We start from the raw sequence: 576,716 nt of genomic DNA on the forward strand, positions 1-576,716 counted from the left end.
GTACACATCAGGTAACTTGACAGGTACGTGTTTAATTGAATTAAGTCTGTACTAACTTCTGTATAAAGTACACATCAGGTAACTTGACAGGTACGTGTTTAATTGAATTAAGTCTGTACTAACTTCTGTATAAAGTACACATCAGGTAACTTGACAGGTACGTGTTTAATTGAATTAAGTCTGTACTAACTTCTGTATAAAGTACACATCAGGTAACTTGACAGGTACGTGTTTAATTGAATTAAGTCTGTACTAACTTCTGTATAAAGTACACATCAGGTAACTTGACAGGTACGTGTTTAATTGAATTAAGTCTGTACTAACTTCTGTCTAAAGTACACATCAGGTAACTTGACAGGTACGTGTTTAATTGAATTAAGTCTGTACTAACTTCTGTATAAAGTACACATCAGGTAACTTGACAGGTACGTGTTTAATTGAATTAAGTCTGTACTAACTTCTGTATAAAGTACACATCAGGTAACTTGACAGGTACGTGTTTAATTGAATTAAGTCTGTACTAACTTCTGTATAAAGTACACATCAGGTAACTTGACAAGTACGTGTTTAATTGAAGTATGTCTGTACTAACTTCTGTATAAAGTACACATCAGGTAACTTGACAAGTACGTGTTTAATTGAAGTATGAATGTACTAACTTCTGTATAAAGTACACATCAGGTAACTTGACAAGTACGTCTTTAATTGAAGTATGTCTGTACTAACTTCTGTATAAAGTACACATCAGGTAACTTGACAGGTACGTGTTTAATTGAATTAAGTCTGTACTAACTTCTGTATAAAGTACACATCAGGTAACTTGACAGGTACGTGTTTAATTGAATTAAGTCTGTACTAACTTCTGTATAAAGTACACATCAGGTAACTTGACAGGTACGTGTTTAATTGAAATATGTCTGTACTAACTTCTGTATAAAGTACACATCAGGTAACTTGACAGGTACGTGTTTAATTGAATTAAGTCTGTACTAACTTCTGTATAAAGTACACATCAGGTAACTTGACAGGTACGTGTTTAATTGAATTAAGTCTGTACTAACTTCTGTATAAAGTACACATCAGGTAACTTGACAGGTACGTGTTTAATTGAATTAAGTCTGTACTAACTTCTGTATAAAGTACACATCAGGTAACTTGACAGGTACGTGTTTAATTGAATTAAGTCTGTACTAACTTCTGTATAAAGTACACATCAGGTAACTTGACAGTGTTTAATTGAAGTATGTCTGTACTAACTTCTGTATAAAGTACACATCAGGTAACTTGACAAGTACGTGTTTAATTGAAGTATGAATGTACTAACTTCTGTATAAAGTACACATCAGGTAACTTGACAAGTACGTGTTTAATTGAAGTATGTCTGTACTAACTTCTGTATAAAGTACACATCAGGTAACTTGACAGGTACGTGTTTAATTGAAGTATGTCTGTACTAACTTCTGTATAAAGTACACATCAGGTAACTTGACAGGTACGTGTTTAATTGAATTAAGTCTGTACTAACTTCTGTATAAAGTACACATCAGGTAACTTGACAGGTACGTGTTTAATTGAATTAAGTCTGTACTAACTTCTGTATAAAGTACACATCAGGTAACTTGACAGGTACGTGTTTAATTGAATTAAGTCTGTACTAACTTCTGTATAAAGTACACATCAGGTAACTTGACAGGTACGTGTTTAATTGAATTAAGTCTGTACTAACTTCTGTATAAAGTACACATCAGGTAACTTGACAGGTACGTGTTTAATTGAATTAAGTCTGTACTAACTTCTGTATAAAGTACACATCAGGTAACTTGACAGGTACGTGTTTAATTGAAGTATGTCTGTACTAACTTCTGTATAAAGTACACATCAGGTAACTTGACAGGTACGTGTTTAATTGAAGTATGAATGTACTAACTTCTGTATAAAGTACACATCAGGTAACTTGACAAGTACGTGTTTAATTGAAGTATGTCTGTACTAACTTCTGTATAAAGTACACATTAGGTAACTTGACAGGTACGTGTTTAATTGAATTAAGTCTGTACTAACTTCTGTATAAAGTACACATCAGGTAACTTGACAGGTACGTGTTTAATTGAATTAAGTCTGTACTAACTTCTGTATAAAGTACACATCAGGTAACTTGACAGGTACGTGTTTAATTGAAGTATGTCTGTACTAACTTCTGTATAAAGTACACATCAGGTAACTTGACAAGTACGTGTTTAATTGAATTAAATCTGTACTAACTTCTGTATAAAGTACACATCAGGTAACTTAGGTACGTGTTTAATTCTGTACTAACTTCTGTATAAAGTACACATCAGGTAACTTGACAGGTACGTGTTTAATTGAATTAAGTCTGTACTAACTTCTGTATAAAGTACACATCAGGTAACTTGACAGGTACGTGTTTAATTGAAGTATGTCTGTACTAACTTCTGTATAAAGTACACATCAGGTAACTTGACAGGTACGTGTTTAATTGAAGTATGTCTGTACTAACTTCTGTATAAAGTACACATCAGGTAACTTGACAGGTACGTGTTTAATTGAATTATGTCTGTACTAACTTCTGTATAAAGTACACATCAGGTAACTTGACAGGTACGTGTTTAATTGAATTAAGTCTGTACTAACTTCTGTATAAAGTACACATCAGGTAACTTGACAGGTACGTGTTTAATTGAATTAAGTCAGGTACGTGTTTAATTGAAGTAAGTCTGTACTAACTTCTGTATAAAGTACACATCAGGTAACTTGACAGGTACGTGTTTAATTGAATTAAGTCTGTACTAACTTCTGTATAAAGTACACATCAGGTAACTTGACAGGTACGTGTTTAATTGAATTAAGTCTGTACTAACTTCTGTATAAAGTACACATCAGGTAACTTGACAGGTACGTGTTTAATTGAATTAAGTCTGTACTAACTTCTGTATAAAGTACACATCAGGTAACTTGACAGGTACGTGTTTAATTGAATTAAGTCTGTACTAACTTCTGTATAAAGTACACATCAGGTAACTTGACAAGTACGTGTTTAATTGAAGTATGTCTGTACTAACTTCTGTATAAAGTACACATCAGGTAACTTGACAAGTACGTGTTTAATTGAAGTATGTCTGTACTAACTTCTGTATAAAGTACACATCAGGTAACTTGACAGGTACGTGTTTAATTGAATTAAGTCTGTACTAACTTCTGTATAAAGTACACATCAGGTAACTTGACAGGTACGTGTTTAATTGAATTAAGTCTGTACTAACTTCTGTATAAAGTACACATCAGGTAACTTGACAGGTACGTGTTTAATTGAATTAAGTCTGTACTAACTTCTGTATAAAGTACACATCAGGTAACTTGACAGGTACGTGTTTAATTGAATTAAGTCTGTACTAACTTCTGTATAAAGTACACATCAGGTAACTTGACAGGTACGTGTTTAATTGAATTAAGTCTGTACTAACTTCTGTATAAAGTACACATCAGGTAACTTGACAGGTACGTGTTTAATTGAATTAAGTCTGTACTAACTTCTGTATAAAGTACACATCAGGTAACTTGACAGGTACGTGTTTAATTGAATTAAGTCTGTACTAACTTCTGTATAAAGTACACATCAGGTAACTTGACAGGTACGTGTTTAATTGAAGTATGTCTGTACTAACTTCTGTATAAAGTACACATCAGGTAACTTGACAGGTACGTGTTTAATTGAAGTATGTCTGTACTAACTTCTGTATAAAGTACACATCAGGTAACTTGACAGGTACGTGTTTAATTGAAGTATGTCTGTACTAACTTCTGTATAAAGTACACATCAGGTAACTTGACAAGTACGTGTTTAATTGAAGTATGTCTGTACTAACTTCTGTATAAAGTACACATCAGGTAACTTGACAAGTACGTGTTTAATTGAAGTATGTCTGTACTAACTTCTGTATAAAGTACACATCAGGTAACTTGACAGGTACGTGTTTAATTGAATTATGTCTGTACTAACTTCTGTATAAAGTACACATCAGGTAACTTGACAGGTACGTGTTTAATTGAAGTATGTCTGTACTAACTTCTGTATAAAGTACACATCAGGTAACTTGACAGGTACGTGTTTAATTGAATTAAGTCTGTACTAACTTCTGTATAAAGTACACATCAGGTAACTTGACAGGTACGTGTTTAATTGAATTAAGTCTGTACTAACTTCTGTCTAAAGTACACATCAGGTAACTTGACAGGTACGTGTTTAATTGAATTAAGTCTGTACTAACTTCTGTATAAAGTACACATCAGGTAACTTGACAGGTACGTGTTTAATTGAATTAAGTCTGTACTAACTTCTGTATAAAGTACACATCAGGTAACTTGACAAGTACGTGTTTAATTGAAGTATGTCTGTACTAACTTCTGTATAAAGTACACATCAGGTAACTTGACAAGTACGTGTTTAATTGAAGTATGTCTGTACTAACTTCTGTATAAAGTACACATCAGGTAACTTGACAAGTACGTGTTTAATTGACGTGTCTGTACTAACTTCTGTATAAAGTACACATCAGGTAACTTGACAGGTACGTGTTTAATTGAATTAAGTCTGTACTAACTTCTGTATAAAGTACACATCAGGTAACTTGACAGGTACGTGTTTAATTGAATTACTGTACTAACTTCTGTATAAAGTACACATCAGGTAACTTGACAGGTACGTGTTTAATTGAATTAAGTCTGTACTAACTTCTGTATAAAGTACACATCAGGTAACTTGACAGGTACGTGTTTAATTGAATTAAGTCTGTACTAACTTCTGTATAAAGTACACATCAGGTAACTTGACAGGTACGTGTTTAATTGAATTATGTCTGTACTAACTTCTGTATAAAGTACACATCAGGTAACTTGACAGGTACGTGTTTAATTGAAGTATGTCTGTACTAACTTCTGTATAAAGTACACATCAGGTAACTTGACAGGTACGTGTTTAATTGAATTATGTCTGTACTAACTTCTGTATAAAGTACACATCAGGTAACTTGACAGGTACGTGTTTAATTGAATTAAGTCTGTACTAACTTCTGTATAAAGTACACATCAGGTAACTTGACAGGTACGTGTTTAATTGAATTAAGTCTGTACTAACTTCTGTATAAAGTACACATCAGGTAACTTGACAGGTACGTGTTTAATTGAATTAAGTCTGTACTAACTTCTGTATAAAGTACACATCAGGTAACTTGACAGGTACGTGTTTAATTGAATTAAGTCTGTACTAACTTCTGTATAAAGTACACATCAGGTAACTTGACAGGTACGTGTTTAATTGAATTAAGTCTGTACTAACTTCTGTATAAAGTACACATCAGGTAACTTGACAGGTACGTGTTTAATTGAATTAAGAGTGTACTAACTTCTGTATAAAGTACACATCAGGTAACTTGACAGGTACGTGTTTAATTGAAGTATGTCTGTACTAACTTCTGTATAAAGTACACATCAGGTAACTTGACAAGTACGTGTTTAATTGAAGTATGTCTGTACTAACTTCTGTATAAAGTACACATCAGGTAACTTGACAAGTACGTGTTTAATTGAAGTATGTCTGTACTAACTTCTGTATAAAGTACACATCAGGTAACTTGACAGGTACGTGTTTAATTGAATTAAGTCTGTACTAACTTCTGTATAAAGTACACATCAGGTAACTTGACAGGTACGTGTTTAATTGAATTAAGTCTGTACTAACTTCTGTATAAAGTACACATCAGGTAACTTGACAGGTACGTGTTTAATTGAATTAAGTCTGTACTAACTTCTGTATAAAGTACACATCAGGTAACTTGACAGGTACGTGTTTAATTGAATTAAGTCTGTACTAACTTCTGTATAAAGTACACATCAGGTAACTTGACAGGTACGTGTTTAATTGAATTAAGTCTGTACTAACTTCTGTATAAAGTACACATCAGGTAACTTGACAGGTACGTGTTTAATTGAATTAAGTCTGTACTAACTTCTGTATAAAGTACACATCAGGTAACTTGACAGGTACGTGTTTAATTGAATTAAGTCTGTACTAACTTCTGTATAAAGTACACATCAGGTAACTTGACAGGTACGTGTTTAATTGAATTAAGTCTGTACTAACTTCTGTATAAAGTACACATCAGGTAACTTGACAGGTACGTGTTTAATTGAATTAAGTCTGTACTAACTTCTGTATAAAGTACACATCAGGTAACTTGACAGGTACGTGTTTAATTGAATTAAGTCTGTACTAACTTCTGTATAAAGTACACATCAGGTAACTTGACAGGTACGTGTTTAATTGAAGTATGTCTGTACTAACTTCTGTATAAAGTACACATCAGGTAACTTGACAAGTACGTGTTTAATTGAAGTATGTCTGTACTAACTTCTGTATAAAGTACACATCAGGTAACTTGACAAGTACGTGTTTAATTGAAGTATGTCTGTACTAACTTCTGTATAAAGTACACATCAGGTAACTTGACAAGTACGTGTTTAATTGAAGTATGTCTGTACTAACTTCTGTATAAAGTACACATCAGGTAACTTGACAGGTACGTGTTTAATTGAATTAAGTCTGTACTAACTTCTGTATAAAGTACACATCAGGTAACTTGACAGGTACGTGTTTAATTGAATTAAGTCTGTACTAACTTCTGTATAAAGTACACATCAGGTAACTTGACAGGTACGTGTTTAATTGAATTAAGTCTGTACTAACTTCTGTATAAAGTACACATCAGGTAACTTGACAGGTACGTGTTTAATTGAATTAAGTCTGTACTAACTTCTGTATAAAGTACACATCAGGTAACTTGACAGGTACGTGTTTAATTGAATTAAGTCTGTACTAACTTCTGTATAAAGTACACATCAGGTAACTTGACAGGTACGTGTTTAATTGAATTAAGTCTGTACTAACTTCTGTATAAAGTACACATCAGGTAACTTGACAGGTACGTGTTTAATTGAAGTATGTCTGTACTAACTTCTGTATAAAGTACACATCAGGTAACTTGACAGGTACGTGTTTAATTGAAGTATGTCTGTACTAACTTCTGTATAAAGTACACATCAGGTAACTTGACAAGTACGTGTTTAATTGAAGTATGTCTGTACTAACTTCTGTATAAAGTACACATCAGGTAACTTGACAAGTACGTGTTTAATTGAAGTATGTCTGTACTAACTTCTGTATAAAGTACACATCAGGTAACTTGACAAGTACGTGTTTAATTGAAGTATGTCTGTACTAACTTCTGTATAAAGTACACATCAGGTAACTTGACAGGTACGTGTTTAATTGAATTAAGTCTGTACTAACTTCTGTTTAAAGTACACATCAGGTAACTTGACAGGTACGTGTTTAATTGAATTAAGTCTGTACTAACTTCTGTATAAAGTACACATCAGGTAACTTGACAGGTACGTGTTTAATTGAATTAAGTCTGTACTAACTTCTGTATAAAGTACACATCAGGTAACTTGACAGGTACGTGTTTAATTGAATTAAGTCTGTACTAACTTCTGTATAAAGTACACATCAGGTAACTTGACAGGTACGTGTTTAATTGAAGTATGTCTGTACTAACTTCTGTATAAAGTACACATCAGGTAACTTGACAAGTACGTGTTTAATTGAAGTATGAATGTACTAACTTCTGTATAAAGTACACATCAGGTAACTTGACAAGTACGTGTTTAATTGAAGTATGTCTGTACTAACTTCTGTATAAAGTACACATCAGGTAACTTGACAGGTACGTGTTTAATTGAATTAAGTCTGTACTAACTTCTGTATAAAGTACACATCAGGTAACTTGACAGGTACGTGTTTAATTGAATTAAGTCTGTACTAACTTCTGTATAAAGTACACATCAGGTAACTTGACAGGTACGTGTTTAATTGAATTAAGTCTGTACTAACTTCTGTATAAAGTACACATCAGGTAACTTGACAGGTACGTGTTTAATTGAATTAAGTCTGTACTAACTTCTGTATAAAGTACACATCAGGTAACTTGACAGGTACGTGTTTAATTGAATTAAGTCTGTACTAACTTCTGTATAAAGTACACATCAGGTAACTTGACAAGTACGTGTTTAATTGAAGTATGTCTGTACTAACTTCTGTATAAAGTACACATCAGGTAACTTGACAAGTACGTGTTTAATTGAAGTATGTCTGTACTAACTTCTGTATAAAGTACACATCAGGTAACTTGACAGGTACGTGTTTAATTGAAGTATGTCTGTACTAACTTCTGTATAAAGTACACATCAGGTAACTTGACACAGGTACGTGTTTAATTGAATTAAGTCTGTACTAACTTCTGTATAAAGTACACATCAGGTAACTTGACAGGTACGTGTTTAATTGAATTAAGTCTGTACTAACTTCTGTATAAAGTACACATCAGGTAACTTGACAGGTACGTGTTTAATTGAATTAAGTCTGTACTAACTTCTGTATAAAGTACACATCAGGTAACTTGACAGGTACGTGTTTAATTGAATTAAGTCTGTACTAACTTCTGTATAAAGTACACATCAGGTAACTTGACAGGTACGTGTTTAATTGAATTAAGTCTGTACTAACTTCTGTATAAAGTACACATCAGGTAACTTGACAGGTACGTGTTTAATTGAATTAAGTCTGTACTAACTTCTGTATAAAGTACACATCAGGTAACTTGACAGGTACGTGTTTAATTGAAGTATGTCTGTACTAACTTCTGTATAAAGTACACATCAGGTAACTTGACAAGTACGTGTTTAATTGAAGTATGAATGTACTAACTTCTGTATAAAGTACACATCAGGTAACTTGACAAGTACGTGTTTAATTGAAGTATGTCTGTACTAACTTCTGTATAAAGTACACAAGGTAACTTGACACGTGTTTAATTGAAGTATGTCTGTACTAACTTCTGTATAAAGTAACATCAGGTAACTTGACAGGTACGTGTTTAATTGAATTATGTCTGTACTAACTTCTGTATAAAGTACACATCAGGTAACTTGACAGGTACGTGTTTAATTGAATTAAGTCTGTACTAACTTCTGTATAAAGTACACATCAGGTAACTTGACAGGTACGTGTTTAATTGAATTAAGTCTGTACTAACTTCTGTATAAAGTACACATCAGGTAACTTGACAGGTACGTGTTTAATTGAATTAAGTCTGTACTAACTTCTGTATAAAGTACACATCAGGTAACTTGACAGGTACGTGTTTAATTGAATTAAGTCTGTACTAACTTCTGTATAAAGTACACATCAGGTAACTTGACAGGTACGTGTTTAATTGAATTAAGTCTGTACTAACTTCTGTATAAAGTACACATCAGGTAACTTGACAGGTACGTGTTTAATTGAATTAAGTCTGTACTAACTTCTGTATAAAGTACACATCAGGTAACTTGACAGGTACGTGTTTAATTGAAGTATGTCTGTACTAACTTCTGTATAAAGTACACATCAGGTAACTTGACAGGTACGTGTTTAATTGAAGTATGTCTGTACTAACTTCTGTATAAAGTACACATCAGGTAACTTGACAAGTACGTGTTTAATTGAAGTATGTCTGTACTAACTTCTGTATAAAGTACACATCAGGTAACTTGACAGGTACGTGTTTAATTGAATTAAGTCTGTACTAACTTCTGTATAAAGTACACATCAGGTAACTTGACAGGTACGTGTTTAATTGAATTAAGTCTGTACTAACTTCTGTATAAAGTACACATCAGGTAACTTGACAGGTACGTGTTTAATTGAATTAAGTCTGTACTAACTTCTGTATAAAGTACACATCAGGTAACTTGACAGGTACGTGTTTAATTGAAGTATGTCTGTACTAACTTCTGTATAAAGTACACATCAGGTAACTTGACAAGTACGTGTTTAATTGAAGTATGTCTGTACTAACTTCTGTATAAAGTACACATCAGGTAACTTGACAGGTACGTGTTTAATTGAATTAAGTCTGTACTAACTTCTGTATAAAGTACACATCAGGTAACTTGACAGGTACGTGTTTAATTGAATTAAGTCTGTACTAACTTCTGTATAAAGTACACATCAGGTAACTTGACAGGTACGTGTTTAATTGAATTAAGTCTGTACTAACTTCTGTATAAAGTACACATCAGGTAACTTGACAGGTACGTGTTTAATTGAAGTATGTCTGTACTAACTTCTGTATAAAGTACACATCAGGTAACTTGACAGGTACGTGTTTAATTGAATTATGTCTGTACTAACTTCTGTATAAAGTACACATCAGGTAACTTGACAGGTACGTGTTTAATTGAATTATGTCTGTACTAACTTCTGTATAAAGTACACATCAGGTAACTTGACAGGTACGTGTTTAATTGAATTAAGTCTGTACTAACTTCTGTATAAAGTACACATCAGGTAACTTGACAGGTACGTGTTTAATTGAATTAAGTCTGTACTAACTTCTGTATAAAGTACACATCAGGTAACTTGACAGGTACGTGTTTAATTGAATTAAGTCTGTACTAACTTCTGTATAAAGTACACATCAGGTAACTTGACAAGTACGTGTTTAATTGAATTAAGTCTGTACTAACTTCTGTATAAAGTACACATCAGGTAACTTGACAGGTACGTGTTTAATTGAATTAAGTCTGTACTAACTTCTGTATAAAGTACACATCAGGTAACTTGACAGGTACGTGTTTAATTGAATTAAGTCTGTACTAACTTCTGTATAAAGTACACATCAGGTAACTTGACAGGTACGTGTTTAATTGAAGTATGTCTGTACTAACTTCTGTATAAAGTACACATCAGGTAACTTGACAGGTACGTGTTTAATTGAAGTATGTCTGTACTAACTTCTGTATAAAGTACACATCAGGTAACTTGACAGGTACGTGTTTAATTGAATTATGTCTGTACTAACTTCTGTATAAAGTACACATCAGGTAACTTGACAGGTACGTGTTTAATTGAATTAAGTCTGTACTAACTTCTGTATAAAGTACACACCAGGTAACTTGACAGGTACGTGTTTAATTGAATTAAGTCTGTACTAACTTCTATATAAAGTACACATCAGGTAACTTGGCAAGTACGTGTTTAATTGAATTATGTCTGTACTAACTTCTGTATAAAGTACACATCAGGTAACTTGACAGGTACGTGTTTAATTGAATTAAGTCTGTACTAACTTCTGTATAAAGTACACATCAGGTAACTTGACAGGTACGTGTTTAATTGAATTAAGTCTGTACTAACTTCTGTATAAAGTACACATCAGGTAACTTGACAGGTACGTGTTTAATTGAATTAAGTCTGTACTAACTTCTGTATAAAGTACACATCAGGTAACTTGACAGGTACGTGTTTAATTGAATTAAGTCTGTACTAACTTCTGTATAAAGTACACATCAGGTAACTTGACAAGTACGTGTTTAATTGAAGTATGAATGTACTAACTTCTGTATAAAGTACACATCAGGTAACTTGACAAGTACGTGTTTAATTGAAGTATGTCTGTACTAACTTCTGTATAAAGTACACATCAGGTAACTTGACAGGTACGTGTTTAATTGAAGTATGTCTGTACTAACTTCTGTATAAAGTACACATCAGGTAACTTGACAGGTACGTGTTTAATTGAATTAAGTCTGTACTAACTTCTGTATAAAGTACACATCAGGTAACTTGACAGGTACGTGTTTAATTGAATTAAGTCTGTACTAACTTCTGTATAAAGTACACATCAGGTAACTTGACAGGTACGTGTTTAATTGAATTAAGTCTGTACTAACTTCTGTATAAAGTACACATCAGGTAACTTGACAGGTACGTGTTTAATTGAATTAAGTCTGTACTAACTTCTGTATAAAGTACACATCAGGTAACTTGACAGGTACGTGTTTAATTGAATTAAGTCTGTACTAACTTCTGTATAAAGTACACATCAGGTAACTTGACAGGTACGTGTTTAATTGAATTAAGTCTGTACTAACTTCTGTATAAAGTACACATCAGGTAACTTGACAGGTACGTGTTTAATTGAATTATGTCTGTACTAACTTCTGTATAAAGTACACATCAGGTAACTTGACAGGTACGTGTTTAATTGAAGTATGTCTGTACTAACTTCTGTATAAAGTACACATCAGGTAACTTGACAAGTACGTGTTTAATTGAAGTATGTCTGTACTAACTTCTGTATAAAGTACACATCAGGTAACTTGACAGGTACGTGTTTAATTGAATTAAGTCTGTACTAACTTCTGTATAAAGTACACATCAGGTAACTTGACAGGTACGTGTTTAATTGAATTAAGTCTGTACTAACTTCTGTATAAAGTACACATCAGGTAACTTGACAGGTACGTGTTTAATTGAATTATGTCTGTACTAACTTCTGTATAAAGTACACATCAGGTAACTTGACAGGTACGTGTTTAATTGAATTAAGTCTGTACTAACTTCTGTATAAAGTACACATCAGGTAACTTGACAGGTACGTGTTTAATTGAATTAAGTCTGTACTAACTTCTGTATAAAGTACACATCAGGTAACTTGACAGGTACGTGTTTAATTGAATTATGTCTGTACTAACTTCTGTATAAAGTACACATCAGGTAACTTGACAGGTACGTGTTTAATTGAATTAAGTCTGTACTAACTTCTGTATAAAGTACACATCAGGTAACTTGACAGGTACGTGTTTAATTGAATTAAGTCTGTACTAACTTCTGTATAAAGTACACATCAGGTAACTTGACAGGTACGTGTTTAATTGAATTAAGTCTGTACTAACTTCTGTATAAAGTACACATCAGGTAACTTGACAGGTACGTGTTTAATTGAATTAAGTCTGTACTAACTTCTGTATAAAGTACACATCAGGTAACTTGACAGGTACGTGTTTAATTGAATTAAGTCTGTACTAACTTCTGTATAAAGTACACATCAGGTAACTTGACAGGTACGTGTTTAATTGAATTAAGTCTGTACTAACTTCTGTCTAAAGTACACATCAGGTAACTTGACAGGTACGTGTTTAATTGAATTAAGTCTGTACTAACTTCTGTATAAAGTACACATCAGGTAACTTGACAGGTACGTGTTTAATTGAATTAAGTCTGTACTAACTTCTGTATAAAGTACACATCAGGTAACTTGACAGGTACGTGTTTAATTGAATTATGTCTGTACTAACTTCTGTATAAAGTACACATCAGGTAACTTGACAAGTACGTGTTTAATTGAATTAAGTCTGTACTAACTTCTGTCTAAAGTACACATCAGGTAACTTGACAGGTACGTGTTTAATTGAATTAAGTCTGTACTAACTTCTGTATAAAGTACACATCAGGTAACTTGACAGGTACGTGTTTAATTGAATTAAGTCTGTACTAACTTCTGTATAAAGTACACATCAGGTAACTTGACAGGTACGTGTTTAATTGAATTAAGTCTGTACTAACTTCTGTATAAAGTACACATCAGGTAACTTGACAGGTACGTGTTTAATTGAATTAAGTCTGTACTAACTTCTGTATAAAGTACACATCAGGTAACTTGACAGGTACGTGTTTAATTGAATTAAGTCTGTACTAACTTCTGTATAAAGTACACATCAGGTAACTTGACAGGTACGTGTTTAATTGAAGTATGTCTGTACTAACTTCTGTATAAAGTACACATCAGGTAACTTGACAGGTACGTGTTTAATTGAAGTATGTCTGTACTAACTTCTGTATAAAGTACACATCAGGTAACTTGACAGGTACGTGTTTAATTGAAGTATGTCTGTACTAACTTCTGTATAAAGTACACATCAGGTAACTTGACAGGTACGTGTTTAATTGAATTATGTCTGTACTAACTTCTGTATAAAGTACACATCAGGTAACTTGACAGGTACGTGTTTAATTGAATTATGTCTGTACTAACTTCTGTATAAAGTACACATCAGGTAACTTGACAGGTACGTGTTTAATTGAATTAAGTCTGTACTAACTTCTGTATAAAGTACACATCAGGTAACTTGACAGGTACGTGTTTAATTGAATTAAGTCTGTACTAACTTCTGTATAAAGTACACATCAGGTAACTTGACAGGTACGTGTTTAATTGAATTAAGTCTGTACTAACTTCTGTATAAAGTACACATCAGGTAACTTGACAGGTACGTGTTTAATTGAATTAAGTCTGTACTAACTTCTGTATAAAGTACACATCAGGTAACTTGACAAGTACGTGTTTAATTGAAGTATGAATGTACTAACTTCTGTATAAAGTACACATCAGGTAACTTGACAAGTACGTGTTTAATTGAAGTATGAATGTACTAACTTCTGTATAAAGTACACATCAGGTAACTTGACAAGTACGTGTTTAATTGAAGTATGTCTGTACTAACTTCTGTATAAAGTACACATCAGGTAACTTGACAGGTACGTGTTTAATTGAATTAAGTCTGTACTAACTTCTGTATAAAGTACACATCAGGTAACTTGACAGGTACGTGTTTAATTGAATTAAGTCTGTACTAACTTCTGTATAAAGTACACATCAGGTAACTTGACAGGTACGTGTTTAATTGAATTAAGTCTGTACTAACTTCTGTATAAAGTACACATCAGGTAACTTGACAGGTACGTGTTTAATTGAATTAAGTCTGTACTAACTTCTGTATAAAGTACACATCAGGTAACTTGACAGGTACGTGTTTAATTGAATTAAGTCTGTACTAACTTCTGTATAAAGTACACATCAGGTAACTTGACAAGTACGTGTTTAATTGAAGTATGTCTGTACTAACTTCTGTATAAAGTACACATCAGGTAACTTGACAGGTACGTGTTTAATTGAAGTATGTCTGTACTAACTTCTGTATAAAGTACACATCAGGTAACTTGACAGGTACGTGTTTAATTGAATTAAGTCTGTACTAACTTCTGTATAAAGTACACATCAGGTAACTTGACAGGTACGTGTTTAATTGAAGTATGTCTGTACTAACTTCTGTATAAAGTACACATCAGGTAACTTGACAAGTACGTGTTTAATTGAAGTATGTCTGTACTAACTTCTGTATAAAGTACACATTAGGTAACTTGACAGGTACGTGTTTAATTGAAATATGTCTGTACTAACTTCTGTATAAAGTACACATCAGGTAACTTGACAAGTACGTGTTTAATTGAAGTATGTCTGTACTAACTTCTGTATAAAGTACACATCAGGTAACTTGACAAGTACGTGTTTAATTGAATTAAGTCTGTACTAACTTCTGTATAAAGTACACATCAGGTAACTTGACAAGTACGTGTTTAATTGAATTATGTCTGTACTAACTTCTGTATAAAGTACACACAGGTAACTTGACAAGTAGGTGTTTAATTGAATTAAGTCTGTACTAACTTCTGTATAAAGTACACATCAGGTAACTTGACAGGTACGTGTTTAATTGAATTAAGTCTGTACTAACTTCTGTATAAAGTACACATCAGGTAACTTGACAAGTACGTGTTTAATTGAATTAAGTCTGTACTAACTTCTGTATAAAGTACACATCAGGTAACTTGACAGGTACGTGTTTAATTGAATTAAGTCTGTACTAACTTCTGTATAAAGTACACATCAGGTAACTTGACAAGTACGTGTTTAATTGAATTAAGTCTGTACTAACTTCTGTATAAAGTACACATCAGGTAACTTGACAGGTACGTGTTTAATTGAATTAAGTCTGTACTAACTTCTGTATAAAGTACACATCAGGTAACTTGACAGGTACGTGTTTAATTGAATTAAGTCTGTACTAACTTCTGTATAAAGTACACATCAGGTAACTTGACAAGTACGTGTTTAATTGAAGTATGTCTGTACTAACTTCTGTATAAAGTACACATCAGGTAACTTGACAAGTACGTGTTTAATTGAATTAAGTCTGTACTAACTTCTGTATAAAGTACACATCAGGTAACTTGACAAGTACGTGTTTAATTGAATTAAGTCTGTACTAACTTCTGTATAAAGTACACATCAGGTAACTTGACAGGTACGTGTTTAATTGAATTAAGTCTGTACTAACTTCTGTATAAAGTACACATCAGGTAACTTGACAAGTACGTGTTTAATTGAAGTATGTCTGTACAAACTTTTGTCTAAAGTACACATCAGGTAACTTGACAGGTACGTGTTTAATTGAAGTATGTCTGTACTAACTTCTGTATAAAGTACACATCAGGTAACTTGACAGGTACGTGTTTAATTGAAGTATGTCTGTACTAACTTCTGTATAAAGTACACATCAGGTAACTTGACAAGTACGTGTTTAATTGAATTAAGTCTGTACTAACTTCTGTATAAAGTACACATCAGGTAACTTGACAGGTACGTGTTTAATTGAATTAAGTCTGTACTAACTTCTGTATAAAGTACACATCAGGTAACTTGACAAGTACGTGTTTAATTGAAGTATGTCTGTACTAACTTCTGTATAAAGTACACATCAGGTAACTTGACAAGTACGTGTTTAATTGAATTAAGTCTGTACTAACTTCTGTATAAAGTACACATCAGGTAACTTGACAGGTACGTGTTTAATTGAATTAAGTCTGTACTAACTTCTGTATAAAGTACACATCAGGTAACTTGACAGGTACGTGTTTAATTGAAGTATGTCTGTACTAACTTCTGTATAAAGTACACATCAGGTAACTTGACAAGTACGTGTTTAATTGAATTATGTCTGTACTAACTTCTGTATAAAGTACACATCAGGTAACTTGACAGGTACGTGTTTAATTGAATTAAGTCTGTACTAACTTCTGTATAAAGTACACATCAGGTAACTTGACAGGTACGTGTTTAATTGAAGTATGTCTGTACTAACTTCTGTATAAAGTACACATCAGGTAACTTGACAGGTACGTGTTTAATTGAAGTATGTCTGTACTAACTTCTGTATAAAGTACACATCAGGTAACTTGACAGGTACGTGTTTAATTGAAGTATGTCTGTACTAACTTCTGTATAAAGTACACATCAGGTAACTTGACAAGTACGTGTTTAATTGAAGTATGTCTGTACTAACTTCTGTATAAAGTACACATCAGGTAACTTGACAAGTACGTGTTTAATTGAAGTATGTCTGTACTAACTTCTGTATAAAGTACACATCAGGTAACTTGACAGGTACGTGTTTAATTGAATTATGTCTGTACTAACTTCTGTATAAAGTACACATCAGGTAACTTGACAGGTACGTGTTTAATTGAATTAAGTCTGTACTAACTTCTGTATAAAGTACACATCAGGTAACTTGACAGGTACGTGTTTAATTGAATTAAGTCTGTACTAACTTCTGTATAAAGTACACATCAGGTAACTTGACAGGTACGTGTTTAATTGAATTAAGTCTGTACTAACTTCTGTATAAAGTACACATCAGGTAACTTGACAAGTACGTGTTTAATTGAAGTGTGAATGTACTAACTTCTGTATAAAGTACACATCAGGTAACTTGACAGGTACGTGTTTAATTGAAGTATGTCTGTACTAACTTCTGTATAAAGTACACATCAGGTAACTTGACAGGTACGTGTTTAATTGAATTAAGTCTGTACTAACTTCTGTATAAAGTACACATCAGGTAACTTGACAGGTACGTGTTTAATTGAATTAAGTCTGTACTAACTTCTGTATAAAGTACACATCAGGTAACTTGACAGGTACGTGTTTAATTGAATTATGTCTGTACTAACTTCTGTATAAAGTACACATCAGGTAACTTGACAGGTACGTGTTTAATTGAATTAAGTCTGTACTAACTTCTGTATAAAGTACACATCAGGTAACTTGACAGGTACGTGTTTAATTGAATTAAGTCTGTACTAACTTCTGTATAAAGTACACATCAGGTAACTTGACAGGTACGTGTTTAATTGAATTAAGTCTGTACTAACTTCTGTATAAAGTACACATCAGGTAACTTGACAGGTACGTGTTTAATTGAAGTATGTCTGTACTAACTTCTGTATAAAGTACACATCAGGTAACTTGACAGGTACGTGTTTAATTGAAGTATGTCTGTACTAACTTCTGTATAAAGTACACATCAGGTAACTTGACAGGTACGTGTTTAATTGAATTAAGTCTGTACTAACTTCTGTATAAAGTACACATCAGGTAACTTGACAGGTACGTGTTTAATTGAATTAAGTCTGTACTAACTTCTGTATAAAGTACACATCAGGTAACTTGACAGGTACGTGTTTAATTGAATTAAGTCTGTACTAACTTCTGTATAAAGTACACATCAGGTAACTTGACAGGTACGTGTTTAATTGAATTAAGTCTGTACTAACTTCTGTATAAAGTACACATCAGGTAACTTGACAGGTACGTGTTTAATTGAATTAAGTCTGTACTAACTTCTGTATAAAGTACACATCAGGTAACTTGACAGGTACGTGTTTAATTGAATTAAGTCTGTACTAACTTCTGTATAAAGTACACATCAGGTAACTTGACAAGTACGTGTTTAATTGAAGTGTGAATGTACTAACTTCTGTATAAAGTACACATCAGGTAACTTGACAAATACGTGTTTAATTGAAGTATGAATGTACTAACTTCTGTATAAAGTACACATCAGGTAACTTGAGAAGTACGTCTTTAATTGAAGTATGTCTGTACTAACTTCTGTATAAAGTACACATTAGGTAACTTGACAGGTACGTGTTTAATTGGATTAAGTCTGTACTAACTTCTGTATAAAGTACACATCAGGTAACTTGACAGGTACGTGTTTAATTGAATTAAGTCTGTACTAACTTCTGTATAAAGTACACATCAGGTAACTTGACAGGTACGTGTTTAATTGAAGTATGTCTGTACTAACTTCTGTATAAAGTACACATCAGGTAACTTGACAAGTACGTGTTTAATTGAATTAAATCTGTACTAACTTCTGTATAAAGTACACATCAGGTAACTTGACAGGTACGTGTTTAATTGAATTAAGTCTGTACTAACTTCTGTATAAAGTACACATCAGGTAACTTACAAGTACGTGTTTAATTGAAGTATGTCTGTACTAACTTCTGTATAAAGTACACACCAGGTTAACTTGACAGGTACGTGTTTAATTGAAGTATGTCTGTACAAACTTCTGTCTCAAGTACACATCAGGTAACTTGACAGGTACGTGTTTAATTGAAGTATGCCTGTACTAACTTCTGTATAAAGTACACATCAGGTAACTTGACAGATACGTGTTTAATTGAAGTATGTCTGTACTAACTTCTGTATAAAGTACACATCAGATAACTTGACAAGTACGTGTTTAATTGAAGTATGTCTGTACAAACTTTTGTATAACGTACACATCAGGTAACTTGACAGATACGTGTTTAATTGAAGTATGTCTGTACTAACTTCTGTATAAAGTACACATCAGATAACTTGACAAGTACGTGTTTAATTGAAGTATGTCTGTACAAACTTTTGTATAACGTACACATCAGGTAACTTGACAAGTACGTGTTTAATTGAATTAAGTCTGTACTAACTTTTGTATAAAGTACACATCAGGTAACTTGACAAGTACGTGTTTAATTGAAGTATGTCTGTACTAACTTCTGTATAAAGTACACAGGTAACTTGACAAGTAGATGTTTAATTGAATTAAGTCTGTACTAACTTCTGTATAAAGTACACATCAGGTAACTTGACAGGTACGTGTTTAATTGAATTAAGTCTGTACTAACTTCTGTATAAAGTACGCATCAGGAAGCTTGACAAGTACGTGTTTAATTGAATTAAGTCTGTACTAACCTCTGTATAAAGTACACATCACGTAACTTGACAGGTACGTGTTTAATTGAATTAAGTCTGTACTAACTTCTGTATAAAGTACACACCAGATAACTTGATAATTACGTGTTTAATTGAATTAATAGTGTATTAACTTCTGTATAAAGTACACACCAGATAACTTGATAATTACGTGTTTAATTGAATTAAGTCTGTACTAACTTCTGTATAAAGTACACATCAGGTAACTTGACAGGTACGTGTTTAATTGAATTAAGTCTGTACTAACTTCTGTCTAAAGTACACATCAGGTAACTTGACAAGTACGTGTTTAATTGAAGTATGAATGTACTAACTTCTGTATAAAGTACACATCAGGTAACTTGACAAGTACGTGTTTAATTGAATTAAGTCTGTACTAACTTTTGTATAAAGTACACATCAGGTAATTTGACAAGTACGTGTTTAATTGAATAAAGTCTGTACTAACTTCTGTATAAAGTACACATCAGGTAACTTGACAGGTACGTGTTTAATTGAATTAAGTCTGTACTAACTTCTGTCTAAAGTACACATCAGGTAACTTGACAAGTACGTGTTTAATTGAATAAAGTCTGTACTAACTTCTGTATAAAGTACACATCAGGTAACTTGACAGGTACGTGTTTAATTGAATTAAGTCTGTACTAACTTCTGTCTAAAGTACACATCAGGTAACTTGACAAGTACGTGTTTAATTTAATAAAGTCTGTACTAACTTCTGTATAAAGTACACATCAGGTAACTTGACAAGTACGTGTTTAATTGAAGTATGTCTGTACTAACTTCTGTATAAAGTACACATCAGGTAACTTGACAAGTACGTGTTTAATTGAATTAAGTCTGTACTAACTTCTGTATAAAGTACACATCAGGTAACTTGACAGGTACGTGTTTAATTGAAGCATATCTGTACTAATTTATGTATAAGGTACACATCAGGTAATTTGACAGGTACGTGTTTAACTGAAGTAATAAAGTATACTAAGGTAACCTAACTCAAAATAATGTTTTTTTATATTGAAACTAACTATATCTGTGTAATCGCATATCTTTAGCGTACTATGTTATGTTCAGTAAATATTTGTCTGTATACATATATGATATATTATTATTACGTGAACCTTAGTTGTACCCCATATTGTAACGTATATCGTCCATTATATACATTTTTAAGTGGCCCAATGACAAGTGATAAATCCCTCATATGCATATGTAATACAGGCAGATATGCTGTGTTTAAGATATCTCGCAGTATGAACGTATACTAAGGTTGTTACCTTCTGGACATTAGTATTGAATATCAGTATAACCTGATCAGAAAGCTGACCAGTGGAATGTCGAAGTATAAATGGTTTTAGGGTTGCTGTGTTTCAGTAAAAGTTTCTAAATGTAATGTTGTATGATAGTGTAATTTGACATTCTTACAGTGTATGTCTTATGATAGTGTAATTTGACCTTCTTACAGTGTATGTCTTATGATAGTGTAATTTGACCTTCTTACAGTGTATGTCTTATGATAGTGTAATTTGACCTTCTTACAGTGTAAGGAAGGATAAGTCTGTGATATTAAAATAATGATAGCTATATTCTTTGTTCGGAGATCGGTACTATGGTATCTGCAGCGTGCTAACTTTTAGCCTAAGGATTACTGCCAGCTTTATGATGTATATTGGTTTGTTTGTTTTTGAATTTCGCACAAAGCCACTCGAGGGCTATTTATGCTAGCCGTCCCTAATTTAGCAGTGTAAGACAAGAGGGAAGGCAGCTAGTCATCACCACCCACCGCCAACTCTTGGGCTACTCTTTTACCAACAAATAGTGGGATTGACCGTTACATTATAACGCCCCCACGGCTGAAAAGGCGAGCATGTTTGGTGCGACCGGGATTTGAACCCGCGGTCTATGATTTATATATACACACACACTGTTTGTTGGCATTATTATGATAAGTGACGATATGTATAGTGAAATAAAGTTATTAACAGGAATGCTGTCATGTTTACTGCACAAACATATGGTTTGAGAGATTCGTGTGTCTGTTTTGTACAAACATATGGTTTGAGCGATGCGTGTGTCTGTTTTGTACAAGCACATAGTATGAGAAATGTGTGTGTCTGTTTTGTACAAACACATTAAATGAGAAATGCCTGCTGTTTTGTACAAGCATGTGGTAGAAGGTAAGTTGCCATATTTGTGTACGTTAGTAGGGATACTACTCGTATATATTATATGAATTCCTCATAAGTAGGTAGCTATTATTATGTATAGTTTCGTTTATGATTTTATATTGCTTTATTATTGTATGATACTTAATAACTTTTTTTGCGGATTAATATTTCGCTGATATTTAGAAATGGTTTATTTTGTTTTTCAGAATGGTCCCATGAGGCTGTTTTATAAAATCATGGATCCGCCCACAGAAAGAATCAAGACCTATAGATCCACCTGTATTCAAACATCGTCTAACAGTAACGACCGCGAAACTCTGGCTCGACCGTTGTTCAATATAAACAATTCTGGAATAGAAACCAGTGAAACAGAACCAACAGAAAAAGAAACTTCAATAGAAAACCAATCTAATTCAGAGAAGAAAAAACTGAACCAAGATAGGTTTAATAGTAAAAACAAGAGAACCAACCATGTTGATGTTCGTGGCACACTGTCTGAAGATAGTGACACCAAATCCATCAGCGACACAAATCTATCACAAGTTATTAAGGCCATTAACTCGAAAGTACAGATAAAGACATACAAATCTTTGTTCTCTGGAATCTCCTCAATGTTTTCTGTTCAAAACAAGAAGGACCAACAGAAGAACAAAGAAGCACAAACGTCTTGTGATTTGATTGGACAACCAACCAATAAGTCGCCGAAACCAGCTGAGAAGATTCAACGTAAAACAGACAAGCCCCCCTATAAATCAGGGCAAAAAACTAAAACAAATGAGAAAATGAACATTCCCTTTCAGGTTGAAGCACAAGAAAGCACCTATCCAGTTCGTAGTGAGAAACACTCCAGTTCGTTGGTTAACAGAGCACGAAAAGCTTCTGTTGAGTCCCAGAAACCTGCTAGTTGTGATGTTAACAGGAAGTCGCCTATCTTTGTTAATCCCAAGAAACCAGACAGCTCCGGTGAAACCAAGAAAGATACTTGCCAAGCCGATACTGTAAAACTCACCACTGTGTCTGAAACTAAGCTTTCGAACTCCACTGAAATAAATAAAATTTGCAAACCTCCACAAACTAAGAAACATTCTAGCCAAACTCATACTAAGATATCTTTCATTCACGGGGAAATAGAGAAACATTCTAGCACAAGTAAAACGAAGAAGTATACCAAATTAAATAAAGTGAAAAAGATAGTTAGTTCACCTGAAACTAAAAAAGTTGTTAGCTCAACAGAAACTGAGAAACACATCAGCCCAGTTGAAACCGGAAACACTGTCTACTCAACTGAAACTAGGAAAGTTGTTAGCTCAACAGAAACTGAAAAACACATCAGCCCAACTGAAACTAAGAAAGTCGTTAGCTCAACAGAAACTGAGAAAGTCGTTAGCTCAACAGAAACTGAGAAACACATCAGCCCAACTGAAACTAAGAAAGTCGTTAGCTCAACAGAAACTGAGAAACACATCAGCCCAACTGAAACTAAGAAAGTCGTTAGCTCAACAGAAACTGAGAAACACATCAGCCCAACTGAAACTAAGAAAGTCGTTAGCTCAACAGAAACTGAGAAACACATCAGCCCAACTGAAACTAAGAAAGTCGTTAGCTCAACAGAAACTGAGAAACGCACCAGCCCAACTGAAACTACGAAAGTTGTACAACCGTCTGAAACCGGCAAGATTATCAGCTCAACCAAAATTGAGAAGGTTTCCAGCCCAGTTGAAACTGAGAAAGTTACCCATCTGACAGATAGCAGGAAAGTGTTGAATTCAACTGAAATTCAAAACGTTAGCAGCCCAGCTGAAACTACACATATCGTGAGTCCAACTGAAACTAGGCAACTTGGAAGCCCGGTTAACAGTGAGAAACTTGGAAACTTAACGAAGACAAATGAACTGTCGAGTCCAACAGAAGTTAGTAAACCAAACAGTGATTATAATGCCCCCAGAACCGTTGCGGTAAATAATGCTACACCAAGTTTAGACCCACCTTCGGTTTCGTGTGAAGGTGCTACTTCTGGAGCTAATAAAGACGTAAATTCCACATTGAAGACAGCAAAAAAAATAATCGCTGGAAAGGTAGATATTCATGTAACTGAGCAATCTAGTGACGACAGGAAGAATTCTCGACACCAGGAGAAGAGTGAGAAAAAATCAAAAAGGGACAGTGGGGTTAAAATTTCAAAACCTCCAGAATTTTTTGTTAGCAAACCTGGAGATATTCCACCTATAAAAATATTTAGAAAGCTCTATAAAATTGTGGACCATGACAGACAAGACCCTAAGACACATAGGGAAATAGGCAGCAGTGTAAATAAACGTTCCAAGACTCAATTTGGCACAGAGGGTGACCTATGGTCAACTGGAACTTGTAGGAATACACTCGATACTAGGAAACTTTCTAACTATTATCTCTCTCCGCCCCCACCCCCAGTACTACCAGCAACTGTTAGCAGTCCGTGTCTATCGTCAACCGCCAACTGTTCATCATGCCCAAGTTCTCTACGTGTTCCGTCCGCATGCGTGTCCTTCCACGAGCCTCAGCGGGACGATATCGGGGCCTTGGACTTGACGCTGTCTCACCCACAAGAAACGCATCACCACAACCCATCGCCCAAGCCCCGTCCTCGGCATGTGGCTAATCCCCCTGTCTTGGACAAACTCAGACAACCGCACTGCCTGCCGGCACCGACAAAACCGTCGGTGAAGATGTCGCCTGTATCTCACAGTCACGTGTACAGCAGGAAACTAGATGTTGGACGAAATCATCGTTTCAGGGGCGGCACACTAACTGTGATAAATCCAGATCCAAGTAGTTGTCGCCCCAAGATAGTTATAAAAAACCTGGACCCTAGGCCGGACCACCATCACCACCATCACAATCACCGTGTGTAGAAAAGGTGCTGTTGTTGTGGTGTTAAACTTCGAGTATTGTGTGTTAACGACTTCTGAGATTTTGATACACGCAATTGTATAGAGGGAATACGCTAAATTGCGTATAATTGTATGTTTGTAAGTAGCCCAGGAGAAATCAGTTAAATACTGAACTTGTTGGAAATGAACTGATGGCTTATGTAACATAGTTACTGTTACCTATTTCATAAATTATCTTCAACCACGCCACCGTATAGCGTTTTGACGTAAAACTGGAAGCGTGTAGCATTTTGTTTTTTGGAGTTACTATTCTAACAACAGAACGTTGGCTCCTTAGACTGTGTAAACCCCCTTGTTTAAAATTGGTACAAAGTGTGTTATATCTCCGTTGCACGTGTCTTCGTACACACGTGTTCATTCTGTACTTTACAAATTGAATACGGAAAGAAGGATGTGCAGCCGTGATCTTACCAGACACTTTCCTAACAGGTGGCACTCAATGCCTCGAGCACGTTCTGCGTGACAAAATTTCGGTGTAAACGTGTGTCTTCCACACCAGCATGTTTCAAAAAAGAATTCCTCCATTGCTGTATTTCCAGTTATGGATCTGTGTATCACCAGTTCTAAGTGCAATGTCAAAAGGAATGTATCTGTTTTCATCGTTTCTCTTTGAACACACAATAATTTATTAAAACGTACACAAGAGTAAAGTGGAAATAAGCTTTAAAAACACACACAGAAAAACGTTCTATTTGTTTTTGTAATTATATCTGGCACGTGACGAGATAAGATTTTATATTTTTAAATGAAACAATCAATTGAGGAACAGACGTTTGCAGAAGGGTATGACAACGTAACCCACAAAAAGAATTTTTAAATAACTTTTGTTACACTGTTAAAACCACGTGTACTTGCCATCATAAGAACGTGTACATATTCATGTACATTGTTATTTTATTCATTGTTGTACAGTCCTTCTTGTACAGATAAATAAAAAAAAACTGTGTAACGACAGGCATTTTTTTTTCCTTATAAAGCCGCGACATTTAATGACAACGCTGGTTAACTATTAGTTAGGCCTAATACGTTTGTTCTTAACTGGGAGTAAACCTTGTTGGCTGTTAAGTACTGTATATCTGTTAGTCGCAGAGATTTTCATTGCCTATAAATTGAAAAACAAACAAACTACACCCATCCATTATCTAATGTAAGGTTGATTATGAAATGTATTTTAGTTGTTCGTTAGGTACTGATTAAAAAAACAAACCAGAATGAAATAAAGACCACAGCTAAAACAACTCTTTAATTTTCAATCTACCGACATTTTGAAGTACCGTTTTTAGTATCTGTTAAGCAATACTGACGGTGTTATATTTAATTCTATGTGTGTGTAGCTTGGGTATTATCAGGAATCCTGCAATTACCAAACAAATAAACCCACAAGCCATTTCATGCACAAGATATTTAGAAGGGTAAAAGCCCTCTATCACATACAAGATATTTTATCATAACGTTATTTTGGGGTTTTTTTTTAAGGAAGCCATATTTCTCTTGCGCAGTCTCAGAGGTATAATATACCTGAGCTTACTTGAAATATAAAATGATTCAATTTTTTTTGGTTTGGTTTGTTTTCAATTTCGCGCAAAGCTACACGAGGGCTATCTGCGCTAGCCGTCCCTAATTTAACAGTGTAAGACAAGATGGAAGGCAGCTAATCATCACCACCCACCGCCAACTCTTGGGCTACTTTTTTATCAACGAATAGTGGGATTGACTGTAACATTATAATGACTCCACGGCGTGACGGGGATACGAATCCGCGACTCTCAGATTACGAGTCGAGTGCCTTATCCACCTGGCCTTGCCGGGCCCTCTAATTTTGTTAACCTACATTAAAATCTCTTGTCATGATGTAAGAAAAATTGTATATTTTATTCCAAATAATTAACATAAAATAGTTTTGTTACAGTTTTTCTCACTTTTCATAATCTTTGTCAAGGGTTTTCATGAAAATTCTGGAAGTAAAGCTTTACGTAATAAATCTTCCGTAATATGACGGTACTTATGAATGTTAAGAAACACCAAAGGGACTTTCTGACATTAAAAATTTCAGAACGTTAATGTACCTTCAAGAAAATAATAACTAATGAAATATTTTATGGTAAATTAAAATGTATAGTGTTAGAAGGTTTGGCCTAATTTTGATAGGTAGTGACATAAATAAAAATCATATAGAGCTACGTTTCATTAATTTAAACCGGCTCATGCCATACAGGTTGCTGTCCAGGTGGTTGTTTATACGTCTGTCGAATGCAAACCAGCTTGAAAACACGTAACTGACAAGCGAGAGGCCTCGCCATTACTGATTATAACAGATATGCGGTAATTGATTTGTTAACATTGACTCCGAAGTTCGTATTAATAATTGATATATATATATAATGCATGCTGTGAAACCAGGTCTTCACGTTGCAAATCACGCTATTGTTGACTTACATATAGGCAGCAAACACCTATGTCAAGCTCAGTTTCAGAGACCAGGAATAGCTGATAAGTGAAGACAAACACAGAGAGTCAGAGTAAAAACATGGGCAACTCCATTGTTATTAATTTCCAAGTGGCCAGTCATGATCTAGTTAAAATCAAGAGACAAACTGCACCGTTCCAAACACCGTATTCTCGTTCTCAACACACTGAGATGTTTATTAAAACATTTGTTAGCCTGAATTTTAGTGTGGCCACGCGATATCTGAATTCCATTCCCTAACAATTCAACCAGAAAGAGAAATATGCTATATCGATTTGAACACTAAATCTACTACAGTTATGAAATATTAAGTATTTCAGGTGTTTGTCTATGTGTGAGAAAGATTCTTTACAGTAGGTGTTTGTGACTTGTTGGCGATAAGCTTCAACAATAAACAAACGGCACATAGTCTACTTGTTTTAAGATAGTATATTAAAACTAGTCAAACATATATAAAGTAAAGCTTGTTACACTGTTAATCACGCAGTTTTATCCAGAGCATTAAATTGTCTCCTTTCTCTAAAAGCTTACACAGGTTTTTCCAGTTACTTAAGAAAACGATTGAAAAGACAAATTATTATTCTACACTCTGTTGTCACAATTCGGTTTGTGATAATTTCACTTTAAGACCGCTGATATACGCTATTACACTATCTTTCACTAACTTTGTCTTACTTCACTTAAGTTTACCTTACTTGTACTTTTGGACGTGTAATTATAAATAGTCCAACTGAGGCCTAAAATGTTCTACACGCTACGAATATTAGGAGAAAAACTTAGAATGTTCTAGTAGCATAACGAACTAAGACAGGAGTTGACAACGAATGAACTACATAACATATAATTCGCAGGTAGGTAAACATATCTGCGATAAACTTTCAGTTCTAAAATAACATAACTCTCGCTATATACTTAAAACAAATGTGTATATCTAACCAATCAAAAACCAATTATTTCCTTAATTAAGAAATTAATCTTCTCCAAATAACTAAGCTTAGCTCTGTTTATACATCTTAAAGATTTATGGTCTCCACTCCGGCATGGCCAGGTGGTTAAGACACTCGACTCGTAATCTGAGGATCTAGGGTTCGAATCCCCAAACATGCTAGCCCATTCAACCTTTGGGGCATTATAAAGATACGGTCAATCCCAAAATTCATTGGTGAAAGAGTAGCCCAAGAGTTGGCGGTGGGTGGTGATGACTAGCTGCCTTCCCTCTAGTCTTACACTGCAAAATTAGGGACGGCTAGCACAGATAGCCCTCGAGTAGCTCTGTGCGATATTCCAAAACAAACAAACAAACGCTGCTATACAAGGAGCTTATAACAGAAACATGATGGGAGACTACATTTGGGGGCTGAATTTAGCTTCTTTGCTAATTTTCAACTGTTACAGCACAATCTTCATCAAGTGCAGTCAGCAGCAGCAAGTCATCATTAAATTCAACAGGATGACCTGAACGTGGTGCATCACTTAAGCTGTAGTCACCTGATCTGAACTTCTGAAACCACCTTCGACATTTTTTTTCCTTGAGAGACTGCGTACCAAAACACCTTGAATGTTTCGCGTGGTTTATGCTGCACTATTACCTTTTTTTAAACTCATAAAGCTTTATATGACTAATGCGCTCCTCAGACACATCTATCTTCATAAGGGTTTATTTGATTAATGATTTGAAGAAGTGTAGTTGGGTTAATTTCTATTATTTGTCGGAACATTTTTATACACGTAATACTTCATATTTTACTCAGTAAGCCTTTCACAAAGACAGAAATGATGATATGCTTTCTCTATTAAATCTTCGTACATTACTGATGAGATGACCTGATACATCCACAATTAGCGTCTTCCTACTTCGGAGACCGTCTACAAGCCTAATCGATGATGGTATCTTTCAAATTCAAATAAAGATGTTTTTTTAAGTGTTATTTTTTTTATTTTTAAGGCAAATCCACGGTTGGCTATTTGCCGCGTTCACCGCGGGGAATATAATCCCGAATTTTAGCGTTATAAGTTCATAAAGCTACCACTAGCCCACCAGGGAACGTTTTTTTAACGTCGAAGGTTTATCACGTGGCGCTATGAAATGAAGATTTAGTTGTTTGAATGTATAAATAGTTTATCAGAACGTATTAGATGACGTAACAGTTGTTTGGCTAGTTCTTTTGTTATTGTTGTTTTATCATATTTATTTTCGGTGATTTTCTTCACCAGAAGCACGTGTGCGGGACTTTTCCAGGTGAGTTAGAAATCAGAAACCAGATTTTTCATGCAAATTGTTAAAAAGTTATAATCACCAACCAAAGAGGAATTTCGTGGCTTGGTCGTTTCAAACAACGTGTTGTTAACTACAGCGAGTGCATGTTGTACAGGCTCGGCATGACCAGGTAGGTTAAGGCGTTCGACTAGTAATCTGAGGGTTACGGGTTCGAATCCCCGTCGCACCAAACACACTCGCCCTTTCAGCCGTGGGGACGTTATAATGTTACGGTTAATTCCACTATTCGTTGGTAAAAGAGTAGCTCAAGAGTTGGCGGTGGGTGGTGATGATTAGCTGCCTTCCCTCTAGTCTTACATTGCTAAATTAAGGACGGCTAACGCAGATAGCCCTTTAGTAGCTTTGCGCGAAATTCGAGTCAAACAAAAAAAAACGTTCTACAATTGGTTTGAATCTATCGTCGTGGCGATCCCTCGAGGTCGAGGATGATGGTCCTCCGAATTCATACATTGGTCCGAATTTGGCTAATGAATCCAATCCTTGCTGCACAGGTCTTCTGTCAGTAAGGGCAGGTCAGTTCAGAGGGAAAGAGAGATTTCAATAGCAGCTGGCGTTATTTCCTTCTCTCTCTCGCTTCTCTTCAAAATGTTGCCTTCTTGAAGGCTCAAAGAATTTTGCTCCCTGATTGTTCGGTCGTGAGAGAGAGATTTCAGATAACATCGATGTTGTAACTTTTGAGTGTTGTCTTCAGGCCATCATTGAACCGCTTCTTCTGTTCAGGAAACTTTGTTAAATTTGGAAGACGCACGGGGGTGAATTGATTTAACAGTCAACAAGTTGAGTCCAATGGCAAGGAAACCAAGACGATTGGAACACTTAGTCCTTTTATGAACGTATATAATCTCAGCTGGAGATGCTGCTGCACTATTTTCCAATTTCATTATTTGTTTTTCAAAGTTAATCACAAAAGCTACTTGTGCCCTGCTCACCATGGGTATTTAAACCAGGTTTCTAGCGTTGTATGTCGACAGACACACCGCTGTGCCACTGGGAGACTTATTTCGTTATGTTTATACAAACGGCTTCTACAAATGTAACCTTCACGAAAACTAATTGAAAATCAAATGTGGTCTACAAAATTAACCAAAACTAACTTATAGAATATGATGTTATCTCAACGAAACTAGTCAAACTAACTTATAAAGTTATTTCTACGAAACTAACCAAAACTAACTTGTAGAATATGACGTTACATCTACAAAACTAGCCAAAACAAATTTGTAGAATATGATGTTATCCATACGAAACTAATCAAAATAAACTTGTAGGGTAACGTTGTCTCTAAGAAACTTACCAAAACTAGCTCATAGAATAGGAATGTATCTCAGAAGATGACCTAGGTAGGTTGAAACGTTGTTCTCTCCTTATCAATAAACGTGTTAATACCCATACCAGCCGTTCTGAGATACATTTTTATTTCAAGTGGGTTTTTCGTCATCATAGAATAATAGGACGTTGTCTTTGAAACACAAAACAATTAAACAGTGGGTCACTTGACAACATAAAACTTAACACTACGTCACTTCGTTACCTACAAAACACAGAGCGATTAATGATACTTCGTTATTTTGACAATGTAGAAAATTTAAACAATGTCACTCTGTCATTTTGCTTCAATAGATTAAACATTGTCTATTCCATTTTGACAACAATTTTATTATACTCTCAACGTATCGCTTTCCTTAAGAGCGTTCACTAGAACGCAAATTAAAAAGATGTAAAGCGAAACGTTGAGTGTATAATAAAAAAAAATTTGGTGTTAAAAGGTCAATTTTTTATAGCTAAAATGCTTTTTATACACCGATATGCACTAAAATAAACTAATTAATAACACAAAAAGTATATAACAAATGATTATTGATTGGTCGGGGCAAAAATGATACGGTGATAAAACTTATCGGTTAATTACTTACTGTTTTGTTCACCATCCTATCGCTTGTAGTTAATAAATCAATAAGATTTATCTGTATTATTGTAATTAAACAACATTACTCTGTCACAATATACAATATATGCAATTTCAACTTGAACACCTATTCGTCCGTACATGTCACTACTGGTGAAATAGTTATGTAGGTGCACAGACTCATTTTGCAGATTATTATAACATATATGAGAAATAATTAGCTTAATCAAGGACCGTTAACCTGTATGGTTTTACAGCAAAACTACATTGGGCTACCTATTATTACTATCGCGGAGAATCGAGCCTCGAATTTTAGCGTTGTAAGTTCGTAAACTTGCCACTGTTCGACGGGGTGAAGTCGAGGAATAAACCAGTTCAATAAATTTATCACTAAATATTAGAAATTAAAAAGAATTACATGTTCGAATTCCAATAACCGTATAAAAATCCACCAGTTTTGCACAAAAGTAGCTTAGAATGGGAACCAGATTTTCCAACGTTGTTCTCTGTATTATTTTATCTGTAGCATCCAGAGTAAGTGAATTATTACGCTATAAGTTATATAAGTATTAATTTTTAAACGTGCTTGAGCAAACTTTTTGTAATTGAACCTAACTGAATCAGCGTCTCTTCATTATGCTGTGAAAAACAACAACACCCAAAACAACAAAAACTGTCGTCAAAAAGGTCCTGCTGTGATGTATGTACGCATGGCAACAGTTTTGAGAAACTGATAACTAGTGGTATATCTAACCTGGCTATTCAAGGGAACGAACGTTTAAAATGTTTCATACCATGTAGCATGTTCTCAGCCAATCACAGCTAAAATTCATGCTAGGAAGTAGAATATCAAAGTAAACAAGTGACGTAATTCTACTCCATAGCGTTGATACTAACTTATCTTGATAAAAAACAGCAAATTTTGTACAATGTTGCTATGATAAACTAACAAAAAAGCAAAATTTGTACTATTAACTTTTCTATTTTGAAAACATGGCAAAACAAATTATTATTAGATATTAAATGTCAATACAGCATATAAGAGACAAATACGTTTACTCAAAAAATGCCATCACGTTAAACCCTAATCTCTGCTTATTGAAACTGTAAAAATATAATCAAAAATTCGAATATACAGGTAATGATGTCATAGTTTTAAGTTGACAACAAATGGTTTTCCACGAGAGACAAAACAACATTAAATCTTATTGCGTCAACCTATATAGTACAGCCTACACGAAACCCTTCCAAAATAATCTTCTACAACGTTACAGCATCAGGTTTACCCTCTAGCGGTCATGTAACGTACAAAAAATAAAATAACTCAAATAATTTTGTTATGTTACCTTGACAACTTTAATCCCACCACTTTATCCTGACATTCCCTAGTGGGTTAGCTGTAAGTATATCAATTTACAAAATTGAAATACGGTCGATTCCACTTAATGGACAGAGCGCTGACTGCTAGTTACATAGATATAACAAACCTCATTCTGACAATATTTTCCCAGGAACAAAGCCATATATTTATTAACCTTCACATGCAGAACAGAGAAGAACGAAACTTGAAAATATTATTAAACATTGAGAAATAAACAGCATTTATAACAAACACAAATAATTTTAATTTTAACGTTTCGCTGTGTATCAGATTTATGATAGAACAGTAACATAATACATAAGATATAGGCTAAACATCAATATTATGTAAATATTCTTTTTTTATAAACCTGAAAAAAAATGAGATTAAAAATATTTCTTCTGTCAGCTAGTCCTATTTATTGTGTTCTTAATTACCTCTGTTATTCCTAGAGTGCATTACGATCGAAAGGTAACGATTTTAGTTTGTTTCATTTTGAATTTAGCGTAAAGCCACACGAGAGTTATCTTCATCAGCCATTCCTAATTTAGAAATGTAAGACTAGAGAGAAGTCAGCTAGTCATCACCACCCACCGTCAACTTTTGGGCTACTCTTTTACCAACGAATAGTGGGATTGGTTGTGACATTATAACACCCCTACGGCTGAAAGGGCGAGAATGTTTAGGCGACTTTCGGATTACGAGTCGAGTGCCTTAAACACCTGGCCATGCCCGGCCGCAAAGGTAACGAAAAGCGTATGTTAAAGATTGTTCTTTCCAATATATATAAAAATATATACAGGGGTGAACAGAAAAGTGACCCCTTAAAAATGTTGGTAATTTCTTACACCTTTTATTAGATCAGAGGAAAAGGTAACAACTATATGTGTTTAAAACACACTCGACGATATGTCCCCAAATATTATTATCATACCCTGATTTTAACACTGTTTTTCATAAACAACTAAACTTTTTATGGTTTTAGTGACATTTTCTCATAAAAAGTGTTGTGAACGTGCTGCAGTTTCTTAGATTTTGTAATGATTTGTGATCACATTTGAACAGATCTCGTCGAGTGCGTTCTAAAAATGTATAGTTTAACATATTTTTCTGTTATCCATTAGATATTATAACAAATTAACATTTTCAAGAGGATCCACTTTTTTCTTCACACGTGTATATTCACCAGGTCATTTTTAACGACTGAAATGTAGTAAAATTACATAACTATCGTATAACAACAGTTGTTATGGTGTGTTCAATCTTTTACAAAACGGCGAATGATTATTATAACTAGACGTCGCATAAAACATAAGTATTAGGACAATTACCTTTTTAACACTACATTTTTATTCAGTTTACATTTAAGGATTTTGAACAATTAGGAGGGTGTATAAAAACTGTAGTCTAACCATACTATACTGGTCGTATCCATTGTCGACGACGTATTTCGCTCAATCTCAGAATCTTCAGGTCGGCTGGGATACAACAATTACATTACTATACTTCGTTATACTTTGACAACCGAACTTGGCCCGGCAAGGTGAATTAAGGCGTACGATTCGTAATCCGAGGATCACGAGTTCGAAACCCCATCGCACCAAACATGCTCGCCATTTCAGCCGTGATGGCGTTGCAAAGTTACAATAAATCCCACTATTCATTGGTAAAAGAGTAGCCCAAGAGTTGGCGGTGGGTGGTGATGACGAGCTGCCTTCCCTCTAGTCTTACACTGCAAAATTAAGGACGACTAGCGCAGATAGCCCTCGTGTAGCATTGCGCGAAATTCAAAACAAACCAAACCAAACCAAAAAAATTGAATCACTTTATATTTCAAGTAAGCTCAGGTATATTATACCTCTGAGACTGCGCAATATGGCTTCCGTATTGCCGTGGTGATGTAATACAGAATTACTTTAAAAAACCAGCCATTATTACAAGAATGTATATTCTGTTACTTTGAGAACCGTACTGCTGTGGTGATGTAATACTGCGCTACTTCTAAAATATATTATTAGAAGAATGTATATTATGTTACTTTGCCAACCGAACTGTTGTGGTTATGTAATACTGTGTTACGTTAAAACCTGGTGACTATTCCGAGAATGTATATTATGTTATTTTAACAACCGTACTGCCGTGGTGACGTAATACTGAGTTACTTTAAAAACCTAGCTCTCACAAGAACGTATGTGACGTTACTTTGACAACCGAAGTGCCACTACTTAACATCTTGACATCTGAGTTGTTGCAAGAATGTTTACTGCGTTAGTGTGTGTGTGAAAACTTCGCTATCGCAAGAGAGTATACGACATTACTGTGACAATCAGGATGCGGTAAGAATGCATTAAAATCTTTAAACACACTTTAAACTTACTGTCTGTGTGATTTTTATGTAGTCTGTTTACACTGCATGTTGCAATCTGAATGACAATAAATATCTACAGAACAAAAGTAGTTCCAAGATGAATTGTAATTTTTCTAAAATGGATTTAGACGTTTATTCAAAACTGATCAAACGAGCTCGGTACAGCTCCGAGAGTGGTTAGGGAGCTGACTTAATCTGAGAGTTACCGAATCCTTATCACCGACCACTCTGCGTCTTTAACCCGATGGAGCATTAGAAACGACGGTCATTCCAACCGTTAGTTGGTAAAGGAGTGGGGCAAGAAGTGAGGAAACAGAATATGTAACACCTGAACAGATGGATAAACGTAGAATTAAAACCGATACACTCGTATATAATTCGCTAAATTATTTCGCGAAAAATTGGCTAAACAATGATCTGCTATGTGAACTCGATTGTTTCTGCGTACCCGATGAACATCTTACCTTAATTTAAATTTGTTGTGAAAGCATCAGAAAAGGTTTATATATGTGAATGTTCTCGTTCAAACTTCGAATAAATGAATAAAGGTGTACAAATGCATCTTAAACTGTTCGCGTAGTGTAGGCTTTACAAACGGATAGTTGTTGTTGTTTTGAATTAAGCCAAAGCTACACAGTGGGCTATCTGTGCACTGCACACCAGGGGTATGTAAATCCTCTTCTTAGCACTGTGAGTCCGCAGACTATCGATGTGCCACGAGGGGGCTCAAGCGGATTGATTGCAAGTGTAATTACTCTAATTATCTATATGCTTATGGCCTTGAAAGGGGTCAGAGGGACAGCGTGGACTAGCCAAGCCCGGATACTTTTGTAGGAATTAAATTAAAAATACATGTACATCACATGTTAGGAGGAAGAAGACGTCTACATATCACGTGACTCACCGAGGCCCTGAAAAGGATCCCGATTGAGATGAAACTCGTCTAACCTGGGCCCAGCATGGCCAGGCGGTTAAGGCGTGCGACTCGTAATCCGAGGGTCGCGGGTTCGCATCCCCGTCGCGCCAAACATACTCGCCATTTCAGCCGTGAGGGCGTTATAATGTTACGGTCAATTCCACTATTCGTTGGTAAAAGAGTAGCCCAAGAGTTGGCGGTGAGTGGTGATGACTAGCTGCCTTCCCTCTTGTCTCACACTGCAAAATTAGGGACGGCTAGCGCAGATAGCCCTCGAGTAGCTTTGCGCGAAATTAAAAAAAACAAACAAACAAACATCTAGCCTCCGAGTACGTTTTATGCTAAGCTTTATTTAAGATCAACAGGAAACAAAATTTCCAATAAATCAAAGTGTCAGCGTCATACATGCAAAAAGACTCGTAGTGAAGCTGCGAATTTGAAAATTTGAAATAGTTTTCTGTTGGTTTCAAAAGAATATTGAAAAACAAAACAAACAAGAATTTCAAATTACGACATCATTCAAAGTAACGACATTATATTGTATTTCATCATCGGAATGCAATCAGAGTGAAAACTAATCTCAGTTAATGATTAGTTATTTGTCTGTGTTTTTTTAAAGCCGTGTAAGCCATTGGTAAAAAAAAAATCATAGCGCGCAAATTACGAGAATTTGAACAACACAAACTACACAACTTTTATCATATGTAAACTGTTCTTTTGACAAAAACATACCAAAGGAAAGACTGGTTGCTTTAGGTGTTAGACTCGCGGGATGGAAACTTGTCGCCAAATATGCTTGCCCTTTAAGTACTGAAGGCATCATAATGTAATGGTCAATCCCATTTATTAACTCGTAAAGAGTAACCTGAGAGTTAGTGATGGGTGTTGCTGACTAGTTTCCCTTCTCTATACTCTATCACTTCAAAATTAGGAACGGCTAGCGCAGATAGCACTAAAGCAGCTTTGCATTAAATTGCACAAATAAACAAATAAAAACTGTAACAGAGATGGCGTTAACACTACAACGTGAACCCATACAGATATATACGTAGCTTAAACAGGACCTATAAGTGAGTATTTTTTAAAACCCCGATATTACACGGGTACCGAAACAATTACCATATAACAAAAATAGGAGTACATGGAAACCAAAACCATTACTTAGGGATTATAAAATTGAAATTTCAAAACCATACAAACGTTGAAAGAGTTAATGATCTGGTGGTCTGAAAACAAAACAAATTATCAGTTAGTTTCCTTCATATGAGTTAGAGGCTAGTGACTAAATTCATTCTTCACTCTAGTGACCAGACAAAATCAGTAGCTTAAAAGTCGGTGACGGGCGCTACTGACAAGTTACTTTCCCTCGTATCTATCAACTCCAAGTTATGACCAGATTCCCCTTAAGTAACTTTGCGTGAAAATTTTAAAAACACATAAAAGTAAATTGTTAACCCTAAAAGACTCTCTTTGTTGTTATACACAAAGCTGTGCTGTGCTCACCACGGGTATCGAAGTCTAATTTCTAGTGTTATACGTTTTCATACTAATCGCTGAGCCAACTCTGAGTGGTACAAGGTTTAGTGACCCGGCATGGCCAGGTGGTTAAGGCACGCGACTCGTAATTCGAGGGTCGCGGGTTCGAATCCACGTCACACCAAACATGTTCGCTCTTCCAGCCGTGGAGGCGTTTTAATGTGACGGTCAATCCCACTATTCTTTGGTAAAAGAGTAGCCCAAGAGTTGGCGGTGAGTGGTGATGACTAGCTGCCTTCCCTCTAGTCTTACACTGCTAAATTAGGGACGGCTAGCGCAGATAGCCCTCGAGTAGCTTTGCGCGAAATTCAAAACAAACCAAGCCTTAGAAATATTTAGACTATAGCTTTGCCAAAGTGTACCACATTATTGCCAGGTTTATAATGTTCAAAACAAACTAAACCAAACTAAATAACTTATTTCTGTGTTGAAATTCCGCAGAAATCGGTAATAAATCAGGAATTATTGCCATCCATAGGTGTGCATTACCTGTTCATATTAAGTAATCATGAATGACTAACTTTAAACGATAATAAAGTTTTATGAAGATTGTTTGTTTTAGAATATTTTTTAGTTAAGGTAAAAAATTTCAGGCAAATCTACACGAGTATCTGTGGGTTATCGTTGTAAGTCCGCTGGACATACTGCGTCCCTAATGATCCAGCAATGTAAGACTAAGAAATTAAAATTAAACGGGCTTAAATTTTTTTGAATTTTAGCAAGGGTTAGTCCCATCACTAGAAGGAAGGCAGCTAGTCATCACCACCCACCGCCAACTCTTGGGCTACTCTTTTACCAACGAATAGTGGAATTGACCGTACATTATAACACCCTCACGGCTGAAAGGGCGAGCATATTTGGTACAACGGAGATTCAAACCTGCGATCCTCAGATTACGAGTCGGACGCCTTAACCCACCTGGCCATGCCGGGCTTGATTTGCTATATCAGGTGTATATACACACACACGCATATTAATAGCGTGTTACATAAATCAATATATGTCCAATCAAACCGGAACAGTTGAAATGGATGATAAAATATAGAATATTCAATTCAGTTCAACTAAAACGATTGTCGCAGAATGGAATTGATCATGATGAATTACAGTACGGGTGGTCCTAAGCCTTTCTTGGGCAAGTCAACGTTCCTTTTATTACTTTTATCAAGGGTTTCTTGTCAACCTTAAATATCAAATGTTTCCGTCCTTTTTACCTTTTTTTTTTTTTACATGATAGAGAAATTTTGTCGTGTGTCGAAGAGAATTTCGAAGGAATGGCGAGTGTGTATAAAAAACAATTCTTAAAAGATGGCGCTACTTTTGTTTTACTTTAGTTACTGCAGTATACCGATTGTGTTTCGTCTCAGGCATCTAGATTCTCGAAGCGTTTATCTGGTGAAAGGCATGGGAATGACTCATCCATCAACGTCAATCTAGTGCTATACGGCGCCAAAAGTGACGTAATTGGACAACCCCACCTGTTCCAATCTCGCCTTCCTGAAGAGAGCCGTGCGTAGGTCAAATACATTGTATTTGTTCGTGAGGCGTTTTCCTCTTTTTGGTATCATACTCCCTCTCTCAATAAAAATACACACTACTTTTTATTGGGAGAAGAATTAGTGATCAGAAGAGGAAGTGGCCTCAATCAAAGTGAAGAAAAATATTGCAAAAACACCAACTTTACAATATATATGTAAAAACGGCTGGTTTGGGTTGAGAAAATTTTTTATGTAGAGGAGCGAACAACATTTCGATCTTCTTCGGTCATCGTCAGGTTCACAAAGAAAGAAAGACGTAACTGACCGAAATGTTGTTTGCTCCTCTATATAAAGAGTTTTCTCAACCCAAACCAGCCGTTTTTACATATATATTTTTCTCTACAAGTGGGTTTTCTCGTCATCACTGACCAACTATAAAATGCAACCAGCAACTTTTATACGTTTTAATGTATGTTTGTTTTTCTTGTTCTTAGATATTTTGCATCCAAGTGGGACAAACAAAACTTGCAGAGTATTAAACGCAAATTAGATAAACATACTCTTAGGTAACAATTCAAAATGTTATTCATAAATACGAGAAAAAAAACTAGCAAGTCTATAAACTTATCACATTAAAAATCAGGTTTATAGACCAGTGGTGCCCATTATGTAATTTTGTGCTTAACTAGAAACTGAAATTATCTCTGGGCGTAAATGATTTTTTGTTTTGTTTTGAATTTCACGCAAAGCTACAAGGTTTTCTGCGATGGCCGTCCCTAATTTAGCAGTGTAAAACTAGAGGGAAGACAGCTCGTCATCACCATCCACCACCATCTCTCGGGCTACTCTTTTACCATTGAATAGTGGGATTGACCGTAACATTATAATGCCCTCACAGCTGAAAAGGCAAGAACGTTTGATGTGACAGGGATTCGAACCCGCGACCCTCACATTACGAGTCGAGTGCCTTAACCATCTGGCTATGCCGGGCCACAACACAAAGAAAACCTATGTTTGGGATAGATGGCGCGCTGTACTACTATTCTTACAATTACACTAGACAATATTGGTCTTTATGAAAATATTTTACATCAGAGGTGATGAAATAGAAATTTTAAACCCAGTTTTATCTGTTTTGTTGATCTGATTTATTAAATTAAATGCTTTACTTTAACGGTGGGGTGGTGGGATTCTGAGTGATCAATACAGAAACACAGACGGTGATACTGTGGTGTATACACAAATAAAAACTGACACGAGTCGTGATCATACAATAATGATCGGTAAAAATACTTTTACATGTATTCCATGATGACACGGGTTGTGATGGCAGAGTAATGGTAGATATATTTTAATCCTATATTTCATGTTGACATATCAACATTGGATATAAACATATACTTTTCAACTGAGTTCTGCTGACAACTGCACACAAGCTTACACACGTGACACAAGTGCGTCAGTTTCTACGTAGATTTCAGAGTTGCAAGCACATGAGTATGATAGTATACTACTAGGAGAAAATTAAATACCGCCTTTAACTCTAGAGACCCTGCTATATTAGTACCTCTCTAAACAAAATTTTTATTAGCGCCCTCTATTACAAGATTTAAATGTTAGGAAAACAATTCTGAGAAACTTTGAAATACTGAAAATTGGAAGTCGAGAGAGAGACAGAAAAAATAATTTATAAAAATTTTCTTTGATTCGATGTCGCATTCGTTAAAACTGGGATATACTGTCTCGTGCTCGCGGAATCACTTTGAAAATATGCAGGTTGTGAGCTAAGAATTCGATATTCTCGTGCCGGAATTTCACTGTTTTTTTTAAAGGAACGAAGAGTCAGGTCATTCTGCGTAACTCGTAGTCAGGCCATTCTTTGAAGTGGAATTCCTGCGTAACTCGTAGTCAGGTCATTCTTTGAAGTGGAATTCCTGCGTAATTCGTAGTCAGGTCATTCTTTGAAGTGGAATTCCTGCGTAACTCGTAGTCAGGTCATTCTTTGAAGTGGAATTCCTTATCATGAACAAAGCTTATGTATGTTCTTTTTACTCAAATTAGGTGTTTCCTGTTATAGATTAACAACAACGTCTGATCAAAAGCAAACTGTCTATAGATCAAAACTATGAAAGTAACACACAGATTAATCAATGAAGCCATTTCCGCATGAACTAAACAAAACTCATTAATCGATACACTAGAAAAACAAAACTTATAATGGTTAGACGTATCAAATTACCAGTTATGTATTTTCGTTTTAAGGCAAAGTTAGTTTCGCTCGTCATTCTAATACTATCTAATAAAGTTTGGCTATTTCGAATTAAATTGTGCTAAATCCATAAACCAGGCTAAAAATGTAAAATGAACTTCGTAAATATATAAATATGTTTGTATTTTTGGTAAATCTACAAAGGTCATCTCCTGCCAGTTTTGCTGTTAAATTGCTAACCAGAAGAAAGGCAGCGAGTCCAGAATTGGTTGTCACTCTTTTGACACATCCACAAATTAAAGCAAGAAGAATATTCTGTAACGAGTCAGGAATTGGTTGTCACTCTTTTAATACACCTACAAATTAAAGTGCAATAAATATTTTTTGGTCCTAAGGTCACAAGTTCGAATCCCTGTCACACCAAACATGCTCGCCCTTTCAGCCGTGAGGGCATCATAACGTTACGGTTAATCCCACTATTCATTGGTAAAAGAGTAGCCCGAGAGATGTCGGCGGATGGTGATGACTAGCTACTTTTCTTCTAGTCTTACACTGCTAAATTAAGGACGGCTAGCGTAGATAGCCCTCGTGTAGCTTTGCGCGAAATTCAAACCAAACCAAACCAAATAAGGAGTTGTCTCTACTATAAGCACTCCTTCTGATGGTCTGTCTTTAGTTAGTAGCGAAGGTATAAGTGTATTCTCTTATTTTAACTACGCTTTTCACATTATGGTTGTTTCTATCCATTCTTTGTAATCATAACAAGAATAAAGTTGGAAAAAGTAAACGTTTGTGTTACAACCCGACATAACTTCTATGTATATGGATACGATAGGGAAGTTATGCAATCTCTTTCTAATCGTCTGCTTACCCAATTCTTTCTCTTTCTATGTTCTGTTCGTCTGTCTATTCATCTATAGCTAAGGAGAGAGAGAGAGAAAGGAGGGTTTACAGCACAATGTCATTGTTTTCAGTGGAACAATATATTTCATTATCGAATATTTATTAAAGTAACGATAGAAAATATACTCGTTAGAGAAAAACAAAACTTTAACGGCAATACCTCCCAGAACTAATAATTGTTTTCCTCACGCACTTTTTCCCCTCGAGTGAACGTGACGTACTTAACAATACCAGCTAGTAAACTACCCCAGTTTATTCTCTGTGCACTCAGTGTTCAAAATCAGTCAGTGATCAAAGTGAATGGAATGAATTTATGGGATTAGGAGATGACTTGAGTCTTGTATCTACCATAAGGTTATGGTAATCGTATGCAAGTCTAATTATTAAACAGGAATTTATGACTGTTAGTAGCCTTCGCAGTTACTTTAATCTAATTATTAATTATTTATTTATATTTTTAACGAGTTCATGCTTATTACTAACAGCATGAATGCCCGGAGGAAGAGGCGAGAGGGCGCATTTGCTCCATTACGTTTCACAAAATAAATTGCACGTATTGTAATGTAAACTTAACATTGTAGTGAAACTAAATATGTCTAGTAGATTTTTAATAAAACTGTAAACTGGTGTTTAAGCACACATATTAGTTATTCTGTTGACTTACATTGTAAAAACTGATTCTGGACATACATGTTTTATACCGCCCACCCCGAAAATATTTTTTGTAGAGGCCCACGAGTAGCAGGTTTATATTAAACATCTCGATTACTAACCTGCCTTATTTTGTTTTGGTAGTAACAGGGATTTAACACCGAATATTTTTTACACAGAAACCTGTGACTTTCAGTCAGTCTGAATGACTTTATGAATGATATTCAGGGTCTGTTGATTTTTATGGCAGGTTGACTAAGAGTTATCGGTTAGGCAGGTATAGAATCCTCGGTTTATTTTTTATTTTTCTCGTACTTGATTTGGTTTCCTTGGTAATTTCGCTCAAAGCTACATAAAGGGCATAGTCTTCCCCAGTTTGTAAGTAGTTATTCAACAACACCAACAGTCAAATCTCAGCTACTCTATTTTTCACTTTTAAAACACATTTCTGTTCGTGTCCATCCTCTCGTGTGTATTTCCTTACTCCTTTGTTCTAAATTATATTCCGACATAGTTAAGCTATTAAAGAAGCTTAGCTTACAACCATACATTTTTTCTGTTCCTACAGCGCACCGACACTTTTTAAAAAATAACTTATTGAATATCTCTTCAAGTGATTAAACCAACTGCACATTTCATGCGTAGTTTCTTCTTTTGCCTGATCAAATTTGTTATCCGAAATTATGAACAGCGACAAATTAAGTTCAGACAAAGATTCTCTCTGTAAGACAATATGGAGTTGTTATTTTTTATATGATTTTCTTTATCAATAACTTATTCTAGACTCAACACTAAGACATTCTTTTAGAAAGATCCTAACTGGTCAATTTCAAACCACAGATGTGTTCTGTGCTAGTGAAATCTGTATCTCATAATTATAATTTAAAGAATAATCAACCATTATTAACACTGCGAGGAGCTGGCACATAACCTGGTTAGAACACTCGACTTGCGACCTACAGCTTGTGAGCTGGAATCCTGTCACCGAACATGCTCGCCTTTTCAGCCATGAGGGTGTTATAATGTCACAGCCAGTCCCATTATTCTTTGGCCAGGAATAGTCCGAGAGTTGAGGGTGAGTGTTATTGATTAACTGCCTTCCCTCTAGTCTTTCACTTCAAAATTAGGGACGGCTATCGCAGATAGCCCTCGAGTAGCTCTTTGAAATTCAACAATCAATCAAACAACTCATATTGCGGAATGATATATGTACATATGTACACAAACAAAATAAAAATATGATAATCAACAGTATAACATTGTCCATAATTTGTGATTTCCTTTGAATCATCTGAACTTTACAGTCCTTTGACTTGTCCAATAGCAGAATCTGAGACTGTAACCAGCCCTAATCTCTTTATCTTTACAATTCTGAGCCATAAAACTCCATTCTCTACAAAGAAGTTTAATCTTTTCTTTTCCAAACGTTGAAGGATAGCTGCAAATTGTCATATCAAAATGAACTGTTTTCATTTTTTGATCCATTGTTTAAAAAAAAACAACAACACCCAGTCCGCTCCCTTTCCCATCTAGTTTTTCATCTAGTTGAAATTTCGAAATCAACTAGAAAGAAACAAAGAAACATCAGTTGTTGATGTAGGACAATGTTTCTCTTCCTGGTATCGTTCATCTTCTCGCTGTTCCTGAATATTTTATCAGTTAGTCAGTTGATGAGGAAGATTTGGTTTGATTTGTTTTGAATTCGCCTAAAGCTATACGAGGGCTATCTGCGCTAGCCATCCCTAATTTAGCATCGTACGACTAGATGAAAGGCAGCTAATCAACAAAACTCACCCTCAACTTTCTGACTATTCCTGGCCAAAGAATAATGGGACTGACCGTAACATAACAACATCCTCATGGCTGAAAGGGTGAGCATGTTCGGTGAGAGGATTCCAGTTTACAAGCTGCAGGTTGCGAGTCGAGAGTTCTTAACCATTACGTCATGTTGCCTTAAACACCTGGCCAAGTTGAGCCTGATGATGAAGAAACGAGTCAGGTTTAACGGTGGTAACGAAGCTACGAAAGTTGTAATTCATTTAAAACGTTGTTTTAGACATAGACGTCTTTATTACCCGTCTCCCGCTCTCTCTCTCTGTGTATACATATATTTATCCTGCGGTAATGTGAAGATAGCGAGAATGGTTAGGGTGGCGGACCATGAAACTGAAATACCACGATTCGCTTACTGTTACCGCTAAAATAAAAACTGCTCTCTGCACTTTGTGGTAGTTTCTGCAGTACAAAAGTGACAGTCATATCCCGCCATTCGATATATTAAAAGTATCTCAAGTATTAACATGGGGTAGGGTAGATTCACTCTTAGCGTGAATGGGCTTCTTGCAAATTTCCTTCCTGCAATTCTGAAATTCTGCAAAAAACAATAAATAATACATCAAAGACAAACTTAACTGTGGTTTTATTTGTATGTGTTTTCTTAACACGATGTTTATTATTTGACAAGCGTGTATGTATTTTAAGTACTAACGGTGAGGACCAACAAAGATTACACATAATTCACGTGTCGAGAAGCCATCCTACCGAATTTCTAAGCGAGAAACCGACCATTCAAATTTTGATGACCATATATTAAACGCACATATACTAATAATGTGATAAAAAGACCGCTATCGGTTCCGTGTAACACACAAAATAAACAAATAAAGAATATTAAAATTATGAATTTTAAAATGAAGATGGAATCCTGCTATAAAAATAACAATTTTAACCACAATCATAAATTTAATCTCAACTTTGTCAGCTTTATACACTTTATAGTCCAAAGTAAGAATTACACCATGTAACAAAATTTTTACTTTTTCTTGTTCGTGGGCAGAAAGTGTTATTTCCCAATTGTTTATGCCTAAAGTAAACCGAAAAGACCTATTTTTTCTTCAAACTTTGCTTTTGTGACCTGAGAGCGTATAACGAAAACATGATGAGAGACTATATTTAGAAACTGATACGTGAAAGTGATTTACATTACTGATGCAAATCTAGAAAAACTACTCAATTTTAAACATTTCTCTATAACTTTAGTGTTTGTATTTTTCTTATAGCAAAGCCACCTCGGGCTATCTGCTGTACCCACCGAGGGGAATTGAACCTCTGATTGTAGCGTTGTGAATCCGTAGTCTTACCGCTGTACTAGCGAAGGTCCTAACTTTAGTGTAAACACATGTAAATCTTGATTCATATGTTGATTTATTCAGACCTTATGTAAATGAAATTTGTGCAAATTTTCCCGTTTCTACATAGAAAATGCTGAAAGTTTATAGATGATGGGCATATCCAATGGACAAGGGCCGGCATGGTCACGTGGTTAAGGCGTTCGACTCGTAATCCGAGAGTCGCGGGTCCGAATCCCCGTCACACCAAACATGCTCGCCCTTTAAGCCGTAGGGGCGTTATAATGTGACAATCAATTCCACTATTTGCTGGTAAAAGAGTAGCCAAAAATTGGTTGTGGGTGGTGATGACTAGTTGCTTTCCCTCCAGTCTTATACTACTAAATTAGGGACGGCTAGCGCAGATAGCCCACGTGTAGCTTTGCGCGAAATTAAAAAAAAACAAACAAACAAATCAATGGACATATATATAGAAAAAATTAACGGAAAGTAGGAATAACTGGTTTTTCAGAGAAGTTGCAAAACAAATGTTGTAGTAAAAGGAACACAAACAAACCAAGTGATGCTAATTGGATAGATTTCTAGACTGCTTCATTAGATTACACGAATCACAATGCCAATCAAATCATTTTCAAATCTTTCCACTTACTATCGCTTTACTTTGAGTAATTCTTCGAGCAGTCTTACAAACAATCAGCGACACCTATTTTCCATTAAAATATAATTATTTTTCCTACTTACGCATGATATCAAACCATAAAGTCAATACAATTTTGATTAGAAGTTAGTAATTTTATTAACCTTTCAAAAGAAACCTATAGAATTATATTATAGGATATTAAACTATTAAACATGTTTTTTTTCGTAGAAAATAAGTAAACCCGGATTGATTTAAGTTTGAAATTTGAAATACACTGCATTTATTGTAAAGTTGACTTTAATTTACACGTTAAAGAACACCATTACAGGTATAAACAATTATGAAACAGTGACGTATTCGGTATAATATAATCTAATATGTAGGTGGCGTTCTTTTCAACAACATTTATTATTTGCGCCAAATTCAAACCAACTCTATTTTGTTACCAAATAATAAATGTTGTTGAAAAGGACGCCACCTTAATATTAGATTATAGTTATGATGCTCTTATTTTGGTACTGAATACGTCACGAGCCGGCCTTAATTTAGCAGTGTAAGACTAAAGGGAAGGCAGATAGTCATCACCACCCACCGCCAACTATTGGGCTACTTTTTCACCAATAAATAGCGGGATTTAGGTAATGATATATTAGACGAAAGTACAAAGGATAAAGAATATTTTGTGTGCCTTTAAATGTGAAAATAAGATTACTTTATAGTAATAATACTTTTTCCGAATAGTATAAAAGTGTGAAATTTACAGTAAAAAAGAAATTCATTCAATTTTTTTACCCCAATGCGAATACTTGAGGAAACAGTTATCGTAACATTTTTATATACTTTTTTTGTATTCAAATTATCATAATAGCTTTAATCTGAGATTATATATGAAAATAAAAAATATGATTTAAGTTTCTGGTTTTCGTTATCACAATTCACTTTTGTTGCCATGGAGAGTAAAACTGAATCAAGTTTTCTTTCTACATGATAAAATGTTTCCTTGGCCATCGACTTACAAATCGTCACAGCCTATAAACTACTGAACTGAGACTATTGTAAGCACTATGGTGTTCTAATTATTGATATAAACCTAGTGTAAACACTGTTATATCCTAATTATTGAAATGAACCTATTGTAAAACACAACTGTGTTTTAATTATTGAAGTGAGCCTATTGTAAATACTGTTGTATCCTAACAATTCGTGTAAACCTATTATAAACAGTACTGCGTTCTAATTATTGAAATGAACCTATTGTAAACACTGTTATGTTATAATTATTGAAGTGAGCCTATTGTAAACACTACTTTGTTCTAATTATTGAAGTGAGCCTATTGTCGGCACCACCGTGTTCTAATTATTGGTGTAAATCTATTGTAAATATTATTGTATCTTAATTATTGAAGTAATCCTATTGTAAGCACAAGTGTATACTAATTATTAAAGTGGGTCTTTGTAAGCACTACTGTGTCCTAATTACTGAAGTGGACCTATTATAATTACTTACTATTGTATCCTAATTATTGAAATGGACCCATTATAAGTACTTATTGTGTTCTATTATCGCTCCAGGATCCTCCTTTTGAATTCATACAGCCAAATTTTAATGCTGAAATATTTAAAATATGGTTTATATATATTATATATTAAAGCTGGTTTATCGATGAGGGCAGTCACGGCTTAGGTTATTTTTGTACGGCCGAATGGTGGAACTTGTCTAACATTCATATCGTATACCCATAACTCCAAGGTGAAAAAGTTTGTTTTTTCTATAATAGGGTCATGAACCGTGAACCATCGAATTCACAGTCCGAGCTCATAAATAATTAGGCCACGTTCGTCATTTAATATATAGAAAATGTGGATTTTATTATCTGGTTTAAAACGCTACCAAGTGAACCAGTCGTGTGTTCATAGCCCACAATAAAACAGTTTTAATTAATCTATAATAGTATAGTGAAAATTAAATAATTACTTCTGTTATTTTATGGAAAAAAATATGGATTCAATAAGTTTTATTTTCGTACTAAATATATATTCATAAAATAGAACTAGCAAATCAAAGGCACGCTTCATAATCAAAGTAACAAACAAAGACGCAGAGCGGCCGTTTGTAATAAACATGCCTTTTGTAATGTATTCTTTCCCACTTATCTATCCGTGAGAGGGCAGCACATAACGTGATTTATCTGATAACTTTAGCTATAAATTGGAATTCAGACTATTCTTCCCACGTACCCAGCCCTAATTCTAAAAGTCGTTCATAAATTCGATTTAAACTTGGCAGAGAGCTATACGACAGGGAGTTGGGAGAAACACCAACCGCCCATGTGGCTATGAGAAGCTACTGTGTAAAAACAAACTGCTAGTTCGACATGTTTCGAAAATGTTAGAGAAAACGACATGCCAAGAAACTAACTACTAAACAAAAGGAAGCTAACATTGTGGAACATTAGCATGTACAAAAACAAATATTCACGAAGGAACTTCGTTTTACGTTATTGTGCAAAAAGAGTTATGGTTGAAATAAACATATTGTTGTGTATACAACGTATAGTTGAATGCGCGTATTCATAATATGTTACATAAATAATGTATAGCTGAACATACATTTTCATAAACTGAGTGATAATTTGTTCAACTATACATTACTTACAAAATTGTGTATCAGTATGTATTGAACTATACATTAGTTATTTAACAGTTTATGAAAATGTGTGTTCAACAACAGATCATCACACAGTGTTGTGTAAATAATCTAAAGTTCAACACATTATCATACAGTGTTGTGTAAATAATCTGTAGTTGAACACATTATCACACAGTGTTGTGTAAATAATCTGTAGTTGAACACATTATCACACAGTGTTGTGTAAATAATCTGTAGTTGAACACATTATCACACAGTGTTGTGTAAATAATCTGTAGTTGAACACATTATCACACAGTGTTGTGTAAATAATCTGAAGTTGAACACATTATCACACAGTGTTGTGTAAATAATCTGTAGTTGAACACATTATCACACAGTGTTGTGTAAATAATCTGTAGTTGAACACATTATCACACAGTGTTGTGTAAATAATCTGTAGTTGAACACATTATCACACAGTGTTGTGTAAATAATCTGTAGTTGAACACATTATCACACAGCGTTGTGTAAATAATCTGTAGTTGAACACATTATCACACAGTGTTGTGTAAATAATCTGAAGTTGAACACATTATCACACAGTGTTGTGTAAATAATCTGTAGTTGAACACATTATCACACAGTGTTGTGTAAATAATCTGTAGTTGAACACATTATCACACAGTGTTGTGTAAATAATCTGTAGTTGAACACATTATCACACAGTGTTGTGTAAATAATCTGTAGTTGAACACATTATCACACAGTGTTGTGTAAATAATCTGTAGTTGAACACATTATCATACAGTGTTGGGTCAGCAGTGTATAGATGAAAACACGATTATTATAAATTGTTTTGTAAACAATGTATGATTTTTGAACAAATATAATCACAGCCAAATGTGTGAAGAATTATTATTTTTATAATGCTGACAGTTTATTCTACGATATGTAAAAGAAGTATTACTTTTCTAACACTGACAGTTTATTCTATTATACGTAAAAAAGTATCAATTATATAACACTAACAGTTTATTCTACTATATATAAAAGAATTATTACTTTTATAGCATTGACAGCTTATTTTACTATATGTAAAAGAATTATTACTTTTATAATACTGACAGTTTATTCTACTATACATAAAGAAAGTATTACCTATATAATACTGACAATTTATTTTATCTATAAGAGAATTGTTACTTTTATAACACTAACAGTTTATTCCACTATATGTAAAAGAATTATTACTTTTATAATACTGACAGTTTATTCTACTATATAAAAATAGTACTTGTATAATACTGACAGTATATTCTACTACATATAAAATAATTATTACTTTCATAATATTGAGAGTTTATTCTACTATAGATAAAATGATTATTTCTTTTATAACACTGACAGTTTATTTAACTACATATGAACGAATTATTACTTTATAATACTGACAGTTTATTCTACTATATGTAAAAGAATTACTTCTGTAATACTGACAGTCTATTCTACTATATGTAAAAGTAGCGTTACTTTCATAATATTGACAGTTTATTGTACTATATAGTATATATAAAGGAATTATTACTTTCATAACACTGACAGTTTGTTCTACTATACATAAAATAATTAGTGCTTATATAATACTGACACTTTATTTTACTATATATAAAATAATTATTACTTTTACAACACTGAAGTTTATTTTACTCTACGTAAAAGAATTATTACTTTTAAAATACTAACAGTATATTTTACTATATATAAAATAATTATTACTTTTACAATACTCACACTTTATTTTACGATATATAAAAGAATTATTACTTTTATAATACCGACAGTTTATTCTAGTAGATGTAAAAAAAGTATTATTTATATAATAGTGACAGGTTATTTTACTATATATAAAAAATATTAATTTTGTAATACTGGAAGTTTATTTTCCTATGTCTAAAATAATTATTACTACTACATATATAATTATATTTGGAACAGAAAATTAGAGCAAGTTGACAAGGTAATAAGCAGTAAGAATGGTGTTATCTTCCTAACGACGGGAGTGGACCCTGACAACGACAATAAATGTGTTGTAGATAAATTCTCCCCAGTAAGGCCAGATGAGCTTCACTGGACGAACGGAACGAAATAAGTGAAGCGGTTAAACATGACGTATGAAGCGCAGTTGTACGAAATTATAGTTTCACGAAGAAAACAAACGAAACTATTAAATGTCATCCGTCATCATTATTTTGTGATTTTCAAAAGCCTAAAAAGTAGAAATTAAGTTTCAAAGGAATATCTGAAAATAAAACTCAGATATATCTAAAGTTTTGTAAAAACCAAGAATTCCATCCAATTCCAACATTATTCAGTTCAACAGGAAACATAAACCATTGTCTTAGTCAAGAGTTCCTATAACTACCTTATTCCCTAATGATTCGTTGATCGTGTATTTCGTATTATATAACGTGTATTTAATTTGTTGCCGTTTTCTCAGTACCCCTGAGAACTGTGTGTCATCATGACGGAAGTATCACAGCGGTGATGCTTAATAAACTTTTATCATTAAAAACTGACGAAAATATTCAGCAAATACTTAATGAGTGAGTCGGCGGTCAATCCGAAGATGATTTATAACGCTCAAACGCGGGTTTCGATACCCGGGTTGTAGCGAACAAACGAACCACGCGACTACGAGGATCTTAAGTTGGTTCTTTTTAAATCGTCACTGAGAAACGTTTTCATATGAAGTTATTGTAAAACTGAACGAAGAATAACAATGGCTGAATTAATGTGTGCAGTGTCAGCATTTTTAATAACAGCAAAAGAAAAGAGAATCCAGTTTCACGTAAACATGACCGTTTTGTTTTTTTAATCAAGATTCAAAGTTAAATGAAAAAAATATAACACAGACTGATGTGTTTAGTTGCTGAATTGTTTTGTTGCATTTTGCGCAAAATTAATCGAGGTCCATCATTATCAACGAATTACGGGATTGACCGATAAGTGTCACATTATAGCGCCCCACAACTGAATGTCATGTTTATTCTGGAAAGAGTTTCGATCCAGTGATACGTGAGGTCACCTTATTTAAACAGTTGAAAGAAAATGACTCTTTATTACTTTATGGGCGAATAACACTATGTAACAAATTTTTTACTTTGTCTTGTTCCTGGACAGAAAGTGTTATTTCCCAATTGCTTATGCCTAAAGTAAATGGAAAAGACCTATTTTTCTCATCAAACTTTGCTTTTGTGACCTGGGAGCGTATAAGGAAAACATGATGGGAGACTATATTTGGGGGCTAATACGTGAAAGTGATTTACATTACAGTCGCAAATCTTGAAAAACTACTCACTTCTAAACATTTTTGTATAACTTTAGTATAAATACATGAAAATCTTGATTCATATGTTGCTTTATTCAGACCTTATGTAAATGAAAATGTGTAAATTTGCACGTTTTTACATAGAAAATAGGTTAATTTCTAAATTTCTTTATCCTGGTCACAAAAGCAAAGTTTGAAGGGAATAATGGTCATTTTCTGTACTTTTACAACATAAGCAATTAAGAAATAACACATACTATCCAGAAACAAAATTTGTGTTACATAGTGTATGTGACCATATAAAATGAAAGAAAGCGTAATGAAGTTTACAGAGGTTGGTCAAATTCAAGGACGTAAAACCCTTTACGTATAATACTACAAGGCTTACTCGTAATGACGAGAAACCCACTTGAAGTAAAAATGTATCTTAGGACGGCTGGTATGGGTATTAACACTTTTACTTTATTAATAAAGCAGAGAGCAACGTTTCGACATTCTTAGCTTATCTGCTTTATCAATAAAAATGTTAATACACATATCAGCTGTCCTGAGATACATCAAGGTTTAGCAAATATGAACTTTAAAAAGTTAAGAAATAATAAAGTTCTCTTTATAATTGTGTCGCGCCTAAGGGGACTTCGAGCTATCGCCTCCGGACTGAGCGTCGCCCAGTTGTTAGCTTGCCAAGCTGTTGGTCTGATTTTCTGTGAATTGTGATCCGTTAGCAAAAAAATAGGTATGTCAAAAAAAATCACGCTCCGCACTTTGAAACGGTACGTGTATTACAAAGGCAGCTGTCAAATCAAACTATTCAATCGGAGTAGTCCAAGAGTTGGAAGTTAGTGGTGTTGACTTTCATCTAGTCTTTAGTTTCAAAATCAGCGCAAGATATCATTCACTGGACAACTAAAATTTTTAACTGTCACCAGGTGGCTCAGCGGTAAGCTGAGAACTTATAGAATTAGAACTTGTGGCTCGTAAACAAGTTCCTAGCGTTGCAAACCCGCAGATATACCGCTGTGCCACTGAGGCTCTCGTAAAGGGGACATACGTATATAAAAGTTCAATATTAAAACAACTATTCATCACGCAGAAGGAAAACTTTTTGAGCTTTTACAAACAAAAATGAAAGAATCAGTAACAATACGTTCATTCAAAGTAAGGGGTTAATAGTACAGGAACTGTTATTATTGTTTTGAACAATGGAGTTTAGTTTACAAGATTGTGAACTGTATTATTGTTGTGAACAATGGAGTTTAGTTTACAAGATTGTGAACTGTATTATTATTGTGAACAACGGAATTTAGTTTACAAGACTGTGAACTGTATTATTGTTGAAACTTGTGAACAACGGAGTTTAGTTTACCAGATTGTGAACTGTATTATTGTTGGGGCTAGTGAACAACCTACAGAAAGTAAAAGTTTTGTAAATATTTTTAAATACAAATAAACAGAAATCAGTTAATATTTGTTGTGTGTGTAATTTTTACAGAAAGCCATATTAGGCTATTTGGTATGGGAGGACGGACTTCTGATTTTAGCGGTTTAAATCCATAAACTTACTGTTGTCTCACCAGGGGACTTGAATTGTTGTTGTTGTTTTGAATTAAGCACAAAGCTACACAATGGGCAATCTGTGCTCTGCCACCACGGGTATCGAAACCCGGTTTTGAGCGTTGTAAGTCCTCAGACATACCCCTGAGGCACTGGGGGGCCAAGGGATTTGAAAGTTGGAATTAAGTCCTCTGATTAGAGTTTGGTTACAAACATTGTCAACTTGGCTTTGATTTTGTTTTGAATTTCGCGGCAAGTTACACAAGAACTAACTGCACTAACCTTCTTTTAGTTCATAAAAGAGTAGCACGAGGGGTGGCGGTGGATGGCGTTAAAAAACTACTTTCTCTCTCTCTGTATTCTATCGCTTTAAAATTAGCGACGGCCCGCGCAGGTAGCCCTCGTGTAAGTCTACGAAAAATTCAGCGAACAAACAAACAAACTTACATAATAGATCATAACAAATAATTTAAAAATTTCTATAAAGAAAAGCGACCTAGACAGGATAATAACATTGGCGACTATCCATATTGATAATAGGTAAACATAAGCACTGTTATTTGTTTTAAAACATTCTCACATTGGTTGTTATTATTTATGACAGACAAATCTAAAGTACTTTTTAACTATGCAACACCTGCCACAGTTTTGAACTTATACATTGTTTATTAACTTAATATATATTTGAAAGGCGTGGAGTATTCGAATCCGCGATCTACAAATAGCGAGTAAAGCGCCCTAATCACAAAGTATTCAATATACGAAAGAAACTTTTGGAGATCCAGGTGGTCCCGGCTGGAAAAATACGAGTTATGTTTCAATTCGACACTTAGAAATAAGCGTCTGCAGGCAGCCGATGTTTATGAGAATTTAACTTGAAAGTTTGAAACAGAAATAATTTGGTGTCAGCTTATTTTGTATATATTAAGAAAATAGATATCTGACTTGTAGTTTAACCTTTTCAAACCATCTGAAAAGGTTTAGGGTGTTGACCTCATATCATCTGGTAAAACATTGGCTTGGATTCGTGATGGGGATCACGAAGTCTTATAACACAAATGGAGATGATTCATAAGACATAGCAGTTATTTACAAAATATTCAAAGGTGTCTCGTTTCTGTTTGTTTTTTGAATTTCGCGCAAAGTTACACAAGGGCTATCTGCGCTAGACGTCCCTAATTCAGTAGTGTAAGACTAGAGGGAAGGCAGCTAGTCATCACCACCCACCACGAACTACTGGGCCACTCTTTTACCAACGAATAGTGAGATTGACAGTCACATTATAACGCCTCCACGACTGAAAGAGCAAGCATGTTTGGTGCGATGGGGATTCAAACCTGCGACCCTCAGATTACGAGTCGAACGCCTTAACCCACCTGACCATGCTGGGCCTCGTAGGTTTCTGGATATACTTATTACATCTTCAGGGAAATCTGGAAATAATAATACGAATATATTTGCCAAACGTTACTAGTTGAGTTACTACTTTAAGTAGTAAATGGAAGGAAGTACAGATTACAGACTGTGTTAACGAAAGTTGAAAAATCACAAGTTGTGAGACGTCAAGTGTTAAGGAAAGCAGGTTAGAATAACTTTAGGTCTAAGGTTGTTTTTAAATTACTAAGAGCTGCTAGGTGTATCGGTATAAGTAAGCTTGGGGTTCAATGTTTGAAAATCCTGTACTAATAACCTAAAAATTATTATGCGAAACATTGTGGCATAATATAGTTTCCGCATGTGAACGAATAACTGAATGACTACGTTTGTGTACTAGTATAGCCGTCCTAAATGTTCACACACTCTAGTTTTTAGGTAACGTCTTTTTTGACAATGTACATGACCTTATAGTCACTAAATGGTTACTTGTGCAAGGGCCTTGTTGGTCTCAGTATTATCTTTTGAACGATTTTCCCCCAAACTTTTACAGGCGGTGCCCAACCAAGTATTCTTTATCGTACACCCGAAGTTCACGACACTGGATACATTCTCTGTTCTATTCTCTCAGTCTCAGCCTCCTGTAATTAGAACTTCTCCAAACATAGTGTAGTTGTGTTTAAACTTGTTATTCTGAGTATGTTCTCTGTTACAAATAATTTCACCTTTGCCACTGAAATCTACAGACATTCACTCTTCCGCTAAATATTTTATGTCCACTTTTGACATTGAATTTCTCTATATCAACAACCCTTATGGTGGAAACTTAAATTCTGTCTTCCCCCTAACACTGAGAGTACCTTATGGTGGAAGCTTAAATACTGTCTCCCCCCTTACACTGAGAGTATCATATGATGGAAGCTTAAATTCTGTCTTTCCCCTAACACTAAGAGTATCTTATGATGGAAGCTTAAATTCTGTCTTTCCTCTAACACTAAGAGTATCTTATGATAGAAGCTTAAATTCTGTCTTTCCCCTAACACTAAGAGTATCTTATGATGGAAGCTTAAATTCTGTCTTTCCCCTAACACTAAGAGTATCTTATGATGGAAGCTTAAATTCTGTCTTTCCCCTTACACTAAGAGTATCTTATGGTGGAAGCTTAAATTCTGTCTTTCCCCTAACACTGAGAGTATCTTATGATGGAAGCTTAAATTCTGTCTTTCCCCTAACACTAAGAGTACCTTAGTTTCATGAAACTTCTTCCCCTCATCACATAGTTCAAACATTTCCCACTTATTGACGCCACAACGATTGAAGCTAAATAATATCGAGGTTATGGTAGATCCAAGTTACATACCTGTACATAACGTCAGTGATATAAGTAACTACTCACATGTACATAACGTCAGTGATATAAGTAACTACTTCACATGTACACCACGTCAGTGATATAAGTAACTACTTCACATGTACACCACGTCAGTGATATAAGTAACTACTTCACCTGTACATAACGTCAGTGATATAAGTAACTACTTCACATGTACATAACGTCAGTGATATAAGTAACTACTTCACATGTACACAACTTCAGTTATGTAAATAAATGCTTGACAAATAGAGCATCAGTTGGGTCAAAAGCATCGTAATTAGTGCTCCCGAAAAACATTGAGACCATACAAGAGGTTATGACGTCATTGATAATGTCACGAACAGACATCTATAGCCGTCTCTACGTTCACAGTGTCAGATAGTCTGATTTTTACTACATTCAAACTATCACGCAACCCATCTTGCTAGGTGAAACAGTTATATAAAACTGCTCACAATTGAAAGCATCTGTATGCAGTGATGGGTGAATAATGCTGGTCATTTGTTTTTAACTGTAAGGGCTTTCGACAATGTGTTCCGTTAGTATTACTAGACACCTTATATACTGACGATAAAGTGACGAAAAACAAATTAAAACTTTACGAGAGATATACAGACAATGTGTGAAGAAATACTAACAATAGCTGTAAAGTGAATAAAACTTTTAACTTCAGACAAAGTTTTGGGCCTAAACCCTTTCGCATATCCTGTTTGTTAAATTTGAATACCCGAGTAACAGACAACCATAGAGGCGAGCCTAACGAACGTCTTGCTATATTTAATATAACAATGCTAGTAAATTTTATACTGTTGTAAAACAACGACGTTCGTGAAGGAGGTGACCAAACAGAGAAAGCCAGGCAAACTATAACAGTGGTAAATCGGAGGAAGTCGAAAGTGTGATTACGAAAATGAAAATTTGGCTTTAAAACCAAAGGGAGAAGTTGACCTTAGAGTATATAAATGGGACGTAGTTTTCTAGGTTCACGTGACTAACAGGCTGCTTATTTCTCGTCTGAGAAACGTATAGAGACAAATTGGCAAGTCAGTATTACAGTGTATTGTATGTCATCTGTGGTTGCGAAATGTGTCCCTAATTTCGCGAGAGGTTTCACTAGTGTACAGCATATAACAAAGATTACAAACAACGCAGTGTATAACAAATTGTGTAAATAAATAGGTAAAAGTAACTAAAAAAAACAGTAAAAATTGCAAAAAGAAAATCTGACGGCTTTGACCTTGTCTATAAGTAACAAAATGTTTTCCAGTTTTAATACCCCTCGTGTCACTACTGACGTGTTAAGTCTGAAAGTTTTTCATGATTATTTTAGTGATTTGTTGGGAGGCAACTGGGTGATACGGAATAGTTATAGTTAGCTTATTATATTAAGTCTTTTGTGGCAATGTTTCGAGATTAGTTCAAGACATATGGCCTGGCATGGCCAGGTGGGTTAAGGCACTCAACTCGTAATCCGAAGGTCGCGGGTTCGAATCCCCGTCGCACCAAACATGCTCGCCCTTTCATCCATGGGGCGTTATAATTCACAGTCAATTCCACTATTCGTTAGTAAAAAGAGTAGCCCAAAAGTTGGTGGTGGGTGGTGATGACTAGTTACCTTCCCTCTAGTCTTACACTGCTGAATTAGGGAGGCCTAGCGCGAGAGAGAAAATGAGTAAATCTGCCCGATGATCACGGATGGTGCATCAGTATTTAAGTCGTAGTGGCCTCAGGACCCCAAACACACAAACAAACTCGTATTCTGTTTTTCTATTTATTTATTCTCTGAAGTTATGATAGGCTTAAGAGACCTTTACTGGCCTATAAAAATAAGTAGGTCAAAATGACACAGCTACAAACACACGAGAGATAAACATATAAACGCGAGTGCTGATTTGCAAGCGCCCAGTTTGGTGGTTCAGGTGTTTCTCACCAGCTGTTGCCGTTAGTCACCAACCGTTGTCCTATTAAAATATAATAATTACCGAAAAATTCCGTCTTTCAGTGGAATTAAAAAAATCAACTTTTTTGGGTGCACTCGGAGAAGGCCTAGCACAAAGCTTATACTTGTAGTTAGGGTTTATATATATAGACATGCTTTTGAAAAAGAGGAAAAGTGTAGGACCAGTGTCTTCTAACCTAAGATTTATAATTAGTTTGAAATATATGTAACTGACGTATTATTTAAATCATTTATAAACCTTTGACACTAGTTGATCCCTGGATTTACGATGCAAAAATCAGGGCTTCGATTCCCCTCGATGGACACAGCAGATAGCCCGATGTGGCTCTGCTATAAGAAACAACACACACTACATGAAATGACCAAGTACAACAGGGCTTCACTCTAACACGAAAGACTACTTGAAACTGTACAGGCCTGGTATGGTCAAGGAGTTAGTGCGCGCGACTGGAAATTGAAGGGTCGCGGGATCGAATCCCCGTCCCACCAAACATGCTGATCCTTTCAGTTGCGGAACGTTATAATGCGACGGTTACTCCCACTTTAGTAAAAAAAAAAGTGTAGCCCAAGAGTTGGCGGTGGGTGGTGATGACTAGCTGCCTTCCCTCTAGTCTTACGCTGCTAAATTAGGAACGGCTAGCGCAGATAGCCTTCCGTTAGTTTTGCGCGAAATCGAAGAAACAAACAAACTTGAACTGTAGAATGATCAGAACGTATTCTTCAGTGTATTTCTCTCTCTCTCTCTCTTATAGGTATTCAGGTATTGATGTATTGATGACCCAGTGGGGTCAGGTTTTGTTGACCTCTTCCTCCTTCCTTTAAATTTTGGTTTTACAACTGTCAAGTGTATTTATATATGGTACACGAGGGCTAAAGTAACCCACACTTACTCAGGCCCCTTTCAGGGCAATGTCCATACACTATCTACACTTGGTGCAAATAAATCATTTCTCTTTATAGTTCCATAATTATTTGCACTTTCATCAGTTAGGTATTAACTATAAAACTTTTACATAAGAATCCTTTTAATGTTTAGAAATTAACCTCTAAACTAATATGGAGTCTAGTTTATAGGTGGCCTTTTTTATTATTTATTTATTTAGAAAGTATATATTCACTGGGGAAAGGTCTATCATCATCATGTAAACAATACCTGTCTAATTCATTTTTTCTCCAATTGCTTATTAAAATAGTTTATTGTACTATGTAGTAGTCTATCTGCTATTGTTTCGATATGTGCGTATTTATGCATGAATTCTGATAATGTTGTTCTAGGTATTTTATAAACTGTTGTCAGTAGTGTATTTTGTATTTTTGTTTGAAGTAGTTTTTTGCTTACATTTATCCATGCAGGAGCTGCATGGTCAATAACGGGTCTAATGTATGTTTTATATATTTTCATAATGTTGTCTGCCGTAATTCCACTATTTTTACTAGTTAAACTCTTAGCATAATTTGTTCTTCGCCAAATTTTTGTTTTAATGTTATTTATGTGATTTACCCACGTTAATTTTGAGTCAAATGTAAGTCCTAAACGTTTTGCAGATGGAGCAGTCTGAAGGAGTGCTTCATTCATATAGATCACTGGTTGTGCTTTTTTATGTTTGGTTAACTTAGTGAATACTACTAGCTGTGTTTATTTTGATTCTATATTTATGACAATATTCACTTACTCTATTTAATTATGGTTGTATGTTTGTGGCTGCTATTGCTGGTGTTGGTGCACTTTTCCAGACTGCTACATGGTCTGCAAACTGTGATAAGTATCCATCATTTGAATCTTTTAGAGACATATTCACATACATGATGAATAGGATAGGGCTAAACACTCCTCCTTGAGGGACACCAGCTTCTGGAGTGAAACACTCGGAGAAGGTCCCTTGAACATTAACTCTACATATTCTGTTTTCCAGAAAGTTAGATAGCCAGCGAATAGTTTCCCGCGGTAGTCCCATTTCTTGTATTTGGAACCGAAGACCGTTATGCTATATCACTGGTGCACAAAGTCCGGCCCGCGACGAGTCGCCGAGTGGCCCGCGATGTCCAACGGGAAAGCCAAACATAAAGAGTTCGCGCCTGCGCCAAGATAAGCGCTATAGAAGAATATACATTAGATTAGATATTGGATGTTTCCATATTTGTGTCGAGCATAAAGAAAATTTAATAAGCAAATCTCCTTAATGCACAGGCATTTAATCATTGGCGCAATGACTTAATATTTCCGTTATTACGAATTCTCACGCATTCCAATTGTTCTTAGAGATTTACTTACAAGCCCTATTTTGATATTAATACGTAACAAAAACGGCAGCTATTCGTAAAAGAAATGTTGATGATGAAAACCGGCAGTTTTTGGACTGCGCAATACTGTTTTGTTCAACAACAGAAGAACGTGATTTATCTGCTGTGTCATTCGACAGTAGCAGTGGCGAAGGTATCCAATATAAAGCGTCATTATTAGTCGAAGCATAAAGATTTCCACAACGTTGTCGGTGATGAACGAACAGCTCAAATTGAATCTCTGCGACGCTTGCTGAATCACCAGCAGAACGTTTTCTCAAAGCAGTCAGCAGATTTAGGTGCAGCATGTGAGGTCAGTTACAATATTTCGTTCATGATAGCGAAATCTGGTCGACCGTTCACTGATGGTGATTTTGTCAAGCAATGTATGATTACTGCATCGAAAAAGTTGTGTCCGGAAGCAGTTCGCAAGCTACAGACAGACAGCTCAACGAAGAATTTCACACCTCTAAGCAGACGTGACAAGGCAGCTTACAAATAAAGCAGCCAACTTTGTCTACTTCTCTTTGGCAGCAGACGAGTCGACTGACATCAGTTCAACAGCACAGCTACTAGTTTTTGTTCGTGGTGTGTCGTCATCGTTTGATATCACAAGGAACTAATCGGCATAGGTTCCACGAAGGGTCATACAACTGGGTCTGCTCTATTAGAGGTGACAGTACGACTGTGTAGTAGTGTTTCATTCGATTTCACGAAACTGGTAAGTGTGACAACTGATGGAGCACTAGCCATGACCGAAGAAAGTAGCGGGCTGGTATCACTGTTGATGAAGCATCGAGGAAAGCAGAACAGACAGTTGGTGAAGTTGCACTGTATTATTCACCAACAGAACCTGTGCAGTAAAGAAGTTTACTTTAAGGTGTGTATGCTCCATAAGAGTGACAGTCAGTTCCTTAGCTTAAATGGTGGATGCCAATGTGGCACTGACTGGCAGCCTTTTCTCTGGTCAGTGGTCAAAATTAGAGCTGGCGGAAGATAACCTTAGCAGCTTTCTCATAAATACAACCCAAGAATGGGCATTTCTGTTTATTGAGAACTTTAGCTTCAGCCACAATTGAAAATCTTATTCTGGTTCGAAACCCCATCACACCAAACATGCTCGCCCTTTCAGCTATTGGGGTGTTATAACGTGAAAGTAAATCCTAGTATTCCTTGGTAAAAGTGTAGGCCAAGAGGTGGTGGGTGGTGATAACTAGCTGCCTTTTCTCTAATCTTACATTGCTAAATTAGGAACGGCTCATGCAAATAGCCTTCATGTAGCTTTGCGCAAAATTCAAAACCAAACAAAGAAAATCACGTGAAGTTACTGTTTTCTCTAAAACCTGCTTCCACAACTTTTTAATGAGTCAGAATAATGTAACAGATCAATAAACCCTACACCACTGACATTGTAGTTACTGAATACCTTCAGATCCACTACAATGTATAACAAATAATTTGTCCAAGTTTCCATTAATGTCTGTGAGTTTTTTTGTACTTAATTAGCAAAGAACTTATATTAAAAGATATTTAAGTTGCTCTTAAATTTTTCGACAAATAATCAAACATTTCGTTCAGGTTTCTTGTAATCAGACGACTTACTGATATCTGTGTTAAGGTATCTGCTGACATAAGTTGGCATTAACTTGGCAGGACGATATTTCCTGAACCTATCAGAAGCTAACGTTGACTTTACCTCATTACAGGAACAACGCTGACACCCTATGAGTAAATTAGTTCTTTACAAGGGTGACTGTTTTGTGATGTTGATCATTCTGTCTGTTCATACTTTTTAGAAGTTCCCGGATGTCCTAAGCGTTTGTATTAGACAAGAGTTTAGTTTATAAATGTTTGAAACTAGAGTCTGAAAGGGTTATTTATTAAATGTTTACTCTTGGTGGACACTTATACATAAACTGCTACACCAAAACGCTCGGCCTGGTATAGCCAAGTGGTTAGTGCGCTCGGTTCGCTGGTTCGAATCTTTGTCCCACCACACATGTTTGCCTATTCACCGTGAGGGAGCTATAATGTTGCGGTCAATCCCACTATTCGTCGGTAAAAGAGTAGTCCAAGAGTTGAAGGTGGACAGTGATGACCAGTTGCCTTCTCTTGTCTTTCACTGCAAAATCAGGAACGGCTAGCCATGCTACCCCTGTGTAGCTTTTCGCGAAATTCAAACAAAACTATGTATTAATCGTGAATTTTTTATTTAATAGAAAATTACTATGCAACATATTTTGTAGGACGCAATAGAATTTATCTTGTTACATTTCTTCATGAACAGAACAATTCTATAATTTCCATTCAGTCGATTACATTCTACCCTTATTCTTGAGCCGCAGTGCAACATCTTTGTGTAACGATCATGGGTTCTAACTTGTCATTCTTTTATCCGGGTAATGCAACATCTCTATGTACCGATCATGGGTTCTAAGTTGTCATTCTTTTACCCGGATAATGCAACATCTCTATGTACCGATCATGGGTTCAAACTAGTCATTTTGTTATCACTAGACTTATTTTTAAAATTTGTCTGTTTTTATATTGTCTTCCTTAAGTAACACTTTAATCATATTATATGATTTCTTCGTTAAGAACGATAATCTATTGCTGCGGTTGCATCCTTAAAAGTCACATTAAGCTACTAATCAAGGATGTCAACGGCAAATAACAATAGATCTCAACCTGATTAAAATACACAGAAATGGATTCAAACGTCGTTCAAAGCACTAATCTCCAGGAAGGTAAACCATTTCTGTAACTTTATACTTACTACTATTATCTCTACATGTTTCGTGAAAAGAATATGAATTTTTATTTCATTAATATTTTAAGCGATTCTGAATACCGATGTTTTCTTCTTATATTCCATAGATGTACCAGTGAAGTCCATATTGGTTTTTAAAGTAATATATCCACCAACTTCTGAATCCATCACTTCACTGATTGTAGGATCCTTAAAAACACACAAGTCACAAGAAGTAATATATATATATGTAAGTGTTGAAATTAAACCCACTAATTATTGCTTCAATTTTCTAAGTATTTAACACTAGACAATGAATCATTTTATCCTACATTTCTGGTGTAACAGACAAAAACAGGAAATATTTAATAAGTTGAAACATATAGGTCTCATTTGTTGTGAATGATATACATAAAACGCTTGGTAATTTGATGTTTAAAGAACACCATATGAGATCTAACAGCAAACTTTCCGCTAAAGCAGACTGTGTTTTCTGATGTGTTTGCTCATCAGAAGTAGATTATCTTCACTTATTTTGACAAATATTCTAGAATACAATAAATTTTACATTGTTACACATTTTCTCAAAGTCTTTTCTGAATAGTCATTCAGTGATGATAAGATAATAAAACATTGTAAGTTTTCAAATGTTTAAATACTGTTTCCTTTTACCCATGATTTGTGTTGTATAATCATTAAAACGAAATAAAACCATACTAAAATACACGCCAAATCGTTTTGTTCCAAATTTATATGAAGTGAATAAGCCTTATGTTTGTTTCACGATTCTCTTCGAAGATCCTTCTTACGTGTATCTTCCTTGATGATCCTGGTGTCCCTTAATAATCCATACCTTTCCTTTACCAATACCTATTTTCAGTCAAGAAAGGTACCTAATCTGATTTATTGGTTTGATGACCATGCCAGAGACCATTAAGGTTCAGTTATATTCACATCTAATTTAGAGCTGCTGACCAAATGGAATGAAATCAGTCTTCAACTATCTACTCTTAATCAAATAAAATGATTGATTCCACTCTTATATCGCCCCCATAGCTGAAGGTACAAATCGTGTTGGCCCGGCATGGCCAAGCGTGTTAAGGCGTGCGACTCGTAATCTGAGGGTCGCGTGTTCGCATCCCCTTCGCGTCAAACATGTTCGCCCTTTCAGCCGTGGGGGCGTTATAATGTGACGGTCAATCCCACTATTCGTTGGTAAAAGAGTCGCCCAAGAGTTGGCGGTGGGTGGTGATAACTAGGTGCCTTCCCTCTAGTCTTACACTGCTAAATTAGGGACGACTAGCACAGATAACCCTCGAGTAGCTTTGTGCGAAATTCAAAAAACAAACAAATCGAGTTCAGAGACATATCGTGGCTCGAACCTTCGATATTCTACTATGTGCAAAATAAACATTTTTTTAAAATTAGAATGAATTAACATAAATCGATTGTGTAAGATATCCTAATGTAGGTTCTTTAAAATGTTCATTGCTCTTTGAATATTTTTTTATACATAACACTTTTGGAAAAAAAAATCTTTCGAAGAATCTTTTATTCAGAAATTTAAGAGTAATCCCCAGCTAGTACAGCAGTAACTCTACGGATTTACAACACTAAAACAAGGGGTTTGGTTCCCTTCGATGAACACAGGAGATAGCCCGATGTGGCTTTGCTATTAGTAAAACACACACACACGTGTGTCTTTTCAAAAGAATCTTTATTTGAGTTGCAGATACAAAAAACACTTTAATGTTTTTGTTTATTTAAATCACATAAATTTTATTGCTTCTTTAAACGTTTATTCGGTTAGTGATTTTAACATCAATATCAATTTTTCACATAGAGCCATGAACTTCGAGGAAGCTGTCATGGAGATTGTACTGTAACGTCAGCAAAAACTATAAATTTGATTAATATTAGTACACGTAAATCTGAAAGTAGTAACTATTAAGCATAATTAAAATTAAAAATAGGTTTATTTATTTTCTCCAAAATTTCAATCTCTTTATAATACGACGAACTGCATTTTAATTTTACTCGTGTTTGGCCTTGGTTGTTCTTCCCGGATGATGCGTTGTCTATAAAGTAACCATTGGGTAGTGAGATTTTCAGTTGATTTATTGCGCCACTCAGAAGAACACGTGATGGTGTATCCTAGTGTTGACACAGATTGAAACAGAATACAATTGTATAATGTCTTTACAAACTTATAATACTTTTTAAAACACAAGGACACCGTCCATCCAAGATTTATAAATTGTTTGTCAGCCTTTGGCTTCACTTTTGGTAAAATTTCCATCAAACTTTTCTTTAAGCCGTGAATCGTCATTAAATATCCACGATCAGTAAATTATGTCTGAAACACTAACGTTTCATCAGCTGATAAAATCATCGTCACGCTCTTTTTGATCTTGAAGAAGAGTGAGCTTTTGTGAAACAAGAACTTCTGCAAGTTCAGTTACATGGTATTTAATTCGTTGTAGGAATGTATTAATACTCTGATCGTCTCCAGGAATAACGAAATGTTTTGTCTTCAGATAGTGAATGAAGAAAGGGAATATGGTCCCACCTCCTTGAAACTGATATTTATTGTCTTTAGAGAGATGCCAACGTCGTATACGTGCTGGAGTGGTAAGGGAACTGCCTACTTTACATTTGGAGAGCGTTTCAACTGGAATCCTGTGTCTGATTCCATTGATATTCAAACGTATAGTTTTTATTCCTTCAAGAAACATAGCAAAATATCAAGCTCTAGCAACTTATATTACCCGAGATTTTTATTTCCCCAAATCCTATTATTTTATTTGCTATCGTTCATTAACTTCTCATGTAGTAACTATATTTCATAAATGTATCTTTCCGTATCTAAGCATTACTTTTTAATTATTGTTACGTAATACATTGTTTTATCAATAAACGACAACAGCCAATAATACTTAAGCATTTACAAATATTATTGTTGAGTGAAACAATAACTGTAGTTGAATAACTTTTCCTTTCACGTTTTCTCATTTCTTGGCCAATCAACACAAAACTTGACATTAAAGGAAGGCTAGCGCAAATAGTCCTTATGTAGCTTTCTACGAAATTCAGAAATGAAATCAACAAACTGTAACCTATCATTTCAAACGGCCCGGCATGGCCAGGTTAAGGCGTTCGACTCGTAATTCGAGGGTCGCGGGTTTTAATCCCCGTCACACTAAACATGCTCGTAAAAGAGTCGCCCAAGAGTTAGCTAGCGTTGGGTGGTGAGGACTAGCTGCCTTCCCTGTAGTGTTATACTGCTAAATTAGAGACGGCTAGCGCAGATAGCCCTCTTGTAGCTTTGCGCAAAATTCAAAAACAAAGCAAACAAAATACCAAAAATAACAAATCATTTTACAATTATTGACGGCTATGCGTAGATACTAATTTGATTAGCTTTGCGTGAAAACTTCTCAAACAAACCAAACCTTAAAAGTAACTTTGTCACAAAAAATTTGAAATTATATGTATGTGTACATATGAAAATGAAAAAAAAAATTCTATAATTATTAATTGTTTTCAAACCTCATAATTTTTACAAATAGATATATTCAAAAGAAAGACATTTATTAATATTTTATGCTTCTTTAAAATGTAGTCTATGTGGAGTCGTCACAAACGCTACTTGATTGTCATTTGCCAAATCGATATATAGCTGAAAGTTGTGAAGATAAGGCGGCGTACTTGAGTTAGAATATAATTTGTAAGTGTAGTCATTGGTTGACCTGAAAGGGGAACGAGTATATGTGCTTCTCTTTTTACCAACGAATAGAGAGATTGATCGTTACCTTATATGCCCCCAATGGCTGAAAGGGCGAGCATATTTGATGCGAAGAAGATTCGAACTCCTTAACCCGCCTGGCCATGCCAGGTCACTAAGTAGAGTCGGATTTAAGAAAATTTGAATTAGGTTGGTTAAGAATCCCAGTGGTAGTGATAGTATATTAAGAATAATTGTAAATATTTGTTCTGACAGTACAATAATGTTTGATACTTAGAAATTTTTATAATGTTAATAAAATGTTTATTTTCCTAGTAACTTATAATAATGTTTGGGAGTTTTATACAATTTTTAAATGTATTCTCTGTTGATGTTAATCATTTTTATGTTTGTATCATTCTGCATGAAAGTTAATTATTGTATTGGTTTTTGTAGTATTAGTTGGAAGGGTTTCAGAAGTGAATAAAAATTTAGTAGGAAAAGAGTGTGGTATAAAGTATACATCATTTGATTAGAATAACCATTATAATTTATTTTAAGTGTCTTAGTTTGGGACATTTGATATTTATCAAAAGCTTTTTTATAAAATTCCAGGGGAACTGTATAGGTTTAAATGAAGAAACCTTGACACTTATGGAAATTATACTTTTTTCTTTTATTAATGATGCATTAGTAAAGTCAGAATGTAATATCAGTAATCATAGAATTCACGTGTGTGTGTTAGTTTGTTATAACTCAAAAACAAATTAAATAAAAAATGCTGCATTGACTGAAAATATCCTAGGGTACAAGCTACAGTGTGGGATCATAATATGTACCCAAGGTTTTGGAGGTGATTGAAGAAATAGAACCCACATTGCAGTGGAAATACACCATCTATCAGTATTAATCTTCATTTGCCAGTCTCACAAAAGAAATAGAGTTACAATAAATATAGAATTATAAATTAGGAGAGAGAGGTGTGGGTGTTCAAGTCCACAATTTCCCACATGTTTTCGAGTTATAACAAACTAGTATAATTAGTTAGAGGTTTGCTGTTTTTAATGCAGTTCTTCCTTCTGATTTTACACATTTCACTATTTAACTTCATTAAAATGTATTATTTTCACAAAAACATATTAATGATTGAGATAAAAATACTGATGGAAACAGGTTGTACATTCATGTTGCATGACTAAAGCTGTTACTGTAAAATTTTATAAAATCCAAAAAAATGAAAACCAAACAAATTCAAATATTTGGAAAGTCTTGAGACCTACTAGAGCGATTACTCTGATGATAAGATGATGCCTTTGAGAAAGTCTTTAATTTAAAAGTTTAATGAATGAACATGAATTTGGAAAATGTTGTTCACTGATAAGACCAACAGTAGAGTTGTTTTATGGAGGATTAGATACTTGTTCTGCAAATTTTAAGGCTAATTTGTGACACCTTTGCAATTTTTCTTATATGAGCAAAGAAATTTAATTAGCTTATTAAAATACACTCTATGCTTTCAAAAATTTAAGAATGGGTTTATCATGATGAAACATACTATATCCGGACATCCATCATAAGTATGGTCTTTTACTGTCTTTCCATCCTTACTTTCAGACATGGGATGACAGCAGAATTTTGGGAGGGAGTCAACTTGTCAACTAAAATTAATCAGAATTGGTCTCTGTTGGTACAAAGTTTTGTAGTCAGTGAACAAATTTTCAATATCTTGTACATATGTGAACAACTATTTCTGTCCTTATCATGAAGCTAGAAACAATTAAGGAATGTTATGGAGAAAAAAGTATTTAAATGTGATTGTTTGGAAATTTTTTAAACATTCTGTTGTGTATTGGGGGGAAGGAAGTGAGTTTCATCTGGAAGTTGAATTTTATGTTTAAAAATTAAGAGGATTTTTAAACTTTCAGTAGGTATGGATAAACCTACGTTACATTGTACATATAAAAAATTGCATTACAGGGATATTTGTCTCAGTTTATGATGACAATGTTGTTTGTTTATTAAATATAACCTTCCATTGTCTACAAATAATTTGTGGTCTACGTGGAAATGACTTGAAGTTTCCCTCTTCACGTTATTGTAGCATGTATTGTAGTGTAACTTGCAGGCTAAACAACTGAGAGAACTGGAAAATTTAATTGGTTACATTCAGGCAGTGTTTACATTGATTATTTTTATGCAGTCTAATCAAAACTATGACTAAATCAATTGTCACTATGATAATAAACTAATTGCAAATAGAGATAACTTTATGTTTGGCAATTCTATTTATCCAAGTAATCATAATGTTACTTTGCTGCTAAGCACAAAGCTGCATACCTGACAAATTAAATCACGGACATCAGATGATATAAAACTTTTAATTATAAATGTGCTTCAATGTCGAGTTTATTAACGTGCATGGATAATAAAGTTCAGTTCAATTTTGAATATAACTTACATGTCCTTACATGACATGTGCACCTTAACTGAGCTTAGACTGTATGATTAACCCATCCATATGAATCTCCTTCCATTCATGAAGTATTCCTAATTGGCTCTTTGAATACTTTTGAATAAATACTATCCTTTCTTAGACAATAAGAACAGGATTGTAATAAAAACTGAAGTGACCTTAACTAGTGTACAGATTGTTTGCAAGTCCATTAATAACAATATTTTGCTTTCTCTCATCTAACCATTCTATAATCTAGCAAATGGGATTTTTTAAAACTCTTTGGATGCTATTGTTGGATTTATCTGACTTGACATTTAAAGCTATTTGGCACAACAAGTGGATTTATCCAACTTGATTGATCAATAAATCTCGTGGCATGGCCAGATAGAGTAAATCTCATGATATATTATATAGTACCCGAAGTAACCGTCCCGTGTACAGAACCTGTATACAATTTGTGATTAATGAAATATTATCTTAGGACATGAAAAGCTGCTTCTTTGTAACGAAAAAATACAAAAATGTTCATGAAACCACAAAATTAAAAACTTGTGTACCTCTCATGGATGTAATAAATCATAATACTGATTTTGAGGAAGGACCACATATATCTTGCGAATTACTTATATAATGTTCCCCGCTGCTTCACATCTTTTGTTAATGGCTGTTCCAGTAATCTCCAAGTTGTTTTAATAACTGATTTTAATACTTAAAACATTTATTGTTGTTTTTTTTTATCCATGAGTTTAGGTTTGTGCATACAAGATAGGAAAACTGAAGATAACAGAACTAAGAGAAAAAACGGAAAAGGAACTTGGCAAGAAACTAAATAAACCTCTTACGTACCAACATTTAACAGTAGAATAAACTTGTGTTACTAAAATCTGAAGACAAATAAAAAATGTGTAACATTCAACTGCGACGACCCTATAATCCCGTTCCACTTTATACTCTCGTCCCTTATACATGTGCTCGGCATTGGTCAGTTACAAATTCTCTCTTTCCTAACCTGAAGATGACCTAGGAAGGTCGAAATGTTCTTCTGAGCTTATCAATAAAAGTGTTAATACCGTTACCAGCCGTTCTGAGATACATTTTTATTTCAAGGGAATTTCCCGTCATCAAGAATAAAATGGTTTTCAGATTTGTATATTTTTATCTTCTAAAAATGGGTAATATTTCATATACTGTACCAATCTGTTTCTCATCATACGCGATTATATCTTGTTTCATCCCTTCAATAACTTTTCATGAAGTGTTAGCACGAGTGAATGAAACTATAAAAGTGTCTTTGTGTGTGTCACGTCACTCATCCTACATTGTTGGTTGTATCAACTGTTAAAAATCGTTACAGTCCAAAAGGCCCGGCGTGGCCAATCGTGTTAAGGTGTTCGACTCGTAATTTGAGGGTCGCAGGTTCACGCCCGCGTCGCGCTAAACATGCCCGCCCTTACAGCCGTGAAGACGTTATAATGTGATGGTCAATCCCACTTTTCGTTGGCAAAATAGTTGCCTCCGAGTTTGCGGTGGGTGGTGATGACTAGCTGCCTTCCCTCTAGTCTTACACTGCTAAATTAGGGACGGCTAGCACAGATAGCCCTCGAGTAGCTTTGTGGGAAATCAAAAACAAATATAAGATCACCATGATCTGGGATGATGTTATAAACATTTGTCTTTCTTCAAATAGCGATTTAAAATTCTGGTTGAATAATCAATAACGTTACTCACAATTGCAAAAGATTGATATTTTTCTATATCAAATAAGATTATCGCTCAAAGTTGTACCCGGCATGGCAAGGTGTTTAGGGCGTTCCACTCTAAATATAAGAGGCGCGGATTCGAATCCCCATCACACCAAACAAGCTCACCATTTCAGACGTGTGGGGTGGTATAATGTTGCTAAAATAACAACCCAAGAGTTGGCAGTGGATGGTGCTGACTACCTACCTTTCCACTTGTATTACACTGCTAACTTAGGGACCGCTAGTGCAGATAGCTATTAAGTGTAGCTTTGCATGAAATTTTAAACACAAACAAACAAACAAATTTTTTCATTACGTTTATTACATCTTTGAATACACTGCAGGTGTTATTTTTCTGGATCATTTTAAAATAAATCGCACAAAAAGCTCAATATTTTATATTAAAACAATCTTGAATATGCAACTGTACATAACATAAACAAAAGAAAATTATGTCCAAAAACGAGATCATCAGAGTATTATTGGTTCTGCCAAGATAAGGCTTGCAGTCACATCTCCAGGTACTGCCATTGTATATCTCAAGCAGGTTATTTATAAGATAATGATTTGTGTCAATAAATTGGAGGACATAACAGTTGAATCACCAGATATGGTGTCAAGGGATTTCTGTGCTAATAAGTAGTTGTATTTGTATACTAATTGGATTATGAAAACCATGTGGTACACATAACAGAACTACGACAGAACTTTTGGTATTTTAAACTGCCAAACTATTGTAGAAATGTATTGCTGTCTGGTAGATCATGACCGGACATGGAAACACGAGCTGTAACATAGATATTACAATCAAAATAGTTCTAATATAACATACAAAAGTCACTGTACTATATACAACTGCAGGCCCATTACTAAAGATTTGGAGGTCTTAGTGTAAAAATAAAATCTGTGGCTCTTTTAAAAAGTGTCTTAGCTAGGTCCAGGTATATTTCATTAATATATCAAATCAGGATTAAAAGTAGAGTTCAAATATAATTTGTAATTACAATTATAATTTTTCATAAAGTTATTTTATATAAAAACGGTAGTTCAAATCGAATGTTACATACTTTTCAGACAAATACTTATAGGTTTTAAAGGACTCTTAACAAAACAGAAAATATGCCATGCTTACGTTTGGTTGTATCCTAAATATTAATTTTTAGAATATATAATATTAAAAATGTTAGTCTCAGGAAGAAGATTAGTGTGGAGAAATGGCACAGGATTATTTTATTTTGGGATTTCTCTGTTTCAGAGGGTTTGTGTAAAAACCTCTGTTACATTCCCACCTCTTGAGTAAAGGCCCTGTACAACTGTGTTTCGATATTTAAATAACTAAGTTTGGCTCTAAGTATTTCTATTACAGAATCACTAACTTCTCCTGAATGCACGAACAGTCCCTTTTATCCCTCTAACTGTGATACAGTTGTCAAGGTTCGATATTCTAGTAATCGCTACAATGGCCAGTTCTGCTCTCGATCCTCGATATTGGCCAGACAACCACAAAAGAAGGCAGACCATTAAGTACACTGGAATGAAGATTTCAAATTCTAATGGCCATGAAGCTATCAACCTAGAAAGATGATTTACTAGTTGTTAGATAAGAAGATAATACTACACAACTTTAACAGTTTAGAAATACAAAAACAAAACTATATCATAGGAATTTAAGAAAAAAACCTATTTTATGAGATATTTAAAGTACATTTCATGGTGAAATTACACTATATTAGTACCGAAATTGGCCTTTTATCAAGATAATACCTAACTTTTATCCTTTTAACTTGCCTTAATTTGAACTTATTATGATGTAATAATTTAGTCACAAAACAGACATACAGAAATGATTTAAAGGTTTTTATGATGCTCTTCATTGTTTAATATTATTGCAGTAACAATTGTCTTAAGTATTTCTACGGGTTGTTCACGTGTTTTGATAACAGTGACGCTTATAAGCTAATAAACAAGTGCAACAGTTTTGTGACACACACAAGTTTTTGTTGACCTTCTAAAATGTGGATACAATTTCAGATGCCACAGTCTTCAGGACCTGCAATAAAGTTATTAAAATTATAGTTAATTCTTCGTAACTATCAGATCTTCCTTTGAAGAAAAATTCGCATCATGTGTATGTTAAATAATTGGTTATTTATAGTTTCAATATTTTATAACAGTTAATAAGATGTATTTATGTGTCTATTCGTGTGTTCATCTTCTTTGTTCAATTATACTTAATCTGTATAAACCACTTAAAACTACTACAGATATCCCATTATATAGTTTTATCTGTAATGACAATTAACCAACAAAACATTTTTTATCGAAATCATACTCTACACATTAGCTAAATGTTGTTTTGCAGAATTCCTATCTTATTTTATTGATATTTTCTCAATAATTTTCAAACATGTTAGTGAAATAGAATAAACTGTATCAAATAAACCTCTATATTTCGTTTGGATTTTTACGCAAAAATAGAGATAATATCAAAAATAGTATAAGGTTTAAATAAGCTTGACACCATAATTAGAGCAATAAATCAAATAAATAAGGTACTCTTACTGATACTTTGAATTTGTAACAGTAATGACATCACACATGAATTCACACAATGGACTTTAGTCATAATTCATATTAATACATATAAATACTTGAAGGACAACATTGGAACCTGTTCATTCATCTAGGCTGTCCCATTTACAATACTAATCTATAAAGTAAGGAAAAAGTACTCAAATTCAACAAATATGATTAAAATATTTCTCAAGTCCTCAATTCAGATCCGTTAATAAATTACATACTGGTATATCACATTTGAAGGAAAAACGTTCAAAGACCAACCAACCCTTTTAAAGAAATAAAACTGTATTAGCAAAAGATGACTCTTACCATGCCAAAGTTTATACTTGTGTCTCCTAATCTTACTTTTTTTATTATCAAGTATGAACTAAAATGATGCTTCAATAACATCCTTTTCCTTGACAATTGTTCCTCGCTGGTTCAGTGGTGAGTCTACGGATTTAAAATGCTAAAATGAGGGGGTTCGATTCCCTTCAGTGGATTCAGCAGATAGCCCAATGTGCCTTTGCTATAAGAAAAACATACACTCCTTCGCAATCCTAAACATCTCAGACTTCCAAAAAACTCTTCTCGCTGCTCAAGCAAGACAAATAGGTACATACATATCTGGACAGTTTGTGTTGCCTCCATTGAAAAAACGTTTATAATCTCTTACAGCTGTCCACTTATTCAAGAATTAAAATAAAATTATATCTAGAAAATGTAGAGTTTATTGACCATTCCATAATCATTAAATGTTAGTTTTTTTTGTATCACCCCTAAAAATCCCTTCCAGTATCCTAACCTTTTGGTTATTCTTAATGCAATTACAGAAATTAATATTAATAATATTCAAACATTCAGCCAACCTTATTTCTTATAGTTTTTTTATTTCATAGTCTCCCATTTAGCCAATTAAACGAGCATCTCTATTTCTCTAAATCTTCAATCTTTGCAGTAATTGAGGTTGTTTAAACTATTATTAACAAAAACTAATCAAGACTGCAAACTTGAAAACAATTTTCATTATCTATAACAGTATTATTGTCACTTAATACTTGATTCACAGTGTACAAAGTATAAAATAATGTCACAAGGACATCAACTCCCAGCTACTACTGGAACTAACAAGGATTTGTTTTTGGTTTTTAACAACACTACATATTTGTTTACTTTTACTAAATTAACATTAACATGATATAAGTAAGTTCAGTTAATATGATGATAAGTCAGCATTATACATTAGTAATATATTAAGATACCTGGTTCTGACCTATTAATAATTTCTTCTACACATTTTGCTGCTGTCACTATGAGGGGTTGTAATGTTTCCACTCTTCTGCTAGATCCATGAATGGATGTTGTGTGAGAAATTAAAACACACAAAAAGACATCTGTTTAACAAAATGTAGAATAAAGACTTTTGTTAAACAGATGATTTTACTGTGTTAGGACAAGAGAATATTTTGTCATTCCTTTCATTGTATTCTTCATTGCCATAACTCATTGTAAAATTTCAACACTGAACCTTGTTCAGAATTGAATGAACCCATGTGAAAATAGTTACTCTTCAGAATTCCCTGTACTTGTACCAAGGACATATCATAAGGGTTTTGCTTAGAAAAACATACTGATCAAACTCAGAGCCTGAAATACCTGCCATTGTACCCCATGTAGTGTCTTAACTATACAGCTACAATAGGATACCAGTATATGCAAGAACAATTCAATTTATAAGCAATATACACATAAATGTTGATAAAAACGTGAATAACACTATATATTAAGTTTTCTTCTTATGCTATGGTCCACAAAGCATAGAGAACAATAAGTAGAGCAGGGAGTTTGCTTTACATAATACTGGTAACACTCTCCTAACTTTGATGAAATATAGACTTAAATGACTTCCCAAACACTGTCAAGTTCACCTATACTGTGAAACCAAAAGAGGTAAATTAGTAAATGAGAAAAGAGAAATTGAAACATCTTGACTCAATGAACAGAAGGAAGACTGCCACTCATCTCAAACATGATATAAACAACCATGCTCCATGTTCTCATTATCTAGCAAAGAATTCAAAATAATCAAAGAACCATATATCTTTGTAATATTGATATTTATACAGATTTACATAAATTATTCTACTCTGTGAGGACTTAAATCACAAAATCATACAACTCTTGATCATATGATATGAGATGGACTAATTGTTAAAACTCCAGTGTAACTTCATTTTCAAGACATCATATGGTATATTTCATTCACAACAACATGAATTGACAAGTGGTTTCTCTTATGGCTGATATGCAATTCTTCACAGCATGCTTATTTTATAAATATTAGATATGTGAGATTATCAAACTATGAACTGTTAAAATAACAGTAAACATTTGTAATTCTAAAAATTTATGGAAATACCTCTCACAGGTAAATGACTCTTACTAGGAAAAACAAACTGTACCTTAATCAAGTTATGGAAGAGTTGTTTTTTTACTAAGTAGATTACAATGTACATCATGTTTATGTCTGAATAAAGACAAGGGAAAATGGTAACAATGAAACAACTTTTGTCATAAAAATATAAATAGAGAACTATCTCTTAGATAAGCTATACAATATAGTAAAACACAAATTTATTTTTTTTAATTAAAAGTATCTGAAAATAAAATCCAGCATTTTCACCTTTATAAATGTTGGTTAGGGAAGTGAAAATTACTCCATTTTTCACTAATAAAAGCTGATACTGTACAGAATTATGGATATTATGAAATAAACAAATATGAAACTATCAGATGGTGCCATATTTAGATGAACATTTCACAGTCTAAGACGAACATTGTAAGATAATAGGTTCAAAACAAAACAAAAGAACCGAGTAATTTAACAGCACTTTCTACTATACCTTTAAGAGTTCAGAAGCACTGTATCTTTTATCTTCATTAACTTCTAAGCACCTGTCCAGGAAATCTTTAAACACTGAAGACAGGTTATCTTTATATTTGATGTTTGGCTTCCCATTTGTTGCTATTAAATCTATTACCTGAAAAAGAATTGTGAGTTGATGACTAAATCAATAACCTAACTTTAACAACACAAAATATTAAAGCAAAGCATTAATGCATTCAAATTATTAAAAGACTATAATTTTATTCACTGGAAGTCTCTCTTAGATTTATTAAATCAAAATTTTATACTATTGCTGTACCAAAGTCTTTAATTATCTGTCTAATTCAATGTTTATGATTTGTAAAACTTAAACAACTCACATAGAAGAAAAATTGGGAGACATTCAAATAAGGAAAAACTCAAATTCAATCTACTTTTACTCTTTGGTTCTAATTACTGATTGCTAGCACTTACCACATCAGCATCTTCGTCGCAATAAGGAGGGCTACCATCTATCATTTCAATTGCTGTAATACCTAGTGACCATATGTCAACTTTAGGCCCATACTCTTTTCCTCTTACTATTTCAGGAGCCATCCAATTAGGAGTCCCAACTAGAGATGTCCTTTTGTTTCGTTCTTTGGATATTTTTGCACATAGTCCAAAATCGCCTGTGTGATGGAAAGAACCAAAAGAAAGTTATCATATCAATAAAGTAGCTGGTGTTAAAAAGTTTAAAATACAATTAAACACGATAATTATGGTTTAAACATGGAAAATAGATAAAATATTGGCTTAAAATGTGTTATAAACATAAATTAAGTACAGATGTCATTTTATGCTTTTCCAATGTTCTCAGTTTCTCCATTGCAGGTTAAAATTAAAGCTATGTGAGAAACAGCACTTTTAATCTATCTTTTATATCCTATAATACAAAAACAAACAAGCTTTTCATTCAATATTACAACTCAAGTTAAATACAGTTGTATTTCATTTTCCACGTTCCTTGTAATTTGTTCAAAATTAGAGGTATATAAAAGATTGTTGTTTTCCTTTTTTTATACACTTCTGATTTTCAGCCACAACACACAATTTAAGAAAACTATGTCAAAAGTAATACATCTGTACTTAACTTGTTTTATAATACTCAAATCTTCAAGAGTTAAACTTCAGGTAGACAGGTTTCAAAACCAATATAAATATTTTTTGTGTGTTTGCTCTTTGTATATTACTACTGGTTCATAGCACCTGGAGCCAAGTGTTACTTTCCATTCATATATACATATAATTTATAATAAGTTCTTTATATAATGGTGCTTTTTGAGAAATAAACTATTACAAACAAGTTAAAACACTTAGAACTGCACATGTTCACAAAGGCATACATGTCTAAAAAGTAACCTAGTTTTATCCTCCAATCCTTTCCAAGTGAAATGTTATCACTTTTAATATCTCAGTGAATAACACTGTTAAAATGCAGAAACTCTAATCTCTTGAGAACCTAAATAAAATTATCTTAAGATGTCAGTATAATTTTTATTCAGTGTGCTGCTATATATAACATATATATCAGGTTATCCCATAAGTAAAGTCTGCAAATTTAATATCAAAAGTGAATCATCATCTCTGTCTTTGTAAAAGGCTTTAATGAGTAAAATATGTAGTAGGACAAGTAAAAGAAACATATTAATAACAATCAATAAAACATACTTCCCTACAAACTGCTGATATTTCATTTTCATAGAAACAGTGTTTGTTGATTATACCAGTCAGGCAGCCAACTGCTAAATATTCCATTATTACCTAAACAAAAAACGTTTATGATTTCACTTACAGTTTTTTCCTTAATGAAATTATACATAATAATGAAACAGAAGAATTTATTTTTCTTCATTTAAGATTCTAACAGAAATCATATTCCTAATAAAAATAGCAAAGTTGTTTAAAAAATTCTTCATGACGAAGGAAACAAGCTAAAATCACTTCTTTAACATTGCTCAGGAGTTAGACATTAATGAAGTAGTAAAGTGTGTAGTTCAAAGAAAAAATTACAAATTCAATTTAAAGAGTGAATTACAAAAGAACACTTTTTTACATCCTTCTAACTTTTTATATTTCTACTTTTATTTTTCTACATGAAAAGATTTTTTGAAGTACACTCATATATATTGATCACTGAAGTTGTGATATCATCCAAAAACTTTATAAAATATTATGTTGGATGGCATTTTGTGTAAGAAACTGAAAATTTAATATTTATTGCATTAAACATTAAACAATGTTTACAGTTTTCCATGTCATGCTCCATTTCAGAGCATTGTATAAACTGCTAATAATCTAACAAATTTAACTTTTCCTGAATAAAATAATTTCAACAACTATATATAAGCTATGTGAACCAAACATACATAAGTAGAAGCTGAATGAACCATAGGTATAAACTACAATTGCCAATGATATATTTTGTGCTGGAACAGAAAGTGTGCTAGTAGTAGCACAGTATGTCAGTATAAACTTATTTGAAAGTCATATATGGAATAAATTAAAATTTGTTGTGTCAGAAGCAAATGTGGATGTAACCCACAGTTTCCTTCTCTATAACAACAATTTTAAAATTCACACATCTATGAATAATATGTAAAAACATTCTTAAACTTGTAGGGTTGCTCAAAACTATTCCACTTAATTAAATAAAGCCAGTACCTTTACCTACACTCTATAATCAGTAAATTTAAAAATAAAAGAGAGTTAACTAATATATAACACTAAAACACTTACCCAGAGTTCATCACCAACAAGGTAGCTGTCCAAGCAGTTCACAATATTCAGATGTTTTTTCTCCTGGAGTACTGAAAGTTTGGTGATGAGTTCTTTTCTAATTTCTTCCGTTAAGTTAATCTGCTTTATAACCACCTCCAACCCTGTTTTCATTTTTACTGTTGAATACACAGTTCCTGAACAACTGAAACAATAAAATATCATAAGAATCTGTAATGTGCCAGTATGTGAATACATTACCATACACTACTGATAAAATTATTTAAAACAAAAAGGATTATATGTTTCTAATCTTATATTTTTGTAAGGTGATAAAACTGAATGTTTACTTCATAATACAGCAATTAAAAAATCGTTCCCAATTTAATGTTTGTTATTATATAAATGTTACTCTGACATACTGATAAAAATATACAGTAGACTATATTCACAAAAGTAAGTACAACCTTTTAAAATTACATTAATAAACTTTTGTGTTTAGCCATTATATACAAGAAGTACCCATAATGTGATAATAGTTTCCAGCTTCTAATACTACAGTTTAGCTAAGTAAGCATCCACAGTATGCCTTAAAGCATTACAATATTAATGATACAACAGATTATTTTGATCTATAAATCTTGTAACCTTGTATGTGATCAAATGTACCTTAAGAGTTGTTATGTCAAAGATGTCTTTCTACATTGTTCCTCGGTAAAAGAGTAGTCCAAGAGTTGGTGGTCGGTAATAATGAAAAGTTATCTTCCTTCTTGTCTCACAATACCAAATTAAGGATGGCTAGTGCAAAACGTTTGTATGGTTTGTTTTTAATTTCTTGCAAAGCTACACAAGGGTTACCTGAGCTAGCCATCCCTAATTTTGAAGCGTAAGACTAGAGGGAAGGCAGCTAGTCATTACCACCCACTGCAAACTCTTGGGCTACTCTTTCACCAAGGAATAGTGGGATTGACAGTCACATTATAATGCCCCCATGGCTGAAAGAGCAAGCATGTTTGGTGTGAGAGAGATTCCAACCCGCGATCCTCAGATTACGAGTCAAGTGCCTTAACCACCTGGCCATGCCAGGCCTCTTTTGCAAAATAAAAACAACTTTCAATATTATTATGTTCTTATGAAAATGTTCTCAAATTTCCCCTTTAAATCACAATATAAAATTATTTACTTTCAAATTGTAACAATTTCTGAAATATGCAACTATTTTTCCTGGGAATGAAATAACTACTTTTGAATATAAGCCTCTCCCATGAATCGCTAGAACTTAACACATAAGAAGCAGCACTGAAATGGTTTTTTTCTATGTTTGTGAATTTTATACAAAGCTACTAGAGTTATCTCTGCTAGTCATTCCTAATTTAGCAGTGTAAAACTAGAGAAAAGGTAGCTAGTCATAGCCACACATTGTCAACTCCTTGGCTACTCTTTGACAAACAGTTATTGGGATTGACCATGAATTATAATGCCCCTACGGCTGAAAGGGTGAGCATTTTTGGTGTGAAAGTGATATGAACCCGAAACCCTCAAATTACGAGTTGAGTGCTCTAACACCTGGCTATACTGGGCTCAAATAACTGATGAAGTGATAAAATTAAAGTAAAATAATATTTTTTCATAACTTAATGACACGTTACAAAAATGTAGTTTTAATTTATATTTTAGTACTGAGTACAAATTTACCTTCAACTCACTATACCATTCTTTTCCAACATTTCACAAAATCTTAGGTGTTACTAGTTTGGGCTCAGACTTCTAACCTACTCATATGCAGACCCTCACACCAAAAATTCAAGTAGTAATAAGATCACTTACCATATCCAGTTTACTATATTTTCTTTAAGTTTAAATGCAAAGAACAACAAAACAAAAAAAACTGCTGAGGTACATATTACTTTCAGACTTACCCTTGACTAATTTCTGATATCTTTGTATATTTCATATTGGGATCTCCCTGAGAAACAATGTTTCTTAATTCTCTGATAATTTCTTCATTTCTCTCTTTTGTTTCATCTGTGTTGGTTGACATCTCACTGTATTTCTTATTGGGATCTCCCTCAGAAACAATACTTCTTCATTTTGTCATGATTTTTTCATTTCTCTCTTTCGTTTCATCTGTGTTGGTTGACATCTCACTGTATTTCTTATTGGGATCTCCCTCAGAAACAATACTTCTTCATTTTGTCATGATTTTTTCATTTCTCTCTTTCGTTTCATCTGAGTTGGTTGACATCTCACTGTATTTCTTATTGGGATCTCCCTCAGAAACAATACTTCTTCATTTTGTCATGATTTTTTCATTTGTCTCTTTCGTTTCATCTGAGTTGGTTGACATCTCACTGTATTTCTTATTGGGATCTCCCTCAGAAACAATACTTCTTGATTTTGTCATGATTTTTTTCATTTGTCTCTTTCTTTTCATTTGAGTTGGTTGACATCTCATTATACTTCTTATCGGTATTTCCCTCAGAAACAATAGCTTCTAACTTTTCTGTATTTTCCTTCTATGTTACTTTCTTATCATGTGCTTTGGTTGACAAATAAATGGTCTTTTTTATAATGATGACACCTTTCTCATCCAGTTCAACAGTTGAGCAGATCTTTAATTCCTCCTTTTCAATAAATTTCTTATTCTGCTAAAGACACGTAGTTATTAATTTTGCAACTATAAAGTAATAATTCTAAGCCTTTGATATATTTACAGAATATGTGTGTATGTGTGTTTTTTATAGCAAAGTCACATTGGGCTATCTGCTGAGTCCCCTGATTTTTAGAGTTGTAAATCCGTAGACTTACCGCTATACCACTGGGGTACATTTACAGACAAACTGGAAACTTAATGTTCTGATACCAGTTAAGTAATGAAAGGGATATTTTTTAATTGTATAATACCAAAACTTTGAAGAAAAGACAATAATCCTAGAATGTCATGAGTAAATATTAGTAAAATAACTCAAAAGTAATTTTACCAATAAGTAATTCAACAGATAATCCTTTAACAGTGTTCAAGTGAAAGATTTTTAATTAGATTGTTTCAGTTACAATCTTACCTTTAATTCCCGAAGGAGTAGAAGACATAACCCAAGGCCTAAAAAATATTGTAAACATTGCATAGTAGACTAAAAGATTCCTTAGTTTATGTAAATAGGAATCTCCTTCTCAGCAACCTTGGTTACATTTTTTATAATCAGGATAACTGATGATAGAAAGATTTAAAGTTGTTAAGTAATGATATCTGTAATTTATATAACATCCTGAATAAACCCTTAGTCTCATATACGAATTGACAACAGAGATACATATATTTGCAGAATTATGTATTACCAACAAGTGCAATTACATCAGTGTAAATATACAGTAAATGGGAAAATCTTTGCCAAAAGATTTGCAGTCTGTTATGAATCAAGTTATTAAGTGGTGAATTTCGTCAAGTCTCGGTCAATTTAGTCTCGACTTTTCTCTCTTCTCTGTGAGGCGATGGATTCAGACTACAAAAAGTTACTCTATCACACTGAAGATCGATGGCTTTCAAAAGGAAAGGTGTTAAAGCGTCTTGTCCAACTAAAAACCGAAGTAATTTCTTTCTTGGAGGTTGGGGGAAGCAGGTTTTGAATTTTCTTTTCATGGTGAGATCTGGTGGCTGAAGGTTCAATTTCTCTCCGACTTGTTTGACAAATTAAATTCTCTGAGCTTAAGTCTCCAAGGGTCGTTTGAAAACATTATTACTGCAACGTCCAAACTGAAGGCCTTAGATGAAAAGGTGACACTGTGGAAGAATAAGATCTCGAAAGGAATCCTTGATTGTTTTCCTTCTGTTAACGAATGTCCGTCAAAGAAGAAAATTGTCCTTCAAATTTTGAACACATTAAGCGACCTACAGTCCGCACTAAACCATTACTTCCCGTCACTTGCTGTCGACGAATATAACTGGGTGACCTGTCCATTCGGAATCAATGAGACAACAAATCTTACAACTGAGGAGAAAGAACAGCTCATTGATTTACGAAACGACAAATTTTATCAGTCATTGTTTCCCGAAAAGAGCTTGGATGAGTTTTGGATCTCCATTAAAAATTTATATCCTGCAATCAGTTCGAAAGCAGTTGAAGTTCTGCTTTCATTTGCATCTTCATGGTTTTGCAAAATTGGATTTCAGCATTGACTGAAATTAAAGCCAGAAAGAGAGAGAGGCTTCTTACAGTTGATGATGAAATGTGAGATTGTTTATCTACGTTAGAGTTTCGCTTCAATTTGAATTGCTCTCGGAAGTAGGCACTAACGTCATTTTTAAGTTAACTATTCCGTGTTACGTGTATCTAAACGTGATGCACAATGGCATTATTATCGCTTGCTTTGGCCGTGATTTTCGTTCTAAGTCTTTTAACGCTTGCCATATAACGTGTACATAAAAAATCGTTAAGGCTTTCCAGGTGTGCCGCGAAAATTTTCAGATTGTCGTCGTGTGCCACAACTCAGAAAAGGTTGAGAACCACTGGTTTAAAAGAAGGAAGTTTATTCATGGTTACTGATTTTAATATTCAATGCAAGATTAATCTTTCCGTTTATTAAGTAACTCATAACAGATATTAAAACTAAACTTTGATTTTAGCTTCATAATCCATTAAATTTAATTTTGTCCTATGACGCAGTGGTATGCTTGCGAATTGACACTGCTGTAAACCGGATTTCGAAATCCATGATGCGCGATGCACAGATAACCAGTTGTGTAACTTTGTGCTTACTTCCCAAACAATCACTAGCTCATTTATTCATGAGTCACTCATGTTTGGCGATTATGTACTTTTTTATTTTGGTGTAGAACCACAAAACAAAAGCTATTTGTGCTGCGATTCACCTCAAAGAATTTAAGTATACAATTTAGGGTCGTAATTTGGTAAAATTGACCACCGACAAATAGAGGGGCAGAAATTCTAAAAGTAAAGAGTTCGTTATTAAAATAATATATTTTTAGTCTTCTGGTTTTACGGGTGATGATTAACAAATTTAAAAATTCAGTAAAATGTTAATTCTAGAAGCTTCCAACAAATGCGTTTGTTAAAAGCTAACATAAAAACTTTAAGTAAGATCATATCATTGACGGTGTAGTGATGTTTCTTACTCTGTCCAAAAGGCATAAGGTTTACTTAACACAATGTACAGTCAAAGATAATTTGTAATAAGTAAATATCTGATGTGTTAATATCTTCTACAAACATGACTGAATGTTCCACCAAATGGCTCCAGACTTTAATGGGATCTGAATAATTAGTCTGAACTGAGGAAAACTGAAAATTAGTTGAAGGTCATATTATGGTACTTAAAATCAGGGGTGTAGATCCTGGGGGGATGGGGTATACATCCCCCTTCATTTCAGGTGGGGGGGTATGGTGCATACAATCATCCCTCCCCCTACAGTTTGGTCTGTTGAATTGTTTTATTGCATCACAGGCCTACAAATTCTTACCAATCGAATTACATAATTAAGCCTAAATGTAGGCTTTTTCAGTAGCCGAAATGCACATTTTTAATATAGGTGTGCTTCTAAGCTTTTCGATCTAAGCGATAGTTCGTAATTATCAGTCAGTAGGCCTAAGTATACATGCAAGTATCGTTGCATCAACATTACTCTGTGACTGCATGTTTACAGCTTTCAGGTTCACGTAATCAGAGATTACCAATTTGTAAATTGAACAGCCTACATAAGTGGTTGCAAAAATCATCCCCCCATCGGGTGTAAGATTATGCCCTAAGTAGATAAATATTGTAGTGATTTGTTATTTGTAATTTAATAAAAATCAAACCTGTTATCAACTTGGTACACATTGTAGATACATTAATATAGCATGTTTATGTCAGTTGTGAAGTATACAGCATCAATGTATATTAAGTTATAAATGAGAAATTGCAATGAAAATATGAATTTTCATAATTTTAGAAAAATGTATTCAAAAATTTGGAACAAAATTGTCACTTTAATGGTATTTGTCTTGTTGAAAAGGCATAACACATCCTGGAAATACTGTGAAATACTCGTAATATGTTGCTGGTTATTAATAAGCTGCCAAAAAATAACTTTTACCTTTTTAGTCTTTCTCTGGACTCATCAAATTCCTTTTTGATATTTCTTCTTATTTGTTACTATTTTGCTCCTTTAAGAAGCTTTAGATACTCTTTGGTTTTGTAGTGACAAAAAGTTTGGTAAAATTTCTGTCACTGATGTTAAGCAGCTCAAATACTTCTGCACTTGAATGATAGCATAGAGAGCAGCCAATTCATATATGTTTTGATTCAACAATGGTGTCAACAATTCCATATTACCTGGATTAGCATTCTGAGTGATGCTATCTAAGCATTGTATGAGGAGCTCATCATAAGATAACCTTTCACAGATGGGCTTGGCTTTCATTACATTATCTGAAATGGAATGTTTGTTTGAATATTCTGAGCCTTCTGGAATCTTCACCATCAGGACACAAGTGATGCTGAGGCTTGATATTTGTTTATATTTTATGGTACTGAGCTGTCTAAGTGCATTCTGCATTCCTTCCCATTTGTCTTTGTTTGAGTGTATAATTCTCCTATACAAGTTCTGGAGATTATGAATAACCTTATTAGTGAGTCTGCCCACACTTTTTACTCCCTTGCCACAGTTGAGTTTTTTTGGTTTTTTTAATCTTTTGTGACTTTTTTTCAGATTTTCTAAAGCTGTTTCTAGCCTTTTCTTAACATGTCCTACACACTGTATTTTGTCACTGCAGTTTTGTGGGGGCCAGCATGGCCAGGAAATTAGGGTGCTTCACTCTCAACCTGAGGGTTACAGGTTTGAATCCTTGTCCCACCATACATGCTTGTCCTTTCTACCATAGGGGTATTATAAAGTGGTTGTCAATTCCACCATATGTTGGTAAAAGAGTATCTCAAAAAATTGGTGGTGGATGGTAATTACTAGTTACCTTTCCTCTAGTCTATCTTTCACTGCTAAATTATGGATGGTTAGTGCAGATAGTATTTATATCGTTTTCTACATAATTTAAAGCAAACCAACAATTCTGTTACCATATGACCTTGACTCTCTCACTGCATGGAACAATTCACTGTCATCATAACCAATGTACATTGTGTATCTGAGGGCCCACCATACGTACTGGCTCCGTTAAAGGCATGCAACCATTATAGTTTCCTAACCACACTTTATAATGTTCCTTTGTTGTCCTGTTTTTGTTTGAAGAGGAGTGATGACAGTACCTACTCAGTCGTTCATAGTCTATTACATTCCCAGATTCACTTGAAAGAACAGTGACATCGCCATGTAAGGAAGAGTAGTCCTATTTCTGTCAGGAACCATCATATGTCACAGATGTTTAAGTGACTTTGCCAGCTTTTTGCAAATACTCAGCATCTTTTTCATGTATTTACTGGCAACTGTTTTATTTGCATTAAAAAACAGACATGAAATATTGTCCCAAGACTTCTTTGCACTTGATATGTTTGTGTTCATGACACCACAAAGCAATTCTCTGACAGTTCTACCTTTCCCAGTGCTTGACATAGCATAAACAAATTGCTTGTTAGTAGCAAATGAATTCTTTCCTTTTCTTTGTTTGTATGCCAGTCCTTCTCATTATGACGGTTCATTTTTTTTTTGCATGCATATTTTAGTGTTGCAGCAAATACAATTCAGTTGGTTATTTCTAATCTCAACATTTTCTCTCACAAATCCCTTCAGTGTGGATTCCTGTATGTGGTGAGGGGGCCTCCCAGGGAAGGTTCTGTTCTTTCAGTTTACCTCCTCTGGGATCTAAACATCTGCCCATGTGCTTGCCATGCATGGTGACCCATGAAGGGGAGGAGAGGATCCTGATGGTTGAGGGGTCCAACCCTAACACACCACTTTGGTCTTGAATTCCTGTAGACGGGCAGCCTTTGGTGGCTCCCCTTGAGTCAGTCAGTTGGTCCACTTGGGCTAGGGTCAACCAAGTACCAATGTTGGAAGTTTTCAACAGGTGTTGTGGACATTCTGTCTGATGCTGGTGTTTGGGTATAGTGCTCACGAAATCCTGGCATTGCTGCAGTGTCCTTGCTTGACATTGTAGTGCGTCCTCTAGTAGGGCTCCATGGTGGGTGGGGTCAGTGATCACTGAAATTTCTTTTTTTGTTATGGATCCCCCAAACAAAAATTTAAATAAAATAGTGAAAAAACAGTCAATAGGTAAATGACCACATTCTGACATTTCTGAGCAGCAATCTTCAACATCTGTACCACCTGTTGTACCTCATTTTCTTATCTTACATCCTCTTTCAGAGAAACCTTTAGAGCAAATGCCCCCCTTTTATTCAGAAGGGACTGGAGGGACTTGTTGGCTCTTCAAAGTCAGTAAAGAAGCTTCGATCTGGTGATATATTGGTGGAAACATCCACATTTCAACACACTGAACTCCTCTTGATTTCAAAGGCATTTGGGGATATACCTATTGAGGTTACACCTCATGCTACTTTGAATTCATCATGAGTAGTTCTTGTTGAGAGGGATTTGAAGAACATCCCCGAGTCAGAGATTCTCATGGTTTCTTCACCCAAGGAGTTTCTGCAGTGAGGCGTATCTCCACTCGCAAAGATGGAGTTACATTGCCGAGAAATATCCTTGTTCTGACATTTACATCACCACATCCACCTCCTGACACCATCAAGGCAGGTTATCTTAATTGTAGGGTATGGCCATAATTCCAAACCCTCTCAGATGTTTCCAGTGTCGGCGGTTCAGTCACTCTAAGAAAATCATGTCTTGGTTCCTTGATGTGTGCTTGTTGCAGTGGCAAGGACCACTATGTCTATGAGTGTGAAACAGACCTTCATTGCATCAATTGCAGTGGCTCTCACCCATCCTACTTTCATTCTTGCCCTAAATGGTTGGAAGAAAAAGAGGTACAGTGTTTGAAAACGATTCATAACATTACTTATGCTGAGGCTTGAAAATTGCTGTCCACCACCTCATCTCAGACTAAGCTGCTGCACTTTGTTCCATAACTACAGTGCGAATACAGATAGATCTCTCTGTGCCTCCGAAAGAATTGTTCTCCAAACAAATGAAATGTCTTTTGACCTCCATGGTTAAAAAAGTTGATGAACCAGCTTCAACACTGATCTCTATTCCTTTCATACATTCCAACAAACCCCAAGATCCACATCCTTTGGTTCTGGGTACAAGCATTTCCTTGGATGAATCTTCTTCTCCCACCCCAAGATGCAAAACAAATAATTGGTTCACATCCTCAGACACTGGAATCCCCTTCCAACAAAAAAGACCTGCCCAATCAACCCAGGGTGGCAGGATCCATGGAGATCAATAGACCTCCCTTGAATAAGAACAGTAAGGAAAAAATACGTGGTTGTAAAAGAAGTGTTCTCCACCCAATCTGTCTACACGTAAATAAAAATGGCCACCCTGATAGAATGGAACTGTCGAGGTTTACATTCTAATCTGGATGACATCAGAACAATGATTGCTTCCTACCATCCTGTTTGTCTTTTCTTAGAAGAAACATTTCTGAAACCTGCCGATACAGTCACCTTTCAGCAGTTTTCTTTGTACAGAAATGATAGGCTGTGTGATGGATGAGTGCATGGAAGGGTGGCATGTGCCCACCCTGTCTTTGCCACTGACACACCCTTGGAGGCCATAGCCATCCATGTTTCCTTGGGTCATACAATCACTGTTTGTTCTCTCCTCCTGTCGCCTGGAGAGATATATGATCAATCAGACCTTGATGCTCCCTTTGAACAGATGCCGTTTCCTTTTTTCATCCTGGGGGATTTTAACAACATCATCCCTTCTGGGGAAGTGCTGATATTGATAGGAGGGGTTGTTCTGTAGAGCGTATGCTCTCTGATCACAACCTTTCTCTTTTCAATAGCAGTTCTTCTACTTATTTACATGTGCCTAGTCAGTCCTTTACTGCTATTGATCTCTCACTTTGCTTCCCTTCACTATTCTCCCATTTTTCATGGAGGGTTGACAATAATCCATGAGACAGTGATCATTTTCTGATAATCTCGAGAGAGACTGGCCGTGGTTGATGCCACCCGACCCGTGTACCCTGGTGGAAGCTGGATCAGAGAAACTGGCCCTCTTTCACTGCTCTCACAGAACTTGATCCTGCTGATGACTGTGTTGCAGCAGTAACTGACTATTATACAAGCAGCTGCTCAATGTATTCGTAAAACCTCGACATGTATTCCACTATATCCTTGTCCATGGTGGAATCCTGCCTGCCACATGGCACGAAGGCTCAAAAATGGGCTTTGGATACTTTACATAGATATCCTACACTCTCGAACTGCATCGCTTTCCAGTGGGCCCGTGCACATGCTTGGTGGGTAATACATCAAAGCCAGAAGGAATCTTGGATTAAGTTCAGAACCGGCATATCTTTTGCTACCAGTTCCAAAGTCATATGGGACAAGATTCGAAAGGTCAGTGGGCAATATAAGAAGTAGCTGATACCCTGAGTATTGCTGATACTCTAGGTAACTAATCAAAAATATACCCATTTCACATCAAACAACATAATTTTAACAATTCATATATTTACTGCTTTTATCACTAAATATCAAGTATTTACTCACAGACAATAGAAAAAAAATATAAGCAGAATGAAGCCAATACCAATAGTTTACTTCTATTTTTACTCAAGTACTGATGTGTACACTGTGTCTTCAAGGAATTCAAAGCATGTTATCCAATGTCACATGTTCCTGCAACTGCAAAGCTGGAGCCAAGAGGTGTGAGGCATCTCCTGTGAACATTTCTCACTGCTTCCTGGTTGGAAAAAATAATGTGCTGCTGCATTTGGCAACAATGGTAATTATATATTTATTTATTTTGGGTTAGCATTAGGGTTTAAAGCACTGCATGCTGTGTGCATGTCAGAAAAGTGTTTTCACACATCATAGATGTTACTTAAACATTCAAGTTATAATAATTTTACATCAACAAATAAAACTTGTATACCAACAAAAGTAGGTAAAAAAATTTGACTCAATCTTGAAGGGGTTCTTCCAAAGGACTTGTTCTGTAAACCCTTCCATCAACCACAGGTCTGTTACAAGTTTTGCTACAGTTATATGATGTTTAGGGTTCACTTGCAATAAACGGTGAAGAAGCTGTTTACTTTTCTCAGACAACCAAAATGGACACTCAAGTTCATCATTCTGTATCACAATAGTCATATATGTACAAATATTTTGTCATTTGTCAATACAATTTTGTTCTTTCCTGATAAACAGGTAGGTTGTACATTATTACAAAAAGCCTTCAAACAACATCTGAAACAAAATTGCTTCTTATAACAATTATTTAAACATTTCTTGTAACATAACTGTTGTACACTTAGAAATTTCTCCATATTTATTTTTACTGTTTTTACAATCATACTGTTTGTTACCAAAGTATTTTCTGCTCAGCTGATGTTACATATTTTTCTCTACTTTTTAATACGAGTTGCATTTCTTAAAAACTAGATCAAAATTAATTCATTAATAATAATAACTCTTAACCTTTGATAACTTGTGTGTTTTAAAGTATTTTTAAATGAAAAAAGGAGTTGATTTGTTATCTAAGAGCACTTTTCAGAAGTTTTACAAAAGGGTTTAAATTTAACATAAATGCTACAAACACAAGTACAATGAAGGGCAAATTTTAGAAGTTAGTAACAGCAACAAATTTGACAACTGGCAGATTTTGATATGATGTAAAAATAATATTGTTTTCTTAGAATTTTCTTGTAACTAAAGATGATGGACAATGAATGTGAAAATAAACTGGATAATGAATAAAAATAAGATAATTTTATACTTACATGTAGTTAGTTACATGTTAGGTTTAGCCCTAGTAATGATATCATGAAACGTGAATATGATATAATTCACTACCTGGTGACTTAATGCTTAGTGCTGAATGAATTTACTATGAAAAAAATTTAGTTAATTATACAGGCTGCTGAAGACTCCTCACTTCAAAGAAAAATGCTTAGGGTAATTTTGAATGAGTATTTTTCTGCCCCAAGTTACTATTTTAACCTTATGTATAACAATAAAAGTTACTCTATTTACTTCTTAGGTGTTACACACTTCTTGCAACCATGGTACAAATTAAGAGAAAGGGCTGTCAGTTATCAGTTGTATGTTAAAAGTACAAATCTCCAGAATAACAAGTTGTTACTAATGATGGCACCTAGCAATGATGAATAATACTTTTACTACTCTGTTCTTAGTTACCAAAAGTAACTTAACAACAAATCATTAGTAGTTACATTAGAAATGGGGACACACAAAGTGTACAGTATTGTTTATCCATAACAGAAATTGTCTTGTTGCTTTTAAGGGATATTTGTTATTCAACATCTTCAAAATTAACCAAACTTTTCTTTTCACTGAAAAATTTGAAGTGGTTCTTTTGAACTTTTAGTCCATTTTTAATAACTAAACTTGAACCAACAATGTGTCAAGATATGATGAACAGAGACTGTAAACAGCCTGTGCTGTCCAGGCAACATGTTGTACATCATATTATCAGTCATGAGCAAATAATGTTATCCTGACAAGTTTGCTCAATGTCATATTGTTGGGTATAACTACAGCAAATAAGCATGTGCTGCAAATGTCTATGATAAAAAAAATTGTAAATAATTGCAGTCTCACTCATACATTGAATAAGAGTGTAACATTCAGTAATCAGAGATTAAAACTCTAACCTAGAGTTATACAATCAGCATCTGCATTAAGTAAAAATGAAGTACGTCACAAAACTGAACATATGTTATAATCTTAATGCATTCCACGTGTATTTGAGAAAAATTAGAACAATTTCTTTAGTGAAAACAAGGGCAACACAATTTTGAAAATCTATTTGCACTGTGCCTTAAGATTTAATGTAATTATAATCAATATAATATCCTAAAATTGAAGCATGCCCATTCCACATAGTGAATAGTAGACAAAATGTTAGAAAGTAGTGTTACAAAATGCTCTGGCATTTATATATATGAAGTTGTTAACCAGATTTATACCAATAATTATTTTGTGAATAGGCCATCTTTATTACTAATGTTTTTTAAATATCAAAGTATATCCTTAGTTATTACTAATTTCCTCAACAATTCAAAAACAAATGCTTCTTTCCTAAACTTTTGTATTATGGATGTATCTTGGGATAACTAATATTCTGTACTTAAAGATGTGATTTATGAATTATGTCATGACACGATATAGAATGCGTAGAGTTTACTACTTGTAAGTATCTGTCAATTACAATTTCAAGTTTTCAACTAATGTCATTAAAATACCCCTTTACTTTCATAAGTATACAGGCAAGTTCCTACTTCATTTCTAATACTTGTTGTTGATAATGTTCTCTTCATTTATCCATATAATATGTACTTATATGTACGAGATGGGCATTGATCAGTTTTCTTAGGACTGCATTTTATCTTGCCTTGCTATAAGTGTCATGCAGCACCACTTTACCATGTAAAATTATAAATCATTTATATTCTGTTAATACAGTTCCAGTGAAAAGGTAGAATGGGATGAAAGATCAATATTCAAGAATCATTTTTAATTGTTTTCATTACTTATGAACTAAATAATTAAACTTGTAATGTAACTCTACTAATCTCTGTCTGTGGAATCCAATGGTGTGTGTGAAATTCTGTCATTTTCATTCTTTAAAATTCATCATAACCCCCTAATTTTAGGTTTATAGCTCATATTCCAGTAGTAGGACTTTAAAAATTAATTGCTACAACCAGAAAACCTAAAGATTTATCAAACTTACTTATTTAATTTTTTAAAAATCGTGATTTTAACTAGTTAACTTAAAGCAATTGTAATTTTTCAAATTTTAACATAACAAAGATTTATAATTATGTCTAAAACAACTCGGACCACTCCAGAATAAAATTATCACACAAACTCTGTAGACACAGAATGCACATCAAGCACATATATATTTGATTCTAACTTATTCTTTTCAATTACCTAACATGAACAGATAAATGAAAGCTCGCTAAACTGAAACACGTTCATTTCTGTCAAAAACTGAGAAATCCACGAGAATGTTAATATTATATAAATAATTTGTTGTTTCCAACTTACAAATTATGCACAGTGTTTCCTTCCAATATTATTTCTCCACATTATAAAAGACATGATAATTTGTCTTTCACAAAGAAAAATTGTTTCAAAAAATACTCTGGATGGCTTTAACTTTTTTCTAAAGCTTGAAGTTAATTTTTTTGCAAAATCCATTTACAGAAAACTTTTTTTATCAATAAATATTGTTTAGAAAATAAGTTTTCAAACTCTTATTCTGAAAATTAGATGAAAACAGTTTAATATTTCAAAGAAAAACATTTCATCATCAAAAACTAACAAGAAAAATAACAAAGTAGGACAGAAAATTAATTCATATTGTTATGTAAAGCCTTTTATCTTTCACGAGGCAAGCCTTTTCTGTTTTGATATATCAGGTTGTAATTAGTAAGTCATTTTGTATAATTAAATAACATTTTTATATTTAGAAAATTAATAACACCACATTAACATTCTAGGAAAGAAAGGTTTAAAAGAGAAAAGTAAAACTAGTAACAAAACAAACCACTGTTTCTATAAATCATTTACCTGAATCTTTGTATATAAGGTGCTAACATTATCATCATCAAATGGTAAATATCCACATAGCAAGGCAAACAGTAGAACTCCCAGGCTCCAGATATCAGCCTGTAAAATTTGAAGGTATATGTTAATTGAAATTTCTAATTAACAAATCACTGTTTAAACTACAGTTGTTTAACTTTTCAAATCATATTCTTATAATTTCTATCTTCTTGATACTTTCTTAAACATGGTCCATTATTCATATTTTCTTGAACTTCAGTTTCTTATAATTACTTTGCTCATGTCATAACTAATTTAACTTTGATTTACTAATATTCTCACTTTCTTAAGCAATAATTCCTTTATCACAACTGATTCAGTAAATCTTTTTCTATAATGCTAAAACTCAATCAGGATTCCTTATTTTTACAACCTCTACAATCTACAACTCAACATGATTTATTTAAAAACTTTTCCAAACACTGATGGCAAGTACAATTTAAAGACAAAATATTTTAATAAAGCTGAACAAAAACTGCATTATTTCAAATGTAAAACAAATTAAAAGATGAGAATGAACTCAGTTTTTCATTATTTTTTCCACATTTTCATTAAATCAAATAATGATATAATTCTGGTTATCTACATATTGTCTTTTTAAAATCTATATCATTAGATTAGGAAACCTTATGTAAATTATATTTTGCTTGTAATATTATAAAACCTTTTGTACACACTTCATTTCCAAAACATTCTTGTCCACTAATCAATTCTGGTGCAGTGTATGCAGGACTACCACAACATGTTTCCAGGTGTGTTTCCATACCTCCCTTAAAATTACAAAATTTATTAGCATGTATTCCTACTCCAGTTTCTTTTGCCATGATATAAATTACTGATTATTTTCACACAAATAAACACAACAAAAAGCAGTTTATTTTAAAAGTATTTTTAAAATAAATAGAATTTTACAAAATTTCTCTACTTTTCAAAAAACTCGTGATATTTTCTTGAAATGTTAATTGGATTGAGCAAAACATATAGTCAGCGAATGCATCACCATTGGAATAATCTTATTATATGTTCTTCTAGTTATTGAAAATCCCTCAAAAATAGATGAAAAGCAAAATGTTTAAAAATTTAACAGTCTTAACACTAATGTTAGATGACAAGTGTGATTATAATCACGCTTTGCAAACTTCTGAAAAACTAGTGTAGTACAATTTCCTACAACTTATTAGGTTTAATTTAAAAAAAATAAAAGGAATATTTACAAATATATGTATATTTTATGGTCCTTTTTTTTTTGAAAATGTATTGTATCTGATAAATATTTTTCCTTGGAGCGACTTCAGGTAAAATCCTTTAAACAACTTTATTTGCCTCTCTTTTGACTATCTTGAGCTATAAAGTATATTAAAATTTGCATGTGCAGAAACCACTATATCAAATAATTTGTATTTCTGGATTTTCTTTTGATTAACTATTTTCTAGAAGTAAAATGTGAAAAAAATGAAAGTTATTTAGAATTTTTGTTTGTTTGGTTACTTATTTATGATTACAAATAAGACTCCAATAAGACACTTACCAATTTTTGGAGAAAAATAAGTTCAAATTATCTTTGGTCTAACACAAAGACCAAAACCTGTTAGTTTCAAGTTTTCTTCATCTAGGAGAAGATTTTCCTGAAGAAACAAAACATAACACAAATTCTTTTTAACTAAGTACTTCTCTATATATGTGTAAAATTATTAATATCTCGTTAACAGTATATCACAAAATCAACACTGCAAAAGTTGAAAATATGTTTTGATACCTGAAAAATTACATTACACATAATATGGACTACACAAGGTAAAAGTTAATGGGTCTATAGGTAACTCTAAAAATAAATTCTGATAACTCAAAGCTTATAAAAAGTAGTATTTCAATTATAAGATAATTTGAAAACAGTCAAGCAATCTATTATTGCTCATTAAAACTGCATTATAATCTGCACTGAAATAGGTTTGTAACTTTTAATATATATTAATATAAGATTATTGTTCCATGGTAAATGTTTCAATTAATAATTTTTTAAAGTAGTTTATTAACTTTACTGAAACTGCCTAGGCCCATTGAACCAAACCCATAACTATTTGTACTCATTAGTTTACACACAAGGAACTTCTAATATATTAAGTGTATATTGACAAAATTTGGTAGATTTTTAGTAAACATTACAAGGCTGTTGCACACGAAAAGTCAAATTTTTCAAATAAGAATTTTTTTATTAATATTTGTTCATGTGCATTTTAACCTAGGGGTTAACTCTCAATCTTCTACTTTGAGTTATCGCTATTATCACAGCATAACTAAAAGGATGTCTTTCAAAAATAAACCTCCCATGGACTTTGTGGAGTACTTCCATAGGATATTTTGTAACAATGAATCAAGTAATACATTTATTTTTTTAGCCTTTCTAAAAAATAAAATATAAAATAAATCAAATATAAAATTCCTGGTCTTAAAAGAGTAGGTTAAACAACAATATGTTTATGAAGATACAAGTGATACATAAATTGCTATCAAAATTAACAATTAGGAGTTACAAATTATCAAAGATATCACCATCAAATACTGGTTGCCAACATTCCTATTTAGATTTAAGAACTAAGTTAAATTTAACTAAGTTTCATGAATGTTTATCATACCATATTTTTATCATGTATAAGTACATGTTTATATGTAAATGATAAATTTTAGATGCCATAAATGTAAGAACTTTCAATTGTTATTTTACTTCTGAGTAAAAATAATAGCACAGCTTAATATAGTAGCATAAAAGAAAAAAAAATCCTCCCCAAAATAAAGGGCTTTCAATATAATGCAAGAAAAAAAAAACCACCAGAAAAACAACATGAAATCTTTGCTTGGATTTATATCGAATTAGGAGATAAAACATCAATGGATCATTTTCTAACTATTTTAAGTTTGATGATGTCTAGAACACAAGAATGCAAGAAATGAAAGACAAATAACTCTTGTAAAATATACAAATGATGTTCATTACACTAGAGTATTTCCTTGACATCATCCTCTGTAAGTTTCTGCTCATTTAACTCTTTCAATCAGGTCATCCATTACTATACATGACAAAGTTTCAGTGTTTTACGTTCAAAATTGTACTAATCTTTTTATCTTATACCAATGATAATATCATAACATTTTAACTAATAATAAATATTTTAATAACATACAAGTTTTAAGTTCCTATTTTTACAATGAAATTTGTTTTTAAATCCTGAAGTTCTCCTAGTTTGATATTTTCTTTTGGTGTCTTTCCTCTATATTTTCCATTACCTCTTGAAAGAGTAAGATATAAAGCAAAGTTATTCAAGATAGAATTTACACTGGCCAGACGAACCATTAATTTTTTGTTAGTTATCAACAGAAAATCAAACCGTTCCTACCACACCCACCTGTCATATTCTCCGTTACAGGATAAGTTAATAATTCTCTTGCTTAATTATGTATTACGTATAACCAATAAAAAGTTGAGATTTTCATCTATAAAATGATGAATTACATAACAGATAGGCATCAGTTTCACTCAGAGCACACACAGTTTTCCACTAAGAAACTTAATAAGTAGCTTCGATGAACTTGTAACAGATCTTGTTGCAAAGATAGAAAACCAGAAAAATTGTGAGAGGTGTTTATGTGTCTGTGTGAATCTCCAATAGCATTCTAATCCAAGACCTCAAAAAAACGCAAATGTTAGCGGTTGCTAAACATAACTATGGCTATTCTAAGTAATTTTTAGCCCTTACAGGTCACGTGGATGACTTATAGGAATGGAAAAAAGCCATTACACAAGCAAGGTTAAAGACATTAGTGTATAAAAGTCAATAAAGCTGTCACCTAGTGGGCAACATTGTAAGCTGAAGTTACAATAAGATAATACTTAATAAATATCTAATGGTTACTCTGACACATAAACCATGCTCACATTCAAAAGCAGATGGAAGATAGATGAAGCAGAACTTTATATAACATTATCATGAAGATAGGGTAAACTTACTATATCCAGGAGAGAAAAACAAATGAAGAAAATTATTGTAACCATGTGAATGTGTTACAATGTCATACTCAACCCCATTATGTAGTAGATTTTTGTTGCTTTTCACTTCTTACAGTTTATAGATTAATGTTAGCTAAGCCTGACATTTTGAGTCTGTGATCTGGCTACTCAGTTAATGTTTTCCATAATTGCTGTTCAAGTTGAAAATACTAAAAACATTTATCTAGATGGTAGCAAGTGGCCTTGGTAGCTTAGCCACAAGCACGTGATCCTGGAGCAGAAGGCAAGATGAGACTGAAGCAGGTTCACGGTAACTTGCCGAAACTAGTTTCTCTGATACCAAGACTTCTAACATTTGTTCTGTTTTTTATTTGTTTTTAAACTGAATCGGCTTGAAATAGCCAGGTGGTTAGGACGCTCAACGCGTAATCTGAGGGTTGCAGGTTCAAATCCCTGTCACACCAAACATGCTTGCCCTTTCAGCCATGGTGTATTACAATGTAATGGTCAACCCCATTATTCCTTGGGAAAGGAGTAGCCCAAGAGTTGGCAGTGGGTGGTGATGACTAGCTGCTTTCTCTATAGTTTTGCACTGCTACATTAGGGGAGGCTAGTGCAGGTAACCTTCATGAAACTTTATGTGAAATTCGAAACAAACAATCTTAAACTGAAAATTATATTTCTATGGAAGAAAATACCGCAGTGTACTCACCACTTTGTACAAACATACAACACAAACAACATTTCAAAGTTATTTATCAGACTATAAACTATTACATCATTCTAATAATTCTTATCAAAATGTGTTTGTGCAACACGTTTACAAAATGTTGCTGAAATATGCCCTTCTGGTTTAGTCGTTTCTTAAATGGTAGTTTTTAAAGATATCGTGAACAATGATTGTAAAACTTGTTTAGAGTTTGGAAATCGAAGAATTTCAAAAACAAAATTTATTTTCATAAAACAAACTGGGGGGAGAGAAATTGTGTTTATCATCATACTGGTAACTCGGAAACTGAGAATTATGTTTTTATGAAATGAGTTGTAATAAATAAATTTAATTGTCTTTGCTTTGTGGCTAGGCATTTAAGTTTTAAGATTTTCCACCTATTTGCTTAGATGTATTGCACTGAAGAAGGTAAAAGCCATAATGTAGTCTGGCCAGGTGGTTAAGGCACTCAAGTGGTAATCTGAGGGTCGCAGGTTCGAATCCCGTCGCACGAAACATGATCGCCCTTTCAGCCGTGGGGTTGTTATAATGTTACGGTTAATTCCACTGTCTGTTGGTAAAAGAGTAGCCCAAGAGTTGGCGGTGGGTGGTGATGACTAGCTGCCTTCCCTTTAGTCTTACACTGCAAAATTAGGTACGGCTGTCGCAGATAGCCCTTGCGTAGCTCAGTGTGAATTTCAAACCAAACTCCAAACTTGTAGTCTGGATTTTACAAAGTCTTGTTTGGTGATTGTATATGGAAGTACTGAGGTGTTCGGTTTTCATATACACTTATGTTCAAATATCATAATATTTCTAAGAAATTAATACTTTATTATTTCATTATCGCAAGGCGAGTTTTTTCTTTCAGTCATGTTGAATAAATGTAAAGTGTAAAATAATAAGAGAGGTCATTTGATAAAGTTTCTTTGCTTTGCAATAAACCTTTTACACTTAATAAAAAGTACCATTAGTTTGAGTTCCTTCTAAGAATAAAAACATACCACATGATAACTGGGAGAAGGATACATTTTATTCACCAGTTTAATACAATTTGTGAAGGTGATTTTATCACATTGGATTTATTACAGGTGGAATGTTAAATTGAAGACGATCTCAGTTAAGTATCTAGGGTATCTTGATATTCTTTTATTTGTTGACCAGCCTTAGTACAAACACATTAATTGAAACCTGCTGTTCCTACATTATAAACATTATATTATTTCACCAATAAGGTCCTGAAATGTCATACAAGGAAGAATGAATCTAGGAAAAGAAATGGGTTAGATCTCCAAAATTCATAATTATAGGTCGTTAGAAACACCACACAAAAGTTAATTCTACTCTGCAGAGGATTAGGAAAATATGCTACATTAATTACGCAAAGTAAATTGTAATACAAGTTGAAAGTTCTCGTCTACATAGGTGTGTATGTTGTTTTTTTACTCTCTGGTTTAGGTGAATAAGGGTATTTCAATTAAGCATTTACAATTTCGAGTTACAATGGCTAAAATTGATAATACGCGAGGATGTTGTCACACTAGTTAAGAAGTTGTATCTATAATTTATTTTCATATTCTCATTGTCAGCTGTTGTAAATATATTTTTGTAAGTTATCTTGATATTTTTAACCTTGTGTAAAAAAATAAATCATATAGTGGCGCCATCTTCCAATAAATTGCAAAATTATAATTTCGGTTATCACCTTGGCAAGTAGAACACAAAGCAAGGTACATGTGAAGATGATTTCGTTAAAACGTTCGCGACGTAATTTGTTATTACCTAAAATAATTTTAATCATTTCTTTTTTCACTAATCAGAACTTTTTGTTAATTACTATTTAAATTTTCAACATTTATTTCATAATAACGTATTTAGCAGTTTAAGACTTGAGGGAAAGCAGCTGGTACTCGCTACCCACCGCCAACTCGTGAGCTGTTTTCACCAATGAATAATGGAATTTACCGCTACGTTATAACTCCTCCACAGCTGGAAGGTCGAGCATGTTTGGTGCGATCGAGATTCGAGCCCGTGACCTTCAGATTACCAGTCGAACGCTCTAATCACCTGGCCATTTTTAGGAATTAATGGGCGAGAAATCACCTAGATTACTAAAGTTGTTGTGTTTTTTTTTAATTTCGCGCAAAGCTACACAATGACTATCTGCGCTAGCCGTCCCTAATTTAGTAGTGTAAAACCAGAAGGAAGGCATCACCACCCACCGCCATCTCTTGGGCTACTCTTTTACCAACGAATAGTAGGATTGACCGTACATTATAACACCCTCACGGCTGAAAAGGCTAGCATGCTTGGTGTGACGGGGATTCGAACCCGCGACCCTCGGATTACGAGTAGATTGTTGCAGACATTAACTTTCAAAAGAGTTCAGTTACAAACTGTAACTTATCTAGGACGAATCTCCGATCTATTAAGTTACATATTACGACTTCAAATCGCCTGAAATCGAGTGAAAATGTAATTTGCATTTAGAAGTTAATTAAATGTCGATATGTATTAAATTTGCCAAGAAGATTGGTACGAACAGGACAGTTTTCTTTCTTAACACAAATATATTGTAATATACAAACAATAATACAATTTATAATAACGTTATTACAAATAATGATTTGTATGCAAAAGTTTTACAAACTTACAAACAATACCGAATCTTCTACCTAGCTTGTAACTGAATATTTTATCGACGGTTCCTGATGAGCGAATTAATTTCGAGTTGATATCGGTACAGTTCAATTAACGGTTAGCAGCTAACTTTTCACTGATCACACGAAAGTTTTTTACCGCTGAAGTTATAACATGCCATCGTAGAAATACTAACGCCCGATGTTCATCCACTAAACTTAAACGGTGTGTAACGTTCGAAATTTATAAACATTCCTGGTCAAATATCTGTAGTTTCCTGGTTAATAAGCGTTAATTGCAGTTACAGCTTCCTAGGTTTATAGTGCACCAACTGTAGCAAACCAACAATATATACTGTCTCTTCGCGTTGCGTTGGTTAACTTTTATGAGCTTGAGAGGAGAGTTTCTAGAAATTTCAGCTAAAACAATAGTACTAATGATACGTTAGTGCTTTCACAAAATATATATTGTTGATTTTTATACTCGAGAGTCTTCTTCAAATTTAGAGTATAGGCGGGAATTTCGCAATATACATTTAACAGTATAAATTATGTACATTTCTAAATATATATTTAACTGGAACAAACATTTATTAAAATAAATGTATAATAGTAAATACATCACAGTAGTTTCAGACATTCCGATTTTGTTTCTGAATTTCGTGCAAAGCTACTCGAGAGCTATCAGCGCTAGCTGTCCCTAATTTAGCAGTGTAATACTAGAGGGAAGGCAGCTAGTCATCACCACCTACCGCCAACTCTTGGGCTACTCTTTTACCAACGAATAGTGGGATTGACCGTCACATTATAACGCCCCCACGCATATTTGGTGCAAAGGGGGATTCAAACGCCTTAACCTACCCGGCCATGCCGGGCCCATTTGGATTTAACGTAACATTGGGAATTATTTTATAATTTACATTTCACTTTTTTTGCCTGGCATGGCCAGGTGGGTTAAGGTATTCGACTCGTAACCTGAGGGTCGCGGGTTTGAATCCCTTCGCTCTAAATATACACGCCCTTTCAGCCGTGGGGACATTAAAAAGTGACGGTCAATCCCACTATTCGTTGGTAAAAGAGTAGCCCAAGAGTTGGCGGTAGGTGGGGATAACTAGCTGCCTTCCCTCTAGTCTTTGTCGAATAAAGGTTGTGGTTGCGACCATTGGTGTTTCAATTCTCTCTTTTTTCTTTTTTTTTCACAACGAACTCAGTCGGAGAAAACATGGCAGATACTTCTTAAATCGAATTCCTTGGATCTCCAGTTAGCGAAATTTTCCCAATTACTTTAGAAAATATCACACTTTTCAAATTAATAATAACTTATCTCGACATTTATTTACTTCATTGGTTTTTGCCCTTTAAATTTTATATCTCAAATATATATTTTTAAACTCCGACAGTAGGGGGTGATTACTTCTTGATGCCTAATGGGAAGTGAGCAATATATCACTTGCACTATGGGAAAGAGAATACATACACATTATTGTTGAAGTGAGGAGTGAGCAATATATTGCTAGCACTATTAGGAAGATAATATATAGATAGATGTTATTGTTAAAGTGAGGGGTGGGTGATATATCACTATCACAAGGAAAATATATATAGTATTGCCGAATTTATATTATCAGCCACACATCCTGTAGAACTACACAGATGGTGTTTCATTACATTTTTTGTTCAAAGGGATAACTGTAATTTTTGTACTTACTCTCTGAGAACTTCTGAAGCCTAGAAAGTTCATTATGATATTTTACGGTAAGCTCCCCCCCCCTCACCAAAAATGCACTAGCTTTAACGCAGTTGAAACATTAATTCAACATTACAGCTAAATTAACATTAAATGCTAACCATACAGTACAATAATGTATCTTGAGTGAGACCAGCTTTAAAGAGTTACGTTTGGCTTGTTTCGTTATGAATTTTGCGCAAAAATACTTGAGGGATGTCTACACAAGACATCTTTAGTTTTTAAGTGATAGACTGAAGGAAAGGCACCTAATCAACAGCACCCACCACCCAATCCATTGTGTTTGTTGTTTGAGTGAGGGTACGGTAACAAGCGATTTTGTTATGTATTCATCTTCTGAGTGAGAGGCGACTCTTTGTACCCAAAGAGAAGGGTACGTGGGTCCACATCTCTCGCCACTTGTTTCGATACGGAGGACAGGATATTTCAAAGATCGAATGAATTCATTATGCAAACGCATACAACAGAAACTACATACAATATTTTTGGTCCGATTAATTTTTAAAGATCATTCACAGATGAAAAAATATTCCCTGACCTTGTGAACGTGATATTTCATTACACGGTGAATGCATAATGACCAAACTTATCTTAAACTACAGGTAGTATATACAATGTTTTAGGCCAGGAGTCACCAAACTTTTTTTACAGGGGTCCAGATTACTTGGAGAATGAGAAGTGCGGAGCACATGATCATTATATTCGATACTCATAAGCTAGAACGAAAGCTCTCTGTAAAAGACTTAACACTAAGTTTAGGATGCCACTTTAGCCATGTGGGAATAGCATGCAATACACACATATAATAAAAATACAAACAGAAATACAACCAACATCTTTATTTACCAAAAGGTTATCAAAGAAGGTAACATTAGCAAAAACAATTGTCACATCGCACGTAGTGAAGTACATATCTGAATTTCACTAAGCCGCAAAAAAGTTAGAGATTTATGAAATTGGCGCTTGGCTTTCAAAATATCTTTAATGTTCGGTTTTGAATTGCTGCATCCAATTATTAGAATTGCTTTCAAATGTTTATCAGTTAACCTTGATCGATGTACCGACTTCACATACTTCATTTTTGAAAATGCTTGTTCACAGACATAAGTTGTCTCGAACACTGATGCCATACCAGATGCGAACTGCTTCTGCTTTGGAAAATCATCTTCAGGTATGCAGCTGTAAAATTCAATAAGTTGCCCTCTCTGTGTTTTGCTTTTAACAAGTCATTTCCTTGCAAACTGATGAGCTCCAGCTGAAGTTCCACTGGCACGTCATCAATGACATAATCAAAAGCATTCTGAAAAAGGAGAATGTCACTTTCGATTCTGTCGAAATCCGAAAATCTCTCTAAAAATGCTTATTTAAATCACCAATAACCTTTCTCTGAAACACCAGGTTGACATCTTCTGTGATTCCAGCATGGAACTCATTGAAACACTGAAAATGAGAAAGGTTTCCTCCTTCCAAATGTGCTTCAAACAATGACAGCTTTCTCCAAAATCCTTTAATGATTCTATATAGATCACAGACAAGGTTATTCTTCCCCTGAAGTTTCAAGTTCAATTCATTCATGTTGGATGTGATGTCAACCAAAAATGACAACTTTGACAACCAGGTTGGATCCGACAGAAGTGGATCGGTTCTATATTTCTCGATAAGAAATATATCTATTTCTCTTTTCATCTTATAAAAACGAGACAAGACTTTACCGCAGCTGAGCCACCTCACCGCCGTGTGATAAGGCAAGTCACAGAAATCCGAATCAATTTCTTCAAGAAACGCCTTGAACTGGAGATGATTAAGTGCATGACCTCGAATGAAGTTCACTGCAGAAATGACTGGTTTTAGTACGCAAGAAATATCTAAGTCTTGTCCACAGAGTGCTTGGTGATGTATGATCCAGTGTATGAACAGAACGCTTGGGAGTTGAGGATCTTCCAACTGTTTCCTGATCAGCCCCACCAGACCCTTCTTTACTTCAGCCATGTTTTTTCCTCCATCAACTGTTATACCTCTAAGCTGATTCCACTGAAGGTTATAGTCATGCAAAGTTTTATGCACTTCCATGAAAATGTCTTCTCCAGTTGTTCTTCCGTGCATGCTGCAAACTGATGCCAACTCTTCCGTGATCTGAAAGTCCAAATTAACTCCACGAATGAACACGAGAAGTTGTGACGTACTCGAGAGATCAATAGACTCATCCAGTGCTAGAGAATACCATAAGAAGTTCATTTGCTGCTTCCATCATATACTTTTTGATGAAGTTGCCGTCAGTAAAAGGTTTTCCTCGCTCTGCCATCCTATGCACTATTCTGTAGCTTATACAAGTGACAGATTCATTTTCAGCAAACTTTCTCGTGAAAAGATTCTTTTGAGATTCAAAAACACGTTTCATGGATTCAAATTTCTCAGAACGGAACTTTCCTGAAAATTTCAAATATGTTGATAGATGTTTTGTTTCATAGTGACGCCGAAGATTGTACTCTTTCATAACGGTAACACTTTCGGTGCATATCACACAAGTAACTTTCTGGTTTTTTGTTTCCACAAAGAAGTACTTTTCTCCCCATTCTTCATTGAAAGCACGACACTCAGAGTCCACTTCTCTTCTTTTAAAAGCAGCCATAACGATGGGTGAGAAAAAACAGGATCTGAAAATGAAAAACACAGAACGCTGTGAGAAAACGCACAAACAAAATATATTGAAACGTACGTTTGCCACGACACTTACCTAAGAACGAGTTACGAAAAGCGCATAACCCGACTACAAAGAGAAATGAGCTTGCTGAAGCGGTAACCCTAGGCCGCTGAATTTACAAGACAAGTCGATAGGACGAGGGTTAAGTCTGTACTTTATTTCGAAATGCTTTCATTGATACGTGCAGCAAGGACGAAAGAAGAATTTTCCTATTGGTTAAAAATGCGCGTGACAGCCTTGTTACTTTTTATCATAATGTATTGTGTTTACCAGCTTAAAGCGACCATTGGCGTGATTTATTTTGTTATGACAGTCGGACATTTGATGAAATGTCACTTTTTATTTCCAAGCGGCTAGCTGCTGGCGGGCCGGACAAAATAACCTCGAGGGCCGTAGTTTGGTGACCCCTGTTTTAGGCTATAGATATTACTTACAATCTTCTAGACAAGGCCAAATAGTTCGAGTGCTTTTCCATCGCGCTTGGTAAGTCAACAGATGTGTTCGACACTTCACAGTTACTATTGTTTATTCAATGAGTCAATATTAATTTTTCAGTGACTGAAGAATTAGCTTCTGTGTAAAGTATGCATGGAACAACCACGGGTGAGGACATTTCCAAAGAGGTCGAAAAACATTAACTCAGACCAACCTGGAATGGAAACGGCTGAAGTATGTTACAACAGATGGTGGTAAAAGTATGTGTGGTGCAGCAGGAAAAGGTTTAGTTGGGATAATTTACAAAGTTGTTTAAAGTGTGGGTTGTTCCAAGCTTATGGTTCCTCACTGCATTATTCATCAACAGGCACTGTGTGTAAATTATCTGGAATTGTCGTATGTCGTGCAACCTGTAGCTTCAACAATGAACTTCATTCGCTCTCATGGACTCAACCATCGTCGATTCTGTGAATTTCTGGCGGAAATAGAAGCAACATATCCCGATTTGCCCTACCACATTTGAGTTCGATAGCTTAGGTGTGAGAAGGTTGGTCGTGATTTTGTTTAGTTTAGAATTGAGATTGAAACTTTCTTAGATGAAAGGAACCACCCTCAACTGTTACTCACAAACAGTGAATGGCTTTGGAAACTAGCTTTTTGTGTAGACTTCACTAAGTATCTGAATGAATTCAATCTTAGATTACAAGGCGAAATCTCGCTTCTCTGCGATATGTACACTGAGGCGAAAGCATTTCGGGAGAATCTAATTATTTTCGAGTCCTGATTGATGAGTTGCTTCACACACTTTCCATGTTGTGAAAAGTTCAAACAAGAAGCAGGATCCCCATTTCCATGCATGTTTGCTTGCACAAAATATCCTTTCTGACCTGAAACTTCAGTTCAAGGATTGTTTTTCTCATCTTGATGCTAGTGCAACAGAAATAAGGATCTTCCAAAACCCATTCGATTGTGTTATTGATGAACTGTCATCTGAAGTTCAAATTGAAGTGACTGATGTTGAAGGACAAATACAAATAAGGGAAACTGATAGAGTTCTATAAATGCCTTCCAAGTGATCAACATGATAATATTTAAAAACATTTGCTCGTGGATTCATTTCGGTTTTTGTCACTACCTATTTCTGCGAAGACATTTTCAAAGATGAAGTACGTGAAATCTAGTTACAGATTTACTTTATCTGATGAACATTTTCAATCACCTCAGTTAAGTGTAATTTTATCAGATAAACGACAGTTGCAGGCGTCTCATTAATGATAAATAAAAAATGATTATGCATCTTAAATATTTTCAATATGTGTTGTTACGATAAATAAGTTAGTGATGTATTATGATCATGTATGAATTCTGATAAATAGATTAGTGATGTATTCTGATCATGTTTGAATTCTGATAAATAGATTAGTGTTGTATTCTGATCATGTTTGAATTCTGATAACTAGATTAGTGATGTTTTCTGATCATGTTTGCGTCCATACTTAATTTTACCGTGACGCCTTCGCCCCACGAAGCCGAAAAATATCTACTTCCTGACCCTTGTCCAGAAATGTTTGGAGATCCCTGATCTACAGGTAGAACATACAACGTCCTTGGCTACAGGTACTGCTTATAATCTTCTAGACTACAGGTATTACATACAACGTTCCAGACTTGATTAAGTTTTGAAAATCACGGGTTAAAGGTAAAAACGTCACTAGCAGATAAAACACTCGCCGTAACCTCGAGGATGGATACCACACCATCAAATTCGGGAAAGGGGATTTATAACATTAGTGGGGACACAGATGTTTCATAAACATAGCTTTCACTTTTCTGTGTGTTTGACATTCAGTTTTCCACCTCAAGATATTTTTTACTTTCGTTTTACTTATTATTTCATGAAATTAATACCTTAGGTTTCAAACAACAAAATATACTGTTTTCCTTCTTCCATCCAGGGCCCGGCATGGCCAAGCGTGTAAAGGCGTTCGACTCGTAATCCGAGGGTTGCGGGTTCGAATCCCGGTCGCACCAAACATGCTCGCCCTTTCAGCTCTGAGGGCGTTATAATGTTACGGTCAATCCCACTATTCGTTGGTAAAAGAGTAGCCCAAAAGTTGGCGGCGTGTGGTGATGACTAGCTGCCTTCCCTCTAGTCTTACACTGCTAAATTAGGGACGGCTAGCGCAGATAATCCTCGAGTAGCTTTTCGCGAAATTCAAAACAACAAACAAAAAACAAATCTTCCATCAAAAAAAATCGATTTCCGACCGTGCTTCTTAAAACCGATCATTTCCAACCTAATGAATGCAACAAGTTTGGTATTATTCCACTTCAGTTCGCTATCCTCAGTTTATTTCACCCATGTATTAAAACAAAGTCGTTTCTTGCTTAAGGTTCAATGACCTCTGTGAAATATACTTTATGATATTTCTAAGACTATCAGAATATATAACAATTTCCACTTATATATCGAGTTCTTCACATGAAAGTGCATCATCTTGTGTTTCCCTCTCTTTCTCGTTATTTTTAGGTTTTATTGAGAACTTCCATTGACTTAAAAATCAGTTTTATTTTCTACTTCTATTCATGCGTACTTTCCTTGGCTTCACCCAGGTCATTGTCATCTTCCGTCTAATGACAGGCAGTATCATGAATAGGGTGACGCCACAGATCCTGTCCTTGGTTTCCTCTTCTGTCAATTCTCGATGTTTCCACTCCACCAAGATCTGCTCTCTACGATACTACTTTCCTAGAACCACTTACAGATAGTTACCCATTCCCCTCTTTGCTTCGAACATTTCTCGCCGTCTCTCCTCTTATTGGTTGGTCTTGGTTTATGATAAGAAGTGGCGGCACATCTCAACCTTTATTCCCAGTGGGAAGTTATACAAGACTTGAATACTAACGGGGTGTTTTTTGGTTGTTTTTATTTTCACAATATAAACAATATTAGGCTTAAAATATTACTTCTGATATGTTTTATTTCTTTCTTGGTAATTTGTTTACTATTTCACTGTACGAACTTTTTCGAGACTCGCAATAATAGATACCGGATATTGTAACATTGCTTTAATACAAGTATCTAGGTACATCCTCAAGTCCAGTATGGTTCATTTATGTATTGTATTTAGTATGCTTTAACTTTATTAACGTAATTTTAAATAATAACTTACATAGACCTTGGACTTTAAAATAATAAAGTATTAAATTTCGTAATTTAGAATAGGTCAATACGCGATGCCCTGTAAAGTAGTTTATAATAAAGCTTAAATTCACACTAACGGTTTGTTTGTTTACAGTTAAACACAAAGCTACGAACTATCCCTGATCTGCCCACCACAGCCCGATACCCGGTTTCAAGCAGTACAAGTCTGCAGACAACCCGCTGTACTACAGGGGACTATACTACGGTCCCAATACTAAATTTAAATGGACATTAGTTTCAACATTTCACATCTTCTTTAGTCCAAAGTTTTAAAGGATGGACTGACGAAGGCGTGCGAAATGACGATACTAGTTTCCATTTGAATTTGTTATTGTTTCGTTGGTGCGGATTTAAACTATATTGCAAGCATCATATAGTTCCTTCCATGAAGCATTCTTCAGACCATGTGGCTCCATGATTATCCACGTGATTGATGCCTTTACAATATCTTCAATAGTTGAAACCACAATTTAGTATCTATTGATTGATTGTTTGGAATTAAGCACAAAGCTACACAATGGGCTATCTATGATCTGCCCATCACGGGTATCGAAACCCAGTTTCAAGTGGTGTAAGTCCACAGACATACTGCTCTTTCACTAGGGGGGCTTTAGAAGTCTTGGAACTATTGAAGCTATAAAGTGTTCAGTTTGTGGCTACATAGTCCAGTGGATAGGGAAGTCGACTCGCAACTTGCAGGTCGCAGGTTTGAGGACAACCAACGAATACACTTGTTCTTTTAGCCAAAGGCGTTGTAATGTGACGGTCAATCCCACATTTTGTTGGTAAAAATAGTAGTCCAAGAAATAGCGGTGGGTGGTGTTGACTAAGTTGTTTTCATTCAAGTCAATTACTTCTCAAAACCGCTAAATAACAAGGAATTAATGTCAGGTCAGACATTCAAATGTTGCGTAATACATCTTATGCGATAAGAAAAAAAACAATTACAACTTACGTTAGGCTATTCGTTGTATAGTTTCTACTGTTGCAATGATTTATACTTAAATTCTCTCAATGGGCGTTATTTGGGTGCGTTATCCGAACAATATTATATGGATGGATAAGATTTAAGTTCTACGATCTAAGTATTGAATATCTTAATTACAAATGGTATTGCAAGGATATTAACAAGTCCATAGCAAGGTGGCGGCACGAGAATGATATGTGAGACTGGGATGCTACGGAACCTAAAACACCTACGTCTCACTCCTTTTTATTGTTGTTCTGTTAACTGCTGCCATAATGGTTTTAACCCGCTACTTGAAGGTTATCTGAAGGACACAGCATTTCTCAACGCCATTTCCACAGTTGCCTTATTCCATGTTTATTTCTTTGGAATTAAAGTTTAGATGCATACAGTGTATCAAGAAGAGACACCATGAAATGTATGTCTATTATTATTACGTAACATAATACATTTTGTGTTTTTTCTTGTTCCTCGGGATTTGAATTCACCTATGATCGATTATATTAAATTTATTTCGTCATTGTTTTCCGGTATTTATATTTGATATATTTCGGTGTATGTATGTAGGTTAGCTTCATGAAGACAATCGATATTTTTCAGAGACGAATATAAATTAATTGCATTACTTATCATTTATACAATGTTCTCTGTCAAAACTAAACATTCAGAATCTAACTATTACACTTTAACATGTTTAAATTAACATACAAAATCTTACTATTATATTGTAAGTTGTTTTAGCTAATATATAAAATCTTACTATTATACTGTGACCTGTTTAAAGTAACATAGAAAATATTACTATTATTCTGTAACCTGTTTAAACTAACATAGAATTTCTTATTATTATATTATCTGTAACCTGTTTAAACTAGCATAGAAAATATTAATACTATAGTGTAACCGGTTTAAACTAAATACAAAATCTAACTATTACTCTGTAACCTGTTTAAACTAACATACAAAAATCTTACTATTATATTGTATCCTGTTTAAACTAACATACAAACTCTTACTATTATACTGTAATCTGTTTAAGCTAAGATACAAAATCTTACTATTATACCGTAATCTGTTTAAACTAACATAGAAAATCTTACTATTATACCGTAAGTTGTTTAAACAATATAGAAAATTTTACTATTATACTGTAAGTTTAAACAGCATAGAAATCTTACTATTATACCGTAAGTTGTTTAAACTAACATAGAAAATCTTACTATTATATTTCAACCTGTTTAAACTAATATACAAAATCTTACTATTTTACCGTAAGTTTAAACAACAGAGCAAATCTTACTATTATACCCTAAGTTGTTTAAACTAACATAGAAAATTTTACTATTATACTGTAAGTTGTTTAAACTAACCTAGAAAATCCTACTATTACACTGTAACCTGTTTAAAATAACATACAAAATCTTACTATGTTATTGTAAGAAAATAACATATTTTATGTTATTTAAAACAATTAAATATTGTTTTACTATATTTAAACATATAGTATGTTTAATATAAGTTATATTAAACTTATACCGTAAGTTTAAACAACATAGAAAATCTTACTGTTATACTGTAGGTTGTTTAAACTAACATACAGAATCTTATTGTTGTACAGTAAGGTATTTAAAATGTGATTATAAAATATTTCCACACAACTAAACTCGAAAAGAAAACAACAAACAATTTTGTTGTCAAACCTATCGCTAAAGTTATAACGCAACTTAACCCACGTGCGATAATTCATGTGTGACACATATTCGAATACACATTATTTTACAAAAAAAAAACACATTTTCGCTTAGGTCGCTTTTGAAAAGAAACATTTCCAGTCGTACAACATTTGCAGCTGTCGCAGCGTGTTAGCCTCTCAGATCTTTTTCGTAACCACACAACACAAAGAATGACAAAGTATAGGCAAGAATACCCTGTTCGACGCTTTTCCAACAGGACATCTCACCTGAAGAGATAGCGTTACTTTTACTGTCTTCCCTAATTTTTGTTATTCACGATTTCTTGCGTCTGACACTTTTTTTTTTTTTATGAGCTTAACAGTGAGTTTAGAGACGACTTGTAATATGCACAATAAAACGCTATGATGTGTTGTAGGAGTTACTTACGATTTTCATTAATGAAAAACATATCAAAATGCTAAATTCTCCTTTACTGTATTGTTGACACTAGTCACTCAAGAGATTATTTGCATTTCCCGAGGAGGTGGGGGAACTCTGGGAAATGTTGACATACAGAGAGTATTGCGGAAAACAACTGCTGGCACGATTGCTAAATGTTACATTACGTAAGTTATTATTTAATTCGTGATAATGAGAAACGAAGTCTACAAAATAAAATAGAACACTTCAATGAAATATATTGCTCATTTTTCAGTATGTAAAATAAAAATAATATATTTTGCTTCAAAATTAAAATGTTTTGTAAATCCTGGAAGTTATATTTGGGTTTAGTGTTATAATGTTAACGTGACTTACAGTATATAGTATGTTTAACCATCGAAAAAGATTATATTTTAAAACAGCTAACGGAAATCTTTAAATAAACGTTTTGGTAAGAAGATGTAAATTTACTTTCTTTGAAAGAGATTTTTCCCTAAGCTATTCTGTCTTTTACTTGTTATCCAACAGTGGCATAGCAGTAAATCTTCGGATTTACAGTGTTAAAATCAAGGGTTCGATTCGCTTCAGCAACCACAGCAGAGAGACTGATGTAGCCTTGCTGTCAAAACAGGCACACAATTTTAATCGATGTTTTTAAGGTAAAAATTGTAGCAAAAAATGTGTTAACCTGATAATTTGTTTTTTTGAATTTCGCGCAAAGCTACTCGAGGGCTCTCTGCGCTAGCCGTCCTTAATTTAACAGAGTAAGAAGACTAGAGGGAATGCAGCTAGTCGTCACCACCCACCGCCAACTCTTAGGCTATTCTTTTACCAACGAATGGTGGGATTGATCGTCAAATTATACACCCCCACGGCTGAAAGGGCGAGCATGTTTGGTGCAAAGGGGATTCGAACCCGTGACCCTCAGATTAGGAGTCGAACGCCTTAACCCACCTGACCATGCCAGGCCTAACCTTATGAAGATATTTGCCATTTTAAAATTAGTTTCGAAAATGTTGTATGCGTTTGTCGGTTTAAGCGCAAACTTTCACGATAAACTATTCACACGCTGGCCACAACGAAGAACTAAACCCTGTTCTTAGGGTTCGAGTCCGTGAACTTGAAGATTTTATATTAGATTAAAGAAGTACACAATATCTTACAATATTGTTTTATTGTATTTCTCTCTCATATAATTATTATTATTTTATAATTTACAATATCTTACAATATTGCTACATTATTTTAAACTCATGTATATAACTGCAATACCACGTGAATAAATGTTTTAATTGTATTTCTTCTCTAATATAATTATTATGAGTTTATAATTTGTTTTTATTTAAAGTCACTTTTAGATTTTTTGAGTACCAAACTGATTATAAGACGAATATTTATGTGGTTTCATAACGCCTTTCATGAAGTATTGTACTTTTTACTAATGCAACTTCGTCAGTGTAATATGGCTCTCAAATAATTCATTTTATTTTAATTGTAATGTTACAGAAAGAGCATCACAAATATAACCTTCAAATAAGATGTTTATATGCAATTGGTTTATAACAATCGTGTTATTTTATTATTATATCGTCTTATCCATTTTTATTTTATGAAAATCAAACCTTTTTATTCATAATTTGCTCGTTTTTATTCCTCTTCCCACGCTCTAAGTAAAATACGAAATAGCATGCTGAAAGTTATTTAAGGTCCATTTTTATAAAGTTAACCATCTGAGATAAAATAACTGGGCTTTCTTTCACTAGGTAAACACCTTAATCCATTTAGTTCGATTCTTCGTACGTAATCACTACGTCTTTCGTTACCATGGAAACCTAAGCTCATGTTTCGCGTGTGATCAAGGCCTAAAACGCCTATTTGGTCGTTCGTTTTCAAAATTCTTGCGGTTAGTAATATGCATTAAGTGCGTTGCTATGGTAACTAAGAAACAAAACATCTCGTTTTTGATCTGACGCAAATACGAGGCAAATCCTAACTATTCAAGAAATGGAGTGTGCGCGGTTTTATGCTTTCAACAAAAATTATTAAACTAACCGTCGATTATATAAGTCTGTTTTACGAGGAAAGGCGCACATGTACATATGTATGACAGGACAATAATATACTGCACGACTGGCGTGTCTTTGAATGAACACATAAAGAAGTCAACTAAGGAAAAATTTCACAAACGTTTATGGTTTACGTAAATCCATTATCTTTAAAAATACGTCTGCGAAATTTTAAAAAAAAATGTATGTATCAACTTATTATTTTGTAAGTCGACACCTGTTATGTGATAGTTAAATCAGAAAAAAAAAGGAATTAAATATTTTAAACGTTTACTAAACATATATTATTACGCGATCTCTAAACCGTTGAATAAAATAACTTACTGCTGTTCCAGCAAAAATCCATCAAAGTAAGAAAATTATATTCAGGAAAAGTAGGCGGATGAATAAAAATTAATTTATCCAGAAACCGGGAGCTTCCGGGACTCGTAAGAGTCACGTATTCAAATAAACCTTACATCCTACTCCAGTTTTAATTTGCCTTTTATTTCTCTATATTGTATTAGAAATAATTAAAGAAATGTATAGGTAATTCACATAGAGAAGTCACAAACAAGTAATTTTAATTAAATGATGAACTTATCATTAATGCGGTTCATTATTACCGAAAATACAAAAGAAAACGAGGAAACACTATGATGCATTAGTAGTTAAAATTTGTTTTAATACAGTACACTTTGGTTTCGTGTCACCATAACGCATCATCGTACGATTGATAAATGCTCCACTGAATGTCTTGTATCACTTCCTATAATTCAGCCAAGCTGGAACCTGAATCCCCCCCCCCCAACAGATCTTGTATTTCACCACTATATTAGGCCTACTTTGTTTTATTCGCTTCATTCTTCCAACGAGCACTAAAGAGCTGTGAATTAAGAGTAATTAGTCTGCTGCAGTGGAAACAGCGAACCGAAGAGTTGATCTGGCCTCAACGTCATCTTTTCTAAAGTTTGGTATTAGTAAATATTCTAACGTTTCCTTGAAACCAGGCGCTCAAGTTTGTTAGCATTTTTATGTTAAATCAGACACTAAGGTTTGTTATTTGTTAATATTTTTATGTTATCTTCAAATGAGGCACTAAAGTTTGATATTTATCATTGTTTTTTAATTTCGCGCAAAGCCACACGAGGCCTATCTGCGCTAGCCGTCAGCAGTGTAAGGCGAGAGGTAAGGTTGTTAATCATCACTACCCATCGCCAACTCTTGGGGTACTCATTTACCAATCGATTCTCTTCTGCCATAAAAATCTCAATTAGCCATAATTTTTTTCTCGGTGTTGTTATTACAAACTTATTTACAAAGTTCTTTTTTCACATTACAGAATATATTTTTAATAAAATCTGTAAGTTGTAAAAAATATTCTTCTAATCAGTCAACAAACCCAAGCTAAACAGCAAAATCGTGTCATGTTTGTTGTCGTTTTTTAAAATACTAAACAACGAATTGTTATCGATTTTCCTGACCGTTAAGTGATGTTCTAATTTAGAGTGAATATTATTGCATCAAAGTTTAGGAAAATTAAATTACGTTTTCCTTTAATTAGTTTTTTCTTTTTTTGTATTTATTGTATTGGTAGAAAATGGTTTTATATGTAAAGCTTTGCATACAAATAGCATTAATTAAATACTGTGTAGGTTTAATATAAACGTATAATGATAGCGTGGGAAATTATTTTAGGTCTTTGAATTTGTTTGTTTGTTTTTGAATTTCGCACAAAGCTACTCCAGGGCTATCTGTGCTAGCCGTCCCTAATTTAGCAGTGTAAGACTAGAGGGAAGGCATCTAGTCATCACCACCCACCGCCAACTCTTGGGCTACTCTTTTACCAACGAATAATGGGATTGACTGTCACATTATAACGCCCCCACGGCTGAAAGGGAGAGCATGTTTGGCGCGACCGGAATGCGAACCCGCGACCCTCGGATTACGAGTCGCACGCCTTACGCGCTTGGCCATGCCGGGCCCTTTGAATTTGCAATTTCTTTGATGAAAAAAAAAAAGTGCGAAATTCTGTGTTTAATTGTACCGCCAGATGACGTTTAGTTTCTGCGGTTATTCCTATTCTGAGGGGGGGGGGGGTGATGAGATTAGTTATTGTTATCTTCTGGCAAGCGAAACGTTAATGGAAGGAGCGAACATAAAGAAAGGAGATAAAGGAAAAACCTTTGATAAAGCCACGCACTGAATGTATTTTATAATTATTGTTTTATTAATGTATGATTAGTACTTAATGAGCCATGTCTGGATTAAGTGTGTGTAAGACAGGTTTGGGTAACTAATATAAGTCTTCAAGCTGGTTTTAGAGCAGATTTATTGTAATTTTAAGGGCGTGGACATGTAATTCAGAGATCTATTACTCACTCACAAGCTTTGTTTCACTACTGTGCGTGACTAGTGGCTTAACGCTAATCCATGATACGGTTTTATTTTAACCTTAAAGTAAGTAGGGTTAGCAAGCGCTCTTTGGACTGATTTAAAATGGAGACCGATATTTATTATTATATGCGTTTTTTTTCACTACTCTATTATTTATTTAAGATAAATTTGTTTACGCCAGCTGTCTCAGTTTTTAACTGATAAATCAAAGAGAAGAAAACAATTTAGAACCATCCACCATTAATTGTTGGTTTCTTGTGTTTAACCGAAAAGTGGGATTTGATTCTCACTTTCATATCGCAGCTAAAGCACCAAATTACGGAGCACGATTTTATTTTCAGTAATGGAACGCGAACATTGGACATCCAGATCCACAGGTCGGCACACTACCAATTAGTCTACGCTCAGCCCATTAAGATAAGCTATAACGCATTTAGATGATGCGAAAAATTTTAACACGAAACTTCTGATGGTAGTTTGGGTGAAAATAAGTCGCTTTTACCAAACTTATTTCTTTTGCACCTTTCCACAACCACTTACAACAAAATTACCCATTCGTTGGCTTACGTCAACTTCAGTAGATCAATTTTACTTATTTTTCCAACGCTCTATTTTAATAACGTGTTTTTACTTTCATCTTTTCACAGCAGGCATTCTCGGTTTTATATATGCGCAATAAATCGAAAAGAGATTCTGTGACGTAGAGGCCTAATGTATTTTTTGATTGGCTGTATATCCTCTGCTGTAGACTGCAGATTCAAGGCTCATCAGCACAGCTTGAGTCAGTAAACTAAAGCCTCTTCCCGTACTTAAATTAATTTAGGTTACTTTGTGGTAAATTAAAAAAAAAGACTTCAAAACCTGTAAATATTGTATATTTTCTTGGATTTCACGAAAAGCTACACGAGGGCTATCTGCGCTAGACATTCCTAGTTTAGAAGTGATACCCTAAAGATAAGATAGACAGTTAACACCACCTACCGCCAACTCTTCAGCTACTCTTTACCAGCAAAACTTGGGGTTGGTCATCACATTATAACGCTCTCACGGCTGAAAAGGCGAACATGTTCGGTGACGGGATTCGAAACTGCAAATTACGAGTCCAGTGCCCTAACCAGTGAGACGTGTTAGGCTTCTCAATGACTATAGATGACAAGTTGATGTGTAGATTTCTAATGCAGGTCGTTGTAATCTTGAGTATCTGTACCTACTCCAAATTTTAAACCCTAGTTTCATTTCAATCTGAGAATTGCGACTACAAGTTTATCCTACAGAGGTATCTCTTACTAGAATATATTTTACCATTCTCTCAATGACGTTTTTACTTTTTTTTTGTCACAAAGAGTAAGGTCTAGATTGGTCCTCTAATAGAGCTATGAATTTCGAAGCTAGTCGGCTACCTTGGTTCGAATCTCTGTGCGATACCACAATATACCTCTTTCTCCTCCCGAATTTAATCTGTAGATACGTGAAACGAGTAACAGTCGATGCGTAGATGGTGGGTGTTATGGTGGTGCTTACTGCCTGCCTTCCTTATGATCAGTTGTTCAAAATTAGGGACAGCGGCAGAAACGCTTAATAGCTTCTTCATAAAGAAAAACGTTATTTGATTTTTAAAAAATCAGCTCAGGTAGGAACTTATGTAAAGATTCGTGTTTTCCCCTCCGACTTAACATTTAATTAAATAGTTCGTGCAACCCATATATGGACTTCACAATCACACAGATGTAAATATATCCTTCACGTTTCCTTGACATTGAGAGAGACGTAAGAAAAGGGACTCTGCTAAAAATACAAACAAGCTCCAATAAATGAACAGGTTTCTAAAAGGTACAGTCATACTAGCCTGTATACAGTTTAGCTTATACACAGTATAAAACGTTTTTAGACGTTCAAAACAAATGGAAATGAGTGAAACGATTAACTCTGGACACGTGAAAAATATAAAAGTAATATTCTTAGGTTCTTCTCTTCACTTGTCTCTTTAAACTAGCCCGGCATGGCCAGGTGATTAAGGCATTCGACTCATAATTTGAGGGTTGCGGGTTCCAATCCCTCTCACACCAGATATGCTCGCCCTTTCAGCCGTGGGGGGTGTTATATAGTGACGGTCAATCCCACTATTCGTTGGTAAAAGAGTAGCCCAAGAGTTAGCGGTGGTTGGCGATAACTAGCTGCTTTCCCTCTAATCTTACACTGCTAAATTAGAGACGGCTAGCACAGATAGCCCTCGTGTAGCTTTGCGAGAAATTAAAAACAAACAAAACTCTTTAAACTATTAAATAATTTGTTTCAGCGTTTTATTAGCTCACGGTGGACTTTTATTTTATTTTTTCAAATTCCAATACAGTTTTAGTCTCTTATCTTTACCCACACCCAACACCCATCTCACTTTCATCTCCGCTCTTTCAAAATTTATTAACTCGGTTCTTGAAATATGGTTCTACTACTTAGGGATATTCAGACGCAAATTGACAGCAAAAAGGGCCTGATGCTGTTTACGTTTTTTTATAGTAATTTTTGTAATTCACTCAATTTGTTTTCCAGCCGATAGGTAATTAACCTTAAGCAGGCCAAATTTCACTGCTTCTTTAATTTTGCTTCTCACGAGCTAGAAGGGAATTCCAAAACCTTTGGGGCAAAAAATCCACGACTACCAACAACAAAAAAAACAGGAACACAGCATTATGTTTCTCCTATTGAACAGTTTTATTAGCTTCCATAGTGGGGGTGAGGAGTTACAGCTGTTAACACAGGCTCACAAGCCTAAATAAAATGTTCTTGATCACATAACGCGCAATATTTGTTTCTAAGTGTGACGTCACATGAGAATTTTACAGCAGTATTTGTTTACCGATTGTAAACTTGCTGCACGTTCGAAACTGCTTTTGGTGATAAAATGTTTTGCATTTAATTAGTGTGGTCAGTTTTAATACTCAATTTACCTAAAAATTTGGCATTAGAAACGCCGTTTGTGGGTCATGAGTTCAAGTCCCGTCCTCGAACATACCCACCCTTTCAACCGTGAGAATGTTACAATATAAAAATAAATACCAACAATGAATAACTTAAAAGTTGGTTGGTTGTTGATTACGTATAACTTCTTCTAAACTAGGGAAGGCTAGAGCAGATAGCATCGAATAGTTTTGTGAAAAATTCAATTCAAGAAAGAAACGTAATCAACGACTCAACAGTAATCTTAATAACCTATAACGCTAAAATTCGGGGTTCAATTAGGTAGAGTTTGTCATGTAATTAGTGAAATACTCTTTTCGTGTTTTAAAGTTTGATTTCGTTTTTATTGTTGTTTTTTAAATCCAAGAATACTTTTATTTTGTTTAACCTTTTATAATGATCTTTATTGTAAATAAATCATAACTTTTGAGACGTTTTATCGGATGTATCTTTTCAGTGTTAAACCCTCACACTACCTTTTTACACATGCCAAACGTGAAGGAAATAAACGGCTAAAGTGCATTTTCACACCTTCATGATATAAGTCGATATTTTAAGCCTAAACTCTCCCTCCGTATATACTTTTTACAGGAATTATTTGAGGCCTAACTCATTTCTCGGTGTGCGTGTGTATATATATATATATATGTCTGAAAAACATCGTGCTTTATCTCTTCCCACAGTGTTTACTTACGTGTTAAGAGTCTTTACCTCGAGATATAATTCTTAAATGGCTTGTTTAGACTCTGATCTTATTTTCGCATCGAAGTTTTAGCTCGCTCACTTGAGAGTTTTGTACAAAGCAGCACAAAGGGCTAACTGCCGATTACCGTCACTAACTTTACTAGGCACTAGCAACCTGCCACCAACTCTCGAGTTAATCTTGTCGGATGAAATAGTTATATTTGATCGTTTATCTTATTGGACACCAACCACTCCAAAGTGCTGGGGGTCATGAACCATGAATCCTTAGTTTCACTGTCCGGGCACAATGGTAGTTTTTATAGAATAATTATTACACTATTCACAGTTAAGGAGTGCATCAAAAAATGAAAGTTACGTTCACTTGTTATGAATAATCTCACAATCGATAAGCCTCCAACGCGATGAGTCAGCGGTAAGTCTAATGGCTTACAATGTTCAAAGTTAGGTTTAGATACAAGTGGCGAGCAGACGAAACACAGCTTATTTTGCAGCTTTACGTTTAAAGACAAACAAAGAAATGACGTAATGGATAAATCGTTAAAACTCGAATATTAATCTTTATAATAATAAATTATGAGTTAACGAACTAAAGAAAACGACAGAAAAATCAACAGTAATAAATTAAATATCTAGAAAAGTGAAAATATAAAAAAGAAAACGTTAATTTATTTTATTAGGAATCGCTTGTCATTATAACTGTTGTCGCGTATGTGGGAAGGCAAATACATGTTTATAATTATACTTTCATGATGGGCGTTCAGTTTGGAAACACAAGTGAACGTTTTGTAATATGCATTTATATTACATATATTTTATTTCTGCGTATGATTTCTCATCTTCTATTTGATTTTGTGATCTGAAATCACGCCTTGGTTTTGAATAATGGGCTACGGATTTTATCACGTAGTGCCCAACTGACTTCGACTTTATAACTAGATAAATCTTTTTACTCCGTACCATATCTACCTCAAGGTAAAATTTGATATATCTTCTTACTCTGTACCATATCTACCTCAAGGTAACACTGGATATATCTTCTTACTCTGTATCATATCTACCTCAAAGCAAAACTGCATATATCTTCTTACTCTGTACCATATTACCTCAACAGTTGGCGGTGGGTGTTATTTATTAGCTGTTTTTCCTCTTGTCTGTCACTCCACAACTAGAGACGGCTAATTCAGTGGAATGCCTATGTACGCAATCGAACAAAATACTTTGTTTGTAAATAAGCACAAATCTACACAATGGGTTTTCTGTGCTCTGCTCAGCACGTGTATCAAAACCCAGTATCCAGTGTTGTTAGCCTACAGACACATTACTGTGTTAAGCCACTTGGCTAAACAAATCAGACCGCGGAAAACTGAAGATCGCGCTTTTGCTAACGCGGGAAAAATATTAAATAAATATATACATACAGGGTGAGCCAAAAGTAGGTGGACAGCATTTGGAATAGGTTTATGTATCGGTTATATTAATGCAATTGTATATTATAACTATGTTGCAGCTATATTATTTGTGTTATATAATTACAATTTTATAATTACATTTGTTTTAATTTAATCTGTTTTCTTTTTTTTTAGATTGTTAATAGAACCCATAATGTCAAATACTTTAAATACAGATAAAAGAATATGGGTGTTAAAAGAGTATTGGAAATCTCAAAATACTGAAACCGTAAGGAGAAAGTGGGTTGAAACAAACCATTTACCGTATCCGTGACAAATTCGACGCCACTGGCTCAATCCTTAATGCTGCTAAAACTGGTCGACCCAAAACAGCCTGTACAGAGAATAATAAGCAACGTGTTGCCGATGCATTTGTTCAAAGTCCAAACAAATCCACCAGAAGAGCTTCCATGGAACTGAACATACCACAAACCTCTATTAGGCGAATTATAACGCAAATTGGGTTGAAACCCTATCGACCACAACTAATTCATGGCTTATTGGAGGATGATCCAGACAGGCGACTGCAATATAGTGAAATTATGCTGAACAAGATTGAAGAAAACCCAGGAATTTTAGATAACATTGTGTGGAGTGATGAAGCTTCTTTTAAATTATCCGGTCATGTCAATAGACATAATTGTGTTTACTGGTATAGTGAGAACATGCATTTAACATTAGAACAACAGCTAAATCAGCCTGGTGTCAATGTTTGGGGTGGTATTTCAAGTTCTGGTGTTTATGGACCATTTTTTTTGGACGGAACAATTACAGGAGATAAGTATCTCGAAATTCTAAGGAATCAAGTTGTTCCCCAGTTACAGCAACAACCTAATTTACATGACTTTTATTTTCAACAAGATGGGGCCCCTCCACATTATTCCAAAGGAGTTCGTGAGTATCTTGATGAAACATTTCCATTGAAATGGATTGGTCGAAGAGGTCCAATCGATTGGCTGGCACGTTCACCGGACTTGACCCCTATGGATTTTTTCTTTTGGGGAGTACTCAAGGAAGAAGTTTATAGTCAAAAACCAAGAAGTGTCGGTGATTTAAAAAATTACATAAGAGATGCATTTCAAGAAATTAATGCCCAGAGTGACTTGTGCAAAAATGTTTGTCGAAGCGTAAGAGGTAGACTTCAAAGCTGTGTAAATCAAGAAGGAAAACAATTTGAGCATTTGCGTTAATAAATAACATTTTATATTCATTAATATAATTGTCTTATTACATATAGTTGTACGTATTACGTGATCTCTAAATAAATGTTTTTTTACTGTCCACCTACTTTTGGCTCACCCTGTATGTATACATAAGTTGCACGTGCCACGTTAGAGATACTGTCGCTTGTAAAAACAGCAAAATACATAAACTCTCGACTTGAAAGCGAGTTCAAACTATTTATTTTTACATTAGAATTTATCTGAAAATATCACCGTTCTTTGGTTGTGTACTTGATTTTACCTCTCAAAACCTGCAAACAGTTTTATATGTAGTGGAAGCAAACGGAGAGGCGAGCGTTGTTGACCCAACAGAAAAGCTTTTTTAACTATGTTGTTTTAATGTCAGCTGTTAACGTAGATTTTAGACTTGATTCATGTCCTAACGTAAGCCTTGTTTGTCCTACTGGAACGAGCATTATCACTAAATATGTGGTATTTAACACGATATGTTTTATAACACTAATATTTCGTGAGCGGAACTTGATCCTCTGTAAACTTGTATCCACGTTACACTTCCCCCTAGTTTTCGAGTGTATCTAGTTTTATACACTAAGATCCAAAAACTTAAATCTACATCACAAATTGGTCCTTTCTACCTCTGTTTTTATCGTCCTTTGTTATTTGGTTCTATCGACCGCACATATAGAGAGGGATAATATGTTGTGTAGCTTTACACTAAGAAAAAACCAACAACACCAATTTTTATACTACAGTCTGATCTAAATATTAATTGTTTTAGTCACTGGGCTTGGTATGTCCTGATGGATAATGTGCCAGATTTGTTTGACCGCAAAAATATTTTTCGTTATATTACTGAAGATGAAATCCCATAATTCCATTAAGGTAGTCTAATAGTTGGCGTTTGGCGCTGTTGACTACTAACCATCCAGTTTATCACGTAAAGAGCACTTGTGTAGTAAATAGGCTCTAATCTTTGATTCACAATTGATCAAATAATCCCTTCTGTTGCTTTTAGTTTTCTTTTTAATGTCTTTAATTACGTTTAGTTTTCTTTTAACTTTTTCAATGTCTTCAATTACTTTTAGTTTTCGTTTAATGTTTTCAATTACTTTTAGTCTTCTTTTAACGTTTTCAATGTCTTCAAATACTTTTAGTTTTCTTTTAATGTTTTCAATTACTTTTAGTCTTCTTTTAACGTTTTCAATGTCTTCAATTACTTTTAGTTTTTCTTTTAATGTCTTCATTGTCTTCAATTACTTTTAGTTTTCGTTTAATGTTTTTAATTACTTTTAGTTTTCGTTTAATGTTTTCAATTATATTTAGTTTTTTTAATGTTTTCAATTACTTTTAGTTTTCTTTTAATGTCTTCAATGTCTTCAATTACTTTTAGTTTTCGTTTAATGTTTTCAATTACTTTTTGGTTTTTTTAATGTCTTCAATTACTTTTAGTTTTCGTTTAATGTTTTCAATTACTTTTAGTTTTCTTTTAACGTTTTCAATGTCTTCAAATACTTTTACATTTCGTTTAATGTTTTCAATTACTTTTAGTTTTCTTTTAATGTTTTCAATTACTTTTAGTTTTCGTTTAATGTTTTCAATTACTTTTAGTTTTCTTTTAATGTCTTCAATTACTTTTAGTTTTCGTTTAATGTTTTCAATTACTTTTAGTTTTCTTTTAATGCATTCAATGTCTTCAGTTACTTTTAGTTTTCTTTTAATATCTTCAATTACTTTTAGTTTTCGTTTAATGTTTTCAATTACTTTTAGTTTTCTTTTAATGCATTCAATGTCTTCAGTTACTTTTAGTTTTCTTTTAATATCTTCAATTACTTTTAGTTTTCTTTTAATGTCTTCAATTACTTTTAGTTTTCTTTTAATGTCTTCAATTACTTTTAGTTTTCGTTTAATGTTTTCAATTACTTTTTGTTTTCTTTTAATGTCTTCAATTACTTTTAGTTTTCGTTTAATGTTTTCAATTACTTTTAGTTTTCTTTTAACGTTTTCAATGTCTTCAATTACTTTTAGTTTTCTTTTAACGTTTTCAATGTCTTCAAATACTTTTACTTTTCGTTTAATGTTTTCAATTACTTTTAGTTTTCTTTTAATGTTTTCAATTACTTTTACTTTTCGTTTAATGTTTTCAATTACTTTTAGTTTTCTTTTAATGCATTCAATGTCTTCAGTTACTTTTAGTTTTCTTTTAATATCTTCAATTACTTTTAGTTTTCGTTTAATGTTTTCAATTACTTTTAGTTTTCGTTTAATGTTTTCAATTACTTTTAGTTTTCTTTTAATGTCTTCAATTACTTTTAGTTTTCTTTTAATGTCTTCAATTACTTTTAGTTTTCGTTTAATGTTTTTAATTACTTTTAGTTTTCTTTTAATGTCTTCAATTGCTTTTAGTTTTCTTTTAATGTTTTCAATTACTTTTAGTTTTTTTTAATGTTTCCAATTACTTTTAGTTTTCTTTTAACGTTTTGAATGTCTTCAAATACTTTTAGTTTTCTTTTAATGTTTTCAATTACTTTTAGTTTTCTTTTAATGTCTTCAATTGCTTTTAGTTTTCTTTTAATGTTTTCAATTACTTTTAGTTTTTTTTAATGTTTCCAATTACTTTTAGTTTTCTTTTAACGTTTTGAATGTCTTCAAATACTTTTAGTTTTCTTTTAATGTTTTCAATTACTTTTAGTTTTCTTTTAATGTCTTCAATTACTTTGTTTTTTTTAATGTTTCCAATTACTTTTAGTTTTCTTTTAACGTTTTGAATGTCTTCAAATACTTTTAGTTTTCGTTTAATGTTTTCAATTACTTTTAGTTTTCTTTTAATGTCTTCAATTACTTTTAGTTTTCGCTTAATGTTTTCAATTACTTTTAGTTTTCGTTTAATGTTTTCAATTACTTTTAGTTTTCTCTTTACGTTTTCAATGTCTTCAGTTACTTTTAGTTTTCTTTATCACTTTCAATGTCTTCAGTTACTTTTAGTTTTCTTTATCACTTTCAATGTCTTCAGTTACTTTTAGTTTTCTTTTAACGTTTACGTGTTCTACAGTAATTCCTGTATGCTGAATTCGAAAACGATATCCATTTTTTTCCCATCATGTACAGATTTTTCACAAAACGCCACATGTGCTTTTATATAAGTGAATTATTTTAATTGAAATTGGATCATATTTTGTTATGCCTAAAATGTTGACAACCACTGGCAATAGATTTCTCTAGCTCAATCTCGACGTACGTTTTATCGATCACTCTATAACCCACGAGAAACACACCGCTAGTATATAAACGGCTGACAGGCCGCATGATGTGTCATTACTGGACAATATTTGTTTGTGTGCGTGCATTTTAACAACATTTTTTTCTTTTCAATATTATGGATTCGTCGCTGTGGCAACAAGAGGCTGGGTAAATAAACCAAACATATTCTGTTATATCTGTGACAAATTTGTTGTAAATTTCATCAAAGTAAGAGTATTTTTTTCTTGATTTGTAGAAAAATAATCCTTATGTCATACAAAAAAAATATTATTTTCAAAAACTGCGTAGCTGAATTATGAAAAACCCGTTACTAAAACCAAAACTACTTTTATGGAGTTTTAAAAAATTCGCAGGTCTGTGTTATTTGTATACATAGTTTCGCTTTTAGACAAGAAAAATATACGAATATTAAAATGTATTTTCTAAATGTAAAAGAGACAAGAAACACATTTTAATTACAAATGTAGATGCAGGTATATTAATTAAACAATAAAACTGTGAGAGTTCATTATAGACTTTTCAGCTGAGATCCCTATATTTATATTGACTACATATTTTATTGGGGGACTAGTTGTTTTATATCTCACTCAATTACATTTTATTTTGGGGAAATCAAGCGCTATGTTCACAGTTTCTTGTCAGTCAATAGCGATAAAAATACAACACGTGGTTCACGTTCGTTCTCTTGCACGAGTCTTCCACTATCCAAAACCAAGGGAACTTCGTTGTACTCATGTACTCATGTTTTTATCACTTATTTTGTATGATAATATTAAATGAAGTTAAAAATGATATGATTATGAAAGGGGAAGACAGCTAAATGTGTTGCCCGCTCTCTCGATTCCAGTGTCGGAGGGACTTGACCTTTGAGATCCGCAGCCTATGTGTGTATGTGTATGTGTGTGTGACCCAATCAGATGATCAACTGTTTAGTGTTAGCTGAAAGTTAAAACATGACTTGAAAAACTTTTTGAACACTTACATACTATGTCTTTTTATATTACTTACGTTCTTCTTTATTTTGACAAATGTGTAGGGCTATCGACTCGTGATTTGAGGTTCGCGGATTCGAACTCCCGTCACACCAAACATACTCCCCGTTTCAGCCGTGGGGGGTGTTATAATGTGACAATCAATCCCACTACTAATTTGTAAAAAAAAAAAGTAGCCCAAGAGTTGACTGCGCTTGGTCATGACTTAGCTGCCCCCTCTCTAGTCTGTCAATGCTAAATTAGGGACGGCTATCGGAAATAGCCCTCGTGTAGCTTTGCGTAAAATTCAAAACAAACAAAACCTGTTTATTTATAGGCTTGTAGCCCATATGTAGTTCTACCAAAAATTCTGGAACAAATAAACTATTTTTATATTTCCAGTGACTGTGAGTCACTGGTTGAACATTTTTCTCAGTTGTAACACATAATATATCACGTTTATTTGTAACACTAATATAAGATGTGTGTGTTCCTTTAGCATTCCCTGCCTGAGGGCATAAGTCTCAGAAATTATAGCACGTGTTGGATAAGCGGATAATTTACATTGGCCATCAAGAGGTCAATGTATCATGAAGCTGGTTACACTTTTGAAAATAGCACGGCATAGAAAAAAACAAAAAAAAATCAATAACTGAGGAAATAAAAGCATTTCTTTCATCTTTGGCAGTTCATGAACTCATTACGAAAATAAATAGATAAAGAAGAATTTTTAGTTTAACTTGTGCTTGCATGACATTACCGCATCATGCCGGAGTTTTAGTCCTAGAATCATTAATCAAACGTTTGCTTTAAAACAGAAAACTTAATTTATTTTCTTCAATCGTGCAGGTAGAGATTGGGAAAAAAACAACAACAACTCATAATTGTTTAGTTGTATGACTAGAATGTATATTAAAAGCAATTTTAAATGACGTTTCCGAATGATGTATAGCCTAATTTATATATCCTATACCATTTATTATTCTAGTTGTAAATATTACAAAGGAAAATAAAAATATATATATTGATGGTGTATCTAAATATTTTTTATAAAGTTAGAAGAAACATTATTTCTTAAGTTGCTCCATTAGATTTACCGCTTTCCATACGAGGCTGCGCATCCAAAGGTACAAGGTTCGAGCTGAGATATAGCGCTGTATACACTCTGCACTTCCGGCTGTGGAGCTGTTAGAGCTTTGAGAGTCAGCCACGCTCTTCAGTTAAGAGTAGCCGTGTAGACGGTGGGTGATCCTCACTGGTTGTCCTAATTCTGATCAGTAGTTTTAAATTAAGAAGAGCCATCCCCAAACGTTGAATCTCTGATTAGTCGTTCAGCGAATGCTTCACACTTAGTATCACCCAGATTGAAAACACATAATTCAAAATACGTTATCTGATTGATTGCAGTTTTGTAAAACTTAATAAAGTTCAAAACGTCTCAAACATACGTGGCCCGGCATGGCCAGGTGGTTAAGGCGCTCGACTCGTAATTTGAGAGTCCTCAGGTTCGAAACCCGTCACACCAAATATGCTCGCCCTTTCAGCCATGGGAACACTATAATGTGAGGGTCAATCTCACTATTCGTTGGTAAAAGAGTAGCCCAAGAGTTGGCGGTGTGTGGTGATGACTAGCTGCCTTCCCTCTAGTCTTACACTGCTAAATTAGGGATGGCTAGCGAAGATAGCCCTCGTGTAGCTTTGCGCGAAATTAAAAACAAACAAACAAACACACGTGGTATAGTGCACGCTGTACCAACAGTTAACAAATGTGTGTGTTTAAAAACTACTCTATTTATATTGCTTTTTGAAATTTAGTTTGCAGGAGGTTTTGCTCTCTTACGACATAAAGAATTTTTAAGACCCGCCGCTGTGCTTTGACTACAGAGGATTTTGGCTTTGAAAAGAAACAAAAAACAAACAAAGTTTTAGCTTGTGAATAGATTAAATGGTTTCTTGTCAATACAGATTTTGTGAGATTTTGTGGTTTCTAACAGAAAGCCGCCCATAAATCAACAACCTTGTTTCAACAACTTTGTCTTCGTGTATTATGTGTTTTAGACACTAAAATAAGATATTCATTATACAAGATATTTGTACAGAACGTGTTTTCACAGTATTCTGTTCGGCATACTCCATGGTATAATATACTATCAATAACTATTACTAACTAAACTTGATTTCAAAAGTCGAGATGACATTTTTTTCATTTGATCTAAAACGATACAAGATTGGTTGTCCTAAACAAACTCCATTACATCTTATATTGTTGAAATCATTCATAACACCAAGGCTGAAAGATCATTAAAACGGCAGGGAGTAATTGACAAAAACATGACACCTTTCAATCATTCTAAGATAAGCATTTTTTGTGGGAGGTAGTGGTAGAGTATTAGGGTAGGGGGTGCTATAGGTTGCTTCTAGTACACATAGGATAACAAATCGATAAGAGGCAAACAGATTTTATTTATTTGGTACTTAATTGGTGTTTTAAAAACTAAACAGTGAATTACTGAGTAATAACACTAATAGCACATAAGTTTTTATTTGTTCACTCTAAAACTCTCGTGTTTCATTCCTTTTATAGCTGAAATCGTGTTTTTTTTTCTCCACCTAATAACTCACAGTAGGGAAGGTGTGGAATCAGCTGTATCTTTTAGTAGTTGCTGACAATGACTAAAAAATGGGCGCTTTGGGGGCGTAAGGGCAGGGACCTGAGCTCACCCAGCCAGTCTTCTGTGCACGCCACTGAATAATAATAATAATAAATGAAAAAAAAAACCTCCAGTGGGTCAGCGGAAACACTAACCTGAAACACTGAAACCCTGGATTCGATTTATTTGAGTAGATAGAATTCATTATCCCACTGTATATCTTGCTAAAACAGTAACAATATCTTTGGATATTCTGATTAGATAACCCAAATTGTTAAATTAACAAAGACGAACATATTATCTGAAAATTCGAGTCCTAAATTAGCAAAGACTATAATATTCTCTTAAGATTCGAGTCATAAATTAGCAAAGACTATAATATTCTCTGAAAATTCTAGTCCTAGATTACTAAAGGCAATAACATTCTCTGAAAATTCGAATCCTAAATTAGCAAAAACGATAATATTCACTGAAAATTCGAGTCCTAGATTACCAAAGGCGATAATATTCTCTAAAAATTCGACTCCTAAATTAACAAAGACGATAATATTCACTGAAAATTCGAGTCCTACATTACCAAAGGCGATAATATTCTCTAAAAATTCGAGTCCTAAATTAGCAAAAACGATAATATTCACTGAAAATTCGAGTCCTAGATTAACCAAAGGCGATAATATTCACTGAAAATTTGAGTTCTAAATTAGCAAAGACGATAGGATCCTCTGATAATTAGAATTGTTAGAAATAGTTACATAAATACTTATTGCTAGCAAATAATTCTCGGTGACATTTACAGGACTTCTCATAATACAACAAATAAACAGTTCATAATTTGAGTGATGTATTTCCCTCCTTCCTTCATTTACATTAAAGTACAAATATGTAGAAAACGACATGAGACACTTGAAGTTGATTCATACTTTTCAGGCCCGGCATGGCCTAGCGCGTGAAGGCGTGCGCTTCGTAATCTGAGGGTCGCGGGTTCGCGCCCGAGTCGCGCCAAACATGCTCGCCCTCCCAGCCGTGGGGGCGTTATAATGTGACGGTCAATCCCACTATTCGTTGGTAAAAGAGTAGCCCAAGAGTTGGCGGTGGGTGTTGATGACTAGCTGCCTTCCCTCTAGTCTTACACTGCAAAATTAGGGACGGCTAGCACAGATAGCCCTCGAGTAGCTTTGTGCGAAATTCCAAAAACAAACAAACAAATTTCATACTTTTCACACTCTTAGTTTCTGATGGAATGGAGAAAGTTTTTCTTGATAAAAATTGGTTTGTTTTGAATTTCGTGCAAATCTAGACAAGGGCTATCTGCATTAGCCGTTGTTAATTTAGCAGTGAAAGTCTATTTATAACACTAGTCTTGGGTTACTCTTTTACCAGCGAATAGTGGGATTGGCCGTGACGCTATAACGCCGTTATATAAAGCATGGGGCATTTAGTTTCCGGTGGTAAATATCAGAGCTTTTCGCTCTTCATTGTAATGATTGGAACGTCTCGTTTCTGGTGATAAAGATTCGGCCTCGGTTCCTTGTGGTAATGATTGGAACTTTTAGTTCCTGGGAGTAATGATTGGGCCTTTGGTTCCCTGTGGTAAAGATCAGAGCCTTTGGTTCTTCGTGGTAATGATTGGAGTCTTTAGTTCCTGGGAGTAAAAACTGGGCTTCTGATTCCCTGTGGTAAAGACTGGAGTCCTTGATTATTTTCGAAGAGTAAATAGAGCATACATTGTACCTAGTTGCTATTTATGATTATATACACTTCACAACAATAAATTTTAACTCGTCCAAGATAATAATATAATAATCTAGTACTGTTTGACTTACAACAGATCCTCATTGGGCTATCTGGTGTGTTTTCCACGGGGAATCGAACTTTGGATTTTAGTGCTATAAGTCAGTAAAATTATAGCTGTCCCACCGGCTTGGGGTAGGAGACGAAACAGTCAAGTTAACATGTACTGTCGTCCGAAAGTGGCTCGTAGTATACGACAGTAAGCTCAGTTATACTTCTTTCCACATTAACTATATCTCAGTCTGGTTAAACGATTCTGGAATGAACTGGAAAGTTGCCCCATTAATCTTCTCATTACACTTACGAACGAACCGACTATACTTCTATTACAATCGAACATGTTACTTTCCGCCATGTTGTGGAGTTTGAGCCTCACCAAGTCCTGCTAGTTATCGTACAAAGAGATAAACTTATCCAGTCAGTAAATAATCAAGCTAACGTTAGCAGGCCAGTGTGTGCTAGAGTAAATAAACATAGGATTTTGCGTAAATATTTATTATAATATACATAAATAAGCAAGTCTTAATATTTCGCGTACGACAATGAGTGGCATTCTAAAGTTAGGAATGAATGCATTAAATTACACATTCAATTACTGAATAGTTAATAGGGTTAAGTTAACCTTATCTGTAGTACAGTAATAGCACAAATTTTACAGAGGTCGTGTTAATTGAACTATAAATAAACGCTTATTATAAGATTATTTGAATGCCGAAACTATCATTAACAGCGAAGGTACTCAACTGAGGAAAGAGTGCATTATAATTATATAAAAGGTAGATTTAATTAGCTATGATCAGTACGAGGTCGATTTTTATTTTCACTTTAAACAGGTTGCTTGATATGATCCGAAGTTAATATTACCTGCTCTCAGAAATAAATTAAATGAACATTTTTATCGCACTTATCAGAGACATACTCGCTTTCCTAGTTCTCGTTTTTGTATCGGAACTATTAACCAGAACCGACATAAACTTGTAAACAACAAGAGCGTATCAGTGCATGAACCGTAACGAAGGTTTTTGGTGGCCTTTAAATCCGCAATAATAAGTTAAGATTTCCATATGAATCACAAGAGCTTCAAGCTTATGGTTGTGTTTATGTAATTTCTTCCTTATCTGGGAAGTTTGCTTACCAGCAGGGCACAACATCACTGATAAAGATGATTAATGGCTATCATGTTGCGCGGCCTGGTGGTTAGAGCAACAAGTTACCAGTCTGTGTGTTATTGGTTCAAATCTCATCATCGAACATGCTTATCTTTTATTGTGATGGAGTCGTTATAATATGACCGTCTATTTCACTGTTTGTTTACAAATGCAGCAGCCAGAGAGTTAGCGGTTAGTAGGGTTGACTAGCTAGTCTATTACTTCTAAATTACGTGTGTTTGTAGTCAAGAGTTGGCGGTTAGTAGTGTTGACTAGCTAGTCTATTACTTCTAAATTACGTGTGTTTGTAGTCAAGAGTTGGCGGTTAGTAGTGTTGACTAGTTGGCTATTATTTCTAAATTAGGTGTGTTTGTAGTCAAGAGTTGGCGGTTAGTAGTGTTGACTAGCTAGTCTATTACTTCTAAATTACGTGTGTTTGTAGTCAAGAGTTGGCGGTTAGTACTGTTGACTAGTTGGCTATTATTTCTAAATGAGGTATGTTTGTAGTCAAGAGTTGGCGGTTAGTAGTATTGACTAGCTAGTCTATTACTTCTAAATTAGGTGTGTTTGTAGTCAAGAATTGGCGGTTAGTAGTGTTGACTAGCTAGTCTATTACTTCTAAATTAGGTGTGTTTGTAGTCAAGAGTTGGCGGTTAGTAGTGTTGACTAGCTAGTCTATTACTTCTAAATTACGTGTGTTTGTAGTCAAGAGTTGGCGGTTAGTAGTGTTGACTAGCTAGTCTATTACTTCTAAATTACGTGTGTTTGTAGTCAAGAGTTGGCGGTTAGTAGTGTTGACTAGCTAGTCTATTACTTCTAAATTACGTGTGTTTGTAGTCAAGAGTTGGCGGTTAGTAGTGTTGACTAGCTAGTCTATTACTTCTAAATTACGTGTGTTTGTAGTCAAGAGTTGGTGGTTAGTAGTGTTGACTAGCTAGTCTATTACTTCTAAATTAGGTGTGTTTGTAGACAAGAGTTGGCGGTTAGTAGTGTTGACTAGTTGGCTATTATTTCTAAATGAGGTATGTTTGTAGTCAAGAGTTGGCGGTTAGTAGTGTTGACTAGCTAGTCTATTACTTCTAAATTAGGTGTGTTTGTAGTCAAGAGTTGGCGGTTAGTAGTGTTGACTAGCTAGTCTATTACTTCTAAATTACGTGTGTTTGTAGTCAAGAGTTGGCGGTTAGTAGTGTTGACTAGCTCATCTATTACTTCTAAATTAGGTGTGTTTGTAGACAAGAGTTGGCGGTTAGTAGTGTTGACTAGCTAGTCTATTACTTCTAAATTAGGTGTGTTTGTTGTCAAGAGTTGGCGGTTAGTAGTGTTGACTAACTAGTCTGTTACTTCTAAATTAGGTGTGTTTGTAGTCAAGAGTTGGCGATCAGTAGTGTTGACTTAGCTAGTCCATTTTTCTAAATTAGGTGTGTTTGTAGTTAAGCACAATGCTACACAGTGGACTTTCTGTACGCTGTCCACTACGGGTATTAAAACCCTGTTTCAAGCTGTGCCATTTAATTTTACAACTAATAGAAATATTAACGTCTTTGTTTTAATCTTTTGAATTTCACGTAAAGCTACACAAGGGCTACCTGCACTAGCCTTCCCTAATGTAGCAGTACAAGACTACAGGAAAAACAGCTAGTCATCACCACCCACTGCCAACTCTTGGGCTACTCTTTTACCAACGAATAGTGGGATTAGCCGTAACACATAACGCCCCTATGGCTGAAAGGGCGAGCATGTTTGGTGTGATGGGCATTCGAACCCGCGACCCTCACATTAGAGTTGAGTCCCTTAACCATCTGCCGGACCTAGAAATATTAATGATTCTTAACCCTTTTAATTTTACAACTAGTAGAAACATTTATCGTTGGAAAACATCCAAATATTGCATTTCCTTCTATATGCGATATTATTTGATCCTGTAAAAACGATGACAAAATCGCTAGAAACCAGTGTACGATACCTTTGGTGGGCAGAGCACAGATAGCCCATTGTACAGATTTGTGCATAATTTTAAACAAAAAAAACAAACAAACACGTTTGCTATTAAGCACAAAGCTACACAATGGGATTTCTATGCTGCGTCCACTACGGGTATCGAATTCCAATTCTTAGCGTTATAAGCCTATAGAAGTAGATTGAAACCATAGCACGCCCATTCAGATACTGTCTATTTCTCTCTTTGTAAATGGAAACTAAAGCATAATTACTACTAAGGATGCTGCTGTTTATATCCAGTGCCTGGAAAAGGTCCTCTACTCCATACGTCGCACAAAATGAAACTGGAAGATGTTTTCATTTAGACGTGACAATTTATTCTTTATTATCGTTTATCGTGGTTTATATACCTTAGCCACTCCATTACGAGGAAAAAATGTGGTTGTTTAAGATCCGTGATTTCCTCGTGGAGACGTCATCAATTTCAAGAGCACGTGATTAAAAACTCATATGCTTGTTTTGGAATTCGCACAAAGCTACTCGAGGGCTATCTGTGCTAGCTGTCCCTAATTTAGCAGTGTAAGACTAGAGGGAAGGCAGCTAGTCATCACCACCCATCGCCAACTCTTGGGCTACTTTTTTACCTACGAAAAGTGGGATTGACCGTCACTTTATAACGCCCCCACGGCTGGGAGGGCGAGCATGTTTGGCGCAACTCGGGCGCGAACCCGCAACCCTCAGATTACGAAGCGCACGCCTTAACGCGCTAGGCCATGCCAGGCCCAACTCATGTGCTAATAAATAAAGTAACAGATGAAGTAATATGTGACCTGGAACATACATAAGTTTTATGTTAAATACAATTCATTACTAGCCGAAATATCCGTCTCCTGGACAAGTTATGTAAATTCGTGATTAATGAAAGGTTATCTAAGGACATGAAAAGTTTCTTCCCTTATACGCAGTTATGGAAAACGCAAAAACGCCCGTAAACTAAAAACCGTAAAACACAAAATCTAAAACCGAAAATCTGCATGTATTTCCGCGAGGACCCAATAAAGCTTCATGCCAAATTTGGTGAAAACCAAAGATCCATCCACACCTTGCGAAGTAATTACACGGACGTAAAACAGAGAGTACTATTATGTATATATATATATATACACACACAGACAAAATATTAAAACGTCTTTTGCCTCATATGACAGAATCATTATATTCCGTTTTACGGTGAGCAGCTGATTTTTATATAGAAGTGTTAACATGTCATTAGAGCTACATGTAGAGGAATACCAGACATTACATCACTACTTATAAAACAACAAACTCCTATAAGTTGAAATGGACGGAACCGAATACATTACGTATGTGTATTATCGAATCCACTTAGTGATGTACTAGTTTAGCAGGATCCATTACTGCAACCGAGAAACACGCATTTTATACAAGCTACGCCCTTGGAGGGGAGATTGGTATTTTGGTATTTACAATGTGAGTGACACAGTAGATCACTCCTAATTAGAGCTCCAAGATAAAAAGGTATTTTGGTATTTTCAATGTGAGTGACACATTAGGTCACAAACACTCCTAATGTGTGCTCCAGGATAAAACGATATTTTGGTATTTGCAAGGTCACAGAGTGACACAGTAGATCACTCCTAATTAGAGCCCCGAGACGGTGTATGTGTGTATATTTGTCCATGTTAAAGTATGTGAATCTTTCTAAGCTTTATCTTTAATATTTTATTTACATGTTTGCTAGAGGGAGCAGGATGTTATGAATAGAAGGTTAATGATTATGATCAGAGTATTTAGTTAGTAATTCAGATGAATATAAAAATGCAGCGTCAGTTATTTATATCAGTACAAGAAAAGGTATTTGCTGTTAAAAGTGAGAGTTATCGAGTCCATTTTGCTATTCATTTACTTGTTAATTTAGTATTTGATCTATCATGTATTGTATTAGGTTGAGGAATAATTCGTGAGCGTTTTTAAATAATTTCATTCAAGCATTACATGTAACACTATACAATACTTCAATGCATGAACACATTACACCCAAAACATTTATTATGATACTTTATTTCATGTAATATACCTAGGTATATAGTATGCATTGTTTTAAACGAAATTGCAAGAAATTAAATGCGAAAAGCAGATGGTGTCGAAAATGCTCGATTTTGTCCACTTGACATTCCATTTAATGAGGTGAAAATTAAAGCAAAAATTAAAGACATATGAAACTCAAACACACCATCTATTAGAGCAAAAAATTATCTACCAAATGACATGAAATATTTTGCGAAAGCGTTTCATTTATGAATATATTTTGTTAACTTGAAAAAACGCTCACGAATTATTCCTCAACCCAATATATTCCAAAGTTTAGATCAAAATTTTGTATTTGAATTTAGGCCTACATTTATTTGTAGAGTTTGTGTTGAAATGTTTGTTTATGATATTAGGCCTAGAAGTTTACAGAATTGTACAAAAAAACGTCAGTGAAGAAGCAGGTTAATTCTTTATTGTTACATGGACTAGAATTAACATTATTTAACTAATAATAGAACAGGTGGCAAGAGTTTTAATATTTTATATGTAAAAAAACAAAGAAAATAAACCCATATTATTAAATTGCTATGGGTGAAGATGGTTAACATCTATTGGATATATTCTTAATGAAAATTACATAGTAGAAGATTACTCTAATAGTACCGCCAAAACATTTTGCTTTTTCGATGACTATAAGCTTCAAAAATGAGATACTTGGTAATTTCCTACCTAACTTATAGATGGCACTACAACCTAACAATGCCTATCGTATGTAAGATTCGTGAGCCTCAACTTCTAGCCAGCATATCTATCTATATAAGCCGCTAAGGCTTAAAGAGGGTAAGATGGGCCGCTGGATTTAGGCAGCTATGGTGGGTTTTACCACGGCTGGTTTTTATGTGCTACGAAACAAGTTGCAGTCGTGATCGGTAGTTTCGTTTAACCGATCGATTTGCATATAGAAGAGCAAGAGCATCGACGTTCGTAAAAATCAACCACGGACATCATTACACAATAAGTACGCTAGACGTTGAGAGAGTGTCCTGGAAAATAAAACGTTCAGTACAGTGATGCCCTAACTTCATGGCAAACACTCTTATTTTACTTGTATTTTCTGAGTGGATTTACAGTTTTGTTTGTGGCAAGTTAATTTCGTTGTTACTTCACGTGACACTCTGAGAAGACAAATTAACAGTTAATACACTTGCTTATAGACGAGTTAATCCACGTTTTTTTTGGGCACGATGTATCTGATCTTAGAATGACTATTTATATAACTCTCTCCCTTCCTAAAGTGTTATCCAAGTTCCTGTACATCCGTCCATCCGTAATTTTCTATCTGGTATAAAAAATAAGGAGGGGAAGAAGTGAACAGTCAGTTTATTGTCGCGTGACGTTTAATTTTTCTTTATTTTTAATTGCACGTGTAATTTGATGTGACATCATGTACGTTTAAGTCAATTTTCAGCCACTGGTGTTGGAACTGTTTCGCTGGAGGGAAATTCACATCATCAAGGTATGATAGCATACAGATAAGGAAAGGTAAAGAAATAACCGTGTTTAATATCTTTGTGCTATAGTTCTAATTGCAAATTCATAGTGATAACAAGATGATACGGCCGAGAAATTTGACTTAATAGCAGTCGTAATAAAAATAATAACTATTTGGAATTTGTTGCACATATTTCTCGAAATTGTTTTTTTTTTTTTTCTATTTGTAATTAAGCACCAAACTACACAAGGGGCTGTCTGCGCTCTGCCCACCATGGGTATCAATACTCAGTTTAAAGTTGTCGGAATCTGTAAACATACCGCTGTGCCACTGGGGAGTCGAAATTTGAAACTTGAGAGTAAGAAACTAAAGAAAAATGCCATTTATTTATTACCTTTATTTGTTAATTGTACTTAGCAATAGTAGTAAAGGCATTTGTTAATAGACAGTGATTAATGTAAAATTACTGAACACGCAATGACTTGCAAGTTTCTGACATAATATATGAATTAAACTTTAAGTATTTACTTCTGTCGCATTGAATTAAAATAACAAAAAGCCGAATATATATCAGTTATGTTACCTTACAATAAACGCACGTCAGTTGATTGCACGCGGGACAACATTGTATTTCTTATACGAACTTAACTGTAACTGTGTAAGTGTTAGGGTTAACAACAAGAAAAAAAAAACGTAACTTGTCGGTTAATTAACACACAAATTAAAGCTATTTTATTTCCCCGAAACTTTAAGCAGACTTTAAATTATTTCCCTCGTTACTGTATCAAAACTGTAGTAAATTGTTTTGAATTTCGCGCAAAGCTACTCGAGGGCTATCTGCTCTAAATTATTCGAAATAAAGTTATCATAGAAACGGTTTATACTTTTGGTTTATCCTTTCAATTATCCACATTTGTTTACTGCAAACTGTTTACTACCAGTCAAGTCAACATACTGCATTATAATGAATCATTTCATACTTGATCCTATCACCTAATCGCCCCCAGGTTTAAACGCTAAAAATCAGGGTTTAACACCCTCGGTGGGCATAGCACAGATAGTCCATTGTCTAGCTACTAAAACAGAGAAAGCACTGATTATTGAATTTTTTTAAAATTTTCTACGTAATTCACGTGTTATTAGGGTTCCCATAATCAATGAAACCGTTGACGTTCAAGCAGTTCGATACATAAATAATTACCAAAAATGGTTAGATAAAGAAACCAATGCTGTAGGTTATGTATTCTAAATTAAATTATGTCAGATATAAGATCCAACAACTGAAATATTAAAGTAAAGCTAGTCTATTTTTTATTTTAAGATTTGTAGCAGTGGAAGATTTTCGGCGTCACGATTTAAATATTAGTGTTAAAAGCACTATTCAATTTACCTCTGCAAGTATAGGAGGGTCGAACACCGAATTTCAAATTTTGCATGTAGTTACGATCGTATTTCTTACGTATTAATCTCTTGAATTAAAAAAAAATACGCGATCTATTTATATTTTTTCTGTCGATTCAATTCGAAAGTTTAGCTGAAAGTTTGGTACGTGTTACAACAGGAAGACTAAACGGAAATGACAATTGTTTGTTTTGAATTTCACGCAAAACTACACAAGGGCTATCTGCGCTAGACGTCCCTAATTTATCAGTGTAAGACTAGAGTGAAGATAGCTAGTCATCATCACCCAACATCAACTCTGGGGCTACTCTTTTACCAACGAATAGTGGGACTGATTGAATATTATAACGACCACCAGACTGAAAGGGAAAGCATGTTTGACGGAACGGGAAGTATCTCTCTCTCTCTCTCTAGGTGTTTAGGTATATATATTTGTATACTCAGGAGGGTCAGGTACACTAGACCTCTTCCTCCAACGGGAAGTCTAACACGCGACCCTCAGATTACGAGTCAAGAGCCCTAACCACCTGGCCATGCCAGGACACGAGTATCAAAACATGGCTTTTAATAGCGTGAGCCCCCAGACTTATCAGTGTCACGAAAACTTGAGATTTTTCTTCATTTCTTTCCTAAGTCAATACTTAAGACGAAACTTAATTTCGTAAGATGATTCAAAAGTTGTTTCACCAAGTTACAGAATGTATGACTTAAAACAGGTAACAAAAAACATCGTATCGGGAATATATCGATATAAATCAAATTGAATGGACAATTATGTTAAATTGAATTTGTATATAATCGTCTATGCGTTATTAATGACATTTTTTAGGCTTATATAAAAATAACCTTTCCTTATCTTTTATTTATTTCAACATTATTTTACTCAATTAATTTAAAGAAAGTCAGAATCTAAAACAGTACAAATCATAGAATACTTTTTCAAGCCACGAGATATACAAGTTTTGTCAAACGACTTTTTCTTTCAATGTCGAAAAATATTTTATTTAAAAGCAATTTGAAAATGTTGGTGTCGTTTATACTAAAATATTATTATAATACAGCCTCTGACGAGTACGTCCAAAACCCGCATCTCGGAAACTATCACACCAATTATTTACCTGTCGTAAAGTTAGGAATGAACTTAAGAAAGCTTCTTAAGGTTTTAAATATTTCACGAAACAATGTTAGTAGGTCACCCGGTGGATCAGCGGTAAGTTTACGGACTTACAGAGTTAAACACTGGTGTTCAATTCCTTGCAGTGGACATAACAGATCGCCCAATATGGCTTTGTTCCAACATAAGATCTCAGGAAACGGCTTTTTTAGGAACGATTTCTTTCTTGAGATATTTTCGTAAAACTGGCGCAGAAGGATTGCCTATCCTTATCTTACGTTGGTCGCTATTTTGATGTCGATTCTTAATGTGTGTTTCGATATCGATTTATTGGACTGAATGAAACAAATCCCCATTAAAAAACTGAGAGGGCACTGTTTATATTGTGTTTGAATGTCTCTGGGCTCCCAGCTTCTGATAGAAATATTCAGTAAGATAATCAAAGATACGAGTCAAAAGTAATTTATTCGTTTTGGATACTCGTGGCTATTTACAAATGTTCTACTTATGAACAAGTAGAGTAGAGGGATGACAGCTGATCAACATTACCCACTTCCAGCTTTTAAGCTGCTCTAATCTAATTGTGGGATTTGACCTTCATTTTTAGGACGCACCCATGGCCCGAAAGTATAAAACGCAATATTGTGGCAAGGAGTTGCGAACCATCGACTCTGTGATTCATATTCCGACATGCCAAACACGAGTCACGCTCTGTCCACTTCAACTCGAGTGTGTATGCACGAATGAGCGCAGATTTAAAGGCACTCTCGCTACCATTATCATAAATGATTACAAACATAGTTTAAAACAGAGGTCGGTAACCTTTGCGTTCAGGAAAGCCACACTGAAAGAAAATTTATAGCAAGCGTTATGCAAACCACACACACACACACAAATGTCATACTCTATTTAAAAAACAATCATACGAAGATATGGTCCGGGGTGTTCTTTCACGTGAACATGACGTTATCTTCTATTAAGAGCGGAAGAGGATAAAACGCACCCTATAGATCATCCAGGTGTGAAACCACCTGCCATCAGATTTGGTGTTTCTGGCACCACCTCGGCATCTCAGAGGTGCCATGCTTGAAACTCTGTTCATACATCCCCCCTCCATCACATCTTAGCGGAACTAACTGTCGCACGTGCTCATGTACTGCCGTCAGGTGTCTTAACAGGGTCTATTTTCTGGTACGAAGCTTCTTCGAGTGGCTGTCTCTCGTAGCTTTTTCCAGCTAATTCTTCCAACAGTTTTTGAGCTAACAGGACCAAATGTACAGGTATACTCTGTGTGGACGGGAGGGGGGGATATTCTTATCTGAATGTCGTTGGCTGTTGTCAAAGAGGATTAAAACTCATCAATGACGGATATCTAAGAAAACAGTTTTCTGGATCGCAGAACTAGAATTTGACATTGGGTTTTGTGTTCCCGGTCATCTCGGAGTTAGAAGGACGCCTTATTTAAAATTATTTCCATACCTCTACCCTTCTCTCCAAGTCACAAGCTAACGAGATCAAACTTGACATACCGGCTCATGTACCAGAGTCGTAAAAGTAATTGGAGGTGTGGCCTCTGTGAATCATCAGCACGGATATTTTATGCTAATTGTGTTGACAGGAACATAAACACCAATCGAAGCAGAGCGTAGGTACATCTCTGGAAACGGTGAAGTGTTATGATACTAATCAACCAGTGGTGGATTTGTGAGGATGCTATTAGTTATTAAGTGCATCAGTTTTCCTTCGTATGTGTGAGTGACTAGAGTTCTCAAGAGCCGTATTCGAAGAGCCAGGTTTTGATCCTGAACACATGTTGTCAGCTCTAAAATAACAAAACTATTTTTATTTACATATGAGTAAGACCGGCTCCAGCCCGGCACGGCCAGGTGACGATCGACTCGATATGTGAGGGTCCCGGGTTCTAATCCCCGTCACACCAAACATGCTCGCCCTTTCAGCTATGGGGGTGTTATAATGTTACGGTGAATCTCACTATTCTTTGGTAAAAGATAAGTCCAAGAGTTGGCAGTCGGTGGGTGGTGATGACAAGCTGCCTTCCTTCCCTCTAGTTTTACACTGCTAAATTAGGGACGGCCAACGTAGTCAGCCCTCGTGTAGCTTTGCGCGAAATTAAAAAACAAACAAAACCGCTCCAGAGTCACATGGTAGTATGAGTATTTACAGCCACGACTTTAGGGTCTGAGTAGTTTGAGTTTACCCGACCCTTTTCAGGGCAATGTCCATGTACTATTTTCGTACATTTATCGATATGGTTTGCCCTATCAGTAGAAAGTCTGGTTTGATGGTGGCCTTTTTTCCCTCCCTTTTTGATTTTAATTTATTTTTGTGTTTAAAATATATGTTGATCGGGGAGAGATGTTTAGGACTAACTTCATCATGTATGAGGTGTCTAGTTCGCATAATAATTCATTTTTCATCCAATTTTTATCGAAATGCATTATTGTACTATGTAGAAGTCTATCTGTTATGATTGGTATGCTTGAATATTTGTGTATTAAGTTAGATGATGTGGTTCTGGGAACTCTGTATGCTGTTGTGACTATCGTGTTTTGTATTGTTTGCAGCTTGGTTTTGATTATTTTGTCATTAATAGTAATCCAAGCTGAAGCTACATAGTCAATTACTGGTCTAATATATGTTTTGTAAATTTTTAGTATATTGTCTGTTGATGTTCCACTATCCTTGCCAGTTAGACTCCTAGCATACCTGGTTCTTTGCCAGACTTTACTTATAACTTAAATTATTTAAATTGTTAACCGTGTTAATTTTGAGTCATAGGTTAGACCGAGAAATTTTGCCGATGTGGCAGTCTGAAGTAATATTCCATTCATTTATATATTTCAGGCTGTACTTTTTTATGCTTTGTCAGTTTGGTAAATACGACTAGTTGTGTTTTTGCTGAAAGTGAACGAAGGAGAAAGAGGTCAAAGCTTACCTGACCCTCCACTCAAATCCCAAGAGAGAGTGCTGTGGTAGTAATTTATAAAGTTGTATTTTGCAAAAGTAAGTGAATAAAACTTTGTTGAACAATAAATAGGACAAATAACACCCAGTTCATCGTGAAGAGAGTAAGATACACTTAGTTTTCGGAGAAACTTATTTACTCAAAATGTTTTCAAAACCGTGAAATGGAACTGAAAAATATATAAAAAATAAAATAACGAAACAATCGATTTGAAAATGAAAGGGAAAATTATTTACGTTAAGAACTTAAGCAAAAAATATTAATACAAATTAAAAATATGTAAAGCTGCCATTCTGTGATATTAATTATTTTGCATCCATTTCCCATTAATATATAAATTGAGAGGCGTAGCCAGGGAGTGGGACCAGGGCTGCTTAGTAAACACTTTACATCCATGTAAATCACTTTGTCTCTTTGTTTAGAATAAAAGGTCCATTTTTTTTAGAAAAACAAAAAAACCCTCAGTCTGTAGTGCAGTTTATTTGTTTGTTTTGCTTTAGAATTTCGTGCAAAGCTACATTAGGGCTATCTGCGCTAGCCGTCCCTGATTTAGACTAGAGGGAAGGCAGCTAGTCATCACCACCCACCGCCAACTATTGGGCTACTCTTTTACCAATGAATAGTGGGATTGACCGTCACGTTATAACGCCACCACGGCTGAAAAGGTGAGCATGTTTGGCGCGACGGGGATTCGAACCCGCGACCCTCAGATTGCGTGTCGAACGCCTTAACCCACTTGCAGCTACGTCCTGACTTTAACTCGCACAACTTGTTTAACTGTAACCAACGGAAACGGTTAACCCTTTTTTATTTTTATTTTCTAAGCTAGTTACGTACTAAATTGTTAGTAGTTCAGTGATTGTTTATTACAAGGTTACTAATAACATTAGAGTCACACAAAAATGTAAAGAAATACACCAACAAGTAATTACCGTCATTAGTTGTTGCTGGGATTCATGTGTATTTTCCACACATAGTTAATTATTTCTTATATTATTTTATTTAGTCAGTTTTATTTGTTTACTGATCGTTGCATCAGGCTAAAATGTAATATTGTTCAGTGTGATTCGTAACCCGAATCTTCACAGGAATTTTGAAACGGACGAAAACGGGTTCGAATTCGTGCGATATTACAAAATATTTCCCGTACTTTAATTTGTGAGTGCGTTAACAGAGTGACAGTCAATTCCTTAACGTGGACAGTAGGTTACCATTAACTGGCTACCGTCCCTCTGGTCAGTAGTTCAAAATTAGGAACTGTGGCACACAGAAGCTTTGCCATGAATATAAACCAAAACAAGTCGGTAATTTGAAGAGCTAAACGATATTTTTAAGTTTTCGGGTAAAGTTTCTTGACGTTACATACGAAACCATCTGACATGGAAGTATACGTCACTGGCGATTCTAATTTTTTTTTAATATGTGTGTGTGTGTGTATGTGTGTGTGTTTTGTTATAGCAAAGCCACATCGGGCTATCTGCTGAGTCCACTGAGTGGAAACGAACCCCTGATTTTCGCATTGTAAATCCGTAGACTTACCGCTGTACTAGAGGGATACTTTTTTTTTTTAATGGACTGAAAGTAGTGTCCGGTATTATTCAAAGTAGTGTCCGGTATTATTCAAAGTAGTGTCCGGTATTATTCAAGCTTCCAAACTTAATGAAACTCATCGTTTTCTTATCGTTCCTGCAAATTAAGACAGAGTGGATTTATAAGAATCTGAACAAAAACAACATCAGAGTGTTTGGCAGCCAGATAGTTAGATCAGTGTTTGGTTAAGGCCTGAGTTTCGATTAAAATGTTTACATTTTACATCAGAATGATAATGTTATGTCTACATTCATATTTTGAGCGGCTTTTAAATTATTTTTAAAAATATTACGTGGGAAAAATCACGAGTTGATTATAATACGTTTATTGTTACCTCTATACATAAACAATCACGAGTGGATTATAATACTTTTGTCGTTACCTCTATAGATAAACAATCACGAGTTGATTATAATACTTTTGTCGTTACCTCTATACATAAACAATCACGAGTTGATTATAATACTTTTGTTGTTACCTCTATACATAAACAATCACGAGTTGATTATAATACTTTTGTTGTTACCTCTATACATAAACAATCACGAGTTGATTATAATACTTTTGTTGTTACCTCTATACATACAGATATTTTCGGTAGTGATTGATTTCCCAGTTTTGGGTCACAACAGTTTTCGAGGAGAGAAAAACGCGAACTCGGTAATATAATTTAAATTTTGCCATTAGGCTTTAATTCAAAGACCTCCGTTTCTCCCCAGGGGTTCAGTTGTAAGTCTGCAGGTTCCCGAAACTAAAATTCGGATTACGATAACCGCACACGCAGCCCGCTGTGTAGTTTGCGCTTAAGAACAACAGAGCCAAATAATTTCAAAGTTTTAAGGATGACAGGAACTCTCAATAGTAATTTGTGGTATGAATAGTAAAACTGTTGGTATTTTTGTTTGTATGACTCATATGCTATTAAGGTCACCACTGACAATTAAACCTTCTACTTTTATAAAACCTCGTTTTAAGAAAGCTATTTTAACCCTAGTTCTTGGATGCTGTTATCGATTTTTTAGTGCAAAAACTACACAGTTAACTAGGCCGGGCATGGCCAGGTGGATAAGGTACTCGACTCGTAATCTGTTGGTCGCGGGTTCGAATCCCCGTCACACCAAACATGCTCGCCCTTTCAGCCATGGAGACACTATAATGTGAGGGTCACCAAGAGTGGGCGGTGGGTGGTGATGACTAGTCTTACACTACTAAATTAGGGACGGCTAGCGCAGACGACATTTGTGTAGCTTTAGGCGAAATTCAAAACAAAATAAAACAGAGCAATCTGTGCTTGGCATCGCCAGGTGGTTAGGGCGTTTGACTCGTAATCTGACGGTCGAGGATTCGAATCCCATTCACACCATGCATGGTCGCCCTTTCACCCATGGGTATGTTATAATATTACGTTCAACCCCACTGTTCTTTAGTAAAATATTAGCCCAATAGTTGGCAGTCTGTAGGAGGTAATGACTAACTGCCTGCCCTCTAGTCTTGCACTGCTAAATTAGGGACGGCTAGCGCAGATAGCCCTCGTGTAGCTTTGCTCGAAATTGAAAACCAACAACAAATAATCTGCACCATGTCCACCACGATGAATCAAATCTCGGACTTTTATGCTATGAATACGTAAATTTAATGTTGACCCATCAGGATATAAGTTTTCATAACTCATATTAAACATTTGTTCATTAGAATTAACCTTTTACTATATAAGTGACTGGAAATTTAAATTTAGAAAATATACTGTTTTAATAGACACTCTTAACACGAGATGGCAGCTAATCGATGCACGTGTGATAAACTTTGATATGACCTCAGTTATTTCTAAGCCTTTAACCTGTCATTCGTTTTGACGTTATGAAGGTCCTTATTGGCGTGAGGTGTAAAGCGAGTTCTTGGTTTGTATTTATTCGTTGTGAAAAAAAAAAGAGAGAAAAGAAACAGTGACTCAGCGGTAAGTCTGAAGGCTTATAACGGTAAAAACCGTGTTTCGATACTCGTGGTGAGCACAGCACAAATAAGTAGCGCTGCGCTTAGCTATAAACAAATCTAATATATATAAAACTAAGTTTGTGTCTGTTTGTTCGCACTTTTCAGACATCTGTTCCTTATACATTTCCACATTCCTTGTCCACCCAGCACCAAATCTCACAGAGCATGACAAGAATGTTATGAGGGGGATAGAACACCATCTAATTTCATATTGTTAGAAGTCTTGAAAACAGTATGTCTTTCTTTTCGGGCCGTCATGGCCAGGTGATTAAGACCCTCGACTCGTAATCTAAGGGTCGCAGATTCGAATCCCAGCCGCACCAAACGTGCTCGCCCTTTCAGCTATGGGGCGTTATAATGTTACGAAAAATCCCACTATTTGTTAGTAAAAGAGTAGCCCAAGAGTTAGCGGTAGGTGGTAATGACTAGCTGCCTTCCCTCTAGTCTTACACTGCAAAATTAGGGACAGCTAGCGCAAATAGCTCTCGAGTAGCTTTGCTCGAAATTCAAAACAAACAAACCAATGAAACCCTAGTTTTTTTATGTCATTCATAAAATGAAACCTATGTTTTCAGAGATGTCGTAACCAATAAAATCCAAGTTTTCTGAGATGTCATTCATACAATATAACCAATGTTTTCACAGATGCTGCAAATCTTTATTTATTGTTAAAATATATTATTGTTTCTTGCAGTAAAACCTCAACGTTTAAAATACATTGACTGTTATAGAATAAAGCCTCTGTTTTAAAAGCTTCTGTACTTCATTTAACAAAGTATTAGCAGTTCTGTTGTTGTTGTCAACACATATCTTTCAACTTCTTTAACCCTTCTACATTTTCTCCCCTCCAGTAGCTCACTGTGTAGTTTTATAAAATCTTTATAAAGAGGTTTTTCACCAACTTAAAGAGTTCACAGTGTTTCATTGTTTTGTTTGAATTTCGCACAAAGCTACTCGAGGGCTATCTGTGCTAGCCAACCCTAATTTAGCAGTGTAATACTAGAGGGAAGGCTGCTAGTCATCACCACCCACCGCTAACTCTTGGGCTACTCTTTTACCAACGAATAGTGGGATTGACTATTGAATTATAACGCTCTCACGGCTGAAAGGGCCAGCACGTTTGGCGCGATGTGGATGCGAACCCGCGACTCTCAGATTACGAGTCGCACGTCTTAACACGCTTGGCCATACCGGGCCTCAAAGTGTTTCATATTTAAATTTTTTAAGCCTAACGTAACATGGTACTTAAATACTTGAATTCATTTTGTTTCCAATTTTTCTATTTAAAAACAAACACTTATCTTATCTTATAATTGACTTATTACTTTATTTTCATAGCCTTGTCACTGGCACAGCGGTATGTCTGAAGACTCGCATAGCTAAAAACCAGGTTTCGATACCCGTGGTGGGCAGAGCACAGATAATCCACTGTATAGCTTTGTGCTTAATTCGAAACAAATTTTTTCCAGCGTCTGTGTTACTTAGTTACTAAGTTCCAAATGTAAACTGTAAACTACTTTTTGAAACTTCAGTAACTGTCTAAAGTTTTGTGAAATTATCAAGTCAGGTTTATTTGCTTGTAAATATTTAGAGCTTTGCGTAAAGCTGCAAAAACAAGTATGTTCGTTAACCGTCCCTTATTTGGATGTATAGACTGGAGAGAAAGGAACTGGTAAAAAATATACTAACTAACCGCTAACTCTTGACTTATTTTAATCAGATAATCATATTTTTACGTTACTTTTATAACGGTCCCCAAGTAAGGAGTGTGGTTTAACAGGTTTGTATACTAACCATTAAGCCACACCCACAACTGGAGGGAATGTTTGGTTCGTTTTTAATTTTGCACAAAGTTACATCAAGGTTATTTGCGTTAGCCGTCCCTACTTTTGCACTGAAAGACTCGAGGGAAGGCAACTAGTCATCACCACTCACTTGAGTTACTCTTTACAAATGAATATTGGGATTCACCACCCTATTATACCACCACTCCTAGCTGAAAGGGCGAGCATGTTCGGTATAGGGAATTGAACTTGCGATAAGCAAACTGCGAGTCAAGTGCCCTTACCACCTAGCCATGTTAGATCTCATTGGGCCCGGCATGGCCAAGCGTGTTAAGGCGTGCGACTCGTAATCTGAGGGTCGTGGGTTCGCATCTCGGTCGCGCCAAACATGCTCGCCCTCCTAGCCGTGGGGCGTTATAATGTGACGGTCAATCCCACTATTCGTTGGTAAAAGAGTAGCCCAAGAGTTGGCGGTGGGTGGTGATGACTAGCTGCCTTCCCTCTAGTCTTACACTGATAAATTAGGGACGGCTAGCACAGATAGACCTCGAGTGGATTTGTGCGAAATTCCAAAACAAACAAACAAGATCTCATTGGCGTATTAAAACAATGCTTTCACTAATTATCCAATAGAAGAAAGGTTTTTCGAACCATAATTTTTATTTTTGAAGTCTAGAGTATCTTGCTTAAGGAAACAATGATAAGTTATAATCTTAATGTAACTTTGAGCAATATTATACAAACTTTTTTTCTTTCAGTTACAACATAATGGAGGTGGTTGTTTAAAAATCCAGAATATGAAACAAATAATAAACCAGTGGAATTGTGTTTATGTTTATTTATAGCTATTTTTTATTTTGCTTGTTGTTGCTGTTTTTTGTTTGTTTGTTTTTCTTGACATGAATTAATTGTATGACAGTTCTCTTTCGATATATGGGACTTTCAAACTGTGGGCCATTGTTGATTCAGGCCTAATTTTGAATTAACAATTACGCTTATTTGTTTATGTGTAAATAAGCACAAAGCTGCACAATGGGTTATCTGTGCTCTGCCCACCACGGGTATCGAAACCCGGTTTCTAGCAGTGTAAGTCCGAAGACACGCCGCTGTGCCAAGGGGGTGAACAATAACTCCCCATGAAGAAAGACTTAGGGGATGTCTATTGAAGAGGGGAAGCTGGTGAGACTGAGATTCTTGTTATGTTTCAATAGGACATGTTTGCTCTACTTAATTTAAGAGTGAGTAGGGATAAGACATTTACTATAATAATGAAACACCAAGAAAAGTTGTGACGCTCAAGTACAGCGGAGCTAATTCTGTTTTATTCCACTGTCACAATGGAAGTGCATAGAGGTATCTGTGTTTCATCAACAGTTTTTTTTTTTCAGTCATCTCAGAGCTTTATTTCTTATAAATCAACATGTTGAGTGATTGGACTATTTTCACGTGTTCCTCTGAGCAAGTTAATCATTCTGTTTTACCCATTCTCATTAGATTCGCAATTTATATGCTGTGGACTTGCACTTTTGAATCAGGACAGATTCTATGGAAGAAACCCCCAGGAGTCGGAGACCAAAGTCACATGAGTTCATACCTAGATTTCATTAAGGTTATCGATGTAATTGAACACAGTGATAAAGTGAAACTAACAGTTTTTCTGCACCGATATATAAGTCGTTAAGGCTTTTTTCTGACTGTTACTATTTTACAAACACAGAACATATTTCTGGCACCCGCTGATATTCTTACCATTCAACTTTAATAGGGTTAGTCCAGTTTTGTGGTGGATGGATTCATGGAGTATCATTTCTAGCTGACCATCCCTGTATTATTGTGCAACCCCACATACCTGTAGAAGCTATTTCCACCCTTTTCAAATTAATTATTTAATCAAATATACCTTAATGGTTTCCTTGTGCAGTTCCGTTTTCATGGCACATTTTAAGAGACTCAAATGGACACAGTCCACTTTGGGATGATGGAAGTAGTAATGGAAGAGTTTAGAACATTTATTCTCGTATCACAGACTCTCTCTCTTCCTCTCTTCAGTGTGGAGAACAGATCATTTCCATAACACCATTTCATACATTACCATTGCTTTGTAAATATAAATACCCTACTTTTACCTTTCATGTTGCACGGAACAGTTTCCCATCATTCTGAAACATAGATTAGTAACAATAATTGTGTAGCGATTCGTAGCTGAAACTCTAGAATGTCAACTGACCGTTCGTAACATTCCACTTGATGTTTATCTGATTTTGGTATCTGTTAACAGTGGAGAGGCTTGATTTTTGGATAGCGTTTTTAATTTCATGCAAAGCTACACGAAGGTTATCTGAGCTAGCCGTCCCTAATTTAGCAGCGACAAACGAGGGCAGTGTTTTTCAAACCAAAAGCTACTGTGTCCAGGTGATTGTTTTATTTCACCACGCCCCACTAAATCGGCAAATAATGATTCATGCCCTGGCTGTTTGGAAGCATCGGACTATAGGGAAGACAGCTAGTGAACACCCACAACCCATTAAAAACTCGTGGGCTACTCTTTTACCAAAGAATACTGGGATTGACCGTAACATTATAAAAAACTCCACTGCTGAAAGGACGTGCGTGTTCAGTAACGATGATTTGAACTCATGACTCACTGATTGCGAGTCGAATGTCTTAACCACCAGGTGATGCCTGTATCTATACGGTTCAGGCAACAACGATTTATCATCCCTAAAACCTCAAAACATAATCACATCATCTTCATCCACTGATGGATCCTTGAGGTGTGATGAACTCAGAAACAATCCTGAGGTATATCTCACTCTTTCCGTCTAAATGATTTATTCGAAAACACATACCTATACTCAGCAGGTGAAATGTCAAAACCAAAATAAATCTTGAGTGAAACTTATCTCTGGGGTTACTTTGTCTTCTGTCACAGTTCAAAAGACGTTTGTAACAGTATTTGGAAGGTGAATGAAAAGAATATCCCATCTTTTTTTTTATCTTGTGACCTAAGGGTCAAGAAGCAACTGACGTCCCTCGGTGGGATTGAGGTAAGCCTAAGGAATTATAATTATAAATCCGAGGTTCGATTTCTCGCGATCGACACATCTTTGCTCTAGAACAAAATATAAGTGGCTAACTTATATGCCATTGCTAATGTTTTCCAATAATGTTATTCCTCATCATTCGAGAACCTCCTGTTCTCCTGTCTTCCTAGCCATCAAAATAAATGGTGAGATAACTTATCTTTGAAGTTTCGGTAACCTGAATAAGAAAATGATACCTAGGATATTTTGTATGGAAAGATAGACAGAAAAGCAGTAAAAGATATTTTATTTTTATAATTTATACAGTCACGATTCATGTTTAGTTTAATTAAGCACAAAGCTACACAGTGGGCCCACTCTGCCCACTACAGATATCGAAACCCAGTTTTTAATGGTGTGAACCCGCAGATATGATAAATTACACATAATAAGGATCTCTCTCTCACTATATATATATATATGTTTTAAAATATCATTTTGAAAATATTACAATAGTAACAAGTATTTTTCGGTCTCTAGTTGCTTCCACAGACACATATTAACCTTAATATGATTAGGTGTTTGGGGGAAGTTGAATTTTCTTTTTAATATAGGTAGTATGTAGTATTGTGTGTTTGGGGAATGAATTTCCTTTTTAATATAGGTAGTATGTAGCATTGTGTGTTTGGGGGATCAGTGTTCTTTTTAATATAGGTAGTATGCAGTATTGTGTGTTTGGGAGAATGAGTGTTCTTTTAATATAGATAGTATGTGGTATTGTGTGTTTGGGGGAATGAATGTTCTTTTAATATAGGTAGTATGTAGTATTGTGTGTTTGGGAGAGTGAGTGTTCTTTTTAATATAGGTAGTATGTAGTATTGTGTGTTTGGGAGAGTGAGTGTTCTTTTTAATATAGGTAGCATGTGGTATTGTGTGTGTGGGAGAGTGAGTGTTCTTTTTAATATAGGTAGCATGTGGTATTGTGTGTGTGGGAGAGTGAGTGTTCTTTTTAATATAGGTAGTATGTGGTATTGTGTGTTTGGGGATGAATGTTCTTTTTAATAAAGGTAGTATGTGGTATTGTGTGTTTGGGGGATAAATGTTCTTTTTAATATAGGAAGTATGTAGTATTGGGTGTTTGGGAGAATGAGTGTTCTTTTAATATAGGTAGTATGTAGTATTGTGTGTTTGGGGGAATGAATGTTCTTTTTAATATAGATAGTATGTGGTATTGTATGTTTGGGGGAATGAATGTTCTTTTTAATATAGGTAGTATGTAGTATTGTGTGTTTGGGAGAGTGAGTGTTCTTTTTAATATAGGTAGTATGTAGTATTGTGTGTGTGGGAGAGTGAGTGTTCTTTTTAATATAGGTAGTATGTGGTATTGTGTGTGTGGGAGAGTGAGTGTTCTTTTTATTATAGGTAGTATGTAGTATTGTGTGTTTGGGAGAGTGAGTGTTCTTTTAATATAGGTAGTATGTGGTATTGTGTGTGTGGGAGAGTGAGTGTTCTTTTTAATATAGGTAGTATGTAGTATTGTGTGTTTGGGAGAGTGAGTGTCCTTTTTAATATAGGTAGTATGTGGTATTGTGTGTGTGGGAGAGTGAGTGTTCTTTTTAATATAGGTAGTATGTGGTATTATGTGTTTAGGAGAGTGAGTGCTCTTTTTAATATAGGTAGTATGTAGTATTGTGTGTTTGGGGGAATGAATGTTCTTTTTAATATAGGTAGTATGTAGTATTGTGTGTTTGGGAGAGTGAGTGTTCTTTTTAATATAGGTAGTATGTGGTATTATGTGTTTAGGAGAGTGAGTGCTCTTTTTAATATAGGTAGTATGTGGTATTGTGTGTTTGGGGGATGAATGTTCTTTTTATCATAGGTAGTATGTAGTATTGTGTGTTTGGGAGAGTGAGTGTTCTTTTTAATATAGGTAGCATGTGGTATTGTGTGTGTGGGAGAGTGAGTGTTCTTTTTAATATAGGTAGCATGTGGTATTGTGTGTGTGGGAGAGTGAGTGTTCTTTTTAATATAGGTAGTATGTGGTATTGTGTGTTTGGGGGATGAATGTTCTTTTTAATAAAAGTAGTATCTGGTATTGTGTGTTTGGGGGATAAATGTTCTTTTTAATATAGGAAGTATGTAGTATTGTGTGTTTGGGGGGATGAATGTTCTTTTTAATATAGGTAGTATGTAGTATTGTGTGTTTGGATGAATGAATGTTCTTTTTAACATAGGTAATATGCAGTATTGTGTATTTGGGGGAAGAATGTTCTTTTTAATATAGGTAGTATGTAGTATTGTGTGTTTGGGAGAGTGAGTGTTCTTTTTAATATAGGTAGTATATGGTATTGTGTGTTTGGGGGATGAATGTTCTTTTTAATATAGGTAGTATGTGGTATTGTGTGTGTGGGAGAGTGAGTGTTCTTTTAATATAGGTAGTATGTGGTATTGTGTGTTTGGGGATGAATGTTCTTTTTAATATAGGTAGTATGTGGTATTGTGTGTTTGGGGATGAATGTTCTTTTAATATAGGTAGTATACAGTATTGTGTGTTTGGGGATGAGTGTTCTTTTTTAACATAGGTAATATACAGTATTGGGTGTTTGGGGGATGAATGTTCTTTTTAACATAGGTAATATGCAGTATTGTGTGTTTGGGGGATGAATGTTCTTTTTAATATAGGTAGTATGTGGTATTGTGTGTTTGGGAGAGTGAGTGTTCTTTTTAATATAGGTAGTATATGGTATTGTGTGTTTGGGGGATGAATGTTCTTTTTATTATAGGTAGTATGTAGTATTGTGTGTGTGGGAGAGTGAGTGTTCTTTTAATATAGGTAGTATGTGGTATTGTGTGTTTGGGGGATGAATGTTCTTTTTTAATATAGGTAGTACGTGGTATTGTGTGTTTGGGGGATGAATGTTCTTTTTAATATAGGTAGTATGCAGTATTGTGTGTTTGGGGGATGAGTGTTCTTTTTAACATAGGTAATATGCAGTATTGGGTGTTTGGGGGATGAATGTTCTTTTTAACATAGGTAATATGCAGTATTGTGTGTTTGGGGGATGAATGTTCTTTTTAATATAGGTAGTATGTGGTATTGTGTGTTTGGGGGATGAATGTTCTTTTTAATATAGGTAGTATGTGGTATTGTGTGTTTGGGGGATGAATGTTCTTTTTATTACAGGTAGTATGTGGTATTGTGTGTGTGGGAGAGTGAGTGTTCTTTTTAATATAGGTAGTATGTGGTATTGTGTGTGTGGGAGAGTGAGTGTTCTTTTTAATATAGGTAGTATGTGGTATTGTGTGTGTGGGAGAGTGAGTGTTCTTTTTAATATAGGTAGTATCTGGTATTGTGTGTTTGGGGGATAAATGTTCTTTTTAATATAGGAAGTATGTAGTATTGTGTGTTTGGGGGGATGAATGTTCTTTTTAATATAGGTAGTATGTAGTATTGTGTGTTTGGAGGAATGAATGTTCTTTTTAATATAGGTAGTATGCAGTATTGTGTGTTTGGGGGATGAGTGTTCTTTTTAATATAGGTAGTATGTAGTATTGTGTGTTTGGGGGATGAGTGTTCTTTTTAACATAGGTAATATGCAGTATTGTGTGTTTGGGGGAAGAATGTTCTTTTTAATATAGGTAGTATGTAGTATTGTGTGTTTGGGAGAGTGAGTGTTCTTTTTAATATAGGTAGTATGTGGTATTGTGTGTTTGGGGGATGAATGTTCTTTTTATTATAGGTAGTATGTGGTATTGTGTGTGTGGGAGAGTGAGTGTTCTTTTAATATAGGTAGTATGTGGTATTGTGTGTTTGGGGGATGAATGTTCTTTTTATTATAGGTAGTATGTGGTATTGTGTGTTTGGGGGATGAATGTTCTTTTTAATATAGGTAGTACGCAGTATTGTGTGTTTGGGGGATGAGTGTTCTTTTTAACATAGGTAATATGCAGTATTGTGTGTTTGGGGGATGAATGTTCTTTTTAATATAGGTAGTATGTAGTATTGTGTGTTTGGGGGATGAATGTTCTTTTTAATATAGGTAGTATGTGGTATTGTGTGTTTGGGGGATGAATGTTCTTTTTATTATAGGTAGTATGTAGTATTGTGTGTTTGGGGGATGAATGTTCTTTTTTTAATATAGGTAGTATGCAGTATTGTGTGTTTGGGGGATGAGTGTTCTTTTTAACATAGGTAATATGCAGTATTGTGTGTTTGGGGGATGAATGTTCTTTTTAACATAGGTAATATGCAGTATTGTGTGTTTGGGGGATGAATGTTCTTTTTAATATAGGTAGTATGTAGTATTGTGTGTTTGGGGGATGAATGTTCTTTTTAATATAGGTAGTATGTGGTATTGTGTGTTTGGGGGATGAATGTTCTTTTTATTACAGGTAGTATGTGGTATTGTGTGTGTGGGAGAGTGAGTGTTCTTTTTAATATAGGTCGTATGTGGTATTGTGTGTGTGGGAGAGTGAGTGTTCTTTTTAATATAGGTAATATGCAGTATTGTGTATTTGGGGGATTAATGTTCTTTTTAATATAGGTAGTATGTGGTATTGTGTGTTTGGGAGAGTGAGTGATCTTTTTATTATAGGTAGTATGTAGTATTGTGTGTTTGGGGGATGAGTGTTCTTTTTAATATAGGTAGTATGCAGTATTGTGTGTTTGGGGGATGAGTATTCTTTTTAATATAGGTAGTATGTAGTATTGTGTGTTTGGGAGAATGAGTGTTCTTTTTAACATAGGTAATATGCAGTATTGTGTGTTTGGGGGATGAATGTTCTTTTTAATGTAGGTAGTATATTATTCTATTAGCTTCAGTGAAATTAATTTAATATACACCTGAAAGGTGTTTACATCGTTGTTTCTAGAGTATGACGAAGTCTCACGGAGTCCCCAGATAAGTTTAAATAGACTCACCGATCACCTACTACAGTATAACCAATCTATTAAATGACTGATATATCTTGAAAACAAGTTTCAAAGCTATTCTTTCACCTAGTATCTTTGTATTCATTAAACATGTTGGCTACAAGGGTCATTACGGTAGGAGTGACACAAGAATACCATCAGTACAGTAGTTAGTGCTACCAAACCTTGCTGGAGTTTTCTATATATATTTCACAGGAAATGATTGAGTTCAATCATTTTGCGGTCAGTTTTGAACATAAAATTTGTAAACATAATGCATCACGTAGACTCTGTCTGTAGTGAATAATATAAAATTAATCTGTATGTAATGGTTTAAAATGTTGTATCAATCGAAATACATATCTATTGGGTCAAGAAATTACACCCCGTCACATCAAATGTGCTCGCTCTTTCATTCGTGAGGGCACTATAATGTGACGGTCACTGCCACTATTAGTTGGTAAAAGAGTAGCCCAAGAGTTGGCGGTGAGTGGTGATGACTAGTTGCCTTCTCTCTAGTCTTACACTGTTAAATTAGGGACAGCTAGCGCAGATAGCCCTCTGTGTAGCTTTGTGGGAAATTCAAAAACAAAAACAAAGAAGAAATTACAGCTTAATTTACAAGGTACAATGTTAACCCTTAAATGTGTAACCTCTCATTACTTTCTCCACCTTTTATTTCTTATAACAGATGCAGCAAGATATTCATTTGGTATGACTTACGTTACTCATTAGTGCTTAACATACATACATATATCAACATGTACATACATTACAAGTAAGGCCTGGAAGTTTCAGGACTCGCAATCTGAGGGTGAAGAGTTCAAATCCCATTATCAAATTTGCTCTCCCCTTCAGCCGTGGGGGGCGTTATAATGAGACGGTAAGTTCTATTTTTATTTGGCAAAAGAGAAGCAGAAAAATTGATGTTGATGAACATCTGTCTTTTCTCTAGCCCTGGCCCGGCATGGTCAGGTGGTTAGGGCACTCGACTCGTATTCCGAGGATCGCGGGTTCGAATGTTTTTCACACCAAACATACTCACCCTTTCAGCCGTGGGGGGCGTTATAAATATGATCAATCCTGCTATCCGTTGGTAAAAGAGTAACCCAAGAGTTGGCAGTCGGTGGATGGTGATCACTAGCTGCCTTCCCTCTAGTCTTACACTGCTAAATTAGGGACGACTAGCGCAGATAACCCTCGTGTAGTTTTGCATGAAATTCAAACAAAACCAAAGTCTCTAGTCCATCACTACTGGATTAGGACGTCTAATACAGGTAATCCCCGAGTAGCTTTGCGCGAAATTCCAATAAGAAATAAAGAGATTTCAAGTACACAAAAATATACACATATAAAAGCCTAGATGGTATATCAGTTATAGACATAGCACGATCTACGTAGTTGACATAACATTGCTAGCATTATTAAAAATGACGTCTCAATAATATTCGGGTGGTATTTGTTTTCACTGATGGTGAGGGTGAAACATGATTTTTTAAGTGGACTTCAAACTACAGACTTTAAAATTTTTATTTTTACATTTTAAGCTCATGAGGCTCCAAGGAATTTCATGATGAAGTTGTTTTAGTGTAGGTTAATCTATTTGTAATATCAGGATTTAAACTTTTCATTTTAAAACATTTGCATATTATAATAGTAAGGATTCTGGCATTGAAAATCTAACTTGTGAATCAGACGATTCATGGTTAACAACCAACCCGTTCATGCAAGAACGCACTTTCAGTGTCATGAATTCTTTATAAGAATGTCGATCTAATCCCATTTTATGACCAGAAAGACTATGCCAGGAATTGGCGAAAGGTGTTTTTCACTAGTCGCCTTTCCTTGATAATGATAAAATTACGCTGGAAGAGCCGGTTGTAACCAAATGGTTATTGGTCGGGGTATCTATTGTGCTTAACTAAAGTCATGTTAAACGAGTTCTATCAAACTTGAGGACGCTGCGCATGGTTCTCTGTGTTAAAGTTACACGAAATTCTATAAACAGAAAATCGTACAAAAATACGTGTATTTACAATGTAATTGCAGTCAAATGTTATTATTTATTTACGTTTTTTTAAAGATTTAGTTTTGAGCTTGTTGAAAGTTAACATTGGTGCTTTGTTTCTTTTAAAGTTTCCGTTTGCATTGTTCAGTTTTCAGTAGAACACTTTGTACTATAGTTTCCCTTAAGCCTTATCAAATTTATCGCCGTTACGTGGTGTAACTTACGCGTGAAAACTATTGGGACGAAATTTATTACATTCTTTTTTACTACATTAAAGTACCTCTCTTTTTGGGTGTCATTAAATAATGAATGTATACGTATTGAGGACATGGAAGAAATGTAGATTTTCAGATAACTGTACATGCCATTTGGAAAGGATATATATTTTATATTTGTCGTGGCTTTAGGTTTATGTCTGATTGATCATCTGAGATTTTGTTACTTATTCATACAGTCTCACGCCCCTTTATTCGCAACCACATACACTACAGGCTCAAGTGAACAAAACTGAATACTATATCCAGAATGTCAAAAAAAAAAAAAAACAAACAAAACCTGTTTATTAGACACGCATAGTGGTCATGCAGGTTAGATTCCTGAACGTAACCAAGCAGGTAGAAGACTTCGGCTAACACTCCCTTTCCCGAGGAAAGGAAAACAAAGGAAAGGTGATGCACAGGTACTTTCGTGTACTCCATATTGCTGAAACTGAGTTGTACGTGAGAACTTTGTAAGTGATACTTTACAGACCAGTTTTTTGTTGTTTAGCTCGCTGTTTTAATATGTGAAACGACGAACGTGCATGCGTACGTTAAAAGAACTATTCATTTTTTTTTTGTCGTTCTCCAGTAGCAGAGAGGTATGTTCGCGGACTTGTAACGCTAGAATCCGGGTTTTGATATCCATGGTGGATATAGCACAAATGCCCTATTGTGTAGCTTTCTGCAAACAATCAACAAAAATCCGTTTGTTTTTCACTGTAGATCAAAATAATCACGCAATACGTTATTCTTTTGGTTATTTTTTCTCTGTATTTCTACATCAAGATGACAGAAATACTGTTACGTGTTGTTGTTTTTCTACATCCTAGAACATAGCCACACGATAACTGGTCACATAGAATTGAACTAGTTGTGATTTATGTGTGTCTAATTATCAGCTGACTAAGAAATAAACATGTCCCACAAGCCTAACTGTTACGGTGTAGAACCCGGCATGGTCAGGTGGTTAAGGGTCGAGATTCGAACCCCAATCACACCAAACAATCTCGTCCTTCCAGCCGTGGGGGCGTTATAATGTGATGGTCAGCCCCACTATTCGTTGGTAAAAGAGTAGCCCAAGAGGTGGCGGTGGGTGGTGATGACTAGCTGCCTTCCTTCTAGTCTTTCACTGCTAAATTAGGGACGGCTAGCGCAGATAGACCTCGTGTGGCTTTACGCGAAATCCAAAAAACAAACTCTTACGGTGTAATAGTTTACCTGACTTTATGAATTATCTCGTGGAGGGTGGTTACCAAGATGTAGCCCCTTCATAAAAATAGAAGTAGTTACTTTGTTAGCGTTCTTCTCATTGTTTTAAGGTGTTGTTGATTTTTTTATTGGATTACAAATATATATCGAGTCATTTATCTAACAACCCTTATTGATGGCCAAGTAGTGTCACTTTCGTCCACATCAAAGCTAATAACGAGGGTCATTTGTTCACCCTTCCATTCATTCCCCACCTGGCAGCTACATTGTCTATTCTTAAATATTGGACCCTTAAATTAAGCAAACTGTTCATTAGTTACGTTATATATATATACACACACGTTCTTTTTCTTAACTTAGAGTATTATTAAGGTTTGGGTTAATTTTTTCTAATTCGATGAAGGTAAATAATTCATATATAGGGTGCCAAAATATTTAAAACATGGCTTAATGGCAAAGTAATCTCACTTTGTAGAACTGGTTATTATTTTCGTGTTTCTATAAGAAAGAAAATTTAAAATAAGAATAATTGTTTTGTCAATAATTTGTGACATCTTTCGAAGTATTTGATAATTCAGCCCATATTCCAGGTGTTTGTAAGCCTTCATTTATTCGTGTGTGTTTCAAGGCGTTCATGTGTTGTCATAATTGAATTTAAAACCTATTATTTTAGAAACTGTCTCCTGGAGGCTTAGCTTTAAGCTTGAAAGCTTATAATGCTAAAATTCGGGATTCGGTCCTAGCAGTGGGCACGATGTGGATTTTTGTGTTTAATAACAAACAGACTTTCAGAAACTGATGAAATGGAACAGATGTAAATAACGTATCTTACATAGTTCAATACCGGTGGGGTCAAATTATTTTACTTTAATGAGTGCTTTTATATTGTTGACTGTTACAAAAATTACTGTAAATAAAATTGGCCAAAAACATTGGATGAAACCACACTTTTTGCAGGTAGAATATACCAGAAGTCCCAACAACATTTTGTGTGATTAACTGAAATACTGACAGTACTTTTGTTTCTATTTGCTATATAACATACACATTATAAGTAAGAGAGTCTGTATTTATCACTGCTATTAGGAACCCTGTAATTATCCAAGTCATTGACACATAAATATTTTTAAAAAGTGTGTTTAAAAATGCGAATGGTACTGGAACACTTCGGTAATTCTAGGGTTAATCTTAGTCCTAATAAGGCTTATGAAATGACAATATGTGAACGAAACGAAATGTTCAAAATTCTGTATCCGTAAACAAAGTCAAAGACGACTTGTTTATTACAATTTGTAAGTTTTCGAATTCGTTCTTAAACAAATCTCTGAAAGAAGAATACTTCTAAAAGAAAACGAAATAATCCAAACTGTGTCAGATCTGTGGTTATTGTATCGATAAAATCGTGGACTGTTGTAATTTATCTCTTAGTAGAAAGAGGTGGTGGCAGTTCTGCTCCGGAGGTCGTCGCTCCCCGTTGGTACAGCGGTAAGTCTTCGGTTTCCAACGCTAAAATCATGGGTTCATTCCCCTCGGTGGACACAGCAGGTAGCCCGATGTGGCTTTGCTAAAAGGAAAACACACAACACACACACACAGAGGTCGTCATCTCTGTTCTATGATGAACAGAATCGATAATGACTAATTGTGAAAATTGAGATATAAAGTTATGTGAAATAATTATTTGTGTTTCATTTCGATGAGAAGTTATTGTGTTTGTGATAAAGTTATATGAATCAGAGTTGCAACATGTATCTCATCAGTTTATTGATTTCTGCGTTATTGTATATGTCGTAAAATCTCAATCACCTAAGTGTGGTAGGCTTGAGGATAAGTGAAAAACAATTTTTTTTCCTAATGTGTTTTTAAGAGCAATTCTTCTATAAATAACTAGGCATCACTTTCGATACTAAATATTGGTTTCGATACCCATAGTAGCACAGCACAGATAGCCCATTGCATAGCTTTGTGCTCAACAAAAAATACAAACAAAAGGAGCATACATGTGTTTAAACATCTAATCATGTGGACAGAAAAAAACGCATATGTTTTTATTAATTTTACGAATATATTATATAGCATTACTCAATATAAGAGGTAAAATGAGGTTACATTTTGCAATTTGTTTACAGATTAGTTTGTTTCAGGCTTTCTGCGCAAAGATGAAAAAAGGGCTATCTGCGCATAGCCGTCCCTACTTTTGAACTGACAGTCTAAATAGTTGGTGTCGTCGTATTTTAAGGGCAAAACTACACTATGGGCTATATCTACTTTGTTTACCGCGGGAACTCGAAACTCGTATCTTAACATTGCAAGACCAAAATTTACTGGAAAACAGTTCAAAGGAAAGCAGCTATTCAACACCACCCACCACCAATTCTTTAGCTACTTTTTTTTTCCTGACTTAACAATGGTATTTCGCGGTCACTTTTACAGCGCACTTACGGCCCTAGAACGTGGAGAGAGTTATGAACCATGAATCCTCGGTTTCACAGTCCGCGCACGCTATCACACTATTGAAACACCTGAAATTTTCAACAGTACTCTTTAAACGGGGAAATGAACCTCAGATGAAGAAAACGCCATCGATACAAAATAACTATCATGTACAATGCCATCAAAGAATGCTAAAGGTGTAGCTGTTTGGTTAAATTAGTTTTATTTTTGAATTTCGTGAAAAGCTACACGAGAGCTACCTGCGCTACCTGTTTGTAATTTAGCAGTGTAGGACTAGAGAAAAGGCAGCTAGTCAACACCACCCACCGCCAACTGTTGGGCTGCTCTTTTACCAACGAATAGTGAGTTGGATTGACCGGAAACTTATAAAATGCCCCCACTGTTGAAAGGTCTAGCATATTTGATGTGACGGAGATTCGAACCAGCGACCCTAGGATTACGATTCGAGTGCCCTAAACACCTGGTCATGCCGAGCCTTGTTTGGTTAGAAATGAAATTAATTGTTTATTAAACAAATTACGCTGACGGAACTCAAAAGAAAACTTTGGAATAGTTAACTTTATCTTATGCAGGTTCCTGTTTGCTTTTTGCATATAAAATAGCAGTAATTTTTCAGTTGATGATCAACACGTGAAATAACGATATGCTTAGAGCTGAATCACTTCATTATGTCAGTAGGGGTAAAGAAAAACATCCCCTGTCTTTAGAACGAATCCGTCAAAATTCACCAAGCGCGTACCTGTAATAAGAAAATGAAGACGACTCGTATCAAATTTAAAATAGAGTCTCTAATGTTCTGATTTTATTTTAACAATAATTTCAAACATTTTCTGCTATACGATGACCACGTGCAAGTTATTTGGGAAGGCTGGACCGTAAATACTTTGTTTGTTTTTTAAGGTAAGCACAAAGATACACAATGGGCTATCTATGCTCTGCCAACCATGGGTATCGAAACGCAGTTTCTAGGGTTGTAATTCGCCAGACATGCCGCTGTGCGCATAAAGAATCTTTACTGATAAATAAAACTTAAGCACTTAATAAAATTATTAATGCACAAAAGCTTATTCATGATCACTTCTGTGGGTTTAGGAATTAATAAGTACGAACATTATCGATTATTGGTTTGGTCTGTTTTGAATTTCGCGCAAAGCTACACAAGGGCTATCTGCACTAGACGTCCCTAATTTAGTGGTGTAAGACTAGAGGGAAGGTTTGTTTGCTTGTTTTTTGTTGTTGTTTTTTCTAATTTCGCGCAAAGCTACACGAGGGCTATCTGCGCTAGTCGTCCCTAATTTAGCAGTGTAAGACTAGAGAGAAAATAGCTAGTCAACACCACCCACCGCCAACTGTTGGGCTACTCTTTTACCAACGAGTAGTGAGATTGACTGTTACATTATAACGCCCCCACGACTGAAAGGGCGGGCATGTTCGGTGTCACGGTCATTCGAACCTGCGACCCTCATGTTACGAGTCGAGTGCCTTAATCACCTGGCCATGCCGGGCCCTTATAAGTTCGTACGGAGGTTCTTCCAATAACTCAGTTATAAAACGGAACTTTAAACATAGGCTGAACACGTGAATGCGTCCTCAAAATTTTATTTTGTTCACAAATACGACGTAACTAACAAAAGCGTTATAATGTGACGGTCAATCCAACTAATCTTTGGTAACACAGAAACCCAAGAGTTGGCGATGGATGGTGATAACTAGCTGCCTTCCCTCTAGTCTTGCACTGTTAAATTAGGGACGCCTAGCGCAGGCAGCCCTGGTGTAGCTTTGCGCAAATTAAAAAAAACAACAAACACAACTAACTTTCTGTTAATCACCAGTTTAAATGAACATAGATAGGGAAGACTTATGACTTACGTTGTTTTTTTTTCTCTTGTTTCGAGACCTTTGGTGGAAACCATCTAGATGTTGGTAGGCCACAAAACCTAACTTCAATTTAGTTATAGATTTCCATGTTAAGGCTTAAAAATCGACTATCAATGATAATTATACGGAGAATCCCTTGGGACTTTTTTTCTGGGTGTGTGTGTGTATGTGAAAATATCCTGTAATGGCATTGCTTGTATGTTATCACATGTTCGTAAGTAAGAGAGTATAGGGTTTGTTAAGCACAAACCTACACAATGAACTCTTTTTGCTCTGCCCACAAAAATATAATTAATGAAAATATCATTATTTGAGGCACCCGCTAGCACAGCGGTAAGTCTACGCTAAAATCATGGGCTCGATTCCCCTACTTTGCTATAATAAAACACACAGACACACACCTCATTATTTGGATGTTACGTAGCAAGACACACTTGATAGATAAAGTGTGTAATATGTATTCCGTATGATGTATTTTTATCCCCCTTCTTTAGTGATATAGAAAGTTTATGTAGTTTGCTTCCATGTGGTTTTGGAATGAAACAATGGTCGAAAAACAACAGAATTCTTTCGTTCGAGCGTGACCTTATGTCCCTTGTCTTTCTTTCTCCGTTTTCACTGTCGTTTGTGAAGAAGACGACTTTATTAAGTATAAGATTGTAAATGATACGAGAGAGAGGGCATGATGGACTCTTAATGACACATTAGCAAGAAAAAGAAACCGATGGATCAGTGAGAGAATGAAACAACTAGTTTTCAGGGGTGTTTCCGGCTTGTATTTCATTGGACTGGAATGTTTCTGTAGAGATTTGACTCAAGGGAAGGAAAGCTGAAGGTCTACTTACTGAACTAGTAGAAGCAATCATCCACTTGTCCAGTCATCCAGTTATCTAGTCATACATTTATCCATTGTCCAATCATCCATTTATATTATCATCAACTTGTCTAGTAATCCACTTTTTCAGTCATCCATTAACCCACTTGTTCAATGATCCATTTATATTATCATCCACTATCATCCACTTGTCCAATCATCCCTTTATATTATCATCCACTTGTCTAGTCATCTATTTATCCACTTGTCCAATCATCCATTTATCCACTTGTCCAATCATCCATTTATCCACTTGTCCAATTATCCATTTATATTATCATCCACTTTTCCAGTCATCTATTCATTCACTTGTCCAATCATACACTTTTTCAGTCATCCATTAACCCACTTGCCCAATGATCCATTTATATTATCATCCACTTGTCTAGTCATCCACTTTTCCAGTCATCCATTTATCCACTTGTCCAATCATCCATTTATCTACTCATCTGTTTATTCTATCACCCACTTGTCCAGTTATCCATTTATCCTATTATTCACTTATCTAATTCACCCACTTGTCTAGTCATCTACTTGTCCAGTCATCCACTTATCCAATCGCCCATTTGTAGAGTCATGCACTTGCCCAACAATATATTTTTCTAGTCATCCACTTATACAGCCATCTATTTATCTGGTCACACTTGTTGTTGTTGTTGATGTTCTGCTTGTAAATAAAAGATTGTTTCACTGTCATTAAAATGTGCCCCATCTTTTCATTTGCCATGCAACTTAAAACTTAATTTCAGTTTACATAATCGTGTAACTGAAAATTTCTTGTTCGATCTACTGTTACTACAAAACCTATCCCATATTTACAGGGAAATCATTTCACATGAGAATGTCACACAAGTATTTAACAGGCTTCAGCAGTGGATAACTTCGTGTAACAAACCAATCATATTTTTTGTCTTAATTTTAACTCCAATGATCAATACTTTTAATCTGACAACTAAATTAGGCCTAAAATTATGTTTTGAATATACTATCTTGGATAGTAATATCAACTTCCAATAGGAGTAAGCTCCCTACTTAGAATAAAACTGAAAATCAACCTGGTAATGAGCATATCTAATTAAATGTACTTTTCCTACGTTCTTACTTATTAACGATACTTTTGGTCGTAAACCCAACAGTATCTCACGAGGTTTAGTTAGCTTAGGAGTTCAAGAGTTAGTCATAAATCCGTTTAGTAAGTTAACAATGGAAAGTAATATCCATGGCAAAAGTAACACACAAAAGCTAATTGTTAGCTTCAAGTACTATCACAGAACAAATTCTAACCGTTTCTTAAATATACTATACAGATATGTCTAGCATTTGATTCGCTGTATTTAAGTTTGTGCTAGTAGGATTTCAAAGTTAGATATCTTTGTATTTTGCTGTTCGTGTTTGTTATTAAGCATAAAATTACATAAAGGGGTATCTGTGCTCTGCCCACCACGGGTATCGAAATCTGGTTTCTAGTGGTATAAATCCGCAGACGTACTGCTGTGCCAGTAGGGGGACTGCCTTTAGCATTAAAGAAACTTGTTTAATAAACTCATGCCACTACGTAACGTGTTTCTCTATTCCTGAATGTTTTACTTTATTTGTTCTATCTAAACACTTAGAAGCTAAGTTGCACTCTGCTCCTATACATTTTATCGTAAGCTATTTGGAATAACGAATTCTTACATATGCAAGCCCACAAAATATGATACTGAGATAGTAATATCTAAACAAGAGTGCCTGTTTAGAGTTGATAACAGTATTGTTGTTTACATTCCAGAATAGCAGTAGTAAAGCTTTACACCATAGTTTACCAGTGGTTTGTTTGTTTAGAATTAAGCACGAAGCTACACAATGGGATATCTGTGCTCTGCCCACCATGGGTATCGAAACCAAGGTTTCTAGCAGTGTGAGTCCGCAGACGTACCGATGTACCACTGGGGAGCTAGTTTACCAGTGGTGATGTTTATATTTCTTTTTAACAGTAGTGAAGTTGTCACTTTCCACTTTACTAGTGAAAGCATTTATATTCTAGGTTAACAGTGGTGTACGTTATATTCCGGGTTAACAATGGTGTACTTAATATTCAAGTTGAACAATGGTGTACTTTGTATTTCAGGCTAACAGTGGTGAAGTTTCTATTTGAGGTTCATAATGGTGTGCATTATATTCCAGGCTAACACTAGTGTGCATTATATTCCAGGCTAACACTAGTGTGCATTATATTCCAGGCTAACACTAGTGTACGTTATATTCCAGGTTAACAGTGTTGTAATTTATATCCCAGGTCAACAGTGGTTTTCTTTCAAATGCAACTTTACGTCCTGTAACTATGCATTGATACTGTTCAGCTGAATTATTCATTTCGACATTATGATATAATCTGTAACACTTTCATGGATATGCTTTGTGATCCAGATATTTAAAAAAACTCGTCTAAAACGAAATAAAATTTACTGTTCCACTCCACGAGTAACAGCTATTGTCTTCTATATACATAAAGCACAAACATCTGTTTGTCTGTCTGTATGTCCGTTATCTAACTACTCCTAGGTCGTTAGGCCAACCTCAACCAAATGCAAATTTTGTATGACGATAAAGTGCATGTTAATGGGGTTCATAGCCCCCTACTCCATTATTGCTGTTATTGAACATTTATTATCTTTAACTCTTTAACATAAGTTAACGTTAAGTACCTTAATAGATGGTTCCACTCCTTATACTAGATGGAAAAACAAATTATTACGCTTTTTGTAACATATAGCGTTAAAACAAGCACAAAAACATTTTATATATTTCAGAGAATGCATTAACACATTCTATGGAAGAACTGAATGAAAACAAATAAGCGCCACTATTGCAATAATACATAAAATCAGCTGAAATTTCTACCCATAAAGTTTATACGAAGATCAAATTTTTGAGTTACACCAACTTCCTGCTTTTACCCGCGACCTTTGAACTTCGGCCCATAAGACACTTCTGTAGCCAAAGACCGTCTATTAATTAATCATGTGAAAAACTATGGAAGGTCAATAAAAGCTTGGTGTTGAAAGCGGGTAAGAGAAAGCACCTCTACCACCACTACTTTCGCCGATACCTCTTCCCATAAAGCCACCCTAACTCTTAAACCTTATACAAAACTTTTAGTGAGATAATAATAAATACTGTAACAATATGTTACGTTATCAATAAATTGTATGAAAGTTAGGAGTTTATGTCATTTATCATAGCATCCGCCTACACAGTTTCAGTTCGTAACCCGGACAAATAAAAGAGTGTATTCTGTCATTTCACAAACTGATTGGCTATATCTGACAGTTCGGCAAACGTTGAGAGATAGATGATTGTAAATTAAGTATGGCTTTAAAAAGGTGGGCCCTCCGGAGGTTCAGCGATATGTCTACGAACTTACAACGCTAAAACCGGGTTTCGATACCCGTGCTGGGCAGAGCACAGATAGCCCATTGTGTAGCTTTGTGCTTAATTCAAAACAACAACATCAATAAAAAAGATGGAGTGGCATTTGCTGAAAAAAACCCCATAAAAATATAGCTTTCAAAACCATTAATGACATCCAGCCTGTACGTTAATAGACTGGAAAAGTATTTCGGTGACAGAAAGACCTAGATGTCTTAAGCAATCTAGTAACCAGTGGAAAGTCTCGCTGGACCAACAATGTGCTACATAATCATACATTAAATCAAGCAAATGGAAGGAAGACATTAGCTGATGAAGAACACGTGATTAGGGAAGCCAAAGAAATGCTATGTGAAGCCATTTAGAAAGTATCTAACAGTGATAAAAGTGTGTAAGTGTTGTTTGATAATGACAAACCCAGGCTATACAAACTGTTGAAAGAGCGAGAAACTTTTAACAAGAGAAGAGTAAACGCTGAAGAGTTTTCAAGCAAGCTTATTCGAAAAGAACAGCACGAAACACATGTGTTTTATAAGATTCTAATTAGCATACGCATATAGTGGGTTTGTTTGTTTTTTTAGTTTCGCGGAAAGCTACACGAGGGCAATCTGCGCTAACCGTCCCTAATTTACCAGTGTAAGACTAGAGAGAAAGCAGCTAGTAATCACCACCCACCGCCAACTCTTCGGCTAGTCTATTACCAACGAATAGTGGGACTGACCGTCACATTATAATGCTTTGGTTAGTCGCATCGTATTTGTGAACAAAAATAGAATTTTAAGGACGCCGCATTCACGTGTTCAGCTTATTTTTAAAGTTTCGTTTAATTACTGAGTTCTTGGATTATATTAAGTAAAACAACTTTTCGTACACTTTCTCGAAAGGTTCTCCGATAGGCCAATTGTAAGATTACGGACTTACAATTTTTAAATCCGTGATTGAACTCCCCACGGTAAACAGAGCGCACATAGTTTTGTAGCTTCACGCAGAAAAGACAAACAAAACAGTAACAGCAAAAAAAACAAAAAAAAAACTGTTTGTTTGTTAATAAATGCAAAACTAAATAATAGTTCAGAGGTGCTTTTCACATCGCTGTTATAAAAATGATTTTTAGCATTATGAATTAAACCCTCAGACTTACCGCTGACATGGCCAAATGGTCAAGGCACTCAACTCGTAATCCAAGGGTCGTGTGTTCGAATCCCTCCCCGTCACACCAAACATGCTCGCCTTTTCAGCCGTGGAAGCTTTATAATGTGATGGTCAATCCCACTATTCGTCGGTAAAAGAGTAGCCCAAAAGTTGGCGGCGATGACTAGCTGCCTTCACTCTAGTCTTATGCTACTAAATAAGGGACGGCTAGCGCAGATAGCCCTCATGTAGTTTTGCGCAAAATTCAACAAAACCAAACCAAACTATTTTAGGGTTATTTATTAATTTCTTTAAATCATACTAACATTCACTACCCTTACAAGGTTTCACGGCAACCTCCTTCACTAAAATCATAACGGGAAGACAGTAATCGAACTATTTCTATATATCGACCCGTAATCAAGGGTCTCGAATTCGAAATTTCATCACGCCAAAACATGCTCGTCATTTCAGCAATTCCACTATTCGTAAGTTAAAGAGCAGCGCAAGAGTTGGCGATTGGTGGTGATGACTAGCCACGTTTATTTACTCAATTAGTGGATAAATGCATTTAAGCTTTATGACTCCTCTTATTTCGAGATATCATGCGTGACGTGACATGATACACTAGTTTCTTTTTATATAGGTTAGATAATGCAATGTACAGTGGCATGTATAATTATCTATAATAATTTTATTATCACCGTAATAGGCAAACAGTAATTGCACTACACTATCTACAATTGCATTCTGGCTCGTATGATTCCCTTTATTTCGAGAAATCAAGAGAAATGGAGCGAGGCTTGTGCGACACGCATTGGCTTTTATATATTTTTTAAAAGAGCGTGTGTACATGTGACCGCCATAGCTGCAAAGAAATCACAGACAGGTTTCGCGAAAATAACTTAACTTCAGTTACTTTGCAGGTGGCTCCTACGAAATGAAATATGTTCAGAATACACACACTGATATAGACACCTAAAATATATGAAGCTAATAATTCAAGCAAACCCAGGTGCTTTCGATAGTCCATAAAAGAGCTTGTGTGTGTATGACCGCCATAACTCCAAGAGGAAAGAACCTAGAGACCTGAAACTTTGTACGCATACTTAGGAGATTTTGAAGGTGTGCATCTGCGTATTATTTTTTTAGATTTCACTAAAAATATTGGTCAATTTTTTTTGCCCTTAAGCCCTATAATTCTGCTTCCTGAAGGTATATAAAATTTATATGCTATATAAAAGCATTATATTTTTGTTTAATTCTAACTTACTTAAAGAACGAGGTTTCTGACAAAAAAAAAACTATTGAAAAAGACAAAATGGTAAAAATCTATCAAAATTGGCCAAACACTGGGGGACAAAACGAACATATTGTATCCAAACTGAGCAAAATCTAATAAGATATGGGGACAAACATTTCTTAGTCAATCAAGGGCAACAGAGAGAAGATAATCAGAGGCATTATGACCTCTCACGACCCGCTAGAAAAGGTTTAAATAAAGTTCTGGGAATGATACCAAACAAAACAGTTAAAGGAAACAACCAAACTCAAATATGGAAATGGACACACAAATCTGAAAAGTAAAAAAAAAAATGTTTGTAGGTGAGCACAAAGCTATACCCAAAGGGCTATCTGTGTTGTACCCACCATGGGTATCAAAACCTGGTTTCTAGCACTGTAAGTTCCAAGACATGCCGCTGCCACTGGAGGAAAAAAAAATTGAACTAAACTAACTTTGGGAAAGGCTACTAACAAGGGGAAGAAAAATATAATTCAGAAAATACTGGAAAATTCGCGGAATGAAAAGAATTCAAATTAAAATTCAAATATATGAAGAAAAATTAAAACTATTTGATTTTAAAAACAATCGAATTGAATAAAGTTCGGAAAATAGCAACTGACAAATCAATTTAAGAATTAGCGCACTGGGGATAGATATAGATATAACTGAGATTATGGAGATAAGATACTTGAATGGTACATTGAGACCTCTGTGAATCATGAGGGGACCCTACAATTCCGTAAAGGAACGTGGATATTTTATGCTAATTGCTAATAAACCAGTTTTGGAAACTGATAAAATTAAAAGACTGATTGCTGATTGAGAAGCAACAACCTGTATTGTTTTACTTAGAACGTGTAAAACGGATATTTTTTTGTGTTTTGTACTTGGACTTATTTTATTTTGGAAAGACGCGACTCGATAGATGGATTCTAATAAAGATCAATTTTCAAACGCGCCCCATCCGGGTTCTTTTGAAAGAATCAACTGTGTTGATAAAGTGTATTTTCATAAAAAAATTTTATTGCATTCCACCAAAAAATAATTCAAAATATTCTAGAAGAACACGTTACATAATATGCTCTTTACATAAAATGAATTTTTATAAAATTGAGGATAGAAGTATCGATAAATGTGATCTAACGTTTAGAAGAACAATAGGTATAGTACTGGGGCACTAAACTACTTGTAGTTAATTACAGAACTACACAAGTGACTATCTGTGCTGACCCCACCGTAGAATAGATATGTATTTAAGTTTACATTTTGTGACTTGCCGTAAGAAGGGCCCGGCATGACCAAGCGTGTTAAGGCGTGCGACTCGTAATCTGAGGGTCGTGGGTTCGCATTCCGGTCGCGCCAAACATGCTCGCCCTTTAGCCGTGGGGGGCGTTATAATGTGACGGTCAATCCCACTATTCGTTGGTAAAAGAGTAGCCCAAGAGTTGGCGGTGAGTGGTGATGACTAGCTGTCTTCCCTCTAGTCTTACTGCTAAATTAGGGACGGCTAGCACAGATAGCCCTCGAGTAGCTTTGTGCGAAATTCCAAAACAAACAAACAAGCCGTAAGAAGACCACCTGTATGAATGGTCATATGTTTTAGACAACAAAGTCATCCAACTACACAATACTAGAAAGTCAAGTACAGAGCTACTCGAAAACTATCTGCGCTAGCTGTCTATAATTTAAAGACTACAGAAAAAAGCAGCTCGTCAACAACACCCACCGCCAACTCTCGAGCTACTCTTTTACCAATGAAAAGGTGGGTTAACCGTCACTTTATAAAGCCTCCACGACTAAAACGGTTAGCATAATTATTGACGGGATTAGAACCTAGATTCAAAACTTACGAGTCGAGCACCCTAACTACTGGGCTATAAATATTACAGTATTTAGGCTGAATGTTCATTCACAATTTACTGAACTTTGTTTGTTCGAAGTTAAGCACAAAGTTACATAATTGACTACCCATGGTCTGCTCACCAAGGGAATCGAAACCTGGCTTCTACCGTCGTAAGTACGCAGACTTGTCGCTGTGTCACTGGGAGACAAACGTGTGATGTTAGCGATTTTGTCGGCCAAACATGTATTTCGTAAATTTAACGTCCGTAAAATTCCGGTTTTGAATTCAGAGAGTTTTTATTATTATTGATTAATAAAAAGATTAATAAGAGATAGAAATTCGTCTACCATAGATACGAAACGGCTGCTCAAATCGTCTTCTTGGTAAATAAGGCTCTATCTATTGACATTTTTCGCTCGATTCGCATTTCTGACAGGAAATTCAAATCGTATTATGCAGTCGCCATATGTGAACCTTAATAAACGACCATGCAGGAGGGAGAAGCCATTTAAAAAAAATTGACAACGAACGCTGATAAAGATCTCTGATTTGATTTCGATTTATGACGACGGGCGCGCTTAAAGGGTTAAACATGACAGTAAGTTTTCATCAGAACTGAAATTTTACATTTTCCGCGACGTTTCGCATCGACATTCGTATGACATGAGCATTTCGACACTCTTCTTGGTCACGAGAGAATTCTGTTGTTGTATAACTCGCATTCCGAATTTCTTCTCTCGCTGCCTTAAACTTCGAACTGATAGATTACATAGAGAGAATGAAGTTAGCAAACAGCGCCCGCAGCCAACTGGTGAGACGCTCTTGTGTGACCGAAGAGCGTATATTTGACCGTCACTCTTTTTCTGCACCCATGTCCCTGAGGTTTTGCAAGAAAGGGATGTAAACCAAGAATCATCGAATTGACAGATCACGTGTTAAAGATGCAAGTTTAGTTTTGCGCTTGATATCAGAATTATTGTCGTTAATCCAAGATAAAAGTAAAACGTTACTTAGAAACAAAAGTTATTATTTCTTTTTTTTATTGCCCACCGCTTGTACAGTGGTATGTCTACGGATTTACAATGCTAGAATCGGGGGTTCGATTCCCCGCGGTTGGCTCAGCAGATAGCCCGATGTGGCTTTGATATAAGAAAAACACTCTCTTTTTTTTTATTAAGCTTAAAGCTAAACAAAGGTTTATCTGTGCTCTGCACGTCACGAGTTCAAAACCTGGTTTCTAGTTGTGTGAGTCCGCAGACATGTCGCTGTGCCACTGGGAGGCACTGGAAAAGTAGCAAAAAGTATCATTTGCGATCCTTAATCTATTCATTTATCACAAGGGCCCTAACATGATGTGGTGGGTAGGGTGATCGACTCGCAATCTTGAGGTTGCGGGTTCGAATCCCTTCATCGAATATGACTTTAAGCCGTGAAGGTGTTTTAATGTGACGGTCAAACTCATTTTTCATTAGTAAAGAGTAACCCCACAGTTACCGGTAGGTGGTGCTAACTAGCTGTCTTCACTCCAGCTTATCTCTTCTAATTTAGGGAAGACAACAAAGAAGCAATCTACCAGAGATAAATCTTTGAAGGCCCGACATGGCCAAGCGTTTTAAGGCGTGCGATTCGTAATCCGAGGGTCGCGGGTTCGCATCCCAGTCGCGCCAAACATGCTCGCTCTTTCAGCCGTGGGGGCGTTATAATGTGACGGTCAATCCCACTATTCGTTGGTAAAAGAGTAGCCCAAGAGTTGGCGGTGAGTGGTGATGACTAGCTGTCTTCCCTCTAGTCTTACTGCTAAATTAGGGAACGGTTAGCACAGATAGCCCTCGAGTAGCTTTGTGCGAAATTCCAAAACAAAAAAACAAATCTTTCAATGTAGACGTTAATACAAGAAATAGTTTATGTGAATAAATATTGCTCAGGATATTGGTGTATGTATACTTATTTCAAATTAAACTTTTTGTAATTCTTTTTTAATTAGACATTTGGTAAAGACATTTTGGCATCGTAATACATTTGTGCTTGTTTTCTAATATTTAACTGGAAAGAAAACAAAACATGCGTTGATTAAGCCTTGCCTTGACTATCTAGTCGTTCCTGTACTTTTAAAAATAAATCAGTGCAAGCTTACATCGGTTAGTTTACAGTTGGAAACCTTGCTCCACGTGTAGTTGATTCATATTACTTTGTGTTACTGCAATTACACGGTATGTTTTATACAATATTGTTCGTTCTAGGTCCTGCTGTTAGCACATGGCGTGCGAAGGGCCCATATGTTAGCATTTACTTTCATTTTTCCGCAACTGGAAATGTCGAATAATAAAATCCTTTATACATAGCTTTTCTCTTGTTTACATTTTTTTTTTTATCATTTCTACTGTGAGCTCAGTTTTATCAATGACACATAATTTCACATCACAAATCACTTCTTCTAATAAATTAGTTATACAGTTCAGATTATACATCGTGTATCAAATGTTTTATTTCTTTATATTATTAACATTTGGTTTGGTTTGTTTTGAATTTCGCCAAAACGCTACACGAGGGCTATCTGCTCTAGCCGTCCTTAATTTAGCAGTGTAAGACTAGAGGGAAGACAGCTAGTCATCACCACCCACCAGCAACTATTGGACTACTCTTTTAACAACGAATAGTGGGATTGACAGACACATTATAACGCTCCCACAACTAAAAAAGCGAGTATGTTTAGTGTGACGGGTATTCGAACCCACGACCCTCAGATTACGAGTCCAGTGCCTTAACCACGCCAGGCCCCATCCAGAGTGACAGTCCATTGTTACCTCGAACAACAACGACAGCAACTATTGTAATAAATCATATTGTAGCACGTTTTATGTCAATACATCTGGAATTTATGAAAATCACCTATAGTGAGAAAGTATTGTTACAATGAACAGTAGCGACAGTAATTATTATTGAATGACATAAACTATTGCGGCATTTTACTTTAAATATGACACTTTCAGTTCGTTGTGAATAAATATTTCTATTGTCAGTTACAGTAGTAATATAAGAAACAATTTAATAAACATATATTTACCTTCAATACACTTTATAATGTTGAAAAAAATAGCTGTAGGACAATGAAAGCTTTAGTTCGATATTATAATCGTATCCTCAGTGGAGTTTACAAAAAACGTTTCACGCGGTGTTTTAATAATTACTTCTTCCTGACAAGAAACACCACTCTTTAAAACCAACATTCTCACACCAGGTAATTAGAAATTAAACGTTCAAAATTACACGGGGCCAGGTGATTAGAGCGCTTCATTCGCAATCTGAGGGTCATGGGTTCGAATCCCCGTTACACCAAACATGCTCGCCCTTTCAGCCGTGGGGGCATTATAATGTTACGGTCATTTCCACTATTCATTGGTAAAAGAGTTTCCCTAGAGTTAGCGGTGGGTGATGATGACTAGCTGCCTTCTCTCTAGTCTTTTACTGCTAATTTAGGAATGGCTAGCACGAAAATTAAAACAAACCAATCCAACCCAATCTGTCCTAGAAAGTGATTGGATTAATTAGACCACATCATACGTTTAGAAATGAGATAAAAACAATGTTGGAAAATCATAGAAACGAACAAAGTTACTAATTATGTCGAATTCCTATTGATCATATGTACCGTCTTCATGTTCTATATAAATTAATGCACAGATTAACAAAAAAGTGTTTTGACTTTTCTTTGACAATGTGACTAAAACAGCAGTTATCTTTTGTAATAAGATGTTATTCTGATAAGAAATTCCGAGAAACATAGAATTTTACTAACTGTTTATTCAGTATTAAACAAGGAGGCTACAGAATGGTCTATGTGTGCTTTGCTCAACAAGGGTTATCGAAACCCGATTTTTAGCCACTGGGAGGCAATAAGTAGTTCAAATGTAAATGTTTCTAGAGCTTTATTAATAACAAAAAAATAATGTGGAAAACAACGTTTAGTGAACATTTCATAAAAATGCTGTCACGTGATTTATTAAGCAATGCCACGTGTAACAGCAGTGAATACGAGTTTTAATTGATTTCAGTTACCTTCTTCTAAATCTGCACTGAATAACTGCTACCCCCTATAGTGCACGTGCTGCTGCCGGGGCTAGTAATGACAAAGTTACTGTTTTTAATAGCCATTAGTTACAACAGTCAACATATCAAGATGGCCATCTTCACGTATTGTGTGAACCATTAGTTACAACATCAAGCCGTTTTCACCTATTGTATGGAGTAAAGAAGCTTTATGGAGTATCGAGTTTACTTCATTGTAAATACTATGTGGGGCCTAGCATGGTCTGGTAGTTTGGGCGCTTGATTCGTAATATGCGGCTCACAGGTACAAAACCCTTTGCCAAACATACTTCCTCTTTAAGCCATGGGTGGGTTATAAACCAATAGTCAATCCCACTTTTCGTTGATAAGAGAGTAGCCCAAAGGTTGGCGGTGGGTAGTATTGATTGACTGCCTTCTCTTTAGTCTATCTCTTCTAAGTTAGGAACGACTAACACAGATAGCCCTCTAGCAGTTTTGAGCTACAAGGTTATAGAAAGGTACGTGATGAAATTACAAATCAAGTAGGTTCTAAGCTCATTACTCTTTGTAATATCACAGGGACAACTTCTCTTACATATACAAGAATATAGTTTCAGGAAGCGGATGTCTGTCCGTCGGGGTTGCACTTCTCTGAACCAGTTGTTTCTGACGATCAGCTCCATACAGCTTTGTCCAGAATGCGGTTATTCCATTGGTTTAAAAAAATACTGTCCCTGAAATATTGATAATGTTGAGTGGAAGGAAGGTTTGTAAAAATATTTTCGAACATAAGTTTAACAGTCCCTAACTTGAAATATCAAAACTCGTATGCAACTAGTATTTTCCTATTCATTGTGGCAGTTACCAAGTCTATAAACACGTGTTCTACTGCAATGGTGTACACGTGAGCACTCTATGTATGGCCTGTTACATTAAACTTGTAGTTGTGGTGTTGTTTTATAAATTTCGTTTTCTTAATTGTGTATTTATTGTAATGGAATCGAAAAGTTACTTAGAAATACATTGAAATTTCACAGTAACAGTAATTAAATTCAAATATAAGGGCGTATCGCACTTAAAGTAACTGTTTTAACATTATTGCTCGGGTAAGGGGGAGGGAAACCAGCAAAAACCAGTGGCTCATGCCACAAGGATATATATAACACATACACCTGTTTACAATATGATGACAGAGTAGAAAATCTGAGCCACGTGGATTATCATAAAAGAAAAAAACACAAAAACACGAGGTGTCTAAGTGAAAACCCACGCCATTTAGATTGAGTAGAGTACGCGTCTTCACCCAACACCTTCTGAAGATTGGTCCGGATGCATTCGAGTCGTTAGCATACCTGGACGTGAATAAGAGGTTTCATAGATCGTGACTCGTTTCCCAAAACGCGCTCCGCACTTGGAGTAGTGGTGCTTCATAAAAATAACGAACAAGGCCTAATGTTTGGTCATACAAGCATAATCCAAGAGTCTAAGGTGAGTTGTGTTCTTTCTTCTTGTCTATCAGTTGAAAAGTATTCCTTGAAACTGGAGTAAAGACTGTGTGTTAAAAACATGGAAGTTAATTCTCTTCAAAACGTAACACTAAAGACGGTTCATTAAGAACGTGTAAAGGGTTAATGTGATTCTTAAGTGTTCGCAAAAAGAAAGCTTGCATTTAGTTTTCCTGTGTTTGGATACATTTACAAAAATACTTGAAATGCAGAACCGGGTCGTTGCTTTAGTAAGGGAATTATTAGACGTTAGATATAAGAATTCGTGATTGAAAGTAAATAATGCTGCATAACGGTATATCATACCAGCTTTATTCAAGACTGACAAGTCCTTATTTAGCTTAACGCCAATTATACATAAAAAGGCACTTTGCTCAGACAGTAACCTCATTGGTTCAGCAGATAGAAGGTACAAAGAACATAATTCTTAGTGCCACGTAAAACCAATAAGAAAACTTCAGTGTTCAGCATAGCACTTAATAAAAGGTCAAATCATTCCTTGAAAGGGGTTATGCCACATAGATAAGTACACCCTATGTAAGCCTGCCAAGTTTGACTATGGGAGGAGTTATTTGGTTTGTTTTTTTGAATTTCGCACAAAGCTACACATGGGCTACCTGCAGTAGTCGTCCCTAATTTAGCAGTGTAAGACTAGATGGAAGGCAGCTCGTCATCATCACCCACCGCCAACTCTTTGAATACTCTTTTACCAACGACTAGTGGGATTGACCATCACATTATAAAGTCCCCATGGCTGAAAGGGCGAGTATGTTTGGTGTGACGGGAATTCGAACCTCGGATTTCGAGTCGAGTACTTAACCACCTGGTCAGGAGTAAGTTGGAAAAGCAAACAAACATAAAGTACAAGAAGAATTGACGTAAGACTAGGGGGGGTGGAGCTCGTGCATTGCGTAAGCAACATTGTTTAGTCGTGGTATTTTGTACTTGAATGCATAAAAGCTTATGAAATGTAGAAGCAATTTTGTATATTTAAAGTAAATTTATTCCTTAAACTAGTATGAGGTTAAATACTTAAAGGTCTGAACGAATCTGATGGCCGTGAGGGACGTCTCAATGACTGCAAGGTTACATCTAAGTGAGTTAAACGTATTCCGCAAATGTGATAGTCATCACACACTTTTAGTAAAAAAGACAGTTTCAACCAAATTGTCTGATCAAAAATGACAAACCAATCGATTTATTTGGAAAAGTTCATGAGGCCTGGCGACGCTTTCGAAACCTCAACACATCAACACTGCTGTTGGAGATGAGGCACTGAAGGATGGCAGGTTCATTCCGCAAACACCTATCCCTTTGCTATGCATAGTACTACCTACACCCTAACGCATGTTGTGATGTCATCGACACTTCCTTATTCCTAATTCCATTTTTACATGACTAAATGAAATTTAAAAAGTTTCCCGTGCACGCGTACACGTTATTCCTATTAATAACTATATAGATAGTCATGGTTGTATATAAAGGTAGAATTCCAATTAGAAATAGTTTCTTCTGTTGGTAACTACAACCAGACACCTTTTTGGTTTATTTATCTGTAGCAAACCATAGATGTCTTTAGTTAATATTCTTTGATTTATGATGTCAAAAAAGGCCTTCAGTGAAATGTTAGTGGTGGTGTGGTCTATTCCTGGGTATTTCAACTTATTTTATTCGAGTAACTTTGACTATGCAGTACATCAGCTTTGAAACAATGAAAGCTTCAAGTATGAAGAACATTAGATGGGCTTCTTTGTGGACATTAACTTATTCTGTTCAACCATCATCGTCTCTAATAATGTAGTCACGCTTTCTCCACTTTTGCTATTTTCTTGTTCTCTATGTAGCTTTTTCTGCCTACGTATTCGAGTATTACTGGTTCGACTCTTAGGTGTAACGCGCCATGTTTACATATCACTGATACATACAAACTGGTATTCTACTATTCTGTATTTAATCGTTGATTGGTTTGGGTGTATCAACCTCTAAAATGGTTTAAAAGCAAATTTTTGAAGGTCAGTTTTCCTAACTCCCAATCATTTTGGAAACAAAAAATTTCTATAAAAACCTTCAGTGTCTGTATTCAACCAATGCCCCATGACCTACAGAAATGTACTCAGTAGACTGTACACTTTATCTGTGTTTAGTTGACCCTTCTCGATCCCGTTCCTCAAAGTGGGGACGTCATAAATCTCGATCAGTTCTACTTTTCGTTGGCACAGATGGCCCTCGAGTGGCTTTAAGCGAAACAATTAATACTCTTCTCAGTAGCTCCGAGATGTGACAGACAAACAGATACACTGCTGGACAAAGTCTTAAGGCCAATGAACATAAAGAAAAAAAATATGCATTTTGCGTTGTTAGACTCAACCACTTATTTTAGTAGAGTTTCAAAAGTTGAAAATACGAAAAGGGAAAATAAAAGCAAAAAACCTTTTTAGCATTTAATAGGGAAAATGTGAACACTATGAAATTAACTTAATAAGAAAGAAAGATCCCTTTCCGAGCGGCAGTCCGAACGTTTTAGTTTTTACGTTTGCCGCTAGGAAAATTACTGTGACGTAATAGTTGCCAAACAAACCGCCAACGCCAGCGCGTTGAATATAAATAAACATGGCCAGTGCATACGGAGAAACAGAGGCGGAGTCTGTTTTGACTTTGTGTTCTGAACAGTGTTGAGTAGCACCATATCAATTCAAACCTACTCTGAACGAACCTAGAACAGTTACTTTTGATACAGATCTGACAAGTTCTAGTGATGAGGACAGTTCCACGAGCGAGAGTAGCGGAACTGTCAGTGATACTGATAGCGCCCAGGCCGGTTGCGAGTCGGTCATACCTCCAGTGGAAGAATGGTAAGTCCAAGTCATGACAACAAACATGGTCTGTATTATTTCACGTGCAATTTTAAGCATCTCAAAACCTATCTGGTGTTTATAAATCACAGACTAGGTTTTATTTGTTTCTACTTTGCCGACTATGGTAACTAATACTCGGCCCTTCCACAATCATTGTACCTGGTATTTATGACTCGTAGCAAAATGAATTTCAATTATACGTCGTAATTCTGTCTATAAAATCAAACTAGATGTAGCAGTATGAATAGTTAATTTATCTTGAAATGTTAAATTTGAAAAATGGAATTCTTCAAACTTTTCCATATTTACAAATGATACAAAAATATCTACAGAATGATCTACCAGCTTTTAAACTTGGAATATACTCTATTTGGGATAGATTTGTCCACTGTCTAAACTCGAAAATCAAGGTTTCACTGACTTTCAGGTGCAACAAATGCAAAACACGCTATTAAATGTGAAATGTGTATGTCTAGTTACATTCTTTAAAAACTTGTACTTTTTTAAATTATTATATTATACTAGTTATTGTTTATTGCTTTATACTGCACACATACCTTTAAAAGTGCGTTCTTTTCGTGATGGCAAGGGATGGCTTTAGAGGGGTGGAACCTGTATGCTGCAGGCTGAGATCAGTCCTCAGCTCTACACAAGGAAAGATGGTGGGGACGATCCTGTCTACCGCCGATGGTTTTTTATCAGTCTCAATATGCCTGGCTTGAAACCCACGGAATCCAAAACAGTAGGATCCGGAGAGTTCAAAGTTATCTTGACAAAGCTTTGCTTGGTGTGAAGGAGTCCAGTTCTTCCTATTGACCATCCGCACCAACTATTGTCACCTTGCCGGTTCCTTCTCCTTGTACGGAAACGAAAAGAAGCTTTTGCCCGATGCTGAGCCGTTTCTACAACCATAAGCAACGCAGTAAACCATGTTGTCATAAAACAAACATAAAGTTGCAATATTAAGACAAAAAATAGTCTCACAACGTGTGTAATCCGAAAAAAGCACCGATAGATTTACATAAAACACCAGCACTGAAAGGAACACAATGGTCGGCGCGCAACGAAGCGTGTTTGGCAACTATTACGTCATAATTGTAAAACGTCACGGAAACAGCCGAACGACCGAGAGGAACTTGAGTTCGAGGACCCCCATATTTTGTTTCATTTTTACTCAAAAACTAAAGTTTAAAAATATGCAACCACACAGGAATTATACCTAACCAAAGTACAGTTTCTAAGGCAATTATTAAATTTGTTGAAAATTCACCCTTAAGATTTTGGCCAGTAGTGTATAAGAAACTTTAAATTGATATATTAAAAACGTACGTACGTTTGTCATAGATCGGACTTTGTCCCATTGATCATTTCATGATTTATTACAACAATGGGTCTTATGTGAAGTTCGTCTCTGGGCCTAAGTCGGTTTGGTCTATTATTCTTCGTCTGTGTTGTTGTTGTTTGAAGTTAAGCGCAATGCTACAAAATGTACTCTCTGTGCTCTGCGCACTGAGAGTATCGAAACCCGGTTTCTAGCGTTGTTAGTCCGTGGGCATACCGCTTTGCTACTGAGAGGCGGGGGTGGGACAGATTCGTTTCTGCATGGTTGGCGAAGCTGTTTCCTACTACTGGAACTGATTGTGATACACATTCTCTGAACTGTATAATTAACTTTAATTTTCACGAGACGTCGGTTAGTTTCCATATCGTCTTATTGTGGTCTCAATGATCATGAGCTTATATCCTCGAGATTCTTCATTTATAGCCATCGTTTGTCTGTTTAAAGATAAGCAAAAAGCAACGCAATGGGCTGTCTATACTCTGCCCACCACGGGTATCGAAACCCGGATTCTAGCGTTGTAAGTCCGCTCACATACCGCTGTGCTACTAGGAGGGGCTCGCCATTGTTACCTTTTTCAACTATGCTTTGATTTCGAGAACAAAAATCTCATATAAGTTTAGTTTGTTTATTGTTGAGCAAAGACTTTCACCATGGTCTACCTGTGACGTGCCCACCACGGGTATCCAAACAAATGTAGTATTACTGGTTTTGGAGATAAAAAGTCGCCTCTGATACGATAAGGAGAATCAGTGAACATTGGTGTATAGTCTTTAACAAAGGAATTTGTCACGTGACCATCGGATTTGCAAAAGGTACATTTTTTCACTTTTGGCTAACTTTCAGAACGGTTCTTTGTGTCTGACCAGATATAATTTTCAACTTTTCGTCATGAGCACTTCTTTACCGAATATAAACAGTACTTAATACAGGCTTAACTAATGTTAGGCCTAAGACAAGTAAGCTTGTAGAGTTTGGTGTCTGCGATTGGAATTCTTATGTTTTGCGGGTCTCTGTAATACAGCATGAAAGTATTTCAAAATGCTTGCAACTGTTGAAATGGTTCAGTTCCAAACCTTGTGGATACTGACGTTGACGTTTTCTTGACGTATGACGTTATGTACAAAGTTCCATACAAATAATATCAACCGGCTAATGACTTCACTATTTCTCTGTGTCGTGCTTGTTAATGTTGGTGTTAAATTTAAGATAACACTTTAAATTCCATTTATTGAAGTAATATTGTTTTCATTTTAACCAGAGAATATTATATGTTTTATATTTCAGTGTAATTGGTATGGTACGTAAAAACAGCCTAGCTGCTAGGAATTTTCAAACTATGATACGCGAGAATACGAATAGTAAAATAACAAAGAAAATTGTAATAAACTCACTTTGACCAGGTGGTTAGAACGCTTGACTCGTAATCTGAGGGTCGAGGGTTCGAATTCCCATCACACCAAACACGCTCGCCCTTTCAGCTGTGGGGGCGTTATAATGTAGGTCAATCCCACTATTCGTTGGTAAAAGAGTAGCCCGAGATAGCCATCGTGTAGCTTTGCGCGAAATTCAAAACAAACAAACTTATCGGAACAGAAAAATGAAGCATAACCCATTCCTTTATAAAACAAAAATACTATCGTGAAAACAACGAATTGTGACAGCAGAAACAACTATAGTTGCCAGATAAATCGATTTAACCCTTCTGTCACCTACTTTAGGATAAAAGAGATGTCTTAATGGAAAGATTAAAACTTAATAGTTGACGCACATGATCACACGCGCATCTGCAAGCTAATAGCTAGATCTGTAATTATCCGAAATATTCAGTTTTATTCGTTGAAACATGTTGCGTTCTAATATATTTTTTAAGATTTCGCATCATATATGTGTACGTATCACGTGTAGACTCCTAAATTAGGGACGGCTAGTGCAGATAGCCCTCGTGTAGTTTTACGCAAAATTCAAAAGAAACCAAACCAAACCCTCTTTAGGACGTGGACATTAAATGTGAACAGTAACAACATTTAAACGCTACAAAAAGTAACAATAATGCAAATATGTTTCCCATTATTAGCACTTGCGGCTCATAGACTGTGCTTTCTGGTTATATCAGTAGTGCTACAGGGAGAACAAATGTAATAACAGTTCTCTGCTGCCTGTGAAAGTTGTATAAAACATAGAAACCGTTAAAATACAGAATAAAGCGAAAGAAAACAACAAAATAAAACAAGATTGACTACGCACAAATACACATCGCAGCCTCGTGCCCTTTGCAGCACGTTAAAACTTCGTAAAATTCCAAACTACGTAACCGAAGAATACGAAGCTCCAGATAAAAACACGAAGCACCAAACAGCCGACTTTCAAGGCCAGAGCTGAAAGGTAGATGACCGATTGTCAAGGATATGCTGTAGTGATTTTGTCGGTTGGCAACAGCTTCAAGTCTTCTTAACGTAATGGTTACAGTTCGTTTATCGCCGCCATACTCAAGTATCCAAATGTTTCTGCATGTTTAATTTCATTTGAACGTTTTTCGAATGTTTTATATTTGATCGTGGAGATACGTTTTATTAAATGCGATTTGACAAGGATTAGTAAACTGATACGCAAATAGCATCGCAAAATATATTGCTGAGAGTCGAAGAGTGGTGTTATTTATGTATACTAAAATAACCCTAGACTCTTCCATCACGATGTTTGACTTTCAGTTTTACCGTCGGCTAGGGAGCAGCTGAAAACAGGTGAGTTAAAAGTTACAATGTGTATAATTACCTACGGGCCTCCGAGGTTCGTTGGTGTCGCGTGCGAGGTTGATGACGTCACGTTACGAGAACATTTTGTTATAGAACAACACCTTTCGTTGTATCCATTACATGTTATTTGTTAAAGTAATTGAAAAAAAAATCTTAGACCACTGTCTTATGTTCAAACAACCGCCCCTTAGCTTCTCTAATAATAACGAACATATTTATAAAATATTTATTAATGTACGATTTTTTCTTAATAACCAATTTCTTTGTGATCCCTTTACTTTTGGAATGTTGGAAGAATTTTCTTTTAATTCAGCGATTTCAAAACTAACAAACTATCATGATTCTTGCTTTAAAAAACAACAACAACAAAAACAAGCTTATCTTTCGAAAACTATTCTATATTCTTTGGCGATGTAAACACCCGACTGATGTAATTTTTGTATTCTATCAGTTATCTAAATTCATTCAATAGTAAGTACACAGCAAACTTAAGCCTTAAAACCCCCTTTCCTCGTTAGTTACAGTCTAGTTATAACTTGTGTTCTGTACTTGCAGTACATTCAGTAATCACAATCATTAAACGTAGCTCACATTTGAGGAAGGGCGACTAGGGGACAATTTCACCCACACTTTAGTTTGCTCGGAAACCAATCGGATCGTCGGAAGTTATATGGTTCCACTCCATTAAACATTAATCTGTCAAACTACTCGTCCCCTTACGAAATTTTTAAATGTCCGCCACTGTGGCTCCGTAGTATTCCCTAATAACTTATTCGGCATGATCTAAAATTACTATTTAAAAGTTACTGACTTTGAAATTTATTGATGAGAAAGTAAAACTTCCTGTGTAGTTTTACTACAATATTTTCGGTGAAATGTTTTGTTTGTTTTTGAATTTTGTGCAAAGTTACACGAGAGATATCTGCGCTAGCCATCCCTAATTTACCAGTGTAAGACTAGAGGGAAGGCAGCTAGCTAGTCATCCCCACCTACTGCCAACTGTTGGGCTACTCTTTTACCAACGAATAGTGGGATTGACTGTAATATTATAACGCCCCCACGGCTCAAGAGACGAGCATGTTAGGTATGACAGGGATTCGAATCCATGGCTCTCAGACTGTGAGTCGAGCGCCCTAACCACGTGGCCCTGCTGGGCCTTTTCGGTGAGATGTATTTCTTTGTTGTTAAGCGTAACCTACACAATGGTTTATCTGAGCTCTGCCCATCGTGGGTATCGAAACCAGGTTTTTATCCTCAGACTTGCCGCTGAGCCACCGGAAACATTTATTAACAGTTATTCTCTGACGTCAAATCTTCTGGAATAATACCTAATACAGAACGTATTACTTCAAGTTCTCGACGTAAACTGTTTACTCATTCCGCCTTATTACTGGAAGATATTTGCACCATTTAAACCTCTTTTATTTCAATCTAAAGAACAATGAAAGCATTTTTTCAGGTTGTCTTTAAAGAATTTTTAATTTATTCGAAACATCGTACACCCAACATGACATTTGTTTGTTTGTTTTTGAATTTCGCAACGTGCTCGCTCTTTCAGTTGTGGAGGCACTATAATGTGACGGTCACTCCCACTATTAGTTGGTAAAAGAGTAGCCCAAGAGTTGGCGGTGGGTAGTGATGACTAGTTGCCTTCCCTTTAGTCTTACACTACAAAAATAGGGCTAGCGCAGATAGCCCTCGTGTAGCTTTGCGCGAAATTTAAAACAAACCAAACAAAAACGCGAACCACAAATATCGAAATCTGGGAGGAAGCGGTCTGTAAGAACTCTTATTTGGCACTCACGACAAAATTACTTTTAATCGTCCTCTTCTATAAGCAACGTGTTAAATATTAATATTGTAACAAAAGCTACTAGTTATAAACATATTGTAGTGTAATTTTTATAAATAATGATAGAACATTTTTTGTTTTGTTTTTGTGCGGCTGTTCTTTATTTGTGTATTTTGTGTTCATGCGCCATCTGTAGTGTAAAAACGTGAAATTCTTTTCGAAAACGAGCCTTTCCTCCACTGTTCCACTTCATGTTTATCCGGGTTTTTGTCATTCGAATAACAACTGAATATTTTCTAAATGTATTTTTAAAGAATATTAATACCGATAATGTTAAATAAATTAAAGCAACAGGTCTAGTTATCGTGTAGAAACTCCCTGCTTGTGTGGTTTTATTGTAGTGCTGTACAGCATATCATTTAACACACAATTAATGTTACTTTATGTAAACGTATAGATACTCTTATACTTACTAATAAACACAACTACCGTCGTTAATAACAATAATAATCAACCACCGGTGCACAAGAATATTCTATCAATTAATCTGTGTTAATAACAAACTGAAGACTGAACTGTTTTGTTTTAGGTATATTTATCTAAATAATATTTCGTCAAACACGTTTATTCAAATACGGAATAATATTCATATTTAAAGTCGTTTAGACACACACCCCCACTGGCTCAGCGGCATGTCTGCGGACTTACAATGCTATAAACCGGTTTTCTATACCCGTTGTGGGCAAAACACATATAGCCCATTCTGTAGCTTTGTGCTTAATTCAAAACAACAACGTTTAATCAAATTTAAATTAACAGTCATAACTCTTCTACGTATGTTCAGAATAACAAAAAATAGGCTTACGTAGACAACTAATAGTAAATAACATGAACAATGAAGTTAATTTACTAAGAAACTTTTAGGAAACGTGGTATACCTAATTAATTGTGATGTATTTTCTGTCGATCTGTCTTTGTTTTCAGCTTATGCAGCTGTGATGTTTTGTGCCTGAATTATTTTCGTTACATTAATGTTAAATATTGCGTCTCTTCAGAGTGCTCCCTATAATGCGAACTTCTCGCTTCTATAACAAAATGATTGAACAAATAGTCTCCAACCTTGTTCTTTATACAGCTGAGAAAGAATAATTTGACAAATAATGAAATGCAAGTTATTCCCAGGCGAGTAACTATCAGAAATGTACTCTCAAAACTACTCTGTTTTCGCTGTAACAAATATAGATTATTATACTTTGAAATATGTACATACCAGGTTACTTCTATCACTTTGTTACGGAACTAAAAACGATTTATTAGGACACATGCACGTAACGTAAAATCTATGGGAAGGTTAACCATCCTCAAAATGTGATAGACTGACGTGTTGAAAACAATATACTTTATTATTTTGACAATCTGACCGTAGAGTTCCCGAAAGGACGCTCCGAGTCATTTTGCCCAAACACGGTTATTTCTCCTCATGTCGATAAAATTTTGCACTAAACACTAACTGTTCTGACCCAAGTGAAAAACAATCACGTAGATAAGAAAGTTTTAAATATAATTGAAGAGCTTTATCAAAACGGAATAGCTTCAAACCATACAAACTCAACAATTATTTAAAATCGTTATTACAACGGTATGGCTTTATACCATACAAAATTCAACAATTATTTAACAGCGTCATTAAGGTGGAATGGCTTTAAATCATACAAAACTCAACAATTATTTAACAGCATTAATTGAATGGAATGATTTTAAACCATACAAAATTTGAAAAATTATTTAAGAGCATTATTAGAACGGTATGGTTTTAAATCACACAAAACTCAACAATTACTAAAAGCGTTGTTAAAGCGGAATGGCTTTAAACCATACAAAATTGAACAATTATTTTTGAGCTTTCTTAGAACGGAATGGCTTTGAACCATACGAAATTAAAAAAATTATTTAAGAGCGTTATTAGAACGGTATGGCTTTAAACCATACAAAATTCAACAATTATTTAACAGCGTTATTAGAATGGTATGGCTTAAACCATACAGAACTCAACAATTATTAAAAGCGTTATTAAAGGGGAATGGCTTTAAACCATACAAAACTCAAGAGGTATTTATGAGCAGGACCCGGCATGGCCAAGCGTGTTAACGCGTGCGACTCGTAATCTGAGGGTCGCGGGTTCGCATCCCCGTCGCGCCAAACATGCTCGCCCTTTCAGCCGTGGGGGCGTTATAATGTTACGGTCAATCCCACTATACGTTGGTAAAAGAGTAGCCCAAGAGTTGGGGGTGGGTGGTGATGACTAGCTGCCTTCCCTCTAGTCTTACATTGCTAAATTAGGGACGGCTAGCACAGATAGCCCTCGAGTAGCTTTGTGCGAAATTCAAAAAACAAACAAACAAACAATTTAAGAGCGTTATTAGAACGGTATGGCTTTATATCATATAAAACTCAACAATTACTAAAAGCGTTATTAAAGCGGAATGGCTTTAAATCATTCAAACTCAACAATTATTTACAGCGTTATTAGAACGGTATGGTTGTAAACCATGCAAAATTCGACTATTATTTAAAATCGTTATTAGAACAGTATGGTTTAATCCATACAAAACTCAACAATTATTTCACAACGTTATTAGAACGGAATGGCTTTAAACGATACAAAACTCAACAATTATTTAAGAGCGTTATTAGAACAGTATGGCTTTAAACCATATTAAACTCAACATTTATTTAAGAATATTATTAGAATGATATGGTTTTAAACCATACAAAATTCAACCATTATTTATAAGCGTTATTAGAGCGATATGGCTTTAAATCATACAAAACCGAACATTATTTACGAGCGTTATTAGAATGGAATGGCTTTAAATCATAACGCTCTTAAATAATTGTTGGATTTTGTATGATTGAAAGCCATGCTGTTATAATAACGCTCTTAAATAATTGTTGAATTTTGTATAGGTTAAAGCTATTCCATTCTAATAACACTCTTAAATAATTGTTTAGTTTTGTATGGCTTAAATTCATACCTTTCTAATGATGCTCTTAGGTAATTGTTGAGTTTTGTATGGTTTAGCAGTGTAAGACAAGATGGAAGGCAGCTATTGACCACCATCCACCGCCAACTCTTGGGCTGCTCTTTTACCAATGAATAGTAGGATTGACCGTAACATTATAACGCCCCTACGGCTGAAAGGGCGAGCATGTTTGGTGTGACGGGGATTCGAACCCGCGACCCTCAGATTACGAGTCGAACGCCTTAATTACCTGGCCATACCGGGTCACGACAGAAAAAGTAAGCTGGATCGAAAAAATGTGATTGTTTGCCCACCACGCGTATTGAAACCCGGTTTTTAGCGGTGGTTGTCCGCAGACTAACCGGTGTGCCACTTGGGGGCCGAAAAAATATTTAAAGGATGCATTCTTCATCTTGTGGGAATGTATTTACTAAACAGAAAGTGTACTAGTGTTAATGGTGAGCACCTTTCATTGAGGGGCTACAGGGCAGGCTAAGAAATATTTTGGGGTTGTTAGCTTCAGCCTAACCAAGTCCTCCTCTACTATCGTTACTACTGAATGTCATAATAAGTTAAACTTAGCTCAACTGGTTTGCCTCAACCAAGGCCTAAAACGTGATTATAGTGTAAGCCTTTGTGAGATCGGTTAGGCTTAATAATGGCTCAAAACTGAGATCATGAGATTACAGATATAACAACAACAATTAGTCTTAATGGTGGCGGAAAACGTGACGGTAGTATTGACGTAGTAAGACTGGTTTCTTTTTTTCGTAACTTAAAATGTGGCAATACTTTAAACCTAGCGAGACTGATTAGTCTTAATGATGGCTTAAAATTTATGATCAGAACAGCAATATTATTGTTGTAAACTATAATACTGTAATTATGATGTTAGCTATAAAGCTCATGACTATAAGAACAAGCAAGTCCAAGCAATATATATTACAAGCATGGACTATAAATACCTTCCACGAAACGTAGTTAAAGAGTGAGTTCAAAAATAATCAAGAACGTAGAAGGCAAAGATTGGCTTCAGTCAGTGTCTTTTTGTGAAGTATTTACATGTGTTTGCGATCGCTTCATCTGTAACGTAGACCGACAACGAACTCTAGCATTGTACAAGTGTTTAAATATGAAATAACGTTAAAGAATGAAACAAAATAGTTTGTTCTCATGATCAAAGCCAATGTGAAATAAGAACTCCTACCAACGGATACTAGAAAAAAGTAGAGATGCAATTTTGATTAGGTCACTAGGGCTAAATGCTAGGCTGAAATTAATATTCCAAATGAGAAAAGAAATTAATTATTTGAGGAAAACCATCCACGTGTCCATGAGCTTCTTGATAGAATCCCTGCAACAGGTTGGTTGGCGTAAGTTTCACAGTTACAACTATTCGTCCTGATTTGTTTAAAAAATGGCAAATTACTTCCAGAAAATGGACGTACAGTTTCATCGAAAGGGAGTTTTTTTTGCGCTTTGCTGACACTGAGAAAGTGTGTATTGTGGAAACTGAGTTGATGCAGAGATCTGGATACGAAGTTATGTTAGTTTCAAATAATTTGATTGTTCATGACTCGAAAATCCCTATGCACTACATAGACACTAAACTTACTGTGAAGATAGAGATAGTTATCATTGCATCACCAAGAAGGGGGCTCCTTATATCGGTAGTTAATAGCAATAATGTTTCATAAAGTTAATAGAGCAGGTGATGAGAGATTGATGGTTGTAAGAGCTCTCTTAGATTTGAAGAATAAAGATTTTGCACGTGACTTTACCAGGCTTGGAATAAAAAAAAAGGCGACTATGCTATAAATGCTGATAAAACTGGATTCCATCGAGGTTAAATGGTATGGTTGAACATTTCTCATTATAGAAGAGGATAAACTCCAAAGCTAAGTATATGTTCAAAGAAGAGGCAATCCTAGTCAAAGGTCATCATCCATCAAGATCATCTCTGGAAGTACACCACTGAGAAAATGACCAACTAGGCATCTTGTCAATAAAACCTCAACTATCAAGACTACTATCAGAAAGTCATCAAGGATGAATTTGCTAGAGAATTTGCCTGATCACTTAAGCAGGAAAAACTGAGTTATCGGAGTTTACGTTAGCTTACACTTAGTCTTAGTTCTATTTCAAGTTGCAGTGAGATTGTAATACAAATTAAATACATTATTTTATTTAATAAATACAGTCTAAAATCTAATCAATTGTCAAACGTAGGCGTAATAGTGTTAGCAACAGGCTACTGATATTTAATCATAATATCGAGTGTTTATTTTAATTCTTCAAATAATACAACGGTTAAGACTTAACAAAGGTTAAGCGTTCCACGTTTGTTAGATGTAAATGGGTTTTATTTGGGAACGCTAGAATACGATGCACTTTAAGGAAGCTAGTAGTGAGGATGTTCAATTTATATGTAGAGTTTGTAGGTTGGAAGAAATGTTGGAGGCTAACCTAACTAAATTTGAGAAAATTTATAAAAAGAAGTATAAACTGTGGGAAATAACAGCAGGACTTCAAGAGGAGCTTAAACTTTTACATGCAAAGAATGCATCACTTGAGATTAACAGTAATACTCTAGAAGTTATAAAGGGTAGTATTGTGGTTAAAAGTAGTGAACTTAACTGTAAAGACCCTATTCTCTTGAGCAGCAGAATTCAGTCCTTGGATTATGTGGACAAGGAATTATTAGAGGGAGGGAAAGCAAAAGAAATAGAAGAAAGGATGTGGATTATAAACGTAAACAGGTTATAGTAATATGCGTCTCCTTGATACGGCATGTGGATGGAATAGTCTGTGGGGTAAATAGGGAGAAAAGTGTTAGATTGGGACACAGGTAGAAGACATATCTGACAAAAGAGAAAGGACTGGCAACGGTGTAGTTTGTGTTGTGGACCTTGGGGCTGACAATATAAGAAAGAGTAAGTCAGAGGAGCTAATTAAAAACCACAAGGGTTGATAAAAACATTCAAAGATAAAAGCCATAAGTTAATTGTGTCACAGATACAGCTAATAATTAACTGTGGAGATGCAATTTTGATTAGGTAGCTATGGCTAAACGCTAGGCTGAAATTAATATGTAAGGATGAGCGGGTTAGCTGGTTGGACTTGTGTGATAATTTCAGTGGGAGCAGCGAAAGTTTTGGAAAGGATGGTTCACACTTAAGTAGAAAATGGTCTGGCATGTTTGCAAGGGCTATTAACTCAGCTGTAAGGGAAGCTTTAAACTAGGACTCGACAGCAGTGAAGGAAAAGATAAACTAAAAGAAACAAAACTGAGATGTATAGGAAAATGTAGCATGATAAATTTGTATAAAAGTTGTAATAAGAATAGGCTTAATTGTTACTGATGTAATGTAGAGGTATAAGAAATAAAACAGATGACTTTAGGGCACTGATCAGAAAAGAAAATTTTGATATAATGGAAATAAATGAAACATGGTTAAATGTAGATTATTTTGATGAGATAAATTTCTTTGAAATACGTGGTTATATGTTATTTAATATGGACAGAGTAATAAACAGAAGGAGAGGAGTGGCTCTATATATAAAGAGTGAGTTACATCATGTTGAACTTGAGAATATTAAGGATAATAGTAAGAATATTAAATACATTTGGGCTTCTTTTAGTGGACATCAAGGGAAAAAGCTCTTACTATGAATTTGTTACAGACCACCATATGAAAATGATGAAATTGGTGAAAAACCTTTACAGTGAGATTAATATTAATATTATGACTGTTAATGAAGTCATAATTATGAGTGATTTTAATTTCAGGCATACTGATTGGGAAGTGCTAGAGCCAAACCATGAGGATGTGAGGTGTTGGAACCTGTTTAAAATTGATTTATTCATCGATTGGTAAAAAACAAACAAACAACTATTAGAAACAAAGCTATCTTAGATTTATTGTTAACTTCTAATATAGAAATGGTTGAGAGGGTGGAAGTTGGAGAAAACCTTGGTAAAAGTGGTCATTACTGTATTAGGTTTAATGTTTTGCAGCATATGGAAATCAGGAATAATGATATTTGATTTCCAATTTCAAAAAACAATTATGAAGGGACACAACAAGAATTCTCTGTTGTAAATGTTGCAGCTAAGTTTTTAGAGACACTGAGCAAATGTGGAAAAGTTTTAAAGAAACATTTTCAGTATTCGAAAGAGATACAGAAAGAAAGAGGTGGCTGCAAGTAAAAATGCAGGTTAGCTCACAAAGATATAACAATTAAAATTAAAGAAAAGCATCACAACTTTAAGAAATTTAAATTGACCGGTATTATAAAAGATTTAGAAGATCACGAGAGTTGGTCAAATAGGAAATTTTCATGCATCCAAAAGGATGTATGAAAACATTTGGCTGAAAAACATGAAAATTAGCAGTAAGGACTTTGAGTATATTAGGGGGTAAACAAAATGTTAGGATAAGTATAGGACCCTTGATGGATGATAAAGGAAAGTTAGCAGGTAATGATTATGAAATGGCTAGGTTATTAAATTCTGCTTTCTCTTCAGTTTTTACAAATGAAAACTTAACCAATATTCCTCATCTTGAGCAACTAATGAATGAAAACAAAGTTGAACAAAACAACTGAATAAATTCTAAGCCTGTTAAAACAAAATTGGGAAGTTTAAAGAAAGATAAAGATTGTGGGCCATATATTCCCCGACGGTTTTAAAGGAGGCCAAGGACTGGATATATAAGCCACTTGCCTCAAATTTTTGTAAATCCTTGAATAGTGGACAAATACCAAGAGATTGTAAATTGGTTAATGTTACTCCTATATTCAAGAGAGGTAACAGAAGTTGTCCCAGTCATTATAGGCCTATACATCTTACGTCAGTTGTTGGAAAAGTTTTGGAAAGTCTGATAAAAGATACTTTGCAAACTCATTTAGTAAAGTTTAGAATTTTATTGGATAGTCAACATATCTTCACTAAGGGAAAATCTTGCCTTACAAATATTTTGATATGCTTTGAAAATGTTACTGCATGTGTAAATGATGGTAAGGGTGTAGATTTGGTCTGTCTGGAATTTCAGAAAGCATTTGACAAAGTGCTACATAAAATGCTTGTAAAGAAACATCTCTATAGGTGTGGGAAATAAGCTAACTAATTGGATTGATGAGTGGCTTTATAGAAGTAAGCAGAAGATTGATATAAATGGGGTTCAGTCAAAGTGGTGTACCTCAGGTCTTGTGACCGTTTCTCTCTTTGATTTACAGTAACGACATACATGAAGGAATGATCAATAAATTACTGAAAGTTGCTGGTGGTATCAAGGTCTTGGGAGTCGTTGGCTGTAAAGGTGATACTGGTGCTTTTCAAAAGGATTTAGTTAGTTGGACAAATGGGCTTTCATTAAGATAAGTGCAAGATATTGCAGGTGGGTTACCATAATTTGAATTATAATTTGGATGGGAATAACCTTGACAGTGTTATGAAAGAAAAGGATCTTGGTGTAATGGTCAATCAGTCTCTTAAGCCATTGAATAAGCGTGCTGTTGCTCGTGTCGGGAAAATAGGAATTTAGGTTATATCTGCAGAAATATTGAATACAAGTCTAAAAGTCTAAAGAGGTTATAATATATCGTACAGGTCACTAGTTAGGCCACATCTGGAATACTGTATTCAGTCTTGGGCTTCTTACCTTTGTAAATATAATGGAATTGTTGGAAAGGGTTCAAAGGCGGATTACTAAAATAATACCTGGGATGGAGGGGTTTCATTTAAAGAGAGCGTACGATCCTCAAAATTGTTTTTCTCTTGAAAAATGAAGAGTTAAAGACAATCTGAGAACTTAATCAATATTCCTCATCTTGAGCAACCGATAGATGAAAACAAAAAGACACTCTGATTGAAGTGTTTAAAATTGTAAAAGAAATTGATAGTGTTGATGTGTCGACATTTTTCATACTTAGCAGCGAGATTTATAAAACTAGGGGCACTGTATACTGTAGTGACACAGAATTACATATACATTTCTATATTTGTATGTTTATCTGTAAATAAAATATCTACTTTTTTTTTTTTTTGCACGAAGGGGTAGTTTTGTCTATTGCTGATTGGACGCACGATGTTTATTATGATTGGAGCGATTCCAGTCCATGCATAAGCCAGGATATACAGCCAGAGACAGCTTTGTAAACATTCACTTGCTGACTGACTGGAAGAAAATAGGACATTAACCTTGTGTCGTTGCAATTCTCGTCAGCAAGTGATTTATGAAACGTACACTTGTGAATCCCATATTAACTCGGTAGTACTCTTGTACGGCAGACGAAATGAGGTACTAATTGTATCGTCGTAAGACAAGAGCGTAAGTTGTTTGTATACCTTTTAAATTGAATGATGTACTAGAACCATTTGGGTTTACTGGCTACAAGTGAAAAGGTCATTAACCTTGTTGCATTTCAGACTTTTAAAACTGGTGCGCGTGACTTCTCATTTAACTTTTGAAGGTGAAATTGTGTTAAGGAATACGACGTCTTAGAATTAAGATTATGTTTCTAAGATTTGATACAAAATAATATATATTTAATATATTAGGAATGCTTGGGATAAAATATGTAAAACACGAGAGCAGTATGTCTTGCATTTTCTTTTCTTTGTAAGGAAAGATAAAGATTTCAATGATCTCTCAAATCTTCTTTGAACTCGCTACAAAAGTCTGAATAGTGTATGTTGTAAGTATTAGATGTATTTGCCAATAAATCTCCTGTGTGAAATTACTGAAACGAAATCTTTGATTTACAATCTTTGTTGTGTTAAATGTCTATTCAGTGTACTTGGTGGATATCTTTGAGTTTTGGGAATTTCTTTAGTGTGGCCCGGCATGGCCAGATGGTTAAGGCACGCGACTCCTAATCCGAGGATCACGGGTTCGAATCCCCATCACACCAAACATGTTCGTCCTTTTAGCCGTGAGAGCGTTATAAAGTGACGATCAATCCCACTAGTCGTTGATAAAAAGAGTAGCCCAAGAGTTGGTGGTGGGTGGTGATGACTAGCTTCCTTCTCTCTAGTCTTACACTGCTAAATTAGGGACGGCTGCGCAGATAGCCCTCATGCAGCTTTGCGCGAAATTAAAAATTAAGCCAATCTTTGGTCAAGATTTTATGAAGTCTTAGGTCCTACAAATTGCGAGGAATGAAGGATACCAACTGCTATTGAGGCAGGTTTGTGTAACCGCCACCTTTATTTATAAGTTTTATTTTAGCAGATAAAAAACAATAAACGATTGGTTTTCATTTCTGATATTCTAATAAAAGTCGAAGTGCTTTTGGTATTTTCGTATTCATAGTAAAATATGGCCATTTTAAAACTGATTACCACATGTAAAATAAAACAATTTCTGTCTTACAAGAACACAGAGCAAAGTATGTTTAATGTCAATCGATATCTCAACATTCTAAAAATGGAAACGTGTTAACGTATAGTTAATGCTATAAAACTTCATACTGGAGTAAATTCATTCGGTTTTAGAGTGACGTGGCGGGCACAAGCCGATAATATTTACTCTATGAATATAATTTAAAACCACGTCCACGTGATTTTGGATAACTTCGAAGTATGTGGACAGTCTCGTAAATAAGTATTTCTAAATTTAGCTGTTGGAATCGTTGTATTTCATATTTGATAACAGATGAGTTAATATTACTAGTTCCTGTTTTAGGCACTAAGTTACTATTTACTTCTGTATCACAGTCTCTTTATTGCGATTTTTTTTTTTTTTTACCGGTCTTCATTCACTGTACCAGTGTTGTAGGTACGTGTATATAGCTCGAGGAAATAAAATATTAATAGTTAATTAAAGCAGTGCGCGTGGCTTAACTGTCACAGGAGTGATTCTGTTTATTTGAAAGCTACATGAGGTTTATCTGCGCTAGCCGTCCCAAATTTATCAAGGAGAAGGCAGGTAGTCAATATTAGCTACCGCCAACTCTTGTGCTACTCCTTTACCAACGAATAGGTGGGCTGATCGTGACCTTATACAACCCCCAACATTGAAAGAGCGAGCGTGTTCTCTGACGGGGATTCGAACTTCCGACTAGTAGATTGCGAGTCAATCTCTCTATCAGGACATGCCGAGTCCCTGTCAGAGGAATGGACTTGTCTGTAGAACGAACGCCGCTGTTTTATTCACGATGTTATTTTTTAGTCAGTATTGGTTTCCGTATCGGTCTTTAATACCTGCCATATTTAAAAACTGTTATCGGTCTTTAATAGCTGTCATATTCGACACTGTATGGCACAACTGTCTCCGGTTACTAATGACAGAAATGGGACTACAGCGAGAAATTATTCGCTGACTCTCAAACTTTTGGGAAAACAGAAAATGCAAAATAAATGTTGAGGGAACCTTCTCAGAGTTATTTACTGCAGAGACAGACGTCCTTCATAGAGGGAAGTCCTATCCTCTTCATCACGTATGTTAACAATATGCCTCTGAACGATCCAAATCACGGATACTCGTCTCAGTTCACTGATGATGATGCAGACTGTAAAAGTGCCCCCACACCATCAATAGCAACTATAAACATGCAACCCCAGTTAAACAGAATAAGTGAACATTGCCAGAAATATAGAATTAAAATAAACACAACAAAAACCCAACTAGTAGTTTTCACAAAATTATCCAAATACAAAAAAAGAACAACTTGAGTTATAGATGAACGGAACACTTCTTCAGACTGCTACATCCGCCAAATTTCTAGGATTAACATTTGACACAAAACTAACATGGATTCATGACTTAAGTAATATTAGAACCAAAATATGGCGAAGAACAAACTATGCAAGGAGTCTAACTGGGAAAAACAGTGGAGCAACAGCCGACAAAATATTAAAAATTTACAAAACATACATCCGACATGTTTATGGAATATACAGCCCCAGCATGGATAAACATAACACCAAAACTAGTACAAACCAAACTACAAAACACTTTACTTACAACATCATATAAAGTCCCTAAAACTACCTCCTCTGATTTTGTACACAAATATTCACACACAGAAACAGTAAGACGGACTCCTACATAACTAACACTAAATTATTTCAATAAAAATTGGAGAGAAAATTATTTATTATGTAAACTAAACAGATACTGCATACACGATAAAGATAGCCCTAAACACCTTTCTCCAGTGCATATATATATGTATATATAATAAATAAAAACAAGCCACCAAATTACTAGACTAATGCCCACATTAGTTTTTAGACTTAATTAAAAAACATTGTAAGGTATTTATGTAAATGTTCTTAATTTAAGTTTATAACTAATGAAAGGGTAAAGGGTTATGGAACTGTTAATGGAAGTAGTACCTTCACACAAATGTAGTGTAGATAATACATGGACATTGCCGTGAGAGGGACTGGAGCAAGTATGGTTTACTGTGGCCCTCATGTAGTATTTATAGATGCATTTACCTCATCTGTTTATCAAGGCAAAGAAGGGATGAAGAGGTCAAAAGAACTTGACCCTCTTGGGTCTTTATGCCCAAATACCAACAAAGAAGAATATAACTGCCATATATGAAAACTTTGAAATCTCTGTTTATTAGCCGCCATATTTGAAAATTCAGATATCGGTTTTTAATAGCTGCTATATTTGAAAACTCCGATATCGGTCTTTAATAGCCGACATATTTAAAAACTCTGATATTGGTCCTTAATAGCCGACATATTTAAAAACTCTGATATCGGTCTTTAATAGCTACCATTGATTGACCAACCGTCAAGGTGTCGCTGTTGTTTCTTTCAATACTTGTGTTGGTTTCTATTTGTGTGTCGGGGTAGGGAGGGAATCGAAAATTATTAATGTTCTATATCATCGATTGGAAGCCTTCCGGGGTTCGCAGTTTGAGAGAGGCCGTTACAGTTAAAACTAAACTTAGTTAAAGTAATCAGTTGAAGAAAGTAAGCATAACTAAACGAAGTTTATCGACTGGTGGACTTAAAAGTAACTAATGCTTACAAAAATCTAAATAAAGTAACAGAGTTGTCGCTAACGATTTTCATATTAACTATTTATAGGTCACAGAATCCTACTTTCGTTGTTTATGTTATAGTTATTGGGAGTAACATCTGATAGCACAATAATAACTTTAGTTTGAATTTCGCGCAAAGTTACACGAAGGCTATATGGGCTAGCCGTCCCTAATTTAGCAGTGCAAGACTAGAGAGAAGGCAGCTACTCACCACTACCCACCGCCAACTCTTGGGCCATTCTTTTACCAACGAATAGTGGGATTGACCGTCACATTATAACGCCCTCACGTCTGAACGAACGAGCATGTTTGGTGTTACGGGGATTCGAACCCGCGACCTTCAGATTACAAGTCGAGCGCCTTAACCACCTGGCCATGCAGCGCTCAATAATAAGAAAAATTAGTTAATATATCTTACAGCCAAATAGTGTCCGTAAACGTGTTGCTATTATCGGTGGAAAATTCAACAGAATAATAATAATTAATATTATCTTATTTACAAAACCATATTTTGTACTTTTAAATAGCTACAAGTGCAATTCTTACTTGGGTAAAAATGGCGGACAAAAGAAGTCCAGTGTCTGTTTTCTTAGTACAAAGCTACATGATGTGTAATCTATATTCTGTTCGCCGCGGGAAACAAATCATGGAATTTAGCGTTGGTAAACTTGTCGCTGACCATCCGGGGGGGAAAACAAAGTTAATAACTCAAAATGTCCTGTAATTTCCTTATTTAGAATGTACTTATGTTTCTACTTCTTTTTTTAAACCAGAACTGAGCTTCATATTTCCTATAATTTAATAACCGATCATTTGTTAATCATATTTAAACCATATGATTTGATGTTATTTGTTTTGAATTAAGCACAAAGCTACACAATGGGTTATCTGTGTTCTGCCTTCCACGGGTATAAAAACCCGTTTTCAAGCGATGTAAGTCCACAGAATTACTGCTGTGCCACTGGGGGGATAAATATATGTGTGTGTTTTCTTATAGCAAAACCCCATCGGGCTATTTGGTGAATCCATCGAGAAAAATCGCACAGGTTAAAATACATTTAATTATTCAAATATTCTCCCAACACGAGTTACATTTACACCCCAGCGGTACAGCAGTACGTGCGCTTGCAACCGAGATTCGATACTAGTGGTGGGCAGTGCACAGATAGCCAATTGTACAATTCTGTGATTAATTACAAACAAAGTTACTTTTACGTTACAAATGTATTGTACAATATACAATGCCATACAAGTTAGCAAAAAGCTTTTGTGTATACACACACACACACACACACAAAGTTTTTGTTAATTAATGAACAAATCTTACTAGCAATAATACAACTTATTAATGTACGCTCATATATAAGATGTCAATGTGACTTCATATTTAATAGTTTTAAATACTTCTAGCCTCGATAGCATCGGTGAAGGAAGTTTCCTGGGAAAATGTGTTTGCTGCCTAATCACCGCTATCTTCGAGAAAGGTAAGTCAATTTTTCATTAATAAACATGGTAACTATACAGGTAACATAAGTCACTGTAATGTGAAAAAAAAACCTGTTAGGGCACAGTCAAAACCTGAAGGTAAATCACAGGTGAAACATTAAAATGTTATTAATTTTCATATTTGGTACGACAGAAACTCAGTGGAAGTGCCTGAGTTCAGTAAACAGTCAATGTTTTGTGTGTTTCCCTTTTGCTTTAATAACTAGAGACAGTCTTTCAGGCATTGTTGCAGCATATCTTATTAAAGTGTCCTTAAGGATTTGCCCTCCAGTGGCACAGTGGTATGTCTGCGAACTCACACTGTTAGAAACCAGATTTTGATATCTGTGGTGGGCACATCACAAATAGCCCATTGTGTAGTTTTGTATTTAATTCTAAACAAACCTTTGTAATTTTACTCCAAATGACTCTAATACATTCCCATAAAATGTCTTTAGAAGCAACTTTTGATTTGTTGTATTTTGGGGCTATCCAACTCCAAATCTGCTCAACTGGGTTGAAGTCAGGGCTCTATGGGGGCCATTGTATCATTTCAATGACTCCAGCAACTTCTTTCTTAACTAGGTATTTCTGTGTAGGTTGAATGTGTGTTTTGGGTCATTGTCTTCTTGGTAGTAAAACCACTGGTTATACCATCACGGATCAGTATCTAATGGTACTTGCATTGGCCCATTATTCCATCCATCTCGCAAATAACTGCTGTCACTTCAGAAAAAAAACACGCACACCCTGAAACCATCACATTTCCTTCCCCATGCTTCAAGGTAGATGCTATACACTGAGGTAACTATTTTTCAACTTTCATCGGGTGGATGTATAATCTATGCTTTGGGCTAAATATTTCAAATTAATAGCATAACATCCTCTTCCAATCATCAACAGTCTAGTTTTTTTAATAAGTTTTAGCAAATTTCAGTCTTTTCAGCATATATGGAGACCGAAGTAAAGGTTTTTTTTTAACTGCTGCATGACTAAATATTCCATTCTTGTTGAGTCTTCCTGATACTGTAGATCTGGACACTTTTCTGTCATTTGGTACATGGTGGTTTATCTCATGTTTGAGTGGCAGTCTTCTTTCTGTTCTGCAGGCTGCCTGAATATAGATACTTGACATCAGTATCATTGAGTTTAGGTGTTCTGCTACTTCTTTTCCTATTTTCAAATCTACTTGCCTCGGTCTCACGATCTATGATATACTTGACAGTGTCTGGGGAGCATGTCAAGTCTGTAGCATCAGAGTCCAGCCAGCATCACGTAAAGCTTGTATGTAAATTATCTACTCTGCTAACAATTCTCATTGCCTTTTGGGAAGTGACATGACAAGAAAACTTAATATATAGTGTTAAATACTGTTTTTACCAAGGTTTATTTATGGGATACTACTGAAATGATTTCTTCTAGCATTTACCAGTATGATATGCTAGCTCCTTGCTAGCTTCCTTTTATATGGAGTACCATGACAGTTATATCTGACCTTATATTTGATCAGTACATTCATTCAAGCAAAACCCACGTGATATGCCATTGGTATAAATATATGGGAATTCTAAAAAAAAAGAAAAAAGATAAGATTGTCACACTGGCTCATCAAAAGGGATTAGTGAAGTATTACCATAATGTTGAAATTTACATTCTGTAATGGTGTGGAAGAAGTATTACCATAATGTTGAAATTTACATTTTGTAATGGTATGGAAGAAGTATTACCATAATGCTGAAATTTACATTCTGTAATGGTGTGGAAGAAGTATTACCATAAAGTTGAAATTTACATTCCGTAATGGTGTGGAAGAAGTATTACCATAATGTTGAAATTTACATTCCGTAATGGTATGGAAGAAGTATTACCATAATGTTGAAATTTACATTCTGTAATGGTATGGAAGAAGTATTACCATAATGTTGAAATTTACATTCTGTAATGGTGTGGAAGAAGTATTACCATAATGTTGAAATTTACATTCTGTAATGGTGTGGAAGAAGTATTACCATAATGTTGAAATTTACATTCTGTAATGGTGTGGAAGAAGTATTACCATAATGTTGAAATTTACATTCTGTAATGGTATGGAAGAAGTATTACCATAATGTTGAAATTTACATTCTGTAATGGTATGGAAGAAGTATTACCATAATGTTGAAATTTACATTCTGTAATGGTGTGGAAGAAGTATTACCATAATGTTGAAATTTACATTCTGTAATGGTGTGGAAGAAGTATTACCATAATGTTGAAATTTACATTCTGTAATGGTGTGGAAGAAGTATTACCATAATGTTGAAATTTACATTCTGTAATGGTGTGGAAGAAGTATTACCATAACGTTGAAATTTACATTCTGTAATGGTGTGGAAGAAGTATTACCATAACGCTGAAATTTACATTCTGTAATGGTATGGAAGAAGTATTACCATAATGTTGAAATTTACATTCTGTAATGGTGTGGAAGAAGTATTACCATAACGTTGAAATTTACATTCTGTAATGGTGTGGAAGAAGTATTACCATAACGTTGAAATTTACATTCTGTAATGGTGTGGAAGAAGTATTACCATAATGTTGAAATTTACATTCTGTAATGGTGTGGAAGAAGTATTACCATAATGTTGAAATTTACATTCTGTAATGGTATGGAAGAAGTATTACCATAATGTTGAAATTTACATTCTGTAATGGTATGGAAGAAGTATTACCATAATGTTGAAATTTACATTCTGTAATGGTATGGAAGAAGTATTACCATAATGTTGAAATTTACATTCTGTAATGGTATGGAAGAAGTATTACCATAATGTTGAAATTTACATTCTGTAATGGTGTGGAAGAAGTATTACCATAATGTTGAAATTTACATTCTGTAATGGTATGGAAGAAGTATTACCATAATGTTGAAATTTACATTCTGTAATGGTATGGAAGAAGTATTACCATAATGTTGAAATTTACATTCTGTAATGGTGTGGAAGAAGTATTACCATAACGTTGAAATTTACATTCTGTAATGGTGTGGAAGAAGTATTACCATAAAGTTGAAATTTACATTCTGTAATGGTATGGAAGAATTAGCCCCATACAATGTAAAGAAGGACAAAATATTATTGTTTTTTTTTTTTAATTTCGTGCATAGCTACATGAGGGTTATCTGCGCTAACCGTCCCTAATTTAGCAGTTAGTAGTGTAAGACTAGAGGGAAGGCAGCTAGTCAATTCCACCCATCCTCAACTCTTCGGCTACTCTTTTACCAACGTATAGTGGGATTGACAATCACATTATAACGCCCCCACGACTCAAAGGGCGAGCACGTTTGGTGTGATGGGGAATCGAACCCACGCCCCTCAGATTACGAGTCGAGCGCCCTAACCACCTGGCCAATATTCTCTTGTCCCAACACTTTTGCACAGTACTCTAAATTAACAAATTAAGAAACAACTAGAAACTGGCTCATTTAATTTTTGAATGAAGGATATTATTAAAAACATGTTTCTAGATATTTAAGTATCTTTATTGTAATGAGTAAAGAATCCAAAATAATTCGATAGATATTTAACGGGATTCATTTTCAGGCACGTGTGTTTTTGTATTTTTAAAGTACAAAACAAAAACGGTGTTTTGTATCTGGCACAACCGAAATAAATTATTCATATTAGTTGATCCGGCCGGCTAGTTTCGGCAACACAGTTGCTACCACCATCAGTGGTTGTAAAATAGAGTTAGCTTAACCTATATTATACTCTAACCGTTAGATAGGAGGTTTTAGTTTTAAAACAAGGGTTAAAACATATCTGAGATAAACAGTTTTCTTCCAATAAGACACGTTGGTTTGTCCATCGTTTCTACTTACACACACAGAGGTGTTTGTTTGTGCATTTCTGAAGATGTTACCATATTTTATTTCATAATATTTTTCTTTCAATATTGTGTTGTTGTTGGTGGGTTTTTTTTGTTGTTGTTGTCTTGTGTTCATTATCCCACTACTACATTTAATTTTATGCGTTGTATCTCTATTTTCAATCTTTCTTGGATTTTTGACTAATTCACAATTTTTGTTTTGGAGAACGAAACGTACTTTAAATCCTTTAATTGAAACGAATTCTCAGCTTCTTTATTTTTTCCCAAAATGACAAGAAAAATGGTATTCTAATGGAGTAATTTTGAGTGTGAGTGTGAGTGTGTGTTTTCTTATAGCAAAGCGCCACATCGGGCTATCTGCTGAGCCCACTGAGGGAAATCGAGCCCCTGATTTTAGCGTTATAAATCCGTGACTTACCGCTTTACTAGCGGCGGCCAGTAATTTTTAAATGATTTCAATAGAGTTAATTTTGAGTATCTCGCTTGTGAACGTTTGTCATTCACTCTATAGAAGATTCTATCGGCTGTTTTATGATCACATCCTCTATTCACTGTGACTGTATTTATGTAAATTTTCTTATATCAGAATATATACCAGTAACACTCCAGGCCTGTATATAAAATGACTTGGTTTCTGAATATAATAGTAGATGAAGTCCTAAGGTGGAGGCATGCTGGGTGCAAAAGATATTTGAAATACACCGGATTTTATATTTTGTTAACGCGAACTTATAATTATATTCATTAATACAGTTTCATAGTTTACTTCCTTTAGTATAATAAGGTTTCAGAGTTGCTTCCTTTAGTGTAGTATGGTTTCAGAGTTTACCTACTTTAGTGTAACGTAGTTTCAAAGTTTAATTCCCTTAGTGTAATATGGTTTCAAAGTTCACCTACTTTAATATAATATGGTTTCAATTTCCATCTTTTAGTGTAACATGATTCCACAGTTTACCTCATTCAGTGTAATATTATTACATGTATATGGAGTGATTTGTTTCCATTATTTTTTTAAAAATTGGTTAATTAATAAAAATTAGAATGTTTCATCTTAGCCTATGGAATTAAACTCCTATCTATGGAATAAATACCTAGGCTCTCAGCAAACTATTCCAAAACTATGAAATGATTATTTTCAAATTAGAAATGACTTATATGTGCACAGTGACAACAAGCATGTTGGTCAAAAATTTTCGCCAAGGTCCATGGAATATCTTTATTTCAAGGACTGCCCATTGTCTGTTCTCACTTAGTTTTAGTTAACTGGTGATGTTTCGGTGTCTCCACATATTTCACCATTATCAACCAACCTGATTTATGTGTATTTTATACTGGCTCGGTTTCTTTTTTTTTTTTTTTTTGTAGAGCCTATAATGAAGTATTTGCATCAGAGTAACACATGTGAAAACACAGAAATAATACATTCAAGAGAAAAGCATCACGTGTCCTTCATGGGTTTTCTCTGATTTTGTTCCTCGTGGATTGCCTTTTACATTTACATCACTTTGCATTACTATTTTTACATGTTAAATATCTCAATTTTGCATCGAAATCTTTAAACTATTTTCTCAGTTACCCAAATAAGCTACAAATTTTATATACTTGTATATTGTATACATTACTACAAACTCCTAAAATATGGTAATATTTAGACATGAATTTAAAGTCCTACAGTTAAGCAAGATATAACGTACACGTTAACTTGAAGCTGGTTTCTATTAACTATTAGTCTTAGCTCAGTGCAGGTGCATTGTGTCAACATCTCTGCAATCCATAATAATGTCTAAAAAAAAGTAAAAAAACATAACTACGTCAGGCCATGCAGACAATGCCTAAAGCCAGGGACTGCTGTATATTGCGTGACATTATTCTGAAGGTCCAGCGATTGTGAGAGTAGAGTGACTGACGTAGTAAACAATATGACAGTGGTCGAGGAATAATAGGGGCGCGGACCAATAAGAGACTCACCAGTTTTTAATACTAAACGAAACAGAATGTATAAGCGTACAAACGTAATATAATTATTAATAACATTTTAGAATTAATAAATTAAAACACAAAAATCAATGGTTCGGCTCCAGCTGTGAATCGAATGCAGATATCCCTTTGTGTGTAGCTCAGTAATAATAAAATAACAATGTATGCATGAAACTAAAGAAAATTATTATGGACTGTTGAAACTCTACGTACAGCACTGTTTGTCACTTTGAGTACAGAAGTGATGCGGTAAAAACACGGTAAATATTATTATTACCCATCTATCAACCACGTGTCCTCTCTAGTTCTGAGAGCTAACGACTATGGTTCCCGCTGTCTGAGCCATTTTTCTAACTTTTTGGCCCCATAGCATGTTCTAGAGCAATCAGCCAAGTGAATCTCTTCTTGCCACTCTTCTTTCAATTTCACTGTTCATAACATTCCAATTTTCACGCAAACCGTTAGATAGTTAATATAAGCAGTTTCGAAAATTGTAATGGTACAAGTAATTACGCATTTTGTTTGTAAAGAGGTAATGGAACTCTAATCCAAGGACAATGGCGGAGAAAAAAATTGAAGAAACGTTTCGTGTAAAAACGATGAGCGCCCTCAGGTGGCAAAGCAACAATATACAGAGGAGTGTCGTAGATAAGTGTTCCAAAAGAACACTATATATATATATACTACGTTTCAAGGTACCTGTCGGGTAGTAGTTCACATAGAAGAAAACACAGGAGTTTTTGTTGGTCGTTACACCACAGTGTTGTAAATGTGGGGTAGTACAGAGGACCCTTTTTATTTTAGTTTTTGTATATAACAGCAACCTCTACCAGGCGTGGCCCATTTGTTAGAGTTCCTGGACCTTAAATCTGAAGGTTCATATCTCGCATTCTGTTGCCGCAGAAACATGTTTTGCTCTTTAGAACCATGGGTGCCTTATAAGAGTGACATAAGTACCACAGAAGTTTGTATCTCAGAACGACTGGTATAGGTATTAACACTTTTACTGATAAGGAGAGAACAACGTTTCAACCTTCCTAGGTAATCTTCAGCTTAACCTGAATTTTTACTAAAGGAAGTTTCCCTGCTTTTAATTTACTTGTAAGCAAGAGAGAGAGAGGGAGCGGTTATTAGAACACAAAGATGACCTAGGAAAGTCGAAACGTTGTTCTCTCCTTATCAGTAAAAGTGTTAATACCTATACCAGTCGTTCTGAGATACATTTTTATTTTGAGTGGGTTTCTCGTCATCAAGAACAACAAAAGTTTGTGGTAGGTGTTCTTAACGTGCTTTCTTCTTTCCGGTCTATCAGTTCAAATATAAAGATATGCGCGGATATCTGTTTGCTAGCTATGCAAGACAATTCTTAAGAACTACCATATTTTATAACGACCACAGGAGGAGAAACTATGTAAGAAAATTACTGATGACGTGAATAAATGTTTCACTTTCGTGACAAACATCTTGTTATCAGCGCTTGAATCACGAACAGCACAGATGAACTGTGCGTAACGAGAACCAATCAAGCAGTGACGACCAGCAAGTAGAAACGAACACTAAAACTGGTAATGAGAGATCAAACCCAACAGGGGGTTGTCTGTTTCATATCGGAGGTAAGCATTATCTACGCAGACTTGGGAATCAGTAAGTCGGTTTTTCTTGTACTCTTCAGTTTGTATAAGTACTAGAAACGTACACACTCGTTTCTCGAAACTTATTCCAGCTACTGAATTTTTACTAAAGGAAATTTCCGTGCTTTTAATTTACTTGTAAGCAAGAGAGAGAGAGAGGGCGGTTATTGGAACATAAAACATCGCCACGATATTCACTCTTCAATATTTCATTCGTCCCCACTGTGCACTAAGTAGTCATGCCTCTCTCACGCCATCTGGGATGAAAACTTGTTTTGTTGTGGTAACGGCAGTGACGTCAGTACGTGATGCTTAGCTGTCTTCTACGAGTCCTAAGGATAAATTCTGTTATGCGTCTTGCACGCATTCCTGCAGCACTATGTAAGAAGGTTGTTATTAAAAATGGCGGATACTGCAAAGTATAGATTAACAGGTAGGACGACAGAGAAACTTGAATCACTCGTTTCGATTCACCGAACTAGGAACTTGTTCGTTTTTTCTATTTTTTTTCGCGTGTTCTAATCATCATTTATCACTGGAGCGTCTTCTTGTAGTTTGAAAAGTATTAGGCATTTGTCAATAGATGGATCAAGATGTTGAAACTTTAAGTCTGACACAGAAATTTAAAAATTAGCTTTATTTAAAACCATTTAGGAACTCAAACACTAAAAATACAGTTGTAACTGATGTTACGATCTTATACATTCCCAGAATAGTAGTGTTAACAGGAGAAGTAGTTTATTACGTCCATAATACCTTAGTAAGTTAAAGGTCTGCCCACTAGTTTTCTTAGGAGAGGATTACATTTTGAAAGGGCGTCTAAAAAGTGAGAAAGGTATTTAATTTCTGACACGCCCACTCCTTCAGCCCTTGAACGTTCGCCTCAAGTTTGTTTGTTTTTTTCAAAAATTCATATTTAAAAAATAAAAACTAGTGTAACGTTTGGTTACTTGGGATTTACACTTGCCCAAAATTATATTATCCAGCAGCAAATACAATTAACGAAAAAAACAAGAATCTTATTTTCATACCTAAAAACAGAAAATTTCGATTTTTTTAAGGAAAATAATTTTCTTTTTTATTCTAAACGCTCCCAATCGCTCAAATGCCATTCTGGTGTTTTTTTGGCGCCCTTTCAAAATTGGACTCTTCTCTTAACGCGAGTTTTGGTCTCTTCAAATTATATGCATACATATACGTGTGTGTTCAGTTATTTTGAATTTAACGTGTTTTTACTATGGAATAAATTTGCTCTTTTCTAATTATGTTGACTACGAAAAGAAAAGTAAAGAAAAAATAATCTTTATTTTTGTAACAGTCTGTAGAAATTTAAGAAATATCAATCAGGTCATAGACCTGATTGAAAAGTATATCAGTTTTTATGAACTTAACACAGTGGTCGTGTGGTGTAGTTTTATAACAAGAAAATGATCATCCGAGTAAACGAGCCTCTGATAACAAAATTGGTCATTTTTAATCTATTTTGACAACTCTATGACCATGCCAGAGCAATATGTTTGTGACGTAATAACGAATGATGTTATTAATACTGAGAAATTAAGTTACGTTTTAAAGTAATTATGTGTTCTACAGGATGGTCCAAAATAGTATTTGTTATTTTAAAATCTAATGTATATAAATATAATAGTGCTGTCTGTTCTATGTTCACGTAACTACTTATCTATATAAATATAATACTATTGTCTATTTTATGTCCACGTAACTACTTATCTATATAAATATAATAGGACTGTTGTATGTCCTCGTAACTACTTATCTATATAAATATAATAGTACTGTCTGTTGTATGTCCACGTAACTACTTATCTATATAAATATAATACTATTGTCTATTTTATGTCCACGTAACTACTTATCTATATAAATACAATAGTACTGTCTGTTGTATGTTCACGTAACTACTTATCTATATAAATATAATAGGACTGTTGTATGTCCTCGTAACTACTTATCTATATAAATATAATAGTACTGTCTGTTGTATGTCCACGTAACTACTTATCTATATAAATATAATACTATTGTCTATTTTATGTCCACGTAACTACTTATCTATATAAATACAATAGTACTGTCTGTTGTATGTCCAGGTAACTACTTATCTATATAAATATAATAGGACTGTCTGTTGTATGTCCATGTAACTACTTATCTATATAAATACAATAGTACTGTCTGTTGTATGTCCATGTAACTACTTATCTATATAAATATAATAGTACTGTCTGTTGTATGTCCATGTAACTACTTATCTATATAAATATAATAGGACTGTCTGTTGTATGTCCATGTAACTACTTATCTATATAAATATGTAACTACTTCACTGGGTGTGGATGGATCTTCACCAAAATTGATATGGAGGTTCATTAGGTCTATGCGAAGGTACAAACAAATTTTCAGTTTTGCATTTTACGGTTTTTCAACTACTTCGTTCCCTGTCCATGGATGTTTACGAATGTATCTCAGGACGGCTGGTATAGGTATTAACATTTTTACTAATGAAGCAGAGAACAACGTTTCGACCTTCTCATGTGCATATTTTCTGTTTCATATTTTATATCTTGCAGTTTTATGGTCAATGTCTCTGTGTTCTTATTGACAACTTTCGTCACATTTTAAAACCATTTCATGCTGTTAGATGGCGCTACATGTTTTTATTTTTTCACCTTTCTGAAAACGATATGAATTAACTATTATATGGAATGTTATAAAAAACAAGCTAAATACCCTTACAGATATGAGAATGAAATTTCTAATCTAGCGCAATTGCTACTGATTGTTTTGCTGATAAAATCATGCATGTAGTATAGGGTTGTAACCAAAATGAAACAGTTATTACATGCTTCTGAGTGTGTATCATTAATGGCTCTCAACATGTCTAACCGACCATAGTTCACGTTTACGGCAACATACCCATAGGTACAGTGGCGATGGCGTTCACTATCCTGGTCTTTCGCTCCGTCATGTTTGCAAAAGGTGTGTGATACATGATATCCTTAACTTACCCCCATACTTCTTTCCTGCATGGCATCTGTAATTACTCTGTACCACAATCTCTGACCTTAGTTTCTGCAAGCCAAACGACAGACTGAACCTATTCTTGCACGGATGCCATTTTATGGGGTAACATTATTCACTGGATTGAAAAAACAAAACATGTTGATGAAACCTGTGAGCTACAAGGTGTTGAAAACTGCACGGTTATTTCATTATTATTTGATTATTTAATCTTAAAATATAATGTTGGACCACCCTGTATTTACTCAGAACAGTCACTGGAATGGTTAAAAGTATACTCTTAAAGTTGATTTTAATGTTTTCCTTAAGTTGTACCCTCTAGTGGTACAACGATATGTATGCGGACTCCCACTGCTAGAAACTGAGTTTCGAAACCAGTGGTGAGCAGAGCACAGATAGCCCATTGTGTATCTTCGTGTTTAATTCCAAACAATCAGTTAACCTTAAGTATGGGTAAAATAAATAATTTGTTAAATAAAATATGATAATTTTACTAAAAGGACAACGTATGTTGACAATTGTAGAAGTTTAATTTGTTATCACATTTTGAAGGGACTGTAACCCGAATACGTGGATAATTCCTTACTGGCGTTCGAATCCCTTTCAGCTGTGGGAGCGTTATAATTCGACAGTCAACCCTGCTATTCGTTGATAAAGGTTGGTGATGAGTGGTGATGACTAGTTGCCTTCTCTCTACTCTATCGCTGTTAAATTAGAAACGGCTAGTACAGATATCCCTCTAGTAGGCTTTAAGAGAAATGTAAATCAATACTTACTTACTGCAGGAATTATCAGTGCAAGAGGGAGAAAGAAGTCGAAACTGTACCTAACCTCCCAGATCCACATGGATCTAAGGATCTAAATCCAAATGAAGAATACCAGGTGCAAGAACCTGGCATGGCCTGGTGGTTAAGGTGCTTGACTCGAAAACTGAGGGTGTTCCCACTGCATACTCTCAAAGTTCGCAAACTGTGGGGCACGATCCACTGATGGTTCACAACTATAACTACAGGAGCATATAAAATATATCTGAAAGTGTAAGGATCAAACTAAAGAAGTATTATACTGTCAAATGAAAAAGTAACACCAATTAACATGAGAAAATAATATGTGTCAGAACACAGTTCTTCCAATCCCAGTGAAGTCACCAGATCCTTTAACGCAGTGAGCATAAAATCTTTAAACTTTGTATTACCTCACTGCGTGTTCCTCAGAAGCAACATCTCGTACAGTAACAGACAATTTGCATCATTATTGGCTATTTTAAAAAATATGTGTGGGCTCAGGATTCTTCTACAGCAGGTGTCTGTGACTTGTTGGCGATGAATTCGACAACAAACGGATAGCACATACTCCACTTGTTTTAAAACAATATGTATTCAAACCAAGTCAAACGTATATAAAAAAAATTACTTTATGGAATATCGCAGTTGTATCTAAAACTCTAAATAATTCTCTTTTCTTGTTGAAAGTTTATTTAGGTTGAGTTAATTACTTTAAAATCCAACTGACAAGAATAAATGTTTTTATCTAATCTTATTACAATAGTATCATTGACTAATTCACTTACACTACCTCGCAAGTTTACCACAATTATATCCATAACCTCAAATAATTGCTCCTTTTCGTCAAAGTTCACACAGACGAGTTCAATTACTTTAGTACAACCTTTGACAAGACAAATTACACTATGAAACAAAACTTTTACTTTTTCTTGTTCCTGGGCAGAAAGTGTTATTTACATTACAGTCGTAAATCTCGAAAAACTACTCACTTCTAAACATTTTTGTATAACTTTAGTATAAATACATGTAAATCTTGATTCATATGTTGTTTTATTCAGACCTTATGTAAATAAAAATGTGCAAATTTGCCCATTTTTACATAGAAAATAGGTTAATTTCTAAATTTCATTATCCAGGTCACAAAAGCAAAGTTTGAAGAGAATAATGGCCATTTTCTGTACTTTTACAAAACAAACAACTAAGAAATAACACATACTATCCAGGAACAAAATTTGTGTTACATAGTGTTATTCTCCTTGTTTCTGTTCAACTGTGAAAGGCACTTTAAAATATCGCCTATTACAGCAATATTAACAATCAGGCAGTCTAACTTTACTTTTATTAACTTAACTTTTTCTGACTGAACATTAATTCTTGTGCTTGCTTATATTTATAGGTTTTTCCAACTTAGGCCTAAAGCTCAATACACTACGCGACGCTATAACACAACAACACTTATTCAAGGTAACGAGAAAAATATCGAAAATTCAAGTAACTTGGTGTCAACTCTACTATAACAGTTGAACAACGTACGACTGTAACCCAGTTACGAAACCAAACCTGTCATTGGTTTCGTTTGGTTTGTTTTGAATTTCGCGCAAAGCTACATGAGGGCTATATGCGCTAACCGTCCCTAATTTAGCAGTCTAAGACTAGAGAGACGGCAGCTGGTCATCACCACCCACTGCCAACTCTTCGGCTACTCTTTTACCAACGAATAGTGGGATTGACCGTCACATTATGACGCCCCAACGGCCGAAAGGGCGAGCATGTTTGGTGCAACGGGGATTTGAACCCGCGATCCTCAGATCCCAACTAAAATTTTGAGGCTTCTAGTATCTGATATGTTTGTATATTAAACCGACCTAATGAGGCCCATTTTCGGAGACAGTGCCCAGTTTGTTTGGAGGAGGGAAAAAGTCCATAAACAAGAAAATTCATCTGCTATTCTACCCCTCCTCCTATTTGAAATGGGGACTGATTGTGCTGGACTGTGGATCTGCAAACTCGAAATTCGTGTTCTACTATCGGGAGAAAAAAATCGGATTTCGAACTTTGTGCCTGTAGGTGCGTTATAAGGGTGACAATAAAATTCCATTATTTTATTGGATAAGAAAAGTTTGACGGTTGGCCTTTCTTCTGAATTGCTTTTTTATTGTTTTAATTTTAACGTAACCTCACACATGACCTGTAAACTGGTAACAAGACTTCAATTTTTTTTTCATGGCTAGGTCATCTTACACCTCCTAGGAAGAAAGGTAAGAAATAGGTATTTTTACTTATAAGCCCAAGAAGAAGCATAAGCCTCTAGATCTTTTGAAAAAAGTAGGATTACCTATATTAAGCACATGCCAGCGTCATCCATAATAGAAAAGTAAATTGGCTTTTCTAAAATGTCTCTCGTGTGGATATTTTAACCAGAAGACACTTGTAACACTAGAATCAAGATACACCGCTTACGCATACAGAGATTTTTAACATCCGTTCTCTGAAAATAAGAAACCTCTGAAAGCTTCAAGGAAGTCATTAGGCCTAAAGTTATGTAAAGTAATGGCGAAGCATCGATTTGGTCACGTGAGTGTAAGAGGGAGTGTCTAGTTTAGTTGTGCCCAGCGATACAGTTATTCAGAATTGGATTCTCCAATACATATACGTTTTCTTGAAATGTCAATACATATAAAGGGCGGATATTGATAGGAATTCAGGGAATCCGGAAACCCTTATTTGCAGAAAGAGAAAAAAACAACTTAGAAATGTTGTTAGCTTGTGAATCTGTAAAATAAGCCGAAATCATTCTAAAACGTTTCACTGGTATATATTTTATTAATAGAGGTGTTCTTATTATTTTTGAAATAATGATGAAACATATCAGCTATAATCTACATTATGGAGAGTGCATTGCAATGCCATTATGTAAAACCATGCTACTATTATGGGGAACATTTGAGATACAAAAAGAAAACTAAACGTCAAAATGAAACTTATTATACTCCATTACATTAGTATGCCCCCCGCTTGTACAGCGGTATGTCTCCGGATTTACAACGCTAAAATCAGGGGTTCGATTCCTCTCGGTGGGCTGAACAGATAGCCCTTTGTGGCTTTGCTATACGAAAAACACACACACACACATTAGGATGCGTTAAGTGTTTATTCTGCTGTTGATGGCCCAACATAGCCAGGTGGTTAAGATCCCCACTTATCAGACTTTTAAGACTATGTATTTAAGATTCCTTCCCCTTATTAGACTTTAAGATTATTACGTATTTCAGACCCACTAACCAGACTGTAGCTAAACTCCTGTTGATTTGCCAGTTGAACATTAGTATACAATCATTCCCAGAACTTTATTTAACACCCTTTGAGCTCACTACATTTTATTATCTGTGGACCACGTGTGGTATACTGTTTAACATAATGGGCAGTGAATCGTAGAGTCCCTGGTTTACGTCCCGTTGCAGCAATATCGTAAGTGCTTTGTGATACTGATAGTCAAAGCCCGCGTTTCGATTAGAATTGTTCAAAAATTAGCCGATAGATAGTGTTGACTAGCTGATCTCCCTCTGGTATATCATTTAAAAATTAGGAACGACTAGCAAATTTAGTTATTAGTGATATCGAGAAAACCTACTTTTAGAAAAAATATATATGTAAAAACGGCTCGTTTGGGTTGAGAACATTTTTTTTTACGTAGAGGAGCGAACAACGTTTCGAAGAAGGTCGAAACGTTGTTCGCTCCTCTATGTTAAAATGTTCTCAACCCAAACGAGCTGTTTTTACATATATAGTTAGTCATTGTACTGATTTACACGAGCATCAAAAATATATAATCTGTTGTCAGTTACTAAAGCACACTAATATTTTCCTTTAAGCTATTGATTATTCAAGACACCTTAATTACATATTAATACATACTGAGTGTTTTTGGGTTATTTTTACCATATAACTGTTTCAGTTATGGACTGAAATTTAAGTTATAATAATTCATATTAACGGTTCTTTTCTCCACTTTCAAAAAAATGTTTCGTTTTGCCATTGTTAACCCCCCCCGGTTACTCTATGGCAAGCTTGAGGGTTTATAGCGCTTAAGTTAGTGGCTCGATTCGTCCGTTGGATATATATCACAGGCGTTTCACTACATGTAACAAAAAGCACTACAATTTTCTTTATATGAATGCAGTCCCTATGTAGCGCCATCTATTAGTAAAACTCCATAGTTATTTAATAATATAGATGAATTGAGAACAAACAAAATGCTCTATAATTATGTAATATTTTAGTGTTGAAACTTACTAATTTAATCACTATTTTACAATAATAATTCAAAGTACAGTTAATATAGAAAAATATAACCATTCCGAAACTGTATATATTTTAGGTTCTTTTGAAATAGTCATCGGTCAGTGTCCAAATTTGGTCATCATCACTGACTCCTGGTTACTTAAGTAACAACTACTTGTCAATAACATGTTTTAGTGTTTATTTTTTAATTTCACGCACAGCTACAAGAGGGCTATCTACACTAGCCATCCCTTACTCAGCAGTGTAAGACTAGAGCGAAGGCAGCTAGTCATCACCACCCACCGCCAATTCTTGGGCTACTCTTCTACCAACGAATAGTGTGACTGACTGAACATTATAACGCCCCCACGGCTGAAAGGTCGAGCATGCTTGGTGAGACGGGTATTTGAACCTGCCATCCTCAGATAATATTTAATTCTGCATACAACAACCTATATTAGTTTATATTACTGTATGGTGAATTAACAAGAGGTTCAAGATCCTATAGTGTAATTAGTTGGTTCCGGATTTTCGCGAAAAGCAACTTAAAAGCTAACTTAGTTCTAAATTTGATATAATAGACTAGAGATAAGGCATTTAGTTTATAACACCCATCACCAGTTCTCTGGCAACTTTAATCGAATACTGAATATAATAGTCACTCTTGTAATTCATCCATGGTTCAAATATGAAACACTACTTTGCAGAAGCGGGAAGCGAACAATAATTCCACTGATTCACAGTATGGTATGACAACCGCTAGCTAAATATTTCAGAAATAAAATATTTAGAAAGACAATGAGGTCCGAGTACACTGCTAGTTACACGGTTAAAATACCCTACGATTCAGCGATCACTTTTCTGAAGTGTTTGCCGAATTTTTCGCTTTATTCCCGTGGTACGTATTTCGAAAATGATATTTTTCCACACGTTCTCGTGGTAGTTATTTAGAAAACGATATTTTTTCCACACGTTCTCGTGGTAGTTGTTTAGAAAAGTTAGTTTTCAGCATCTCCCGTGGTAGTTATTTAGAAAACGATAGTTTTCAGCATCTCCCGTGGTAGTTATGAAAAAATGACACTTCTCAGCACGTACCTGTGGTAGTTATTTAAAAAAAAAATACGATATTTTTCGGCATGTACCTGCGGTAGTTATTTAGAAAACAATAAGGTTTCTCGTTACTTTTCCAAAAAGATATATTTTAAAAGGTAAGCTATTTCTAACACTTACTAATAACAAAAGAGGTGACTAGGCTTGCATCAAGTTTTTGTATGGGAGAATATTACTTTTCCCAAACCACAAGCTTACTGAGACATTCAAATGTCTTATTTTATTGCGTACCTTTGTTCAAAATTACAAAAGTTTGATGAATTAACTTATGAAATAATATTACGAATGTAGGCTTACTTCAACACCGAAAAATAAACCCTCAGTCACTGGTCCCTAACGCCTTATACATACTGTAGTATGGTACAGTAATGTTACATTTATGCTGTTTTGTTACTATTGTAGATGTAAGAATAATCATTTGCTTCTTAAATGCTTTCATCCAAATTAAGGTCAGTAACTAAAGCCTCGAATTAGAACAAGCTGTTCAAGTACATTGATCTGGTGATTAAACAACTGATGATTATCATTTATTGCTTTGTTTGTTTCTTTGTTTTTACGTGGAAAGTGATGAAACATCCAAACTGCATCAGTGCATTACAAAATTCAAAGATACTAATAGCGTTGGAACTATTATACGTCACGATTGGTTCAACAATGACTCTAAAGCCGAAACGCTTTGTTGGTTTTTCCAAGTCGTAGATCAACCGTAAAAAAAAAAAAAGGTTGGTCAGGAAAACTGGATTTCACACAACGTTGGGAAATGTATGGAATAAGCTAAGATAATGTCAAAACACAACCTTTAGATGGAAACAAATTTATTTTATCTAGCAAGGTTTCAAGCAACCATATTTCTTGAATTTGAATTTAGCAGTTAATTAACTCTTAATATGTATCAAATTTATGATATATGCCAATATTGATATTCACAATTTTCTTTTTTAACACAAATATATTTTAATATATAAACAAAAAATAATACCCTTTATAATAACAGTTCTTACAATTGATGGTTGAAATACAACAGTTTTACAAACTTACAGACAATACTGAATCTTATGTCCGGTCTAGAACTGAATATTTTATCGACGATTCAGGTCCACGACGAACAGATCAATTCTGAGTTGATACTGTCACCTACCTCGCTTAAGTTAGCAAGCTTAATCGGCCTCACACCAGATACAAGCTCACTTTTCACGGCAATGATCTTTAATGTCCTCGTAGAAATTCTATCATCCAAAGTAATTCACTGAAGTTGAACGGCTTGTTATGATCTTAATCTATAAAAGTTTATGGTTCAATTATGTAGTTTTTCCATTAATAAGCGTTAATTACGGTTATAGCTTCCTAGACCTAGCACACTGACTGCAGCTGACCAATAACATTACTCGTCTTTCAGCGCGTCGGTTTTTATATCCCAATCACGCGAGTTTCTAGAATTTTCAATAATGATCTCGCGCGTTTTCATAAACAAATACGTACGTACGTATGTATGAAACGGGACTACCGCGAGGAATTATTCGCTGGTTATCAAACTTTTTGGAAAATAGAAAATGTAGAGTAAACATAGAGGGAACTTTCTCGGAGTTCTTCACTTCAGAAGCTGGAGTTCCTCAAGAAGGGGTGGTCAACCCTGTTCTATTCATCATGTATGTAAATAATATGCCACTTAAAGACCCAAACCATGGATACGCGTCTCAGTTCGCTGATGATGTAGCAATTTGGAAAAGTGCCCCTACACCAGAAATAGCAGCCACTAACTTACAACCACAACTAAATAGATTATGTGAATCTTGCGAAAAATATAGAATTAAAATAAATACAGCGAAGACGCAATTAGTAATATTTTCAATATCTACGAAACATCAAAAAGTACAACCCCAAATCTACATGAACGGAGAGCTTCTCCAGACTGCTATATCTGCAAAATGTTTAGGATTAACATATGATTCAAAACTTACATGGATAAAACATGTAAATAACATAAAAACTAAAATTTGGCGAAGAATAAACTATGCTAGGTGTCTAACTGGTAAAAACTACGGAACAACACCAGAAAACATCATTAAAATATACAAGACATACATTAGACCTGTAATAGACTATGCAGCTCCTGCACGGATCAATGTAAGTGTAAAACAAATACAAACCAAACTCCAAACATTACAGAATACACTAATTACATCAGCATACAGAGTACCTAAAACCACTTCATCAAAGTTCATGCAAAATTACTCAAATACACAAACAATACCAGATAGACTTCTACATAGTACAATAAAATATTTTGATAAAAATTGGCAAAAAAATGAGTTGTTATGCGAACTAGACAGATATTGCATATATGATGAAGAGAGACCTAAACACCTCTCCCTGTTAAACTTGTACATTAGATCATTAAGATAAAATCATTTAAAATAATAATAATAATCATAGAATAGAGTTAAAATAAAACAGGCCACCTACGTTCTAGACTTATTTTAAAAAATAATAATAATAAAACACATCAAAGAACAATATAAATGGACATTGCCCTGAAAAGGATCTGACTAAACTTATGATATCACTCCAGCCATTCAGTATTTACTCGAAATATATTAATCTGGCCACTCCAACAAAGTCGTGGAAGGAGGAAGAGGTCTAGTGTACCTGACCCTCCCGGGTATACAAATAAATATACCCAAATACTAGAGAGAGAGAGTAAACAAATATTGTTGATTGTCACTTTCAAAAATTCTCTACAAGTTTCGAGAACAGGCGAGATATGTGCAAAGACAAAATACGTCATACGCAAAAAAGAAAAAAATAAAGAAACAAATGTACATTACAAACACGTCCTCTTAACTACAGACAGTTAGGTTAAAGTTAATAAAACTGAGACATAGTTTCGTTCATCAGCTTTACCATTCTCCTGATGGCTCAATGATAAGTCTATGGGTAATAACCCTAAATGTCGGATGTCGATACCTGCGGTGAGGAAAACACCGATAACCCCGTTATTTGTGTAGCATTGTGCTTAACAACAAATAACAGTAGCTAACTTTGCTAAGACTTACCACCTGTCTACAACCACTAGATGTTTGTTTGTTTTTTTCCAAAAACACATCTCTCTTGAGATTGGACCGAAAGCGGCCAAGCTAGTTTGCGTGCCGGGCTGTTGATCCGAGATCGAAGGGTTGAGAATAGCTAACCACAAACACACACAAAAGCGCTCCACAATTTGGGGAGATGAGTGCGTTATAATAGTAACAGCCAAATCCTTTGTTCGATTAACGTATTCCAAAAATTGATGGTTGGTGGCTATCTGCTTTTTACTCTAGCCTATCGGTTAAAAATTAAAGACGGCTAGTACAAACAAACCTTGAGTCGCTTTTTGCAAGCCAGAAAATAAACAAGTATCTACGAAATAAATTGTCAAGGGTTGATTCTGTATTTCTTATATCATTAAGCTTTAATATATTTTAGAGAAAATTAATACTGATAAAGTTAAGTAAACAAAATCAAAAGGAAGGATTGCGTTAAAAACAGGAAATCCAAACCCTGACTAATCATATTAGTTTGTTATGGCTTAAAAACAAGCTGAAACAAAAATGAATTAAACAAAAACACCGCACTAACTGAAAAGATCTCAGGGCACAATCTATAATGTGGGAGATAAAATATACCCCAAGCTTTGGAGATGACTGTGAAAGTAGGACCCACATGGCGTGTCGATGGCCCAGTTAATAAATTGTACAGTAGACTGACCATAGATGTTCTTACGTGAACTCTGATAATCATGACAAAACACTTTTGAGAAAACAACAGACGGCCACAGGAATGTTGGGTATGTAAGTTATTATTTATTTTCAGCCACTTTGTCTTGAGATACGTTTGTCAGCTTCAATCAAATTCTGTTTTAAATGTTTTTCGATGCAGTTGTTCTTACCAACAGAGCTGGCAAGGTTCCTAATAATCTAACCTACCACATTATCAATTATATATATACAATAATATTGTACCCAAGCTTCGTAAAAAAACAACTATAATTTGCTGTTAAAAACTGCGTATGCGTGTCGTTTCACGAAGGGTATGTTTGGGTCTTTTAACGCATAGACGCACTTAATACTGTGCGCATTCAGTAATAATTTAAATGATTTTTTGATTTTTTTAAACATACGCCAGATTGTCATGCATGTACTGTCCTAAAGGCGACAGAACTAACTTTGAACTTTACACACGAATTGGTGTCTCTATCTCGTAATACTATCTAACTTAGAATAGAGTACCGTGTAAAATTTCATCCTATTACAAACTAAACAATATTTCAAAAATCAGAAGTCTCAAATAACCAAAACATTAATGTACAGTATACTTATATCTATATGAAACATACATTGTCCATTTTCTGATATGGTGGATTCTTATAGTTAGTTTATTTCGAATATTCTAATAGAACAGTGGTAAGTGACTGTCCATGTTATAATGTTCCCACGATGAAATACAAAGTGTGATATTATCATTTTCAATAACGCGAGGCGAATCAGAAAACCCGAGATCTAGCCTAGCATGCAAACCATTAGTCCACGCTCAGATAAGAGTAATATATTTGTATCAATAAAACAAATTCATAGAAGCATAGTCAAGAAACTGGATGTTTTTGTTTTTTTCATATATCACCATATTAGTAACTATCAATTTATTAGAGTTAGAAATATACTACTGATCAGACCTTCTTCTCTTTCTTAGTTATCTGGATAGCTTTAAACTGAATTTTGCAGTAAAGTGATACGATGCATCGGGCTTCCACTGTATGTTTGGGGGATTTGAATCACTGACGGCTCAGTGGTTAGCATACTAAATTGTGTATCTGATGTACTGTGTTTGGCGCTTTGTTACCAAAAAACAAAAACTGTGCTTCTTACTTTTGGGCCGAACGTGAATTATAAATCTATCACTTCAAACACAAAGACAATCGACGCATATATCCCACGATTAGCTATGCGTGAAATGCTTACTGTAAAACAAACAAACCTTTTAGACTGACAGCTAATTCGTAAACGTTTAAAAAAATAAAGCGTGATGGTAGTGAAGACAAAGACGGTTTCATTAATGAGTGCCCACTTTCCCAATATCTCAAAAATCCAACAAATCCCTTTTTAAGATAAGTACATTATTCCAGTTCCAAATTAAACCTACTCGAATTGCAGGACGTAAAATAATATTAAGCTACGTGACTGCAATTGTCGCGAAGCAAACACAATGTCACATGTTTAATGTTGTTGAATATCTACCATGCAAGGTAACATACATACTTTATCTGCTCACATTACGCAATGATAGTTTATTACGTTGCAATAATATACATATAGAGACAAGTATTGTGTAGAGTATTGCTCCCTGCACATCGCACATGTATTTCGCTGGATTGTTATTATTAAGGTAAATTAACTGGTGAACCCATCTAACTGTTTTCGAGGTAGCTTTTCATGAGAAGACGTAATGATCAGAACATATTTCATTTTATCAGTTGCACTTTTTATATCGTTAAAAGTATTATTTTCTACATGGATGAAGGAAATTTTTATATCAAGTTTTGTTTATATAAATAACGCCTACAACTTCGTTTGCAAAGACTTTTGGCGTTACCATTTTCCATATATAAAAAGGCCATTCGGTATTGTGGAATTTGAAAGTATTGGATTGAAATACGCCATAAATTTTCGTCCATTGATTTGCCCTCTAGTGGTTTTATGTTCGAAAACATATTGTGCGTCATAGTATAAAGTTTTATCTTGTATTGCATTTTCAAACAGTTAAACTGATACTATAAAAATTGCACCGTAAGGTATAAATTTCTAATGAGTAATACAAGTTACTTAAAAATAAAAAAGCGAAGCTGAAGAAGAAGGGCTTATCCGAAAAATTGTTTCTATTGTAACTTCGGAGTAATGTGTGTGTGTTTTCTCATAGCAAAGCTACATTAGACTATCTGCTGAGCCCACCGAGGGGAATCAAACCCCTAATTTTAGCATTGTAAATCCGTAGACATACCGCTGTACTAGCGGGGGGGGGGGCTTTAGAGTAATAACACCTAATTTTACTAATAATTTATTCGGTAGCAAATAATTAGACGCAAAAAAAACAATAACCTGGCATAAAATTTGAAAACATAATATGTAGGAATTTATTACATGATATGTCAGGTTGAAATTTGTATAAACTTTGTGAAAGTACTTATTTTCAATAATTATATCCTCTTTCACGGCACTTTTAGTAATTATAAAGGTATGCACTCTTTTGAAATAATGTAGAACGTAAATATATTTAATGTTAATTTTATATATGCGTGTGTATCTCTTAATATATACATATATATTTACAACTTTTTATGATTTCTTGTATTTTTTTTTTTGGAAATACATTATTCAGGATCCTTCGATTTTGGCTATTTTAATACAACACTTTGGGCTATTAAATACAGATGTTCGTAACGTGTAGTCTTCAGAAATTGGACATTTAAGATGTCAACCTGTCTTTTTTTTCTGCGGCCATGGAAAAAAGACCCGTAACTTTTACTCGATAATATCAAGAACAGAACTTATGAGCGTTACGATAGACTCAAACTGACGAACTTCTTATACATTGGTATCGTATTATGGAAAATAATAACTCTACACACATTTTGTTTAATTAATTTGCGTAGCTTTATTGTTCATTTGTTTCATGTTGTGATGATCCACTTTAACGCTACGTATTTACAGTATGTTATCCAAAGCTTAATAAGCCTCATTAAAAACGAGAATGGTAACAACTACTATTCGTTAGAAAACCATACAAGAAGTTAGCTGTAAATCATTAAATTAGGAGAAATATTTAATAAAAGTGATAATTTGCCAAGTCTATCTACTGAACAGTTTTTGCTCTCCGAAAATTATCAGATCTTGGTATTAGTTTACTGTCTTTGAGATTTTGTTTATCTTTCTAGACTTTGTACCTAAAGAGGCTTGAAAAGGATGAAACAGCACACATATATGCATATTTATCTGCAATTATCTTTGCATAATATTTATTATGAAAAATAAAATATACTTACAGTAACTAGCTGTTATAACTTCAATACTCACTATGGAATTGTTTCTCATTGTATGGGGGTTGGGGAAGGATAGTACGATATGTTACAGCTATTCCTTTTTTTGACGTTAATTGTTCCTCTGTAATTACAGCTGTATTATAATTAATTTATTTTTTAATAATAAACATGGTCTTATTATTATTTACAGTGTAATTCAGCTCAGATTTAATTTATTATAACACGAATAATTATTTATTTGTTAATTGAACGTGTATTGGTTGTAATCAAATTCTTGCCGCAATATTTAGCCATAAAATTACTCCATATTATTTTTGCCATATTTTTTCTAAATTATTTAATTGTTTGTAGATCGTCCACGACCGTATTGGTTACTTAATAAAATCGCCATTAATGTTTTAGTTGGTTTCACTTATTACTGCTAAGTATTTTCATACATATTTGATCTAAAGATGAAGGGTTCTACCCATTTCTTTCCGTCAGCTCTTCCTTTTGACCGACTGTTGAAACTTGCATAAACATAAAAAGTACTGAATACTTGAACTGCAGTGGTAGCGAGTTGTATAAAAACAACACTTTTATGCTTTAAAATTATTTATATTTTTAATATTTGAATATAATTATGGCTTCTGACACTTTTCCGATACAAAGTATTATATAATAAAGCTAGCTGACTGTTGTCCACGTAAATGAGCAAATTCATTATATAGAAAACGTAGCAGTGTTTTAAATAAATTTTGCCCTAGTTACCAACTGAACATTTAGACTAAACATAAGGAGTCAAATATGTGGTGAATTATATGTAAGAAAATTGTGGAATATCATACTTTTTCCTTTTCTTTTGTTATTTTTTCTACCGATTTCGTGACTTCAGAAGTCACTCTTGAGGAATTACTGAGAATTTTTCCTTTTCTATAAGCCATAGTAACTGTTTTCACTGTTTATACCATTTGTCACTACCTGTAGCATATTTAGGTAGCGGTTAGAGGAAACTCAGTCACCGCGCCTATGGTCTTAATGGACATTTATTGATAATTTTATTTTATGTAAAATTACATGTGATGTAGGGTCCACACAACCTAAAATCCGCCACTGGTCACTACTATAACAAAATAGTAAGAAAGAAACAGAAAACCATTAAGCTTTCACTGAACGTTAAGAAAACTAATGCCAGAGATATGTGCAGCAAATATTTCTTGCTTTTAGTCTTTAAGGAATAGTCTACGCAAAAACACAAAGGTATCCCAGTTTTAAACTAACTTCCTAGTCATTTATTTAAGTAGCAAGTAACCTAAATTCTAACAATACACATAGTTAACAACAAATAACCCAAACTACATATTTATAAATCGCTATTCGGACATGAAACTTCACAATGTCAGAGGCTTTCATTTCGTTAATAAGAAATACAGTTCGTAGATGTCGCTAATCAACAAGCAGTTCGTGAGAGGCATTCGCTTGGCTCTGATTTGTCAATTCGAATGGACGACAATGACGTAGCCATAAACATAATGGTAGTATCAAATTGTGATATTATTATTTATTGTTTTTTGTTTTATTTTTTTCTCTTTCTTGCAAACTTACAACCCTAAACTATTACTTGACAAATCATTAATGAAGATTTAAATATCGACGGTAAGTTTGTGGTGGTAAAGTTTCAGTTAGCGTTATAATTTGATAGTGTATACAATTACATCACTATTAATCATTAATTAATTTTTAATTTAATGTTGACTGTTTATCGTGTATATATATTATGTTATTATTACTTTTAGGTTTAATTAACTTTAGACATTATACCCTGAAATGTTTTTAGGCATATTATTTTCTAAATCGTATAATTTTGCGTTGTTGTTGTTCCTCCGTTGGGCTCGTAGAAATTCGAGATACTAACGTGTATGAAGTAGTAAGTAGACGTATTTAGTTTATCCAAATTAGATAAAGGACCAACGCATAAATTATGCTTTATTAAAAAAATTGAAACGATCACAAAAAAATTATTTCCAATTACCCCACTGAAGACCGAGGAAAAAGGTTTTCCATGTTTATAAGATAAAACATAAAATTGTTTAAAAAACTACAGATCGGTATTATAGGTAAACCTGTTTATCACTAACATATGTTGTTATTTTAAACGAATCAAGACAGACGTATCAATGTTGTCGTCGGGTGAAACTTTCGTCATAACGCCGTATTCGGATTGAAGTGTCATAATCAAAAGAAAACTCTTTCATTGGCCATTGACCACTTGTTATAGCTGCTCAATTCATAACCTAAAAACTTCTGGACATGTTTTACTTAATATATACAGAGAAAATGAGTTGATAAAAGAATGGATAACGATTCACGGACGAATGGAAGTTCTTATTTCAATTTGCTTCATTTAAAGAACAAACGTAACTTGTTTTATCACTTCTATCATCCAACAAGTTCTTTAAGGTGAGTAAAAGTTATACAAAATCTAGCCGACGTAGAAATAACAGATTATTTTATTATTTTTATTACAATTTTACACTTTATACAGCTGTAGGACTAAGGGCATAAACAACATCTTTAGCACTAAATCTACAACTAAATGCAGGCCTATCCTTAAACACAACGTTTCAGTATAAACTGTAAGACACAAAGGTAACTTTTCACTAAACACTTCACTTTGACTGGCAGTCTCTGCTAACTGAACTAACTTTCAATGAATATTATAACTAATCCAGTCACTATTCACTAGTTCACTGCTAGCCCACTAACTGATTGGTACCACTCTTATTAATAATTGATATGCCTATCTACGTGTTAAAAAAAAAGCTAGCTCTTAATCTCGGGCCCGCTATGGGCGGTTGGTTAAGGCGCTGTACTCGTAATTCGAGGGTCGCGGGTTCGAATCCCCGTTACACCAAATATGCTCGCCCTTTTATCCTTGGGAGCGTTGTAATGTGACGGTCAATTCCACTAGTCGTTGGTAAAAGAGTAGTTCAAGAGTTGCCAGTAGGTGGTGATGACTAGTTGCCTTCCTTCTAGTCTTACACTGCTAAATTAGGGACGACTGGCGCAGATAGCTTTGAGTAGCTTTGCGCGAAATTTAAAACAAAACACTTTCTTCTAGAACTTTGTTCGGATACTCCTCTCTTGTAGGTGTCTCTGAACCTGTTAGATAAGACAGCTACCAATGCTTGATAGTGCTTATGGCTCTTTTCTGAGACGTTTTTGTTTTTGAATTTCGCGCAAAGCTACACAGGGGCTATCTGCGTTAGCTGTCCCTAATTTAGCAATGTAAGACTAGACGGAAAACAGCTAGTCATCACCACCCACCGCCAACTCTTGGACTACTATTTTACCAACGAATAGTGGGATTCGTGGGATTCATGGGATTCACTGTCACATTATAACGCCCCTACGGCTTAAAGGGCGAGCATCTTTGGTGTGACGGTGATTCAAACCCGCGACCCTCAGATTACGAGTCGAGTGCTATAAGCACCTGGTCATGGCAGGCCTTCTCTGGAAGATTACTTTGTCTTTACAATTTGTTATTTTGAATGGACAACAAGATGAATTATTTCTTATTCCACTTGTTTACCTTGGAAATTGTTTTCTACTGAGCTTCATATGTCTCCCATGGTACCTTTCCGTATGAGTCCATTAACTTCTGAAGTGAGTGATGTTGCTGGATTGGCCAGCTAAATTCTGGAACTGTATCTTAAGTGACGTGATTGGAGTAATCCAAGAAGGTCCAGCTGTTACAGATGACAAAGCAGTCGTCGCAATGCGGTTTTTCGAAATAAGTTATCCTGTTCTATGTTTTGTAATAGACCGTGTGTTAAATTAAAATTATTGGTCAGATACAGAAATGATGTGGCTTATATAATCTTTTAATTCACCAATTCATCTCCCAGATATTTCATTCTGTCATTGATGTGTTTTTTCTATCTCCTATTTGAACTTCTTCTGTTATGTCATTGTCTGTACTTGTTGTTGTTGTTCTGTGTTTTCTTCAGTACATCTTCAATAGATTCATCAGTCTTGCCCTCATTCAGATTTTTCTTAATTCTTCTTTAAGTATTTCTTTATCTTAACTTGCTTCATAAAATTCTATCTCATTCTTCTAATTTTTTAAAATTCTATCTCATTCTTCTAATTTTTTAAAATTCTATCTCATTCTTCTATTTCTTAAAATTCTATCTCATTCTTCTATTTCTTAAAATTCTATCTCTTTCTTCTAATTTTTAAAATTCTATCTCTTTCTTCTATTTTTTAAAAATTCTATCTCATTCTTCTAATTTTTTGAAATTCTATCTCATTCTTCTATTTTTTTGAAATTCTATCCCATTCTTCTAATTTTTTTAAAATTCTATCTCATTCTTCTAATTTTTTTAAAATTCTATCTCATTCTTCTATTTTTTAAATTATATCTCATTTTTCTGTTTTTTGTATCTCTTTCTTCATCTCTTAATTTTCACCCCTTTCTTCCTAACCCTCGTTCACTCGTTTCATCACCTCTAGCAACGCTTCAATCTCGCTTCTTGACTGTGTGATTTTCATCTTAGAACAGTTGACGTCCAACGTTAAGTACATTGAAACTTCTTTCTTTCACTAAAATTATCCATATTCTTACATCATATGTTGTAACATGTTTTATATCTATCTTTCAGCGAATACTTTTAGTTTATTTGAAAAAAAAAAATGATGCGACGTCCAGTTTAAGCAACGAAATGATTTACTTTCCTCCTATTTTATTTTATTTTTCCACAGGCTAAGTTTAGTTATATACAGTTGTAAGCGTAAGGATACAACCAACGTTTTCACATCAAATTCTCTATTAAATGTAGGTTTAACCTCAAATACAATGTTTCACTTCGATATATATGCCTAACTTAACGAGCTTTGGCCCGGCATGGCCAGGTGGTTAAGGCGTTCAACTCGTAATCTGAGAGTCGCGGGATCGAATCCCCGTCACACCAAACATACTCGCTAGTTCAGCCGTGTGGGCGATATAATGTGTCGGTCAATCCCACTATTCGTTGATAAAAGAGTAGACCAAGAGTGGCAGCGGGTGGTGATGAATAGTTGTCTTTCCTTTGTCTAGTCTTACACTGCAAAATTAGGGACGGCTAGCGCAGATAGGCCTCGTGTAGCTTTGCACGAAATTCAAAACAAACAACAATATATATAACTAGCTTAGCTCACATTATAGCTGATTAAATGTTATAACAAACGCGATAGTTTATTATTAAATATTTCTCACTGTGTGATACTCATGCTAACTGAACGAAAGTTCAACGAATCGAAAAACAAATGCAATCAAGATAATTGATTCACTCGAATTTATAGCTGGTTTACTCAATTAAAACCTCATACAATATCTAGATTGATCTCAAAATTAAGATATTAAAAATATAATTAACCACAATAATATTGTATAAAAATGAAGACAGTAAAATTTTATGGTGATAAAATAGAACTACAAGACTAAATTAACTTATCCTTTTTTCTGTATTTTAAATAACAAAGTGGTAAATAATATGTAATAAAATTAATTGCAAAACAAACCATAAAAGGGTTTGAGATATATGACAACAAGATGACATAATTGTGATACGAATAAGCTTTAACTCATTAAAAGTATTTTAAAAAATTGAGTTCAACAAATGTGTATTCACATTAATTAACCATAACTTTTAGTAACATACAGTGTGGATAGTGCATGCGTTTTATACTAATGATAATAACATTGGTATTGCTACCCTGTAGCTTTGTGGTGAGTCTGAAATCTTAGAGGCCTGGCATGGCCAGGTGAGTTAAGCGTTCGACTCGTAATGTGAGGGTCACAGGTTCGAATCCCGGTCGCACCAAATATGCTCGCCCTTTCAGCCGTGGGGGCGTTATAATGTTACGGTCAATCCCACTAATCGTTGGTAAAAGAGTCGCCCAAGAGTTGGCGGTGGGTGGTGATGACTAGTTACCTACCCTCTAGTCTTACACTGCTAAATTAGTGACGGCTAGCGCAGATAGCCCTTGATTAGCTTTGCGCGAAATTCAAAACAAACCCAAACAAATTGAAATCTAAACACCGATTTCGATACCTTTAGTGAGCAGAACACAAATACTTGAAGTAGTACATCGTGTAGCTTGGCACTTAACAACAAAAAGAAATCATTCCGATTCAATGTGACTAGCTTTTTTCGTGTATGTATAAATTTTGTTTACTTTACAATTTAAAATTATCTCGCTGCCTTAGAGACTAGAAATTAGATGCGTCAGGAATTGAATACTTCTTTATGCTATAATTTTGAAATTTAAACTATCTCCAATAAAAATTTCTTAACCCTTGCTGATAACCTTGAATATGGAGGATCGCTGATACATCATCCTGGGCACGTGTCTGAGACTGTGATGCCCATTTTCGTTTAGCTCCATACGAAGCGTATGAATTCACTGAGTTGCATATGATATGGCATCGTTTTGTAAAGAGAGTCTTGTATATATTGAGCTTTGAACGTTTTCATGACGTTGCCCATATGAAATTCCGTTGTGTTGGAATAGTCTTTCAGATCAAACTGACATACGATACTTCGATGTCTTTTTTTTAGGTCCACCAGGTGGCTCAGTAGTGAGTTTGAAGGCTTACGATGCTAAAATGTGTATTTTGATACTCGTGATGGACAGAGCACAGATATTTTTGGGTTTGACAACAACCAACCAAACGAAAACAACTCTTCTTCCAGAGTGAAAAAAAATCAAAACTAGCAAATTAGGCTCTTCTAATAGCACTATGTAACAACATTTTTACTTTTTTCAGAAAATGTTATTTCCCAATTGCTTATACCAAAAGTAAACGGAAAAGACCTATTTTTCTCTTCAAACTTTGCTTTTGTGGCCTGAAAACGTATAACGAAAACATGATGGGAGACTATATTTAGGGGCTGATACGTGAAAGTGATTTTACATTACAGTCGCAAATCTCGAAAAACTACTAAATTCTGAACATTTTTGTGTAACTTTAGTATAAATACATGCAAATCTTGATTCATATGTTGTTTTATTCAGACCTTATGTAAATGAAATTGTGCAAATTTGCCCGTTTTTACATAGAAAATAGGTTAATTTCTAAATTTCATTATCTAGGTCACAAAAGCAAAGTTTGAAGGGAATAATGGCCATTTTCTGTACTTTTACAACATAAGCAATTAAGAAATAACACATAGTATCCAGGAACAAAATTTGTGTCACATAGTGTTTTCATCTTGAAAATTACGAGGAAAAGGAAAATCAAGTATATTTCTTGTTTTAAAAAGATTTATGATGTAAAGGCAAACATTAATGTTATTAATTTCTTAAATATTCTATAAATAGGAGATAAACAGATGAGAGCATTATGTCACGACCCCTATAATTTTAAATTTCATCATTCCTTCATTTAATGTTAGAAACTCATTGAAATACCAAGTTTGACCACTCCTGGTTCATTTTTGTTCGTTTTTAAAAATTTCGAGTAAAACTACACAAACGCTATCTATCTAAAGCCTAGTACCCAGTGCCAAATCTTGGGCTATATTTTTCGGACTGAAAGGTGAAACTTGACGGTTACTCATATAGAGCACGTTTCTGCAACAATACAAAGCACATATTGGGCACGAAAACCACTTTGCAACGCAAACCACACATGGGATAGTACTGTAAGTGGGCAGTATAATAGATAAACTTCTGCTGTTAAAGAAAAAAAAAACCTTTAAAAGAAACCTTGAAACTATTAGGTTGCTCGAAAAATAATGGCGGATTTTAAATTGCAACTATAATAAGAAATAAAAAAAATTCAAAAGAAACTTTATTAATCCAGATAGAAACCTAATGAATCTGTACACTTTTACCAACGAGAAACAAGATTATTTATGCCATGACGATAAAACTCTGAAATCCTGGAACTAAAAAAAATTATTTAAAGCAATTCTCTACTGCTGCTCTGTTGTTAAACCCTTTGTCCTGTAAAAAGTTGTCAAAACGTTTAAAAAAGTGATATTCAGTGGGTGACAGGTCTGGGAAGTAAGGAGGATGAGGCAATGTTTTGTAGCCCAATTCGTTGAGCTTCTGGAGAGTCATTTAAACAATGTGTGGCTGAGCATTATCATAAAGCAGGGTTGGTCCTCTTCGATTGACTAATTCTGGTTTGTTTGTTTTTTCACGCAACTTTCTTCGAATTTCTTCCAATTCTGGACAGTAAACTTATCAGAGATATTCTGGCCTTGGTTGAGAAAGCTGTAATGGATAATACCGACCACAGGTCATCATACAATGACTGTAACCTTCTATTGGTGCAACTTTGGCTTTGGGAAGTTTTAGAGCCTCGTCACAGTTGAACCTTCGTGCAGATCGCTTTCTATTGTCATAAAGGTTCCGCTTTACATCACAGGTGACAATTCGATCATGAAATGGGTCTTTTCTGTTGCACAAACTCAGCATACAGTACAGTTCGAAACGGCGATTTTTCTGATTTTTACCAAGTTTGAGTGGAACACAGTTGTCGAGCTTTTTCACTTTTCCAATTTCCGCGAGATGGTCAGAAATTGTGGAAATACCAACACCCAGTTCTTGCGTCATTTCTTGAACATTGTGGCGCAGGTTTCTTTCCACTAACATTCTCAGTTGGTCGATTCCAACAGTAGAAGGACGTCCTTTGTCCTTCTTATCTTCAAAATTCATATCTCCATTACAAAACTTTTCGGAACCAACGCTGTACTGTACGTTTGGGGGTGGATCCTTTACTTCATTCTTGCTTAATATTGCAAGCTGTTTATAATGTATTATGACCAAGTTTGAATCCATGCAAAAAAATGATGCGCAACTTCGTTGTTTTCCATCGTTAATTGTAAGAGTCTAACATATTAGAAATAAAGTTTTAGAAAAGAATAAAAGCATTAATGAATAGAAGAAAACTTTAGTTTTTCATTGGAATATGAAGCCGTAAAAATGACAGGTTTCTCATCACTGTGAATGAATAACACCTGATTATAAAAAAAACCGCCATTATTTTTCGAACAATCTAATAATATTAAAATGATAGGAATTCATCGATAAAGAATAACCCAAGAGCTGGCGATGGGTAGAGCTGACTATGCGCCTTCCCGCTAGTCTAATAGTTCAATATTAGAAACAGAGAGCGTAGAGAGCTGGCCATGCCGGGCTGACCATCTAAACTGAAGCGTTGAAAATATAGCTTACAACACAATGAGAGTTCCGTTTCAAGTCGGATTCATCATTACAAATATCCCACTATAAATACTTCAATAACAACTGTATATTGCGCCTTTTTACTGGGGTATTAATGTAAAAACAACTTTTTATTTAATTTCTGACTTGAAAGATCTGTATAATAAGGATCCAGGACAATGTCTTACCTCTATGATTACTGACCTTCGTTTGAAAAAAAAAACAACTTTTGATGTTGTATTCCTTTTTATAAATACAGATTTTGCAAAATTTGGCATTACTTTGATAAAGCATAAGATGCATACTTCATGAAAAATTATAAACTTGAATGCGGTGATCAAATGATTGGTTTGGTTTGAATTTCGCGCAAAGCTATTCGAGGGCTATCTGCGCTATCCGTCCCTGATATTGCAGTGTAAGACTAGAGGGAAGGTAGCTAGTCATCACCACCTACAGTCAACTCTTAGGCTACTCTTTAAACAACGAATAGTGGGATTGACCGTCACATTATAACATCCCCACGGCTGAAAGGTCGAGCATGTTTGGTACAATGGGGATTCGAACCCGTGACCCTGAGATTACGAGTCGAGTGCCTTAACCACCTGGCCGTAATTAAATGAAATCGACCACCAAAATGTCTCCAATTTTATATAAATATTCAAGATTTTTTTGAACGATATTTCAATCGTGGGCAATTGCTAAGTTTTTCTTTACGTAATTTTAATAGTCACACTTTTTGTTTTCTGTACAAAAAAAAATGTTATTTCGCCTAAATGTGTCTTTTGTATTTTCCAATCATTTTATGAAAATTTTAGTCTCTTTTATTAGATTGAAATATGTGTTTGACGATTGTTTTATTGAAATAGAAATATTTTTCTAATGAGACACCAATTTTACGCGACAAAATGTTGAAACTTTTGCAACAATGTCTAATTTCTTATCTTGAAAAGTACAAGCTATAATTACCTATTTAATTATATTCTAACTTTGAAACAAACGAAGTTAAGATGTCTTCAAAAATAATTAAAAAATTAAGTAAAAGGTAAACTATATAAAAAATATTTGGGCGAGGCATTGGCCTTTTTCCGTATAATAAACTTCTTTAATATTTTTTTGTTTTCATTTTAGAAACGAGACAAAGTGAGTGCACACAGAGGTATACAATTTTCATTGTGTGATATACAATATATATATATATATATGTGTATGTTTGTGTATTTATGAGAACTATTTATTGTTGATTTGGAAGTAAAATTGTTCCTTTTGCATATTTTTTAAAATGCTTTTTTAGATAAATTATACAAAAATTTACAACGTTATATCCCGATCTTTTCTCTCTTTTCACATTGTCCCAAGGAAAACTTCCAAAAGGATAATGAAACGTTTGTCTTTCTTCTTTTCTGCTTCGTTTTACTTACAAGGTTTAGATCAGTTTTTGGAAACAACCTCCCCATCAAGTTCTGCAGGTATAAATAGAAGCAAAACTATACTGGTCATGACCTACTATAAACCGTATCAAGACAGTAAAATGTAGCGGTATCACTTAAGTGTCCTTTGAACCCCCACATTATAATACAGCATTTACTGACGATTTAGTGCGAGTGAAGATATTAACATACCTTTTATTTGAATAACTAGAAGAGGGGAGCTTACAGACTAATTATTAGACGTATGAACGGAAATAAATGCTTCTCAGTTTTTCTGCTATATTGTAACAGAAAATCCTCAATCGATTAATATCTGCAAGAGCTGTTTCACCAATAAAAAGAATAAAAAGGTTTTTAAAACTGGACAGCACATGGAAGTACACTAATCACTTACTTCTTCCCGGTACAACCGAGTTCAATGTTCTTAGTTGATAGGTTACACTTTCCGAGTGTGGAGCTGGGACAACTCCATTTTGAGGGCATAGATTTTCGTAATGGCTTGGGCTCTAGGTCCAGACTTGGTCCCTTTCCGAGCTGGTAAGATTCTGAATTTTATAGTTGGTAATTATATTAATTTGTATAGCAGCGTAAGTACTTAGAAAATAAGCTTTCTGCAAATGAATATTTATTTGTGTATAACTACATGTATATACTATTATCTCGCATAAGCTGAACGCTTAGTTTGAAAGGTTTCAAGTTTTCGTAACTTTGAAAACAAGCGCAGCTAGAGTGTGAGTGGATATTTTTTTTGTGTGTGAATTGGCAGTTGACCAATAACGTTATCACGTGGCCAAGCCCGCGGCATTGTCGAGTAATTTACTTTTAGCTTGAACTAGCGATTAATATTAGGGTTTTCAGTCAACAATAGGCATGGTTTGCATTTTTAGTATACCTTGTAACGTGCTATTATTTTTATTTTGTAGTAAAGTTAAGAATATCTAATTACCCTTTATCTAAGATGCCCATGTAATATTAATAATACGTAGTGTTACTACTACTGCTTGTGAAACCACGTTAACGTAAGCATGTACCACACTGTAGTGCCAGTTATAACTCTGTTAATCTTCTAAATGAATCGTATGCCTAGTGATAGTAATTAATAGTATTAGTAGTTCAAATTGGTAATAGGAGTTGAACTTAGAAGGGGATGGTTTGCTAGTGATTTTATAATGGGTGTTGCTGTTCGGGTTTCACCCATGATTTTTCGATATCGTACTGTTGGTCTGTACGATAACGATGGCATGCCTTCATTTGCAAAGGTTTAACTTGTAGATTGAATATTAAGATACATGTATGAGATCACCACATAAATGAACAGTTACAAGTTTACATTTATCATTTAGTGTATGTATGTATGTGTGTGTTTTAGGAAATTAGAAGCTTTTAAATTATAAATAATGTGATACGTTGTGTAAAATCTCACAAAAGTTAATGTAGTAGTATATTTGTATCTCGTTAGCAGTTTATGGGACATTTTATGGATAGTTGAATTTTTGTACCTTCTGATTTGCTTTTAACTGAAGTCATCACAATCTAGCTAATACATTGTGATCCCTAAAGATATACCTATAATAAAAACAATTACTTTTTCTAATTCTAATTGTAAATAGTGCATCAATCAGATTATCAATGACCAGAAACATTATTTTTGTCATAAAGTATTAGTAGAGGGGGGGCATGTGCTACAAGTGCATTTTTAATAGTAACAAGAAAAGTGAACCCACACTTTATTAATGTCCAAACAAATTAACAAATGTTATTGCTTTATAACTGATTTATTTTACTAGCTGTAAATATGTTAGAGGGTACAAGTAAAGGAGATATGAAGTCGATCTTTGTCTGAATTTATAAAATGGATAGGATAACACTGGTGCATTTGAAAATAAGTTTAACATTGCTATCCTAATAAACTAGTCCAGTGTTATCCACTGTTTGGAGCTGTGTTGTTGGTGAATTTGCTGTTGGGCTTATTAGTTACATCCTTCTAATTAATTATTTTTACTCAAAACTTGGATAATTGGAGTAACTGAAAATGTTAATTACAAGTTTTAGTTGGTATATTTTCATGCATGGTAACAGTCGATGCAATCAGTTACATTGAATAATTGAGTTAACACCCAACTCTGTTCTTATCTAAAGGCCTCAAGTTTCAATTGGACAACTCCTTACCTATTTCTTTATGGTCTCTATATGAATTGCACTTTTTTGTATGATGCCAGAGTAGTTGCACATCCTTCATATATACATGTTTGTGTTTTGGGGCCAAATTGAAACTATACAAAGTAAGTAAATTGAAAGTTAAGACTCTTGGAAAGGGTCAGTATCTTAAAATGATGTTATCTTTTCTAAGTTAAGGAAATATCAATCTCTGCTAAGTAGGTACATCTTCATCTATATAGATTGTAGTTTGTTACTCTTCCTACCTCTATACTTAGACCAGTTTTAGTAGTGTTCCACATTTTAGGAGGGATAGTAAAAAAAAAAGAGAGAGAGAGAGAAGGTCGTTGACCTACTGCAGATAGTAAAAGATATTTCTAAATTGTGAATTATAACTTATCAACTCTATTACTCAAAATATTTAACATTAATTGTAACATAATTTATTTGGACTTGCAAGAATAATTGATTTTTCAAAAATGTTATACTGTATAACTAGTACCACTTCTTTAATTGGATGAACAAGATATTAAAATATAAAAATCAAGGTTTCACTGTAATCACCACAGGACAGTGTTTAAAATGTGCTAATAAGATGAAAATTCTGAGGTGGAATTATTGTTATATTCAAAATGACTTGGACATTAGTGAATGCCAGCATTCATAAATGTAAAGTAACATATTTGGGATTTGGAAGGACTTGTTTCTCAGATGAGAGGAGGAGTTTTGTTGGAAAAATACTAGGTATGAAAATTTGGCTATGGAGATAAGATATTGTAATTAGTAATCTGTTTTATATTAGTATAACAGTAATTGGGTTTTTGTGATATGGATGGCTTTTTAAGCCTAATTTAGATGTCTTTTATATGCAAAAACGGCTCGTTTGGGTTGAGAAAATATTTTACATAGAAGAGCAAACAACGTTTCGACCTTCTTCGGTCATCGTCAGTTACCTCTTTCTTTGTGAACTAGACGATGACCGAAGAAGGTCGAAACGTTGTTTGCTCTTCTATGTAAAATATTTTCTCAACCCAAACGAGCCGGTTTTGCATATAAATTTCTCAACAAGTGGGTTTCTCGACATCACTGAATTTAGATGTCTGTTGTTTTGCTTATCATTGTTTGGAAATCTTCAGAAAGTGGGAGGTTGGCTAATAAAATAACAAATCATTTAAAATATTTGATCTACCAAGAACTGGAGGTTATGTTATTCAGTTATTTAAAGTAATTTATTAGGGGAGATTGGTCATTTATCCATAGGTGGTCTGAATGATCAGATGAAAAGGCTTGAAATACAAACCCTAATACTGTGGTTTTAAGCTGTGATAGTCTACATGCAGACTTGTTTTTCATGTAATTATTTTTTGTTACAGTGATCGTTTTTGAAATGATTTGCTTGGTAACAAAGGCATTAGAACTACTGGTGTTGGGGGGGCAAGGCAGTTTCCTCTGGCTTAAAGTATATGGGTGCTTACCAGTTATAGGGTCAGTCATCTTTTTTTCTGCCCACAGCCATCTAAAACATTGGCTGTGCAGCACAATGAGCTAGAAGATACTGATTCATCTTGTCCTTATGGATGTCCAAGATGGCATTACAGATGTCTATACCCTCATGACTCTGAAGCACAAGTCTTCCTTTGAGGCCTTCTGACTGTTTTTGTCCAAGTACTGTAAGTACAATACAACTGTTCAGCCTTTTTCATGAATAAATATGAAATTTTTAAATTACATTGTCTAAGTCAACCATAATGGATCCTAACAATGGATTATGTCATTTACTATAAACAGCACTTTGTAGTAATATTTTACACACATATATGAAATATTTTCTTTCCATGGGTAACTTGTACTTCTTGAAAATGTTTCTAGAAATTTTCTTAATTCAAAGTTATTTTAGTGCATAAAAGACTAAACAGAAATTGCCTTCAATCTCTGTTGTAATACATATGGAGTAAAAAAAAGTAGTTTATCTTCCAGTATAAAAAATGCTGCCTTCGGTTTATTAACATGACAAAAAGTGATTGCATGGTTTCCGTCATAAATAGGAATTTTTTTTTTTGCCTTTCTGCACTGTTAAATAAGATTTGTTCCATTGTCAGTGCATTGATGTGTTATTTGTATCCTGTTATTTGTACAGTAAGGAGGTATAACTGCATTTGAGTTTTGATGTTGAGTGATTATATTTCATGAGCAAAATGGCCTTGTGTCACCTTGGTTTTGCTTAAATTCTAAAACATATAATAAAAAAAGGCAGGAAATTTTTTTTTTGGGGAGCTATTTATAGAAGGCTTGGGTTTAAGAGCAAAAGATTGTCATATTATGTAAGTTTATGATGAGACCTCATTTAGTGTAGTGTTTGGTTTTGTTATAAAAAAAAAAAAATACTGGTATGCTGAAAATGTTGCATCGGAGATCTGTAATACCAGTACAACAATAGATCCAGTGTTAAAGAAAGTTTTTTTTGTGTATGATGAAAAGTTTAGACTAACTCATTTTCACTGTTGTGTAGAAGAATGAGATGATTTCAATGAGGTGTTTAAAATAGTTAGGATAAAATAGATTAGAAGGTCTGGATGAATAGGGAAGCCAACATGTAAACTTGTTCCAATGCAGTATGTATAATTAACTTGTAAGTTATATGATGCTCTGTGAATGAGGAAAATCCAGATATTTTGTCTGGATTAGTATAGCATGAAAGGATGTTTGTGTAAGTATCTGCAAGTACAATACAAATATCTGAATATGATGTAGATAAGCTTTGAGATGCTGTTTACTTTAAGAAAATGTATTTTGAAATGACTGCAGGCTATGATTATCATATTAGTCATTAAATGCATGAAGTTAGCACACTGGTATTTGAATGTGAACACTTTTTCAAGGTAAGATCATTTACACTAGACGTTGCTTTTCTCTCCTCCCCTCTTGAGATAGATTCCTGTATGTGTTGAGTGGGAGCTCCAGAGAGGGTTCTGTACTTTTAGTTTACCTCCTCTGAGATCTAAACATCCACTCACGTTTGCCGTGCATTGCGACCCGTGAAGAGGAAGAGAGGATCCTGGTGGTTGAGGGTTCCAACTCCAACACACCACTTTGGTCTTGAATTCCTGCAGACAATTGCCCCTGGTGGTTGTCCCCCCCCCCCAGAATCAATTGGCTGGTCAGATCCTTGCTTGTTTCTCCAGTTAAGATGTTTCTGTGGTGTGCCAAATCTCAATTTGGAAAGATGGAATTATGGTACCTACTGTTGTTCTGATATTGGTAATTACATTACCACATCCTCTAGCTGCAATCAAAGCAAGTTATCCGAACTGTAAGGTATGGCTGTACATTCCCAACCATCTCGGATGTTTCCAGTGTCAATGGTTTGATCACTCAAACATCATGTCGTGGTTCTTTAACATGTGGTCGTTATGGTGGCAAAGACCACAAGGCTTATGAGTACAAACTAGGACCACATTTAACTGTAGCAATCCACATTCCTTTTACTCTATTTCTTGCCCTAAATGAGTGGAAGAGAAAGAAGTGCAATGTTTCAAGATTATAAATATCTCCTACCCTGAGGCTCGGAAATTGTCCTCAGTTCTATCTCGGACATATACTGTTGCACTCTATTCTGCTGCTAGAGTGGGAATGGAGACATATCTCTGTGAGTCCAGCAGAGTCATTTGCAAAACATCTGTAGAATCTTTTGCTCTCCATGATGAATCTACATCTACTTGTATCTCTGTCCCTGCCACCCCTTTCAGTGACTGCTTGGCTCCACTTCCTTTGGTGCCCAGAATGGCCACATGGGTTAAGTAGTTCGACTCATAATCTGAAGGTTGTGGGTTCGAATCACTGTCACACCAAACATGCTTGCCCTCCTTGCCATGGGGGCGTTATAATGTGATGGTCAATCCCACTATTCGTTAGTAAAAGAGTAGCCCAAGAGTGGGTGGTGATGACTAGCTGCCTTCCCTCTAGTCTTACACTGCTAAATTCGGGATGGCTAGAGCAGATAGCCCTCATGTAGCTTTGCACAAAATACCAAAACAAAAAAACAAAACAAAACTTTGGCTTCAGATTTAGGTGTTTCCTTAGGCCCATTCTCTTCTGCAGCCCCAAGAAGTAAAATGACCATTTGTTCATGCCCTCAGTCTGTGGAATCTTTGTCTGCAGACAGAAACCTGCCTACTCGACCCAGGGCAAAATCCATGGAGGTTGATAGACCTTTGTCCAATAAAGAAAAAAAAAAAAAACAGAGAAGGGTTTCCAACTATGTTCTCCTTTGAGTGAATAAAAATGGCCACTGATACAGTGGAACTGTTGGGGTTTTCTTTCAAATATAGATGACATTAAGGAATTGATTGATTTTTTTTTTTTTTTTTTACCATCCCATGTGTCTCACTTTAAAAGAAACATTTCTCAAACCTACCAGTAATCACTCTTTGGCAGTTTTTTTATACAGAAATGATAGGTTGTGTGATGGATGAGTGCATGGAAGGGTGGCACTATTGGTTGATCAGCATGTGCCCTTCCTGTCTTTGTTACTTGATATACCCTTGGAGGCTGTAGCCATTTGTGTTTCCTTGGGTCATACAATCACCATTTGCTCTCTCTATTTGGCTCCTGAAGAGACCTATGAGCAGTTACAATTTCCCTTTTTAATCCTGAGGGATTTTAATGGAAATAATCCCCTCTGGGGTGGTGCTGATATCGATGGGAGGGATCATACCATAGAGCATATGCTCTTGAATTGCAATCTATCTCTCTTCAATACTGGTTCTTATACTTATTTTCAGGCATCTAGTCAGTCTTTTACTGTTTTTGTTCTTTCTATCTGCTCCCCTTCACTTTTCTTAGAGGATTAACAGTAACTTGCAGAGCAGTGATCATTTTCCTGTTGTTTATAGAGAGACTGACTATGGTCAATGCCACCTGGCCTGCGTGTCTTGATGGAAGATGGACAAGGCCAACTGTCTCTCTCATTTCTTGTTCTTTCAAAACTTGATCCTGCCATTGTCTGTGAGCCATCAATAGATGACTGTGTGGCAGCAGTGGCTGACTGAATTGTTCAGGTAACTGCTCAGTGTATTCCTAAAACCTTGACACACTTTCCACAATATTCTTATCCTTAATTGAATTCTGCCTGTCACATGGCAAGGAAAGCTGTAAAACAGGCTTGGGATACCTTTCACAGGTATCCCACACTTTTAAATTGCATTGCATTTCAGTAGGCTAGTGTGTGGCAAGTTAGATGTCAAAGCCAGAGGGAATCTTGGATTAAATACACTTCCAGTATCTCTTCTACCACCAGTTCCAAAGTCTTATGAGACAAGATACAGTATACTTCTGCTCCCTTTAAATTTTTCTCTCAGATGGCCAGGAAGTTGTTGATTACCAGGGTATTGTCAGTATTCTCAGCAAAAGCTTTTCTTGTGCATCTAGAACTTCTGCTTCATCCCCCACCTTAACCATCAAGACACTGAAAGATTAAGTGCCTCCTTTATTTTGGGCTGATCGTCTCTATGACTATAATCATCCCTTTATGTTGGTTGCTCTTTGTTAGTCAGACATGATGATATTTATTACGAGATGCTGCACCATCTCTCTCCTGCCTTTTTTGCTGTCCTTCTGGTTGTTTTTAACCAGACCTAGTAGGAGAATGTTTTTCCTGATGCATGATGCCATGCTATTTTACTCTTTTTTTACTAAGCCTGGGAAGGATCTCAAGATTCCTTTGAACAACCATCCAGTTGCTTTGAGCTATCTCTGTAAGATTTTAGAGAGGATGGTTAATGCTTGTCTTGTTTGGTTCCTTGAATCGAACAACTTTCTCTCACCCATTGGTGTGGATTCTGATGAAAGAGCTCCTCCATGGACTATCTTAATAGATTTGAAATGCCAAACAGGGAAGCCTTTCTCACGTGACATCTTGTTTCTGTATTTTATGATCTTGAGAAAGCTTCTGATACAATGTGGAGGTATGGCATCTTGTGAGACCTCCACTCACATGGGTTACATGGGCATTTACCCGTTTGTTTCTTTAACTTTTTTTAATGAACTGGCAATTTCAAATCCATGTGGGTTTGACACTTTCCTGTTCTTTCCCACAGGAACTTGAAGTCCCTCATGGCTGTCTTGAGTGTTACACTTCTCATTATAAAGATTAATGCCATCAGTGGACAACACTCCCCCTACAGTTACAACCAGTCTCTATGTTGATGACTTCCACATTTTGTGTCAGTTGTCGAGCATGAGGTTTATTGAACGGGAGCTACAGACTGCTATCAATTGCTCACTGAAGTGGACCACAACAAACAGTCTTATCTTTTATTGCTCCAAAACTGTTTGCATGCATTTCTGCTGCCAACAGGGTGTTCACCCAGATCTTGAGCTCTATCTCAGAGAAGTTGTTTCCTGTGGTGCCTGAGGCAAAGTTCTTGGGGCTTATCTTTGAACGTAAGCTGTCCTTTATTCCACACATCAAGCAACTACATGTCAAGTGTACTAAACATTCTCCATGTCCTATCTTCCTCCTCTTGAGGAATGGATCAATGTTCTGTACTAAAAATCTGTTGTGCCCTTATTTGATCAAAACTGGACTGTAGGTCTCTAGCTATGGCTCTACCAGAACCTCAGCCTTGGAGATGTTGGATCCTGTTCATCATCATGGGCTTCAGCTTTGCATAGGGCCCTTATGCACTTCTCCAGTCCATAGTTTGTGCACTGAGTCTCATGAACTTCCTCTATATCTTCACTGTCTGCAAATGTCTTTACTGTAAACTTCAAAACTTTGGTCTTTACCACAGCATCTCACCTGGGGTTGCATTTTTCTTCCTTAGTGGGCCATGCTTTTTCAGAAAAGATAATTTGCCATTTTTCCTTTTGGCCTTTGTATCCAGGCACAGTTGGATGAATTAGGTCTGTCCTTGGATAGCATAGCTGTATTCACTGATCAGCCCATTTCACCATGGCTAGTTACCATCTCCAAATGTGACTTTTCTTTGAGTAATGATAAATTTGGATACTCCCAATTGGCTGTATTGTCTTCTATTTGCTGAACATCTTTTGAACTATCCTTCCATTTCCATTTATATGGATGGTTTGAAATCAGGTAACTCTGCAGGCTCTGCCATGGTTTATTTTGAATTGGTTGTTGCACACAAAATCCTGTCTACAGTTCCTGTGTTCACTGCCAAATTGTGCAACATTTCTCTTGCACTGGATCACGTAGAAGCTATGCAGTACATGAACTGTACTATTTATACCGACTTTCTCAGCTCTCTATTGGCCCTGGAATTGCTTCACAGTGGTTCTCACTCTTTTCTCATCAATATTCAAAACTGACTGGACCATTTCTCCCTACCAGGCCACATCGATATTCATGGAAATGAGCTTGCTAACATAGTAGCTAAGTCCATCTGCTCTGGTACTATCAATGCTGTGCCTATCCCATACATGGACTACTATCCTGTATTGAGAGCTTGGCCTTGTGCTAGTTGGCAGTCAACCTTAAATGAGCAATGTGACAACAAGCTTTCCAAATTAAACCTGCTATTGATCTTTGACCATTTTCCTTCCTTAAGTATCAGAAGGAGGATGTTGTTCTGGCTAGGCTACTGCATTGGTCACAGTTTTGTAACATATTGCTTTCTTTTTATCTGGTACTGATGCACCAGTATGTGGTATGTGTAACATTTGGGTCACAGTGTCCCACATTTTACTGTCATGCCATCATTACGATCAAGAGTGATGGCACCATTTTAAACATATTTTTTACCATGGGTTCACCCTTGACATTGGACAGTGTCATGAGCAATGATGACACTGTCCACCTCAGTTGAGTTTTTTTTAATTTTTAAGGGCTGTTGGTCTTTTTAACTCTTTAAGATTTTAATTTGAAAATTGAACTATATTTTGTTTTAGCATGATTTCTTTTTGCATATTTTAATGATTCTACTTTATCGTTTTACCATTTGTTTGACATAAATAGCCCAGTTGCTTTGCACCAGTAAATGTTAAAGAACCAATTAATCTTGTCTCAAGATCCTCAAAATGAAAGAAAAACACCTCACTTTTTGTTTATTTGAAACATAATGCTTAAAATTGATTCTTCCAACAACAGTAAAAGAAAGGTGCAATAAAGAAGTTTTGAACCCAATCATTTGTGTTGTGACTCAAGAAGAGATCTATGAACTAATCATTAATGTCAAGTAAACTAATCTAATCAGAATTATGATTACATTGATTGATTAAAATAAGTTTCTAATTATTATTCTTAGATTATTTCAACAACTGATTATAGTTAATATTCAATCAGTTGTAACAAGGATAGTCAGCTAATCAGTTTCAGATTTATAACTATTTTTGATTATTCCAACTATAAGGGTCATTCCATGTCAAATCATCCAGGGGGTTGCAGGTGACCCCAGAGAATGCCTTGAAAAAATTTACATGTGCTCATCTACCCATATAATGAAACACTGCCAAAGAGTAGATCAATATCTCTAATAGTTTCTGATTTACAGCCCTGTAAAATATAGTTAATTTCTTTTTATTTTTGGCAAATTCATTTTTGGGCAACTTTGGCTGCTTAAAGCTGCAAGAGTAATGGTGGTAGAAGGCTGAAATTTGCTACACTGACTGAATTAATCTCACGGAATTCAAAAATAGTCTCAAACCAAGTTTATCTCTCTTAGGATTTGCATAGTGAGGCTGTAAAATCACCTGAAAACCTAAAATCCTAAAAAAAATTGGTTTATGTAATAAGCTATAGCTCTAAAACTTAATATGATACAAAGCTGAATTTTGTTTTCTAATTTCCTATAATATATCAGTTGATAAATCAACAATTGTTGTAATTAAGTCTATTAGATCTCCTGTAAAAAAAAAAAAATTAGTTGCATGCAACTTTTTATGATTTAGCTAAAAATAGCCTTACTTCAGTCCACAATTTGACCATGTCACCAGTTATTCAGTCTTTTCAGATTTTTACCATATATTCTTACATCTCTGAATATGATCTACAAAAAAAAATCAGGATGGTGTTCAACCTACTTTTTGTGTTATTTTTTAAAGTATCCTCTGACCATAGGTTTTTTTATTTGAAAAAAATTCTGTTCAGGGGTGTCACTATGTGCAAACATATCCATACAATTTTGAAATATACCTGTAAGAATTTTATGAATCCCACTGAAATATTCTAACCAGGCTTTCACAATGTTAAATAATGAAGTTGTAAGAAACAAGAAAGAATTAATTAATTTCTGAAAAAGTTTATTGACATAACTAGTTAGATCACATGGTAGTGCAAATATATTGTATATGCATTACAGTTATGGAGATATGGCTGAGTTTAAGATTTATAATATAATAAATACAAAGGTAAATCAGACACAAAAAGCACAGTGCTACAACAGGGGATAACTGAGAAAGATTATAGTCATTCAAAAACTGCTTTGGCAATAAATTAGCCTTAACATCAAATAAACATTGCTTTTACCAGAAAACATGAATAAATTTCTGAAATTCAAGTTTGATTATGTTGAGATCACTTTGACTTAGAACATAGTGGCGAGCACTATTGCCTTGCACGGTAGGTGCACTTATCAAAGAATATGTTGAAAAGGAATCCAGCTTTCATCTTTACGTGACCTTGCAAGCAATGAGAACAGTTCGTTTTTTGATGTCTTCATACATGACACCAACACATCAGAATGTTCATCTGATCTATCTTTTATGTTTCCCACATAACATTCATGATCGTATATGCATGCCACATATTTCCCTGGCTGATAATTGTCACTGCTATCATTAGACCCTATTTGAGCTGCTGCAGCATCACTTTCACTACTACTACCAACAGTTACAACTGTGTACACATCATCATCTGATAGTCTTCTCATATACAATTTGTTGGTAGAATAAAGCTATGATGTGACCTAATACCTGACACAGTTTTGTATTTGTCATAGTGCTCAAGTAGATCAAACTTTACACAATTCTGCAGGACTGATTCCTGATTGACAAGAAAGAACTGAATGTTTGTCCTTTGACCAATGGTACATATCAGAAATGCTTAAATTTTGATAATTTATTATTTTTCACAACCTCCATTTTTTTGAAGATCATGTTCAGAGATGTAAGAATATATGGTAAAGGCTGATTAGAATATTTCAATGGGATTCATCAATTACTTCACAATTGTATGGATATATTTGCACACAGTAACATACCTGAATTGAAGTTTTTTGTCAAGTGAACAACATATGGTCAGAGGATACTTTAAAAAATTATAACTCAAAACGTAGGTTGAACACCATCCTGATTTTTTTTTTTGTAAATCATATTCAGAGATGTAAGAACATATGTTAAAAATCTGAAAAGGCTGAATAACTGGTGACATGGTCAAACTGTGGCCTGAAGTAGGGCTATTTTTAGCTAAATTATAAAAAGTTGCATGCAACTAAATTTTTTCACAAGAGATCTAATAGACATTTAATTACAACAGTTGTTGATTTATCAACTGATATGAGGCCCGGCATGCGACTCATAATCCGAGGTTCGCGCCTGCGTCGCGCTAAACATGCTCGCCCTCCCAGCCGTGGGGGTGTATAATGTGATGGTCAATCCCACTATTCGTTGGTAAAAGAGTAGCCCAAGAGTTGGTGGTGGGTGGTGATGACTAGCTGCCTTCCCTCTAGTCTTACACTGCTAAATTAGGGACGGCTAGCACAGATAAGCCCTCGAGTAGCTTTGTGCGAAATTCCCAAAACAAACAAACAAACAAATCAACTGATATGTTATAAGAAATTAGAAAACAAAATACAGCTTTGTATCGTATTAAGTCTTAGAGCTATGGCTTATTAAATAAACCCATGTTTTTTACAATTTTGGCTTTTCAGGTAATTTTACAGCCTCACTATGCAAATTTCGAATGATGTAATATTTCTCAATTTCGTCATATATCCCAAAAACAGATCGACCGTACTGCAAAACACAGCTAATGATGCTGTCTGTGTGAAAAAATGACTATTAAAGGAAATCAGTGGGTCCAGCAAAGCCTACACTGGCCACTATGTTGAAAATATTGTAAAATGTACATTTGTTTCAATTAATTTGCACAAGGGTGTACTTTTCACAGTAATTCCTGTTTTCAAAAAAAAATTCAGGAATTAAAAGAATATAATATCATACTACCTTAGTCTTATTTGCACTACACCATTTAACTCCCTGTGATTAAGTCAAAGTGTGGATGATCCTTTGGAGAGTTACATTCAAAGTTTACTTAAATGACTTTAATATTGCATGTGAATAAACTTTCTCATTAAAATGTAGTTAGTAGATCAGATTTTATGATTATATTATTTTTAAATTTTAATATTATAAGACATTTAAAAAAAAAATCTCAATCTTCCTGGTATGAAAATTGTGACATCTGTGCTCATAATCTTCTTTTTCTCCTAATTTATTTATTTAATTAATTAATTTACTACCCCCCTGAGAAGTACTGAATTAAATGTAACTAACTATAGTACAAATATTACAAAGGCAATGTATAATTTTGCAGCCTTCAATTTTATTTGTGTATGGATTCATAAAATAGAAAACGAATCCCCCCCCCCAGGCATATCCTTGCTTTCGCAAATTACTGGTGATGTTTTAGACTATATTATTTATAACTAAAAGAAAGCCAATGTTTCAGTCTGTCAAATAATATTATTTTATGCTTATTTTTCTTCCAGTTTGAAAATTTCTTATGTGTTTATATTGAGAAGCTTGGTTAAATATTTGACTATTATCACATACTTAAAAAGTCAGATAAATTATGATAGTTATGGAACATTGTTTGCTTTGTATGTGTTGTTATTGTGTTTTCTTACATGCAATATTGAATTAAGTAAACATTTAGTATGTGTAGTACCATCAGTATTAAAAGAAAATGGAAGGCCTAATTTTCATTGACAGCTGAAAGTCAAATAACAAGAGGATACAAATAAGTGCCATATTTCTTGTTTCTTATGTTTGTTTGTTACAAACTGAGGTATTCACCCTTTGTTCATGCTGTGAACTTAAAAAATGTGTGGATGGATACTGTGATGAGTAATGCAAAAATCCTAACATTTTCACAGTTTATTTATAACATGTTATTACAGTGTTCATTATTACCTCACCAAAAGTTTGTATAAGCTTTAAGAACCAAGTGTGTGTGTGTGTGTGCATTGAAAATGTGGTATATCCTTTATAATGGGTAGGATAGCTTTGTAGGAAAAAAATTAACAGATGAAGAAAAGTACTTGTAATCTTAGTATGAAAATTACTGTGCTTGGATAAGTGAATATTCTTACTCCATACCTTTACAACAAGGTTTTAACAAAAAATACTTAAATAAAAGCCTAACTTTTTTGTTTACAAAGACTTTTAATGTTTACTGAAAGTATGCAAAATTTCATGAAAATACGTAAAACATTACAAATTATAAACTCTGGTTACTTTGGAGTTACAATCTTGGTCAAATTGACAGTCTGTAGAGAGAGGGCTAATAGACTTGTGTAGCATGAGTCAAAATACCTTTTTTTTAATTATAAAAGGGTTTTGACTAATTTTACTTTATTTCATGCTGAGTCTGCAGTTTGTTTTCTAAATATGGATCATATTCCTGACTAAAGGCAACCAGGCAACTATCTTCCTGACTGCCTACTTTGTCCCAAAAGTTAGTCTAATCACAGCTTGAATTAACAATACACTGAATACTATTTTAAAACCACTCATTTCTTAATATACTACATGCTAATTGTGTACAAAATAATCTTTAGATTAAACTGAGCAGTGTTGTGACATTAGATATTCGTCTCATTATGTGCTCAAACTGAATGCTGACATAACCTTTAGAGTAGAAATACTTTATGGCCAAGTTGTGAATTTTATTATGTATTGCATGTTATCATGAACTATTTACTATGTTGGTTAAAAGCTGTTTTGTTGATTTTGGACTAATGTATCTGTAAACATGCAAGTACAAATAGCTATAAAAAAGAAAATATTAGTAACATTTCTAATGTCATAAAATATATTTCACTTGAACTTCACTGATGCACGTCACTGATGAATATTAATATATGTATTTGTTGTACTTTGTAAATAGGTGCATTCTACTTTTGCTTTCAATAAATAAGAGTACATTGACCCTTTCCCAGAGTTTAATATTTGTAGGAGAATGTATACAAAATTGTAAATATTTCTAAGTAGAAAGCTTTTGTTTCAATTTACATGTAGTATATTCACTTTTGCTGGCTAGCTGTTTACTTCTTGCTATAACTGTAAAGCTACACACATGGACATGCAAAAAGGTTTAATAAATTTTATAAAATTTCAGAGCTTTGTGAATATCTGTGAATTATGTATACAGTGTCATGTTACTGAATGAACCTATCACTACATAATTAAATTGTCTTGGTTTTTGCAACTTTTCCAGGGGCTCTTTGCTTTCAAAACCTGCTACTACTGTTTATGCTTATAGCATATTTTAAAATACCTAGGATATATCAGATCCTTTCCTTATAGTGAATTAAGCCTGAAAAACCAACTTACGTCCTCCTAGACTAGTAGTTTTAATTCTATTAAATTAAAAAGTCCACATTTGCCCAAGTATTTAAAAAGCTCTGTGATAAAAGTAATAGTGTTTGCAATTGTAATTATTTGTGCAATTCCTTTGGAACTACTGACCAAATTAGGTAATGCTGTAGTTTTGCTACTACTAGTTCTGGCTGAAAGGTCAAGGTTACTTGGAGGCTAAAGAAGATTTTTAGTTTGTTGCAAAGCATTTTAATACAATGGTTTGTAATATCCCTCGCATAGTAGCTGACCTTCATGAAGAAATTAGAATCTCACGTGGAAAATAATTTGTTGTGTTTTTTGTACACATACTAATTGGTAAGTCTTTAAGTCTAGTTTGTAGTTTTGTTACCTATGGTATTGATTAAAGTTATCATGATTCTGTTATGTTTTCTCAGTTAAATGAGAAGTACAGGTTCTTTCATAGTGTAAAAACTATATTCTGAGTTCTATTAGGTGTGGATAATTTATACCCCATTTATATAGTTTTGCACAACAAATAGTCTCAAACCAAGGTTGTTAGAGAAGGTGCTTTTTTTCTATTGTAATATTCAATAAAGCTGTATGTGTCATTATTTGATCTTTAGTGTGCATTGAGGTACAGATGAACCTTTCATGAAAGATCTTGCTAACAGATCAGTTTGTAGGGTATAATAATTTATAAGTCATTGGGCTAGTTAATTTATTCTCTCCTGAAACATGGATCATTGGAATAGTTGAGAATAGTAATAATTAGAAACACAATTTTGTAGTAATAGATATAATTAATATTCGTAGGTGAACAGGTATTGCAATTAATCGAGTTAATCACCTAGTTCTGTACAAAATTACCTTCAGGATGGATGCTGTAATGGAAAATAGTAACAATATTGAACATTTGCTCTAGAGACACCTGAAAAAAAACCAATGAAATTCTTTCTTTATAATTCTTTATTCATTATTACAAAATATGCCATCCATGTATCATGCAGTTTGTACATGAGACCATTCAAATTATTCCTACTAATTTTAAAATTGCCTGATGGTTTATTACAGTGTGTGCAGATGAAGCCAGTGTGTCAACCTAGAAATCAACCTGTTAATTGTGTCCTCATTGCAGAGCAGGGTGTATTGGTTTGCCCTCATCCATTTCAATCATGTGGAAAGGATATCCTAATGTTAGATTTTGACCTAATTTATACAACAGGTACAACATACAAATTTTATACCTCATTTAACTTTTGAAGGACGAGGTCAAAAGGTCACTGATCATGTGAATGTATACTACACCATCATACGAGAAGGGACTTTAACAGTATAACATTTAGTGGATGCACAGCTGTTTCATAAACACAATTTGCACTTTTTTATCAGTTTGTGGTGAAATACATTTGTGATGCTTGGCTTTGAGAATGTTCTTTTCCATCATTTTGAAGTTGCAGCATATGTTTTCCACATTAGAATATTACATTTATTATTTGATTCATAATAATTAAATATTAATAACTTTTTTTATATAAAAAAACAAACAAACCAGTATAACCTATTTTGATAGTAGTGAATTATATTGTTTTGGCTTCTAGCACCATAAAAGTTACAGGTAAATTTGCATTTTGTTATGTATGATATACCCAAGTATTTGTTTATTATTATTATAATCTGAGCAGAACTTGACCTCTTGAATAAGTATTTGTAAATTATAAGTCCAAAGAGTAGATATTCTGTTTTTGCACTATGGATTAGTTTTTAAAATGATTGTCATGTTAAACAGTGTAATGACCATATTTCCTGGAAAAATATTCACATAAATTTACTGCACATGCTGTTATGAATACATTTGTACTTCTGAATGCATTTGTTTGAGGTGTTCAGTGTATGTGTTATTGGTACTTGAACTTGATGCATACAGTGTAGATGTAGTGAGAGGATAATGATTAGAAAGATTGGTGGCTGTAGTGTATGATCATGCTCAAGTATAAACTATACAAAACTGGTCTTCCATAAAACTTAAATGTAGAAACGTGTGATAGAGTGGAGCGCCATTAAGCCGCGGACCAATTAACCGCGAAATCACTTAAGCCGCTGTAGCAAGTCTTGTCCCAAAATTTTTGATGTATTAAATCTACTACCTGGCTTTTTAAAGTTTCTCACACTCTCATAACTCAGCATGAAACTAACTTTTTTGTTTATATTTGTTATGTTTTTAAAAATGTGAAATAAAATGGTTTGAAATGTATTTTATTTGTTTTTTCTTATTGTTTAACTGCCAGTTAATAAATTTGGTATTAAAAATTTAATAATTTATGCAACTGTGCAATATCTCTACCACAAGATTTAAAATGGCAGCCCGCATGTAACACGGGAAGATGAAATTTTACAATAAAAAGGTTTATTTTTATTGTAATCTTTATATTATTAATAAATCTTAATCAAAATTGTGGTGTATATTTTATTTATTAAAAAGGGGAAAAGCGAACCATCGCAATGCATTGGTCGTTTGTGTTAAAACGGCACTTGTCAATTGTATCTGAATAGTCTATATATCAATATTATAATGATCACACAATGGCCCGGATGAGGCTCCTCGGCGGAGCTGTTGGCAACTTCGGCTTTTCAGTCACAAAGGTTTAAGTTGAGGTTAAGCAGGTTGACCCCCCCCCCCCAAATACCATGGCTTAACGGCACTCCAGTGTATATGCATTTGCACCTTCATAAAATATCATGTGCACTCTTGCTATAAGGAGCTACTGGTGCATCGACACAACATGATTTTTTTTTATACACATCATATCATGACTACTGTACCATAGATCCCACAATATTCATGTCACTCAGTACCAGTTATCACTGGAGGGAATATGCTTGTCTACCAACACAAATAAGATTATTTGATCTCTGACCTCATCTGAACAGTAGAATGACTCCTGCTGATATCCTAGTTCTGCTTTAAATTCTCGTTCCCCAAGTTATTTCTGTTGAAAACTAACTGAATACGTCTGCAATTTTAATATTGTTTGCTTGAACCCTAATCCACTTATATAGTGTAACAAATGTATTGCCTTGCATATTGCTGTGATGTAGCTCTATCAATTAATATTGTATTGCATATCAAAGGCATGGAAGACAAATTAAAAATGGTAGGAGATCGAGGTTTATTCAAGCAAGGGAAAGTGGGCCACAGATGCACCTCTTATAGCCAGATTCCATGGCTGTCTTAGGAAGCTCTTAAATTCTTGATTAAATATTACTCTTTTTTATTTTTTTGCTTTTATTAAGTGCATTTTTATTGTAACAGGTTGAAAAGCAACAACACCACTTCCTGCTACTGCATGTCATATAATAACCCGCACATCATGAAGTATATTGTATTTTGAAAAACTGCATCATTACATGTCTAACATACACATGCATTTGTTTTTTCATACCTCGTAATATATCCAAAACACTATGTATACAGTATATAAAAATATTTTAAGGAGTTTTAACCTTGTCTGACACCATGTATTATTTTCCAGTTTCTTTGATGATAACAACTGAACTTACACACAAAAAAACAAACTTTCACCAAGTCACCAGTTGATTGTTGAATGTTAGTAACTTTGCATGTCAGTCAAGTTTTATAATCTCCTTTGGTGATATAGTCATTTATTTTTGTTTATCATGCAATCTTAACAACTTAATTTTATGTCAAGGGAACTAATATTAACTTCTGGTTAGAATAAGCTACCTACATAGATCAAAACTAAAAACCAGCCCTCTTAAAAAGGATAGCTAATTTAATGTACTTTTCTTTACAAAGATCAGAATGTATTTTTGATCATTTTGAGTATCTGTGATATTAAGAATATTCCATAAATCAGTAATATCTTATTGAGATTCAGTGATGTTTATTCTGAAATCTAGTAGCATAATTCCATGTCAGATGAATGGCATTTGTCTTGCATTGTAATTTAATGCAAAGAAAATAGTGTTCTATTGCAACATAGCAGTGTAATTTCATGCAAAGCAAATTTGTTTACCTTGAAAACATTTTTTAAAAAGTGGTGTTTTATAGGTATGTGTATAATATACTTTATTTGTAATGCTCAACCCTAGTATGTCTAATTTTATATTGCAACATATATTTGTAATATTGATACAACCTATTATTGTGTCCTGTAAAGATAGCTGTTTATATGTTAAATATTTTGTGCAGTTTGAGCATTTATATAAAAACTTGCTCAGGGGAGGTTAGAAATCAGAACAGGTTTCATCAAGTTAGTAAAAAAAAAGCATTTATTCCTTAGGGAGTCTGGGCATAAGAAACTAGTGAAAAGTTGTTTGACAGGTATAGTTAGAGTTGATATTGTGGAAGATTGTATTTTTTAAGGCCATGTGTGTGTTAGCTTGAAAAAGATAGCCCTGCACTAGCTGGATCTGGAATTTTTTGTGTGCATGTGTGTGTTCCATTAATAACCTGCATATGTTAACCTGACTATTAAAAAAAAAAAGGGGGAACAAAGTTACTCAGAAAATAGTTGCTCTAACATTTTCTCCTGGCACATGTTTTTAGGTCTCTGCAAACCTTTTTTTTTTTATAGACCTTTATTTTAGGTTATTTGGCACAAACAAGTGATTTTAAAGATATTCTCACCTTATGTTCGTATAATCAAGACAAAGAACTTGTACAAAACTGTAGATTTTATGATTGAAATTTACATTTGTCTGTTTTTCATTTACATAAAAAAAATTAAGGAAAATTATATTTCTTCTAATGATCACATGTACTTGAGTGTTACACATTGTTCAGCGTAGTGGTTAAAACTGTGAAAAACTCCCACATTCTTGCTTCATGTGCATTTATATTTAAAAAGTTTTTTTAGACTTGTTTTGTAAGAAAATGTTCTTAATTACATAGAGTAGACTGATCCTTTTCATCAACATGTCATTACAGTTTACTTTAAAACTCTGGGAAATAATGAACTCATGAAAATGTTTGAAAAAATGCATGAGTTCCTAGAAATTTACTTTTTTAAAATCATTAAACAAATTTTAGATGACAATATTATAAAAATTAAACTTTTTACTGGTCTAGATGCTTTTATGAATGGGGGGGAAAAAAAAATTCTTTAAAACATCCACCTCTTCTTTGTTATCCTGAAACTTCATAAAACTTTTGCTAAATTCATCTTCATTACCAGCTCAGTAAAAATGACTGTTCAACCACTTGGTCTACTAATTGATTAAATCTTAAATATATAATATTAATACTTGATTGACTGCAAGTAAATTTGATTATGCTCCATATACAGCGTCTTTCTTTTACTTAAAACTTGGTTGGAATCTGGAAATAAAAATTCATTGCTCTGTAACATTTCTTTTCAGTAGCTCTTCCAGGCTAGTATGAGCAAAATTAGTGCAAACTGAGAAGAGCACATCTAATAGTTTATTAAAGAAATATGCATTTTCAAACATTATATTCTTATTTGTAAGTTTATTAGGATTTAGAAATTTTATTTATTGAGACTGTGGTGTGCAAACATAACATTCTCTACTTTCTTGATTTAACATAAAATTTTTAAGAAATATATTGACAAATAATAATGATAAAGGTTATTAATTCACTGATAAAAATGTACTAAACTGTCTTGGTAATTTACCCATCTTGAACAGCTTTTTGTAGTTCTTTAGATTTTATTACTCTCTTCATTAAAATACTTAATGTATTTTATTCAGGTCCTCAACTTTCTTTTTAATAGTTTTCTCAATAATACCTGTAAAATTTCCCATAGACGTTTTAACTAGGGAGGAGTACAACAATATGTTTGGTTACTGTATGTTTGATAATTGCACTAAATTTAACTAGAATGTTTATAAACAAAAAATAGGAATTTGTGGGTCAGAACAACTTGTTGAATATAGTTAATATTGTTCTTCTGTTACAAACACTTATTAATTTCTATCACTAAATCTGGATCAATATCGTTTTACTTTTTGATGCTTAAATAATCTAATTTCTTTCAACAATCTAGGCTTTGTTTTAACAGTCTCTTCTATTTATCCAATGGAATTAGACTTTAACCAAAGGAAATTGTCATAAGCTAATTTTTGAGCAGTATATGTAGTAATGTAAATTTATGGGTGTGTTGGGCTCAGGGTTTTTCTACTGTAGGTGTCTGTAACTTGTTGGTAGTAAATTGGACAACAAACGAGCAGTATGCATTCCACTTGTTTTAAAATATATATATATATACATATTCAAAACAAGTAAAATGTATGTACAAAATTCTTTACACTACAGAGATCATGGTTGTATCTTAAATATCATACAATTCTCCACTTGTCAAATATCCACTTAGGCCAATTCCATTGCTTTAGAATTCATTTTGACAATCACAACCTATTCTCCATTTTTATTACAATAGTGTTCATATGTAATTTACTTATGCTATCACATGAGTTGCCTCTTGTATTCTGAACTTCAAAAATTGTCTGCTTGTTGTACATACAATAATTGTTTGGCTTTTGTCAAAGTCCACACAGTGGATTCTATTAGTTCAGAACACCCTTTGAGAAGACCAATTATTCTCATCTCTTTCAAACTGGTAATCTCCCTCCAGCATATCAACTGTTAGGCCATTTGCTCCCATAATGGTTAACTTTACATTTTCTAACATTTGTCTGACCAAACTTCTCTTTCATATGACTTTTTTACCATGTTTCCACTTATCTGGTTGTAGCTGTTTATACATCTACTACTTAGGCCTTCTAGAAATCTTCATAGCCTTGATATCAATGGATTGCAAACACAAAATAAATAATAATAATAATACCTACAATAAAATCTTTTATATCTGACAGAATTATCTAACTATCCCATTTACTAATGGCTATTTGAACTTACACATTTATGAAAAAGTGTGTTCTTGTGTGTTTTTCTTATTGCAAAGCCACATCAGACTATTTGCTGTATCCACCGAGGGGAATAAAAGTGCTGGTTTTGGAGTTTTAAATCCAAAGACTTACCACTGTTCCAGCAGTAGGGGCCTTATGAAAAAGAAACAACTTTAGAATCCATATATGTTCTTTCTTCAATTAATATAATCCATAAAACCTTAAAGTATAACATTTTACCAAATAAAGCTATATAGGCCTGTTTAAAATAAGTTAATATTTTTCATTCCATGTCACTGTCAGCTGAAAATGTAAAAAAAATTATTGGTTATGGCTTTCACACTATAATCAAAATATCAGGTTATTTTTCAGTAAATATAACATTTAAATACATAAAGTTCCAGTTCTATCCAAAAAGATATGATTTTCACCTTTTAAATATAGTTATTTTAACATCCTGTTCACATTCAAGAACTGTTTGGACAAGTTATTGCACAGTGTCATGCTCCTTTTTTATTGAATTCTTTGAATTTCATGTTTCAGGAAGGGGTGTAATCATATTCTCTTCCTACCTTTTAACTTATTTTACAGGATGGAAAAGACAAACTTCCAGGTGACTAAATATTACTTCAGTCTGTCCATACTTTCTGAACTTTTCTTAAAAAAAATATTTGCTGTGATAAATAAATTGGAGCTCTCTCTTCTCACTATGCATTTAAAGTAGGAAGATGGGCCATTTTTCAGTATGCACGGTTGGTAAACATAATCCTTTTTATTTATCTTTTGCATTTATACATTATTTCCCTGATATTAAATACTTTGTAGGTTCAATTGTTTTTATTTTATTAGTAGACAACTATTTTCCCATAATTGCTGTAAACATTGAATATTTAATTTGATTCAGGACATTATTGGTTTAAGCACTTGAATAACCTCAAGCTGACTTCCAAGTTTTGTGTGGTAGATTCTTACTCCAATAAGGATATAACTGAAGACAGACTGTGTTCAATGCTATTCGAATGCTAGTACATGGTTATAAAAAAAACAAACAATAAAAACTCGTGACTAAGTGGATTTGGTTTTATTTTTTTTTTTTTGGCGTGTTTTTGTTTTTCTTCCTTGCTTATTGTTGGATTCTTAAAATGTTTTTACTTTTGTTTTAAAGCTGCTTACAACTTTCAACCAGTTATGTGTGATGACGATAGATTTTCATTTTGTAATTGCTTATTTGTTATTATTCATGTATATATAAATATACATAAGAAATTTATTTTAACCAATACTGTTAATAAAAACAAAATGGAATGTAACTGTTCACAAAAACTTTGAGTTGTTGCTTTCTACTCAGGCAAGTAAATGCAAGTTTTTATTTTGTTTCATAGAAACTGTTTGTTTGTTTTTTAATTTGAAGAATAAAGTAATTGATGCAATATTTTGTCATTGCCTTATTTTCTTTAAATATTTGTATAAGTAATTTTCATACAATTATCTCCTAGTGCTGTGTTCGTTTTTTATTCTTTCAATTCTGTAGTATAAAGAATAGATGTAATCTTATTCTGTACTGTTAATTTTAGTTAACTTTATTTATAATAGCTGTCTGATATAATGTAATTATTTGAATTGTTTTCCAATATGTCTTTGCTTTTCTCTTATTTGCAACCATTTTGCCATTAAGATATCGTAAGTCACTTCCGAGTTACTGCTACATCATTAAGAGTTTTTATAGGAATAAAAAATAACCAGTTAATTTGTATCATTGTGTACAATTTTCTTGAAAGGGGACTGATATAATAACAAAAAAAAAATACTGCTCAAGTTAGAAATCAGTCCTACCAACCAGTGATTGTGTATTAACAAAAAAACATTCCACTCTCTGTGTGCAAAAATGTGTATTGATGAAAATTCAGTGTTGACTTTAACTCTTTTTCACATAGTTGTTTTATTTGTATTTTGATTTTTTCCCAAAAGAGGGCCCAAGGCCACCTGGAGATCATCTGTCTGTCAGTCAGTAGCTGCTAAAATAACATTAGTAACGTTTACGTAATATGAAACTGAAGAAGAATTATGCTCTCTGTAGGCTATATGACATTAACTTCAAAAGCAAGAATTGAAAATATATTTACTCTTGAAACAACGCTTTCAGAGACCCTGCAAAAATACATTGTGTGTGTGTGTGTATATATAAATAAAAGGCAAACAAATCTTAAAGTTGAGTGACTTCAAGCTATCTTTTATTGTTAATTAGTATTTAACTGAGGATTAAATATTTTGTTTGGAAAAAAACAAAACTGTGAGTAGGGGTAAAGCTAAATCCTTTTATTTTTTATTATCTGCTTTGTCTGCTTTCTTTACAATATGTCAACTCACTAGTTTTATTTTCATATAAGATAAAAGTATTCTATGGCTTGCATTGATTTCATTAATTTGTTCATTTTGATATCTGGTAGAATTTTAAATGTCTTGCAACACTTCCATAATTAACACATTATATAATGAATTTTTTTTTTTCAAAAGCGTCTTATTCTAGATTGCTTGCTTGCTTCATTAAAAGATTTATGGTTTTTATCATACAAATCATCAAACAGGTGTTCATTATACCAGATTAAAAATTACTTTGGTGTTTTCGAAACTGGAAGCTAAGAATATAGTTAGTAATTTTTTTATTTTAAGTATATCATTGGGAAATTGCAGTCTTTGTAATAAATGTTATGAAGCTTAATCAAATTAAACTTTACTGTAGTGTTTTTTATTTTAAATTTGAGCATTACTAAACTGTGAAAAAATAGGCTTTACAAATTATTTTCCTCAGTCATGTTCCTGATATGATCACAATTTCTTTTGACTCTTATATATGCTATCAAATACTAAGAACATTTGTATAGCATAATGCATATTTTTATGGTGTTTGTTTTGTTTTTGCAAAGTAACATCTATTATACACCCTAAAAACTGAGCACTGTGAACTTCAAACCAAAAAGAAAATTTGGCAAATTTGATAAGGCACTGAAATCTGAAAAAGAAAACCTTTTTGGTGTAGGTTTACTTTGCAGAATTAATAAGCGGCTGATTGGTTCTTGTTTTATTGCAGGACCCACCCTCGTAATGTTTACCACTACTTTGTTTAAGCTACCATGAGTTTTGTCCCTAATGTAGTGACTAAGAAGCGCAGAAAATCGGACAACAAACCACAATCGCAATTGTAAGTATCAAAAATGTTAATTTTGTCTAGCTTCTTAACGTTATTCTATCCATACATGTATAAAAAATAATCATAGTATTGTGTGTTTTGGGGGTTATTAATTTGTAGAAACAAAATTGTGCTTTAAATTTTTGCATTTCATGATTATTTCTGTGCATCTGTTGTAACATTTTCTTTCATTTTAAGCTTTTACAAAATTGTTTTGACTGTATTTTTTACAGGTGGCAGCTATGTAGAAGGTTTCATATTTGTCAAATGCAAGAATTTGTTAATTTTTTTTGCTTTAGGTATAACAAACACTATTTACCTATTCTATAGAACTTGTACTCTGATATCAATATGTACATTGTTATATGATGTTGCTTCACCATATTCATTAACATTAGTGGGTAAACTTTGCAAAGTTCACATTCTGGCAATGGTATTTAACAAAAGTAATATAAGATGTCCACTTATTAATGTTGAGAAATAAATCTGAGCTAAACCTGTTTTATTGGTCACACTTGCACAAGTTGCTGTGGAATATTTCTGTATAGCACATTTCTAGTAGAAGCAGCTCAGAAGTCATATTTACTTTAATTAGATGCCTATGCAACATAAAACTGTAAAAGGTAATGATGAGTTTATAAATTGATTACAGTCGTTACTGTCAACTCTGCTATGTTTTTGGATAAAGATACACAAGTTTGAATAAACCAACAGCTACTTTGAAGTGTGTTTGTTTGTTTGCATGAAAATATTTTAGATTTTGAAACAGGAAATGTACTAGTTCAATTGCTTTCTTTTTACTCTCAACATATTTCTTAAGTGGAGAAATTGAAAACATTTGTGATGGTTGCTTCCCATTTAAAATTGGTTTAATACTATTGTAGTAGTAACCATGTAATGCTGCTATATTGTACTGGCATATTGCTTTATAGTACATTTACATTGGAATTAATTATGGAAAATAATTTATTATTATAAGTTTATACAAGAACTTAAATTTGGTTATTCACTTCTCGACAATTGAAAATAAAAGTTGCAGTACGTATACAATACAAGGCATATCTGTTTTGTTTTCCACCAGAAATAAGAGTTGAGATAGTATAATATTTGTTGCTGTGTTATTATCCATATAATAATGTTGCAAAAAAAATAAAGTGGAGTGAACCCCATTACATACTTACTGCTGTGTTCCATTTTATTTTGTTGAAAAATGTTTTATACAAAACTGTATTAGTGGAGTTAGTTTAAAACAAAAAAAAAAATTGTTTGAATCTAATCATTGCCTTGTTTTTTAATGTTCCCCTGTAAAATATTGAAGTAAAGCACAAGACACGTACTATACAGGTAATTCTGCAAGTTAAATATACAATCTTCATTTTCTGGATTAAATAGTTGTTATAGAAATTATAAGTGTTTGTTTATATTCAGTTATATTGTGCTCATTATCTTCATCAAGTAACTTTGGTTCAGAACCAGAATTATTGATTTTTTCCATAGGTTCATTTGTCTCTTCAATTATGGAAAAACTGTAATCAACTTGATACTATTTTGGATCTGTTTTCTCATTTAAAAATAAAAATAAATAAATAAACAATTTTCGACTGCAAATATTACCAGTGTTTTGAATAACAAGTTGATGCCTTTTCAAAGATCCAGATTGGCAGCTAATATCATCATCTGTACATGTTAGGTTTTGCCTATTGATTTTGTATGCTTGATTCACATTTCTAGCAGGTGATGAGTATGCCTAAAAGGTTAATACAGTTCTTAAGTCTTTCTTGACTAAAAGTCTGGCAGTGTGCAGAAATTGCTTCTTTTTTCTAGTTTTTAAAAGAAAACAAAAAGATAACTTACTGATATTATTTTATTCATTTTTCTCTACTAATTTCTGTATTTGTGTTTAGGAACAAGTGCCTTAATGAAAAACGCCGTCGAGAGCAAGAGAATACTTACATTGAAGAGCTGGCAGAACTGATCTCTGCTAGGTTTACTGACATGAGTTCCTTGTCCGTCAAACCAGACAAGTGTGCCATACTGCAGGAGACAGTTAACCAGATCAATAGAATTAAACATCAAGGTTGGTGTTACATTAAATCTGCAAACACAGATCACTAGATAATTTATAGAAGCACTAAGAATGTTTCAATAACAACATGGTCGATCATTCTGTTTGAAAAGTGTTTCTTGAAGTATAAATCACAATAAAATATATAATTAATCACTATTAGCAACAATAAACAAGCAAGTAAAAATACTACTAGGAAACAACTTCTAATAAATAATAGGTCCATGAAGTTTGAATATTTTACTGAAAATAACTGGATCGGAAGATAATTTTCGTCAATCTTTTTGAACTGTTCAGAAATTGACAAGACCACACCATTCCTGCAAACTGTTAATAGTTGAATCTTTAAACAGGACACCATTTCTTTTTATTATATAGAAATATGCTAAATTTAGATTGTCTATTTCATGAAACATTCTACTATAACTGCTACTGATTTTGCATGGAACATTGTTTGAGTTAATTTATTCTGTTCATTTGCTGTCCACATTAGTCTAAAGAGGGAAGAACCTATTGGAAATGTAATCTAGTGTTGGTTGTTGAAAGTACTCAGAACCAATGAAGTTTAATTAGGTGGCAGAACCTTTCCAACATAAATGTGAATGTATTTTGTTTGGGTTTTATTAGTCAAACTAGATGAGAGAAGATGGACACATGTAAAAATAACATGCACAAAAAACAAAGAATATTTTTATGTGAAACTCTAGCACACTTAGTGGAAGAAGTTACATGATGTCGAGTCTGCTATATATTTTATCACATCAGGTGGCATTCACTTTCAGAACAAAAACTTGTCACAGCTTACAAGAATACCATTTAGTGTTTAACTAAAGATTTCAAGCATGTGATTTTCTTGTTAAACAGTAAGGAAATGTTCTAGCAAAGAAAAAAAATTGTAATGGGAACTTTACATTCTCAGTATTGTGTTTTGTAATCAATAAAGAGACACCATTCAAATGGTCTGTTACAGACCTGTTAAAGTGTTGGTAATGCAAATATATCATACTTGTGTGGAAACTATACTTTAGTGGTTTAAAAATACTGACTTTCCATGTCACTTTGACTTTAAAAATAATTGAACCACACGTAGAAATTTTTCCTGGCCTAACTATTTAAACAAGATTTTTTTTTTTTTCCTTATGTGAAGGAATCCTCAGTCATTTTAAAGTTTAAACAAAGTTTCATAAATGAATGACAAATACTAAGAAAGAGTGCAAATGTTTCTGAACTCCAACTTTTGGCTGTCAGATAATTTCATAATGGTATTTGATCTGAGCCAACCTGCTGTAATGTTGGTGAAGTTCTTGAATATAGATGGTCATATTTCAAATTTAACAAATTGAGTAGAACATTTCTTTATTGCAATGTTTCTGAAGGAGCCACTACTACAAAATGATTACAAAAAAGGCAAGTAATAACAAACAAACTTTTAATTTTGCTTGGCTTATGGTTTGAGTGGCTACTGAAGTAGAATGTTAAACTAGGAAGGGTTGGCTCTGAAGCTTCAACACCTTATTACAGTCCATGTGTCCACATCTGGTCTTGCTCTGGCTATGGAATTTACTTTCCATTGGCTAGGTGGTTTGGACACTTGGCTGCTTTCTCAGGCATATTTCAATAGACCAGAGATGAATTGGCACTCATTCAACAACCTGACTTTGTTAGGTAATAGCATCACTTATTCATTTCATTGTCCATCTGCGTGAGTTACATGACTGTCGACCAGGATTTATGACTGGAAGCCTTATTAGCAAACCTATGAATCTTTATCCTGTTGGTCTTATTTTATGATGGAGATTCATTCTTGATTATGTTGTGCATTATTTCTTTGACCATGTGAATTCCTTTTTGCTTCAAAGATTTCAAACAGTTGTTTACTAGTTACCTTCACCCCCTGCTTGTACAGTGGTAAGTCTGCTGACTTATAATGCTAAAATCATGGTTTCATTTCCTCTCAGTGGGCTCAGCAGATAGTCTGATGTGGCTTTGCTATAAGAATACACACACCAGTAACTTTGGCTGGGGTATGACTTGTGCAGATCTTTTTTTTTTTAAGATTGTTCTAGTTCCCACTTTTATCCAGTTATTTTGTTTTCAAATACCTTTAAATATAAGGGATATCCTTATCTCAGAAGTTTGAAATTCCCAACCTACACATTTTTTTGTGATCTGATGTGTCTAATTATGTTGCACATTTATAATGGTTGTAGTTGTCTTATGACTTGCTGAGTTGTATATTCAAAGTTGTTTTGATATAAGACTCAATCCTTTGAAACTGCATACAGGGTTTCATTTTTCTTTACTTTAAATACTAATACCACACGTATTAAGTCATTTAGTTATTTATATGCCAGGAATACACAATTGTATTCTTTATGGTTTTCTTGTTAGAAGCAAATGAGGTTTCATTACAAACTTTTTTCAATGACTGTAGTTTTTTATCCAGCAAAGAAAAATGGCTAGGCGGTAAGCATGTGGCTTATTAACTTTTTAGGATACATGCCATACTTTATATGTATGCTTTTGAATAATATGTAAGAGTTAATTTAATTATTTATATAGATGTATATTTTTCTAAGTAATAAAGATAAATAATTATACTTTTTTATTTTATTTTGTTGGGATTGTTGTTCATTAAACAGCAAGTCATTCTGTCTGCCTGTATCCATTAAGTTTCTCATATTCCTACAGACAGTTATGGATTAAGTTATGTCAAAACCTTTGTCATTTTCTCCCTTATATCAACTTCATTTCAGTTGAGTACAGTATGTCACAGTCAACACTAGTCTTTTCTACAGGTTTGCCTCTCATGCTTATTGAATTTTTAACACTGGCAGAATTATCCTTGCACAACTTTTAACAAATAGTGAAGGGAACCTACCTTTTGTGAGTGCTTTAATGAGCTTTTGACTTGCTGTGTTAATCAGTTATTTTGTATTTTCTACCTTATCTTTAGCAAATTTGTCCTACAGTAACAACCCTTTAACACAGAATTCCTACTTCATCTCAGCATAACATGTATCAAAGTACAATATGCCAGGACTTCTTTGAATGCCATCTCATAACCACTTTGTATTTGTCACACTTCCTGATTGGTTAGAGCTTGTGAACATTTTTTGGTGGCTGTGCTGTGACATTTATTTTTATCCATCTTCTTGATGCAAATCAACCTAAAAATGGTCTTGAACAAACATTTATGTTAAATACTAAAATGGTAGTAGCTATTAATGATAGTTGACATACAATCCTGCCAAATTAAAACAACAACAAAAAAATTAAAAAATAATTATTATAAATTACCTTATTTGTCTTTTTAGAAAGGATTGATTGGTTTGATTCGTTAGTCTTAGCTCTCTTGTTTTTAAGTTTCTTTAACTTCCACTTAACAGATGGCATGATGCTCTTACCAACACTTATGATTTTTACAAAACTAAGAAACAATACAAAGCAAATTTCTACAATAACACTCACCACGTGCTTCAACGTCTTGTACTTGGCACATGCTATTGAAGTTTAAGTAACCAAATGCTTCAGGGGATGCTTTTGATGCAGTCACCATCTGTGGTTTTGCTTTTATGATGTTGACCACTTTTAATTTTAGTTCCCAGAAGATGGCCTAAGGAGGTTCAAACATTCTAACTTCTTTTTTGTATTAAATAAAGGTTTTTTATACCCACTTCAGCTGTTTCATTATAAACTTACTTGGAAAGTAACTTGTAATTCATGTTACTTTAACCATAATTTTTTTTCCCTATAAGGTCAAACTGATGCACTTCAGCAGAGTGAAGTATCCTCTAGTAATTCTACCATTTTAAGTAGCAACATTCTGGGACCACTACTGCTTGAGGTAAACGTTATTTTTCAGTAAAGTATAGATTATGAGGATGATATTCAAAGATATTTTATGGATAGCTAACTTAGTATTTTATTTTAAAAAAGAGAGAGAGAGAAATTCTCCAAATTCATATCATCAGCTTCACAAAAGTAACAAGCTAAAATATTAATAATATGCAATCTGTATTGTATTTATTATTAAGCATGCCTTTTATTTGAATAATTTTCTGTTTTTCTTTTGTATTTTGTGTTTTAAACCTTTATGACAAATGGTTTTTGCTCAACATTTGTTTCAAAACAGTCACATCTTCACACAGTGGCTTTGTTCTTCCCAAGTTTGTCCAATCTGAAAATGAGAGTCACAAGCCATGTGAAAACTCATTCCTAACTTCATGTAAAACCACTTGAATTTGCACCACTGCATAGTGAGATAATTATGCAGCAGAATCCTTCACCAGTATAGTACAGTGTCTTCCTCTACATATGTGCTTGTGAATTCTTGTTTGTCTCTTTATCACTTTTGTGAACAGATGTTTTGCATTTGCTGACATTTATGACTTTTTTTCAGTATTCATGTTACTCTTGAGTTTTAACTCTATATAAATTCAGAGTTTAATGTAAATTCTATTTTTGCTCATGCAAATAAAGATATTTCTCATCCTGTACAAAATACCAATAATTTGGCAGGAAGTTTCTTACTGTGGAAGACATTATGACCATTATTCAACATGTGATGGAGTCCATAATGTAACCTGTACACACTGTTACATTCCCTTTTCATTTTCTAAAGCCTGAAGTTGAGGAGGATTAATTTTAATGCCTTTTTCTGCCTCCAGGTTTTGTTCCTACTGACTGAAGTGAAATACAATGTCTTCCTCAGATTGTTCAAACCTTATTATTTAGTTATGTACAGTTCCTTCTCATACCATTTGACTCTTTGTGTCCTTGATTACACAGCTTTCCCCCCATAGTTTGTTTTCCATCCTTCTCCTGTACATGCTCATTTATTTTCTAGCTCAACTCTATTCCTAAAAACTTGTACCTTAACACCCTTCCCATTCTTTTACACCCAGTCTTTGGAGTCACATTTACCAGTTGGCAGGGGTGGTAATTTTGTCTGTTTCCCTGTTTACTACACAGTTTTCCTGACTTCAAGCCTTTCTCTCTGCTCTCTGTAGATACTTTCCTTCACCTTATGAGAGAATTGCTTCATCATTTTTGTGGTGAATTTTGTGAGTATTCTAGAGCACTCATTTCTTCTGTTCCTTTTGTTTCCACTTTGTTTCTAAATATTCTGTATGCAGAAGTGAATATTTGTTTTGGAAGTTAGCAGTTTTCTTTATAGCATTTTCCAGATATACAACAGTCACTTTAAAGAAATTGGGTGAAAACTTTTTCTTTCTTTTTTTTAATATTTGGAAGATTGAAGAGGAATTAATAGAATTAATTGCAATATTGTTGTTGTTTTTTTACCAGCTTTTGAATGATTTTGATTAGTAGGGAGCTTGTGACCAGCAAAATCCTGAGTTTCTAAGATTATAGAAGTTCACAAAAATTTGTTGGAGAAAAACAGTGGGGGTCCATTTTGACCCCAGTGTTAATTAAAAGGTGACCTTTTAATATGACCATATTAGATACATGTTTTGTTTTATAATCGTACATATCAAGGTCTGTAAAATTGAGGGAATTGTGGTTTGGAATAGATGGAATAAAATATAAAAATATAAGATTTTAATTTGTCATGTTTTTCCCATAAACTGGTAAATATTCAAATGATTACTGTGATTGCACAGTCATATGATTTATTTTAGAAAACCTTGAATATTGTAATTCTCAAACTTTCAGTACCAGAGACTGGCTTGGTGCAATCCTGAACTGTTGTAGACCATTAAACTGCATGTATGATGAAAAACCATTACAATTTACAGATAAATGTTCTGTCAGTTTTTGCTTTTGTTACTTATGAAATCTCATGGACTAGCAACATGAATGTTATGGGCTGGTCCAAGTGTATGGATTGTTGGTTGAGAAACACCACTGTAATTAAACATTGTTTATAATGTAGATTACTATATTAACAGTACTTTTTGTTTTGCAGGCTTTGGATGGGTTTTTACTGGTCATTAATGTTGATGGGAAGATAGTTGTTTCAGAAAATGTTTTTTCATTTCTGAAATACACCAAGGTTAGTCTTAATTAAAAGGTACAATTAAAACTAGTATTTAGTTAATTATTTTTTCCATTTGCTGATGACATTTTTATTTAGACATAAATTTTCTACATTGTTTTCTACATGATTTGTAAAGGATTAAGTTTAAAAAGAATTTAAATATATTCATTGATTAAAAATACTATAGCTAATCCTCTAACAAGATAGGCAGTTTTAAAATCTGTCAAGGAAACAAAATTCATACAGGTGCACTATGATCTCTAAAGTGATACTACTGTGTTTATAGCTTTTAAACCAACTTGGTTGTATCTGGATATTTAAAAAAAAAGAAATAATAAATAGTAGTTGTTATTGCACTGAACATTGCTTTTAACAGAGAGAACTTTTATGGCAAGTAATGAAAGGTAGATATTAAACCTGCTTTAGTGCTTTGAAACTGTTACATTTTTCTATCTAATATCTTTACAGTAATGGATTAAAGAAAATAAAGTTCACTTGCCTTATGTTTATATTTGACATTCACATTTAAGTTCTTAGCTTGGTATATTATTTATAATCTTGTGCCTAAATTTTTCTAAAAATTGGTAACATCTTGAAGTTGAAGATTTATATAATTATACATTTATGGTAAAAATATACCCATAAAAATTTATTTTCCTGACGCCGTGGTATGTTACCTTTCAAGTAGTGTTTTAAAACCTTTAAACTGTATTTTAAAATAATAATAATTGTGTGAACCTACTGATGTTGTATATTTTGTAGGATGATTTGGTTGGGAAAAGCATCTACAGTATCATCCACGTTAGGGATCATGCTTTTTTCAGCAATATTTTGCTGTCCATGTCACTAGGTAAGCAGTTTTGAGGAAGGTAATTTAAGTAATTCTTTTTTTTTTTTTTTTTCAGGCTTGGCTAAGATAGTTAGTTTTTTTTCTTTTTTAAAGACTTGATGTAACCAGTGTGCTGTTGATATAGTTTTAGCATTTCTCTAAGATGGAAGATATTTGAAATTGATGTTTGTAACTATGAATGGGAGATATTGAAGTTGTTGTTGGACTGAAATATTAGTTTGTGACTAAAAGGTATATTTGAAGCAGGTGCCTTTTATTTTATGACTAGAAGATGTAACTGAATAGGTGTTTGTTTCTTTATGGCTGCAGTGCACACTGATTTCCTTTTAATTAACAGATATGTGAAATGTTGACATCAAAGAATAGAGTAAATAATTCATATGGGTTAATAATTAATTTTTAGAATTAGATGAATTGTAAATAAATTAAATAACCTCCTTGATGAATAATTATATTTGAAATGTTCCCCATAAAACCAAAATGAAAGTAAAACATGTCCTGATAAATGTTCTAATATGTTGTTTTGTGTAAACTAAACATGATATCCAGTAACAGGTGGATGATTACTGTTACTTCTAGTATGTAGACCCATGGTAGTAAGTCTTCACAGAAAAAGCAATTATGAAATGACTAATAAAAATATCTGTAAAAAATCTTCAAACAGTTTGTATCTCAGAATGGCTGGTATGGGTATTAACTTTTACTGATAAGCAGACGTAAATGTAAGTGTTAATACCCATACCAGCTGTTCTGAGATGTGTTTTTAATTTCAAGTGGATTTCTCGTTATTAAGAATTACTTCAAACAGTTTGCTTATTTTATCATCTGCTTGTACCTCAGATAAAGCACTGAAAATTTTCATATTGTGTTCACTTGATTTTGTGTGGTTATTTTATGCTAATATTTTTTTTGTCCATGGAATTATTAAGGCTGGGCATCAGAATCTAGTACTGGTACCAGTAAAAGTCGCTTGTTCAGTTGCCATTTCAAGGTTAAAGTTGAAGAAGATCTTGACATGGATGGAAAGAAACCTCAGTATGAAAAAATGCAAGTTTCAACAGTTTTATTACCTTACCCCCCAGTGGAAGGCAGTCCAAACTTTAGTGAAGGGTCTTCAGGTGTGTGGTGTACAGTTTCTTCAAACTCTTAAATAAATATATTTGTGTACTTTTTAAAACTATTATACCCCAGTGGCACATTGGTATGTCTCTGGACTGACAATGCTAACATCAGGGTTTTAATACCTGTGGTGGACAAAGCTCATTGTGTTGCTGTGTGCTTAACTTCAAACATAGAAAATTGTTTTTAAGTATATTTCTAATGTTTGCCCACTTTTTTTTTTTTTTGCAAATCACATTCTTTGGCAGATAAGTGTTAAAAAATGTTTCAAAAACAAACTGTTATTGTAGAAGTTATTTTTTGTGGTCTCTAGCCTTCTTTCAACTGTTTATTGTAGTTGATTTATTTAAAGTTTGTGGAATTGCAAGCATCCTGGATACTTGCAACTTATTTTGATGACTTCTGGCAGTTATGCTTTTTAAACACATTTTAAATATCTTCAATTCATTTAAAAACAAAACTTTCATTCATAATAAACAAGCTGAAGTAACTGGTAATTGCACAATAGAAAGGGAGCACCAAGTATCACCTGAAATGATTTTTATATATATATATATATATGTCCCCTCTGGGGAAGTGCTGTTATTGATAGGAGGGGTTGCTCTGTAGAGCATATGCTCACTGATCACAATCTTTCTCTTTTCAATACTGGTTCTTCCAATTATTTTCACGCACTTAGACAGTCCTTTACCACTATTGATCTCTCGGTTTGCTTCCCTTTATTAATTTCCTATTTTTCATGCAGGGTTGGCAATAATCCACTCAGCAGTGATCATTTTCCTATACTGGCCGTATAGAGAGACTGGGAGTGGTCGATGCCACTCTACCCGAGTGCCCTGATGGAAACTGGATCAGGCCACTTTCACTGCTCTCACAGAATTTGATCCTACCATCATGAATCAGCCATCAATAGACAACTGAGTAGCAGCAGTAACTGACTGTATTATACAAGCAGCTACTCAGTGTATTCCTAAAACCTTGACACGTTTTCCACGATATTCTTGTTCGTGGTGGAATCCTGCCTACCATATGGCATAGAAGGCTCAAAAATGGGCCTGGGATACTTTTCATAGATAACCCACACTCTCGAACTGCACTGCTTTCCAGCAGGCCTGCTGGGTAAGGCATCACAGCCAGAAGGAATCTTGGATTAAGTTTACAACCAGCATATCTTCTACCATCAGTTCCAAGGTTATATGGGACAGGATTTGAAAGGTCAGTGGGCACTACAATTCTGTCACCCTCTCCATCTTACTCTCTGGCCAAGAGGTAGCTGATGTCCGGAGCATTGCCAATGCTCTAGGTGAAAGCTTTTGCTATGTATCTAGCACTTCTGCTTGTCCCTCCACCTTCTTGGCCATCAAGACTCGGGCAGAGCATTCACCTCTTTCCTTTCAAACTGACTGTCTTTTTGACTATAATTGTCCCTTTACACTGGTGGAAGTGAAAATGCCCCTTCATCAGTCTGGCAGTACATCTGTTAGACCTGATGATGTACACTATGACATTCTGTGCTATCTCTCTCTGCTTCTCTTGATATTCTTCTAATTGTTTTTAACTGGATTTGGCAGGAGAATGTTTTTCCTGATGCCTGGTACCAGGCTATTATCTTACCTTTCTCTAAGCCTGGGAAAGACCCTAAGGTTCCTTCAAATTACCATCCAATTGCTTTGACGAGCTGTCTCTGTAAGACCTTAGAGAGGATGGTTAATGCTCGTCTTGTTTGGTTCCTCGAATCAAACAACCTCCTCTCGCCCACCCAATGTGGGTTCCGACGACAGCTCTTCACCATGGACTACTTGATTTGACTTGAAACATCAATTAGAGAAGCCTTTCTCAAACGCCAACATCTTGTATCAAATTCTTTGACATTGAGAAGGCTTATGACACAACATAGAGGTATGGCATTTTATGAGACCTCCATATATATATATATATATATAGGTTACGTGGCCATGTTTATTAAAAAAATTTTTTTAATGGACAGCAGATTCCAAGTTCGTGTGGGTTCGACACTTTCCCGTTCTTTACTTCAGGAACTTGGGGTCCCTCAGGGCTGTGTTTTGAGTGTTACACGCTTCAGTATAAAGATAAATGCTGTCTATGAACAACTGCCTCTCCCTGTTGCAAATGAGCTCTACGTTGACGACTGACACGAGATGTGAAACTCTCTAAAACCGTTTGTATGCACTTTTACTACCAACGGGGTATTCACTTTGTTTCTGAACTCTGTATTGGTGAAGTTTCAATGCCAGTGGTGTCCAAGTTCTTGGGGCTTATTTTTGACCGTAAGCTGACCTTCATACCACACTTAAAGCAGCTACGGGTCAAATGCACAAGAGCACTGAACATCCTTTGTCCTCTCTACCGCCAGTTGGGGAGCAGGTCGATGTTCTATGTTAAAGATGTATCGTGCTCTTATTTGATCAAAACTCAACTATGGATCTGCCAGACTATTGGCCTTAAAGATGCTGGACCCCATTTATCATCAAGGATTTCAACTCTGCACCAGGGCTTTCTGCACTTCTCCAGTTCAAAGCTTATACGTAGAATCTCATGAACCTTCTCTGCACCTTCGCCATTTGCAACTGTCTTTACTATATTCTTCGAAACTTCGTTCCTTACCAAAGCATCCCACCTGGGGATGTGTTTTCCTTCCTCAGTAGGCCTTACATTTTCAGAACAGATGATCTGCCATTGCTCCTTTTGGCTTTCGCATCCAGGCACAATTGGATGAATTCGGTCTGTCCTTGGATAATGCAGAATCCACTGGTCAGCCCATCCATTCACCCCCCCACCCCCATGGCTTATTACAGCCCCCAAATGTGACCTTTCTTTAAGTCATATGAAAAAGGCAGATACTCCCAATTGGAAGTACCGTCTTTTATTTACTGAACATCTATTGAACAATCATTCCATTCCAATTTATACAGATTGTTCTGAGTCAGGTAATTCTGTGGGCTCTGTCATGGTTTGCTGCAGTTTGGTGGTTGTGTGGAGAATCACATTGAAGCTGAGCAATACTCCGACTGCACTATTTATACTGACTCGCTTCATTCTCTACTGGCCTTGGAATTGCTTCATGTTGGTTCACGCCCTGTTCTCGCTGATACTCAAAACCGACTGACCCATTTCTCACTGACATCTACTTCTATCCAGTTTTTCTGGATACCATGCCACATTGGTATTTGCAGGAATGAGCTTGCAGACAAGACAGCTAAATCTATCTGCTCTGGCACTATCACCACTATACTTATTCCATACATGGACTATGGTCCTGTATTCAAGGCTCGGCTCCGTGCCAGCTGGCAGTTCACTTGCAGTGAAACGTGACAACAAGCTTTTTCAAATAAAACCCTATATTGGGATTTAGCCGTCTAGCTTCCTTAAGGTTTGGAAGGAGGAAGTTGTTCTGACTAGACTATGCATTGGTCACAGTTTTTTAACTCCTTGTTTTCTTTTAACTGGAACTGATGCACCAATGTGTTTTTTTTGTGACACTCAAATCACTGTAAGCCACATTTTACTTTCTTGCCATCGTTACGAGTCTCAATGACAGCACTATTTTAAACATGTTTTGGTCCAAGGTTTGTCCGTAACATTGGACAGTGTTATTGGTGACTGTGACACTGTCCGCCTTGATAAAGTTTTTAGTTGTTTAATGGCCATTAATCTTTTTAATCTCATTTAAGTGTTTGATATTTATTCATTACACCTTTTTAATTGTGGTTCCCTTTTCACAGTTTAATTCTTTGTAGTTCAATTTGACATTGGAAAATGGCTAGAACATTAAATAACTTGACACCAGGACTGGAAAGACCAACTTCAGGTGACTAACGCTGCTGTTTGAACTATCTGTTTGAACTACCCGTTAGTCGTCCTGGTGAGTTGTTATTACAATTTTGCTGCATGTCTTTTAACACATTTATTACTTTACCTTTTGGTACTGACCATAATGACACATAACCCGGAACCAGGACTGGAAAAGCCAACTTCAGGTGACTGACGGTGGTTCTTGTACTTACCTGTTGGTCTTCCTGGCGGGTTATGATCATTCCATTTTGCTAGAGAAAGTCCTTTACAACTTTTCTTACTCTGCTTTCTCTCTTTACATTGTAGACTAGGTGTCAACATTGGTTTTATGCTTTTTCTGTTTTTCAGTGATGTTTTGTTTTACCTTCATTTCCTTTTATGTATTTTACTACATTTTAATTTATTTTTACCTTTTTACTGGATGTTTGGCGCAGATAGCCTAGCTGCTTTGTGCCATAAAACACTAAATCAACAACAATTTATATAGGTTTTTAATTTTGTTAACATTTTGCCAGCTGTCATATTGTGGAGAAATTAATTATAATAATAATCAGGTAGCTTATATATGCTGTTGTTTTTTAATTCACATATAGAGTCCCAGAACTGTTTGTTTTGTGTGACAAGACGTATTCCTCAAACTGAGAAGAGTATTAATAGGGTAGGGATTGAACTGTTCACAACACGTTTAGATAAAACGGGAAAGATCACCGTCATTGATACAAGGTAAGGGACTTTCTCTTTATATATGCCTCTCTGTAGAAGTAATAAATCATTACAGAAAAAAAGTGATAATAAGTCCAACAAATTTCTTGTGTAATACTTTTTTCTGTTGTCTACATGGTGTTGTTAAAAGCATATAGTTAACTCTTCATTGCTTAACATTGTTGAACAAATGAAATTTGCATTTTTCCCTTTGTTGCTATGATCACAAAATTCAATATCAGTGTTTCATCTAAACTTAGGTTTGTACAATTTCAGTCTATATTATGTAGTCAAAAGTGGCTCTAATGAATTGTAGTTATTATACAATTATGTGGTGACTTGTGTAAGACACTCTCTGACCCTGTTGAATGTGATTTTAATAGTTACGACCATTTTCTCTATATTATCATAATGTATTTCTCTGAATTCTAAATTTTGCACATTGTATATAGTTGTTGTAGTGAATGCTATTTTACAACATGTAAAGTTTGAGCAAAGACCAACTGTCTGGTTACTTAGTTTTCAAACTTTTGGATTTTTTTATTTTGATGTCTCAAGGATAGGCTGTATCTCATTCCTCTAAAACTTTTTGTAAACGATAATGTAATCACCTGTTCATGTTGTATGGTAATCAAACCAGCTGAGATATTATCTTTAATGCTACAAGGATGATTTTTTTATTATTATTATTTCATAGCCTTTCATGAATGAAAGAAAAGTTGATTTATTGAAACGGTTAAAATTCTATAAACTACTGGTGTGAGGTAATATTTCCAAAATGTTCACAGGACCTTCTTAAGAGAATATTAAAGTGGACTGCTTATGTAATGTTTACTTTCTCTTTTACTTCAATTTCTCTTGTGTATAAGTTAGGAGAAAATGATCAATGTGCTAGGCTGTTTGTGAATTACATTTGTAAAAAAAAATGAATGAAGCAGATTGAATTGTTCTTTTTATGTTTGAAAATCATTTAGAAAAGTTTTGTATTCTCATAGTTCTCTGACTAGCACTTTTAATGTGTATTGTCTTGTGTTAAAAGTTGATAGATTCTCTTTGCATTAGCATTGAGTTATACATCACTGGATAAATAGTGGTGGGTTAAAGAGAGTGTGCCCTGTTAAGGAACTTTATACAAATTTTATGAATTTTTCTGGATGCATCGTTTTCTGTGTGTATGTGTGTTGGTTTAGGAGTAGCAACAAAGTGCTAACAACCAGTCCTACTATTAAAAACAAAATAGTGCTAACAACTGGTCCTACCCTACTTTGTAAGCAAAAGTGCTAACAGTCATTCCTACTGTGTAAAAACAAAAGTTTTAAACAACCATTTATACTTTCTAACGAAAAAATAGTGCTAATAGTCCTATTTCATTTTTTAAAAAAATGATGTGCTAACAACCAGTCCTGATCTGTTTGGAACACTGCATTTAGCCTTTATACTTGCATAATCAAATCAAAATCTGTTTTGTTTTAATGGTTTCAGTGGTGTATCATCAACTTACAGCCAGCACCTTAATAAAGATTTAGTCGGTAAGAGTATCCAGGAACTCTGTCATCCCAAAGATCGACACAAGGTGAATCAACATTTGAAAGACAGTAAGTTTATATACCTGGTGATGAAACAAAGTACAGTAAACATTACAATAGTGTAGGTTGTACAGCATTTGATATAAAGATGTAGTCAATGAAAACTGTATTAATTAATGATAACAGCAGTGTTAGAATACTGTTCGTTATTTAAATGATGATTAGTCAGTTTTTAATTTTGTATTGAATTTATTTAGTGGTTTGACCCTCAACTAGTCATTTCATACTTACAGTTAAGTTAGTAGGATAAACACAGAGAGAACTATTCTTACATCAGCTGGTGACAGGTTAATTTTCAGTGGGTTATAAAAATTTTAATTTAATTCTAGCCCTCCAAACAGGCAGCAACACCAGTGGCATCTATTGTCTACAAATATCACAAGATAAATACATTTGCGTTCAAACTAAAAGTAAAAAATTTAGCTACAGTCAAGTTACCAGTGAAGAGGAGTTTATTATGTCTACACATTCGATTATTCGGCAAGTATAATTGTTTCATTTGATGAAAATGATTTCAGTTTACAGTCCCTGCTATTTTTTATTTTTAGTGGAAGATAGTTTTCTTGGAAGTCTCAATATTTAACTGTAGCATTTCAGAGTGAGGAGATATCAGAGGTTGTTATTTTGTAATAAGTATTATCAGATTATAAAACCTGACATCTGATGTCTTATTCTTTATATTTGGGTTCACAGTGTGCTTTGATATTTTGAACTGATTTACAGCTGTCATTTTTGTATATGTATTTTTTATTAATGGTTTTATTAAATTTTATTACAAATTTTATTTGTACTCTGTCTACTCTTTCATCCCATTGGTGATGTGAGCTGGCTCTGAAAAAAAAAAATTAAAAAAAGCTCTGATGGTGATTATCTTAAAATCACACTATTTGTTTGGTAACAAATTTCACCCACAAGTTTTAACTTTTGAGAAAAGACCTCAGATTTTTAGGGTCTTACTTGAAAATTGAATTTTTCATAATAGGAGCCACTCCCTTTATATCAGTTGCATGTTATGTCAGTTATAAATATTCAGTTTGATAAGTTAATGATTTTAGCATTTACTTTAGCTATTATACAGGTTGGTTGTTTGTCTGTGAAATACTACAAAAGTTTTTGTTTTTTATGGGGAGAGTATAACAATATATCCATTTATATATAATGTGTGTGTGTGCACGCTTTGTGGATGTTAACTTGTGAGTTCTAAACAATAAAATTTAATTGGACTAAACAGGTTACTTTCCTTTGAGGAGGGGAAGGGGCTATTGATTTGGGGGTGGTCAAATGTCAAAATCAGCAGTTAAAAAAAACAAAACAAGGTTCCTATGCAGAAAAAAAAGAACATTGTAAACACTAAAGGTATTGGAAATTGTACTGGGGTCTGTTCTATTAGTCATAAAGTAACTTCTTAATTTTTTGTGTGTAACTTCAGTGGAGTGGACAATTTTTCATAAATTTAAATTATATAACTTGTTTAGCGGTTAGCCATCTTTGTAGACGTCATAGTCACAGAGCTAAGAAGTCACAGAGCTTTGTAAGATTGAATTGTACTCAAAGCAAATAAGAAATATTAAAAATAAAGTTTACAAAAACAACTTAAGTTTGTACCACTTCTTTGATGAATAATAAAGTGGAAAGACACACTTTGTTTTATTCATGAGCTGGACTGATAACTTAGCTCTGGTTACAGTAGTTTCATGTTTCTCATATTTAGTTTGTTTGTGTTGAAACATCCACAAGATAAACTAAAGTAACTCAAATTTTGAAATAAAGTAACTTGGAAGTACAGAGTCTTTTGAAGACCTTGGAAAATATTATTAGCTTTTAACGTGTATAAGTTGAAATCTATCTGTTAGTCAAATTTAACATTTAAACATCATATACTTTAGCGTGCATATGTTGATAACTATCATTCAGTGCCTGCTTTAGAACTGTTAAAGTAATTAACATTTTAACATATAAAATTGAATATAATTACCTGAAGTAAGAAAGCTATGCCAGTTAAGCATGTCAGTAGCTAGAAAAATCTTGAGAGGAAAAGCAGAAAATAATGTATTTTAAGGTTTCAGTTCAGTTGTTAAGAGTTGTAGATATCTTAACTCTCTCTTGAATCCTTAACTGTTACTCATCCTTGATTGTCGTAGCAGAAATGATGTCGCATGTTGTTACTATTCATTGAGCGTCTTTATTTGAATGTGTTCTTTTACAGAAATGGGTAGCCATCTATTCATGGATTCTTTTACTCTGATAAAATGCCTAAGACTTGTAAAGCGAAAAGTTGTATCTTTTATAATAAAATTATTACCTGTTTCAAAATCTGATGTGCCAATTTTGTTGTTCAATAAAATTTCCTTGTTTGTGGGTTACAAGGATTCCTATAACTTGCCAGTTACCCCCAGAAGAGAAGTTAAAAACTATTTATTTTGAATACTGATGTAATCTTGATATTTTATTTAGAAAATGAATGATTTTCATTCAGTATCTTTGAACTGTTCTTTACATTGAGTGTTATAATGAATAAAATAAATGCGGGTCCTATAAATGGCAAATTTAGTAGAACCTTGGCAACAGTTATGTGATGTAATGTGTTTTATAGGAACTTGGTGTACAATTTTTTTTTTTATAAGTATATGTTGTAAAACTACTTTGTTTTAACATGCATTTATTATGTTGACAACCAGTTTTGATTTTTTTAAACTCTGACTTTGTTACAAAGTGGAGGATTTATGTGTAGAAAATAGAAAATAATAGTGCTATGCTATAGTGTTAATTTCTTTGGTTTTTAGAAATGTTTTATTCAAAGAAATAATTAAGTTTTGTGAACTGGTATGGAAGAACAGTGTTTATATAATCTGTTTTGTTTTTCACCCTAATTCAACAGAGATAGTGAAACTCCTCAGTCTCTAGAAAGCCTTCAAAAAAGTAGTACACCTGCAGTCAGTGGGAATTTGCCTTCCACCAGCCTCATTGGTAATTTGAATGAGGGATTGAATGGTGTGAACTCTGCAGAAAATGTCTCTGTGAACATGTCTACTTCAGTTTATGGTGGATTTTCAACTTTCAGTCCTTCTTCCCATGATTTTGGATTCAATGATCTAGGGATGGACATGTTTGCTGGTCCCACTTGGGATTTGATTGTTGGGAACCACAGAGAGGATGGGCTGGCTATCACTGGCACCACCTCTTACACTTCCACTCTCAGCCCACATACTCAAATGTCTACATCCCCAAACAGTATCAACAACTCTGGTAGTGTTCATTCTGTTGTACAGGGTTCCCACTCATCAAATAGTGCCTTTTCTCCTGAACTGACACAAGGTAAAATATCACCTGTCACATATTCACCAGCTGCTCAGTTTACTTCAGTTCCAAGTCCTACATCATGTGGAAATGCTCCATTCAGTGCATCATTCTCTTTCAGCTCCATACAGTCTTCACCCACTTGTGGAAAAATGGAATCCACAGGCACCATTGTGGACAGGAATAGCACAAGTCCTCCGACTTTGCAAGAAAACCAGAGCCTTTCCAAAACAGCTCAGAAATTAAGAAACTTGTTAACTAAGACAACTGATAAAGTAAACTCTTTGCATACAATTTCTACCACAGTGTCCAAAGAGTATAATGTAACTTCAGAAGTTCCAACTAGTAGTAATAGTGGTTTAGTTTTACAGACAACACAGCAAAGTCTTTCAGAAAATGGCAGAATTAATTCTTCTTCCAATAAGGAAAATATTTTGTGTGAATTGTTAAATAAAGAAGTTGAAGAAGCATCTGCACAACCTGAGGGTGCTTCAAAAATTGCTCATAAGAAAGAACTGTTGAAAGAAAAGAGTTCTGAAGATTTGAAAAGTAAACCTGATGGAGAACGCCCAATGAAGAACATGAACACTAACAACATGCTACGAAAGGTATGATTCATTCTTTCTCTAGAAGTTAAGTCCTTTATTTGTGATATGTTTGGCAAATTATAAAAGCAACTGAATAACACTTTGATATATGTAATTTGTGTATTTTTTAACTTTAGACAGGAGTCTTTAAAAACTTTTTTCCTTTAATTCCTGCTAAGCTACGTTTCTGGTCAAAATATAAGTGATAGCTAATGACAAGGTAAATTCAAGTACTTTTATGCCCAATTTCCAATTTAAAATGCATTTCTGTGCATGAATTTCATTAAATGCAGCACATTATTTTTTAGTTGCTGAATGATGATGATGATGATGAAAACAGCTACAGAAAGTCTCATCTTCTGAAGCCAAAACACAAAGATCAGGTAAAGTTTATTCTGTATATGTAGTTTAGTTACGTACCATATTTAGGTCTTTTCATATAATTTACTTTTTAGGTAATTTTATACAGAAAACATTTTGTTTTCAACCATAAGGAGAATGACACAGCAAATATCTTTATTTTACAGAAATATAGATGTCTCTGAATACAACTTGTTCCATCTTCAGTATCTAAGTACGAGCAGAAATATAAATATTTATGTTTGAGAATAACTGTGGATGGAATTGTATGAAATTAGGACATGGAGATAGGAAAAATATAAAGAAATTAATATAATAATGATATTCAACAATAGAAAATTTTGTAATATATAGAACTGGGGAAATATAATGTGTCAGGAATTCCAAATCACTTGTCTTTTCTAAGGATGGAGAAACTGGAAAAAGTTGACTTACTGGCTTATCTCTTTTACTGTATTGACATATTGAGAAGAGACAAAGGTTGATTGGTGGTATTTTTTTTATCAAAACAGTTGAGTGCTCAGAATTCCTTACTTTTAGATTGCATTTGGTCTCACCAGCAGAGAAGACTTCACAGTTTCCACACATGAAAATATGACACAAAAGCCATTTAAAGATGTATGCAATTGTGGAAGGTGTTGTTCCCCTTTTCAAATTTGGAGTTTTAAAATTAACTTTGTTTGAATACTGGATTTCACTTGACCAATGAAATCAAGTTAAACATTTCACAGACTCTCTTACACATTTTTTCTTTATGTTTAGTTTTTCTAATTTGAATTTATATATGCTAGAATCTTTATCTTTTATCTTGAATTTGCATATAGTAGAATAAGTTAATTCTGATCTTTCCAATGATGAAATCTGGCTCCCTCTACTGATTGTTAGAGAAGACAAATCCAGAACCCACCTGAGGAAAGATGCACTATTCAGTGACTTTTGTTTTTTATTACTAATATCATCAGCCATGCTAATACCACATGTTAATTGTAGCTTCCTCCAGACTTCAGTTTGACACTCCAAACCACCTTTTAGTGCAGCAAATATTACAATATACTACTTTTGAACCAGACATGTAGTGATAGGTATTAGTAATATCCACAATAGAGGACACTATAGTTAGATATCATGCGATATATTTCTGCTATAAAAGACTTGAGTTTTTCATTTATTTATTTTTCATTGAGAAACTAGAAAGAAAACACTTCTGTTGCTCCACCACCCCAAACCCAGAATATTTAATACTGTAACAATAGATTCATTCCATATTTTTAACTGTGCTTCTACATATCAGGTGTCTACAATTTGGGCTTTGTGGCAAGCATTAGTATATTACTTTATTCTGGAATGAGTTAAAACTTTTTTTTTAATTTAATGTTCCCATTTTCCTTTTTGTATTTGTAAAATTTATTGCCATGATTAATATTGTTACTCGACTAATAATCTGTTACAGTTCTTTATTCCTACCATTAAATACCTCCCTCTCTAAAATTTATTTTAGTGTGAGAAATGGAAAATTTGTTTTCCAAGATGTCTTGTACTTTTGCTATTTTCTCTGAAAACAAAAGTGAATTGAATATTGTTTATATGGAACAAGCTTTTACCCGTTTCACTAATTGCATAATTCAATGGTATAAATGCAAAAGTACAAATGTTTGTACCAAGGTTCTTTATTGTCTTTATTAACTTAAGAAAACATCATGAAGGAACAATACTTCAAAACTTTACTTACTCTGTCATAAAATTCTTAAGCAGAACAACTCTGGATCTTGAAATTAGTTGCAGGTGTAAAACTGTATTCTCAAAAAATTATATTAAATTTTTTTTTATTATTTTACCAGAATCAAAACGAAAACAGCCAAAGTATAGGAGAGGTAAATTCTGAGCCTACAAATGAGTCAACTACAGGAGATCAGTTCTTAAATCAGTTGGGGATTGATTCTTCTAGTCAGCCAGGTAGCTCCTTGGGTCCTTCTAACTTAGATGATATCATAAGTGTAACTGCAAAGAGAAAATCTTCAGATTCTCTCTCAGACTCATCCACAGAAACTCCACAGAAGCGCTCCAATCACGTAAGTATGAACTTTTAGTAAATTCTTATTAGATGCTTTTAGTATTTTTCATTAGAAATATCAAGTATTTCTTATTTTTCAGTTTGAGTGTGCTAATATATTAATACTAAAAGTGCAATGGCACAAAAAAAACATTGGAACTTATTAATTATTTTTTAAAAGTCCAAAAATGTATTGGAAATGTGCTTTTACTTTTCTTATTGAATGGCAGGTTTTTTTTTGGTTTTCTTGCAACCTTTATAGATATGTAAACAAAAATATTTGTGTCGAATCCTTTTCAAAAGAGAAACTTCTGAAGTACTTTGAACATAACCCAATTGGATTTAAACAATTATGATTTTGATTGCATTAATACACAGTAATAATGGATGGATGTAACTGTGCAATAATTGCTAAGTATAGTATGATCTTCTCTTAACATGTTTTTATACCTCAAATTTAAACAATAGTAAAACAATGGACATTTTGATCAGACACCACAATGATCAAACATTTCTAGTGCTTTGCTGAAATTTTTGGTTTTAATATTATTTCATGCTTTCAAGTATTAGCAACTGCAGTTTTTACTTTCATATATAGTGACCCTTATACATAAATCTTGAAATAAATTTTGGAACATAATTGTGAACAGTTATTTTGGAATTTTCTTGTCATCAGGACTGAATAGATCGAAAATGTTTTGAATGGTAATAGATTAATTTAGACCTTGATTTTAAATATAGATTTTAACTGAAATTAAGCTGTAGTTTAGTTGTCTTGATTATTTCTATGATTTTTTACAATTGATCATCCATTTAAAGGTCAATTTGGTGCTATAGGTCTGTAATAGTGATCAATTGTATACATTGGCTTCATGTATACTGCTGTTAACTTCTTCACACAGTTGAAGAGTCACTTGCAGTAAAACTGAAATCACTGCCAAACTCTAACCATCTCCATGATTACTTATTTACTTACACTTGATACATAGGAGAGTCCTATCTTAGGTTTTCTATTAAATTGCATAAAAGTTGGTTTTATCAGCTCTCTACGACAGCTATTGACACCATCCAGACAAATTAACAACTTTTGTTTATATATAAAGGTAGATAAATCAGAATTGAAATTTAATATTTTTTATTAATTTGTGAGATTGAGCAATTTGTGCTCTGCTCACATGTATCAAAACCATATTTTTAGTATTGTAAGTCTGTAGACTTACTGCTGAACCATTGGGGCTATTACTGGTAAAAAATATTGGTTACTGTGACCAGCTTTAGCTGAGTGATCCTGCAGTATCATTGGGGCATATGTGAACTGTGCAATAAATTTTTAGTATTTTTCTCTCTTTATTATGAAGATTGTTTTGTTAGTTTGGTATGTGACTTTTAAATCACCTGTATTGGCTAAACTTTATGAGATGTTATTAGGATTATGGCTGAAAGTATTACTAAGAGTATAGGTACCCAGTAGATAGATCAGTGCATTATAATAATTATAAATAAGAAAGGTGTAATAAATTTTGCTATAAGAATGCCTGGATTAATATGTAGGTCTGATCTGTGTTGTCAGTTTGCATTGATTAGAAGTCCATTATAGGTAAATGTTTAGAGCTTTTTTAGTAGTTATTTATTTAAGATGTACATTTTAGGAGTCAAACACTTTAATTTCCTTAAAAACTTGATTGTTTTAATCATAGAAATTGAAACAACTTTCTGCTTACCTCTTAAATTTTAAGATTTTAATGATCATTTTTAATGTACATATAGAAATTGGAATAACACCTAAAGTGTAGAAAGTCATATAGAGTTACATTTATTTTTGATCTTTTTTAAATCCAAACTTGTTTAATTTGCAAGTCTTATCCTTATTGTGTTTCTTAATCTGAAACTTGCCTCAAGGTTAGAGGTCAGAATATACATTTATTTTTTTTGCAAGACCTGGTTGTTAAAAAATTAGATTGATTATACCCACTCACTCACTTATAATCTTAAGTTATTATTTTTGTATATTTTGCTGGCCAAGACTGGTTAGCTGACAGAGCTTATGGCTGCATTCCCTAATAACTGACATCTGTGTTCCTTGATGGCTTATTGCCAGTCTAGTTTTGGCTATAGTAATAGCTTTTAGACTCATGTACTTGTGAGGAGAGTTCTTTAAATTGAAAAGATACAATATTAATAAAATACTTAACATTTCACTTTACTTAAGGCTTACTTGGCTGGTCAGAATCCAATGCTGGTGTCCATGCTTGCTCAAACTCCAAAAACTGAGCCGTCCATACCTACCACCATTGCCAGCTCCATTATGTCTCAACTTCCTCAGGATCGACTTCCCAGAGGTCTTGAGAAAAAGCTTCTAAACACATCTGCTAAATCAAACATACATTTAGCATCTTCAACAGTAGCATCTACAATGTCTACTCCAGCTGCAACACTGGAAAGTTGTACAACTTTATCCACTACCACAATACGTAACCTTCTACGACAGGATGTGACGTTTGATTCGTGGAGTCAACCAACTTTCAACCAACATCAACTGTCCAATACAAGCATCCCCCAACAGCATCAACAACTTTCACAACAAGAGTTACTACTGAAAATTTTCAACAATCCAGATGCTTCACAACTTTCTAAATCACTGGGAATCCATGTGACAACCAATAACGGAACTGCATCATCATCCAACTTCTTTCCAACTTCTGGACAAATAAGCATTCCATCACCTTCACATATGACACTATCAGAATTATTAGGAGATGCCATTTCAGCAGAGACAACAGGAACAATAGCAAGCAATGATCATGTCTCAGACCCTCTTTTGTCCCAAATCTTAGAAGAGGTAGGTTTATTAAACTTTTTTTTCATGCTTGGGTGTTAGCAGCATTATTACTTTTGAGCTCTAGCATACCAACTAGTCATCTGATGCAAAACTGTTACATTTGACATTTAAATCTTACTTTCAGTTGGCATTGGCTTCATGTATACTGCTGTTAACTTCTTCACACAGTTGAAGAGTCACTTGCAGTAAAACTGAAATCATTGCCAAACTCTAACCATCTCCATGATTACTTATTTACTTGCACTTGATACATAGGAGAGTCCTATCTTAGGTTTTCTATTAAATTGCATAAAAGTTGGTTTTATCAGCTCTCTATGACAGCTATTGACACCAGCCAGACAAATTAACAACTTTTGTTTATACATAAAGGTAGATAAATCAGAATTGAAATTTAATATTTTTTATTAATTTGTGAGATTGAGCAATTTGTGCTCTGCTCACATGTATCAAAACCATATTTTTAGTATTGTAAGTCTGTAGACTTACTGCTGAACCACTGGGGCTATTACTGGTAAAAATATTGGTTAATCTTTTATACAGTTACATATGGTTAAAGTTGAGATTCAAAAATCAAATGTGTTTTTAAAATGCATAATAAAAGCTTCCATATAATATTTTTTTTAAAGCAGTACAACTTTTTGTAATTATATATTTATTATTAGTTGTTTTTTTTTAACGAACCCTAATTAGTTGAATTAGACAGATGACTTACCTAATTTTCAATTTGTTCCAGTAAAAATAGGAAAATTACACAGGGAAAAATAGAGTACACAAAATTTATCCAGAACTTACAAGGTTTCAGGACCTCAAGGTGGGCCCTGCATCACAACTGTAATAAGCAGGAGAATGTGTGCCACAGGTACACCCATTAAAGTCTGAAAGTGTACAATACTATAAACCTGACTGTGGGCAAAGGTAGCATGCTGTGTAGCCTTGTATTTAATAACAAGTATGCAAGTTTGATAATTTAAAAGTACCTATTCTCACTAAAATTTAATGAAAGGCTGTACTCTTGCAAGTACGTCTCTATGTTTCTAGAGTGGAATAACCCACATGCTCTAGCTAGACTGTGATACTCTGAGTTACAGAACATTTTGTTTAAATATTAAGTTTTCCTATGTGACAGGTATGGAGCCTGGAACAAGAAATGGAGTCTCCATCTGCTGGTGATTCAGTAGTGGTGAAGTTACTTGATGAAGCTTTTAGTCAGACGTCTGTAACAAGTACAACCACTGTTCAACTAGCACCACAATCAATGATGTCCACTCAAGATCTTCAGGCAAAAATGGCTATCAATGCTATTCAAAAGCAGTTAATGAGCTACGAAACTCCTAGCAGTGGAAGTACCCCAGTCTCGTCGAGTTCCCATGTAGTTGCTACTCCAGCCTTATATCCTCAGTTAACTACTACTACTTCCCCCAGTGCCATCACAACTTCTGTATCAACCTCTGGCTCCCAGTCCTTGTCTCAGCCTCCAACTTACAACAGTGTGATTGTTAGTCAGAGATCCATAGTGCCCAGTTTGGGTGCAGTGACCAATGGACAGCAAGTTTTAGAAATGTTGAGTGTTCAGCGAGCAGGTTTATCTCAGTATCCAGGGGCTGGAAATATCCCATCCAACCTTGCACCACAGGTAGGAAACTGTAGTTGTTGGAAATGGTTGTTTCAGTAGAACCATTATTAAATATATTTTAAAGTTTTACATAATTTTGCACTGGCTTGTGTGTGTATGCAGTTTGTCATGAAAATTTTTGTTACTATTATTTAATGTGTCCGACATGATGTTTAGAAAAAATTGTTTAATTCTGAAACACACCTTGTATATTTAACTTTATCCAGATGAAAGTTTCTCTTCTCTACCAAACTAAACATTGTTATGAATCTTATCTCTCTTGCTGCAGCCTTTATAGCTTACTACATTGCTGAAAGCAAGTTTAAATCTTGTGATTTCATGTATGTCAATTCGACCACTATTTCACATCTGTATATAAGCTCCTCATTATTATTTCCTTCTCACTTTTTGAGGCAGTCCAACTAGCAGACCCAAAACCTGTCATGTCATTTAGAATTTTTCACACTCCAAGAATCTGCTTGTCAACAGTGTGATTTTTACTTTAGTAATAATCCCCTTTGTTGTTATTATTATTGTTTTCATTTCTCAGATCTGGACCACTCTGGAGGATAAAGCAACCTTTGTTGTTTCCTGACCAAAACAATCTCACCCATGTTGTTGAATGTACATATTCAGTTTCCCCACTCAGACCACACTATATCTCATTCTATTTGAAAACTTAATATAGTTATATTTTTTTAGAGTGGTGGGTGGGTGAAGAGTTTTTGTTTTTGGCAACTGTTGAAAAGCTGGCTATATTTTCTTGGAGTTTTATTTTTAGTTTGGCTTATGTCTAGTTTCTTTGTTTGTTTGTTTGTTGGTTTTTTTTCATTCTTCTCTCGTTGTGTTTGCTTAACTTTTCATGAAAGATTGGTTTATTCTCTTCAGGATGGTCCTGTCTGTTCTTTTGGTTCAACTGGGCCCTGCTTCCAATTCATTTATGTAACATATTTCTTTAGATGCTGTGATTGTAGATAATTTTATAGAATCTCTAATTCAACTTTTTTGCAAAGAAATTAGGGTTCCTGAGTACTTTTATTACTTTTGTCATATTTTGGTATTTTCTTTAACTATGTTGCAGATGTCTCTGCTGTGAGATGCTTCTTGGTTTACTAGCAGTTGTCTTCCTTTTGATTTTTTTTTGTAATATGCTGGTTGTTCCATTTATTGTTTTTTGGAGAGAGGACCAAACATGATGTCAGACATTTTGTGAGGGTTCATGGTTCATGTCTTGTTGCCACTAACATCTAATGGTTACAGTTCTCTATTTGACTAGAGTAGCCCAATAGTTGGTGGTAGGTGCTGTTTACTAACTGTCCTTCCCTCTTTGATCAGTTTAAAATTGGGGTTTCAAATCCAGATAATCTTTGTTTAGCTTTATGTGAATATCCAAAATAAATGTTTCTGACCTATATGCTAAACTCTATACTGTACTCTTTGTCTGTTAGCCTACTATTATCACAAACAGTCTCTGTTGACTTTTTATTTTTCTGGTTCTACCCTTATCAACTCTGGACTTGTACCTCATACATAGGAATAGGTTATTTTTCTGAAACACTTTTTATTTTCCTTGTTTCAATATTTGCTCATCAGTCAGGTTTTATGAGCTTTGTGGCCATACAAGCATGATTGAGAGTGATTATCCCTACCCCATTCATTGATAAACATCTTTAATTATACTAAGTTTATTTTATAGATACACAAAAATAGACAAATGTTAATATTTAATTACATATATGAAACTTGTAAACATTGGGAAGTTTGAATCCTTTTTTGATGGTGGTACACAGATCCCACATTAATGTGGTCATCATGTCCTCATCTAAGTGATGCACTTCCATTCAGCTGTTATGGTATGCTACAGTTCTACTTGTATGAGGTGATACTTGATAGAAAATAAATATCATTTAATATGGTTTGAATTGTGTGAATGTAGAAAATCTGTGAAAACTTGAAAATTTAAGATGTAAAATAAGGTTAATTTTAAAGTTTTGATACACCTAATGTGGATTTTCTTCACGTTTAGAACTTTGTTAATTACTTTTCTCACACACACGAAAAAGTAATTTCAAGACTTCTAACATTTGGCAACTGTCCAAAACTTGTAATTAGTTTTTGTAATGTTTTTTTTTTCCAGATGAAAAGCCGATTATATGAAAGGCGTCAGAAATACCTTCTTCAACAACAGAAGAGACTGTTAGCCCAGCAGCAACAACAGCAGCTCACCCTTCAAACTCACCAGCCTGTGAATGATCAGCTCACCCTTTCTTCTGCTCCTCCTTTCCACAAAAATATGAATGATTTATTAAATAACACTGTAGCTCCTAATGTAACACTGCAGGTTAGAAATCCTTTAGTTGTACCCTGTTTTAACAAATTTAGCATAGCATTAGAACGAGATTTTAAACTTGCACTAAATCCATGGAGAGTTTTGTTTCATTATCATTAATTTAAAATTTATTTTTATTTATCTTTTGGTATTTGAAGATTAAACTTCGACTTTTAAAGTGTTTGTATAAATATATTATACCAGCTTGGGTACATTCTGAAACGTGGTTTGTAAGAAATTGTATTGGTAGAAGGTGTCGGCAATTTTGAATAAAATGGCAGCACGTTGTTCTAAAACAACAGCTTTTACTAGTCTGACAAATCAGCATGCAAGTTTAATGTTCTTTACAATTAATGTTGCATAGAATTTTTTTTTTTTATCCTTCTCTTTACAATGAGTGTACTGTGATTTATAATACTTAACATAAAACAAGAAAAACTGTCGAAAGAAAAAACGTTTTCCATTCAGAGTTGTTTCAGTTTCTTTGAAATTACATCAGATCAGTATGAACCACAACGTAGGAGATGCATTTAACTTCTGAATGTAACAGGAGAGTTGATTGGAACTAAAATGTATATAACATTCATGGGTGTGTATATCACATTTACTGAAAGACACACTCAACATTTCAAGTACTACAAAATATGTTAGACTTTGCAATAAGCAACGTAAGTGTGTGGGGAGGTGTTTTTTTTAATCCCATCATGTAAAGTGCTATACTATCTTCCTGCTGTTTTTATCAATATTTTTAAATCATTGTTTATTCTGTATTATTTAATCGCATTGTAGATGTTAACATACATATGGTATAAAGAAGTACTTTTTTTTTTTTTTTAAAGGAAGATTCACTATAAATTCCAAACACAAGGCCATTTTTGTAGGTGTGTAGGATTTATATATTTATCCTGCTTTATTATAAGTTGATGTTTATTGAATCAGACTCATTATGTGTTAACTGAAATATTATTTCTACACAATTTAACATTTTCAAGTAGTGCAAGTTGCATTAAATACTAGGGCATGCGGGCATATTTTTTACTGAAATATGGTAATTATAATTCCAGTGTGAGATCAATATATTATTAAAAGAAATTTGTTAAATATCAGAAGCTGTGTGTAAAAGTAACGTATCTTCATATTACTAATTTAATATCTTTATACTGCAGCGCTCGTCCAGCAAGCCTGAGCATTTGTCACCCCGTTACTCTACTAATTTGGTGGGTCAAATCTCGAGTCAGGTTGGGCAAACCGTGCAGTCTCAGCTGTCGCCTGGTCAGCGTGGCGACCAACAGTCTCCATACTCGCCCTTATCTCAGCCACCGTATCCCAGTTCGACATCCCCTGCTAGTTCATATCAGCAACAACAACGCCTTTCACCGCATCCGATGCCAACATATCCTTCCAGTGGTTCAGGAAGTCCTAGGTCACCTCATCTCAAAGCAGTGTCTCCACAGCCAGGAATTAACCAAACACAGTGGACACAACATCCTGCAGTGTCACTGCAGAAACAGAATCCTATGTTAAATGCCCAATTATCACAGGTACAGACAAAACAGTTTTACTAAAGTTTTTGTTGTAAATACAACATCCTTATTGCCATTGTGGAAATGCTATCCTATATGCCAAGTGGACTTCTTTTGTTTTTCTAATATTTACCCTCCTAAATGATTGGGGGGTTTTAGTGAAGAAAGTGTCTGTTTTTTTGTGGACATCTACTTTTTGCACAAAGACTAAGACTTTTTAAACAGCAGATGTTATTTAATGTTAAGAAAATACTTTCTTTGGGAACTGGAAATAAATATGGGTGAATGTTTCCAACACGAAATACAATGAACAAACAGTACATGCTATTGCTATTAATGAGGGTTATTAACCATTCCACTAATAGGTATTTTTTCAGCCTGTATTGTTTGTTCTAGAATACAGGCTTGCATGAAATATTCAATAAATGTTATGAATGTAAGGCATTAAAATTCATTTACCCTGTTCAAGGTTTACAAAGAATTTTGCTTGTAACAAAAGTTTATCTTGCAGAATTAAACAAGTATGATTAACATATTTCGTTTTTGTATTTGTATGGATTTTAGTTTTGTCTTTTCTGTTGTGAAAGTTTATTCAGTAACTGTTTTCATTATTCAAAAGCTCCTCACATTTATTTTCCCTTTCAAAATACAGTACAGAAAAGGACTTGTATATCTATTTTCCTTCAGCTATAGTAGCCTGGAAGTTTTAGTCAGTAAATTTAGTTTTTGTTTACCTACCTTTACTGGATTACAATCTTAATAATGCTGTACTCTTAAGTTGTGTTTCCTAACAACTGATGAAAAGTTGTGGTTTAAATCACTTTGTTGCTTACAGAAATACTTAAGTAGTTTTTGGTTAAGTGCCTTAAATAAGAATTGAGAAACAAGCATTTAATTATCAATTTATTCTACTTTATCAGTAAACCAATGTTTAAGGTAGGCGACGTTCAAGTCATGCTGTTGTGAAACAAGTTAAAAGTCAAAATCTCTTGCTGTTTTCTATTTGTTTGCGTAAACAGAGTAGTTATGGAGGACAGAACAAGTTTGTGGGACAACAGCAACGACAGATTCATATTCAATCAATGCCAAGCTCTAGTTCTGGAGGTAAATCTCAAAGTCCTTCTGTTACAACTCAAAGAAGCACCCAATACACACCTCAATCTTCCATAAATGCTTATCAAAATATCTTGCATCAGCAGATGCTTCAAAGAACCGTCTCAGGGTCTGGTATGTTTGGACATCTTAAATACACATTTTTGTATATTATTTCATATATATACACACATGTATTATTTTAATGGCATTCCAATATTGAAATATTTTAAATTTTGAAAATATTTTTTTTAATACTGCACATTAACAATATTTTGGTCAAGTAATAAAGCTTGTATTTAAATTTTATCAAGCAAATAACAGATAATTGAGTGATTCTGACCTGAAAGTTATTTTATCACAGCAAGTGGTATATGAATGGCAAGCTGTCAAAATTTTAATAAAAAAACAAACTACCCAAGTCTGTTAATGTAAAGTTATATGAATAATTTTATATCAATTTATACAATTTTTATATTATTTGATAGGAAATTAAATATTCTTGCCCTCCTATTTTTAAAACTGCAACAAATATAAAGTTATGATAAGCCATTTATCAATCAAGCTTTAGTTTTTCACATTCTTGTCACCTAAAGACAAACAGACTGATATGCTGTGTGAAATTAGATTATTTTAATACAATACTAAATTTTGTAAAATTCATTCTTACCATAAAGAGTTATTAATGTATTTAAAGTTGTTCCTAAGCATAAAGAACTTTTTAACTTGTTTTACAAATAGTTTGTCTAGTAAGATATAAATACAACTTATTTAAACCTAAAATTTATAATTCTGGTTATTTGTGATCTACTTCTTTAGGACTAATCCCATCTTGTGTCCAGCTTTGATTATTCCAGAATAAAAGGCCAGTTAATCATATCCATAAAGACAGTTGTACATAATTCAGTAAAAGACGTAATGAATGACTTAACATCTTCAAACAAACGAGCTGCATGGCTAGGACGTGATGTCATGGTTGAAAGAGAGTAAAACATATTGATTGAGATAAAAAAAACTATTCATTTGTTTGTTTATTTTTCAGTCATTAAAAACAACAATAATAAAAATAAAGTATTTACAGGGTGGGTTAACTCTCCTTGTACACCTCAACAAGTACATGCTGCAGAAGAACAGCACCTCTCCCCTCAGCCACAAATTTCTCCAAACTTCAGTAGTCATTCTTTGCCTGGAAACCAGGTTTCTAATTCGGTCAGTGCTACCAACACCATAGCTTCAACGACTTCTGTCAGCTACAGTGCTACTGTTGATAACTCCAACTACTTTGATCAACCAAGCCTCCAGCTTTTTACCAATTCAGCAGAATGGTAATAATTGAAGTTGTGTGGTTTAATGCTCTTCTTCTTGGGTTCTTCACTTCTGTTATACATTTCAGTAATTAAGTTCAAAACAAATAAAATGATTTAGTTGTGTAAGTTTAGAGTGATGGTTGTTTGTTAGGTTTGTATGTATCTATACTATATACAATATTTGTTTCCATATAAAACTTCATTACCATTAAATATCTAATTTTACTTACTATTCTTCCAGTCGGAGTGGTCTGGCTAGTACTGCAGGAATGACATCTGAGTTTGTACGGCAAGAATTAAGAGCAAAAGTTGGGGCAAGAACTCAGCAGCAGCAAGGGGTGGTAAGAGAAAAGAGAATTTCATATTTTTTGGCTCATAAATTTATATTTTTATTTAAAAATCTGCAGTAATACCTCCTTTCAAAATAGTTGTTTTGTTTTTAAATAAACATTCTAGTGCCACCAAACTTACTTTTTGGCAGTGCTAAAGTGCAGACCTCTTTCTTTAGAACAATTATTACCCTAGGTGTGATTCAACTTTTTTTTTTTTTAACTTAGTTTGGATTAACTTTCATTTTAATATTTTTCAAGAGTATGCAATTAACCTATGTTTGTTGTACATTTTTTGCTGGTTTAATATCATTCATGAATTTCAAAGTTGCTGTTATCACTTAGTCTTTTCCCTTCCATTCTAACCTGTTCCATCAACCCAGTCACCAATGTAAAGAGGAGTTCACAACCTTTATTCACAAGGAGATGAAGCACTATATGGAACTTGCCTTGTCTCCTTTGTGCCCTTCTTCCTCCTGCACTTCTCAAACCTTTTACAGTCTTATGCTGAATATAATTTTGTTCAGTTCTTGTCAGTTTTCTTGGATCTGAGGTAAGTGTTGTTTTTTCCTTATTTTTTCCATTCCTTTTTTTTGGGAGGGTTTACACTGAGTTTTTGCTATCCTGTTTGGTAATGGCATTGAAATGCTTATCTCCCATGACCTTTAGGTTGGTCTGCCCTTACAGATTTTTGGGCAGGCTTCCACAGTCTGGACCACTAATTGTGGGTAAACCCATATTTGCATATTTGGGAGATGGGTACCAAAAATTTCCTGTTCATCCTACTCCTGCCCTGATTTCCAGCACTGGCCTTCTTCCTTTATGAGGTGTTTTTTTGTGGGAACCCAATGGTATTTCTGGGGATATTTCATCCTCTTTCCTTCTGCTGTCAGCTGTGATGCTATATTTTTGTTGGCCTGTCATCCATTTCCATATATATGGGTCATTCTTATTGCTTTTTATAATATTTTTATTTTGATATGATTACAGTGTTCTTGTTGTCATGGGTGGCTTCTGTCTTACAAGTCTGCCTTTCTTTGCAAAAAACCCAATGTTCTACAAGTACAGCTCAGAGTCCCATTTCCTGATTGTACCCTTTCTGACCCTGTCTGTTATACTTTTCCCTGATGCCACATCATCTCTTACCTATCATGTTCTCACATGTGGATCTTCTGTTCTTGTTCCACCATGTGTGGTCACCCTTCTTATTACTTTTCATGGCAAAGACCTGACTCCTTCTCAGATCTTTTTTTATCTGTTCCTCTCAATTAAAGGGTGTCCTTTTAGGCACTTTTGGTGGGTACACCTTTGCTTCCCTCATATCGGTCCCTCTTCCAATTCAGTGAGATTCAAGCTAATCTTGTAATCGTAGGGAGAGTACTGTATAAGAACGTATAATTTTCCTAAATTAAAATGTATTTCCAACCCTTCCAGTTTCTCATGTCTTCTGCCAAACTTCAAAGTTGGTAGTGGCACATAGTCACATCACATGATAGTAGTTGACCTCCTATTGGTGGCAAGGAGATACATAGTGATTTACATGAGACATGTTGAAATTTTGAATTTCAGCTGACAGGAGGCTGAAGGCTTGTGGCACATATTCAAAAAAGTTTGCAAATAGAAGGCAGCACAAAACAAGAAAAGCTAATCTTTTGAAGGGAAGTAACTATCAGAAATACATTTTCATTTAGGCAGACTATAAGTTATTATGAAGACAAGTAGTCATAGATGCCAAGTACTTAAAACTTCAAATTTGAAATAAATAAGATAAATTACAATGTTTTGATATGTTATTTGAAATGGAAAGTCTTTTTAAACATTTCTTTTTTATTTCTATTTCCATATGAACATGAGATTTATGTACATTTCCCCCCCCCCCCCAAAAAAAAAAAAAAAAAAAAAAAAAACTTGCATTTTTTCTTGCCTTTGAGTTCCAACAGTAAAAGCATATTCATAGTAGCTCATAAGCTGGATACTAACAAATATTGTTTAGTATTTATCCTCTTATTTGCAACTACTAAATGTTAGGGAGGTTTTCAGTACTGAGCTGGGTGTGACCTAATGGTTAGGATAGTGGTCTTTATTGAATGTTTTACAAGAATGGTGGTCAAATCTCATTACTTCAATGGAGTTACCAAAGGGTGCTATTGACCAACTGCCTTTCATCTTGTCTGCCAACCCAAATTTATGAGACGGCTGGGGTGGATAGGTCTTGTATAGCTTTGTGCAGTTATCTAAAACAAAGTCAAAACAAATAACATTACCAAAGGGAATATTATGAGATCTGTAGTATTGTGAATATTAAATTCTTAGTACACTTTTAAATCTACCTTTAAAAGTTATACAGGGGAGTTAGCTAGAGATAAAACTACTAGCTCCAATAGATTTTATTTGTATTCAGGGTTTGTGGAAGATTTATGTTAAGACTTTTTTTTTTTCCTCTTGGGTTTGAATTATAATGAAAAAAGCATTTCTAAATTATTTTTTTACACATGTATCTTGCCAATATCTTTTTTTCACAGAGATCGCAACAACAACTCCAGTTTAGTATGAGTGGAACAAACTCACCATCAGAACCTGATGTAGGTACTCTTGGACTGTCGTTGGAGCTAGGTAAGTTATCCAGTTCTTTGGATTCTTGTATTTTGCAGAAAAAAACATCATCTTCAAGTGGCTCAGCAATGTCCTAGAGATTTATAATGCTAAAAGTTTGGCTTTGATATCTTTGGTGGGCACAACTCGGGTAACCAATTGTGTAGCTTTGTGCTTAACAACAGATAAATCTTTTGAAAATAAAATCAAATCCTAACTAGTTTCTTGGGACTGTCATATTCATAAGAATCTACTTGTAAAATTACCCTTTTAAATGTTCACTGCCACATAATACATAATGTATAAATAAAATTAAACATCCAAGAGGTGTGGAGAAGGAATAACGGTATTCAAAACTCGTGTACTTCAAGAGAAATTTGTCTTTGAAACATAATTATCTGTGGCCCACCAGTGGGATACATGGCAGCAAATGTATAGTTTTGCAGATATTTAATTCATTCTGGCACTGTTTGGAACTTATCAGGTGGAGCTCATAAACAAGACAAAATCTTGGCAGTAGCTGTTTTTAGCTCATTGTAAAAACGTGCTTTATGGCATAGCTGGGTCTCAATCACCTGGACCCCTAAGCAGTTTCCTGCTATGTATGAAAATCAATTAAAATTACACAATCTATGTAAAGAGACAATTATTAGAATGTCATTGAAGTTGTGAAATGGTATAACACGACTTTGGTTCTATACTTTTTCATTTTAGCCAAATCTTTCTGAAATAATCAGGAGATTAATTCCCTCAGTTTTGTTTCTTTCAGAAATGTTACAAAGCACTAGACTGACTATAAACAACACAAAACAGTGTAGCATACATAAATATTTGAACACTGCCTAATATATGTACGTTCAACATCACTTTTGTAATTTATTCTACATTTACAGTTTTATTTATTTGTTCTCTTTTGAGGAACACTGGCTCTTTCCATCTAATGTATAATTACATCATTGATGACGGTGGTTTTTACTTCATTTTTAACAAGTGCAAATGTTAAAGAAGTGTATTTGTTGTTCTTCCAATTTTATGTAAATTAACGAGTTATTGCAGTTTGCAAGAAAAGCATCTGAAAATATGAATTCTTTCTAAATGAAATTTTCCAGGAGAAGGTAACCAACGGGTTTTATCAGGATTATTCTCGCAGTCGGTACTGGACGCGAGTACTAACCCAGTGTCACCAATGTCTGCAGAAGGAAATAATTCTAGAGTAAGTTCACAGAGTAACCATGAATTCCTCTTTTAGCCCTGTTACTAATAAGAGTAAGGTTTATATATGTAAAAACTGCTGGTTTGGATTGAGAAAATGTTTTATGTAGAGGAGCGAACAACGTTTCTACCTTCTTTGGTCATTGTCAGGTTCACAAAGAAAGAAAGAGGTAACTGACCAATAGCTGACCACATGTTTGAAGGGGGTTATGTAACTGAGGTGTAGTAATGTAGAGGGTGTGCGTAGATGTTTGATTATATTTATTAGTATAGGTATAAAGATGTTCATTTGTATTGGTTTATTTTGGGCTTGAGTTGTTGTATAAGTAAGGCTTCTTTAATTTTACATTTAGTTATGTTGTGTTTATTTGATTTGCAGTGTTCGAAAACGTGAAGATAACTTTGTTCTTTGAATTTGGTTTCCATTTTTCTACTTGTTTCTAGAAGTCTTGGCAGTTATCACATCACATTGTATAAATAATGTTGGTGTTGTGTTTGTCAGTGTAGTTTTTACATAATATATACCTCAGTTTTGTGCCTGGTTTTTGAATAAATTTGGTATTAACTGGAATGTCATGTTTTGTTACTAGTTTTTGCCAAATGTTTGTTATTTGTCTGCTGATGTCTGGAATATATGGTATGCAGCAGTATGTGGTTTCATGATTTTTTAATTCACGAGATATATTTACTTCTGTTAGTTGATTTTGCTTTCTGTCTAGGTGTGTGCGTATAATGTTTTCTACAGTTTGTGGAGGAAACTTATTGATGTTGATGAAATATTGTTTTATTTTGTCTAATTTATTGTTAATTTTATCTGGTGATCATAGTGTTATGGCTGTGTTTATTTGGTTTCTTAGTATGTTGAGTTTTTGTTTTGTTTCATGTGCTGAGTCCCAAGGAATGTATAGTCCAGTATGGGTGATTTTTTGGTGGATTTCTATTTTAAATTGTGTGTCGGTTCTTGTAATTTTAAGGTTAAGAAATGGTATTTTATTTTGTTCTTCCTGTTCACATGTGAAGTTAATGTTGGGATGTATAGAGTTAATGTGATTGAAAAAATTAAGTGTCTGTTCTGTAGATGTGAATTTTGCAATCATGTCATCTACATATCTGTACCAGTATAGTGGTGGATGTAATGCTATGTTAATTGCTTGCATTTCAACTTGTGTATAAAAATATTGGCTCGAACTGGTGATACTGGGTTGCCCATGCTTAGGCCATTTGTTTGTATATAGTTGTGGTTGTTGAACATGAAGTTTGTCTTCATCGTGGTGAATTCTATAAGGGTTGCTAATTGGTTGCTGGGAATGTCTGTAGATGGGTTAGGGTCTCGGATATAGAGTTCCAAGGCTATCTTGCAAGCTTCAGCGGTTGGAACTTCTGTAAAGAGGGATATAACATTGAAACTGGCTATTAAAGCTATATGATTAAGTTGATTAAGATTAGATTTGAAATTAAAAGAGTATTTGAATGTGCTGGCTGATGTTACATATTTGAAGAATGCCCATGCTACGTATTTAACAAGATTGTAATTAAACGATCCATATGTGGACATTATTGGTTGTAATGGACAATCTGGTTTATGAAGTTTGGGGATGTTATATATTTGTGGTGTGTGCAAGTTGGTCTTGCGTAGGTAGGAATAAAGTGTTTGTGGATTGTTTTGGCTTTTTTCATTTTTAGTAGTATTTTGTTGAGTTTCATTTCGTGTGTCTTTGGATTTGTGTGTATTGGTTTAAATTTGTTTGTCTGATAGGATGTTCTTCGTTTTTTGGATGTATTCATTCGTGTTCATTATGACTATAGCGTGACCTTTATCTCCTTTTAGAATTTTTATGTTTTTGTCTTGTTTTAAGTTTTTAATGGAATTAATGTCTCTTTTTGTAAGATTGTTTTTTAGCTTTCTGTTTTGTAAAATTATGTTGATGGTTTTGTGAGAAAATTCTTTGTAAAAATCGTTTTAGATATTTTTAGGTGTTTCTGGGAAATAAAAATTTTTTAATTTTTTCTGGGAAATTTGGCTGTTGAATGAAAATAAAATTATCAAAGTTGTCTTCTTTCTGTTGGTTGTTTTCTTATTGATTTCTGTGGAAAGTATAAGACAAAATAAAACAATACTTCATCAGTATCAATAAGTTTCCTCCACACACTGTAGAAAATATTATATGCACACACTAAGACAAGAAGTAATTAACCCACAAATTGAAAAATTTTGAAACCATATACTGCTGCATACTATATATTGCTGGCATCAGCAGAAAAAATAACCAACATTTGGCAAAAAACTAGTAACAGAATATGACAGTTAATACCAAATTTATTCAAGAACCAGACACAAAACTAAGGTCTATAGTATGTAAAATTACACTGACAAACACCACACCAACATTATTTATAAAATATAATGTGATAACTTCCACAACTTCTATATTGGAGAAACAAGTAGAAAAATGAAAACCAGATTCAAAGAACGCAAAAAGTCACCTTTACATGTTTTTGAACACTGCAAATCAAATAAATACAACATAACCATAGTAAACACTCAAATACTAACTAAAGAAACAAACGTAAAATTAAAGAAGCCTTACTAAAACAACAACTCGACCAAAATAAACCAATACAAAGGAACACCTTTATACCTATATTAATAAATATAATCAAACATGTAAGCACGCCCTCTACATTCCTATACTCAGTTACACAATCCCCTTCAAACATGTGGTCAGTTACCTCTTTCTTTCTTTGTGAACCTGATGATCGAAGAAAGTCAATGTTGTTTGCTTCTCTGTATAAAACATTTTTCAACCCAAACTAGCTGTGTTTACACACACATTTTTCTCTACAAGTGGGTTTTCTCGTCATCACTGATTAAGAGTAAGATTTACTGGTACTTGAAAGTTTTCCATTTCTGCAGTTGTACTGTATATTTTTACTCTTTATTTATAAGCAAGATTTTCACTATTAATTTTGTCCTCAAAGAAATGAGTGTTTGTAAAAGTGTTGTCAGAAAGTTCTGTAGGATTATAAACTTTAACTTGTGGTAAGAATAAATGAATAAAAATCCATAATTCAGTAGAAGAAAAGTGAATTGGTAAACGTAAGGTTGTTTGAATGATCCAAAGGAAGTAAGAAATTAGTCATGAATATGAAACTTTAATTTGAAACTAAAACTTAGTAATTATTACATATATTGTGTAATGTACAATTCCACACTTATATTCACTTGGCCCTTCATGGCCAGATGGTTAAGGCATTTGACTTATAATCTGAGGACTGCAGGTTTGATCCCCGTTGCACCAAACATACTCTCCCTTTCAGCCATGGGGGCATTATAATGTGACAATCAATCCCTCTATTTGTTGGTACCCCTTGGTGTGAATTTCTGTATGTGGTGAGGGGACCTCCCAGGGAAGGTTCTGTTCTTTCAGTTTACCTTTTCTGGGATCTAAACATCTACCCACATGTTTGCCGTGCGTGGCGACCGTGAAGGGGAGGAGAGGATCCTGGTAGTTGAGGGGTCCAACCCAAACACACCACTCTAGCCTTGAATTCCTGTAGACGGGCAGCCTTTGGGTGGCCCCCCTTGGGTCAATCTGCTGGTCCACTTGGGCAAGAGTCAACCAAGTACCAGTGTTGGAAGTTCTCAACGGGTGTTGTGGACATTGTGTCTGATGCTGGTGTTTGGGTATAGTGCTCATGAAACCCTGGCATTGCTGCAATGTCCTTGCATGACATTGTAGTGCGTCCCCTCGTAGGTATCCATGGTGGGTGAGGTCAGTGATCACTGAAATTTCTTTTTTTGTTATGGATCCCCCAAACAAAAATTTAAATAAAATAGTGAAAAAACAGACAATAGGTAAACGATCACGTCTTGAAGACTCTGAGCAGCAATCTGCAACACCTGTACCCCATTTTCTTACTACATTCTCTTTCAGAAAAACCTTTAGGGCAAATATCCCCTTTTTTTTTGTTCAAAAGGGACTAGAGGGACTTGCTGGCTCTCCAAAGCCAGTAAAGAAACTTTGATCTGGTAACATATTGGTTGAAACATCCACATCCCAACACAGTGAACTCCTCTTGAATTCAAAGGCAATTGGGGATGTAGCTATTGAGATTACCCCTCATGCTACCTTGAATTCATCATAAGGAGTTATTGTTGAGAGAGACTTGAAGAACGTCCCCGAATCAGAGATTCTCGCTGGTCTCTCCCCTCAAGGAGTTTCTGCAGTAAGGTGCATCTCCACTCTCAAAGACGGAGTTACACTGTCGACAAATATCCTCGTTTTGATATTTACATCACCACGTGCATCTGCCACCATCAAGACAGGTTATCTAATTTGCAGGGTACGGCCGTACATTCCAAACCCTCTTCGATGTTTCCAATGTCAGAGGTTTGGCCACTCAAAGACGTCCTGTCATGGTTCCCCAACATGTGCTCATTGTGGTGGCAAGGACCATGATGCCTATGAGTGTCACATGGACCCACATTATGTCAACTGCAATGGTTCCTACTTTTCCAACTTTCTTTCTTGCCCAAAATGGTTAAAGGAAAAAGAGGTGCAGTGTTTGAAAACTACTCATAACATTAGTTATCCTGAGGCTCAGAAATCGTTCCACAACTACAGTTGGAGTACAGACAGATCTCTCTGTGCCTCCAAGAGAATTGTTTTCAAAACAAATGAAAAGCCTTTTGACCTCCATGGTTAAAAAGGTTGATGAATCGACTTCTACACCCATCTCTGTTCCTCCCATACATTCCAATAAACTCGAGATCCACATGCTTTGGTTTCAAATACAGGCATTTCTTCTGATACATCTTTTTCTCCAACCCCATGATGCAAAACAATCATTTGTTTGAGTTTTCAGTCACTGGAATTCCCTTCCAACAACAAAGACCTGCCCAATCGACCCAGGACAGGATCCATGGAGGTTGATAGATCTCCTCCAAATAAGGAGAGTAAGGAAAAAAGATGTGGTCATAAACAGAAGGGTTCTCCAGCTATTTTGCCTACCCGTCATTAAAAATGGCCACCTTGATACAACGGAACTGTCGAGGTTTATGTTCTAATCTGGTTAGAATAATACTGTTCTAACAAGTATTTTCAATACTGGTTCTTCCACCTATTTTCACACACCTAGTCAGTCCTTTACTACTATTGATCTCTCAGTTTGCTCCCCTTCATTATTTTCCCATTTTTCATGGAGGGTTGACAATAATCCACAAGGCAGTAATCATTTTCCTATACTTTTGAGAGAGACTGGCCGTGGTCTGTGCCACTCTACCCACGTACCCTGGTGGAAGCTGGATCAGGCAGACTGGTCCACTTTCACTGCTCTCACAGAACTTGATCCTGCCATCGTGAATCAGCCATCAATAGATGACTGTGTGGCAGCAGTAACTGACTGTATTATACAAGCAGCTGCTCAGTGTATTCCTAAAACTTCGACACATTTTCCACGATATTTTCGTTCGTGGTGGAATCCTACTTGCCATATGGCACGGAAGGCTCAAAAACGGGCCTGGGATACTTTCCGTAGATATCCTACACTTTCGAACCGCATCACTTTCCAACGGGTCTGTGCACATGCTAGTTGGGTAAGACGTCAAAGCCAGAAGGAATCTTGGATTAAGTTCACAACTAGCATCTCTTCTACCACCAGTTCCAAGGTCATCCGGGGCATGATTCGAAAGGTCAGTGAGCACTACAATTCTCTCCCTCTCTCCATCTTAATCTCTGATTGCCAAGAGGTAGCTGATGTCAGGAGCATCGACGATACTCTAGGTGAAAGCTTTTGCAAGGTGTCTAGCACTTGTACTTGTTCCTCCACCTTCTTGGCCATCAAGACTTAGGCAGAGTAATCACCTCTTTCCTTTCAAACTGTTTCTTTGACTATAATCGTCCCTTTACTCTGGTGGAACTGAAAATAGCCCTTTATCGGTCTAGCAGTACATCTGTTGGACCTGATGATGTACACTATGACATGCTGTGCTATCTCTCTCCTGCTTCTCTTGATATTCTTCTCATTATTTTTAACTGGATCTGGCAGAGAGATGGTTAGAGAGGATGGTTAATGCTCGTCTTGTTTGGTTTCTCGAATCAAACAACCTCCTCTCGCCCACCCAGTGTGGGTTCCGACGACAGCACTCCATCACGGACCACCTAATTCGACTTGAAACATCAATCAGAGAAGCCTTTCTCAAATGCCAACATCTTGTATCAATATTCTTTGACATTGAGAAGGCTTATGACACAACATGGAGGTATGGCATTTTGCGATACCTTCATATATATGGGTTACGTGGCCATGTTTATTAAAAAATTTTTAATGGACAGGAGTATCCAAGTTCGTGTGGGTTCGACACTTTCCCATTATTTACTTCAGGAACTTGGGGTCCCTCAGGGCTGTGTTTTGAGTGTCACACTTTTCAGTATAAAGATAAATGCCATCACTGAACAACTCCCTCTCACTGTTGCAAACACGCTCTATGTCGACGACTTTCACATCTCATGTCAGTCGTCGAACATAAGATATATTGAGAGGCAAATACAAACTGCCCTCAATCATGTACTGAAGTGGACTACGGTGAACGGCTTTAATTTTTCTCTCTTTAAAACCGTTTGCATGCACTTTGGCCACCAACGGGGTATTCACCCTGATTCTGAACTCCGTATAGGGAAGTTTCGCTGCCAGTGGTCCCTGAGACCAATTTCTTGGGGTTATCTTTGAATGTAAGCTGACCTTTATGCCACACTTACAGCAGTTATGGGTCAAATGCACAAGAGCACTGAACATCCTCCGTTCCTCTCTACTGCCAGTTGGGGAGCAGATCAATGTTCTATGTTAAAGATGTATCGTGCTCTTATTCATTCAAAACTCGACTATGGATCAATGGTCTATGGCTCTGCCAACCCTTGGCCTTAAAGATGCTGGACCCCATTCATCATCAAGGACTTAGACTCTGCACTGGGGCTTTTCGCACCTCCCCAGTTCAAAGCTTATACGTAGAATCTCGTGAACCTTCTCTGCACCTTCGCCGTTTTCAACTGTCTTTACTATATTCTTCGAAACTTCGTTCCTTACCAAAGCATCCCACCTGGGGATGTGTTTTCCTTCCTCAGTAGGCCTTACGTTTTCAGAAGAGATGATCTGCCATTGCTCCTTTTGGCTTTCGCATCCAGGCACAATTGGATGAATTCGGTCTGTCCTTGGATAATATTGCAAAATCCATTGGTCAGCTATTGCCCCCCTTCCCCCATGGCTTATTACAGCCCCCAAATGTGACCTTTCTTTAAGTCATATGAAAAAGGCAGATACTCCCAATTGGAAGTACTGTCTTTTATTTACTGAACATCTATTGAACAATCATTCCATTCCAATTTATACAGATTGTTCCGAGTCAGGTAATTCTGTGGGCTCTGTCATGGTTTGTTGCAGTTTGGTGGTTGTGCGGAGAACCCCCTCTACAGTTTCTGTTTTCACTGCTGAACTGTATGCCATATCTTTTGTCCTGAATTACATTGAAGCTGAGCAATATTCCGACTGCACTATTTATACTGACTCGCTTCATTCTCTACTGGCCTTGGAATTGCTTCACCCTATATTGGGCTTTAGCCATCTAGCTTCCTTAAGGTTCAGAAGGAGGAAGTTGTTCTAACTGGACTACGCATTGGTCACAGTTTTTTAACTCATCGTTTTTTTTTATCTGGAACTGATTCACCAATGTGTAGTTTTTGTAACACTCAAATCACTGTAAGCCACATTTTACTTTCTTGCCATGGTTACGATTCTCAACGACGTCACTATTTCAAACATGTTCATTCCCAGGGTTTGTCTGTAACATTGAACATTGTTATTGGTGATGGTGACACTGTCTACCTTGATAAAGTTTTTATAGTTTTTTAATGGCCATTAATCTTTTTAATCTCATTTAAGTGTTTGATATTTATTCATTACACCTTTTTAATTGTGGTTCCATTATCAGAGTCTCAATCTCTAGTTCAATTTGACATTGGAAAATGGCCAGAACATTAAATAACTCCACACCAGGACTGGAAAGGCCAACTTCAGGTGACTAATGCTGCTGTTTGAACTACTCGTTAGTTGTCCTGGGGAGTTGTTATTACACTTTTGCTGCATGTCATTTAACACTTTTATTACTTTACCTTTTAGTAGTGGCCATAATGACACATAACCCGGAACCAAGACTGGAAAGACCAACTTCAGGTGACTGGGGTGGTTCTTGTCCTTACCTGTTAGTCTTCCTGCATGGCGGGTTATGATCATTACCTTTCTGCTACAAGAAGTCCTTTACAACTTTGTAGACTGGATGTCAACATTGGTTTTATGCCATTTTATGTTTTAATTGCTGTTTTGTTTTTACCTTTGTTTACTTTTACAAATTTTACTACATTTACTTTACTTTTACCTTTTTACAGGACATTTGGCTAATTTTTATTACGATTTTCCTATATCTCTTTTAATACTTTTCTTATTTTACCTTTTGATAATGGCTGTTATGACAACATAACCCGGAACCAGGACTGGAAAGGCAGGTGACTGACGGTGGTCCTTGTACTTACCTGTTAGTCTTCCTGGGGGGTTATGATTATTCCATTTTGCTAGAGAATGTCCATTACAACTTCTCTTACTCTGCTTTCTCTCTTAACATTGTAGACTAGGTGTCAACATTGGTTTTATGCTTTTTCTGTTTTTCAATAATGTTTTGTTTTACCTTGATTTCCTTTTGTATATTTTACTACATTTAATTTATTTTTACCTTTTTACTGGACGTTTGGTGCAGATAGCCTAGCTGCTTTGTGCCATAAAACACTAAATCAACAACAATTTGTTGGTAAAAGAGTATCCTAAGAGTTAGTGGTGGGTGGTGATAACTAGCTGCCTTCTCTCTAATCTTACACTACTAAATTAGGGATGGCTAGTGGAGATAGCTCTTTTGTGGTTTTGTGCAAAATTCAAACAAACCAAAAAAAATCAATTTCTTTCTGTATAGATTAAAAAAAAATTTATTTAAGTGAAATGAATTAAAAAACAACACTTATTTGTAAATGTTTATCCCTCATAAAATTTTCGTTTCTTTATTTCAGGTTGAAGAACCTAAACCACCAGAACAAAAGAAGAGTTTGCTTCAACAGTTGCTGTCAGCAGAACCCCCATAATTAGTAAATATGATTTCAGGCTTAGAAAATGTATGGGGAAACAAAATTGCAGATATCTTGGAGAGTCACTCGGGTGTTTAAAGTGGATATCTAAGATGGAACTGACACTAGAATGAAATGAATTAGTTTGTGATTTTAAAGTAAACTAGAATTTTGTGGGGTTTTTTTGTTGTTGTTTTTGTAAATATTCAAAGTGCAAAACAGGTTTTTCATCATACACATCATTCTGATGGTACTTTGGGATTTACTAGATGTGAAAGGAATAACGCAAGTCTGTAAGTCGATCTCTGGTGGATGTTGTTCATCTGTGTTTACTTCGCAATGAGATAAAACTGGTCAAATCTCTGGAGTCACTTTTCACAAAAGATCGCATCTTTATTGTGTAAAAACTGATCAAACACTGTTGATGTCATTAGGAAACATGGTTTTGATTTCTGTAATCTTTGTCAAAATGGTGAAGCTACTGTTTTATGGTAAAGGTCAGTTCTGTCTTTCAAACAAATGCTTGAAGGTGTTCTAACATTTAACTGCAAGGGACCCTTTTGGCTCCATTTGCCCTCTAGCGTTCATAACATTCAAACCCTCTTCTGCTTCTTTATTTTCACCATCAGTCATTGATAACTGTGTTGGAACTTAGGCCAGAAGAGTGGTATGTGCTATCCCTTTTAGTCATATGCATGTACGCTGTTGTAATTTGTAAATATACGTATATAGCTTACGTTTTCTCTGGTGTATTTGTATATATACATAAATATATATACCACATATATATATGTATAGAAATGTATACAAAATTGGTTTCATAGAAATTATTTCTAGCCCCGTGCTGTTTTAAAGTCAAGCCCTTAGAAATGATTGATTGAAGCGCCACCTGTTTCGCTTGCCGTTTCTTTAATTATTAAGATTGGAATTTATCTGCTACTACAGCCTTTTAACCAAGTCAGTGCAGTAACTTTAACGTATTTTCCTTTACATTCCATAAATATTTTGAACTGTTGCATCTGAACCAGATTTAATTAGAAACTTCTCAAATATCACTGTTAATTACCAAAACAAGAAACAGTGGGTTAACCGTTCTGCCTGATCTGTAAACCAACATAAATATCTTTTGTTGCGATTATAAATATAGTTGTTTGTGTTTTGGTATTTTATAAAAATGAATTGTGAAGAAATATATATTGTATATATATATTTTTTTCTGACCATAAGTGAAGCTTAGGTCTTTGCCAGAAACTATTTAAAAAGGCTTTAAACACTTAACCATCTTCAGTAATTTATTTTTTTATAAGCATCGCCCTCTTTCAATTTCCAAACATTTTTTGTTTCAAAATTGAAAAATATTTTTGAATTGTTTATACGTGCAATAGACCATTCATGAATTATTGTCCAAAGTTTTTTTTTAATAACATTGGCGATAAAATACACTTGCAGGTTGTTATGAGTACAATAAATCAGTTTTTTTATATACATATATACACTTAATTTTGAATTTTTTAAAACAAATTGTTGAATTTCATTTTAGTATTTGTTAAAGTTGTGTTTATAAGAGCCCAAATAAGACATAAAAATAAAAATAACATGAAATTAAACTAGAGCGCGAGATAAATTTTGATCTTTTGAAAATATTTTATAGAAGTTAAAACTAAATCGGTACTATCTTGCAATTTATTTACTTCATGAGTTTTGTGACAGAATTTTTTTTCTGTTGTGGATAGATCTAATTAATTTTTGTATTTGTAAAGCTATTAATTTCCCTTCCAACTAAATACGTTTTTCATACCTCATTATTCTTTGCTGTTTTTAGCACTTACTCTAGCGACACCTATTAGAATTAAGTCTTAGATTTTCACATGCTATGATATTAAATCTGACCAATTATGTAACGAGAAAAAAACACTTGAAGTTGATTCTTCATTTGTGTAATTTTTTCTTCATAAATTTCAAAGGTTGTATATTTCACTCAACATGGCAAGTGATTCCCGTAGGTATTAGGTTGAGGAATAATTCGTGAGCGTTTTTAAATAATTTCATTCGAGCATTACATGCAAGACTATACAATACTTCAATGCATGAACACATTACACCCAAAACATTTATTATGATACTTTATTTCATGTAATACCTAGGTATAGAGTATGCATTGTTTTAAACGAAATTGCAAGAAATTAAATGCGAAAAGCAGATGGTGTCGAAAATGCTCGATTTTGTCCACTTGACATTCCATTTAATGAGCTGAAAATGAAAGCAAAAATTAAAGACATATGAAAATCAAACACACCATCTATTAGAGCAAAAAATTATCTACCAAATGGAAAATCAAACACACCATCTATTAGAGCAAAAAATTATCTACCAAATGACATGAAATATTTTGCGAAATTGTTTCATTTATGAATATATTTTTTTAACTTGAAAAACGCTCACGAATTATTCCTCAATCCAATAGAATATAACTGAGTAACTTTGTTATATACCAAAAAAAAAGTTTATGTAACTAGTATGTTACAGAAGCTGTGATTTCTCATTCTAAGGGCTTGGACTTCCAACGTTTGAAACTTTATTACGCTTTGATAATATCATATTTGGGACAAGTTTTATTAAAATTGTAGACATAGTGTAATAAAAGAATAGAAAATAAAAACGTCGAATTAATGTTAATTATATATTAGAGAACCTGTGATGAAGACATTTTAGAATATTGTGGGAGAAGAGGGTTCCATTCTTGAAAAACACTGTCTTTACTGCTACCTCAAAGTTTTAACATTTGTTGATGTGTTAATATAGTTAAAGACAGCTTGTTCAATCCTAAAAGGTCATTTTAATATCTTAGTACAAAGTTATGTGAGGTGAGTTGACCTAGCCACTATTGATGTACGTAGAGTTTAAGGTTCGGTTATTGGTCATTTTAATGTATGAGAAACAAAACATTTGTAACCCGTGATGTAATATTAACAGGTAGTAACGAATTTTACTTGGCGTTAAAACACTTTACGATATAATAAGATTTCTTGTCAGTTTCGAGTGAGATTAGACAGGTTTTTGGTTTTTATTGAAGATTTTATTTTAGTTAGAGAGTAATATAAAAATTTGTTTTAATATAAACTTTAATTGGTTCGTTTATAAAGACTTAATTGTCGTTTCTTCTCCATTACAACTAAAATCTAGTTATAAGCAAAGTATGATAATTTGTTATGTAGACTTTGTAACGTAGTTCTAGTTTAAAGTTTTGTTATTCAAAATGTTAAACATTGCAGAATTTTTATTTAAAGTTTTTTCCTTTGATTTTGCACTCGTTCATGTGTGTGTTTGTATATGTGAGTATGACTTACGCTGTTTAACAAGCTACCAACAGAAAGTATTGAAAATTAGTGTATATTTACCAATATATATTGAAATGTGTGAGTGTACAACGTGTACGTTTCAGCTCTGTAGGAAAGTTATGGCTAGCTAGGAATAGTCGAGTTCTATTTTTGTTGGATTAGCTATCTCCTGTACATACAAATCAAAACTACGATATCAGTTTTCTTTTAACGTGAAATTGTACAGTTTTAATTACGGTTTACACAAAGTTAAAAAATATATGTACATTTTATAGTGTCATGATGGAATCCCATTGACATTAAGATACTTTTTCTTGTAATTTAGAAAGTCAGGTGCTGATGAAAACAACGCTGAGAGCCTTGTCATTGTATTTTTTTTTAATCTGTTAGAGTTTGAACGTAGTGTTAAAAACAAGTGGTGGGCGACTGTAAAGCTACTGTCTTTTCTATCCTGTTGTAACGCAGGGCCTTACTTTACGAACACTCACCAGTTGATTTGTTAAATTTGTTTAAAGGTGATATTTTTATAATCAACTAGTAAATCACTTTCTTCGTAGCTTCACTGTCGGAGTTGATTCCAGTTTATCGTTAGTTTTCGAAGAAAATTATGTCTAGGGTGATTGTTAGAGAGTTGGTAGTCCCACGGTTAGGCTTAGTCAAGCGCTCGGAATATGAAAAGCACGAGTCAAGATGGGGGGTGACAAGTATATGTTGGAAAGATAAAATGTGTTCTGCAAATTTTGATCTTAAAGATCCAATTTAAATTATTCATCTATTCTTGTATATTATTGTTATATAATTTTTTTGTGAGATCTTGAATAGAAGTACATAACATTTATTGTTAGAGAAAGTAACCATAAAAAAAAAAAAAAAGCAAGACTGGGTCAGAGGGTTGTGGTAATTTTTTAGGGAATGAAAAACCTATTTCCTGTTTGTGGTCATTTAACCCTGATAACATGTATCCTGTCTTGTATCATTGAAGTTTGATTTATAAAGCAGTTTTATTTGAGTCTTGAGAAATGCTTTGTGTATGTATGTATGTATGCATGTGCGTGCATCAATGAACACTTTCACGTACTACTTTTTTTTCAGTAGAAAATTAAAGCACTGGACTGGCAATCAACTAACCAACGGGTTCGAATCCCGTCACCGAACGTGCTTGACCTTTTAGTTGTGGGAGCGTTATAAATATGGTTCTCTTCAAGTTTGGATATATTGAGGATAATTTATTTTCGAAAAACAATAAAAACAAAGACTTAAAGAATGGTAAACAAGTAGGCCTAGCATGGTCAACTCGCAGTCGTGTGTTCGATTCATGCCTCCAGATATTATCGTGGAAGCATTAATAAAAGTTGCCGAATAATAATATTAACTAGCTGCCCCTCTCTAGTCTATCTTCAAAATTAAGAACAAACGGTAGAAAATTTTTCTATACCGGCGACGTGTCAGTCCGGAATTTTAGGTTATAAAATAATTAGACAAGTTTAGTAAGATTAATTAATGACACACTAAGTTGCGACATAAACATGCGGAGACTGAAACAATAAAGTGATTAGTCAAGTTTTAACGAATCAAATTCTTTGAGTTCGTCTAGTTTTCTATACACGCACGTATTTTTAACTCGACATCTTTGATCCTAATTTGGTTTGTGTATTCTGAATATTTGTGAATCAGTAAGATAAGGTTTGAGATGGTTAAATATCGTACAAGTAAATTTTACACTTTTAATAATTGTAAATTCTTGGAAACCTTCACAGTTCTAATTTGTCGATTGAATTATATGGTTTTGCTCTAAAGTTGAAAAATCAACGAAAATTTATTTTATATTTTACGCGGTGATACAAAAGTCTCCCAATAACCATGTTGTTGTTTTTTCTCTAAAGTATCGTCCTTTAACTAATGAACTTTGAAAAATTCATTCTTAATATCGCGATGAATGTCGAAACATGGACGACGTTCCTCGTTCATGTACTGCTGATATCATCGAAATATGTTTAGTTCCACGTTATATCATTTTCACTCGGTGAGACAGTGGGATTATCCATGGGAAAACATCGCAACCTATGACGACCTAGTGACTTGAACCGTGCAACGTAAATCACACTTGGTTACTGCGGCAACTCTTCCTCATTGAAGATTGAGCTCTCATTTTGATTTTACTGAATATCGATTACATGTCAGTCAGTCCAGTATTGTCAGGACAAGATTCAAAATGATCGTCAATGGGTTTAAGAATAAGAGTAGCCCTTAAGTTAACAGTGAGTGGCTTTGACTGCCTTCCCTCTAGTTTACTACTATTAGGGACAAAGTAGCTCTTGTGTACATGAAATTCTTTGGCCAAAATGTTGACCACTACACCTTCTTTTACAGCTATCCTTAACCACTTCAGAAATGTCTGTTTAATTGTAAAAGAACTTGAACTCATCATTGTGGTGTTGGTTAAAGTGAGTTTCGACACCACTTTAAGAAGGAACTACTCTGAACTTTTTAAATCTCGTTTTTTAGTGGCTGATGTGCAGAAATGTTCCTAGTTAAATGTACTTCAGCTATAGTACAAATTTAATACTTGAAATACAGGTTAAACACTTTTTGGGAGGGAGGTTCTGAAGATTATTGTTGCTATAATACAAGTTTATTTAAACTAGTTATAAACGTCAGTTATTAGGCCTACCTATTTAAGTGTTGTAATGTAAATGGTTGCTAAAATTGGTGTTCACTTTTGAGGAATTCCCGTGAAAGTGTTTTCGGGAAATACCCGTGTACCCTAATAATGAGTAAAGTTATACCTCTGTGTAAATCTCGGGAATCAAAGACGATTCGTTTGGGACCATTTAGAAGATGCAACTAGCGGTTTAACCGGAGTTATGTGACACACATACACTGAATCATGTGCACAGTCGCAAAATACCTTTCCATAATTTACATATATTTCACTTCGCGTAATAATGCAAATCACCATGACGTGTGAAAACTACTACACTTTCAAATTATATAATTATCAAATTAATTATATTTAAAAGATTTGCACACTTGGTTATATGTTAAAGGTTTGAAAATGAAACTATAGATGAAAAGTTTTATTACAATCAAGGCTTATTAAATACCGTGTAATTAGGAGATCAAAGAGTTTCGTTTTTTTTCTTTTGAACGTTATGGAGGTGCGAGTTAATGGCTTATTTGCTTATAACAGCGCAATTTTTTTTGACATCCATTTTATTAAAATAAAACTTCAACTCGGTATGGGCTGCCTTAAATTTGTATGAACAGTGATAAAATATGTAAGCGAACACTAAAAGAAGAGATACGACTAGAAAAATATTTGTTCGTTCATTAGTTTTAGAACAAAGACACACTGGGCGATATGCTGTGTTTATCGCGGTGAATCGAACCCCGGATTTTAGTGTTTTAACTTCATAATGTTACCGCTGTCCCATAAAGTAACTGGAAGGAAAAACATTATATATCTGCTTAATGGTGCAAGTTTCGTTGTGAATTAAAAAAAAGTTTGAATCCCAACTTGTCCGTTAGAAAATGCTTTATTAACGATGCCATATTAACAATCTACGATATTACATTTTTGCCAAATATGTACAGTTGATCACGTATATAGGCCATCCGACGGCGTGTATAGTAAGTTGAGTTATTAAACGAGAACACATGGAAAATACCGTGTTCGTGCAGTCGAATCTATCTATCTAAAAAAAGGTTTTAATAAGCGACATATTTTCTTATTGAAAACATAACAAATACTTGTGGATCTTTTAAATGTTTTTGTTTCGGTCTGTTCATCTGCCCGTGTCTGAAACAAGGGTAGGTAATGTTAAGTTAATTCTTATAACTATGACGAAATCAGATTTTAGACACGTCACTATTTTCTGTTATTATGTTGAAGCTTTCTGTAAGTAATTTAAGTTCTCTCTTTGTGAACTACGCTGATTTTTAAAAGAAAACCAGTAATTTGTCTAGAACACTGTAAAACTATTCATTATTACGTACTCTTGAACTTAACATTTTAAGACCAGGCAGACCAGAACATGAAGAAAAACACCATGTTTGGTGAGAATGTTAGAACTTTACAGAACCAGGACCATATTCCATGCGACAGGGCATTGTCCTGTATCCGTTTCCATAGCGAGACCCGTATAGGTTTGAGGAGCACGATTGCGGTGGAGCACTGCGTGGTCCACTGTATCCGTAAGGTGAGTCGGTGGACACTGGATAGGATGAGGGGGTTGGGGAATAGGTGTTTGGATTTAACCTATAGTTATCTTGGTACTGGGGTCTGAAGTCCCCCGAGGCTTGTGGGCCACCATCTTCTTTTGCAATTTTGCATCTCTCTGCATCATCGTAATCGTCATCAGTGTTGGACTCTAAGAAAATAAGAGATTCTACTTTAAATTTTGAATTTTAACAATGAATAAGTAATAGTCAATGTGACAAAGTGTAGCTGTATAAGAATAAGGATGTATAATAATGTATTAATATAAACTCTACTCAAATTGGAGAACATAGTCCTACCAATCAGTGATTATGTATGAAAACATTCCACTGTCTATGTGCAAAAACACGTGTTAATAATAAAACAATGTGCAGCTTAATTCTTTTCCACTTAGTTTTTTTTTTTAATACTTTTTCCGAAAGGGAGCCTTAAGCTGCTTGGGAGGGGCCATCCTTTTTAACCACTTGCACTACTATACAGTAGTGAGTTGCTGTTAATCAGTACACACTAAAATTAAGTCGCATAAGGGATGCTTAACGTTGTAATTTGTAGCATTGTGACGTTAGTAAAACGTGCACATGTCATGAATTACGAGAACAATTATGCACTCTGTAGGTTACAACACGTATCACATATGAACTACGACAGCAATAAATGATACACACTTGTTATTCTTAGTTTTGGTTTTATTTACTCTTGACCCTACATACGTACATATACTGTTGTCACTTTCTTTTAAGTTAACCCTACTATCTTTCTTTCTCCTCCGTTAATTCCTTTTTCAATTTAAACTAACATAAGAAAACCGTTAAAATTTGGGAATTTAAAAGCCTTAAAATAGAGATCGTAAAAACGTAAGGAAACAAGACTGGAGATACTTTGAACATTATTTATTTAAACTACAAATCCCTATTTGACTCTCCACCAAATGTAATAGTCTAAATAGGTATTTGTAATTTGAGGAAATAATGTCTACAGTATCTCCAGCCTTGTTTCCTCACTTTTTACGATCTCTATTTGGACGTTTTTTAATTCCCATTTTATATATTTCTTTTTTTGGTGGCTTTTTTTTAAGGTCCAACTACGGATAAAGGATTACTTTATATTATAGGTAGCTGATATGGCTCATGGTGATTTATATTACCCATTGATTACTTGATTGCGTCAGTACAAGGTGTAAAATGTTAAGCTCCAGCTGGAAATTTGTTTGAGAATATAATGAACATTTATAGTTTCTGTGTATCTAACTTTCTTGTAACTTTATCGACACTGCCTAGGCCCATCGGACCAAACACGTAACTATTTGTTCTCGGTACAGCTTACATACCACTAACTTCTAATATAATAAATGTATCTTTATAGAATTTGATAGACTGTCAGTACACATTATAAAGCTTTCGCACACGAAAAATTAGATTTTTTAATAAAGTATATTTTATCATTTGTTCGTGAAATCGTCGATTCTTTTAACTTGTACGAGAGCAAAGTGATTTTCATTCTAAGACCAAACATACTTTTGTCTCAAAGAAGTTCATATTTCACTTATACAACCTCTAGAACCTCTTAATCACAAGGTTTCAAAGTACGTATCCTGAGAGTTTCAACTGTTAAACATGTCCCATAATTTTTTTGTTTATTTTACTTTTACTATCTAAAGTTAAAATCACTGTAAATAAAGCTGACATCACTAGCCGTCTCAGCGTACGTTTTAGCCCGTCGTTGCACTCGGCACTCGTAATATGACAGCTTCGAGAACAATAACGCACGTGCAAAACAAAAAGTGTCATTCATACATGCCCTTGTTCCAAGAACACAGTGTTGGACTAAGCGGCTTGTATTTTCTACAACACTGATAAAAGAAACTTCCAAGGTAATAAAATTGCAATTAGAATGTGTGAAAACCTTTATTATATGGTTCAAAGATGCTCTGGTCAAATAAACAGTGTAGGGTCTGAGCCTTGCCGATCCATTTACAACGCAGGTATTTCAGGAATACTGCTCATTTATTTAATGTCTGTCGAATTTCACAGCTTATGTGTTTGAAGGTGTTATTTGGGCACATACTTATCAAAGTTACTACCCTCTTGTTTTAAAGTTTCAAGTTTTGAATGTGGTATAAGGTGGTTTTAAATTTACTTCAGTTTAAACAATTAGAATAACACAAATGCATTAGGCCTAACTACGTATTAGCCTACAAAAGTATACTATTTCGGCTACCGCACATTACATGTGTGTATAAATATAGATATTATTATTTACTCATAAATGTTTAAATTTTAGTAAAGTAAATGAGAAAAACATTAATTTCGTATTTCGTGTACGTACTCGTGTAATGAAATTCTGCATTCAGGTGTACGCAGTGGTGGGATTCAAAAATTTTAAGAAAGGGTTCTCTCAAGGGAAGGCCTCAATAATAACGGGTTCTCTTACTTTTCCGGAAGTCTATACTGATACATCATTTGAAAAGGAAAATAATGGAAAAAGTGCTTTAAAATCTTTTATTTATTTCATTTTAAAAATTTCCAAATAGTCAATTGATTGTCATCATATTTGTCCGTTTTTTTCTGTTTCACTCTATTATCATCTGCACTGTGATTATTGACTGCATTCACTTGACGAACTTTGTCAATAATACGGTCTGTGATTTTCTCATTAAATCTTTCTTGTCGAAATGTGTGATGAAGTGTGACGCAATCAGTTTCCACGACATCAACAATTCGACGGTATAATTGAAGCCATCAACGGGTTCGCTAAGCTCAAAAATTTTTAAGAACGGGTTCGCGCGAACCCCTGCGAACCCCCTGAATACCACCACTGGGTGTACGTATTATCCTGAGCCTTGTTTAGGCTTACGGATGGGGTATGCACAGAGAATTTTTTGTAGGCTTCAAACATTACCTTTTGGAAAATAAAAAAACCCATTAAATTACAGTATTAGTATCCTCAAAATTCACGTGATTCAGTACGATCTAAGTAAAGTATATGTGGGTGTAAAAATAAAATCTCATTCCTGTTCATGTTCAGAGAAACCACTTGTTGATCACGCATCTACAGTTTCGACAGAATTCTTTCTTTCACCTTTTCGGCGCGCAATGTCCAGGTGGTTAAAGGTCGGGGGCTCGAATCCCTGTGACTCCAAACATGCTCGCCCTTTCAGCCGTGGGGGCGTTGTAATGTTACGGTCAATTCCATTATTTGTTGATAAAAGAGTACCCCACGAGTTGGCGGTGGATGGTGATGACTAGCTGCCTTCCCTCTAATCTTACACTGCTAAATTAAGGACGACTAGCGCGAAATTAAAAACAAACCAATCTTTCGCCTTTAAGTCGCTTATAAACTGTCAGAATAACGTAGAGGGGAAAGATTGTCTTTCTATTGGTTATAAACTTGAGCTACTTAGTAGTAAGTAGCACTAATTAAGAACTTTCAAATGATTGGTTTGAAGGGCAAATCCACTGCGGTGGATTTGCTAAATATATTGATATATCAGCAAATCATAGAGGTTGGAGGCTATTATGTTATATTTAGCTTGTCTATATCTCAAATTCGAGTTTCTAATTCGTTAGGTACTTGTACACGTTGTATGGTGGGCGTAATAAAATATAAACTGAAAAAAAGACAACAGGACGTGTTATGTGACACACAAAAACTGATACTTAATTTAAAAGAAAATGTAAAGAAAAATAACACGTCCAGTTGTCTTATTGTTCAATTTCTATTTTATCACGCCCACAATACAATGTGTATAAGTATCTAAAGAAATTAAAACTTATATAGTTTTAAAATTTAAATTATAAACTACGTTTTGATGCCAATCTCATTAACGTAAGAAGTAAAAACGTTATTTAATAAAAAATTTAAAAATAACGCTCCAAACGTCGTGACACGTGCGCTTAACCTAGAAGGGCGAAAGCGATAAATATATATATATATATATATATTACGTAGCAGTTGGCAAACTTATTCCTAGAATAAGACGTCTAAAACATCGTTTTAAATAAACTTTATGTCATTTAAAGTAATTATTCTACTAGTTTGTTGTAAAATGTAATATATGTACTGATTTTTTCTTTTCTCTTTCACTTAGCACAAAAGTGTTGTGGACTGGTAAAAAATAATAAGAATTGTAAACGGGCTATTTGGAGCAGGTATTCTTTTCCTTGTAAGTCTAACGTACGTGTTGTTTTTTAAGATGTGTTTTAAAGTACTGTCTGAACTGAATCTTTACAGTTTAAGGTGTTTTTTATCTGAACGTTCTATCAGGATTTTGTGCAATTCTTTGCGATCCCTATTATGAACTACTACTATCGTGGTTCTTGTTATAAAACAAGAAATTCACGTTCAACATAATTATTGTTTATTAGTAGATTTGGTACAAAAAAAAGCGTAAAAGCATCCACTTGACACCAAACTCATTTGTTAATAATAAATGTGTTAGGCAGCAAGATAGTGACTATGTTGAACTGACTTTCCCCAATTTTTTTCAGCAAAAATATAAATGATTAAATGGCAGTACTTTTGGCGATTCTAACATCTCGTTTTAAGTACTGAATAAATGTTTATTTATTATTATTTTTGGTTTGCTTCAGTTGTGTGCTGTTCGTGCTAAACAGCTAGAAGGGCGAAAATTATATTTTAAAATATGTAACACTATCCATATCTCAAGGCTTGTTTGATTAGACTTTCAGATTATTAAGTTGGTTTTGATAATTTCGTCAATATTAGTCATTTTAAACATTAGATTTCCCCAGTCTTAATTCGTGCAGTTGTAATTGACATCCGGGAATTGTGTTGCTGGTCTGGTCAAATAGACGTTATTCCTACATAACTAATTATTAGTGTTCAAATATCACGAGACGAGATCGAGATAACACATCACTCATTCGGTTATGGTCACGTGTAATGTGTGTAGGACGTAGTGTTCTTGACAGAAAAGGGGTGGGGTCGAATATTTACTGTGATTGAAAGCGTATTTGTTTTGTGCCTAATTCTACAAGGAAATATCCTTTTGTGATTTAAGAAAACCGAAGAAATAAAAAACATCAAATATTGCTATTATTGAAATACAATGTATCACAGCCAGTGTGGTGTGGTTGTATAAAGATTTCTCTTGGTTAAACACGAAAACAGTAATAAGTTTTTACTATTTTATCAGGATAATTAAACAGATTTTTACATAATAATTTCATTTCTTTCCCTTTTATCTGTAAATGTTTTTATCTCTCTCTCTACGTGGTTTGAGGGTTGATAATTATTGCTACTAAACATGAGTGTGCGTGATGGCGTTGAAGAACACTTTATTTCCATGTGGTCGTCCAAAAGGTTTGTTTGTTTTGAATTTCGCGCAAAGCTACTCGAGGGCTATCTGCGCTAGCCGTCCCTAATTTAGCATTGTAATACTAGAGGGAAGGCAGCTAGTCATCACCACCCACCGCCAACTCTTGGGCTACTCTTGTACCAACGAATAGTGGGATTGACCGTAACTTTATAACGCCGCCAAGTCTGAAAGGGCGTGCATGTTTGGTGCGACCGAGATTCGAACTCGCGATCCTCGGATTACGAGTCGAATGCCTTAACACGCTTGGCCATGCTGGGCCCTCGTCCAAAAGGAAAGAAGAAAAATCTTTATAAGATTTCGATTTTAATGGTTCCTTTTTTTATTTTGTTTCATATAAAAACACTGCTGTCCTTATTTTTCATTGTAAAGTATAAGTTTTACAGTTTGGATTTTTTTAATGCTTATATGAAGTATATATGTAGATGTACGTCGAGAAAGCCCTTCAACATTTCTCCCTATTGTAACACCGTCCCTCTGGTGATGGTAATCATATCTTTGTCTTTACTTAACAAAACTGCACTTGCACGCTATAATTGCTGTATTTGTAGGTTCTACCAATCACAGAACTATAAAAGTTCGATAATTCAAATCGTCTAATATCTTTCAACTTGTAGTCTCGCCACACTTCTGTATGCTATGTTGATGCTATAAATAGAGGCACTAGCCACCCCTTTCGCTATTTTGAGCCGCAGCACACGATCCGTTCATCTGAAGTAAAGGTACTCTTGCTATGCTCTCCCTTAAACCCATTTTCGTTCAACGTCGGTCTTAACATACTTTGGTAGCGAACTCTTCGCCCGGTAGAGGCCACTTCATGGTATTAAGATGGTACAATTGAAATAGCTACTACACTCGAACCATTTGCCTAATTGATTACACTATGTAACAAAATTTTTACTTTGTCTTGTTCCTGGGCAGAAAGTGTTATTTCCCATTTGCTTATGCCTAAAGTTAATGGAAAAAGACCTATTTTTCTCTTCAAACTTTACTTTTGTGACATGGGTAATGAATTTTTTAAATTTAACCATTTTCCAGAACATTCCAGGTAGATTCAGTGCTGAGTAGCTGATGCCGAACTTTGACATCTAGGCTCAAGGAGTGAGATTTGTTAGATGAAAGTGTGCAAGTCGCAAGTCAGAGGAAGCATCACCGACATTTTTCAAGCTTCTTCACTTGTCAAGATGGGCTCTGCTTCTGCCACAATGTATCCGGTCTGTGCGAGGCAATTAGAATTGCCTGTAACCCGAACGAGTGATGCCTCTTTATTGATAGCTCATTTAGAAGCCTCAAAGCTATGCTGCTCCATAACGGGAATAAGTATCCGTCTCGTCCCCTGGCTTATTCGGTGCACCTCAAAGAAGAATGCAACCGCGTCAAGACTTGTTAGAACCCTTGAAGTATGATGAGTATTGCTGGGAGGTTATCAGAGACTTCAATATGGTGGCATTCCTGATGGGTCTCCAAGAAGGCTTTACCAAGTTTCCCTGTTATTTTTGCCTTTGGGACAACAGGGGCACCGTAGGGCACTACAACAGGAAGCACTGGCTACAACGGACCGAGTTCTCTGTGGGGAGGCACAATATCAAGTGTGAGCCGCTAGTGGACCTCCAGAAGGTGTTGTTCCCACCATTGCATATAAAATTGGGTCTTATGAAACAACTTGTCACAGCTCTTGACAAGGAGTCTGCAGCCTTCAAGTACTTTCGAGACTTCTTCCCTAAGCTGCCTGAGGCAAAGGTCAAAGGTGGTGTCTTCGTTGGACCACAAATAAAGAAGATCCTGGAGTGCACAGAATTCCCCAAGAAGCTCAGTAGGAAAGAAAACAAAGCTTGGGGCAGTTCTGTCGCAGTGGTTTAGGGCTTCTTGGGCAATCACAAGGCCGAAAATTATGTGGAACTGGTTGAGGTTCTGGTGAAGAACTACGGCAAAATGGACTGCAGGATGTCCGTGAAAGCCCATATCCTTGACGCTCATCTTGATAATTTCAAAGAGAACATGGGAGTATACTCAGAGGAGCAAGGCGAGCACTTCCACCAAGATATACTGGACTTTGACCACCGCTACCAAGGAGCGTATAACGAAAACATGATGGGAGACAATATTTGGGGGCTGATACGTGAAAATGATTTTACATTACAGTCTCAAATCTCGAAAAAAACTACTCGCTTCTAAACATTTTTGTATAACTTTAGTATAAATACATGTAAATCTTGATTCATATGTTGTTTTATTCAGACCTTATGTAAATGAAAAAATGCAAATTTGCCCATTTTTACACAGAAAATAGGTTAATTTCTAAATATCATTATCCAGGTCACAAAAGCAAAGTTTGAAGGGAATAACGGCCATTTTCTGTACTATTACAACATAAGCAATTAAGAAATAACACATACTGTCCAGGAACAAAACTTGTGTTACATAGTGTTATCTATTTAAACTCGAACTGTGGGAGGTCAACTTGCATTACCTATAATAATTCATCAAATCAGTTCAACCCACTCCTCATAACAACGTGATACACGAGACAGACGTACTGACAGATTGTTTTATACCATAGATAGATAGATAGACGGGTGTACAGATACTTCTGCTGATAGAATCTTGAGTTAAGTTAAACACAAAGCTACACAATGGGTTATCTGTGCTATGTATCAAAACACAGTTTCTAGAGGTGCGAGTCCGCAGACATACCTTTATGCCAATAGGGGCATTTAAGAGTGAATCTGTGCACATTTTAACAAGTAAATAATTAATAAGAAAGAACAAATGACTAAGATATATAGCCCCAAACAATATGTTATAACTTAACCTGAATCTATAAGATTAACTACAGTATTAATGGTATTTATTATCAGAGGTCCTATAAACAATAAATTCATGAGTCCAAAAGCAATTTGGTATATAAACGGTTCAGAAAAGTATGTTCGAATATCCGAAGGAGTTCTATCAGTAATTCTGTGGAGATACTTATGTAAAAAGAAGAGGTGATACACATGCAGCAGTTACAAAAAAATGGGTATTTGCAACGAAATATGAAAGAAAATACACTAGTATTTTTCATTGTTTTAAACAGTGCTCTATGAAATACTGCCACAAATGCTCTGTATCATTACAGCAAAGTTGTTTAGTGTTCTGAGTTTTCATGTAAGTCCGTGGAGATTTAATCATATTCAACTCGTGACACTGTAGGTCATTCCCAAGGTGTTTAGCTTTCCATTGGCCTTTGTATTCTACGGTAGATCGTTTCATTACATTGCTGTATACTTGGGTTCACTGTCTTACTGGAAATAAATCCTTAGTGGATAGGTTTTGCTCTAGAGGTAAAGACATGATGGATAAAAATAGATTGTACCAGTCAGCAGTCAAGGTACCATTAGTTTCGTACAAATCTCTAATATCAATGACTGAGATACAGCGCACATTGGTTTTGGTTCAGACCTTTTTCTCTGCAAATGCTTGCAGTGATGAAATTATGCTATAAGATTGGACAATAATTTTTTTTTTTTTTTAATTTTGCACAAAATTACACGAGGGTTATCTGCATAATACAGATAGCACCTAATTTAGCAACATAAAATTGTGCTTGGATTATTGTCTTATCAACGAATACTGAGAATGACCGTAACATTATAACGTCTCCACGACTAAAAGGGCGAGCATATTTGGTGAAACAGAGATTCGAACCTGCGACCCTCAGATTGCGAGTGAAGCCAAGGCAGAATGATAAATACAAAACAATGGAAGTGAGATATAACACCATTTTTAAGATACGCTTTTGTAATATGACATTTCAGCTGCTTTAGACCTCATTTGTCCTCCTTGACTGTAAATATTGTAGGTGGAACGTAATCCTGTCTGCTATCGTCATAATTTGTATCTTTCTGTCCTGAGGATAACACTTACACCTAAATTTAAAGCTTGGATTTTCGTATACCGTTTGAAAAGAGTACCCTCACTTACATAACGTCATTTTTAAAGAGTTTGTTCTCTCATATGTCGACCGTTTCAATATTCAATAGCATTATTTTCGTGTACAGTTCCCACTGAAGCAAGAAATTTTGACTCAATCTATCAATACTTAAAACACTGATTTTCCTATACGTTGTCGTTTTAGAATCCATGAGCGCAATTACCACACTAGTACTTGGAATAGTATGACTATCTTTAGTCTTATAGATATTAAGCTATAGTCACACATTTCGTTTGGTTGGATGATATTCGTTTACAATGTAATAAACCGACACATAATTGTATTAAGGTGCGATTTATTTTTGCATAATAGAATGGGTGAAATTTCATGATAATATAATGTTTATATTTTACACCCATTTTACTTACTGTTATCAAAGTTATTTCTAATATCGGAAACAAATATATATAGGGAGAGAGGGACACACACACAAACATTTTTCTTATTAATACTGATAAAGTTAAGTAAACAAAATCAAAAGGAAAGACTGCGTTAAAAACAGGAAATCCACACCCTGACTAATCATATTAGTTTGTTATGGCTTAAAAACAAGCTGAAACAAAAATAAATTAAACAAAAAACACTGCACTAACTGAAAAGATCTCAGAGCACGATATATAATGTGGGAGATAAAATGTACCCTAGTTTTGGAGGTGACTGTGAAAGTAGGACCCACATTGCGGTGGGGATACACCGTCTATCAGTCTTAACCTGCATTCGCCCGTCTCACATAAGAAATAAAGGAATAACAGTAGATGTAGAAATAGAAGTTAGGAGAGCGGGATGTGAGTGCTAAAGTCCACAATGTTCCACATCTATATCACTCTTCACTGTCTACAGATAAATGTGGGAAGGTGACTGCTCTCGCAAGTAAAGAAAGAGAAGGAAAATAAATAAAAATTAAACGAAAAAATCCTTACAAAATAAAATAAGGTACTACTATTTAGGGGTAAATAAGTTAAATAAACTTACCTCCTGAAGTTAGCATTCCAGTTCCCATTATGGTGGTAAGGCACTAAGTATTATCCCAATAGACAATTTATATTAGTGTTAAGGATCCCATCCAGTTATATAAACTAATAAGTATAACTCCCAACCACCACTCTTTAAATCTACTGCAACTATCATACTCTAAACAACCCTTTATATGCGGTAAAGTGTTCATCCGCATAAAGTAGTGCCAAGATGTTTAATGACTTTACTCACAACTAAAAATAGTTATCAGAAACTTTTAGTAAAATGTATTTATATTTATTTGTTACAATTGTTTTATATCCCACATTATAGCTTGTACACTAGGAATCCTTTTTATTGATACAGCGTTTATTATTTTTGTTACGGCTTAAAACAAACTAACATTAGTTAAAAATTTCAAGTTGTTGTTTTTTAGGTAGTCTTTCCTTTTGATTTTGTTTACTTAACTTTATCAGTATTAATTTTCTCTAAAATATATTAAAGGTTAACGATGTTTTAAGAAATACAGAATCAACCCTTGACAATTTAGTTTGTTTCAAGTTGCTGTTTTTTAGGTAGTCTTTCCTTTTAATTTTGTTTACTTAACTTTATCAGTATTAATTTTCTCTAAAATATATTAAAGGTTAACGATGTTTTAAGAAATACAGAATCAACCCTTGACAATTTAGTTTGTAGACGTTTTTTTGTTTCGGCTTGTTTTTGGTTATAACAAACTATATATGTATAGACACACACATCGTATATATGTACCAGTAGAAACTACACTGCAATTTCAAAACACATAATATCGAATTTTATCTTTTCTGTTTTGCAAGTGCATTGACTTTCAGTGTCGATATTTAGAAATTAATTGCTCGTCAATAGTGTTTAAACATATATATATATATATATATATATATATACCCCTTAATAACTACCATAATTGAGAAAAACATCCGTTAACGAGAGATAATGAGTTGTCTGTTAATACAGTTTACTGTAGTTGATTATATTATTTGTTTTTCTAATTTCGCGAATAGCTACACGAAAGCTATCTGTGCTAGCCGTCCCTAATTTAGCAGTGTAAGACTAGAGGAAAGACAGCTAGTCATCACCACATACCGCCAACTCTTGGGCTACTCTTTAACCAACGAATAGTGGGATTGACCGTACTTTATAACACCTTACGGCTGAAAAGGCGAGCATGTTTTGTGTGAGGGGCCATCACTGTAGTTGCATAAATTAAAATAAACTTCGTTCAACCAAACTTCTGTCATAGTTCATACAATAATCTATTTATCATGTCATCAGCGTTGCCTAAACTCTCTCTGAAAGTCAAACCATTTAAATTTGAAAACTCACTTTCTGTTAAGTTAATCTCTAGTATATGATTCTTTTAAATTGATAATATGACTAGTAAATGACACTCACCTCTGTCTACGTCTTCCAACGCCTCTTTTAATGTTTTGGCTAATTTCTTGGAATCGAATATATACTCATAAATTAATCCGGCAGTGACACCTCCAGCTAAAGGGCCGAACCAGTAGACCTAAAAAAACAACAAAGTTTAAGAGTTTGTATATATGCGCAAAGTTACTACACAAGGGACTATTTGTGTATAGTGCCCCTATTTTTCAACTGAAAGTTTAGAGAGAGAGAGAGTGCCTAGCCAACAGCCCCCAACGTCAATTTTTGTGCATTCCTAGTACTCCCCCAAAGAGGCTTTTTTTTTTTTTAGGCAACAGGAAGCAACAATAAATCTTCAGATTCACAGTCTGAGTACGTCAACAATTTAGATGCACCACCTACCTCCGAAGTCTGGAGAGACTCGGTCAAGTTATGTAAAGGTTTATAAAATAGAAAAAAAGACACGAGGTTCTCCTTTTCTTCTGCTGGACCATTGGACTGAGTAAATCTAACTGTTCATTCCATCCACTAAACCACAGATAATGTAGTCATGTTTGTAACTAGTGAGTAAACACTAAATACATGGCTTATTTTCAATAAAACTGTTATTTACATGAACTACAGCCTGACATTTAAAGACATCAAGAAATGATTTTATGTACAAAAAACTAAAGCTCCGATACACATAACAAAAGTAATTTAACAGTGACAAATAAAGAGAGCTTCAACTAAAAAAAACACTCAGTTTTGTAATTTAAAAAAGTCAACGTTTTTTGCTGGTACGAACAACAAACATGTTAATGTTTGGATCTGTATTCCAGAAATCCTTTGGAAAGATTAACGTTTCTGTAAAAAAAAAAAAAAAGCTAAAAGTTCTTAGGTAAAGATTTACTGTCGTGTTACGATAATTACAGGTCAACTATAATAAAAATCATCTAATCAGATTACAAATTACCGCTTAAAGATAACCGTAAATGCCATTGTACGCTTGAAGTCGGATACTTAATAACCAATGAACTCTTCGAAGTTGTCATGCTGATTTAAGAGTTCCTTTTACAAATTAACTAAGCTACTCAATGGGTTATCTGTGCTCTGCTAACTACGTAGGGATATCGAAACTAACATTTTAGTGACGTAAGCCTGCATAGTTACGACTGCATCCCCCAGAGGGGGCTAACATCTATAATGCTCTTTTAAATAATCAACTATTCTACAAACAAAATCTAGCTAAGTATTACATTAATTTTGAATTGTAATACTTATAATTCTATATTATAACTTCTTTAATTTTGTCTACTACTGCTAAAAGTGAAAAAATACAGACACTAGATTTATTTTAAGAAAATAACTTCTTCCAGTTCTTACGAAATTACAATGAAAAAAATCCGGAGTTCGATTTCACGAGGTAGACACAGTGCAGATAGCTGCTTATAATAATCTAATCAAATGTTAACGAAAAACGTTAAAAGTATGTTAAATGTCATTCAACCAATTTATCCTAAGGCGTGACATTACGGATTAATAAACCAGGAAACATCAAACATGAGAACTGATTTCTAGATCTTAACGGTTTGGTGCAATGTTAGAAAACTTTGTTCCAGAAAATTAGCATATCTGTAAATATATGTGTGTGATGGCGCTGCAACGTATTTCAGCATTATCTCGATTTGTTTTGCCCCCCAGAGGCACAAGGGCATGTCTGCAGGCTCACACCGCTATAAACCGGGTTTCAATACCCGTGATGGGCAGAGCACAGATAGCCCATTGTGTATATTTGTGCTTAATTCTAAATAAATAAATAAAACCACTTGTTTTAGAAACTAGAACAACAGTATCAGAAATATATTCAGGACAGAAAATGTACAATATAATTCGCTAAGATAACTCTTGTTTCAAAAGGTGGAAACAGAAGTCTAAAGGCTTACATTACACGTGCAATGTATCCAGGGGCCAATCCTGTTTTCATAAGGCACGCCCCTTATAATGAACGGAAATGCTCCCATTTGCTAACAAGGAAATTACACGATTTACTCGGTCACGTTGCTTATTACAATAACAAGGCAAACGTCGCTTTTAAGGGGAGACAGTAAAAACCTCTACTCGCGCTCGAGGAGACCATCACGTCACGTGAAAGTAATTGATAAAATGTCAAATTCCGAAGGCAACAGCGACAAACGATCGTGTTTCAAACAACGACTTCGTCTGTAGTGATTTTAAATTCAATATTACGATAATTGTTAATACTACTACTTACAAATTGATTTCTCACCCCCACCCTACCTACACATACAAAACATTAAACAAAAATAGATTTAATTGTGATAAGGAACGTACTGAATGTCCTTATTAAATTATGAAACACGAAACCTTAAAAACGTCAACAATTTTCATTCTTAAATCTCTATATTAAGGTTTGAATAAATCTAGTCCTTGTTCAAGCACTAATGGACAGCTGCTGGTAGTTATTTGTTTGTTTTGAATTTCCCGCAAAGCTACACGAGGACTATCTGCGCTAGCTGTCCCTGATTTAGTACTGGAAGACAGAGGAAAGGCTTCTAGTCATCACCCCCTACTTGTACTAGTATTTTATCAACGAATAGTAGGATTGATCGTAACATTATAACACTTCCAAGGATGAAATATAGAGCATATTTGGTGTGACAAGAATTCTAACCCGCGACCCTCAGAGTACGAATCGAGCGTTCTGACCACCTGGCCAGGGCAGGTACTGATAAAAAGGTGTGAAATTTTCAAATATAAACATCCAAAAATTAAGGGAACTTTTTTCATAACCAAAAGTCTAATGAAGAAAAGAACAACAAATTTCGTGGAAAGTTAACAAAATAAACCTCACTGTAACTCAGCGAAGTTAAGAAACTTTTTTGGAAAACTTAATCTCTGAATTTTCACGGTGAATATGTTTTTTTTTAGTATATTTGTTTCAAAGAAATGGAAGCGTGAAAAAAGAACAAAAAACTGATGGTGATCTGTGGTTATAGACTGACCTATATAACTAGAGCGGAAATGGTCACCTTTTGTTATGCTTATGGTCCAGTTTCTTACCTAGCATGCAGTCTAGGGGCCAGAACTATATGACTACGTTCATAATATCTGCTTGAATTTCTTCTGTCTACCATAGACTCTCAGTTAATTACATGGTTCAAAAAGTTGGCTGAGTTAACATTTGGAAAAAAGGTTCTGAGAACCTTTTCGGGATTGGTTTGCTTGGTCACCGTTTCGTTTTGCCAGTTTAGCCAAAGTAAAATATAATTAATAAAAAATAAAACAACAACAACAAAGAGTTTGTTTGTAGTTGAGCACAAACAATAGGCTATGTATGATTTTCCCACCAGGGGCATCGACGCCCGGTTTCTAGCGTTGTAAGTCCGCAGCCCCCAGTGCCTGTGGAATTTAAACGCTATAAAGCGGTTTTCGATACTCGTGGTGGTGGGCGACAACAGATAGCCCACTGTAAGTCTGCAGACATACCACTGTGCCACTGATTAGTAAAGCAAATAGGGGACAGATAAAATACCTCCCACCCACAGGTTTCAGAAGACCATCTGTGAGATAAAATGACCATTTTTCATCACTATGCAAAATCAAAATTCAAGAAAAAACTTTTTTTGAACTTTCTTGTTATTCATTCAGCTGCAGCATGAATATTAATTTGTCACCAGGTGGACATTGTTGAAGATTTGTCCAGTAATTTGTAATCATAAAAGAATCAAATTTACACCAGCGCCCATATTAAATACGTTCATCTCTTGGATTGGTTTGAAGCCGTTTCGTTTTTGAAAAATTTAAAACTCGCTTCCAAATCTAATCTCCGTCAAGAATACGGCAAGTTGCATTATACTATCACAACGTACCAATACCTGTTATATTAATAACCGAGTCAAGATAATTAAAATACAAATGAAACCGAGAAAAAAATTCCAAGACGGTATTAACTACCAAAACAAATCTTTTAACGCAACGATGATTCAGTGGAACATCACACCATTATAACACTGAGTAGGATTTATATGTTAGAAAATCACGAAGGTTCAAAATGACTTGATAAAAATTACTACCGTTTTTATTCATTTCTACTCTGAGAGGAATAATACAATTTTTGAGTAAGATAATACTACAAGTTGATTCCCTTACATAAACTAAGCTTTCCATTCAAATTCACTAGAGAATTTTCAAGGCTTCAGTAACGTGAAAAATCCCTCGTGATATTGGCCTCTTATAAAAGCAACATCACCTGGTTTTGTACCTGGACTTACAAGATAAAATAACAGTGTGGTGTGCATGGCTTTCTTTTCATTCTTAATCTTAGTGGATCATTTAAAGTGAAACTTACAATTCTAATTCAAGATTGGAACTCGTGTTACACTGGACAAAACAGGAATACATGTCTCAAGAAGATGTTTACTGGGCAGAGCACAGATAGCACATTGTGTAACTTTGTGCTTAACTTAAAACAAACAAAAATCCTTATTTCCCAAGGGACTAAATCCGGATTTCTCAAAGTAAACTAGAAGAGCTTTACACACGTGAAAACTAGGTGAAAAGTTTAGTTATAAAAACCTCCTATAAATAAGGCTTACACTCTAACATCAGAGCGACATCTACATACATAAAAGTTTATTCATAAACGTAACTTCCTAGTTTGTCTTTGCAACGGCTTCTGAAAAAACACGAAAAAGAAACAAATCAAATTTCCCCTAGAATAAAAAACAACTAAACTAAAGGCGTAATTGTAGCCTTGTTGTTATATATATATTTTATCCTAACGCATATTACATAAAAATATTGTTAAGGTCAGGGAGAAAATGTAATTGAAATATATTCTTCAAAAAAAGAAACGCAAAAGGGATATTTTTGTTATTTTAAAGAGAAATATATGTAATAACGTTACAAGCTCAGAGTATGTGATGCTACACGTGTTAAGGCACTGATTGTCAGACCAAAATGACAATAAAAGTTGTGCACTTTGAAAACGGAGGAAAACATCGGATTTTTCGCCAAAACGCATTCGTGTCCAATAAATTTGTTTAAGAGATCTGCATGTTCTGCAAGTGCAACATGTGCAAAATCCCTATACAAATGACGGGTTCTCGGTTTCCATAGCTCAGTGTTAAGCCACCGACACGCAATACAGTTACGCCAAGACTGACTGAAGCACAACGCAACAACGCCAATGGTCGCTTGAAAGCAGGCGAATCTCGATCAGATGTTGCCAGAGCTGTGAATGTCCACCCAAGCACCATCACAAGGCTATGGAATCGTCACCAACAACATGGATCAACTTGTGACCGTCCACGATCTGGCAGACCTCGTGTGACCACGCCCGCACAAGATCGCTACATCTAGTTACGTCACCTTCGGGATAGGACCACCACTGCGACATCTACTGCCTCAACCATACCAGGGCTGCGTAGGATTTCTGATCAAACCGTACGCAACCGTCGACGAGATTCTTAGGCCTCATGTGCAACCCAACATGGTGAACGTCAACGATGTTTTTCAACATGACAACGCCCGTCCTCACACAGCCCGACTCACCACTGTCTTCTTGAGACACCACAATATCAACGTTCTTCCCTGGCCCTCCAGATCACCAGATTTAAACCCCATCGAACATCTTTGGGACGAGTTGGACCGACGTCTGCAACGGCGACAACCTCAACCGCAGACTCTACCTCAGCTTGCAGGCTGAGTGGACAGCCATTCCACAGGATGTAATTCGTCATCTCATCGCTTCCATGGGCAGGAGATGCCAAGCAGTTATTGATGCTCACGGGGGGGGGCATACTCGTTATTGACGTTGAGTGACGTTAAACGTCAACTAGTGAATGTGGACTTCGCCTTTGCAGACTTTGGATGTTCAGTAGTGAATGTGCAAAGTTTCACACATGTCATACAGAACTACTCGGAATAAACTTGTTTACAATATGTCTCAAATTTTGCCTTTTGCGTTTCGTTTTTTGAAGAGTATATTTTTGTCACCGATGATATAAGTTTTCATTTATCGTGTCTAGAAACATGATGCGGAAATTAATGTGACTAATACTACTTTAGCGCCCTCTTAAGACATTATTTCGCAAAGAAAAATTCCGGATGTTTCCAGAAATCGGAATAGATGCACGAGATGACAATATTTCTGGTTGGTCTAAATTACGAAATTGTAAGTTATTATATTTACAGGTCAATTTCATAAATAAAATTGTAAATATAAAAACATGCACATTTAGGCTTAATACATGCGTGCAATATATCATATTACTGGTTGACTTTGAGCAATTTATTAAACTGCAAGATAAACTTTAAATTTACATCAGAAGCCTGCAGCAGTATAACACGTATTTAACTGTTTGATTATGCATAATAATAACATCTCACGCCGTATTGCGTCAGCTAGGCCTTTTCATATTTAATTAATGCATATATTAGTAACTTGGCACTAGAATAAATTCATGTGTTTAACCCTCAGATTACCGACTTGGATATAGTAGCGGTTACTACCAGTAGGAGTCCGCGTATTGCATCATATTGAATAATTTTTTGTTGTCGTTTTTGATTTGGTTAGTTTTGAATTTCACGCAAAACTACACGAGGGGTAAGAGTTAAATTACGAATACAATTAAAACACGTCGTCTGATCCAATTACATCTATTACTATAATTACCCTTTATGAATTTATTAAAGGTTATCAGCTACTATTACAGCTATTACTGTAATGACACCATTTATGTATTATAGAAAATGGCTTCTAGGACTTAGCCCTAAAAGTCGTCATGGTCTGTTCATTAGAACTTGTGTTATCACCCCACTAGATTGTTATACGTCAGGCGCGGCACAATGTTTCCTGAGAATTATAATTAACAATTTTCTCCAAGTAACAATTTTCACTTCTGCCCCAGTGTCACTATATAGGAAACATTTCCCTAGGAGAAAGCAGTTTCTTACTACTCAGAGGGCCCGGCACGGCCAAGTGTGTTAAGGCGTTTGACTCGTAATCCGAGGGTTGTGGGTTCGAATCCCGGTCGCACCAAACATGCTCGCCCTTTCAGCCGTGGGTGCGTTATAATGTGACGGTCAATCCCACTATTCGTTGGTAAAAGAATAGCCCAAGAGTTGGCGGTGGGTGGTGATGACTAGCTGTCTTCCCTCTAGTCTTACACTGCTAAATTAGGGACGGCTAGCGCAGATAGCCCTCGAGTAACTTTGCGCGAAATTCAAAACAAACAAACAATACTACTCAGAGAACTTTTATAAAAACTCTTTCCACCATTTCCCACATCTGGACCCCATGGGGGTCCTAATATAAGAGAGAGCTAAATTCCAAGAAGAGTTAGGTACATTGGCATTGAAAGTCCCGGTTTTCACTTCGGATTGCGATATATTAGACGTGAATATTGCATATACCAACTCAAACAAACAAACAAAACATTCATTTTTTAGTCCATACCATGTAATATTTCAGTCTCGTAATTTAAGATTAAAAAGGTATTTTCTTAAGGGAAAATCCTTCTGAAATAGATTGTTATTGATATTATTGGAGACCAGGATTAGTACTGTTTTTCAATTATTTACCTTAAAGGAACTTTGATTGAAACCAATTATGGACTTGAAATTCTTCAAGTGATAGTTACCATAATGGGTCAATGGTCTTCCATTTTACAATGCTAAAATTCTTCTTTCGATACCCGTGGTGAGAAGACAACCCCTTGTTTAACTTGGTGCTAAGCAACAAACAAGCATCTGCGACAAAAGTTATGGTTGTGAAGTAACAAACGAGTTCTATCCTAACCAAATCTTATTCACACGTTTTTATTTATTCACTTACTTATTGCCACTGGAACCGATCACAATGTTTTCCTGTTTATATTACGAGTTTCAACGGAAATATTTCTGCTAGGAAATTCCATCCTTTGAAAGTTCAGTAAACTTCCAGAGTCCCTTTGTCTCTTCTCACTGTATGAGCTCTCATTGTTCTTTTGTTAATGTTCTGTTTTTTTCTTATTTGTTTCATTTCTGGTTCGTCCAGAGAATGAAACATAATGTTATTCAGTGGTTTCAATTCGCATAATGAACGAAACGCAAAAATGACGTGAAAAACAACCACTAACCAGAAGCTGTCAAACATCACTAACTCAATAATCGTAGTAAGAATAAAAGATGTTAAATTATCTTATTTTTGTCTTCATAATTTGTTCCCCATCTTCAAGTGTATTCTCATAATGTCTGGGTCGCTCGATATCCTATCTTTAATTGCAATGTCTACAGTGTAATGTCTAACCACTTTCTCTCCAGTTTGATATCTAACAGCGTCGTTTCTAACCACTTTCTCTCCAGTTTGATATCTAACAGCGTCGTTTCTAACCACTTTCTCTCCGATTTGATATCTTAAAGCTTGGTCTCTAATCAGTTACTCTCCAGTTTGATATCTAACAACGTCGTTTCTAACCACTTTCTCTCCGGTTTGATATCTTAAAGTTTGGTCTCTAATCAGTTTCTCTCCAGTTTAATATCTAACAGCGTCGTTTCTAACCACTTTCTCTCAGGTTTGATATTAAAGCTTGGTCTCTAATCAGTTTATCTCCAGTTTGATATCTAACAGCGTCGTTTCTAACCACTTTCTCTCCGGTTTGATATCTTAAAGCTTGGTCTCTAATCAGTTTCTCTCCAGTTTGATATCTAACAACGTCGTTTCTAACCACATTCTCTCCGGTTTGATATCTTAAAGCTTGGTCTCTAATCAGTTTCTCTCCAGTTTAATATCTAACAGCGTCGTTTCTAACCACTTTCTCTCAGGTTTGATATCTTAAAGCTTGGTCTCTAATCAATTTCTCTCCAGTTTGATATCTAACAGCGTCGTTTCTAACCACTTTCTCTCCGGTTTGATATCTTAAAGCTTGGTCTCTAATCAGTTTCTCTCCAGTTTGATATCTAACAACGTCGTTTCTAACCACTTTCTCTCCGGTTTGATATCTTAAAGCTTGGTCTCTAATCAGTTTCTCTCCAGTTTAATATCTAACAGCGTCGTTTCTAACCACTTTCACCCGGTTTGATATCTTAAAGCTTGGTCTCTAATCAGTTTCTCTCCAGTTTGATATCTAACAGCGTCGTTTCTAACCACTTTCTCTCCGGTTTGATATCTTAAAGCTTGGTCTCTAATCAGTTTCTCTCCAGTTTGATATCTAACAACGTCGTTTCTAACCACTTTCTCTCCGGTTTGATATCTTAAAGCTTGGTCTCTAATCAGTTTCTCTCCAGTTTAATATCTAACAGCGTCGTTTCTAACCACTTTCTCCGGTTTGATATCTTAAAGCTTGGTCTCTAATCAATTTCTCTCCAGTTTGATATCTAACAGCGTCGTTTCCAACCACTTTCTCTCCGGTTTGATATCTTAAAGCTTGGTCTCTAATCAGTTTCTCTCCAGTTTTACATCTAACAACGTCATTTCTAACCACTTTCTCTCCGGTTTGATATCTTAAAGCTTGGTCTCTAATCAGTTTCTCTCCAGTTTGATATCTAACAACGTCGTTTCTAACCACTTCTCTCCGGTTTGATATTAAAGCTTGGACTCTAATCAGTTTCTCTCCAGTTTGATATCTAACAGCGTCGTTTCTAACCACTTTCTCTCGGTTTGATATCTTAAAGCTTGGTCTCTAATCAGTTTCTCTCCAGTTTAATATCTAACAGCGTCGTTTCTAACCACTTTCTCTCCGGTTTGATATCTTAAAGCTTGGTCTCTAATCAGTTTCTCTCCAGTTTGATATCTAACAGCGTCATTTCTAACCACTTTCTCTCCGGTTTGATATCTTAAAGCTTGGTCTCTAATCAGTTTCTCTCCAGTTTGATATCTAACAACGTCGTTTCTAACCACTTTCTCTCCGGTTTGATATTAAAGCTTGGTCTCTAATCAGTTTCTCTCCAGTTTGATATCTAACAGCGTCGTTTCTAACCACTTTCTCTCCGGTTTGATATCTTAAAGCTTGGTCTCTAATCAGTTTCTCTCCAGTTTGATATCTAACAACGTCGTTTCTAACCACTTTCTCTCCGGTTTGATATCTTAAAGCTTGGTCTCTAATCAGTTTCTCTCCAGTTTTACATCTAACAACGTCATTTCTAACCACTTTCTCTCCGGTTTGATATCTTAAAGCTTGGTCTGTAATCAGTTTCTCTCCAGTTTGATATCTAACAACGTCGTTTCTAACCACTTTCTCTCCGGTTTGATATTAAAGCTTGGTCTCTACTCAATTTCTCTCCAGTTTTATATCTAACAGCGTCGTTTCTAACCACTTTCTCTCCGGTTTGATATCTTAAAGCTTGGTCTCTAATCAATTTCTCTCCAGTTTGATATCTAACAGCGTCGTTTCTAACCACTTCTCTCCGGTTTGATATCTTAAAGCTTGGTCTCTAATCAGTTTCTCTCCAGTTTGATATCTAACAGCGTCATTTCTAACCACTTTCTCTCCGGTTTGATATTAAAGCTTGGTCTCTAATCAGTTTCTCTCCAGTTTGATATCTAACAGCGTCGTTTCTAACCACTTTCTCTCCGGTTTGATATCTTAAAGCTTGGTCTCTAATCAGTTTCTCTCCAGTTTGATATCTAACAACGTCGTTTCTAACCACTTTCTCTCAGGTTTGATATCTTAAAGCTTGGTCTCTAATCAGTTTCTCTCCAGTTTAATATCTAACAGCGTCGTTTCTAACCACTTTCTCTCAGGTTTGATATCTTAAAGCTTGGTCTCTAATCAATTTCTCTCCAGTTTGATATCTAACAGCGTCGTTTCTAACCACTTTCTCTCCGGTTTGATATCTTAAAGCTTGGTCTCTAATCAGTTTCTCTCCAGTTTGATATCTAACAGCGTCATTTCTAACCACTTTCTCTCCGGTTTGATATCTTAAAGCTTGGTCTCTAATCAGTTTCTCTCCAGTTTGATATCTAACAACGTCGTTTCTAACCACTTTCTCTCCGGTTTGATATTAAAGCTTGGTCTCTAATCAGTTTCTTCCAGTTTGATATCTAACAGCGTCGTTTCTAACCACTTTTTCTCCGGTTTGATATCTTAAAGCTTGTTCTCTAATCAGTTTCTCTCCAGTTTGATATCTAACAGCGTCGTTTCTAACCACTTTCTCTCCAGTTTGATATCTAACAGCGTCGTTTCTAACCATTTTCTCTCCAGTTTGATATCTTAAAGCTTGGTCTCTAATCAGTTTCTCTCCAGTTTGATATCTAACAGCGTCATTTCTAACCACTTTCTCTCCGGTTTGATATCTTAAAGTTTGGTCTCTAATCAGTTACTCTCCAGTTTGATATCTAACAGCATCGTTTCTAACCACTTTCTCTCCAGTTTGATACCTTAAAGCTTGATCTCTAATCAGTTTCTCTCCAGTTTTATATCTAACAGCGTCGTTTCTAACCACTTTCTCTCCGGTTTGATATCTTAAAGCTTGGTCTCTAATCAATTTCTCTCCAGTTTGATATCTAACAGCGTCGTTTCTAACCACTTTCTCTCCGGTTTGATATCTTAAAGCTTGGTCTCTAATCAGTTTCTCTCCAGTTTGATATCTAACAGCGTCATTTCTAACCACTTTCTCTCCGGTTTGATATTAAAGCTTGGTCTCTAATCAGTTTCTCTCCAGTTTGATATCTAACAGCGTCGTTTCTAACCACTTTCTCTCCGGTTTGATATCTTAAAGCTTGGTCTCTAATCAGTTTCTCTCCAGTTTGATATCTAACAACGTCGTTTCTAACCACTTTCTCTCAGGTTTGATATCTTAAAGCTTGGTCTCTAATCAGTTTCTCTCCAGTTTAATATCTAACAGCGTCGTTTCTAACCACTTTCTCTCAGGTTTGATATCTTAAAGCTTGGTCTCTAATCAATTTCTCTCCAGTTTGATATCTAACAGCGTCGTTTCTAACCACTTTCTCTCCGGTTTGATATCTTAAAGCTTGGTCTCTAATCAGTTTCTCTCCAGTTTGATATCTAACAGCGTCATTTCTAACCACTTTCTCTCCGGTTTGATATCTTAAAGCTTGGTCTCTAATCAGTTTCTCTCCAGTTTGATATCTAACAACGTCGTTTCTAACCACTTTCTCTCCGGTTTGATATTAAAGCTTGGTCTCTAATCAGTTTCTCTCCAGTTTGATATCTAACAGCGTCGTTTCTAACCACTTTCTCTCCGGTTTGATATCTTAAAGCTTGTTCTCTAATCAGTTTCTCTCCAGTTTGATATCTAACAGCGTCGTTTCTAACCACTTTCTCTCCAGTTTGATATCTAACAGCGTCGTTTCTAACCATTTTCTCTCCAGTTTGATATCTTAAAGCTTGGTCTCTAATCAGTTTCTCTCCAGTTTGATATCTAACAGCGTCATTTCTAACCACTTTTCTCCGGTTTGATATCTTAAAGTTTGGTCTCTAATCAGTTACTCTCCAGTTTGATATCTAACAGCATCGTTTCTAACCACTTTCTCTCCAGTTTGATACCTTAAAGCTTGATCTCTAATCAGTTTCTCTCCAGTTTGATATCTAACAGCGTCGTTTCTAACCACTTTCTCTCCGGTTTGATATCTTAAAGCTTGGTCTCTAATCAGTTTCTCTCCAGTTTGATATCTAACAACGTCGTTTCTAACCACTTTCTCTCCGGTTTGATATCTTAAAGCTTGGTCTCTAATCAGTTTCTCTCCAGTTTAATATCTAACAGCGTCGTTTCTAACCACTTTCTCTCAGGTTTGATATCTTAAAGCTTGGTCTCTAATCAATTTCTCTCCAGTTTGATATCTAACAGCGTCGTTTCCAACCACTTTCTCTCCGGTTTGATATCTTAAAGCTTGGTCTCTAATCAGTTTCTCTCCAGTTTTACATCTAACAACGTCATTTCTAACCACTTTCTCTCCGGTTTGATATCTTAAAGCTTGGTCTCTAATCAGTTTCTCTCCAGTTTGATATCTAACAACGTCGTTTCTAACCACTTTCTCTCCGGTTTGATATTAAAGCTTGGTCTCTAATCAGTTTCTCTCCAGTTTGATATCTAACAGCGTCGTTTCTAACCACTTTCTCTCCGGTTTGATATCTTAAAGCTTGGTCCCTAATCAGTTTCTCTCCAGTTTAATATCTAACAGCGTCGTTTCTAACCACTTTCTCTCCGGTTTGATATCTTAAAGCTTGGTCTCTAATCAGTTTCTCTCCAGTTTGATATCTAACAGCGTCATTTCTAACCACTTTCTCTCCGGTTTGATATCTTAAAGCTTGGTCTCTAATCAGTTTCTCTCCAGTTTGATATCTAACAACGTCGTTTCTAACCACTTTCTCTCCGGTTTGATATTAAAGCTTGGTCTCTAATCAGTTTCTTTCCAGTTTGATATCTAACAGCGTCGTTTCTAACCACTTTCTCTCCGGTTTGATATCTTAAAGCTTGGTCTCTAATCAGTTTCTCTCCAGTTTGATATCTAACAACGTCGTTTCTAACCACTTTCTCTCCGGTTTGATATCTTAAAGCTTGGTCTCTAATCAGTTTCTCTCCAGTTTTACATCTAACAACGTCATTTCTAACCACTTTCTCTCCGGTTTGATATCTTAAAGCTTGGTCTGTAATCAGTTTCTCTCCAGTTTGATATCTAACAACGTCGTTTCTAACCACTTTCTCTCCGGTTTGATATTAAAGCTTGGTCTCTACTCAGTTTCTCTCCAGTTTTATATCTAACAGCGTCGTTTCTAACCACTTTCTCCGGTTTGATATCTTAAAGCTTGGTCTCTAATCAATTTCTCTCCAGTTTGATATCTAACAGCGTCGTTTCTAACCACTTTCTCTCCGGTTTGATATCTTAAAGCTTGGTCTCTAATCAGTTTCTCTCCAGTTTGATATCTAACAGCGTCATTTCTAACCACTTTCTCTCCGGTTTGATATTAAAGCTTGGTCTCTAATCAGTTTCTCTCCAGTTTGATATCTAACAGCGTCGTTTCTAACCACTTTCTCTCCGGTTTGATATCTTAAAGCTTGGTCTCTAATCAGTTTCTCTCCAGTTTGATATCTAACAACGTCGTTTCTAACCACTTTCTCTCAGGTTTGATATCTTAAAGCTTGGTCTCTAATCAGTTTCTCTCCAGTTTAATATCTAACAGCGTCGTTTCTAACCACTTTCTCTCAGGTTTGATATCTTAAAGCTTGGTCTCTAATCAATTTCTCTCCAGTTTGATATCTAACAGCGTCGTTTCTAACCACTTTCTCTCCGGTTTGATATCTTAAAGCTTGGTCTCTAATCAGTTTCTCTCCAGTTTGATATCTAACAGCGTCATTTCTAACCACTTTCTCTCCGGTTTGATATCTTAAAGCTTGGTCTCTAATCAGTTTCTCTCCAGTTTGATATCTAACAACGTCGTTTCTAACCACTTTCTCTCCGGTTTGATATTAAAGCTTGGTCTCTAATCAGTTTCTCTCCAGTTTGATATCTAACAGCGTCGTTTCTAACCACTTTCTCTCCGGTTTGATATCTTAAAGCTTGTTCTCTAATCAGTTTCTCTCCAGTTTGATATCTAACAGCGTCGTTTCTAACCACTTTCTCTCCAGTTTGATATCTAACAGCGTCGTTTCTAACCATTTTCTCTCCAGTTTGATATCTTAAAGCTTGGTCTCTAATCAGTTTCTCTCCAGTTTGATATCTAACAGCGTCATTTCTAACCACTTTCTCTCCGGTTTGATATCTTAAAGTTTGGTCTCTAATCAGTTACTCTCCAGTTTGATATCTAACAGCATCGTTTCTAACCACTTTCTCTCCAGTTTGATACCTTAAAGCTTGATCTCTAATCAGTTTCTCTCCAGTTTTATATCTAACAGCGTCGTTTCTAACCACTTTCTCTCCGGTTTGATATCTTAAAGCTTGGTCTCTAATCAATTTTCTCCAGTTTGATATCTAACAGCGTCGTTTCTAACCACTTTCTCTCCGGTTTGATATCTTAAAGCTTGGTCTCTAATCAGTTTCTCTCCAGTTTGATATCTAACAGCGTCATTTCTAACCACTTTCTCTCCGGTTTGATATTAAAGCTTGGTCTCTAATCAGTTTCTCTCCAGTTTGATATCTAACAGCGTCGTTTCTAACCACTTTCTCTCCGGTTTGATATCTTAAAGCTTGGTCTCTAATCAGTTTCTCCAGTTTGATATCTAACAACGTCGTTTCTAACCACTTTCTCTCAGGTTTGATATCTTAAAGCTTGGTCTCTAATCAGTTTCTCTCCAGTTTAATATCTAACAGCGTCGTTTCTAACCACTTTCTCTCAGGTTTGATATCTTAAAGCTTGGTCTCTAATCAATTTCTCTCCAGTTTGATATCTAACAGCGTCGTTTCTAACCACTTTCTCTCCGGTTTGATATCTTAAAGCTTGGTCTCTAATCAGTTTCTCTCCAGTTTGATATCTAACAGCGTCATTTCTAACCACTTTCTCCGGTTTGATATCTTAAAGCTTGGTCTCTAATCAGTTTCTCTCCAGTTTGATATCTAACAACGTCGTTTCTAACCACTTTCTCTCCGGTTTGATATTAAAGCTTGGTCTCTAATCAGTTTCTCTCCAGTTTGATATCTAACAGCGTCGTTTCTAACCACTTTCTCTCCGGTTTGATATCTTAAAGCTTGTTCTCTAATCAGTTTCTCTCCAGTTTGATATCTAACAGCGTCGTTTCTAACCACTTTCTCTCCAGTTTGATATCTAACAGCGTCGTTTCTAACCATTTTCTCTCCAGTTTGATATCTTAAAGCTTGGTCTCTAATCAGTTTCTCTCCAGTTTGATATCTAACAGCGTCATTTCTAACCACTTTCTCTCCGGTTTGATATCTTAAAGTTTGGTCTCTAATCAGTTACTCTCCAGTTTGATATCTAACAGCATCGTTTCTAACCACTTTCTCTCCAGTTTGATACCTTAAAGCTTGATCTCTAATCAGTTTCTCTCCAGTTTGATATCTAACAGCGTCGTTTCTAACCACTTTCTCTCCGGTTTGATATCTTAAAGCTTGGTCTCTAATCAGTTTCTCTCCAGTTTGATATCTAACAACGTCATTTCTAACCACTTTCTCTCCGGTTTGATATCTTAAAGTTTGGTCTCTAATCAGTTACTCTCCAGTTTGATATCTAACAGCGTCGTTTCTAACCACTTTCTCTCCAGTTTGATATCTTAAAGCTTGGTTTCTAAACAGTTTATCTCCAGTTTGATATCTTAAAGCTTGGTCTCTAATCAGTTTCTCTCCATTTTGTTATCTAATAGCATGGTTTGCAACCAGTATCTCTCCAGTTTGATATCTAACAGTATGTTTTTAACCAGTTTTTTTCTAATTTGATTTTGATACCTCATCTTTACGGAACTTTTCATATATATATATACGTATAACCAGCTTAGTGTTTTTTTAAAAAACGCAAAGCGACTGGGGCTTCCAGAACATTACACATTAGATTAAAACTATCTTTCAAATTGCAAGTTTGTTAACTAGATGAAACGCTTTTTAAGTTATTAACTGAGATTTTATTTAATAAGCACTTATCAGTGAAAGTGCTTCTTTACATCTGAGGTCTCTACTGTTCTGAGTTAAGTTAGTGTTATTTCTGTACGGAGCTACTTAACAGACCATCTGCATTTTGTGGGGAATCGAGCTCTGGATTCATGTTGTAAATCCATAAACGGAGAGTACTCGTGAATACTTTACATTTTCCGTTACTTCGATTTTCCTATAACCTTTAAAACCGATGTCATAATCAAAATATTCATCATTCATTAAAGTGTGAATTTTGCATCTCGAGGTAGGGGATTTCATCATATGAATAGTTTATACCTTATCTTAACTTTCAAGTGATAAGCTCGAAGGAAGACGGTTTGTTTGTTTGTTTTGAATTTCGCGCAAAGCTACACGAGGGCTATCTGGACTAGCCGTCCCTAATTTAGCAGTGTAAGACTAGAGGGAAAGCAGCTAGTCATCATCACCCACCGCCAACGCTTGGACTACTCATTTTACCAACAAATACTGGGATTGATCGTACATTATAACGCCCTCACGGCTAAAAAGGTCGAGCATGTTTGGCTAGTCAATAGCACAAAAAACAATTATTGGGTTACTCTTGTCTGACCAGAAGAGTGAGATTTGATTGTCACTCCTTTAGTGTATACATCATCCCAAAGTATGAAGCGATTTGTTTGCGGCAACAGGAGGCGAACCATGAACCCTCGAATTCACAGGCTCACTAATCCCAACACTCTTTAATATCAATATAACCTCAATCCATTTACCTAAACGTTACCTAAAAGAAGATGCTGCCGATGTATATAGTATGTCTTAGGCTTGATAGCTAGCTTTCTTCTAACAGTATATTGTTCTACGTCATTTCTAAGGGTAGCTCTCTGGTCTTGACACGGAGGTCAGAAGGCTTACCTAAAGTCATATGCCAATTTGTATGATAAATTCATTAGTGAATTACTTCTTTCAAGGAATTCTCGCGAGGTTTACGCATGCGGACTCGGAAAATCAACAATGTTGCATGTTGCTACGAGAATTCTTAATATCATTGGGTGTTTTTTTTTTTTCTGTCATATTGCTTTATTTATATTACGTATAAAGTATTAAAAATAAATACTCTTAACTTGTACAATAAATGGAGGTATACTATCGTAAAGGGAGTGTTGCCTGTCGGTTAGCGAATCAAAACGTTTAGGGTAACCGCTGCGTTGACACTAAGCACGCTTCACATCTTCAGTTTGGGAAAGTTATGAGCGTGATTGTTTGTTTTGAATTTTGCGCAAAGCTACTCGAGGGCTATCTGCACTAGCCGTCCCTAATTTAGCAGTGTAAGACTAGAGGGAAGGCTGCTAGTCATCACCACTCACTGCTAACTCTTGGGCTACTCTTTTGCCAACGAATAGTGGGATTGATCGTAACAGTATAACGCCCCCACGGCTGAAAAGGCCAGCATGTTTGGTGCGACGGGTGATAGTGTATCCCGTTATTTGATTCAAAGTCAGACAAAGCTAAGATGCTGCTGATCGGAAAAAATTAAGAATGGCTAAAACTGTAGATGTCTTTCAAGTCGGAAAGAAATATAAAACGTGCCATCGTAGTTTGTATTCCGTGGAAAAGAACCAAGGAGTAGTTGAGCTTAAGTTCAATTCTTAGATTGGTTCTTCCTGCTTCTTTAGGTTACCTAATAAAAACTCACCCAGTGTTGGTGCCACTTGTTCATCACAAATGCAGGACCAAGAGAACGTGCTGGATTTAGAGATGCACCGCTTGCTGGCAGCTACAAAGAAAGAAAGAAAAAACAACACTTTCGTTACTTTGTCACGTGGCAACAGACACGCATACAGAACTTAATTTGACAAATACATGATATAAATGTATCACAGAAAGGCTGATATGGGTATCATCACTTTTACTGATAAACAGCGAACAACGTTTCGGCCTTCCTAGGTCATCTTCAGGTTAACAAGAAAAGCCTGAAGATGACCTAGGAAGGTCGAAATGTCCTCTACTTATCAATAAAAGTATTAATACCCATACCAGCCGTTCTGAGATACATTTTTATTTCAAGTGGGTTTTCGTCATCAAGAATTACGCTTTATAATACTGACAACAGATACATAGGTTAACAGTGGCTAATTCAACGAAATTTGAAACTCACAGTGCAAAACTTAATATACAAAAGTTACAAGCACGTGAACTTCAGACGACTGAGAACTGTATTTCTTTTCGTTTCGTTGTCACAAGATCAGTGCGCAGCGAAACTTAGCTTTAGAAACTTCAGACAAAGTTTTACAATATATTTCATGAATACGGACTCAGTTATTTTGAAACGAGTGAGTTCGAGCATGGTGGAATTTATATGGTCTCCAAACAATTTTTACTCTCTAAACTAAGAAAGCTTTATATGGGAAAATACCAAGTGTTATTCAGTGTCAAACCTAGTTTTGTACACCACTGTTCAACTAAATGAAAGAACAGGTTACAAAATCGACATATTTAATTTTATTTTTTGGAAGATGGCGTTTCGAACTGGCTCTCTTCCTCAAAACTTAAAAATTGGCTTAAAAACTCGGCCAATTTCTAAAAGTAAAAAGGTGATTTTCTATCTTACTCTTCAATTCCTATGTTCTTCTTGTCTATACTATTAACTATATTTACATCATTGTCAATGCCACGCCTACGTTTAGAGGTTTGTTGTACAATGCCACGCCTACGTTTAAAGGTTCGTTGTACAACGCCACGTCTAGTTTGTCTAGCTTAAGTTAACTATTTCACTGTCGAGTTTCTAAATAAGCAACTCTTTCAGAGCCAGGCTCGTTTTTAGATTTGTTTGTTTGATGGGTTGTTAATTTGTTTGGTTTGGTTTGTTTTGAAATTCGCGCAAAGCTACACAAGCGTTATCTGCGTTAGCTGTCCCTAGTTTAGCAGTGTAATACTAGAGGGAAGGCAGCTAGTCATCACCACCCACCACCAACTCTTAGGCTACTTTTTTACCAAGGAATAGTGCGATTGACCGTACCATCATAATGCCCCCACAGCTTAAAGGGCGAGCGTGTTTGGTGCGACGGGAATTCGAACCCGCGACCCTCAGATTACGAGTCGAACGCCTTAACTCACGTGGCCATGCCGGGCCACGGTTTTTAGATACACAATAGAAACACATAGTAACGATTTGATATTTCGCTACTTAATTGAAACTTAAAACAGGTAAACTCTGGTTAGTTTGAGTGAGGACTTCTTTTCTTGGCGGTGCAATAAAGTTCCAAACTTACGTGGCAGTGCTACAGATACTTATTTCTTCTCCTCTACATTAATATATGTAAAACACATAAGAACATTATGGACGTTATTAGGGTGTTTTTAATCATATTATAGAGTTGACGAATGAATGAGATAAAAGTTGGTTAATGCGCTGTGTTCGTTCACTGTTTTTTGTCGAAGGAACTATAGCAATTTACACAAGACATACAATATTTATCACAGATGCGTACTGATATGTTTTTAACACATGCTGAGATAACACTATGTAACACAAGTAGTGTTTTTGGATAGTATGTATTATTTTTTAATTGCTTATGTTGTAAAAGTACAGAAAATGAACATTATTCCCTTCAAACTTTGCTTTTGTGATCTGGATAATGAAATTTAGAAATTAACCTATTTTCTATATAAAAACGGGCACATTTGCACATTTTCATTTACATAAGGTTTGAATAAAACAACATATGAATCAAGATTTACATGTATTTGTACTAAAGTTATACAAAAATGTTTATAAGCGAGTAGTTTTTCGAGATTTGCGACTGTAATGTAAATCACTTTCACGTATCAGCCCCCAAATATAGTCTCCCATTATGTTTTCGTTACACGCTCCCAGGTCACAAAAGTAAAGTTTGAAGAGAAAAATAGGTCTTTTCCATTTACTTTAGACATAAGCAATTGGGAAATAACACTTTCTGCCCAGGAACAAGAAAAAGTAAAACCTTTGTTACAGAGTGTTATTATTTCCAGTTCCAAGTTTCACTGTGTCGGTATTTGGGTATTGATGTTAAATTCCCAGGAGGGTCAGGTACATTTGACCTCTTCCTCCAGTTCTGCAGGCAGACAAGAACAATTTAAATATCCCAGGACAGAGAAACACCTGAAGTCACACCCACCACTTGATGGCGTCAACAAGAAGTACTACCACAGCTATCGGTCACGTGATTAAAAATTACCCATATGATTAATGTTTTGACCTTTTCTGAGTCAATTTATTCCGGGTCAAGTTATTCCAAGGTAGCTCGTAAATCATCCTTTTTTAAAAGCATAAATTTTATTACAACAAACAAACAAAAAAGCTACTGGCAACACCTATGCTTCTAGTCGCTGTAAATATGTAAATACACATATATAAATGTGTGTTGTATCTATTTATAAAAAAATCACTGTTCGTTGATTAGTCAGTAAACTGGTTGTACCTTACAGCCGACGCTTAAGCCTAATTTACTTCACACGATTATACACTCGCTGACCTCATGAATGCCAAATACATCTGTGTGAATATTTGTGGCCATTTATCCCAAGCGAAACGTTGAAAGTAACATTAACTTAATGACTTACGACAGAGAATCACAAAATGACACGGTAAGCATGTTACACAAAATTACAAGCGGGAGTAGTTAGGAGTTAACTAGCTGATAGGAGGCACCTGGCTAATTACCCACGTGTAACACGTGACTTACAGAACACAGTAAATTTTATTCAGAAGAGGCTTAACTTCTTCAACAGCAGAAACTGAGAACGCGAGTTGTTTGTACTTCACTTTCTATGACCAGTCTAAAACTCTAATGTCTGTTTTGTTTTTAATTCAATAAGTTTCTTTGGGTCCTGTTCAGATGTTATGAATTACACCCGTTATATTAAATGTGATCGTTTGACCATTCGGTTTTTGCTCATTTGTTTATTTGTTTGTGTGCGAAGTCTCACGCACAGACAAGATAGTTGAGACGGATCGGCGATGGACTCCAGACTGGTGGTTGAGAAAAAGACTTGTATTGTTTGGTTTTGGATGCTGACAAAAAGCTATACGAAAGCTATCCATATGCGTCATTTGTCCCTAATTTTGAACTGACAGAAGTCAATTGGTCAACAGTACCCGCAGCCAACTCTTGTATGACCGAATTATGGAATTTGATAGTCACTCTTATAACGCACCGAGCCACCTTTGACACGTCAGATGGCAGCAAGACATTTCGAGTACAGAACTTATAATGAAATATACGAAGTCTAATGTGTTTCTTATTACGCAGGCTTTTACTCCTGTCAAGGTAAAACAAAATGGCGATGAGGAATGGCTATAGTACGAAATTGGCTCAACAGACTATGTTCACCTTTGGTGATTCGTCGACAAGATAGATGCACAAGAAATCACAATTCACTGAAGTGTTGCTTTCCACTCAAAACTCGTGAATGAGCACTATTAAACTATCATTTATAAATATATTATCAGAAAGCGCCAGTATTGATGAAGGAAATTATTTTGGTTTAGTTTTGTTAGAATTAACTACTCAAGGGTTATCAGACCTAGCTGGCCCTACTTTATGGGTAGGTAGCTAACCAACACCACCCACCATTAGCTCTTGGGCTTGTTCTTTTCACTTTCTTACCTCGCCCAATGTGGCTAAGTGGGAAAGACGCTCAGCTCCTACTTTGAGGGTCGCGGGTTCGAATCCCCGTCACACCAAACATGCTTGCCTTTTCAGCTCTGAGGTGTTATAATTGACGGTCAACCCCACTATGCGTTGGTAACAGAGTATCCCAACAGTTGGCTGTGGGTGGTGATGACTATCTGCCTTCCCTCTAGTCTTACACTACTAAATTAGGGATGGTTAGCGCAAACAGCCCTCGTGTATTCTTGGTCGAAACTAAAAACAAACAAACTATTTTTACCTACAAATTATAACGCTCCAACGGCAGAAAGGGCGAGCATGTTTGGTGATAGGGATTCTAACTTGCGATCCTCAGATTGCGAGTCAAATGCATTAACCACCACGCTGGACCCAAATGATTTATTTGTACTATCAAAAATATTTACTGCTCGATTCTGAATATTTCGAACAGTTTGAACAAATAAGAAAATAATTGTTATTTATAACTAACTTGCCGCAGCCCATAAATGTGAACTACTGACCGAATGGGAGACAGCCAGTCAGCAGCACCTACCACCTACTCTAAGGAATTGCTCGTTACCTTTATCACACACTTGCAGCTTATGGTGCAGATGAGAACCAGGCTCGTCAGCTTCGAAATTTACAAATGTACCAGAAGGGCAACCCGCATCCTCAAGAAGATAGTGATATGTACGTCTGTCTCAGGACGTTTCATCACTTTATCATCAGTAACTTTCTAGTGGCACAGTGGAATGTGGACTTAAAACACTATAAACAGGGTTTCGATAGTCATGGTGGGCATTGTGTAGCTTTGTGCTTAACTAATCAGTAGCCACTAGAAGCGTGGCCCCAATGTATCACCTCATAGATTATTGAAATCTTACAATTTTTCATATGGTTATTACACACGACAGAAACCTCAGAAGTACTTTCATTCGTTTTAGAACAAAGGTAATTCGAACTATCTGCCGTGTTAACGACGTGGAATCGAAACCCATACTTTAAGGTTGTAATTATATAATATTACAGCTGTCCCACCGAGAAACAAATAACCAAAATGAACATTTGAAATGTATTTAATTCTCATGTTCTAATAATCATCGGTACAGAGTCGCTTTTAAGAAACTGTTTAAATAGATAACTTTTATAATTTGAAATATCTTATATTCAGTTTTATTAACGTACAATAAAAGAGCGCCACAAACAGGAAATGAGAAAATATGGTATAAATTTGTCAAATTCACGAGTTCTCGGGAAATAATAAAACTTACATAACACTGTAGTTTATGATTACACCATTACAAAATGGCAACTAAACGCACGTGCAATTCAGCTGCTAAGCCAAAATGTGCTCGTTTGGTTAGAAAGAACTTAGAGAAAAATCGGACATCAATCCAATTTCTAAACTAGAGAGAATATTAAATTTGTATGCTGTTATTAATTTCACATGGGATCCTAACTCTAAAAGTATTTCAAAATATATAAGTAAAAAGACAATGGGTTGCGTACTAGAATGAATTAAGGTTCGACCTATGACTTGCTGCTGACCATACTTCGCACTTTCAGCTGTGAGGATGTTAGAAAGGTGACAGCCAATCCCATTTTTTTGGTTAAAAAGTAGCCGCCTAGGCAGTGGGTGATGGCTGACTGGTTGCACATCACAATTAAGGATGGCCTTGCTTCAGCATTACGAGTCTTTGATTTAGTCCTTTTGCCAAATACCAAGATTCTGTACGAAAGACTAAACAACAACTTTAGTAGCTTTTAGTCAAGTTATGCACAATTAAACGAGTTTTTGTAAAATTATAAATTTACAATTCATGAGTGGATTTTTTTTTTGTATAGAAAAATGATGTATTCTTTCAAATACTCAACGCTTATTTTATGTATTATTATATTCTTATGGCAAAGTTATTAAAAATCTCAACTGCTGTTCCTAACGGAAAGCAAATGGCTGACAGTTCCAGCCACCATTCCAAAAGTCGATCCTTCAACAATAAACAGTGGGATTACCCATCACATTATAACTCCTCCACGTATAAAAAGACGAGCATGTTCGCCATAACTATCAAATCATACATTGATGATTAAGTCGGAACAGATATATGTACATTAACATATTTATTAAAATTAATATTTTTCATTTACTGTAAAGCTACAGATGCTAATCCACCGCCTATAATTTGAACTTCTGACCAGGAGGAAGGCAGCTAGTTAATAGCACCCTATCGCTCATCCTTCGCTTCATGTGATTAATTGTCACTCTCATAACGTAACCCCAGCTTAAAGTGCGGGAGAAATTTTGTGGTATCGCATGGATTCGAACTCGATTTGCTAGCCTCGAAATCCAGAAATCAACCATAGCGTCGAGCCACGCCCAAAATGGGCTGTTACAAGCCAGCTCTTCAATCTAATTTAAAATAATTTAGAATTCAGTCTTATTAACGAAGATGGCGGAAGGTTACATTAACGTTACACCTTTTTTGTTTTAGTAAACAAATGCAACACTTTAGACTTTAAATGTTCAGCTGCACATACAACAAATTAACTTCTGGTCATAGTTTGGAACTTTAAGATTCGTTGACAAAGTCGTGAAAATTTGCCTTCATATATTTTTCTCTTAACATTACGTCATAACCTAATACTGTGTGTGTGTTTTTAAGTTTCGAATAACAATTTTCTGAAGTTTCTATGACATTAATTTAATACGCTTCTGCTCGATTTTGTTTATTTGAAATTAAGCACAAAGCTATACAATTGGTTATCTGTGCTCTGCCCATCACGGGTATCGAAACCAGAATTTTAGAGATTTAAGTTCAAAGACAAACCGCTGTGCCACTATGGAAGGTGGCACTTCCAATCGAAAAGAACTTTTTCATTCTTAATAAAACATTTTTGAACTTTGAGGCAAGCAACAATGATAAAAACAGGGCTGGTTGTTGTGCAACACGTCAAACACAATATTAACAAATCATCAACATCACATCAGTTCCACTCATCATCGGCGTAATTACCAAGCACTCCTGCAGTTTGAAACCGATAACTCAGTGACTTAAACATTTCAGCTAGGAATGTTGTCTCTGCCATATAAAGATAAAACAATATTAATAAGCCCTAAAGAAGAAACGTGATGAACCAGCTACCTGCTGGAACATAAACTTTTATTGTTCTCTTGAGAAAAGTTAAACCAGACACTGGCCTAATTGGACCCAAGAAAAGAACTCGATCGATTTCAATGTCTCCAATAAGGAAGGATGATTCCGTTCAGTAACACAAGTAGTAGACTCAAGAACTCCAAACATGGCGCCCTCCTGAACTAAGAAATTATTAACATTATCATATAGGCCCGTAGGGCCGCTGTTTGCGCTAGTAATTAATGATCGTAGTATTCATACCTCAATTAAAAATATTTTAGAAAAAAATGAACTGTATATGGGGTACAGTAGTACCCCGCACTACTGTACGGAGGGAAAGTGTTTGGTTAAACTTTTTAGTCATACGCAACTTGTCTTCCCCCTCCCCTCCCCGGTACAGCGGTAAGTCTAGGGATTTACAACGCTAACAACACACACACACACACTCATACGTAACTCATTAGATCAAAATAATTCAACGTACAGAGCTTAAAGTTTTCATAAGTGTTATTCATATAAACTGTAATGTTTGTACACATTAAAAGTGGTACCGTTTGTTGAAAAAATATTAGATTTTTAAGAATTACATCAATACAGATATAACAGTGAAAATCGTGTTCTTATTGTGAGGGAAGTACCTTTACTTAAAACTGTGTTCTTCAATGAAGAAATGATTGTCGTACATACCACAGTTATTTCCCTAATCGTCTGAATCTTGAATACCCAAAGTGTGAATTTTTTTATGAACTTTGGTTCATGGTACCATTCAATATATGGCACAGAAGTATTAGTCACATACATAGATACATAAATGTGTGTGTTTTTTTTACAGCAAAGCCACATAGAGCTATCTCCTGAGCCCACCGAGTGGAATCGAACCCCTGATTTTAGCGTTGTGAGTCATTAGACTTACCGTGTAATAGCGGGGGGGCAGAAACAGAGGAAGATGAGCATTAAGTTTGTTTATTAAGTTTAATACATACGGAGGAACGTACACTGTTTTTTTTTAAGAAACAACGCACAGACATATGTTTGTATATTCTCTTCTTAGACTAATGCTTTTGGCCCGGCATGGCCAGGTGGGTTAAGGCGTTCGACTCGTAATCTGAGGGTTGCGGGTTCAAATCCCCGTCGCACCAAACGTGCTCGCCCTTTCAGCCGTGGGGGCGTTACAATGTTACAGTCAATCCCACTATTCATTAGTAAAAAGGAACCACAAGAGTTGGTGGTGGGTGGTGATGACTAGCTTTCTTCCCTCTAGTCTAACACTGCAAAATTAGGGACAGCTAGCGCAGATATCCCTCGTATACCTTTGCGCGAAATTTAAAAAACCAAACAAACAAACTAATGCTTTTGTCATTCTTGATTTTGAAGGTATAGCAGAAATCGTGTTTTAACTGGTGCGTTTTTCTAGCGAGATAAAATGAATCACCAATCCTTGATTTCAAATAATCTCCTGGAAGATAAATGACTAAAATAGAAATATAATTTCTAATTTTCAAGAAACAAAAACAGCTATTTGTTTTGCGATTTCGCGCAAAGCTACATAAGTGTTACTTGTGCTAGCCGTTACTAAAACTGATATACCAGACAAGGAAAACAAACAAACCAGTCAACAGTACCCATCGTAGAAGACAAGCTAACCAATCGACAGTTCCCACCGAAGAAAACAAGTTAGCTAGTTAACTGTACCTACCGAAGAAAACAAGTTAGCTTGTCAACAGTACCTATTGAATGAGACAAGTTAGCCAGTTAAAAGTATCCACCGAAAACGTTTGTCTACCCTTGTCTGACCGAATAGTGAGACTTGACACCACTCTCATAGCTCATCTACGGTTCTGAAGATGAGTACTTCTGTGTGAACTTGATGAAGATATGAATCTCCTTATAAGCCCTCAGATGTTTCGCTGAGCCTCCAAAGGGCATGTGGAAGAGATTGTTCACTTTTACATCAAAGCTACATTGAACTGTTTGTTGCGTCCACTGCGGGGAGATAGAACTCCGGGTGTTAGCGTTGTAAGTCCGAAAACTTACCGCTATTCCATCGAAAGAGGAGGGAGAGAAAAGACGCTCTGATAATATAAAGAGAAAATAACCTTATTTTCAGAATGACTGTTTGTTTTAGAATGATTTCCTTATTCATAAAATGTATTTGCAGTGGCGGATTTAAGGTTGTGTAGGCCCTACATTCTATGTAAATGTACATAAAATAAAATTATTAAAATAAAACCATGGGCCCTGGGGGCTGAGTCCCTTCTAGCCCCTACCAACAGTTATGTGAAAAAGTTAGGACACCCTATGAAAGCCTGTGTATTTTTGTAACATTTTTGGATATATAGATATTTAATCTCAATTTTAACAATACTGACAGATTATAGGAATATAACTAAACAATTAAAACTGAAGAAAAGACTTTTCAAGATCTTCTGTAAATGTAATTCTACAAAAATGCATATTCTAACTGAGGAAAAAGTTAGGGCACCCCCACATTTATTCCCATTTAAAATGGCTCAACTCACACACAGGTGTATCACATCAGGTGCACTTGATTAGAAGATCGTTACTCAGCATTTTGAATGAGGCTTGCCCTATTTAAACCTCAGACATTTAGTTTGGTGTGCTCCTGACTGTTGAAGTGAGAGTAAGCACCATGGTGAGAGCAAAAGAGCTGTCTGAGGCCTTCAGAAAGAAAATTGTAGCTGCTTATGAGTCTGGTAAGGGATTTAAAAAGATCCCAAAAGATTTTGAAATCAGCCATTCCACTGTCCGGAAAATAGGCAACAAGTGGAGGGCTTTCAAAACAACTGCCAACATGTCCAGGTCTGGTCGTCCAGTAAGTTCACCCCGAGAGCAGACCGCAAGATGCTAAAAAAGGTCTCCAAATACCCTAACATGTCATCACGGGACCTACAGCAGACTCTGGCTACTGTTGATGTGAAAGTTCATGCCTCTACAATCAGAAAGAGACTACACAAGTTTAACTTGCATGGGAGGTGTGCAAGGAGAAAACCTTTGCTCTCTAAGAGAAACATCAAGGCCAGACTTAAGTTTGCCAGAGAAAATGTAGACAAAGACCAGGACTTCTGGAATAATGTTATTTGCACAGATGAGTCCAAAATATAATTATTTGAACACCAGAACAGAGGACATGTTTGGCGTAAACCAAATACAGCATTCTAGGAAAAGAACCCTATACCAACTGTGAAGCATGGAGGTGGAAGTGTCATGGTTTGGGACTGCTTTGCTGCAGCAGGACCTGGACATCTCACAATCATAGAATCCACCATGAATTCTACTGTGTATCAGAGGGTGCTTGTACGAAAATTAAAGCTAAAGCGGAACTGGATCCCACAACACGACAATGACCCAAAACATACCAGTAAATCCACCAAGGAGTGACTGAAAACTAAGAAATGGAGAGTCCTGGAATGGCCGAGTCAAAGCCCAGATCTTAATCCCATTGAGATGCTGTGGGGTGACTTGAAACGGGTTGTACATGCAAGAAACCCCTCAAACATCTCACAGCTGAAAGAATTCTGCGTTGAGGAGTGGGGCAAACGTTCTTCAGACCGATGTCAGAGACTGGTAGATGGCTACAAGAAGCGTCTCACTGTAGTTATTTCAGCCAAAGGTGGTAACACTAGCTATTAGGGGGTAGGGTGTCCTAACTTTTTCCTCAGTTAGAATATGCATTTTTGTAGAATTACATTTACAGAATATCTTGAAAAGTCTTTTCTTCAGTTTTAATTGTTTAGTTATATTCCTATAATCTGTCAGTATTGTTAAAATTGAGATTAAATATCTATATATCAAAAATGTTACAAAAATACACAGGCTTTCATCGGGTGTCCTAACTTTTTCACATGACTGTAAATACACTACTATGTATTTATAGAATTTAACTGGTACAGTATTCCAAAGCAATTCGTGCTTAAAATGTGACCAGAGGTTTATTTACCAATGCCACTTATGTAATAGAAGAAAGTACACGTAGATGCTATTTATTTTATTCGTATAAACAACTTTAAACAGGAAGATAAGAAATTAGGTTTCGAATATCCATAATCTTTTTTTTTTCAACGCTAGGATATTGAATGCCACTTCCGACCCTACTTCTTGATATTTTCCCAAGTGATTTGTATATTTTGCCTTTCTGTAGAAATCAACACTGACGAAGTTGTATCGAACCTACAGCCTTAAAGGTATCCCGTTTCAAGCACGTGCAAGAAATACCCATTGATCCGTTACTAACGGGAACACGTGGTTAAAATCACTACCACAATCATGTTCTGTTTGTTTTTCTGGGATAGATACATGAGGGTCATCTGTTTAACGCCGCCTTTAATTTTGAGCTTAGATTATTTGTCTGTTGAATTTCGCATAAAGCAACGCAACAGCTGTCTGCCTTAGCTGTGCCTACTTTTAAAAGAACAGACATAATGGAAGCCAGAAACTTGAAAACACCCACCACCAGCTCTTGTCTGACTGAATAGTATGATTTTACTGTCACTGTTATAACAAATCCATGGCCCCAAAGTGCGGAGTGCAATACTGAGGCATTAGAACTCCAATAATGAACCCTCAGGTTCACAGTTTGGACATGTTAACCACTAGGCCACGCCATGCTCCACGAAGTAGTGTTTATACAACCAGATTTGAACAGAGGAGTCATTGTTTTCGTTCAGACTTTTGGTTAGGTAACATAAATAACATACACAGTACTGTGCCAAACTGCAAGGAAAATGCCAAATATTAGATTTCAGGTTAATTGCAGAGAACAATAGAAGGTAAATGACAGTTGAAACATCAAAATGCTATTAATCTTCATATTTAGTACAACAGAAACTCAGTGTAATTGATTGAGTTCAGCAAACAGTTAATATTTTGTGTCCCCCTTTTGCTTTAATAATCGCAGACAGTCTTTCAAGCAATGTTGAACCAAAGTGTCCTTTGGGATTTTACCCCAATTGCCTCTAATAAAGTTTCTTTGGAAGTAACTTTTGATTTGTCAAATTTTGATCCTCAAACTTAATATCTGCATTTTTCATAATATGCAAGCGTATACGTCATTTCGCATATGAGAAACATGTTAAACTTAAAAGGACAGTATGGTTGTACGGTTTTTGTCATAAGAAGAGTTCTTTACTTATTTAACAAAAATAATGCCAAGTCCAGTCGGCCCAGCATGGCCAGGTGGTTAAGGCATTCGACTCGTAATCTGAGGGTCGCGAATTTGAATCCTCGTCAAACCGAACATGCTCGCCGTTTCAGCTGTGGAGACGTTATACTGTTATGGTCAATCCCACTATTCGTTGGTAAAAGAGTAGCCCAAGAGTTGGAGGTGGGTGGTGATGATTAGCTGCTTTCTCTCTAGTCTTACACTGCTAAATTAGGGACGACTAGTGCAGAAAGCTCTCATGTAGCTTTGCGCAAAATTCAAAACAAACCAGGTCCAGTCCACTTGACGAAAATAAAAACGTGCCATTTAAACTTCCATAGTCATATTTCATAAGTAAACTTCAACAGTAGCTTGCTTCTGGTGGTTAAAGTGTTCGGCTCACTAATTTCAGGTCATGGGATCGAGACCCAGCACCAAACATGTTTCCCCTTTCAGAGTGGGGCGGTTGCAAGTAACCTTATTAGCTTTGTAATAACAAACAAACCAAATGTTTAAATTTCCTCTCTTACATTGTGTGACCAATATACTCCCGACTGACCTTAACTGACTCGCTGTCTACCTCACTGACCAATCAACAACTTAATTGTGTTTTTACATTGTTACGGTATTCTTCGTCAAGTACCTGGCCTGGAAAATTCGAGACGTCACGTGCATGTCACATTAAATCTAGATATTCGGGAAACTTCAAAGCGTCACGCGTCATCACTACGTCACTCCTTCTGTCAAACAATACAAATAATTTACATTAAAATTTTAACACGTGGTCGTCAGAAAGATTACGTAAACACTAAACATTTATTATAATAACATATATACATGAAGTCAGGGGCGAAAATGTCATACCTTTAAATGAATACACGAGATTCATTAAGTTTATGGATAAACAGGAAATACATAACAAAATTAACTTACCCCTATTAATGAAACAGTTAGGTAAGCAATTCCAATTGCAACAGCATCACTTCCCAGCATTCTCCTGTTTGGGTCTACTGTTGCAAACACAGTGAAGACAATTACAAACGTTAGGACGAATTCGATTCCAAACGCTTGCCAGGCTCCAAGATAATCATGAACCAAGGTGCATCCCAATGTCTCCTGGTGACCAGGAATCGTTACACTATAAAAAAATAATTAGAAGAGGTTAGTTGACTTGTATTTCGTACAAGACTCGCAACATATACTCTTATTTAATAATTACAAAGTGATATTAAAATTTTTTGACAAAAGAAGGAAATTTTATTTTACCATCCTTGGTCATCCCACACCTGACAGTGTTGCTCTGTCCATACTGTTAAGTAACATTATCTCTTAGTTAAAAATATTTTAAACAATGAGTAACAATAGTAATACTTTTATGGAAAATCTTCAGTTATTTATAACTGAATTGAAAAAATCATTGTTATAAGTGTGTTTTCTCATAGCAAAGCCACATGGGGCTATCTGCTGTGTCCACCGAGAGGAATCGAACGCCTGATTTGAGCGTTGTAAATCCGAAGACTTACCGCTGTCCCAGCGTGGGACATCATTGTTATAAGGAAAAGCATATAAACATGTTTCTACTTTTTGAAATATGTATGAAATTATATTTGAAAGTAAACTCTTGATTACGCAAACTACCTTGTGGAGAACATAGGGGTCGTTAGTTTCTCAAGGTCATCCTTAACTTATAAGCAACTAAACTTATGTATTGTTTATTTGTTGCTTTTTTTTTAATTTCGTGCAAAACCATATGAGGGCTATCTGCGCTAGCCGTCCCTAATTTAGCACTGTAAGACTAGAGAGAAGGCAGTTAGTCATCACCACCCACCACCAACTCTTGGGCTACTCTTGTACCATCGAATAGTGGGGTTGAACATCACAGTATAATGCCCCCAAAGCTGAAAGGGTGAGCATGTTTGATGTGACGGGGATTCGAACCCGCGACCATCATATTACGAGTCGAGCGCTTTAACCACCTGGCCATGCCAGGCCTAGATTGGTAATGGACAAATTCATTTTTAATCTCTTTCTAATGTTTTGGATATACACGTGTGTGTGTGTAGCTGTACTTATGTCCTGTAAAGAAGTAGAAAACAAAACGTTCGAATAAGAGGGGGGGGGATCCAAGCTCAGTACGGGGGTTGCTGGTTTTATCATGGAAACAGGGAGGGGGGTCTAAATAAGCATAAAAGCAGAGCTAACGTTTCTTCGATCTAACACTCGTGACATTGAAATCGAATTGTTTAAAATTACAGTAAACTACAGAGAGAGGTCACACCAGACAGTGTTTTTATCGTATCATGTTGTTGCCGTTTTGGTCCAAAGTGACGACACAAGTTTTACTTAGAACTCTCGTTCATTGTCGAAGGAAAAGGTCAGAGGTGTGGTCAAGGCAAAATGTACAAGCTGATATTATTACATTACACGTGTTACGGGTCACACCAAACATGTTCGCTCTCTAAGCCGTGGGGATGTCATAATGTTACGCTCATTTCCACTATTTATTGGTAAAAGCGTAGCTCAAGAGATGGCAGTGAATAGTGATGACTAGATGCCTTCCCTCTAGTCTTACATTGCTAAATTGTGTACAGCTACTGATACTGGTCATAGCTAGAATGTTAACCCTTTGGGTCAATTTTTAAAGCAATCGGCTCAAGTGAGTGAAATTAAAAAAACAAATAAATAAACAAACAATTTTACTGGTACCGTATTCGAAATGTTAAACCTAACATTTTGGTGAAGGAGATAATGATTGCACCACGAGTGTTCCATGTTCCACTACTGTTTCTTTAAAGACTAAGTTATTGTAAGTCAAAACGAGTGATCGTTCAGTTTGGTTTGTAAATGCGTAGTCAACTACACAGCGACTCGCTTTTATCATAAGTTTATCCTGAGAAAACACTAAATACTGATAACAGAGTTCATAGGGGATAATGCTGGCTCACAAGAAATCATTATGGGGATTAACAAACGTTCATGAAATATCGGAAGCACTTACAGGTATAAACATAAAGTTTCCCACTGTGGGCCTTACAGATAATGGACAACATAAAAACTACAACAAACAAACGAACACTTCCAGCAATTTCTAACAAACCACAAACAACAGTGAAACATTAATTTGTGGTTGTTAAAACAGTATAAATTGGCGTTGTAGAAGATGCACCTTTTGCTTTGTTTTTAAATAAATGTGTGAGTGTTTGTGTATACCACTATTGCTTCATGTTCTTTAACTATTTTACTAACATATCTCTTCAAAGCTCTACCATGTGAGGTTGGGATTGTGAACCACTATGAAGATGGAAAGTCTCCCTTCTTACTTCCCAAAAAAGCTGCCCGGCATGGCCAGATGGTTAAGGCACTCGACCGGTAATCCGAGGGTCGCGGGTTGGAATCCTCATCACACGAAATATACTCGCCCTTTCAGCCGTGGGGGCGTTATAAAGTTACTGTCAATCCCACTATTCGTTGGTAAAAGAGTAGCCCAAGAGTTGGCGGTGGGTAGTGATGATTAGCTGCCTTCCCTCTAGTCTTACACTGCTAAATTAGGGACGGCTAGCGCAGATAGCCCTCGTGTGGCTTTATGTGAAATTCCAAACAAACCAAACCCAACCCAGAAAAGCTTACCAGTTTCAAGTTCGAGATAAGTCGTGAAACACGTGTCTTTGTTAGAGGCAATTAGAGGAAAGGGAGCAACAGGGTCGATCACGCCCCTCACGTTCATATAGATTAACGTAGGGTCCTCAGCTGAATTGAGGAGGGTAATACCAGGTCGTCCATTTTGATTTACCCACCATTATGCCCCAAGGTCAACAAAAAACACGGGTTAGCTAACTTGTGTATAAATATTTGTTGTACAATTATTATCAATGATTTTCACATCTGAGGTGATTATGTATCGTGACATGTTGCCAATACACACCAACAAACCATAGCAGGTAAGAAAGCGAAACTCCATAGTAACCAATATTACCTGTAGGATCACAATCATATTATTCAGAATAGATCTATAATTTACAGAACCAGCCAGATGGTTTAGAGTATTTTTGTAGTAGTTATTCCTTTCTGAAACAGTGCTAATAACTTCTTTCACAGTAACGCCATGGAATTTGGATCAACAGTTTCTTGTCATCATCAACATGCACTCAATACAACCGTATCAAGCATCATTATTTATGCAAATTGTTGAAACTAATATAAAGTGACGCTAATCACTATTTCATTAGATTTCATAAAATTTAGTAAATTTATGTTTAAAAGTTAGAAATGAACAATAACCATCAGCCCATATATATTTTTTTAAACTTGAACTAGAAACTGCCGTGTATCTGCAAGTCCTTTCGTCCTATCGGCTCAATACTCTAAATCAACCGTCTTTTATCCGAATGATAAAAACTAACATCGGTTCACTTTTATTCTCAGTTGTAGTAAAAAATTTAGATTGACAACTCACGTTACTTTAAGTGTATACGTGCGAAATAATTTTGGTCAATTTGTTGAGGCTCGTTTCTAGTACTTTGTATATGTAGCTTATACTTAGACCAAATTTGACACCTAATTGTAGGTTGTAAAGACATAGCTATCAGTGTATCAAATTTGAGAAAAAAAACACATAAAAGTTAAGTACGTTTTTCTATCAAACTTTTGATACAAAGCAAATAAAGAAACTCAATCTAAATTGATGACTTTATATTTTGTGTATTTTTTAATAGACTGCCTTGAAACATAACATGAGAAGTTAGGGCTTAGTAGAGCACATCCACTGAAAATATGTGGCAGCTTGGATTATCACAGTTCGAATTACAGTAGGTGGAAAATCGCTAAACAATCACTCCTGTTTTTAAAACACACAATATCCTGTAGGCTGTTTTGGCCGTTCGGCATACAACCGCATGTTCGGATACACGTGATTATACCTAGTCTTACTGTATTATTGTATTACATTTTCGGGGATTGATTTTCTCTTTTGTCACATCATTTGTCGTCTTATGGCTAATTCAGAATAATTTATTTTCTTGTGTGTTTTTTTCCGTCTAAATATCAGTTTCTATATTTGGTGTGATATGTATATTTACCCGCGTGTTACAAAGTCTGTTAGGGTATTCTAAGTGTTAGGCAGAACCAGCAGAACGTTTCACTGGTAATGACAATTTTCTCCAAGCGCCATCTTGACGTTCTATCGCAAAACGAGGCCTAGCGTTGTTTTACGCGGCAAAAAGCCCGTCTAATACCTTGATGTCTTGCACATTAAACTTGTATATCAGCGAGGTAAATTAGGGAGTAATGTGTCCTATAAACACCATAACATCGTATTACAGTTATTTAATAACCTACTTACAACGTGGCGAGGCTTTTAAATGATTACGAATTTGACCGTGCTCGTAGTTTCGAACGCAGCGTACGTGATTTTTATAAATTTTAGGCCTACTGATTTCGAATACAGGTGCGCTACGTAAATGTTCAACGCCAAGATATAAACAACATACTTTATCGTGCTCGCACGTTTTATTTATGACTCAGACAAGCAGACAAAAGATATTATCTCTCCACCCCACAGCAAAAGGCCAATTCCTACGAAAGTAGTAATTCTATGATTTGTAGAGAAAGTGTTTCTAAACTTATGATGCCTTCATTTCCTCACTTATCTTTATTTATCTCTCATGCCAATTATCCCTGTTATTGGAGTAAATAGTTAGTAAAAAGTGTCTTATTAAGCTAATGGTCATAGTTAAATTGTTAACCCTTTAGGTCAGTTTTTAAAACAATTGGCTAAAGTGCGAGAAGGCTAAAGTTCTACACATAAATTGAAATAGCCGAATTTGTTACATTTTTTGTTACCGAAACTTCGAGTCAACGTATTTATTATTTAAAGGCAAAACCGAGTACCTCTTACGTCACATACTCGTAACCGTACGAGTACGCCCTCTTCATCAAACAAATTCTTCCAAACGATAGTGTGCGATTGAAAGGGTATGAAAGTAACGTTGGCACGTTGTGATGGACACGCCATGTGACTTTTAAGACGACAGAGGCGCCACTGATTAATATTTTTTTTTACTTCTTTTAACTTCGGAAGTCAGCTCTGAGTTATAACGTTGTAGAAAAGCTTTGCGTTCACGTCTTACAAGGTCATCAGTTGGATATAAATATTTTCTATTCCACCTATTCAACTCAGCGACATTAACGTAAGACATATAACAATCCTGTCCGATAATGAAATTCGTCTCGAAAGCTCAGTAATTTAGATAGAAACTGTCACTACCAACAACAAAGGGTCGCTCAATTAATGTTGGTATTTTGAAAAGACTTTGGATGTTCCTATTACGTCGATGCCATATAGTGAAATAAATTCAATATTTAGAAACTTGGATTCACTCGTACACGTAACACGTACGTACTATAAGTTTTCATAAGTTTCAAAACAACGTATCAGTTATCGTTACGTCACGTATACGTGAGGGCTTTAACAAGACCCGTCACAGTTAGAAACCTCTGTTCACATGCTTCACGATTAAACACTATGCCCGTGTCAAAATTACTTACAAATGAACTAGTATCAGCATTTTTCAACCTGCATGCGCCTTGCGAGACAACATTAGCAAAACCGCTAAGTCAGAGACCCTAAAGTACAAAGTTCAACCATCCATAATTTCCAACAACTAGGATTGATTGTCAAGGCTATACAACTCCCACAGCTGAAGGTGCAGCGTGTGTTCAGTGGCACATGGTGGCTCGAACCTCGGACTATTCGAGCATGACATACTGAAACATTACGAATAAATACAACTAGAAAATATTCATCACTTATTTACTTTGAATAAACAAGCAGATAGATACATATTCTGATCTAATAAAAAGTACTTAAAAAGTGTAATTAGGCTTAACAATTTGCATTTTTGCCTAGAAGTCGCGACACCTCGTGCGACGAAGGTTTTCGCTGCATGAACCTTGCCAACAAGCGTGACATTCAGGCAGCATGAAATTATCTGTAGAAGGTAATGTTCTGAAATACCTTGCGCCAACCTTACCTCTTTTAAAGAGAATATTACAACGGCATCACTTAATGGTTTAATTGCAAGTGAAACTAATAACTGGTTTCAGTTGCGCGAGTCTCAGCTGTTAAATTCGTTACGCCAGTGGTTTCTAAACAGTGTGTCACTAGGGATGTCGCGAGTTTCACCAAATGAAGAATGACTGAGAGTATATATATATATGATATATTACATGTGACAGCAAGCGCAAATCAAGGTAAGTTTGTTATGGTGTTGACAATGACAAATGTTTAGGAACCACTGCGTTAGGCTTAATTAATTATCTATAGATATGATAATTTGAGTAAATTTACAAGGTTTACGGGGATGGGGAGTGCTAAGTTCTTGTGTGTTAATAAAAATAATCGTACAGAGAAAGAAGAGTTGACAAAATGACAGCATAGTATTTATTATTTTCAATCTGTACAGTACCTTGGACATCAGTTGTAAACAGACAAGTCAAAGGCCCTAAGGAATTATTGACCACCAGGGTGGTTACACTCCGACTATTATGCATCTACTCTTAACCGAGTGGTACGATTGGCTATGTTCGGTGGCATATCGTAATGGACCTCCCATATTTTACAGTTACCTATACCCTCTGTGATATCATTAAACATAAAGAAAGGTAATGCTTGTCCTATTTTGTACGATATAAAAATACTATTAAAAACATACCATTTTTAATTCCAAATTTGTCTGACTTGTTTTTTTAAATAAGGAACATATTGAAATTCCTATTATCGAAGGCAGTAATTAGGTTTACTCCCAAGCAATTGTGTTTTAGTCACGTGACTTCCGTACCAGATAACCGCTGAAGCAGACAGATGTGTGTAACGATCTCTTGTTATCGAGGTTCGTAGTTGCTTAGCAACTACTACACAACAAACCCGAACGTACCAACTATTGCCACGCTAGCTAGAAGAAAATGCAGTTCCATTACCGTGTATTCATTCAATGAAATTCAAGATAGTTTCTAATATCACTCAGAATTCCACATATATAAAAAAAAAAAAAAAAATGGCCCTGTAGTCGAGCTTCGTCACTGAGCCGAAACATTTATATTTACAGTTTCAAAATACGTGCCCAATGTCATTTATATTACGTACTAGCTGGAGTACCTGTTCGTTGGACAAGTGAAATAAAAACTTATTTGTATCAAAGACTAGGAAATTGTAATTATGTTTTTTTTATTAACACGATAAACGTTAAAAGTGTAATACAAATACTTAAATATACCAATACTGGAAAGGAGGACAAAATTTCTATCAATATGACATTAGATAGGGGGTTCAACTCCCCTCATGACCTTCTTCATGTCATCTTATAGCTTTGTGTCAAGTTTTACTGATTTGGTAGTTTTTCCGAAATTAGATGGGATCCAACTCTCCATCTCATAACCTTTCTCGTGTCAACCTATATCACTGTGTTAAGTTTGGTGCTAACTGATCAAGAAATTTGGGAAAATATAAGGAACAGATATGAAATGATAAATATATGACTGTGTATTTTTTCACAGACACACACTTTGCTTTATATAGTTAGAAAATCTAAAATACCCATCAATTCACGTGGGTCCCGGCATGGCCAGGTGGGTTAAGGCGTCACGGTCTCAAATCTCCAACGCACCAAACATGCTCAGACGTGGGGGCGTTACAATGTGACGGTAAATTCCACTATTCGTTGGTAAAATAGTAGCCCAGGAGTTGGCGGTGGGTGGTGATGAATAGTTGCCTTCTCTCAAGTCTTACACTGCTAAATTAAGGACGGCTAGCGCAGATAGCCCTTGTGTAGCTTTGCGCGAAATTCAAAACAAACCAAACTCACGGGAATCGTTTTAACTTAATTAAACACAAAGCTACATTATGGATTGTCTGTGCTCTGTCCGCCACGGGTATTGAAATCCGGTTTCTAGCATTCTAAGTCCGCAGACATGCTGCTGTGCCACTAGGGGGATAGCATGTAAGACTAGTTTACGTATTCTTTCTTTTCACATATAAAATACAAAACTGTACGGGACGATCATTAATAATTAAAAATTCCAGTCTAATTTGTTTATGTATTTAAAAATAACCTAGTTACTCTTAAGTTGTTAACTTATTACATAATAATAAGAACAAAGGGGTATCGTTCGTATCATCATTTTCCGTTTTATTCCATGTACACTTTGTATTTCGCTTCAATTCCGTCGCTTTAGGCTTCACTAATTCCGTATATAGATAGCACTGAGACACACCCTTTTTCACTTAGTGTTCGAGTTAGTTTATCCGCAAATTTATCAGTGTTAATGACTACGATTATGCGAGTGATCGACGCACGAGAAGTTAACTTTCAATGGAACGCCCCCTCACAATCACGTACCCGTTAACACTCTCGTCCTTAAGACGTGTGCCCGGCAAAGGTCAGTTGCAAACTCTCTCTTTGTTAACCTGAAGTTGACTCCGTCACACCAAACATGGTCGCCCTTTCAGCTGTGGGGACGTTATTATGTTATAGTCAACTCCACTATTTGTTGGTAAAAGAGTAGCCCAAGAGTTGGCGGTGGGTGGTGATGACTAGTTGCTTCCTTACACTGCTAAATTAAGGACGGCTAACGCAGATAGCCCTCGTATAGTTTTGCGCGAAATTCAAAACACACCAAACCTGAGAAGGTCGAAACGTTGCTCTCTGCATATTTAGTAAAAGTGTTAATGCCCGTACCAGCCGTCCTGAGATACAGTTGTACTTCAAATGGGTTTCTAGTCATTACGAGAATAACTCTTATCATCGAATTCAGCACTTTTAGATTTTGACAACAGGCTAGACTGTATGTCAAAGATGATAGTGCAAATATTACGGGGTAGGTTCACGTGAGAAAGGCGAGTCTGTAGCTGTTTAACTGACTATATCTTTATATACCAAAGCCTTGTCCTTAAAGCGAAATAAAGTCCTAACTACGATGTGAACCTCTGAACAAAATACTAATGACGTTTATGGAGATAAAGTAATCCAGATATGATATTTCAACTCCATGTATGTTATTCAGTTGCTCTCACCGTTGTTATAAGTGGCAGATAAATATAACAGTAAATTATTAAATATTATTTATTTTTATATCCTGTCTGTACGTTAGTGTAATAATTTGTTAAACTACTTAAAACAAACAGATACGTATCTGCATTTTAAATTTGTTCAAGAGTTTCCGAACCTCGTGCGATATTAGGATTACTGCCGAAAATATCGTTAACAGTGAGGGTATCCAAGTTAGTTGTACTGGTGGCCAGGTTGATTTCTGGTGTCGGTCTCAACGATCTCTTTCAAGAGTAGATAAATTAAAAATTAAGAGTAATAAATATTTTTATTCCTTGCTGTTGAACTTCATATATCATGCAGAGTTGTAGCTTTCAGACTCAGTAATTCTTCTCATGATTCATGGCATGCGCACGTTTTACATCACGACAGTACAAATTACAATGTTAAGCGACTCTTATGCTACTTCATTTCAGTGTCTACTAACTCAGTGATAGCAACACATTACTGTATAGTGGTGCGAATGGTTAAAACAGGTGACCCCTCCAAGCGGCCTTAGGACTCTTTTTTTTTTTTCGAAAATTAAGTTATGTTTGTTTGTTTTTTGTTTCTTTTAATTTCGCGCAAAGCTACTCGAGGGCTATCTGCGCTAGCCGTCCCTAATTTAGCAGTGTAAGACTAGAGGGAAGGTAGCTAGTCATCACCACCCACCGCCAACTCTTGGGCTATTCTTTTACCAACGAACAGTGGGATTGCCCGTCACATTATAACGCCCCCACGGCTGGGAGGGCGAGCATGTTTGGTGCGACCAGTAGTCGAACCCACGACCCTCGGATTACGAGTCGAACGCCTTAACACGCTTGGCCATGCCGGGCCCATTAAGTTGTGTAACGTAAATACTGGTGGCTATGTGACGAATGTTCTTTTTACTGGCAGTTAAAAAATATCAAGGAAAAGCAGACGTTTCCTTCTGACACATCTCTCTGAGTCTTAACTCCCCCGTTTTCCTTTTTTTTTCGCACAAGTTCATGTCTGCTCTTCCTGCAGTTTCCCACGGGTTTTGAATTTAATCCCACCCATTTCACGCAAACTTTCATCAGCATACAGCTCCAAAACACACGTGTTTATAATGTGCTACTCCAGTAATCCCTATAATAAACAGTTTTTAGGTTTTTCACTCGGGATATGGCGACTTTTTCCAAGCCGTACAACAACTGTGTGCTCGTGATAAAAACAATTAGCACTGGAACTATAATACAGGTTAATTTAGTCGTTTATTTCGAAAAAAAGAAATACATTTATTCTGTGTATTATGTGGTCTTCGAACCATGACACGTAAAGGTAATGATTATGTTCACAATTCTAAGGTACTTGAAATACATTTAGTGAACGAACGATCGTTTTACGACACTTATAATTATACATGGAAAAGGCTTCAAAAAAACTAAAGAAACACGATTTTTGTGTAGTTTCTTTCTTTTAATTCTTTCTCTTAATAGCTTTCTATTGAAAGCCCTTCATCCCTCCTACCCTGGTGTTTCAATGGTATGTCCTCCAGCTTATAACTCTAAATATCGGGTTTTGACACAGCGGTGGGTACAGCTCATTCTGTACCTTTGTGCTCAATAACAAATTAAAGAATTCTTCGTGAGAGGTGTTTCTGATAAAGCTGATAACTAAGACAGACCACTGTGGTGATACTAAAACAATATATCGACTTTTAGTATTCGTAATAGCCAAAGCAAGTATTAACATTAACTTAAGGTGTTACCAACTGCATGGTTGGTTTTAGTTTTTTTTAAACTACCAAGCCAAATATATATCAGGAATGGTGTGATACCAAATAAAGTGAACAAAAATATCGGATTTTTTTTTCTTGAATAAGCCTACTTACAGTTATGCGATTAACACCTAATAAAAATGTTTTTCAGTGCTTTAGTAAACGTAATCTATAGATTTTATAGTCAAAAGAAAAAAAATGAAGTTTCAGGAAGTAATCTTAAACTGCTACTACTAAAAGTGTAAGTTATTATTTTTGTCACTGGACATCACAAGCTACAACTAAAAGTGTAAGTTATTATTTTTGTCACTGGACATCACAAGCTACAACTAAAGGTGTAAGTTATTATTTTTGTCACTGGACATCACAAGCTACAACTAAAAGTGTAAGTTATTATTTTTGTCACTGGACATCACAAGCTAGAACTAAAAGTGTAAGTTATTATTTTTGTCACTGGACATCACATTGCACGTTCCCCTCTCTCCAAACATGCTCGTCCTTTCAGCCGTAGCAACGTCATAACATTACTATCAATCCCAGTGTTCATTGGTTAAAAATAGCCCAAGAGTTGGCGGTGGGTTGTGTTGACTAGCTACCTTCCCTCTAGTTTATCGCTGCTATATTAGAGAAGGCCCGTTTATAGCCCTTCGCGCGAAAATCAGTAAAGAAACAAAGCCAATCAGAAATGTTCATTCCCACTTTTAACTACTGACTGCTGATGGATTCGCTGTATGGGATACGCTCCGTCTCCGGAAGTGTAATACTGGATACAGTTTATGGTTTTCTCTGTCTCTCGTTCCTTGGGTATAAATGTGTGTATACTCAGGAGGGTCAGGTACACTTGACCTCTTCCATTTCCTTGTTAGTGTGAACTGCTTAGTATGTTAATAATTATTACATTAGGACCAGTTTCCTTGTTAGTGTGAACTGCTAAGTATGTTAATAATTATTACATTAGGGCCAGATTAATTCACATTTACTCGGACCTCTTTCAAGGCAATGTCCATGTATATTACACCATCAGTTCTTTCATTAATGTATAGCTTATAGGTGGCCTGTTTTATTATAGCACTTAATTATTATTATTATACATATATATTTATTTTGTTATTATTAATTTATTAAAATAATTTTATTTTAATGATCTAACATATAAATTAATTGAGAGAGGTGTTTAGGACTATCTTCATCATATATGAAGCATCTGTCGAGTTCGCATAACAGCTCATTTTTTCTCCAATTTTTATCGAAATATTTTATTGTGCTATGCAGGAGTCTATCCGCTATTTTTTGTGTGTCTGAATATTTATGCATAAACTTTGAAGAGATGGTTTTGGGTATTCTATGTGCTGTCGTAAATAGTGTGTTTTGTAATGACTGTAACTTGGTATGCAATTGTTCTTTACTTACGTAAATCCATGCTGGAGCTGCATAGTCTATTACAGGTCTTATATATGTTTTGTATATTTTAAGGATGTTTCCAAGTGTTGATCCACTGTTTTTACCAGTTAGACCCCTAGCATAGTTTGTTCTTCGCCAAATTTTAGTTTTTATATTATTTACATGGTTTGTCCATGGAAGTTTAGAATCATACGTTAATCCTAGAAATTTTACAGATGTAGCAGTCTGGAGAAGTGCTCCATTCATGTAAATTATGGCTCACAAAAATTCCACTCGTGCTTAAAACAGCCGCCGTCAGAAGGTTAAAGTATATTAGTAAACTTTTACAAAATTAGGGGTTAGTTGTTCCTTTCTAAATTGTTGAATGAAATAGATGTCATTTCTTCTGTTGATAATTCTTTGGTTTAAGTTTCTTAGTTTCTTTACGATCGTATGAGCGTGTACTGTTAACAGTGGTGTAATGTTCACACATAATGGTTACATATGAAAGGTAGAAAGGAACGACTAACCCCTATATTAGTAAACTGTTACCAGTTGAATTTACAGTTCCGTTTAACCTTTCTAGAATCTCATCTACAACACGTATGGTACCAACTATATCTTTAGTTTTTTGTGGAATGTCCCGCAAAGTTACCTGAGGGCTAGTTGCCCTTAATTTTCAACTTGTGGGCTATTCTAATCGAATAGTGAGACTTAACTGTCACTCTTATGGTGCACACACGGTCCCAGTTTTCGGAGCAAAAACTTCTTTTATGCAGCAACGAAGCGGAAACTGTGGCATATCGGATTGACAGTCCGGAAAGTTAACTACCAGACCGTATTCGGTCCCTTTTTGTGAGATGTAGTAAGATTATTAAAATATTTACGATTTATGACAGTTGTCAGGGTTCTATGGTGAAATGTGTTTGTTTGGTTTGAATTTCGCGCATAGCTACTCGAGCAGGGGCGTAGGTTTTTTTACACCCGATGGGGGGAGGATGATTTTTGCAATCACTTATGTGGACTGTTCAATTTGCAAATTGGTAATCTCTGATTACGTGAACCTGAAAAGTGTAAACATGTAATCACAGAGTAATCTTGTTACCACGATACTTGCATGTATACTTAGGCCTACTGACTGATACTTACGAACTATCGCTTAGATCGAAAAGCTTAGAAGCACGCCTATATTAAAGATGTACATTTCGGCTACTGAAAAAGCCTACATCTAGGCCTAATTATGTAATTCGATTGGTAAGAACACGAGAATCACAAGAACAAACACACAATTTGTAGGCCTGTGATACAATAAAACAATTAAACAGACGAAACTGTATGGGGGGATGATTTTATGCACCATATTCCCCACCTAAAATGAAGGGGGGATGTATACCCCATCCCACCAGGATCTACGCCCCTGTACTCGAGGGCTATCTGCGCTAGTCGTCCCTAACTTAGCAATGTGAGACTAGAGGGAAGGCAGCTACTCATCACCACTCACCGCCAACTCTTGGGCTACTCTTTTACCAACGAATAATGGGATTGACCGTAACATTATAACCCCCCCCCACGGCTGAAAGAGCGAGCATGTTTGGTGTGACAGGGATTCGAACCTGCGGCCCTCAGATTACGAGTCGAGTGCCTTAACCACCTGGCCATGCCGGGCCCTATAGCGAAGTTATTCGCTTGTTTTTTAAAGAGAACAAATGCGACGATTCAATTCATTGTTTCTCATTAACCTTTACCTCTAGTCAAACTGATTTTTATACAAAAGGAAGAGGGTGAAAAAATTCATTGCAAAAGATAATTATTGCTTCTCCCAAAAAAACAACAAAAAACTGGCGTGGTGTTTTTAAGAGGGTGGTAAATACGCTTTTAGGGAATAACTCAAAAAAACAAAGTCGGGTTTAAGATGTGTCACCAGTCTTTATTAATAATATTTATACGTCCAGTTATAAAGTAACTGATTTTAGAATTGTGCTCGTATGTTTTTCATAGTACCGAGTGAAATCGAACCCTTGATTTCAGCGTTTTAAATCCATAAACTTACCGCTGTCCCAGAGGAGGAAGATTTTGGAATTAGAAACCAATTTTTATAATTGATTTTGATGATTTTTTGTTGTTATGCTTTAAGTTATACAATGAGTTGGTATCGAAACTTTATGAGCGCTTATTTTGGTGATGTTAAAAAAGGTGGGTGGATAACGTGTAATCGTAACAAAAAAAAAATACCCTCAGTATTTTCCACAGGTTGTCTGTTGTTCCTCTGAAGCCCAAATATATATATATAAAGAGTATCTATCTATATGCGAAAATCAAATATTAGTATTATTTATACTTACGTTTTCAACAACAACAACAAAACATCAGTATCCCATTACGGTAGTTTCCTTGAAATGCTAATGTCGGTTGCAAATTTGTCTTGTATTTTAAACAAAAAAATTTTGTAATATACGGTGGGGGCTTCCAAAGCAGAGGGACCTTTTCTAAACGCGTTACACACGATCAGTATTTCATACTCGAATGTCCCCCCCCCCCAGTGGCACAGATGTACTCCTGCAAACTTACAGCGCTAGAAACCGGGTTTCCATGTCTGTGGTAGGCAGATCACAGATAGCCCATAATGTAGGTTTTGTGCTTGTACTACATACAAACTAAAATATCCTTCAGTTAATAATTTTTTCTGCAGGAGATAAAAATAATATCGTTTCCCAGACGAAGCGCTTTAAACTGTAACTTTCCCGGTTAATTTCGTCGTTTCGTTGTTAAAACCTTTTACAGATTTAAGTGAACCAAATTTGGAGTTGCAGCAAATTGCAGTTTATGGCGCTTTATGTCAAAACACCAGCACGTTCTTGAAACTACAGGCACATTATTTTAAGAGTGATATGTCCCACCCCACTTTTTTCAAGAATAAAATACCCGTATGTATACCCGTATACCCCAGAAGCACACAAACTGTCCCCACTCTTACTTTGAAGCAAATGACAAGTGAAAACAGCTAGAGTGAAGTTGTCAGTAATAATAAGCTGGACGGTAACTGATCCAAAACGACTAATGATATCCCACAATGCACTTTACTTACAGATCCTACCTACTAAGGGGATAAAGAGGGGTCTAACACATCACTTCTAAACACCCTAAGGTCATATACCCAAACCATCGCCTAACAGGCCGAAAATAAATATTCAGTTTAATTGAATCTTTTAAAGTTAAATACGCTTGACTGAGCAGGGATATACAATTTCCGAACCAGAAGACTTTTGATAGATGGCGCTTTAGTCGCTGCGCAGTCCCACTTGCGCAAATCATTCTTTTACATTAATGCCTCCTGCCAGCTCTTGTGCGCGCGTGTATATACGTAAATGAATTTTTTCAACGTAACAATTTCTCTAACTACAAGGTCAGTTTGGTAACAACCAGCTAAAGGCAATAAATCCTGGTTAAACTTCCAATCACTGCACAGCCGACACGAGAACAACAATAAAATCGACAACAACATAGTTATTGTTCTCGTATCCTTTCAGTTTGATCACAAACATATGATAGTGTTTCTTTACAGTTATATACATTAAACAATAGAGCAAAAATATTTCCATTTCCTCTTTATGGGTTCCAGTTTCTCTCATCCTAATAGAAGAAGAGTTATGGACTTTGATCTCTGAATTTTAATGAAATTAACTTTAAGTACATCTTAACTTTAAAAAATATCTGTAACGGATACAAGCCAGTGATTTCAAAATGTATAATAATGACTTTCTGTTACAGACCTATTATACTGCATTGTGTATTTTGTGTCATTTTACCACTAAAAAAAAATTAAGAGGAGTTACTAAAACTGCAATCCGAGGGTCGCGGGTTCGAATCCCTGTTATACCAAACATGCTCGCCCTTTCAGTCATGGAACGTCATAATGTGACGGTCAATTTCATTATTCGTTGGTAAAAGAGTAGACCAAGAGTTGACAGTGGGTGGTGATGACTAATCTTACACTGTTAAATTAGGGACAGCTAGCGCAGATAGCCCTCGTGTAGCTTCGCGCGAAATTCAAAAACAAAGTAAAACTGCAATAATGGAAAAAACAAATTAAAAATATTTTCATGTTTTCTTTTTATTTTAATCTGATTATCTCGACGGTCCACTAAGTTGTTCATATTCTTAAATGAGTTCTGCTTTTAAGTAATAGAAATTGTAATTTCGAATGTGAAAAATAAGTTATCTTGTTGAGCGACCTTAGAAACGCCCAAAGTTTCTAATGGATTCACAAAACAACAAATTTCAATGAATGGTTTGAATTTTGCGCATAGCTGCACGTGGGTTTTCTGCTCCAGCCTTTCATAATTTATGGATGACAGACTAGAGGAAAGGCAGCTAGTCATCACCACCCACCGCAAAACTTTTGAGCTACTCTTTTACCAACGAATAGTGGAATTGACTGTAACATTATATCGCTCCAAAGCCTAAAAAGACGAATATGTTTGGTTTGAGGGGAATTCGAACCCGCGACCCTCACCGTCTAGCTATACTGGGACTTCTTTATACTTTGATTCACTAATTTCATTCATAATTAAATGTTCTTCCTATATGTTCGTGGTGCCACCTTCCTTCTCGTTGTCACAATCATTGAAAAACACAATACTTCACATTAACTCAGCATTCTAATACAATAAAGCACTCAGGTGGATTGCTCAGAGAAAATTTCAAATCCTGAGTAATTTGAGACGGTTTCTCAGATGTTTATAAGATTCTGCTTCACTAGTCGGACATTATCGGAGAACTAGAGAAAAGGCTTTTAATCTGCTTTTATCTGTAGAACTAAAATAAGGGGAAAATCTAGTTGGATCCGTTACACAAATTTGAGAAACACACGAGACATGTTGAGAAACTTTAAAAATTGAAAGATAAAAACACCGGTCTATGAGTTTTTGTGTTTTGTTGAATTCTGCGCAAAGCTACTCGAGGGCTATCTGCACTAGCCATCTCTAACTAAACAGTGACAGAATAGAGGGAAAGCAGCTAGTAAACAACAACCATTTTAACTCTTGGGCTATTCCTTTACCAACGAAAAGTGATACTGGCCGTATCATAATAACGCCCCCATAGCTGAAATTGCGAGGGTTCGCATCCGTGGCTCCTAGATTGAGAGTCAAACGCCGTAACTACCAGGCCATGCCAGGGCCCGTCCTATGAGAAATTTACCTATGTAAGTTCTGTCATCCATGTGATCTTGAGTCAGGACTTTCTGAACCACATACAAGGATGTGGCAGTCAAAACGATTAGGACAAATTATTTATTTTTCATAATTTACAAAGTTGCACGACTTCTAGTTTTTCAACAACTAAATTCTTTTACTTCTATTGTTAGTTGAATTTGTTCTGAGGGTAGATAATTATCTCGACTCATTTTCACTAACAGTATTCGAACGCGTTACACGAGGTTCGTCTTTGTCAACAAGTATTACTTGAAATGTGTGTATTTGTTCCTAACGTTATTGTAACTCAAGTGTTATGTGATTTTGTTTCATAGCACATTTTTTCATTTAATTTAACATTGAGAGTTGTCCCTGTTAATACCTTCACTTATTTAAGTAAATCCTATTACATGTATATTGCAATATGATGAGGATAATATAAGAACAAGCGTTAATATACAACAATAAAACGTGCCACGTTGAGAAGATAACTTAAGATCAAGTGTTAATATACAACAATAAAACGTGCCACGTGGAGAAGATAACGTAAGATCAAGTGTTAAGATACAACAATAAAACGTGCCACGTGGAGAAGATAACGTAAGATCAAGTGTTAATATACAACAATAAAACGTGCCACGTGGAGAAGATAACGTAAGATCAAGTGTTAAGATACAACAATAAAACGTGCCACGTGGAGAAGATACTATAAGTTCATGGTGTTGCATACAACAGTAAATGATAATAAACCTTGTAGACAAAAATGTCATTACAATATTCCACACCAAAATAATAATAATATTTCAACACATAAAGATTTTTAGAAACACATGAAGCATATCTGTTGAATACTGTTTAGATTTACGTGTTAGAAAATAAAACGAGACTGTACGATACCAGTTTACGACTTCAGTTGTATAAAATCACTGTTTGAAAATCGTTTCAACCAGCTGTTATTTAATTCTATAAAAACATGGAATCCTATGTAAGAAGTAAGTACAAATGGAAGCATTTGAAATAATTAATAATTCTAACAGTTTGTACTTTGTAAAATAAAGAAATTTTATAATTTATAAAATATAAATTTATAAACAATAAATATCCTCTACTTTATGAAGTATAAAAAACTTCTGGAGGTTATTAATTACTTAAATGGCTCCACTTTATAAGCCAGTAATATTTCAAGAATAAATTATAGCTTTAAATTTATCCTTTGTCATTTTCCGTGAAGGTAATTTTAGTGTTACTTGTTATTATTATCGTTAGCCGCCCGAAGAAGGTTTTTATTTTACGTGCTACATACACACCTCCATTTATTTCCATGTGTATAACGTTTAAAGCTTTTATTGGTAATGTTATAGTAACTGTAAAGTTTTCAAATAGGCAACTGTGATTCGCTAACAAGAAACTTCACCAGCAACCGTTAAAAACAGAGTATAGAGACTGGGTTACAGCAAAATGTACTATGTGTACGACAGGTAAAAACGTGAAGCACTTAACTAAAGGTAGAGTTGAGAGCCACAGTAGAAGTGCAATGATATCAAATAGAACTACGCTGTTCTTAACACTGCCATTCAGTATCATGAAGTCTGAGAGGAATCCGTAATTCACGTCAGTCAGTTTAGTGTTTATTGGCACAAAGCAACTGGACTAACTGCGCCATCGTCATTCAGTAACAGCTCACTTAATAAAAGTCAAACCATCAACATCCTAAGGAAGATTAATGGTCTGATATTTCTTGCAGTAATTTTTAAAGGCTTAACACAGAGTATCTTTTGTATCGTTGGCACTAAATACATAAAACTTAGTGTTTAGTCGATGTATGAAAAAGAAAGAAGTGTGAATAAGGTTTATAAGACGCGAATTTTTTTTAAAGAAATTATTGAGAATTGCAGTTAAAGTATGAAGAAACGTACTGTTTGGAGAGTAACAAGGTTTGTTGTTAGTTTAATAGTACGACCCAAGATTCTTGACTTCTTACTAGTCTTATTTTGCGAATGAAAATGCTGAAAATATGTTTAATTAACTGTTCACGAATATTTTTTGAATAAGGCTTCATCAGCATATATATACTTTGTTTGTTTGTTTTGAATTTCGCGCAAAGCTACACGTCCCTAATTTAGCAGTGTAAGAATAGAAGGAAGGCAGCTAGTCATCACCACCCACCGCCAATTGTTGGGCTACTCTTTTACCAACGAATAGTGGAATTAACCGTCATATTATAACGCCCACACGGCTGAAAGCGCGAGCATGTTTGGTGCGACGGGGATTCGAACTCGCGATCCTCAAATTATGAGTCGACCGCCTTAATCTATCTGACTATGCTAGGCCTATATATATTCTTTACATTGGAGTTGGAGTACAGGAAATAACTTCCGTTTTCTTTAACAACACATAAAATGGAAGTATTAATTTCACCCCTTCCACTTTCAAAGTTAGTGAAAATATTTAACAGGTTGAATTTCCTGAATAAAAACGATTCACAACAATGTTTGGCGTATTTTTAGGTACCGTAGAATATTTATTTTAAGTTTCATGTTCTTGGATTTTAGTGTGGGGAAGTGATTACAATAAAGTTTGTGGACAAGTGTATTTTGTTTACAACAGAGACCCGGTTAAGTAGATTGAATAGTAAAATTGACTATAACACTATAACTCCTCTACGGCTGAAAGGGTGATCATGTTTGGTGTGATAAAGGATTCGAATCCATAATTCTCAAATTGCCAGTGAAGCGCTCTATTCACGAGACCACGCCAGGCCGTGTGCTTTTAAACTCATTGCGGTGTGTATTTCTTTACCAATTTCAAATAGCATACGAGTTCTTTGCAGCATTAAATATAACATAAGCGTTCATTTTGTTAATAAAAATTTATATTTTACTTATTTCTCTGACTTCTAATCTAAGTTTGGTGCGCGTATTTAAATGAACAATAAACAAACATTTAGAAACTGCTCGGTTTGTTCTTTCCTTCTTTCTCATCTTTACATTTAGGTATTATAATTAATCTGTATAATTCTTGTAATTACTACACTGGAGATATTCGTGTACACTTTCTCTTCGGACAACCAAGGTGGCGTCTTTTTACCACGCTTAGTACAGGTAACTGAGAAAAGTTTAAGGCCTATGATTTTTGCTTACGAAACTTCTTAGTCGTTTCTAAAGTACTATGTTCGTTATACCTTCATTTTATCTCGTACATGAACAAAGTGAGTCCACTTTCACCTTCTAGTAGCATTATCGTAAAGGTGTTAATAACAGACTGTCCCGCCCTCTACTGTGCGAGACTTGTCCAGTTGCAAGTATTAGCGCGTTTGACTTAAAAGTAAACAAAATTGAATTCTCAATAGCCGCGGTATTGGAAAGTATTTTAGGCAGGAATAGAGTAAGTTGATCTATGAGACCTTTTTGTTTCTTGCGCCAGCAATACCAAGCTTGGAGCTCTCGTATAATGGGACTCACCACATGAAACAAAACAAAAACTCAACATATTAAGAAACCAAATAAACACAGCCATAAAACTGTGCTCAGCCGATAAAACAATACTTCATCAACATCAAGAAATTTCCTCCAAAAACCGTGGTAAAAATTACACATAAATTATACAATAAATCTCAAGATACAACAAACTACAAAACTTTACGTTACTGCATACCACATGTTCCCGACATCAGCGAAAAAATAACCAACATTTGGAAAATCTTATAAGAAAACACAACATTCTAGTGAACACCAAATCTGTTCAAAAACCAGGTATAAAATTAAAGTTCATATTATGTAAAAACTACACTGACAAACACAACACCAAGATATTTTATAAAATACGATGCCACAACTGCCACGACTTCTATATTGGAGAAACAAGTAGAAAAATGGAAACCAGATTCAAAGAACAACAACGACAACAAAACTCTTCACAGTTTTAAAACACTGCAAATCAAATAAACACAACATAACTATATAAAACATCCAGCTACTAAGTAGGGAAACAAATGTAAACAAACGCAAAATTAAAAAAGCCCTACTTATGCAACGACTCAAACCGAAATTAAACCGACATAAAGTCAAACCTTTATACCTATACTAATTAATAACCTAATATATACTGCAACGCCCCCTACAATCCTGTATCCGTTTACACTCTCGTCCCTAAGATATGTGCCCGGCAACGGTCAGTCGCAAACTCTCTTTGTTAACCCGAAGATGACCTAAGAAGGTCTAAACGTTGTTCTCTACTTTATTTTTATCAAAGTTTTATTACCCATACCAGCCGTCTTGCGATACAGTTTTACTTCAAGAGGGTTTCTCGTCATCACGAATTCCAGTTTATTACTCATCAGCCTACCCTCAAATTGAAATTATTTTGGAGGGAACTAGAGTAACTTAATCTATAAGACCTTGGGCGTGGTCCAATTTGTCAATCAAAAGGGTTTGACCTTCAGAGTCCAAAATTGTGATTAGATATCAGATCGGCCACGAGATGACGGAGTTATGAGCTAAACGTTTGCACCGAAAAAACAAAAATTTCAGAGACGTTCTACAAGCCAAAATGCCGCGGCTAATAAGAATAACAAATAAACATCTATTAGAACAATAAAGACAAACAAAACGAACTAGCTTACACTTTTTCCTTTTGTCTGATTGATATGTGTAATCAAATTAATAAATTATTTCCGTACGAGGAAAATGTTATTAACTTCTTGAATAATTCTAATATATTTATAAAATGCTGGTATTCACGGTTCTGGTGTGTGAGTGTGTGTGTATTTTTCTTATAGCGAAGCCACATCGGGCTACCTGCTCAGTCCACCGAGAGGAATCGAACCCCTGATTTTAGTGTTGTAACAGTTCTGGTATTTCACCAATATATAGGATAATAACACTAAATAATTAGTTACAAGCATATTACACAACATGTATATATCGTTAAGCCCTAGTGGTTCATCGGTAAAGTTGAAGGCTTATAACATTAAAAACTGGGGTTCGATAGTCGTAGAGGGCGCTCACAGCTAGTACAGCGGTAAGTATACGGATTTACAAAGCAAAAATCAGGGGTTAGATTCCTCTCGGTGGGGTCAGCAAATAGTCCGATGTTGTTTTGCTATAAGAAAATACACACACACTCATAGAGGACACAGCACAAATAAACCCATGGTTTAGTAGTTTTGTGATTACCTACAAAACATGTAAGTACAGCTGTAGGTAAACTGTCTGTGAATGACCAATCTTTTGTTTGTTTACAGTTTTAGTACCGGTCATCTCTGGAGAATATATGTGAATTAAAGTTCTAATGTGTTAGCAAGGTTTAATACTTTAATCTCACAGAATAAGACCTCCAGTGGCTCAGCGGTATGTTTAAGGATTTACAGCGCTAAAATCCGGGGTTCGATTCCTCCATAGTGAACAGAGCGCAGGTAGCCTATTTCGTAGCTTCGTAGTAAAAGAAAAACAAACAAACAAAACCCAGAAGACAAATAAATATCGATATAAACTCAACTGAAGCACGCACGAACGCACCCAATAGACGTAAAGCACCCGTTAAAACTGCGTTTTATCTATGTGTTAAAATAACACACGAACAATTAAAGTTTCATTCCTCTATGTATTAAATATAATTTAACAGAAGCAAACTTTATAGCCATAAAACAATTACCATATTTATATTATAGAGCTTAAATACAAGTTTGCTTTTGTTTTTGTTAACTTCACTAACTTAATGCACGTGCGCGATAATTATTTTCACTTGAACATAAAAAAGAAAAGGAAAAGAAAACAAGTCGAACAGGTTCTGGACTATAGTGGTAAAACGAGGAATGTTCAAATTAAAATACAACCGTTGAACGATGCTTTGATAGCAGCTGGCTACCTTTATAATACTTCATCATAAGATTATCTCGAATTACTCAATTTGGTCTGATATTTATTATTTTAAGCCATTAGATACACCAACACGAAATTTAGCTTTTCGTTCTACAATACTTCTGTAAAACATTCGTGAGTTTCCCTTAAAAAATTATAAAAGTAAAAGAATGTAATTCTTTTCTCGTATTTTTTGGACTGTTTATTTGAGAACTTCGCGAAACGTTACAATTAGTGCTAAATGCACATAGCAGGCCCTAACTGCGAACTTACAAGCAAGAAATAGTCCGATTTGCCAAAACATTTTCTGGATGTTCTATTTCAGCAGATGATTGTGATGACGTATCACTACAGAATGGACTAGCTGTGCTCTGCCCACGCGGATACTGAAACCCGGATTTTAGAGTCGCAGTTCTGTAGACTTATCGCCATATCGCTAGTGAGCAGAACGACCTGGAAACGGCAAGTTAGTATTCCCAATATGGCGAACAATCCGTTAGGCCCAGGGCCGTAGCGCTTGTAGCGCGAGAGGTACTTTCCACAAGACGCCATCAAACATCAGTATGGCACTAATTAACCCTCCTTATTTATTTTATTTTTCGCAGAAGATGTGAAAACAATCCAACATTTATTTCCAGGAATAACCCTGGTGGTGTGACTAGGAAATTATAATGCGAACAGTGCTGTTGTAAATAAAACCATAAAAAAACGTTTCTGAAACATTGTTACACGATATTTTAAGAAGATTCTGTTGGTATATTTGTTCCGCCATCTTGACGAGTTCACTGTTTTACTTATGTCTCGTCCATAACAATCGGAATAGCATTGGCTCGGCTTTGTTTTTTTTTGTTTGTTTCTTTATTGGTTAGCACATTCATGATGACGAATCTAATGCACTTCAGAGTGAAGGTAGCTAATCAGCAACACCAACTGTCAATTAATAGGCTACTCTAATCAAATAATGTGATTTTTATTGCAGCTTTTCTACCGCACTCACTGCTCCAAATTGAGGAGTGTGTTTTTGAGGTAGCATGGCACGAACCACGAATCCTCAAAGCCAGTATTATTAACCCTTTTATTCTCACACTAGTGTTAAAAATGAATGTTTAGTAACACATACAACTATATGTAATAACATTTCCGCAGTTAATCAAATAACAGACCAGAATCACGAAGGAAAGAATTATAGTTTAACTAAAGAAGGAAAGAATTACAGTTTAACTAGAGAAGGAAGGAATTACAGTTTAGCTAAAGAAGGAAGAAATTACAGTTTAACTAAAGAAGGAAATAATTACAGTTTAGCTAAAGAAGGAAAGAATTACAGTTTAACTAACGAAGGAAACAATTACAGTTTAACTAACGAAGGAAACAATTACAGTTTAACTAAAGAAGGAAGGAATTACAGTTTAACTGAAGGAAAGGAGTTATATTTTAATTTTATCTAAATAAAGGAGTTACAGTTTAATTAAACTAGAACATTATAGAACATTATAAATATATCAAGATTTATGTCAAAAATTTAAAAAATCAACAAAATTTAAACATTGTTTACATAGTTAGAGCTAGAGAGAGAGAGACATGAGTTGTTTATAGAAAATCCGAAAAAATAATATTAAATAAGACAACCGGAATTGAAATAAATTATTATTATATTTGCGGCAAAGCTACTGAGGCCTTTCTTAATGTTGAATAACTAAACTGGGGAAAGACAGTCAATAAACAATACTTTACAATACTTACATCCTAACATCCAAGTTATGGAATTTACAGTCACTCTTATAACACACCTATAGCTTAAAGTGCAAGGAATATTTTTGTGTTAACCCAGCTCCGAAATCCAAGCACCTCGAGTGACACAGCGGCATGCATGTCTGCGGACTTTCAACACTGTAAACCGGGTTTTGATGCCAGTGGTAAACAGAGCACAGATAGCTCATCGTGTATCGTTGTACTTAATTACAAACAGACAGACCGAAATCAAATCTGTACCACATGGTCAAACCCTCGCGTTAAAGATATTATAACAAATTAAGCCTACTTAGGAGGTTAAACAATCGTTTGTAACGTCTTAAATTCAACAGATACTCACTCTAAATTCAAACACAGATTGTAGATTAAAAACAGGATACAATAGAACTGAATAGGCCTGGTTTTTTTCCTTACTGTAATTACGTCTATATAAAAAAATCATTCTATATACTGCAATGAACTGGATTAAGTTACACAACCGTTGTTATCATTGTATACCACTTCAAAGTATATATAATCTCGTTCCCGTGTTTTTGACCATAAAATAGTTTAGATAAGATACATTTTATCATTTTCATAACGTAGATAAAACAAGGTTAAACATAAAGCATAGTATACCATAGGCTTTTGATGGATAGATGGAGTTGAGCGGCTTTGATAAAAAACAACTACAGCAACTGACAGTTCATAATCACAAATTTAAAACAAACCTTAAAGTTCTGGCAACAGTACGTCCGGTTTGTATCTCTCTGTTAAAAAAAAAAAAGCAAACTATTTTGGGACGTAACAAATCTTCCAGTTTTTACATACCTTAGTTTTGTTTTAGCCAAATGACTCCACATGTGTCCAAAATGTTAAGATTTTGAAGAAATTTTGTTACTATGGTAAAGATGTTAAGTTGTTCCTAATTCTGGACTACTGGCCTTTTGGGGCCGTGGGTGCGTTATAACGGTGACGGTAAAATTATACTGTTTGATTAACGTAGCCCACGAGATGGCGTTGGGTGATGTTGACAGTCTGTTTCAATTCTAAGAAAAGATGAATTTTACAGAAAAAAGAAAACTTTGCAGTCAAAAGAACTACTCATACAGATTAATTTTGCAGGTTCACATTTTTTATAAAAATTATGTGCTAATAAATGAAACGTAGAACTCAGTGCAGAAAGAGTCCTTTCTGAGCGGCAATCCGAACGTTTTAGTTTTAACGTTTGCTGCTAGGAAAAGTACTGTGACGTAATAGTTGCCAAACAAACCGCCAACGCTAGCGCGTTAAATGTAAATAAACATGGCCAGTGCATACGGAGAAACAGAGGCGGAGTCTGTTTTGACTTTGTGTTCTGAACAGTATCGAGTAGCGCCATATCAATTCGAACCTACTCTGAACGAACCTAGGACAGTTACTTTTGACACGGATCTGACAAGTTCTAGTGATAAGGACAGTTCCACGAGCGAGAGTAGCGGAACTGTGAGTGATACTGATAGAGCCCAGGCCGGTTGCGAGTCGATCATACCTCCATTGGAAGAATGGTAAGCCTAAGTCATGACAACAAATATGGTCTGTATTATTTCACGTGCAATTTTAAGCATCTCGAAACCTGTCTGGTGTTTATAAATTATTGGTATCACAGACTGAGTTTTATTTGTTTATACTTTGCCGACCATGGTAACTAATACTCGCTCATTCCACAATCATTGTACCGTGTATTTATGACTCATAACAAAATGAATTTCAATTATACATTTATGGTAAATATTAAATGTATAACTTATATGACATATACCGTATGTTTGTGCAAGGTGTAGGTGTGGTTTATGCAAGCAGATGCCAACCAGGAGAAAATGCGTTTATTGTCGCTCATACGACAAGGTGTCAAACCGATTACAAGATGAAGAGTACATTACCCAGACTCGAGGCTTTGATGGAAATTGCCTGAATATCGATGTCTTGGAAGCATCATACTATGAATTTGTTGACTTGAATGATGAGGAGCCAAGTCACGAGTGTGTATTGTTCAAGATGCAGTTAAACATAAAATAGTATATTTGAGTTTAACCTACAATTAAAGAAACTGTTTATCCAAAACTATGATCCTACTTGAAACCCACGGAATTCAAAACAGTGGGATCCGACACAAAACATGAGCGTTCAAAGTGATCTTAACAAAGCTTTGCATGGTGTGAAGGAGTCCAGTTCTTCCTATTGACCATCCGCACCCACTGTCGCCACCTTGCCGGTTCCTTCTCCTTGCACGGAAACGAAAAGAAGCTATTGCCCGAGGCCAAACCGTTTTTACAAATATAAGCAACGCAAAACCATGTTATCATGAAACAAAGATAAAGTAGCAATATCAAGACAAAAAATAGTCTCACAAAGTATGTAATCCGAAAAAAGCACCGATAGATTTACATAAACCACCAGCACTGAAAGGAACAAAATGGTCGGTGCGCAACGAAGTGTGTTTGGCAACTATTACGTCATAGTTGTAAAACGTCACGGAAACAGCCGAACGACCGAGAGGAACTTGAGTTCGAGAACCCGCATATTTTGTTTTATTTTTTACTCAAAAACTAAAGTGTTTAAAAATATGGCAACTACACAGGAATTATACCTAACCAAAGTACAGTTTCTAAGGCAATTATTAAATTTGTTGAAAATTCTCCTTTAAGAACGGTTAACGCAAAAAGTAGCTTTGCACGAAATTCGACAAACGAGACCAACAACTTGAATAGTAAGGAATATATTGTCATATCAACCCGGATCGCCAACTCCGAAATCCAGAGCTCTAATACACAGTCTAATCACGTGTTGTGTGACAAATTAGAACTTCAAAAGTGATCGTGTAGAATGCATTTCGCTTTTTATTGAACAGAATAGTGAGAAACTAAATAATAAATTGAAACTTACGTTGTTTCACAGTAAAATATTTGCACTACGCTTAAAACTTTCTCACGGAATATTAAGTTTTATCTTTTAACTGGCCAACTGACCACCGAAATTTACCACTGTAATATATAACCCATAAACCCCTGTCTAATGCTATGAGATAAACTGTGATGGTCGTATAAGACTTTCTGTAAAAAACTATTCTTGTTAGTAAAAGAACACCAGTTTCTCACAGTCTTTAATTTAACATAAATCAAACATGTCAAAAGATATAAACACGTGATTCATATCTGAAGCTTTAACGTTAGGTAATTTTTCATTTCAAGAAGTACTTTTTTTTTTTATAAACGTTTGAACACTACAAGTGACTTTTAATAGAAGTTTAATTCAAACAACGTGTCTACCTCTTTTCATCAGATGACAACAGAGCTATTACATCAGTTTTTTTCAGAAACTTACCCGTACAGGAGGGCTGCGCCAGCTATGGCTCCACCACATTGCGAGGTTACGTAAAGAACTGCCCTGAGTGGGGTAATCTTCTGGGTTAAGACCATCGCAAGTGTCACTGCTGGGTTAACATGAGCTCCTGAAATGTGGCCGAAGCACTGGACGAGTGTGGCGATAGCCAGGCCACTGGTGAATGATTTAACCAGTATGTTGGTGCGTTCAACGTTTGGCCATGATATGTGGGCTCCACATAGTAAGAACACGTAAAAGAAAGTTGCCAAACACTCGGCTATAATGGATCGCCAAAACTCCAGGGTTCGAACCTCTTCTTTCATAGTTTTTTTCTTGTTGAAGTTTGAGCGGATATTTTCCACTTTGTTCACGAGGTGTAAAAAGAACGACTCCAAAGACACGTTTGCCATTGTTGGTTTGTTTCTTTTCACTAAGTGTCCTAGCAATAGTGCGGTACTTTCACTGACCTAGAAGTTCAAATACGTGACTTTTGACCTGCTAGTTGATTGACCACTACGATAACGCTTTCTCTTCTTGTGACAACGTTACATTACTGCTTTACTAGAGGAATGACAACTACTTAATGCTCTGCATACGAACTTATAAAAGTCCAAAATCTCGTCTTGAGAAGTCATGCATACCCTCTCCAACATTGTTTACAATAAATACAACACGTGCATGTCAAGCGGTGTGACGACCCCCGGTGAATCAAAACTCTTCATTATAAATGTTTTGGCCTTGACTGGAAAAACGCTAAGAAACGTTGAAGTCAAACTTGGTTATGTTAATTTAATAAAATATATATCACTATCTCCTTAATAATTATTTCCTGCAATATGAGCTAATTCGTCACTGCAGCGTTGACTGAAATTAACCATGTCACTTCCCTTCTCTGTTCATAACGTTCTCACACACTGATTTCTATAAAGCTTCGTCTTACTTCGCAATCGGTTGTCATCTACTTGTTAGGAACGACGAACTGTGGACACCAAGCAACGCAATTACGTCATCACCTACTACGCGAGGAGGTGGAGCTACATGTCTGAAACAAGGGAACGATTTGATAAGGATCAGCAGTCAGGGAAACCCTAATAATTTCAGATACATTTGTATAATAATTTATAAATATTATTTATACATCAACACTACTATACCGATGATCGTGCCATGAATTGTATAAAAAAATCCAATCATGACAAGATGGCCGTTTGTATTTAAAAGTAGAGAAGTGTATTGAAGGTATAAGTAGGAAATATTTATTATAATATAAATATATCGTATTAGTATAAACAACGTTGTACAGTGGCTACGGCAAAGTTCATGCACCATCACGTTATAAGCGCAACGTTGCACGAGTTTCTTTCTTTTTTTATGAATTACTACATTTCATTATTTATGGCGTAAAGACTACTGTTTTAGGTTAGGCTTTAACGGATACAGCAAACATAAGATATGAAAAACTTGTTACAGCAATTTGGTATAAGACTGTAAGACAACTTACACGCACGGGACATACATAAAATTATATATAAATACATTCAAATATCAAATGTTTGTTTGCTTGTTTGTTTTTGTTTTTTGAATTTCGCAAAAAGCTACTCGAGGGCTATCTGCGCTAACCGTCCCTAATTTAGCAGTGTAAGACTAGAGGAAAGGTAATCAGTGATGTCGAGAAACCCACTTGTTGAGAAATGTATATGCAAAAACGGCTCGTTTGGGTTGAGAAGTATTCTACTCTTTTACCACCAAATAGTGGGATTGACCGTCACATTATAACGCCCCCACAGCTAAAAGGGCGAGCATGTTTGGCGCGACAGGGACGCGATTACGAGTCGCACGCCTTAACCCACCTGGCCATGCCGGGCCCAAATATCAAATGATCTTCAGATGAGGAGGTCAGAGGGTTCTCTGTAATATATTAGAACTTTCTGTTTTCGGATATTTTATTTTCGTATTTAATCTTGAGACATCTTCTATTTAATTCTTAAAAACCCACAATCAGTAGGTTTTTAACATTCCAACTAGAATGCTTTTAATGTTTGGCAAAAATAAAAATATTCAAATTTTTGTGTTATTAAATTAACAGAAATAAGAACTTTTAATCCTATTTAAGTTGAGACGATTGTGGTCTATTGCTAGTTGTGAATCAGAGTGTTCACATCCCATTGCCGTAAAACTTGCACACTGTACTTTGAGACGATGGGTGTACCACTACTATATCCCATTATTACGGGCAGACAAGAATAGTTCGTTTGTATTTTAATATCGCGCAGAGCTACACGAGGGTTATCTGCGCTAGCCGTCCATAATTTAGCAGTGTAAGACTAGAGGGAAAGCAGCTAGTCATCACCAACCATCTCCAACTCTTGAGTTACTCTTTTACCAACGAATAGTGGGATTGACCGTCACATTATAACGTCCCAACGGCTGAAAGGGCGAGCATGTTTGGTGTGACGGGGATACGAACTTGCGACCCCCAGATTATGAGTTGCACGCCTTAACACGCTTGGCCATGCCGGGCCTAACTTATAGATACTTTCTAAGTTATAGAATCAAAAACATTTCCAAAGAAGCAGTTTTGATTTTTTATACTCCCCAGAAAAGCTACTCTTGTAATTTTAAACAAACGAACTCATCATGTCTCGGTCACGCAACTCCAATGGAGTTAATTCTGACATTAGATAATCGTGAGAAACACAGATAAATCGAACACTGTCTATACCGCTGGATGGGATTTCTATTAAGTTGGTTGGCGCACATATGAATAGTTCATGAAAAAAACCCTAAATCGTACTGTCTTCGCTAAAAAAAAAACCTGAGAAAAAAGATAAACATTCCAAAATTGTCCAGGCATCTGTTTGGGACCTGTTAAAAGTATTATTTGTACAAAATATCATACAAATTGGTCCAAATACGACGAGTAGTTATTTAAAATTATGCTTTTTGTGGCATCTTGACACTTCCACCCACCCATAGTTACTAAAAATGGGCATGTCCAACATTTTTACTGATGTATTTTGTCTGTAGTGAAGTGTCTTTGTACCAAACTTCATGTATATTGGCCGAAACAAGGCTAAGTGATTGATAAAACCACCTAACATTATGGGTTTATATAACCTTTTGATCTTGCAAAATGACCAAAAAAGGACATATTCTACATTTTTGTATGTATATGTATAAGACTTGTAAAAAACCAAAATCTTTGTACCAAATTCCATGTAAGTTGGTCGAAATTTTGTGGAATAATTATTTAAAAAAATGTTTTTGTGGCATGTTCACCTCCTATATTTACTAAAAATGGGCAAGTTCGCCATTTTTCTATTTATTTTTAGTCAGGGTGTTAGCCATGTAGAAATACATATTTACCTCAAATCCGAAATACTAAATATGGCCAAACAGTTCACCAAAATTCTCGAAATTTTTCTGAGTTCTGATCCTTCCTAAAAAGACTCAAAATGGGCAAATCCAACTTATGAGGTCAAAGAGCTGAAACAAACCAAAAATATAAATTTTGGGCTCCTGTACAGTCATATTTACAACAATCAAGACAAAAATAAACACAAGATATGTATAGTTTTAAGTGCCCAACACGCCGACAAACATATTTTGACCAACACACATGCGATTTGGTAGAAAGATAAACAGAGAAGTCCAACATTTTTTTACTGTCAATGTGTGGGATTTTTCTAGTTTTTTTTTATTTATAGCAGTCAAAATACTATAAAAAACATAATTTTGTGTTTTTGTTCTTTTGTAATCACTTAGCAGTATTAACGTCAATTTACACAGGATTTGGTAAAAATATACTTTTTTAAAAGGTCACAAGCAGCGACACAGAAAGTCTTATACATTTCTATGTTTTTTATAGTTTTCTTGTGTTAAAATTGGACATCTTAGGATTGCGTGGCAAAGCCATGTTACACCCGACAGCGAACGTTAGCTTTTTTTTAAATCAGAACTATATTTAATATTACATTAACAACATTCGTAACAACGCACTCTATAATTTAAAATGTACTTATGTCAACTAAGATTAAAGAATTAATTCATGATGAGTAATATCAAGGTATCCAATTAAAAACGCCCACTAGGGCGTTAGATAACAACGGGAACCGAATGACAATATTTACAGAGTTCATTTCATCGTTGTTACGAGTTTCAGTTTCAACAATGCCGAAACATTCTGCTGATGTTTTAAGGTTTTAAACATAGCTTTCCATTAAGAAAACGACACGGTTAAGTCACGGTACATCGCAGACTTACAGATAAAGGTTTCGTGCGGAAACGTACGGATTTAGGAAATACATTATCCTTTTACTTCTCTGTAAGTTTTCCATCCGCCGTTTTCCTAATCGGATTGAAGTGTCAAAGAAAACAAACAGAGATGATTCAATGCAGCACCCTACTGCTTGGTAACGATATGTTGGTGTTTTCTAGAAATGTTCTCTTCCTTTTTTTTTGAGGATGTGTGCGGTTGATTCAGACGACCTATATGTTCAACTATACTGTACTCTAAAGTTATCACCTAATCATAACGTATTTAAATATCGTTCCCAGTATCACGAGACTCACTACTAAAGTTTAAATTAAGTGGTAAAATGACAAAGTGGAAGGTTCTTTCTAGTCATAAGGGTCAAGTGGGTTAAAGCGTGCGACCCCTAATCTGAGGGTCGCGGGTTCGCATCCGCGTCGCACCAAACATGCTCGCCTTTTCAGCCGTGGGGGCATTATAATGTGACGGTCAATCCCACTATTCGTTGGTAAAAGATTAGCCCAAGATTTGGCGGTGGGTGGTGATGACTAGCTGCCTTCTCTCTAGTCTTACGCTGCTAAATTAGGAACGGCTAGCGCAGATAATCCTCGAGTAGCTTTGCGCGAAATTCAACAAAAAAAAAATTTAGTCGTACTATAATAAAAGTACAACAACACAACCTACAAACAAACAAACAAAATAACTAATCCTACCGTATAACACGAACAGTACACTCTGAAAACAAAAGATCCAAGTGCATTGTTTAAGAACTGTACATTATAGAAACACAGAATTCATACCAGTGTATTAGAGAGCACGTCCTAGAATGAAGGTTTAGTTTACATTATGCTTTAGAACTTTCAAATCAACAATATGTAATTAAACAAAACTAAGAAATGATACGAATAACAAATACTACACTGTATTTAGATTTACGGAAGTGTTATAATATTGTTGGTTTAACAGTTTTATCGGTATTTATATTTACTAAAGTGTTATGATATTGTTGGTTTAACAGTTTTATCGGTATTTAAATTTGCGGAAGTGTTGTATCATAACAAAGTAGTTGATTAAATAATTTAATCTGTCTAACATTTAATAAGTTTGCGACTCGTAATCCGAGGGTCGCGGGTTCGCGCCCGCGTCGCGCTAAACATGCTCGCCCTCCCAGCCGTGGGGGGTGTATAATGTGACGGTCAATCCCCACTATTCGTTGGTAAAAGAGTAGCCCAAGAGTTGGCGGTGGGTGGTGATGACTAGCTGCCTTCCCTCTAGTCTTACACTGCTAAATTAGGGACGGCTAGCACAGATAGCCCTCGAGTAGCTTTGTGCGAAATTCCTAAACAAACAAACAAACTTTAATAAATTTAACGACATTATGCTGTAACAAAGTAAACGAAGAGAAAAAGAAAATAAAACAACATTATTATATAATGTTTCCTACAGCGGACAGAGGGCACACACAGTTAATTATATAGTTTTGAGCTCAAAACAAACAAACTCGTTAGTGTTCGTTTAGACTTTGCTCTTGTCCTCTCTTGGTTTCATATTCCATTTGGTGTTTATATGTCTGTTATTAACATACCTTCATTAAAATGTTAGGCTTAGTAATATCAGTATCAACTGTGTATAAACTGTTCGTACAGATCTTATTTCTTTTTAGCCAATGAGATAGAAGATCACAACTCAAATATTCGGTCTGTTAATGTAAATCTCCTTCAGATTATCTCTGCAAAATATCTTATATACTATGTACACGGATAAGTTAATATATTTTAAACACCAGGAACAACCCCTACACTCGAACATTTTAACCAAATTAGCAACTACGTATCAGATACGAGTATGATAAAAGAAACGACTTACATTTGAATCTGTACTCCACATTACACATCACGTGAGTTAAACGTCTGCGCCAATTACTGTTGTTTGCGAGAGAAAGGGGGTAACCAATTATTTATACCCGCCGCCTATGATCAACGGTCACAGTTATAACGCCCACAAAGGTTAAATTGTGGCACTAAACACGTTTGGACCTACCAATTACGAACCGATTATTAATCGCTAGGTTCTAAACCACACTCCGTTTTGGAAAGTGATGTACATAATAAAAAACGGCATAGCTAGACAAGCTTACAACTATAGGTTTGTTTGACTATTGTTAAATAGCTCTTTACTGTAGTTCTATAGAGAAACACGCACATAACCTTCAAAACTTTCACATACGTATATATAAATAAAATTAATGTGTAGTTTTCTTGATTAAAGAGTTTATTTATACTTTCGCATTTGTGATTTTTGTTAGATGGTTTATTTTTGTCTCACGTATCATTTATATACCAACAGAAACCTGCTGAAACAATTTAACATTAGTTTTCTAAAAATATTGATGAATAAATAACAAATATGAAGTTAACCCAATCTCTTAGGTGAGAGTAAATATGCAATATGATTGTATAGTGAGCGACTTACAACCATTTTATATCATTTCATGTGTTATTTCAATAATGAAATATTGTATGTTTATTTTTAATCAAAGAAAACCGACTGTTGGCAAAAATAGCTACACATGAACCCAGCACATTACAGTACTCCGCTCTGCTAAATAGCCACTTGGAGTTGTTATTTTTTCCCCCACTGGATGTCTCCGTTCCTTGTCGTTTTACTAAAGACAAGAAATATCGCTACCAAAGTGAATAGTTTTTATTTCTAAAATAAATGTCAAAGGAGGGATATTTAATACGTGTGGGTTTTCTTACAGCAAAGACACATCAGGCTCACCGCTGAGTCCACCAAGGGGAATCGAACCCCTGATTTTTGCGTCGTAAATTCGTAGACTTATTTCTATACCAGCAGGGGACGAGATATTTAATTCACTTGAAATCCCGTTAGGATTTACGATGCTCAGGTCAGGGGGTCTTTTCCCATTGCCGAACACTGCAGATAGCATCCTGTGTCTTTGTTATAAGAATAGACGCACGTTTGTTTGACGTGTTACAATTGAATCATGTATGAAACATAAACTGAATAGCATACAATATACGTTCATCTTTTTGTGCATTTTTTCCATTCATGCTTCGATTTTTAAAATACTTATTTGTTTGTTGGTTTTGAATTTCGCGCAAAGCTACACGTCCCTAATTTAGTAATGTAAGATTAGAGGAAGGGCAGCTAGTTTTCACCACACACCGCGAACTCTTGGGCTTTTATCAACAAATAGTAGAATTGACCATCACCTTATAACGCCCCCCACTGCTGAAAGGACGAGCATGTTTGGTGTGACAAGAATTCGAACCCGTGACCCTCTGATTACGAGTCGAGTGCCTTAACCACCTGGCCATGCCGAGCAAATATTTCTTTCAACCATTAAATGGAGAAAGTTCTGTTTTGTGTATGTGTTTGTGAAATTGTCACACAAAAAGGAACTTTTTTATCTTTAAGTAATTGTGTTTTTTTGTCCCGCAAATTGACCATTCAGCACATACGAAGACTGACGTGTCGATATAATTCTAAGAATTGCAAAAATGAGTAATTTTCCTGAAAGTTGTGTGTGTGTATATGATTAATAGTTCAGGAGGTAGAAAGCGTGATAGACAGTCATTTGGATCATTATATATACATAGATAGATTAAAGGCACTTTTGTCTATGTAGTTTCATTGTTTGAGAGTAATTTAATATATTATTCATTATTGTATTACCAAAGGTTTTCTTTTCATTACTGTGTTAAATGGGTGTTTTGTTTTTTTTGTTGAAGGGTTTTCCCTTCTATTTGATATTACTGTGTTCCAAGTGGTTTTCTTTTTGTCATTATTATGATTTCACGATATTCCAAGGCGTATTTTTTATAGTTAAATAATGTCTATTTGTAGGTTGTTGATATTTATTTAAGGATTGTTTTTCCTATGTTGGGTATAAACTTCTACGGGAACAAGTGAAAGGTAATACATTTTTTGACCATGTTTGTTTATAAAGTTAATTGGTTTTAAAGTTAAATTTATCTGTCAACTTGCGGACAAGCTTGAAACAGAAAGAGAAGGAAGGGTGGATTCATACGAAACTTTATATAACTTCCTACTTTTTTGTTAATCTTTGAAAACAGTTCGTTTGTTTTGAGCCTATATAGTTTCTTCATAACGTAGCCCGGCATAACTAAGTGATTAAGGCGCTCGATTCGTAATACGAGGATCGCGGGCTCGAATCCCCGTCACACCAAACATGCTCGCCCTATAGCCGTGACGTCATTATAATTTCACGATCAATCTCACTATTCGCTGGTAAAAGAGTAGCCCAACAGTTGGCAGTGGGTGGGGATGATTAACTGCCTTGCCTGTAGTCTTATACTGCTAAATTAGGGACGGCTAGCGCAGATAGCCCTCGAGTAGCTTTGCGTGAAATTAAAAAAACAAACAATAATACGGCAAGGAAGAGCAACGTTGTTGCTAGTTGGTTTTATTATTTCGTTATTATTTGGAGATAAAACCTGATTTGTCCTGGGAAGAATTATTATAATGCTGAGCGTTGTGAGAGATTGTTGATGGCAGGAGTGTTCTTCACTGATAAGACAAATATCTCGCCATTATGACTGTGTTGACTGAAAATGGTCGATCATATTAGTGTAATGTACAAGAGCTGAAGTAAGTTGGCTGAAGGAAAATATCCGAAGAGAAGAAGTAGGAAATCGGTTAAATAAATCAGTAAAAGACGACCTTCCAAATTCAAGTACGCACAAGTTGTTTTTATCTTCACAAATAACTAAACTGTTCTCCTTTTGTTTCACTTGGTTACGCCCAGTTTCTTTGAACTTCGTGATTCTTCCTGCCGAGCCTCCAGTTAGAAAGCGGACCCTACTTAACACTGTGAAAATCAGTTTTCTCTCAACATACCACAGTTTTAACACTAATATACTCGAGCAAAGAAAAAGTGCGTGATCAATTATTTATAAGTTTGCTTTATTTGAATTTAATATCCATCAAACTTTTACACAAATATTTCAATATTCTGAGATTAACTTTGCGTTCGATAATCACACATTATTGTTTTTAAATATTTTCATATCAGTTTTCATCCATGTGATTCATGAAATACCTAATTACGGGAGTAGTGTTAGATAATACACCCGTATTTACAGTAACAGATTTTGGTGTTTTCTTTGCTTCTCTGTATTTGGAAAGAAGGAATGCTAAGAAATACGAAATTACAAATCTGTTTAATTAATATACATGTAGAGAAACGGATTAAAAACTTCTTATACGTACATATTTAATATGTTAATTTCAGTTTGAAGTTAAGCAAAAAGCTACACAATGGGCTATTTGTATTGCACCCAGCAGAGGTATCAAAACTTACAGCTGTTACACTAGGGGTTACTATACTAATTCATGCAATAGTTTGCTTTTTTGTTATAATTTTTCGGTTATTGGGTATGAATTTCATCGGGCTAATCGATTAGCAGCCCAATTGATAATATATCGATAGGTACAGAGTTCGAGACGTGATCTACTAAACGTGCTCCACGCTTTCAACTGTGGACGTGTTATACAAGTCATAGCCAATTCTGTTAAAGAATACGCGTTAAGGCAGTGGGTGCAGCTAGCTGTATATTTTACCGCTGGTCAGTAATTAAAACTAGGAGCTACTAGTAGAGACTGTATAAGCGATTGTATTATTTCATACCCCGTTTTTTGTATTCATGTTCACCTAAAGAAAGTTATCTTCATCGTGAGAGGCAAATATTTCATAATTAAAAAAACCACTTCATAACGTACAATCTCATAGCAAAATTCGAGTTTACTACACCAGATGTCACTGGTAAGGACACAGTTGTATAATGTTGAAGAACCCTGAATATTCTCTTGTAATGAGAAAAATTAAGAAGGAAGAGTCAGCATTAATAATCTCCAAGCAAATTTACTTTAAATTGTCGACTTCCTTTGCCGTCAACAAAGCTGCCCTCTGCTGGACATTATCTTCTTAATGAGACAGTAAATTTGACGTTAATTGGAAATAAGGAGTAAAACCAGACAGCTTTGGGATCTCTCCTTCTTGCTGCAGAATTAAATTGGATTAACACGAAGGGTAGGAGATTCACGACAGCGTTCCTTCTCCTGTGTCTTTCTTAGTTCTGTTTTTCAAAGAGATAAGAGAAGAAACACCCTAATATTTGTACATTTTTACTGTAGTCAGTGAATTAGTCCCTCACTGGTAAAGCGGTATAAAGCTAAAAATCAGTTTTCAATACGTCTAGTGAGCACACACATTTACTTCACTATGTAGTTATGCGCTTAACAAACAGTTAGTAAATAACTAATAAAATTATTTTAAAACATCGATGTAGTGGCTCGAAGGATGTATGAATATGTGCAAAGGGGAAGATTAAAAAAAACTAAATAAATCTGGCCTCAGTATATAACTTTCACACATTTTCTGACCAAATACAAACTTTGGTCACTTTATTTTCAAAATATTTTGGAAGTCATTCAGTTCATCTCTACAGGTAATGTTTACTAGTTATTTAAAAATTTTAGTTATAAAAACAAGTTCGGTCTTTCATTAGGGAATTTCCAATGTTTAATGACACTATATTTTTAAAACCAGTTGACTGAACTGTGTTTAAAATTTGATAAAGATTACGTCAACTGTAGTACTCAGCAACTCAGTAAACAGGAGGTTAAAACTGTGGATAAATTATGAAGGAAACGTGGTTAATAGTACGTTCTCTGTTGTGTTTTTGCAATTTCGCACAAAGCTACGCGAGGGTTATCTGCGATTTGCGTTCCTAATTTAGCAGTTATAGACTAGAGGAAAGGCAGCTAGAATTCACAATCGATGGCCAACTCTTTTACCAATGAATAGTGAGATTGACTGTCACATTTTAATGCCCCCACAGCTGAAAGAGCGAACATGTATGGTGCGACGGTGATTCAGATTATGAGTCGAGTACTCTAACAACCTGGCCATGCCGGACCTGTATATGTCTCTCCCTCAAAAAAAAAGTTTCTAATGTTGTAAATTCGCATTGGAATTAAAATGGATCAATAATGAGGAATACGACAAAAATATCTTCAGTTTAAATGATTTTTATTTAAGGCCTACTGGTTTCGGTGTTAAGAACCACCGAATAGCGATTTAAATCGTGACATTTAAAGTATTGTTTTTACAGGTGGCAATAGATGGCACTAGTATATAACTAATGATTATTAATCGCAAATCGTTCTGTATCAGTTTGTAATCATTAAAGAATGCAGTCAATTTCGTATTACGAATATTATACTGTAGGTGGCATCAGAAGGCGCCATCTTTCTTTATATTTATATAAAAACTGAATAATAACTGACAAAACTTATTTGATTACATTGCAGCGTAAACAAAATGCTTTGAGTCTGAATTATACAACTTAGTCGAAAAATAAAACAAAAATCCTTAAAAACAAGTGCGAGCCAAACTAAGTGAATACGCTTGTTTGCTTGTTTTTTCATTTTGCGCACAGCTACACGAGGGCTGTCTGCACTAACCGTCCCTAATTTAGCAGTGTAAGAATAGAGGAAAGGCAGGTAGTCATCAACACCCCCGCTAACTCTAGGGCTACTCTTTTACTAACGAATAGTAGGACTGACCGTAACATTATAGCCTCCACGGCTAAAAGAGGATTTTGGTGCGACTGGTAATTGAACCCGCGACTCTCAGATTACCAGTCGAACGCCTTAAACCCACCTAGCCATGCCGGGCCCGTGCGTTTGTTTCTTGAAGTTAAGCACAAACGTTCATCGGTAATCTGACCAACACGGATATTCGAACCCAGTTTCTAGCGTTGTAAGTCTGCAAACATACTGTTTTATCAAGGGAAGGAAGTAATATTTTAATTCGTGATGCATTTATTCGTTTCCGAAATATTACATTTATTTACTGTAGCATTTACAAAGTACTTACTATTTATTTTTCTATCACTATTGAATGTTACTGCCACATCTACTTGTAGCTTGTAGGTATTCCGAGGTAAATCGCTTTATAGGATAAAACGTCAATATTTTAAACCTTGCTCTACTAGTAACATAACATATACATAATGGCCTAACCTAGATATCCTGGATCAACCCTTCATACTTCAAAGCATTTCATATACATCTGCTAGCCCGGGAACCACAAATTCGTGGAAACCAAAAAAAACCAGTTTCTGGAACACGTTTATCGTTTTACTGCATTCACATGCTCGCGACAAGTTTGTTTGATTTTGTTTGTTTTTGAATTTCGCACAAAGCTATTCGAGGGCTATCTGTGCTAGCCGTCCCTAATTTAGCAGTGTAAGACTAGAGGGAAGGCAACTAGTCATCACCACCCACCGCCAACTCTTGGGCTACTCTTTTACCAACGAATAGTGGGATTGACCGTAACATTATAACGCCCCCACGGCTGAAAGGGCGAGCATGTTTGGCGCGACCGGGATGCGAACCCGCGACCCTCAGATTACGAGACGCACGCCTTAACACGCTTGGCCATGCCGGGCCAACTCGCAACAAAAACAAACGCACACAAATTTAAAACAATGTGCAATTTTAATGAGGTTGTGTGTTATTTCCGAATTTGAATGTTCAAGCTTTCGCTGTTTCTAATTATCGGTATTAATGTTCTTTGGGTGGACCTGCGACGCTCTCTCTTTCTCTGTAGTTGTTAGAGCCAGGTACACTAGACCTCTTCCTCCCCTGGGACGCTAAACTACATGCATTAACTTGTTTAAATTTTGCGCAAAGCTACTCGTGGGGTAACTGCACTAGTTAATACCACTCGCTACTTCTTTATCAACGACGACTGGAATTGACTTTCATATTATAATACAGGGGGAAGGGGATTCACAAGACTGGAAGTGTGGTCATGTTCGATGACGGAGATCCGAACCTACGACCTTAAGATTGTGAGTTGAATGCTCTAGCCACCATTATTTTAATTAATTATATTAATTCTCATAAAATGCGATTACTTATTCTGGTCGGATAACTTGTGAATATTAAAAACTGTTTGAATGGGTTCAGCTGCGATTACGTTACAAAAGCTCTTGATTACAACAAAAAAAAAGTGTCTACTGTCCAAATATCACAAAATCATGGCCATCACCCATTTCGGTGATTGGGAAGTAAAAGGTGTTCTTGAGTTATTCTTAAGAAAGAGTTACCCGTCAGGTTGTATCAACTGAATGAGAAAATTCTAGTGTTCAAGTTGTTCATTCGCTATTGTTTAGTATAACTTTTAACATGTTCTTTTCGTTTTTAATTGGATCTATGGAACAGGCGTCTCTTTATTTGTTAACATGTTAAATGTTTAGGTGTCGATTTTGTAAATATTACCCTCAAAGGATCTTTTTTCACACCAAAATCCTCTTCTAAAGTGTTTAATTCCAAGAGAAGAGGTGTAATAAACAAAACAGTTAACACCAATCATATGAGTGAACCCTTTACGTAGATTTTCTGAATACTTAGTGCAACCCGTTAAAGTGCCACAGAATTCAAGGTAGCTCAAACAGTTGTGATTTCTTCTTATTAGTTTGTTTGGAATTAAGCACAAAGCTACACAATGGTCTATCTGTGTTCCGCCCACTACGGGTATCGGAACCCAGTTTCTAGTGGTGTGATTCCAAATATATACCGCTCTACCACTGTAGGGGGTGAATACTTCTGATCAGATTCAAGGAACTGTTTGCTTGTTTTTTTAATTTCGCGCAAAGATACACGAGAACTATCTGCGCTAACCGTCCCTAATTTAGTAGTGTAAGACAAGAGGGAAGGCAGCTAGTCCTCACCACCTACCGCCAACTCTTGAGCTACTCTTTTACCAACGAATAGTGAGATTGATCGGCACATCATAACGCCCCGTCGGCTGAAAGGGCGAGCATGTTTGGTCTGACGGGGATTCGAACCCGCGACCCTTAGATTACGTGTCGAGTACCTTAACCACTTGGCCATGCCAGTCCTTCATGGAACTCGTCATTTATTTCTTGTATTGAGTAAATTATCGGATTTAACATATTTTTCAAATTATGTTTTGGAAGGATGGAACTACCTTTAGTTCAAGGATGCATAACGGTACATCCCGTGAAGATTAGACAGTTGTAAGAAAACAAAAATAAATGTAACTACTGGTACAAACACTGGAATATAAACAAGATAATTAAAATACTTGGTAAAAACAACACTATATATAACACAATATTTTCACTATAAATATATTTTATCTTTGTTACACATCTCCATCATACAGCATTTAAACATTTCAGAAAATAAATAAAACAGTATTTCATGCTGACCATACATCATTAACTTCCCCTTTTTTTTTCTAACATAATGTCTTAACAATAAAACCACAGACAGTGAAAATGTAATACTTCACATATCATACTTTCCTTTCAAGGCTGCTAATAAACGCAACATATAGTAACATTTTTACACTAACCACTTCTAGTCTGTTTTTCTATGGATGATGGTGATATATTTAAGTGGATGTCTTTTGTTAGATGCAACGACATCTGTCAACACAAGCTATTACGAAGATGATGCGGAACGGGCTTAAAAATACAACGATACAATACTCTCAACCACAGAATGAAAGTTTCACTGTAAATGCATGAAACATATTTAATGACAGTGTAATTGGTATATAAGTTCATATAAACAGCTCTGTTTTGGAACATAACCTTATCTTAGGCTATAGTCCAATACTGAAAATATTACAAATATTAAACAGTATTTCAATTATTAATGTTATACAAGAAATAAACATGACAAAAAAAATACACCACCACCACCACCAATAAGAGGGATAAACTTTAAAAGAAATATGGTGACAACGAATGTAAGTTATATTAACTACCACTTTGTTATTTACCGTTTCTGTATACAACTTTTCAGATTATATATATATATGTTTATTTTTTCCCCCCACTACAATAAGTTAACTTAGTCACAAATATTTCTGGATTTACAATGTTTTATAACTTTATTAAAATGTTGATAAAAACAAATTTAAATGACAATGGGTTTAAGAAGTGTATCATCCGTGGCTCACATCTTTGCTACAATCACACTATCAAAATGATTCATCATTCAGAATTGGCTGGCTCAATTATCATAGTGTGGTAAGTGAAGTGCCCAACAGTGTAAGATGGCTGAGATGACCGAAATATGACACATTTCCACTTTCTTTGTGTCACCCACAGTTCAGTGTCTCGATTATCGTAATTATTTGTACGATGGCTATAAACTGTTCAACCGTGTACATGGTCCAACTTGTTATAGGGTTGTTGACCAAGAAGGAAGACAAAAAAAACACCTTGATATAGGTCACATTTCCTCCTTTTTATTACAGACTTTTGGCTTTAAATTTAAAGAAACAAATCAATCATTACTTTCCACAAAACAGGATGTGCAATTTACATCTAATGAGATTAGGGACTTAATATCAAAAGAAAGGGGGGACATTGTCCTTTACACAATTTGTCATTTCCTAACAGTTAGTGTGAATAACAACAAAGTAATACATGGTCTCAGTAGTGTTTCAGAGAACATATTGTTTCTTAATATATATATATATAATATACAATATAGTTCAGAAATGCAAAAACAATCTACAAGAATCTCAAACTGATATACTGCCAATGTATTTTGAGATGAATGCATAGGTTGACAAATTTAGCCTCAAAAAGAAACAACAAAATCAGGTGAACCTTCTTGGAAAGTAGTGGCTTCAGTAAGTCTGTCAGGTACACAAACCTTTTGTATATTAACAGTTTTTAAACAGGTATATATTGCCACCAGATCTACAGAAAGCGAGACACTCTATACTAACTAACAACAAAACACAGATTGTCTAAGATAGTAACCAGAAAGAAAAGTCCTCATTAAACCCAACCACAGTGACATTAACGCAGCAATGAAACTTAGCACAACTATGTCAAAACTGGTATTTGTAAATTTACATGAAAAAATGAAAGTGTGACTTAATATAATTTCCTGGGTTGAGAATGGTTTTGGATTTTCAGTAATGTGATAATAATGTTTTAATTTCCTTGTAAATTCTTTGAATCTATTATTTTAATAGAACAGACAATGATCATCTTTTCCATAGAAAAGGAAATATTGTGACAGGGTTGCGTGTTCGAGTCCCTGCCACATCAAACATGTTCACCCTTTCAGCCGTGGGAGCATTATAATGTGACGGTCAATCCCACTATTCATTGGTAAAAGAGTAACCCGAGAGTTGGCAGTGAGTGGTGATAACTAGCTGCTTTCTCTCGTCTTACACTGCTAAATTAGGGACGGCTAGCGCAGATAGCCCTCACACAGCTTTGCACAAAATTCAAAACAAACCAAATTTATATATAAACACATACATAATTACTTATTCCTCAGTATCATAAGTAGCAAATTAATTCACACTTATAGAAATATTCACACAAATGTATAACTTATAAAGAATATATATTTAAAATTTTCTTTACCCTTTACCCATGCAGGGTAAGCTTATTATGACTTGAATATTTTAAATGAGCAACTTAGTACCACCAGGCACCTTATTCTAAATTTCAAAAATTAAAAAATGTTGAAACTAAATTCAATATCTATTTTTATTTGTTTGTTCACTCAGTTTTCAATGGTCATAAAAGATAGCAGAATACAAACCATCACTCAAGTACTGATGTCTCAATTTAATTTACTTTTTCTTGGTGTTTAATGAAAGCATTATTTTAATTGCATCTTCCAAATTAAGGTGTGTTTTTGTCTTTTCGTTTTAGGTGTGATTTAAAAGCTAGCCATATTTTCAGTAAAAAACTTTACTCGTATCATTTCACACGATGAACATTTTATTCTAATATCTTTTTAACACTCGTATCGTACACATAATTAGTGCAACACTTATTTTGCAAGTTATTATCAATGTTCTCAGTTATTCTTTATTTGGTTTAATTAATTACTATTAAAAGGCAAACCTCAAGTTATTTATGTACTCACAATAATTAAACTTTTACAGAGTTGATACTTACAGAAAACGATTTCCCAGATATATCAAGTGGCTCGCAAAAACAGAATAGAACTTGCCATGTTTCAGGAACAGAATATTATTACAGTGTTTCTTCTATGATACTGTATTCTAAGTTAGGTTAGAACACAGAATTTCGTGTTGTTTAATAAAACAAAAACAGGTTTATTCAATTGTTCACAGGCTGACTAAAAGAACTTTCGCTATAACCTCAAACTTCGTTCTAAAGGTAAAGAAGAGCTCTTAAACATTGTGAAACATCTTTGGTAGTTTTGTTTGTACAAATAATCACTGATATGCTTTATAATTCTGACTGATGAAAAACAAGCTTATGTTACATCTACATGTAACCACAGATGTGGAAATTTAAGAAACTTAATGTCACTCTCTTTCACATTTTTATGGCCTTATTACAGAAAATACCCAGCAAGATGGGAAGTGAAAATGTGTTTTTAGTATAAACAATAAAAAGGAATTAACCATTTTTCAACGATAAACAAACAATATATTTAACAGTTTATAAATTTAAATCCTAACAGAACTAGGACTTAACCTACAATTATTCCCTTTTATTAATCTATTAATTACACACGTGCAAGCATGAAAATGGCACATTTAAATAACTGCTTCTAACTTTTGCACAGAAGTACTTGATGGCTACCTGTACAAACTGTCTCTAATTTTGAAGTGACTTTCTTGAGGTATAGCAGCTAGTTAACATTGCCAATTTATGGACTACTCTAGTTTAATGGTGAGATTTGATAATCACTCTTATTACACACCTATTGTTCTCAGTTGTGAATTAAGAGTTTTTTATTTTTGGTGGTACCAGGGAGTAAACCCAAAGTGTAGCACACACTGGAGTGTAGTAAGCTAAAACATAATTTGCATGTATATATACACAAAATATAAATTTAGAGGAAAATAAATCAGTCCACAACAAGGTTTGTCATAATATAAAGAAATGATAACTGGTGACTGTTGCTTACTAGTAGAGAGTACAAAATTATTAATGACAGCACTTGTATGTCATAACAGTAAGCTTGTAAATATTTCTGGTATTAATTACTATATTTTCTACACATATACAGATATGAAAATCAAACTTTATTCTTACTGTTAGCTAATTAGAGAAACTTTTATAAATTTCAAAAGCATTTTATACTTAGCACAGTCATGAAGATTGAAAGCTATACCTGTGCTCTGCTCACCACAGGTATTGAAACCTGGTTTCTAGCAGCGTGAGTCTACAAACATACTGCTGTGCAACAGGTGGGCCAGTCATAAAGTCAGAAAATAAACTTTATAGATTTATGGACAGTTTAGTGGTGAAGAATCATATGGATGAAATGTTAACTCATTTATTTGTAGATAGCATATATCAAAAGACCAAGATATTGTTGTATTTTAAAGAGAGGGGGGGAACTTTATACAGGTTTTTCAATGTACAGGTTGATAGTGAAACATAATAGGAATGAAATGTTAGAACTTACATACCGTGTTCTACCATGTCATTGTCAGGTTGTTTTTCAACTAATTACTATCTACTAATTGTATCAGAAATTCAATAATTTATTAATATAATCTTTACATACAATTTCTAACAGAAGAATTCAGATTTATGAAACATTAGTTTATCTGCATATTACAATGTCTGTGGATAAAAGAATAATAATGAACAAGACCCCGTCAGTTTTAATACCAGATAACACACAGGACACAACTGAAAATAGTAGTTATATACTGGGTCGGATATCACAAGCAATGTGTAGAAAGTGATAATTTAAATACAATTGTTTACTTTGTACATAATCCTTCAGTGATTCAGTATTAATTATTTCAAGTTTATTATTACCATTTACAACATTGCCTGAAGAACAAATTATCAAAATTGTAAAGAATGATGAAATACCATAAATAATACAAAAATGTTTTTTTGTAGTTTTCAAATTCTCTTGACACTTGTTTCATTCAAAAAATTTTATCTAGAAGAAGCAATCAAAATGTTCAAGTATAAACTGGTTTTGTACATAACTTAAGTCAAAAAGAATAATATATACATACAACTTTCATTAAACCTTCTAATATTAAAGATTCAACTGGTAAGCAGACAGCATAGTTACAAGTTTAATAAAAAAAGGTTTTTTATCATTACCAATTTCCTAGGATTGTCAATAAGATTTATGAATAAGGTGTGGATAAAATGTTATGAATTACACTACCAGTTTTCCGTATTTTAACCTCAGACATTATTTCATGCTCGATAGGATAGGATAGGAGAGTTACTATTCTGAATTAATTTCTCCTCTGCTGACGAGGAATATCTTCAACCACAAGGGAATTACAAACTATGTCGTACACTGCACGGTTATGATTGAAGAAAAACACTGTTAAGCTTGCAGGAAAAAAGAAGGCCATGGAAAAATTCTTAATGAAGGAACGGATAAATGACCTAAGAAAACAGAAACAAAAAATGTTAGAGAAGGAAGCAAAGACATTATTTCATTGATGTCGAGAAAACCCACTTGTAGAGAAATATACATGCAAAAACGGCTCGTTTGGGTTGAGAAAATATTTTACCTAGAAGAGCGAACAACGTTTCGACCTTCTTCAGTCATCGTCAGGTTCACAAAGAAAGAAAGAGGTAACTGACCAGAAGCTGACCACATGTTTGGAAAGGGTTGTGTAACTGAGTGTCGGAATGTAGAGGGTAGTGTTAGATGTTTGAATATATAATTTTATTTTATTATATTAATATAGGTATAAAGGCGTTTCTTTATATTGGTTTATTTTGGGTTTAAGTTGTTGTATAAGTAAGGTTTCTTTAATTTTGCATTTGTTTCTGTTTGTTTCTTTATTTAGTATTTGAGTGTTTTCTATGGTTATGTTGTGTTTATTTGACTTGCAATGTTCGAAAACGTCTGAAGGTGACATTTTATGTTCTTTGAATCTGGTTTTCATTTTTCTACTTGTTTCTCCAATATAGAAGTCGTGGCAGTTATCACATTGTATTTTATAAATAATATTGGTGTGGTGTTTGTCAGTGTAGTTTTTTACATAGTATAGACCTCAGTTTTGTGCCTGGTTTTTGAATAAATTTGGTATTAACTGGAATGTCGTATTTTGTTACTAGTTTTTGCCAAATGTTGGTTATTTGTCTGCTGATGTCAGGAATATATGGTATACAGCAGCATATGGTTTTGTGATTTTTTGATTCGTGAGATATATTTACTTTCGTTGGTTGATTTTGCTTTCTGTCAAGGTGCGTGCGTATAATGTTTTCTACGGTTTGTGGAGGAAACTTATTGATGTTGATGAAGTATTGTTTTATTTTGTCTAATTCATCGTTAATTTTATCTGGTGAGCATAGTGTTATGGCTGTGTTTATTTGGTTTCTCAGTATGTTGAGTTTTTGTTTTGTTTCATGTGCTGAGTCCCAAGGAATGTATAGTCCAGTATGGGTGATTTTTTGGTGGATTTCTGTTTTAAATTGTGTGTCGGTTTTTTGTAATTTTGAGGTTAAGAAATGGTATTTTATTTTGTTCTTCCTGTTCACATGTGAAGTTAATGTTGGAATGAATAGAGTTAATGTAATTGAAAAAATTAAGTGTGTGTTCTGTAGATCTGAATCCCGCAACCGTGTCATCTACATATCTCTACCAGTATAGTGGTGGATGTAATGCTGTGTTAATTGCTTGTGTTTCAACTTGTGTCATAAAAATATTGGCTAGAACTGGTGATACTGGGTTGCCTATGCTTAGGCCATTTGTTTGTATATGCCACAACTATTTACAAGTTACATAACCCCTTCCAAACTTGTGGTCAGCTTCCGATCAGTTACCTCTTTCTTTCTTTGTGAACCTGACGATGACCGAAGAGGGTCGAAATGTGGTTCACTCTTCTATGTAAAATATTTTCTTAACCCAAACGAACCGTTTTTGCATATACATTATTTCACTGTTTAGAGTTTCACCAATATATTTTTATATCAATTTCTTTGATTTATAACAGTGATATAGATGTTAATGATCTCATACAACTGTAGGGAATATAATTTAGACTAGTTAGTATCACTGAGGTGAAACTTACATATATTCACATAAACTGTGTATCATGACACGAAATCACACTTGCAGTTATATTAATAATGTTATAAATTTAACTGAAATTACATTTTTATATTATGCAATTCCGTAACTGTACCTGTATAAGGAGTGTCATACATACATAAAAACAGATGTGCTACTCATGTTATATAAACAACTACAGTTGTGCTGGTCATGTGACAAAAATGTAACTGCTGCTATACTATAAAACAAATAAATATTACCACTAGTTTATATCACATGTAAATAATTCCAACTGTATTACAGTTGTTTGTTTACTTTAAAACAAAAGCTACGATGAGCTACTTGATGGGTTCACTTCATGGAAATGAGCCCTCAAATTTAGTGTTGTTAGTTTGTAGACTTCTGCTGTCCACCAGGGGACTGTCGTGTTAACATTAAAGAAATGTAATGAACGTAACTTTAGTTGTGTTCTGCACAAACAAACCTGCAGTTATATTGTGTTATAGAAGCATGGCTAGAATTTGGCTGATCACAACGTACAACCATAAACATGAATTAATTATATAATCAAAGAGCATTTAAGTTTCCAGTTGGGAAATAAGATAATCCACATGAAATTTGTCAGAACTTTAACATCTGGTATAAAGTACAATATAACTACAAACAGCCTCAATACACGCAAGAAAAAACGTATACACATGTAAGTCACTCATAAAATATTTGTACTATTAATACAAAAAGTAGATTAGTGTTTTACTTTGAGTGAGACAGTAGCTGTTGTACATGATTTCCTTCTTCCTTATTTTCTTTGCACCAGATTTTTAAAAATCTGTTATGTAATATTATAATTTAAAAACTGAGAATTTACTACCGTGAGAGAAAATTATGAAAAGGTTTCTCTCTATGTCTCTTTCTGGTGTTTAAAATCTAAAATACAACTCACGTTGTGAATTTCAAACAGCTTACTTTCATAAATGTTTTACAAGAGTTTAATATTCTAACTAATCATTTTCTAACTTCTGACAATAATTTGTTTTGATGAAATTCATCCACTTTCAATGACTTGTTTTGCATTGCTTTTACTTTTATATATTTCCATTAGTATCAGGGACATACCTGTCTATAATGAATACCAAGAATCAGACCAGTGACTGCCCTTCGAACTATATCAACTGAATAAAGTCAAAGTTAGAGTACTTTACTCACATTATTATGATGTTTCTCATGCTTCATGAGTGAAGTAAACTTTGTTGTTTTTTACACATTTTTATGATTGATTGATTGATTTAGTGTTTTATGGCACAAAGCAGCGAGGCTATCTGCGCCAGACATTCGGTAAAAATGTAAAAATAAATAAATGCAGTAATAGACATAAATGGAAATGAAGGTAATACAAAAAAGTATAAAACCAATGTTGACACCTAGTCTAGAATGTTAAGATAGAAGGCAGAGTATAAGAAGTTGTAAGGTATTTACTCTAGCAAAAAGGTAATGATCATAACCCGCCATGAAGACTAACAGGTAAGTTCAAGAACCACCGTCAGTCACCTGAAGTTGGTCTTTCCAGTCCTGGTTCTGAATTATGTGTCATAGCAACCAGTATCAAAATGTAAAAGGATAGAAGTTTTAAAAGATACATAGCAAAATTGTAACAATGAGTAGCCAAATGTCCAGTAAAAAGATAAAGTCAAGTAAATGGAGTAAAATTTGTAAAAGTAAATGAAGGTAAAAACAAAACAGCAATTAAAACAGAAAATGGTGTAAAAACCAATGGTGACATCCAGTCTTCAAAGTTGTAAAATATTTACTCTAGCAAAATGGTAATGATCATAACCCACCAGGAAGACCAACAGGTAAGTTCAAGAACCACCATCAATCACCTGAAGTTGACCTTTCCAGTCCTGGTTCCAGGTTATGTGTCATAGCAGCTATTATCAAAATGTAAAAGAATAAAAGTTTTAAAAGACACTCCGCAAAATCGTAATAATGAGTAGCCAAATGTCCAGTAAAAAGATAAAAGTCAAGTAAATGGAGTAAAATTTGTAAAAGTAATTGAAGATAAAAGCAAAACGGCAATTAAAACAGAAAATGGCGTAAAACCAATGTTGACATCCAGTCAACAAAGTTGTAAAGAACTACCTGTAGCAGAATGGTAACGATCATAACCCGCCAGGAAGACTAACAGGTAAGTATAAAAACCACCGTCAGTCACCTGAAGTTGGTCTTTCCAGTCCTGGTTCTGGGTTATGAGTCAATATGGCCAGTACTAAAAAGTTAAGTAGTAAAAGTGTAAAATGATATGCAGCAAAAGTATAATAACAAATCGCAGGGACGACTAACGAGTAGTTCAAAAAGTAGCGCTAGTCACCTGAAGTTGGCCTTTCCAGTCCTGGTGTCGAGTTATTTAATGTTCTGGCCATTGTCCAATGTTAAATTGAAGGAGAGAGATTAAAACTGTAAAAAAGGAACCACAATTAAAAAGGTGTAATGAATAAATATGCAACACTTAAATGAGATTAAAAAGATTAATGGCCATTAAAAAATTAAAAACATTATCAAGGTGGACAGAATCACCATCACCAATAACTCTGTCCAATGTTACAGACAAACCCTGGGAATGAACATGTTTGAAATAGTGACGTCGTTGAGAATCGTAACGATGGCAAGAAAGTAAAATGTGGCTGGTAGTGATTTGAGTGTTACACAAACTACACATTGGTACATCAGTTCCAGATAAAAGAAAATGATGAGTTAAAAAACTGTGACCAATGCATAGCCTAGTGAGAACAACTTCCTCCTTCCGAACTTTACGGAAGCTAGATGGCCAAAGTCCAATTTTGGGTTTGATTTGAAAAAGTTTGTTGTCACGTTGCTCACTCCAAGTGGACTGCCAGCTGGCACGGAACTGAGCCTTGAAGACAACACCATAGTCCATGTAGGGAATAGGCATAGGAGTGATGGTGCTGAAGCAGACATATTTAGCTGCCATGTCTGCAAGCTCGTTCCCGCGAATACCAACATGGCCTAGTATCCAGAAAAACTGGATTGAAGTAACTGCTAATGAGAAATGGGCCAGTCGGTTTCGGATATCAGCGAGAATAGGATGTGAGCTAACGTGTAGCGATTCCAAGGCAAGTATAGAACTAAGCGAATCAGTATAAATAGTGCAGTTGGAGTACTGCTCAGCTGCAATATGATCCAGGGCAAGAGATATGGCATACTGTTCAGCAGTGAACACAGAAGCTGTAGAAGGGATTCTGCGCGCAACTACTGACCCATAGCAAACCATAGCAGAGCCCACTGAATTACCTGATTTGGAACCATCTGTATAAATGGGAACTGAATGATTGTTTGAAAGATATTCATTGAATAAAAGACAGTACTTCCAATCTGGAGTATCTGCCTTTTTTTAGGTGACTGAAAGAAAGGTCACATTTGGGGGCTGTAATAAGCCATGGTGGGATGGGCCAACCTCTGGAATCTGCAATGTTATCCAAGGACAGACCCAATTCATCCAATTGCGCCTGGATGCGAAGGCCAAACGGAGCAATGACAGATCGTCTGTTCTGAAAAAGTACTGCCCACCGAGCAAGGAAAACACATTTCCAGGTTATTTGCTTTGGTAAGGAATGAAGTTTCGAAGTATATTGTAAAGATAGTTGCAAATGGCGAAGGTGTAGAGAAGGTTCATGAGATTCAATGTATATACTTTGAACTGGAGAGGTACGGAAAGCCCCAGTGCAGAGTCGAAGTCCTTGGTGATGAATGGGGTCCAGCATCTTTAAGGCCGAGGGTCTGGCAGAGCCATAGACCATTGATCCATAATCGAGTTTCGATCTAATAAGAGCACGATATACCTTTAACATTGAACAGCGATCTGCCCCCCAACTGGTAGAAGAGAGAACACGGAGGATGTTCAGTGCTCTTGTGCATTTGACCCGAAGCTGCTTTAAGTGTGGTATAAAGGTCAGTTTACGATCAAAGATAAGCCCCAAGAACTTGGTCTCCGGCACCACTGGCAGCAAAACTTCACCGATATGAAGTTAAGGATCAGGGTGAATACCCCCGTCGATGGCAAAAGTGCATGCATACAGTTTTGGAGAGAGAAAAATTAAAGCCGTTTGCCAGAGTCCACTTCCGTACACAATTGAGGGCGGTTTGTAGTTGCCGCTCAATATATCTCATGTTTGACGACTGACATGAGATGTGAAAGTCGTCGACATACAGCCCATTCGCAACAGTGAGAGGGAGTTGTTCAGTGATGGCATTTATCTTTATACTGAAGAGTGTAACACTCAATACACAGCCTTGAGGGACTCCAAGATCCTGTACAAAAGAACGGGAAAGTGTCGAACCCACACGAACTTGGAATCTCCTGTCCATTAAAAATTTTTTAATAAACATGGCCACGTAACCCATATGTATGAAGGTCTCGCAAAACGCCATAACTCCATGTTGTGTCGTAAGCCTTCTCTATATCAAACTGGTGGTAGAAGATATGCTGGTTGTGAACTTAATCCAAGATTCCTTCTGGCTTTGACGTCTTACCCACCTAGCATGTGCACGGGCCCGTTGGAAAGCAACCCGGTTTGAAAGTGTGAAATATCTACGAAAAGTATCCCAGGCCCGCTTTTGAGCCTTCCGTGCTAAGTGGCAAGCAGGATTCCACCACGGATGAGGATATCGTGGAAAACGTGTCGAAGTTTTAGGAATACACTGAGCAGCTGCATGTGTAATACCGCTGCTACACAGTTGTCTATTGATGGCTGATTTACGATGGCAGGATCAAGTTCTGTGAGAGCAGTGAAAGTGGACCAGTCTGCCTGATCCAGCTTCCACCGGGGCACGCGGGTAGGGTGGCATCGACCACGGACAGTCTCTCTCAAAAGGATCGGAAAATGATCACTGCCTAGTGGATTACTGTCAACCCTCCATGAAAAATGGGAGAATAATGAAGGGTAGCAAACTGAGAGATCAATAGCGGTAAAGGACTGACTAGGTGCATTAAAGTAAGTGGAAGAACCAGTATTGAAAAGAGAAAGATTGTGATCAGAGAGCATCCGCTCTACAGATCTGTCCCTCCCATCAATAATAGCACTTCCCCAGAGGGGATGATGCCCATTAAAATCCCCTAGGATTAGAAATGGAGATGGCAATTGTTCAATGAGAGCATCAAGATCTGATTGATCATATGTCTCTCCAGGGGACAGGTACAGAGAACAAACAGTGATGATATGACCTAAGGAAACACGGATGGCTACAGCCTCCAAGGGTGTGTTGAGTGACAAAGACAGGGTGGGCACGTGTTGATCAACCAACAGTGACACCCCTCCATGTACTTGACCATCACACAACCTGTCATTTCTGTACAGAGAAAACTGCCGTATGGAGACAGTATCAGCAGTTTTGAGAAATGTTTCTTGTAAAGAAAGACAAACAGGATGGTAGGAAGCACTCAGCGTTTTGATATCATCCAGATTAGAACGTAAACCTCAACAGTTCCATTGTACCAAGGTGGCCATTTTTAAGAACGGGTAGGTGAAATGGCTGGAGAACCCTTCGGTTTACGACCACGTCTTTTTTCTTTACTGTCTTTAGTCGGAGGAGGTCAATCAACCTCCATGGATCCTGCTCTGGGTCGGGTGGGCAGGTTTTTGTTGTTGGAAGGGGAATCTAGTGACTGAGGACGCGAACGAATAATTGTTTTGTCTCTTGTGGTGGGAGAAAAAGATGTATCAGAAGAAATGCCTGTATTTGAAACTGAAGGACATGGATCTTGAGGTTTGTTGGAAGGTATGGGAGGAACAGAGATGGGTGTGGAAGTCGATTCATCAACCTTTTTAACCACGGAGGTCAAAAGGCTTTTCATTTGTTTTGAAAACAATTCTCTTGGAGGCACAGAGAGATCTGTCTGCACTCCCACTGTAGTTGTGGAATGAAGTGCAGCAGCATATGTCCGAGATGGAGTTGTGGACAGCAATTTCTGAGCCTCAGGATAACTAATGTTATGTGTCGTTTTCAAACGCTGGACCTCTTTTTCCTCCAACCATTTTGGGCAAGAATGAAAGTAAGAGGGGTGAGAACCATTGCAGTTTACGCAATGTGGGTTCATGTCACAGTCATAGGCATCGTGGTCCTTGCCTCCACAAAGAGCACATGTCAGGGAACCACGACAAGATGTCTTTGAGTGGCCGAATCTCTGACATTGGAAACATCGAAGAGGGTTTGGTATGTATGGCCGAACTCTGCAAACGAGATAACCTGCCTTGATGGTGGCAGGTGCACGTGGTGAAGTACATGTTAAAACGAGGGTATCTGTTGGCAGTGTAACTCCATCTTTGAGAGTGGAGATGCGCCTCACTGCAGAAACTCCTTGAGTGGAGAGACCAGCGAGAATCTCTGACTCGGGAACATTCTTCAAATCCCTTTCAACAATAACTCCTCGTGAAGAATTCAAGGTAGCATGGGGTGCAACCTCAATAGGTATATCCCCAATTGCCTTTGAATTCAAGAGGAGTTCACTCTGTTGGGATGTGGATATTTCAACCAATATGTCACCAGATCGAAGTTTCTTTACTGACTTTGGAGAGCCAGCAAGTCCCTCTAGTCCATTTGGAATAAAAAAAGGGGACATTTGCCCTAAAGGTTTTTCTGAAAGAGAATGTAATATAAGAAAATGAGGTACGTGTGTTACTAATGTTGAAGATTGCTGTTCTGAGTATTCAAGACGTGGTCACTTACCCATTGACTGTTTTTTTTACAATTTTATTTAAATTTTTTAGAGGATCCATAGGAAAAAGAAAAAATTTCGGTACCCACTGACCCCACCCACCATGGAGCCCTACAAGGGGATGCACTACAAAGTCACGCAAGGACATTGCAGCAACGCCAGGGTTTCGTGAGCACTATACCCAAACACCAGCAACAGGCACAATGTCCACAACACCCGTTGAGAACTTCCAACACTGGTACTTGGTTGACTCTAGCCCAAGTGGACCAGCTGATTGACCCATGGGGGGCCACTCAAAGGCCGCCCGTCTACAGGAATTCAGGGCCAAAGTGGTGTGTTAGGGTTGGACCCCTCAACCACCAGGATCCTCTCCTCCCCTTCACAGGTCGCCACGCACGGCAAACACGTGGGTGGATGTTTAGATTCCAGAGAAGGTAACCAGATAGAACAGAACCTTCCCTGGGAGGTCCCCTCACCACGTACAGGAATCCACATCGAGGGGCATTTTTATGCAAAAAATACTGAGATAATTTACTCTTTCAGTTATATCTATCACTGGGTTTCCCTATTTTGCAGGGTAGAGTGTAATACAATATTAGTGGTAAAACATTTGCTCAAGGTCTATGGTACTTTTATACCCTTAAATCTATTCTGTAGTAGTTTGAATAATGCTTGTTTAGGTTTACAGACATCCTCAAATACGCTGAAATATTCTATCTCTATCCATTGACGTTTACTCTAACGAGATTGGGTCTAGGTAAACAATACACTGCAAGCAAAGAAAGATTTCAGCACTTAAACATTTGAATTAAGATGTAATTAACAAAGATTCCCACATAAAGATTTGTTTATCAGTATGAACACCTGAAATGTTTCACCAAATTACATAATCAGCAAGGTGAGTACATTTTTGTCCAGTGCCTAATAACTGACACATCATGGATATACTGTTCAATCAAGACAGACATACGGTATGCACATAATTTTGCTCATGTATGCCTGTCTGTCTGTTATTAAGCACAAAGCTTCATAACACACTGTTTGTGCTGTTTTCACCACAGTTGTTGAAACCTTTAGATACGTGTACTTAATAGTGGTAAGGAATAATAAAGTAATAAGAGGGTAAAATTAAAACATTTATACAATATTAGTATATTTGGTAATTAAATTATTATTTGTGGCCATTAAAATATTAATGCATAAAAAATGCACAATTTAAGTTGGATATATATAACAGCCTTTACCATCCAAGTCCTATATCACCAGCAGGGATGACCCTTATTCTGTCATTACCCAGTTCCTCAATAATTTGACAAGACACCACTCGTAATCCAAAGACACTTTTCCCAGGAGTAGCTCCACCTGGAACTCCAGATCCATGATGAAGACAGATAATCTAATTCAGGATATTCAATCACACAAAACTTGAATAAGTGTTAAAAAAACATGTAATCTTTTTTCTTTTATAAACACATTCACTGAAAAGTTGTGACAATCAAAGGATTTCTTGCACTGTGTGTTGTGCAACTTGTCTTTGACACTCAGACTGCAAAAACACTACTAAATGTATCAGACAACTCATGATTTTTAATTTTTTATCCTACTTTTCTTACACACATTGTCAGGTGATGCTATCTTTATTAGTATTGTTCTATGGAATAAATAGAAATACAAACAAGCTGATAAAAGTTATTAGATTATATCCACCAAACAAGAATTACAGAACCACTATTTTCACCAAATCTTTGCAATTCTATGATTACAGGAAACCATAAGCTTCTGTTTAACTTCCAGTTGTCATCAATGATGTTCTTGTATGTTAATACATTATACAAACTTGCAAGTTTTACAGTTTTTACAGTAAAACCTTTTAAGGTATACAGATAAGATAAATACACACAAATATTAATGGTAACACACTAACCTTGAATATCATAACCAATGTTTCCTCTAACATTTTTAATCTTTGTGAGGAATGAATGTTTTCACATGCACTGGCATCAAGGCCATGTCAGAATGTGTACTGTCAGTTTTTTTAAGGGGGCAGGAGATATTTTTACACTACCAACTCCACTGGATCACTAGGCCACTTTCCAGTGCTACCAGTTGGCTACTTAGGATTTAGGCCTATTGAGTTTCAGGGTCATTAAGGCCATTAATGCATTGAGACTCCTCACTGTTACCGAGAAAGCATGTGGCATTTGATTGGTTTTTTTGCATGGACACACAGTTGCACAGCTTATAGAGAATACTGATCATAAGTAATATAATAAACAACTTAAAAACAACTTTTAACAAGTACAGGGAACCACTCTAAGCGGCCACCCCTCAGATTCGGTCATCCCTTGAAAGAGGTCATTCAATCACAGTGCCTTTTTTGTTTACATAATCCCTAATTATGTACAGTGGAACCCCTCTAATCAGGCCAGTTTGTCTCAGTCCCAAAGGTGACTGCTTTAGAGGGGTTCCACTGTATTTACAATGCTGCCACAATCAAAAATAAATTTTGAGTTAGAAAAATTATCATAAATAAACAAAAACTTTTATATTTTTGAGAGAATAATTATAAATACAAATCAACATGATTTCATGTTATATAAGCTCCAGTACCTCTGTATTACCAACTTATGACTTGAATTGTTTTGAATTTCATGCAAAGCTACCCAAGGGCTATCTGCATTAGCTGTCCCTAATTTAGCAGTGTAAGACGAGAGGGAAGGCAGTTATCCATCACCACTCACTGCCAACTCTTGGGCTACTCTTTTACCCATGAATAGTGAGATTGACCATCACATTATCATGCCCTCACAACTGAAAGGGCGAGCATGTTTGGTGTGACGGGGATTTGAACCCGCGATCCTCAGATTACGAGTCGAGTGCCTTAACCACCTGGCCATAATAAACATTCTAGGTTTTCTAAGACTACAAATGTAAACTTACCAAAGCTTATCAAAGAAAGAGTGATGACTTAGTTACACATAGAAGAATTATTACTAGAAAAGAAAACTGAAACTACAACAATAAACTTTTTTTTTATTTTTAAAAATACATTCAGTAAATTTTTACTTGAATAAACCTCAGATGAAAAAGTTTAATACTGGGGAAGAGGTGGAATTAAACCAGAATACTCTCCTTTCATATTCAACTAATAATATCATACTTATAGACTGATCTGATGACTGTTCTAATGTCCATTTGTAGTGTATACTGGAGAGATTTACACATGTTCACAAAAAGTGTAGAACAACCTTTATACTCCAGATATATATATATAAAATATTTTTTTAATTTAAAATAAAATAAAATACACAAATGTTTGATAATAGGCAGTTGTGTACATTAACCCTGATGAAACTGCAAAGGTTTAAATATATATATATCTCTAATATAAAAATGTCTAATACCAAATGTTTGTGCATGTTAACCCTGGAGTATATAGGTCATATTTTCTAATCATTTTATTAAAAGTTGTTCTACTGTGATACAATCCACTATCTTGCAGTGTTTGGTTGAGAGTCTCAAAATTTCAAACAGTCGTCGGTACTTTTTAAATGTTCTTTATTGCATAATTATATGAATCACTGTGACTGTTTTGTAACCTCACAAAATAATTATCAACTGTCCAAGTGACAATAAAACAAAACTGTAACCTATCTTAGAAATAAATTATAAAACGTTTTCAACTTGCATCCAGCTCAAAATTTCCAGTCTACTTTTCAGCTGTTTTTTATATGTTTACTGTTGGATGTTAGCATTTAACTAAAGGAAAAAAATTCTCTATCAGAGCATCTTACCAGATCACTATAAACTTAGTTTTATATTAACTACAATACATATTTATTTCTCATGTTCCAAAGCTAGTATTTTGTGTGTATTTTTAGTATAGCAACAGGTAGACAATTTTATCCTCTCATGTATTTACTATCCTTATTACCATTCCTATCATGAAGCTTTAAATATTTCTACATTTTCCTTTAATATTTTAGGCTGGTTTAAATCCTTTATAAACAATGGTTATGAGTCAGCTAACACTTGTTAGCCTGTGACCAGTTTTGCACCTACACATTGACAAAGCTGCCTGATTCTTTACATATAACTTCTCAGCAATCTCTGTTATGTATGTAGATCACATGACTTTAGGGCCTTTTTCCCTTGCTTATTTTAATTAGCATTAATCTCTCATCACGAACCCTACCTTATCACGTTTATTTCATGAATGGTGTATAGAGGGGTGTAATCCTATGTTACAGTTAACATATCACGATTTAAAATAGATGTTTGTTAAAACTTTCACACACACTTTATCAAAGAACCTTCAACACATCAGTAAAATCTCTACTAGCTGCTATTTATCATAAGTTACAATTACAATAAAGATGACAAAACAGATTTCTTCACACAAACCTTGTATTTCATAAACATATATTCTAAAGAAATTCATCTCACATGATTACTCTATACCAAAGAGCCAGCCTCATATAACAACGTGTAACAATATATACAAGTCCTGAATGCAACGTCACCCGAGTTTTATACACCAACCAGTCTCGCACAGTAACATGTTCACTGTATGTGTTAGGAAAGTCACAGTGTACTCAGATTTGTTGATTAAAAGATTAGACTGCATTATCTATTCAGTAATAATAACTAGAATTAGTGATGTTTGTTGTGGTTGAGACACTTGTCACTATAAAAACTTATTGTGCCTTACACTAAGATGCTACTTTTAATATTGTATACATGACTACCCTATACACACTGGTTTTTATAAAATTAGTATATATATGTATGTACATAACTTTTATACAAGTAGATCATGGGAAACTGAAGAATCAAACTTCAGATTTTTACTCTTATTAACAAAATTTTACTGGTACTGATAAAGTTCATAGATGGCTTGAATTGGTGATGAAGAAAACATTATTACAGTTTAATCTTGTAACAAATGCACAATGTTTCATTGAACTCTTGTAAATTTGTTACTATGTTACTTTTGTAATAATGTTTTCTTTGTAATCCATTCAAACCATCTTCACACTTTGTTTCAAAGTGGATTCCTCACATTACTAAACTTCACAAAGATTACTTTAGTCTATCTGTTGATACACCAGGTGTACGTCATCCGTGATGACAAGAAAACCCACTTGAAGAGAAAAATATACATGTAAAAATGGCTGGTATGAGTAGAATTTTCTCTACCCATACAAGGTTCAGTATAAAACACTTTAGTGATACTGTTATGGTATTAAGAAGTATATTCAAGGCTTTATGAAATGCTACAATATTCTGGTGGAGGAAAATAACTATGCTGAAATATTGGATACATTATTTGGAAACATAACAAGGGAACAAAAAATGAAACAAATACAAATGTCAGTTACCAATAACAATCCTTTAACATGTTAAATTAATGTTCTTTGGACTTGTCAACCAATGTTTTATTTGTCTATGTCAGGAGACTAGAAATGCTTCAAATTGATCCGTATCTCATAATTTCAAATTTCCAGTTCAGGCTACAACATATATTTGTCTGGGCTAGTGTAGTTCTGCTTGCATGAATGGTGCAGAATGAAACGCTATTTTTTCATTATTATAATTTTTTCTTGAAATTGTCAACAATCTATCAGGTCTAAAATTTTGTAAGGATGGTATCCTATTTAATAACCAAAAATTAAATCATTATAAAACATAGATGCATGAGTCAATAATAGTTTAATTATTTACAGTTTAGTAAACTAAAATAACAAAACATTTCATTTTATGTTTATAAGACTTTCTAATCTACTTGCTTTGGCAAAATGACTTATACCATTTTTCTTAGGTAGGATGAAAAGAGTAAAGTGTTCCGAATATTGGTCCACCATGCAACTATTTTGGTTTTGTTGTATACGTAAATTGGAAAACTTGCCTACAAATTTCACATTTTAGTATGTTCTGAATTAAATCATGTTACTTTAAACACGTAGATCACATATACTTTTGTAAAATCACATTATTTTTAGTTTTGTAACATCAAGCTAAACTTTCCTGGAAATACTACATATTAACAATGTGTAGTAATGTAGTTGGACTAGTAGAATTTCACATTGAACAAGCACATCAAATTTTTAATTTCCTTGCTTGTAAAATATTTGAAGGTTTCACCAGACTAACAAAAATCATAAAAAGAAGTTTGATTTTGTTTTTAATATATATAATGGGTTATTTAGGTCTTTTTATATATATAAAGAAAAAACAAATAGAGTAAACAAGTCTAGGATGAAATGCCCACATGTTGAACAGTAATGAGTGACCTACCTCATATAAACACACCACTATACGATGAGCAACCTCCAGAGTTAAAACATCAGAAGTCATTTCAAATGCCATTTTAAAATCCATTTTTCCCTCTAAAATTTCGGAGCCATATCTGTCAATGTTTCTGTAAAATAGACATTTAAAAATCAAAATTGGATTGAAAAATAAGTTCTAATTAACGCTACTGAGATAGAATTGACTAAACTTTGCCTTGCTCCAAACTGGAACCTATAGTCTGCATGTATGATCATTTGAACATAAGAAGGCCTAACAGTTTTTATTTGCAACTAAGAGAATTAATTAACTGCATTAACTTAATTATATATTTTTACAAAACTTGTGGACAGTTGGAAAACCTGTAGATAATAATAATCAAAAACACCAATACTGATTAGTTAATTAGTTTCCTTAGTCATGGCACAAATTAAGCTGACAAACCTTGAATTAATTGTAAATAATAATAACTTATAATGGCAATAATTCAATTACATGGTTAATCAAAAACAGCGATAAACAATGGGACAAACAAACAAGACAACCAAACAGATAAAATGGATTTCAGTTATTGAGAATCAAGGAAGGGAATGTCAGGTTGATGGCAGGTTATAGCAAGGCATGCTAGAACCCTCACATAACTGAGATACATATTGCTCAGCATGGACCCCAATATCAAGAAATGGTGGAAACACAAAATACCAAGAAAAGAGAATCTCAAGTAACAAGGAAAGAAGAGGTTTATAGGAAACTGGAGAAAGGAAGAAGAAAGAATATACTTAGGAAACCACATCTAAAAATGCTGTATTAGGCCTACTGAAAGAACCTGTGGTAGGAATTTGGGAAGACACAGCAATTTCAGATGGAGGAAAAAAAAAGATGTCAAATGCTTTGTCACTCTGGGCTTGTTCAGGAGGAAGTTCAGCAACACGAGGAAAAGAAGGTTGGCTCAAATAATGATCAATCTCTTGATGAATAGTTAGTTGTTCTTAATTCCAAAATCGAGCCCCTCTTGCTTGAAGAAACGTACTAGTAGAAGATCCAACCTCTAATGTGGCAACTTGTACTTCAGAATTCATAATACAAATGAAAGCCAAACACAACTGTGTCAGTAAAGAAAGAAAAACACATAAGAAATGACTAATCTCTCTAACCAGGAAGAAAATTAAGTGATACCACAACATAATGAGGTACAAATTAATATTATACAAATTCAAAGGGAGCCATAAACAAAAACATCTAAACCTGACAACTACCATACAAGAAGTGATAGTTAGGTAGAATAGCAACATAGGAGTTGCATGATTATCAAAATACAAGAATCAGTTAAATCGTGTGAATTGAAAGTTATGTGAAGGAACTGTGGCATGCAAAAAAGTTTTACAAATAGAGGGCAGCACCACACGAGAATAGCTACGTACGTGAGCAGAAGTAAGATATATTTTTGGAAACGTCATGCTACATAGGAAATCTTAACATTTACAAGTTAATTAAGTTAGTAAAATGAACACAATCATTAGCTAGTCCATGCACTATTCATCATCATTAATTTTATATGCCAAAATCAATTAACTAAAGTTTTGTCACGCTGCTGTATAACAGGATAAAAAACTAATTTCTCTATCATTTCTCCTCCAGAGTCATTTTAATATGAAAGGTTACACACTGTGATAAAGAAAAAATAAAATTCTCCATATTTTGATAGAGTTTTGCACAATAGTTACTCCTAAGTAAATATTAATTTTTTTAATAGTGTCATTATTTTTTAATGATGTGGTTTACAATTTTATTATAATTAAAAATGTATAATGTTCAGTCTCCAAAATAACTTATCTTTGTAAGTACTGGTTGTGAAGATTGAAGTACACAAATGTTCACATTTCTCTAACTGTGTTGAATGAAGGGAGAACAAACTTTAACTCTTCTTAATGTAAAATGAAACATAACTTAATAATTTATTTTGTTCATTTATGAACTGAAGTCAAGGATATAATAGTTTATCACAATGAAGACTACAGAAAGTAAACTCCTTTGGCCTATTTGTATGAAATGATGTCCTGGTTTCTCTTCTACATAAGAACATTTACCAGTTATAGAACATCCCTTATCCCTTGATTTTTACTCCAGTATATCTATACATTACATACACACTAAAAAGAAGCAATCTAATTTTAATAAAAACCTTGCACACATCTTACATGACACCAAACTCAGCTGCAAGATATGTCACCACGATCTTCATCACCAGTAAGATAAAAAAGTCTACAACTTCTGCAAGAAATCGTTTCCAGAGAGGAGGTACATTGAACTCTCTTCCAACACCTGCAATCAACATACAACTATTAAAAAAATTTAACTGCATTTTGAAGTCTTAAACAATAAAAATTAGTAAATATTAAACTTGTACTTTTTTATTTCTTGCAATTGTATAATTTAACAAATTATAATTAAACCAATTAATCAAACTTATGGTTAAACAGATTTACCAAAATTAGTGTTTCTGTTTATTACTCTTGTCAAATATTTCAACTAACCAAATAAACAAAATATTGCCACTATGTTTGTTTACTGTTAAGTATAAAGCTAAATATTAGGTCATTTGTGCCCTGCCAAATTTTAGTCTTATAAGTTGTTTTTTTTTAATATTTAAAGTCTGTTCAGCTTTTGTGATTCTAGGGTAGAGGGGATTGTGACTTGCAGGTCTTGGGTTCAATTCTTATTACCACCAAACTTGTTTGACTAGTCTTAATCATGGTGAAGCTACATAGACTATCTGCCACTGTTGTTAATTTTGAACTACTGATTACAGGTAAGATAACAGGCAGGCAGCACCTGCTGCCAATATCTTTTTTTGTGTGGATTTGTATAGTGACACATTCTTTCTGGATGGAATAGCATTTCATTACAGGTTAACCTCTAGAGTGACACATTTCTTCTAAACAGGATACCAGTTCATCACAATTAACCTCCAGGGTGACACATTCCTTCTAAACAAGATGCCAGTTTGTCACAATTAAACTTAAGGATGACACATTCCTTCTGGATGAGATACCAGCATCACAGGTTAAACTCCAGCTACGAGCTGGTAGATGTTGAACAACAAGGTAGAATAATACATGGGATAATGTGTTTAATAAATTAATAATACTGACAGGAACATGATGCATAAACAATTATAATTTACAGAAGTAAGAAACAACCATACAAATACATGATTTATTACAACCATGGTTTCACCAGTAAATGCATAATCAAGTACTGACTGAAATGTTTTGTAGCAGTGTTTATATATACATGTTTAAACAAAGAACTAGAAGTGACCTTGATGTTATCCTAGAGACAAGTGGGAGAAGCTTAAGTTAGTCTGGTCATTTAAAACTTTCTCAGGATTTTTTTTGACATTATTTATTTTTAAAATTCTAGACTATCTAGATTTTTACCTTTATCTCAGATGTGTAAAACATTGCATTTTTTGGGGATAAAATTGGTTGTAATAAATGATGGATTTGTGAAATGTACAACTGTTTTGTTTTTCTGTAATTATGGAGTTGCACTGACTACTGACAGTTTAAAGTATCAATGAAATATTACAGTTTGTTAATAATATTATTAATCTTGACATAATGTGCATAAATCACCCAAGCCATTAAAGTGTACTCTATTGCTCATAATAAAAAAAATGGAATTTTAAAGTGTATTTATAGTCAAACTTATTACAAAACAAAAAAATGTAATTTTGTTCTCTGTATTAATTTCTGGTTAGACTTCACATGTTATTGTGTGTACAACTTCTGCTTGCTTACCTAAGAAAGGATACTGGTTTACTGCTGTTGAATACAGTTAAAATAAGGGCTACTAGAATGATTCATGGAATGGATTATCTTACACACATAAATTAAGTGTCTTGAAGATAGTTTCTCTTCAAAAAATAAGGGTAACAGATGAAATTATTTTAAATTTACAAGCTCATGTGAGGGGCTGGTAGGAAACAAGACTTTCAATTTTTTTTCCACATCTTTGCTGTATTATGAGGAAAACAACAAAAAAACAAAAGTTTAGTGATTAGAAAGAAAAAAGAATGAGTTGCTTTTGGTAAGGAGGTGACCAACACTTCAAAGAAACTTCAAATGGGAATCAATTATTTCTTGAAAAACAAAGGATCAGTATAAATTCTACTTTTTGCAAGCCAACAGTGAGTTTTCAATTCAAATGTAGTCTTAAATAACCATAATTCCCTTGTTATCATTGTTTAGTATAATGAAACTTAAAAACAAAATAGTTTTGGATGAATTAACTTACAATACAAAAGAAGCTTATAAAACACTGATATTGCTTCATCTTGATGTTGTGGTCTAATATTCAATGACTTCGAAAGTTTATGGAAAATGCAAGGGGTTAACATTACATGATTCATTTGGCTTTGCATTATTTTTTCTGCTTATTCTGATGTTATAGCGGTAATCTAAATAATCTGAAATACTTTTGTACCTTGACTTTTTATCGATATAATTTAGGATTAATAGTGACAATTTAAGTTCTGATTAATAAGTTAACACACGTGATAATATATAAAAGTTGTCAGTGGTTTCAAACGAGACCAAAAAGTCGAGAGCTTTTCCATAGTTTACTATTCAGCATTCTTCTCTGTGCGAAAGCTCCCGAGTTTTGGTTCTCTTTTGAAACCACTGACAAGTTAGTTACCTTGCTGTAAGCCTACTTGTCCTCTTCCAGGCTGAGCTCGAATTTCTCGTTCATTAATTCTACGCGCTTGGTTCTGAAAATGTATATCGTCAACATGCTGAGCATTTACGTTTTGTACATCTGTGTTACCAAGATTATGCTGAGCAGGAAAAATGGGAGAAGGAAAATTTCTGTTTACGTCGCCTGTTCCACTGTTCGTATTTTGATAATGATACGCAGACTGAAGAAGAAAATAAGGAAAGTAGGTTAGAAAACACTGTCGGTAATAACATTGCCAAAGCCATTGATTTACTGTTGAAGCGTATTCACTTGCTGTTGTATAAGTAACGTTTACATTCACATTATTAGTAATACTATTATTAATTTGGCTGGCCGATCGCCCTTCTGAACGAATGGGTTTTCGATTTTCGGAATTTTCTACGTCCACCATTTTGTGTAAGAAATGTTTATTGACAGAAGTGTCATAAGTTACGAAATCCTAAAATCAGCTATTGACACGATAGGATATATAATTTATCATGATAGTGGAAAAAGGGATAAAAAAAACTATTTTAACATATGTGTCATTAAGCAATTAGTTCAGAAAGAATTATAACAGTTATTCTATTACCCATATTATGAAATTAATGTTTAGAAAAGTATAGCAGAGTTTTGTTCTTTACTTGCAGTGGAAAATCTCACAGCTTATAATGTTGAAATTCGGATTTCGATATCCCTGTGGGTAAGCTCAAGAAGCTGTTGTGTGGATTTATACTTAATTATACGTGGGCTGCTCAAAAAATACGCGGACTGTTTGAATTGCGCGGCTCCAGTTGGTTCCAGGGAAATCCGCTTGGTGTCGCTAGGTTTGCACAGATCAGCTGATTACGACGCCATTTCCCGATTGCAGATATCTTCATTTGTGTATTAGCTACGCGGTTTTAAGTGAAGTACGATTTTTCGTTTGGCTGATTTCAGAATGAATAACCTGAAGGAGCAACGACTTGCTGTGAAATTTTGTGTTAAACTTGGAAAATCTGCGACTGAAACTTTGCTATGCTTAACACGGCTTACGGTGATGTTGCTATGAAGCGTACGGCATGTTTCAAGTAACATGAACGTTTTAAGGATGGTCGACAGTCCATTGAAGATGATGAGCGTCCTGGACGTCCTTCCACGTCAACTGACGACCCACACGTCGACAAAATCAACACCCTGGTGCGGGCAAATCGACGTCTGACTGTCAGGGAGCTTGCTGAAGAGTGTGGGATATCAGTTGGATCTTGTTACGAGATTTTGACCGAAAAATTGAAGATGCACCGCGTTGCTGCGAAATTCAGCCCTCAGAACTCTTGAGTTTTTGGCCAAACACTCGGTCACTGTTCTTCCCCACCCCCCTACTCACCTGACCTTGCTCCTTACGATTTTTTCTTGTTCCCCAAACTCAAAAGACCCTTGTAAGAAAGAAGATTTGAGACGATTCCCGAGATTAAGGCAAATGCGACGAAGGAGCTGGAGGACATTACAAAAGAAGCGTACCAGGACTGTTTCAACAAGTGCAAACACCGTTGGGATAAGTGTGTGCGTTGGGGAGGAGAGTACTTTGAAGGAGTCCCAGACCTGTAACTTCTAAATAAAGTACATTTTGTTTTATGACGTCAGTCCGCGTATTTTTTCAACAGCCCTCGTATGTAACAAAGTACAATTGTTCGTGCCCATTAAAAGAAGTTATATTCAGATAGACAAAAAAGAACGTGCCTGTAGTCAATGTTCTGCAATGTCATGCAATGTGGACGTTACTCTAAAGTGTAAAAATATATAAAAACCTTATGGTTTAGAACTTAAGGATATTTAAGAGACTTGTTTATAACAGGGGATCCGGCATGGTCGAGTGGATAAGGTACTCGACTTGTAATCCGAGGATGGCGGGTTCGAATCCCTGTCACACCAAACATGCTTGCCCTCTTAGCAGTGGGAGCGTCATAATGTGACGGTCAATCCCACTATTTGTTGGGAAAAGAGTAGCACAAGCGTTGGCAGTGGGTGGTGATGACTAGCTTCCTTCCCTCCTGCTAAATTATGGACGGCTAGCGCAGATAGCTCTCGTGTAGCTTTGCGTGAAATTCAAAATGAACAAACAAATTGTAAAAGGACAATCTCAGGTTAACTAATGATCAGCGCTTTTATTAAATATTGCTTCAATATGTAACTCTCAATGAGTGAACAATCAGTCTGCAGATTCGCATCACAAAAAATCTGGTTTCGAATCTTTTGGTGGGCGTAGCGCAGATAGCATATTGTGTATCTTTGCATTTAGTAAGAAACTACAATTTGTTTCCTTGCTAATGAGCACAAAGCTTTACAATGGAGCTATTTGTGCTGTGTCCACCACAGTATCAAAAATCGTGTTTTAGCGTTATAAATTATGAGATTAGCCAGCATTCATTCAGTGTTTGTTTGTTTTTTTTAATTTCGCGCTAGCCGTCCCTAATTTAGCAGCGTAGTCATTACCACCCACCGCCAACTCTTGGGCTACTCTTTTACCAACGAATAGGGGGATTGACCGTAACATTATAACGCCACCATGGCTGAAAGGGCGAGCATGTTTGGTGTGGAGAGGATTCGAACCCGCGACCCTCGGATTACGAGTCGAGTGCCTCATTCACCTAACCATGCCGGGCCTCATTCAGTGTTTACCAAACATTTTGTCAACTACATTTTAATTTTGATCTATGAACATTTCACCCAATCACAATGTTGTAAGACTGATTCTGTATGTCTTTTAAATAAATGTATAACACGGTTATACATAAACGACGATTGAAAATAGTACATTTTCTTTCATAGTAATTCGGCCCTTGATTAACTTTACATAGACTGTTATATATAAAGTTTTGGTTTGTCATAGTGTTAAACTGGAGATACTGTTCCCAAAAATGTTCTAAATCCTAACCTAAAATGTTTATTAGTCACAAAAGGGCTTGAAACCCAAATCAGTCCGATACGCTGTAACTTGTACCGTAGGAAAAGACAGATGACTCTTGCCAGTGACACAGCGGTGTGTCTGTGAACTTACGAAGCTAGAAATCGAATTTCGATACCCGTTGTGGGCAGAGCACAGATAGCTCATTGCGTAACTTTGTGTTTAATTGTAAACAACAACTTTTACCCCAAATGTTACAATATCTTTATCACCACTAAATTATGATTCGTTTTCTACACATGCCGGGCCATAATGAGCATTCTAGATATTCTAAGACTACATTTGTAAATTTACCTGAGCTTTAACGTCACACGCTCTCTATCTAACACCGAAACTAAAACATTGAAAACATAGCGTACAACAACGTTTTGTTTATGTAAGTAAAAGAAAGTATAATGTTTAGCATTCGATAAAAGTTTTGTTGTGTGGATTTCGTGACATTAACTTTATTATTTCTTGCGAGTAACAAACATTCAGTTATTTTATTACTTCGAAATATATAATTTAGTCTTTTTTATCTAACCCAACAGTTCATGACAATGTGATACCAGCATTTAATGAATATGTCAAACTTGCTGTTCTACAGAATGGCGCCACCTACACCATTCAGGGGTCTACTGTTTCGTTTATTTTAATAGAAAATATAGGCTAAGTTCTGGTCTGTTAAGTAGAACACGTGTCAAGTTTTTACCGAACAGAACAGGAAGTGTTGCGAGAATTCTTGCAATGCATCTTGTCTGCGCGTGCACTGCACAACATTTGAACCTCATCCATCATTGTAGAAGAAATAATGAATAATGATCTTGGACAAGCTATCCTGGCATTTTCAAGAGCTTGCGGTCTCTACCCATCAAGGAGTGGTCGAATCCATCACGTGCTGGGTTTGGCTATAAGCATACTGTCACGTGCCATGCAAACCGTGAACTGAGTTAATGGCAAAATAATTGAACAAAATTATTTTTAGATTCAGCATTGAAAATGCACTTTCGCAACAGATGGCCTGGCAGTCTAGGTGTCGTAAGTTGATGCCATTATTTTATACCGGATAGTCTAAGAACTTCTAGACAGACGGGAAAAAAACAACAACAACAAGTAAACACTCCTAGGAGCTTCTTACACAAGTTACAAAGATGAATTGTAGAATACACTGGAGATCCACTGTTAATTAACTGGAAGCTAAAGGAAATTAGGCATAACGATATAATTCACAATATGTGTCTAGACATATTAATGCAGTGCTGTTTGCATCCAAGAACCAGTGGGGACCGTTTTATGCAAAGGGAAAAAGAAGTAGTTGCCCAGGGCCCATCGCTGTCACCGAGTTATTAATATAATAATAATTAATAAAATATAACGTGCATAGAAAATAAGAACAACGAACCATTTTAAAAATATATTTCACTTTTTTATTTACTTACAGTTTATTCATACTAAGCTTAACTCATCAAATTGTATACTATTTTTGAAAACCAAGAATAATAATGAATCATATTTGTGTGTTTTTTTTATGGCAGAGCCACCGAGGGGAAATCGAACCCCTGATTTTAGCGTTGTAAGTCCATAGACTTACCGCTGTACCAGCGGGGGACAATCATATTTGTGTTTGTTTTAGTCCGAGTGTCACTTACTGTAATAATGAATCATATTTGTGTTTGTTCTAGTCCGAGTGTCACTTACTCTAACAATGAATCATATTTGTGTTTGTTCTAATCCGAGTGTCACTTACTGTTTTTCTTTTTATTCATTTGTAATACTTTGACTGTAAAAGGCATGTATTTGGTGCAAATGCCTGAACAGCTAATTTTAATGTTAAAGAAATAGAATTTTCAATTATCTTGGTATTTAGTAAAAGACCTCATCAGTAGTGGGTGTGTTATGATATAGTGTTGTTGAACCATAACACTTCCTCTTCTTGACTTTCTATTAGAAGTTCTTAAAATTAAGGAATGTTTTTGCTTGAACTTCAATGTTGACTCGAACACTTACGTAAGCGTTAGTACTGACTTGTCACACGTACACGTGAGTAGATGTTTATAGTTGTGTATTTGATGAGTTTCGTGCTTATTTAACGAGAGCTATCTGTTCTTGATTTTGGACTAATAGAATAGAACAGTGTTTCTCAACTTGGGCGGTACCATCCCCCAGTGGACGGTTTTAAAATTCGGGGAGGACAAAAAGTTTTAAAGATATCGGAGTTATATTTATTTAAATTAAGTTATAAACTACTGAACGGAACAGTAACGTATTGCAATAAATGTACCATTAAAATTAATGCACATAAAGCACAATTCATATTATTTACAAAATCGTAGAAGACAAACATATTAATATTACAATTATATTTATTACACGTAGTAACATCTGTAAAATTACAAGGGAGCACATTTCACTCAGAATAAATTGGATACCACACATTAAAACTATAATGTGAAGAAGAGCAAACTAGAGAGTCACATAATACACGATGAGTACTTCTGCCTTTGGTACCTCTGTCTTCCAAATACCTTAAATAAAAAACTAACAGGTCAAACAGTGTTAGGCTAACTGAATCCTGAACACAAATGTAGCTCTATTTTATAAGGATTTTGTGTGTAAAAAGAGTTTAATTTTGAATTTCGCGCAAAGCTACACGAGGGCTATTTGCGTTAGCCGTCCGTAATTTAACAGCGTAAGGCTAGTAGAGGGAAGACGGGTAGTCATCGCTATCCACAGCCAACTCGTGGGCTACTCTCTGACTAACGAACAGTGGGATTGACCGTCACATTATAACGCTCCCACGGCTTAAAGGGAGAGCAAGTTTGGTGCGACGGGGATTCGAACCCGTGACCCTCAGATTACGAGTCTTCTCGTATGTATATACGATCGCACTATTAGTCCGTATTTTTAATGAGGTTCTGTTTAGGGATCATATATATATACACACAAACATTTTTTTAAACACAGTCCAGGTGGTTAAGGCATTTGACATGCTCGCCCTTTCAGCCTTTGGAGCATTATAATGTGACTGTCAATCCCCCTATTCGTTGGTAAAGGAGTAGCTCAAGAGTTGGCGGTGGGTTGTGATGACCTTAGTCTTAAACTGCTAAATTAGGGACGGCTAGCGCGGATAGCCTTCGTGTAGCTTTGCGCGAAATTTCAAACAAACCAAACCCTCATGAAGACAAAGTTATGTCATGTGAAAATTACTTTGTTATCAACTCTTCTAGGTCTATGTGTGATGTTAAAAGTACTTCCAGTCATCGTATAATAAATTATCAAATAAACAAGTAGAACTCTATCAAGTGCGTGTGATAAGCCACATGGATAGATGGTTTTACAGACGAAGCATTCTTTATCTGCAGAAAGTAACACTGGTTTTCACTACAGTAGTGAAACACTTCGAATAATTGGTCAGAAATCCGGTAAAACAATAAAGTCTACATTCCAACAGGTGTCGTCCAAATTTGTAAATACTTGGGCTGGAAAATACACGAACAAATACGGACAAACAGACGAAGATGTTTGTTATTAAGCACAAAGCAAAACAATCGGCTGTTTGGACTTTGATATCTGGAAAAATAACCAATGAACGAAATCAGTGGCGTAGGAAACGGGGAAGAAGTGTCACTTTTTGATCCGTTCCAGTCAAAATGCATTAAAATATATAGACACAAATGTAGCTCTATTTTAAAAAGGTTTCTTATGTAGAAAATAGGATTATGTGTGTGTGACTGCCAAGTGTAACTGTATTGTGAACACAGACTAACAGTGTGATCATACGTAAGTGACGCTATTGAAAATACATGAGTTAATATTACCCCAAGGATCAAACGTGCCACGTGAAGGTTATATTAATTAAAACTGCGGACAATGAACAAAATGTAACATACTGTGAGTAATGTAACAAGGGTTACGACCTAGGATTCTGTAACAGTACAAGCAAAATAATAATTACAGAGAGGAAGGAAGAAGTCGACGCTAAACCTGACCCTTCCTGGTCCAAAACATGGTTGGAATCCCGATGACGATGAGGAAGAAAAAAAAAAAAGGTCAAATGCACGTGACCATGTCAAGACTTAAAAAACAAATCCCAATCACGAGATTAGAAGGGGGCGTGAGTGTTGAATTGTTTGCTGAAGGGGTCACTGCGGAGTAAAAAGGTAGGAGATAATCTTGACCAAAGAATAGTGTGATTTATAGTTACTGTAGAATGCTCTTACGGTTGAAAGGTTGGGCACGTTCAGCGACAGATTAGATGTTGTTAGGTTTTATAATTTGTTCCGAACGAGTTTCCTATTAATTATTTTACTCATTGCTCTTTCAAATAGCTAGAAATTTGAATTTAGAAGTTAATTAACTGTCGAGATGTATCAAACTTCTGATATTTACTAACGATTGATACACACAACTTTTTTTCTTAACATAAATATATTTTAATATACAAATAACACTAGAATTTATAATGATGGTTATTACGAATACCATACGTGAAAGTTTTACAAACTTATATGCAATACTGTGTCATTTATCTGCGGTTCACAATCAACGAATTAGTTCTGAGTTTACAGTATTACAATTCACTTAATGGCTAGCTAGCTCTCTATTCTTGGGAGGCCCCACGTCGTTTACAAACTGACTTTTCTCCGACGAAGATATCTAATGTCTTCGTAGAAATACTACCGTCTGTAGTTAATTAACTGAAGTTAAACGGTTTGTAATGGTCGAAATATATGAACATTCCTAGTCAAGTGTATGCAGTTTTCCGATTAATTGGCGCTCATCACAGTTATAGCTTCAGAGGTTTATAGTATAGTTTTCCGATTAATTGGCACTTATCACAGTTATAGCTTCCAAAGTTTATAGTACAATGACTGTAGGAAACCAACAATATATAAAACTGTCTCTCGTCGTATCGGTTTATAAATGTTAAGATGAGATTCTAGACATTTCAGGTGGCAACAATGTAAAACGTATATTGTTGATTCTTACACTCGAGAATCTTCCATAAATTTAGAGAATAAGCGAGAAATTCGCGACACATATTTAATACTATAAGTTACATGCATTTATAAGTACATATTTAACTAAAAGAAACATCCATATTAAAATAAATACATAATAGTAAATCCGTTACAATGTTTATAAATATATATACATACAGTTTATAATTATACGAGCTTATAAAAAACAAAACATTTGTCACTTCTTTGAACATATCATCCAACTAAAGAACAGTCGCTTTAAAATTATATTCCCACAAACTATTAATTAGAACTTATTTCAACTAATGTTTTAGGAAAAACTGGTTATGACGAAATGTTCGTGAATTTATGCAAAAATTAAGAAATGAACGCAAGGAATTTCGCGCAAAGCTACACCAAGGTTATCTGCGCTAGCCACTCCTAATTTAGCAGTGTAAGATTAAAGGCAAGATAGCTAGTCATCACCAGTCACTGCCAACTCTTGTGATACTCTTACCAACGAATAGTTTGATTGATCGTTTCTTTATAACGTCCTCACGGCTGATAGGTTGAGCATGTTTGGTGTGACGGGGATTTGAACCCGCGCCTCTTAGATAGCGAGTCGAGCGCCCTAACCATCTGGCCATGCCGGGCCTAAACGTAAGGTAAAATAACGTATTGTTGTCTACTGAAAATATAGGATCTGTTTTTTGTTTACTTTCAAAATTTGGAGTGCATACTGGCGGGATTTACACATTCTGATAAAAGTTTAGAAACAAAAACTGCCTTTATTCTCGAGGTATACATAATTTTTTAAAATTATTATTTCAACCAACATTCCTTACGGCTTCATCAGAGTTAATATAACGTCACCAATTGACCGAAAACATTGTAGTAGTGTTACAGCTGTATATCTCACACACAGAAATAAATTTACCCAAACAGAAAGACATATAGGCTTTCTACAACAGTGCATGGTCAGGTCGTCAAGGCACTCGATTCGTAATCCGAGGGACACAGGTTCAAATTTCCGTCACACCAAACATGCTTGCCCTTTCAGCTGTGAGGGCGCTATAATGTGACAGTCCATCCCACTGTTCATTGGTAAAAGAGTAGCCTAAGAGTTGGCAGTGGATGGTGATGACTAGCTGCCTTCCCTCTAGTCTTACACTGCTAAATTAGGGACGGCTAGCGAACATACCATTCGTGTAACTTTGCGCGAAATTTAAGCCAAACCTTGTTTGTTTGGAAATTTCGCACAAAGCTACTCGAGGTCTATCTGTGCTAGCCGTCCCTAATTTAGCAGTGTAAGACTAGAGGGAAGGCAGCTAGTCATCACCACCCACCGCCAACTCTTGGGCTACTTTACCAACGAATAGTGGGATTGACCGTCACATTATACACCCCCACGGCTGGGAGGGTGAGCATGTTTAGCGCGACGCGGGCGCGAACCCGCGACCCTCGGATTACGAGTCGCACGCCTTACGCGCTAGGCCATGCCGGGCCTTAAGCCAAACCAAACCAAATTTACAACAGTGCTGAAAAAATAACATTATGTCAACAGAAACCCAACGCCTAATATAAGATTGTGTATACTAATCCTGATGAAGTCGCAAAGACGAACGTTAGTTAAAATAAACAAATTATTATATATATTATTATATATATATGAAATACAGAGGGCGTGTTTTTTTTTTCTAAATTTTTCATAAAAAGATACAGGACGTATTTCTGTGAAATATGAAAACATTAATGCTACAAAGACAAAACAAGTGTTGATATAAATAAACTAGAAACAAGGAAAAATAAAACTGAAATTGTTTTAGAAATTTCTCGCAGGGTTAATCAAGAGCTTTCTGCGCATAATCTATTCTTAATTTTAAACTGTAGACCACGGGAAATGCAGCTAATAAACAAAACCTCTGGCATTTAATTCTTGGGCTATTCTTGTCTGGTCAAGTAGCGTAATTTTACCGTCGCCCATGTCTCCAATGTGCGAAGCGTGTTTCTGGGCAAGTGCATGGAATCACAGACTGAGCATGCTCCAACTAGCCGCTACACTCCATATAAAACAATGTTGATATATAAATATATACATACACGTGTTGCTTTCCTTGGTAATAATTAAACTATCACGTGCCATGTAACGAGAGGGGGGAGGCTGAAAACATTTTATCCCCTCTCCGGTCTTTGGATTATACACTGATAACTGAAACATTTGATCGTTTTTCTCACGTGGGGTTTATGCTCAAAGAAAATAATACGGCACGTGTGCACTAACCCGAGAGATTTAAAATATTTTTCCTCGCTAATAACAACAGTCCAATATTTTAAATACTTTAGTAGGTTACTGTTTAACATGAATGATTTATGAATACTACCATCGTTTTTATACAATTGGTCTTATAATTTGAGACACAAAAATAACAAATGTGAAGAAAATTCTAGCTTAGATGTGATGAACACTTACAGAAGAACAGCTTTTTTCTTTGGGGGTGATCATTATTCCTTGCTTAAATTACAAAAAAGAAGACTTTTCTTTAGTGGTGTTCTATTTAGCTTGTATATATCGTTTTGAAACGACTCGGTGGTAAGTCTGAGGGTTTATAGCGCTAAAATTTTGGATTTGATTTCTCCGGTAGACACAGTACATATAGCTTATTTGAGTTTGCGCATAAGCCAACCCAAAAAAAAAAAACAATGTATATGCAATATAATGAATAGAAATACATGAATTTGACAGAAAATTAACCATGTGTAATGTTAGAAGATTGGTTTGTTTTTGAATTTTGCGGAAAGCCATACGAGGGCAATCCGCACAAGCCGTCCTAATTTAGCAGTGTAAAACTAGAGGAAAGGCAGCTAGTCATCACTGCCCACTCGCCAACTCTTGAGCTACTCTTTTACCAACAATTAGTGAGATTGATCGTCACATTATAATGCCTCCATGGCTTAAAGGGCGAGCACGTGATGGAATGTAAGAAGAATCCAACGAATTGTTCGAGAACCAAAATTTGTAGCCCTAGTTTGTGAGTATTCGTTAATTACACTTGTTCCCCGTGAGGGTAAATCATTTATATAAAAACTCGTATCGATCGAAGTCCAGCACTGCCACGTGGTTAGGGCGCTCGACTCGTAGTCTGAGAGTCGCGGGTTCGAATCCCCCTCACACCAAACATACTCTCCCTTTCAGCCTTTGGAGCGTTATTGTGACAGTCAATCCCACTATTCGTTGGTAAAAGAGTAGCTCAAGAGCTTGCGGTGGGTAGTGATGACTAACTGCCTTCCCTCTAGTCTTACATTGCTAAATTAGGGACGGTTAACGCATATAGATCTCGTGTAGCTTTGGGCAAAATTCAAAACAAACAAATAAATAATCATACTGATAAAAATCTCGATTACGACCTTATATATCCTTCGCTGGGACAGCGGTAAGTCTTCAGATTTACAATGCTAAAATCAGGGATTCGATTCTCCTCGGTGAACATAACAGATAGCCCGATGTTGTTTTGCTATAAGAAACACACACACACAACCTAACATACTTCTTAATATTGTTAAATGAAAACAAAAACAAGGTAAATTTGTTTGTTTTTGAATTTCGCGCAAAGCTATACGAGAGCTATCTGCGCAGGTAAATTTACAAGAGTGTCTTTAAAACAGTAATTAATAACAAGTTAAGACGAAAGGCCGAAGATTTCGAAACGTCGTCCTCTACACTTGTGTTTCTACAACAGTTAGTTGACGTTCATTCTACAAAGTTCTGTCAAGTTAATTGTGATTCATATTTGTTATAACTGTACGAAATTTAATTATCCAACCTTGGCAACTAAAAACATAGTACAGTGTTAACTGTACTTTATGTTAACTGTACGTTAGCTTTAATGAAACCTTTTTGGAAAATTCAATATACATAGAAACACATTCTTGGCAACCTAAAACAGAATACAGCTTGTTCCAGAAGACGTAGAACCATATAAAAATTAGTGTTGTGACAATAAGAAACAAACAAAAACTATTACAGGGTCATTCGAATAACTTTCACAGAGAATTTGATTCCAACCTTTGTCAACATGAAGGTATATAATACTGTTATATGTATTAACCAAATGACTTTCTGTCGTATAAAAATATTGATGGTACTTATTTCAGTTTATTCCGTCAGCGTTATTTACTGTGTGAAACTACCTTGTCATCATTATTATTGTCTTCTTACAACTCAAATACAAATTACTCGAAAAAAACCCAAAAAACTTTGAATGTTTCATTCTCTCTATGATTTTTAACTGAAAAAAAAAATTATTCTACCACAAAAACATTAGTGTTGTTCTCCTGTCAGACCCTTACTTAAGTTTGCTAACGATATTTTGAGTATTGTTTCTGAAATAGTAGTTAGAAAACGAGACTTGTTAGATTCCTTTTCCGCCGCGTCGGTTCAAATAATGCACTTGCAGCTTTTGCGCGTATGCATGGCGCGTGTGTGAACTGCAGTGCTCGTGCTTTCCCATGGCAAAACTCGTCTGTGCCAGACTTACAATAGAAACCAGAGGTGAGTTTCTGGTAATGCACGTGCCTGATGAATAGAACAGAAGTATGATTTGTTACATCATCGTGTGTACAGGGCTTATAAATTCAGAAAAAGTGTGTAATGATTAGATTAAACATATACTATGGTTTTATATGTGTGTATACAAAGGTAAAAAGAGCCAGACGGATAATGGTATCTTTAAATAACACACACACACAATAGTGTAAAAAAAATGACCTACCTGTCTCAAGGAGTAAAACACAAACAATTACTGGTGAATAGAAAACAAATTTTCGTTTTACATTAAAAAAAAATTCTTCTTAGTGATAAGATTGTCGTTCATTCTGAAAGAGAGATACGGATGTCATACCTTTGTAAGACCGTTGGTCGCCAAATCAGTTAGGTTTGTTTCGAATTTCGCCCTAAGCTACAAGAGGATTATGGGTAAGAAATTGTTATTTTAGGTGCAAATAACTGATAATTGTAAAAAAAAACCTGAAAATAAAAGTCGAATGACCCATTTGATGTAACTATTATTTATTGATGGGGAACAATCTAATTGAGTAACCAGATAAATAACTCTTAAATTTTGATGATGTAACTGTACGGGTTTGTACATACACTGATACACCACGCTAAAATAATATTTCAAATTTACAACCTAAAAGCATGTGAACTTAACGACCAGGTTAGATGACCCCTAAAATTCCGCTATAGCTGTCCTTAGTTTTGAGCCACTGCCCAGTAAGATTATGTTTGTTTGTAATTAAGCACAAAGCTGTACAATGGGTAGCTGTGCTGTGTCAACCATGGGTATCGAAGCCCGGTTTTTAACGTAGTAAGCTTTTAGACATACTGGGGGTCAGCTAGCAGTTTTCTACAACTTTCTGAACTAGATAATGGGATTAACTGTTATTTTTATAACGCGTGCACATTTGAAAATGCTCAATGTGTTCAGAAGCATTACGCCTCAAACCCTGGACTTTTCGATCCTCTAGCCCATGTCCGGTTCAATTTAAAGTCAATAGTATCAAGCAGTCTTGCGAAATGAACACTGGTTCTGCCATATTTCAACAGTCAACGCTAGGAGGACTGTTATATAGATAAAACTTTCTGTGTTTGGTTGGTTGAAGTTCTTGGAAAATATAATGATTGGAAAGTACTTAACCGTGTAGTCTTAAGAGATAGATAGAAGAGTCAGGTGTGATTGGATTTAGTTGTATTTTTTAACCGTTGTTGGTTTCGATAGAATATATACTAGAACTATTTTGTTTTGATAACACTGGTGTGATTAGGCAGTTCACAAACATTGCTTTTGTTTGTTCTTATTCAAAACGAATGTACCAAACTGTTGAATAACTTACTTGGCGTTAATAATCCCCCATCTTTCCGATGGCTCAGCGTAAAGACTCACGGCTTACAACTATAAAATGCTGATTTCGATACTTGCACTGAGCAGAACAGAGAGGACCCATTGTTTAACTTTATGCTCATTAACAAACAGAGAAACTTAATAATAATTCGTTTTTAAAGGATTGGTGTTTGGGGAGGGTGTGTCTGAAATTGTAAATTTGGTTTACTTTTGGGGATTATCGGGTAACTAAAGTATGGTACGGAATGAAGATTCTAAGTTATGTTATTTTATGGTTATGTTGGGCTTTATGGGCCGATTGAGCTCCTGTTGACCTTCATAGAGAGAGTTATGAACAAAGGTTTCAGACGCGCGAGCGCTGGATAGTGTTACAGCGCATGTCTGTAAAGCCCTTGTTTGTAAGGAACGTTTCGCCCGTCAGTAAGTTTCCAAATTTGTTTACTACATTCATTTTCCGTAACGTGGTTCTCAACATTTCATGTTAGTAACTATCTTTTACTTACAACGTAACTATAACGACCTATTAAATTTAATTCCTGTTTCTCCTGGTTACAAAATATTGTTGAAACAGGTGTGTTGTTGTTTGCTTTAAAGCAAAGCTACATCGGTTTATTTGCTGTGTATACCGTGGGGAATCGGACCTTGGATTTTAGCTTTTATTGTTTGTTTGAATTTCGCACAAAGCTACTCGAGGGCTATCTGTGCTAGCCGTCCCTAATTTAGCAGTGTAAGACTAGAAGGAAGGCAGCTAGTCATCACCACCCACCGCCAACTCTTGGGCTACTCTTTTACCAACGAATAGTGGGATTGACCGTAACATTATAACGTCCCCACGGCTGAAAGGGCGAGCATGTTTGACGCGACGGGGATGCGAACCCGCGACCCTCAGATTACGAGTCACACGCCTTAACACGCTTGGCCATGCCGGACCTTTTTAGCTTTTAAACACAGATGTAAGCAAGCTTGTACGTGTACATAGGTGTAATTCAATATGATAAATTATGAAAACTAGCTGGTTACCCGTGGCGCTACATCTCACTCGGGGTGCCAGCAATTGGTAGAGATGACAGTGCATGGTGGATGTGAGTGACTTGCAGCCTTGTATAGTAATTCTTTCTTTCTTGTCCAAACAAAAAAAACAACATGCTAAATACTACATAAACATCGAATCTGTGTGTGAACTTTCAACCTTCGTTTTACTTCACTACGCGCAGCAAATTCAGATGTCTAGTTTTTTTTTCTGTAGATTCGAATGGAGAAAAATAAAGTTCTCCGTGACGGGAAATGGAGGCGAAACGGAAAAAATCGTGACCTATATTGTAAATCTAGATGCATACAGGATAAAAATTTCGCGACGTCATGGGTTGCACATCGCGTAATAAAAAAAAAGTGTTTCCAGTATTACATATGTAAGCAAGTTTTATTATTGTTTGATGATGTTATGGTTTTTCTTTATCCTAAGTCTTAGTGGGTCGGGCTTCAGACTGAAGGGTTCTGGATTTGAGACCTGATGCTCTGAATATGATCAACCCTTTCATCTTTAAGCACATTTTAGAAGTTATAATGATCCTCACTACGTAGTTCAATGTGCCGGACAAACCTTTGTGGAGGCGATTGGTGCTGACTAGCTGCTTTCCCTCTAGAGAAAAGCCTGAGTTTAAAAATATATAATATATATCAGAGTTCTTATAACTTCGTATGCGTCCACATGGAAATGTGAGACAGTTTCCTGTGTGATCAAGAGCGAAAGGTAGGTAACACCAGATTACACAGATCAGGCTTACGCCACCGAGTCCCACGCTCGATCGTCTATAATCTATATGGTCTGAAACACCAACCGCACGTGACCAATCAGGAGGCATACTACGAGGTTTCCTCGTCGGCTGAGTAACCGCGTCGGACGGCCTATCCCAGGGATGTCTCACGGTAGTGGCCCTTTTAAACTAGACCATCGTGAGAACGTTCTCGCACAAGCTGGTCGTGTGTCTGCAGCACAGGAAGTTTCCGCTGCGCGTGTGTCCACACACGCTTCTAAAGTCGTAGTGGGCCTATGAGCTCGTGCTCTTAGACTTTTACCTCAAGATGAAAAGAGATTTTAGTGACATGGAATCCGAATGTGAGGAAGTATTCGGTGAAGATGCGACAAAAGGGTAAGTTGGTTTAAATTAATAACTAGCACGTGTCGTGGGAGCTCGTGGAATGTTGAGTGAATACGAATTTTATTCTAGTTACACAAACGCACTTATATTGTATTAAAAGAGTTAAAGCGTGATAATAGTTAAAAATTTAACTAAGTTTTATTTCTTTCACTTCTCAGTTATTTAATGTGCTAAGTTTATAAACTCAGAGTAAAATAATTGTTAAGTGATTGTAGTATAAAGCGTTTAAACTAATAACCAGGAAGTGTCGCTGCAACCCAAGCACGAGCAACACCTTACACGCTACGTGGATTTCAACATGTTACATGCCACGTGTATTACGTATCGGTATAACAGTGATATTAGAAAATATATAATAGCAATATTACGCATTAACGGGTCTGGCGTGTTCTGGTAGTTAGGGTAGTCATTTTACAATATGAGAGTTAGATGATATAATCCCCGTCGCTGAACATGCGCGTCCTGTACTGTTGCCGTCTGGGCCGGCCACTTGAGTGTGACAGTTCTTGGCTTCTAACAATATCGGCCAACTCCAAACTAGTCGGTATTAAAGAAGATAGCGTGTAAATCCGAGTTCGATATCTTAGCATATACTTCGATAAAACTATCATGTTGTTTGTTATTTGTTTTGCCTCCATTACTGTACTTATGTTATGAGTTGAATTTTTCACGCATGTGTGTGTGCATATATACATATATGTTTATTTACTTTTTCCCAGAACACCCATACTATGTGTCTATATATATATATTTCCAGAACACCCATACTATGTGTCTATATGTATATATTTCCAGAACACCCATTCACATATGTATATATATATATATATATTCAACGATACTAAGTCATCTGTATGTATATTTATTTTTTCAGAACACCAATTCATCTATGTGTATATATTTTTCTAAGACACCCACTCATCTGTGTGTGTATGTTTTTCCAAGACACCCACTCATCTATGCGTATATATTTTTTTCTAGGACACCCACTCAGAGCACTGAAAGTTACCAACTACTCAATAAGAAAAGAAGACGAGGTGTAAGTAACAATCATTTACCGATTTGATTTGTTGTTCCTGAAGAAGTTAAAAGCTAGCTTAAATGAATGTTAGGTAAAATGTACATTAAAATCAATGTTACGTGTCCATATAGCTTGTTTAACCTCAAGTGAAGTATGCCCTGAGAACAAAACAAAACCAATTTTTAATTTCAGTTAATTTTGGATTACGGAAATAATGCCACGGAAACTGTAGCATAACACACAGTTGGGCCTAGAAATAAGGCTTATAAGGTATATAATAGGTAAGTTAAAGTTCTAGCAACTGTTTCAGATTTAAAAGATGTTAAAGGTAGCGACTGATACTTTAAGTATGTCTAGTCTGATGAACATAAAACCTGATCCCAGGTGTCAACTTATGAATGAACATGGTTCGTTTACTTTGAAGGCTCTGTTCGTCTTAGACTCTTGGTTTAAAGCCTCATTTAGGGCTAGTGATGAACAGAGCGTGCCAATAAAAGATAACATGCTCATTCACGTGCTCTGTGTTAAAGAAACTGCTAATATGTTCGTTTTACTTTTACAGAAACATTATCGCTTATCAAGGACTGCTTATAATAATCGTAAGCTATTAAGAGAGTTCCTTTTTGCAATTATTAGTATATTAAGTGAAACCATCATGTTTTAAAAAAATATTTCATTATGTATATTTTATCTTGATTATATTCAACTTGGATGATATGAAAATTTGTACAGTCCCAAGTAAGAGGTGCCTGCATGGTAGAGTACAACATGTAGGAGGCTTTAAACCAATACAGAAAAGCAATGTGAAGAAACCTAGCTGGTCTAGTCATTAATGTGTCGGGCTGTGAATGGAAAGCCTCAACACTTTCCGCTGTTATAACAACGACAGAGTTAAATAAGCTAGTGACTGTCCTTCCTCTAGTCAATAGTCAGGATAGTTAAACCTGAATCCTAAGGGGTCTCTAATCCGGTTGTTGAGCCCCAGTAGGCGTACAGTATTATTCATGTTGAAAATTTGAAATATAATTTCAGCCTACGATTCATATGCATACCTGTATACGTTTTATTTAAGAATCGCCAACGATTTTATTTTTTAAGGTAAGAAATAATTTAAAACACACACACACACATCACAGTATTTTAACATTACAAAATATAATGTTTGTGGATTTATAAATAAATTAACAAACCCGATAACAGACTAGCTTTGATCTTTTTAGAATCCCATCTGGAAAGTTAGCGTATAAGTTTATCTACAACATTGGCAGTTTTTTTACAGTTTGGTTTGAGATATTTTAACTGAAAATCCTTCTGTTGTGATGAACCTTTATGATAATTTAAAAGGTAAATTTTGTTACTGAGAGAAATATAAAATGTTTTATTAGGTTAACATTATAAAGCTACAGCTTTATAAAAACTTTAGATAACCATTATAAACCTACAGGTTTACATTACAAAACTTTAGGCTACCTTTATAAAATTGCAGGTTGGCATTCTAAAATTATTGGGTAACATTACAGATTTTTAGGTTAATATTAAAAAAAAAAATACCATTATAAAACTACGGGCTAGCATTATAAAGCTACACGTTACCATTATAAAACTACAGGTTAGCATTCTAAAATTAAAGATTAAAAAGGTTATAAACTAAATATATTATTATTGTTGTTTTGTTGTTGTTGTTTTTGAATTTCGCACAAAGCTACTCGAGGGCTATCTGTGCTAGCCGTCCCTAATTTAGCAGTGTAAGACTAGAGGGAAGGCAGCTAGTCATCACCACCCACCGCCAACTCTTGGGCTACTCTTTTACCAACGAATAGTGGGATTGACCGTCACATTATACGCCCCCACGGCTAGGAGGGCGAGCATGTTTAGCGCGACGCGGGCGCGAACCCGCGACCCTCGGATTACGAGTCGCACGCCTTACGCGCTTTATTATTATTACTAACCGATTAAGTATTTTTCTAACTTTACGTAATGACAATTCTTTATCGCATTTTTATTCTCTCAACAGAGGCGCTGCAAATAGGTAAATATAAGATTTCTGTTAGAGAGACATTTGATCTACCGATCAATGAAGTACACTTTCATTGCATTTGGCTTAACACTTATACATCTGTAGGAAATCAGCAAGCTAAAACGTCATTCGTGATCTCGACCAAACTGGATATTCTGTCCTCAAAAATGAATATGACCCTTACTAATCTTCAGCACTGTCAGATGTTAAAGATCATGTTCACCAATTGTCAGTTAAAGGCTTTTACCTATACTTCTTTATAATATAATTATATAATATGCTGTTAGGCTTAGGATTCTTCTACGGTAGGTATCTGTGACTTGTTAGCGATAAATTCAACAATAAATGAACAGCGTGCACTCCACTTGTTTTCAATATAATATATGTATATATATATTTGAAATTAGCTCAACTTATGTATAAAAAATTCTTTACACTACAGCGATTATACGGATATCATAAACACTATATGGTTCTCTTCTTGTCAAACGTCCACTTAGGCCTATTCAATTACTTCAGAATGTTAGTTGATAAGCCCAACTATCTGTCCCTATTTATATCGCACTAATATTTTGAGTATAATTCGCATACAATTTTGGCGCGACTTACCGCAGTTGTATACTATTCTTTCAGTAATTGTTTGGTTTTATTTCTTCAAAATATCCTCTCTTTTGTTAAACTGCACTCAGGATTCAATTACTTTAAAACCATGCTATAACCGATTACGTGATATTTCTTATCACCTTTTCTATTATTAGTCTTACTATAACATATTATTAAACGTAAGGCCTATCTAAAATCGTTATACATACCACTTATACAAAAGTTAACTTCACGCTGAACTTTTCTTACGTCGTGACTTTACTCTCTTCAGCTACTGTCTGTGTAGCTACTGTTTCCCACTTATCTCATACTATTTATATGTTTATCACTAAATCGTCTGCTCGCTATAATCTCTATATCAATGAGTTACAAACACAACTTCCAATGATCGTCTGCTTTTAACTCTCTTATACTAATAAAAAATCACTAAAACAATTATACAATACTTATTCACAAAATAAAATATACAGGGTGTACGGAAAGTCAATGTGCAGTTTTGTAATCATATTTTATTCAGTCTATTTCAACTGATAGCGGTGTTTAGAAACAAAATGGAAAGGATCCAGGCCTGTATTGATTCTAACGGAAATCAGTTTCAACATTGTTTATAATTGTCATTCATATTTAACTCCTGTATTCTATATTGAAACTTGACTGTTAATAAATATATAAGTGCACAGTGACTTTCCGAACATCCTGTATAATGACATCTACACTAAATATAACAACATTTTAAATTGTTTTCATTAATGATACAATCTTGTCATTGACCAGTCAGTTTATAAACTTGCATGAATAGTCATGGTTTAGTTTGGTTTTTGAATTTTGCATGAAGCTACACGCGGGCTATCTGTGCTAGCCGTCCCTAATTTAGCAGTGTAAAACGAGAGAGAAGGCAACTAGTCATCACCACCCACTGCCAACTCTTGGGCTACTTTTTTATCAACAAACAGTGGGATTGACCGTAACATTATAACGCCCCCACGGCTGAAAGAGCGAGCATGTTTGGTGTAACGGGGACTCGAATTCGCGATCCTCAGGTTACAAGTTGAGTGCCTTAAGCACCTGGCCGTGCCGAGCCTGAATAGTTATGGACATATCTTATGCGGACAAAATCTAGTTAGAAAAATAAATGATTTTTTTGTTTGACAGGTGATAGAAAAGAGAAGACGAGACCGGATAAACAACTCACTTTGTGAACTTCGGCGTCTTGTACCTGCAGCTTTTGAGAAACAGGTAACTTTTGTTATGTTTAAAACATTTCACTTTTCATAGACCGCTGAGGCTCCACGTTTAGTGTCTTCTAGTACCACATATTTTAGTCGAAAATAAACTATTATTTATTATTAAAACTATTAAAAGCACGTATAAGCCTACTGAAGTAATTAAACAACTAAGAACTTTTCAACGACCCCTATTCTCAAGTACCCAAGGCTTTCCGATGTACAGGGTACTAACTCCGAAACGTACAGACCCTCAGTGTTATGTCTGCAGACTCCCACCGCTAAAAACCGGGTTTCGATATCCGTAGTGAGCAGAGCACAGATAGCCCATTGTGTAGCTTTGTGCTTAATTCTAAACAAACAAACAAAAACCAAAACGTGTAAAACTGAAAAAAGATAATTTCAAAACATATCTGATAATATCTCAAATGTAAAATATTTGTTCCCAGTTTTATGTTCGTAGTTTTAAATACTGTTTTTTTAACATATACTTACAACTGACAAAGAAATTATATAAAGTTACTAAATAAGATTATTAATAGCTGTGAATTTTTTTATATTTTTTGTTTTGCTTTTAATATTCCAGGGGTCAGCCAAATTAGAAAAAGCAGAGATATTACAGATGACTGTAGACCACTTGAAGATGCTCCACGCCAAAGGTAAGCTTTTTTTTTCCCACATTCATTTTATATTTTCCTAACTTTTCCAATAATCAATAACACCAAAAATATTATTTGACTAGGTATTATAATTTATCGTGTGATGTGTGTATAATATATCTAGGTGTCTCTGGATATTGGAGGCTCGACTCTCCGCTGAGGACAGAGTGCAGATAACCTTTTGGGTGTCTTTTCGCACAAGAATCAAAAAATAGTAAACAAGTTTTTATACGTGATTATAGATATTTAATGAGAAAATTATTTTACTAAATCGTAGGCTAGAAAGAAAGTTACAGAACACTAAAAACGCATTAATTTTCTTGTAATTATAAAAATTTTTTGCATCAAGGAATATTAGAACAGTCTTTGGAGTAGTAATCTTCAATTTTGGCGGATTTCACGACATGCATCAGGAAAGCCTCTGGAAGCTCTTGGTTGTAAACGACATTCCTGTTAAAATCGTGGAAATGGTACGTGTACTCTATAAACATTTCACCTGTAATACACGAAGGAATTCTCATTTTGGTTTGTTGTCAGTAACAGTGTTAAATGATTTCATAACTGCTATTCTTGATAGTAATAAACTAGGTCATAAAGAAGGCCACAAGGAACAAGCGCACAAGCTTCAAGTGGTGGACACTACATCCTATCTGGAAGATTAAAAAGACGATGATGACCTCAGTCTCACATCCAGCATCTATTTCTAGATGAAAGAGAAAAATGCTGAAGAAATGAGAAAATCTCGGAGGATGAGTTTAAAAGTTAAATCTAAAAAAGACAAAAAAGACAAGGTGGATGAATATTAATATATAGATACAATTATAAATAATTGGGCAATAAGTAGAAGTCGTTATCCACTAAATATATCCGGGAATCATAGCTGTTGAGCAGGGAGGAACAGATGCTGATGTGAATGCTAAAATCAACAAGTAATACTATTGTGTAGATTCAATAAGATTTTTCTTAAGACCAAGTTAAGACTTTTCAATACTAATGACAAACCTGTATTACTCTATGGATCAGACTGGTGCAAAGCAACCGCCTGGAAGATACACGTGTTCATTAACAGATGCTTCAGAACAATTCGATGGATCACAAAAGATCTCAAGCAAAGAAGTGAGAAGAAAGATAAAGAGGAAAGGAAGACGTGATGATAGAGGGAAATGGATGTGGCCACATATTAAGGAAATAACGGGACAGCATCAAACAAGAGGCTCGGTTATGGGGTTTTGGGTAAAGAGGGTGGTCAAAAACAAATATGGAAAAGATCAAACGAAGCCTAACAGACGAAGTTATCCCGAGAACAGGTTCAAATAATGACGCAAGATACAGTGCCCTGGCGAGACTTTGCGGAAACCTCATGTGTTACCTGCTGTGCAGGGGCATGCGCAGAAATTTTTTCCAGGAAGGGGAAAGTATTACAGGAGGATAAAAGTAGCTCTCTCTCTGTATGAGTGTTTGGGTATTGATGTTTGTCTACCCAGGAGGGTCAGGTCTCGTTAACCTCTTCCTCCTTCCTTCAGATTTTGGTTTATTTATTTATTTTTCAACGGTCAAGCGTATTTATATATGGTACATGAGGGCCAGAATAACCCGTACTTACTCAGGCCCCTTTCAGGGCAATGTCCATGCACAATCTGTACATACAGTTGGTGCAAATAAAACATTTCTCTTATAGTACCATAGATTACTTGCACTTTCATCAGTTAGATATTAACTAGGAAACGTTTACATAAAATCCCTTTCAATGTTTTGTAATCAATCTCTAAACTAATGTGGAGTCTAGTTAAAAGGTGACCTTTATTATTATTTTTTATATATTTATTTTTATTTAGAAAGTATTTATTCACTGGGGAAAGGTGCTCAGGTCTATCATCATCATGTAAACAATACCTGTCTAATTCGCTCACTAGTTCACTTTTTCTCCAATTTTTTATTAAAATAATTCATTGTACTATGTAGAAGTCTATCTGCTATTGTTTCGATATGTGCGTATTTATGCATGAACTCGGAAGATGTTGTTCTAGGTATTTTATAAACTGTTGTCAGTAGCGTATTTTGTGTTGTTTGTAGTTTTGTTTGCAGTAGTTTTTTGCTTACATTTATCCATGCAGGAGCTGCATGGTCAATGACGTGTCTAATGTATGTTTTATATATTTTCATAATGCTGTCTGCCGTAGCTCCACTGTTTTTGCCAGTTAGACTTTTAGCACAGTTTGTTCTTCGCCAAATTTTTATTCTAATATTATTTATGTGGCTTACCCACGTTAGATTTGAATCAAACGAGAAAAGTAGTGTGTGATTGGTTTGGTTTGTTTTGAATTTCGCTCAAAGCTACTCGAGGGCTATCTGTGCTAGTCGTACCTAATTTAGCAGTGTAAGACGAGAAGGAAGGCAGCTAGTTATCACCATACACCGCCAATTCTTGGGCTACTCTTTTACCAACGATTAATGGGACTAACCGCACATTATTACGCCACCACAGCTGAAAGGGCGAGCATGTTTGGTGTGACGGGGATTCGAATCCGCGACCCTCAGATTACGAGTCAAGTGCCTTAACCACCTAGCCATGCCGGGCTACATATATATATGTACTATGAATAAAGAAATTGTTTCTCATATTCCCTGCAGAAGCTCATGCTTCTGTGTTTACCACTGGGAATGGAACTCCGGATTTCTTAGCGTTCTAAATCCGTAAACTTACTATCGACCCAGCGGAGTACAACACCGTTAAAAATTGTTTGTTTGTTTGTTTTTTGGAATTTCGCACAAAGCTACTCGAGGGCTATCTGTGCTAGCCGTCCCTAATTTAGCAGTGTAAGACTAGAGGGAAGGCAGCTAGTCATCACCACCCACCGCCAACTCTTGGGCTACCCTTTTACCAACGAGTAGTGGGATTGACCGTCACATTATAACGCCCTCACGGCTGAAAGGGCGAGCATGTTTGGCGCGACCGGGATGCGAACCCGCGACCCTCGGATTACGAGTCGAACGCCTTAACGCACTTGGCCATGCCGGGCCCCACCGTTAAAAAACGTCAGTTATTGATTCTCAATAAAATTATGTGTTTTTTAGAAGGATACAAATGTTACAGTTAACGAACTTTGGGTGACGAATAATTTAGTCATCAATAAGTTTTGTTAGTTTTAATCAATTTGCTGTTTAAGGTTGCTAGATCCAGCCTCTAAATAATAAACTGCTCATTGAATATGTTTTAATTTTTCACCTAGGATTTGACGCCTTTTCTTTCGATCCACACAAATATGCAGCAGACTACCACAGTTTAGGTTTTCGAGAATGCGCCACAGAAGTAGCACGCTACCTGGTGGCGATCGAAGGATTGGACCTTCAAGACCCACTTCGCTTGCGACTGATGAGTCATTTACAATGTTACTCTGCTCAAAGAGAACTAGTAATGAAGCCTTCGGGATCGCACAACCCATGGAACCCATCTGCATCATTTGGTTCTGTGCCACCCCCCACGCCCCAGCATCCTCCACCTCCTGTAGCGCCACCTAGTGCCTCATCATCAAACATCTCTGCTATGGACTCCTCAAACGTTTCTTACAGCAACATGGACGCAAGGTTTAATCATACCTACTCCAGTGATACGAGTGCTTTATCATTAGGGGCTCATTCTACTCCCCATATGCCACGTGTGCCACCTAACCATGCCCCATGCCTTTCCTCCTCAGCTATATCACCATCCATTAATCCAAACAGTTCGTCCATGGTACCAACATTAGGCCAAATGCAAGTGAATCAATACTTAGGATCATATGGATTATCATCGACAAACCACGGACCTCCTGGGGGTCCTCAGTCTACGTCTGTAAAACCATACAGACCTTGGGGGTCAGAATTCGCTTACTAAAAAACTAATTTCAGATTGTGAACGCTGTATGGGATGCTAAACGTAAAACAGGGGCGATAGGCGCAAGTTATCTGCCAAGAATCACTTGTAAGAATCAATTATATCATTATATATACATACATATATATTTCAATTTTGTACACTTACGTAGTAAAGGCTTATCAGTTCTTCTACACATTATAGAAGCATGGTGTACAGGTTAAAACACTTATATATGTTTCTTTGTTGTAAAATATAGCATCATACAGTGGGCTATCTGTGTTCTGCTCACTGTGAGTATTGATACCTGTCATACTTAACAGCTTAACGACCATGGGTGCCTGCAGGAGGGGCAAGATGGGACATTTGCCTCTTAAAATTTCACAAAATATTGCACTTATTATGGTCAGTGGTGGATTTAAGGTTGTGTGGGCCCAGGGGTTAATAATTTTTGTGGGCCTTACATCCCATGTAATTTTACATAGAATAAAATTATCAATGAACCCCCATTAAGACCATGAGCCTTGGGGCCGAGACCCCTCTAGCTCTTACCTAAATACGTCACTGATTATGGCGTAAACTTAACATCGTAGTTAAACTAAATATTTCTATATATTTTTTTATTTAAATTGTAAATTTGTTTTTGCGTCTAAGCAGATATGACATCCTTTTAGTCTAATGACTCACAATTTTAAAGCTGATTCCATACATACATGCGCTCTCATTAAAAATATTTCTGTAGACTTCCATGCTGCCCCCTTACCGCTAAACCGTTAGTTGTTTCTGAACAAAATGTTCTTTAGGGCTTCTTTGTTAATTCTTATTCACGAATAGCTGACAGTATTGAAGAAAATAAAATAAAACTATCGTGACATTCTGTTTTAAGTGACATAAAAATGGGAAGGCTAATCCGTGTTGTAGCACAGTGTTACATATTAAATAGTCAATGGTTTTAGTACATATTGCTAAATAGCTAAATATATTATTATTAACATTAGTGTTTCTAGAGTAAACAATGATAAAAGGGAACTTAGAAGGCGTACGTAAATTATTTTCTATATTTCCTGAAAAATAACATTTAAGCTAGCTGTGTTGGTTAGAAATAGGCTTAAGGTTTGTGGTAAAAATTACACTAACTATAGATGTTTGTTTCTCAACATTCCTCTTAATTTGTGTTTGTACAAGTATTACAGTTATGTTTGATATAAAGTTTTAATGCACATTGTAATATCCTATAAGAATTTCTGGTCAGTTTTATTTCTAAAAAGAAAAACATCTAAAATCACTGCACATTCCTATTATACTAGTCATTTAAATATACTAGATATATATATTTCATATATTTTAATTGAAACAAATTAAAAATAAACTATTTTTCAAAAATGTTGTGTAAAAGTTGTTTTTCGTAAAATTCTGCTTAAACATTATAAAGCGTTTCGCAACACGTATCACGTACTAAATTTCCCCTGACTCATGAATGACGTCACTACGTTCTCCGTTTTTCACCGATCCAACTGTATTGTTATAAAATGAAGCAAGCCTACTTGTCATAGCAACAAAGTTAAAACAGGTTATATTACACGAGTAACTTTAATTAATTTTCTTTATCGACAAGGCTTAATTAGATTGTATTCTACTGATTCCCAATAACTGATAGCATGAAGCTTCAAACTTTCAGTTAATAAAGTTTGAAGATGACTTGAAAGGGTAGTGGAAAATGTTCTGTCATTAATGTACAACGTTTAGACGAACTTATGTTATTTTTAAATACTAAATGTACCATTCAAGCCGACTACAGACGTTATTTATATTTTAATTGCGTTCTGACCACGTAGTCATTCGTAAAACCAGTATGGAACTTAATGAACTAGAACTTAAACAAGGAATTTTATTAAAATATCTTCTTTTGGATGGTTGGTTTTTGATTATTTTATACTTTAAAAAAACCGCAAGATTCGAGAAATGTCTTTAGTTACTGGAAAGTTTTTAACTTGTTTATTTACAGAAGAACTAGTAGCCCAAAAGCTGGCGGTGGGTGGTGATCAGGGCCGGATTAAGGGCATCTGATGCCCCAAGCACAGCCCAACAATGGTGCCCCACTCGGCCTCTCTATTGCTTAACTGACAAGACATTAAGACTCAATTAAGTGTTGAAAGTGAAATTAAAGTTTAAATATTTATAAACATTCTTCAGGTTTCTTCCAGGTCAGACCCCACAACTATATTAAATAAAAACTTTATTTTATTTATTTAAGAGATTGGGCATGGGCCAAACTCAAGCAATGACTGAGGCCTTTTATTTAGAAATGATGAGGGAAATCACTTTGGTTAATGATAATTAAAAAGAATTATTTTTTCTATATATTTGTTTTTACTCTGAGTTAACAGTTCTCACTTTGATGTTAGCAAAAATGAAACATTTACTCAAAACCCTTTCATTCAAAAAATTCTCACTTTCATGTTAACAATTTCTCACTTTGAACTTAAAACCCTGTAAGCAAATTATTTACTTATACCTTAATATTTATTTTTTAAATTTTATAAAGTTTTCTTCCAGGTTTTTTAATTGCAAAGTCTTTGATCAAGTCCTCAACACTAATCTGGCGTAGCAAATCTGCTTCTATTCTTACCAGAGACAAGGCATCCAGCCTGTCTTGTCGCATAGTTGTTGTGTTGGGATTTTTAATATGCTTGAATTGAGAAAATGAACGCTCAGCTGTGCAATTTGTGACCATTAATGTTAAAAACACACGCAATGCAATGTATACGTTTGGAAACGCACACTAAATTTCGTCTTCTGAAATTATTTTATAAAGTTCAGCATGACTGAATCTGGTTTTTACAGTTTTTGTTGGGTTGGACTTATGGCGCACATATGAGTGAAACTGCCGAAGCTCGGCAGAGAGATTAGTGTCCAAGTCCTCTGGGTAAGCATCAATTAGCTTTTGAGAACACTGAGAGTACCTTTCAGTTTCAGTAGATGACGTGACGTCATCTGGCACATCACTAAGGAATCACTAATCTGTTTGTTATTCTTTGTACACCTCTTCTTCTCATCTGGGTTTCTAGTGTGTTAACAATTGTGTAGGTGGTGGTGATACAAAATTTATCTCTGTCATTCAGATCTACTTCTTGTGCATCTCCGTCATTGAGTACCTTCTTTCTGACGTGTTTGTGAGTTTGAGCTGCATTGTAATCAACATCTGGTAGTATTTCCTTTGCAACTGCTTCAAATATTTCAAAGTCATCCCTTAAAGTACGTAGTTTGTCAGCTAATGACCCGTACAGATTTGCTCGTGTTTTCAAGTTCACATCCTCATTTTGCAGAATTTGACTTGCTTTATGAAACCTTTGCAAAATCTCATCTCACATGATCAACATAAAAACAAATCTACCTCTTGCATCTTATTTAGATTATTGTCTGCTTCTGTTCTAGTGTCTCCCTTTTGTAACTGGTCTTCAACTAGACATTCTAAAACTTCCAAAATCTTAAAGAAAGACTTCAAAATTGCTATTGTTGCCATAGCATGTGGCTCCCATCAGCTATCAGAGAGGGATTTTAACACACTTTCATTTCCAAGACAAGCTTTAAAAATTTCCCACTGGGTGGTTGGGGCTGAAAAAATGTATTGTAGAGAAAAAAATAACTCCCACTTGACAGCATTTCAGCCTACCAGATTTAGTGAATGGGCTGCACAGGGCACATATATGACAAACTTATTTTCTTCTAACATATCTTGCTGCATCCCCTTATAACGCCCAGACGTGTTAGCAGCATTGTCGTAAGACTGATCCCCTACATTTTGAAAAATTAAGTCTGCAAACTTTACGTAAGTATTGCAATACCTGATTTGCCATTTCTTCACCAGTATGGCTTTTCAGTTCTAGACAGGTTAAAAAGTGTTCAATAGGCTGCCCATCTTTTAAGTATCGAAGTACAACACTTAACTGATCTATATGCGATAGATCTGGTGTTGAGTCAATTGACAAGCTAAAATAACCAGAAGAATTTAATTTATCAACAATGAACACATGGACCTTCTGAGCCATTAGTTCAATGAGTTCTTCACAGGTGGTTTTGGACAAGTAAGAAGGATTTTCTTTTCCAGAATTTCCATATTTCGAAATGCGCCCTGATAAAAATGGATCAAACTGACTTATGAGCTCAAGCAGCTCTAAAAATTCCCATTCTGTAGTGAATCAAATTTTTCATCTGTTCCTCGAAAAGCCAGGCCACGTTCAGCTAACGTACGAATAACAGCTATTACACGCTCCAAGACATGTTCCCAGTAATTGCGCTCTTCTTTAATTTGTTTTCCAACTCTTGTCGCAAGCCCAAACCTTGTCTGCGAGTTAAGTGTGTCAACATAGAGTCTCGGTGAGTAGTGTTTCTTTCATGATGATCAGTTACAATAGTATTTCGTAAGTCACTAAACGCTTCTCGTTCAACAAAACGCGAGGAAAAATTAGTGACAAAAAGTTTACAAAAAAAGGTTTTTCTGAACAGTATCTCGTTGGTTTGCCACTATTGAAAGTCCGGCAAGATTTGCCAGATGGCCCATTGTGGTGTTGATAGTTAGTGGGTCTACAAGCAGTCCAATAAGCCACATCAGTAGCAGAGAAATCGAGCCACAACCCAGATTCTTATACTTTAGTTTCTTCATCTTTTGTAAACTGAAGCATTTCACCAATTATTTCAACTTCCGACTGTCTTGTAGAGAAACTTGCATCAACATTAACACTAGAGATATCAGAAGAATTTACAGGCAGAGTGAGATCAGTTGTGAGGCTTGTGCCAGTTGAGCCAGCTTGTGACACCTCAACGTCATCATGATGTTCTGACCTTGAAGTGGACAAAGTGGAACTTGTAGGTGTGGAGCTTGGTTCAACTTTAATCTGGTCAGAGTCAGATGTAATACAAGTGGCTTATGATGGCGGAGATTGATTTCGATTTGGAAGATATGTTGTGTAAATTGAGTGAAAACGTAGTCAGCTTTCAAGTCTTGGCCACTAAATCCAAAGCCTTTTGTTGGTTCGTTTTTGCCAGTTTTCTCTTTTGTGCACCACTTAATTGAACACGTTTCAGCTTGCAGTCTGAAAAATACAGAAATAAAAAAACCAAAAAAATATGGGTCATATATAAATATAATGATTAGAAAAACACCAACTGATTGATTTATTTCGTGTTTTATGGCCCAAAGCAGCTAGGATATCTGCGCCAAACGCCCGGTAAAAAGGGTAAAAATAAAGTAAATGTAGTAAAATACAGAAAAGGAAATGAAGGTAAAACAAAACATCATTGAAAAACAGAAAAAGCGTAAAACCAATGTTGACACTTAGTTTACAATGTTAAGAGAGAAAGCAGAGTAAGAGAAGTTGTAAAGGACTTTCTCTAGCAAAATGGTAATGATCATAACCTGCCAGGAAGACTAACAGGTAAGTACAAGGACCACAGTCAGTCACCTGAAGTTGGCCTTTCCAGTCCTGGTTCCAGGTTATGTTGTCATAACAGCCATTATCAAAAGGTAAAATAAGAAAAGTGTTAAAAGACATATAGGAAAATCCTATTAATAATTAGCCAAACGTCCGGCAAAAAGGTAAAAGTAAAGGAAATGAAGGTAAAAACAAAACAGCAATTAAAAACATAAAATGGCATAAAACTAATGTTGACATCCAGTCTACAAAGTTGTAAAGGACTTTTTGTAACATAATAATAATGATCATAACTCGTCAGGAAGATTGACAGGTAAGTACGAAAACCACCGTCAGTCACCTGAAGTTGGTCTTTCCAGTCCTGGTTCCGGGTTACGTGTCATAACAGCCATTATCAAAAGGTAAGGTAATAAACGTGTTAAAAGACATGCAGCAAAATTGTAATAACAACTCGCCAGGACGACTAACGGGTAGTTCAAACAGCAGCGTTAGTCAACTGGTGTCGAGATATTTAATTTTCTGGCCATTTTCCAATTTCAAATTGAACTGGAAAGATTGAGACTCTTAGAAGGGAACCACAATTAAAAAGGTGTCACCGTCACCAATAACACTGTCCAATGTTATAGACAAACCCTGGGAATGAACATGTTTGAAATAGTGACGTCGTTGAGTGTTGTAACAATGGCAAGAAAGTAAAATGTGGCTTATAGTGATTTGAGTGTTACACAAACTACACATTGGTGCAACAGTTCCAGATAAAAGAAAACGATGGGTTAAAAAACTGTGACCAATGCGTAGTCTAGTTAGAACAACTTCCTACTTCCGAACCTTACGGAAGCTAGAAGACCAAAGCCCAATATAGGGTTTTATTTGTAAAAGCCTGTTGTTGCGTTGCTCACTCCAAGTGGACTGCCAGCTGGCACGGAGCCGAGCCTTGAATACAGGACCATAGTCCATGTACGGAATAAGCACAGTGCTGATAGTGCCAGAGCAGATAGATTTAGCTGCCTTGTCTGCAAGCTCATTCCTGCAAATAACAACGTGGCATGGTATCCAGAAAAACTGGATAGAACTAGATGTTAATGAGAAATGGGCCAGTCAGTTTTGAATATCAGTGAGAACAAGGTGTGAATTAATGTGAAGCGATTTCAGGGCCAGTAGAGAACTAAGCGAGTCAGTATAAATAGTGCAGTCGGAGTACTGATTAGCTTCAATATGATCGAGGGCAAGAGATATGGCGTACAGTTCAGCAGTGAACACAGAAGCTGTAGAGGGGATTCTGCGCGCAACCACCGAACCGCAACAAACCATGGCAGAGCCCACAGAGTCACCTGATTTGGAACCATCCATATAAATTGGAATGGAAAGATTGTTCGAAAGATGTTCAGTAAATAAAAGACGGTATTTCCAATCGGAAGTATCTGCCTTTCTCAGATGACATAAAGAAAGGTCACATTTGGGGACTGTAATAAGCCATGGTGGGATGGGCTGATCAGTGGATTCTGCAATGTTATCCAAGGACAGACCCAATTCATCCAATTGCGCCTGGATGCGAAGGCCAGAAGTTGCAATGGCAGATCATATGTTCTGAAAAAGTATGGCCCACTGATGAAGGAAAACACATCCCCAGGTGGGATGCTTTGGTAAGGAACGAAGTTTCGAAGAATATAGTAAAGACAGTTGCAAACGGCGAAGGTGCAGAGAAGGTTCGTGAGATTCCACATATAAGCTTTGAACTGGAGAGGTGCGAAAAGCCCCAGTGCAGAGTCTAAGTCCTTGATGATGAATGGGGTCCAGCATCTTTAAGGCCGATGTTCTGGCAGAGCCATAGACCATTGATCCATAGTCGAGTTTTGATCGAAAAAGAGCACGATATATCTTTAGCATAGAACTCCAATTCGTTCCCCAATTTGTGGTAGAGAGGACATGGAAGATGTTCAGTGCTCTTGTGCATTTGACCTGTAGCTGCTTTAAGTGTGGTATAAATGTCAGCTAACAGTCAATGACAAGCCCAAAGAATTTTGACTCATGGACCACAGGCAGCACACCTTCAACAATATGGAGCTCATGATCAGGGTAAATACCCCTCTGGCGGCAAAAGTGCATGCAAACGGTTTTAGAGAGAGAGAAATTAAAGCCGTTCGCCGTGGTCCATTTCAGAACACGATTGAGGGCAGTTTGCAGTTGTCGCTCAATATATCTCATGTTCGACGACTGACACGAGATGTGAAAGTCGTCGACATAAAGCCCGTTTGCAACAGTGAGAGGGAGTTATTCAGTGACGGCATTTATCTTTATACTGAAAAGTGTGACACTCAGAACACAGCCCTGAGGGACCCCAAGTTCCTCTACAAAAGAGCGGGAAAGTGTCGAACTCACACGAACTTGCAATCTCCTGTCCATTAAAATTTTTTAAATAAACATGGGTAAATGGCCACGTAACCCATATATACGGAGGTCTCGCAAAATGTCATACCTCCATGTTGTGTCATAAGCCTTCTCAATGTCAAAGAATATTGAAACAAGATGTTGGCGTTTGAGAAAGGCTTCTCTGATTGATGTTTCAAGTCGAATTAGGTGGTCCGTGGTGGAGTGCTGTCCTCGGAACCCACACTGAGTGAGCAAGAGGAGGTTATTTGATTCGAGGAACCAAAAAAGACGAGCATTAACCATCCTCTCTAATGTCTTACAGAGACAGATCGTCAAAGCAATTGGACGGTAGTGTGAAGGAATCTTGGGATTTTCCCAGGTTCAGAGAAAGGTAAGATAATAGCCTGGCGCCAGGCATCAGGAAAAACATCCTCCTGCCAGATCCAGTTAAAAACAAGTAGAAGAATATCAAGAGAATCAGGAGATAGATGGCGCAGTATGTCATAGTGTACATCATCAGGCCCAACAGATGTACTGGCAGACCGATGAAGGGCTATTTTCTGTACCACCAGAGTAAAGGGACGATTATAGTCAAAGAAACAGTCAGTTCGAAAGGAAAGAGGTAATCACTCTGCCTGAGTCTTGATGGCCAGAAGGTGGAGGAACAAGCAGAAGTGATAGATATCGGGCAAAAGCTTTCACCTAAAGTATCGGCGATGCTCCGGACATCAGCTACCTCTTGGCCATCAGAGAGTAAGATCGAGAGGGGGACAGAATTATAGTGCCCACTGACCTTTCGAATTCTCTCCCATATGACCTTGGAACTGGTGGTAGAAGAGATGCTAGTTGTGAACTTAATCCAAGATTCCTTCTGGCTTTGACGTCTTACCCACCTTGCATGTGCGCGGGCCCGTTGGAAAGCGATGCGGTTCGAAAGTGTGGGATACCTACGGAAAGTATCCCAGTCCCGTTTTTAAGCCTTCCGTGCCATGTGGCAGGCAGGATTCCACCACGGACGAGGATACCGTGGAAAACGTATCGAGGCTTTAGGAATACACTGAGCAGCTGCTTGTATAATACAGTCAGTTACCGCTGCCACACAGTCGTCTTTTGATGGCTGAACCACAATGGCAGGATCAAGTTATGCGAGAGCAGTGAAAGTGGACCCGTCTGCCTGATCCAGCTTCCATCGAGGCACGCGGGTAGGGTGGCATCGACCACGACCAGTCTCTCTCAAAAGTATAGGAAAATGATCACTGCCTAGTGGATTATTGTCAACCTTCCATGAAAAATGGGAGAATAATGAAGGGGAGCAAACTGAGAGATCAATAGCAGTAAAGGACTGACAAGGTGCGTGAAAATAATTGGAAGAACCAGTATTGCAAAGAGAAGGATTGTGATTAGAGAGCATACGCTCTACAGAGCGACCCCTCCTATCAATAACAGGACTTCCCCAGAGGGAATGATGTCCATTAAAGTCCCCCAGGATTAGAAAGGGAGATGGCAACTGTTCAACGAGAGCATCAAGGTCTGACTGATCATATGTCTCTCTAGACGACAGGTAGAGAGAACAAACAGTGATGGTATGACCCAAGGAAACACAGATGGCTACGGCCTCTAAGGGTGTGTTGAGTGACAAAGACAGGATGGGCACATGCCGATCAACCAACAGTGCCACCCTTCCATGCACTTGTTCATCACACAGTCTGTCATTTCTGTACAAAGAAAACCGCTAAAAGGTGACTGTATCGGCAGGTTTCAGAAATATTTCCTGTAAGGAAAGACATACTGGATGGTAGAAAGCAATCAGTGTTTTGGTGTCATCCAGATTAGAACTTAAACCTCGACAGTTCCATTGTATCAGGGTGGCCATTTTCAATGACGAGTAGGCGAAGTGGCTGGAAAAACACTAAAACTCATAAAGAAAAACGTTGGTAAGACAGTCAAACATACTAAACTCTTGGTCTACATTTAGATAAAGATTGTCAGAAAGTTATCTTAAAACTTAGGTCCATCAGCACATAAACATTAATTCATAAATACCTTTATTGATTTGCTGCATACTGATTGGTTGAAAACCATTCGATACCAGTCTCGAATCGATTCTAGACTGGCTTCAATCCATTTCAGGAGAATTAGTTTTTAGTCATTGCAAAAATTCCGTTAAGGTTTTTGCTATGGTAGCTGCATGCAAGAAGCAATGTCAATGGCAATATGCAAATCCATTGATAACCAGAAAGTATTCCAAAACAATATGTGATCAACAACACATACTTTAGTAGCCCGTGTACACAGTGATCATTCTGTACTGGTACACATACATAACATATAATCGATTGTAAACTGTACTGCACATTAAACTACTAAATACTGGGTTAGGCCTAAGCTAGAATACCTTAATCCTAATCAATATCTGAAGAATGAGTTGTAACCTCAACTTTGAGCTTAGTTTTGACCTGGAGACTTTAGATGAGCCAACAAACCATACATAAACAAAATAGGCATATGTCTGAAACTTTATCTACATGCCTGGATGCGAAGGCAAATTCAAAACGACGGCCTTAAATTGAGAATAATTCACTTCATTATTCCAGGCTACAGTAGCGTTTCCAGTGCACTTGCACTAAAATAGTTACAGCATTTAGGCCTAACGTTATTGTCATTCAGTTCTCAGATAACAACACTAACGTTAGGCCTAATGCTAATACATTGCAACTGAGGCCACTAACGTTAAGCCTAGTGAGCAAGGTTAGTATTGAGTACATGAACTTGTTCAATTTATGCACTTTGTCAGACAATTCTAAATTGATTTTGTTGATTTGTTGGTTCTTTACAGCATTTGTATGATCAAGGTGCCACAGTACTGTACTGCTACTAGTAATATAGTGTATACATAACAACGTTCAGAATCATGTTGTCAAACATGTTGAAGTCTACGCAATTTGACTTAAAAGGTCGAATTATCGCTTTTAGACTGCTCTGATCAGTCAGTTGTTTTCACAGCTTTTCAGAAATGTAATAAAACACATACTGATCTGAAAATATAGTCGCAAAATAGTTGAATTACACCTAAAAGTTTGTCGTCGTTGTTTTTGTGTTTCTGTTTTGGAATTGTTCGTTCGTCTCATAAAAAATTGCACCAGAGGGTCGGGTCGGGTCGAAACATTATGACGTCAGGATAGGATCAAGAAAGAAGTAAGGAGAATATAATTGTGATATCCATTTTTGGATTTAAAAATGGCATATTTGACAAAATTTTGTTGGCTATTTATGAATGCGAATAAAAACAAGGGTACCCGGTCTTAAACGTGATTTAATATCGGGCACTTTTGTATTTATCCCCTAAGTAAATCTCAGCTTCAGATCTGTTTATATTATTACATAATCACAAGGGAATACATACATGCCCAAATACTCTTACAGGTAACACGTAATCTATGAACAGTGGCATTGCTACAGGGGCATTCCTTTCTAAATATTTTCTTGGTATGATAAATTCCAAACATTTACTCACACACAAAGGAGGTTTTTTTCTACAGCAAGTTGTTTGAAACCAAAAAAATTACGGCTCAGAAAAGCTTCATTGAGAAACACACCTATAAAAATATTACAAAACACACATTAATAATGCAATATTAACGCAAAACTAAAACAAACGAGACAATAACCCAAATATAACGTACGAAAACAGAAGCCGAAAAAACAAAACGAGCCACGTCGCTGTACACATCTATCACCATTTCGTTTGACTTGTGTTTCTGTTATTACACTCTTATTTTTCTGTAGATGTGACTGAATAAAGCAGTAAAAGGTCAAACAAAACAGTTACACTGTCTATAATTTCTTATAAGTAGGCACAACAGAACCTGAAGTTTTATAAACATTTTGTTCTGCTCTTTACAATAATCTTTCGCAAATCAATGAGTTCTTATTTCAGATAATAGTTTAGTAGTTTCTCGAAACTTTAGTCACTCTCCGAGCCAAATAAAACGTTTTTTTAACAATGCAGAGTAAAGTCGAACACAGTAGATAAGGACAATTACAAAAAATCGTCTAAAGTTGAGTGTGACTGTGAAAGAGTTAAGGGCATGATAGTTAGGGGAAAAACTTTGTGGTGTCCCCTTTCCTTGGTGCCCTAAGCACGTGCTTTTTTTACTTAATGGTTAATCCAGAGCTGGTGGTGGTGATTAGCTATCTTCTGTCTAGTCCTTCGCTGCTATATTAGGGACGGCTAACGCAGATAACCCTCGTGTAGGTTTGCGCGAAGTTCAAATAGAAACGAACAGAATATTTAAATATTCAAGAAATAATGACAGGAGCTCGAGATCTTAATAATACAACGTACTGAATTTAGGCCCACTCTATTAGATTCACGTAGCACAAGATAAACCATCGTTTAACGGAAGATTGTCGTTTAATTTCAGTTTCAAGATTAACGTTTCTATTTAAAGTACACATTAATTTACGGTATTAATTATTTTATAACGGAGTACGCAAAATTTTCCTCTCAGTTGTTGTTTGTGGTTTTTAGTCCTTGGTACGTTTTAGTATATATCTGTTTTGACCCCAGTGGTACAGTGAATGTCTGCAGACTCACAACACTAGAAACCGGGTTTCGATACCCATGATGGGCAGAGCACAGATAGCCCATTGTGTAGTTGTGTGCTTAATTCCAAACAAAGAAATTAGATCTGTTTGTTTCTCTAAGAGTCGATTCGCTTCTTCGCCGGAAGCCGTCATTGTCCGATATCTCGGCTGGAATTTACCAGAAACTGATTTTTACTCTTTACGCTGGTGTGAATGCGTCGAAACGACCACAGTAAGTTTAATTTTGTAAGTTAACGCTAAGCGAAATCAGCTATTTGCGCTTGCAGTCCTTAATTTAGCAGTGATAGAGTACAAGAAAGAGAGCTTGTCCGCACCAGCTATTGTCAACTCTTTTATCAAAGAATAATGACATTGACCGTCACGTTACAACGTCTCCACGGCTAAAAGTACAAGTATGTTCGGTGACGGGAATTCGAACCCGCAGATTGCAAGTCGAGTGCCGTAACCACCAAGCCATGTCAGGCCTCAGAATGAGCACGTTATGCTTTGTAATCTAATATTAAAAGGCATATACTAAATGGTGTACAATAAGAAGTTTGACTTACTACCTCACTGAGTTGGACGATCAAACACTAACCCTAAAAAAAGGCAAATCATTTTTTGGAAGGTTTGATATTGTTAAACACAAAGCTACACAATCTGTGAGGTGGATGCCGGGAGTTTTAAAACTCGATTTTTAGAATTATGAGTTAAAGCTCAGTCACTGGAGGGAGGAGCATTGGGGGGGGATTTTACCAATTAACAATGACACTTAAGAAAGGAAAAATGGTTTTGGAGATATTTGTTGCTTATCAGCAACCCTGATGAAACATAAAATACAAACTATCATACGCCAACAAAAAAAGATATACATATATATAATAAATATACTTCTTCATGATCCTCCAAAGCGTCGTTTGAAGAGAAAATAAATGTCAAAATTAAGAGTAACAAATGTTATTTCTTGTTTTTGAAATTCATACGTCATGATGTGCTATGTCATCAAAGCCTACCGAGTACTTCATGGCACGTGCACGTGTTACTGACGTCACGACAGTAAAACTAACGTCAACCTCTGTTATGTGACGTCATTTTAATTTATACTAACTGACTGACAGACAACACATCACCGTATATGGCTGTAAATAGTGAAGACAAGTGATACCTCCAAACGGCCTTCGGCTCTCTTTATAAGTTTTGTTTCTCGTTAAGCACAAAGCTACAACCATGGGCTATTTGTGCTGTGCCCACCGCGAGTTTCGAAACCAGATTTTTAATGTTATAGGTCTTCACTGCTAAGCCACCAGTGTATGACTGCATACCCAATAGTTATTGGTTAGAAACAGATAATTAATTTTCTATATAATAAGTATTCTCTACGTTCATTATACCCATAGACTAAACTAATCATCTTTGGATCATTTATTGGACAGGTGAGTTGGGAAATTTTGTGGTTTATGATACAAATGACAATGAAGATAACGTATGTGAATGACGTATTAGGTTATTTGAAAAATAATGGTGGATTTTTATAATAAAATGTTAGTTATTTATACGAATAACAAGCTTATCTTTTTTACGACTTTATATATAGCATTGAGAAAACGAGTTTTCTTCTGTTCATTAGTGCTTTTATTCTTTTTTAAAACTTTATCTCCAATATTTTAGACCCTTAAAATTAATGATGGAAGGAAATTGCGCATCATTTTTTCCATAAATTCACACTTGGTAATAATATATCACAAATATCTCACAATATTAACCAAGTATAGAGCGGAGGAAGCAACTCTGAATGTGGCGTTGGCTCCAAAAGTTTCGTTATGGAGATGTGAGTTTTGAAGATAAGGAAAACAACCAACTGAGAACATTTTTAGAAAGAAACTCGCGCCAAACTGTTCAAAAATGGCACAAAAATTTCATGCTGGTATTTCCACAATTTCGGACCACCTCGAGCAAATGAGAAGAGCGAATAAGCTCGACAAGTGGGTTCCACACGAACTCAGTGAAAATCAGAAAAATCACCATTTTGAACTGTGCTCTGTGTTGATTTTGCGCAACAGAAATGACCCATTTCTTGGTCGAATTGTCATCTGCGACGACAAGTGGACACTTTTCGACAACAGAAATCGATCTGCTAATGACTCAACTGCAACGAAGATCCAAAACACTTCCCAAAGCCAAAGTTACACCAACAGAAGATTGTGGTCACAATATGGTGGTCTGTGACCGGTATTATCCATTACAGCTTACTCAACCAAGGCCAGAATATCATTGCGGAGGTTTACTGTCTAGAACTGGAAGATATTCATAGAAAGTTGCGTGAAAAAAAATACCAGTATTAGTCAATCGAAGAGGACCATCCTTGCTTTATGATAATGATCAGCCACACATTGCTTAAATGACTCTCCAGAAGCTCAACGAATTGGGCTACAAAACATTGCCTGATCCTCCTTCCTTCCAGACCTGTGACCCACTGAATATCACTTTTTTAAATGTTTTGACAACTTTTTACAGGACAAAGGGTTCAACACCAGAACAGCAGCAGAGAATCGCTTTAAATAATTTTTTTAGTTCCAGGATTTCAGAGTTTTATCGTCATGGCATACATAATCTTGTTTTTTGTTAATAAAAGTGTATAGATTCATTAGATTCTTCTTTTGATAAATAAAGTTGCTTTTGAATTTTTTTTATTTCTTATTAAAGTTAAAATTTAAAATCTGCCATTATTTTTCGAACAATCTAATAGTTTATTATTATTTGTTAAGCCACTGAATATGAAACATTTAAATAAATTATCACTTGTCTTTTATATAAATACCAAAATGTCAGTTTGATGTATTTGTCATAAAGAATAGTACATAACCTTGACTGACGTAAACTAAATGTCTTTCAGAAATTTTCGCACAAAGCTAGAGAGGACCACCTGCTCTTAGTCTTCCATAGTTTTACGCTAGTAAGTCAGAAAGATAACAGTTAGTCAAAAGTATCATTTAACGACTTCTGAACTACTCTCATTTGACCATCAACTGCTACAAAGTGGGGGCACGAACCTTGAATCATCGGATATACATACAGTACAGATACCCTAGTCACTAAATCACACCTAGCCCCGCAGGTTAAAAGGAATAATTATTATGATTACAACTACGGAAACGGATAAATGTGAGAATAGAATAACTACGTCCTTAAAGTTCATACTGATGATGTGAAGTAAATGGTCCACGAGAAAAATTACTTTAAATAATTGAGCAAATCAACGATAGATGACACTAGGTGAACAGTAACATTCACAAAATGTGAAAGAACGTACTAAAAAGCTATAACATAAATTGTAAATTTAGACTGTGCTACATTTCATGATAGCTAATTAAAGAGCTTATAGTATTCATTTAAAAAAAGGAATGTTATATAAACGTGAAGAGAGCAGTTCAACCATATGTTTACTCACACATTTATGTTTCTGGCTGAGTGGTAAGTCAGGCTAAAAACCACGATTTGACACCCGTGGTGGACAGATCACAAATAACCAATAGTGTGAGCTTTCGTCTTAAGAAGACGGAAAGAAGCATTCTTTCGTTGTTAAAATTACATATTTACCTATTATTGTTGTTACTAAGTGTAACACTTTTACATAATAACAAACCTAAACTGATGTGTCGTCATGATAGCTGCGAAAATAGGGTTCGTTTATCAACGTTAAAAGGTTTTTATCTGGTATATGTCAACCTTGTAAATAATCTTAAAACCAGAATGAAAAAGGCTAAGCATGCAAAATTTAAAAATTACTGAATATATGTGGCCGACAGAGGACGATGTAAAATATTTGATTTCTTTCTTATTAGGCACAAAGCAACGCAACGGGTTGTCAAAATTAATTGGTATGATACATACATAAATAATAAATATGAAGTATTCATAATACAGCCAAAGAGTGACATAACACTTAAATTGCATACTGTTACAACATAAACAACGAATAATTGAAACATGTTTCGTACACATCATTACAACACAAAAATCACGCTGGAAAGTTCAGAAACGAACATGAGAGAAAATGGCCAACACAAAAATAAACAGTTTTAAAAAAAATTGCGTAATGAAAGTAACTGATGAAAATACATAGAGGCAAAGAAATGTGTGTTTTTCGCATAGTAAAGCCAAATCGAATTATCTATTGTGCCCAGAGAGGGGAATTGGACACATGATTTTGTTGTAAATTCGACGACTTACCGCTGTCCTGCCGAGAGACAAAGAAAAATAAACATGATATGGTTTACATTCCTACAAACTAACTATCAGTATGATATGGCTTATATTCGTACAAACTGATTATCAACATGACATGGCTTGTATCTCTATAAACCAAATATAAATATGATATGTTTTATATTTCTACAAATTTCTGAGAGAAGACTTTAGTGCTTGCTAACAGTGACGATAAATACATGTTCTTATTTAGGTCTCTTCAGTGTTCTGGATGTTCTTTGGTCTGCTGAAGAACAGCAACAATCAGAAGTAAAAACTCGTGTCCAAGTCAAGTTCCTGGTGTTAAATGACAGAAGGACAGCAACGAAAATAGTTTCGAATTATTTTTGTATATCGATTTCCTCCTTTGTTTTGTCGTTGAGGGTTTAGTGACATAATGGGCTCTCCGTGCTCTGCCTACAACAGGCTTTCGAAAGCTAAGCATTAACGTTAAAACTCCTAGGATTTGCCGCTTAACCACTAGAGGGCAAATATTTCGGACGAAAACCTATATTTAAATTTGCGTACTTTTAAAGTAATTTTACTGTTCAAGTCTAATAAATTTCGCTTTTAGTGTAAATGTCCGAATCAAACAACACGTAACGAGACGAATATCGCAGCCTGATTATTCTCCACCGTACGGTACAAGATAAAATCACCATACTTTTCAAAATTGCTACAAGTATTTTCCATCACAACTATTTTTAATTTCGTTGTAACTGTGACAACATGATTGAAAAACCGTTCGAAATATGCAGAAATATATATATATCATCGATGTTACTCTATATGGTACTTGATATAAAGATGTAAATTATTACCAGAATCACAAAAAAACATCTAACTGGTCTGTTAACAAAAGGTTGTTTTTTAACAATCAAGACATAATATTAATCGTTGAAAGTGAAGTCCGTTATGTTCAACTGAGTTACCAGATATTTGAAACAAATTCAATTTGCATATTACTGTTTTTAAGACGTTAAAGTCTGAAGAAATCTTACCTTTGTGACTTCAATACGTGATTACATCACTACGTGTGACAGATGTAGCTCTTATTCACAACGTTTGTTTTTGATGTCGTGCGTACTGTTACTGCTACGCCAGAAAAAAAGCACACCACCATTCTACCAACACATGTTCGACTTATTACTATTGGCTAAACACTGTCACGTGAACAGAATATTGTTTAATATCCTTTGGACAAGACAGAAAATCTACGTTGTATAACATATAAATGAATCTTAGAAAAAAACGTTTGGTGATTGTGTATAAATGCTTATTTTTATTTTTAAATTAAATGAGATATATTTCATTTTAGTTTTATTGTTTTCAAATGGTTAAGGCTGGTAACGTCAACACACATATAAAATAATTAACCCTTTTAAACCGGTTGTGAAAATAATCAAAATCATTTTATGGATTTGTGAATTACTTGAATAGCCTCAAAGAACCAAACTTCGATAAGTAATAAACTCTTATAATTTGTTTTCTCATATCTTTTAACCATTATTGTTTGGTCTTTAACGTGTTTTTTTTTTATCCTTTGTAATTAGAATATGAGATCTGATATAGTTACGCAATGAAGTTGAAAACCAACAGAATATTTTTAAGGTTTTAAAAAGTTGAATATATTTTATTATATATTGAACACCTAGCCTTTGTCAACATTAAAAACATTGTAATTCTAATATTGGTTTGTTTCGAATTTCGCTCAAAGCTACACGAGGGCTACCTGCGCTAGCTGTCCCTAATTTAGCAGTATAAGGCTAGAAGGAAAGCAGCTAGTCATCACCATCCACTGCCAACTCTTGTGCTAGTCTTTTATCAATAAATAGTGGGATTGACCGTATCATTATAACGCCCACTACGGCTAGAAGGGTGAGCATGTTTGGTGTGAAGGGGACTCGACCCCGCGACCCCCAGATTACGAGTCGAGTGCGTTAACCACCTGGCCATGCCGGGCGAATTCTAATAGTAATTTTTGATATAATTTTGTGTTTTATTTATCTCGAAAGCACACACGTTTTCTGTTGCCTTGAAGTGAAGTTTCATGGGTAACATTTGACCTGGTGGTGAACATCTCAGTTTATTTTTGAGGTATGTACATTTTGTTTTGTTTGGAATTTTGCACAAAGCTACTCGAGGGCTATCTGTGCTAGCCGTCCCTAATTTAGCAGTGTAAGACTAGAGGAAAGGCAGCTAGTCATCACCATCCACCGCCAACTCTTGGGCTACTCTTTTACCAACGAAAAGTGGGATTGACCGCACATTATAACGCCCCCACGGCTGGGAGGGCAAGCATGTTTGGCGCGACTCGGGCGCGAACCCGCAACCCTCAGATTACGAAGCGCACGCCTTAACGCGCTAGGCCATGCCAGGCCTCAGGTATATACATAATTCGTTTCTTTAAAACTTAAAAGGGAAATATATACAACTCTCCAAAACAAAATGTTGTTTTTTATTGGGTAACTTTATCGGGTCTCGTATTCTAATCACAAAAGATGAAAAAAACACGTTAAAGACCAAACAATAATGGTTAGAAGGTATAAGATAACAAATTATGAGATTTTATTACTTATCGTAGTTCGGTTCTCTAAGGCTATTTAAGTAATTCACAAATCCATGAAACGATTTTGACCATTTTCACAACCGGTTTAAAAGGATTAATTTTTATGTGAATGATCACGTGATTAGCGTCAACTCTTTGAAACTAAAAAAACTGAATAAGTATTTTATTTAATACATTAAACAAATTATAAACATTTGTACACATTCACCAAACGTTTTTGTAAGATTCATTTAGATGTTATTGAACGTAGATTTTCTTTCTTGTCCAAAGGAGATTAAACAATCTTTTATTCACGTGACAATATTTAGCCAATAGTAATGCGTCACATGTATAGGGAGGATAGTAGTGTGCTATCTGACTGGCGTAGCAGTAAAAGTACGCACGATATCAAAAACAAACGTTGTAGGTAAGAGCTACATCTGTTACACTAGTGATATAGTCACGTAATAGAGTTAGAAAAGTAAGTTTACAGTTATTTATTACACGTAGTACAGAGTATCAAATCTTAATGCTTTAAAAAAGTAAAATGTTTGATGAACCGCAAACGAATAAAGTTAGAATGCCAGATAACTTTGTTGGATGTAATACACTATAATTACAAGTAATATTCATGTTTCGACTGTGAAAGATCAGTCTTGATTAATATAATGTTACGTGTTTAGTATTCGTTTCCGGCAATATTTTAACGACTATATGTATATATATAAAACTCCTCATACAGTAAGAGGTATTCTAAATGTTTATGTAAAGTTCGAATAATATTTCTAACCCTGTTGTCAGAATTACGATGAAACTTAAAAAAAAGAAAGAAAAGAAAAACAGAACAAAAAACAAAATATTATTGAAAGTGCTTGCAGTAATTTGAAAAAAAAATGTCTTTTTTTATTGTAATTCTCACGACTTCAGTTTGATGATAAAGCTGTGTGTGGCTTCTCGTTCACGTGCTCAGTGTTGGCACGGGCATTTATAACAAAAGTATATTTATCAATTAAACGGTAAAATCACTTAGCGTATTATTTAACGCGGTTCAAAATATAGGCCGTCATTCGAAATATTAGCTCAGTATTGACTAAACGGTAAACTTTGTAGGTTATGACGCTAACATTTGGTTTTCGATAACCCGTGGAGGGTAGAGTAAAGAGAGCCAATTCTGCAGCTTTGCGCTAAACAATAAAATGCGCGAAGAAGATGAAATGCTGAAACTAATTCTAAACTATTCTCGTTCTTTTTAATTGTTGTTGTTATTTTCATCTTGAAGTTTAACAGATCTTGGAACACGAATTTCCATATCTTAAATCCCACTGTTCTTCAAATGAGCTTGGAACACGAGTTTTCATATTTTAAATATCACTGTTCTTCAAATGAGCTTGGAACATGAGTTTCCACATTTTAAATCCCACTATTCTTCAATAGAGCTTGTAACACGAGTTTCCATATTCTTATCCCACTGTTCTACAACAGATCTTGGAACATGAGTTTCCATATTCTTATCCCACTGTTCTACAACAGATCTTGGAACATGAGTTTCCATATTTTAATTTCCACTGTTCATCAACAGAGCTTGGAACATGAGTTTCCTTATTTGTATTTCACTGTTCATCAACAAGACTTGGAACACGAGTTTCCTTGTTTTTATCCCACTGTTCATCAACAGAGCTTGGAACATAAATTTCTGTATTTTAAATCCCACTATTCTTTAACAGATCTTGGAACATGAGTTTCCATATTTCAAATCCAGCTGTTCTTTAACAGAGCTTCTAACATGAGTTTCCATATTTTTATCCAACTGTTCTTCAACAGAGCTTGTAACATGAGTTTCCATATTTTAAATCTCACTGTTCTTTAATAGAGCTTGTAACATGAGTTTCCATATTTTAATTTCCACTGTTCATCAACAGAGCTTGGAACATGAGTTTCCTTATTTGTATTTCACTGTTCATCAACAAGACTTGGAACACGAGTTTCCTTGTTTTTATCCCACTGTTCTTCAAATGAGCTTGGAACACGAGTTTTCATATTTTAAATATCACTGTTCTTCAAATGAGCTTGGAACATGAGTTTCCACATTTTAAATCCCACTATTCTTCAATAGAGCTTGTAACACGAGTCTCCATTTTTTAAATTCCACTATTTTTCAACAGACCTTGTAACATGAGTTTCCATATTCTTATCCCACTGTTCTACAACAGATCTTGGAACATGAGTTTCCATATTTTAAATTCCACTGTTCATCAACAAGACTTGGAACATGAGTTTTTTTGTTTTTATCCCACTGTTCATCAACAGAGCTTGGAACATAAATTTCTGTATTTTAAATCCCACTGTTCATCAACAGAGCTTGGAACATGAGTTTCCATATTTCAAATCCAGCTGTTCTTTAACAGAGCTTCTAACATGAGTTTCCATATTTTTATCCAACTGTTCTTTAACAGAGCTTGTAACATGAGTTTCCATATTTTAAATCTCACTGTTCTTTAATAGAGCTTGTAACATGAGTTTCTACATTTTAAATCTCACTGTTCTTCAAATGAGCTTGGAACATGAGTTTCCATATTTTAAATCTCACTGTTCTTCAATAGAGCTTTTAACATGAGTTTCCATATTTTAAATCTCACTGTTCTTCAAATGAGCTTGGAACATGATTTTCCATATTTTAAAATCTCACTGTTCTTTAAATGAGCTTGGAACATGAGTTTCCATATTTTAAATCTCACTGTTCTTCAATAGAGCTTGTAACATGAGTTTCCATATTTTAAATCTCACTGTTCTTCAAATGAGCTTGGAACATGAGTTTCCATATTTTAACCCCTCGGTGTGGATTCCTGTACGTGGTGAGGGGACCTCCCAAAGAAGGTTCTGTTCTTTCAGTTTACCTCCTCTGGGATCTAAACATCCGCTCACGTGTTTGCCGTGCGTGGCGACCCGTGAAGGGGAGGAGAGAATCTTGGTGGTTGAGGTGTCCAACCATAACACACCACTTTGGCTCTGAATTCCTGTAGACGGAAGGCCTTTGGGTGGCCCCCAATGGGTCAATCGGCTGGAACACTTGGGCAAGAGTCAACCAAGTACCAGTGTTGGAAGTTCTCAAAGGGTGTTGTGAACATTGTGTCAGATGCTGGTGTTTGGGTATAGTACTCACGAAACCCTGGCGTAGCTGCAATGTCCTTGCATGACATTGTAGTGCGTCTCCTCGTAGGGCTCCATGGTGGGTGGGGTCAGTGGGTACGGAAATTTTCCTTTTTTTATTATGGATCCCCAAACAAAAATTTAAATAAAATAGTGAAAAAACAGTCAATAGGTAAACGATTACGTCTTGAAGACTCTGAGCAGCAATATTCAACATCTGTAACACCCTTACCCCATTTTCTTATATTACATTCTCTTCCAGAAAAACCTTTAGGGTAAATGCCCCCGGTTTTTATTCACAAGGGACTAGAAGGACTTGCTGGCTCTCCAAAGTCAGTAAAGAAGTTTCGATCTGGAGACATATTGGTTGAAACATCCACATCCCAACACAGTGAACTCTTCTTGAATTCAAAGGCAATTGGGGATGTAGCTATTGAGGTTACACCTCATGCTACCTTGAATTCATCACGAGGAGTTATTGTTGAGAGGGACTTGAAGAACGTCCTCGAGTCAGAGATTCTCGCTGGTCTCTCCACTCAAGGAGTTTCTGCAGTAAGGCGCATCTCCACTCGCAAAGACGGAGTTACAGTGCCGACAAATATCCTCGTTTTGACATTTACATCACCAGGTGCATCTGCCACCATCAAGACAGGTTATCTAAATTGCAGGGTACGGCCGTACATTCCAAACCCTCTTCGATGTTTCCAATGTCAGAGGTTCGGCCACTCAAAGACGTCCTGTCGTGGTTCCCTGACATGTGCTTGTTGTGGTGGCAAGGACCACGATGCCTATGGGTGTCACACGGACCCATATTGTGTCAACTGCAATGGTTTCCACCCTTCCTACTTTCGTTCTTGCCTAAAATGGTTGAAAGAAAAAGAGGTGCAGCATTTGAAATAGACCCATAACATTAGTTATCCTGAGGCTCGGAAATTGCTGTCTGCCACTCCATATCGGACATATTCTGCTGCACTTTGTTCCATAACTACAGGGGGAGTGCAAATAGATCTCTCTGTACCTTCAAGAGAATTGTTTTCAAAACAAATGAAAGCCTTTGACCCCCCATGGTTAAAAAGGTTGATGAATCGACTTCTACACCCATCTCTGTTCCTCCCATACAGTCTAACAAATCTCGAGATCCATATCCTTCGGTTTCAAATACAGGCATTTCTTCTGATACACTGTTTTCCAACCCCATGATGCAAAACAATCATTCGTTTGCGTTTTCAGTCACTGGAATCCTCTTCCAACAACAAAGACCTGCCCCATTGACCCAGGGCAGGTTCCATGGAGGTCGATAGACCTCCTCCGAATAAGGGCAATAAGGAAAAACGACGTGATCGCAAACAGAAGAGTTCTCCAACCACTTCGCCGACCCGTCATTAAAAATGGTCACCTTGATACAATGGAACTGTCTAGGTTTACGTTCTAATCTGGATGACACCAAAACACTGATTGCTTTCTACCATCCTGTATGTGTTTCCTTACAGGAAATATTTCTGAAACCTGCCGATACAGTCACCTTTTTGCGGTTTTCTTTGTACAGAAATGACAGGCTGTGTGATGAACGAGTACATGGAGGGGTGGAACTATTGGTTGATCAGCATGTGCCCACCCTGTCTTTGTCACTCAACACACACCATATCATCACTGTTTGTTCTCTCTACCTGTCCCCTGGAGAGACATATGATCAATTAGACCTTGATGCTCTCGTTGAACAGTTGCCGTCTCCATTTCTAATCCTAGGGGACTTTAATGGAAATCATTCCCTCTGGGGAAGAGCTGTTAATGATAGGAGGGGTCGTTCTGTAGAGCGTATGTTCTCTGATCACAATCTTTCTCTTTTTACTACTGGTTCTTCCACTTATTTTCACGCACCTAGTCAGTCCTTTACCGCTATTGATCTCTCAGTTTGCTCCCCTTCATTATTTTCCCATTTTTCATGGAGGATTGACAATAATCCACTAGGCAGTGATCATTTTCCTATACTTTTGAGAGAGACTGGCCGTGGTCGATGCCACCCTATCCGCGTGCCTCGGTGGAAGCTGGATCAGGCAGACTGGTCCACTTTCACTGCTCTCACAGAACTTGATCCTACCATCTTGATTCAGAAATCAATAGACGACTGTATGGCAGCGGTAACTGACTGTATTATACAAGCAGCTGCTCAGTGTATTCCTAAAACTTCGACAAATTTTCCACGATATCCTCGTCCGTGGTGGAATCCTGCCAACCACATGGCACGGAAGGCTCAAAAATTGGCCTGGGGTACTTTCTGTAGATATCCCACACTTTCGAACCACATCACTTTCCAACGGGTGCTAGGTGGGTAAAACTTCAAAGCCAGAAGGAATCTTGGATTACGTTTACAACTAGCATATCTTCTACCACCAGTTCCAAGGTCATATGGGACAGGATTCGAAAGGTCAGTGGGTACTACAACTCTGTCCCTCTCTCGATTTTACTCTCTGATGGCCAAAAGGTAGCTGATGTCCGAAGCATCGCCGATACTCTAGGTGAAAGCTTTCGCCCAGTATCTAGCACTTCTGCTTGTTCCTCCACCTTCTTGGCCATCAAGACTCAGGCAGAGTGATAACCTCTTTCCTTTCAAACTGACTGTCCTTTTGACTATAATTGTCCCTTTACACTGATGGAACTGAAAATGGCCCTTCATTGGTCTGGCAGTACATCTGTTGGACCTGACGATGTACACTATGACATGCTGTGCTATCTCTCTCCTGCTTCTCTTGGTATTCTTCTAATTGTTTTTAACCGAATCTGGCAGGAGAATGTTTTTCCTGATGCCTGGCGCCAAGCTATTGTCCTACCTTTCTCTGAGCCTGAGAAGAATTCCAAGATTCCTTCATATTACCGTCAAATTGCTTTGACGAGCTGTCTCTGTAAGACCTTAGAGAGGATGGTTAATGCTCGTCTTGTTTGGTTTCTTGAATCAAACAACCTCCTCTCGCCTATCCAGTGTGGGTTCCGACGACAGCATTCCACCACGGACCACCTAATTCGACTTGAAACATCAATCAGAGAAGCCTTTCTCAAATGACAACATCTTGTTTCAATATTCTTTGACATTGAGAAGGCTTATGACACAACATGGAGATTTGGCATTTTGCGAGACCTCCGTATATATATGGGTTACGTGGCTATTTACCTATGTTTATACAAAAACTTTTATTGGACAGGAGATTCCAAGTTTGTGTGGGTTCGACACTTTCCCGTTCTTTTGTACAGGAACTTGGGGTCCCTCAGGGCTGTGTTTTGAGTGTCACACTTTCAGTATGAAGATAAATGCCATCACTGAACAACTCCCTACAAACTGCCCTCAATCGTGTACTGAAGTGGACTACAGCAAACGGCTTTAATTTTTCTCTCTCTAAAACCATTTGCATGCACTTTTGCCGCCAACGGGGTATCCACCCTGATCCTGAACTCCGTATCGGTGAAGTTTCGCTGCCAGTGGTCCCTGAGACCAAGTTCTTGGGGCTTATCTTTGACCGTAAGCTGACCTTTATACCACACTTAAAGCGGTTACGGGTGAAATGCACAAGAGCACTGAACATCCTCCGTGTCCTCTCTGCTGCCAGTTGGGGAGCGGATCGATATTCTATGTTAAAGATATATCGTGCTGGACCACATTCATCGTCAAGGACTTCGACTCTGCACTGAAGCCTTCCGCACCTCCCCAGTTCAGAGCTTATGTGTGGAATCTCACGAACCTTTTCTGTACCTTCGCCGTTTGCATTTGTCTTTACAATATTCTTCGAAGCTTCGTTCCTACCAAAGCATCCCACTTGGGGATGTGTTTTTCTTCCTCAGTGGACCTTACTTTTTCAAACCAGACGATCTGCCATTGCTCCTTTTGGCCTTCGCATCCAGGCGCAATTGGATGAATTGGGTCTGTTCTTGGAAAACATTGCAGAATCCACTGGTCAGCTTATCCCACCATGGCTTATTACAGTCCCCAAATGTGACCTTTTTTTAAGTCATCTGAAAAATACAGATACTCCCGATTGGAAGTACCGTCTTTTATTTACTGAACATCTTTCGTACAACCTTTCAATTCCAATTTATACGGATGGTTCAAAATCAGATGACTCTGAGATCTGTCATGGTTTGTTACGGTTTGGTGGTTGCACGCAGAATTCCCTCTACAACTACTGTCTTCACTGCTGAACTGTACGCCATATCTCTTGCCCTGGATCATATTGAAGCTGAGCAGTACTCCGACTGTACTCTTTATGCTGACTCCCTTAGTTATCTGCTGGCCCTGGAATTGCTTCACGTTGGTTCACACCCTGTTATCGCTCATATTCAAAACCGACTGGCCCATTTCTCATTAACTTCTACTTCTATCCAGTTTTTCTGGATACCAGGCCATGTTGGTATTCGCGGGAGTGTGCTTGCAGACATGGCAGCTTAATCTATCTGCTCTGGCACTATCACCACTGTGCCTATTCCATACATGGACTATGGTCCTGTATTCAAGGCTCGGCTCTGTGCCAGCTGGCGGTGGACTTGGAGTGAGCAACGCGAAAACAAGCTTTTCCAAATACAACCCTATATTGGGCTTTGGCCTCTAGCTTCCGTAAGGATCGGAAAGAGGAAGTTGTTCTAACTAGGCTAAGCATTGGTCACAATTTTTAACTCATCGTTTTTTTTCATCTGGAACTGATGTATCAGTGTGTAGTTTGTATAGCACTCAGATCACTATAAGCCACATTTTACTTTCCTGCCATCGTTACGACTCTCAACGACGGCACTATTTTAAACATGTTCTGTCCCAGGGTTTGTCTGTAACATTGGACAGCGTTATTAGTGATGGTGACACTGTCCACCTTGATAAAGTTTTTAGTTGTTTAATGACAATTAATCTTTTTAATTTCATTTGAGTGTTTGATATTTATTCATCACACCATTTTAATTGTGGTTCCCTTTTCAGTCTCAATCTCTCTAGTTCAAGTTGACATTGGAAAATGGCCATGACATTAAATAACTCCACACCAGGACTGGAAAGGCCAACTTCAGGTGACTAACGCTGTTGTTTGAACTATCCGTTTGAACTACCCGTTAGTCACCCTGGAGAGTTGTTATTACACTTTTGCTGCATGTCATTTTACACTTTTATTACTTTACCTTTTAGTACTGGCCATAATGACACAACCCGGAACCAGGACTGGAAAGGCCAACTTCAGGTGACTGACGGTGGTTCTTGTACTTACCTGTTAGTCATCCTGGCGGGTTATGATCATTATCATTTTGCTAGAGAAAGTCCTTTACAACTTGTCTTACTGTTCTCTCTCACTTAACATTGTAGACTAGGTGTCAACATTGGTTTTATACTTTTTCTGTTTTTGAATGATGTTTTGTTTTACCTTCATTCCCTTTTATGTATTTTACTACATTTAATTTATTTTTACCTTTTTACTGGACGTTTGGCGCAGATAGCCTAGCTGCTTTGTGCCATAAAACACTAAATCAATCAACCATATTTTAAATCTCACTGTTCTTCAAATGAGCTTGGAACATGAGTTTTCATATTTTAATTCCCACTGTTCTTCAAAATAGCTTGGAACACGAGTTTTCATATTTTAAATCCCACTGTACTGCTTATCAACAGAGTTTGGAATATGCATTTCCATTTTTTAAATTCCACTATTTTTCAACAGACCTTGTAACATGAGTTTCCATATTCTTACCCACTGTTCTTCAACAGAGCTTGGAACAGGAGTTCCACATTTTAATTCCCACTGTTCTTCAAAATAGCTTGGAACACGAGTTTTCATATTTGAAATCCAACTGTTCATCAATAGAGCTTGGAAAATGAGTTTTCCTATTTTCATCCCATTGTTCATCAATAGAGCTCGGAACACGAGTTTACATTTTTTTAATAATTCTCTTCTCCAACAGAGCTTGAAACATGAGTTTCTCTATTTTTTATCTCACTGTTCATCAGTAAAGCTTGGAACACGAGTTTCCTTGTTTTTATCCCAGTGTTCATCAACAGATCTTGGAATATGAATTTCTGTATTTTAAATCCCACTGTTCTTCAACAGATCTTGGAATAAGAGTTTCCATTTTTTAAATCTTACTGTTCATCAACAGAGCTCGGAACATGAGTTTCTATTTGTTAAATCATGCTATTTTCCAACAAAGTTTGGAACATGAGTTTCCATTTTTTAAATCTTACTGTTCATCAACAGAGCTTAAGATACGAGTTTCCCTATTTTTATCCCACTGTTCATCAACAGAGCTTAAGATACGAGTTTTCCTATTTTCATCCCACTGTTCATCAACAGAGTTTCCCTATTCCAGTGAAGGAGAGGAGAGGATCCTGGTGGTTGAAGGGTCCAACCCTTACACACCAGTTTGGCCTTGAATTCCTCTAGACGGGCGGCCTTGGGGTGGCCACTTGGGTCAGTCGGCTGGTTCATTCGGCTAGGATCAACCAAGTACTAGTGTTGGATGTTCTCAATAGGTGTTGTGGACATTGTATCTGATGATGTGTGTGGGAAAAGTGATCACGAAACCTTGGCGTTTTTGCTGTGTCCTTGTTTGACATTGTAGTATGTCCCCTCGTAGGTCTCCGTGGTGGGTGGGGTCATTGGGCACCGAAATTTCCTTTTTTATTGTGGATCCTCCAAATAAAAACATAAATAAAATAGTGAAAAACAATCCATATGTAAACGACCACGTCTTGAAGATTGTGAGAAGCAATTTTCAACATTTGTAACACTTGGTGTACCTCATTTTCTTATACTACATTCTCTTTGAGACAAACCTTTTGAGCAAATGTCCCCCTTTTTATTCAGAAGGGACTAGAGGGACTTGCTGACTCTCCAAATGTCAGAAAAGAAGCTTTGATCTGGTGACATATTGGTGTAAACATCAACATCTCAACAAAGTGAACTGTTCTTGCATTCAAAGGCAATTGGGGTTGCACCTCATGCTACTTTGAATTCTTCATGAGGAGTTACTGTTTAGAGGGATTTGAAGAACGTCCCCGAGTCAGAGATTCTCGCTGGTTTCACCAATCAAGGAATTTCTGCAGTGAGGTGTATCTCCACTCGCAAAGATGGAATCATGATGCCAACCAATGTTCTCATTTTCACATTCACATCACCACATCCACCTGCCACCAGTGTCAGTGGTTTGGTCACTCAAAGACGTTATGTCGTGGTTTCTTCATGTGTGCTTGTTGTGGTGGCAAGGACCATGATGCCTATGAGTGTAAAACAGACCCTCATTGCATCAATTGCAATGGTTCTCATCTGCCCTACTTTTGTTTTTGCCCTAAATGGTTGGAAGAAAAAGAGGTGCAGCATTTGAAAACAATTCATAACATTACTTATCCTGAGACCCAAAAGTTGCTGTCCACCAATTCATCTCAGACATATGCTGCTGCACTTTGTTCCACTACTACAGTGGGAGTGCAACCAGATCTATCTGTGTCTCGAAAAGAATCGTTCTCAAAACAACTGAAAAGTATTTTGACCTCCATGGTTAAAGTTGGTGAATCAACTTCAACACTCATCTCTGTCCGTAACATACATTCCAAAAATCCCAAGATTCACATCCTTTGGTTCCAGGTACAGGCATTTCCTCGGATACATCTTCTCCTACCCCAAGATGCAAAACAACCATTTGTCCTCAGTCACTTGAATCCCTTTCCAACAGCAAAGACCTGCCCAATCGACCCAGGGCAGGATCCATGGAGGTCGATAGACCTCCCTCGAATAAGGACAGTAAGGAAAAAAGACGTGGTCGTAAACAGAAGGGTTCTCCACCCAATTCTCTTTCACGTAAATAAAAATGGCCACCCTGATACAATGGAACTGTCGAGGTTTACGTTCTAATCTGGATGACACCAAAACACTGATTGCTTTCTACCATCCTGTATGTCTTTCCTTACAGGAAATATTTCTGAAACCTGCCGATACAGTCACCTTTTAGCGGTTTTCTTTTTACAGAAATGATAGGCTGTGTGATGAACAAGTGCATGGAAGGGTGGCACTGTTGGTTGATCGGCATGTGCCCACCCTGATTTTGTCACTCAACACACCCTTAGAGGCCGTAGCCATCCGTTTTCCTTGGGTCATACCATCACTGTTTGTTCTCTCTACCTGTCGTCTAGAGAGACATATGATCAGTCAGACCTGATGCTATCGTTGAACAATTGCCGTCTCCCTTTCTAATCCTGGGGGACTTTAATGAACATCATCCCCTCTGGGGAAGTGCTGTTATTAATAGGAGGGGTCGCTCTGTAGAGCGTATGCTAAATCTTTCTCTTGTCAATACGGGTTCTTCCACTTATTTTTACGCACCTAGTCAGTCCTTCATGGCTACTGATCTCTCAGTTTGCTCCTCTATATTATTCTCCTATTTTTCATGGAGGGTTGACAATAATCCACGAGGCAGTGATCATTTTCCTATACTTTTGAGAGATACTGGCCATGGTCGATGCCACCCAATCCGCATGCCCCAGTGGAAGCTGGATCAAGCAAACTGGCCTTCTTTCACTGCTTTTGCAGAACTTGATCTTGCCATCGTCTGTAAGCCATCAATAGACGACTGTGTGGCAGCAGTAACTGACTGTATTATACAAGCAGCTGCTCAATGTATTTCTAAAACCTCGACACATTTTCCACGTTATCCTCGTCCATGGTGGAATCCTGCCTTCCACATGGCACGGAAGGCTCAAAAACGGGCCTGGGATACTATCTGTAAATATCCCACACTCTCGAACCGCATCGATTTCCAGCAGGCCCGTGCACGTGCTCGGTGGGTAAGATGTCAAAGCCAGAAGGAATCTTGGATTAAGTTCACAACCAGCATATCTTATACCACCAGATCCAAAGTCATATAAAACAAGATTCGATAGGTCAGTAGACAGTATAATTTTGCTCCCTCAATCTTGCTCTCTGATGGCAAGGAAATAGCTGATACCCGAAGCATCGCCGATACTCAACGTGAAAGCTTTTGTCGGTTGTCTAGCACTTCTGCTTCTTCCTCCAACTTCTTAGCCATCAAGACTTAGGCAGAGTGATCACCTCTTTCCTTTCAAGCTGATTGTCCTTTTGACTATAATTGTCCCTTTACACTGATGGAACTGAAAATGGCCTGCGACTATTATCGTCCCTTTACACTGGTGGAACTCAAACTGGCTCTTCATTGGTCTGGCAGTACATCATTTGGACCTGATGATGTACACTAAGAAATGCTGCACCATCTATCTCCTGCTTTTCTTGCTATTCTTCTTATTGTTTTTAACCGGATCCTACAGGAGAATGTTTTTCCTGATGCCTGGCACCAGGCTATTGTCCTACCTTTCTCTGAGCCTGAGAAGAATTCCAAGATTCCTTCATATTACCGTCCAATTACTTTGACGAGCTGTCTCTGTAAGACCTTAGAGAGGATGGTTAATGCTCGTCTTTTTTGGTTTCTCGAATCAAACATCCTCCTCTTACACACCCAGTGGGGGTGCCGACGACAGCGCTCCACCATGGACCATCCGATTTGACTTAATGTCAATCAGAGAAGCCTTTCTCAAACGACAATATCTTGTATCAATATTCTTTGACATTGAGAAGGCTTATGATACAATATGGAGGTATGGCATTTTGCGAGATTTCCTTATATATGGGTTACTTCGCCATTTATCCAGGGTTTATTAAAAAATTTTAATGGATGGGCCTTCGTATCCAGGCGAAGTTGGAGGAATTGGGTCTGTCCTTGGATAACATTGCTGTATCCACTGGTCAGCCCATTTCACCATGGCTTGTTACATTCTCCCCAAACGTGACCTATCTTTAAATCATCTGAGAGAAGCAGACACTCCCGATTGGAAATACTGTCTGTTATTTGCTGTATATCGTTCGAACCATCCTTCCGTTCTTATTTATAGAGATGGTTCGAAGTCAGCAGACTGTGTGGGCTCTGCCACGGTTTGTTTTGGTTTGGTGGTTGCGTGCAGAATCCCCTCTTCAGCTTCTGTGTTTACTGCTGAGCTGTACGCCATTTCTTTTGCCCTGGATCAGGCCTGGCATGGCCAAGCGTGTTAAGGCGTGCGACTCGTAATCTGAGGGTCGCGGGTTCGCATCCCGGTCGCGCCAAACATGCTCGCCCTTTCAGCCGTGGGGGCGTTATAATGTGACGGTCAATCCCACTATTCGTTGGTAAAAGAATAGCCCAAGAGTTGGCAGTGGGTGGTGATGACTAGCTGCCTTCCCTCTAGTCTTACACTGCTAAATTGGGGACGGCTAGCACAGATAGCCCTCGAGTAGCTTTGTGCGAAATTCCAAAACAAACAAACAAACAATTGCCCTGGATCACATAGAAGCTAAGCAGTACTCAAAGTGCACTATCTGTACTGACTCGCTTAGTTTTCTACTGACCCTAGAATCGCTTCACGTTAGTTCACATCCTGTTCTCGACGATATTCAAAACAAACTGGCCCAGTTCTCTTTAACATCTACTTCTATCTAGTTTTTCTGATTCCCGAGCCACATTGGTATTCGCAGGAACGAACTTGTCAAAACTGCACCAATGTGTAGTCTGTGTGATACTGAGGTCACAATAAGCCACATGTTACTTTCTTGCCGTTGTTATGACTCTCAACGACGGCAACATTTTACATGTTCTGGCCCAAGATTTGTCCATAACGTTAAACAGTTTAACAGAAATGTTTTTAGTTTTTTAAAGGTCATTAATGCCACTTAAGTTTTTTTAATTTATACATTAGACCGTTTTTAATGTAATTTCCTTTTAAGAATCACAGTTCATCAAGTTCCATTTGAAATTAGAAAATGGCCATAACGTCAACCAGGACTGGAGAAGCCAACTTCAGGTGACTAAAGTTGCTGTTTGAACTACCCATTAGTCATCCTGGCGAGTTATTATTATAATTTTACTACAAGTCTTTTGAAACCTTTTTATTACTTTCCTTTTGGAAAATGGCCATGTTGTCAAATAACTCGGAACCAGGACTAGAAAGGCCAACTTCAGGTAACTGACGGTGGTTTTTGTACTTACTCGTTAGTCTTCCTGGCGAGTTATTATAATTTCAGTTATGCTGCAGAAAGTCCTTTAGAACTTGTATTGCTGTAGTTTTTCTTTTAACGTTGTAGACTAGATGTAAACATTGGTTTTATGCTGTTGTTTTTTTTAACCTTGTTTTGTCTTACCTTAACTTCCTTTTATGAATTTTACTTAATTTACTTTTAACTTTTTACGGAATGTTTGGCACGGATATTCTAGCTGCTTTGTGCCATAAAACACCAAATCAACTAAACAATTATCCCACTGTTCTTCGACAGAGCTTGGAACATGAGTTTCCATTCTTTTATCCACTCATCTTTTTCAAAGCTTGGAATAAGTGTTTCCATTTTTTAAATCCTACTTTTCATCAAAAGAGCTTGGAACATGAAGTTCCATTTTTCAAATTCCACTCTTCTTCGACAGAGCTTAGAGCATGAGTTTCCATACCTTTATTCAACTGTTCTTCAATATTCTGTATGCTTAAGACGTGAAAGAAGTTCGGCGAAGTCTTGTAATGGTGACTAGCTGAAAGACAATTTTGTAGATATTTTTGTTCTCGGATACAGTATTATTGTACTTTACGAAATGTACTGTAATGACATGGGTTAGTTCCAAATTCGTTTTAACATAACGCAATTAACCTTTGAAAAGCCTTAACAATGAGATTGTTCAAGGAAACCCAGTTACAAAAAACTGACGCTTTGGAAAATATATTCTGCTTCTGATATGCTTTGCACCATAAATACAAACATTCCATTTCATCGTTTTGTAATACTTACAGAATCAAATATTTTTGAAGGATTTACCATAAGTATCGTACAAATGTCAATAAAAACTATTTGTTTGGGTATATGGGAAGAAGTTTGAGTGTATAAATGATAAAACTCTCTCTCCTGAAGTCTAAAAACAAACAAAAAATAACAGAGGAATACATTTTATGTGGTATCATATACGAGAAAACTGACATTTATTTGTGAATGTCTCACAAACGAAAGTAATTAAGGTGTATACATAACAACGAAATATTTTACTTGTGGAAAGAGGCAAAACCATTTGTGTTTTCGTATTCACAAGGATTCACAATGGACTACCTATGAATTATTACAATGCTAACTAACTTAATCCATCGGATTGAGCTTCCAGTTGTTGCAGTTTGTAAGATTGGACAGTTTGGTTTTCTGAACATGTGCAACAAACAGCTGTAATTCATTATGAATAATATTTCGTTGTAGCACGACATTTACTGTTTTTTTATTCAGTCTAATCGGATGAGGTTTGAAAACATAACATTCTCTACCTTCTGGTTCAGCATTTTTCAGTTTTAAAGTTTCAAGCTGGCGTAGTAAATTACAACATAATATAGCTTCTACTAAAATGTTCTATTTTAGATTATCTAACCTCATGACATGGATAAAACGTTAATGCCAGCGGCGGCGGGAAAGGGGGGTCAAGGGACAATTGCTCCTGGGCAGCAGTTGACAGGTGAACTCTGTCAAATTATATTTATGTGTATGATGGTATGAATCTGTGCAAATACAGTCGTTTAAAAATACGTATTTTAGATAATTAATTTTTAACGTTTTGATCAACATGAATATTGTGAACACACCGCCAAAAGGCCTACGTTGTAAGAGTTGCTATGCTGCTCGTAATCTTTGTATTTATGTTTTTGAATTTCGCGCAAACCTACACGTGGGCTATCTGCGCTAGCCATCCCTAGATGGAAGAGAGTCATTACTACCCACCGCCAACACTGAGGCTACTCTTTTACCAACGAATAATGGGATTGGCCGTCACAGCTAATAGGGCGGATATGTTTTAGTGTGACGGGATTCGAACCCGCGACCCTCAAATTACGAGTCGAGTGCCATAACCACTTGGCCATATTGGGCACCGTGATCTTTATGGTAATCAGACAATACGTAAGAAAATTTTGACGCAGTTTTGTTCGTGTTTTTTATTTGTTTGTAATTAAACACAAAGCTACACAATAGGCTATATGTGCTCTGACCGCCACGGGTATCGAAAACTGAATTCTGATGTGTAATTCCGCTGCGCATCTTGGCTGTTCGTGTTATTAATGTCATTATTCAAAAATACTGATTCTCATACCATCTAAAACTCGATGCCTTCATTTTACATAAAGTTCAATGCCCTCCCCATTAAATGAGCGTATTAATAAAATGGTTGCATTATTATTATTATCAGTATTATTATTACTTTGTTATTGGTTTGGCATTCACTGCCAGAATTACGTATGACCATGTCGTTTATAATAGCGCAAATGGTGTAAGGGCGCCTAAAACAGTGTTTGTCCCAGAGCGCCCATACCGCTACTGGTTACGACTTTGTCACGTTGTGTAGAAACTTCAGATAATACAACGCTTAAAATTAGGCAATATAAAAATGTTATAAGACACTATAGATCGCTTCGTAGTAAGATGTTTTCAGCATTAGAAGTTTAGGATAAAATACATTTAACACATTCTTGTGTTAAAAACGGATACTTTAAGTTTCATAATGTTTTTATTTTATAAACAGGTGAAAGGTATGATAATGTGCTCTCCTGTTTCACCACTTCTGTGCGAGTTCTTGATGTTTGAATTTAAAAGCGCTAAGCCTATTTCATTGTGTGTGTGAGATTTGTTGATGACACGTTCCGTAAGTGGCGGGATGACAATCAGATGTAAATAGATTTCAACAAATATCTGAATTCAGTAATTCCTGCAATACAGTTTAATAGGCCTGTCAGATATAAAACACTGCTTAGTGTAGGTATTATTGATTTATTTACTTTGTGAGTGAATATTTCATGTTTGTTTAGTTGTTGTTTTTTATAATAAGAGACGTAAAAAGACGATTGTTGGAAGTTGTGTTTGTAAGTTACTGGTGTCGAGGTTAACAGTCGTAGGAGTGAATAGTCTAACAGTTGATATATTAAAGTAACATTAACAATTTTCAGACATTTTAGGAGAATAATTTGTCTCCTCGAAGCATGTTCTACAGCAATTGAAACTGTCCGTATGGACTTTGTCAAAAACCCTACGATTATTTACAAGTAGGCTTATCTGCGAAAAGTAGACGTTTATTGGAAGTAGGTCTAAATACGAAAAAGCAGACGAATATCGGAAACTAAGAATACAACTGCTTTAACTTACGAGGTGGCGCAGATAGCCTACTTGCTTTACGCCATAAAACGCTAAACCCTCTTGCGAGGCAGTGTATGTGAATTATTAACCGATCCTGTTGTGATTAAAAAAAAAAAAAACAACAGAAAGAGCAGAAAAGGAGTAAGTGAATTATACAATGATAGTGTTTAAGATAAAAATACAGAAAATAGTTTAGCTGATCAGCTGAATCCTAAAGTTGACTTGTCCAAAAGTGGAATTTTGACAAGAGCAAGAGAACTGTAGTGTATTTAAGATACACATATGATATACATAGCTTAAGAAAATGTACATACGTTTAACTTGTTTTGAATATATTATTTGAAAACAACCAGAGTGTGTGCTGTTCATTTATCTTCGAATTTATTTCCAATAAGTTAAGAGATACCTACAATAGAAGACTTCTTAGCTCAGTCTACTTGTATGTTTACATTACTATACATGTTTCTATTAAAAGTAAATCCCTGATAAAGCCCCTAATGAGCCAGAGGAGATATTTGTGGAAAAAAAAAGCAACCTAATCCGGTTTTTTCTTAATTTGAACTGAAATTTTTTCTACATTTGTATCGGCTAAAAAATAGAAGGTATTTCCAGCACTCTTTTAACACTGGGGCTGCAAAAAGTGATTAGAAATAGTAAGGTGACTGAATTCCGTAAGTGCATCACGATCAAGTACAAGTATGAAGTCTCCAAATGACACGCAACGGTATTAGTGACTGTTTAGAACCACCTTAGTAGATGCTGCAGTAAGCCGATTGCAATATTATGTCTGCAGCTGCTTTCAAGGCGTTTCTGTTTGCTCGTCCTCACTGTTGACTATCGTGATGTTTCGACCTTCCTTATTGAATTACAGGTGAAACCGTTTGTATCTCAGATGAAGGCTAAACATAATAAGGTGATAGCAGAAGCACAAAAGGTTGGCATTTGTTTAACTAATGATGTTGAGAATGTGGCTTTTTTGCTATGTGTTAAATTTACTCCCAGCAAGTAGACCTTGGTACTAACTAGTATGGAGATTTAAGGATACTGTATTTTACTTAAAAATTACCAGTTAACAAAACGAAAACTTGTCTCGAAAAGATAGTCTAAAATTACCATCTTTGGAAGTTTCTGGGTTGAAATTAATTTGACTATCCAACAAATTGTGGTGTTAATGGCGCCTCTTGGCTTCTGAGGTACGTTTTAAAGTGGAAACAGAACATGAAACTAAGTAACTTAACCTTTTTAAATATTTTAATTAGAGGTGAGGAAAACGTGCGTGTTACTTCGGTTTACAGAGAACAGTTTTCTGTTGTCATGCCGCCTCAACTCTCAGACGAAGACCTTTTGCCACCTGCAAGTTTGGTTGTTGTTAATCGTAAAGCTACAAACACAATCGGCTGCCTGTACTCCGCTCACTACGTTAATCGAAACCAGATTTTTTTGCGTTGTTAGCTTGCAGACCTTCCGCTCAGCCAATGAGGGAATATGTACACAAGTTTAAATATTAGTTCGTTTGAGGAAAATGAAGAATTGTTATTATAATTGAATTTCTTGACAAAACATATGCTAAACTTAGAGTTCTTAAAACCTTGCTCTAAGACAACTTTATTTTTTTAATAGGATGGTTGGCCTCTTAAATGAGCTGCCTTCAGATGTAGGGTATGCAGTTAATTTAAGAATGTTTAAAGGAACGCGTGATAAGTAATTGCCTTTAAGCGTTTTATTTTAAAATCTAGTTTACCATGTGGGACGGCCTAAATGGACCCAAATGACTGCTGTTTTCCTTAACTTGTTTGGTTGTTCAGAAATAAATGTCGGAATTCCTACGATGATATTTAGAAGTTCAATATTGAGTAACTTATCGTTGGTTGGTTGGTTGGTTTAATCCAACGTTTGTCGCTTACAAGGTGTCTTAATTATCTGCTGCGTCAACTCTACTTAAAGTAAGTTTCGTAACTCCCATGGCAGCATGGACAAGGACTTTCGTCTAAATTTCCTGTACGACTTCAAACTTGGACAAAAAGCTACCGAAACTACACGGAACATCAACCAGGCATTCGGCCATGGATCGGTTACAGAACTACAGTTCAACGTTGGTTCCAAAGGTTTCAACATGGAGGTGAAAGTCTTGAAGACCACGAAGGTCGTGAAAGGAAGCCATCCTTAGATGAAAACACATTAAGGGAAGCAGTTGAGACAGACCCTCGCACAATAGTACGTGAGCTTGCAGAAAAGCTTAGGCACAAGCAGATCGATCATTGCCAATCACCTGAGTGCGATTGGAAAGACGAAAAGTTGGATAAGTGAGTTCCGCATGAGCTGACTGAAGATCAACAAAATCGGCGTTATGAGACCTGTCAAAGATGACACTAAAAAAAAATTGAAAGGATTTGGAATCGAGGTTCTGTCTTATCCACCTTATTCTCCAGATCTTTTCTCTACAGATTTTCATTTTTCAAGCACTTTGACAGCATTTTGAACAATAAACGCTTTCAAAACTATACAGTTGCAGAAGAAGATTTTAAGGAGTTCATTGACCGTAGAAAGTCTGATTTCTACAGCAGGGCATAAACAGCATCGTTACACGCTGACAAGTCTTTTGCAGCAAATGGCGCTTACTTTGATTAAAGCATGTTTTACAACATTGGTTTACACTTTTCCAAACTAAGTTCAAAAATGACATTTATACGGTGTATATGAGGTACGTAATGGATGATCAGTTGCTTTTAGTTTGATGATATTATTTCACATTCAACACAAAACATTTCATATCTTCAGATTTAAATTTTATGACCATACTGTTTCTGTTATTGAAAAACAAAAGTAGCTTGGAACAAGAGTTTCATCCATAGTAAGTGGTCGTCCATGGTGAGTCTAAGTGTTTCACCAGTTGTATATAAAAAATTTAGAATTATATATAAAATTACTTTTCTTTTACTTAAGTAATCTATAAAAAGTGTAGCTTTTCGTCAATATTTCCTTTAAGTATTCGTATATCTAAATAAAATAGTTGTTTATGAAATGCCATTTAGAACTTCTATACTAGTCTTCCCACAGCAGTGAATTACTTTTTGAAATAAATTATTCCTGTGATTCATTTTGTTCTCAAAATAATTTTAATATTATTCCCTCTTCCCTGGATGACAGTAGTTTTTAAAATTACAATGATTAGTTTTAAGATTTTTTAAGTAATATTTCTTGTTAGTTTACTTTTTTTTTCTTTCTTTCTCGTATACTGTTCTGTTAGTTTGTGTCCATCCACGCTCTGTCATCCACCTTATGTTATAGAGTAATAGAATAAATGTTTGCTTTAGTGTTTAATAACGAGTTTTTGTATTTGTTTGAGACGACATTCGAGATTGTTGAATGGACAGCAAGTTTTTACTTCTTTTTTTTCACGATTGGTAAATACGTCTTGAAAACATGGCTTACTTCTTCAGTGTCGATTGTTTGTTAAAAAACTTCATATTAAGATTATGAACACAAGTTATTCATTAATCTGAGAATCACGAATTTATTCACAGAGATGTGTACTAACGTCAAATTATGAACTTGGGAAAAGTAGCGAAAGATGGTCCAGTCAGATGAACAGAGCATTACATTAAAACAATTTTGGATCCTCACTGTGTCGCTACAGTCACCACATTCAGGCATGATCTAACTTATAACTATGCCTATAAGTAGTAGTCATGCAGTGTAGTTTCCATGCGTGCTTTCCATAAGTTATCAAGCATACGAGTACGACGATTTCCCAGCACCCATTTCAGCGGTCCAAATCACACACAAATCCGTAGGTAATTCATCCTGTAATTTTACAAGTATGTCTTTGAGGGGAATACTATGAATATCTATTTTGGTTCTCCACCTGCTTGAGGTATGAAACGACTGTTAAACAGATATGTTATAGAAAAAAAACTTGTATATGTCTCACTTGTGTCTTTTTTTCTTTACATAGAGATTATTCTTGACCATATCGTATACTGTTTCTTAGAGCACGTGACAGATGTTTTAACTGGCCATTCTTATCCTTTACAAGAAGCAAAACTTTGCTTCCCACGCTTGTGGTACGACTTATTTCGAGTCTGTTTTTGAGTGATCCCAGGTTCCCAAGTTGATCCACATTCCTTTGTTTCCCAATGCTGTTGAGTTGACTGAATATTCCCGTCTTAGAATTTTTAACTTTCCATTCTGAGTTTATAAATATTTTGCATTGAAAAGGAAATTTCTTTGACACACGTGACCAGAGTTTTTTCTGCTTCTTTACAATGGTACAATCGGGACAAGATTATAAAAATAATTGTGTAGTTTCTTGTTGATATACTCAGTAATTTTACTTTTTGAAGTTGAAAAATTAACTTTAGAAAAAATGAAAATCGAAGAAATCAGTGAACTTTTAGTTTAACAATGTGTGTTTGATTTTCAGATTTTCATCAGTGGAATTTATATCTTGACTTATTTCCCGTAGCTCTGTAATTATAAATACAGAAATCAAGTGAAAGTTCTATTTGGTGTTCAAGTATTTTACTTTTTGTGTTATAATTACCTCTTATTAGAAAACTGTACTTTTTGGTGGAATTTCATACTTCTTGGCCAAGTTATATAGTTTTTATATAATTTTGTACTTCTTGGTGAAATGTCGTATTTGGTGTTGGATTTTTGCACTTCTTGATTAACACCGTATGTTTTTGTGAGGCTTTTTCACGGTGGTACGTTGTACTTATTGTAAGATGTTTGTACTTGTTAGTGGGGTGTCGTTACTTATTGTTAGTTGTTTGGTATGTCATAAATTGCTAAATTAAGCTAGCGCAGATAGTCCTCGTATAGCATTGCGCGAAAATTCAAGAGAAACTACACAAACAAACCATCTTACAACAAAGACTGAACCTTAACCGCTAATTTACACCGGGGACAAATTTTCCTCTTCTATAGGAGATCTTGATATGAAGTGGGAAGCATTATTTAATATTGTACCAGAGACGTCATTAGGTGAATAAAAGATTCTAAGCTCGAACCCATAGGCAAGAGAATTTTCGGCGTTTCAGTATGATATAGATCATAGTTTGTTTTTGTTTTTTCTGATTCTTCAAGACATGAAGTGGGGATTCGGGGCATGGGCTCCGTATGCCAGTGCCTAGAAACGCCTTCATATAGCATACTTCAATATCTACGAAGTTAATTGTTCTTACTGTCTGTTCCTTCATTCCCAGTTACGTATCGCGGGCTTGTTTCTTTTCTAAACAAGTTTGATATAACTGACTTAATGTTTAGGGAATCCTTTTAGAGACTACCGTCCGAAAGAAAACTGACACCTTTCCTGAACAGAAAGAGGTTGCACAGTAACCCTCCACCCACTAAAAATCGTAAATTACGTCCACTAATATTAGAATAACCTTCATTTTAATAACCAAACGAAGAACCATACAACATGGCCTCCCCATACTGCAGAAATAGTATTGAAATTTGGAAATTGAAACTAGCGGATGGCAAGTTAAACTACGACTTATTTGAAAATGCAAATTAAATTAACATATACATTTATTTGGTATGTAGTTTTATATTTTCTACAGGTTTTACTCTAGACACAATTTAATATTTTAAATCTAAACTTTTTCTTCATTGATAAGTGTTTTGTGACAGCAAAGCTACATCTGGCTATCTGTTATATGCACCGGGAGGAATCGAACCTTTGATTTTAAGGTTGGAAATCCAAAGACTTACCACTATCCCATCGGGGGACTATTAGTAGAAGAGCAGCCCGAGAGTTAGCAGTGGTTGGTGTTCTCTAACTATGTGCCTTTCTTTAGTCTGTAAGTGTTGAATTAGGGACGGCTAACGCAAATAGCTCTCGTGTAGCTTTGGGTGAAATTGAAAATAAGCCATAACAAATCGTAATCAAATCATTCAGTACTTTGTACTACCTATAAATGGTATAAAGATTAACAACTTTAAGTCCAAATTAAGTGAGAAAAAACAATACAAGTTTACTAAAATATGAAGTTAAACTACCGACTAATTTTGAAGTACCACGTGCGTGATTTTCAAGAGTATACTCTGTGAGAACAGCGACATCTGTTGAGTATTATTTCCTCGGTTCCATTTCTTCTTGCTTGTTCCATTGAAGAATATTTTCCGGATCTTTAGGTGTTGTTCTAATTTGGAAAGTTTTCGCGTAAAATCTTTCTACTCGTATTCATTCTTAATTTAGAAATGATAAAAAGGTATCTTAGTCAACAGCACTCACCGCCAGCTCTTTAAATAAATTTGAGTATATGAAATTTCAAATTTTGGGATTAATTTGTGATTTACTTTTATTTTATATCAATTAAAAATTCATTTTAATTGCGAAGAGATAGTTATAATAAAATAAAATGTTAGAAAATACAAATTTACCAAGAACATCCGCCTTTTTTATCTAAATGTGAGAAGTAGGCTTAGCAACATTCAATCCAAAATTAACCCTAATGTAGCTGTGTTGGGCCATGACTGTTAAGTCGCGACTGGATGCGTGAAAGCTGATTCGTTGATTTCAGTTACAGTAACTCTGAGTTATTACATTTAATAAGGAATAGCCCAAGATTTGGAAGTGGGCGGTGCTCGTCAGCTGCTCACCCTTTTGTGTATCACTTCAAAATCAGGGGCGGTTAACGTAGATACCTTTTGAGTAGCTTTGCGCAGAATTCCAAAGTTAAACAAATGTTTTAAACTCTGTTCCACCTTTCTACCAAACAAATCTAAGTAAACCCCTCATTTTCATGGTTCATTATCATTTAGTATTAATATATTATTATCTTGATATAGTTGTATACTAGTTGCATCTTCAAAAACGAAAGAAAAAGAAAACCATGGCAGGCTCGTTATCTTTATAATCTTAGTGTCATGTTTGTTTTAAGATTCAGTACATGTTGGAGTCATACCCTTCTCGGGTGAAAATATATTTACGTTTAAGTTGTGCATTGTTTTATGAACATGTTTCGTTTTTTTTAAAGTATGCGACAGAAATATAGCTCGTGATGACGAGAACCTCACTTGAAGTAAAAAATATATTATCAAGACTGCTGGTATAGGTATTAGAACTTTAATTAAAATAAAGTAAAGAACATCGTTTAGACCTTCTTAGGTCTTAACTCTCTTTCAATTATAGATTTAGTACCCGTACCTGGCCCGGAATGGCCAAGCGTGTTAAGGCGTGCGTCTCGTAATCTGAGGGTCGCGGATTCGCATCCCCGTCGCGCCAAACTTGCTCACTCTTTCAGCTGTGGGGGCGTTATAGTGTGACGGTCAATCCCACTATTCGTTGGTAAAAGAGTAGCCCAAGAGTTAGCGGTGGGTGGTGATGACTAGCTTCCTTCCCTCTAGTCTTACACTGCTAAATTAGGGTCGGCTAGCACAGATAGCCCTCGAGTAGCTTTGTGCGAAATTCAGAAACAAAAAACAAAAGTACCCGTACCAGCCGTTTGGAGGATACACAAATAAGGCCTGTGCTAATCAAGGTAAACAAAGAAGTCAATCAACATCAAGGTAACATTTGTACGTGACTGAATTTTTTAAAAATTCTTCGCTTGTGTGCTGTTATTAGGTACGGAAAAAGGTCACCTTTTTAGTCTTCTTCAAGGGCGGCGCCAATCTCTTCTCGGGGAGAAGTATGAGGGCGGATAAACAAAGTACTGAGGGGATGCACTTTATATCTTGTGGGGCCACATACAAGATGTGAATCAACGTTTAGAGTAAATGTTGTTCGTTGGGTGAGAGGACTACAGGGTAGGCAAAAGCACATTGGGGGAAGCTTTAGCCCCACCGTCCTTCTTTTTACTGCCGCGCTTCCTTTTCTTATCCACGTAGAAGGGAGTAACTACTACCTTTCCCTGAAATTGGAATAATCCAGTGAGCTATTCGCCATGATAAACGTTTATTTTAACTATTATTAGATGAAGGACTTTGATTGATGAATTCAACGTTGTTATTTTTTATAAAGCTTTATAAAGTAGACTTTATATAATCGTTGTAATAAAACGTTTTTAAGACATCTATGTTTACTTTAAATGTGGATATTTCCGTGGCATTATTTTCCCTAAAGGAGGCCGAAAGCCGTCTGGAGAGGCCACCCGTTTTAACCACTAAAACAACTATATAGCAGTGTACTGTCAGTCAGTCAGTAGATACTAAAATGACATCACATAAGAGACTCTTAACTTTACAATTTGTACTGTCGTGACGTCAGTAAAACGTGCGCACGCCATCAATCACGGGAAGAATTGAACACACTATAGGCTAGAACTATCATGACATACAAATATCAACAGCAAGAAATAATTTTATTTTTTTATTTTTGGAACAAAACTCTTTTTGGGGACGGAGCCGAAGTACATGTAGTTTATTCCAAAGTATTTAAAGTTAAATGTTTAATACAATGTTTTTATGCTTTATATTTGTCTGTTTTTAAGTGCCAATCTTGACAACAGTAAAATGTGTTGCTAGGGCGAATAGTTCCAAAGTGTGTTACTAGGGTGATATAGTTCCAATATGTGTTACTTGGAGCCAGATTGTTGGCAGATATGTGTTACGTATTTGCAAAACGATTCATCTCTAGATGTATGCATCAAATTACGAAATAAAAAGTACTGTTTCGTTCTCTGTCCTTCTTATCACGATATTAATTTCTGCGTTATCGTAATTGCCAGCTTTTTTAATATGTAATTTCACATCAGTAACAATAATAAATGGAATATTCGATTTCAACACTGCAGAAGTTGGACGTTTATTATAATTTTACACGTACCCGTAGTAAACAGGTTTTTATTTGGGTTCACAATACCACCATCTGGTGGTTCGAATCAAGAAACATTACAAACTGAATGAAGAAAATGTTTCCAGTGTTTACGCATCCGTAAACAACATGTAAAATAGGACACCTAGCGGGAGGCTTTAGCAGTCTTTACCGATTAGATATTTAAAGCCAGGATTCAATGACACGTACCCTAATGGTACAATAGTATGTCTGCTCGAAATAGGATTTTGATAAAGGTGTAATTTTGTGCTTAATTCTAATAAACAAACACAATGTCGTTTTTATCGATAATTTTAAAGCTGCTTCACGTTTTGTTATATTTTGTTGTCTATAGCTATGTGTGAGTGGAGAGGGGGGTCGTTCAAAAAATCGGTTCTGTATAACGAAAATATTTTGTGTATATTGTTTTTGCTGCGACTATTATGTATATCATCGGTATTTATATTGAACGCACTAATTTGTAAATATATAAGAAAATTACAACAATAGCAATACTTTTATAGATATTGTTATAACTTCTTTGTTACTTATAACTACAACAATGTAGAATAAGTATATGTAAGGTTTTATACAAACTGTTTTTATTGATATTTCACATCAAGATATATATCTAGGTGTAACTATATAAATGTAGTTATAAAAAAAACAAATAGATGGATAAGAAAAATCAGTGTCCAGTGGTTCGTTTAGTAAGAATCAGTTATTTCATATATAAATACATTAAGAATAAAAATGTCACACCTTTTCTAACAATTTAACAAATACGTGGGTGCAATCATGAACAGACTTCTATTATGGGGGTTTTCGATGTCAAACAAAACTTCTAGATGCGTATCATGTAGGACCATTAACTAAGGCTACAATTATGCTTGTTTAGGAAACAAATTGGGAAGTTTAAAGAACTACAAGACTCTTAGACCAGATAATATTCCCCTAAAGGTTTCGAAGGAGGTTAAAGATTGGACATGTGAGCTATTTAATACTTTTTTTTTGTCAGTCCTTGAAGTTAGTTAACATAACTCGTATTTTTAAGGATGGTGATAGAAATTGTCTCAATAATTATCGACCCATTAGTCTTACATCAGTTGTGGGAAAAGTTTTAGAAAATTATATTAAAAGATACTTTGCAACGTTATTTAACAGTTTAGAATTTTACTGGATACTCAACATGGTTTCACTAAGGGAAACTTTTACTTTGCAAATATGTTGACATTCTTTCAAAATGTTACTGCTTATGTAGGTGAGGGTAAGAGTGTAGATTTAGTGTATCTGGATAAGTTAGAAAATTGGATAGAAGAGTAGATGGATGAAAAAAACAACACTTCAATCAAACTTGGCCCAGTTTTAGGAGCTTTGCCCTTTTTGATTTACAGAGTTATAAATGAAAGGGATCTTGATGTAATAGTCGATCAGTCATTTTGTAACTTTTTTCGTGACGCCATTTTGGATCGAAAGTGAAACAATTTGTAAGTAAGTCAAATGCATGTATGGTGCTGACATCTAGCGTTGTGGTTAGGTATTATTGAGAACGAATTAACTCGTCCGTGGCACTGTGTTACCGATCGGCTTGGACGAGTTATCTCGTCTACGGCACTGAACAGGTTAAGAGAAAGTTTCAAGTATATGAATGATAAGGGCTGGCTTTAAGATTTTTGTTATTTTTTTAAATTATTTTAATTTAGTTTAGAGGATAGAACATATGAGATGGACCAATAGGCCCCGTTTTGTCCCAGAACGCTATGTTATACTTAATTTAAACGAGCAAAAAATTTTAATAACCAAAGATTAGTATTTTGTCTGATTATATTTGTTGTCTGATATTCAATATTTAATCGTATAATTACAACATAATTCCGAAAGGAACATATTTTTCTCATCAACGTGAAAACATTCAGACTTCATAAAGTTATTACATATATCAAACTCGTGCACGTACACTAAATTAACATAAATCCAGGTAGCCTTGAAATGGACTATTTCGTGTAACTTTAAAAATAAAATGTTGAAACTCTACATAAATATCAGACGTAACACATTTACTAATTATGATGTATTGCAGTTTGACTTTATGACTATACGTAAATTACTTAATCTTATAAATACATATTTTTCATGTTAGACTAAAGTATTTAATTAAACTCTAAATATTTTCATGTTGAAATGAAAAATAAACAGCAGGAGTGTGTTTCTTATAGTGGCCTCCAAAGCCATGTTTTCATTCGTATGTTTGACTTTACCCCTAATTATTAAACTGTATAAGAAATAATATTGTTAAAACAAAATATACCAACACTGATATTATGATGCGTGAATTTTTTTTCTCAACAAATGATTTAAGGTTGATGAAAATTTATCTACATAGATAAACGTTTCAGATTATCTTTTGTACAAACTAAGTTTAGTTAATACCAACTTCAGTCAGGAAGGTTCAGGAGAGGCCTCAAATTGTTAATATTACGGCATTTTTAAAGTTTCTAGATTTGTTGTTTTTATGTGCCAACTATCAAGTTATACTTTGGCCCGGCACGGCCAGGTGGTTAAGACACGAGGGTCGTGGGTTCGAATCCCCGTCACACCACAACATGTTCGTCCTCTCAGCCGTGGTGGTGTTATAATGTGACAGTCACTCCCACTGTTTGTTGGTAAAAGAGTAGCCCAAGAGTTGGCGGTGGCTGGTGATGACTAAACTAACTGCCTTCCTTATAGTCTTATACTGCTAAATTAGGGACGGCTAGCGCTGATAACCCTCTTATAGCTTTGCGTGAAATTCAAAACAAATCGATCACTCGTTTTTTGAGCTAATGATGATATTTTTTCATGTGTCGTCATTTGTTTTATTATAACGAAAGGCCTCAAAAGGTTTAATTGACCTGGATCTCTCTGAAAATGCCTGGTTATGATGTGTTTCTAGTCTTGACGTTCGTGATGCTTTTTTTGGTGTCAGTGTTAACATCAGCATACTTCCTTGCGTTAAATCCTGCGAGAGTTATAACACTAGTAATACTTGAAGTAGCCTGTTAGATATTCAGTTATCATTACTACTAATGTTTCTGTCTGTTTTTAGAGCAAGACCACACTTGGCTATACTCGGTCTTTGCCACGGGAATCGGACCACAGATTTTAGCACTGTAAGGATACTACTGTTTTTGATTTAAAATCGTATTTTGTATTTGTCACATGCAAAGGCTTAGCCCAAAGAAAACTCTAAGTGTCCAGTTCTCCCTTTGAGTAGTCATCGAAAATTAGTGTTTTCTCCTTTTAAACCTGTGTAAAGGACAGATCATCACATCGGACGAAGAAGTTTTTAGTGACATCTAGGTGACAGAAAAAGTTAAAGCACGTCAATGTGATTGTTAGATATTCAATGTTTAGCAAGTTTGTGAATTTGATTGTAAGTATTATCCTTTTTATCAGTACAATAGTAAGTACATCGAAACTTTGTCAGAGATGCCCGTTGAAATGATGAATGGTTTAAGAACAAATTGGATAAATCGGTGGATCACATCTGTGAAATTTGTTTGTACGTGTGTTGTTTCTTATAGCAAAGCCACATCGAGCTATCTGCTGTGTCTACCGAGAGAAATTGAATTTCTTATTTAGCGTTATAAATCTATAGACTTACCGCTGTAATGTTTCCCTTCGTTTTAATTTTTGATTATTTCTTACAAATAACAATATTTGCTTACATATCAAAAGTATACTGATGGAAAATATCCTTCGCCTTCAAAATAGTGTTAAACTCATTTTCCCTAAACATTGACCTGTATTCATAGATATCTTTTGCAAATGGTCATCTCTGAAGTAAGTGACCGTTTTCAAATGACACAACACACAGTATCGAAGTGGCTTTGAACCAGACTAGTCTGAAATTGCTGATTTCTGAGTTATTTTATTTTTTGTAACTTATAACAAAGGTATTAGTTTGAAGGTTATTTAGTTTTCAAAATGAAAAAGAAAGCAACAGAAAAATAAATGAAAAACAAGTTTCACCTTCTATTGAAGGGCTGTATAAACTCACTTTGAAAATAACATTTTTTAACGTGTTTTTAACAACGAAATATTTTTTTATGCCTGCAGGACACAAGAAAAAAGTTCACTGTTAGAAAAACCCAGACAGGGGGCGTTCAGCGGATGTCGAGAGTATTTCTTGACAGGTATACATTTTTTCGTTTTGGTCTTGATGTCAATGTCTTTAAGGTCATTGATACAGGAGTCACATACTCTTAAGGTGATCATGCTTTTTTTTTGGTGTTTGTTGTTTTTAATATTCATAAAATATATGGAAGTTAAATAAAATAATTACATCTTTTCTGCACCTTACAATGGTGAAAATAATTTTATAATGAAGTTATACAGATAATTTTCTTAAAATATTTCATTTTTCATTAGTGAATACCAGAAGCTATATTAGCAAAACCGTTACTGGTTTATTCAAGTTTTCCTATTCTTAACCACTGAGTGGCTCAGCAATAAGTCTACAGGCTTACGATGCTAAAATTCGGGTTTCGATACTAGTGGCGGACAGCACACAGAAAGCTCATTGGGTAGTTTTTTACGTTTAACGACAACCAAACCAGTTTTATTCATATTAAGTGATCCAGTACCCCGCTGGTTAAGCGGTAAGTCTACGGATTTACGACGCTAAAATCAGGGGTTTGTTTTATCTCGGTGGATTCAGCAGATAGCCCGATGTGCTATAAGAAAACACACGCGTACATTAAGTAACCCTCTGATATCAGGTGTGGGTTTCTTTTAATCGCAGCAGACCAGGCATGTTCAGGTGGTGAGGACGCTCGACTCGTAATCTAAGGGTCGCTGGTTCGAATCCCCGTCACACCAAACATGCTCGTCCTTTTAGCTGTCGGGGCATTGTAATCCCGCTATTCTTTGGTTAAAGATTAGCCCAATCGTTGGCAGTGGGTGGCGATGACTAGCTGCCTTCATTCTAGTCTTACACAGCTAAATTAGGGACGGCTGGAATAGATAACCCTCATGTAACTTTGCGCAAAATTCCATAAACAAACAAACAATCGCAACTTGAATAAACCTTGCTTTTCTCCTAATCAGTGTTCTAAGTTATGGACACTTGAACCTAAATGGATCTTTGACCTGGCTGTTTAGCCCAGAACAACAAAAATGGCTGTTCATGTTCTAAATACTGATTCAGCATTTATTATTTCTGGAGGCTGTTTCGTGTATTCGATGGGCATTGTAAATTGTTGTTGTCAGGACATCTGGGATGAAAACTTGTCCTCGAAACTTCGTTGTTCAGATAAGGTGTTTTTTTCCTCAAGGGCAGTTAACTTCACGAATGTCAAGTGGTATCAGATAAAAATAATGTGACTTGAAAAAGTAAACTAATATGTTATCGAGAAGAGTTTTAAAACACGTACTTGTTTAAGTCCAAAGATGAACAGTGCTTGCAACAGGGATCGAAACTTAAATTTAACATTATAAGCTATAGAAATTAGCAAGTGAACAATATCTAACAAACTGAATAGAAGGATTAAACTGTCACTCTTTTAACGCATTATAGATCAAAGCGCGTTTATTATTGTCAAATATTTTGGTGGACCTATGACAAGTGCTTCCATTGTACTCATTAATTTAAATTGTAAGCAGACCTGAAACTGTTACACAACTCATTATTTACCAGTTTTAAATATTCAAAGGATGTAACATCTTGAAGTAGGGATCCACCGAGCGTAACATTTCTTACAAGGCTAAAGGTTTTGGTGTAGGGATCTACCGAGCGTAACATTTCTTACAAGGCTAAAGGTTTTGGTGTAGGGATCTACCGAGCGTAACATTTCTTACAAGGCTAAAGGTTTTGGTGTAGGGATCCACCGAGCGTAACATTTCTTACAAGGCTAAAGGTTTTGGTGTAGGGATCCACCGAGCGTAACATTTCTTACAAGGCTAAAGGTTTTGGTGTAGGGATCCACCGAGCGTAACATTTCTTACAAGGCTAAAGGTTTTGGTGTAGGGATCCACCAAGCGTAACATTTCTTACAAGGCTAAAGGTTTTGGTGTAGGGATCCACCGAGCGTAACATTTCTTACAAGGCTAAAGGTTTTGGTGTAGGGATCCACCAAGCGTAACATTTCTTACAAGGCTAAAGGTTTTGGTGTAGGGATCCACCGAGCGTAACATTTCTTACAAGGCTAAAGGTTTTGGTGTAGGGATCCACCAAGCGTAACATTTCTTACAAGGCTAAAGGTTTTGGTGTAGGGATCTACCGAGCGTAACATTTCTTACAAGGCTAAAGGTTTTGGTGTAGGGATCCACCAAGCGTAACATTTCTTACAAGGCTAAAGGTTTTGGTGTAGGGATCCACCGAGCGTAACATTTCTTACAAGGCTAAAGGTTTTGGTGTAGGGATCCACCGAGCGTAACATTTCTTACAAGGCTAAAGGTTTTGGTGTAGGGATCCACCGAGCGTAACATTTCTTACAAGGCTAAAGGTTTTGGTGTAGGGATCCACCGAGCGTAACATTTCTTACAAGGCTAAAGGTTTTGGTGTAGGGATCCACCGAGCGTAACATTTCTTACAAGGCTAAAGGTTTTGGTGTAGGGATCCACCGAGCGTAACATTTCTTACAAGGCTAAAGGTTTTGGTGTAGGGATCTACCGAGCGTAACATTTCTTACAAGGCTAAAGGTTTTGGTGTAGGGATCCACCGAGCGTAACATTTCTTACAAGGCTAAAGGTTTTGGTGTAGGGATCCACCGAGCGTAACATTTCTTACAAGGCTAAAGGTTTTGGTGTAGGGATCCACCGAGCGTAACATTTCTTACAAGGCTAAAGGTTTGGTGTAGGGATCCACCGAGCGTAACATTTCTTACAAGGCTAAAGGTTTTGGTGTAGGGATCCACCGAGCGTAACATTTCTTACAAGGCTAAAGGTTTTGGTGTAGGGATCCACCGAGCGTAACATTTCTTACAAGGCTAAAGGTTTTGGTGTAGGGATTTAACGAGCGTAACATTTCTTACAAGGCTAAAGGTTTTGGTGTAGGGATCCACCGAGCGTAACATTTCTTACAAGGCTAAAGGTTTTGGTGTAGGGATTTAACGAGCGTAACATTTCTTACAAGGCTAAAGGTTTTGGTGTAGGGATTTACCGAGCGTAACATTTCTTACGAGACTAAAGGTTTTGGTGTAGGGATCCACCGAGCGTAACATTTCTTACAAGGCTAAAGGTTTTGGTGTAGGGATCCACCGAGCGTAACATTTCTTACAAGGCTAAAGGTTTTGGTGTAGGGATCCACCGAGCGTAACATTTCTTACAAGGCTAAAGGTTTTGGTGTACAGATCCACCGAGCGTAACATTTCTTACAAGGCTAAAGGTTTTGGTGTAGGGATTTAACAGGCGTAACATTTCTTACAAGGCTAAAGGTTTTGGTGTAGGGATCCACCGAGCGTAACATTTCTTACAAGGCTAAAGGTTTTGGTGTAGGGATTTAACGAGCGTAACATTTCTTACAAGGCTAAAGGTTTTGGTGTAGGGATCCACCGAGCGTAACATTTCTTACAAGGCTAAAGGTTTTGGTGTAGGGATTTAACGAGCGTAACATTTCTTACAAGGCTAAAGGTTTTGGTGTAGGGATTTACCGAGCGTAACATTTCTTACGAGACTAAAGGTTTTGGTGTAGGGATCCACCGAGCGTAACATTTCTTACAAGGCTAAAGGTTTTGGTGTAGGGATCCACCGAGCGTAACATTTCTTACAAGGCTAAAGGTTTTGGTGTAGGGATCCACCGAGCGTAACATTTCTTACGAGACTAAAGTTTTTGGTGTAGGGATCTACTGAACGTAACATTTCTTACGAGGCTAAAACTCAATTTTTCTTAATTTCTGGAATATTCCTTTCTCTTTGTTTAACCTCTTTTGACGAGTTTCCCAGTAAATAGATTTATAAATATTTGTGAGATTCATTGGAGAGAGGTTGTAAAGAACCAATGATATGATAAACATGACCTTGTATCTTGAAGATCGGTATGCAATTTTGTTAATAGCTCCAAAGGAAGTTGAATGAAAACTGTTATTATATTTCCTAATTTTAGTTAGAAAGTGTTGATTCTTCACAACTTTCAAGAAAAAAACGGGCATGTAAACTTTACCACCAGAACACATTGAAAGAGTATCACCATACTGTTTCTTTGCCATACAGTGTCTACAGTTTTTGTTTTGTTACGAAGCACATAACAACACATTGAAAGAGTATCACCATACTGTTTCTTTGCCATACAGTGTCTACAGTTTTGTTTTGTTACGAAGCACATAACAACACATTGAAAGAGTATCACCATACTGTTTCTTTGCCATACAGTGTCTACAGTTTTGTTTTGTTACGAAGCACATAACAACACATTGAAAGAGTATCACCATACTGTTTCTTTGCCATACAGTGTCTACAGTTTTGTTTTGTTACGAAGCACATAACAACACATTGAAAGAGTATCACCATACTGTTTCTTTGCCATACAGTGTCTACAGTTTTGTTTTGTTACGAAGCACATAACAACACATTGAAAGAGTATCACCATACTGTTTCTTTGCCATACAGTGTCTACAGTTTTGTTTTGTTACGAAGCACATAACAACACATTGAAAGAGTATCACCATACTGTTTCTTTGCCATACAGTGTCTACAGTTTTTGTTTTGTTACGAAGCACATAACAACACATTGAAAGAGTATCACCATACTGTTTCTTTGCCATACAGTGTCTACAGTTTTTGTTTTGTTACGAAGCACATAACAACACATTGAAAGAGTATCACCATACTGTTTCTTTGCCATACAGTGTCTACAGTTTTGTTTTGTTACGAAGTATCACATAACAACACATTGAAAGAGTATCACCATACTGTTTCTTTGCCATACAGTGTCTACAGTTTTGTTTTGTTACGAAGCACATAACAACACATTGAAAGAGTATCACCATACTGTTTCTTTGCCATACAGTGTCTACAGTTTTTGTTTTGTTACGAAGCACATAACAACACATTGAAAGAGTATCACCATACTGTTTCTTTGCCATACAGTGTCTACAGTTTTGTTTTGTTACGAAGCACATAACAACACATTGAAAGAGTATCACCATACTGTTTCTTTGCCATACAGTGTCTACAGTTTTGTTTTGTTACGAAGCACATAACAACACATTGAAAGAGTATCACCATACTGTTTCTTTGCCATACAGTGTCTACAGCACATAACAACACATTTTTTTGTTTTGTTACGAAGCACATAACAACACATTGAAAGAGTATCACCATACTGTTTCTTTGCCATACAGTGTCTACAGTTTTGTTTTGTTACGAAGCACATAACAACACATTGAAAGAGTATCACCATACTGTTTCTTTGCCATACAGTGTCTACAGTTTTGTTTTGTTACGAAGCACATAACAACACATTGAAAGAGTATCACCATACTGTTTCTTTGCCATACAGTGTCTACAGTTTTGTTTTGTTACGAAGCACATAACAACACATTGAAAGAGTATCACCATACTGTTTCTTTGCCATACAGTGTCTACAGTTTTGTTTTGTTACGAAGCACATAACAACACATTGAAAGAGTATCACCATACTGTTTCTTTGCCATACAGTGTCTACAGTTTTGTTTTGTTACGAAGCACATAACAACACATTGAAAGAGTATCACCATACTGTTTCTTTGCCATACAGTGTCTACAGTTTTGTTTTGTTACGAAGCACATAACAACACATTGAAAGAGTATCACCATACTGTTTCTTTGCCATACAGTGTCTACAGTTTTGTTTTGTTACGAAGCACATAACAACACATTGAAAGAGTATCACCATACTGTTTCTTTGCCATACAGTGTCTACAGTTTTGTTTTGTTACGAAGCACATAACAACACATTGAAAGAGTATCACCATACTGTTTCTTTGCCATACAGTGTCTACAGTTTTGTTTTGTTACGAAGCACATAACAACACATTGAAAGAGTATCACCATACTGTTTCTTTGCCATACAGTGTCTACAGTTTTTGTTTTGTTACGAAGCACATAACAACACATTGAAAGAGTATCACCATACTGTTTCTTTGCCATACAGTGTCTACAGTTTTGTTTTGTTACGAAGCACATAACAACACATTGAAAGAGTATCACCATACTGTTTCTTTGCCATACAGTGTCTACAGTTTTTTGTTTTGTTACGAAGCACATAACAACACATTGAAAGAGTATCACCATACTGTTTCTTTGCCATACAGTGTCTACAGTTTTGTTTTGTTACGAAGCACATAACAACACATTGAAAGAGTATCACCATACTGTTTCTTTGCCATACAGTGTCTACAGTTTTGTTTTGTTACGAAGCACATAACAACACATTGAAAGAGTATCACCATACTGTTTCTTTGCCATACAGTGTCTACAGTTTTGTTTTGTTACGAAGCACATAACAACACATTGAAAGAGTATCACCATACTGTTTCTTTGCCATACAGTGTCTACAGTTTTGTTTTGTTACGAAGCACATAACAACACATTGAAAGAGTATCACCATACTGTTTCTTTGCCATACAGTGTCTACAGTTTTGTTTTGTTACGAAGCACATAACAACACATTGAAAGAGTATCACCATACTGTTTCTTTGCCATACAGTGTCTACAGTTTTGTTTTGTTACGAAGCACATAACAACACATTGAAAGAGTATCACCATACTGTTTCTTTGCCATACAGTGTCTACAGTTTTGTTTTGTTACGAAGCACATAACAACACATTGAAAGAGTATCACCATACTGTTTCTTTGCCATACAGTGTCTACAGTTTTGTTTTGTTACGAAGCACATAACAACACATTGAAAGAGTATCACCATACTGTTTCTTTGCCATACAGTGTCTACAGTTTTGTTTTGTTACGAAGCACATAACAACACATTGAAAGAGTATCACCATACTGTTTCTTTGCCATACAGTGTCTACAGTTTTGTTTTGTTACGAAGCACATAACAACACATTGAAAGAGTATCACCATACTGTTTCTTTGCCATACAGTGTCTACAGTTTTGTTTTGTTACGAAGCACATAACAACACATTGAAAGAGTATCACCATACTGTTTCTTTGCCATACAGTGTCTACAGTTTTTGTTTTGTTACGAAGCACATAACAACACATTGAAAGAGTATCACCATACTGTTTCTTTGCCATACAGTGTCTACAGTTTTTGTTTTGTTACGAAGCACATAACAACACATTGAAAGAGTATCACCATACTGTTTCTTTGCCATACAGTGTCTACAGTTTTGTTTTGTTACGAAGCACATAACAACACATTGAAAGAGTATCACCATACTGTTTCTTTGCCATACAGTGTCTACAGTTTTGTTTTGTTACGAAGCACATAACAACACATTGAAAGAGTATCACCATACTGTTTCTTTGCCATACAGTGTCTACAGTTTTGTTTTGTTACGAAGCACATAACAACACATTGAAAGAGTATCACCATACTGTTTCTTTGCCATACAGTGTCTACAGTTTTGTTTTGTTACGAAGCACATAACAACACATTGAAAGAGTATCACCATACTGTTTCTTTGCCATACAGTGTCTACAGTTTTGTTTTGTTACGAAGCACATAACAACACATTGAAAGAGTATCACCATACTGTTTCTTTGCCATACAGTGTCTACAGTTTTGTTTTGTTACGAAGCACATAACAACACATTGAAAGAGTATCACCATACTGTTTCTTTGCCATACAGTGTCTACAGTTTTGTTTTGTTACGAAGCACATAACAACACATTGAAAGAGTATCACCATACTGTTTCTTTGCCATACAGTGTCTACAGTTTTGTTTTGTTACGAAGCACATAACAACACATTGAAAGAGTATCACCATACTGTTTCTTTGCCATACAGTGTCTACAGTTTTGTTTTGTTACGAAGCACATAACAACACATTGAAAGAGTATCACCATACTGTTTCTTTGCCATACAGTGTCTACAGTTTTGTTTTGTTACGAAGCACATAACAACACATTGAAAGAGTATCACCATACTGTTTCTTTGCCATACAGTGTCTACAGTTTTGTTTTGTTACGAAGCACATAACAACACATTGAAAGAGTATCACCATACTGTTTCTTTGCCATACAGTGTCTACAGTTTTGTTTTGTTACGAAGCACATAACAACACATTGAAAGAGTATCACCATACTGTTTCTTTGCCATACAGTGTCTACAGTTTTGTTTTGTTACGAAGCACATAACAACACATTGAAAGAGTATCACCATACTGTTTCTTTGCCATACAGTGTCTACAGTTTTGTTTTGTTACGAAGCACATAACAACACATTGAAAGAGTATCACCATACTGTTTCTTTGCCATACAGTGTCTACAGTTTTGTTTTGAAGCACATAACAACACATTGAAAGAGTATCACCATACTGTTTCTTTGCCATACAGTGTCTACAGTTTTGTTTTGTTACGAAGAGTATAACAACACATTGAAAGAGTATCACCATACTGTTTCTTTGCCATACAGTGTCTACAGTTTTGTTTTGTTACGAAGCACATAACAACACATTGAAAGAGTATCACCATACTGTTTCTTTGCCATACAGTGTCTACAGTTTTGTTTTGTTACGAAGCACATAACAACACATTGAAAGAGTATCACCATACTGTTTCTTTGCCATACAGTGTCTACAGTTTTGTTTTGTTACGAAGCACATAACAACACATTGAAAGAGTATCACCATACTGTTTCTTTGCCATACAGTGTCTACAGTTTTGTTTTGTTACGAAGCACATAACAACACATTGAAAGAGTATCACCATACTGTTTCTTTGCCATACAGTGTCTACAGTTTTGTTTTGTTACGAAGCACATAACAACACATTGAAAGAGTATCACCATACTGTTTCTTTGCCATACAGTGTCTACAGTTTTGTTTTGTTACGAAGCACATAACAACACATTGAAAGAGTATCACCATACTGTTTCTTTGCCATACAGTGTCTACAGTTTTGTTTTGTTACGAAGCACATAACAACACATTGAAAGAGTATCACCATACTGTTTCTTTGCCATACAGTGTCTACAGTTTTGTTTTGTTACGAAGCACATAACAACACATTGAAAGAGTATCACCATACTGTTTCTTTGCCATACAGTGTCTACAGTTTTTGTTTTGTTACGAAGCACATAACAACACATTGAAAGAGTATCACCATACTGTTTCTTTGCCATACAGTGTCTACAGTTTTGTTTTGTTACGAAGCACATAACAACACATTGAAAGAGTATCACCATACTGTTTCTTTGCCATACAGTGTCTACAGTTTTGTTTTGTTACGAAGCACATAACAACACATTGAAAGAGTATCACCATACTGTTTCTTTGCCATACAGTGTCTACAGTTTTGTTTTGTTACGAAGCACATAACAACACATTGAAAGAGTATCACCATACTGTTTCTTTGCCATACAGTGTCTACAGTTTTGTTTTGTTACGAAGCACATAACAACACATTGAAAGAGTATCACCATACTGTTTCTTTGCCATACAGTGTCTACAGTTTTGTTTTGTTACGAAGCACATAACAACACATTGAAAGAGTATCACCATACTGTTTCTTTGCCATACAGTGTCTACAGTTTTGTTTTGTTACGAAGCACATAACAACACATTGAAAGAGTATCACCATACTGTTTCTTTGCCATACAGTGTCTACAGTTTTGTTTTGTTACGAAGCACATAACAACACATTGAAAGAGTATCACCATACTGTTTCTTTGCCATACAGTGTCTACAGTTTTGTTTTGTTACGAAGCACATAACAACACATTGAAAGAGTATCACCATACTGTTTCTTTGCCATACAGTGTCTACAGTTTTGTTTTGTTACGAAGCACATAACAACACATTGAAAGAGTATCACCATACTGTTTCTTTGCCATACAGTGTCTACAGTTTTGTTTTGTTACGAAGCACATAACAACACATTGAAAGAGTATCACCATACTGTTTCTTTGCCATACAGTGTCTACAGTTTTGTTTTGTTACGAAGCACATAACAACACATTGAAAGAGTATCACCATACTGTTTCTTTGCCATACAGTGTCTACAGTTTTGTTTTGTTACGAAGCACATAACAACACATTGAAAGAGTATCACCATACTGTTTCTTTGCCATACAGTGTCTACAGTTTTGTTTTGTTACGAAGCACATAACAACACATTGAAAGAGTATCACCATACTGTTTCTTTGCCATACAGTGTCTACAGTTTTGTTTTGTTACGAAGCACATAACAACACATTGAAAGAGTATCACCATACTGTTTCTTTGCCATACAGTGTCTACAGTTTTGTTTTGTTACGAAGCACATAACAACACATTGAAAGAGTATCACCATACTGTTTCTTTGCCATACAGTGTCTACAGTTTTTGTTTTGTTACGAAGCACATAACAACACATTGAAAGAGTATCACCATACTGTTTCTTTGCCATACAGTGTCTACAGTCTTTTTTGTTTTGTTACGAAGCACATAACAACACATTGAAAGAGTATCACCATACTGTTTCTTTGCCATACAGTGTCTACAGTTTTGTTTTGTTACGAAGCACATAACAACACATTGAAAGAGTATCACCATACTGTTTCTTTGCCATACAGTGTCTACAGTTTTGTTTTGTTACGAAGCACATAACAACACATTGAAAGAGTATCACCATACTGTTTCTTTGCCATACAGTGTCTACAGTTTTGTTTTGTTACGAAGCACATAACAACACATTGAAAGAGTATCACCATACTGTTTCTTTGCCATACAGTGTCTACAGTTTTGTTTTGTTACGAAGCACATAACAACACATTGAAAGAGTATCACCATACTGTTTCTTTGCCATACAGTGTCTACAGTTTTGTTTTGTTACGAAGCACATAACAACACATTGAAAGAGTATCACCATACTGTTTCTTTGCCATACAGTGTCTACAGTTTTGTTTTGTTACGAAGCACATAACAACACATTGAAAGAGTATCACCATACTGTTTCTTTGCCATACAGTGTCTACAGTTTTGTTTTGTTACGAAGCACATAACAACACATTGAAAGAGTATCACCATACTGTTTCTTTGCCATACAGTGTCTACAGTTTTGTTTTGTTACGAAGCACATAACAACACATTGAAAGAGTATCACCATACTGTTTCTTTGCCATACAGTGTCTACAGTTTTGTTTTGTTACGAAGCACATAACAACACATTGAAAGAGTATCACCATACTGTTTCTTTGCCATACAGTGTCTACAGTTTTGTTTTGTTACGAAGCACATAACAACACATTGAAAGAGTATCACCATACTGTTTCTTTGCCATACAGTGTCTACAGTTTTGTTTTGTTACGAAGCACATAACAACACATTGAAAGAGTATCACCATACTGTTTCTTTGCCATACAGTGTCTACAGTTTTGTTTTGTTACGAAGCACATAACAACACATTGAAAGAGTATCACCATACTGTTTCTTTGCCATACAGTGTCTACAGTTTTGTTTTGTTACGAAGCACATAACAACACATTGAAAGAGTATCACCATACTGTTTCTTTGCCATACAGTGTCTACAGTTTTGTTTTGTTACGAAGCACATAACAACACATTGAAAGAGTATCACCATACTGTTTCTTTGCCATACAGTGTCTACAGTTTTGTTTTGTTACGAAGCACATAACAACACATTGAAAGAGTATCACCATACTGTTTCTTTGCCATACAGTGTCTACAGTTTTGTTTTGTTACGAAGCACATAACAACACATTGAAAGAGTATCACCATACTGTTTCTTTGCCATACAGTGTCTACAGTTTTGTTTTGTTACGAAGCACATAACAACACATTGAAAGAGTATCACCATACTGTTTCTTTGCCATACAGTGTCTACAGTTTTGTTTTGTTACGAAGCACATAACAACACATTGAAAGAGTATCACCATACTGTTTCTTTGCCATACAGTGTCTACAGTTTTTGTTTTGTTACGAAGCACATAACAACACATTGAAAGAGTATCACCATACTGTTTCTTTGCCATACAGTGTCTACAGTTTTTGTTTTGTTACGAAGCACATAACAACACATTGAAAGAGTATCACCATACTGTTTCTTTGCCATACAGTGTCTACAGTTTTGTTTTGTTACGAAGCACATAACAACACATTGAAAGAGTATCACCATACTGTTTCTTTGCCATACAGTGTCTACAGTTTTGTTTTGTTACGAAGCACATAACAACACATTGAAAGAGTATCACCATACTGTTTCTTTGCCATACAGTGTCTACAGTTTTGTTTTGTTACGAAGCACATAACAACACATTGAAAGAGTATCACCATACTGTTTCTTTGCCATACAGTGTCTACAGTTTTGTTTTGTTACGAAGCACATAACAACACATTGAAAGAGTATCACCATACTGTTTCTTTGCCATACAGTGTCTACAGTTTTGTTTTGTTACGAAGCACATAACAACACATTGAAAGAGTATCACCATACTGTTTCTTTGCCATACAGTGTCTACAGTTTTGTTTTGTTACGAAGCACATAACAACACATTGAAAGAGTATCACCATACTGTTTCTTTGCCATACAGTGTCTACAGTTTTGTTTTGTTACGAAGCACATAACAACACATTGAAAGAGTATCACCATACTGTTTCTTTGCCATACAGTGTCTACAGTTTTGTTTTGTTACGAAGCACATAACAACACATTGAAAGAGTATCACCATACTGTTTCTTTGCCATACAGTGTCTACAGTTTTGTTTTGTTACGAAGCACATAACAACACATTGAAAGAGTATCACCATACTGTTTCTTTGCCATACAGTGTCTACAGTTTTGTTTTGTTACGAAGCACATAACAACACATTGAAAGAGTATCACCATACTGTTTCTTTGCCATACAGTGTCTACAGTTTTGTTTTGTTACGAAGCACATAACAACACATTGAAAGAGTATCACCATACTGTTTCTTTGCCATACAGTGTCTACAGTTTTGTTTTGTTACGAAGCACATAACAACACATTGAAAGAGTATCACCATACTGTTTCTTTGCCATACAGTGTCTACAGTTTTGTTTTGTTACGAAGCACATAACAACACATTGAAAGAGTATCACCATACTGTTTCTTTGCCATACAGTGTCTACAGTTTTGTTTTGTTACGAAGCACATAACAACACATTGAAAGAGTATCACCATACTGTTTCTTTGCCATACAGTGTCTACAGTTTTGTTTTGTTACGAAGCACATAACAACACATTGAAAGAGTATCACCATACTGTTTCTTTGCCATACAGTGTCTACAGTTTTGTTTTGTTACGAAGCACATAACAACACATTGAAAGAGTATCACCATACTGTTTCTTTGCCATACAGTGTCTACAGTTTTGTTTTGTTACGAAGCACATAACAACACATTGAAAGAGTATCACCATACTGTTTCTTTGCCATACAGTGTCTACAGTTTTGTTTTGTTACGAAGCACATAACAACACATTGAAAGAGTATCACCATACTGTTTCTTTGCCATACAGTGTCTACAGTTTTGTTTTGTTACGAAGCACATAACAACACATTGAAAGAGTATCACCATACTGTTTCTTTGCCATACAGTGTCTACAGTTTTGTTTTGTTACGAAGCACATAACAACACATTGAAAGAGTATCACCATACTGTTTCTTTGCCATACAGTGTCTACAGTTTTGTTTTGTTACGAAGCACATAACAACACATTGAAAGAGTATCACCATACTGTTTCTTTGCCATACAGTGTCTACAGTTTTGTTTTGTTACGAAGCACATAACAACACATTGAAAGAGTATCACCATACTGTTTCTTTGCCATACAGTGTCTACAGTTTTGTTTTGTTACGAAGCACATAACAACACATTGAAAGAGTATCACCATACTGTTTCTTTGCCATACAGTGTCTACAGTTTTTTGTTTTGTTACGAAGCACATAACAACACATTGAAAGAGTATCACCATACTGTTTCTTTGCCATACAGTGTCTACAGTTTTGTTTTGTTACGAAGCACATAACAACACATTGAAAGAGTATCACCATACTGTTTCTTTGCCATACAGTGTCTACAGTTTTGTTTTGTTACGAAGCACATAACAACACATTGAAAGAGTATCACCATACTGTTTCTTTGCCATACAGTGTCTACAGTTTTGTTTTGTTACGAAGCACATAACAACACATTGAAAGAGTATCACCATACTGTTTCTTTGCCATACAGTGTCTACAGTTTTGTTTTGTTACGAAGCACATAACAACACATTGAAAGAGTATCACCATACTGTTTCTTTGCCATACAGTGTCTACAGTTTTGTTTTGTTACGAAGCACATAACAACACATTGAAAGAGTATCACCATACTGTTTTTTTGCCATACAGTGTCTACAGTTTTTTTTTGTTACGAAGCACATAACAACACATTGAAAGAGTATCACCATACTGTTTCTTTGCCATACAGTGTCTACAGTTTTTGTTTTGTTACGAAGCACATAACAACACATTGAAAGAGTATCACCATACTGTTTCTTTGCCATACAGTGTCTACAGTTTTGTTTTGTTACGAAGCACATAACAACACATTGAAAGAGTATCACCATACTGTTTCTTTGCCATACAGTGTCTACAGTTTTGTTTTGTTACGAAGCACATAACAACACATTGAAAGAGTATCACCATACTGTTTCTTTGCCATACAGTGTCTACAGTTTTGTTTTGTTACGAAGCACATAACAACACATTGAAAGAGTATCACCATACTGTTTCTTTGCCATACAGTGTCTACAGTTTTGTTTTGTTACGAAGCACATAACAACACATTGAAAGAGTATCACCATACTGTTTCTTTGCCATACAGTGTCTACAGTTTTGTTTTGTTACGAAGCACATAACAACACATTGAAAGAGTATCACCATACTGTTTCTTTGCCATACAGTGTCTACAGTTTTGTTTTGTTACGAAGCACATAACAACACATTGAAAGAGTATCACCATACTGTTTCTTTGCCATACAGTGTCTACAGTTTTGTTTTGTTACGAAGCACATAACAACACATTGAAAGAGTATCACCATACTGTTTCTTTGCCATACAGTGTCTACAGTTTTGTTTTGTTACGAAGCACATAACAACACATTGAAAGAGTATCACCATACTGTTTCTTTGCCATACAGTGTCTACAGTTTTGTTTTGTTACGAAGCACATAACAACACATTGAAAGAGTATCACCATACTGTTTCTTTGCCATACAGTGTCTACAGCACATAACAACACATTTTTGTTTTGTTACGAAGCACATAACAACACATTGAAAGAGTATCACCATACTGTTTCTTTGCCATACAGTGTCTACAGTTTTTGTTTTGTTACGAAGCACATAACAACACATTGAAAGAGTATCACCATACTGTTTCTTTGCCATACAGTGTCTACAGTTTTGTTTTGTTACGAAGCACATAACAACACATTGAAAGAGTATCACCATACTGTTTCTTTGCCATACAGTGTCTACAGTTTTGTTTTGTTACGAAGCACATAACAACACATTGAAAGAGTATCACCATACTGTTTCTTTGCCATACAGTGTCTACAGTTTTGTTTTGTTACGAAGCACATAACAACACATTGAAAGAGTATCACCATACTGTTTCTTTGCCATACAGTGTCTACAGTTTTTGTTTTGTTACGAAGCACATAACAACACATTGAAAGAGTATCACCATACTGTTTCTTTGCCATACAGTGTCTACAGTTTTGTTTTGTTACGAAGCACATAACAACACATTGAAAGAGTATCACCATACTGTTTCTTTGCCATACAGTGTCTACAGTTTTGTTTTGTTACGAAGCACATAACAACACATTGAAAGAGTATCACCATACTGTTTCTTTGCCATACAGTGTCTACAGTTTTGTTTTGTTACGAAGCACATAACAACACATTGAAAGAGTATCACCATACTGTTTCTTTGCCATACAGTGTCTACAGTTTTGTTTTGTTACGAAGCACATAACAACACATTGAAAGAGTATCACCATACTGTTTCTTTGCCATACAGTGTCTACAGTTTTGTTTTGTTACGAAGCACATAACAACACATTGAAAGAGTATCACCATACTGTTTCTTTGCCATACAGTGTCTACAGTTTTGTTTTGTTACGAAGCACATAACAACACATTGAAAGAGTATCACCATACTGTTTCTTTGCCATACAGTGTCTACAGTTTTGTTTTGTTACGAAGCACATAACAACACATTGAAAGAGTATCACCATACTGTTTCTTTGCCATACAGTGTCTACAGTTTTGTTTTGTTACGAAGCACATAACAACACATTGAAAGAGTATCACCATACTGTTTCTTTGCCATACAGTGTCTACAGTTTTGTTTTGTTACGAAGCACATAACAACACATTGAAAGAGTATCACCATACTGTTTCTTTGCCATACAGTGTCTACAGTTTTGTTTTGTTACGAAGCACATAACAACACATTGAAAGAGTATCACCATACTGTTTCTTTGCCATACAGTGTCTACAGTTTTGTTTTGTTACGAAGCACATAACAACACATTGAAAGAGTATCACCATACTGTTTCTTTGCCATACAGTGTCTACAGTTTTGTTTTGTTACGAAGCACATAACAACACATTGAAAGAGTATCACCATACTGTTTCTTTGCCATACAGTGTCTACAGTTTTGTTTTGTTACGAAGCACATAACAACACATTGAAAGAGTATCACCATACTGTTTCTTTGCCATACAGTGTCTACAGTTTTGTTTTGTTACGAAGCACATAACAACACATTGAAAGAGTATCACCATACTGTTTCTTTGCCATACAGTGTCTACAGTTTTGTTTTGTTACGAAGCACATAACAACACATTGAAAGAGTATCACCATACTGTTTCTTTGCCATACAGTGTCTACAGTTTTGTTTTGTTACGAAGCACATAACAACACATTGAAAGAGTATCACCATACTGTTTCTTTGCCATACAGTGTCTACAGTTTTGTTTTGTTACGAAGCACATAACAACACATTGAAAGAGTATCACCATACTGTTTCTTTGCCATACAGTGTCTACAGTTTTGTTTTGTTACGAAGCACATAACAACACATTGAAAGAGTATCACCATACTGTTTCTTTGCCATACAGTGTCTACAGTTTTGTTTTGTTACGAAGCACATAACAACACATTGAAAGAGTATCACCATACTGTTTCTTTGCCATACAGTGTCTACAGTTTTGTTTTGTTACGAAGCACATAACAACACATTGAAAGAGTATCACCATACTGTTTCTTTGCCATACAGTGTCTACAGTTTTGTTTTGTTACGAAGCACATAACAACACATTGAAAGAGTATCACCATACTGTTTCTTTGCCATACAGTGTCTACAGTTTTGTTTTGTTACGAAGCACATAACAACACATTGAAAGAGTATCACCATACTGTTTCTTTGCCATACAGTGTCTACAGTTTTGTTTTGTTACGAAGCACATAACAACACATTGAAAGAGTATCACCATACTGTTTCTTTGCCATACAGTGTCTACAGTTTTGTTTTGTTACGAAGCACATAACAACACATTGAAAGAGTATCACCATACTGTTTCTTTGCCATACAGTGTCTACAGTTTTGTTTTGTTACGAAGCACATAACAACACATTGAAAGAGTATCACCATACTGTTTCTTTGCCATACAGTGTCTACAGTTTTGTTTTGTTACGAAGCACATAACAACACATTGAAAGAGTATCACCATACTGTTTCTTTGCCATACAGTGTCTACAGTTTTTGTTTTGTTACGAAGCACATAACAACACATTGAAAGAGTATCACCATACTGTTTCTTTGCCATACAGTGTCTACAGTTTTGTTTTGTTACGAAGCACATAACAACACATTGAAAGAGTATCACCATACTGTTTCTTTGCCATACAGTGTCTACAGTTTTGTTTTGTTACGAAGCACATAACAACACATTGAAAGAGTATCACCATACTGTTTCTTTGCCATACAGTGTCTACAGTTTTGTTTTGTTACGAAGCACATAACAACACATTGAAAGAGTATCACCATACTGTTTCTTTGCCATACAGTGTCTACAGTTTTGTTTTGTTACGAAGCACATAACAACACATTGAAAGAGTATCACCATACTGTTTCTTTGCCATACAGTGTCTACAGTTTTGTTTTGTTACGAAGCACATAACAACACATTGAAAGAGTATCACCATACTGTTTCTTTGCCATACAGTGTCTACAGTTTTGTTTTGTTACGAAGCACATAACAACACATTGAAAGAGTATCACCATACTGTTTCTTTGCCATACAGTGTCTACAGTTTTGTTTTGTTACGAAGCACATAACAACACATTGAAAGAGTATCACCATACATACAGTGTTTCTTTGCCATACAGTGTCTCACAGTGTTTGTTTTGTTACAAGCACATAACAACACATTGAAAGAGTATCACCATACTGTTTCTTTGCCATACAGTGTCTACAGTTTTGTTTTGTTACGAAGCACATAACAACACATTGAAAGAGTATCACCATACTGTTTCTTTGCCATACAGTGTCTACAGTTTTGTTTTGTTACGAAGCACATAACAACACATTGAAAGAGTATCACCATACTGTTTCTTTGCCATACAGTGTCTACAGTTTTGTTTTGTTACGAAGCACATAACAACACATTGAAAGAGTATCACCATACTGTTTCTTTGCCATACAGTGTCTACAGTTTTGTTTTGTTACGAAGCACATAACAACACATTGAAAGAGTATCACCATACTGTTTCTTTGCCATACAGTGTCTACAGTTTTGTTTTGTTACGAAGCACATAACAACACATTGAAAGAGTATCACCATACTGTTTCTTTGCCATACAGTGTCTACAGTTTTGTTTTGTTACGAAGCACATAACAACACATTGAAAGAGTATCACCATACTGTTTCTTTGCCATACAGTGTCTACAGTTTTGTTTTGTTACGAAGCACATAACAACACATTGAAAGAGTATCACCATACTGTTTCTTTGCCATACAGTGTCTACAGTTTTGTTTTGTTACGAAGCACATAACAACACATTGAAAGAGTATCACCATACTGTTTCTTTGCCATACAGTGTCTACAGTTTTGTTTTGTTACGAAGCACATAACAACACATTGAAAGAGTATCACCATACTGTTTCTTTGCCATACAGTGTCTACAGTTTTGTTTTGTTACGAAGCACATAACAACACATTGAAAGAGTATCACCATACTGTTTCTTTGCCATACAGTGTCTACAGTTTTGTTTTGTTACGAAGCACATAACAACACATTGAAAGAGTATCACCATACTGTTTCTTTGCCATACAGTGTCTACAGTTTTGTTTTGTTACGAAGCACATAACAACACATTGAAAGAGTATCACCATACTGTTTCTTTGCCATACAGTGTCTACAGTTTTGTTTTGTTACGAAGCACATAACAACACATTGAAAGAGTATCACCATACTGTTTCTTTGCCATACAGTGTCTACAGTTTTGTTTTGTTACGAAGCACATAACAACACATTGAAAGAGTATCACCATACTGTTTCTTTGCCATACAGTGTCTACAGTTTTGTTTTGTTACGAAGCACATAACAACACATTGAAAGAGTATCACCATACTGTTTCTTTGCCATACAGTGTCTACAGTTTTGTTTTGTTACGAAGCACATAACAACACATTGAAAGAGTATCACCATACTGTTTCTTTGCCATACAGTGTCTACAGTTTTGTTTTGTTACGAAGCACATAACAACACATTGAAAGAGTATCACCATACTGTTTCTTTGCCATACAGTGTCTACAGTTTTGTTTTGTTACGAAGCACATAACAACACATTGAAAGAGTATCACCATACTGTTTCTTTGCCATACAGTGTCTACAGTTTTGTTTTGTTACGAAGCACATAACAACACATTGAAAGAGTATCACCATACTGTTTCTTTGCCATACAGTGTCTACAGTTTTGTTTTGTTACGCACATAACAACACATGAAAGAGTATCACCATACTGTTTCTTTGCCATACAGTGTCTACAGTTTTGTTTTGTTACGAAACAACACATTGAAAGAGTATCACCATACTGTTTCTTTGCCATACAGTGTCTACAGTTTTGTTTTGTTACGAAGCACATAACAACACATTGAAAGAGTATCACCATACTGTTTCTTTGCCATACAGTGTCTACAGTTTTGTTTTGTTACGAAGCACATAACAACACATTGAAAGAGTATCACCATACTGTTTCTTTGCCATACAGTGTCTACAGTTTTGTTTTGTTACGAAGCACATAACAACACATTGAAAGAGTATCACCATACTGTTTCTTTGCCATACAGTGTCTACAGTTTTGTTTTGTTACGAAGCACATAACAACACATTGAAAGAGTATCACCATACTGTTTCTTTGCCATACAGTGTCTACAGTTTTGTTTTGTTACGAAGCACATAACAACACATTGAAAGAGTATCACCATACTGTTTCTTTGCCATACAGTGTCTACAGTTTTGTTTTGTTACGAAGCACATAACAACACATTGAAAGAGTATCACCATACTGTTTCTTTGCCATACAGTGTCTACAGTTTTGTTTTGTTACGAAGCACATAACAACACATTGAAAGAGTATCACCATACTGTTTCTTTGCCATACAGTGTCTACAGTTTTGTTTTGTTACGAAGCACATAACAACACATTGAAAGAGTATCACCATACTGTTTCTTTGCCATACAGTGTCTACAGTTTTGTTTTGTTACGAAGCACATAACAACACATTGAAAGAGTATCACCATACTGTTTCTTTGCCATACAGTGTCTACAGTTTTGTTTTGTTACGAAGCACATAACAACACATTGAAAGAGTATCACCATACTGTTTCTTTGCCATACAGTGTCTACAGTTTTGTTTTGTTACGAAGCACATAACAACACATTGAAAGAGTATCACCATACTGTTTCTTTGCCATACAGTGTCTACAGTTTTGTTTTGTTACGAAGCACATAACAACACATTGAAAGAGTATCACCATACTGTTTCTTTGCCATACAGTGTCTACAGTTTTGTTTTGTTACGAAGCACATAACAACACATTGAAAGAGTATCACCATACTGTTTCTTTGCCATACAGTGTCTACAGTTTTGTTTTGTTACGAAGCACATAACAACACATTGAAAGAGTATCACCATACTGTTTCTTTGCCATACAGTGTCTACAGTTTTGTTTTGTTACGAAGCACATAACAACACATTGAAAGAGTATCACCATACTGTTTCTTTGCCATACAGTGTCTACAGTTTTGTTTTGTTACGAAGCACATAACAACACATTGAAAGAGTATCACCATACTGTTTCTTTGCCATACAGTGTCTACAGTTTTGTTTTGTTACGAAGCACATAACAACACATTGAAAGAGTATCACCATACTGTTTCTTTGCCATACAGTGTCTACAGTTTTGTTTTGTTACGAAGCACATAACAACACATTGAAAGAGTATCACCATACTGTTTCTTTGCCATACAGTGTCTACAGTTTTGTTTTGTTACGAAGCACATAACAACACATTGAAAGAGTATCACCATACTGTTTCTTTGCCATACAGTGTCTACAGTTTTGTTTTGTTACGAAGCACATAACAACACATTGAAAGAGTATCACCATACTGTTTCTTTGCCATACAGTGTCTACAGTTTTGTTTTGTTACGAAGCACATAACAACACATTGAAAGAGTATCACCATACTGTTTCTTTGCCATACAGTGTCTACAGTTTTGTTTTGTTACGAAGCACATAACAACACATTGAAAGAGTATCACCATACTGTTTCTTTGCCATACAGTGTCTACAGTTTTGTTTTGTTACGAAGCACATAACAACACATTGAAAGAGTATCACCATACTGTTTCTTTGCCATACAGTGTCTACAGTTTTGTTTTGTTACGAAGCACATAACAACACATTGAAAGAGTATCACCATACTGTTTCTTTGCCATACAGTGTCTACAGTTTTGTTTTGTTACGAAGCACATAACAACACATTGAAAGAGTATCACCATACTGTTTCTTTGCCATACAGTGTCTACAGTTTTGTTTTGTTACGAAGCACATAACAACACATTGAAAGAGTATCACCATACTGTTTCTTTGCCATACAGTGTCTACAGTGTCTACAGTTTTTTGTTTTGTTACGAAGCACATAACAACACATTGAAAGAGTATCACCATACTGTTTCTTTGCCATACAGTGTCTACAGTTTTGTTTTGTTACGAAGCACATAACAACACATTGAAAGAGTATCACCATACTGTTTCTTTGCCATACAGTGTCTACAGTTTTGTTTTGTTACGAAGCACATAACAACACATTGAAAGAGTATCACCATACTGTTTCTTTGCCATACAGTGTCTACAGTTTTGTTTTGTTACGAAGCACATAACAACACATTGAAAGAGTATCACCATACTGTTTCTTTGCCATACAGTGTCTACAGTTTTGTTTTGTTACGAAGCACATAACAACACATTGAAAGAGTATCACCATACTGTTTCTTTGCCATACAGTGTCTACAGTTTTGTTTTGTTACGAAGCACATAACAACACATTGAAAGAGTATCACCATACTGTTTCTTTGCCATACAGTGTCTACAGTTTTGTTTTGTTACGAAGCACATAACAACACATTGAAAGAGTATCACCATACTGTTTCTTTGCCATACAGTGTCTACAGTTTTGTTTTGTTACGAAGCACATAACAACACATTGAAAGAGTATCACCATACTGTTTCTTTGCCATACAGTGTCTACAGTTTTGTTTTGTTACGAAGCACATAACAACACATTGAAAGAGTATCACCATACTGTTTCTTTGCCATACAGTGTCTACAGTTTTGTTTTGTTACGTATCACCAAGCACATAACAACACATTGAAAGAGTATCACCATACTGTTTCTTTGCCATACAGTGTCTACAGTTTTGTTTTGTTACGAAGCACATAACAACACATTGAAAGAGTATCACCATACTGTTTCTTTGCCATACAGTGTCTACAGTTTTGTTTTGTTACGAAGCACATAACAACACATTGAAAGAGTATCACCATACTGTTTCTTTGCCATACAGTGTCTACAGTTTTGTTTTGTTACGAAGCACATAACAACACATTGAAAGAGTATCACCATACTGTTTCTTTGCCATACAGTGTCTACAGTTTTGTTTTGTTACGAAGCACATAACAACACATTGAAAGAGTATCACCATACTGTTTCTTTGCCATACAGTGTCTACAGTTTTGTTTTGTTACGAAGCACATAACAACACATTGAAAGAGTATCACCATACTGTTTCTTTGCCATACAGTGTCTACAGTTTTGTTTTGTTACGAAGCACATAACAACACATTGAAAGAGTATCACCATACTGTTTCTTTGCCATACAGTGTCTACAGTTTTTGTTTTGTTACGAAGCACATAACAACACATTGAAAGAGTATCACCATACTGTTTCTTTGCCATACAGTGTCTACAGTTTTGTTTTGTTACGAAGCACATAACAACACATTGAAAGAGTATCACCATACTGTTTCTTTGCCATACAGTGTCTACAGTTTTGTTTTGTTACGAAGCACATAACAACACATTGAAAGAGTATCACCATACTGTTTCTTTGCCATACAGTGTCTACAGTTTTGTTTTGTTACGAAGCACATAACAACACATTGAAAGAGTATCACCATACTGTTTCTTTGCCATACAGTGTCTACAGTTTTGTTTTGTTACGAAGCACATAACAACACATTGAAAGAGTATCACCATACTGTTTCTTTGCCATACAGTGTCTACAGTTTTGTTTTGTTACGAAGCACATAACAACACATTGAAAGAGTATCACCATACTGTTTCTTTGCCATACAGTGTCTACAGTTTTGTTTTGTTACGAAGCACATAACAACACATTGAAAGAGTATCACCATACTGTTTCTTTGCCATACAGTGTCTACAGTTTTGTTTTGTTACGAAGCACATAACAACACATTGAAAGAGTATCACCATACTGTTTCTTTGCCATACAGTGTCTACAGTTTTGTTTTGTTACGAAGCACATAACAACACATTGAAAGAGTATCACCATACTGTTTCTTTGCCATACAGTGTCTACAGTTTTGTTTTGTTACGAAGCACATAACAACACATTGAAAGAGTATCACCATACTGTTTCTTTGCCATACAGTGTCTACAGTTTTGTTTTGTTACGAAGCACATAACAACACATTGAAAGAGTATCACCATACTGTTTCTTTGCCATACAGTGTCTACAGTTTTGTTTTGTTACGAAGCACATAACAACACATTGAAAGAGTATCACCATACTGTTTCTTTGCCATACAGTGTCTACAGTTTTGTTTTGTTACGAAGCACATAACAACACATTGAAAGAGTATCACCATACTGTTTCTTTGCCATACAGTGTCTACAGTTTTGTTTTGTTACGAAGCACATAACAACACATTGAAAGAGTATCACCATACTGTTTCTTTGCCATACAGTGTCTACAGTTTTGTTTTGTTACGAAGCACATAACAACACATTGAAAGAGTATCACCATACTGTTTCTTTGCCATACAGTGTCTACAGTTTTGTTTTGTTACGAAGCACATAACAACACATTGAAAGAGTATCACCATACTGTTTCTTTGCCATACAGTGTCTACAGTTTTGTTTTGTTTTGTTACGAAGCACATAACAACACATTGAAAGAGTATCACCATACTGTTTCTTTGCCATACAGTGTCTACAGTTTTGTTTTGTTACGAAGCACATAACAACACATTGAAAGAGTATCACCATACTGTTTCTTTGCCATACAGTGTCTACAGTTTTGTTTTGTTACGAAGCACATAACAACACATTGAAAGAGTATCACCATACTGTTTCTTTGCCATACAGTGTCTACAGTTTTTGTTTTGTTACGAAGCACATAACAACACATTGAAAGAGTATCACCATACTGTTTCTTTGCCATACAGTGTCTACAGTTTTGTTTTGTTACGAAGCACATAACAACACATTGAAAGAGTATCACCATACTGTTTCTTTGCCATACAGTGTCTACAGTTTTGTTTTGTTACGAAGCACATAACAACACATTGAAAGAGTATCACCATACTGTTTCTTTGCCATACAGTGTCTACAGTTTTGTTTTGTTACGAAGCACATAACAACACATTGAAAGAGTATCACCATACTGTTTCTTTGCCATACAGTGTCTACAGTTTTGTTTTGTTACGAAGCACATAACAACACATTGAAAGAGTATCACCATACTGTTTCTTTGCCATACAGTGTCTACAGTTTTGTTTTGTTACGAAGCACATAACAACACATTGAAAGAGTATCACCATACTGTTTCTTTGCCATACAGTGTCTACAGTTTCTTTTTGTTTTGTTACGAAGCACATAACAACACATTGAAAGAGTATCACCATACTGTTTCTTTGCCATACAGTGTCTACAGTTTTGTTTTGTTACGAAGCACATAACAACACATTGAAAGAGTATCACCATACTGTTTCTTTGCCATACAGTGTCTACAGTTTTGTTTTGTTACGAAGCACATAACAACACATTGAAAGAGTATCACCATACTGTTTCTTTGCCATACAGTGTCTACAGTTTTGTTTTGTTACGAAGCACATAACAACACATTGAAAGAGTATCACCATACTGTTTCTTTGCCATACAGTGTCTACAGTTTTGTTTTGTTACGAAGCACATAACAACACATTGAAAGAGTATCACCATACTGTTTCTTTGCCATACAGTGTCTACAGTTTTGTTTTGTTACGAAGCACATAACAACACATTGAAAGAGTATCACCATACTGTTTCTTTGCCATACAGTGTCTACAGTTTTGTTTTGTTACGAAGCACATAACAACACATTGAAAGAGTATCACCATACTGTTTCTTTGCCATACAGTGTCTACAGTTTTGTTTTGTTACGAAGCACATAACAACACATTGAAAGAGTATCACCATACTGTTTCTTTGCCATACAGTGTCTACAGTTTTGTTTTGTTACGAAGCACATAACAACACATTGAAAGAGTATCACCATACTGTTTCTTTGCCATACAGTGTCTACAGTTTTGTTTTGTTACGAAGCACATAACAACACATTGAAAGAGTATCACCATACTGTTTCTTTGCCATACAGTGTCTACAGTTTTGTTTTGTTACGAAGCACATAACAACACATTGAAAGAGTATCACCATACTGTTTCTTTGCCATACAGTGTCTACAGTTTTGTTTTGTTACGAAGCACATAACAACACATTGAAAGAGTATCACCATACTGTTTCTTTGCCATACAGTGTCTACAGTTTTGTTTTGTTACGAAGCACATAACAACACATTGAAAGAGTATCACCATACTGTTTCTTTGCCATACAGTGTCTACAGTTTTGTTTTGTTACGAAGCACATAACAACACATTGAAAGAGTATCACCATACTGTTTCTTTGCCATACAGTGTCTACAGTTTTGTTTTGTTACGAAGCACATAACAACACATTGAAAGAGTATCACCATACTGTTTCTTTGCCATACAGTGTCTACAGTTTTGTTTTTGTTTTGTTACGAAGCACATAACAACACATTGAAAGAGTATCACCATACATTGTATCACCATACTGTTTCTTTGCCATACAGTGTCTACAGTTTTGTTTTGTTACGAAGCACATAACAACACATTGAAAGAGTATCACCATACTGTTTCTTTGCCATACAGTGTCTACAGTTTTGTTTTGTTACGAAGCACATAACAACACATTGAAAGAGTATCACCATACTGTTTCAGTTTTGTTTTTTGCCATACAGTGTCTACACAGTTTTGTTTTGTTACGAAGCACATAACAACACATTGAAAGAGTATCACCATACTGTTTCTTTGCCATACAGTGTCTACAGTTTTGTTTTGTTACGAAGCACATAACAACACATTGAAAGAGTATCACCATACTGTTTCTTTGCCATACAGTGTCTACAGTTTTGTTTTGTTACGAAGCACATAACAACACATTGAAAGAGTATCACCATACTGTTTCTTTGCCATACAGTGTCTACAGTTTTGTTTTGTTACGAAGCACATAACAACACATTGAAAGAGTATCACCATACTGTTTCTTTGCCATACAGTGTCTACAGTTTTGTTTTGTTACGAAGCACATAACAACACATTGAAAGAGTATCACCATACTGTTTCTTTGCCATACAGTGTCTACAGTTTTGTTTTGTTACGAAGCACATAACAACACATTGAAAGAGTATCACCATACTGTTTCTTTGCCATACAGTGTCTACAGTTTTGTTTTGTTACGAAGCACATAACAACACATTGAAAGAGTATCACCATACTGTTTCTTTGCCATACAGTGTCTACAGTTTTTGTTTTGTTACGAAGCACATAACAACACATTGAAAGAGTATCACCATACTGTTTCTTTGCCATACAGTGTCTACAGTTTTGTTTTGTTACGAAGCACATAACAACACATTGAAAGAGTATCACCATACTGTTTCTTTGCCATACAGTGTCTACAGTTTTGTTTTGTTACGAAGCACATAACAACACATTGAAAGAGTATCACCATACTGTTTCTTTGCCATACAGTGTCTACAGTTTTGTTTTGTTACGAAGCACATAACAACACATTGAAAGAGTATCACCATACTGTTTCTTTGCCATACAGTGTCTACAGTGTTTTGTTTTGTTACGAAGCACATAACAACACATTGAAAGAGTATCACCATACTGTTTCTTTGCCATACAGTGTCTACAGTTTTGTTTTGTTACGAAGCACATAACAACACATTGAAAGAGTATCACCATACTGTTTCTTTGCCATACAGTGTCTACAGTTTTGTTTTGTTACGAAGCACATAACAACACATTGAAAGAGTATCACCATACTGTTTCTTTGCCATACAGTGTCTACAGTTTTGTTTTGTTACGAAGCACATAACAACACATTGAAAGAGTATCACCATACTGTTTCTTTGCCATACAGTGTCTACAGTTTTGTTTTGTTACGAAGCACATAACAACACATTGAAAGAGTATCACCATACTGTTTCTTTGCCATACAGTGTCTACAGTTTTGTTTTGTTACGAAGCACATAACAACACATTGAAAGAGTATCACCATACTGTTTCTTTGCCATACAGTGTCTACAGTTTTGTTTTGTTACGAAGCACATAACAACACATTGAAAGAGTATCACCATACTGTTTCTTTGCCATACAGTGTCTACAGTTTTGTTTTGTTACGAAGCACATAACAACACATTGAAAGAGTATCACCATACTGTTTCTTTGCCATACAGTGTCTACAGTTTTGTTTTGTTACGAAGCACATAACAACACATTGAAAGAGTATCACCATACTGTTTCTTTGCCATACAGTGTCTACAGTTTTGTTTTGTTACGAAGCACATAACAACACATTGAAAGAGTATCACCATACTGTTTCTTTGCCATACAGTGTCTACAGTTTTGTTTTGTTACGAAGCACATAACAACACATTGAAAGAGTATCACCATACTGTTTCTTTGCCATACAGTGTCTACAGTTTTGTTTTGTTACGAAGCACATAACAACACATTGAAAGAGTATCACCATACTGTTTCTTTGCCATACAGTGTCTACAGTTTTGTTTTGTTACGAAGCACATAACAACACATTGAAAGAGTATCACCATACTGTTTCTTTGCCATACAGTGTCTACAGTTTTGTTTTGTTACGAAGCACATAACAACACATTGAAAGAGTATCACCATACTGTTTCTTTGCCATACAGTGTCTACAGTTTTGTTTTGTTACGAAGCACATAACAACACATTGAAAGAGTATCACCATACTGTTTCTTTGCCATACAGTGTCTACAGTTTTGTTTTGTTACGAAGCACATAACAACACATTGAAAGAGTATCACCATACTGTTTCTTTGCCATACAGTGTCTACAGTTTTGTTTTGTTACGAAGCACATAACAACACATTGAAAGAGTATCACCATACTGTTTCTTTGCCATACAGTGTCTACAGTTTTGTTTTGTTACGAAGCACATAACAACACATTGAAAGAGTATCACCATACTGTTTCTTTGCCATACAGTGTCTACAGTTTTGTTTTGTTACGAAGCACATAACAACACATTGAAAGAGTATCACCATACTGTTTCTTTGCCATACAGTGTCTACAGTTTTGTTTTGTTACGAAGCACATAACAACACATTGAAAGAGTATCACCATACTGTTTCTTTGCCATACAGTGTCTACAGTTTTGTTTTGTTACGAAGCACATAACAACACATTGAAAGAGTATCACCATACTGTTTCTTTGCCATACAGTGTCTACAGTTTTGTTTTGTTACGAAGCACATAACAACACATTGAAAGAGTATCACCATACTGTTTCTTTGCCATACAGTGTCTACAGTTTTGTTTTGTTACGAAGCACATAACAACACATTGAAAGAGTATCACCATACTGTTTCTTTGCCATACAGTGTCTACAGTTTTGTTTTGTTACGAAGCACATAACAACACATTGAAAGAGTATCACCATACTGTTTCTTTGCCATACAGTGTCTACAGTTTTGTTTTGTTACGAAGCACATAACAACACATTGAAAGAGTATCACCATACTGTTTCTTTGCCATACAGTGTCTACAGTTTTGTTTTGTTACGAAGCACATAACAACACATTGAAAGAGTATCACCATACTGTTTCTTTGCCATACAGTGTCTACAGTTTTGTTTTGTTACGAAGCACATAACAACACATTGAAAGAGTATCACCATACTGTTTCTTTGCCATACAGTGTCTACAGTTTTGTTTTGTTACGAAGCACATAACAACACATTGAAAGAGTATCACCATACTGTTTCTTTGCCATACAGTGTCTACAGTTTTGTTTTGTTACGAAGCACATAACAACACATTGAAAGAGTATCACCATACTGTTTCTTTGCCATACAGTGTCTACAGTTTTGTTTTGTTACGAAGCACATAACAACACATTGAAAGAGTATCACCATACTGTTTTTTTGCCATACAGTGTCTACAGTTTCTTTTTTGTTTTGTTACGAAGCACATAACAACACATTGAAAGAGTATCACCATACTGTTTCTTTGCCATACAGTGTCTACAGTTTTGTTTTGTTACGAAGCACATAACAACACATTGAAAGAGTATCACCATACTGTTTCTTTGCCATACAGTGTCTACAGTTTTTTGTTTTGTTACGAAGCACATAACAACACATTGAAAGAGTATCACCATACTGTTTCTTTGCCATACAGTGTCTACAGTTTTGTTTTGTTACGAAGCACATAACAACACATTGAAAGAGTATCACCATACTGTTTCTTTGCCATACAGTGTCTACAGTTTTGTTTTGTTACGAAGCACATAACAACACATTGAAAGAGTATCACCATACTGTTTCTTTGCCATACAGTGTCTACAGTTTTTGTTTTGTTACGAAGCACATAACAACACATTGAAAGAGTATCACCATACTGTTTCTTTGCCATACAGTGTCTACAGTTTTGTTTTGTTACGAAGCACATAACAACACATTGAAAGAGTATCACCATACTGTTTCTTTGCCATACAGTGTCTACAGTTTTGTTTTGTTACGAAGCACATAACAACACATTGAAAGAGTATCACCATACTGTTTCTTTGCCATACAGTGTCTACAGTTTTTGTTTTGTTACGAAGCACATAACAACACATTGAAAGAGTATCACCATACTGTTTCTTTGCCATACAGTGTCTACAGTTTTTTGTTTTGTTACGAAGCACATAACAACACATTGAAAGAGTATCAGCATACTGTTTCTTTGCCATACAGTGTCTACAGTTTTTGTTTTGTTACGAAGCACATAACAACACATTGAAAGAGTATCACCATACTGTTTCTTTGCCATACAGTGTCTACAGTTTTGTTTTGTTACGAAGCACATAACAACACATTGAAAGAGTATCACCATACTGTTTCTTTGCCATACAGTGTCTACAGTTTTGTTTTGTTACGAAGCACATAACAACACATTGAAAGAGTATCACCATACTGTTTCTTTGCCATACAGTGTCTACAGTTTTGTTTTGTTACGAAGCACATAACAACACATTGAAAGAGTATCACCATACTGTTTCTTTGCCATACAGTGTCTACAGTTTTGTTTTGTTACGAAGCACATAACAACACATTGAAAGAGTATCACCATACTGTTTCTTTGCCATACAGTGTCTACAGTTTTGTTTTGTTACGAAGCACATAACAACACATTGAAAGAGTATCACCATACTGTTTCTTTGCCATACAGTGTCTACAGTTTTGTTTTGTTACGAAGCACATAACAACACATTGAAAGAGTATCACCATACTGTTTCTTTGCCATACAGTGTCTACAGTTTTGTTTTGTTACGAAGCACATAACAACACATTGAAAGAGTATCACCATACTGTTTCTTTGCCATACAGTGTCTACAGTTTTGTTTTGTTACGAAGCACATAACAACACATTGAAAGAGTATCACCATACTGTTTCTTTGCCATACAGTGTCTACAGTTTTTTGTTTTGTTACGAAGCACATAACAACACATTGAAAGAGTATCACCATACTGTTTCTTTGCCATACAGTGTCTACAGTTTTGTTTTGTTACGAAGCACATAACAACACATTGAAAGAGTATCACCATACTGTTTCTTTGCCATACAGTGTCTACAGTTTTGTTTTGTTACGAAGCACATAACAACACATTGAAAGAGTATCACCATACTGTTTCTTTGCCATACAGTGTCTACAGTTTTGTTTTGTTACGAAGCACATAACAACACATTGAAAGAGTATCACCATACTGTTTCTTTGCCATACAGTGTCTACAGTTTTGTTTTGTTACGAAGCACATAACAACACATTGAAAGAGTATCACCATATCCCATACTGTTTCTTTGCCATACAGTGTCTACAGTTTTTGTTTTGTTACGAAGCACATAACAACACATTGAAAGAGTATCATCATACTGTTTCTTTGCCATACAGTGTCTACAGTTTTGTTTTGTTACGAAGCACATAACAACACATTGAAAGAGTATCACCATACTGTTTCTTTGCCATACAGTGTCTACAGTTTTTGTTTTGTTACGAAGCACATAACAACACATTGAAAGAGTATCACCATACTGTTTCTTTGCCATACAGTGTCTACAGTTTTGTTTTGTTACGAAGCACATAACAACACATTGAAAGAGTATCACCATACTGTTTCTTTGCCATACAGTGTCTACAGTTTTGTTTTGTTACGAAGCACATAACAACACATTGAAAGAGTATCACCATACTGTTTCTTTGCCATACAGTGTCTACAGTTTTGTTTTGTTACGAAGCACATAACAACACATTGAAAGAGTATCACCATACTGTTTCTTTGCCATACAGTGTCTACAGTTTTTTTTGTTTTGTTACGAAGCACATAACAACACATTGAAAGAGTATCACCATACTGTTTCTTTGCCATACAGTGTCTACAGTTTTGTTTTGTTACGAAGCACATAACAACACATTGAAAGAGTATCACCATACTGTTTCTTTGCCATACAGTGTCTACAGTTTTGTTTTGTTACGAAGCACATAACAACACATTGAAAGAGTATCACCATACTGTTTCTTTGCCATACAGTGTCTACAGTTTTTTGTTTTGTTACGAAGCACATAACAACACATTGAAAGAGTATCACCATACTGTTTCTTTGCCATACAGTGTCTACAGTTTTGTTTTGTTACGAAGCACATAACAACACATTGAAAGAGTATCACCATACTGTTTCTTTGCCATACAGTGTCTACAGTTTTGTTTTGTTACGAAGCACATAACAACACATTGAAAGAGTATCACCATACTGTTTCTTTGCCATACAGTGTCTACAGTTTTGTTTTGTTACGAAGCACATAACAACACATTGAAAGAGTATCACCATACTGTTTCTTTGCCATACAGTGTCTACAGTTTTTTGTTTTGTTACGAAGCACATAACAACACATTGAAAGAGTATCACCATACTGTTTCTTTGCCATACAGTGTCTACAGTTTTTGTTTTGTTAACAACACATTGAAAGAGTATCACCATACATACAGTGTCTACAGTTTTGTTTTGTTAGAAGCACATAACAACACATTGAAAGAGTATCACCATACTGTTTCTTTGCCATACAGTGTCTACAGTTTTTGTTTTGTTACGAAGCACATAACAACACATTGAAAGAGTATCACCATACTGTTTCTTTGCCATACAGTGTCTACAGTTTTGTTTTGTTACGAAGCACATAACAACACATTGAAAGAGTATCACCATACTGTTTCTTTGCCATACAGTGTCTACAGTTTTGTTTTGTTACGAAGCACATAACAACACATTGAAAGAGTATCACCATACTGTTTCTTTGCCATACAGTGTCTACAGTTTTGTTTTGTTACGAAGCACATAACAACACATTGAAAGAGTATCACCATACTGTTTCTTTGCCATACAGTGTCTACAGTTTTGTTTTGTTACGAAGCACATAACAACACATTGAAAGAGTATCACCATACTGTTTCTTTGCCATACAGTATCACCATACTGTCTACAGTGTCTACAGTTTTGTTTTGTTACGAAGCACATAACAACACATTGAAAGAGTATCACCATACTGTTTCTTTGCCATACAGTGTCTACAGTTTTGTTTTGTTACGAAGCACATAACAACACATTGAAAGAGTATCACCATACTGTTTCTTTGCCATACAGTGTCTACAGTTTTTGTTTTGTTACGAAGCACATAACAACACATTGAAAGAGTATCACCATACTGTTTCTTTGCCATACAGTGTCTACAGTTTTTGTTTTGTTACGAAGCACATAACAACACATTGAAAGAGTATCACCATACTGTTTCTTTGTCATACAGTGTCTACAGTTTTATTACAAATAATAATATGTACGCTTCACTTACCAAAACTATTTCACATCATGATGACAGTTGTAGCTTGTTAAACAGATGCTATAAATAGCGTTTTGGTCAGTGATACTTTCGAATCATATATTCACCGACGCTTTCTCAATCAAAATGTCATATTTACTGATCTGTTTTCTATGATCGCAAGTCTTTATCCCATTTGATCATTTACTGACCTCTTCTGTCATGTGGCTTCCACTGGGTGATCCATAATGTTTCGATGCAATCAAATCTAGTAAGTTACATTTATTTAGGGGACTGATGGATTAATCCCCTGACTGCTTCCATCACTGCATCGGTTCCCTCTCTTTATTGATTTTATCCTTCTACACTTTCGGTAATCTTGTTAAATAAACTTGGTCCTCTGATAGCTTGCCAACCCCTCTCCCTTCGTGCTGAAATGAAACCACAATAACAATAATAATAAACAATGATGTGTCTCTCACGTCCCTGATAAGCGCTGGCATTTAGCGAAAGGCCTCGTCAGCACTGAGTATGGCAGATGTTGTATAATTAATTTATAATAACAAACTCTTCTTTGCTCTCACTGATGTGTTCTTAGAATTATTTACTTTTACATATCCTATTTAGCTGCACAGCGGCATGTCTGCGGACTCACACCGCTAAAACTGCGTTTTGATACCTTTGGTGGGCAGAGCCCAGATAGCCCATTGTGTAGCTTTGTGATTTTTTATAAACAAACAAACTTTTATATCTATTCTGAGCAGTTACTAATGGTTACATTTCATACTAAGGCACCGAACCAATCGAGATATTAAAGAAAACAACAACGAAAAACAACTCGTGCAATTTATAGAAAGTTTTTGTAGTAATATAGATCTCACAAAGTTTAAGTTGTTTTTATTCCTGTCCAGATTGCAGTAACACTGACCGTGTAGGGAGGGTATCACTGTTGAAGAAGACAGCAGAAAAACTGGGTCAATGTGACAATCGAGGGCTGTGTAAGCAGAAGGTGAGAACTAGTGATACTTTTATGACACCATGCAAAATCTTAAAACACTAGCATAATTACTGCTGGTAGACAGCGTTAATAACAACAAAATCGGAATTAGCCAGTTATGCATTAACGAAATGTCGCAGAAAGATTAGTCACATGAAATTTGTTGAGAGAAATGTACATTTTTAGACTTTAATAAGAGACTAGATTTCACCAGATTGTCTCGTAGTCAGACGAGTTCAGATCCAGATTTCTGCAGTTTTTGTGATGTCTAGGTGAAAATGTCAGGAACCTCACATACGTATATGAAAAAAAAACTACAAACACGTTTATGTAATTAAATGTTAAGTATGTCATTTTCATAGACATTTAAAAGTTTTACACAAGAACTAGAGCCCGACTTGGCCAGGTGGTTAAGACACTCGACATGTAATCTGAAAGTCCCGGGTTCGAATCCTCGTCACACCAAACAAGCTCGTCCTTTCAGCTGTGGGGGCATTATAATGTGACAGTCAATTCCACTGTTTGTTGGTAAAAGAGTAGGCTGAGAGATAGCGGTGGGTGGTAATGACTAGTTGTTGGTAAAAGAGTAGGCTGAGAGATAGCGGTGGGTGGTAATGACTAGTTGCCTTCCCTCTAGCCTTACACTGCTAAATTAGGGACGGCTAGCGCAGATAGCCCTTGTGTAGCTTTGCGCTAAATTTAAACCAAACCACAAGAACTAGAGACTCCTGTACTTAGAGAATCATAAATAGTGGTTCATAATAGGCATCGCACAAGAATTTTCTTAAAACTTTAATAGAATATTCGGGCAAAATGTGCCTCAAGAAACAGACATATTCTTTAAACAATATTGAAAACCTTCCATTTTAATTGTAAAAACACACAAATACTGATGATAAATGATTTTGCGATTCATAAATAAAAATCAAAATTTTCTTTGTTTATATTACATTGTTATTTATTTTATTCTTTTCCCAAGCCTGCACCAAAATAAAGTGGATATTTTGTACCAAAACCTACACAGATGCACTACACGAAGCTTCGCAAAATTCCTGACCTATTTGAAAGCTGATTTATGTGGTTATAAATAAATTATAGATGTGTTGTTGTTCTGAACGGCTGCTTTACCCGACACGTAATAAATGCGAAAAACCTCGGAGAAAACGTCACCTGGGGTGCCCCGATAAATAAGGCCACTACCGAGACTCCTTTCACATCACGTGAAGCTATACAAAACTGACCCAGCTAAAACTCGTCTGTTGTAGCAGATAGAATTCAAACGAGTCCAGAGCTAGTCACTGAGCAAGTCAGACGTGCTAATATCTCTGCCAATATGCTTTTTAGAACGAAACGTTCATCCACGCCAGTCAGGCCGTTAGTACCGCCGGTAATCGTCGACGGCCTACCGTCGAACCTTATGGCGTTTCAAGTCGCCACATTGATCGCCCGAGCCAAGCCAGGGGCAACCATTGAACCGTACAGGACCCGAATGTTACGCCGGGCGGAATCCTCATCCAACCAGCCACTACTGCAGACCAAATTTATCTATGCCAACCATGGAACACCGAATTTAATGTAAGTTTTTCCCCTACTAAAAGTCCAGTCAGTCATTACTCAGTATTCTTCAGGGGCGTCGACCCATCAATAGAACCAGAAGAAATCAAACAAGCCATAGAACCTCAAATCCAAGCCAATGTGTATGCTGTTCACCGAATTTTTTCTAAAAACACTAATCTGCCTACGTACTTCATAAAGATAGTGACAACGTCGAAGTACAGTGCTGACTGTATTTTACATGACGGATGTTATTATTACATATTCCACTTTACAGCCGAACGCCCACATCGACGACCTTTCAACACTTGGTCAAACAAAGCATCCAGACATCAGAAACAACCAACGGACAACTTTCAACAAGAAACTACAAAAATACCGCCGAGTCCAGATCTAACCAGAAGAAACACGAAGACAGATACATATAACCCGACCCAGAAGACGTCAACCCCCTCTGCTAGCAACACGCCAAGTGTCAGCAACCTTGGCTGTGGTTTTGCTAAATGCCAGACTTCAATCCAAGTTCCACAGAAGTTAACAACCAGCCAGACTCAAACCAAGATATCCATCGATGCGACAGTTCAAACTGAAAAACAATCTACCTCCACGCAGAAAACTCGAACTAAAATCACAAGAAGAAACAAAGCATCACAGACTAGCGAAGAACAACTCACCGAAGAACAGCCAGTTGTTCCACCATCGAGACCACGTTTTTCACTTGCACCAATGGGCTTCAAGTGTGAAAACAAGTTCATGACGAAGATACCACCCGATCTATAAGACCGCAGCTAACAGATTCTATGTATACCATCGTCACAGTTCATCAGTTCTTTTTTTTTAATTATTTTTTTTCTTCCCATGTTTCTTCCCAGCTACTTCCGGGCACGGTCTGGGTAGATTTTTCGGCGCCCAGGCCGTGAAAGTGGGTTTTCTCGGGGTACTCCCGTTTCCCCCCACAGCAAAATCTCTGGCATCGGACCTGTAGGTTCCAGCCACATTCTGAAAAGGACCGTTTACTCAGTCATAGGGTATCTAGCCATAGTAAATAGTAAATTTTAAAATCAATTTGCCAGCCGCCAGTGTACTCCGTCCTCGGGCCAAGGTCTGGCTCACTTCACTTATGCTGCTCTCGTCCAGTTCTCCCGTCCTTCTTCTTACTCATAAATACCCCACTCCAACTTAGAAATATTAAAAAGAAGTAAAGGAAAAACTCTACGGATATTTTAACAATTTCTCATGTAAGGGGACGAAGAGGAACTACAAAGTTCCTGAACACCCGAGTTGAGAGAGAACTCTTCTGATTTCTCTCTCTCTAAACTAAACCCCTGCCACGTTAGTTTGCGTTTTTTGCGTTTGATACAATTCAAATATTAGAGACTTTAAACTACGAAGTCGTTAGTAGCTAGCACATAAAAAATTAAATAAATCCTTGGAACCATTGGTGATATATAACCTGGTCGAATCTAACCATGTTGCTCGGTTTGTTATTTTCTTCGTTTTTGCATACACACTTTGTTTTCGGACGCTGGAGTTAATTTTTTAAACCACACCTATCAACCCAGTCTTGATGAGACAGTTTTTAAATTAATCTTACTGTTTCTGTCGTGTTCACTCTACTAGCATTAGTGCTTGTGTCTCGAAACAATAAGTTTTGTGGCCTACAGGTCTAGTATTATCTGAAACAAAACCTAGATTTTAATGTTAATTTAAAGTTACAGGGATAAGCAGTACTGTTACTTTTGTTTTGTGAAACATCTCTTGGAATTCTGATGGGTAGTTTTCTTTCAAAGTGCTTGGCTTTTTTATTTCTCGTGTACCCTCCCACCCTCCACCTTATAAAATATTAAATCGCCAGTAGGCGGGATGTAGACTGTACACAATATATGGACATTGCCCTAAAAAGGGCCTCAGTGAGTGTGGATTACTCTGGGTTACAGGTCTTTTTGCACCTGACCCTCCTGGGTTTAAATTTTTAACGTACCCAAATACCTACAAAGAAGAAGCGAAGCGAAACAAACAATTCGTTTCACGTTTCACGCATTTTACGTTGGCTCTTAAAACTGTATTCTTCGTCTTTATGGATCACATAAGTAAATTGGTCTATACTTAAAACTGATTATCGTCTTTATGGATCACATAATTAAACTGGTCTATACTTAAAACTGATTATCGTCTTTATGGATCACATAAGTAAACTGGTCTATACTTAAAACTGATTATCGTCTTTATGGATCACATAAGTAAATTGGTCTATACTTAAAACTGATTATCGTCTTTATGGATCACATAAGTAAACTGGTCTATACTTAAAACTGATTATCGTCTTTATGGATCACATAAGTAAACTGGTCTATACTTAAAACTGATTATCGTCTTTATGGATCACATAAGTATACTGGTCTATACTTAAAACTGATTATCGAAGGTGGTCTATATCCTGTAGGTGTTCTACTCTAAGTTTAGTAAACGCATTTGTATAACTATGTTCTTACAACTATCTGTTTACTATCCATCATAAATATTCGAATAAATGCAGTTCAGATGAGACTTTGGAAATACATTAAAAATATTCCAACACACTTACGTGGGAAGGCAAAAATAGTAACGTTAGATATAATACAGAATTATTGTAAATAGCTACTTAAATAACAGAAATATACACATACATTTATTGTATATCTTTTTACAAATTTTTATTGTATTTTGTATCTTGTACAGGTAACAAAAAGGTGAGGAACAGAAACTATAGAAATAATATAAAATTATTACAAGACAATTGCTTAAACACTAGAAATATACATTTGTCTTTAGTGTGTCCATTTTAATAAACATATCTAATAATTCTTCTTACAGAATATATTATAAATAAAGGTGAAGACCTGAATCCTTGGAAGGGATGTACAACACAATATTATCGTGTAATCACCAGAAATATTCTCTCTTTTACTTATTCGTCATGTTTAGAAACATTAATGAAAGTAAGAGAATAATGTATTAATATACGTTATTATCAAAATAGGCTAAAGAGATAAGTAATGTCACCATAAGCTGACCAAGAAATCACTGAATGTACCGTCAGAATGGTCAAAGAGATAAGTAATGCCACCATAAGCTGACCAAGAAATCACTGAATGTGTCGTACATAATGGCTAAGCAGATTAGTCATGTAATCATAAACTAACCAAGAAATCACTTAACATGGTCACAAATTATAGACTGACAAGAAAACTTTAATATAGTATCGCACGCAAAAATCAAGCAGATAAAAGTACAGCAAGAAAATAAGAAAAGGTATCTGTAGATGGGTGTATAGTGATACTGACCTTTGTATGTAAGTCTCGAGCGTAGGGTAAATAAATCTCTTAAAATATGGAAGAAACGCAGGTTCTCCACCCACACAGTTTTACCATACAAATCACCATCCACTACCTGAAATACACTATGGGAAGGTTATATATAGACCTCAACGCTTCAGATGTGAGAACGACATAAGTAGCCGAGACACTGAATATAAAAATAGTTGCACCAAATTAAGAACTGACCACTGGGGGTGATAAGATAACTTATCCCCTGAAGTTGGGATTCCAGTCCCCATAATAGTCAAATAATCTGTGCGAAACAGAAACTTGAATCGTGGGCGTCGTGTAAAATACTCAGTGAAAGAACAGAATTAAAGAAAGAAATGTAAACCAAAGAATTATCAATAGAATAAATGACATCTATTTCATTCAACAATGTAGAAAGGTACAACTAACCCTTAACTTTGTAAAAGTAAAACTATCAAAAACATTTAATAAATACACAAAGATTATCCAAAATTTACAGAAAAAACTACTTAAAGCCATGTTGAACATGAAATACAAAGAACTCCATGACTTACAGAAACAAAAAATGAACCGAGACCATCAACTGGCATGCTGCATTAAACCAGAGATTTACGGACTTATACAACGAAACATAAACCAAATCAACACTAGGAATGACAGGAACAAACAGATCTACCACAACAAAAATTATAAAACTAAGATGCAAACAACAGAAAAGACATCACGACAAACCGGTAAGTAACCTCATATATTAACAGATCCGACTGACAATTAAACTCAGACGAGATACATCTACTTAACAAAGGACTCAACTTCGCAGTAGCACCTAAGAACATTCCAATCTTAGAAATCAAAACATGTTTAGAAGATTAAGCCAGGAGACTTGTGATACTTTCTACAGAAAACAAAAACAAGAAAACAACCAACAGAAAGAATGCAACTTAGACAATTTTATTGACATCCAACAGCCAAACTTCCCAGGGAAAATTAAAAATTTATATTTTCCATAAACACCTAAAAACAACATCTTAAACGATTTTTTCAAAGATTTTTCTCACTAAACCATCAACATAATTTCACAAAACAGAAAGCTAAAAAACAATCTTACAAAAAGAGACATTAATTCCATTAAAAACCTAAAACAAGACAAAAACATAAAAATTCTAAAAGCAGATAAAGGTAACGCTATAGTCATAATGAACACGAATTGAATACATCCAAAAAATGAAGAACATCCTTCAGACACAAACAAATTTAAACCAATAGAAACAAATCCAACAAAGACACACGAGACGCAACTAAACAAATTACTATTAAAAATGAAAAAAGCCAACACAAACGCTTTATTCCTACCTACGTAAAACCGACTTACGCACACCACAAATATACGGCATCCCCAAACCTCATAAACCAGATTGTCCATTACGATCAATAATGTCCACATATGAATCGTTTATTTACAATCTTGGTAAATACATAGTATGGGCATTCTCCAAATATGTAACATCAGCCAGCTCATTTATCGAAGACTCTTTTAACTTCAAGTCTAATCTAAATCAACTTAATCATAAAGCCTTAATGGCCAGTTTCGATGTTATATCCCTATTTACAGAAGTTCCAACCACTGAAGCCTGCAAGATAGCCTTAGAAATCTATATTCGAGATCCTAACCCAACTATAGACATTACCAGCAACCAATTAACAACCCTCATAGAATTCACCACGATAAAGACAAACTTCATGTTCAACAACCAAAACTATATACAAACAAATGGCCTAAGCATAAGCAACCCAGTATCACCAGTTCTAGCCAATATTTTTATGACACAAGTTGAAACACAAGCAATTAACACAGCATTACATCCACCACTATACTGGTACAGATATGTACATGACACGGTTACGGGATTCAGATCCACAGAACACATACTTAATTTTTCAATCACATTATCTCTATACATCCCAACATTAACTTCACATGTGAACAGGAAGAAAGCAATCAAATATCATTTCTTAACCTCAAAATTACAAGAACCGACACACAGTTCAAAACAGAAATCCACCGAAAAATCACTCATACTGGACTATACATTCCTTGGGACTCAGCACATGAAACAAAACAAAAACTCAACATACTTAGAAACCAAATAAACACAGCCATAACACTATGCTCACCAGATAAAATTAACGATGAATTAGACAAAATAAAGCAATACTTCATCAACATCAATAAGTTTCCTCCACAAACCGTAGAAAACATTATACGCACGCACCTTGACAGAAAGCAAAATCAACCAACAAAAGTAAATATATCTCAGGAATCAAAAAATCACAAAACCATATGCTGCTGTATACCATATATTCCTGACATCAGCAGACAAATAACCAACATTTGGCAAAAACTAGTAACAAAATACGACATTCCAGTTAATACTCAATTTATTCAAAAACCAAGCACAATATTATATTATATATTATGTAAAAACTACACTGACAAACACCACACCAACATTATTTATAAAATACAATGTGATAACTGCCACGACTTCTATATTGGATAAACAAGTAGAAAAATGAAAACCAGATTCAAAGAACATAAAAAGTCACCTTCACACGTTTTCGAACACTGCAAGTCAAATAAACACAACATTACCATAGAAAACACTCAAATATAAATTAAAGAAGCCTTACGTATACAAGAACTTACCCCCCAAAATAAACCAATACGAAGGAACACGTTTATAAATATATTGAAAATAATAAAACAAATAATATAAAATTATATATTCAAACGTCTAACACCGCCCTCTATATTCCGACACTCATTTATATGCAAAAACGGCTCGTTTGGGTTGAGAGAATATTTTACATAGAAGAGCGAACAACGTTTCGACCTTCTTCGGTCATCGTCAGATTCCCAAAGAAACAGGTAACTGACCGGAAGCTAACCACTTGTTTGAAAGGGGTTGTGTAACTGTGTATCGAAATGTAGAGGGCGGTATTAGATGTTTGAATATATAATTTTATTTATTTTATTATATTAATTTTGGTATAAAGGCGTTCCTTTGTATTGGTTTATTTTGGGTTTAAGTTGTTGTATAAGTAAGGCTTCTTTAATTTTGCGTTTGTTTCTTTATTTAGTATTTAAGTATTTTCTATGGTTATGTTGTGTTTATTTGACTTGCAGTGTTCGAAAACGTGTGAAGGTGACTTTTTATGTTCTTTGAATCTGGTTTCCATTTTTCTACTTGTTTCTCCAATAAAAGTCGTGGCAGTTTTCACATTGTATTTTATAAATAATGTCGGTGTGGTGTTTGTCAGTGTAGTTTTTACATAGTATAGACCTCAGTTTTGTGCCTGGTTTTTGAATAAATTTGGTATTAACTGGAATGTCATATTTTGTTACTAATTTTTGCCAAATGTTGGTTATTTGTTTGCTGATGTCAGGAATATATGGTATACAGCAGTATATGGTTTCGTGGTTTTTTTTATTCGTGAGCTGTATTTACTTTAGTTGGTTGATTTTACTTTCTGTCTAGGTGTGTGCGTATAATGTTTTTCACGGTTTGTGGAGGAAACTTATTGATGTTGATGAAGTATTGTTTTATTTTGTCTAATTCATCGTTAATTTTATCTGGTGAGCATAGTTTTATGGCTGTGTTTATTTGGAATCGAACCCTTGATTTTAGCGTTGCTGTCGTTGTAAAATATTTATTTCCTTTCAATGATTCTCCTGGTTTCTTTTTTTTTTGGGATGGGGTGGGGTGGGGTTGAGTGAAGTGTGGTGGTGGAAGAGATTTGGGATGGGGTGGATTGAGTGAAGTGTGGTGGTGGTAGAGATTTGGGATGGGGTGGATTGAGTGAAATGTGGTGATGGAAGAAAATCAGTCATTAAATAACCTAAAATAAAGGGAATTTTGGTGAATTTTAGGATTAAGAAAAGGTTACTTCATCGAAATCCGTATTTCATTGTTAAATCTGCATCAAAACAAAATAGCTTTCTCCCCGTGGCTTCCAAATGGCTTCAAAGGCGAATATGATTAATATGTGAAGTTTGAAAACATATTTGGTCCATTTATACCTTTCTTTAATACAAAACCAAAACTAACACTTGAAAGAAAGAAACGTTCTTGCTGCTCGATTGTTCTTATTTATTTTAATGACACTTTTTAAACTATTTCTCCAGCACAACGTTCGTGTATTTTACAGCTATTTCAAACTTTTTATGACAGGAATGTTTTATAAAACTGCCGTACGTTCTCTGTGATCATTTCTAACCAGCAGTAGTGTACATAGTATTGAAATATTTCGTACATTTAACACAAATAATCTTCAAATATTCTGAAATTTAATGTTCATAGTATTCCTTACCCAGTGGTAAATTATTAACAACACCAATAAAGGACACAGTGCCCAACAGTGGCTCAACGGTATGTCTGCGAACTTACAACGCTAAAAACCGGGTTTCGATACCTGTGGTGGGCAGAGCACAGAATGCTCATTTGTGTAGCTTTGTGTTTAATTCAAAAACAACAAGAACGACACAGCGGTAATAATAATGATAATTATGGCAGACATTGTAATCTACCAAACAGTTATTGTGGATTCATTGTTTTTTAAAAGTCAATGTAACAGGCAAAAACTTGCACCTCAACCCTTTTGAACTAATAAAAAATTACACAATAAGGTTAAGAGATTGTTATATATAGAAAGAGGAGATGATAGTAACTCAGAAATGTATTAACATTAATTATTTTTGTAAATTTTAAAATTTAATGTGGAGTTCATTATCTATAGAAAGACATAATGACCGTACACTCGACGTTATGTGGCTGAATGTTGTGGTTTCGAAGATTATGGGCTAATTTAGAGTTAACTTCAGGTGCAGTACAACCATGTATCATTAAGTGGTTAATAATTTCTAATAATACACAAGGTCTTGAAGACTTAACCGTTAGTAACATCCAGAATATAACCCAGAAATAACCAACTTAGGACTCTAGGCCATGTGATACACTTAGAAACCTTTTTATAATATATAAAATAGATTGATTACGCAATATGGAAAGGAATCTTTTGAGCGATGAAAATATAGAGGTGTTGTCGTGTATTGTTTAGTCTGTAATGATAAATTATTTCCGAAATACAAAGGGTCATATCAAAGGTCATCCTTTTTAACAGGAATGACTATGAAAGGTTGTTCATAGACGTTCGTCATGAAAATGTCTAGAGTGGTCATAAAAAAGGAAAATTTGGTTTGTTTGTTCTTTCTTGATACCTGCAACCCTGTCCGCTGTGGAGAATTTTAGAATTGTGAATCCTTATACGTACCACTGACTTACAAGATGACTAAAAAAGGACATATGAATGACTCCAGTAAAAAATATGATTACCAGTGGCTGGACAATGGAAAACTACTAAAGAGATCTCTGCAGTGTATGAGACGTCAGCTTAAGTCCAACTTCAGTAAGTCAAATGTTTTAAACAATGAAAACAAAATAGAAGTTTACAACATCAAGGCAGCTTGAAATGCATATATAGTAGATCCAAATAAGAAAATATTCGTTGGCATAGTAGAGAGCAACTCAAACTGAGGGCAATGAATAACTTGGTCTGGTTTGATGTTTCGTAGTTCACCTTTTTATTCGTTGGACAGTAAGTGACTGGAGGTTGTGGTTTGATATACAGCAGTTCATCCTTTTATTTATTGGACAATAAATGATTGGAAGTTGTGGTTGGGTGTTTTAGTGTTTCATTTTGTTTATTGTACAGTGATAGATTGGAGATTGTAGTTTGATGTATGGGGTTTCATCCTTTTATTTATTGGATGTGTTTGTGTGTGTGTTTTTTTCTTATAGCAAAGCTCCATTGGGCTATCTGCTGAGCCCATCGAGGGGTATCGAACCACTGATTTTAGCTTTGTAAATCCGTAGACTTACCGCTGTACTAGCGGGGGCTTTATTTATTGGACAATAAGTGATTGGATGTTTAGTATTGCACCTTTTTCACTATTGCACTGTGAATGATTGGTAGTTGTAGTTTGTATGTTTAGCTTTTTATATTTTTTACACTTGGACAATAAATGATTGGTGGTTGTAGTTTAATGTATAGTGTTACACCATTTTCACTACTGGTAAATAACTGGATGTTGAGGTTTGATGTGTAGTGTTACACCCAATTCACTATTAGACACACAGTAACTGATTATTGCGCTTTGATATGTAGTGTTACACCCCTTTCATTATTCTACAATGAATGATTGGAAGTTACCATTTAGTGGGATGTGTTTTATCATTTTCCTTATTGGCCAGAAAGAACCCCACTCTAAATTATGGTTTGATGGATGGTATTTCACTCTTTTCTCTATTGACAGAAATTCGAATTCAAGTGAGAGTGAAAATCACTCGAGACGATTGGCCTCTATGTGTTGAGTTACTTTAATGGCGAAAGTTTCTTCAGGTGATATAATAGTGTGGGTGGTGAAAGTAGTTGTGAAAAGAATTAAAGTGTTTTATTCCATAAGAAGAGTGAGATTCAATTGAATACACAAGAGCAAGTTTACCACAACATTACCATTGTTGATTTGACAGTTAGTTTGTTCGAATTTCGAACAAAACTACACGATGGCAATCTGCAGTAACCATTCCAATTCGCACGCTCAATCCATTTCTAGCCACACCTTTTTTCCCACTTAAGGTGTTTTTTTTATTAGATTTTAAAGTAAACACGAATTACTTAAAACCTTTCAATAAAGGTGCACTTTGAAAAGATTATTTATTCGTGGACTAATTAATATAAATGTTTTTAAACAACGTTGTAGATAATTTAATCAAAAAATATGATAAACTAATAAATAATAAACTAAATATCAAAAGGACTAACGTACTTTTAATATTACATCTTTTATGAAGAGTGTGTTTAATTGAATTCACACATTGCTAGATTAGAAAAGACACTTACATCCTAACACTTAGAGAATAAACAATATCATGTATTATTATTTACGTGGCCCGCCATGGCCGAGCGCGTTGAGGCATGCGCTCGTAATCTGAGGGTCGCGGGTTCGCATCCGAGTCACGCTAAATATGCTCGCCCTTCCATCCGTGGAGGCGTTATTATGTTACGGTCAATCCCACTTTTCGGTAGTAAAAGATTAGCCCAAGTGTTGGCGGTGGGTGGTGATGACTAGCTGCCTTCCCTCTAGTCTTACACTGCAAAATTAGGGACGGCTAGCACAGATAGCCCTCGAGTAGCTTTGTGCGAAAATTCAAAACAAACAAAAACTATTTAGATTCTGAAAACTTTTAACTCTGAGTTTGTGATTTCTGCTTAATTATAAAGATAATTAACCTCAAGGAAGAATAAAAGAAAATCCAAAAGTTTACTTTGAATGTATCCAGTAAGAAAAAATAAATATTTACTTATCTAACGTCATTTTCTGCAGGATGTGTATTGAAATGTTTCAGAACATATTACTTTTACATGATCGGACTACCGTTTGCTTATGCTCTGCCCATCATGGGTATCGAAAACCGGATTCAGGACGGCTGGTATGGTGTTAACACTTTTACCAAAATAAAGCGGTGAACAACGTTTCGACTTTCTTACATTTTAACTACAAGTGGGTTTCTTGTCATTACGAAAACAGTCTTATTATCGGTTCGAGTCCACAGACATATAGGACTACTGAAGACAGACTAGAAAAACAAAGAGTGAGACACTAAAAGGGAATGGATAAAAGCCGTTTCCCTTTTATACGATAGAGTCACTGAAGGCAGATTACAGGAACAAAATATGAAGGACTAAAAGGGAATGGGTTTCTTATCCTTTCGTTTGTTACTGTTAATAATTAACACTAAAATCGCTCTTTTTCTTACAATAAATGATAAACTAGTTTTAATTTGTTGTTACAAATGCTACATCATTCATAATTACATTAAAAGTTTCCATCCTATCTAGTTTGAAAAAAAAATTATCTTTTTTATCGTGTTAGGATACAAATTATCATAAAGTAAAAAAACTGAATAAATCCATAATACAAAAGTTCAGTTAGATATGCATTTTTATCTAAATATGAAAACCTAAGAATATTAATATTTTAATGCTATCAGTGTTGGAAGGAAAGTAAGTTAATTTTATCAGACATTTAAACAATTACACGTGCTATGCACAAACATACAAAACTTACAGCTTCCATGCTTTTCTGTTTCACAAGTACAAACGTTAGCCACAAAGATTCCCTTTAACTGTACATTTCTCAGAAGCTTAGACACATGCCTGATTGTTTACATGTTATGTTGGTTTTATGAACCTAATGACCGAAGTTACCTTTTGTACCAAAAGTACAAAATAACTTTATATTTATTAAAAATATTTACGTTTTAATATGCACCTTTTTTTTAGCGAATGACGTCATCGCTTAATTTGCTTTAACCCAATTAAAAACTTATTGTTAAGTGTTGATATTTAAATTACCGCCAAGTGTAATTCCAAAAGCATGAAATAAAAAAATTAATAGTGTTAATAAGCATGTAATTACATAAGATTTAAGTAATTCGTAAAAAGAGTAAAAAAAGTTTACTTACGTGGAACCTGCAGGGTTACCAAGAAGGACAGAAATATTCAGTCACACACACAAGATGTTAAAGTCAGTCACGACATAATAAGATTTGGAATGTGGAAGTTTCACCGTCTGTTTCCTCGTTATTGAAGGTTGTAGAGCAGTTTACGCTTCAATGACGTCAATCCACGTGAAACAACGATAGATTCAGCACAAGTTTAAACAGTAAAATGTTGTTTATTTAAAAAAATTGATTACTTTTATAAATGCTAGTTCACTCATCGATCCGTCAGGTGAAGTCTATGTTGTCCAGGTGTGATAGTAAAGAGCTAGCTTTAAGCACTTTCATTTTGTGCGATTCCAATCTATCATTGGTAGACTCAGTCACGTGCTCTAGTTCTTACTTATCATTGGTAAACTCAGTCATGTGATCTAGATACTATCTATCATTGGTACACTCAGACACGTGCTCTAGTTCCTATCTTTCATTGGTAGACTGAGTCACGTGCTCCGGTTCCTATCTATTCATTGGGTTTGTGAGTTTAATTATTTACCATCTTCTGTTGAAACCCATCTTTCTCGTTACAATTTAGCCATAGAATCAATTCAAAGTGTAATTAATCAAAACGCCGCTCAAGAAGTGTAAAATAACAACAGATAACCAAAACAACTAGCATCCGAGTTTTATTGTGTACAAAACAAGAGTTAGTAAGCCAGCATTTGGTTAGGACTAGGTATAAATATATATTAATAAATAATACAAAATAAATGTCACTTAGATGAATATCAACAAATATCAAACAAAAGAATAAAGAACCAGAGAATAACATAATGCTTCAAAAATGAACCATTTCTTGTATCAGTAACAATATTTAGCAATAATTCTTTTTAACTAACTCGTTTTGCCATCTTTATCTACAGATTAGACAACGAGATTGCATCTCATGTGATTAGTTATTATCATAAATCTACATAATCTTTCACAACATTAATATCTGTATGTCACCGCTAGGAGAAACTTGTCTCGGTTTCATAATACATGAAAACTCAAAATTAACGTGCTGTATCGAGAAAGTGAGTTACCACTTTAACATAATTAAAAATTCATAGTTTAACTAAACGATCGAAAATGTACAAACTTAATGGTAACCGAAACGTTACAAAATAAAACTACAATCTGCTATCTCACAGTAATTATACAACATTATCGACTTTTCAAAATGTTATGAGACCAGATTTAATTCTAAAGTAAACAATGTTTCAAGTTGTTGTTTGATCAACAGTTTTTCGACTTGCTTTCAAGTTTAATGACTCAGAAGTTACAGAATTCTTCTAAAGGCTGGTGAAGGTAATGTTAGGTTCAATTGTTTTTTTGTTGTTTTTGAATTTCGCACAAAACTACTCGAGGGCTATCTGTGCTAGCCGTCCCTAATTTAGCAGTGTAAGACGAGAGGGAAGGCAGCTAGTAATCACCACCCACCTCCAACTCTTCGGCTACTCTTTTACCAACGAATAGTGGTATTGACCGTAACATTATAACGACCCCACAGCTGAAAGTTTGGTGCGATCGGGATTCGAGCCCGCGACCCTCGGACTACGAGTCGAACGCTTTAACACGTTTGACCATGCCGGGCCGTTAGGTTCAATAAATCACGTTGTTTGAAGAAGTTTATTTACGTTAACATAATATCTGATAAAACAGATATTAAAAATATGTTATACTGTGTTACTCACTAAGTTTTTTTCTGAAAACTTAAAAACAAAGATGTTCCAGAATTGTATGTTTGATGTTGAAAAAAAACCTAATTTTAGGGACAAAGAAAAAGAACTTTTTTGTTTTATTTTTATATACGCATTACGTATTCTTAGATTTAGTTCGACTGACCTTATGCGTCAGTTAAACTAAGTTCAGCTGTTAAAACAACCCAACATTTCCGATAAAAATAGACGTAAAACACTGTAAACATTTTATTTTTTATTTGAGTTTTTACAGTAGAAATACAATGTATACATAGATTTTATCTAAAATTGTAAACTAAAATAGAGTGACTAGAGCTGACAGGAACATTTCATATGTTACGTTGTTTAATTACACATTTTGTTTTATCTAAAATTGTAAACTAAAATAGAATGACTAGAGCTGACAGGAACATTTCATATGTTACGTTGTTTAATTACACATTTTGTTCGCCTTGCAAAGCAAAAATTCGCCGAGTAATTTCATCACTAACTGAACAATATAAACAAGAATTATTTAAACACACACAACAGAGAAATATTATGACACGGGATTCATGGTTTCATAGTAAGGTGAATTCGGTTTGTCGGTTGATGGTATTAGCTTCTGCTGGTACATTTTGATTGTGAGTAGCTTCAGTTCGTGTTCCGAGCCAACTAGCTGCTTACCGGGTTTGTGATCTAGGCTCGCCAGACGAAAAAATCGCGGGCTATTGCATATAGATCTCGTTTTTGATGTCCATTTTGGTCATTTTCCAGAGGGATGAAACACGAAAGAACCACAACATAAAAGGGAAGTCCGGCCTCATTTGTGACAATAATAGTTTTTGTGCTTTTGACACCCTAACAGTGTCTGCCACTTATAATATCGTAATCTGGTGTTTTCCGTATCCAGAATTGTGCAAGTTCACACATATCTTCTCCAATAACACGGACCGATAAAAGCTAGAATTTTTAAGTTACGATAGCATGAATTCAGTAAATTAATTTAGAGTATTTGTCTTTCCGTTATGTCACCAAATATTAACACAGTTAACAGACCTTCACACCGTACATGTTGTGATCGTCCGTAATTTAAAAAGTATCTCAACCATTTTACTCAAACTCTATTATGCTGATATATGATGGATTAACTAACACATTGATGGTTAAATGTGGTTAGTTCATGTGTCTATACAAAATATGTGTTATTTTTAGAATAATTCATTCATAATAACTTGAGGAAGTACCTCAAGAAACAAAACAAAACATGAACAATATGTGAAGTAAACAAGTGTAATAACATAACAACTAAGGCTGACGGTGGGAAACATATCAGAATCTATTAAATGTTTTACATACATATATACTATTGATAAATTATAAATAAAGTTGAACCTCAATGAAAAACAAAATCATTGTTTATTACAACCCTTGTCTTTTCAGAAAGTTCATTTCGCTCAGAACATTAAAGAACATTGAAAAGGCAGTAAGCTAACAGAACTCGTCGTCAACTCTTTGGCTACTCTTGAGTGATCTGTTGATGTATATGACTGTCACACTTAGTGTAGCCACGGCTACAAGAAGAAGTTATGAACATATATTTTTAAAAGTAACGGATGAAAATAATGATCAGTTATTGAAACTGATAAAATGGAGGCAGAATACAAAAAGAACAAATTACAATAAAGTCAAGACTAAGTAATAATGTGAAGTTTTAACAAAGTCACATCAGGATATCTGTTTTGTTTTAACAAAGCCACATCAGGATATCTGTATTGTTTTAACAAAGCCACATCGGGATATCTGTTTTGTTTTAACAAAGTCACATCGGAATATCTGTATTGTTTTAACAAAGCCACATCGGGATATCTGTTTTGTTTTAACAAAGTCACATCGGGATATCTGTTTTGTTTTAACAAAGTCACATCGGGATATCTGTTTTGTTTTAACAAAGTCACATCAGGATATATGTTTTGTTCTAACAAAGCCACATCGGGATATCTGTTTTGTTTTAACAAAGCCACATCGGGCTACCTGTTTTCTTTTAACAAAGTCACATCAGGATATCTGTTTTCTTTTAACAAAGTCACATCAGGATATCTGTTTTGTTTTAACAAAGTCACATCGGGCTACCTGTTTTCTTTTAACAAAGTCACATCAGGATATCTGTTTTGTTTTAACAAAGTCACATCAGGATATCTGTTTTCTTTTAACAAAGCCACATCGGGATATCTGTTTTCTTTTAACAGAGTCACATCAGGATATCTGTTTTCTTTTAACAAAGCCACATCGGGATATCTGTTTTGTTTTAACAAAGCCACATCGGGATATCTGTTTTGTTTTAACAAAGCCACATCGGGATATCTGTTTTCTTTTAGGAAAGCCACATCGGGATACCTGTTTTCTTTTAACAAAGTCACATCAGGATATCTGTTTTCTTTTAACAAAGCCACATCGGGATATCTGTTTACTTTTAACAAAGCCACATCGGGATATCTGTTTTACTTTAACAAAGCCACACACCTGTTTTCTTTTAACAAAGTCACATCAGGATATCTGTTTTCTTTTAACAAAGTCACATCGGGATATCTGTTTTCTTTTAACAAAGCCACATCGGGATATCTGTTTTCTTTTAACAAAGTCACATCGGGATATCCGTTTTCTTTTAACAAAGCCACATCGGGATATCTGTTTTGTTTTAACAAAGCCACATCGGGATATCTGTTTTCTTTTAACAAAGCCACATCGGGATATCTGTTTTGTTTTAACAAAGCCACATCGGGATATCTGTTTTGTTTTAACAAAGCCACATTGGGATATCTGTTTTCTTTTAACAAAGCCACATCGGGATATCTATTAAGCCATCTGAGAGGAATTGAACTCCTGATTTAAGCGTTGTAAATCCGTAGACTTACCGTTGTACTAGCGAGTGAGGGGCTGAAGTTAAAGTCTCTACTATGTAACCAGATGTTTATATGAAATAAGTTTGGACACGTTCATGTATTTTATTCAACTGGAATTCAGAAATGATTTTTATGTCTTTTCAAAAGATTAGTAAAGCATAGTATTATATTAACTTTGAAAGTGAACCAGTACCTTGTCGCTATATTTAGACATGTTTACAGCTAAAGCAAAACAAGAACTGTTATTTATATCTATAGAAAACCAACAAGAATTTTAAGCAATGTTCATCTTTTGTTATACTACTACGAAAGAATAGAAAGTTTAATGTATTTAAGAGAAAATGTCCTACATGGTCGCTGATGAAAAGCAGAATTTTGTTTTGAAATGTTACGATATATTATAGGCTTTATCAAAAAATGGCCATCTCAGGATATTTGGTTTGTTTGGAATTTCGTGCAATGCTACACGATGCTGGTATGGATGTAAGTCTAAAGTAATATATGTAAATAGACTTAGTGAACACATTGGATGTAAATCTAAAATAATTTCAATAAATAGCCCTAGTGAACACATTGGATGTAAATCTAAAATAATTTCAATAAATAGCCCTAGTGAACACATTGGATGTAAGTCTAAAATAATATAAATAAATAACATAGTGAACATATTGGATGTAAGTTTAAAATATTATAAATAAATAACGTAGTGAATACATTGGATGTAAGTTTAAGATAATATAAATAAATAACGTAGTGAACATATTGGATGTAAGTTTAAAATATTATATATAAATAACGTTGTGAACATATTGGATGTAAGTTAAAGACGTATAATGGGTGCTATAAAAATTCCGCAGTTCCACTTTCTTTCTTTATAAGAGATAAACAATTTCTGCAAGTGTAACATCACCACGGGTACAAACAATCATATAACGAAATATAGTTTTAAATCATATATAAGTCCGTAGACAATCATATAACATTACAAATCAGGGGTGACAATCATATAACATCACTACAATTATATATAGCATTAACAAACAATCATATAACATTACAGACAATCATATAACATGATACAACAGTATAGACAATCATATAACATTACAGACAATCATATAACATTACAGACAATCATATAACATTAGACAATCATATAACATTACAGACAATCATATAACATTACAGACAATCATATAACATTACAGACAATTATATAACATTACAATCATATAACATTAGACAACCATATAACATTACAGACAATCATATAACATTACACACAATAATATAACATTACAGACAATCATATAACATTAGACAATCATATAACATTACAGACAATCATATAACATTACAGACAATCATATAACATTACAGACAATAATATAACATTACAGACAATCATATAACATTACAGACAATCATGTAGATTATATATGAAACAATGAATAATATGTTTGTTTCTAATGTCTAGAAAAACAAGTTGTTACTGTAAGCCATCATTTGATATTACAGGCAGAAAAACAAACTGTTTTTCAAAATACAGAATATGGAAATTCACGGAAAAATATTGAAGACGATACACAGAGAAAGAGTAGATACAGTAAACCTTGACAGATATAAGATGTTTGGATGGAAAGATAATCGTTAAGATATAGTGACACATGATGAAGAAATGAAATACATGATGGTAAAACTGGTATAAAATATATTGTTTAAAGTTTGAGACAGATATAGTGGCACATGATGAAGAAATGAAATACATGATGATAAAACTGGTATAAAATATATTGTTTAAAGTTTGAGACAGATATAGTGGCACATGATGAAGAAATGAAACACATGATGATAAAACTGGTATAAAACATATTGTTTAAAGTTTGAGACAGATATAGTGACACATGATGAAGAAATGAAATACATGATGATAAAACTGGTATAAAATATATTGTTTAAAGTTTGAGACAGATATAGTGGCACATGATGAAGAAATGAAATACATGATGATAAAACTGGTATAAAATATATTGTTTAAAGTTTGAGACAGATATAGTGGCACATGATGAAGAAATGAAACACATGAAGATAAAACTGGTATAAAACATATTGTTTAAAGTTTGAGACAGATATAGTGACACATGATGAAGAAATGAAATACATGATGATAAAACTGGTATAAAATATATTGTTTAAAGTTTGAGACAGGTATAGTGACACATGATGAAGAAATGAAATAAGTTTGAGACAGGTATAGTGACACAAGATGAAGAAATGAAATACATGATGATAAAACTGGTATACAAAAATATATTGTTTAACGTTGGAGACAGATTTTGTGGCACATGATGAAGAAATGAAAATCATGATGATAAAACTGGTATAAAATATATTGTTTAACGTTGGAGACAGATTTTGTGGCACATGATGAAGAAATGAAAATCATGATGATAAAAAAATATACTGTTTAAAGTTTGAGACAGGTATAGTGACACATGATGAAGAAATGAAATACATGATGATAAAACTGGTATAAAATATATTGTTTAAAGTTTGAGACAGATATAGTGACACACGATGAAGAAATGAAATACATGATGATAAAACTGGTGTAAAAGTCAGTAGTACGAGTGCACAAATCTTGAACATCTAGTAAAGTTTAATTCGTCAACGTTCTCAATCGATTTAGTTCTGAAATTTAACACTAATTGTTAAAGACACTTTCTGAGATGTCGCTGAAACAGATAAAATATAACAATAAACAAGATTTAGTGAATATATATTTTATATACGTTTTATTTCAGTTGTGGAATATTCGATTTAAAATGTTTCATTACAATTAGAGTTATAAAAACCATTCAACCGTAACTCATGTTGTTGTTTTTTCAGAGAAAACTACGTTGGGCTATATGCGGAGGATCGAACCTCGTATATCAGTTTAGACATTTCGCTGTTCCACGTGTAACCTCTAAATCGATCGATTGATCTCTAATAAGTAGACAGAAACTGTTTAAACATAGTGTACAATATTCCTTGAGTTTATATCCTCTCGTAACACGCAAGAGAAACAAAATGATAAAATGTTCGCAGACCTTAACTGAATATTTACATTGGTTACAGTAAATCATTGATGTTTGTTTGTAGAGACGATTCATCAATTGGTTTAAGAATTCCAATCACAAAATATATTTCATTGTATTCTAAATTATAGCCATATATTTATAGTTCAAGTGTTGTGAAATCTAATGTGAATTGTAAATATTCTGTTAAATGTAGTTACGCTGTAGGGAGTTATGTTGTGATTCAGCTATGTTACCTATACATATTCACGTGTTATCATCCGGGAACTGTTCAGTAGTACAAATACACGATTCTTTGTGATATTGTTTAAAAGCCCTTAGTAACAGGACCTTTAAAAACGTATTGTTTGAAAAACCACGTGCACATCATGACTTCATTATTCTTGGCCAATATCTACAACGTCTTGTTTCAAGCAAGCAAATGCACAATACTAGGTAAAGGGATGTATAGAACGAAGTTAATACACAATACTAGGTAAAGGGATGTATAGAACGAAGTTAATACACAATACTAGGTAAAGAGATGTATAGAACGAAGTTAATACACAATGCTAGGCAAAAAGATGTATAGAACAGAAGTTAATACACAATACTAGGTAAAAGAGATGTATAGAACGAAGTTAATACACAATGCTAGGTAAGTTAATACAACTAGGATGTAGAGATGTATAGAACGAAGTTAATACACAATACTAGGTAAAGAGATGTATAGAACGAAGTTAATACACAATGCTAGGTAAAGTTAATACACAATGCTAGGTAAAGAGATGTATAGAACGAAGTTAATACACAATACTAGGTAAAGAGATGTATAGAATAGACTAGGTAAAGAGATGTATAGAACAAAGTTAATACACAATATGCTAGGTAAAGAGATGTATAGAACAAAGTTAATACAAAAGGATGTATAGAACAGTTAGTTAATACACAATACTAGGTAAAGGTAAAGAGATGTATAGAATGTATAGAAGTTAATACACAATGCTAGGTAAAGAGAATACACAATACTAGGTAGGTAGAAAGTTAATACACAATGCTAGGCAAAGGAATGATGTAGGTAAAGAGATGTATAGAAGTTAATGGTAAGGGGTGTAGGAATGTATGAATGATAGGTAAAGAGTACACAATACTAGATAGAAGAGTTAATACACAATACTAGGTGCAGAATGAAGTTAATACACAATACTAGGTAAGAGAGCGTAGAATAAAGTTAATACATAGTGCTAGGTGATGGAGTGTAGAATGTGGTTACAACACTGGATTATGAACAGATTTATGAGGCTTAAGATGTTATCCTTTAGGATTTCCACACAACCAGTAGGCACGAATCCATAATGTTGAAGGTTTACTTGTTAATTTCAATCCAATTCGAAATTCACCGTGCAGTTTCACAAGTTATCATTGCAATGAAATAGGTGTATTACATTAAGAATCGTCTTAGAACAAATTAATTCTAGTGAGAGATTCCCAAGGTGCGAATGAAAGAAATAATATTAGAAGGTTTTACTCGTATTTCTAAATTATATTAGAGAAATGTAATCGAAAGCATTATGAGACCTAAACTGTCTCATGTGATTGCTAAGATAAAAGAAGATATAACTTTATTTCAGAATAATATGCCCATGGTGGCAATAATGTAATAGAATGATATGATATTCAACATTATATAATCATATTACTCAGGCGATTTTGACTGACAGTGTGACGTGTACATTAAATCATCAAATTATTTACGGTATTCTGACAGAAATAACCTTTTACCTTTGTGTGGAAGTTTTGTTTGCTTGGTAATGTTTAGAGCAAAGCCAATTTAGGCTATCTGTTGTATCTACCACCGGGAATCGAACCTTGGATTTTAGTGTTGAAAGTCAGTAAGATTGAAGCCGTCCCACCAGAGGGACAAAATAATAAAAGAAAATATAGCAAAGAATTATGGACAGTTTTATCACCTCGAGAAACAGAAAAAAGGCAATACATATATGAGTTAAAACACTTTAATTTATTAATATATGTTTATGTTTGTAAAGTTAACGATATTTTATCCTAATTATGTGAACCTTTTTAGTAATCATATCTTCTTTATGAAAAGCATTGTGAATGCCTTAACAATTTATTTTGCATGATTCCCATCATTTGCTAGTAACCCTAGTTTGGTGCAATGTGGAGAAAATTAATATTGATAAAGTTAAGTAAACAAAATTACAAGGAATGATTGCGTTGAAAACAGCAAATCCAAATCTTTGACTAATTATATTAGTTTGTTTTAGCCTAAAAACAAGCCGAAAACAAAAATAAATTATAAAAATAACAAACAAAATAAAAAACGCTGCACTAAATGAAAAGATCCCAGGATACAAGCTATAATGTGGGATATAAAATGTACCCTAGATTTTGGAGGTAACTGAAGAAGTAGGCCCCACACTATGGTGGGGATACACCGTCTTAGCCTCCATTAGCCAGTCTCACATAAAGAAAGAAAATAAAGGAATAGCAATAGATATAGAAATAGAAAATAGAAATTGGGAGAGCAAGATGTGGGTGCTGAAGCCCACAACGTCCCACATCCATATCACCCTTCACTGCCTGCAGGGAGTTATGGGAAGGTGACTGATTTCCAAAGTAAAGAAGAAAATAATGAATTGAAAAATAAATATAAGGTAAGAATAAGAAAAAGAAACAAACAATCTGTAACAGTTTCATCAACTGACATTCACACCTCAACTTAGTCAACAATAACTTCATCTCTGAGAAATACATTGCTAGTATTTACACTTCATAATGATCCACGATGACTCTACCATTGCACTTTACAGCTCACAATGGTTAACACTAACTTCTAAACCTTTTTCGTTGTTATCTGCTAAAAATGTTCAGTATAGACTTTTTTTTATCTAAGTGAAACATTAGCTAAATAGGCGACTAATTCATTTTCTCAGGTAGTTATTATTTATCACGCATGCGTTGATCACAATCGATCAAGTCTACTAAACAGGAGCCATTTTTGAATAAACCAGCGCCATCTTCAGGCAGACTGTGAGTGTCATATTTCTTATTATCATTAACCAATAAACTCCATAATTCCTCCATAGCCTATTTGTATTGATTCAAGAAAGTTACGGTTTGATGAGCCAACAGAAAGTCTCATTCATTTATTACCCTGGTTTTTTTGACGATTTCCAAATCCCATGTAATTAAATTAATACTTCCTACAATAAAAGTTAGAAATTGAAGAATTAACAAAAATGTATAAAAGTGGTCTTTACAAATTCACGTTTCCTTTCAAAGAGAAACTGATAGTTCAAATGAAATACATACTGTATAAACTTACAAAGTGGTTTGGCATGAAAATGGGTTAAAAATTTACAATTATAGAATTGATTTTCTCGAAAAATCACAAACTAATTAAAGTTATCAAGAGCATATATTTAAAAACAACTGCAGGCAACAGTCTAGTCTTTCAAAATTACATGGAATTTATCAGTTGCTTGCTGAGTATAAGATACAAATGAAAGTCTGATATTGTTTCATCCATACACTTACCATTCGTAAGGCAAGTGTTAAGATAAATACCTCGGTCACACACCCATTCAGTTTAAATGCAGGCGTGCCCCAAGGGTCTGTACTCAGCCCAGTACTTTATAATATATATATTAATGACGTAACTTTTCAGAAAAAAAGTTCAAAAACATTAAACTTAACCTCAATAAAACTAACATCATCTTCACAAAGTCTATCACTTTTCTAGGCCTTACCATGACTCACAACCTATCTTGGACACCACACTTTCAGAAAATCGCTACCCGAGCAAGTAATAGAATTTTCTTTCTTAAACGTATTAGTGGCCCCAACAAAGGCTGTTCTCCCAAAATTATTCTCGCAATATACAAAGCATTCATTAGACCCCCTTTTCGAATATGGTAGTGCAGCCACATGTAACATGACTGAAGGACAATACTCAGTGTTACAAAACCTGCAAAACCGCACCATTAAAACCGCTTACCGCCTCCCCAACTATACTACCGCAACATACCTCAACTTCCTAACTCAACTATTACCAATTCAGGATCGATTCATCAAACTTACCAAACGATACTACACTAAAGCTACTGACAGAAACTCCCAAACTCGCCAATTATTCCGACTGGCAGACACACCTCAAAGTATACTTCACCATTAAACTGGACTACTAACCACAGGGACCAGTACTAACCATTACCGATAAAACAGACAATGCTGTGTTACCCATTTATATGTCATTAATGTTTTTACATTCCAGGTTGAGCACTGGGTTGGTATTGTTTTTCCGCGCCCACCCAGTGAAAGTGGTTTTCTCCGGGTACCTGGTTTCCCCACATTTCTCGCCATTTGATTTATAGATCCCCTGCACCCTAGCTCTGAAAGGACCTTCTGTCTCTCTTCCTCTCACTCTCCACACTATCCTCTTTCCTATCTCTCTCTCCATATTTTATTCTCTTTCTTTTCTCTCTCTCTCTCTCCTTTCTCTGTCCCTCCTTATGTCACTGGTTCCTTTAAGAATTTGTGACCTGCTGCAGCTTGGTCTCCTGCTCGTGATCATGATGATTTCCGTCCAAAGTGTACCAGTCCAGCTCTCCCTGCTCCTCAACTTTCCTATATTATCGTTATTTTCTGTAATACATCATTCAATTCGTTTTTTCTACCTTTCTCCTCACGACACATCTTACCTTATACGCGTGTGGGGCTGAAGAGAAACAAAAGTTTCTGAGCGCCCCAGGTTTGCCTTAGGGTCTCCTTTAAGGACTTTAAAACCTAAACTACTACTAAGTCAGAAATAAATAATAAATAAGTAATCCATACCCGGTTGACCTAGTTTCCAGATATTTTTTCGTTGCTTCAGCGTCTCTGACATTTGTGTTTCTTCGAAATGTTGCAGAACTTTTTCCGAATTGTTCTAGCGAACCAAGTTTGTTTAGAAAATTTAAATTAATATTTGAACATATAAACATTTACATTGCAAAGGCCTATTATATACCTTTTCCAAAAGCGAGCAATCTTTGGTTACAACAAGATATCTACGAAATGCTAAGCTATGTCATCAAGAAGTTCTGATAAATTCTGTTGTACTTCGACTTCATATCTCATTGATTGTCACATTAGTTGCCAGTTTGCATATTCAAAACGGTTTTGGTGTGGTTTATTCATTCCTATAAACTGAAGAGTATGATAACTCTAAATTTCAAAGGCAGCCTGGCACTGATACAATACCAATAATATCACGAGTTCTTCTTCATCATTTCCCTGAAATATCCCTTGCAGCTCATCTTTAGTATCAATTAATAAAATAAGATTAATGTTCCAAGAGTATCCTATTGGTGTTACTATAAACATATTCAAAGATTGTATCGATCTACTGAGCATGTTGAATTTGGCGATATCACTTATAAGACTGGAGTCGTGATTAATTGGATCAGTGTATAGACGTACAAATGTTCCAATGGTTTGTCTTTAGAATGCGTGGGATTTATGGTAATATTCATAGGAATTAGAGGTAGATATGTTTACCAATCATATTTCCACATGGACAAGTCCTCCCATAAAAATTATGAGAATCTGATTTCATGTTCTTTCGAAAGTAATAAATTGTTCACTTTAGATTATTTGGAAATGAAGCCTCAATGTTATATAAAAATGATACTGCTCACGTGGATTTATATTGTGAGTATTTTTAACACAATTGTAAGCAGTCTATTTCGTGCATTTATTTTGTTGAGAAACGCACTTGAAGATAATTAGTTTAGGAAACATTCTGAAATGAGTTACTTAAAACTTTTTTATTACGAGATTCAAATAATATTCAACATTTTTTAGGTTATAGAGCGACTGGGAAGGATATTTGAAGTAACTAGTAAAGGGAGAAACCTCAGTCAACAACGCGATAATCACCCTGTGAATAACCCTAATCCAAAAAAAGAATTAACAACAAAATACTTTCATTCTGGTAAAAAAATAGAAAGCAAACACAATACTAATGTCGTATATAAATTACATGATAGTAAGTCTCATGTATTTTAAGTCAGGGAAGCAACACCATAACTCTGAAAAAAAATTTTTTAAAAAATTGCACCTCAGGTAAGTATATCATTCGTAACATTTACTTACCAAAGAGGAAATTCAACATCATAAAACAATAAACCTAATAATTCCTTCTAATACAAGAGCAAAACTACTCTAAACCTATGCAAAGTAAAACACTTTTATACCTATACTTAAAACTTTTATTAAATATTGTTGTGTGTATTACAACTTGAAGATGGGACTCTTAAATTATAACATGTAAATCATTAATCGCGTTTCAATAATCATGGTAGGGATAACACAGATATCACATTGTGTGGCTTTCTGCTTAATTCTAAACAAATAAATCGACCACTTCTTCACTGTACCTCATGTGTGTGTGTTTTGTTTTTTTTCTTATAGGAAAGCTGCGTCGGGTTATATGCTGAATACACGGAGAGGAATCGAGCCCCTGATTTTTGAGTTGTAAATCCGTAGACTTACCACTGTATTCAGCGAAAGAATGCAATACTCTGTATAATTTGTATACAATATATATCCCAAATCATGAATATTAGAAGCTAGTAGGCCCGGAATGGCCAGGTGGGTTAAGACGTTCGACCCGCAATTCGCGGGTTCGAATCCATGTAGCACCAAACATACTAACCCTTTCAGCTCGGTAGCAGTTCCTAATTTAGCAGTGTAAGACTAGAGGGAAGGAAGCTAGTCATCACCACCCACCGCCAACTTTTGGGCTACTCTTTTACCAACGAATAGTGGAATTGACCGTCATATTATAACGACCCCACGGCTGAAAGGGCAAACATGTTTAGTGCGACGGGGATTCAAACCCGCGACCCTCGGATTATGAATCGAACGCCTTAACCCACCTGGCCATGCCGGGCCATTTCTCGTATATATATATATATATAGCTTTATGTACTGTTATCTGTATTCATAAACAACATTACGAATCTTGTTGTCTTTACGATCTCTAGTGATAACGATAGGCCTCGTCTGTAATGATATGGTCGATCATGTGTTGTTTTTTATAAATGAGATTATAATTAAAAGTTTTAATTCAAATACCTTTTAACTACCGGTTTTTTTGTCGTATTTAGTCCAATTCAGACACTAAATCATAAGAAGTGTAAAATCATTTAGAGAGGAATAAGGGCAAAGGATATCTTCGTTTGAAGTGGTTCTTCAACTCTTTTATTATCGGAAAACCTTCTTTGCTTCACTAACCTCTGCATTAATACCCATGCTATATATATTTTATGATAAAAATCACGTAAACTGCATATAGTATCAGGCTGGACATACAAATGGCGTTTTGGGAAATATTTTGTCTCTCATTATTATTGGTATATAGCAGTTGATGCGATTTGTTAATATAAAAAAAGTTGTTATTGCTGTTAATCACACTAGTGTTTTAATCTTACTGATACTATTTAGTGTTAATATGTTAGTATGTAATAATAGCTGGATTTCATTACCTAAAGAGCTGTTCTCAACTGTATTCTCGCCAAGGGCAGAGCGCTGAATGCCCACTGTATCGAATTGTACTTATCTCAGAAATCTATGTTACAAAATAAAAAATAATGGTTAAAAATTAATTAGTTATCATAGTCATTCACGTTTTTAAATCCTTATTACAAAAAAATACACATCTGTATAAAAAAAACGTGTAGTAATTTCAGTTTCCTAATTCTGTTTGTCCGGTCATACGCTGCATTGTTACATTTTCAACATTTACTCTGTAGTTATTACATGAGTGTGGATCTTAATATCAATATAGAACATAGAGAAATCTTTTTATCCAAGACTTTAGCACCTCATACTTTGAGGGCTAGGATACTCATACCATCAGCATAATTAAACAATTATATAAAAAAGTATAAAAAATTATATAAAAAAGTTACACTGGATAAGTATATCGTGATATGTTTGTTTTGTTTTCAGCTTTTCGTAAAGTTACACAAGGGCTACCTGCGATAGCCGTCCTTTCTTCAACAATATAAGAGTGGAGGGAAGGTAGTTCGTCATCACCTCCCAGCACCAACTTGCTAACGAATAGTTATATTGCACGTCACATTATAACTCCACCATCTCTGAAAGGGCTAGCATGTTTGGTGTGACGGAAATTCAAACCTAAACCGACTACATGTTCCGACTTTACGCATGTCTATCTCTTTATTTGAAGTTAAGGTACTTTTGCACCCAGCATCTTAACATGTCCATTTCTCAGTTAAATTACCAATGAACCGAGAACAAAAGCATCCAAAACTTAAGCATAAATCATTTAACAAACTAGTAATATAAGTAATGTCAGCTTTCGTTAATGTACTTTTTGTTACTGTAACATTTCAGTTTTTGAAACGTTCTTTCATATTTCTATAAATGTTTAATTTAATAAATATCATCATAGATACTTCTCTTCATCTTTGAAATGTGTTTTGGGTTCGTAGAGTGACATCCACATAACTTATATATTGTTTTACTTTAATTATCTGTTTGAGTAAAGAAGCATCATTTCGAATGAGAGTTTGGTTGTTAGATATCCAACTCCTCTAATCACTACAAACTTCATAAAGCAACAATTTGGCCAAGCTACTACTACTGCCATCAGACTGTTATGTAAATTTAAGTTTTTTTCTTTCGAGTCTTCAACATAATGTACTTCGTGATCACGAGAAATCTACTTGATGTAACAATGTATTTCAATACTGCTAGTGTGGGTATTAAAACTTTTATTAAAATAAAGAAGACAACAAAGCTTCAAACTTCTTAGTTTGAATAAATTTCTTTGTACAATTAATTGATACATTATGCGCATAATGCGATAAGTTGCCATGTCGGAGATACCCAGTGATTTAGGCTTAACAGACCGTAATTTTGAACCAAAAAACATTGGTAAGGTAATCAGTCCACACCATTTACCGTCTGAAGAGTTTTTCTTAAAGAAAAAGTGGGATTGACTGTTACTATTATGACGCACATACAGCTGAAAGAACGAAGCATGGTCAGTAGTACCACTTCTCAAACACAAGACCCAAATTAAATAAGAACATGATCATAAGAACGTGAGAATCTAACATTTTGTTCGTTACGAATAGCCCAAATGTTGGTGATGTTTGGTGTTGATAAGTTGTTTTCCCTCTAATCTATCACTTCAAAGTCAGGGACTGATGACACAGATAGTCATCGCTAAATTAAAACAACCAATCAATCTCTGAGGTCTTACTACCCGATATGGATTATATCGCTTCCTTACAGACCCTTCATACCGAAGACGTCATACTGTATAAAACAAAATGCAAGAAAACCTAGGGAGTGAAGTACCCATAGCTCAGGACTTCAAGACTGACCTGCGATTCCAGAGCTCCACGTCATAGCTTTCAACAGGATAGTGAGGCCATTTTGGTGGGACTCTTCGAAGAACCAACCTGTGTGTCATTCATACGAAAACAGTGAGAATCATGCAGAAAAACAACAAACTTAACCCACGAATGCGAGGAATACGGGCTTAAACAATAAAAGCATTTGCGGCCTATTGCTCACTTCTTTAAGCGAACTACCAGTAATCCAGACTATGGGACTGAGGGTTCTTGGTTAAGTCCAGTTACTACTAAACGAAATAATGCCCTGCACTTTGGTGCTGTGTTGGCATGCTATAAGAGTGACAGTCAAACAAGAGTAGTTCAAGAGTCAAATATATATATCAATAAAGATTAGATTGCAGGAATTAGTGTTTAATTTACGTTATCTTAAAACTGAAACTTTCCACGAGGGAAGGCAGACAGTCAGTATATAGCTTCCTCCACTATCAATTGTGGTATCCCAAGTGGTCCTGGCCTGACTAGGTGGTTAAGGCGATCGACTCGTAATCTAAGTATCGCGGGTTCGAATCCCCGTCCCACCAAACACGCTTACCCTTTCAATCTTGAAGCGTTATAATATGTGGCCAACTATTCGTTGGCACAAGTGTTGGCGGTGGGAGGTGATGAGTAGCTGCCTTCCCTGTAGTCGTATACTACTAAATTTGGGACGACTAGCACAGATAGTCCCCATGTACTTTTACGGGAAATTAAAAAAAAAGGAAAAAGAATCACACACAATAATACACTCGTAGCTCTTAAATGTGATGTGTAATAAATTGTTTGCTTGTTTGTCATCAGATACCAACATAGACCCTCTGATACAAAATATAACATCCTAATCATTAAATCACACCGAGCCTAACATTTTTCCTTTAACAGGAAATAAGTTTCTCTCTTTATTCTCTGTCGAGGTCTTTCTCTCACGTTATTACATAAGTTAGAGATATTGGGTTGCGCCTTTATTTATTTAAACTGAATCTACCTACAGATATAAGTTTAACAGTACTCTCATGCTTAAGCAATAAATAATTGCCACTATTCCTTAGCTAAGTGTATTCAGTCATAATATTTCATTATTTCACACCATCAAATATAGTATCTCACATGAAGGCGGATGTATCAAAATAGTACCTCATAAATAGTCGAAGGTCTTAAATTAATACCTCGCCTGAAATCAGATGTATCAACATAATATCTCGTATGAAAGAAGGTACATGAATATAGTATCTCACATGAAGAAAGATATTTCTAACAGCAGTTTGGGCACACAAACCAAACTTTAATGAAGCACTAAGGTAAGTACTATAAATAACACTGCTGTTCAATAAAATGAGAAACAAAAAAGTGTTTTTTTCTTTCAGTTTCTTGTATATTAAATCTAAAGCAATGTATTTTTTATCATTTTATTCACTTACGATAAATACTTGATAAATCTTCACACAAAAATTTAGTAAATAATAGTTACTGTGAGGAAAAACATGTTTAATCATTATATAGAATGTCGGTAGGTAGTGCTAGCTATAACTGAAAATCTTGTTTGGTTTTATTCGTAAGGTTAATTAAACGTACTGACATTTGAACTTCCCAAAAAAAGCATTGAGCATACTTGACATTTTGAAATGTGGGAGAGATACAATTGAACACCTAACCCTGCTATTCAATTAAAAGATAGTCGGTATTGAGGTCAGATACTCTCCCACAACTGTATGATAAAATGATTAATTCCTGTTCCACATACTTTAAATATCAAGAACTGGAACATAACATGTATCTTTCCACAGAGCAATAAAACATCGAAATAAGAGCTAGCTTTACCGTCCACCAAAGATATCTCACAGCTTCAGGTTTTGAAGCCCAGAGGAATGGCGCTTAAGAACCACTTCAGTTGAACCTTAAGAGAGAGAGTCGTATTTAAAACCGATTTATGTACTGTATCGATTACATGAAACCGAGAGAAAATGAAAATATCAGTTATTAATAACAGAAAAATGTGTAATTCTTTAAACCTAACGATATCTTGATTTAACATCGTAAAAATGTTAATTAAATAAGTACGACATTTCTTGCATTTTTATATTAGATATTGATAATAAAGTATAAAATCTGACTTATTCCACTTAAGTAAATTAAGTTTTATTTAATCCCAAAGTAACTTACTTTAAAAGATCGTTACTCACCTTTTGAAACTATAAAACAAGAATGAAACTAGTTAATTCAACCTATACAAATCTTTATAAACAATACAGAAGTAAACCAGCTGGTATCTTTAACTCCTATTTACTAGCTTTAACAACACACTTTACTAATTAAATTAATCACCTAGACACAGTTAGTTTCACAAGATCTCTCTCAGTTATATAACATAAGTATTTTGCTATGTAATAACTATAGCTATATAGTATGTAAAAGGGTTTCAGCTCGGTTTTCCTAAGGATACACCTTACTAGACTACATTACAATAATATAACTGGTTTTATTATTCGAAAGTAGTTTTCACAATTAAAAGGGCTTTCGTCACCACTATTGCAGAAGATCAAAACAGTATTTCAATTTAGTATTTACTTTTAATATTGCAGACTAGGGAAAATGTGAGTTGTTATAAATACATATTGCCACGCTAATATTACTTAGTAATTTATAAATTTATATGTTTAATAATTTAAAATATTCTTTTAAAAATTGAAATTCAAACAACACATGACTTAAAGAACTAATGTGCAGTTGACAACATGCCACTGCACTTGTGGTTTTGAATTTTTTTTAAAGTTTAACTTAAGTTGAAGATGAAATAAATAAGTGATACAAATAGAGTAGGTAACTCGAGTAGACCCCTCTGTGACACAGCGGTATGCATTCGGGATTTACAACTATAGTGAGCAGGGTTTGATATCCATGGTGGGCTGAGAACAAATACCGCATTTTGTAGCTTTGCGATTAATTACAAACATAATATATAGATCAGAGTACTTCTCCAGACAATGTTAAAAAAAAAACAACAACACAAACTCTACAAAATTCTTCACAGTCAATAAAGTCCTCTTCTAAATTGGTTTCATTATTTCTAAAAATATCCCAGGTTTGACATTATAAAAACAATAAATATAAAACAAATTAGTCGGTATGATTAATAAACTTCATATTCTCGCTCTAAGACGAATTACTTATTTCTACTTGTAATATATTTAACACATTAATCATAGTTATGTGTTTTCATGAACATCTGTTGATTGTTCCAATATTTCGATCTTAATTAAATTAATTAATAAAGTTAACAGTCACCATCGTCTTACTAACAAATGAATGTACATTATTTATAATACTGTCTTTTACAAAATACAAATTATATTTTTTTCCAAGTTCTCGGTTAATTTTAAGCTAATCCAAACAGTTTTCTCATGATAAAATCTAAATTATGTTTTCCTTATTTGTAGATATTATTGGGAAATCAACTTCACATGAAACTTGTCCTTATTCTTAGTCTACACAAAAATCAACCAAGGGTATTTAAGTTAAGAGTGTTTTGGTCTTTGGATCAAGACATCCCACTGTACTTTCACACAACAATCCTTCACAGATTCAAAATTATCTTAATTAAAGCATAATATATACAGAGCTGTTCAATGTTTAATTCTGCACGCGTGTAAATAACTTATTTAATAAATAAAATTACTTTGATTCTCTACGTTCTCAGATTCTAAATATACTGCGGTATTCAGCATGCGAGAAGAAGATGAGGTATGACAGACATCAGAATTTTAACGTTTCGTCTACAGTTGCCATGGCAACTGTGTAACACAAAACAAACCGAAACTGCATCTGTTTCCCGTGATGTCGATTATAGAAAAATGAAAATAATCCACTTAACAAAGAAAACACACAGTAACAACTACAACGTTTAAAAACCAAAATCGAAGGTCACCACAACCTAAACGGGTAAAATTCCACACAAACAAAGCTCAGTTTTACGATGTAACTACTGGCACGTTCCTTCTTTCAGACAGTTAAAATACGAAAAACAAAATGTGCAGATAAAAATACAGTTGCCTTTATGCTAAAACTCGAATCAAACTATATATAGTCAATGTGTTGTTAATAATGTGTACAGTAAAATATGTGACACTACACTATTAACGGTCTTGAGAAACATCTACACTTGGTTTTGAAAATCATCGTAATTTAAATTACCATTATTTTTTATCATCAGGAATACAAGTCGGATGAGAAGTAAGCAACAGTAAATTCATCAATAAAGAAGTGAATATATGCAATGTTTTTACCATCAATAAAGACAAAACATGTACTTTGATAAACTGTACAGATGTTAGTGTTTTTTGGTGAAAAGATAAAAGTGCATTCGAGTCCTTGCCAGTGAGATTATAGAGACAAAATTCGAATGTACACTACAGCAAGAAGAGATATAATTATAGAAATTTATACTTTGGTGATTAAAGTTATAAAAATAAAGACCACAGGACAATTAAAGTTAGTAACGATAAAAATTGATTTAAATTTAACTAGACGATATATGTAAGAGAAAACTTAATCACACTATTGAAGAAAATGAAAGAAAACCTGTAAAAGGCTGAAAACACAAAGTAACGTAACAGCTCCACTAAATTTTTAAAGTAGTCATTAGTCTTTTCAATAGAAAAGGTCCGGCATGGCCAGGAGGGTTAAGGTGTTCGACTCAAGGTTCAGCATGGCCAGGTGGGATAAGGTGTTCGACTCGTAATCTGAGGTTCGAATCCCGGTTACACCAAACATGCTCAACCTTTCAGCCGTACCACCGTTATAATATGACGGTCAATCTTGGTAAAATGTTGGTAAAAGAGTAACCCAAGAGTTGGCGGCGAGTGGTGATGACTAGCTGCCTTCCTTCTAGTCTTACACTGCAAAATTAGGGACATCTATCGCAGATAACAATTAAGTAGTTTTGAGCGAAATTAAAAAAAAATTCAATAGAAAATTTAGTGCTTTCCAAAATACGCTACTGTTTTCTTCCAAAAGTCTCTAGGTGTCTGACGGATCGTATCTGTTTTACAAAGATGTATAAATACTTTATCTGTGGGGGTTTTATGAGTTGTGGATATAAAGTTTACCACAATTATAGGAGCCATACAAATATATACATGACTCCAGCATACGAATCTGAACACCTCCGAAAACAGTAATATTATTTGATGCCCACAGGTCTTACATCTCTTGCTACACATAGCTTTGTAGGATATCAGCTCTTTCGAAAAGAGTAAAGATAAACCCATTAGATGCCAATTGATATCTGCCCTGTTCAGCTGTGTGAATGTGTTATATTGCAAACAGACACCATCAATGTCAACTGTTTGACAAAATTGTCCATTTTATTAGTCCATTGCTCTGTATGTTTCCTGCTAGGTGACTCAGGCTGCCGTGGTTATAACAAGGAAGGAAAACAGTTTTTTTGTATTAAGATGGATACAACTTTTTTAATATGGAAGATTTAAAAATATTTGTTGCTATCAGGTGTTTTTAAACTCGTAAATGTTGTTAAGTTTAAACGTCACACCAACAGTTCGCCTACAGGAAGCGATTATCATCATGGAAAACTGTACCAATCTTTTTTTTCTAATCTTAATCACAAATATAAAGTTAAGAAACTGCTGTAAAAACATATAAAACACGTTGAACACACAAATATCTGTGTAACGGATAATCAGGTCTGTTTTGTTTTTAACAAGCACCAAATAATTGTTACTAAAGTTTTTAATAATCACAGATGAAATGATTAACAAAAGAAGGCTTGAAGGAAGGTCAAATGGTAATGGAATTCTAACAGTACACCCACATTTCACTTATAGCTGAAAACTAACTTTGTATTAGATAGAACAAAAAGATACACATAAAATTATATGTTCATAAAACTGTGTCAGTGGAGTCATTCTTAAAAAAAAACATCTATGATCTTATTTATTTTGGTCGTAATTGTAGCAAAAATAGAAACTTCATCTATATTTTAAAACTATTTTAACATAACCAATCATAAAATAGTGGGAAAGAAGAAATTTAAAAGCAAAAATACTTTAATTTGATTGGTATTTGTATTTTTCTTTAAATCAGCCTTTCCCAGAAATTTGTAGAAATTTCTTGAGAGTAATACACAAAATTTCTTTTACGAAATCGCACTAGAACATTCTTGAAACTTCGAACGACGCGCTTGATTCATATAAAAACCGAGAGACAGTATTACGTGAAGAATGTTGTTAGTCACTTACCATCAGAATGCAATATTAGAACTGTGATTAGCCCTAACTATTCGGAAAACTACACAATTTGGCTAGCAGCATTTATAGATTTTTTAACATTACAAACAGTTTAACTTCAGTTAATCAACTTTTACATTATTATTACTTCGAAAATGTTAAATATATTCGGCGGAAAAATTCAGCTTGTAAGGATGTGCAGCCTATCAAACTAAATAGCTTAAACGAGGAGTAGCACTATTAACGTCTACAAGTTTATAAAACTGTTGTATATAATCCATCATTTGTAATAACTCTTAGTGATAACGGTTTTCATAAATTATAATTTTTGTATTAAAATATATTTGTCTTAAAAAAGAACATTGTTTCTTTCAAACTTGTTACAAAATATCATAAATTTAATACGTATTAACATTTATTTATCTTCTATTATCAAATTCATATTTGTACTGATTTGAATCAGTAATACGTAAAGTAAGTAACGTAATAAAGAGGAGACTCGTCAAGGATAAAGAATAATACGTACCAAGTTGAATTTTATACACGTCATGTTCTGATAGAATCCAGAGATCTGATACACAAATGTATATATTTAAAAACTGCTTGAATGTGTTAAGAAAACTTATAAGAAGAGAAGCGAACAACTTTTCGACCTTCTTCGATCGTCGTCAAGCTCACAAAGAAAGGAAGAGGTAAGTGACTGATAGCTGACCACATGTGTGAAGAGAGTTGTGTAATTGAGAGAAGGAATGTAGAGGGCGTGCTTAGATGTTTGATGTTTATTTTGGGCTTGAGTTGCTGTATAAGTAATGCTTTGATTTTGAGTTTGTTTATGTTGGTTTCTTTATTTAGTAATTGGGTGATTTATGGTTATATTGTTTTTATTTGATTTGAAGTGTTCAAAAACGTGTGAAGGTGATTTTTTGTGTTCTGTTTTTAGACTCAACCACTCATTTGAGAAGAGCTTCCAAAGATGAAAATAATAAAAGTGAAAATAAAAAACACAACTTTATTACCATACTCAAACGAAGCGTTAATAGGTAAATACGTAACGAAATTTAATCATTTGTGTTCAAGCATTAGCGTTCTCAACATCTCCCACTGACATCTCCTGTGTTAGATTGAGGAAAATATATGGCAAAGGCTGAAAACTTGACATAGTGTGAAAGTGGCAGAACTGTCAAGCTGCTAAAGCAAGGTCTCTCTCAACGTGCCATTGCTGGTGTGATTGAACGTAGTAAAACTACTGTTGCAAATATCTTAAAAGACCTTGACCGGAACGAGAATTTCAAGTGGTTGATCAAAAAAAAAATTGCTTACGTTGAGCACTGGGATTCGACGGTTTATCCGGCAAGACAACACCAGCCAATCGTAGAACCAGATTAAGGCCCTATCGGACGCAGAATGCAGCTCAAAAACAATAAGACGGCATTTACAAGAGAAAGGCTTTAGAAAACGTAAACGTGTTCAAAGGCCACGCCTCCTTCCACACCACAAAACAGCTCTTTTAAACTTTGCTGAGAAGCACCAAACATGGGACGTAGAAAAGTGGACAAATGTTTTGTTCTCTAATGAGAAAAAAATTTAACCTGGGTGGTCCAGATGGCTTCAAACGTTATTGGCACGACAAGGATATCTCACCGAAGACATTTTCTACACGACACAGTGAAGGAGCTTCCATCATGATCTGGGGTTCTTTCTTCTTCCATGAAACAATGGAGCTTCAGGTTATACAAGGGCGTCAAACAGCAGCTGGCGATATTGGCAGTCACCATTATTGACTGAATACCCTCGCTTGTGTAAAAATGACTGGATCTTTCAGCAGGACAACGTTGAAATCCACAATACCCGCAGGACAAAGGATTTTTTCATGGCGAATAACGCGTTTCTTTTGGACCATTCAGCGTGTTCGTCCAAACTGAACCCCAATGAAAATGTTTGGG

At 35.2% G+C, this 576,716-nt stretch overlaps 7 protein-coding genes and 2 long non-coding RNA genes across 29 annotated transcripts in view; 4 read left to right on the forward strand and 5 right to left on the reverse strand.

Moving 5' to 3' along the window:
* LOC143233582 (uncharacterized) overlaps positions 1–25,951 on the forward strand; it is a 141,071-nt gene extending 115,120 nt beyond the window's left edge. For both annotated transcript variants that reach the window (XM_076469941.1, XM_076469940.1), the window contains one exon: positions 22,279–25,951. In XM_076469941.1, the coding sequence (XP_076326056.1) occupies positions 22,279–24,963 (2,685 nt within the window). In that variant the 3' untranslated portion in view covers positions 24,964–25,951. The remainder of the gene's footprint in view (positions 1–22,278) is intronic.
* Positions 25,952–67,737: 41,786 nt separating this feature from the next.
* LOC143233584 (uncharacterized) lies at positions 67,738–74,461 on the forward strand. Its single transcript, XR_013018236.1, has 2 exons — positions 67,738–68,028; positions 71,024–74,461. It is a non-coding gene; the product is annotated as an uncharacterized LOC143233584 (long non-coding RNA).
* On the reverse strand, positions 73,424–98,766 carry LOC143233583 (serine/threonine-protein kinase Pak-like). 3 transcript variants are annotated; one of them, XM_076469942.1, is made up of 8 exons: positions 98,344–98,766; positions 96,471–96,567; positions 95,620–95,712; positions 94,907–95,005; positions 82,138–82,863; positions 80,240–80,423; positions 79,172–79,264; positions 77,943–78,132 (listed from the first exon to the last, which is right to left on the reverse strand). In XM_076469942.1, the coding sequence occupies exons 5-8, from the start codon at positions 82,257–82,259 to the stop codon at positions 78,076–78,078; spliced, it is 456 nt and encodes a 151-aa protein (XP_076326057.1). In that variant the 5' UTR covers positions 82,260–82,863; positions 94,907–95,005; positions 95,620–95,712; positions 96,471–96,567; positions 98,344–98,766; the 3' UTR covers positions 77,943–78,075. The 3 variants fall into 3 exon arrangements, with proteins under 3 accessions (XP_076326059.1, XP_076326057.1, XP_076326058.1); XM_076469943.1 differs by lacking the exon at positions 82,138–82,863; XM_076469944.1 differs by lacking the exons at positions 80,240–80,423; positions 82,138–82,863; positions 94,907–95,005; ... (1 more) ...; positions 96,471–96,567; positions 98,344–98,766 and adding exons at positions 73,424–74,065; positions 77,478–77,615 and having other exon boundaries at positions 77,936–78,132; positions 79,172–79,256.
* Positions 82,870–88,069, reverse strand: LOC143234888 (uncharacterized). Its single transcript, XM_076472581.1, has 2 exons — positions 88,017–88,069; positions 82,870–87,024 (listed from the first exon to the last, which is right to left on the reverse strand). The coding sequence occupies exons 1-2, from the start codon at positions 88,067–88,069 to the stop codon at positions 86,382–86,384; spliced, it is 696 nt and encodes a 231-aa protein (XP_076328696.1). The 3' UTR covers positions 82,870–86,381.
* A 40,094-nt stretch (positions 98,767–138,860) lies between the features above and the next one.
* Positions 138,861–314,417, forward strand: LOC143233586 (uncharacterized). 15 transcript variants are annotated; one of them, XM_076469953.1, is made up of 25 exons: positions 238,323–238,386; positions 241,380–241,676; positions 254,638–254,788; positions 263,543–263,653; positions 265,546–265,718; positions 269,465–269,553; positions 271,639–271,725; positions 272,473–272,560; positions 273,490–273,678; positions 278,086–278,215; positions 279,677–279,789; positions 280,110–280,260; positions 282,659–283,685; positions 283,973–284,047; positions 285,863–286,093; positions 288,284–288,913; positions 290,040–290,546; positions 292,663–292,866; positions 294,021–294,395; positions 295,397–295,604; positions 296,551–296,794; positions 297,018–297,117; positions 299,628–299,718; positions 300,807–300,910; positions 310,017–314,417. In XM_076469953.1, the coding sequence occupies exons 4-25, from the start codon at positions 263,586–263,588 to the stop codon at positions 310,086–310,088; spliced, it is 4,956 nt and encodes a 1,651-aa protein (XP_076326068.1). In that variant the 5' UTR covers positions 238,323–238,386; positions 241,380–241,676; positions 254,638–254,788; positions 263,543–263,585; the 3' UTR covers positions 310,089–314,417. The 15 variants fall into 15 exon arrangements, with proteins under 15 accessions (XP_076326071.1, XP_076326067.1, XP_076326070.1 ...); XM_076469956.1 differs by lacking the exons at positions 238,323–238,386; positions 241,380–241,676; positions 254,638–254,788 and adding exons at positions 138,861–139,547; positions 203,388–203,461; XM_076469952.1 differs by lacking the exons at positions 238,323–238,386; positions 241,380–241,676; positions 254,638–254,788 and adding exons at positions 138,861–139,521; positions 203,388–203,461.
* LOC143233588 (uncharacterized) lies at positions 214,765–238,565 on the reverse strand. 3 transcript variants are annotated; one of them, XR_013018237.1, is made up of 2 exons: positions 238,244–238,565; positions 214,765–214,988 (listed from the first exon to the last, which is right to left on the reverse strand). It is a non-coding gene; the product is annotated as an uncharacterized LOC143233588 (long non-coding RNA). The 3 variants fall into 3 exon arrangements; XR_013018239.1 differs by lacking the exon at positions 214,765–214,988 and adding an exon at positions 231,949–232,353; XR_013018238.1 differs by lacking the exon at positions 214,765–214,988 and adding an exon at positions 237,563–237,882.
* Positions 314,418–316,925: 2,508 nt separating the features above from the next.
* Positions 316,926–390,057, reverse strand: LOC143233589 (aquaporin AQPAe.a-like). Its single transcript, XM_076469961.1, has 5 exons — positions 389,079–390,057; positions 360,671–360,875; positions 347,491–347,571; positions 329,321–329,438; positions 316,926–317,778 (listed from the first exon to the last, which is right to left on the reverse strand). The coding sequence occupies exons 1-5, from the start codon at positions 389,486–389,488 to the stop codon at positions 317,474–317,476; spliced, it is 1,119 nt and encodes a 372-aa protein (XP_076326076.1). The 5' UTR covers positions 389,489–390,057; the 3' UTR covers positions 316,926–317,473.
* A 16,095-nt stretch (positions 390,058–406,152) lies between these two features.
* LOC143233590 (protein FAM8A1) lies at positions 406,153–428,607 on the reverse strand. Its single transcript, XM_076469963.1, has 5 exons — positions 428,144–428,607; positions 425,641–425,764; positions 423,449–423,572; positions 418,396–418,547; positions 406,153–408,803 (listed from the first exon to the last, which is right to left on the reverse strand). Exons 1-5 carry the CDS (start codon positions 428,571–428,573, stop codon positions 408,647–408,649), a joined length of 987 nt encoding a protein of 328 aa, XP_076326078.1. The 5' UTR covers positions 428,574–428,607; the 3' UTR covers positions 406,153–408,646.
* A 14,790-nt stretch (positions 428,608–443,397) lies between these two features.
* Positions 443,398–454,863, forward strand: LOC143233591 (hairy/enhancer-of-split related with YRPW motif protein 1-like). 2 transcript variants are annotated; one of them, XM_076469964.1, is made up of 5 exons: positions 443,409–444,095; positions 445,086–445,143; positions 448,898–448,981; positions 449,555–449,627; positions 452,858–454,863. In XM_076469964.1, exons 1-5 carry the CDS (start codon positions 444,028–444,030, stop codon positions 453,499–453,501), a joined length of 927 nt encoding a protein of 308 aa, XP_076326079.1. In that variant the 5' UTR covers positions 443,409–444,027; the 3' UTR covers positions 453,502–454,863. The 2 variants fall into 2 exon arrangements, with proteins under 2 accessions (XP_076326080.1, XP_076326079.1); XM_076469965.1 differs by lacking the exon at positions 448,898–448,981 and having other exon boundaries at positions 443,398–444,095.
* Positions 454,864–576,716: the final 121,853 nt, after the last annotated feature.

The sequence above is a fragment of the Tachypleus tridentatus genome, chromosome 12 (genome assembly GCF_004210375.1).
Source record: "Tachypleus tridentatus isolate NWPU-2018 chromosome 12, ASM421037v1, whole genome shotgun sequence".
NCBI classification, from domain to species: Eukaryota; Metazoa; Arthropoda; class Merostomata; order Xiphosura; family Limulidae; genus Tachypleus; species Tachypleus tridentatus.

Bases quoted from the DNA above. Each gene is read 5' to 3' on its own strand.
- LOC143233583 (XM_076469942.1), bottom strand. From the start codon at position 82,259: ATGTCAACCAACACAGATGAAACAAAAGAGAGAAATGAAGAAATTATC. The intron at 80,424-82,137 runs GTAAGTCTGAAA...TTATTGTTTCAG, and splicing joins ATATCAGAAATTAGTCAAGG to TTGTTCAGGAACTGTGTATT. The intron at 79,265-80,239 runs GTAAGTGTTTTA...TTTTTTGTTTAG, and splicing joins TTGTTGGTGATGAACTCTGG to GTAATAATGGAATATTTAGC.
- LOC143233586 (XM_076469956.1), top strand. From the start codon at position 263,586: ATGAGTTTTGTCCCTAATGTAGTGACTAAGAAGCGCAGAAAATCGGAC. The intron at 273,679-278,085 runs GTGTGTGGTGTA...ATTCACATATAG, and splicing joins CTTTAGTGAAGGGTCTTCAG to AGTCCCAGAACTGTTTGTTT. The intron at 297,118-299,627 runs GTAAGAGAAAAG...TTTTTTTCACAG, and splicing joins CTCAGCAGCAGCAAGGGGTG to AGATCGCAACAACAACTCCA.
- LOC143233591 (XM_076469964.1), top strand. From the start codon at position 444,028: ATGAAAAGAGATTTTAGTGACATGGAATCCGAATGTGAGGAAGTATTC. The intron at 444,096-445,085 runs GTAAGTTGGTTT...ATTTTTTTCTAG, and splicing joins GGTGAAGATGCGACAAAAGG to GACACCCACTCAGAGCACTG. The intron at 445,144-448,897 runs GTAAGTAACAAT...TTTGTTTGACAG, and splicing joins ATAAGAAAAGAAGACGAGGT to GTGATAGAAAAGAGAAGACG.
- LOC143233590 (XM_076469963.1), bottom strand. From the start codon at position 428,573: ATGGTGGACGTAGAAAATTCCGAAAATCGAAAACCCATTCGTTCAGAA. The intron at 423,573-425,640 runs GTAAGATGTGTG...TCTATTTTACAG, and splicing joins GCAGCTGAGTTTGGTGTCAT to AAACATTGACAGATATGGCT. The intron at 418,548-423,448 runs GTAGGTCACTCA...ATCCTGAATTAG, and splicing joins TAGTGGTGTGTTTATATGAG to ATTATCTGTCTTCATCATGG.
- LOC143234888 (XM_076472581.1), bottom strand. From the start codon at position 88,069: ATGGGTCACCATGCATGGCAAGCACATGGGCAGATGTTTAGATCCCAG. The intron at 87,025-88,016 runs GTAAACTGAAAG...TTGAGAGTGAAG, and splicing joins ATGTTTAGATCCCAGAGGAG to CACCCTAATTTCCTGGCCAT.
- LOC143233589 (XM_076469961.1), bottom strand. From the start codon at position 389,488: ATGGCAAACGTGTCTTTGGAGTCGTTCTTTTTACACCTCGTGAACAAA. The intron at 347,572-360,670 runs GTAAGTTAATTT...CTTTCTTTGTAG, and splicing joins TAACTGTTTCATTAATAGGG to CTGCCAGCAAGCGGTGCATC. The intron at 329,439-347,490 runs GTGAGTTTTTAT...TTGTTTTTTTAG, and splicing joins ACAAGTGGCACCAACACTGG to GTCTACTGGTTCGGCCCTTT.